The 576,716-nt window shown below is 41.0% G+C and overlaps 1 protein-coding gene across 8 annotated transcripts; it reads left to right on the forward strand.

The window, feature by feature from the left end:
- Positions 1–40,641: 40,641 nt before the first annotated feature.
- NLGN1 (neuroligin 1) lies at positions 40,642–475,906 on the forward strand. 8 transcript variants are annotated; one of them, XM_065410496.1, is made up of 8 exons: positions 40,804–41,138; positions 136,499–136,513; positions 144,042–144,057; positions 167,119–167,134; positions 194,557–194,709; positions 466,451–466,636; positions 473,112–473,901; positions 475,084–475,906. In XM_065410496.1, exons 1-8 carry the CDS (start codon positions 41,029–41,031, stop codon positions 475,904–475,906), a joined length of 2,109 nt encoding a protein of 702 aa, XP_065266568.1. In that variant the 5' UTR covers positions 40,804–41,028. The 8 variants fall into 8 exon arrangements, with proteins under 8 accessions (XP_065266562.1, XP_065266564.1, XP_065266563.1 ...); XM_065410490.1 differs by lacking the exons at positions 136,499–136,513; positions 144,042–144,057; positions 167,119–167,134 and adding exons at positions 41,566–41,625; positions 184,466–184,525 and having other exon boundaries at positions 40,642–41,134; XM_065410492.1 differs by lacking the exons at positions 136,499–136,513; positions 144,042–144,057; positions 167,119–167,134 and adding an exon at positions 41,566–41,625 and having other exon boundaries at positions 40,642–41,134; positions 466,451–466,663.
- The last annotated feature ends 100,810 nt before the right edge of the window (positions 475,907–576,716 follow it).

A 576,716-nucleotide genomic window follows, 5' to 3' on the forward strand; every position in this document is an offset into this window, starting at 1 on the left:
TCCAAACCCCAACCAGTATGAATTTATTATCCAGTTTGCCTACCCCTCAATGTGGAGAGGAAATGCAACAAGCCTGTGTTAAACCAAGCTGAGATTTCCCCCCCGACACTTCACTTAGAAACACACTTGGATTAAATTAAAACATAAAACAAGTTTATTAACTACAAAAAGATAGATTTTAAATGATTATAGATGATAGCAAACAGATCAAAGCAGATTACCTAGCAAATAAATAGGGTTGCCAGGCATCCAGTTTTCGACTAGAATGCCTGGTCGAAAAGGGACCCTGGTGGCTCTGGTCGGCACTGCCGACCAGGCCGTTAAAAGTCCAGTCAGCAGTGCAGAGGGGGCCTGGGGCTAAGGCAGGCTCCTTGCCTGCCCTAGCTCTGCCTGGCTCCTGGAAGTGGCCGCCAGGTCCCTGCAGCCCCTAGGTGCATGGGCAGCCATAGAGGTGCCACGCGCCCACCCCGACAGCCGGCTCTGCAACTCCCATTGCCTGGGAACCACAACCAATGGGAGCTGTGGGAGTCGCACCTGTGGGCACGAGGGCAGCGCACAGAGCCTCTGTGGCCGCCCATGTACCTAGGGGCTGCAGGGACCTGGTGGCCGCTTCCTGGGAGCCAAAGTAAGCGCCGCTGAGACCCCCACAACCCAACCCACTGCCCAACCCAGAGTCCCCTCCTGCACCGCAACCCCCTCATCCCCAGCCCACCCTAGAACCTGCACCCCCAGCCAGAGCCCTCACCCCTCGCACTGCAACCCCCTACCCCAGCCTGGAGCCCTCTCCCACACCCCAAACCCCTCATCCCCGACCCCAACCCAGAGCCCTCACCCCCAGCTGGAACCCTCACCCCCCTCCCGCACTGCAACCCCTGCCCCAGCCCAGTGAAAGTGACTGAGAGTGGGGGAGAGCAAGCAACGGCGGGAGTGGGGATGGAGAGAGTGGGTGGCAGGGCCTTGGGGGAGGGGTGGGGCAGGGGTGTTCAGTTCTGTGCAATTAGAAAGTTGGCAATCCTACAAATAAACAAAAAAAATCTAAGCTTAACATTCTAGATAGATTGAATATGAATTAGCAGTTTCTCACCCTGAGGGATGGTACAAGCAGCCAGGGCCGGCTCTAACTTTTTTGCTGCCCCAAGCAGCAAAAAAAAGCGCCGCCCCCCGAACCCTCCCCGCCGAGCGCCGCGCCGCCGGACCCCCCCCCCCGAGCGCCACGCCCGTGCCGCCCCCCCGCCGAGCGCCGCACCGCCGGAGCGCCCCCCCCCGCGGAATGCCACGCCGCGCTGCCCCCCCCGCCACCCCAAGATTGGCCGCCCCTTACCAGCTGCCGCCCCAAGCATGTGCTTGGTTGCCTGGTGCCTGAAGCCGGCCCTGCAAGCAGCCTTGCAGATTCTTAAGGCACAAGCTGCACTTGCTTTACAGCTTGGAATCCCCAGGTTTTTCATACACAGGCTAGAAATCCCTTTAGCCTGGGTCCAGCACTTCCCCCAGTTCAGTCTTTTTCCTCAGGTGTTTCCAGGAGTCCTCTTGTGTGGGGAGTGAAGAACAACAGATGATGTAACTCCCTGCCTTATATAGCTTTTTTTAGCATATGACGGGAACCCTTTGTTTCAAAACTTGGGTTTCCAGAGCAGATTGTGGAAAAGTACAGACATCCCAAGATGGAGTCCAGAGTCATGTGGCCTGGTCACATGCCCTTGCATACAGCAACCATTACTTACTGGCTGTCTGGAACATTTACAGACAGAAAGGTTAAGTTCTTCCAGGGTCCATTGTCTTTGCTGATGGGACATCAGCACTGTTTGGCTTCTTCACTGTTGTATCTGAAAGGCTAGTTGTGGGTGTCACCCAGAGTAAGCACATTTGAAATACAGATACATAGTCAATATTCATAACTTTAGATACAAAAATGATACATGCATACAAATAGTATAATCATATTCAGGAAATCATAACTTTTCCAATGACACCTCACGTGACCCATCTTGTACAAAATGCATCATAATTATGCCTTTTTGATATCATAATAATATCACAGTGAAGAATATGGGGTGCAGTGTCACACCTACCTTCTTTATTTACTTTGTGTATTATGATGAATCTGATATTTTGGTTTATTTGTTGTATTTGGAAAAAATAATAAAAAATATAGCAGTCAGGCAGCAAGACTAGTGTCATGTGTGCATTTGAGAAGATGGACATGTTTGCTTTCACCTTTAGCAGCAAAATTATAGAATTCTTTAGATGACCAGAGGTGGGTTAACAGCAGGGTCAGTCATGTCTGCTTCTAAATTTCCTTCCCAAAGAAAGATACCATGGTACAACCTTTGCTTTGGGGGAGAATCATACTGTATATTTAATTGCCTTTGTCATATTGATCATTGTCTGAGAAGCACAATATTATTTTCATATTTAGTTTAAATCTTGTCTCCTAAATATCAGTTGTAAATGTAATGTACATGTAAATATAAAGTCAATGTAAGTTGCATAAGTAAATGCCCTTGCAGCACTTTGTAAAATTAGGATTTAGAGTTTTGATGATTGGTATTGATATGCAGTATTAGTGACCATAATAACACTGAAAGCCTTTGAAAATGTCATGGAGAAAAAAGCAAAAAAATGGTTACATTAAAAATATATTCTTCTGCAGCCCTAGAATTCCACCTGTCCTGGGGGGCAATTTCCTGCCCTGCTGAGTAAATCCCATTGAGTAACAGTGAGTTCCTCTTTTTTTTTTTTTAAAAGAGCTCCATTCCCTGCATTATATATATATATATATAAAGTTACAGCTCCAGGACTGTAACCACTTCTTTTGCTAGTGCATTTTATGTCAGCAGCAACTACAATCGTTAAATCTGTGCTTGATGCATAACATTTGCAACGAGTGTGCATGATGCTATATATAACAACAGAAGGCCCGAGGAGGTTACAAGTTCATTTAGACATGATGTATAGTTTAGAAATGATGTATAGAAAGATATCAGGTCAGAGAAGGGCGGGAGGAAAAATTAATATTTTCAGCCTAAACTTTGGTATCAGTTACCTTTGACAGGTTTCCAGAAATCGCTCTGCACTCTTGAAAAAAGAATCCTTTGTGTATCTCATATAGTCCTTTATTTCATTTCTCCTTTTTCTCATGCCCTGCCGAGATCCAACTGAAGTTTTTTTTAAAATGTCAATAATAATGTGCACCCAACTATATTTAGCACATTATTTATTTCCTTTGCAACAGAGATATAAATGCTCCCCCCCCTTTGACCTTCATTAGGCATTGCGATTTATGAGGCCCTAGTGCCCTCCATTGTGCCCTTGGGTGTGGGATGTCACTCTTTCCTTTATTTTGACAAAAGTCAGGGTGGATATGGCAATACAGAGAAACAAAGCTGAATAATGGCTATGGCATTCTTCTGTAGATACAAGCAAGATGAACATGAGGGTTAGGAATGTCCTCCCATCCATTGCTGGGTACCCTAGACAGTCTGAGGGAGATTGTGGCTTAGAGCTCCAGTCCACAATGGAGGAAGGTGTGGCGGGGCCATGCCAGAATTTCTCCTGAGAAAGAAACCCATACTGCAGCAAGAGCACATTCATCTCTATGCCATGACAGGAAGAGGGTGAGACCTCACCTAGCCCCTACAGGCCCCTCTGGGGAGGCCAGTGCTGCTGGTAGTGTAAGCGATGTTCCATGCCTCTACTCCCTAGGGATATTATGCCTGGTCCATATGCAGGGTCACAATAACAGGAAGGTTTCTTGCACTCTGGTTTGAAAGAAAAGGCCAGTCAAAATGAGAATGGACCGACTCTGTTCCCGAATAGCCACCTATTATTCCAGAAGCATTCACCAAAGGTTGAAGCCCTCCCACCAGGATGGTACAGCAACAAACATGTTCCCCATTGAAATTCCAGAGTTCTTGTTCCAGTCTTTTAGGAGCCCTTTATTTTTTTGCAGCTAGCACTGTAGCTATCATGGCTTGATGATTATAATGAATTTGGATGGCCAATGCTTCCATGGTCAAAAAGGAACAAAAATGTTGTCAGGCACCAGCTCTGATGAATACCCTGTGAAAGATGGGAAAACTCTTATCATTAGTGATTAGGCCATTAGTGATGAATGATGCTGAAGGGTAGAAATGATGTACTAAGGAGATATATTAGGTCATGAGAAATGTACCACTGATCTATTTCTTTTGAAGGTCTTCTCTTTAACCATCAAGAAGGACTCAATGGAAGTCTACAGTCCCAACTTGCTGAGTAATATTTGAACATTGCCTGATGCTACCCTTCTGCAGACATTATGGGGGGATGTTTGTTTGCTTGTTTTATTTGAGGAACATAGTCTTGATCTGTAAGCAGTGGCTGATGTGGGTTAGCCTTTTGGATGGGGCTCTGTCATTCACGTTAGCTGAACATATGCGTATGGCAACTACTGAAAGTGAACATCAGTCTGTGCCGAAGTTGCTTGGCTGCTCAATGAAGTCCTCCTGCTGTTGCTTGGAACACTGTCCTGGAACTTGCATATGCATATGTTCTACTCGTGTCACCCTCACAACGATATACTATCTGAAGAAATATTCTGCTAAATTAATGGCTGTGAACAACAGCCAGAACTAAAGTAAAGGTATATTTATTTTACTCTGATTTCATTTTCTAGTGTGAGTGGGCAGTGCCCCATTTGCCACAGCAGCAGATTCACTTCAGCCTGAGTAATTAGTGAAGATAAGCATGACTCTAAGCCGGGGTGGGCAAACTTTTTGGCCTGAGGGCCATATCGGGGTTGCGTAACTGTATGGAGGGCCGGGTAGGGAAGGCTGTGCCTCCCCCAAACAGCCTGGCCCCCGCCCCCTATCCGCCCCCTCCGACTTCCTGCCCCCTGACTGCCCCCCTCAGAATCCCCAACCCATCGAACCCCCCTGCTCCCTGTCCCCTGACTGCCCTCCTGACCCCTATCCACATCCCTTCCCCCTGGCAGGCCCCCCAGGCCTCCCACTCCCAACCCTCCCTGTTCCCCATCTCCTGACCGCCCCCACAGAACCTCCGCTCCATCCAACCACCCCCTCCTCCCTGACTGCCCCCCAGAACCTCCTGCTCCCTTACCCAAACCCCCCGCTCCCTGCCCCCTTACCAGCAGCAGGAGCTCACAGCTGCAACACCTGGCCAGAGCCAACTGTGCTCCCCATGCTGCCCAGCGGGAGTGGCGGGCCAGAGTGCGGCCCGCGCGGTGGCATGGCTGCGGGGGAGAGGGAACAGTGGGGGAGGGGCCGGGGACTAGGCTCCCCAACCGGGAGCTCAGGGGCCAGGCAGGATGGTCCCACGGGCCAGATGTGGCCTGCGGGCCATAGTTTGCCCACTTCTGCTCTAAGCACTGGCCAAATATACTTGGAAGAATCTGGTAGTCACTCAGTGTTTAATATGGATGTGATGCAACAGTTCTGACACAAAGCGGGAGATAATTTCTAAGGCATGACCGCCACTGAGTCTTTTCTCCTTATTGTTGGCAGCAGAAGTTCCTCCTTTTGGATTCATTATATGCTCATAGCAGTTGGTGTAATTAAGGTTCAAATAATTATTTTTTATAATTCTAGTGTCAGACTCTAATGCTTGTTGACTGTCATTTTTGAAATACTAATACCTAGCCCTTCTATTTAGCACTTTTCATCCATAGATCTCCCATTATGTAGATGGGGAAATGGAAACACGGAGAAATCAAGTGACTTGCTCAAGGTCACCAAGGCTGGTGGCAGAGCAGGGAATAGAACCCAGTCCTCCTGAGTTGTAGCCCATTGCTGGATTCACTAGGCCACACTACCTAAATATATTACCTTTAATTTTGTGACTGGTTATGGGACTGTCCAGAATTTACCTGGTTTCTTGTGGGAAGAAGTTTGAAATGTTTATATCTGGGTATGTTCAGAATTGGTATAAGCAGTGGCTCTCAATCCTTCCAGAATACTGTACCCCTTTCAGAAGTCTGATCTGTCTTACATACCCCCACATTACACCTCACTTAAAAACTACTTGCTTACAAAATCACACATAAAAATACAAAAGTGTCACAGCCCACTATTACTGAAAAATTGCTGACGTTCTCATTTTTACCATTTAATTGTAAAATAAATCAACTGGAATATAAATATTGTACTTACATTTCAGTGTATAGTATGTAGTGCAGTATAAACAGGTCATTGTCTGTATGAAGTTTTAGTTTGTAATGACTTCACTTGTGCTTTTTATGATGCCTGTTGTAAAACTTGGCAAATATCTAGATGAGTTGATGTACCCCCTGGAAGACCTCTGCATACCCCCAGGGGTACACGTACCCCTGGTTGAGAACCATTAGTATAGAGTGTCGTAAGATTGTGGAAGATTGGTTTGTTCTGGTTTGCTTGGCTGAAACTATCCATTTAGCAGGTATAGTGTCACTGTATGTGTCTGTTTCAATCTACAGCAGAGAGAAGTGTTCAGGCCTCCCAAAGTAACATGAAGCCCCGGCTCATTATTTTCGGTATGTTTTATGGTTTGCAGAGTTTAATCGCATTTGAGAATCTGTTGTAGGAGGTGGGAAACAAATTTGTATCACAACTGTATGTACTAAAATTCTCCTGCTATGCTTTGCCAATTCAAAACATTTTTTCAAGGAGAAATTAGGACATCTCTCTCATACATAAACTGTCATATTTGTATTTCCTGTAAGAGTGTGTTACCCGGGGTTCTTTCAACCCAAAGCTCTTGGTAACTTTTACTCTGTGCGAGGAGGTGTCAGGAAATAAATCAGGGGAGACACGGCCGTCCGACTGATAGATGGCTGGCACAAACAGGACAACACGAGTGCTTTCACTTAAAGCTAAACTTTACTAGTCTCAAGCACTTACACACGTCCGCAACAAGATTAGTAAAACACCCTCAGCCCTTGATAATTACCAAAGCTGAGTGTGGCTCTCGAGTGACACAGCGGCAGCCCGTCTGCTGCTGGGGAACACAAGATGTATCCAGAGGGAGAGTCCAGTCCCCAAACGAGTCCCCCCTATCTCAAGCTTTTCCCCCGTATTTATACATTAGTAATACAATGACATGCCCCTTACAGAAACCTTGTTAAGTAAGCAATTTTAATGATCGAGCAAGAGGTTCCTTCTAATTATTGATTAACCAGGTGTGGGTTTTTCCAGAGCCTGCATCCTTGAGACCTCAATAGACATTCCTGGGGCATATCCTACTCTTTTAAAACGCATGTATCAGCAACTTCAACACAGTTCTTATCAGGAAGGATGCGGGGTCAAGCTGCCCTTTCTGTGGCACCCCAAAACCCCCTCCCCTCCTACCTTGGTCAAGCTGAGACTTGCTTTTAACAGCTTGCTGTCTAGGCTGTCTTTAATAATAAGCCATAGTGGTTACAGGCACTTTACTGGTTTGCCAAAGTCTCCCTGTACAAGTGGGGTGCAGCAAAATCCCGTTCCGGAGTTGAATTTCTTTCTCTGAGGTTACCACCATTCTATCTTCGTCCTACATCATAAGTCGTCAAGGCCTTCCAAAATGGTAGGAAGGTAGATTGAAGAAAGATAAAAGATATATATATATATATCATGTATTATGGTTGCTTTCAAATTTTCATTTTCTATCCTGTTCCCATCAAGTACCATCTTTAAAGACTTATGTTGTGGCTGGCTAAAAGCAATCAGTAAAGACATTGAGGCATAATCTGAAAGAGCCATATTCTCTATCATTTGTAATAAAATTTGTTTTAAATGTTTCAAACTCTTTGTATCTTTAGGGACATTTGAAGGTCTAGAAGTGCATTTGAGAATAATGCAAGTATGACTATACTGTTCAATATTAAAGATGTTTTGTTCTTGATTGGATGACTTTTCTGATTAATATATCAGATGGCCCCCTTCCAGTTATCAACGGTGCTTATATATTTTTTCCTTTCATGCATAATGTATGCAATAGCAGAGCTATATCACTTCTCTGTAAATCAGTGTTATGGTGAAAGTTATATGTGTTTATTATTATTTTTTATTTATTTTAATAAACCTTCTTTGTCTACAGGGCCCAATTATTTTGGTTATATTTTTATAGCGATTTTTCCATAGTGTTATAATGACATCAGTGTTCTGTGGAGGGAATTTATAATGGTCTCTGGTGGATCTAAGAGTAAAAGTGCAGTAGCCTCTCTTCAAGTTATGGCACGGTGGAAGTAAATAAGAAACAGGGCATCTGACAAATTAAGAGTCCAATCCTGAAGGCACTCCATGAAGGACTGCCCACAAAGTACTTGAAGGGTCAGAGCTTAAGAACCTATAAATACAACACCTTGTAAACTACTGATCTTTGATCCACGACAGTTATCACAGAGTCTATGTCTACACTGCATCTAGGAGGTGTAATTTCCAGCTCGGGTAGATATACATGCGCTAGCAGTGCTCAAGCTAGTGCGCTAAAAATAGCAGTGTGGCCGCAGTGGCTAGCAGCCCGCATATGTCCCGCGTATGTCCCAGATCCTAGACACGTACCCTGGTGGGCGGCCCAAGCTGCCACCTGTGCCATTGTGACCATAGTGCTACTTTTAACATGCTAGCTTCAACAGAGCCAAGCTGTGTACATGACATACCCTAAGGGCTTGTCTTCACTACTGAGGTAAGTTGGCCTAAGTTACGCTACTCCATCTACTTGAATAACATAGCTGGAGTCGACGTAGCTTAGGTTGACTTACCCCAGTCTTCATTGCGCTGCGACTTCCCTTGCTCTTCTCGGAGAGGTGGAGTACCAGGGTGAACCGGAGAGCACTCTGCCGTTGATTTAGCAGGTCTTCACTAGACCCACTAAATCAACCCCTGCTGCATTGATTGCAGCAGCGTCAATCTCCCCATAGTGAAGACCAGCCCTAAGACTTCCTCAGTCATCCAGCACATGAACTGTCTCTGAAATTATATTCCTAAAAGCCAAAACAACAATGAACATGAAATGTCATTATAAGTAAACCCATCAAACATAGGTTTCAGAGTAGCAGCCGTGTTAGTCTGTATCCGCAAAAAGAACAGGAGTACTTGTGGCACCTTAGAGACTAACAAATTTATTAGAGCATAAGCTTTCGTGGGCTACAGCCCACTTCTTCGGATGCATATAGAATGGAACATATGTTCCATCAAACCTAGTGCCTTTTACAATGTGTTTAGTAATGTTGTCTATATTCAGCAGGCCTTTTAATTAAGAGATTGAATCAAAGATAAAAAAATGTTGTTTTGGGTGTCTCCTCCTGATAACAGTCCAGAGAGGGAAATGATTAGTAAACAAAACTGATGTTTAAGGGAAGTAGATCTTTGTATACAATCACGTCTCTTCAGTTGAAACTGACCTAACCCTTAAAGTACATAAATCTTCACTTGGATAATATCTGAACATTGTGAACCCTCTAAATATTCCCACAAGCTAAATTCTGTTATAAATCACATGCACTTTATGCTAACATGGGAGTGATAAACTACATCTTATTTTAACATCTAACCAATTTCACAGAAAAAGCATTTAAAGGTTCCCCCAACTGGACCCAACAAACAAGGACAAATAGCCTTAGCATCGTTTGTACCAATTTTGCACCATCCTAATACATCAATGCTTTGTATGCTGTAAATTTATGATCAAGTTACTTTAACTATGCTAATAAAGCACTGTCAGTATTGATCAGCCTCAGATATAATCCTCTTCTCCAATTTATGACACTTTAACCACACAAATACGCTCCTAATATTGAAGAGATTCTCCACTCTCTGAAACAAAGTCTGCAATAACCTCAAAATCAAATTGTTTAAGAAATGTGACCTAGAGTATCTGTGCTAGAGTATCCCGGATTTCTCATGCATGCAGTGCTGCTCTCTGCTCTTCACTTTGCTTGTTGTATTCCATTAGTCTATTAAAAACATTATTATCCTTTTTTTTCAAAAAAAACATTGACATTGTCCACTCTAGTGTTGGTAACCATGTTAGCTAGAATCATGTTAAATAATGTTTCTAGCTAGCAAGGTACTAACAAGGCTTCCTCAGCTAATGTAGACAAGGCCTAACCTTGTTATCAAGGGTTTTGCAGGAGACTAGTAAGAAAGTCATAATCACTCTGTCTTTAGCCCACTTTGTTCTTATGTTTAAGATAAGCAGTGAGAACACAACACCTTGGGCAAGTAGTCAACTACCACAACTGGTATAGGATTTCTGAGCAGCCTTTCTGGGCTACATCCACTAAAGAACTTAGACACCCAGCTATCACTTTAGGCACATTAGTCCAACATTTAGTTGCCTCCAAGATCCTCAAAATCCTCAAATATGAGAGGATAAAAAGCTCCCCAACTAAGAATGTAGCATACCAGAGCAAGAAGATTCATTAAGGAACTATAATGATGGAAATAAGCAGCCTCCACCATTCATGTTTTTCCAATATACTGTATTTATTGCCCTTTGTGAAATACAGTGAGATACAGATATATTAGATTTAATTTTAACAAACTTTCATGATTCATGAGCACTAACCAGAATTATCACAGCAAACATGCATGTCTGAAAATAAATGAGATGATAAAACAGTTTTACTCTTTTATCATCAAACATTGCTTCAGCGTGTTTTTCTGAGCTCCACAATTGCTGAAACAAATGCCACAGAAAGGGCCATCCTTTGACTGTTACTTGATTTCTAGCTCCACTTGTGTTAGTCAGTAAATTGTTTATTTGTTCAATGGGATTACAATCCCAACATTGAGGGAGCTACTTCATCCTAATTAGCTCCCCAGACACTTCTTATTTTTTTAAAAAACAATTCTATAAAGTCAAGATGACTATTTTGGTCATTATCTTCTTGATAAATGTACTCACCACCAAGCAGGTGTTTCCCAAAAGGGACCCTGCAATGTAGAAGTATATTGCGTTATACTTCCTGTTCCATGATTGCTTCAATTTTCTCAGTTCACCCAATATCGTTTCCAGAAATATCACCCCAAATCATCAAACAACAAAATCTAAGTTTCAGTACTGGCAACAGGCCCTCATAATTCATCAGAGCATCATTGATCATAAGTTCTCCTCTGCTTGTTTCATACTTCGATGGACAAGATGCCTGAGGGGATTGGTAGTGGTATTCAAGGCATTTCATTTGATAGATTGTTAGTTGTTTCTGTGTCTGGTCCACGTTGATATTGACCTGAAGTTGTTACTATTTGATGGCTGTCTGTATATGTGTGAAATGAATTGACAAGGTCCGTGCTGTTCTTACTAGGCAAAGGTTGTTCACTTCTTTGGCCTGCTAAACCCAGGGTTGTGAGTTCAATCCTTGAGGGGGCCGTTTAGGGAACTGGGGTAAAAAATCTGGCTAGGGATTGGTCCTGCTTTGAGCAGGGGGTTGGACTAGATGACCTCCTGAGGTCCCTTCCAACCCTGATATTCTATGATTCTATGATAATAATTTTACCATGCCACCTTGGGATGTGATTTAGTCAGATCTTGTACGCTAAGCAGGGATAATCTTAGTCAACCCTTTGATGGGAACCCTCAAGGAAACCGAGGTGGTGCAGGAAGTGGTGTTGGTGATACAGTGGGTGCCAAATAGACAGTGCCATTGCATGTCTTTAAATAAATAGCTCGTCAAAAGCAAAGAAATCTTTCATTTTTAGACTCAAAGTTTATCTCCAGCCCACACAAACGTGGTATCATCTTTCATTACAGCCATATTCACTGCCATATTAACTCAACATTATCACATTTGTGAAGCCAAAGGCTGCCTGCCGAGTGTCACATGACACTCACACCTGCAGACCCCCGTCGCAGGTTCCTGCAGCTCAGTCTGTGGGAAGGGAACACAGATTCCCTTGCAATGACTCCTCCTTTTTATTCAAGGCCACTGGGCCACCTGGTTTGCAAGCAGCCAGGCAGTCTCTCTGCTTTCGCTCTTGCTGCTCACCCTGCCAGATTTCAGCCACCCTGGAGCAGCAGCTGGGGACAATGAGGAAGCGGGGACAAGACAAAAAGTGAGAGAATACTCCCCTGCACCAGCACCCTCGCTTTGCCCAGAACAACCTCAAGCTGCCCAGTGTTGCCCCCAGTTCTCACAATTTCATTGCTAATCTCACAATAGTTGATGTTTTTCTTAAAGCCCCAGGTCCTGGAGTCATGTGAATACATGAGACTCTCAGCTTACTTTTTTTTAAAGTAAGTTTGCAACCCCCATGGTTGCAGAGCAAGGCGGGAAAATGTGACACTCCTTCTCAACATACTCCCAAGGCATATTTTTTTTTAAACTCATGAATCTTAAATGCTTGTAGTTGACTATCCTGGGTATCTCTCCCACTCCCCACTCAGCACCCCCCTCCATTTGTGCAGCCTATCCAGTAGCTCCATTGCTTTCCACATTCTCTATCATTAACCTCTCTCCCTCTGCCCCCTTTCAGCTGACTAAGCATCCCAATGGGGAGTGGTGTAGAAGCAGCTTCTGCAGGTTTATGGTTCTGGATGCTCCCTCTAACCTAGATAAGGGGAATCCTTCAGTGGTCAATTAGCTGGTTTCAGGGCAGTTTTGTGTTACTGGAGCTATCCAAAGCAAACCCAAGGAAACAGATGATTATGGCCCTGTAAGTGCTAAAATTTTTCAAGATGCATATTCAGTTTCTGACAGAGGTAGGAGAATAGTAGTCCCGGACTCCAGGTTATTAGGAGAATAGTCTAGTCCAAAACTTTTCTAACTGCTGGGAGCTTAGTGCAGAGCCTAGCAGTTACCTTGGTAACTGCTGGCAAATGGTCATTGTCCTCTGTACATTACTATGTACTTTAATGGCGCTCTATAAGCAATTACTAATGATATAGGATGACAGAGTAATATTTGCAGTGGACTTTATACCTCGGCGAAACACAATAAGTTGATAACAGATGTTGTGTGCAAATGGTGATTGCATGAAACTTGAAATTTTGACTTAGAAAACACTGGGGAATATTTTTTTTAATCACTGCATTCTGTTATCTTCGATTCTAGCCATTTCCAGCTTTTTTTGGTCTGACTCCTCCCATTGTATGAGTTGCATGCTTCTGTCCCAATTTTTCATCAATGAGTCACTTTCTCTATTAGGAAAAAAAGAGGCTGATTAATTATCGTAAATAGTAACTTATGAATAACAGGCACATTCTGTACTCCCATAAATTAAGCAAATCTTGCGTCAGGACACAATGATTTTGCTATTCTGTATTAATAAGGCTGTATTGGAACAGTTTTAATATTGTACTTTTCACAAAACAATTTTTTAACCCATTATTGCTCAGCAGGAGCAGTCCAATATGTCTCGATTGTCTTAACACAGAGATTACATTTAGCACTTACAAAGTTGTATTCATATTTGTAAGAGTTTCTGTGCTAAAAAGCAAAATGTACGGGAAACATTTTTAATTATTTGAAACATTTACTCTGCCCCTAAGATTAATAAATTGCTAAATGTTGAAACTTCTTCCAGATTCGTTTGAACAAAGGAAAGAAAAAAAAAATCACGAACAGCATTTCAAGGCTTGAGATTGTGTCTTTTTAGCTTTATCCTCCTCCTATGTGGTCTTCAGAGCTCCTAAGGTGATACTGGTACTTGAAGTATCAAATAACAGGCAAGGAATTATGCCTACTTAAAGGCGTGTTGCAGGTTTACGGTCAGGGACACAAGAAGTCTCCACTTTGCACCTCCCAAGCAATAGCTGGGCATGTTTGCAATCCCTGAGCTTCTCTGTACGGGGCTACCCCAAAGGAGGGCAAGAGTGGGGGAATTGTGGCTCCATCCCATCTTTCCTGTCAACGAGAGGAGCTGGCAGTTCAGACAAGAAGGGGGCCTATTGCTCCTCTATAAGGAGAACTCTCCCGCACACATCTTAGAGGGGTAGGAGGTTTTAACCACTCCTGGAGCTTCTTCTTATTCAGGTCTTTCTCTGACAGGCACATTTGAGCCTTTTTTGATTTGCACCTTAAAAGCAATTTGTACTTTAGGCCTGCTAAGCTCCTCCCGTATAAAAACCCACTTTTAATTTGGATCATCTTGGCAGTTGGATAGCTGATATTCCAAAAACCTTAATAGAGGTTTTTTTTTACTTCAATGGGAGCTTGCTTGAATAAAGACTGATTAAAGACCTCAAGATTTGATCTGACAGAAATAAATTTTTCATTGCTAGACAAATGTAGCTTTTTATCCTTAATGTTTATGAAAATATCTTTATACTATCGCTCAAGCTTGCAAGTGTATGGCATTTGACACTGCAAGCCTTCCTTGCAGGGTAAATCTACTAGGTATGCATGTGTCGTAAAGGCCCTCTATGTTTATAAAATACTGAGAATGAACTAAAATCAGAGCTGAACAGAGTGTATACAGAACAGTTCATATATTGCATTCAACAGTGAATTAAAAATACAGTGTGCATTTTGGATGCCTTGTTCACATTTGTTGACCTACACAAACAAGCTAAAGAAACCGCATGCCCCACACTACCGTGGAGGAGACCCAGGTTCACTCACACTACACCCTCTACTGGCTGATGAGGAGGCCATCTATGATTTTAACATTAAAACAATTATCTTATGTTTTCCTTGTGGCCACCTGGGAGATTCTACATTAATAACATCTTCAGAAGTTCAAGAGCCAGGGCACACCTGCTGGGAACCAGGGGTTGGGGCTTCAGCCCCACAGGAAGCACTTGACAAGGCTCGGGGCTTCAGCTGAAGTCCTGAGACCCCCCTCCCTGCTGTATAGAAGCCCCAAGACCTGCTTCCCCGCTGGGCAGAAGCCCCTACCTCACCACCCCGCTGCAAAGCAGAGGTCCTGAGCTTCCTCCCCAGTCTGGTAGGTGGAGAATGGAGGCACATGGGGGGCTCCGTGAGCTGCACTTTAATGGTAAAAGAGCCACATGTGGCTCGTGAGCCACAGTTTGGCCACCTCTGCAATAGACCATCATAGCAAAGTGATGATCACTCTAATTCTTCTGGGGAAATTATTTGTTAGCTACCTTAAAACAATTTATTGAAGCAACAGCACGCTGCGATTTCTGCAGCTACGGAATTCCAAAATTTTGCCACCAAAAAAGAAATTACAGCTGTGCCATACTTATTGAGACTGTCAACAATTTTGTTCTTAGGGTTTGTGAATACCAGACATGGAAAAAAATGTCTTTCAGAAAAAAATGGGTATTCTTTAGCAAACACCTTCTAGAGATTTGTAAATTAAAATTCAAGATATTTGTCATGCCTCGCTGGAAGTGGGAGTCAATTTAGTTGCAGATACATATTCTAATGTATTTGTGCTGATTTCACTTTAGGACTGCGCTAGCCGATTGATTGATTGTAAAGAGCAATTACCAATTTTGAAGTACATGTAATATACATATTGCAATATGATCATATTACGTATAGGAGAATACATTTCTGTTGGTTATGACATCAAGTGAACTATAGGCTTCTGAGTTGCCATGGTAATTCCTCTTGCAAAATGCTCATGCTGGAGGAAGTGACAATGGTACTATTCTTCTCTTTGAGGCAATGTTAATCTAATGCCCTAGGATGGTGGTAAGGCAGCCACTGTGCTGCTGCCAGCCCCATCTTTCAGGTGATATAGAGAATTGACATCCCAACCATTTATAGCCATATACAGATCTCACTCAAGAGCATGTTGCAAGAGGAGAAGTTTTAATTCCAATATGTGGTTAACTTCCAATTTAGAACATTCCATTCTATCGATCTTACATCTCTTGTAGTCTTGAACGGGAAAAAAAGTTTTCTTCACTTTCTGTGGTAATCTTTTGTGCAACATGCTGAGCCCTATAAAAACTGTTACTACCTTGCACCCCACTGGATACATTTCATGGCTGGGTGATGTGATCTATGTGTGGAGTTTGTTACATTTGTAAAGCACTTCAGCATATTTCTGGATAGAAGGAGTAACGTAAATGTGAGATCATTAAAGTTGTTATTTATTATTTGCCCATCCCCGTACATGATGCTCTGATATTAAAGCATTAGGATTATTAAATTGTAATACTGCTACTAATTTAAGTACTCACTTAATAATGTATATCATAATTAAGTACACTATAGTTGAGATTTTCAGAAATGACGAGTGATTTGGGCTGCTTCAGTTTGGTGACTAACTTGAAACACCTTAAAAGGAACTTGTTTTTCAAAAAGTCTTGAGCACTCACCCTTGAAAATCAGGTCCCTGTAAGGTGTCTTAGGTTAGGACCATAAATCACTTCTGAAATTCTTATCCAGTGTCCTGCAATGTTTGTGTACTGCTGCCCCCTACAGGGCTGCATGCCAGATCTGCTTAAGTAGGTGGGATTTGTCACCCTGTAGTGGCTGTAATTTACAGAAAATTTAAGCCCTTATACTGACAAATGAATAAATGTTATTTGGGGTGATCACTAGTATAATAGCACTTTGCACTGCTATGCAACCTTCCAGATTTCAAAACACGCTAAGGATATTACTAATTGATCCTCACGTCAACAAGGCCAGGCAGATTCATGTTTCAAGAACACAGAAAATATTTCTTGTATATAACCTTTTCCTATAGTTCATTATTATGACAGTAGTACCCAAAGGCCCCATTGCGCTAGGCACTGTACAAACTTATAGCCTGAAATCCTGGCCCCACTGAAGTCAATGGCAAAACTCTCAGTGATTTCAGTTGGGTCGAGATTTCACCCCGTAATGAGAGACAGTTCCTGCCCTGAAGAGTTTGCAATCTCAGTAGATCAGACAGGAGGTAAGGGAGGTGAAATGACATGCCCAAGATCACACAGCAGGTCAGTGGCAAAGCTAGGAATAGAATACAGGTCCCTTAACTCCTAGTTTAGTGCCCTAGATGCTTCCAATTGTGCTGCACTTGAAGAACTGAATTCCAGACATAAATGCAGATCAAATAAATAGACTGAAGTGATTTATTACCATTTAAAATGATTTTTTATGCATTCAGTACATTCTTTGTGGATTTTTTAAAGTTATTATAAATTCACATGAATTGCATTAGCTGTTAGTTAATGGGAACACATCTGTTTCTGTATTTTAACATTTTAAAATATTTGTGCAGTGTTTGATAAATTTTGGACAGTATCCATAATGTCAGCCAGGCTAATGACATGGGTCATTGAGTTATTGGTGTAATCCTAATTAGAGGCGAACAGATGCCAATCAAGGCCAGAGAAGTTGGAAGGAAAATAATACTGTATTTGCCAAATCAGATTATTACTATCTGATTGAAGTAGGGATCTGAGATACCTCTTCAGTGCAATGCAAGCCTCAAGATTTCCACAAGTCTTAATGCACAAAATTTCAAGCCTTCCTGGCTTATGGGAACAGGCTCAGAAAAAGGAGAAAAACATCCTTTGATGGAAGCATGCAGAAAGCTGCAAAAGACTTCTTTTGCTTTTAAGTGCTAAATTGTCAATCTTGTCTATGTTTTGATTTTTCAGCAGAGGTCACTGATGACGTAGACCAGTGGTCTCCAAACTTTTTTGATCACGCACCTCTATCAGTAGAAAATTTTTGAGCACGCACCCCCTGCCGCGTCGGCTCTACCATTTTTGCCAAAGCAAAAAAAAAAAAAAAAAAAAAAGCCACTTGGACTCCCACCCAAACTGCTGAAGCAAAAAAAATTAAAAAAATAAAAAGCCGCTCGGACGAAGCAAAAAAAAAACCAAACGCACCCCCTGCCGTGCACTCCCTGCCACACACACCCAAGGATCCTCTTTTGCCGAGCACCCCACTTTGGAGACCACTGATGTAGACATCAGAAAGCAACCAAACACATGGGGCTAAATTAATCTCTGCTGAGACTATATTGACTTCCATAGACTTACACCGGAGATGAAGTTGGTCCATGCTGCCATGTCATTATTAGGCTAGGCAATGAAAGAATATGAACTAAATTTAATAACTCAGTGCATTTGTTCAGCCTTCTTCCCTGATAGTCCCTGTGTGCTTTATAATTCAGATCCAGTTAAAACCAGCATCCAGCATGTATGTTTTTAATTTTGATTTAGAAACTAGAACCGCTTAGGCTTTCACAGTATAAAGAAGAAGCTGATTTCATAAGCATAATAAATACTAAAAGCTCTAGCCCCCCATGTTTCCAGATTATAATGAGAGCAAACCAAGAAATTTGTGGACTCTGACTTCAGAGAACAACTGGAAACTTTGAATAGGAACATAAAAAGAAAGCAAGTTATAAAGTTATTCTAAACTAACTGTATTTGCAACCCTATATGTATGGACATGAACTTTAACATTAATGCAAAATGTCACTGGTAAACAATGTAGAGATTTCTAAACTAGAGTGTTATGATCTAATAATCAAGATCCAGTAAGAACACTGGGAGTAGCTTGCTTTATCAATTGCAGTGTCTTAACAGTACCCAAAAAGGGGCTGAAAATAACAATTGACAGTAGATGAATCCTAGAAATGACTAAAGTGGTTAACATTTCTATGTCTGTCTTGTTGAACTGAGGTCCCTGTCAAGACAATGTAACAACTTGGAGGTGGTACCGGTTTGAAATCCTTTTATCCTAAATAAATTCACCAAATAGAAAGTCATGTCCTGCAGGCACTTTTAGACTGGTCAATAAAGCAGTACTCTGACTGGATTCTTACTGGATTCAGCTTCACAAAAGTCTTTGCCATTTGACCCTGAACTTTATGCAAACCATTGGCCATAACTGTTAATCAAATGGAAATGCTAAATATATTTACATCAAAATGATACCTAGATCATACTGATGACTAATATTACCCCAATGGCAAGGTGTGCATGCTAAGAAGCCAGTGTCCCAGAAGAGAACTGTGTGTGATGGTAGAGCATAAATCCCACCAAGTGATGGTATGTATGAATCCCAACCAGAGGTTGGCAGGAAAGAGGTTAACCCTCACCTTCTGGCTGGAGTACAAGTATTTTTAGACAAGCAGGGCTGGTGGGATTGAGTTGTTCCCTTCTGGTTCACTATCAGAGAGGTATGCTGTGAAGAATAGCAGATGAGGCTGGTTGTTAGGCAGGGAGGAAAGATCTCTAGGAAACTGGAAACAGCTAAAAGACGAACCAGAGAGTTTTCTCTTCCTTTCTGGAGCTTAGCTGAAGAGAGCCACACTTTAAATCTTCGCTTTTGGACTTTGGCACAGAGATGCCTTGTTGTGTTTGTCCCCGACATTCTTTCAATTCATTTTTATGTTTAACGGTAAAGCAGGTAACAAAAGTGTTAAACCCCACCTAATTGTGCAGTATCCTTTCCTATTTCTATCCTATCCAGATAGTCCTATACTAAATTGCAGCTGAGAAAAAAGAATATTATGATTAACAGTGTAGGAAGCTGCAAAAAGTCTAAATGAATTACTGAAGATAGATGATCAAAATCTTTGCAATTAGGCAATCAATATAAATGTTTTTGCTAGGCAGTCTCAATATAGTGATGTCTACAAAACATTGTTATTTTGTCCCATGATAACCATATCAAACCAGGATATTGGAGAATGAATTTGGCCACTCTTACAGGGTCCTTTGTAAGGGCACAATCCAAGCTGTCAAATACAAAGAGCCCCACTTTTCTTACAATGATACATTCCATAAGCAAGTGTTGAAGCCTGCTCTTGACACAGTGGATATATCTTGGTCCCATCTCTATTGATTTTCATTTTTGTAGTGTGCCCTGTCCGCACTCTCGTGGTAGTGGATGTTATTTTCTAAGGTGCTTTCATGTCAATCAGAGAATCTTTTGTCTTTCAACCATTTATCTATGCTAACGGTCTCTTGATAAGTCATTAACATCCTCAACTATTGTCATTCCAAGTGGTGTTTCCAATCTTCCAACTTTGGCCAGATCATCAGCTACATCACTTCTGTATATACCTTCAGATAAGAATGCAATGAATATAATGTGATAGATGTGATATATCTTAAAATTAGTTAGGCTTTTGACACATGACATTCTCATATATAAATTTGGGAAGTGTGGTCTAGATGAAATTACTATGAAGTGGTGCAACAGTGGTTGAAAGTCCATATTCAAAGAGTTATCAATGGTTTGCTGTCAAACTGGGGGGATGTATCAAGTGGTGTCCTGCAGGGGTCTGTCCTGGGTCCAGTACTAGTCAATATTTTCATTAATTACATGGATAATGGAGTGGAGAGTATGCTTATAAAATTTGCAGATCACCCCCAGCTGGGACAGGTTGCAAGCACTTTGGAGGACAGGATTAGAATTCAAAATGACCTTGACAAATTGGAGAATTGGTCTGAAATCAACAAGACGAAATTCAATAGAGATAAGTGGAAAGTACTACACTTACAAAAGAAAAAAAAATCAAATGCAAATCTACAAAATGGGGAATAACTGACTAGGCATTAGTATTGCAGAAAAAGATCTGGAGATTATAGTGGATCACAAATTGAATATGAATCAACAATATGATGCACTTGCTAAAAAAGTTGGGTGTATTAACAGAAACATCATATGTAAGACATGGGAGGTAATAGTCTCATGCTAATCGGCTTTGGGGAGGCCTCAGCTGGAGTAGTGGGTCCAGTTCTAGGCACCACACTTTAGGAAAGATGTGGACAAACCAGAGACAGTCCAGAGGAGAGCTTCAAAATGATAAAAGGTTTAGAAAACCTGACCTATGAGGAATGATTGAAAAAACTGGGTATGTTTAGTCTTGAAGTAGAAGGCTAATAAGTCTCCAGATATGTTAAGGGCTGTTGTAAATAGGACGGGTTATAACTGTTGTCCGTGTCCACTGAAGATAGGACAAGAATTAATTGGCTTAATCTGAATCAAGGGAGATTTAGGTTACATGTTAGGAAAAACTTTCTAACTATAAGGATAGTTAAGCACTGGAATAGGCTTCAAAGGAAGGTTGTGGAATCCTTGTCTCTGGAGATTTTTAAGAACAGGTTAGATAAACACCCGTCAGGGACAGTCGAGTTTAGTTGTTCCTGCCTCAGTGTAAGGAGCTGGGCTCAACAACCTCTTGAGGTCCCTCCTAGCCCAACGTTTTTTTGATTTCTATAATCATGTTTTTCCAGCAGTTTAGTTAAAAACTATGGACCATATTCATTAGAAGTTGGATTCACTTACATTAGGGCTAAGTTTGACCCTCTATGTTCAAAACCCCCAAACTGGATAGCTAGACAAATTACCTGCAAGTGGAAAGAGATGCTTTTTCTAAAGAATTAATGTGGTCGTTTTTGTTTTTTTTTATATAAATTTCAGAATGAAAAAGAGAGCTGCATAATTTACAGGAGAATTGGATCAAAAATAGGCAGGCATTCTTTTACCCACCAGATTGGAACTAGGTCATGAGAAGATGTAACTGAGCTAAGTGTAGGGCTTTAGCTCCATGAAATCTGAGAAGGATAACTGAAGAGGACATATTTTATGTCTGCAATGAAAAATGCAAAGAGCCCCACTGGATGCAACAAGAGATCAGAAAACTAAAACACCTCTTTATTCAAAAATACCTTCAAAACATTAAACACTGCTACAGATGGCATAAAAATAATCTTTATATTTTCACTGATGTTCCTCCAAGTTGTCCATTGTGCTGCCATCACCTATTATCATCCAGAAGCAATGGAATGTTAGGACATATCTAGGAAGCTTAACAGAACAATGTGTGCATTCTACCTGGAAGTCAGTACAAGCCAAGTGCTTAACTGGTCTTTCCTGATTAAGAAGCTTATTGATGTTGCATGGGATGTTTCTCTCCTGTAAAAATAATCTGAGTAATAAATTGCCTTTGAAGCAGCCAGAATCTTTGGATATACGAATGTCTTATTATCTTGAAGTTCCAAGATGCCAAGAAGACCTATAAACCAGTTGCTCTCAACTTCTATTTTAAACTCCATGCCTTACAGTAGGAATGTAACAAAGCTGATAACCTGGAATGCTCCTAATCAAGGGAGCTATTTTCTCCTGATTAATACATGAATTTCTATTATAAACATTTGCAGTTGTATCTGTTTCCTCAAACACCAGTCAGATCAGAAATAGGGACAAAATAGTTTAGAGTCTGTCTGCACAGAGATTTGTTCCAGAATAGCTATGCCTGATTAACTTTTCCTGATTAGCTCCATGTGTGAATGTTCCTATTCTGGAATAAAAGTGCTTCATGGATTAAGCTAATTCAGAATAATGCATCCTTATTCAGAAAAAAAAAGCATCCACACATGGAGTTAATCAGGAAGAGTTAATCTGCTTTAAATTTACACCCTACCTTATTCCAGATTAATTTTCATAAGTAGACAAGCCCTTAATTTAGTAACTGATGCAAACCCCACTGGAATTAATGGAAATCAAACTTCCAGTTAGACTGAACATCCATCTGTGAGACTGATCAGTAGAAGGAAAAATCTGAGGTGTAAAAGATATTAGAGGTGAAAAAGAAAGGGAAAAAAAAAGTAATGATACTAAGTAATTTCAGATAAACACAAAGCAAGTGAATTAATTACATTATGTCAATGATCTCTTACTCTTACCAATGTACATGTACTAATATATACAAAGTTCAATAGTCACAAGAATTGATTATATACATCATTCATATGGATTTTAAAATTGCCCTTCAATAATATTTTGGTGTTACATACTACCAATGCAGGCAAAAGTTCTGAAAAATCAATCAAAAAACGGAATATGGGTTGGAGGGCTATAAGATAGTACCTAAAATAAGAGACAAAACAAGATTTGAATGAATAAAAGACTTTCAGTGGTTTCTGCACACACCTAAGGGTAAAGTTAAAAGTAACTGCTATATTGCCATCTTTCCCAGGACTTTGTGTGTGCTGTGAAGTTTTTAATTCCTTAGATTTGCTGCTGTAAAAACATGATCTTGTGTAATCTGCTAGTAATACCTTACAGAGAATATAACTCCCCAGAAGTACACATTAATTTAGATCATATGCAGCCCATGGAGAGAGAAGGGAAGCAGTGGAAAGCTTTTGATCTCTGCAGTGGTGAATGGTTAAATATGTGACTTGTAATTCTGCAGGTTTTGAATGGAGATTATTTTTTCTGGACATTTTTGGTCAATAAATTAAGCTAGTTAGTGCCTCATCTTGGGAAGGGTTCAAGAAATTTAGGATTTATAGGCCTCCTTGAAGGAGGAAAGACTTGAAGGAAGAGAGGGTGAAGACATGTCCAAGTGTATCGGAGAGGGAGTTCAAGGTGTACGGGTAGGGTCCTATCAAATTCATGGCCATGAAAAACACGGCAAGGACTGTGAAAGCTGGTATCCCCCATGATATCTGGTCTTTTGTCTACTTTTACTCAATACTATACAGATGTCATGGGGGAGACCAGAGTTTCTCAAACTGGGGGTCCAGACCCAAAAGGGGGTCATGGGAGGAGTCGCAAGGTTAGAGGGCTGAAGGCAACACAGAAGTAAGGGTGGCAATACCGCAACCCCCTTACAGTAACCTCGTGGACCCCGTCCCCCAACTCTCTTTTTGGTCAGGGCCCCTACACTTACAATACTGAAATTTTAAATTTAAATATCTGAAATCATGAAATTTACAATGTTTAAAATCTTATGAGCATGAAATTGTCCAAAATGGACTGTAAATTTGGTAGGACCCTATGTATGGGGTGTCTTGGAAGAAAAGGGTGGTTAATCATATGACTTGGAAGGAATGAAGTATAGTAGGGAAAGCAGCGGAACGAGATGAGAGCAGAGAAGTAGGTAGGACACAAGTTGGCCAAGGCTTTGAAGGCAGGGGCAAATTTTGTCTAGACTGTGCGGGGAAGCCAAAGGAGTGATTTGAAGAGGAGCTTGGTGTGTCTAGAGCAGCAAACTTGCAAATGGTTTTTGTAGCATCAATTTTGAACAGGCTAAGAGGAGTTGTGAAGGAGGCAGATGGGAGCCTACCAGGTCAGAGATGACTGGTTGCTGTAGGTAAGGTATAAATAATCAGAGCCTCAACAGGGGGTTTGTCACAGAGAATAAAGAACAATGGGAAGATTTTTGAGAAATTGTAAAAGAAGAAATGCCAGGATTTAGCAACCCTTCTTAGCCTCACATCCACCCATTACCCAACTTTTTAAAATGACACAATTCTGTGGTGGTTGCTGAGCTGTTCAGTGAAACGTGGGAGCTCTCCTGCCGTCCGGTTGTTCCTTCTATGAAATGTCTTGGAGGAATATTAACTATACAGTATGGGGGACACCGGAGAAGCTACATGCATCCTTTGGAGATCTAGAAAAGGAAAACTCACTTATGAATAACTCACAGAATGGGGAGGAGGATGCATTTATTTCATTTTAATGTTGTTTTCTCAGATTTCTCAGTGGGGCAATGCTCCAAAGGACAAACCATTATTGGCTGGCCCTCACCAAGTTCAGAGTGTCAGTAAATAGGCTGGTGTTTGGTGGGTACCTATGGGAACCCAGTTGGGTATCTTCAGTTTTTCCTATCTCTATTTTTAAACAATTTTGTTAAAATCTAGAAATATTAAAAGTAACAATTAGAGACTGGCTTCTTTTTTTTCACCTTCCATAATAATAGTGTTTTGGCTCTTGGTTGTTTCGTGTTTTAGGCCCACATTTTAAAGTTGCAATGCCTAACTGATTTAGGGGCCTAAATTTCATTTTCAAAAGGCCTAAGTCTCATTGAAAGTCACCAAAGCGCCTGGGTCATTTTTGAAAATGTGATTTAGGCTTCTAAATCAGCTGTCGCAGGATTGAACAGAGCAACTCCTAAATACCTGTAAAAATCCAGGCCTTGGTCAAATTGGTGGCATGTGATTGGCTGATATTCATAAATTATCGTAACTTTGTTTACAGAATCTATTTCTGGGTTTTAAACTTTTTTTTCCCAGTGCCTCATTGAGAAGAATACAACAGAAATCTTGTTGCACAGTCAGGGCAATATGTGATGTGCTTTCCTCCGCCAATTCTGCAACACCTGTGTTTTCAACTATAGTGAAAGAGTTAAATTACACAGTTTGTGAGTGCTTCTAGGGCCATGGGACTTTGAAACTAAATTCTGTGTTATTGGTGCATACTAGGTTAAATCCATACAGGTTAAAATGGTTCCAGTGCTGCAGAAATACCACAGAATTCACGGTGCACTGCCACCATATGCTCTCATCCTTGCCATAGACATATAGATTAGATCTGCCACTGAATTCTGGGGGGGCTGTGTGCAGGTAAGGAGAATAAAAGCTTATCAAATTTATGGGCACCTTTAGACCTTGCCTGAAGCTATAGGCATACTGGAATCTTGAACGTGTAGGCTGTGCTTGATTAATGTCAATATTTTAAAATGAGACATTTGTTAAAAATCTATAATTTTTAGTGTTAGAGAGAAGGGAGAGCCTCTGCTAACAGAACATGAGATGTTAATGACTTCTCTGAAACAGGCTTAACTCAGGATGCTTGGGAGCTTCTGAGCATGTGTTTCTGGTTAATGTTTTAATATGTTGGCATTTCAGAATTCAAAGGGTCACTTCCCCCATTGGTCCTACTCATCCATCCTGAATTGCCACCTTTCATTCTCCTGCTGTGACCTCAGTAGCAAAAACGATATTTCAATAGGAGGGAAGCATATGTCTGAATTTAAATATGCAAAGTAGGCAAAAATCAATTTTAAAAAGGAACAAAAAGCTAAAAAAAAGGTTTCAAAAACAATGGACGGGAAATAGTCACAAATATATGAAGTCCAGGTAGTGATTTTTTCAAGGAAAATGGGTATGAATAGCTACTATTTCATACCAATGTATGTTTATATGAAATAATATTTTTGTATATACACAATATGTATATTGTGCAGACTTTTTCTTTTAGATTTAACTTATATCTGCATAAATTCATACATTTGTGTGTGAATGTATACACACGTGAAATTAAGTGATGTACACCTAAATTTGTTTGCATGAAATAATATTCTTATATATATGCAATATATATAATATATATATACTACAAGCATGTGCAGAATTTTTTTCCTTTGAATGAATACTTTGTAAAAATCCAATACAGCTTTTTAAACTTAAAAAAGTTTAAAAATCAAGTCGTTTATTGTGTAGCCTTTGCACTATTAAAGTTATTCACTGTCCAGAGACATGGTTAATTAAGAAGGCTGAACAGCCTCCTACAATTGAACTTATGTAAGCAGATGGCTGTCTTTTAGAGTAAGATCTCGTGCCATTCAGCTTTTGACCACTAGGGGTATCTTTGTACTATTTTTCATCCAACAGCAATTTGGAGTTGAAACCTATAATAGGGGAAAACCAAGGTTCTCGGCATTTTTTTTTAGCGAGCAGTGCATCCAGGATCCAAAAAAGATTTTTTTTTAAAAAAAAAGAAAAGAAAAGAAACACACACACAACCTCCTTCAGTCACCCAACAGTGCTCTGAAATCACACAACTGGACATCAAGCAAAGGGGATTCATCTGGAGGGCAATTTCAGATCGAGATAAATCTATTGGATTAGTAGGATTATCTGATTGCAGCTGAAAAGAAGTAACGTTTGATCATTTCTATTTCTTGCCTGATGGTCGGATTTAAATGGAGGTGGCTTGCTACACAGGACGATGAATTCCGGATGGGAATTTTTTCGCCCCAATCTTGGGCGAGGGGGAAAAAATTATATAAATCGATACAATTTGGAAGTGTCCGGGGGATGATTTAAAAACCTGGGGGTTACAGCTGCTTTAAAAAGGGATAACGACTCGAATCCAGTGAATTACAGGTTTAGCTGTGATTGCAAAAAGCCACTGTGAACTGGTAAATACTTTGCTGCTTTTCAACGTTGTGGTGTTTGCAGTGCGGTGTGAGAGAAATTGACCCCTTGGATTTTGGGGGGGCGGGCGGGGGAATCAATGTGGTGCCCTTGTCTGTCTGTGTGAGTGTTTGATGAGGGGTTAAATCTCTGTTTCTGTTATTGGGGTGGGCGAGGGCGGATCTGTTACTGCTACAATAAGAAGGGGATGCAATCAGGGGCTTCTTTGCTTAGGGGTGCAGGGATAGTGAGTTCATAGGCATTTTGCACAGCTGCCAAACGGTCAGTGTTTGCCTCTCCCCCGACTTATAAAACATCCGTGCGTGTGTGCAAAGCGAATGGCATTTTAGCTTCTGCAACTTCGCCTGGAAGACAGGGCTTGGGGTTGATTCCTATCTGGTAGATTTCTTGCCTGTGTAATTTACAAGAGCAAGCCTCGATGCCTGGAAGGGAGCCGGATGCAGGGATCGCCCCAGTGGTTGCCCTGCTGCTGCTTGGGGAAATCTTTGCAGGGGGATTTGGCCGCGTACAGAGAGAGAGACGCACAGAAGGCAGCGCCGTATCACCTAGAAATAGGGTACTCGCTATGTTTGGATCCTCTCCTTTGCAATCGCACGCATTGCTCTCCCTAATGCAGCCAGCGCTAACTTTATTGCCCCCTCCCTCTTTAAATAAGTAGATGTTCCAGCTTGATTTTTGCCCATGCACTGAACTGTTGTGTGCATCGTGCAGCCCCGAGTTGCATTTCTGATGCATCAGGACAATACAGTGCCTCCTGCTAGGCTGCCGTGCCTGATGGAAGGATGATTTTTTTCCCCCTTCAGACATCTTCTTGCATCTGAATCCTGGGTGTTCAGGACTCCTTTTTCCTCTTTCTCTTCCACTGGAAAATGCACTAGAGCCTCATCTTGATTTGCTGAAGAAAAATCAATTTTCAACAGGTTTAATGAAAATTAATCAGTCAGATTATTTAATATTAATAGTCTTCTCATTAAAGCTAGAAGTTACCTTGGAATCAGGAGACAGGGTGTTTATCTCAAATCATTTTGAGGGTGCATATGGTTCCAAAGCAATTAAATTAGAATAATTGTTTTATTTAAACAAAACACAGGTTGAGTAAACTGTGGCATTCTTCCAGCAGGTACCATGATCAGAAGAAACCATTTCCCCCTTCTCAATCTTGTGACCTTTTTTTAGGGGTTATATTTTTAGTTTGATTTTTTTTAAAATTGGTTTGTTTTTTAGTTTTAAGAACTGTGGCATTAACATGCATTCATATAAAATGGACACACCTTGCAATAAATATCAAATACCATGTTTTTAGCACCCTTAAATGCCTCATGAATTTGAAATTAAACTGCTCCCTGTCGCGTGAACTCAAGCAAGTTATTTCAGCAAACATTTTTCAGGCAGTGCCTTGCACTGAAGATATTTGCATTTATACAGATGCATTTGAGGGACCTGCCTGTACCAGTAAGTATGGACAGGTGATTCACATTAGAAAGCATTTAGTTGTGAACATACTGAAAATAAATTTCCAGGGAACTCTAAACTCCTGGTTGCTTGTTTTTTTGTTTTGTTTTTTGTTTGTTTTACAGTAGGAGCATTTCAGTGTATTTAGACATTGATTATTGGTTAACAAGGAACACTGAGCGCTTCAGACTTCCTTTTCCTCTTTTCTTGGTGCTTAATTCAAATAAAGGATACTCATGAAATAGCACAAGCCTTCTAAATGGTGCAAGATGGCCTTTTACCTTATTCACATGCATGAAGCACATGTACACCTAAAAACATGGGCCATAATATTAACATCTGGGTAGCTAAAGCTAAGCTCCTAAATTCATATTTAAAGTGGGCTGCTTTTGTGAAATTTGTGTGGGCTCAGCACCTCTGAAAAATCAATCCATTTCTTTTTAGGAGCCTAGAGTTAGTCACCTTTGAAAATTTTGGCCTTGTAACTTTTTTTTCTCCAGAGTATTGCCCTGATATAAATTTTACTCTTTTCTCACCTTAGCTACCTTCAATGAATGTCACCAGCTTTCTTAGAGGAAAGCAATAGACTGAAGTAATGTTCTAAATTAATGGCTTTTTTTGCAGTTAAGGATGAGGGAAATGTAGATACATTTGAAGGAAAAAAGGCATTCTCTTATTCTATGATATGTCATGCAGAATGTGACTGGAAGGAAGGATGATCCTGAACATAATCATGCTAAGTGTGCTGAGAAGCAGCATTTGGTGGAACACCTCCCTTTTGGGTGACATAAGGAAGCTAGTGAAGGCAATACAGACTGCTTATTACAATACTGTTACGTGGAAATGAACAAGATTGGGCTGAAACTGATTTGAGAGATTTTTACCCATCCTTGCAAAAAAGATAATATTCTGGCTGTTAACACTCTTAACAAAGTGGGCATGCTCAGGATTATATGGCTGGAGGTGGAGCAGTCTGTTGAGGAGGGTGATTTAAAGAGCAGGATAGAGTAGGAACTTGATAAATTCATTTGAAAGTGGATGGAAGACTTGGGGATGGTGCTAATTTTATTTTTATCAATTTGCATATTTCATAACCACTGACTCATACATAAGCACACACTACACTATTGTTAGAATGGAGTGGGGGAAGAGAGAAGCAGCAGCAGCTGAGAGATGAATTTAGTTTGTAGACATCCCTTTCTTTATTAATAGAGATATTCTCTACTAATAGATATGTAGATCTGTATTGTAGATCTCCGGCCTGCTTTGAATCACTTGTTTGTTGCTGTATTTGTGGTTTTTTAATCACACGGAAGGAAACTATTTAAAAATTAAATACTGAAAAAGGATGATGAACATAATACAGTCATTCTCTGAAAGTGGATAATGAAAAGGCCACACATTGCCAGATGCTCATTAGAAAGTGTTGCAGAAGATATTTTTAAAATGTACGTGCAGGAATAATTGCAGTAAAATCTGTTCTGGTATATAGTACTATGTCCATTACTTACTAGTATCCTAAAAATCCCTATAATTGTAGGGGTAGCAGATAGTCAAAAGACAAAAATGTTTAATCTTCAGATGTTGATTGAAGAGTAAATGTTTTTGTATTTTTACATCAATATATTACATTTATGTATATTGTGAAGAAATGTTAAACATATAAGGGAACATGCATTTTAACTGTGATGCATTGGTATTTGTTGCAGAAGAGCTTGTATCAAAGGGAGGGAGAAAGTTAGTGGATGGTGAAAGAGGGAGCTGGTTGGGAAAACTTTAGGAAGCATTGCACGTTGAAAGCACATCCTGTAATTTTAGTGACAAGCGATGGCATTAAATTCCCCACAATCACTATTGGTATTACAGGTGAGAATCCTGCTGACTTCTTAGTGACTCAGCTTTGTATTTACACCTGCTTCTGAAAACACACATGTTTTCCAACAGACTTTGCTTTTCATAATTATCAGTTGATTAATGGCTATGCTGTGTGTCACGTTTCATGCAGACATGTAATGGGTGTATTTGCTTAGGTTTGCTTTGTTTTTCTGTGCACCTTCTATAATAAATCAGTTTTTATGTAAAGAATGTTAAAGGGACACTGACTACATAAAAATCATGGGGTGGATTCTCCATGAAAATGGACCCAGAACAATTCACACTGGTTGGGGATCTGGCCTCATACTTATGTCTAAACATTTTTTGCCACTGTTGTTACAAGTAAAAGGTTAGGTTACTATGAATGAAAGTGTTTAGAGAATTACCCTACCCACTTTTAAAGTTTCTTTACTTTGTGTGTGTGTATATAACGCTTTTTGTATAGTCAGTTTCACTGTAGCCACTGAATCTGTTAGTTAGTTTCCATTAGTGTTTGCTTGGGTGTTTCTCACAGAAAGAGGGAAGAAAAGCCATCTTTAAAATTGGTAACGTGTGATTTAAAACCACAGAAGTGGTGCAGGGGGACACAGTTTGTTGGCGGGGGCAAGATGACTATCTTTCAAGTTAACTGTGGTTTTTTTGTTTTTTTGTTTTTTTTTTTTTAAATTGAACAATGAATGTAAAGGGCAGTTTTTTTTTTTTTTTTTTTTAGTATTTCCTAAAAATGTTCCAAAATGGACCTCCGTAAAGATGGCATTAGCATACTTGTTGAACTGGTTGTAATGAGTTAATGAGGGAAACAGGTTGGCATTGCACTTTATACTTGAATTGTCCGTTTAAGTGATTTAGAAAAGAATTGCTCAATATTTACATGCTTGATTATATGGAAAGCTGCAGGAGTTGAATTCCAGTCATTTTTTAATAATAGATGCTTTTTTAAAAAAAACTTATTTGTTTAATTGAAAGGGGAAAATGACATTTTCCCATAGGATTAATCCACATATTAGTAATAGTGTGTAACTCCATAACAATCACATTTAAGAGGAATAGTACAATATAAAACAAAATGAATGTTTTTAGTTCTTGATCCCAGCAATGTAACTTCATTGAAGTCAGTGGAGTTACTCCTGTTTTACGCCTGGTGTGAGAGGAGAATAAGGTCCTGAAATTGTTGCATCAAGAGAACTGATGCATCCTGGTTTCAAAGTATTTCTTATTGCAGGAATCATGGCCAACATGATCATAAGGAGACCTGAGACTAGGTTGCTGTAACCTAATTAGGTATCTTTCTTCTCCCAGGTAGCAAAGGACAAGGAAAACAGGACAGCCAGCTGAATAACAAGAGCTAAACATGAAGTCAGATGGAAAGAGTAAATCACTGCAGACATTTAACAGTATTATACACTAAGCTTTTGAGACATTTTATTTTAATTTTTTTACAACAGTAAAGATAGTCTCTGCTATGTCTATTTCATGTGGGAGAAAAATCTCCAGTCTGTGGCACAACACTTTACTGCTGCCATTACTGCAGACTTTATAGATCAGAGATGTGTCAGCGAGTTAGCTTTAGCTGTAATGTTTTTTTGTGTGAAACCTTATGGGCCTTGCAGCCACTTTCTCATATTGACACTCATAAAACGTTCAAGTTCTCATATTTATTATTTCGTTTTCTTCCTTTATAAAGCAACAGAGCACTTCAGTTTACAAATGTGAAGTCAAAAGTGACAGGCAAGCATGAATAGGACTTAATGAGTTTTAATAATATACATATTAGAGACTGCTAAAGAAAGTTTAATTAAGAAAAACAAGCTAAGCATGAAATTCATTTTAGAGCAAATACAAGTGAAGTTACAGCTACAGATGTAGAATCAAAAACCAGAATGATACATCACAGTAAATGGAATCCTAAACTAGATGATAGGTCCATTTAATACTAATACTAAATGTAGTGTGTATTCTACAGTGTGGCAATAGCACACAAAACCCCCATGCTCTAGATCAGTGTTTTTCAACCTTTTTTTGGGCAAAGGCACACTTGTTTCATGAAAAAAATCACGAGGCACACCACCATTAGAAAATGTTAAAAAATTTAACTCTGTGCCTATATTGACTATATATAAAGTAATTCTCTTGAATAGGAATCAAATAAACACAAAGAAAGTATTTTATAATTACTTTATTATGAAATAGTAAGTAAACAGAAATATGAAAAATTATAAAATACTTTATTCAGTGCACAACCTGGGCCTGTTTGGCTGAACACAAAGCTGATATTCTGAGCTATTTATAGTCCTTAACATCAGTGGTGGGATTCAAAAATTTTAGTAACCAGTTCCGACATTCAAGCATGGTTTAATATTTTTTTCCCACGGCACACCAGGCAACATCTCGCGGCACACTAGTGTGCCGCGGAACAGTGGTTGAAAAACACTGCTCTAGATCAGGGGTCGTCAACCTTTCAGAAGTGGTGTGCCGAGTCTTCATTTATTCACTCGGATTTAAGGTTTCGCGTGCCAATGATACATTTTAACATTTTAGAAGGTCTCTTTCTCTAAGTCTATAATATATAACTAAACTATTGTTGTATGTAAAGTAAATAAGGTTTTAAAAATGTTTAAGAAGCTTCATTTAAAATTAAATTAAAATGCAGAGCCCCCCGGACCAGTGGCCAGGACCCGGGCAGTGTGAGTGCCACTGAAAATCAGCTCGCGTGCCGCCTTTGGCACGCGTGCCATAGGTTGCCTACCCCTGCTCTAGATTCTGAACTATAGTTAGAGGTGACAGCCTTGTGCTCAGCAAAGTTATATTTATGTTTATCTTAAGAAGAAAGACAGAATCAAAATCAGCTTGATTCTGATCTCAGTTACATTGATGGAATTGAGATCTGATTCTGGGCTAATGATATCAATGTTTCCTTTTTTGGTGTAGCACAGATATATACACTGTATTTATTTGTGTACTGAATTGAAACAGCTATTGATCTAGCTCCACAAACATGGATTTGGAATGCTTGGGTAGTGATACCCGTGTGGTGCTGTGATGGAAGAACAATCCGTAGCCAGAGTCTCTCTGCATATACCAGCCTTGTTGCCTTCAGAGTTCTCCAGCAAGCTACAGGATTTGGAAGACAATTGTATTTGACTTTGTGTATCTCAAATGCTTAATGTTGAAAGATAAGAAAAATGCAGAAATTGGCATGTTTCCTACATGTTTGATGTGAAAGCATGGGTTATTTGATGAATGTATATTAAAGGGCAATGATAAAGGGTCAAATTCTGCTCATCTACTCAGGATTAATCCTGTTGAATCAAGATTTGCCCATAAGTATGTATTATTCATCTAAGTTTAGTATGAATTTTAGTGCTTAATCTTTCACCCATTGAAGTCAATGACAAAACTTTGGGTCATTTCAATGGGAGCAGGATTGGGGCTCTCTAGTTGTGAATTCTACAATGAAATGTAAGACTGATCAGATTTGATTTAAGATAGTGGAGCATGTGAATGTTTCATAAAATGTTCATCAGCAGAGAATTACATTAATTGTAATCTTCAATATACAGGAAGTCTTCTGTATCAAAGAACTCACATGAGAAATATCTGGGGCATTTTCCCACCCACATGATCTATCATTAAAACATCATCTAAATTTCTAGACCAAGCCAAAAAATTCTCGAGTCCAGAAGCACACTGTTGGTAGGAACATGGTAACCAACTGGACATTGTATTTTGCAGAATAGTTATATAATTCAAATTGAGTATAATACTTGGTCCATTTAAGAGTTAACCATAAGCTGCTAAAAGGAATAAAGGTTCACTTCACTACCCATTATATTCCAAGCCAGTGCATCTGTCATTTTTAATTTAAATCTGTATTACTTAACTGTCTAAACTTTACACACAAGTGACAGAGTTATCTATTCTTTCTGTTCTGAGTAAAATCACCATTTTCATTGCCTACTTACTGTGCAAAATTTCAGACAATTCTAGTCTACATGTTAAACATAATAGCCAACTTATGGTAATATAAACAATTACTTTAGCTAAGGAGTAGGAATATTTAAAAAAATAGTTTTTATATCAGAAAATGGAAGATAAGAAGTAAATGACTCTATGCCATGAGACTTAAAGCATGTCTCATTCAGAAACAGTTTATTAGGAAATTATGATCAGAAGTGTTGCTATCTTGGTAAATCTAAGTTGCAGAAAAGTATTTAAAGAGACCATTTGATAATGTAATTAGCAAATGTTCCCACTAATAGGAAGAACAAATATATAATGGGGCTGAAAAATGTAAAACAAGTTTAATATCTGTGCCCCTTTTTAGTCTCATATCATCCATTTGTTTTAACGTAGCTATTTATTAACACTATGCTTCTAAAAGAATTATGTATATAGAATGTATATTACATATATACATGTTTATATGTATATTACATATAAAATTGTATATTTCTTACTAATTTGTTATGCATCTAAAATGAAACATATGGCATTGTTTACATATATAGAACTAATGTTAAATAAAGGGGAGTGGATGGCTCAGGGAATGGGTATCTAGGGGATGGAGCCAATCACCTCTAAATAGTGGGTTCTATCTGATCACAGCTAGTCCTGTCTGAAAATCCTTACCATCAGATAGTTATGGGATGACTTGTGTGGAATAACCTTTGTGGTCTCAGATCAGTTCCTGGTGGGCAGGTGACCACATCAAAATAGCTAACATAACATTTGGCACCATTGTTGGCTGTTTCAGCAGAGATCAAAGATTTAAATGGGTTTGGATACTGAATTTCTTTCTAAAGCAGGTGTACTCTAAGGCTACGTCCTCACTACTGGGGGGGGGTGTCGATTTAAGATACGCAAATTCAGCTACGTGAATAGCGTAGCTGAATTCGACGTATCCAAGCCGACTTACCCCGCTGTGAGGACGGCGGCAAATCGACCTCTGCGGCTCCCCAGTCGACGGCGCTTACTCCTACCTGCGCTGGTGGAGTACAAGAGTCGATTCGGGGATCGATTGTCGCGTCCCGCCGAGATGCGATAATTCGATCCCCGAGAGATCGATTTCTACCCGCCGATTCAGGCGGGTAGTGAAGATGTAGCCTAAGAGTGAGCCACATTGGCAAGACAGTGTGGGGAAGCATGCATTGTTGTAGCCTGTGTTGTACATCTCTTGGGTGTATATATACAGGACTTCAGTCTCTAGTGCTGTCAGTTTGACAGACTTCAATGCATTAAATTCATGTAGATAGAAGGAAAGTAATTTTCTTTAAAAAGATATAGGAACAATTCCTTTTCTGAGTTAAATCCATACAAACCGACTGACTACACTTGTGTACACAAGAGCAGAATTTTGTCTCAGTCTCTAATATCAGATAGAAAGAAAATGTGAAATGCTTGTTACAAAACTTCTCTTCAAGCAATGAAAAACGTTAGAGAAGAGAAAGCAAACCCCAGAATAGACTATATCTTTTCAGCCTACCTGATAATGTTTGCAATCAACATATTCCTCTGGTGCAGTATAATCTTTTTTTAGTGCCATGTATTGTCCTGCCTATAACATTCTTGTTTTGCTCTAACATTAGTTTAGACTTTCTTTTTTTTGGTGTCGACATGAAGTAAGTTTTTGCGTTTTAATTATAATTTGAGGTGGATGTCAGTAGAAGCGGGATGAATGCTGCAATGCTCTGCAAACTTGTTTGTGCTTTGAAAGGAAATCGCTTTGGAAGTGTTCAGGTTCCTTTTGTATTCACTTTCCATGAACATTTGTGCAATAGTTTCACAAATGCTTGTGGAAAGGGATCAAGTTATGGGGTACTTTATGGGCTACATTAGGGCAGCTATGTGCTAGTTCTCTAGCTCAAGTCTGCCCCAAAGATGGAATAACTTACCTCAGGTTGTGTAGAGCTGCCATAGCAACTTCTCTGCCACCCCACTTCCAATAACTGGCTCAGAGGGTGTGGCCAAGGGAAAGGAGACTTAGCCAGGTCCTTCTATTGTCTCACTCAGGGCTAGTCTACACTACCCGCCCGGATCGGCGGGTAGAAATCGATCTCTCGGGGATCGATTTATCTTGTCTCATCTAGATGGATAAATCGATCCCCGAATCGACGCGCTTACTCCCACCTCGTCAGGAGGAGTAAGCGCCGTCGACGGGGGAGCTGCGGCGGTCGATTTGCTGCCGTCCTCACAGCGGGGTAAGTCGAATAGGATATGCCGAATTCAGCTACACTATTCGCGTAGCTGAATTTGCATATCTTAAATCGACCCCCCCCCCTTAGTGTAGACCTAGCCTCAGTTGCTGTAATAGTCCACTAAGGCTATTGGCAGCTGGTGCAATTTAGAGCATCCCTCAGGCATGAAATTAAGTTGTGAGGAGTGGTTAGGCTGCTTTAAATTATGCTGGGGGACTGGTCTGTTCCAGAATTGTCCAGGTCATGAGGAACATCAATGTGACCTAAAGCCATCTTTGCATGCTGGCTCCTCAGCTATGGGGAATGCTTGTCTGCTGTCACTCAGGATCGGGGCCATAAAGTAAATGAGATTCAGAAAAAAAATCAAATAATTTTGAATAACAAACAAAATATAGAAAATCTCAATACGTTCAAAAAATTCCCAAACCCATGAAATAATTTATTGAATAAATTTTATATGTTATAGGTGATTTACTCAGTGGTAACTGACAATGATGATCCTCAGCCCTAGACAAAGATAACATCTGACAATGATAATTTTTAAGTCTAGACCTCAGTATATTCTGATGCTACAGTCATGAATGATTGGCTTTATACTCTGCCATGTACTTCAAATTGCTCACCACTACTGGGTAACTGACTTTCCAGCCCACCGTCCTGCTCATTCCCACAGTTGCTCATTGCTGCTTCTGATAGTAGTGCACCCACACAAGACTTATTTTCTCTCTACTGGTTCCTGTCCAGTCAGCTCCAATACAGGTACCGGGGAAAGCTATACAGGGAACACTTGCTGAGGTCTAAAAAATGTTTCTGGCAACAACTAAGTAGAACAGGTAGATGTGCTCCAGGCAAGAGTCTCAGCCTGTCCTGAGGTCACCTCACTGCTAACAAGTAGATCTTTGTGTTAAGAGTTCCGCAAGAACTTGAATATTGTAGCCCACGAAAGCTTATGCTCTAATAAATTTGTTAGTCTCTAAGGTGCCACAAGTACTCCTGTTATTTTTGCGGATACAGACTAACACGGCTGCTACTCTGAAACCTAAACAATCTCTGTATTTGACTGACTTCATGTTTTTAGTCTTATTGCCTCAGGGTAGCTCTCATAGGGCTGAAATAATGCACTATTTCCACCATCCCAGAAGTGGACTTTCCAGAGGAGGTCAGATCTCTTATTACTTCTCCATAAACAACTCCCTTAACTATTTAAAAAAACCCTATTATAAAAGAAACATAAATGCAGATACTAGACTGTGTGGACATCGCTGCTGGAAGCCCTTTCCCACCTGCTGGATTATATACCCTTTGACTCTGCTGGCTCCTGCTGACCAGTAAGGGCTAATTAATGAAAATAGCCAAACATATTATTGATTTATGTTCTTATCACTGCAGCCTCCTTATGATATCATAGAACAAAACTTTATCCATGCATGGCAGAATGACACCATAGCTGTTTAGCTGTTGAGCATGACATCCAATGGAATGGTTTAAAACCACAGCTCTACACTTATGGAAATAGTTTAATAACTAGGGGGAAACCCTCTGACATCTGAACTATTAAGGGGACTACTGCTGACTACTTATTTAATTTTATGTTATTTTTAAGACAACTGCTTTTGGTTCCTAGATTTATCTTTTTTAATACTGGAGTATACCAAAAAAGTGCTTGTCTAGTAACTGAAAAATAGCTTTGACACTTTAAGAGAAGGGAGTCTGCTAAATGAACTGTTATTTAAAGAATATCTTCGTAATTTTCCACATTGAACTGACTCAGCAACTCAAAATGAAAAAGGAAGGAAGGAATTATTTGGTGCTGCTTTGTTAAATTTGATTTCTCCTTAGACATTCCCCAAAACATATATTTAGAGGGACAGCTACACCAATGAAGTACTTATTATTAAATAGAGAACATCACAATTTTGGGGGGAGAGGGGCAGAGCACATTCCTTTACGGTTGAGGAAAAAAAGATGTTGAGACTTAACTAGATGGATTTAATGCAAGCAGTTTGGCATATTTTACTGACCTATCACTGTCCACCAAAATTGGGCCAGGAAGCAATTTTCTCCTCATTTAGACTTTGAAGGTTGTACTGACCACTGCTCCTCAGTCTCTGAAATGTCATGTTCTTACTCGTGGTCAAGAAAGTTCTTGCTGTCTCCAAAATCTGAACGGTGACAAAACAAAAATCTCCCAAGAGGCAATTGTCTGGGTGCCATTCTGCACATGTTTATTAAGCTAAATAGAAGTGCATACATTAACCTTCAGAAATGGTTTGTGCAAGTAAATCTGTGTGTTTCCAACAAATACTGAAAATTTGAAACAGAAGAATGATGGGCATAAGCCTGTCTTCTGTATGTTAATATAGTTTCACAGCAAAAGGTATTAGAATTAGCAGAGAGTGATGAAATTGTCAAAAAGCTACATCTATCTCCTTATTGCCTTCTGAGATAGATTTTTTCAGAGCTAAAGGAATATTAGACATGAACCAAATCTCCTGCTGTCCTATATAGCTTTTACAATCTCCTTTTTAATAAGCCAAACTGCAGGGCAGTCTGTCTGTTAGACAAGCTCTTCTTTTGAATTCCCTCTTCCATGTGTATAGACGTGATAAAAACAATTTTCATTAAAGCTGCCAATGCTGTCTCAAAAGGTGTTTCAAAATGTGGCATATACTAAGTAAAACTCATTTCCTGTACATTACACACTGTTTTACAATGAGTATAAGATTACCCTGTTACTTTGTACATTATACTGCATTTAAAATTAAAGTATATTGTAATTTGTGTTGGCAACGTGATTAACATGAAAAGGAAAGATGTTATGGTATGCTCTAAGCAATCTTCAAAGCTACTGCATTACAGTCCCTGTATCACAACCTTTGTGATAAAATAGAGTTGAAAATAGAATCTGGGATTCCAGATTAATATAGTCTCTGATCCTAACAGATTATTTTTCTAGGGTATTGTGCAGTAGACATACTGGTGTTTGAAAAAATCAGGACTTGTGGGAGCATTTAAATGGGTGTATTGCAAATTAAGAGTAGAGGGAACTGATTCTGCATTCCTTGCGCACGCACACATCTTTCACTGCAGTCAATAGTGTGCAAGGAATCGGGCTGTAAAAGAGAATTGTGATACACAGACAACTCGCTTTGATTTGTGTGTCCATTCCCCTCTTTAAATAATTTCCAAAAGAAGCAGCCTTTGAGGTCCAATCCTGCTTCTTGGAAGTCAGTGGGAGTTTTGCTTTGACTTCAGAAGGACCAGAATCTGGTCCTGTATTGTGAATATTTGGAAATCAAGTTAATTATTGCAAAGATTGTTTCTCTGTCGACAATGAGTGCCAAAATCCTCACATCCTGATTTTCCATTAGCTATCAGAGATAGATACATGGTTAAGAGGTCATCATATAAAGCATATAAAGTAGTTCGTGTTGTACCCTATAAAATATTCCACAAGATTGGGCTTTTTTCCCTCCAGTTGCTTCAGTGTTCGAATTATAAAGTACATTTTAAAATGGGCAAATGAATGTTTTTTATATGTACACATGTAATCTATTTTTAATGAAATAAGTTACTTTGTTTTAGCATTCAGCATCCCGATATGACGTGCTTTTACTGAGTATTGAGATTTAATAAAATAATTGATCTATGGTTTCTGTTGTCTTGATAAACCAACCTCTGCTAACCAGTTTAAAATGGAATTTGGGACGGTTAAGTCATATAAAAATGTAATGGTAAAACATATTTAATCTGAGCTGGCAGCAATTTGTTTATTTTTAGGAATGTGCATTTTAAAACTCTTTTTATGAGGCCTGTTTCTTCTGAAAAACTCTGTAAACTAAGGAGGTGACAGTGTAAATAATCCAATAATCAGTAGTTCACCCATCATTTCATAGAACCCATAAACTACCTACTGTAGAATTTTACTTACATGACTCTAGCAAATGTATATGTGCAATAACTTGTAAAACAACTAGTTATTACTCTGCCCATATTAGTTCTTTCATACTAATGATTTATTTTCATTTTCTCCAGGATATAGACCTACAGCTAATTGGATTTGATTTATAAGAGGCGAATCTGCAGTAAATGGCCGCTCTCTGCATATTGCCACTATGGAAAACAGAATTGTCAATAGGATGTAGTCTGATAAATAGTGCTGTGTGAAGATGCTGCTTCAATAAGTGTGAAATCAATGGAAGATACTTGTCGTGTGAAAAGCCTTTTGAGATTTTTCTGACAGGCTCATATTTAGGAAACTTGATCTATTGTCTGCGGTTGCCCTGTTTTTACACAAGTGGATACAAATAAGATTGCTTCGTTGTAGCTATACAACTAATGTGGGACCATGGCCCTTCCAAGATCCGTGTGGCTGAACTGCGTATGGAGAGCGATGATGGTCCGTCTATTACACATGGGATTGGATGCCACTTTTGTTCTTTGTATACTTGGATTTTTGCTTCATGCTGCAGCTGTGTCCTCACAAAAATTGGATGATATTGACCCACTCGTGACCACCAACTTTGGCAAGATAAGAGGGATTAAGAAGGAACTTAATAATGAAATTTTGGGGCCTGTTGTTCAGTTTCTTGGGGTTCCTTATGCTGCCCCACCAGTAGGAGAGCATCGCTTTCAACCTCCTGAACCTCCATCTCCCTGGTCAGATATCAAAAATGCTACTCAGTTTGCTCCAGTGTGTCCACAGAACATTATAGAAGGCAGATTGCCTGAAGTCATGCTTCCTGTGTGGTTTACTAATAACTTGGATGTAGTTTCTACCTATGTGCAAGATCAGAATGAAGACTGCCTCTATTTAAATATATATGTCCCAACTGAGGATGGTGAGTTAATAGCAGACAAAACAAGGAAACCTTTTTATTTTCCTATTCTAAGGTTTAACAGTATTAATTCATGTGTACTGGTAGCATGCATGGCTTTCCTTGTTTGCATGCCAGCATTTTACATGTATGCATGCTGCTTTTTCTGTGTATGCATCTGTTCCGATATAAATTTTTTTCCTGTCTATGCTCATTTTCTTTCTCCCACAGCACGTGTACTTTAGGTTGAAGTTGGTACCTAATTCTCATTCCCACCCACTGACTTCTGGGAAGATGCATCAACATTTATCCATTGCATGTGCAGGCACAACAAATTGGGAATCCTCCGCACCTAATAAAAGCAGGCCATATTTAAGTTAGATAGTGGTGTTGCATGCTCCTACTGTCTGTGATGGAGCTCCATTTTATTTTCTAGTCTTCTATTCATTTTTCAGTCAAAAGAATATCCAAGGAATGTGCCAGAAAACCCGGCAAGAAAATTTGTAGAAAAGGAGGTATGTATAAAAGTGGACCAAAAAAAAAAAAAAATGGGGGAAAAAGAAAACTTTGCAGAGGAAGAACAAATAACAAATCTTAAAAAGACTAATTGCTGATACGGTGAAGTGAAAGGTTAGGGAATATCTTGTATTTAATGACGCCAGAAAGATAATTAAATAGAGACCTAGTTAAAGTAGATGAGAGGATAACGTTTGTAAAGCCTGAACTCAGTTACACCTGATTATATCTCTTGTACTGTCTTGTGCTGACTGTATTGACAAGTTCCATCTGTACTTTGACCTTTTAGTCTAGAGAAGTGTCATTCAAGTATAACTACGGTATATGTATGCACAGTGGGTGGTGCATATGCATTAAGGATTACCCTACTGCCACTGATATCAATGGCAAAAAACCCACACCCACTGATTTCAGTGTTGTAGTGATTAAGCCCTAGCAGCAGTTGTAAAGCTCCCCAAAGCAGAACTCATTTGGTAAACTTATACTTTTTAAGAATTGAGGGTGGGTTTGCCTTTGCTGCATCTGTAAGGCCAGAAATCTCTTAATAGAGGTGTAGTGAAATGTTAAAATATTTTGACCCAATAACTTGGAAACTAGAACTCCTGGCTGATTTTTGTCTTCCAGTATTAGTCTTTTTTTCCCCTTAGTAAGGGAGAACTTGCAAATTTCTTTTGTGAACATTTGCAGATTCCCAAAGCTATTGAGGTACAGTATAAAATTTGTACATTTATGCTAATGAACACAATTTAAAACATGTGAAACGATGTATTATTTAGAAGCTGCTTTTACTCTTAAATCCACAGTAGAAACATCATATTAACATTATAGTCATACCAGCATATAAATTCAGAAACTCGGTTGTTCTGACATAATATTTTTAATATAATTTGCCCAGAACTACCTGTAAATCTCTTGCGTAATTAAGCATAAAGGGCCATGTCAAGAAATAATTTTAAATATTTAGGCCAAAATGTTTAGGCTCCTAACTTCATATTTATGCATCAAAATAAATGTGGCCTAGTTTTCAAAGTTTCTGGGCAACTACAACTCCTATTGGCTTTCAACAGTAGTGTGGGATGCTCAGCACCTCTGAAAAATCAGCTGCTGTTATTTAGGGCACGTCTTCCCTGGCAATGTTAAAGTGCTGCCGCAGCAGCGCTTTAACATGGCTTGTGTAGTCGTGGCATAGTGCTGGGAGAGAGCTCTCCCAGTGCTCTAAAAAACCACCTCCACGAGGGGCGTGGCTCCCAGCGCTGGTGCACTGTCTACACTGCTACTTTACAGCGCTGAAACTTGCAGCGCTCAGGGGGGTGTTTTTTCACCTCCTGAGTGAGAAAGTTGCAGCGCTGTAAAGTGCCAGTGTAGGCAAGCCCTTAGATACCTAGATGTAGAGCAGCAGCCTAAGTATCTGGTCTGACAATACTGGCTTTTATCAATGATTTAGGCCTATTTCTGTGTGCAATGTTCTGGACTTTACACAGAAGACAATGTTTTTATGTATATTTCCATGTCAATCTTATTTTGGGGGAATCCTTATATACTTTTCTTACTGCTTTAAAGATGCTCTGACTGTCTGCTAGGGGTGCAGTACACCGAGCAAAGGTGGAAAGAGAGACAATAGGGGTGTTCTGGGGAACATTACCCCTTATTCCCATCTCCAAATTCTCATAACTGCAGTAATTTGCAGGCCTTCAACTAACGTGCAATGCTGCAGTGGTGGTTGTTATGCAGATCACCAAGCATGTGTAATTAATTGAGCAACTTTTGCCTGCTATCACTCAGACGTCGATTCACACAGTCATAAATAAAGATGCAGGGCCCCCTCATTTTCTGAAGATTACACACATTTCTATTAGAGAATATTTTTTAAAAAAATCAAGAAATAGGGAAAAAAGGGAGAGACTTGTAGGTGAGAAGGTCATATTTATTTGCAGATAAACTTGAAAGAAGAAAGAAATAATTATTTGAAATGTTGTAGCTACTCTTCCAACTGAATCCATAATCCACTGCATTGTGCAGAGAAGAACAGCAGAAGCTTACCTTTTTTGCTTTGACAAACTCGGATCCATGTCTCTGGGTTATGACTATAGTAGTTAGTTTCAGTACTCAGGGTACAGGGTATATATACCCTGAGGGACATACCCAGAGTAAATCTAGCTGCTACTCATCCACACTTTTAGATTCTAGGTACAAGCACTGAAAGGAATCACCCTAACTCAGTTTCATAGAACAGTGGGTGGCAGTTACTGGATAAATCAATCATTAACTATATAAAGTTGCCAGTTAATTAGTAAGAAAATTCAACATTTTGAATGAGATAGAAAGAAGCCCCAGGAAGGTGGTCATGGTAATGAAAGGCAACTGAATCTAAAAGTTATGTTATACATAGTAATGGGCATTATAGATTGAAAGGCTAGAAAGAAACATTGTGATCATGTTATCTGACCTCCTGTGTAACACAGGTCACAGGATGTCCCTGAAGTAATTGCTGTTTGAACTAGAACAGATCTTTTGGAAAAACATCCAATCTCGATTTAAAACTTTTTTTTAATGATGGAAAATCCATCACAACCAGTTGCTTTTTATGAATGGCATCAATAACTTTACAACACTGCGCCATTAGCAATATAAGACATTTTAGGGATTTGGGAAGGAATGAAGGTAGACTATCTTAACTTATTCTGCCTTGTTTTTCATGCTAGTTTGTTCCAAAACTGCCTAAAAGAATTTGGCAATGCTGGTTGTCCTGGTGTCAAGTGTTAGAATAAAGAGGAGTGAACGTAGCCTAAGAAAGGGATGGACACTCAGATTTGTGTAAATTCATCGAGCAGTCGTCTTCAAATAAAGATGACTGCTAGCTCAGATAGCCTTGTATCCTGTAGTGTCTTCTGTGTTTCTGTCAGAATTTTGCATATTTCAGTGATACTCACTTTTGGTCATCTTGGACCAGGTCTTGCGAAATGCTGACCACCTCCTGCAAGAATCCTCATTTTTAATTTCAGTGGGAGTTGAGGACATACCATGCCGCCTTTTGTAAGAAACACAAATCTACTTCAGCTAGTATTTCCCAGGAACTAAGGATCAGATTGTGGCTTTCCCTGGGAAAGGAGAGGGTGGGGAGAGCACAAGGAACCTCTTGCTTTTATACCTCACTTACGGGCTGGCTTTGGGCACCTAATACCTTTAAAAGTCTGGCCTTAAGCTCTTACTGGGAGGATTTACCTCTGATGTCTCCTGACTGAAAGGCAATCAGTCTGACTCTGGACTCATGAGGCCAGATTCATCCTTGCAGAACCAGCTGGCATTAATTTAGCACCATGGTCCCCAGCACTAGTGCACTACATTAAACAAGAATGTTCCATTTTTTTGTTGGTGTTTGAAGTGTTGTTTGTTCCTGTTTTTCATTCTTTAGCCACCACACAGGCATTTCCTGTTGCACCTTTCTACTAGTAATATATGGAGGAAGATAATGAACCAAACACTGTCTTGTACAGACCCTTTCATCCCTTCACAATCTAAAGCTGTTAAGGTCAGGTGGCAGCAGTTTTCAAAGACGTGAGGTAGTTTAATGACACATTTGAAATAACGTAAAATGCTTGAATTCTAGCACACTTTCTACAGTCGTTTTTCTGAGAGAGGTAATGCTCGGGGTAGAAGGTTTTTCAGACTCTGAATTTTAAAACACCAACTACCTCTAATGCCATCTGTACTGATGGCAGCCATGTTTAAGGCTTGGTCTACACTTACCCCCCAAGTCGAAGTAAGGTACGCAAATTCAGCTACGTGAATAACGTAGCTGAATTCGACATACCTTACTTCGAACTTACCGCGGTTCAGACGCGGTCCACACGCGGCAGGCAGGCTCCCCCGTCGACTTCGCGGTACTCCTCTCGCTGAGCTGGAGTACCGCAGTCGACGGGGATCACTTCCTGGTTCGATTTATCGCGTCCACACCAGACGCGATAAATCGAACTCGGAACTTCGATCCGCAGCCGTCGAACTACCCGGTAAGTGTAGACTAGCCCTTAATGTACAGCTATTTAGGCAACCTGTGAGCTCCTCCAATGCAGCCAATACACTGTCATTACTGTATTTTGTAAAGAACCTTGAGGCATATACCTTGACTATAGATGTAACTTTATCAGACTGGAATCCTATTCTAATTCTGTTCAGTTTAAAACTTGTTTCATTCCAACGTCCCCAATTTTACTGCTTACCTTTCAGTTTCTGCTCCCTCCCACACACAGATCTGCAGGGCTCTGAAATATCATTATCCTGATAAAACTGTTCTAAATAGCATACAGCTGTTCTGATGCTCTCCCCTCCCCCTTTCTTGTTTTGGACTAGTTGAATGCAATAAGCCAATAGGGTGACCAGATGTCCCGATTTTATAGGGACAGTCCCGATTTTTGGGGGCTTTTTCTTATATAGGCACCTATTACCCCCACCCCCGTCCCGATTTTTTACACTTGCTATCTGGTCACCCTATAAGCCAATGAGCTAATGTTTTAACTGTTCTTTCTGAATTTTGTACTTAAAGCTATGCTGGACTAAGCTGTAGAAAATAGCTGGTGGGGTGCATTCCTGTGTTGGTAGGGGGAAGGATTGGATGATTTTTTTCAGCTTTTCAATAGCTCTGATTCTTGTGCTTTCCTTTTGTCAAATCTTATTGTATTATTATTCCTCTGAGTTCATTCTCTTCATTCCCCTATTCTCTGTAATATACATGGATACAAGTACCATACTTAGCAATTCTTTAAATATGTTTTGAAGCTGCAAATATGCCTACATGTTCTGTCAAGCCATTCTTAAAGATTGTCTCAGTTATAACATTAATAATCCGCTTATAACTTGATTATTACTACAAATATCTTTCTTGTTTTTTCAGATTCTTTACACGTATAATTCTTTTGCCCTTTTAATTTTCACTCACTTTATTTTGTCAGATTTCCATGCCTTACCCTTCCTTTCACTGATTTTATTTTTTTTCTCCTTTGATATCTGTAGTATTGTTAATTATACTCTGCATTCAGAACCTCACCGCTCTAATGAGCTTAACATCAATGAGATTTGTTTGGGGGATATCAAGTATTTTCCTTCCACTTATTAATATTAATTTTTTTTTATTTTGCTCAGTATTTCTGCATGCTCACAATAATAAACTCTTGAGGCCAGATTCCCTGCTGCATCTCCTGAGACAGGCAGCACCGAATGTACAACACAAGGGGAAGTGGGGCAAAGCTGCCTTTAGGCCATCTTTACACTACCTGGCTTCTGGGCTGCTGCGGGGGCCCCAGACATAAATTAGAGCAGCTTCCAGGGTTGGTCCAACTTATGACAGCCTTTCCTAGGTTGCTTATTAACAGTAGCACAGTCCAGAATCTCCATAGAGCCAACTGCACTGGCTATTCTTGCCTCCCCGCTATGTCTGTACTGGCAGTGTGTGTGAGGGGGAAGAGGAGTAGAGTAGAGTAGGGTGACCCTTCTCCTATGCTGTGAGAATTTTTGCAGTGGTTCCTGTGTTCCACCGAAGCAGCAGCCAAAAACTGCCCCTGGCTATAGCTCATTATTTCTCTTCAGAAATACAGATATGAAATTAAGGGCTGATCTTGTCCTCCCCCCTCCCCCTTACACTACGGAGTAATTCCTTACTCTGCTGGGTAGCCCACTGAGGTAGACTGCTCACTTGAGCAAAGAGTATTCATGTGTAAGCGATGCAGGGCCAGTCTCTAAGTGAACAGCAGTTCACATTTTACTTGTTAGGAACAGGTACTTGTCTTTTCAGAGAATCAAAACCACTACCGATACAGTAAACATATTGTAATTTCAATCTTTGGCCTGCTTATTAATAACGTGCTAAAGGACGGCAAATTGCCTCAGTGCTGCATTTTTACCTTGCCTAGCTGCTAAAGGTGTGGAAGGCCCTTACTGGACTAGGATAGCCTCAATTCCAGTTTGCAGTGGGAAGAGGCTAGGTGGGGATTGGGCGTGTTCTATGGTGGATTTTATCTGTGGTGGGCAGGAGTTTGATCCATCTGTATATCTACTGGCCAAAAACTGCCTGGGGAGTCAGGGCCAAAGCCACTACTGCAGCTGATAAGGCAAGCTGTAGTAGCAGCTGTGCTGAGCAGCTGAACAATAGCTTCTTCTCCCATACCCAGCTGCTATAGAAAACACCTTCACAGGGCCCATTTTCTCAGGATTCGTGCAGCGATCCGGAATTTGGTCCTTGCTTTCTAGAGATGAATGAAAACACTGATTTTTCTGCTATAACGGCTCTTCAGACCTTTTCTTTTTCAGTATAAAGATGGCAGTTCAGGGCCCAATCTCTTGTTAAGGTACTGAGTAGCCACATAAGATCACTGTGGGCTCCACTGACTTCAGTGGGCTTTGGGATCAGAAACAGTATCAAAATCTTTTAGCATGATATAATATTCACTAAACTATATCTTTGAACCTTTCATTATACAGTATGGGGAAAAGAATATACACAGCAGATCTAGGAGGCTGAAATCCTATAGAAAATACAAACCAGTTTAATATTTGTATTCATTCCCTGGCAAGGTTCAGTTTCTCATATTTTACCCTTTTTGCAAAGGTCTTCTTTAAAGTAACTGTTAGCTGAGAAACAGGTATTTATGCAATTATCATAATTATATCTATGCATCTGATGCACATGCAATCATTTCATTAAAAATGGTAATTATATAATTATAGGAGATAATGACGTACTTGCAGGATGTTGCAAATGTCTTCATTAAACTGTGGCACAAAAGAGCTGGGGGTGATTCTGAAGTTTTAAATATTGTTTTATTGGCAATATCAGATGTGATTAGCCCACATTATGAACTGGCTGTAAAATGTACATGAAAAGCACAAACCCCCTCCAATGTTCTTTTGAGAAAAGGATGTACAGAAAGCATCCTAAAAGCCTTGCCTCTATTTCTTTCTCTCTTGCTCTTCTTATGCCTGCAAAATGGCTGCAACCCCCTGATGGAAAAGCATGTTTTACAAAGAGCAGAAAATTACTGTCTTACTCTCCATGGGAGGTTCAGCCCAGTGGGGGATAGTCCTTCCAGGCTCTACATAGAGAGAGATTCTCCACGCACAGCTCTATACCTTCCCAGAGGGAGGGAGAAAGAAACCTGAGGATGCATTAATGGCCTGATCCAAAGCCATGGAAAGGCTTTCATTATCAGATTTTGGATTAAGCCCACAGTTTTTAGTGGTACCTCTGTGCCACGGAACCCCCTTTAAGCTGGACGTGGGAGAGATCCCAGCAGCACAGCTCCATTATTTATATATATGGAGATATACCTATCTCATAGAGCTGGAAAGGACCCTGAAAGGTCATCGAGTCCAGCCCCCTGCCTTCACTAGAAGGACCAAGTACTGATTTTTTGCCCTAGATCCCTAAGTGGCCCCCTCAAGGATTGAGCTCACAACCCTGTGTTTAGCAGGCCAATGCTCAAACCACTGAGCTATCCCAGAGCTGGATGGGGGATGACCGGTGTGTGGGCACAGAGACTTTACACAGTGTTTTACAGACAACTATAGAGATGTGGTCTGATTCCTGAACAGTTTACAATAAAGAGCCTAATTCTGAAGCTGAATCTACTAGTTCTGATTCTTTGCTTTCGCTGCTCCGGGGCTATGTCTTCTGTGTTGTTTTCTCAGTCACAGCACAGAATGTGGACCCATGAATGTGGTTGCACTGACACGTTTTGCTTGGGTTGTTTTGTTTGTTTTTTACAGAATTATTTTGAAAGATGATTACTGAAATATGTTGAGGCCTGAGAGAGGGTATTTACCTGATGAGCTGAGATTAGTTATGGAAGACAAGCTGAAAGAAACAGAGCAGAGATTTGAAGGACAGGGAAGGCTCTTGACATGCATGTGGAGTCGAGGCATAGGAGGCAATGTGAAAATAGGCACAGAAGTGAAAAAGGTTTTCATCTAGTAGGAGAAAGGAGGCATAGAACCGAGGGCAGCACATAGGGTGTGAGATGGTGGGATTCGTGTTAACAATGTATTTTAATGTAAGAAATTCGTGTGGCCTAGGTCCTTAATGGGAGTTAGGTGTCTAAATACCTTTAAAATCAATGGAGGTAGGCCCAGATCCTCTAAGGCAGGGATTCTCAACCTTTTTCTTTCTGAGGCCCCCGCAACGTGCTATAAAAATTCCATGGCTCACCTGTGCTACAACAACTATTTTTCTGCATATAAAAGCCAGGACTAGCATTAGGGGGTAGCAAGCTGGGCAATTGCCCAGGCCCCATGCCACAGGGGGCCCCCTGAAGCTAAATTGCTCAGGCTTCAGCGCCGGGTGGCGGGGCATTGGGCTCTATACTTCAAACCCATACGCTGGGGCTTTGGCTTTCTGCCCTGGGTCCCAGCAAGTCTAATGCCAACCCTGCTTGGCAGCCCCGGTTGAGAATCGCTGCTCTAAGGGAATGAGGCACCTATCTGCCTACCTAAAATTCCCCTCTGCAATTTCAATGGGAGAAGCCATTCTTCACTGCCCTCCTAAAACCCTTGTGTTGTCTCTGGCACATATTGGCTGTCATTTTCCAGCCCAGAGCTGGAATGGATTGAACTATGGGCTGGCTGGACTAAGGCCAGGGGCAACATGCAGTAGTGAAGGGAGAGAGCAAGGAGTACCCAGATGTTTTAGTAGAAATATTTCCATTTCTGATTTGCCTTTTTTGTGTCTTTGTACCTAGTGGAGAGTACTCTGACCATTTCCTGAGGCAGGGACACTCTTTTTCTTCTGTTTGTACAGTACCTTGCACAATCGGATTGTGGTCTATGATTAGGGCTCCTGGGTGCTATGCTAATACTACTATTAATAATGACTGGACATTGTGTTCAATGTGTACTTTTGTGTAGGCGAAGATTTGCCTTTTTCCTATATTTAGTGCCAGTATATTAGGTAGGCTAAGGTGGGTGGCCGGTTGGAGTGAGTTTCTTACAATCTGTGTTTAGGCAGAGTGGACCGTGAAATTGTATGAGGGTTCTGCTCAATGTTTTGAGGGCAGAAGTTGTTCCACAGTCCACTCAGCACTGTGTGATTCTGTGGGATGAAAGGTTCTGTGTAAATAGCTATGCAGGGGAGAATCTGGCCTTTAATATCCCTTAAAATGTTCATTGTGGATGAATATAGATAAACTCATAAGCATGTGGGGTTTTGGCTGATTCCATCATTTGAACTATGAATAAACTGCTAAATGCTGCACCTTCCTTAAAGGTGGCACAGTATAAATGATAGTTTCTTTTGAGTTTTTAAAGTGGCTTTGATTTAAAGTTTGGCTGATCGATTGCCTGGTTCATTGAAGTCTGTTCTTAAGAGCAAGGTTTAGGTGTTAACCCCTTGGTTCTTGAATTCTTTGTAGCCAATGCAAAGTTTGCCACTATGGTGGCTTTTAGGAACTAAAAGGTGATGGAGCAATTGACATATACTCAAGAAATTTCATAGTTTTCAGGTTGGGGCAGCTCTAGAATAAAAATACACAAAAACTATACTAATAATTACATTTAGCAACTCTAAATAGCACTTTACACTTGCAAAGAAATGAGTTTGAAGGGGAACATACCACAGACAACAGCTGATTCTTAGCTCTGCCCCCATCAGGCACGGCACATCTCTTCTAATCTCGTGTAGTCCTTCTATATGGCCTTTAAATGGAAGGAGAAGTTTGACACAAAGCCAATGCTCCCTTTCCAATTATTATTAGCCATTCCTGCCTTTTTTCCTCTCCTCTGCTACACTTTGCACCATATGGTTAAGCAGCATCTGGTTCTTTGCTTTCAGTAAACTCGCATGACTAGATTTCAAGTATAGATCCAGTTATTAAATTTGTGGATAAGGTATAGATCTGTTCCGCTAATCAAATAATACAGTGGTTAGCACTGTATAAATGCAGGAATGGATCGATTAGATTAGATTATTCGAAGAATAATAAGCACAGCCTTTAGAAAGACTAAGCAATAGAAAATAGCCCCAAATCACAAGTATTTATTTTAAAATAATTATTCATACTTTATTGATTTTTGTTAACTGGGCTAAAATTGTAGTGACAATGTGCCTCAATTTCAGAGTTGTCCTGGAGGACCGAGACCATTTATACTAATTTCTTTAGTAAAATTACTCTGTATGATATTGATCACAGGATAGAACACAATTCTATGTACTCAAAATGAACATGCACATGGAATGAAGAGTTGATTAAAACAATGGAACACTAGATGACCAGTGTGTTGAAGGTGCTCAAGGAAACCAAGGCCATTGCAGAGAAGCTAAATGAATTCTTTGTGTCAGTCTTCAGTGCAGAGGATGTGGGAGAGATATTCACATCAGAGCTATCCTTTCCGGGCAACACATTTGAAGTATTGCCCCATACTGATGTGTCAACAGAATAGGTTTTAGAGCAAATTGCTAAATTAAACAATAATAACTCATGATAATCAGATGGTATTCACCCAAGAGTTCTGATGGAACTCAAATATGAAACTGCAGAACTACTAACTGTCGTATGTAACTATCACTGAAACTAACCTCTGTACAAGATGACTGGAAGGTAGCTAATGTAATGCTGATTTTTCAAAAAGGGCTCCTGAGACAATTCTGGCAATTATATGTGGGTGAGCCTAACTTAATTACCAGGCAAATTGGTAGAAACTCTAGTAAAGAACAGAATTATCAGACACATAGATAAACACAATTTATTGGAGGAAGTCAACAAAGCTTTTGTTAAGGGAAGAGAGATAAACAGCAGGATTCCCCCCCCCACACACACACACAAGGATGGGTTCTAAATTAGCTGTTACCATTCAAGAAAGTCACCATGGATGGTTCTCTGAAAACTTCAGCTCAGTGTGCAGAAGCAGTCAAAAAGGCTAACACAATGTTAGGAACTATTAGGAAAGAGACAGAAAATATCATAATGCCATTGTATAAATTCCTGATACAACCACATCTTGAATATTATGTCCAGAAGGATATAGTGGAACTGGAAAAGGTTCAGAGAAAAGCAACAAAGATGAGCAAGGGTATGGAATAGCTTCCATATGAGGAGAGCCTGAAAAGATTAGGGCTGTTCATCTTAGAAAAGAGACTAAACGGCAATATGACAGAGGTCTATAAAATCATGAGTGATGTGGAGAAAGTGAATAAAGAAGCGTTATTCATGACAACAATTTGCTTAGCAGAGGTCTGTAGCACCAAGTGTCCATGACCACACTCTATGGCTTTATTCCAGGTGTCTACGAGCTCCACAGGATTATTGCTGATCTGGTGCAGCCAGGTTGATTTTGGGTGACCGTGTGACCACCACCAGTCCATGGCTAGGCAGTATCCCCTGTTGACCTACAGTCTGATCTTCAGACCTTGATGCACAAAGACTTTGTCTTCAAAGTGGGCAACATGACCAAAAAGGGCCAGCCAGTAGTGGGCAATGATAATTCCAATCCTCTCAAGGCCAGTTCTCAATTATACTTACCTATTACTGATTTAACCCTTCCTACAATACAAAAACCAGGGATCACCTAGTGACATTAATAGGCACCAGGTTTAATACAAACAAGAGTTTTTTCACACAATGCATAATTATCCTGTGGAATTCATTGCCATGGGATGTTGTGATGTCCAGAATTGTAACTGTGTTCAAACAAGAGCTAGATAAGTTCATGGAGGATAGGTCCCCCTATAGCTATTAGCCAGGACGGTCAGGGATGCAACCCCATGCTCGGTTGACCATAAGCTTGCTGGAAGCTGGGAGGGGATGAAAGGGGTGGATCACTTCAACTGCCTTGCTCTGTACACTCCCCCTGAAGTTCTGGAATTGGTCACTATCATAGACTGGATAATGGGCTAGACGAACTATTGGGTTTTACCCAGTATAGCAGTTTTTATGTTATGTTATCTCAGTACTGTCTTTGGGCAAATCTGATTCCAACTCTTTTTGGATTTTTAGAGGAAAAAGCCTTCTACTTTCCAAACATCCATTTCATCTCTAGGTAATATACCTCCAGTATTATGTTGCATGATTCTTTCTTATGTAATAAAAACAAACAAAGTATGGTATTATCAACCTACTATAGCTTCTTCAGGTAAACAAATCTGAGCTGATTCCACTGTTTGTTCTTTTACAGTTTTCCCTTGAAAATGGTTGTATATACGGTAGCTGTTCATGTGCCAGTATTTTGCCTTAAAGTAATGTTTTCTACAGAGTACAATGTTATTCCAAGTGACAACCTGAGTAGCTTTTCTTTATATATGTTTTATTAGGTGCTAGAGTTAATGCTTATACACTGTTTGCATGAGGGAAGTGGGCAGAATAATATACATCAAAGGCAACAATTAACGTATTTTCGTTTGACTTGTTCAGCCTATTAGGTTGTTAAATTTTGCATAGAAAATCATTAGCATGTTTAATGTAGGAAGGAAGCTCTTGGATGAGGAGTTATAAATGTAAATCAATCAGTGGAGCGAGTCACTCTAACAATATTGTGATAGCAGTTGGAGCTATAGGATATCGCAAAGTATTTTCCCTAGCCATTTTTTGTTAATATTTAGAGCAGAAAAAGCTGCAACATTATCACTAAACTTGCAAGTTAATGCAAAAAACTTGCAAAGGCACGGTCCAGTAATATTAATGTTGAATACAAGGATGGTAACAGAAATAGCTGTGGAATAATTGTAGTGTCTGGGGCTCATTCTCCTCTCACTGACCAGCTTTTCATCAGTGTAACTCTGAGACTTTGGTGCATTTACTTTTGATTTAAACAGGTGTAAGTGAGATCAGAACCAAGCCTCGAGAGCCACTTTAACATAATCAGCAAGTGACGTATTAAGGCTCTTAATGTTCCAACAATTCACAAATAAAATTATTTAGTTTAAAATACTAGAAGAATAGTTCAGATTTTGCCCAATAAGATTCAAAAAGGGAAAAGCAAAAGTCAACAACAAAAAACATTGAAAGGGAACAAATATGTAACTAAATAGTCCTAAGCATATAAAAGCTAATCAGTGTCTCTGAGTGTCCTGCTGTGTCCTGTTCAGAAGCCGGTCATTCGGTCTTTATTATGAAAAAAGATTTAGATCCCAGAGTCTTTATTGAAGTAAAATCAAGTACATTACTGCCCTTACGAATGATTTTTTTAATTTGCTCTTCTGAACATTTAATCAGACAAAATATCATGACTAGACACAGGCCTCAATTTTGTGCAAATAATTGTGGGTGCAGTTACTATCATTTAGATGTCTAGGTACTGGATTGCGTTCCTAAATAGGGTACAAAGAGTGAGGGGGGATTTGATAGCAGCCTTCAACTACCTGAAGGGGGGTTACAAAGAGGATGGAGCTCAGCTGTTCTCAGTGGTGGCAAATGACAGAACAAGAAGCAATGGTTTCAAGTTGCAGTGAGGGAGGTCTAGTTTGGATATTAGGAAACACTATTTCACTAGGAGTGTGGTGAAGCACTGGAATGGGTTACCTAGGGAGGTGGTGGAATCTCCATCCTTAGAGGTTTTTAAGGCCCGGCTTGACAAAGCCTTGGCTGGGATGATTTAGTTGGTGTTGGTCCTGCTTTGAGCAGGGGATTGGACTAGATGACCTCCTGAGGTCTCTACCAACCCTAATATTCTGTGATTCTATGGTTCAAAGCTATTTACGTGTCCTGAGTGTCAGAACTGCAACCACATTTATTTTAAAGGTACAAAAATGGAGGCCTTGTTAAAGTTGGGCTGAAAATTTGGCCCTAAGATGTATCTATACCCATTTACAAATACTGGATGAACTCCTGGGCCCCTTGAACCTAATGACAAAACTCCTATTGACGTGAGTAGGTCCAGGATTTCACCCACTGAATCCCACAACTCCATACCCAAATCAAGTAATGGATACACATTTAGGGCTGGGTAGGGAATCGGTAACTTATTAAATTTTGCAGAAGCTTTTGAAAATTGCCCCAGAAAGCAAGATTCTCGTGGTTCACATTGCCAATACTTCATATGAATGCAGTGATCCACATGGAGGTGAGAGGAAAAGAATTAGTCCCCAAGCATTGGTATCTCACTGTGATATCCCTATGGAGTAAGCTTGTTGTAGTATTTTGGGGCTCACAAACTCAGTGGACTCCTATCAGCCCTAATCATACCAGTAAACCCATGACTAGCTTCAGGGTTTCCGGTATCTCAAGTGATATGAGTTTGTGCCCTTCTCTTTTAAATTTAACTGACTCACTTTATATTAAAGGGGGAGGGGAATCTTTGGGATGTCCCCAGTCTGTTGTGTTGCAGACTAGGAGCTCACCTGCTTGTGCATGGATCTGTGGACAGTTACCAATATATAAGCATTTATTTCAAGAGGCTGTTCTTCAGTGAGCTGCTGGTCTGTGGACTGGTAGGCCTCCAGGTGCTGCGTGTGTGTGTGTATAAGCTATTTACTCTCTGTCTTGGCTCCAGTTGTTTAACTATGGAATCCAGAGTAGCCAATATATAACAGTAGTATAATATGAGTGCTTAAAATAGCCATCCAATCCCTTTCCCCTAAATATACAGACATCCAGGATGTCTGCCAGGAAAGTACAATAAAAAAGTCCATAAATAACTTACTTACTGTACATGTTTTCTCTCTTTTCCTGCTTCTTCCTCCTTTTATTTATTTATTGCATTTTTCTGCTTCCATGTATCTATCTATCGCTGTAGTATTTGAGCAACTTACATTGCCCTTATAAGGTAGGGAAGTGCTGTTATGCCCAGTTTACAGATGGGGAAACCGAGGCAGGGAGCGGTTAAGTAAAGTCACTGCCCAAGGTCACGCAGGAAGTGTGTGGCAGAGCAGAAAATTGAACTCATGTTAGGGGCTAGTACCCTAGTCACTGGACCATCCTTCCTCTCCCATCTGTCCATCTACAAAATATTTTCCTTTGCTTTTCTCATTTCTATCAGTTATTTCTACTTTATTCTATTCTTGTGTCCTCTAATTCATTCTCTTTCATGTTCATAACATTGCACTGTCCTCCAAGCCTGTGCTCATAATACCTAGTCTCTTTCGCCTTTCTCCCCTTCTTATGTAATCTCTGTTCCTTTTGGTCCCATACTTTCATCCACTTGCTGTCAACCCTATTCCTTTTTTTCCAGGTCATACTTTCCAGTTCTCTCTCTTTCTACAAATGGTTACTGCTTCTGCAGCACTGTACAAACATGAGATAATTATCACCACCACCACCCTGGGAAATTACCATCTTTGTATTGAAGATGGGGAAACCAACTGAGAATGGCTGACTTCCCCAAAAGCATGGGTAGAGGAGGAGTAGTATCACTGCCAAAACTGGGATCAGCATGCAAACTGTCCTTGTTTTGTGTCCCACGTTCGGTCCATTGGACCGTGCTGCTTCTGATGCTGTTAAGCTGCCTTTCTGGCTTGTGTAGTTGATGAAATGCTGCTTGTTTTAAATTCCTAGGTTGTTTAGTGCTGCTTCCTAAATGGAGGTATTTGTCAGTCACCCAGTATTGCCAACCTCAGTAGATCAAAAATCATGAGTCAGATCCTCAAAAATCGTTAGATTGGCCCCACAGATCCTGAGACTTACGAAACGTCACAAAACCATGTTTTTACTCTGTCTTTTGACTTTTTAACTCCACTCTACTTTCCTGGCAATGTGTGTGTGTGATACTTTCAGGTTTAAAAATCAACCTTTAATGCACACATGCTTTCCCCAAGCTGCTCAACTTGAGACGTGGCATATGCTGGAAGTACACACATGTATTTAAGGAGAATTAGAAAGGAGAAGATGCACAATGATTAAGTCTTTGATTTATTTGGGCTAGTCCTAAAAGGTAGCAAGAGACTCATTTCAATATACTTGTAATGCTTCTGTTCAGGATATCTCATTGTTAGAATGGATGTCCCCTCAAAAGAATCCTTTTGAAACTGGAGAGATGAGGTGGAGGGAAGGTATCCAAGCTGGTGGGGAAAAGGGGGAGTATTTATGTTAAGTTCTTGTACACAACTATTACCTAAGTACTCAGTGGAGAACTCTATAGTGTGATAAAGTTAAAATATGATGGAACAGGCTAATTCACACATATTTAGAAATATACTGTACAAGGCCTATAAAATGGAGCTGGAAAATGAACATCCAAGAAACACAAAGCGCTCACATGTATCAAGTTTTCCAATTATTTTGCAATACAGATTTATGTGAGCTGCAAAGATACTTACCTGCAAAAATATCTTTACAATATCAACCACCTTTCAGAGCTTTCTGTATTTCTGTGCAGTAATTATATTTATAATCCCCAAATACTATTTTGAAAGAAATAAATTCAGTCACTTTCAAAGTATTTCAAAAATAATTTTAAATCATTCTTCTTTCTTTGTATAAGGTTGATAACTACATAAATGGGTAGATTGTCCAGGAACTACAATAAATTATTTTTAAAAATCTCATAATTAAGTGTCCTAAAACCAAAAAACAATTGATTTATTTTAACTAATTTTCTCTCCTGCAGCCCTCAGGGCTTCTCCCCTTCCCTGATCCTAGCGGTCCCCCCAATTTCAGTCCCTATCCCCCAGTTCAGCCACCCCGTCCCCCAGCCTCACATTTGCTCCTCCAGGGGCATCCCCCCCCCTTACGCAGGCTGCAGCGGGGTTCCCTGTCCCTCTTCCTGTGCTGGGATAGCAGCTCCAGGGGCCCATGCCTGTTCCCAGGCTGGGTGCTGCAGGGGGAGAAGCAGATACCTGTATGTATTTCTCTCAGGAGGGGAGAAGGGACCAAAGCCATGCTGGGTTCATTGCTCCCGCCTCCCTTTCCCCTGCTGTGAGGAGAGATTCTGCCAGCTTCCAGTAGGGCTGAGGTTTGTAACGGGGCTGGAGCTTCTTCCATCATTGCTAGATGAGCTCCAGTGCCCTCTGAAATCCCGTCACTCAAAAATCACAAGAGTTGGCAGTACTGGTTACCCCATAGAGGAGAGAGACTCAGATACTCATCGATTGCTTAGAGTATTTCCTGCCCCAATTTTGACTGAGTGCTAGCCAGAACCCTACCCCAAACACAGGGAAAGAAAGGGTAGCTGCAGTTACGTATGCATGTATTATTATCCAACATTCACAGAGTGCTGCAAATTTACATGGCTTAGTGCAAACCTAGACCTGTTCCCTGCCCTGGAGAACCTGTAACATAAAAAAGATGAACAGAGAAACAGAAATGAATATATAGAACTCTAGTTCTGGAAAAGGAGGTAGCAATTTTTGATAGGGAGAACAACAATTGTTTGAAGACAGGGTTGGAAGGAGGGGAGAGGGAGCGTGCTTGGCAGACGAAAGAAGGAAGGTATTCCAGCCATAGATGGTCGCACAGAGAGATGAGCAAGAGAAGGCAGAGGCATCAGTAGAGACGAATAACAAATAATGCAGAGAGATTGCAAGAAAAGCAAAAGGCATGACCTGATTTGTGTGTTTACCACTCAAGGGCCTGCTCCTAGTAGTGCACTTTCGGCTCACCAAGCATAAACATTTAGCTCAACGGGGGACAGAGAGAAATGCTGGTTTTACTTTGGAGCCAGCAAGGTATTGCCCTCCAGGAGGGGACACTCTATCCCATGGATTCCCAGCATGTGATCTGCTGGTTGATACATATTTTCAGAGGTCAAATGTAGCTATTGAAAATGGCCCATTTGCAAGGATTGATAACATGTTTAGCCTCTAGCACGGGGCGTTCTTCAGTGCAGTTATAGTAGCTGCTATTTTTCCTTCATTCCCACAGTCAATATGATGATGGTGCAAAGCAAAATGCTAGCTCAGATACAGTACTGAGTAGGCTGTCCTTTGCATGCACCCATACACATTTTTTAAAAAACTGTCTATTTATCCTATCTATATGATCTTAATTTTAGAAGCATGAAAGGACAAGGGCGAGCGAGAAAAGTTTTTATAAATAGCATGGAGTACCCAGAGGGAAATATGCTGGACTTTGCATAAAGCACTACAAAAATCTACAAACGCTGACAATACTTGCCAGTGATTTTTTGCCAATGCTATTCTGTGCATCATATGGTACTATACATATACCAGGAGATACAGTGGTTACTATGGGAATCGCTCAAATTAAATGAATATTGAATAGTAGAATGTATGATAGAATAATTAGCCAAATGAAAAAGTAAATTGAGACAATACATAAAACAGAATACATTTCTGCCAAGAGAGCCCATTGTGTCTAAGTGAGATAATGTTTCACGTTTATTCAGCTCAGGACAAATAGCTTCTCTAACTTATTTCTGGCCAGGTGTTTTTACATTGTTTCTTCTGTAGCGAAATTCAGGTAATTATGTTAGAAATAAAGTACTATGCCTACACACCTAGAGGGCTTCCTACTCCCACTTTAGCCCCCCATCTAGAAAAACACTTAAGCTTGTGCCTAATTTAAAGCAGTTGAGTAGGCCCTTTGTCTTCAGTGTGGGATTACACACATGCTTAAAATTATGCATGTGCTTAAACGCTTTCCTGGATCAGGATAGGCCCATATACGGTAGATTTTACAGGGCTGATTCTCATTGACACTAAGGCCTGATCTACACTTAAAAGTTATGTTGGCATAACGGCATCAGTCTGGCGTGTGAAAAACCCACACTCTTGATTGACATAGCCATGCCAACAAAACCCCAGTCTACATGGAGCTATGTTGATGAAAGAGTGCTTCTGTACCTAACGTTCATCGAGCTGGTGGTGTTCCTACATCAACAGAAAAACTCCTTGTGTTGGTGTGGACATACCCTAAGTCACCTTTACAACACTTTGGTAGTATAAAGGGACCTTAAAATGAGTGTACTAATGTATAATGTAAATATACCCACTTTACGGCCCCTTATCTGAGTAACACAATTTTTTTGTTTGCTCCTTTATGTTCCACTATTGAATGGAGATGGCTAGAGGCATTGCCTAAAATATTGTTGGCACTATATTATTGTAGTCCTGTTAATTTAGTCTAACTTTATTAACTTTAAAAGGGATTGTTTTAATATACATGCATGAAGCATGATGGCTAATCTGTGTACAAAAAGATCATGCAAAATATACAGAAATGAACAAATACATAATCACCGATCTTGTGGGAATAAACCATGCTTTCACTTCTAACAAAATAGCTTTAAACAACATAACATTAGACTAGAGCGGGGAATTCCCCTGCCACAGAAACTGTGCCCCAGGGATTCTGTCATTTATTACAGCTGCAAGATTGCTAATTGCTTTTATGACAGCATTAGCTTGGTTATGCTTTTCATGTTTCACCTGTAGAGTGTTGCACTGTTAAAATATTTTTTTTAAATCAGTGAAATTCATCACACACACACGCACACACAGAGTAGACAAAGAGATTCACATTTGAAGCGTGTCCACTGCCTTAACTATACCAATGCTAGGAAGCAAACTGCATTGTCTGTATCATGGTCACACTACAGAAGATTGTTATGATATAAAATCAGCATGTGCAGAGCACTTGAATTCACCTCCTTTTTATTGTGTATTTTTGCACCTCGGACTGGAGTGATGGAAGGCAGTCCTATGTGGCAAATGTTCATTATTTGTTTGCTGCCTCTGGGTTTGAAGCTTCCTCGACTTAGTCTAAGTGCTGACTGGAAAAGCAATTTTTAGCTACATAGCAGAGTTTATTTCCATGACTATGGAGAACTGCTGTTCCTGGTAACTAACTTTCAAATGATAGATGGGCCCAAACAGCAGATCTGGATCCCCTTGAACTTTGATGGAATTCAGATCTGTGTCTAGGGTTGGCAACTTTCTAATTGCACCAAAACTGAACACCTTTGCCCCAACCCCTGCCCCTGCCCTGAGGCCTGCCCCCTGCTCCGCCCTTTCTCTGAGACACTGCCCCCCACTCCCTACAGCCCCACTCCCTCTGTCACTCGCTCTCTCCCACCCTCACTCACTTTCACTGGACCGGGGCAGGAGGTTGCAATGTGGGAGGGGGTGAGGGCTCCAGCTGGGGGTGTGGGCTCTGGGGTGGGGCTAGAAATGAGGGGTTCAGGGTGCGGGAGGGGACTGCGGACTGGGGCTGAGGGGTTTGGAGTGCGGGAAGGAGCTAAGGGCTGGGGCAGGAGTTTGGGTGCAGGAGGGGGTTCTGACTTAGGGCAGGGGGTTGGGGTGCAGGCTCTGTGAGGTAATTATGGTATGGGAGGGGATTCCGACCTGGGATAGCGGGTTCGGGGTGCGGGCTACAGCTGGGCGGCGCTTACCTCATGCGGCTCCCGGCTGGCAGCGCAGCAGGGTTAAGGCAGGCTCCCTGCCTGCCCTGGCTCTGCGCTGGTCCCAGAGGCATGTCCGGCCCCTAGGTGGAGGCGTGGCCAGATGGCTCTGCACGGTGTGTGCTGCCCATGCCCGCAGGCGCTGCCCCCGCAGCTCCGGCTGAGGTTTCCGGCCAAACTGGATCCAAACTTTGTGACTTGGGTCCATCCTTCCTTCAAAGAAGAGCCAATTAAGATGAATTTTATGCCTTCTTTGGAGCCATTATTTCAGTTCTGGCTACAAATGAAACAACACTATTACGATTTATTTTCCAGGCTTATAGACCCAAAAATCTTTTTAAACAGGAACATTTTGTGTAGAATACAGCAAAAGCTGCCCTAATTCCATCTATGTTTCCACAAGCATAGATGATTATATCCACATTTACAATCATGGTAAGCAACAACGTATACTGCTCTGTTATCCAGCTATATTTTAGTGAATCATAATATTGCTCCCTTTTTATTATAAAGAAAGCCTGGATCTGAATTACCAAAACCTGATCCCTAACTGACCTTATCATACTGTCAGTCTGATGTAACCCAGATTGCTGTGTGATCTCACCCTTCTTCCCAGGGAAGAGTGAAAATATACTTATTTCCTGTGAGAAAACTTGGTTTATGCATTGAAAGCCAGTCAGGGCTTAGAATGGTTAAGAACCTCCAGTAAATACTCTAACTGCATCAGTGGGCAGAATTTCTCCATTTCTTTTTCCTGTTGGTAAGGATTTTTCAATTAGTTTTTTTTTTAAGTGATTTTTTTTTTAAACTAGAGTTGGTGTTGGTTTTTACTTTACAGAGATTCATCACCGTCACTACGAAACTTACACAGAAAGGGCCAAATTCTGCTCTCCAGTCTGAGTGCCTTATGGCTCAGTGGGCTTATGAATTTCAGTGTGATTTTTCTTTTAGCGGGAAGAAATAGGTCATGTTAAATGGTGTTAGTTAAATTGTATTCAGGTGAAAAGTACTGAATTTTAAATGATTGTGTGAGACAGACTCACAGAAATTAGGTAATTTAAACCTAAAAAAGTTTGCAATCCCATGAATTACTTTGTACCTAGGTTGAAATTGACTAGAATAAGCAAAGTGAACTGATTTTGTCTGTTTTCAATATCCAACCTGAGAGAAATGCATAAAGTAAAAAGACAGGATAAACTATGAAAATTAAATCAGATGTTAAAAGTCCTTTCATCTCTAGCAGTATGGGTGATATTTAGTATATAGGGGCTGCCAAGTGATTTAAAAAAATTAATCGTGATTAATTGTGCAATTATTTGCACTGTTAAACAATAATAGCATACCATTTATTTAAATATTTTGGATGATTGCTACATTTTCAAATATATTGATTTAAATGACAACATAGAGCACAAAGTGTACAGTGTTCACTTTATATTTATTTTTTATTACAAATATTTGTGCTATAAAAGCAAAAGAAATAGTATTTTTCAATTCACCTCCTATAAGTACTGTAATACAATCTCTTTATCATGAAAGTTGAATTTATAAATGTAGAATTATGTACAAAAAATAACTGCACTCAAAAACAAACAATGTAAAACAACAAAGTTTGTTTACATTTGCAGGAGATAATGCTGCTCGCTTCTTGTTTACAATGTCACCTGAAAGTGAGAACAGGTATTCACATGGCACTGTTGTAGCTGACGTTGCAAGATATTTATGTGCCAAATGCATTAAAGATTCATATGTCCCTTCATGCTTCAACTACCATTCCAGAGGATATGTGTCCATGCTAATGAGGGGTTCTGTTCGATAACGATCCAAAGCAGTGCAGATTGACACGTGTACTTTCCTCATCTGAGTTAGATGCCACCAGCAGAAATTTGCTTTTTTGGTGGTTCGGGTTCTGTAGTTTCCACATCGGACTGTTGCTCTTTGAAGACTTCTGAAAGCATGCTCCACACCTTGTCCCTCTCAATTTTGGAAGGTACTTCAGATTCTTAAACTTTTGGTCGAGTGCTGTAGCTATCTTTAGAAATCTCACATTGGTACCTTCTTTGCGTTTTGTAAAATCTGCAGCGAAAGTGTTCTTAAAATGAACATGTGCTGAGTCATCATCCGAGACTGCTATAATGTGAAATATATGGCAGAATGCGGGTAAAACAGAGCAGGAGACATACTATTCTCCCGCAAGGAGTTCAGTCACAAATGTAATTAAAGCATTAACTTTTAACGAACGTCATCAGCATGGAAGCATGTCCTCTGGAATGGTAGTCAAAGCATGAAGGGGCGTACGACTTTAGCATATCTGACAGGTAAATACCTTGCAATGCCAGCTACAAAAGTGCAATACAAATGCCTGTTCTCACTTTCAGGTGACATTGTAAATAAGAAGCCGGCAGCATTATCTCCCATAAATGTAAACAAACTTGTTTGTCTTAGTGATTGGGTGAACAAGGAGTAGAACAGAGTGGACTTGTAGGCTCTAAAGTTTTACATTGTTTTGTTTTTGAGTGAAATTACATAACAAAAACGTGTATATATATTTGTAAGTTGCACTTTCACGATAAAGAGATTGTATTACAGTATTTTATGAGGCGAATTGAAAAATACAATTTCTTTTGGTTATCATTTTCACAGTGCAAATATTTGTAACAAAAACAATAATATGAAGTGAGCACTGTACACTTTGTATTCTGTGTTGTAATTGAAATCGATATATTTGAAAATGTAGAAAAGCCTCCAAAATATTTAATAAATTTCAATTGGCATTCTATTTAGCAGTGCAATTAAAGCAGCAATTAATTTTTTTGAGTTAATCGCATGAGTTAACTGCGATTAATCGACAGCCCTACTTTTTTTTTTAAATATTTAAATTCAGAAGACCTGTGTAAATAAATACCAATGCACAAAGGGTGTCAATGCAACATCGAGGAGGAGAATTCAGGCATTCAAAAGTGAGGAACTTACTTCTACAGATTCAAACTTCTACTAACATGTTTGTCAGTCATAACATGTAAAGCAATACATTATACTGTAGATTTAAGTCTTCTGAATGACCATAAATTGTGTCTCTGAATGACAATGAATAGTCATCAGGCCATGAAATGAGCGTGAGATATGACTCTGCACCCTTGTGGATGCAACCAAGGATGTGGAAGACCCAGATTCAGTCTTTGCTCCAGTGGCAATTTAATTATTTATAAAAAGGGGAACCGCTTCAACAGGCGAGATTAAAAGACACTTGCACCCTTCCCACTCCAAAATATCCCACCGCCCAGAGGTTAGGGTGCTCCCGTCAAAGGAGAAAGACCCAAGTTCAAATCTCTTCTCCATAAGAGGCAGGGAAGGGAAATTGAACCTGGATTTCCCATGTTCCAGGTAGGTGCTCTAACGGTTGGGTTAAAAAGCACACATGTACCACTTCCTCTAACTCTTTTATGAATAGCATCTAAGTCCTTCCAAAAAAATTTTTGGATGAAACTATTCAGAAAATTTGTTTCAATTCATAAATAGTTGTGGGTCAGCCAAAATGGCTTTTTTTTTTTTTGCGAATAAGCTATTAATCTGAAAAATTTCTCCCAGGTGTACTGCATAAGTGTAACATGTCTGAGCTGGGCAAGGGAGAGGGCAGATGGGAATGTTGTTCCAGACCAGGCAAGGGGACAGTAGACCCTAGCCAAATGGAGAGCAGGTAGTTTCTGCTGCATGTAATTTGTACAGGCATGGGCAGAGGGCACCAAACAGATTTTTGCCTGCAGTAGCAAGTGGCTCTGCAAATGTCTCTCTTTCCCAGGTTCTTCACAGGGTCAGCCCCATGCTCCTGCTAGCAAGAGAGTGGAGGTGACCAATCTCATTGAGCCAGGGCTAGCTAAACCTGCAGGTGCCCTCTCATCCCCTTGGACTTGGGAGATGGAACCCCAGATTCCACTGAAAGGACTGGGGAGACCAGTTCTGCAACAGGCTCCAGCACTTCCCTTTCTGCCTGCCATGAGTGAGGGGATCATGTAAGGGTCAGAGCCTGAAAGCTTCACCATGTATGCAGACCTTTGCTATGGTTGGGCCTCATGAATTTTAATGCGGCTTTATGTGATTGTAAGGCTTCTCCCAGGTGAAGGAGCTGGTAGGATTGAGGTTTAAGAGAGGGAGGCAAAGAGAGATAGGGAGTATGTGAGACTAAACATAGAAAAAGTGAGCTCCAATCCAGTTCATTTAGAGAAAACTATGAGCAGCTGATGGTTGTGAGTATAAGATGGGGAAAATGGAAGCTAGAATTCCACCATTAACTGTAACAGTTGCTACCCACAGTTCCTATCAGACAAATGTATATGTTGCTATAAACACACTTCTGTGTATTGAAAATGTGAAACAGTATCAGTCATTGCTGTTATCACTTTATTTTTATAATTTCATATATGTTGTTTAAAGACAGTAATACTACTGCTAATAAAGATGACCTTTCTGTTTCTTTATGAGATATAAAGAGGGCCTGAAAGGTGTGGGGTTTTTTTTTAAATATTTTTCTGCTAGTTTTTTGCCTTAGAAATAGCTGGATTGTCAAACCTGTGGTGTTTTGTTTTGTTTGCTTTCTCTGGGGGAAGGGGATTTCTTGGTTGCATCAACTATGTGTTTTGGGACATTTTCTTTAATTAAAGGGACAGTGGTAATAAACCCTTATGAAAGATAACTTTTCTTCCAAATGTCAAATAGTTGCAAACAAAGAGGAGTTTTAGACAGTCTAAAAATCACTTCCCCTCTCAATAATCAGACTTGACTTCCTTGGTATCTCTGGATATCATAAACATTCTAATTCTCCATTTTTCCATAGACTTCTCCAAGTCCAAATTTCTAATGCAAAAAGCTAGGAAGTAAAACCCTTTGTTTTGTAAAAGAAAGCAAAATATTTTTAAAAGATCTTTTCACCTCTTTTTAATATATAATAAAGAATCAGAAAAGGACACACACCTTTTATATGTATTGTCTGTAGGTTATCATTAAACTGATGCAGCCTTTGGGGGATTCCTTTTGGCTGAGAATGTCTATTTGAAATCATGGCAGAGAAATTTTGCCAAAAGTTAAATACCACAGAAAAGTATAATTTAAAAGGGAAAACCTGACAGAAGCTCAACTATAGGTAGCAAAATGCTATAATGTCAAGTTAAAGGCTACAACAGAAGGCAGTGTGCTTCTTTGAACAGTAACTATAAATATTTACACTTCAGAATAAATGATGAATAATTCATGGTACATAACAAATGCAAATGTATTGTGTGTAACATATGCTGCATGGGGCTCTTTAAAAATAACTTGTTTTTAGACAACACCTTTAATCCCAAAGTGCTTTGCAAACAGATATACAGGGATCGCTTCACCTACCGCTGAAAAGCGGCTTTCTCTGGAATGAATTGTGACAGATGCTTAATAAGGCCCAGCAAACATTATGGAATTTTAGAGCATGGAGAGACGACACATACCATATCAATTTCAAACTGCAATAGGAATTTAGGTGGGCAGTGTAATTGGCTTGGAAACTGGGGCTTACAGCTTGTGAAGAGTTCTGTGGGTTGTTTAATAAGCACAAGTGGGCAAGGGTTTTGGTTTAAATCTCATCCGAACAATGAGAACCACAGAGCCTTCTGTTGCTGTGGCATTTGTTCAGAACTGGCTCAGAGGTTAGAATGCCATCTACTGATTCACTGGTATCTCTTTCTGCAGCATCTATGTTTTCCTTTGGAAAATTCCTATCTAAATACTGACCTGGCCTGACTCTCCCTACATGGTGACCTTTGATGGGATCTCAGCACTACGTGCTTTAAGATTTGCTCATATTCTTGTCAAGTTACATGGATTTCCTCATAGGACTATTATGAACGATGCAGATAATGATGTTGATAGTTAAGGTTGCTTAACATATTCCATTATAAGACCCTGTTTTCAGCTGCTTATACTTTTGCCAAACTTTAAACCTTCAGGCTGAAGTTTTCTGTGATGGATATCTGTTTCAAACAAAACTTTGTTTAGAAAATTTCAGCAAAAACAGTTCAACCATTTTTAAGAATAAGATTAGGGAAAATTCTTATGACCATTTTGTTGAGACGCTCTACTTTGAGCAGGTCTGTGATAGTATATGATCATGTAATTAAGCACTGTATCATAAGGCATATGCACAAGGGGGATGAATTAAGGTTGCACAGGCAAACTTAATTCTGGTGCTTCCTAACTTCTAAGTCTTTGGCTTTTTAACTTTAACACTCTTTTAATATAGTTTAGCATATGTAATATAGGCATATAGTCCCTATAGATCCCATAAATCTGATGACCAGGTGGAAAAATCTAACAGGAAGACATTGTGAGAATGAACTAGAGACTGTGCATTCACATAGAATCAGAAAATGTCTCCTCTATGCTAGGGAAAAGTCATATAGAATATGAGAGTTCATAAAACCCATAGGTTGAAATCTTGGTTCCATTGAAGTCAGTGGCAAAACTTCCTTTTCTTCAAGGGAGTCAGGATTTCACCATAGAATTTAATAGAGAATTATATTGCTGCAATAGAATCAGAAGTAGAATAATTAAAAAAAAAAACTTTCAGAAGGACTTCCATTTACTATTAAATCCTATGGAGTTTTCACAATAGATTCTGGAAGATACTATTAAATATCTGTAGGGCCCTTTCATAAGGGAACAAGCAATTTGTTTTTATCCCTGTTAAATTCGACAGGATGGACCCATAAGAGAACAGGCAGCTCTTTTACAGGGAAATAATTGCAACACAAAGGTCTGGTGTGGCTTCAGCTCCAGTTTCTCTTGACTTCCATCAGTAGAGACTCATGCACAGGGCCCTTGAGGTGGAAAGTCCACTGAGAGGGGGATGTTGCAGTACTAGAAAGTGACCACAGCTGCCCACGAGAGGTTTTTTAGGGTGCAACATAGGCCAAAAAGTGCGTGACAGTAGTTAACCAAGGGTTCATCCATGCAGAAGCCCCACTGGTGGAACTCCTATGAGTCCCCAGTGGATATCACATTTGCCCTTCCACAGCAAAAGTGCCAAGGGAGGGAAAGTGGCAGTATCACCACCCATAAGACAGCCCCTGGGAATGTAAGGGGATTAGTTGGCACAGGGAGGTATAAATTGCATGCTCCTGCACTTCCTGTGTGAATCGAGACCAAAATCATCTGAACGTAAATACAATTTTCTGATCTAGATTCTACATTTTGTTTTAAACAGATGTACAAAAAATCTATGTAAAAAGTCCTAGTCTCATTTTGTAAGAGGCCATCTCACACTCTTTTCCCCCTGAGAAGGGTATTTATGTGAGAAGCAGGTGTGTGCTCTTTCTGCTAGGACCATTGTGTGAGAAAAAGTGTTTTCATACATCACTTTGAAACATTACATGGCTGCCTAGAAAACTAGAGGAGTGTTTTGGGAATACGCTGAGCAGGAGCTGACTTTTTTTTCCCACCAGTGCTCCATTACTTACTGGTAAAGTTCTAAATAACTCAAAGTATCCTACAGATAAAGTACTGTTTGTTTGCTATTTTGTTTCTTCCCCCCTAAATCTGGACCAGGTAAAAGCTGGGATTGAAAACCATAACTATTTCACAAAGAAGTTTTTTGTATATTAATATTATATTATGAAATGATGAACCACATAGAAACCATAGTCAGAATTTCCCAGAAACACCTATGGAGTGTGGGTTACATGTTATATGTGTCCATATATAATATTCCCTTTGGGAACAGAAGGAAGATAATTGTTGATTTAATAGAGTTTAATCAGAGCCCTTATCCTGCTCAGAAGACATTTCATAGACTCCTTTCAACGCCTGACTTCACATGTGTCTTTGAAATCTCAGGGCTGCAGTAGATGTCAACCAGTTCATTCCTAAAACAGTACACATTTTCCTAAGCAGAGATTCTATATATCAGAATGTTGCAGTTTTATGAGCTGATATTTTGTCAATTCCTAGGGCTAGAAATTAGAGTTATAACATTAGAAAGGAGGGGAATATCTGCTCTCCAGTGGGATACCTGATTCCTTTCTAAACCCCGATGGCGTGATTGAATTCAGCATGTGTAATTTTCAATTTGTGCTTTTATCTGATCTCGATTTGGTGGGGAGGCAGAAATTAAAATAATTCAGTGGGGAAATTTTTTTTTTTTTTTTAAATGATAGTGGGGAAAGAAGTGACAGGACTGGATCTTAGAAGTAGTCTTGGCAGAGCTAGGAGAGTTAGCAGAGTGTTGGTAAGAAGTTCACTGTTGCTAAATAAGTGCATGTATTCTAGGGTTTATTGACTAGATCTCAACATTATATTAGAAATAGTCATTTATTCCATGATCATGCTTGTGGGTATGTATTAGTAACATCTCATTTAATTTTCTCTCCTTTTGAGGAATAGTCCTATGTTGACCTTAGAAATCATTTCATCACTATCTTCCTTCAAAAGGTATAATCCAATGCTAAAACTTAGACCAACTTTCCTTCTGGTGAATGAAAACCTTTTCAATTTATGCAGGTTAGCTGCTGAATTGTACATTGTGTTAATTTTGATTCTGTAATTTCAAACTGGAAAATTCACATTTACTTTTCCTTAAAGACTGCATTAGCACTGGATTAAGGAAAGTAACAATAATTATTATTTTCTTTATCTTCCACAGTGAGCTTTAGTCTGGTTTAAAGCATTATAGTTCTCTTTCCCCCAAAATAAAAGTAGCAAACTCTATCTAGCATCATAGCTAATACAGTAAGTTGGTGTTTATGTTCAATAGAAATGCCAGAGAACATAGTGGGGTCTTCTGCACATATTATTTTAATGCTGCTGGGGTTTTGTTATAATATTATGTGTCAGGGCATGGAGAGCTTAATCACAGGCGATGGCAGTATTGCATCTTTTCCTTCTGCATGAAAGGTAGACTCGGTCATTTCAGCAGCACAATGCCCACCATCCCAGAATGCATAAATGGGCCTCAGTGGATCCAGGGAACTGCCATTCGGGATGGAGTGGGAGGGAAAAGGGGAATGTGCATTATCCCCATCGAGACACATAGAGAATCTCAAAAAAAATAATTAATGTATCATAGAACTGGAAGGGACCTTGAGACGTCATCTAGTCTAGTCCCCTGCACTCATGGCAGTACTAAGTATTATCTAGACCATTCCTGACAGGTTTTTGTCTAACCTGCTCCTAAAAATCTCCAATTATGGAGATTCCACAACCTCACTAGGCAATTTATTCCAGTGCTTAACCACCCTGACAGTTAGGAAGTTTTTCCTAATGTCCAACCTAAACCTCCCTTGCTGCAGTTTAACCCCATTGCTTCTTGTCCTATCCTCAGAGGTTAAGAAAAACAATTTTTCTCCCTCCTCCTTGTAACAACCTTTTACATATTTGAAAACTGTTATCATGTCCTCTCAGTCTTCTCTTTTCCAGACTAAACAAACCCAATTTTTTCAATCTTCCCTCATAGGTCATGTTTTCTAGACCTTTAATCATTTTTGTCACTCTTCTCTGGACTCCCCCCAATTTGTTCACATCCTTCCTGATATGTGGGGCCCAGAACTGGACACCATACTCCAGCTGAGGAGTAATCAGCGCAGAGTAGAGCGGAAGAATTACTTCTCGTATCTTGCTTACAAGATTCCTGCTAATGCATCCCAGAAGGGTGTTTGCTTTTTTTGCAACAGTATTACACTGTTGACACATATTTAGCTTGTGGTCCACTATGACCTCTGGGTCCCTTTCCGCAGTACTCCTTCCTAGGCAGTCATATCCCATTTTGTATGTGTGCAACTGATTGTTCCTTCCTAAATGGAGTACTTTGCATTTGTCCTTATTGAATTTCATCCTATTTACTTCAGACCAGTTCTCCAGTTTGTCAGATCATTTTGAATTTTAATCATATCCTCCAAAGCACTTGCAACCCCTCCCAGCTTCGTATTATCCAAAAACTTTGAGTGTACTCTCTATGCCGGGGTGGGCAAACTTTTTGGCCCGAGGGCCACATCAGGGTTGCAGAATGGTATGGAGAGCCGGGTAGGGAAGGCTGTGCCTCCCCAAACAGCTTGGCCCCCGCCCCCTATTCACCCCCTCCCACTTCCCTCCTCCTGTCTGCCCCCCTCAGAACCCCCGACCCATCCAACCCCCCCCTGCTCCTTGTCCCCTGACAGCCCCCCATCGGGATCCCCACCCCAACCTCCGCCCAGGACCCCACTCCCTATCCAACCCCCCCTTTCTGTCCCCTGACCGCCCCGTCCCGGGACCCCCGTCCCTAACCACCCCCTTGGGACCCCCCCATCTAACCCCCCCCAAAAACACCTTTCAGAATGTGGCCCTGCGAACATGGGTGGAGGTCTCAGGAGCAGGGGCAACCACGCAGCCGTAGAGAAGCGATGGTTTCCCCTTCAAAGTGCCGCTTCTCTCCGGCTGGCTGCGCGGCGGCCTGGTGCTCCTCCTGAGTCCTCCGGCTGCATTCGCAGCGCTCCCGCACCTCCCGCCTGCTCCCCTGCCCCCGCAGTGCAGCCCCTTCCCCCCACCCCACGGGGTGCACCGGTGCTGAGCTTCCCGAGTGCTGAGGCTGCGGGGCAGAGGGGACAGCAGGGGAGGGGCCGGGGGCTAGCCTCCCTGGCCAGGAGCTCAGGGGCCGGGCAGGATGGTCCCGCGGGGCAGATGTGGCCCATGGGCCGTAGTTTTCCCCCCTCTGCTCTATGCCATTATGTAAATCATTGATGAAGATATTGAACAGAACCAGACCCAGAACTGATCCCTGTGGGACCCCACTCGTTATGCCCTTCCAGCATGACTTTGAACCACGGATAACTACTCTCTGGGAACGGTTTTCCAACCAGTTTTGCACCCACCTTATAGTAGCTCCATCTAGGTTACATTTCCCTAGTTTGTTTATGAGAAGGTCATGTAAGACAGTATGAAAAGCTTTACTGAAGTCAAAATATACCACATCGACCACTTCCCCCCCTAGTCACAAGCTGTCAAAGAAAGTTATCAGGTTGGTTTTACATGATTTTTTTTTTTTTTTTGACAAATCTATGCTGTTACTTATCACCTTATTATCTTCTAGATATTTGCAAATTGATTGCTTAATTATTTGCTCGATTACCTTTCCAGGTACAGAAGTTAAGGTGACTGGTCTGTAATTCCCTGGGTTGTCCTTATTTCTATTTTTATAGATCCTGAAGCTGCGTTCATGTTTTCATGGCCCTCCATCCATGCTGTGGAATTCCTGCCCTCAGGGGGAGTCCTAGAAATAGGCCCAGATGGAGTCATGCAGCATAGACTTCTACCACTTGAGCGGAATGAATAACTCCACACCTTAGTGGGTCTGAGACAATCCCTTATCAGTACAACATCCCCTTTTGTCAGTAATACGCCAGCCTCGAGCAGAAAGCACTCCCTTCATATACATTACGAAAGGCAGCAGGGAGTCTTCATGTGTAGAACCATGTAAGAAAGAAACAAAACCAGAATGGGTTTTAGTACTAGGTGTCAGTCTGTATAGGGATATAGTATGTTTGTCAATACATTGGCTTCCCAAATACCTTCTTATAATTTGGCATTTCAAGCATGCAGTAGGTGAAAGTAACAAGGGAACCAAATATACTCTTCAAGTTTCTGTAACTGACTGTAACAAGTTAGAGAGAGGAAGTGGTAACCAAAACCGAGGTGAAAAAATGCTTTAGAGACCATGCAGAAATTAAATGCAGGTGCCATTTACAGTGCCAATCTAGTCCCTGCTGATATTGTTTATTTCCCTTCTGAGGTAAAAACCTTTCTCTGTGAAAAGCCTGGGCAAGAGTACTGATGATATCCATGTGCAGCTGTGTATTACAGGGATACACACTTGAGAGGAAAACTCTTAAGGCCATGTCTGTTTAATTGAATTATTACTGCTGTAAGCAAAATGAGCTTTATCTATCTAGTATGGGGAAAAGCCCAATTGTTATATGTAGCACTTTAGGAGCTGGCACTTTTGTTTCGGTATGGCATGGAAAATGTATTTATCCCAAAACAAATTGGGAAAGTTATTGTTTATTGGAAGAAACAGGTTCAAGATCTGGATTTTTTTTCCCTAAAAAAATTGGCCTTTGATGTGTTTCTTATGAGGTTTTCTGACAGACCCAGCTAGGTTTAATTTTTCTCTAGTTCAGTAGGGCTATGGCCTTCAGTCATTTCTCCTGCTACTGACATGTCTGCTCTTCATAATGGCAAAATGACAACCTCCTTGACTTTGCCCCATCAACTTTGTATAACATAGAAATGTGGGGCTGGAAGGGACCTTGAGAGGTCATCTAGTCCAGCCCCCTGCACTGAGGCTGGGCCAAGTACACCTAGACCATCCCTGACAGGAGTTTGTCTAACCTGTTCTTAAAAGACTCCAGTGATGAGGATTCTGCAACCTCCCTTCGAAGCCTATGCTAGTATTTAACTAACATTATAGTTAAGAATCTTTTCCTAATATCTAACCTAAATCTCCTTTAGATATGCCAGTGGCATGTCAAAACAGTTAACCATGTGCATGCAGTGTTGTTGTAGCTTTGTCAGTCCCAAGATATTAGTGGGATATTGGGCCAACTTCTATTTGGCAAAGTTTCATATCTTCCATTGTTGTATGCAATCTTGTTGTAGCCTTGTCTCTCTAATATCCTGGAACTGACACAGATACAACACTGCATAGAACAATCAAAAATATTCAGTTTTGCCATCTGAAGTGGAAACTCCACAACATGAAGAGAAGGGAAGCAAAACTTAATTGTGACATCTACTTCCTGAGCAAATGAAAGAAACAAGGTCTCAGCATCTATAACTCTCTGACCACTACATCATCTTGATCACCTTGACCAATCGGTCCTTCAGCTCTCACATAGATTGTGCTGATCACAACACACCTTCCATTCTTCTCTTGTCCTGGCCTTCCTTCTCCATGTGGAGCCATCCCTTTTCACGTTAAAATCTTCCCATCACTTGACAGACAGTTGTTGCTCCTCTGTTGTCATCAGCACCCATGTTTTGCTGCCATACAACATTGCTGGCAGTACTGTTGAGTTGAAGAGGTTGGTGTGTGTTGCCTTGATTTTTTTCCTTGAAGGAAATCCTTGATAGAACTAAATGTGTGCCAACCAGCTTTCTTTCTTCGCAAGAATTCGCCTTCCTGATTGTGTTGCATTTTAATTTCTTGGCCCAAATAAACGTATTGCTCAACTTCTATTTGTTCTTCCTTGACTATTATTTGGGCTTTTGGCAAGGCATCAGACCACATAAATTTCGTTTTAGAGTGGTTCATTTTCAGTCCGAGTTGGCTGCTTTTTGTCGTGTCCTTGCAGCATTTTCTGTAGTTTGATAGAGTTTTCAGCAATCAACACAATATCGTCCACAAATCTAAGGTGGTCTAACTGCTCACCGTTGACGCTGATTCCACCGTTCTAGTTCATCTGTCTCATTACCATTAGGCTGTAAGAGTTTCGGTGAAAGCGTGTCTCCTTACTTCACATCCTTTTTGACTGGGATGCAAAGGGCAGTGTTGAACTGAGTTATATCCGTAGTGCAGTCAGAGATTGCTTCTTTAGTAGTTTAATGTAGTTTGTGTCAGTGCCCTGCTCTGCAAGAGCTTTCAGCACTGCGTTGATCTCTACATAGAGATCAACGTAGAGACCACTACATACAACTCCAAATATGTTGAGCAGCTCTGCAGGCAGACTTTGGAGAAACAGAGGAACTACTTACTGCGCCTGACATACTCCAGAAGGGACTACCTCAAAAAGAAATCACATGCAACTACTCCACAACCCACAGAATACCACCTCTGGGAGGAACCATGACACCAGTACCCACCACTACATGACCCAAAGTTGGTCCAATAAAAGATATTACCTCACCCACCTTGTCACTCTAATAATCATGTATATGTCATTTAATAAGCAACTAAGTACAACCAACTTCATTCAGCAGTTAGAAGGGTTCAGTGCAGCAATAAACAGCTATGGACTTCAGTCTGTTTGATGGCTGATATATGTGTTTTTGAGCAGATAAGGGAGACCACAATAGTTTGATGGCTATTACCCACACATATGTCAAATGGATTCAAAATGACTCAGTTCTCAGTGGGGGTGTTGTTTTCAGTGTCACATAAGCACTAAATCATAGGTGATAGAGGAGAGTGAGTGGCTTCTTTTTATGTTGTTTCCTTGCTTTCTACCACTTTTTAAAAAAAAAACAGAATAAAGTATATATTATTGACTCCGAGACAGGCTCATAGTGCCTTAAGCCTCTTGTGATGGTTAATGGAACATTGTGGTAACTTATTTTCTTTAATTATAAAAAAAGGGACTCTTATTTTCCTACATTCAGTCCGTCTGTACAGAGCTTCTGTCCCAGGGAGAGAAAGGTAGAAAATGAAGTATGTGTTTTTATAAAATAAAAGGGAAATTTTAACCATTTTTGAGACGCCTGTACAATACTGTTGACAGCTATAGCAGGTGAATAATGTACCACTACATCAGGCACCCAGGTAAATGGGCCTTTCTCCTTTCTTTGCTGCAAAGGCACCTAGAAAAATGCAAAGCGGTTTTTCAGTATATAGTGTGTCACTCAGTAAGGCCAACTGACACTCACAAAACACTTGTCCCAGATATTATACATGTATAAGAAGCCACTTATCAGACTGTGTCCATCTCAGTCACATCGTGACCTTACAGAGAGGAAATACTTGGGGTGGGTGACTCTCTACAGAAAAAGCACTGTTCTGCTTTTCCTTTTAAACCTGTGGAAAAGCCATATAACTCTGTAAATAGAATTACAAAGGTTAGAAAAATATTACTTTTTTAGCTGTAATGCTAGAGTATATTTTGAGAGCAGTTTGGTGTCCATTGAGGTAGACCTTATGTACTTCACAGATGGCAGGGGGAATATTGTTCACAAGCTTGTCAAAACCAGCCGGGAAAATACTAAGAAATGGGAGGTTACTCTCTCTCAAACCAAAGAGCCTATAGGAGGCACTTGTATGAAATGGACTTTCCATTAGGTGCTCAGATTCACTGTTATTGGAAGCTGTAGATGTACCTAGATATATAAATAGGAATTAAAGGAATCTGCATTTGTGAAACAGGACCAAAAGGATTTTGGGCTAAATAAGATTCAAAATTGTCCCTTTACTATGATATTGAAGAGTGTTTACTGAAGATGCCACGTGGTTGATATAGTGTGGTGGCATGCATTAATATAGCTGTCATCACTGTTATTACAGCTCTCAGGACCAGCCATCTAAACCAGTGGTCCCCAACCTTTTTCGTCTGGCGGGTGCCAGACGACGAGCCACGGAGGACCATGGCGGCGGACAATGTCAATAGGCGTCACTGCCGAAATGCCACTGACAAGCAGCGTCATCCAGAGGTGTTGCCGCCGAAATGCCACCGAAAATCCGTGGCATTTTGGCGGTGACGCCGCTGGATGCTGCTGCTTGTTGGCGGCATTTCGGCGGATGCTCGTCCGCCGGCCAGTACGCGGGTGCACTTAGACACCCCGGCGGGCGCCATGGTGCCCGCGGGCACCGCGTTGGGGACCCCGATCTAAACTATATCTTGAAATGCTGTTGCCCAAGGCGAACTCTCCAGAGCAGTGTCTTACGATAGGTGTGTTGAACAAATATGAAAACGTCTGGCATTGTGTACGTGAGACTTTAGGCAAGGACTTCTTCCCATTTCCCCTTGAAAGCTGCCATAAGATATGAAAAAATAAAGTAGAAATAACCAGATGTACATTCACATTCCAGCTGGATTTGGAAAATACAAATTTAACTCAAACACTTATCAACCATTCCATGTAATTCTTTACTTCTTGAAATAATCACTTTCCTAGTACGTATTTCATTGGCCACTCTTGGAGATTCATTTATATGTAACCTTTCTTAGAAAATTCATTTTCATTTGAATGTGCTTCTGATGAGACATTTTATCACAATTACATATCTGTATGAGTTGGAAAATTGGAAAATGTATAGGGAATGAAACTATACCCATATTATAGCCCTCTCCCTATAGTATGGTGCCAGTGTTTAGTTATAAGACTAACTTAATGCATAATTTCTGTACAGCCAAGTTTTTGGGGAAAAGGGGCACAATAAATGCCATAAATATATAATTATTGTTGGGTCCCTGCTAATCAAGTGTGAGCAGCTTCCTGTTAATTAGAATTACTGTAGGTTGATTGCTGAAGGCACAAGGCTGTCAGTATTTAACTGAGTTCTTGCACTATTTTTCCCCGGGCTTTCTGTGTGTTAAATTCAACAATCATTCCCCTTCTCTGCTTTTTAGATTACAAGTATATAATAATCTATCACTGGGAAACTGAACTGTCTTTCACTTTAGACATAAATGTGATGAGACTGTGAAGCCACATTAAGTTCAAAGCACACAAAAATGTGAATAAAACCGAAGGAGCTCTGTTATCTGGGGAGAACACGTGTGTGCGCTCGCTCTCACACACGCACGCACGCAATATCTACCCTAATGGATAACTGGGGTTTCCTTTTAAGGGCCCTACACTGTTGTTTAATGTAACTTAAGGAAGCTCGTATTCATTGTCTCTCACAGTGTCCCGTGAGGCAGCGGGGTGGCTTGTACCCTGAAAGGTGATCGTTATGCACTAGTGCCCCCCCCCAAAAAAAGAAAAAAGAAAAAGAAAACCCAACAGCCCAAAGAGTATTGACAAAATGTTCAAAACCACCTAAGTCCCATTTTCAAAAGTGTGATTTTGAAAGTCACCTAGGCACCTAACTTCTTCGCTTTTGAATATCCTTCTAGGTGCCTGTCTGCATCATTAGGCATTTAGGTCCAGATTTGAAAAGATATTTAGAGGTTGCTACAGTCAGCATTGCGACACCTAACTGACTTAGGAGTCCAAATTCCATTTTCAAAAGTGACTTAGGCACTTAGGAGACTTTTGATGAGACTTAAGCTCCCAAGTGTCTAAGTTGCTTTTGAAAATGGGACTTGAGAATGTAAATCATATAGGTGCTTTTGAAAAATATACCCCTGATCCTGTAACCCACAGAATCATGATGCCAGGGGTGGGGAAGTTTTTGGAGCTGATACTGGGATACTGAACCTCCCTGTAGAATCTACAGTGTAAATGGACAAGGCCTCCCAAGGGTCTGCTGAGATGTAAAATCTGGGGACAAACCCTGATGTTCATTCTGTGCAGGGCAGGTGCTGCCCCCAGTGCAACCATCTGGGGAAAATCACAAGTGAAACTTCAAGGAGATGTCTTCCCTCACCGCAACTGCTTCTTGTGTGCTTCCTATGGGAGGGGCAACAGGCCCCCTTCGAAACTTTCTGTCTTGACTCTCTTGCTTCCTTAGTGCCAAATTCTGAACCCTTTACTCACATTGATGAGGAAGTTACTACTGTCAGTAATTAGAGTCAACGAGACTGCTCCGGTAAGTAACTCCTCACCAATGTAAGAAGGTCACAATCTGGCCCATAAAGGACACGATCCTGCTTCCTTCAAACTGGAAAAATTCCCACTGACTTGGTGTGTGAGGAGGAAAGAGAGGAGGCTCGGGCCCAATGCCTTTTGTCTAAATGTAATTCTGATTTGTCAAAATGAAGTAATTACTTCATGGTTGATCCTCATTGTCAGAACAATTTCAATTTGAAAGCAATAGTAACACTACAGGATGCGTAGAGCCAAAGCGTTTACCTGCTCGTATGGGGAAAAGGCAGAACAGCTGTTTCTCCTCTCTGTCAGCACCAGGACATTACTGTGTGCCATTCAGCCTGCCAGAGCCTCACTGTGTGGACAGACCTTCAAAATAGGCAGCAAAGATCTGAACTGAGTAAGAGACACTGCAAAAACTAACTTGAAGTTACATGGGTTAGATGTCTGAGACAGGTGTTTTTGAGGATCTTGGTTTCATTATTCATCTTTTGAGATGTTTAAATAATGTACATTTTAAAAAAGGTCAGATTGGGCCCAGATTGAATGAAGTCATCTCTTCTTCTGTACACCATGAGGTACAACATGCTCTATGCATGTATTCACCATGTCCAAAAAATGGACTGGAAAGACTCCAAGTGTCATCTTATCTAGATTAAGGCAACAGTTTAAAAGTAATGTTCAGTGATTTCTTTCCTATCTGGCTCAATACAATGATAAGCAGAAAACCCATCATTTTAAGGCTTCTTGAAATGGTTGGCTCCCACTGACAAGAGTTGCAGTGTAAAGATAAAACAGCAGATGGTACTCTGGAGCATAACTCAAAATGATATAATCCAACTCTATAGTGATAATGGTGTTGGAGGAGGGTTTGGGACAACTAAAGCAACAATTTCTTCTTTTTTAACACATAACATGTTTAAAATCCTGTGCACTGAGGTAATGATGTACCCCTCAGTTTTTCTTCTGTTGTTTGTAATAGTAACAGACCTCTAAAACTGCCTTATGTATTTTTAAAAAGTAAGTGGATCTGTTATGATAAAAACCCCACATATCTTTGATGCGTATAGTTACCTTCATATAAAAATCAATACATTGGATTAAAAAATGCCAGGGTACAAAGTGGAAGAGAACAGGTACAGACTAAAGAACTTCATTAGCACAACACACAGTATTCTTTTTTTTTTTTTTTTTTTAAGGAAATGGATTCAGGTTAGGAACGGAATGTTTCCATTTAGTCAGAGTTTGATAGTTTTAGTCCACAATGGATCTTCTGTCTACCATCAGGAACATTATTAACAGATCAGTCATGGCATAAAAGGGATTCTCCTGATGATAGCCTTGCACTTTAAAAATTATACCAGTTCTCCTTGGATGAATAGTTGTTTCATAGGTATCCCAAGGGTTTAAACCCACCAGTGCTTCTGCAACTTATTTAAAATAAACGCTGCATTTACCTGAGGTAAATGTATCCTAAGTAAAATTGCAGTTGCATTTAGAGGTCAGATCTGCTGTTTAAAAAATAAAAATTACAGCTTTTTAAACAATTCTTAAGCAAAACATAAAACATAAGTCAATGTGCAAAGTTGTCATTACATAATATATAGATCATTATGTGCATAACTGCAGCACAATTTCTAAAAGCGTTGGGTTTCAAATCATGTATATGACACATGCATCATCTCTACATATTAATAACTTTTATTAGAATGCCAAAAACTGACTAGTATCGGCCTACGGGATATCAGGCAAAATAAGAGAATTTTTTTCCAGTTTAGGATTTTTAAAAATTTTAATAAACTGAAGAAACAAACTGCAATAAATGAATATATTTGGTATAAATTTGAAATGGGCTAAAACCACAGCAGTTTATCTGTCAAACTCCACTCTTGCCCAGATTTTGAGAGTTCAGATAAAATGGGAACTGGATACAAATCATTCCAGCTTTATTCATCTCTAAAAATAAAAAAATTATAGTACAAAAAGATCACTGATAAAAGGCATAATATATATGAATTATACACTGCATAATAATTCACTTCTTTTCATAAAGTTCAGAAAAGGTAGGCAATATACCATCTAAAAATGTCTACTTTGATCAGCATCTTTTCATTATGACTGATTTTCCAAGACCTACTCTCTGTGATTCAGATGTAAATGACTATTTCCACTTTATGAGGACTGATTTTCTTTTTCCAGTGAGGAAAGCTTGTAATATCCATCTTCTTTGATCTGTGGCATTATATGAATAACATTGCATTATCTCCTGAAAATAACAAGATGTAACACCTACAGTATTGGGTTAGCCATATGCAGATGGATTAGATTCAATCTCACCTTTTTGAAAGTGTGAGGGCTTAATTCTGTTGTGAGGTGCATGCAACTGGCTACCTGTGAAGTCAATGGGATACACCTGGACACATCCAAGACAGAATTTGGCCCTTGGAGCTTTATACTATTACAAAATGTGTCATAGAGTATGCAGGTTAGAATTGCTGCTCAGAATGAGGCAGTATGATCCAATAGCTAGGCTACTGGACTGAGAGTTTGCAATCCTGGATTCTGTTCCTTGCTATGCTACTGATCTGCTGTGTGACCCTGAGCAAGTCAGTTTGCCTCAGTTTCTCCTACTCTTTTTATATTTATATTGTAAGCTCTTCAGACTGTCTCTCCCTATGTGTTTGTGCCAGGCCTACTGCAATAGGTTGTTACTGTGTTTATGTCAATTCCAAACTGAGCCTCAAAAAGCTTGAATAATAATATTTTTTCTCATCTAGGCAGTAAGGTAACCGAATCAGAGGGTGTTTTTAAAAGTTAAGTTTTGTGCTGATGAATGTTGCTGATCTGACAACTTTCCATTCCTTTAAACACAGATCTGCAGAGGTAATGTGAACGTTCCACAGTGCCCTTGCAGTGTTCCTCAGTGTATTCCAAATCTAGTGGCTATTCCAGCTCCATTTCTTGACATATTTACTAAGACTGCCAACAAGATGGCTAATTGTGGGGGTGGCTTTTGTGATGTGGACCCCCATCAATTAAGAAGTGGCCAAAGACTACCCTCCTATTTCACAAAGGTAATTGAATGACATCCAATACAACTGCTTTGGATCACTCCAATAATCATTCCATTATTAAAAAACAAAGAGGAGCTTTTGCTGATACAGACTAACACGGCTACCACTCTGAAACCTGTCTCTATTATTAAACTTTTTCATTCCCTGAGACTGGTATGTTACTTTAAGGCACAGTAATGGACTCTGGATAAACACTAGCATTTTCTGTCCAAAATAGTGTGAGTGTAATTAATTAGAAGATATTAGTAAGATTTGCCTTACTGCCTAAGTCCTTTGGAACATGGAAATGGAAGGAGTCAAGTGTCACAAATAAAATATATTTAAAAAGTTATTTTTGAATAAAAAGCCATTGCAAAAGGTGTACTTTTTATATTTTGAGCTAATAAACAGTTCAGTAAATCCTTTGCAAACTTGTCAAAATGTCATATCCAGGTACTGGGTTGGAAAATTAGTAACTGCTGAAGTGTGTGAGTGTTTAAAGGTGTCGCTGTGTCTGGCAGCCGAGCAGTTTTTAGCTTCTGGCATAAAGGAGAGATGTTAATCATTATGGTTGATATTTAAAATGTCAGAAGACCTTAGCATGAAGATAAAGGATTTAAGGTGAGCCTCTGCTGTGTGGCATTTTGTAATATAACAGGAGGGAGAAAGGAGCATGTTCCATTTTTTTAAACACAGTGAAATTATAATAGCTCAAATGGCATCACAAGCAGCAAACCAGTAGAGTGTAGGGCTGTGAAGTGGGTGGTTTAGCTGTTGCTCTTGGTGTGAAGCTCTTTTTCGCAATGGTTCTTCTCGTCAGGTTCTCATAATATGCTCATCAGTGTGAATGCACTGCACTCAAAAGTATTGATAGGAAAGAGAAGTTAGAATAGGGGACATGGATTCTTGACTTCTATTCCTGATCCTGCTGGGAAATGGGGGAAATTCACTTCTCCTGCCACAAGCTCCCTTCTAGTCTAGAACAGTGGTTGCTGCTCTGGATTTTCTGTGTATTCACTGGATCAGCATAATTGCAGAATCATTTTACTTCTGCTTCTACTTGCATTGACTTCAATTTACTTGCTAAGGGAAGGCCTAAAATTGGTGTGGGGGGGAGGTCATCTAATCTCTCTGTAATTCCATAAAGAGCTGCAACGTATGGTCTAGTCATCTGAGCCTAGGAGTGGAAACCTATAATTCCTGAGTTCTAATCTCAGCTCTGACACTGACTTCTTCTGCTGCAATGTTGACACCATAAAATACGGTGCTAATAGTTACTTAACTACTGTATGGGACATTAGGAGGATTTGTAAAGCACTAGGAAGATGAAAATGTCCCATAATTGCTAAGTGTTATGATTGCATAATCCTTTTTTAGAAAGCAGTAGAATTAGGACTGGTCTACACAAAATTTTTATACTGACTCAACTATTTAAACTAGGGATGTGATTTTTCTCCTGAAATAGTTAAATCTGTATAACCCCTAGTTTGGATAAAGCTATATCTGTATAAGGCCTACAAGGCCTGGTCTACACTGGGGGGGATCGATTTAAGATACGCAACTTCAGCTACGAGAATAGCGTAGCTGAAGTCGACGTATCTTAGATTGACTTAGATTGACTTACTTCGCATCCTCGCGGCGCAGGATCGACGGCCGCCGCTCCCACGTCGACTCCGCTTCCGCCTCTTGCAGCGGTGGAGTTCCGGAGTCGACGGGGAGCACATTCAGGGATCGATTTATTGCGTCTAGATGAGACGTGATAAATCGATCCCCGATAGATCGATCACTACCCGCCGATCCGGCGGGTAGTGTAGACGTATCCCAAGAAGCAGTCCCTATACTGATATAACTGCATCTCCACTAGTGGGTTGTACTGCTTTAACTGTGTTGGTCCAATTAAAGCGGTACAACTTTTATGTATAGAGATGGCTTAACTGTGCATTGTAAAGCTCACACATTTTGTTGAACTATGAAGTAGTGAAGTTCTGCCAGTGTCCCAAATTGTTGCCATTGCACAACAAACTACTATCTGCCCAAGGAAAGCTCGAAATATCAATTTTAATTCTAATCTTTATTTTCAAGTTCAGTAATGGTGAGCAATCCTTTTTGCCATATGCCCTTCCAGAGTGCTTAGCTTGGCAGTTGAAGCATAGCACTTTTTAAAGATAACAGAGATCAGCAAAAGATATATTATATGGTGAAGACCATTTTTAATATGCTAGGAAACTAGATGAAAACACAAGATTTTTGCTCCTGGCAAGGTAACACAGAGTCTTTATGGTTGGTATTCAAGATTTGAAAAGAGAATGGGAAAAGATTGATGTCTTGATGGATAATAATTGACACTTAGCTGTCCTCACTTTCCTATACAACAAACTATTTTCTAAAAGCAGGAATGCATTTGTGGTGCTGTTACCTTGGTGTCATTCTAAATAATACAGTTCTATGCCTCAGCCTTTATCCATCATTTTAAGTAAATACTTTTTTTCCAGGAAGAATGAATCGCTCAGGGGATTTGGCAGTGAGCTACGGATTTTTGCATCTGGGTTCATCGGGTCCAAGGCCAGAAGGGACCATTGTGATCATCTAATCTGACCTCCTGTATATTACAGGTCAAAGAACTTCCCCAAAATAATTCCTAGAGCCATGGGTGGCGGGTATCATAGGCTGGGGGAGTCTGTGCCTCCCCAAACAGCCAGGCACAGCTCCGCCCATGCTTTGCCCCCCAGCCCCTCCTCCTGCTTCCTGTTCGGCGTGGCTCCAGTGTCCAGTCCCCCTTTGGGGTGGCCCCAGCTTGGGCTGTGCCACCTGCCCTCCCAGTGCTCCATGTCTGGGGGGCCTGTGGCCATGCCACATGCTCTCCATAGCTCAGGGGCTGTGTGTGTGTGGGGGGGGGGGGGGCGCTGTGGCCACACCACCCGCTCTGTCATCGCTCTGGAGCTGGGGAGGGCAGGGGCTGCAGCCATGCCACTTGCTCTCCCGGTGCTCCAGGGCTGAGGAGGCTGGGGCTGCACTGCCCACCCTCCCATTGCTCCAGGGCTGGGCAAGGGCCAATGGCTGCAGTGAGTGTGGGGGACGGGCTCTGGGCTCTGGCAGGGGGCATGGAAGGCACAGGGCCTCGGGCAGAATGGGTGGGTCTGGGGGCTAGCCTCCTGCAACTGGCGGTTCAGGCACCGCCCATACCTAGAGCAGATCTTTTAGAGAAACATCCAATCTTGCTTTTAAAAATGCTAAATTGTTCCAGTGGTTAATTACTTTCAGCATTAAAAATGTATGTCTTATTTCCCATCTGAGCTTCAACTTCCAGCCTTTGGATCATGTTAAACCTTTCTCTGCTTCATTTAAGAGCCCATTATCAAATATTTGTTCCCCACTTGATTACTTATAGACTGTTACCAAGTCACCTCTTAACCTTCTCTGTGTTAAGCTAAATAAATTGAGCTCCTTGAGTTTATTACTGTAAGGTATAAGATCCTTTAATCATTCTTGGCTCTTCTCTGAGCTCTCTCCAATTTACCAACATTATTCTTAAATTGGGACACCAGAATGGACATAGTATTCCATTAGTGGTCACAGCAGTGTCAAATACAGAGGTAACGTGACCTCTCTATTCCTATTTAAGATTCCCGTTTATCCGTCAAGGATTGCATTAGTCCTTTTGGCCCCAACATTACACTGGGAGCTCATGTTCAGCTGATTAGTCACCATGATGCCCAAATCTTTTTCAGAGTCACTTCTCAGGATACAGCCCCCCATTGTGTAGATATGGCCTACATTCTTTGTTACTAGATATAGACATTTACATTTAGCCATCTTAAAATGCATAGTGTTTACTTGCGCCCAGCTTTTCAAGCAATCCAGATCATTCTGTATCAGTGCCCTGCCCTCTTCAGTGCTTGACACTCCTCTAATTTTTGTGTCATCTGTGTACTTTATCAGTGATGAATTTGTGTTTTCTTCCAGGTCTTTAATACAAACGTTAACTAGTGTAGGGCTAAGAACTGATCCCTGCGGGAACCCCCTAGAAACACACCCATTTGATGATGATTCCCTGTTTATAATTACATTTTGAAACCCCTCAGTTAGACAGCTTTTAATCCATTTAATGTCTGTAATGTTAAATGTATATTGTTCTAGATTTTTAATCAGAATGTCACGTGATACCAAGTCAAACACCTTACAGAAATCCAAGTGTATTAAATCAACATTATTACCTGTATCTTTTTTGATGACATGACAAGTTTGATATCAAGTTAGTTTAACAGGATCTATTTTCCATAAACCCAGGTTGGCATTATGTTACCCTCCTTTAATTCATTATTAATTGAGTCATATCTGCATATCAGCTCATAGACTCATAGACTTTAAGGTCAGAAGGGACCATCATGATCTAATCTGACCTCCTGCACATTCCAGGCCACAGTACCTCACCCACCCACTCCTTAGTAGACCCCTAACCTTATCCTGAGTTACTGAAGTCCTCAAATCATGGCTTAAAGACTTAAAGTTACAGACCATCAACCATTTACACTAGTTTAAACCTGCAAGTGACCTATGCTCCATGCTGCAGAGGAAGGCAAAAAAAAACAACAACCCCAGCGTCTCTGCCAGTGTGACTCTGGGGGAAATCCCTTCTCAACACCAAATATGGAGGTCCGTTAGACCCTGAGCATGTAGGCAAGATCCACCAGCCAGACAACAGGGAAAGAATGCTCTGTAGTAACTCAGAGCCATCCCTACCTAGTGTCCCATCACCAGCTGTTGGAGATATTTGGTGCTAAAAGTCTCAGATCAGCTACATGCCATTGTAGGCAGTCTCATCATACTATCCCCTCCATAAATTTATCAAGCTCAGTCTTGAAGCCAGTTAGGATTTTTGCCCCCATTGCTCCCCTTGGAAGGCTGTTCCAGAACGTCACTCCTTTGAACATTAGAATCCTTCGCCTAATTTCAAGCCTAAACTTGTTGATGGCCAGTTTATGTCCATTTGTTCTTGTATCCACATTGGCGCTTACCTTAAATAACTCCTCTCCCTCCCTGGTATTTATCCCTCTGATGTATTTATAGAGAGCAATCATATCTCCCTTCAGCCTTCTTTTGGGCACGATAAACAAGCCAGTTTTTTTTAGTCTCCTCATGTAAGGTAGTCAAGTATCGGGGGTGGCCGTGTTAGTCTGTATCTACAAAAACAACAAGGAGTCTGGTGGCACCTTAAAGACTAACAGATTTATTTGGGCATAAACTTTCATGGGTAAAAACCTCACTTCTTCAGATGCATAGAGTGAAAGTTACAGATGCAGGCATTATATACTGACATATGGAGAGCAGGGAGTTACTTCGCAAGTGGAGAACCAGTGTTGACAGGGCCAATTCAATCAGGGTGGATGTAGTCCACTCCCGATAATAGATGAGGAGGTGTCAATTCCAGGAGAGGAAAAGCTGCTTCTGTAATGAGCCAGCCACTCCCAGTCCCTATTCAAGCCCAGATTAATGGTGTTAAATTTGCAAATGAATTTTAGTTCTGCTGTTTCTCTTTGGAGTCTGTTTCTGAAGTTTTTTTGTTCAATGACAGTGACTTTTAAATCTGTAATAGAATGACCAGGGAGATTGAAGTGTTCACTTACTGGTTTATGTATGTTACCATTCCTGATGTCCGATTTGTGTCCCTTTATTCTTTTGCGGAGGGACTGTCCGGTTTGGCCAATGTACATGGCAGAGGGGCATTGCTGGCACATGATGGCATATATAACATTAGTGGATGTGCAGGTGAATGAGCCCTTGATGGTGTGGCTGATGTGGTTGGGTCCTCTGATGGTGTCGCTAGAGTAGATATGGGGACAGAGTAGGCAACGAGGTTTGCTACAGGGATTGGTTCCTGGGTTGGTGTTTCTGTGGTGTGGTGTGTAGTTGCTGGTGAGTATTTGCTTCAGGTTGGGGGGTTGTCTGTAAGCGAAGACTGGCCTGCCTCCCAAGGTCTGTGAGAGTGAGGGATCATTTTCCAGGATAGGTTGTAGATCGTGGATAATGCGCTGGAGAGGTTTTAGCTGGGGGCTGTATGTGATGGCCAGTGGTGTTCTGTTATTGTCCTTGTTGGGCCTGTCCTGTAGTAGGTGATTTCTGGGTACCCGTCTTGCTCTATCAGTCTGTTTCCTCACTTCCCCAGGTGGGTATTGTAGTTTTACGAATGCTTGATAAAGATCTTATAGGTGTTTGTCTCAGTCTGAGGGGTTGGAGCAAATTCGGTTGTATCTTAGGGCTTGGCTGTAGACAATGGATCGTGTGATGTGTCTTGGATGGAAGCTGGAGGCATGTAGGTACATATAGCGGTCAGTAGGTTTCCGGTATAGGGTGGTGTTTATGTGACCATCACTTATTTGCACTGTAGTGTCCAGGAAGTGTAAGGTACTCATGTAAGGTAGGTTTTCCATTCCTCGGATCATCTTAGTAGCCATTCTCTGCACCTGTTCCAGTTGAACTAATCTTTCTTAAACATGAATTGCACCCAGTATTCCAGATAAGGTCTCACCAGTGACTTGTATAATGGTACTAACACTTCCCTGTCTCTAGCGGAAATATCTCACCTGATGCTCCACGTTCACATGTTGAATCCAGCCCAGGTCAGGAGCGGCCAAAAGTTAGTTACCATTTCATGGCTGTTTGATAGGCTGTGAAACAAACTTGGCTGACCCTGTCCTGTTCTCATTGGAATGGGCAGTGATCCGCATTAGTGCAAAAGCTGCCATCACCATGACATCTTTGTTGGCAGCCTCTGTGGAAAGGCCAAGCATTGAATGGCCAAGGAGATTGAACAAACCCATTCTGACATTTCCCAAGGGGTACCCAGGATTGTGAGACAACTTGATACCCCCTGCCTTTAGCGTGAGGGAGCATTGACTGTGTCAGCCGGGGCTCGGCTCCCTGACTCTCTCAATCAAAAGCAACACAATAGGGTGACCAGATCCCACTAATTCTTCACCAGCCAGCCCACCTAATGGGAACTGGAGTTGGGCTGAGAACCTGGGATAATCAGGTGGCAGAGCACTGGGGGTACGATAACTTGTGCACCGAGAACAAAGGCTTTATTTTTCCATAACAAAATCAAGTTTGTTTAATCAAAAGCGTTAAAAAACTCATTTGTTTTCCTGATCTCAGAGATAATTGATGGATATTCTTGCCATGTCTTGTATTTCACTAAAACAGACAACATTAGGTAGAGGCAAGTTTTGTATCAGTATCATCAGGTGCAAAATATTGCCTATAATTTTAAATATTTAAGGCAACTTTGACAAGTATAAATTTGACAGTCAGTGGTCAGAATACATTTAATATAGCTTTCATTTGCTGAATTGAGTAGGTCTAAGGTCTCCCTAGGGTAATATGATGTAAAAGATGTTCAGTGCACTAATTTACTCACAGGCCATTAGCTCTCTCCAGAAGCTAGGCTTTAAAGACTTAGACAGAAAGAAAATATGCTTAAGATGTCCAAAGGATTCAAAATTTCTTCATTTCCTTAATGTTTAACCCCCTGTTGGTCACATGACATACAATAAAGGGTAGATCTTAGAAATTGTGATAATGGATCTTGTTCTTTTGCACTAAATATTTAGTGATTTTTCATTACTTAACTAAAGTGCAGTGATTTGAATTTGAAATGTAAAGTTGATTTATTGCAGTCAGCTGTGACAAACAGATTTCTGTGCTGTTTCAGTATTTTTTTTGGCACAGGAAAATGAGAGACTAACTTGGAATATAAAGAAAAAGCTTCATAAAACTTTCTGTCGCTGTTGTCTAATTTTAATGAGGTACCTATAAAAATGAATAATGAAACAATATATTAACAATATACAGTAAAAGCAGTCTTTTTTCATTAGGTCTATCACCCTACCATACTATAGACAGGATTTTATTTTATGAAGATAAGTTTTATATTAGATGGTGAGAAACTGTAGAATAATACATATCAATGGAGGCTTAATGTCACATACCAAATTGTGTCGGTGTCTGAATAATATATCATACAATGTCGTGCCAGCAGATTTAACAGTCATGTAAGCCATCATTATTACATTATCAAAGGGGCCATCTTCTTAGCACGGGGTAGTTTAATAGCTTAGAGTATGCACACAATAACAGATAATTATCGGGTATCTGATGATCTCAACTGAGAATCAATTAAAATAAGTTGCAGTTAATGTGACCATAGATGTAGACAAAGTGAAGCACACTTGACGATTACAAATTATAGCAGGCAGCCAAAGGAACCCTATGGAGATACAAGGATAGAACGTGGCTAAATTAGTAAACTGTGTTGACACACTGGCTGTCATTTTAAATGCGTGACTGTGGCATATTCCCAGTTCTGGTAAACCTTATAAGTTCAGCTTACTTACATTTTATGAAAATGGAGGGCAAAATATGATTTTAAACAATTATAACAGTAAAATGGAAAGAGGAAGCTGTCTCAGTGGGGGAGCTGCAGGGGTCTGTGTTGCTACCTGAGTTCAAAAGAGACTGCCAGCAGGATTCTTTTTAACCTGGGGATGTCAGCGTGGTAATGCTCTCATTCTTCTAAGAGAGAGGATGCAGGATTCCATCCCATTTCCCAGCCACTTTGTCCACAGTGGGATTGCTGCATCACACAGCTGCAGCGGGAGTTAGGGAAATGTAAATCTGGGACAATTCTGCCCTGTTGTTACTGAGTCGCAGAGCTTAAAGTTCCCTTGGCGTATGCCCTTAGTTGGGATAGTGGCCAAGAACAGAACATATTCAGATGCCTGGGAATGGAGGGAGAGAACAAGCCTTTTCTTTTGATTTCTAACAGGTGCCAAATGATTTTGTCATATTTTGGATGAAGTGGTATTCATTTCATTCAGAAATTTGTATGCCCACACGTGGCTCAATTTGTGCATCACAAGATTGATCCGAACAAAACTCTAAAACAGAGTACGACCATTTTAAAATCGATTCCTGCATTAAAAGCACAGGATATAATATCCTCTAATTTGCCAGAACATTCCTGAATATTTTAAAAAAGGAATATCATTTATAAGAAAGAATTTGTTACCATCAACTCTGCTCTCCACCCCCCATTATTAGCATGCTGCTTTTGCAGCCCCAGACTTCTAGTACTGGTGACTTTTTCAAGATCATTGACTGTATCAGCCAGTGGAAGGTTATATCACAACACCACGGCCACCGCCTTCCAACATGAACTGCACATTTATCGCATGCTAATTTCAACCGCAGTGTCATTTTTGTCTCCTCTCTCTCCTTTCCCACAGCCAGACTTGCCAAGTCCTGCTGTTTCTGCCTTTACAACACCTCTAAAATCTGACCATGCATCACATTCTATTCTGCCCTATTAGTATCCATTCGACAGATGATGTAATTTCCTACAATCTGATCTTTGATTGTGAACAATATCTAGTGGAAAACTCTAAACTCACATTTTCAATTGGAAAAAAAATTCACTAATTGCCTCAGCATATAATATTTCTTTGGTAATATTTTGTAGTAGAACTCTGATCCTCGGCTGTGTTTCAGTCACTTCCTGCTGTCCCAGGGGCACAAAGAGTCCCTACAGCTATGGGAAGATCACCTCATCATAGACAGTTCCCTCAGAAGCATAGTGCTGGTGTATTGACTACTAACTCATCCCTACTTCTGGAGCTGGCGTAGAGGGTGTGGCTGTGTGCTCCTATGCCCTGGGTGGTCCACAGTTGTTGTAATGACAGACAATGCTTACTATAGCAGACTTCAGGCTGTTCTAATGTTCTTCAAGGGGCCACCCTCTTGCGTTGCGTAGCAGGGCCAGCATCAAGCCATCTTTGTACCCTACCCCATCCCAACATACACAGTGTGCTCCTTGAACACTGCTGACAGTGTCGTATTCTGCCTCTTAAATGATAGCTAAGATTTATCATAAACTCATAGTCTGTGCTTGAATTCACATATCCCATTAACTTTTTCACTGCTAAATTATTGAGAACATGCTTTTTATCTAATTGACCATGATTTAGCTGTACAGATATATTTAACTTACAGCATGGCATAGTCCTTTTCAAAAGTCTTTTTCCAGTGTATGTGTGTGTGTGTGTATATATATATATATATATATATATATATATATATATATTTTTTTCAAACCAAGTATTACTTATTTATTCTGCATTTTTAGAAGTGCAGCTAAGGGAACTGCACAAACAAGAAGTGAGAGTATAAAAGTAGAGTGAGGTTCAAGACTGTAAATGGGCCTCAGCCAAAACACAAGGTCCGAACTATGGATTTAAATCTAAACTAGATTCACAATTTTTAAGACCCAAAGGAAGTATTATCATACTCTCGTCTGACCTCCTGCATAACGAAATCCATAGAACTTCACCCAATTTTGAGTCCAATGATCTGTGATTGAACTAGAGCACATCTTTTAAAAATACACACAACCTTGATTTGAAGACTAAGTAACAGAGACTCCACCACATCCCTTAGTAATACATTCCATTGGCTATTTACCTGCAGTTTGCATCTTATTTCCTGCTTGAGTTTTTATAGCTTTAACTTCCAGGCATTGGATTTTGTTAGGCCTTTGTCTGCTGTAATAAAGAGCCCACTAATATCAGATACCTTGCTGTATAGGTACTCACAAAACATGGTCCAGTCACCTCAACCTTTTTGGACAGTGTTGTTAATAAAATGGAATAAGATGAGCTAGAGAAAATCAGTGATTTGATTGTCTTCCGTATGTGCTTCGTTAAAAGAATGTGGAGTTGTTGAGACCATCTCAGATCCCCTCCAGTGAGAACAGTTTGTGAAACTTACTTTATTAAAAACCTCAAACAGTATTTTGGGGGCATGTATGTTACATTGTAATAATTGCTTTACTTCATTGCTGGACATTTATCTTTTGACCTTATGACTGACAGTACACCTCAGGGGAAGAGTTATTAGTATATAGTTTACACGATTCATGGGTTGTGAGCTGTGTATTTTTAGTTGCTCAATGCACTAGTTTTGCAATAGCAAACCACTTCCTCAATGGATCTGAATCTAAATAAAAACACATAAGCAAGTTAAATCATTCTTATGAACCAGTGAGGAACACTTCCTTTTAATTTTGGTTGGATTACTCCAGCGTGTCCATGCATTTGTATGAAAACTCACAAAAACAGGTATGATGGTGTCTATAGGTCCCTCCCCCGCCCCATTATATACTCCCTATACATCCAGATTCTTCTGAAAAAAGATTTAGAGACTATTAGGGTATTCCAGAGATTGAACCAAATCAGTAGAGCCAGATTCTTGGCCCTAGTGCAGCTGTTTGCACTGCTAAAGTGTTGTAAAGTAGGCATAACACTGGGTTAAAAAAAACCTTGAGGATTACCCCAGCCTAAGAGAATCCCCTGGCAGTTGCTGCACTACCCCATCTCCTGATCCCAAGTACAAGAGTCATGGCTTTGGAAAAGTGGATATGGCTGAGGCAATTCCCAGAGGGCAGAATGGTCCATTGGGGCTATGTACAGCTAGCAGAGCTACCTTCCTGGTTCCTGGCATTCCTGGGGTTGGGGGCAAAAGGTCACACACAGCCATCTTTGCATATTCCCTCCTGTGCTGCAGCCAGTAATAACATATAGCCAATAATTACTGTGTAAATACATTGGAAACAATGCTGGCCTAGGTTCATGATAACTCATATTACTGCTACACATTAACTCTTGATAATTGTAAACAATTTACATCGTCCTGTCACGTAAACACATTTTGGAGACAGTTAATAAATACAATCTGCTGCAGAGCCTGTGTGAAGTACTGATATTCACTTTGAAATTCTGCATTACAGGAAGGAAGATTTGCGATATAGTTCATTGTTTCCTGCAGTTTTATGAACTTCACGGTCACAAAAAACACTTCATCCTTCGGCTGTGTGTGTGTGTGTGTGTGTGTGTGTGTGTGTGTGTGTGTGTGTGACAGTGGTGATCTTATACAATAAAGGTTTTATGCTCATGAGATTAAGATGAACGCATTACTCATGAGTGACGAAGTCATGTGAGTTACTCAGTTCATCCCAAACAAGTGTTGGTAAAACTTCATACCACACCACATCATCCTGCGTTCAGAATGTGCCACATGTTTTATTTTAGGAGTGTTTTATAGAGTTTTTAAAAAATTGACACTGCATTTTATATCCCTTTGGTAGAACTACCATGAACACATTTTAGACCTATCTAAAATTACCTAAAATGCCACATATAATAAAGTCAGATATCTTTATGATCTAAAGTAAAGGCCATTGAGAAAATCAACATTTGGAAGACATTACCGCATAGTTATCACATAAAGTTATCACAGTATCTCCTAAGTATTGGGAGAAAATGTGGCAATTTCAGATAGCGGTGTGTGGTAACTGTTTGCCAGTGATGACTTTCCAGTGGTAACCTCTGTGACTGGGCTAGAAACAAAAACCTTATGAAAAGTGGATTAGTGTCTATCCAGTGGTATAAAACTCCTATTTGTAGCCTTGATGGCCTGTAAGATATTGGACTGGTTTGCTGTCATTGTTTCAAGACTTAAAATTGTCCACTATAGGAATTGAGCCACTGTAATTTTGGGAGAATCAGAAAGTACTTCTTTAGTGGATTGTTTTATTTTTCAAATGGTGGTAATTTAAATACTCCTCCAAGTTGTGGAATGTTAGAAGTCTGAGTGAAGATAGATTAGTGGGCAGAATGCAAATGAAATGGTCAAAGATAAATTCCATAGCCACGTCATACATTTTATCATATGGATACCATCTTCAGTCTTTCTCATGCAGTACTGAAAGCAAGGGAAAATCTCAACATGAAACCACACCATGCACATCATTGTGCATTAAATATGAGTGAGAATGGTTGAGAACGTATGTTTCTACGCTGCAGCCATATAAGGTGTGTGTATAATACATAAGCCTTTTTTATGTAAAGAATTCTTGCTGGATGTTTTCATGGTTCAGATATAAAAATAATTTATATATTTATTGAAGTATGAATTCTTGTGATGCTCAGAGGTAGTTTTTCCATATGAATGTTTCTCTTTACATTGAGCTTGAGTTGACTGGCGTTCTGACATTCCCCCCTCCCCCCCCCCACTGTATACCGTTCTGTATCTCTTTAAAGCAGTGAGCCATTCTGGTACTGATGTGACAAGACCTGACATGAAATTCCACTGAATAAAACAAATTATACACTAGAGATGTGCTGAACTGAATGAAAACAATTTGGACACCAGGGTCCAGGAAGGGTGCAGAGAAGCTTGTGAACCATGACAACCTTTCCTCTTAGAATTTAAAAAAAATGTTTCAGTGTGTCAGTATGAGATGTGACGGAAGGAACAGCGCTACATTTAATCACTGTATTGGTAGAAATGACTTATTGAATAGCACTGTGCCATATTGTCCCATATGGTACAATGTGTTGTGACCAAATAGTTCATTTTTGGAATTGCGTGAAGGCGTTGGTGTACAACTCCTGCTGTTTCAGACATTTCTGTGCTAGATATTTTAATCTAAATGTATCTAATTCAAACTTCAACAAGGTCGCTCCACTTAGCAATCAAAGCTGTTTGTCTACAGTGGCCCGAATTCTGCTTTCAGTTACGTCCCTTCAACCCCACTGAGTTTGGGGTATTGCACTGGTGTAAATGAGGGTAAAATTTTGTTCAGTTTGTTGGTAAAGTTGTCTAACAATCAGAACTAATAAAGTATTCTTAGCAATAAAACTAGAAATTCAGTTCATGTTCCTTTTTTCTCAATAAACCAGGATTGTTTTTTAGCGAATCCAGCCTGGTTTATAGTTTCATATAGCAAACATATAAAATTCAGCATTCTCTGTGAGTTCAGTGTAAAACAAGGTAATATGTGATAGGTCTAACCTGAGTTTCACTTTGAGATTTTGGATTCATTCCCAGCGAAACCAGTGGACATATGATCCATGCATTTTCATAACCAAAGAAAATGTCATCATGAGACCTTGTGATATGAAATGTCAGGATTTTACATGGCACTAACATGTAGAGCTTGATATTCTGGTGGGTTTAAATCTCTTTGGTGGAGAAGGTAAAAGTTAGCTAATGACTATTTCATAAATAGTGATGAAATCATGTTCAATATAGGTCTTGTCTTGTAGTGGGTAATGGTGCACCCATATCTTTTACCCATGTTTTACTGATTAATGGTGTCTACCCAACTTGTAATGGTTAATGTCATGAGACCAGGTTTTGTACCCAGGTTGTACTTCTTTACTGTTGTTCCACTTCCTAACAGTAACCACTTACATGGAATACTAAACAAATTCTAAATTAAATGCACACTGTCATATAACTATCAAAGCAATAATGAAGGCTGCTTTTGCTACATACAGCTATGAAGAGTTTTCTTATGTTTAAATAAAACAAAGGAAGACATGGAAAAAGTCCAAATGTCCTGGAACAAAATCCAAAAGGCCCAAGAAAAAGAAAGAAAAACTAATACAAGAAAGTTACTTATCTAGGAGTATTTAGTAAGCATTTCCTCCAACCTTCATAGTAAATGAACCCTTGAAGACATTGGACCTGATTTTTCTCCCATTTACACTAGTGTGACTCAATTGACTACACTGGAGCTACTCCTGATTTACATGGTTGTAAGGGAAAGATGAATCAGTAAGTTATTGTCAGTAAGTTAGCAGTGCCAGCTTGTCCATGTAGCAACAGAACACAAATATGAGCCTTTAAAAAGGTGCACAGAGTGGATGTGTTACTAGTAATTAATGGTATTTGTTATCTTTGGAATGAAGATTCATTTATCTTTCTCATCTTGCTTTTCATCATGTAATTTTTTTAAAAACAGAACTGATGACATGGCATTCTGAGCTGCAGTCTACAATAAGATCTGCAAGTCAAAGGTTTTCTTCACCAGGAGAGGATATTCACATAAAGTGTTTGCTTTCTGTGGTGTCCACTCAGAATATAGAAAGCATAGCTTCATTAACTAAAATGGAGCTAAATTGATTTATACCAGCTGATCATCTGGACCATAATGTTTGAAGGGAGTTTTTCATCAAACTTATTTGAGCAATCGTGCATTTTGTAATTGTGTGCTGAAAATCATCCCTGGAAAAGTAGGGGAGTCCTTTCAGAGTAACACCTGAAAAAACAGGACATTTGGTCCCTATTGACATCTGGAAATAAAAGTATTGGCTCAGAAATGTAGGTCACAGAAGACCAAGCTTACTGAGCCTGAAGAATCAGACTAACCTTAAATATAGTCCATGTAATCTTAAATTTGTTGTACACTAGAAACTGGAGGCCTGATTATCTCATACCAATGTAAATCAGGAGAGACACTTAACAAGTCATTGGAATTACACCAGTGTAAAAACCTATTTAAGTAAGATTAGAATCAGGATGTCGGGCCAAATTTCTATATGCTTTTAAACCCATATATGCCTATTGGCATAAATCAGATTAATAGTGTTATTCTAGATTTACACCCGTGTAAATGGGACCAGAATTTTTCTCATTGTCCTCACTGGAATGACTGAGAATGGAATTCTGAGGCTCATGTCTGTCATTCCAAACTATCTACTATTACTGCCTTGCTTTATGCAAAAGTTCAGTGCATTTTAGAATGTCTGTGTTGTGTGAAATTTAGTACAACCTGGACATTGAAATATACTATCATTGCATGTGGTATACTAAATAAGCCATTTTTAATCCTACTTTTCAGAAAAAAGCACAATCAGAAATATTGGTCTCCATGGAAATATAAAGTAGATTAGACTCAAAGGCACTCAAAAGCAGTTACATGGGACATGTTCATGGACAATGATCTATGCATGAAGAGCCAGATTTTAAAAACCACTCAGCACCCAACATTGTGACACTTTTATAACCAGATTTTTCAAAAAAGCACAGAACTCAGGGTGCTCAGTTTTTGAAAACAGACCAAAGACCTCTCTAGTACATTCTCCCATCTCCAGTGGTGGCCAATGCCAGATGCTTCATATAATGGCATAACTCTCCTTAATGTACCTAACATGGCAGTACAGTACCATTGAGAGCTGTCATACTGACCTTGAATAACTTATGCCCTGAAGTATGCAATCAGATATTCTTTGTAATTTTATTTTAGATAAATAAATATTTTAAATGTTGGTTATCTCCAAAGCAATTTCTTTACATTGCTTTACATCGATAGACATATGAACTGCCCGACCTTCCTCACTCCCATTTTTCTAATAGGAAAGACACCAGATGTGTGTGTGCATATGTATACCCCAAACTGTAAACATTCTTCCAAAGACATGTGACTGCAACTGAATAGATTAAAAATATTCAGATATTTAGCAGTATAAAACATATTTTTATGTCAGAAAAATTTATAGTACCCAGTATATACTCTTTTCGTCTGTACAACTCTAAATGCTGTATATGTGCTAAACATTTTTATTATTGTAAGTTGGACACCACAGATTTTTCTGAGTTTTTCTGTGCTGTTCATTAGGTGAGCATTTTAAAATTAGTTATATGTACATCTTTTTGGAACTAAAGAGTCTATTCTATAGCCATTGTACAGTTGTTACTCCCATAGTGGTAACAGGAGTTAAATGTATGTTGCAACAGAAGGTTAGATCAGAAAGAAGTATGTCTGCAGATATATTTTTCTCTCTTCAATTCCGTTTGTTTTCTTCTTGTTTACAGCTAAGAGCTTGTCTTTGTCAAATACCCAATTCATCCCCTTATTTCATCTGATTCTGTCTTCCAAAGTTCACTTGGTCGCATGCTTTGCTAAAGTTTAATTTAGGGCAGCATATGTACACAGCCCATGTTTGCGAGGATTCTCCTTAGGAAACAGCTGACAAAATGCTATCCTGAAACTTCTCAGAATTATACTTTTTTATAAATAAAGGAAAAAACCCTAAATGCCAATATTAATTCACATGTATTTTAATGCCCAATGTTAAATGTTAAGTGCTAACAGTGAATCTATGGAGATGGTGTCATATTTTGCAGTCTAAGTACTTTTAAGTAGCACAAGGTCTTTCAGCATAATTAGCAGAGAATATTGAACCCAGCCAGGATACGTCATTAAATTTAGAGTCTTCTTTATCTCTGAGAGTCTAATCGTGTGTGCAGAAGACTAATTGTTAATGGCATGGTCTTTATTGCTCATAGCTTTCTTTTATTTTACATGGAATGGTCTGCTTTGAGAGAAATAATTAGGTTTTATGGTCCTACCTTCATAGAGTCTTTTGTTGAACATCTTGTGGTTTTACCAATTCAAATCCTGAAAGCAATTAGCAGCAGTGAATGGTGCTTTTCCTAAAATCACACACATTGTGTTATTGTCTTATTCCTTTTTTTCCTTTTCCTTTTTTTCTTTGAACAGCAGTAGCAGATGTAGGAACTGTAGTTCCTTAAGAGTAAATGTCAATAATTATCTAGTGCAAAACGTGAGTTTGCAGGACTTAGGTTTGAAAATAGAAGATGTTTTGTTGGTGCATGTGTTTTAATGAATGGCAGGAAACTTTCTGTTGTTGAAAATAGAAAATGAAAAGTGCTAAGGAGAGATACAAAACACAACCCCACATAATTTTCAGTGACTATGTCATCTTTTGCCCTTGATATTTCACTCAGTTTAATGGAAGGTTACTATAAGTAGGCATTGAGTAGTCTTCTGCTAGCTGCTTACATGGATGAAAGATTTGTTTTTCTATAACAAGGGTCATTTGTTTTGTCTTGAAGTCTCTAGAGAAATGCTCATCACACTTCTGTAAGTACCGTGCATTCAAGAATTAGTGTAAGTGTAGTGTTTATACAACAGCAAGGGACTGTGTGTCAGCGACATTTAACAGATCTATTGCCTGTGGATTCAAAGGTGGAGATCTCAGCTTTGTTTTGTATAGGTTCCATGTCTCACTTGTTGATTGACATACCTTGACATGTGTTTAGAATGAGATATTTAGGTCCATTAAGGAAAAACAACAACGACAGAAAAGTTAGCATGAGCTGCATTTTTCTTTGTACTGGAATGGAAGTGGATAATTTTTTTGAGTCCCTGCTGGTTGCCAAGATGTCTGGAACAGTACTGCTATGTCTGCACACACTCCATTAACTGCCAGTGCCCTCTGTTGCTGGAATGTTTTAAAAACAGGAAATTACTTGACACTGTATTTTTTTCCTGTCTCATGGGTAGGCAAATTCTTTGAGAATTTTTAAGGTTAAACTCTATATTACCGGGTGATGTTATTGATTTTAAAATGCATAGAACTCAACATCCCAATTAAGAATTAATCTTATTTTAAATGCATTTTCTTCTCAAGGAAAGGAGAGACATATTTAGCAAGAACTATGCAGGATTTTTTGTTTGATTACCTGAAGGAAATATTTCCCTGTGAAAATTACCGTTTGCTGATGGATGCATTTAGGGATAATCCAGACCTTGGCAGCTGGCTCCACTAGCCTCGTTTAGGTACTAGGGTGATGAGGAACTTTAAAGCACCAGGGCTGTAGGTGAGAAGTTATAGTAACCTGCTGTGTTTCCTGTGCTTTATAGCATTTATCATTAAGAAGAGAGTGAGAACAAGCAAACAAACAAAAAAATAGTGTTATACTGTCTCACCAATATGATAGAATAGTTAAATTAATGGCTAAACCTAATTAGGAACTGAAAAATTACAGCTTGTCTGCTGCCAACACTAAAGCCAATGGACTGTGAGATAGAGCTATGGTTACATTCCAGAATTATCTCACCATTGTTGAGTCTTAAGATGGCTTTGCTGCCTGCACTTGGAAATAAAATAATCCTAGCAATTATGGTTTGTAATTTGTGAGTGGTTTGAAATGTAATGGCTTTTACTATAATAAATGGATTATCATATGTTGACAAAGTACAGGTTTAATTAACAGCGACAGATAAACCTACTTGCATTCAGAAGCTGTTTATATTAAAAATTACCTGATAAATGAAATTTTTTAGCATCCTAAGGACTCACTTGTGCAACTGTCATCTAGATCTGCTACCATATATATTCATCTTTGCATGGCAGTTGCTTGGATTTCAGGCCTGATACTGCAATGTTTGTAGGATGTATTTCTGAAACATTAGACTGCCATAACACTAATAAATTAATGGCTTGATTTATATATTTATTATGGAGAGACTGCCTATTTATATCAGTGTAACTTCAATTCTTATGCATATTTTGGCTAAAGTGAGTTTGCAAATAATTATTTTCTAGTGGAAGCTCATAGTTTTTATTGTGTTTTAATCAGTTTATTTACCCATGACATTCAGCAAAATAAATAAGGCATGCTAGCCCCAGGATCTCATATACCATATTGTAACACCTGGTAATAGTACTCCTTGGGGAATTCTGTGTCATAGACGTTAGCAATGGAAAAGACCTGTTAGGCCATTTTGTACTTCACCCCCCTAACTCTTATTCCACTTCTTAATACAGGATTCTTCTCTATGGTATTTTCTATTGCTGTGTCCAGTGCCATTTAAAAAATGTCAGCATCCCCGCTTAGCACCCAAATGAGACACTAGAAACAAAGCCCTTTGCTGAAGGGCTCCTCCATCATGATCTCTTGCGTCCTCCTGTGTGAACTAAATGTAGCACCGTTGCTGCCAGTGCAAATTACACTGATGTGAACTGAATACCTAGTTTGTTTGGTAAACGGAATCAAGAATGAGAGTGAGATTTTGTGTTTTCATCTGTCATCAGTTTAGCACATCTATCAGCTGCATGTTGATGTAGACAGAGGACATGATGTTAGCCTCCAGCATGTTACTAACTTTAGTTTGTTTGGTAAGGGTTCAGCTTAGTTCATTTGTTTGGCTCCTATCATGTGTTGTGTGACTAAAGAGACAAGGAAAAAAGTTGTTTTATTTAAGGTCCCAGCATCTGATAATTTACTTGTTGGTTTAATGAATCAGACGAGGGGTTTTTAACTTTTTATTAGAGATTTTTCCTAGGTGTTTTACTGTGAAAAATAATTTTAAAAATTCCGATGGATAATCAGCATATCAGCTATGAGTTATGATTTGCAGCACTGGCAATAAAGTTACACAAATGTGCTTGCAGTGCCAACATTCCATGGAGAGTTTTGGAATGCCCATGAGGTACCACTAAGGCATTGTCTCATGTAGATGAAGGCTTAAGGCTGCTTAAAATAGTTGTTACACTGCAGGGGACTGAAATGTCCACTGCAGTGCTCAGCTCTGCTGTTGGCTAGCCACTGAAGGAAACTTCATTGAAGCAGTGTTAATGGTATTTTTTTGGGGGGGAGGATATAAGTAATCTTCCAGGTTATTACCTCTCATTTTAAAATTATATCTTAAAGTGTCTCCTAACAGTTCACTGTAATTTTTTGTTTGGTTTATAAAAATGATGCCTACAGTTTTTGATTCCAAAAGGGCAGATTTGGGGACATTTAGGGAATTAATTAAAAAAGTCAGCTAGACTGAAGAGCTCAAGGACTTAAACGTGGCTGAAGCTTGAAATTTCTTCAAATCAATGATACAAAGACTATCGGAAATTTGCATCCCAACACAGTGGGGAAAAAATGTAGAGAAAGGCTCCAGACCCAGCTGGATGAATAACCACCTCTGAAGGGCTATTAGGAGTAAGCAGAGAGCCTACGGGAATCCCAAAAGGGTTAATCAGCAAAGAAAGGTACATTGTGGAGGTTAGAAAGTGTAAGAAAAAAGTGAGACCTGCTAAAAGTCAGGTTGATTTTAACTCTTAACAAAGAAATTAAAATACATAATAAGAGGTGTTTTAGTTATATAAATAAAAGAGAATAAGGAAGAATGAGGTTGGGCTATTATGCTGTGTGGATGGGAAGGAGGTTAAAAATAATCTAGGTATGGTCCAAAAATTGAATGTATACTTTGCCTCAGTTTTCAGTAATGATGATAATATGGAACGTGTGCATAAGGAAATGAGTGTCTAGAAATAGAATTTACCAAATCTCAGATGGAAGAAAAACATAAAGAGTTTAATGCACTCAGATCAGGAGAACCAGATATTTTCCATCCCAGAATACTGAAAGAACTGGCACATGAGATCACTAGTCCACTAGCAAGGATTGTTAATAAATCTATCTATTCGGGGGTAGTACCATATGAAAGAATAGCTTATGTTGTATCTGTATTTAAGAAAGGAGGAAAAAAGTGACCCAGGCAGTTACAGATCTGTTAGTCTGACCTCCATAGTAGGCAAAGTTTTTGAGCAAATTTTGAATGAAAGAATAATTAAATGCATGGAGGCAAATGATAAAGGGAATGTAATGCAGCATTTACCAAAGGCAGTTCACACTAGACCAACCTGATTTCCTTCTCTGAGAAAATAACTCATTTTTTTACATAAGGAAAGTGTAGTAGATTTAATATGTTTGGACTTCAGTAAAGTATTTGACACAGTGCCATATGGGAAATTATTAATTAAATCAGGGAAGACAGATCAGTACAAGCTTTGTAAGGTGGATAAGGAATTGGCTAAAGGGGAGAAGGCAATGGGTTGTGCTGAAGGTGAATTATCGGACTGGAGAGCGGTTACTAGTGGGGTTCCTCAAAGATTGGTCTTGTGATCAATCTTATTCAAAATTTTTGTTAATGACCTTGGTACAAAAAGCTGGGAGGTATCGTCAATACAGAAGAAGGATCAGAATATTATACAGGAAGATCTGGAAGACCTTAAAGACTTGAGTGACAGAAATGGAATGAAATTAAATAGTAGGAAGTGCAGTGTCATGCACTTAGGGTCTAATATTATGAATTTCTGCTACAAGCTGGGGGCTTATCAGTTGGAAGCGACAGACGAGGAGAGAGACATCGGTGAGTGGGTTGATCACAGGATGACTGTGAGCCACCAATGTGATGTGGCTTGAAAAAGGCAAATGTGATCCTAGGATGTATTAGGTGAGGCATTTTCAGTGGCGATAAAGTAGTATTAATAGCATTGTACAAGGAAATGCTAAGACCTCATTTGGAATACTGTGTACAATTCTAATCACCCATGTTCAAGAAAGATGAATTCAAACTAGAACAGAGAAGAACTACTAGGATGATTAGGGGAATGGAAGGCCTATCTTATGAGAGGAGAAGGGAAGAGATTGGCTTGGTTAGTCTTGCAAAAAGACAGCAGAGAGGGGATATGATTGCATTCTGTAAATACATTGCCGGTAATTACCAGGGAGGGAGAAGAGCTATTTAATCTAAAGGACAATGTTGGCACAAGAACAAATGGGCATAAACTGCCCATGAACAAATTCAGACTGGAAATTAGAAGAAGGTTTCTAACCATCAGAAGGGTGAGGTTCCGGAACAGCCTCCCAATAGATGGTATGGGGGCAAACAACTTAATTAGTTTTAAGAGAGCTGGACCAATTTGCGTGCAATTTTATGATGGGGTTACTTGTGATATGGGAGGAGCAGAGCTCAATAAGTTGTGGGGCTCATGTCCTGTTTATATCTTACGTTTCTAAAGCTCATGTTTCAGGGTTTCAGACAGCCAGGGGTCAGAAAGTGAGCCCCCTCCTCAGAATATTCTGGAAGATTTTTTTCTCCTTCTGAAGTATCAGGGATGACCATGACTGGAGATGGGACACAACTCATTCTCCCTCTCAGGTGCTTAGCTGGCTGATTCTTGCTCACATGCTCAGGGTCCAACTGATTGCCAAATCAGGAAGGAATTTTCCCCAGATCAGATTGGTAGTAACTGTGGGAATTTTTTTTTTTTGCCGCCTTCTGTAGTGTGTGGGTGTAGGTCACTTGCCAGGATTATTTGGTAATGTTTCACTTAATCACTTCCCTGCAATTGCAGGGGCCTCAAGCACTGGTGGTCCACACTCCCTCCTTTTGTCTGCTTGTGGCACATAATAGCCTAGTCTGCTGTGGGTCTCATTCACTTTGGTCTCATTTCTGTTGTTGGTTTTAGTGCGCGGGTGCTAGGTGGTGGTGGTGGCCTGTGATATACCGGAGATCAGACTATATGATGTAGCAGTCCCCTTTCACCTTTGTTTCTGCCAGCAGGTATATGGGATCTTGGCAGCAATTACCACACAGGTGGGATGCCAATTAATTTCTTTATTAAGAAAATGCAAAAACAGGGAAAATTCAATAGTGAGGGGTATGGGGTTTGTTAAAGTAGACAATTGGGGAGGGGTTTCTTTTAGTAAATGGGATAGGGGGTTTCAATAGTGGGGTACAATACAGTTGGTAACCAATTAACACTGAAGTATAAATGTAACAGGTAGCTAACAATTTCTATGTAAAGAGTGTGTCACAGCAGCATATAACCAACTAACAGTATGGGTAAAATGTGTTAAATAACCAACAACTTTAGGTAAAAAATGTGTCACAGTGGTGTAAATGTAAAATGTGAGGTGTGTTAGAGAGAAAAGGGGTAACCAATGGGGTTTTATGCTAGAAAGAGAGAGAGCAGACAGGCTGCAAGTTTAAACAGCAGAGAGAAAGAGAGAGAGAGAGAAAGAAAGTGGTAGAGAAGTGAGGTTGGGGGATGGGGGAAGAGGAGCACGTGGTGGAGCAGAGGCCAAAGGCAGAGGGAGATTTAAACTCAGGGAGACACAGAGAGCAGACAGGCTGCAAGTTTAAACAGCAGAGAGACAATTATACAAAACACAGCAAAATCTTATCTATGATTTAACTTAACCAAAACTACACAAATTAGCAAGTAACAAAACACAATGCAACAGTTCTTTTAAGCCTAACTTACAGGGTACAATGCAAGCAATTTTCTAAACCTAACTTAACTACAGCTATGCAAAATGAAATTACAACTTATCTAGACTAAAGGACAAAATCTAACCTAATGGGTGCACCTTATACTAGGGGTAGTTCCAGAGGGCAGAGTGGTGTGTGCCCAGGATACAGCTCCAAGGGGGGAGGGGGATTTAACTAGTGGTGGCTGCAAGCTGGCAGCCCAGGATACAGTCCAGGAAGGCACAGGCTTATTTCTAGCAGCAAAGGCGCTGCAAAGCAAGAAACAGATTACAGATACAGACCAAGGAGTTTAAGAGAGGTTTTAAGACACAGACCAAGGTTTAGCTTTAGTCTGTGTGCTGGGGAAACAGAGCCAGCAGCTAAAGTAATAAAAGTATAGAAAGTTTCACAGAGGGATTCTTACCAGTCCCCAAGGCAGCAGCAAAGGCAGAAGCAGCAACAACATCAGAAGAAGCCAGGAGGGCTCGGTACGGTCTTGATAATCAGGAGGTCTCTCAGGCAGCAATTCGTTCTTCGTGGGGGGGGTGTTAAAAACGGGGGTACGCTCAAAAATAAAACGAGAGCGGAGAAAGGACCCCCCCAGAACTCCTGGCTGATCAGACCAGGTAGCAATGCAGGAACCTTTCTGATCTTTGTTTCAAAAATGCCTGTTCTTAAAGGCAATCTCAGGCAGTTTCCCCACCAGTAATCCTGATAGGCTCCTTCTGTCACAGGGGAGGAGATACAGGGAAAAACTGCAGGTGAGCATAGAGACATGCCTGGGCAGAGTCCTGGACCATAGGCGTGAGTTCCCACCTCAGGACTCAAAAGCACATGAGGCCTATGACTCATGCCCAGGATCTTAAAAACACATTAGGTCTTGCAGCTCTGGACATTGCCTACCCTACACCGAGCCCAGGTTTAACAAGGTGATAACAGGACCAACCCTTTGAACAGGGCAGTAGTCCCACTTAGCATGTAGCACAAGTGGCCATCCCTTTGAGAAGGGCAATGGCTCTTGGTAAACAACTTAAGGGGCCCTCCCTTTGAGAAGGGCAGTGGCCCTGGTAAACAACTTAACAGCCAGGGAGGGGCGGCCACAGGAGGAGAACAAAAACAAAATGGAGTAAGGGGACAGCTGTAAGAAACAAAATGGAATAGGGGGAAAGCTGTAACAGACAGCCTTAAACTCTATAGCTCTAAGTACAGTCCCCATAGTGGTGGAAGGTCATTGATCCACTAGGACAGATATTGAGATTTTTCTATTAGTAACCTGTACCTTCACTGACATTTTGTTTATATCTTTCTTTTAAAGTGAACTGATATTATAATATGATGTAGGTGCATTCTTTACTCTGTCTTCTGTATCTTCTATAGCTCTCAAGAAGAAGTTTATTTTTCTTTTCGGTGCTATTGCCGTGGGCATTCCAGCTAGCTTTTAAAATTTCAGTTCACTGCTGCATGAACAATAATATATGCCACTAATACATTCCTCTTTTCCTCTGGCATACCGCCATCTTTGTCCAAATGTATGTGTGATATCTATCCATATAGATACATAACACTATTCACATGTGTGTAAATACATAATGCAAAAAACTACTGTACATCAGTGCAAGTTGAAATCATAAGAAGTCAGAAATTGCAAAATATGAGCTTGCAACATCAATGCTAACCAGCTACATTACATATCTGGTATAGCTTTTATGATATTCACAACAATATATTAAACATTTTAATTTAGAAAAACAGGAATAGAAAATAGTGCTCTATGTGCAATCTGGCCAAGTTAATGCTGCTATTGGAATATTAATGATTGCCTTCTGTTTGGGGCCAAATTTAGGGGTGATGTGAATCATGTCGTGTTATAAACCAATTTATTCAGAATATACCAATGCATTTTAAAGCATGCTTTTCAATTAGCTAAATATCACAACTGCATCTTACACATCAGGAAGTCTGTATTAGCTTAGCTTCCATGCTGAGATGCTGGAAGGCCAGGGTTGTAGAAGGAAAAGGAACCACACGAGGCTTTAAGGTGGGATGTGTTGATTGCTTTTTCTGCCTTCCTGAAAGTTACACTCAATTTTGCCAAAAACAAAAAACAAAAAAAACAAACAAAAAAACAAACAAACGAGGAGTCCGGTGGCACCTTTAAAGACTAATAGATACTACTAAGGTTATTAAGAAATCTTTTCTTAGGACTAGATGTTCCACTAATGTAAATTCTCGTAACTCCAGTGAAGTCAATACAGTGACATAATTTACAGGTGCCACTGGACTCCTTGTTGTTTTTGTGGATACAGACTAACACGGCTACCCTGCTGTCAATTTTGCCAGGTTACCAAAACTTACACCACTACTTATGTCACCATTATATTTAACCCTGTATGATATTAACTGTGCAACTTTAATCTTGCGTTAATATAGTAATTTTATTTTTTCTCTTTTTATTAAAAAATAGAAATAAATGCAGTTACTTGTGTTTATCATTGTTGACATTTAAATGGTCCCACATAGGTTTCTAAGTTAATACCTCACTTAGGTGAGTAGGGTGGGGGGACAGGATTCTGAAATGCTTTGAAGAATAGTGAATTGTTTGTTATAAAAATGAGAGGTTGGGAGAGGGCATGTCTTATGGAAAAAATACTATTCCTAACTAACTGACCTGCAGAATGAGATAGTTGCAGAAATGCTGAGCTGAAGGATATGATCTCAATGGTGATTAAGGTACAACTCAACCACTCTTCAGTTCTGATATTTTAAGGATACATAGTACCTGTTTTTATTTTGCAGTATTCATTTATAATTGTCTCTAAAAAGCTGTGGTCTGTGAAATAGAAGCACATATGTTTTATGTTAAATAATTCAAAATGGCTTTTCCTGAAGAATCTGTCAGTGGTTCTAATGAATATCGAAGTCAGTGTGAAGATTTCACTTTTGTTTCCTTCTTCCCTGTATTAATATTTGAAATCTTCATAAAGGTACAGCATTGTTCCTTTGGGTTTGAGAGTTTTGAGGTGACCGGTTTAATTGTGAATGCAGCGATTGTTGAGTTAATTGGTAATGCTTTAAATAAAGGTTCCATTTATAAATTATTCATTAATATGTGATTCATGATTAATAGATGCAGCTCTGTTCTTCAGCTTATTGAAAAGCACGTTAAAATTGTATTAGTAAATTCTTAACAGATGCTGCTATAACAAACTGTTATAATGAACATTATACATAGATAGTTAAAGCTGTTCATAACAATATAGCATTTCTTATTACAAAAGATGTTCTGAAGTGTCATTGGGCTTGATTCTCTCTTACACCACTTTTTACATCAGTGTCAATCAAATGGTGTTTCTTCTGATTTATAATGGGGTGAGTGAAAACAAAATCACACCCTTTGACAAAACTTTACTGAGATCAGGATTTCACCCATTGAGTTAAATACTAATGCTCACATTTTGAGATGCTATAAATTGGTGTCACTGTATTGACTTCACTGGAGTTATGAGAATTTACATTAGTGGCACATCTAGTCCTAAGAAAAGATTTCTAAATAACCTTAGTAGAAAATTGTAGTTAATTTTTGATTGCTGTTCACAAACATTGTCATAAGGAATACCTTACAGGTCTAAGCTTTCTGTTGTGAGAACTTACGCACCCTAGAAGTTCAGGTTCAAATTCCAGGAAGGTCAATTCAGACCCTCTTCCTCCTTCTGTAGGTAAATTGAATTCCAAGCAGTTTCTTAGTTAGGGGCATTTTGGATGGAACCTTAAGAACCAAAGGTCTGCCTGCTTTTTCTTAATGATAGAGCTCAAGGCACATTTTGGGAGACTGTATTTTCACCGACTTCCTCAGTGAATTTCTCTTCTATCCTACTGTTGTAGTGTGCTTTGCACTCATCTGTTGCCATCTTCCAGTCTAAAGGCAGCTGCAGTTCAGTGGTGCTACTTGTAAAGAGGGTCCAATCCTGCAGCCATGCATGAGTCCCCTTACTTACATGAGTAGTACATGTTGACCTCAGAATAAAGCCACTCACATGCATAAGTGTCTGCAGGAACAGACTCTTAGTTTGTAAAGTATAATTGGCACGGTTAAAAGTGATTTCTGAATACGTGAGGGATTTAGGAGTGTGATCTTTGTATTTTAGCTGATTTTTAATGAGTCTTAATTATAAAGGACATTGATGGACACCCACGCTCCCTCTTTGAGACTCAGTATAAAAGCTAGTGATGGGAGAACCTGAAAATATTTGCAGTTCAGGTTAAGTATACAAAAGTATACTTATCTGAGCTAGTGTTCTCTCTTCCCACATAGTCCTTTACCCCAACAAGGCCTTTCCTACATGTAGTTGCCTACTTGGGGTTGGGAACAGTTCCAGATGTCTGTTAGCTCAACCTCCTTCTGATATCCCTAGGAGAGCCTGAGGAATCACCCCATCACCACAGCTTAAAGCGCCTGGGGCATATGGCATCAAGCACCTGTGTGGTGCAACACGCGAGGCTACGTCTCAGACCTCTCCAGTCTTGGCCTCACCAATCAGCCTACCCCCATTTTCAGACCTGATCTCTCAGGACCACAGCCATCTATGTCATCCGAACCTCAAGTCTCTTCATTTCATGGAGTGGAAACTCCATGGCTGAACCCCACAGAACTGGCATGCTCTGGGCCCGTTTGTAAGGTGCTTTTAGGGAGCAGGAAATCATCCTCTAGAGCCACATACCTGGCAAAGTGGAAGAGATTCTTGATCTGGTCAGCACAAAAAGGTGTTTTGCCTACTTAGTCAACACTTCCCTAGATTACCTACTCCGCTTGAAACAGCAAGGCCTGACAGTATCATCTATTAGGGTCCATCTAACTGCAATCTCAGCTTTTCACCGGGTGAATGGCTGGTCAGTCTTCTCACACTCAATCTGTGGTTGTTTTCTTAAGGGTTGGAGCAGCTATGCCTCCCAGTATGCCAGCCACTCGCTCCCTAAGACCTCAGCTTGGTGCTGGCAAGGCTAGCAAGACCCCCATTTGAACCACTGGCAATGTGCTCTCTACTCTATCTGTCATGGAAGGTGGCCTTCCTGGTCGCCATTACTTCTGCCAGAAGGGTCTCGGAGATCTGAACTCTTATTTCAGAATCACCATATACAGTCTTCTTCATACACAAGGTTCAGCTACGGCCACACCCGGCCTTCCTGTCAAAGGTGGTCTCACAATTCCATAGTAACCACTAAACCCTTTCGAAATCCACTCAGCTTTTCGTAGTCATTCCAGACAGAATGAAGAGCCATCCAGTCTTGGCCCAGAGAATTTTATCGTGGATCACTTCCTGTATCCGCACATGCTATGGCCTAGCGAAGGTCCCGGCTCCTCCACTGACAGTCCATTCTACAAGAGCTCAAGCATCATTGGCAGCATTCGTGACACAAATTCCGATTCAGGAGCGGCAACATGTGGCAACATCGGTCCACACTTTTGCATCTCATTATGCCATCACCCAGCAATCTAGAGACGATACAGGTTTCGGTCAAAGTGGTGTTACAGTCAGCGTGCCAATGAACTTGGAACCCTCCACCTGCATCACCTACATTGGAATGGAAAGCAAGTACTCAAAGAAGAAAAATGGTTACTGACCTTCTGTAACTATTCCTCGAGATGTGTTGCTCATGTCCATTTCCAACCCCTCCCTCCGCCCATCCCTCTGTCGGAGTTATCTGGCAAGAAGGAACTGAGGGGCAAGTGGGATCCTAGATACCAGCATTATGAGGGCGTGACTCCAGGGGGCACCAGAGCTGACTCAATGGTTACCACTGAGGGGAAAACTTTCTGGCGGCGGTGCTCAGGGCGAGCACATAACCTACTTTAGAATAGACATGTGCAACGCATCTCGTAGAACAACCATTACAGAAGGTTGGAAACCGTGTTTTTTTTTTTGTTTTATTCTGATTTTTTTAAAGAGCTCAGATTCTGATCTCAGCACCAAAGTCCTGTAACCAAGACTCTAAGCATGTGTCTAAAGGGCCTATGCATTAATCCAGCGTTTCTCAAACTGGGGTCTGCAGTCCCTCAACTCTTCCCCCTCCCTCTATCTCTGGGAGGCTACTGAAGCCAAACCGGGAGATTTTAGGTGCTAAAAGTGTGGTGGCACAGAGGGGCTAAGGCAGGCTCCCTGCCTGCTCTACCTCCGCGCCACTACCGAAAGCCACCGGCATGTCCCTGCAGCCCCTGGGGGGGGCCAGGAGATCTCTGTGTGCTGCCCACACCTCAAGTGCTGACTCCACAGCTCCCATTGGCTGGGAACTGTGGCCAATGGGAGCTGTGGGGGCGGTACCTGCGTGCAGAGGCAGCGTGCGGAAACCCCCTGGCCCTTCTGCCTTGGAGCCACTACCAGAGAGATATGGCGGTCGCTTTTGGGAGTCGCCCGAGGTAAGCGCTGCCTGGCCAGAGCCCACACCCCAACCCCCTCCCCCAGCCCAGAGTCTGAACCCACACCCAAACTCCCTATCAGAGCCCTCACCCCTCACCCCCTCCTGCACCCCAACCCCCTGACCCAGTGTAGAGCTTGCACCCCCCACGCAAATTCCCTCCCAGAGCCTGCACCCCCTCCTACATCCCAACCCCCTGCCCCAACCTGGTGAAAGTGAGTGACGGTGGGGGGAAAGCGAGCGACGGAGGGAAGGAGGATGTAGTGAGTGGGGGGCGGGGCTTCGGAGAAGGGACAGAGGCAGGGCCTTGGGAAAGGGGACAGGGCAAGGGCTGAGCGGGGAGGGTTGGGGGTAACTGAAAAATTTTAAATCAAAATGGGTCCTTGGATTGCTTAAGTTTGAGAATCAATGGCTATTAGCCAGGATGGGCAGGGAAGGTGTCCCTAGCCTCTGTTTGCCAGAAGCTGGGAATGGGAGACAGGGGATGGATCACTTGATGATTACCTGTTCTGTTCATTCCCTCTGGGGCACCTGGCATTGGCCACTGTCGGAAGACAGGATACTGGGCTATATGGACCTTTGGTCTGACCCAGTATGGCTGTTCTTATGTTCTTATGTTCTTAACCACTGCCTTAATCCACCCCGTCTGGAAGTACCTTGTTTCACTTCCTTTCACTGTCCCCAGTTTGATTCTTTGTGCCTTCACATAGTACCAAGTAACAGCAATGTATCCAATTTGTGTTTGATTTTCACAACAGTTTCCTAGAATTTTAGTTAGTAAATATTACAATAGATGAACGTTAAACAAAATTTCAAATGCTTTAAATTGTTCATATTTTTCGGAGTCCTGTCTATGTGTGTGATTTGAAAATAAATAGAGGGGAGAGGGCCATAAAAGAATAATTGTGGCATAACTATATGCTCATGCACTGTTCTCCACGTGCAACATTTACAGCTTCTCCTTTGAAACCTGGAAGTATCTGTGATGTGACTAAGCAGCTATGTTTTATTTAATTGCCAAAACCACATTGGTTTTGATGTTTCTTTTAAATAGCAGCTGATTCTACAGCAATCTGCTAAGTAACTTTTTATACAGAACAGCTGAAAGTAACATGGACAAATATAAGGGAAATATGGTGTAAATAATGTACTGTGTTAAATTATGTTTTATAGTAAATTTCCCTTAAAAACATTTTTTTGAGATGGCATAGGATATGGTTCTCTTTGGAATACTGATGCCTGAACATGGTAAATTCTTACTGCGAATGACATTTAGGTTTTAAAAAGTAAATTGTATATTACCAGCAGTTCCTAGGTACTATTGTTCTGGTTACATTATGAATACCTAAGATAATTAGAAAATATTTTACTATAAAGAGTTTGGGTTGAGAGTAGATGCAATTAAATAAACATCAGCCAGGGGCTGAAAGTTAGGCATGTGCTTAAGGACCTCGTGAATTGGGGCCAAAATTACAGCCAAGAACCACTCGTACTTCTTTTTGCAATCTTGGCGTTCCTATGTAGGAAAGGATCTTGTGTATGCATGTATGTTCTCCAGATACACCTGCTCTCCTTACTATAAAGTGTGGTTTGAACTGGAAAGTGACTCCATAAAAGTGGCTTTGTGGGGTTTCGTGTTTATTGCTTACAATGATTTCCAGTGCTCAGTTCACAAGTAAAGAAGTTTTTTTCTAAATGCCTTTCAAAACCAGTGATGGATCTGAGGCAAACTGGGCCCCTTCCTTGTCTCACATCATCACCAGTAACAACCTTCCTGGAGGCTAAACTGTGCCATGACTCAGACCTGAGCTTCTCTGTTATCTTCAAATTATGCCCATGGTGACAGCTGATCAGCCCATTGCCTTTGGTGTACTAACACAGGTATAAAGGGGGAGGGATAGCTCAGTGGTTTGAGCATTGGCCTGCTAAACCCAGGGTTGTGAGTTCAGTCCTTGAGGGGGCCACTTAGGGATCTGGGGCAAAAATCAGTACTTGGTCCTGCTAGTGAAGGCAGGGGGCTGGACTCGATGACCTTTCAGGGTCCCTTCCAGTTCTAGGAGATTGGTTATAATTTATGGAGAGATATCCTATTAGAGTTTAGTAAACAAATATGTTGATTTGTACAAGATGACATAGATTCTCACTACCTGGGCATAGATTCTCACTACCTGGGGAAGTAAAAAGCAGCAGAAATATGCAGCCACGTTTTCAGTAAGTATTCACCAATTTAGTCTCTCTCTGTTTTTGGGTGTCTGACTTAAGGCACTTGGGGCTTTGTTTTCAGATGTGCTGAGGACTCATAGTTAAGGCTACAATTTAGTCATGGAGGTTGCGGAAGTCATGGAATCCGTAACTTCCAGTGACCTCCGTGACTTCAGCCTGCGGTGGTTGGGAGCTGCAGGGGTCTCTACCGCCAGCAGGGGCAGGGAGCTGTGGGGTACTCCCACTGCCTCTGGTGGCCCCCGGAGCTCCCGGCCACTGCAGGTCACTGGGAACCCTCAAGCTTTCCGGCTGCCGTGGGTGGTGGGGGAACCCGCACAGCTCCTGGCCACTGCGGGCGGCAGGGAAACCCTGAGCTCCCGGCCACTGCAGGCCCCCAGAGCTGAGGGCAGCAGGGGTACCCCCAGCTCCCAGCCCCTGCAGGTGCAGAGGGGGACGCCTGGAGCTCCAGGTGGCAGGGGTACCCCGCAGCCCTCAGCTTCTGCAGGCGCCTAGCCCCTGCACAGCTGCCAGCTTCAGGTGTTATGGGTACCTGCAGATCCCCATTTTATCACAGATATTTTTAGTAAAAGTCACGGACAGGTCACGGCGTCCATGAATTTTTCTTTTTTGCCCGTGACCTGTCAGTGACTTTTACTCGAAATATCCGTGACAAAATCTTAGCTTTACTCATAGCTTCTACTGAAGTTTACTGTGTCCAGTCTAAAGTCAGAGGAATCTGGGGGTCTTCAGCACCTGGAAAAACCAACCACAAACAATTACTGTTGAAAAATCTGGCCTTTTTTTGTCTGTAAAGTCAGCATGTAGGACGCTGAATACACAGATGGAGTAGTAGATCTGATGAGTGAATCAATGCCCTTCTTACTTAATAACAATTTTTTAGATGGCAGCCCTGCTTTAAATCTCCCTCCCCTAATATCCTCATGTCTCAGCCCTGAGCCTTCCACCACTTTGGTTGGAGGCCGTCAATGCCACTTCTAAAACAGAGGTGGGATGCAGGATGCATCCTCTCCCCCGTGTCTTTTCTTCCTTTTTCCCATATATATTGCAGAGTATCCAGCCCTGGCTGGCCCAGGGGACAGGAGAACTGTTATTTTAGTGAGCGAGAGTAAGAATTCTAGTGTTGCTAGGAGCCAAGGTATATCATTATCCAAGAGAGAAGCTTGCAATAAGGGGGCAGAATAATTCAGTTTAGGTTACTTTTTAATTAGGATTTTTCACTTCTATAGTCCTGTGACTGGCTGCAACTCCAAGATGAGTCATTGCCACATGTCTTTAGGAGGATATCATAGCAACTGAAATATGGTGAAGGCAGTAAATGAAAAAGTCCACAGTCCAGCAATTTATTTTTACAGACGTTAATCAATGAAACTGCAGCTTCGATTGCAGAGCCTGAATTCATCTCTAATGTTTGATTTCCCCTCCAGCTACCTCTGCAAGTTACTTTTTTTATTAAATAACTGCTGATGAGCAGATGGCTTTAACCACTCCTCAGTCCCATTCCTCCACTACATTATTGTGAAGTGGAGATGATTAAACAAAAACTACCCCAACTGAAGTAAATTTAAGCAACATCATTCTGTTTTGTGATGCCACAGTAATTCTTACCGTTACAAAACACCTTTGGTGAACTTTAGTCATTAACCGAATTTAACATAATCTAGGCTGAAGTGCTAATTTGATCTTTGTATAGGCTGATAAAAGACTTCTAATAAAAAGGAAAATGTCAGCAGCAACAAAAAAGACATGAAATCAAATATTTTTTTTTACCATTTCTAGCAGAGGGGCTAGTACTAGAGGAAGCACTTTTATAATCCCTAATTTTCTCTAATTTATTTCCATGCCCGGAGGAGTTGTATCTTCTGCCCAATATGGTCCAGGGAGGCATGGACTAGCAGAGATACAGTTCAGGCAGCTGAGTCTATATGACTGAGCATCCATGTGGATCATGCTGAGTTGGTTCCTCTAACCCTTTCACTAGATCAGCTGTAAACAAAGCACTTTGTACACCAATGGGATGGCAAACACATTGCTGCCTGACACAGCTGATGCTGTGCATTGAAAGCCAGTAGGAAATGGATAGTCTGAGACTGAATGTGCACTCTTTGCCAGAGTCAGTATTACCACTTGTCTGAGGCCATGGGAAAAATCAACTGGGGGAAACCAATTTGTAAGCAAAGGAGGCAGTAAGCAGTATAACTATGGGAAAGACAAGGCTTCCACAACCCCCATGTAAAGTGATTTGTAAGGAAATGAGGAATAAAAACCAGAGAGAAGTGTAGATTTTTGAAAGCTCTGTGGTGCTAAGGGTTTCCCAGAAGCTTATTTTACAAGGTGCCTTTCAGAATGAAATTATGCACAGAAGAATGAGGGGAAAAAGAGCATTTGTCAAATAGACATTGTGTCGGGGTCCCCATGGTGAACCCTGGACTGAGGGCCTACTGAACCCTCCAAACCCACCAACCTGGGTTGCCTCTCATACTTGATGCACTGCACTTACACAGACGTCCACAGGCAGGGACACACCCAACTGTGTTACGTGAAAGATCTCCCAGCCACTCATGAACCATCAATAGAGAGGCGCCAGCCATTTCCTCCCCGAACACCAGTCTTGCATCCCAGAATTGCACTGCTCAGAAGCCTGACCAATATAGGTTCATTACTTAGTTTGCCACTTTTTGTATATGCACCAGCCTTTGGAACCTGAGCTGAGATTTCCCAATTTTAGACAAACTCACTGGTAAAGATAAAACATTAAAATAAATTTATTAAGTACAGAAAGATAGACTTTAAGTGATTATAAGTGGTAGGCATAAAGGTCAGCGATAGTTACCTTAAGAAATAAAAATAGAAACACACATTCTAAATCCTAAACGTTGAGTGTGAGCAAGTGTTGAATCAAAGAGCTTTTCTTATTCTGACAGATGGCACAAGCAGGTTACAGTTCCTTAATACACAGGCTGGGATTACCTTCCAGCCAGGGACCAAACTTCCCCAGTTCAAAGTCTTTGTCCTTGTAAGGGTGCGGACTCACCCCGCAGCACCTCCTGCTGGTCATCCATGGGAATTAGCCTGTCCCAGCTCTGGAGCGTCCTCTGCAGGCCGGTGATCCGCCTTACCACTTGCCCCCGTGTCCCTCCCAGGACCCCGGTGCCCCTTTCTCCGGGTTGCTGCCCCCCTGGCAGTACTCCCACACTCTGGGTCTCCCCACCCAGGGGAACCCCCACCCACTAATCCCACCTCACCTCAGAATAAGGCCACTGCCAGTCACCAACTAGCCCCCGCTCCCTAGGGCAGACTGCAGTATAAGCCACTCATCATCGGCAAGGTTGGGTTTGGACCTGCTGCCTTTGCCTACCCCTGGGCTGCCCTCTGCAACCCCCAGTACTTATTTGCCTTTTGCTAGGCCGCAGCCTGGGGCTTTCCAGGCTGGAGCTCCCCAGCTCCTGTGTCTTTCCCCAGCCCTGCTCCACTCAGGTACCCTGTCTCAAGCTCCCTGCAGCCAGGCCCATCTCCCTCTACAGCCAGAGAGAGACTGTCTCAGCTCCTGGCTTCCCTGGTCTTTATAGGGCCAGCTGGACCCTGATTGGGGCATGGCCCCCAGCTGAGGCTGCTTCCCCCTTTCAGGCCAGGAGTGGGTGACCACCCCGCTACAGTCCTCCAGATGTTCTTCCTGGTGTTGAGTTTTTTTGCGGGGGGATGGAGGGGGAGCGAGAGGAGCAAGGACAAGTGATGAGGTCATTGTCTCTTTTTTTTATACTTTCTTCCAGGTTGCTGGAAAGATCTTTGCTGTGACGTAGGTTACTCTGCCCCCCTCTTGGTGTACGTGACTTCTTCGAGAAGTCTCTGGGATAGTGGATTGTGTGTTGAGCCATTATTGCCATCTGACTATTGCTGGCTACTCCTTTGTTGTAACTGAAAGGCTGGTTGTGGGCGTTCCCAACCTCATAACATATTTCAGCAACACATATAGCAACCCTTCATAACTTCACATACAATGATAGCCCATATAATCCAATAGGATATTAATGTTCAACAGATCAAGACTTTTAAAATGATACCTCACAAGCCATACTTTGTACAAAACATACCATAATCATATCACAGTGGTGAATATGGGGATGTGCCGGCATACTTAAGTAGCTAGTAACCAAGAACTCAGTGGTGGAGCGTGCTTGTGGGAACTCATGGGCTGTAATTGCGGTTGGCATGAGGTCAGAAGGCAAAGTTAAAGGTTTCTTGCTTCTTCCCATTCCTGGGACAGGTTCCAGACTCAATCTGGTTTCAAGGAAACCTCAGATATTTATCATAATCTCCTTTCTTTCACTCCATTTATTATTCTTTCATCCCCATCTTGTTCTTTTTCATCTGATCTTTCATTCCCTGTGGCTCCACCGCTCTTCATCTCCCCTTCTGCCATTTGCATGTCCCCCTTTCCATTTCCCTATTTCTCCCATGTGTTTCTTTCCTTTCCTCTACACAAACTTGCCTTTCTTTCTTATAAAACGCAGCGTGATAATGCCTGTTGATGTTTCTCCTCTATATCAATGACAGATTGCCTATAAAGACGAGTATTTATGAAAATAATTTTTCATTGAATTTGCCTGTATTTGTCACCTGTGGAAAAATGGAAGCCAGTAAAGGGCTTTGTTTTCCACTCCACTGTGTTGGCTCTCTGTTTATTTGATGCACCATTTGCATAGATATAGGCTCAAAGGTAATACCCCTAGGCTATGTGCAATGCTCTTGTCCTATTACATTTCTTGCACTTTCTCTTGCTGTCTGCTTTCTAACCATTTTAGGAGCATAACTGAAAGGAGCAGTATTCTCCAATCACACTAGTTCTGCATTTATGGAAATTTGAGTGCTCCTATTTTTACATGAAAGGAGAGAAAGCACGTAGCTGTGGTTTAAAAACCAAGAATTAGAACTGCATATTTTGCAAAAAAGTTTTATTGCCCTTTTTATTGCCTACAAAATGCAAGGAGAGTTTAAAATTAATATCAACCACTGGAAACGGTAACAGAGAACAGGAAATAAAAAATATATTTATTGCCTAGAACAGCTGTAGTCCCCTTACCTCCTTTCCATAGGAACACACAAGCTTTCTGTTTGCTTTAGCAGTAGGGGAAAAAAAAGATGGTGTGTGTTTTTGCAAACACCAGGAATTTTTCTATCTTTTTAATCATAGATCTGTAGGAATACATGTACTGCAGAAGTACAGCAGGAAAACGGATACAAACTTCTAAAATAGTTAACATTATTGAAATACTGTTGGAAATGTGCACTTGCACAGAACAGTTAGATAATGTTCTTAGGAATTTATGTCATGAATTATAACAGCAAAATTCTGGGGTTCAAATTAGATGTCCCAATTCTATTCTCGTCTATTCAGGTTTTTTATGCTTCCCGCAGCACAATAGTCTCTGAATGGCTTCCAGGAGTACATTAAGCAATGCGACTAGCATTTGTCATGTGTGATTCTTTGTCCCTATTCTCCCCAATGGAAAATTATGTGAGGGTTGGGAGTTTTTTAAAATAACTAAAAATAAATTAAATTGGTCTGCTATGCTGTGTTTGTTACTGATGGGATGCTCAAACAAGTTCACCTTGCACTTGGAACTAAAAGTAGTGATGTTGGAGGCACTTCTTAGACCCTGTGAGAATTCACAGCTTTGCACCAGCCCCAGAGAAAGCTCTGTCTCCCGGACAGATAAGTGTTATCCTTCCACAGATAGCTCCATTGTGTGCAGGGCCGGTGCAACCATTTAGGCAAACTAGGCGGCCGCCTAGGGCGCCTAATGGTTGGGGGTGCCTAAAAACCCGCTCAGGCGAGGAGGTGGAGTGGAGGTGAGCTGGGGCGGGGGGGCGCGGGGAGGGCCGCCCGCAGTAACGGGGTGGGGGGCGCACAGGGGAACTGCTCCCCGCCCCAGATCACCTCCACTCTGCCTCCTCCGCTGAGCACACAGCCCCCACTCTAAGTCTCCTCCAATCGGTGCCACAAGCCTGCGAGGGGAAGAGAATTAGAGCGGCGCCGGCGTGCTCAGCGGAGGAGGCGGAGCCAAGGTGAGCTGGGGCGGGCTCCCCAGGCGGGGTTAGCTTCTGCGGAGGGGGGTCTCCCCGGGCGGGGTTAGCTGCAGAGGGGGGGTAGCTGCTGCAGGGGGGGTGGCGGGCTCCCCGGGTGGGGGGCTGGGTTAGTTGCCGTGGGGGGGCGGGGTTAGCTGGGGGGGGCGCAAGGTGGAAGTTTTGCCTAGGGCGCGAAACTTCCTTGCATTGGCCCTGATTGTGCCCGAGGAATGGAATTGTTAACCACTGCCCTTATATCGGCCCTCCCAATGATCTTTTAGATATCCTGGACCCATATCATTGAGTGCCTTGAAAATGAGAAAAAGACCTTGGATTTGACTCATTATTCTATGGGAAGCCAATCTAGAGAGTGGAGGACAGGTGTTGTTGCTGAGAAGACATGGTGCTGTATTATATACTAATTGGAGTGTCCAAAGGCTTATGACTTCATGCCTAGGAATGTTGTATTGCTGTAGCCCTGTTGGAAGGAGATGAAGGCATGTATGACTGAGACTAGATTGTAGATGTGGGGTCTTGACAACTGGAATGACTGAATGTGTTAGCTTTGCTCTGAAAGCAGATCTCCTAAGCATCAGCAAAGAATCCAGGCACATTTCTAAACTGCAGAGTGAATTGATCCACAGTAGGTGTATATCTTCAACCAACGGGGACTGCACTGGTTGGCTGCAAACTCCTCACAGTGTTTCCCTCTGCTAACCAGCACAACCTCCCTCTTGCTCAGGTTTAGCTTCAACCATCTGTTGTCCTGCCATGAGCAGATCTCAGCCAAGCACATGGTCTTTTTCTGGCCATGCTATCTGATTCTATGACTAGTCAGCATAAGCTGACTGTAAAATGAGTCCGCCTCATTTAAGAATCTTTCTTCTCCCATTTGGGGAAGGCTGGTGCTTAATTCATAAGCACGCTGCTCAGAAGCTGTTGCAAAACACAGTCAAATCAGAGGAGCATAAGTACTGTCTATGCTCCATTTACTCAGGGAGATATGCATCTCATTTAAAAAATAGAGTCCACAGTCTACAGCAGTCACATATAAGCAACTCAGCCTCTCAATTCACTTGGAATAACACATTAGGCAACACTATTTTCCAACGACAGTCACAGCAAATATCAGACTGCACTTGTGGCCATGCTCCTCTTGAATAGCCTGTCCCACTGAGCCTTCCTGTACATGGCCAGATCGTTTGAAGTGCTATGGGCCCACAGTTCTAGTTGGCTGTTCCAGCAATTGATGTCATTCAGCACCAACTTGCCGGCCTAGGCCCAAAGTTGGCTGTGAAGGGATTTAACACAATACATCTGAGAGACAAGGTGGATGAGGTGATATCTTTTATTGGACCAGTTTCAGTTGGTGGAAGAGACAAGCTTTCGAGCTACATAGAGCTCTTCTTCAGTCACGCTGTGTAGCTTGAAAGCTTGTCTCTTCCACCAACAGAAGTGGCTCCAATAAAAGATATTACCTCACCCACATTGTCTCTCTCATATCTTGGGACCAACATGACTACAGCAACCCTGCAAAATTATAATCTCTCTGACTATTTTATCTTGGGTATCTTGCCAATGTAAGGGGATTGCTTACCTCTCATGACCAAATCATGGCCATGCCTCCTTTTCCCTTGATCAGTCTCTTAGACCCTGGCTCTCACTTGGGCTTCTTCCTGAACTGGTGGACTGGCTGGTTTTCTTGCCTGCCTTCCTTCTAGGCATCCTTTTTTGGCCCTTCCTCAGACTTTATTTTTGGCTCCCTCTCACTCCTCCCTCCCTTCACCGCAGCCTTTATCTAGATCCCAATAACACCCTCAGTGGAGAAGCTATCCATCAGGCTGTTGTTTTCTTTAGTTCTCACTCCACACTGAGAAAAGTGCCTTGGCTTTATGCTGCTACTTCTCCCAGGAGTCCTTGCTCTGAGACTTACAACTCAACGTTCCCTGGACTACAAGTCCCTTGATCTGGAGGACAACCAGGCAGAAATAGGAGGTGGATCTTGAACCCCTCTTAGAGCCCCAGCTCATTCAGTGCCAGCCAGTTAGCATAGTATCTAGGCAATGAACATAGTAAGAGGGCATAAGCAAATGAAAGTGGCTACTGCTCTCACCATTCAGGATGCTGCCTGATTGTGTCAGGTTCTCTTGGTTTGTTTATATGTAATGGTCATCATGGCTCCAGTTTTTGTGGATAGCCTTTTGCATCTTCAGGTGTGAATTTAGAATTGTAGTGACATCTCCTGTGTCAGTATAGCCGGGTAAAGACTCTCAACTCCTTCACGGGAGTCCTTGTGGGAATAAAAATTTACACTAGCAGTAGCAGGATTGGGACTTGAGATTTGAATTTATGAGAAAAATACCCTCATTTTGTTTCAGTTTCTGAAGAAGCTAAAACCTTACATTTACTATTGTATTCTGAAATAACAAGTGCAAATCTGTACACAATTTCTTAATAAGATTTTTTTTTTGGAAGCTGACATCCAGGGTCCATATTTAATCTTTAAATTGCACTAGCTAGGAACATAAGTTGTGTAGGTGTGAAAACAGGCAACCAGGCTACATTCTAAAGCAATATGCACACTGTTTGAAATGCACTAATAATTCTGTCCTTCCCGTTTTTTACTGTGGTAGTGGGGAAAAAAATGCAAATATGTTCTACAATCCTGATTTATACTGTTTATGACAGATGTACATTAATATAAAAACATTTTTTAAATGCACACATGGACAAACCAGATTTCTTACAGCTATAAGTGGGCTAATTAAAATTGAATGAATGTTTTAATTACCTTGTTGTTTCTTAAAAAAACATATTTTATACCTGCATACTCTGTATAATCCATTCATTCTGAGATCATAAAAGTAGGGAAAATGTCCGACTACATTAAAGTCAGGAGGAACTAAAATATTGGCAGGGGTTTGTTAGCAGTGACTTTTTTATGAGGAATAAATGTTCAAAAATAGCCTCAGCAAAACTGTAAATGTGCATAATTTATGTGGGCAACTTCAGGATAGTTTCAAAATCTTGCCATTTATATTGGGATTCAATGTGTTTTAAAATAGTATAGCTGGAGACAGAGCTTAATCAGACTAAGCAGTTGTTGAGGGCCCCACGCAGCTCAAGGGGCCACCCATTTGCTGTTTATTATGTGTTGTATGTCGGGGGGAGGAATATTCCTGCTTAGGGCCCCCAGTGGGCTAGAACTGGCTCTGGCTGAAGAAAAGCTCTGTATATGCTCAAAAGCTTGTTTCTTTCAATAACAAAAGATATTACCTCATCCACCTTGTCTCTCTAATTAAAAAAAGTTGATTTTCCTTTCTTATAAGTATCCGAGATACTTGGCTAGTTTTCCTTGTGCTCTTGAACAAATGAACTGTGCACTTGCATATCATTTGTATGGTACAAACTTTATCTATTCCAGTTACATTATAAATTAAAATAAGCTCTCCCCTTCAATATCACATATCTTCCCTGCCCGTCTTGCTAGCCTTATTACCTGATGCTGGATTCCTTGCGTGCTCAAAACTCATGGATTTCAAGGAATACCATTTCAGGTTTTCCTTTATATGTACTGTAATCTATCTGTAATGACACTCTTACCCTCATCTTTTTAATAATATGTACCTTACTCACATTAGTATTGTCCAACTAACACTTGCCAGCTTATAGTCTTTTCAGTTTGAATCTATCTTGTTCCAGTAACAACTATGGTTTTTTTCCTCTCCAAATTTGTATTCTTCATAATGATCTTTTGGCTTCCATTATTTGCTGTGAATCTTTCCAGTTTAGATATTGTAACAGCTTTCATATGCTTGTGCTGTGAATCCTTTATTCTTAACATTTCACAGGTACAATGTAAGTAAAATGCTATTAATATAATTAATTCAGGCTTTCTCCACATGAAGAACAAGAGTATTTTTCTACTGTTTGAGCGCTGTGACACAGATGTGAATTTTGTCTAATCAGAAATCTCCCTGATCCGATCCCTGGCCTTGCACTTCTTGGATGGAATGCTGACCCCATTGCAGTCAATGGGAGTTCTGCCTCTCCTTTTCTCACTCTCTTTAATAAAATCAGCATTCTGGCTCAACCCCAGCCTGGGCTCAGTAAATCCTCTTCTCTCAACATACCTTTTTCTTCTCCATCCTTGCATCGTACCTCTCCCTGTCCAAAAGCCCCCTTAGCTTTGCTCAGCTTCAGCTTTGACAAATCCATATCAGGGTCTCTGCAGCTCTGATGGTCTCAGGTGAACCAGGTTTGCCTTCACAACTTGCAAGAGCTGGGCTTCCTCTGGTGGCTCCGTAGTGCCCAGTTTACATTATATGCCTGTGACTCTGGAGAAATACCACAGCACACAGGATTGGAAGGCCGCCACAAATAAAGCACAGACCGCTACATGGATTTAGACCTCAGTATGGACTTCCTGAGATATCACCAAAGGTTTGAGCTCTTTTGGGAGGTGGAAGGGCTGGGGTAGAAGAGTCCTCAGATCAGATGCATAGAGATGTACTTATGTGAACCTCCAGAAGATTTGGGATTTCTTTGCTTCAGTGTGTCCTTATGATTCTTAATTTTTCCAACTGCTTTCCCCATTGTTATGTATTATATAGTATTCTTAAGATACAAAATGCCCTAATGAAAAGAGGGTTCCCATATCATGTCTTCATGGTATATTCATTATTTCGGGCTGTGTTAGCCACTTATATGGGTACTGCCTTGCCCTAGTGGAAGCATTATGCCCTGCTACATCTCCTTGTAGCATACTCCCGTGTATGACGGTCTTCACTCCTTCCTGCTGCCTTTGGAGTGATATGAACCCCTGTGGTTCTGACTGTCTCTTTGTCCCCACTTCCACACTACCCTAAGGGCCTGTCAGAGTCTGGCTTTTCATTTTCAGAGTTGCCTCCTATCTTCTTGAAGAATTACAGGAAAACAAAACAAATTAAAATAGTCTGAATATATGCCCCCGGTAAGAGGAAATTTAGAAATGGAAAGCTATGGACCGCATTCTAACTGCAGCCTTGGCTCAGTACTCCAGTTAGCATGAATGGGAGTTCCATGCACTAAGCATGGGTTGCAATATGACCCAATAGCATACATTGCTTGTTTGATTCTATGCAATAATTAAAGGTAGTGAAAATAATTCAGGAAGAGAACTGGTTGCAGTAGAGTTTGTTGGAAAATAAGGACCAGATCGCGCAGTGTTTAACTTTCTCTCTCTATGTCCATTGCAGCCAGTGCAAATCGAGGGCACTCAGCACATTGTCCAAAAAGCGCAGGGACTGTTCCATCCTTTGAGGCTGTCAGGGTAATTGCTTTCCATGGGATAGATTTTAAAAAACAACTTTTATGAACCTAATTTAAATGTTAACACTGAGGCGATGTAGATGACTAATATCCACTGCTAACTGTTACTGTACAGAGCTGTTACCATCTCCCGAAGCATTTTTTACACTGAAATCTTATAACAGAATCTTCACATGGCCAATCTAATATCTAATACACAGAGTCTCAGGAGATAATAAATGTGTGTCTTTGGGAGAATACAGCGCTCCATGCATAATTTAAACAGCTTTATTACTAGACTGCCTTCTTAAAGGAATAACAATTTTAAAGCTCTTTTCCTTGTTCTGTATTCTGTGGCGTTGTGGTTTTTTACATCTTTTCCTAATTAAATAAAAAACAGTTCTGAAACAACATTACTGTTGTGACACAAACTGAGACAAGAAGGGATTAAATAAAGAGTATTTCTTAATTCAAGCCAGTTTGTCAAAAGAAAAATGCACAATGATGGAGTAAGTTAGCTTTATCTCTGAATTTTCTTGCTTTTGTCATTTAGTGTTTCAGTTTTAGTGTTTATCTAAATGAAGGGTGATGGGTAATATTAAAAAAATTATGAGCTTCCTTTTATAATTTTTTTTAGGTGCACAAAAACTGCTTTGCAGAAACACATATATGGTCTCTACCCCAATAGGTCGACATCCCGAATTTTAGATGTTACACGACAAATGAAGAAACAAAAGCTGCCAAAGAAGGACAAGGATTAGAGCAATATGACCTTGCTGAGATTCAGTTTAGGGAAGTGCACATCTTAATGGTTCAGTAAAATGTTTTGAGCCCAAATTCTTGATTATGTTTCAGCCTCTTTGTGACACTCACTGCAAAGCATCCAGATCTGACCAGTTGAGAATTTCCCTGTTGTGGAGGAGATCTCATCCGGTGCATAGCCAACATAGCTAGCACTTGTACTGCTCTCTTTGGCCCCAGCACAGGGGGCATGTTGGAGTGTGGTGGGACAGGGAGGGGCCACGGCCAGAACATGTTGCATTCCATTTGTTCTCAGCAAGCTACTGCCCTGTAGGGATGCAAGCCAGGTGGTACAAATTAGAGCAACCCTAAGGCTGCCCAGGTCTGCCTTGAGAATTTCAGAGATTTAACCAGCTCCCTGACAGCCCCCTTTCTCTGCTGTGCTTATCATAAGCTTGGAGAAGCAGAGAAACTGGCCTCCGTTTTTATTTTTAATATAGCAGTTGTGAATGTTGACCGACTTCTTCTGAGTATTGCAGAAGAACTTAGTCTTGATTTGTATGTGTCTGTGTGTTTGAGAGAGAGAGAGAGAGAGAGAGAGAGATTGCAGTGTGTTGTGCTGGATCAAAAGGCTGCTTAGATGACTTTTGTAGTCAGTATCAAAAGCCCTTATTCTAATATCCACGTGGCTACAGCTGTGATTCTTTGATGTCTAGTTTATAATGACTTTATGATGGCCAAGCAGGCTGGAACATTGCCTAGATCTGGAAATATGGTGTTTTGGCATTTTGGAGGTGTGGGGGGAAATCAACCATAGAGAAATGTCTATTTGTTTTGCAGATAAAATTGACCATATTACCTGAAGATCCTGTTTTATAGCTTTTGCGTATGAAATCACCATTTGATGCTGACAGTTAAGATATCAGACAACAGTTATCCAATTTTTCATTCTTGAATAGGAGTATAGAGAAGGTTGCGTCAAGACCACCCTTAAATGCCTAAGGTCTCTTTGACTAGGCAGAGATGCTCAAGCTAGAGCTACTCAGTATTATCAAAAGGGATAACAGGTTACTAAAGTTACTAACAGGGCATTTTCTAGGAGGGGTCCTTAACTTTTGCAAATTGCTCCTCCTCATTTGTCTGAATAAAAGCCCATCTTCGCTGACCTCCGGGGCATGCTGCAAGGCCTGTGTATTTACCATGGTTTTAAGAGGAAAGGCATAATAAGGGCTGATATTGTGATAAGTGGATATTGACTATGTATTGATTCCGTCTCTAAACCAGTACTTTTTTGTGTGAGAAGCAGTTCCTGGTTGAGGTCTTTGAATTGTGATTCTATGTTTAATTGACGGCAAAGGTGTCTAGATCCTTGGAGAAGTATTATTTAAAATAAGTATTAGAAATTGAGATAAATAATATTACGGAGAGATTTGAATGACAAGATGATAGTGGCCTGGCAGCAGGGTGGATAGATTTTAAATCACCAATTTTAATCAGCAAGCAGGAAACCTTAATTTAAATAATCCATTTTTATCTTGTTTTGCATTTGTATTTTTAGTTATTTTTCCTAGAGAAAGGTTGATTCTTATTGATTGGTATAATTTGGTAGTACTTTTTGCTAACCAGGCAGATACATTATATCTATACACATTTATTTTAGCAGTTACGTGGCTTAATATACACTGTTTCATATTCTTAATTTTTACTTTTTTATTATGTTAGAAAATAATAAATGATACTTTTTATTTATTAGATTTTTTTTATTTGTGATTTATGCCAAGCTGCATTTGGATAGACATTGGAATGCAAGTAAAATGCACAAAAACAGCATTTCAAAATTGTCTTTAGTTGGTTAAGTAAAATTATCTTAAATGGGCTGGATACATACATTTACTTTTTTTCTTATCAACTCATGTTTTGCATTTAAAAGTAACTGATTTATTAAACAAAGGAAATATCAGTATTTAGTTAATTAAACTGGTTTTGGTCACCTTGTTCTTCAAAGATTTTAAGTTAATAGGTCTCACCTTTTACATTTCATTGGTATTCATAGATTTGAAGAAGAAAACAAGCTTTCCTGCTTTTTCAAATTCCAATTAATTTTCAGTTTGGAACAAACTCATCATTCAACTCAACTAGTTGAATCAAATGAAATGAAGAAAGTATTCTGTCTGCACCTGTATAAGTGTCTACTGCTATCAAAAGCTGGTTTAGCACTTCATCAAACTCTGATTCCAGATGGTTAGCCAGTGACCTCTCCCAATTATGTGGTTTGACTTTTTAAAAAACTTTAGCAGCAAACATGTTCTGCTTACATTTTTTTAAAATTTAATTTAAATAATTTTAATAGATTATTGTAAATTTAGGCCTTAATATAGGTTAACATAATTTCAAATTTAAATTTAAATAGGCTTATTTTTTTAAAAGAAAATGTCTTCATTTTAATTAAAAAACTGATTTGAATAAAAAAAATCTGATTTTTTTAGAGTTGATTTTTATCTACTTTGCCAGGCAAACCATAATTGGCAGAGCATTCCTTTTGTAGGAACAGAATGGTTGGAACATCAAAGCTGGCATTGTTGCTGGGTAAAAGGAGAGGGGTAGGATGTAGAAAGAAATTATGGGCCAGATTTTTAGCTAGCATGAATCAGTGTAACTCCATTGAAAATAATGGAACTGTGCTGATTTATTCCAGTTGAGGATTTGGCTTAATTCTGCTCTCATCCACTGTTCCAAACCAGGAAGAACTCTTCTGAGGTCAGTAGGACTACACCAACGCAAGTAAGATTTGAATCATGACCTAGGTTGGATATGAAGGCTGGGCTGAAGTTATGGAGGGCGTTGAGGGTGAAGATAAGAAATTTATGCCTGATTGATTAGAGGAGTTAGAGCCACACTTATTACTAACATCTGAATATCCTTGAAGGGGTGATTCCAGCCTACTGGGTAAATATGTATACATTATAAGCATGTTTTGTTATACGCCTCTACCCCGATATAACGCTGTCCTCGGGAGCCAAAAAATCTTACCACGTTATAGGTGAAACCGTGTTATATCAAACTTGCTTTGATCCACTGGAGTGCGCAGCCCCTCCCCCCCCCAGCGCTGCTTTACCACGTTATATCCGAATTTGTGTTATATCGGGTCATGTTATATTGGGGCAGAGGTGTATTTAATTTACTAGATTTTCCAGAGGGTTCATGTACTGTGTATAAAAGCCTTGACATCTATAGATTAAAAGTGCTATATAAAGTAATAAGTATTATAATGGTACTACTATGAACCTTAACAAGGGCAAGTTAAGTGCTTAGTGCAAGTGAAGGTCATTTTGTGCCTTTTCTGTATGTCCCAGTTTGTAATTTTAAGTGTCTCTGAATAATCTGAAGGGTGATGAGAAAGGGATAAAACTATTGTAGAGGATGTGTAGGAGTATTCTTCCACAGGAACATTTTTTTCAAAAACATGTGCCAACTGGTGTAATGAGGTATATTTCAAAGGCAAAATATTTGGTTTTTAGAAGTATCTTTGAGCTGGTATAAATTTCATCTTTGAATCATAGAATCATAGAATATCAGGGTTGGAAGGGACCTCAGGAGGTCATCTAACTGTTAGGCAATATCCAAAAAGGTTTGAAATTCAGGGAAGGGGAAGAAATCCAGCAGAGATAGGGAAATCTTGTGGCTCTCTTTTGAACCCTCTCCAATTTTTCAATAACCTTTTTGAAGCATGGACACCAGAAGTGGACACAGAATGGTACCATGCTATAGACAAAAGGTAATACCATCTCCTTACTCCTACCTGATATTCCTATTTTACATCCAAGGATCACATTAGCCCTCTTAGTTACAGCATTGCAGCTCACGGTCAGTTGGTTAACAGCCATGACCCATAAGTCCTTTTTGGAACTGCTGCTTTGCGGAATATACTATAAGCATGGTCTATATGCTTTGCTTATAGAGAAATGATTTGGCATTTGGCCATATTACAATGTGTGTTTGCTTGTGACCAGTTTATCAAACAATTCAAATTGCTCTGAATAAATTGTTGTCAGATTTTGCAATTCCGTGGCCCCACTAGTTGTATTACCTCAGATGGCCCCTGCCAGTGGGGCTAGCAGCTTTCATTCAGAGCAATAGTAAGAGAACCCAGTCACTGGGTTGAAACACCTGGAGGGGGGCCTTTTTATTATAGGCTGCTCTCTGTGTGTTCCGGACACATAAGAGGTTCTCTCTGAGGAATGAGCTTCAGGCTTCTCTTGCAAGTTAAGGATGTATTGTATCACATTATTGGCTTGAGGCGGTTGTTATTCCCACCCTTCTCAAGCAAGACCTAAAATCCCTCATGGTTGCCTCTCATATAGTAGCTTGAACAGAGAGAAGCTGGGGGAGGACTGTGATACATCTCATGCGGCAAACAAGAAGGGGGGAGCAACTGGTCCCATTGTTGGACATCCATAATGACGAACCTCCTGAGCATAGTTTTGAATGTTCTGTTGGATTGTTCCACCAAACCATTTGTGGATGGTGGACAAACGTTCTGAGAGTGTCAGTCATGATTTCGGGATTGCGCCGTTTTCCCCCAGGGGCAGTATCTGGGTGAACTGTAGGACTAGGTTGAATAGGACTAGATTGGCCACCTGAGCTCCCATTTTCATCTCCAGTCTGATCCATCTCCAGCATGAATCCCATAGCTTCTGGTGACCAGGCAGTTGCTCCCAGAGGGTACCGCTTGTCACCAAAGCGTTACCAGAAAGTCCTTTCTGAGATATCCGTGGCATCAAGGGCAGAAGCTGGAGTGATCTCAAGAGCCAGGTTCCATAAGCAAGGGTCAGGGTCAGGCCGGGGTCAAAGACCAGAATTCAGAAGCAATACCAGGTTAGAGTCGAGAGGCAGGAATCAGGGTCAGAGTCAGGGTGGAGATGTAGCAGGGTCTGGTGTTGCAGCAGGCCAATGTCTGTGTGGTTGACCAGACAACGTCCTGGGGCAACCCCTGGGGCTAAATAGAAGGCTTGGCCAAACAGAGGGCCACAGGGTACTGTTACGCTGTGTCTCTTATGCAGCACATCCTGTGACGCCTACTTTCCATAGGCATGTGTTGTGATTTACAAAAGTTCCTGTGGGTACATTTGAGATGGGTGATGTGATTCCTAGCTTCTGTAAATGTACCTGTGTCAGCATCTATAAAATAGCAATGTGCCCAGGGCACCTCAGGCTACTGCTTAAGTACATATCAAGAGGGACAGGCAGAATAGTACTCAGGGTTGGTATTCTAAGCTGCTGCCCATATGAATAGGCTGCTGTTTTTAGATGCTAGCTTAAGTAGAGCTAGTGTAGTATAAGGCCCAGTGGGTCTCAAACCTGTGTGTGCAGTGTTGTCAGGTAGCAGACACCTCCATATTACTACCCAGCAGCAGCTGTAACCAGCTTATGCTCCACTACCCATGACCTGTTGACGACACAGACCACAGGAAGTCCTGCCTCAACGAGTCAGACAAGCAGCAGCCTCGTGGCTCCTGATTGAATCCCTGTCCTATATAAACCCCAGGGGCATCCCAGAAAGTATCTAGGTAACACTGTGGATTTTCTGCAGTAGCTTCCATGACCATGCCTGTTCTCAGTTCTTGAACTCCTGGCTTTGACCTTGGCTGACTCGGACTCTGATCCTTGTTATTGATCCTGGCCTGGAACTTGACTATGAACTCCTGTGCTACTCAGCTTCAGGTTTGACCCTGCTCTGATCCTTGGTTCCGACTCCCCTAGTCAGGATCTTGACACATGGGTATGTTTAGCAAGCTGTGAATTGCACCTCCCAGCTCAAATGTGGGTTAGTGAGTTAGGCACCTAACGTCTATTGACTTTCAATGGGAATTAGGCACCTAACTTGGATTGGAGCATTTGTAAATCCCATTAGGCACATAGCTCTGTAAATCTGGAACCAGAGTCCTCACAGAGACACCATAAACAGACCAAACGCTCTTTAAGTACATATAATGTTTTCTAAATATACAGAGCCAAATTCTCTCTGGCATAACTAAGAGTAGAATTTGGCCCATATTATTTTGGTGATCCCTTTAGAGCGCAGCCTAAAAAAATACTGATTAAATTTATTAGAAAAGGGACTACTGCTTTACCAGACCATTAATCATTCATTATACTTTCATATCCTTCAGAATTGAAAAAGAAGTCAAACAGTGGACTAGCAGTTTGTCAAACTACATTTTTGTGATCTAATTTCTTTTCTTCTTTTTTTTTGTGGGCAGACATCTATTTATTTATTTTTGCACTTTTTTTTTTTACTTAAAAAGCGCAAGACATTTTATTTAGTTAGTTTGTCAATAACAACAACAAAGTTGATGGAGCCAGACCTTTGCATGCCACATTTTTTGCCAGGAACAAATTTTTACAGCCAAGTTACAAACCTAGGAAAATAGGGATTCATAATAGAAATGGCAAGACAACTAAACTGTCGTGGGGGAAACAGCGCCACTTATAATACAGTGAGACACTTACATTGAAAAGGAATTTCCTCAGAAATGAAGCCCTCTGATTACTTTCCACATCACGTTTTAAACAAACACTGCAGTGCTTTAGCCATTACTTGGTTGCCTAGGATACACAGTCAATGTAGGCCTAAGATGCTTCTTGCAGTTATTCTTTGAGGCCATGCCTATAAGTGCTGTGGATAGATGATTTTTAATATAGATTTATAGGAGGAAATGGGTGACAGAATTTTAAAAGTAGTAGCATTGTGAGACAAATTGTGGTTTGTTTGGTTTTATTTTACCTAACTAAATGGTGGTGTGACCAGTTGTCGAACGTACAAGACCTCTGAGCTGAAGAAAAAAGCTGGCTTTTACTCTCTCTCTCTCTCTTTTTTTTTATGACTCTTTCTGTCTCTTTTCTGTAAAAAAAAAATGGGAGGGAAAGGGAAAAGAAAGAAAATGTTGCTTTGAATCAGATGGGCAGCTCTGATGCATTAAGCTCCTTTTACGAATTATTAAGCGCTGACTCTTATGTAACTTCTTAAAATTTCTTATGGAGGATTCTTGGGAATGGCAAAGGATGGGAATATATATATTTTCTGAAGTTTGCCACTTCTTGGCAAGGCACAGGGCATAAACTCATTTCAAGGTACAGTAACATGGAATTCTTAGTTTTTGTTTAATTCTGTGTGTTACTGGCAGTTTTGTTTCTAAATGAAGAGCAGCCTTAGAGATGATTTTCAGTCATGAAGAGAATGAATTAACTCTTTAAGCAAATGTGTATATTTTCCCTGTGGCTGCTAAATGGTAACTGCTCAGCTAGGGATGGATACACACAGACCTCTCTAGGCTAGAGTATTCTTAGGCTTGACAGAGTTAGATTTTTATTTTTAAGCTTTTTTTAGATTTTTATTTATTTACATTTTCAGAGTTATAATAAATTATAGGGGGGTTCAGACAATAACTTAGATTAAAAAAATTAAAGCTTTATAAACCATTGAAACACAAATTGTCAACAACACATGTCAAATTATACAAAGTAAATATCCTTAAACCACCTCCACTAATGCTGGCATCACAGCATGTTTTGTCCACGTTAAGGTGAGCCTTTAATATGTTCTCAAGCAGCATTTTTCTTACTTTGCCTATCTGTAACTTTCAATTATTATTGATGGAAATATTTTTGTTAGTTCTTGTGTGTACAGTGAAATCAACATTAACTGACATTTACTAATAAAAATCTAATCCTTCCAGGCCTAAGTATTCTGTAACTGCATTAGTAAAATCATACTAAGTTCTAAGAACAATGACCCAAACCCTATCCCATGACATTTCCATGGCATGGTGTCCTTAGAATCCTTGTAGTCTACTAGAATTTTGTAGTTGTGGAGACAAACTGGGTTCCTGTGGTATTTCCCTTTGCATCTCTGCCTCTCCTCACTCAGATCATTCGAGGGGGAAGAGGGTTCCTCAGTTTGGGCATGTCTACACTTACCTCCGGAGTGTAGACCAGGCCTTAGACGAGGACCCATCCCTACCCTGGCTGACAACTTCATTATAGTAACTCTGCCTCCTTTCATGGCACTTGCTAACTCTCCAGTTGGAGATGGGGTAGGGCTGAATGACCTTGGGTCTGATTTTCTCCTGCCCTACACCTAATGTAGTCATTCACACTTGTGCAATTTAGAATGCTACTGAATCAAAATCCATCACTCAAACCGATGGAAAGTATTTGATGCCCCACTATGTGCCTTACTTCCATGTAGTAGAAATCTTGAACTGTTTTTAATATTTAACAATTTTTATTATCCTATTAAAATAAGATGTTACAACTTCCTACTCTATGGGTGACAAGATGCACTGCAGTTATCCCATTTTCAGTATGTTCTTAGTATTTTCAATCAATTAAAAATCAAAATCCATAGTACAATAAGCTCAAAAGCAGGTTTCAGTGAATCCTGTTCTAACTTTCTAGTTTAAAAAAATGATACAATCCCATCTGCTTAAACTTATCTAGAATACAGAAGTCCCATTGTGACAGTTTCAGTGTAGACTGAATCTGGAGATTCAGAATTGAGGCTGCAATTGGTGCGTAAACTGTGAATGTATGTGAAACAGAACTCCCCTCAGTTGCTTACAAAATTATTTAGGGTCTTTCTGTTGTAATCTTTGGTTAGCAATCTCTAGGTGTCAAAGTCTGTTGTTGGTTCCTTACTTTCTGGTTCAGAACCCCTCATTTTGTTCTGGATTCTCCTTTCCTACTTTGGCACTTGCTGTTGGGAGAATAACTGAATGGGTTTCTGCAAAGCCTGTGCCTGAGTTGGCTGGCAGGCAACAAAGCCCCTAGGTAAGCTGGTTGACAGAAGCTGCTTTCTGACAGTGGCAGCTCCACCCTGGAGATCAATCGTGTTGCCTGCACAGTGGCAAACAGAATGATAGCTCGCATTTCCTTCTACCATAAATCTTTATTTCTCACATTATCTGTTCTGTTCTACTGTCTAAATTAATTTACTATAATTGCTATTATTAATTTTGTTGTCGTTACTTGTTTAGCACCAGCAATGTGCTTTGCATTGCACACTACAAGAGATAAAGACAGTCCATATCACAAAGAGCATTCCAACCATACCCCTAATCCTGCAATCAGATCCCCATGTGCTGACCCCCATTCATTTCAATGGGACAATGCATGGACAGAAGGATCTGCCTCTGTGGATCAAAGTGCTCCATAGGGGCCTAAAAGCCAGACTTAAAAGGGCAAATATGGCTAATTGTAAATATATACCTGTAGGAACAAAGAATTTAGGTCATGCTTACAGGATGGGGGACTTTACCCTGGGAAGCAGTGACTCTGAAGAAGATTGGCGATCATGGTGGATAATCAGCTGAACATGAGCTCCAAGTGTGCCTCTGTGGCCAAGAGTGCTAATGTGATCCTTGGATGCATAAATGGGAATCTTGAGTTGGAATAGAGAGGATATTTTACCTCTGTGTTTGGCACTAGTGTGACCATTGCTGGAATAATGTGTCCAGATCTGCTGTCCACAATTCAAGGATCATGGTAAATTGGAGAGGGTTCAGAGGTGAGCCACGAGAATGATTAAAGGATTAGAAAACATGCCTGATAGTGATACTCAAAGAGCTGTACACTTAGTTTAACCAAGAGACGGTTAAGAGGTTACTTGATCACAGTCTGTAAGTACCTACATGGGGAACAAATGTTTAATAATGGGCTCTTCAGTCTAGCAGAGAAAGGTATAATATGATCCAATGGCTGGAAGTTGAAGCTAGACAAATTCAGACTGGATATAAGACATACATTTTTAACAGTGAGAGTAACTAACCATTGGAACAATTTACCAAAGATTACAGTGGATGCTCCATCGCTGGCAATTTTAAAATCAAGATTGGCTATCTTTGTACAAGATATGATCTAGGAGTCATTTAGGGGAGCTTCTACGGCCTGTGTTATACAGATAGATTAGATGACCACAATGGTCCTTTCTGGACCTGGAATCTGTGGAAATTAAAAAAGGTGGATTGGGAAATCCTGAGGTAGGGGTGGCATTGTACTATAAAAATAAACTACCGTATATACTTGTTCATAAGCCGAATATTTTTGGTAAAAAAGTGAAGCATCAAAGACCGGGGGTCGGCTTATAATCAGGTCTACACCAAAATTTGATGATTTTAAACTCTGTGGAACCATTGAATTGAATATCTAATACATTGTCATTTTGTTTACCTGGAGCATCTGCAGACATGGAGCCCCTCAGCTCTCTGTGGCCACAATTCGCTCTTCCCAGCCAATGGGAGCTGCGGGAAGTGGCGAGCTGAGGAGCTCCATGCCTGCAGATGCTCCAAGTAAATAAACTGTCCCGACCCGCCAGCGGCTTACCCTGACGGGCCGGGAGCCAAAGTTTGCCAACCCCTGAAGTATAGGGTTGGCTTATGAAAGGGTCATACAGTTTTTGCTATTTTTACCTATCCATTTTGGGGGGGTCGTCTTATAAACGAACGGGCTAATGAATGAGTATATACGGTAACATTCTTGAGTACCACCGAAGAAGCTTTGTAATAGCTGTAGGATGCAGTGCATAGGATAGTTACACTAGAAATAAATTGAAATAAATAAAATCTTTCTTTTTTAACTACTTATACCACACTCATCACCATAGTATTTGAATGCCTTACAAGATTATATTAGTCCAAATGGATGATCCATACAGATGCTTAATTCTCTTATAAATCCATTTCAACAATGTATTGCTTTCATTTTGCCATCTGTCTGTTTAGTTTTGCTAGATTGTTACAAGCATGCACACATTTTCTTGCTAATTGAATGTTATATTTCTCTAAGTAGAAAGGAGAGTTTAGTGAAGCTACAGTATTTAATAAATATCAACAGCACATGAGAGGTGCAGATTTTGCACCCTCCCCTGGAATTCCAGGTGCAGTGTTCAGTAGCTAAAAAGGAACCAATGCCAGCTACAAATGGAGAGGCAGAAATTAGAGCAACTCCTGAAACATCACAGAAATTAAGGACCTGCTAGTTTAGTGTGATTGGAGCATGTAAATATTAACACTAATGATGACAACATGTAAATTGGAGTGTGCTATAAAATTTGAGTACATGATACAGAAGTGCCACAGCATGTTTTATTGATGATTTTAAAAAATCAGCTGCATTTAATTTGCCAGGCTATTTATATGTGTTGTGCAGTAGTTATGGTTGTGGCAGAGTTTCCATGTAGTCACCAGTACTTTCAAAGCTTGTGTGTGTATAAATGAAATAAATACAAGTAAGATAAATTATTCAAACTTAGAAGTGAATTAGGCTTCGGGGACATTTTCGATTCACAAATATTCTTATTAACGTTCTCCAGCTTTGTTGACAAGACAAACAATAACAGAAAAGTCAACAGAGATAATTATGTAACATTAAAATTTTGTGGCTTGTTTAACAATTAAAAATCTCATCAGCTAATCAACTAGAATACTAGCAATAGATTAGTGTTAGTGCTTGTGAATAAATCAGTTTTACAGTAAAACACAAAAACAACTGAAAAGTGGCTGGTTTCAGTTTGAACAAGGGCAAACTTACAGATTTAATCCAAAACTGCTTTGAGGGGCAGGCATCTGTTTCAGGAGACCTTGGAATAAAAATATTGGTGTCCCTAGATAGGCATGAATTTTTCAAAACTGAGCTTTGTGGCTTTGTTTTTGTTTTATAACAAGCTGTTTCTGACAGTTTCTCATGTGCTAGGTCTTCTAGTTCCCATGAAATCTCACAAACAGTGAGGCTATGCCAATTTTGTTTTAAATGTTGGCTTTGCTGTATGGGTTCAGTGATTTTGAACCAAATCTGGAAAATAAAATTGTCAAAACTAGCATTTCGATACTATGGGGATGGGTGCTCTTCAAATACCTAAAACAGAAAGAGATTAGATTTTTGTGCAAATTAAATAGAAGAATGTATCCCAGAAAATTGATCCGTGAAATTTAGTCTTCTAGATCAGTCTAATAGTGACGTCAATTTTACTATAAACCCACAAACTGACAGAAAAAGATTTCCATTGATGATGATGATGATGATGATGATAATAATCTTCAGGGATTTTGCAGATTCTCTTGCCTAATATATTTTAAAAGCTTCAGGGTCATGATCTTATATATCAAAGAACAGACAGAATATATATCTTTATAGTTGCAACAATGAGCACTTAAATCACTTATTTCCCTGGTTACTGGGTCCCTTTAATTTACTTGGCCCCGCATTTACTCAGCAGTGTAAGAATAGATGATTACCATGGATCCTTCACATCTGTCATGAATTGATGCTCTCATTATTCTACATAAAAAAAACCTTCTTTGCATTTTTAACTTTTCAAAAACATTTACAAATATATTTAACTTGTTTTATTAATGTTATCATAGGAAGGCAAAAACACTCCTAATCAAAATTAGTCCTACCCAAATGAGGGAGAAATTGTATGGCTCCTCCTAATGCCAACTTAATATTTGGAATTTCGTATAGACATCTGTGATAGAGTATTGGCAACAGCATCTGTACCAGTACTCTGATCAATGGGTCACCAATTAAAGTGCCCTGGAGTAAACCTGAGGGCCAAAGCTGGGTCTAATTGATAGAATGGGGATGGGCTGGGGGGCATGACAATGCTAATTAACCCATTAGCCCAGAAAGTAGAAAGGCACCGGCAGGACGTGTTCAGAGGGGAAGAGAGTGACAGACACTGACTGACTGACTGACTGGTAGGTTTTTGAGAGTTGGAGCCATGAGAGAGCTTCTGGAGGGACACAGGAGGTATCTTCCCCCCTCCTTGGCTGAGTGAGCTAAGGAGTGTATGCTATTGTAAATACAGAGCTGCACAAGTTTATAAGGGAAGTGGGGAGAAGACTGTAAATTGCACCAGAGTACGGTCTCCAAGCCGTTTGGGACTAGAAAAGAGACAGGAGCAGGATGACACTGTCACAACATACAATGGTGCTCTCAAATTATTGTGCCAATGCCACAACATGGACAAAAAATACCAAGTGTACATTCAAAGAAGCTGTTTTGAGGCAGAATGTTTTCTATGAAACCATCTCAGAGAGTTTTGTGTATTTACAGTACTTTTTTTTTTTTTTAAGAGTCATTGAATATGATCAAGGCAAGGAATTCAGTTGTTTTTTGACATGCTGATGTGTCTAATGCATCTTGCTGTGTTTATGTATTGAAGGGGTCAACAAGGTAAACCCAATCAACTGGTTTTAAAAGTGCTGTAGAAGCTATATATAGTAGGATGAGTCACTTATGAGGTTTTCCTTGGTGACCTCACTTATGGCTGAAGTCAAACCATTTTCTTTCGTGTTTTTAATTATGACTGGCTTTAAGTAGCTTTCTTAGAGCTGCTGCAGAACATCAGGCAGTAACTAGCTTGTCAAGTGGAAACTGTATTATTTTGCAGAACATCAAAAGAATGCATAGAAAATTGTTGATCCAGATCAACTTGATGACAGAAGGCTACCAAGAGACCCAGCCCTTTGTGAGATGCCAGGGTAGTAGCTTTCCTATAGGGAAGGAGGGGAAGAAAAGGGAGGTGGAATTGTTTATCCTGACAGCTGACAGGGTTTGCTTACGTTAATTCAGGATTTAATAGTAGACAGGCAGAACCATGGGGACCTGCTGTCATTTTGTCAGAGTCCTTGTGGAAAAGGTATTTCTGACATGGAGGGAAAGGTTTCCTGAGAATCCATAATTAAATGTCATGGCCTAGAGTGGGCAGAGCTATAGGAAAAATAAATCAGAAACCTTTCGATAATATAGAAAGAAATGAGGCTTTTTGGCAAGAAGTGATTTTTATAGATCACTGAAGAAACCTTGGCCTGTCAGCAAAAGACTATGTGTTGCAAAACTAGCACTCAGCAAACAACTTTTTCTTACAGTAACTGTTAGCACTAATCTAACACTTTTCATCCAAGGATCTCAACAGGGCTTTACAATTGATTGATTAATACAGAGAAACATATTTGTTACTGCATTTTGGCTTCTTGGCACCCTGTAAGTTCAATTGTTCCTGACTTGTACCAGTAAACAGACATGGATTGAGGATTTCATATATTTTATGGCTGATAGCAGATGAATATAGAAAATTGTTGACCTAGAGAAGTGTTAATAGCCCATGATGTCAAGGAAAACAATGGAGTTACTCTTTTTCTCCCATCCCGATAATGTAGGCTCAATTTGAAAACTGTGGCTTGACGTTCAGAGGTCTGGCATGAGGAAATGCTGTCTTCTCTATTAGTGAAGAAGTTAGTGACTCCAGAATAAGCCACCTGTCTCAAATAAAGGTTGGGGGGGGGGGGTGCAGGCAACATATAACAAAGCAGGGGGCTATGGAGTACCTTCTTCTCAAGAGTGGTCTAAGAAACTGAGTGTGAGGACTGCTGTGGAAACTGAGTGAAATAGATTGATAACACAGTAGCCTCATAACGACTGCTAAGGCCAATGAAAATAATGTGGAGTCTGAGACTTTAGGATCGGGCTGAAGTTTTCATTGCCTTTTGTTTCAGAGTGCGCTGAAGCAAAACCAGAGGTCGCTAAACCCCTGCTCTTCTGTAGCACAAAATAGAGGGCTCAATCCTTCAAGCTGTCCACACAAGTCAGAAGGTTGATGTGGTCAGACTCTTAACATAGCTGTGCTGCCAATTCCTTGTCACTGACTGCAGATGCTGAGAGGAGCTGGAGTGAGTTTGTTTTTAGACTGCCAACTTAGCACTGTGCAACTTGTGTACTGCTACATACCTTAAAACTGATTAGTCAGATTAAATTGACTGAGAACCACAGGAAATAAAAATAATGATTTGGGAAGAAAGGAGGGATGAAGAAGAAAACAGGAGAGAGGAGAAGAAAGAAAGTGGAAGGCGCACAGGTGGAGTGAAAGTAGCAAAAAAGCATGGGGGTAAAGGGAGAGACAGAAAAGGAAATGTGGGAAAAGGAAAATATAGTGGGAGAGGAAAGAGAGAGAGCAAAGGAAGGAAAAAAAGGTATTAATCCAAAATAGAAAAGGAAAAGGAAAAAAAGGGAAGGCTGAGGGAAAAAGAGGTAGAAAGAAGGGAAAACAAATAGGAAAAATTAGAGCTCAGTAAATGATGCTTCCAGAGTCCATCCTATAGCCACATGGCATTGGCTAAGCCTTTAATTTCACGTAGTTATAATTCTGTTGAGGTGCTACTGCAGCTTTCCAAAGGACATTCACTTCCCTATGCAAGTGGCCACCTTCTGCATTCCAAGGGCTATATGTGTTCTGCCCTCACCCTGAATATTCACTTCAGAAGAAGTCAATGTCCAGCTAACCTTTATATTCAAATACTAGTACAAATACTGTAGAATCAGAGAGGTTAGAAATGAAAAAGACCTACAAAGTTACCTAGTCTGCCAATACAAGATTGTTCCCTGCAGTATGTTTCGTGAGACAAGGTCCCCACATATTTATTCACTGTGTATAATTATTTAATTTAATAGAGCACCTATTGTGAGCATCAAAGCACCAGACTGCAAAAGATAGATTTCAAATAATTACTAGAGATAATACATCCAGTCAAAATACAGAACAGAGACAGGCAGCTTCTAAAAACCCACCCTTTCCAAGGAGATTAGCTCCCAACTGGATAAGGGACTGGGGGGCAAGCAAAGGACTGGGAGAGTCAGAACAAAGGGAGGAATTCCAAATAATTCAGACTGAGTTTTTTAAACAGGGGATTTAGCCACAATTGTTGCATGTTTGGATTTCAGAGTACAAAGGATGCACAATCCATTATTTAATAGCATGCTAAGGTGCAGCTAAAATTCAGCTTAATGATAACACAATAGGGTCAGCTAAAGTTCAGAGTGTATAATGAAGTACAGGACTTCTAGGACAAAGGCATTCATTTTTCCAAAACAAAACCATCTTTAGCAGTAGAGTTTAGCCAGCACCTTTGGCTAAAAAAGAAAAGATTCTGTGATGTCTGGTCAAGAAATCGAGAGTTTGATATAAAAAGAATAATAAAAGATTAATATTTACTAACAATATCTTCCATTAATTTTAAAACTGATACTATTATAAAATTAATGGAAGCTGTGTTGCTAAATTCCCTAGACTGGTTTGGAAATATTAATCTCGGTTATTAGGAACAAATGAAATACAAGGGGTTTTCAGCATTCCTAAAGTAGTCAGTAAAGGATTCTGATGGACCTTCTCTAGGAAGGAGGTTCTATATCAAGGACCTTTGACAGAGAAAAACACACCTGTGCTTTTCTCATGCAAAGCTTTAGCAAAATGACCCCTTTGCAAATAATAAACTCTTACTTCAGCATTAGAAAGCTGACTGTTATCTTCTGAGGTATAAATTTATTTTATTTTTCTCATTAATGTTTTATAGCCTTATTAATATTTTAAATCACAATACCTAACATGGATAGGTCAAACAAACAAAATATGAACTGACTTGTTTAACCACTCGTGACAAATGCTACAGTTTTTCTTGTCATGTTATGTTTCTTTTGTAGAACTGTTACTGTTTGTCATGATGTCCTAGTGGATTAGTAGTAGTCTTGTTAAATTTGTTTTAGTTTTCATATGTGGACTTCAATTAAATATATTCATCAGTTAATTATATACACCTGACCTTGATTAAATAGTTAGCTCTCCCACTATATGTTCAATGACAACAAAGCATACTGCATGTAGCTAAGAATATTTGCACAAGTGTCAGTATATTTGTACACTGGAAGCAGAAATCCTGTTTAAGACTTTTGTTTTACTTTATAGGCACATATGCACAGCTCTAAATATCTGTCAAAGTTGAAACTCATGATTAAAATTGTATCTATATAATATTTTCATTTAAATTTCCCATGACAAAAATGTCACTATACAGACATTCCCACAAAAGAAAACCAAAAGACCCTCTACCCAACCATTTTATGAGGTCCTACCAGATCATTCTTCAGTCTCCAGCCCCTCCAGTAATGACATCCAACGTCTCTAAAAGCATGATCCTAAGTCCATTTGAAGTTGATGGAAAGACTCTCATTGACTTCAATGGGCTTTTTATCAGGCCCTATGTTTGCGAGTAAAAATGGGCTTTGCCATATGTCTAAAGGGTTGACAAATCCTGTCTGTGGCTGGCAAAGAGAAATGCATATTTCAGAGACAGGAAAACACCCTGGTATTGGTGCACAGACATCCTGAGAGCAGCACCGTCCTATTTGTATCCCTCCACATTTGTATTGAGGAAAGCCGTAGTTCCAGTTTCTCAGTTAATCCGTGTTATAGGTTCTTTCATTTCAACTGGAATAATGATTGACATAAACAGTCAAGCATTAGTGCTCATTTACCTTCATCTTGGTTTAGCCATGAGCTAAGAGCAGTATGGATTTAAACTTACGACCTTTGATTATTGCAAACTTTCATGTAAAAAAACAAGTAAACCAATCTAACCGCTGCAAGGCAGGGTTTGAGTGGAAGAAGTGATGATTGAAGTTTCCTTTTCTTTAGTATTGTTATACCCTTCTCTGATTACTTTTAACCATCCCTTCCAGGAATAACTGTTATCTCTGACTCAGAGACTTACCTTTGGAGAGGAAAATATTTTTGACTCTGCAAGATTCTGGATTTTGCATATAGTTTCAATAAATGTTCCTCTTTCCCCTCTTCCCCTTTAAAGTTCTTTTTACCAGTGTCTGTCCCCCTGCACATTATTCACTTCAGACACACTTCAAGGGCACTTCACTTTAGCGCTGAACTCCTGGGAAATTCTTCTCAGGAATCATTGTTTTATTTTAACATAGAAAGAATGGTTCATACCAGTAACCCAGTTCCTTTTACAGGTACCTTAAATCCAACTTCACCATTACCTGCAAATATCCAGGTTGCAGTTAGCAGCAGCAGTATCCTATTTATTCAAAAGCTTGTCATCATGAATTAGCAATGTAGACTAGAGCATGTCACCCCTTTGCAGATTGACTAAGTGCAGTTGTAGTGGCTGTACCTCATCTATTGGGGAGGTGTTGATAAATCTCTCCATGTTGCCTGTCGTCACTGGGAAGCCTCCTATAAATCTCTCTAGGCTGCTTGTCCCAGCAGTGAAGGCTCTATAAATCTCTACATGCTCCCGTCTTCACCACAAATGCTCCTATAGCGGTCTCAAAGCTACCTGTCCCCCAATGCACTGAATTGAGGCAGAGAGATTTATTGCTTGGAGATAGGTGGTACAGGGATATTTAAAGGACCCTTCCCATCAGGCAAGTTATTTAGAGTTGTATTTATCTGAGGTATTGGTGCACATGCACAATCTACAGGACACTTGTTAGAATGACTATGCCAGTATCTTATGCTATCCTACGTTTAGCAACATGGATATAGAGTAGTAACCACTAAAAAGTCAACTTTTGCTAACAGTTCATTTGGAACCGGAAGTCCACAATCAGGCAGCAATAGAAACCAAAAAACAACAACTAAAAAGCAATTAGAGTGTATTGTGTTAAATGTAAACTACTAAAAAAAAAGGGGAAAGTTTAAATTTTTTTTTGACAAGGTAAGGAAACTGTTTCTGTGCTTGTGTCATTTAAATTACTTCGGCGGCGGGCCCTTCAGTCGCTCCGGGTCTTCGGTGGCATTTCGGCGGCGGGTCCTTCAGTGCTGCCGAAGACGCGGAGCGAGTGAAGGACCTGCCGCCGCCGCAGACTCGGAGCACCGGCCCGGTGAGTACAAGTGCCGCAGCTGGTGGCTCCTTTTTTTATGTCGGCTCCCCCGCTTTGCCCCAGGCCCCCTGAATCCTCTGGGCAGCCCTGTTTGTAACTCTGAGGTTCTGCTATATTTAGTTTGTGGAAAGGTTGAAGTGTGTGGTGTTGAAGGTGCCACTCCATGATCAATGCAGCCAGCTATATTGGTACTGCTTCTGTCACGATATCGAAGAACACTCAGAGTTCTGAGGCAGACGGGTAATTGAGATTAGATGTGCTGCAACACCTAGGCAAAACAGAGTGACTTAAGGCTGGAGTGACCACCTGACTCCAAATGTTTTTTCTCTTGTGCAGTTATGAGACCCCTAATAATTCAGAATACACAGGAGAGTTGGGAAGACATTATCAAGTGGTTTAACAGACTTCTCAGACTCTGGTTTCCCACCACTGGATTGATAAGCTCACTCCATCTCACTATCTGCACTTGTTTTGTGGAGTCACCTACTGTATCAGAGTTGTGTCTGTTCAGGAACACCTCTGCATGTGTTTAGGATTCCGCTTGCCTCTGTGATAATTCAGGCTGTGCAGGAGAGTTCATGTAACATTACTGCTGTATTCAGCAGCTCAACACAGAATCCCCTAAGGTAATGGGCTCAGCTGAAAAGGAAGCAGTGAACTCTGCCATCTTTACAGAAACAATGGTAAAATCAGTGGTATATGTAAGTCCGAATTTTAAGTGGATTGTTCCTAACTTGTAGTCACGTATGTGCTTAAAGCCACTTTTTCAAAGTGCCACTCAGTCTATTCTATTCAATATAGATTCTTATACCACCCTCTTCACAGTAGTATTTGCCTTCCAGGAGTGCATTAAGTGATCTGACTAAAGTCAGTCACATGTGGTTTGTTTTCTCTCGGATCTTCTCCCCAGGGGGAGAATTGTGTGTGTAGTGTTTTGCTTAAGTAAGGGGTTCCTTGGTGGGTTTTTTAACTTATACATTTTCTATGTGTTATTTTCTAGATAATACTTACTCCTGCCTCAGTGCAGGGGACTGGACTAGGTGACCTATCGAGGTCCCTTCCAGCCTTACATTTCTATGACTATGTCCTGGTTTACACTTGGGGGGGGGGGGAATCGATCTAAGTTACGCAACTTCAGCTACATGAATAACGTAGCTGAAGTTGATGTACTTATATCTACTTACCGTGGTGTCTTCACTGCGGTAAGTCGACAGCTGACGCTCCCCATCGACTCTGCCTGCACCTCTTGCTCCAGTGGAGTAGCAGAATCGACGGGAGAGCGCTCAGCGGTCGATTTATCGCTTCTTCGCTAGACGCGATAAATCGACCCCTGCCGGATCGATCGCTCCAGAGTTAAGTGTGTTGTTTTTTCACCAAACATAAACTTCTGAAAATTTTGCCTTTCTCAAGAAAAAAGGTGGCTAAAAATACATGAAGAATAAAAGGTAGCATATAGTCTCATTATTTAAATAGCAAGGAAAGGAAATATACAGTATGCAAACATACCCTTGTACGGAATTAAAACATTATACAGTAAAAGAAAACCAATGTATTTTCATGCTGCTATGATTTTTAAAAATGGATCTGGGATGAAGTAACAATGTCCTGCTTATGTAACAAGGACACTCTTCATGATTGTTATATAATGATGATCTCATTCAAATTTATCAGAATAAACTAGGTGATACTAATTGTTTAGCAAGAGAGTGTTTTATAAGTTCATTCCATGTTAAGTACATTTTACAGTGTACTGTGTATGAAGTAACATTGTGCATGGAATACAAAGCTATTAATCCAAATGCAGGTCGAAAGTTGAATGGTAAAATACTATTAATTGCTTTGTGGACTTCATCTCATCTCTGCTTTCAGTTGCAGTGCAGATGACACACAATAAAGTCTGGGGCAGATCAAACCCCAGAGTATGCAGAAACGCAGCGTGGAGGTGGTGGCCTCAAGACTTGAAACTCTTTTTTCCCTTGATCAGATTTAGATAAAGTTCAATTTTAAGGGCTAAGGTTCAAGATTTTTTTTACTTAAATGATAAAAAGTTAGCTGCTCATTGCATTCAGTACTTATCCTAAAACTAAAACCAAATAGACATGACCAAGCCCAGATATTCCACACCCAAAAAGAACAATGAATTATGACTTGAATACTTTGCCTCTTTTATTCTGTCAGTTGATTCCCCTCTCTATTTTTTGTCATGGCCAGATTCAACCAACCTCACTCTGATTGAGTTGTACCTTTCTGTATACATTGTTTCATTGGTTTCAATGGGACAAATTGCAGAATAATGCAGAGGGCAAGTCAGGGTGGCAAAATCTGACTCTAAATGTCTTTCTTTCATCCATTCCTGTGTGAAAATCCCACACAAACAGTAGGAGAATCTGACTATACAAAGGAAAGAGTGAAACTGACTATAAACAGAGTGCTGTGCTTATCATATATAAAATGGATGAAAAAAGGAGATTATTTTAATCTCTTTTAATTATATTAACCCTTAGGTGTTACTTGTAACAATTGGTTAATAAAAATCAGACAGAAGTGTGACGTTTAAGTTTACAATGTTCTTTTAAAAATTGTTTTTAAAGATACTGGGAAAATGAGGTGAAATATCATGGTTTGAAGCTTACACAGAGCTCTTCTTGACCTGAACAAGAGCTTTGTGTAAGCTCGAAAGCTTGTCTTTCTCACCGACAGAAGTTGGTCCGGTAAAAGATACTAGCTCACTCACGTTGTCTCTCTAATATCCTGGGACCAACAAAGCTACAACAACACTACATACTGAAATATCCTGATCATGTTCCTGTTGTACAGTCAGAAATAAACTGCTGGCAGAGTCAAAAGTCAGAGGTCCCAGGGGCAAGGAGAAGTTGTTGCTGAAGGGTCATTTGAGATGTGGAGACCATGTATGCCAGCTGGCTGGCAAATATGATGTGGGTGGTGCACAAGCATTAAACTGCCAACTCATCTCTCATGGAGGTAGGTTGCCCCATTTATATTTATACCCAGATTATTATTTTTTAAACCAGTATGGCTCATCTCCTTTCAAAATGAAACAGTTGACTGTAATCTGACTAAATATGTTCCTGATACTAAACATTTCCACATGGATTTGTTAGAAATAGGATAGGAAAAGAATAATATGAGCTTATATGTTTATCCTACACACATAAAGGGATGACTGTCATAACTCATTTGTCCCTTTGCCAATTATGAGTTGAGGCACTTTCTGCCTTGCTTTACCTGTTGAATTTGCATGTACCATACTGATATTATGGTGGGGGTGGGGAGGAGAAAGGTTATATCTTGGTTAATTTTTTTTTCTGCATTTACGTAATGCCCACATTTCCAATGGTGCGCAACTCATGAAAAGTGCTTCAGGCGCAATGCTGACATGCAAGTTCTGATCCCTGGAGCGATTGAAGTCCATTGGAGTGTGGTTTTTGTTGTTTTAAGGCATGAGCAAAACATCAATTTTGGTTGGTGTTGGTTTAGCTTGGTGCGTCACTGTTTCAAATTAAGAATGAAAGTTTGCAAACTGTTTGGCCATAATGTGGATAATAGCTTTTGGTTTTATAACTAATAATAATACCTAGCCATTAAATAGAACTTTTTGTCTATAGATCTCAAAGTGCTTTACAAAGAAGGTCAGTAAAATTATCCCAATTTTATTGATGGGGAAACTGAGGCACAGAGAGGTCACCCTTGCCCAAGGTCACCCAGCTGGCCAGTGACAGACAAGACTAGAACCAGGTTTCCAGAATCCCGGACCTGTGTTTTATCCACTAATAGATCTTTATTAATTGGAAATGGACCTGGAGAAAATCCTGCAGTCCTTACTAATGGCCCATAAAGATGGAGTGAAATGCTCACTCTGAACTGACCTGTTTTTGTGGGCTTCGGTCAGAACCCCTTAATGGTTCCTTTTTATTATTTTATCTATTGTATATCACTGATACATAAACCTCTCCCTGTATAGCTCTGTAATCTATACACAAAGCTAGCTTTAAGTTTCCAAGCTGCTTGCCTCTCCTCTGGTCCCACTGCCAAAGAGAGGGAGATGGTCCATTCTATGAACTGCAGAACCTGTTTGGGGTGCAACCCTTCCATAAAACATGTTCACTTTTTTTGTCAGAGCTTTGCTTCAACGAACATTTTCCAGCCAGCTCTACTAATTTGTAATTAGAAATTGATAGATTTGATTTGTATTCAAATGCATGTAACCTTCTGTCATATTCTTTATATTTCTGTTTAGTTCAGTTCTTATAACAGTACCCCACACAGTAGAATCTGAGTGCCTTCTAAGAGATAACAACAACTACAATAGACCCCGTTATCTAATTTACTTCCCCTGAGGCAGGTGGGATTATGTGGTTTTTATTTTTAACTGTATTTCCTTCTTTTCTTTCCCCTTCCTCCTCTCTTTCTTCTTTCCTTTATTTCTTTTCCCTCTTCTGTGTTCTTTTTCCCCTTCCATTAGTTGCAGCTTTGAGAAATCTAAGTCAAAGAAGTGAGGTTGTCTCTTCCTTCAGAAAGCTGTGAGATTTGCAGTCATTCTAATCATCTTAAGTGGCAAATTCCAAAGCCCAGGTCCTCTGCTGAGGGAGCCCAGCCCTCTCTCTTACTATCATTAGTTCCATCCTTGAGGTTGACAGTTTCAGAGTTCCTAGGGAACTCTCATGGGAGGTTGTTATTGTGAAGAGAGGCACTCTTGGAGATATCTTGGGCCAATTCCATGGAGGGCCTTGCAGAGTAACCGCAACCTTAAATTTGACCCTGTCGTCTATGGGAGCCAGTCTAGTGAGCAGAGCAGAAGGGTAATATTACTAAGGAAGCAAAGCTGCTGTATTCTGGACTAACTGAAGCTTTTTAAATGTTAGAAGTGTTTAAACCCAGGTCCAGAGAGTTGCATAGTCCAGCCAAGGTATCACAAAGGCTTGAATAATTGTTACCAAGTCATAGGCATGAGTCTCATGATTCCCTTAGGCAGGGACCCAGTCTTCATATGTGTTGGTACAGCACCACGCATACCTATGGTGGAAATAAAACATGTTTACTTTCCTTCGTGATGGCAATTTTGAAATGTAAATTTCCTTGAGCCTTGCTCAGTGTGTACATATTGCCTCAAGGGTTCCTTTAATATGTATGGTGTTGTGTTAATGTTTTTCTTAGTCTTGAGAGTTTCTTAGTCCTTTGGTGCAGTTAAGGTTTCTGGTAGCGTATGATTTTAAGCAACTTCTGGTTTTTGACTTAATTGTTGTTTTAGCTTATCACTCAGTTTGTTTTTTGACACTGGAAGTGTGTTAGATGGGGATGTTTTGTATTTTAAATACGTTAGACATTTCATACAAATATATATTTTATTTACTTTTGCTTCCTTTTCCTTGGCACCTTACTTAGAACTGTGTACTGTTGTCGTTTATAAAAGTCAACGTGCTCAGTTATTTAATACCAGAAGGAGAGAGAAAACATTTCCTAAATTAGATTAATGGCTTGACCCTGGATATCATGCCACTATAGTCAACAATACAATGTTTATATCCCTATGAGCCAAAATATTAAATGCATAGGTATTTTTTCATTATATAAAAGTTGCAATGTCTCTCTTCTGTTCCCTTGTATATGTGCCATCTAAACTTCCCAGTGCAGATGGGAAGTTCTCGTTGACATTGAATTCTTGCCACCACACTCAGGTAAAGTTTTTTATGTGTGACGGGGCACCACTCAAATAAGAGTCTGAGTTAACTTTGCCGTGAAGACAAGCCTTGTGCTGACTGGGTAACTAAAGAAATGATGAAATAACAACTCAGGAGGGCCTGCTCTTCAGCTGGTGTAAGCTTCCTTGAAACTGATTTACACCAACTGAGGATCTGGCCAAACAGAGTGGTAGTTGAGCAGTTGAGAGGGGAAGGGATTTTTAGTTAGCCTGTTTTATTTAGATAAGATACATTTAATTCAGTGAGTAATTAATGAATATTGCGGACATTTTGTTAAAGACTCAAAGCCACCTCCCCTTCAATAAAGGTGTTAAAACACACAATAAAGCTCGGAGACCCCCCAGAACAACAGAAGTGACATTTGTGATATTTCTAAGGTTAAAAACAAGATGGGCCCCACTTGTCTCTTAAACAAAAAACAAAAGGAAACAGCCCCCCCATCTCCTCCCCACACACACATACAATACTTCAGTCTGTCTTTATACATCATCATAAAGATCCAAAAAAGAACAAATGCCCAACTTTTTCAAAAATACATTGCAGGTCACCTTCAAAATCGGAGCTTAAAAAATCAAGGAGAAGTTTAGAAAAATGGGAACTGGGCATCCAACTTCAGGATTCCCATAGGGATCCTGTGTTTGAAGATGGTTCACTAACCATAACAAAGAATGGAAACGTAAGGTTCAATAATCAGGATAAAGTATTATTGCTCTGGAGTGCTATAATAAAGACCTGGATTTAATTCCCAATATTTTGATTCCTGTGCTTATCTCTCTGTACTTTGCCTTGCTGGGAATGATGCCAATAGTGTTGCCTCCCATCCACTCTTGTTATGCCAGAATTACAGTGTTTGGAAGGGCCTCGAAAGGATAAAGTAGGATGCGTGGAGGAACTGAAGTGGTTCCCTGAGGACTCTGAAAGGGACATGGACAACAAACGAAGCCCACTAGGATAAAACAGAACCAAAAGCATGAAGAAACTGTCTAATTTGGTGAGGAGGTGTATTTGGATCAATGTGGTATCAAGTTCTAAAAAAATGAGAGAGAAAAGATGACTGGCTTGGCAATAAAAGATAATTGACCACAGAGAAGAGCAGACTCTGCTGTGGCCAGCACAATATTCAGATTGCGAACAAGTGAGGAGAGTTGTATTGGAAGGATGGTTAGGCAGCTCAGAGGAAACAAACTTACTTACCATAGAAAGGAAATGAGGTTGAAATTTTGAAAAAAGACCAAAAGAATCAAAGATTTTTACAAGGACAGCAGAGGAAAGACTCTGGAAAAAATTCAGTGGAAATAAAAGGATGACTAGCTGGGGTTGGAAGGTGGCAGAGGGAATGGAGCGGATCTGGCAATGATAGGATCTTGGAGAATAGCATTTTCTCCAAGCTCCTGCCAGATGGAGTACTTTAAAAATGAACTTCAGTCCAGTACATCCATCATGTACTAGGTTTTGCTTCACCCTGACTGTCATTTGAAGTCAATGAGTATCTTTTAATTGACTCCAGTGGACACTTGATTGGCCCTGTAATAGCAGTGAAATCAAAGTCCTCATCCTTAAAATGTCTAATGGTAAGAATGGGGATAAACTCATGTTCACCTCGTACACTCTATCTAGGTGCCATGGGGAGCTGAAGGTATCACCTTGTTGTTTCCCTGCACTGTGCCAGCACATGGACTCTCAGGACACTGCCCCATCTATTGCTTAGCAAGCTATGTAAAGCGTACGTAGTCTTATCTTCCGCCTCTTGTTAGGAGGAGCTAAAGCTTTCATCTGTCAGGCCTTGCCAAAAAGAGTGAGAACACTAACACAGGAATGTGACAAGGCTGAAGTACAGGTGACAGAAGGCAATTTCTGAATGCGAGACATAAGTCCTAGCTACTAGATCACTAGCAACACTTAAGTATTCTGAATGTTCTTTGTCATCCAAGAGAGCAGGCTTAACCCTGTTGGCTTGAGTTTTGTTTTCTACAAATGTACTTTAGCCTCAGTGTATCTGACATATTAAGCTTAAGTTATAGTTTCTAGCAGAACTATGTCTCTGTAGGCTCTTAAAAATGAGAGATGGAAAAGACCTATGAGACAGAGTTTGCCACATGTACAAGTCTGCCGCATGTAGAGGATATTGTCCCCAATGGAAGACATAACAGATTTTAAACTCATTCTACCCTTGATCTTAATCAAAAGACCAAGAAACTGCAAGCCGAGACATAAGGACAGTGTTGTATTATGTCAGTAGTTAAAAGATCTAAAACATAATAAAAATACATTAAAATATAGCTGCCATGTGAAGGGCAAAAATGAGACGACAGAAGATTCACATGCGGTTTAATTCACCCTTGTGCAGGTGAGGAGCACTAGGCCTGTGCCCACCTTACGTTCCACTTATGCCCTCAGAATAAGGCTTAAGAAAGATATTAGGGATACTGTGATGGTGTGTATGCAGCCTTTGCGGCTCCCTGTGGGGGGACTCCACAGTACAACTACACCCCACCCCAAGAAGCAGCAATCTGAGAAGAAAAGAACAGTGATGCTGGGTCCTCCAGGCTTGCCTAGAGAAGACTCTTAGAGCAGTCATTTTGGAAATCACAGAGATCTGATCCTCAAAGGGCTAGAGAGGCTAGCAACAGCTAATCTGGGCCTGGTTGCCCCAGATAAAAGGGGCTGCATGGCCTTAGCAGTTCAGTTCCTGCCTGGGACCAGAGGAATGAGGATGGGAGCTCCTCTCTGGCCAAAGGAGCCTGAAAATTAGTGTTTATGGCTGGCCGAACTTAGATAGCTGGGGTTGCAGAGAGAGAATAACCTGAGGATGTTGGGCCTGAGATAGGGCTGGAGATAACGGGCCTGGTTGGAAGAGGCCCAGGGAAATAACAGTGACAGATTGGAGTAAGCGGTACATGGCTACTATATATATAGTCTCTGGGTTGGAATATGCAGTAGCGGGCAGGCCCAGGTTCTCCTTCCAGTCACAGGTAAAAGTGGCATAAATCCTGAGAAGGAGGGACAAACCTAGCCTTAGCCCTAAGGAGAAGACAAGGTTTGTTTGGAAGCCCAAATGAAGGGCTGAATTTAAAGGGCCCAGAGCCAGTACAAGCAAATAGACTGTTTGTTGGATTCTTTAATACCCCAGAAAGGGTTCATTTGGACTTTGTGACTTGGCTAGAGGGCCAAACCTCTGAAGACCCACCAAGGTCAGCCAGAAGGCTGCAGGGGGCACCAGGGATGAGAAAAAGTTGAGTTGAGTGCCAGTTTACAGGTGCATAGTCTTTGTCCTGGCCCATTGCCCACCAGTGTATTTCATCTATAGTGTATATAAGTTCACCATGGAATCATTATTTTATTCATAAGGAGCAAGATTACTGTAGCCTAGTGATGAATAGATATGACTAAACCAAGTGGGAGAAGATAATTGTGGATTATGAAGGGAGATGAAACAGCATGAGTAGCGTTTTGGATGTACGCATTTTCCGAGAGTTTTAACAATTTCCAGTTCTTACCAAAAAAAGCAGCTCTTCAGTATTTCTGCTATTGTGAAAGGAATAGCAGAAATAGAGCCAAGCACATCAAGAAAGGAATTAACAGCAGGAAAAAAGATAAGGGATCTCCACCTCCATTAGTAATAATGGTCACATTATGTTGTACTCCTTTTGTACTAGGGGTCTCAGAGTTTGAGACTGAGATCTGAAATCGAACCATGGAGGCAAGAAATGTCATTGCTTTTGAAGGCACAAATTGCATTTCCATGTTAAGGTTTTACCAAGGTGACCAACAAATATAGAGGGAAGTATTTTACTCTAAAGTGTCCAAGTTCAGTGCAAATGGTAAACAAAGCAGAATAAGTTCCACGCTTGGTGTAGGGGGAAATGGCTTAGCAACTAGAGGATTAAGGAACAATATATTGTCAAATAATTGAATGGTATCCAGTTGCTGAGGAGATAAGGAAGAGAGAGCAGTTTTTAGTGGAAATAAGTGCTCATTAAAAGCTCTGGTCTCCCTAGCTACTAGCAAAATAGCTTAGAAATAAACACCACAAACTGGTTCTTGTTTAAGGCTCTGAAGCACCCCTTAACAAATCAACCCATTGGTGCAGAAGATTTATCCCACTTGCTTCTGCACTCAAAGTTTGTGTAGATTTGGGGGGGGGGGGGAAGAAAGGGAGATGAGCATGAAAGGCAAGATGGACATGTGGTTTAAAGGAAATGATTCTGCCACAGACTTCTCGTGTGACCTTGTGCAAGCCACTTAATCTTCCGGTCTCCGTTTCTGCCTCTGCAAATTGAGAATGGTCATACCTCTCAGGTGTGTTGTGAGCATAAATCCATTAGTCCAGTGTTTCCCAAACTTGGGACGCCGCTTGTTTAGGGAAAGCCCCTGGCGGGCCGGGCCGGTTAGTTTACCTGCCGCGTCCGCAGGTCTGGCCGATCGCAGCTCCCACTGGCCGCGGTTCGCTGCTCCAGGCCAATGGGAGCTGCGGGAAGCGGCGGCCAGTACATCCCTCGACCCGTGCCACTTCCAGCAGCTCCCATTGGCCTGGAGCAGTGAACCACGGCCAGTGGGAGCCGCAATGAGCCAGACCTGCGGATGCGACAGGTGAACAAACCGGCCCGGCTCGCCAGGGGCTTTCCCTAAACAAGCTGCGTCCCAAGTTTGGGAAACACTGCATTAGTCGATGTGAAGTTCTCAGGTACTTTAGTTATGAATATTGTAGAAAGAGCTAATAAAGCTTAAGACTGTAAGAAATTTGAAAGTCTAAAACTGATGGGAGTTGGGTGCTTTACTCCTCTTTGTGCTTTTGAAACTCTCATTAATTGGCTCCAGTGTAAATCTGAGAAGACCTCAAGTACATATAACCCTATGAAAAATGACTAATCACAACCTCAAAATCTAGGCAGTGTCTGAAGCGTGTATGTTCCCTTTTCTACAGCTCAGCTGTTAACATGTACAAAGCTTTTGTTTGTAACCATGACAAGGTATTATTTTTAATCAGCTCCTAGGGATAGTGGTTACATTTATGAATTATTTATGGGTTAGGTCCTTCACTTTCCTTGCTAACTTCAGTCCATGTCTGCATAGTTTTGAATTAGTTTCTTTCTCAAACAGTTCATGGACATAAATCTATTTATTTTCCAGTCTTTATCAAATATCTCTTTAGTCTCCTGTTTTCTAAAGCATAGAAATTAATTTTAGCACATTTGCATCATAACTTATACCCACAAACCCTGACTCATTTTAGTTGCCATCTGTTGTATATTTTCAGTGTCTGTAGTATGCTTGCTATAACGTGACAGCCAGAGATGCACACAGTACTCTAGATTTTATCTCAGTAGTGGCTTAAAAGGGCCAGAAGAGTGCCCACTAATGTTACACTCCTTAGCCTATCAAATGTTACTTGAGAGACCGATATCTCTATAAATCAAATCACTGTATGTATCACATTTTCAAATTTGCTCAGAAAGAAGATGGTTTTGGCCTTTAAATACAGGCTTCTTGAGAATAACTTGATTTTATCTGCAGTGTTAGTTTCAATTTATAACCTACAGAAGCATGATTAGTGAAGTGCATTTGTTTTTTTAAGAGGTTTTCTTTATAAATGAGAGTTTGAATGAAGATCTTTTTTTTAAAAAATCCGTATTCTTTGCAATAACAGGTGCAAGGAAAAGTGGCAAAGTTTATCATGTGTTAACACAATATTTATGTGTTAATGGGATCTGCTCATGTAAATGTAGAATTTTTGTTGTTGCCTGTGTGGCAGAAGAGCACTATAACTTACATGATTTGCTGCCCTGACCTTTTACAAAAATCTACATTGGCCAATGTGTGATAAGGTTTGAAGTCCCATAGATTTGCATGAACAAAAAGACAAATGGTCATGATTTAACCCATGCTTTAAACCTTACATATGTTGTGATGTCCCTGAAAACAATGTGCTTTGTTCTAGCTTTCAAACAAAAAGGATTCCAAAGCAATTTCTTAACTGTGAACAGCATGGAGTCAACATGTACCTGAATAGGAAAGGTCTTATCATTCTATGTACTTGACATAGTACTGTACTTATTTTCTCAATAACAAATTTCCATTGGGAAACACCCAAAAGAGGGTGCAAGAAAAAGGACTTCCAAGGCAGTCTGCAATATTTATCTATATCAATATTCTTCTACCAATCCCCTAAGAGAAAAGGGGAGCAGAGAATAACAACCCACCTGCAAGTTAGGCTCTCAGGCTTTTTCCAAATCCCCTATTAAGTTAAGGAATGGGTGGAACCCTTCCTATCCTGCATTCTCTCCCATTTCTCTCTCACCTTGGTGGGGTTGTGACGGGGTGTATCAGCCCCGCGGCAGGGGTCTTACTCACACCCTAAAACAACTTCTCCAAAGGGACATAATCACCTTCCCCTTACTTTCAACAGAGACAGGGATGGTCTAATGTTAACTATACATAGCCTCCTGTCAGTGAGACCAATCAATGAGAAGTCAATCCACAATTCATTATTTATAATGCAGATCTCTAACCTCGGCCTAGGGAAACGATAAACCAACACACTCAGTCCTACAGGCCTCCTAAACCATCTGCTTCTCTGCCCACTCCCCAAAAATACCACCCCACTGAACCATCCCTTAATCCTTTCTCCTGCCCTTCATCACCAAAAGCAAAATGAAAACAAAATCTAAAATTATTCCCATCCCCTTATTCTTTCAAAAATAAGGCACACACAATTCCCCAAAGTCATTGTATCTTTTAAAAATAACTCAAAAATCCATATAATTTTCTGTGCACTGAATATTTTAATGGCAGAATTTGGCCATTGGGCTGAGTATGTGTCCTGTCTTGATAAAAGCTTCTGTTTACAGCAAAACTGAAATGTACCCCTATGCATTCTTACCCATAGTAAACTGACAAAGTAGGGTGTAGTGGAACTTTGGTGCATAGGTCTTATAGTGGCCTTCTGTAGAGGGGTGAATTTCATTGTTAGTGAATGCCATATTTGCATGATATGCATCCGACGAAGTGGGTATTCCCCCACGAAAGCTCATGCTCCAATGCGTCTGTTAGTCTATAAGGTGCCACAGGACTCTTTGCTGCTTTTACAGATCCAGACTAACACAGCTACCCCTCTGATACTTGACGCCATATTTGCAGGCAATCATATTCGGGGACTACATATAACTGGCTCATTACAATTAGCTAATTCAGGTCTTTAGCTTTAAAAAACATGACAGAATGAATAGTGAGGCTGTAATGTAGAAGCCACATTATAATTTAGTAGGGTTACCATATTTGCACAATCAAAAAAGAGGACATGGGGGGGAGGAGCCCTGCTCTAGCCCCGCCCCTGCCCTGCCCCGCCCCATCCACTCCCTCCCCCAACCCCCCCCTGCTCCTTGTCCCCTGACTTCCCCCTCCTGGGACCCCTGCCACTAACTGCCCCCTAGGACCCCACCCCCATCTAAGCCTCCCTGCTTCTTGTCCCCTGACTGCCCCCTCCTGGGACCCCTGCCACTAACTGCCCCCTAGGACCCCACCCCCTATCTAAGCCTCCCTGCTTCTTGTCCCCTGACTGCCCCCTCCTGAGAACCCCCCACCCTAACTGCCCCCCTAGGATCCTACCTGTCCCCTGACTGCCCCAACCCTTATCCACACCCCCACCCCATATTCACACCCCCGCCCACTGACAGGACCCCCAGAACTCCCGACCCATCCAACCCGCTATGCTCCCTGCCTGCCTCAACCCCTCTCCACACCCCTGCCCCCCTGACAGCCCCCCCAGAACTCCCGACCCATCTACCCCCCCCCCCGCTCCCTGTCCCTGACTGTCCCAACCCCTCTCCACACCCCTGCCCCCTGACAGCCCCCCGCCAAACTCCCGACCCATCCTACCCCCGCCCCCTGTCCCCTGACCAGGGCCGGCTTTAACAAGAGCCCAGGAATCAGGCTGCGCTCCGGCCGGAGTTGCAGGGCTTGGGGCCGGGCTGGAGGTGCTTGGCCGGGGCCGGGCCGGCCGCCCTGGAGCCCGAGCCGGGCCGGAGCCGCTGGGGTCAGGGCCGGCGTGCTTGGCCGAAACCGGAGCCGCCGGGGCCGGGCCGGCGCGCACGACCGGAACTGGGGCTGGTGCCCCGGTGTCCGACCTAGGCCGGAGCCGCTCAGCCGGGGCCGGACTAGGCCGCGCCATGCCTCCCCAGAGCCCTCCTCCTCGCGTCCCCCCCACCCCATCTTACCTGCTGCTGCCTGCCTGCCCCTGCTTCTTTTCAGACTTCCCGCGAAGATCTGATTCGCAGGAAGCAGGGGAGGGGGAGGAGCAGGTGGGCGGAGCGTTCAGGGGAGGGGAGGAGGGGGAAGACAGTTGCGGGGCCGGGGGCATGCTAAGGCTGCAGGGAATTGGGGGAGCCGAGAAGGGGCTTTGGCTGCTGAGCGGTGCCGCTTTTCGATCTATAAATAGCCGACCGGGGGGAAATCCCAGACATTTTTAGATTTTTAGAAATCCCCCCGGACGGCTATTTATAGATCGAAAAGCTGGACATGTCCAGGGAAATCCGGACATATGGTAGCCCTAAATTTAGAGGCTCTATTCCAATAACTGTGTTTCACTTGTTTTTAAATTTGACCACACGACGTATAAGTGTAACCTCATACAGTTCTATATTTCTCCTTGATGAATATATCAATCATTACTATTGACCTGTAAGGAAACAAAATCAATAACACATTTTTATTAGTCATCTTAATGTTCTCTTCAGTCATTAAAAGTAGAAGAGAACAGATTTCAAATGTTATTGGCATGACTCCAGTTTCCCTTACACAGATACTAATTAAGCTTTTGACTAATTTACTTACTCCTTAACCATTAAGATTTGGAGGCTTGGGTTTTTTTAATATGAATTGCAATGGTGTTTTTCTTCTCATACAACAAGGAAAATATTAACATGTACATTTTTCCATTTGTTAGTTTTAAGTATTGAAAAAAAATTATATACTTTTAATACCATTAAAAAAGGAAGGTGTGATGAATTAGCGGTTCACAAGTATTCATATAGCACAAGAAGTTTAGCTAGCTGTTATGGAAAGTTTCTAAGTTGTCTAGCATTTTACTGCTACAATTTTTCTTAGTGTCTGATCCAGCAAAGTACTTAAGCACATACCTAACTTTAAGGACATGAGCATTTATTTATTTACTTAATTTATTTAGAGTTTTAAAAAAAAAGACACCTATGCATGCCTCTAAGTGCCCAAACACGTATCTAGCAATACAGCAAAATCCAAGCAGCATTAAAGTAAGAATTTCAAACAAGAACTCAGCTAGCTGCCTACAAAAAATTCTTTCCAACCCTTTCATTCTAGGAAGCACACTCCTCATTCTTATCCCCAAACCCTATAAAACAGATGCCTTTTGCAGTACGTCCAGGTCACTAATGTCACATGCAGAGAGTTCTATTACACTCAGTGACTACTCATATGCTTAAAGTTATACAGATGCCTAAGTGCTTTGCTGGATTGTGGCCTTAGTCCTGAATTCCAATCCTAAATTTGTAGAACAAGTGATGATTTCCATTTAATTACAATTAATTTCTTTGCCATGAGAGAAGCTTATAGAAGCCATTTTTCTCATCTGTGATAGTATCATCCAGTTTTGATAACTCTTATTTATCTTCTTAATGTTTACAGATTAATAAAACTAAAACATTTAGAAGGGTAAACAGATTTTTAAATATCTCACAGATGGCTGATCTATCATAAGAAAAATGTTTAACATTTTTAATTTTCTATTTTAAACATTTTCCCAATTTATGGTTATAAGAAAGCAGAAAACTTGTTCAGACAAGGGTTTAAATTCTTCAATCACTCTTCTATGGGTCTTGACATTTATTTTTTAATGGTAGCCTAATATATTCCTTAGGCAAGGTAACATCATGTAGCATATTATAAAACTCATTGATATAGTATGATGTGGTGTTAGGCAAGGATATTGCCTGGAATTTTATAATTGATTACCACCTCCTTCTTTTTGTAAGAGGGAGAACTTCAAGCCATATTAACTGACTATGGGGAGCCTTTCAGCTAAACATGCATGACAAGAAAAATACAAGGTAATTGTTAATGCTTAGTATGGAGTGTTCTGTGTAATGCATTTCTAGGAACGGAGGCTAGTCTGTAATTAAAATCTCAGCTGCTTTCTTTTTCCATTCTCTAACAATATTAGTCACCCAATGAGATTTCATCTGATTAGTATAAGTTAATGTTTTCAGTTGGCCTGTTTGCACATTTGAGCTTAGAATGTTGTGTTTCTGGCATTGCACAGTGATAATTGTTGGGGAGAACTGCTTCAGATAGAGAGGTTGTTGGCCCACAAAGTTTCCTCTTGTTTACTCTCATCACACTGTGGACTAGGAAATCTGAAGAGTCTAGATACTACTGGGATTGGTTCTCTACAATCTCTCGATAAGATTTTCCCATGTGAGAGTTCAGGCAAGGTGGTGACTGGCAAGATTTGCCCTATCAAAAGCAATTTTTTTTGTCCTGAGCAAAGGCCTAACTTTAGGTTCACTACTTTAAGGTACCTTGTCCACCCTAAAGGAAGCATTGATGTTCTCCTCTAATAGCAGACCCAGTATCTTGCCTCTGGATTTCAGGTTGCAGGAGGTTAAAAGCTCACCCAGTCCTTCCAGAAACTCACTGATCAACACTGGCAGTAACTCAAGCAGGGAATGCTGCGTTTATCCACCTCAGTTACAGCTCTGCTTCCAGGGAGGCAGATATAGTTCAATCTGAATCTGACAATCTTATTCCCAAATCAGCATGAAAACTCCTTACAATGGGAAGTATTATAGTATGTAACCAAATGGAGAAAGTGTGGATTAAATGGAAGTTCACTCCCTGGCATAGTTTCACTGAGTGGGAGGGGCTATGGTGAAAGTCAAAGAAACCTTTCTTGAGCTCATGCATACCCACAGGGAGTAATTTTAAAGTCTTTATACTGCATGCAGTCAGACTCAGCGTGAGACTTCTGCCACGGGCACTATCAGTCTTCCCTCCTCTTTCATATGTCACAAACTTGAAGTATATCATGGTGTTCTATCAGTGTTAAGCAGAGGGGGAAGCAGTTATGGGCCACATATTTGATAGCCAAGAGGAAAAGACTATTATAATGCCGTGCCACACCATCGGTGGAGTAGTCTGTCACTTCTACATATCTTCTTTGGAGTCTTCCAAAAGCAGTCTGATTCCATTTGGCTCAGAGCGTGGATCATCAAAACAAGTCCTCTTCCACAATGAGAAATGTGTGCTTGAATATCAAATTGGAGGTGCAAATTGGTTGATCCAGTATGACAATCCTATCATCTCTCTCTCTCTCTCTCTCTCTCTCTCATATCCTGGACTTTCAACCAAATACTGTAGTCACAGTCTGGCCAGGTATGTTTTGGGTTATGCATCACCATAGGGATAGCTCAGTGCTTTGAGCATTGGCCTGCTAAACCCAGGGTTGTGAGTTCAATTCTTGAGGGGTCCACTTAGGGATCTGGGGCAAAATCAGTACTTGGTCCTGCTAGTGAAGGCAGGGGGCTGGACTCGATGACCTCCCAGTTCTAGGAGATGGGATATCTCCATTAATTTATACTCTGAGCCGCATTATACTCTTGTTCCATGCATAGCAGTCTTATTCACAGGAGTTCAGTGTTAGATTAGTGTAAGGGCCTGTAATGATGGGAATAGTTCTTTAGTGGGACTATTGACATGAATAAGAATGAGTCCCATGAAAAAAGGCTTTGCAGGACAGCTCTAGAAATGAACTTTAATATATGTTTACCAGCAGGCATTCATTGTGACTCATCAAGCAAATAGTATTCATTTTCCAAATTAGTACTATATGCATATGAAATCTGTACTTACCAAACAGCTGCGGTCCATGGAATATATACTTTTCTTTAAAAGAAAATTAAAATTCGAAGTTAAAATGACACATTTGGATAATTTTTTTAACTAGCCCGGGACCTGGGCTCCTTATTTTTCAGGCAATGAATCTTAGCAATTGCATGTCGAACTAAAACTATGGGCATCAGCAAGTTAGAACTTTGCCTCTAAAAATTCCTCTACCCAAATACCACTCTGGAAGACTACCAAGAAACAAAATGGTGGGAAATGCCAATGAGACGCAGACCGCTGCGTGGAAGGGACTCCTGTCTGGGAGCGTGTGAGCTGTTTGCACACACTAGCGACTTTCACCGCTGCAGTTCCCGGTAGAGCCCTGCAGCTCTGTGGATATCCGCGGATATCCACATTTGCGGATATAAATTTTTTAATCCACGCAGGGCTTTATTGACAACACCAGGTCTTGGTAGTGGTTTTGAAGTAAAAAGCTATCATGATGAGCAAGTCATTGTAACACACAAAATCTCAGTGGAAATGGTGGGCACAAAAGAGAGACTGGGCTATTATAAATTTGGCTGTTTGTTCTTAGTTCATGGTATAGTGCCATCTCCCCTTCACAATTATGAGGTAATTTGTGTCAGATCTGTATGTATCATACAGCATACAAATAATGATATCCTATAATAGATACACTTTGTGTTAGTGTGTACACATGTCTCTGAATATGGGGAAAAGATCTTATGGGCCTTTGAAGCTTGAAACCCGAATCAGGCTCTGCAGTTTCAGTTAATATGGCAAGTGAAACCAGCTTGAAGACTTTGAAAGTTCAGTGAAGTTTGCATATAGCGTACATTTTTGAATCCCCCATCTCTGCTCTCAGTAACACATGCACTAATTTTGGATACAAAGTATCAGCTTGATTGTGCAGCCATAATGCCATACTGTATGTTCTCTTTAAGGATGGGATATAAAACTAGTACATCCTGTCAGTATGGAAGTTGAACTCCATACAAGAATTAAGAATGAACTGACAACTAACTACCCCATTTGCGTCCCAAACTTCTGCTTCCAGTGAAGAAATATAGAGGTTCTGACACTTAACCCACTGCCTACTTGCCAATCTGCAATCATAGAAATCATAGAACAGGAAGGGACCTCGAGAGGCCATCTAGTCCAGAACCCTGCACTTGTGGTAGGACAAAGGATTATCTAGACCATTCCTGACCGATGTTTGTCTAACCTGTTCTTAAAAATCTCCAATGATGGAGATTCCACAACCTCCCTAGGCAATTTATTCCAGTGCTTAACCACCCTGACAGTTAGGAAGTTTTTCCTAATGTCCAACCTGAACCTTCGTTGCTGCAATTTAAGCCTATTGCTTCTTTTCCTAATCTCAGAGGTTAAGAAAAACAATTTTTCTTCCTCCTCCTCGTAACAACCTTTTACCATACTGGAAAACTGTTATCATGTCCCCTCTGCCTTCTCTTTTCCAGACTAAACAAACCCATTTTTTTCAATCTTTCCTCATAGGTCATGTTTTCTAGACCTTTAATCATTTTTGTCACTTTTCTCTGGACTCTCTCCAATTTGTCCACATCCTTCCTGAAATGTGGCACCCAGAACTGGACAGAATACGCCAGTTGAGGCCTAATCAGCGTAGAGTAGAGCAGAAAATTTATTTCTCGTGTCTTGCTTACAACACTCCTGCTAATACATCCCAGAAGGATGTTCGCTTTTTTTGCAACAGCGTTACACTGTTGACTCTCATTTAGCTTGTGGTCCATTATGACCCCCAGATCCCTTTCTGCAATACTCCTTCCTAGGCAGTCATTTCCCATTTTGTATGTGTGCAACTGATTGTTCCTTCCTAAATGGAGTACTTTGCATTTGCCCTTGTTGAATTTCATCCTATTTACTTCGGGTCATTTCTCCAGTTTGTCCAGATCATTTTGAATTTTAATCCTATCCTCCAAAGCACTTGCAACCCCTCCCAGCTTGGTATCGTCTGCAAACTCTAAGTGTATGAATGTGGCTTTTAACTCCTCACTCTCAAGAAGGTTACATTTTATTTTATTTAGCCTGTGGTCTTAGTAATAACTCACATCCCAGGTAAATGCATCCATTTACTTAGAGTCTGAGTTAGATTTTGCTTTTAGGCTTGGAAAGGGAAATGGAGCCCAAGAGAGGATTGTATTCTAAAGAATAGCTGCAAACTGTGGGATAGTCTCCATTGCACTCTTCACTTGCACTTTTTGATCTACGATTAAAAGACTTCAACCAGTGAAGTTTCAAAGTAGCCAAAATGAGTTGAGATAGTGTCAAAGTCAGCATGGTGGTGAATTACTAGAGTAGATCGTGTGGTATGAGCAATTACTGGGGATGGGATGAGCTGTTTTGGAAGAAATAAAAATCAGCCTGAACATATGAGCGTATTCAGATAAAACTGAAACTTTTTTCAGGTTCAGATTGGGACCACACATTTTTTTTCCTCCTGTCCTCCTCGCCCTGACTTCCAAAAGCTGCAGTTCCATTCTTCTCTGCAGTTTTTCAACAGTTCTTCTCCCCTACTCATGAACCCATCTCCTTCCAGTCACAGCTCCTTATCCCTAACTTTGAAAATCCTTCTGTGGGAACCAGGTGCCCCCATAATCTCTCTGATTGGCCTTGGCCATCAGTGATGCTCAATGCACTCTGGGCAAAAGCACTGCAATTCAGTAGCAGTTGGGGCCCCGCAGAAGGGCTGCGAGAACTGCTGGCCCTTAAAACCGTCTTGTGAGATGTGAGTGTCTATTCTATTGGAGGGTCAGAGGTTATCAAATAGGCCCTAGTTCTGTATCTGATGTTTGTTGGGCTGAAAAGTTGCTATTGCACTATGTGGTATACTATGACTAGGGAAGAAAGAGCCTGGGGACCTATTGGAAAGTTTTCAGGAAGGAAGGGCAATCCAGAGGACTCCTATAGGATTATAGAGAGGGAATCATAAACACAGGATGGACTCCAGTAGCATGCAAACTTTTGGATGTTTATCCAAATCATGACTAACCTCCATTTTTCTGTATTTTAAAGACTTATGTAGATTATACTCATTAAGAAAATTCTGCTTGCTCCATTTTTCCACTAATATAATCAAAGCATCAATCAAGGGTACTACTGTAACTGGCTCTGATTAAATGCACTGGAACATAGAGCATTAAATGTCTTCTAATAATGAAGCAGTCCATCTGTCCCTTGTGTGGGTGGAAGCCTGATTGTTTCTATAATATTTTGAAATCTAAAATAACAATTCCCTTTCTACAACAACTTCCCAAGAAATAACTCTAATTTATCAACATGTTATAACCAGCAGATGAATTAGATGTCTTTGTTCTCTCTCAGCAAAGTGACCCTGACACCATCCTGGCTTATACAAAACTAAATTTCACCAGTAAACGAAAACAAACAACAACAACAAATTCTTTTGAAATATTTGTCTCATTGATTTAATTCACTGAGCCCTAACTCCACAGTGATAGGGTCATCATCAATAATGGGACCTCTTCATCTTTTTGCTTCCAAATGACCATTTTTTCTCCCCAGCCAGTCTTTCTATGTTGAACGTGTTGAACAGATGGATAGCAAATCTTAGCTTCCAAAAGAAGGGTGAATTCTTCTAACTTGTAACTCTTAGCTTAGCCAATAATAGAGAAGCCACCTTTATTCACATATTTCTAAAACCTCCCCCCTCCATTTACATCACAGAACTAACATGAAGATTGTCATTCTGATCATCACTGGGGATTAAATTTACAATTTTTAGATTTAATAGCATTGAGCCTTTATAGCTTCAGCTAAATAACTAAGGGCCAGCACCAACTGAAGTCAACAGGGGCTTTTCCACCATGGGGAAAAATAAGAGATTCTACATTTAGAATTTAGTTAATCATCTTGTTAATGCAAGAGCAAGAATAGAATCCACCTCATCACGGTGCTGGCTCTGCAGGGCTAATGAGTAAAAAAATTCGTTTTAATCTAGTTAGTACAGGAGCAGGTATGGTATTTAATGCACTCACAAAGAATATCTGTTGAATAAGAAGGTGCCATTTTTACATAATCACCTTCCAAACTGGTGCTACACACCTTTTAGTTTATTTTTAAGCATGTTGAGTTTTTACAGATTGGGCTTTTTAAAAAAAATATTAAAATCACCATTTGTTAGTCCACTATGTTCATTCTTTCGATCACCTTATTCTAATTAATGTCACTTTGTTTTTCCTTATAAAGACATTCAAGGATTCTTCTCTCACACCAGTTTTATATCGTCTCACTCCAGTGATTTCAGTGCAGTTACTCGTGATGTACATTTCTGTAAGTGAGAGGAGAATCATGCATACAGTCCTTAGACAACAAGTAAGGAAGCTAGGTGGTTGTAATGGTATTTCATTCAATTTTAAATTAAATGTTTGCTTTTAAACTATTCCTGCTCTGGATAAGTTGCCAGTGTTGTTTTCTTTCTAAATGTAACTGATTTATGGGTCATCCAGGATTGAGTTTAAATGCAGACACAAAACAAAATAATTTTTCATTTTGGGAAATTTAAACCCATCCTCCCTAGTGGATGAAAATGTGCTTAAGTCTTCTCTCATGCTGATTATCAGAGGGGTAGCCGTGTTAGGCTGAATCTGTAAAAAGCAACAGAGGGTCCTGTGGCACCTTTAAGACTAACAGAAGTATTGGAGCATAAGCTTTCGTGGGTGAATGCCCACTTCATCAGACGCCACGTCTGATGAAGTGGGCATTCACCCACGAAAGCTTATGCTCCAATACTTCTGTTAGTCTTAAAGGTGCCACAGGACCCTCTGTTGCTTTTCTCACGCTGATGTAAATCAGAAGTAACTTCGTTCACGTCAGTGGACTTGGAAGGGTGAATAAACCGTGTGGGAGGAGAGTCATTCCTGTAGTTCTGTTCTTGATTTTTTTTTATTATTACTTCACAAGTACTCCTGAAGAATTCCATTAATCTTCTTAAAGTAGTAAAGTGAAATCCCTGCTGGCACAACCCTAACAGCCTAAAATAGTCGTGGGAAAGTATTCTGCTTGATGATATTGATTTTGCCCCAAGTGAGAAATGTAGCTGATCTCATCCACCACAGTCGTCATTTATGTTATTAATAACTGGACCCAAGTCAGTTTTAGCCAGATCTTGAAGCTTAGTAAATATCTTCTGCCCAAAATGTTTTATTTCCTCTCTTGCCAAGTCAAAATTCCTTTCCAAAATCTTTGTTCCATAACAACTAGAAAGTACTTAAACTGGGCCACGTAGATTCATACGAAGTATGAGATCCAAAAGGCATTGGACTTCAGAGAAATGAAAGGATCATGGCCTCTCCTCCTACTCAGTCTTTCCCATCTACTTTGGGGATGACTAGTACGATTAGGGTGTTAGCCTTGCTCACTCCTTTATTTAAGGGAAAGCAAGTATTGAAATTGTACTCAACCTATGGGTTTGTGAGCAGGAAGGCTCCAGTTTGACCTCCCCAATCCTTTGCATCCACACGGGGACTAGGTAGTGTGAATAACTCGCACTTTGCCTACTTTAAACTATAATTTGGTATTTTAAGATTTAAAATATTGTTTACTATCAGTAATATATAAAAGATGCCTGAGCCATGAAGGCCAGTTACATGTACAAATATCCATAATTACTGTGTTTGCCAATGGAGTTTGCTCTGCCCAATAAGATAGAATTGGATTATTTATTATACCTTTTAAGATTTTAGGGTCTGAGCCAAAGCCCATTAAAGTCAAGGTCAGTCTTCCCATTGACTTTAGTGGGCTCTGGAGCAGGGAAATAGGGAATACATACTGCATTTTTTTTAGAGGCTTGGCTGTAGGTTTATGTACTAAACAGAAGATATTCCGGTGTTACCCCAGGGACTGTTTGCCAAGACAGATGATTATTAATGATGTGCTTAATAATTTTATGTGTATCATTATTACAAAAATGTAATTCTTTTACCTCATGTTGTGTTAATATTGTTTTCCTTATCAAGAAGATACATGGAAGAAACCTTTGGCCAATTCGTAAACAAAACAGCTCAGTGTTTACTTACATTGCCTTTATGTGTTAGAAAAAGACCTGTTTTGTCCCAGTGGGACCAGCTTCAAAACAAAGTTCCAACAGAGAAGTTGAAAAATATCCTTTACAGACTATTGTCTCAAGTAGAAGATTTTTTTTTCCTGTTCTGTTTGTAGATAGTTGGTATATGATTAGCATATGCTTAATTTGCAGAGTAATCTGTAAATGCCAAAATGTAATGCAACTGCAGCTGGGAGGAAGTCTCGTCAGATCAAATTGTAGCACAAAAGAAATTGCTAGTGCATCATTGTTGCGTGCTTGATTATAAGCATTTTTTGTCTTTTACAGTGGATGTAGTACTTGTGAAATTGACTGTGCAAAAGTATACATATATTTTAGCAAAGATCATTTCCAAAACACCTTGTCCTGTTTTAAGTTGTTCAGGAGTCAATTTACATAGTGATGCTTGTCTTTTTTTGTTTTGTTTTTTGCACACTGTAAAGCACTATAGTTCCCAGAGGTTTTATAAGCTTTGTTTGCCATATTAAGAGGACAGAATGCACCTTACTAGGACTGCATGAGATCACAAGTGTTTTGTTCAGATCAGGAGGTTGGGAACAAAACGCAGTGCTGCAATTCCCATTCAAATGGGTGCAGTTCCCATTGATATCAGTGCTTGTGCCAAGGCAGAATTTTGATCTAGAAGTGAATCCATAGGATATTTATCTAGTATATTGAAACCATCTCCAGGGTGACTGGATGGTACAAGGATTAATGGTGGGCTATGGAACCTGTCATCTCAAGGTCATCAGTTCAAATCCAGCACAGCTCAGTAGATTCAAACAGGCTGTTAGTGGCTTGTGTGAAATGAGTAGTTTTGGGCCCAGTTAGTAGTTGACTGACCATCATCATCTTAACTGGCTTCTTTGCAGGGCTTTGGAGCTGTGCTCTGGCTCCGCTCCAGCTCCAGGCAAAAACCTGCAGCTCCACTGCTCCGGAGCTGCTCCGCGCTCCAGCTCCGGGCTCTGCTCCAAAGCCCTGCTTCTTTGTTAGCAATCTCACCACTTGGGTTGAGGACTGAATTAGCAGGTTGACTGCTCTGCCCTCACCCCTTCAGTGGTTCCTGCTGTTCAGGGATGAGAGAGATTTTCAAGGACACATATAGACTTGTTTTTAAGGTCAGAAGGGACCATTGTGATCATCTAGCCTGACCACGATCTTAAGACAAGCCATAGATTTTCACTCAGTAATTCCTGCAGTGAAGGGAATTATTCTTCTCTAATATGTAAGTGAACAGTTTACAGTACTGCTGTCCATGCTGTACATGTTCTATGGATAAAAAAAAATACTTCAATCTGCAGGAGGGTTTTCTTGAGCATATTTCACTAGCATTGAGTTCACTGCAAAATAAAAAAAGAAATTAGCAAACACATTAACGAGAAAGCATGCCCAGATTATTTCAGTGGCCCTACAGTTCCTCCCACCCTTAAAATTAAATCCAGATTAGACACTAACATTCAGTCCAATGTTCTTTAGCCAAATATGAAATATAGTTGTTGATTTCATAATAGTTCCCCTGTCTTCTTTCCGTGGGGATGAAAGGAAAGTGTGCCCCATAGAGTTGAGTTGGAAAAAATGTGACAGATCTGAAATCAAAGGGATTCTGTCATTTAAAAAGGTTTTGTGCTCTGATATTCACAAAATAATGAAATGCCAATGTCTAGCGTTTTGAACTGCTTAAATTCTTTTAAAAATTATACAATGTAGGCAAAGAAGAGAAAAACTCTTGTAAAAATATTTTTGTATTTTATTACAATAGAGGGAGGAGGAGAACCAATAGGGTGGAGGGGAGGTCAATGCAGTATGAAAGCATAGACCTTTCGACAGCTCACAGCCTCTTATCCTGTATTGACTCTAGTGATCCAGTAAACAGACTAAAAATTATTGAAAGAATTGCCTTACCTTAGATCCCTCTCCTTTTCAGAAGATCAAATGATTTAATATTTTTTCACAGTTAATATTTTTAACTTTTTACCTTTTGAGGCCCAGAGTTTTAAGAAATTCAGTTTGGGATCAATTTTTTTTTCTGCATCAAAACACAGCTGCTGTATAAGTTTCAAGTTTTCAGTATCTGTCAAGGTGGTTCTTAAACCTTTATGTAAGAGCTCTACACACGGGCCTTATGAACAAAATACTTTTTTTTACTGTAAAACACTCAATATAAAATCTATTACCTGTTTTTAAAAATCCCAGTGTAGTAATTTTGCTAATTATGTCCATACAGTATACTAAAAATAAGTAGATGTTCTGGGGGGGGGGGGGGGAATCTTGAAATGAGAAAACATTCTGTCAAATGCTGGGAAACCTTACATTTGTATCTGGCACGCATTGTGTCTGCCTTTCTCCACAGAGTGTTGGCATTGTCACTAGATAAGAATTAGACATGTTATGTTGTCCCCAACCTGTCAACTCTCTGCTTAATGAGTACTGTGAGAGTGGAAGCAAGGGCCATGTTGACATTTTGCTCTTAAACTTGATGTACTTTTCAAAAACTATTCTGTATACCCGGACGTGACATTTTGTGAGTCTATCTATTTTTATTGGCCATTTCCTATTCGCTAACTTCAGTATTGTAATAGTCAGCTATTAAATAGTAAGTGGGTGAAGAAGGCTTCCGTTTACATCTGTTTTGAACCTTCTGTTCCTGTGTAGGAGTCCACTGCAGCTGTCTAAATGCATGGCCTCAGACTCTGTACTTGTCTTTTAGTTCCGCTGCATTAGAAATGCTGTGCTGATTTCTTTTCATGCTTCATTCAGTATAAGAGCTTTATGTATCCATATGGGAATGCTTAATATAACATGCAAAACAAGTGAATGGTAGTTTCAAAACAAGAGCTACGCTAATGTTGAAAACATGTCAGAATGCAAATGACTCTTTTATGACATGTATTTGATCCTTCTAATCTTCAAACACTGCTTGTACTATTCTTGTTCAATGTCACTCCAGTGCCAAGATGTTTTGAATTTTTCTGCCTAAAAACTTTGCTCTTCTAAAAAGTCTATATATACGTATAAGAAGATTGGTGCAACTCCCCATGTCTCATACTTCTTTAGATAGCCTTTGAAATATGTGTTGCCCTCTGAACTTTCCCACCACTGTTCTTGAGAGCTATGCACTTTGATTCTGTCAAAAGGTGTGGAAATGAGGGCAATTATAATTATGTTTAATTTAGCTAGTAGACAAAGTCCCAATTAAAGAGTATTGTAAGGATGCCCTTAAATCCTTTGAACTATGGAGAAACGTTTATGTTGAAGTTTTATTATTTTATAATGCAACAAACTGTGTGAATGGTGCAGCACTGAACAAGAGGTTGTTAGTATGAGTTTTTATTTTATTTTCAGCATTTATCATTTCTCTTTTGGTAGCACTCGCAGTGTGCTAGATGCTGTCCACATGAACAGGTAAACACAGCTTCTACCTTGAAAAGCTCACTATTTAGGAAAACAATCAATATGTAAGGTGTGGTTGTATGTCCATGTGAGTACAAGTGCATAAATATATTCACACACCATGGTGTATGGTGCCTAACTGAAACAAACTAGAGTCATTCAAGGTGAAATTCACTCTGGCACAGGGGTTCCACACAAGTTTCTTTGCACCCAATAATTCCCAAATTTGCTGTCCTGGGAGAGGCTTAGAGCAGTGGTTGTCAACTGGGGGGTACATGGCATTGTCAACTGGGGTTTGTCAACTGGGGGGCAGTGGTTGTCAACTGCGGGGTATGCAGTGGTCTTCCAGGGGTACAGCAACTCATCTAGATATTTGCCTAGTTTTACAAGACTACCTAAAAAGCACTAGTGAAGTGAGTACAAATTAAAATTTCATACAGACAATGGCTTGTTTATACTGCTTTATATAGTGTATGCTGAAATGAATGTGCAATATTTATATTCCAATTCCAATTAATTATATGGTAAAAATGAGAAAGTAAGCAGTTTTTCAGTGTGCTGTGACACGTTTGTGTTTTTATGTCTGCTTTTGTAAGCAGGTAGTTTTTAAATGAGGTGAAACTTGGGGGTACACAAGACAAATCAGACTCCTGAAAGGGGTACAGTCATCTAGAAAGGTTGAGAGCCACTGGCTGAGGAGAGAAGTGAAGGAGTGCCTTTCTCCCTAAAGGTTAGAGATTTCCTCCCTTAACAACAAGCTGCATGCCCTCCAACAATATTGATATATTCCCAGTCCAGCACTGGCTTTTGAAGTGCTGTGCTGGGTGAATTTTAAAGATGTATTTGGATTCTGTCTGCCAGTGCTATGTGGTCTGCAGGTCAATAGTTAAAATATCAACAAAGCTTTCCAGGGCTGTTGTTCCCTACTTTTTGTCTCTGTGACAGAGCCTGCATGAGAGAGGAATGGGACAGAGTAGCAGAGGGCAAGGCAGCTCCCATGCGCTTTGAGCTACGCATGCCACTGCAGGAAAGCTGTTCAGCTGGGGTTGATGCGAGGGAATGGGAAACCTGGCTAGCAGATGGTTCCCTTTAAACTCCTGGCCCACCCGCCTATTGTATGTTCCTGTGGTGGGCCAGGCAAAGAAGCCACCTAAGCAACACCCTCAGCCTTCCTTTACAGCTACTGCAAAAGCCCTGGTTATTCAATGATTTTGGATGCCCCCAGAGATGGTTAGTTAGATAATGAGGGTTTGGCTGTCATTATTTGATTACATCAGCCCTTAAATTCTCAGAGTCGTGCATTATAAATAGTACACAGGTTATAGTGGACAACACAAGTCTGGAAGGATGTGGTCTAAGTGGTGGATCTGGGCAGAACTTAATTTATGCCTAATAATGTTTCATGCTTAATTGTAATTCATGGTTACTTTGTGGAAATATTATAGATTAATCTGATTTGTTCTGTAATGCGCAGTTACTTCTACATGGCTACTTTTCATTGGCAGCAGTTAACTCCAGTATCTAGGGCCTGGTTCTATTCCCAGCTGTGACACAGATCAACTACATAGCCACTGTAACAACCACTATAATTAATGGAGCTACTTGTGGACTATAGTGGTATCCAACATGAAGAAGAGCACCAGAATCTGGTCCCAAGAGATTATTGTTGTGCATATGTATCTCTCTTCATAGTCCAGGCCTATAGGATTGGTGTACTGCCTTAACTAAAGTTGATTTTTTTGAAGGAAGTATAGTTGGGTCCATGATTAGTAATGTCACACTGACTTGACAAACTCGTAGTTTTGTGCTAAATCCTGGGCCTTCCAGGCTTGATTGCACTTCGTGATTTTCCCCAGTATTGTAAAAATTAGGCCTTGCATGTCAATTTTTAAACTGGTTGTACTACATTTATTTAGGTATTCTGGGCAGATGGTAGTGGTGGGTATCATCTGGCAACATAGCTTAAGGTTGGTGGTGACTTCATGACCTGGTGTCAGAAGTGTAGCTTCCTCAGTAGCAACAGTATCCCTTTGTACATTCTTATGCTGTGAAAGCTTCACACACTTAAATCAGCCATTGCAGCATTAATGTTGGAGACCTTTGAAAAAAGTGAAAGTATTTTAATATTGATAGATGACAGTGTGGCCAATTTCTTCTGCTGGGATTTGAATTGTGGACCTTTGAACTCCAAACTTGCAATTCGACCACATGAGCTGAATAAGATCTTTTGGAAGCTTATAGAATAAAGAGAGTTCATATCCTTCTTATAATTCTAGAGCAACTTCACTGAGATTTATAACAAGAGTTTAGGATTCCATCTACATTCCAAATAGAATAAAGAAGAATATATTTGTACTGTAGACAATTTTGAGTTATTTCACATCTAGTATATGCTAGTTGGGCACCTTCAATACTATTTGCCACTGATTAAAAGTCTAGTAATGGACCATATTCATCCCTGGTGTAACTCCAGGGGGTTTTGTCTGGCATAAATTTGACCCTTCAATTCAAGGCCCAATTGTGCCAACACTTGTGTGTGTGCTAAACTTTAAGCACATGAGTTGACTTGTTGATCCAAATCTTCAGAATGCAAATTGGTACAGCTCCATCAAAATCAGTGGAGCTACACCACTTTTACATTAACTGAAGATTTAGCCTGTTGACTCCATTGATTCTATTAAGGTGCTTCAAGTTACATATGTGTATAAGTCTTTGCAGGATCTAGGCCCTAGTCATTACTCATGAACACAGAAAATTGTTTCATGCACTTTCAATTCAGCAGGCAGAGCAGCTGTGGAAGAATGTGTGTCATAGCTGGAATATGAATATTTGTAAAACAAAGTGAATCATTAATGCAAGTTAAATGTTAAAAGCTGCATGGATTAAAGATATAACCAAGTGGAGTGGGATTGTGATTGGTAAATGCTGTAAAGCCAACTATTGTCGAAACAATGACTATATCTTATTGTATCACTGACATTTACTTCATAGAATGTGTAAAAACAGTATAAATAATGGTCATCTGGTTGTGATGGGAAATCTATGAAATAAAAGTTCTAGTTCAGAGGCTGGCATTCCATCCTCAACCTTAGATTTTCTGGCATTGAGGTTTTGTGTTTTAGCCTTATCCAGCCATCATTTTTTAAAATTGCCTTGATTTTTTTTTTCTCCATAATTTCCTTTGTAGCCCCAATGTAATTTAAAGCTGCTCCCCCTTCCTCCCAATGGAATCCATATGGGTAGGGGCGGCTCTATGTATTTTGCCGCCCCAAGCACGGCAGTCAGGCGGCTTTCAGCGGCATGCCTGCGGGAGGTCCGCTGGTCCCGCGCCTTCGGCGTACCCGCCGCCGAATTGCCACCGAAACCGTGGGACCGGCGGACCTCCCACAGGCATGCCGCCGAAGGCAGCCTGACTGCCACCCTCACGGCGACCGGCAGGCCACCCCCCGCGGCTTGCCCGCCCCAGACACGCACTTGGTGTACTGGTGCCTGGAGCCGCCCCTGCATATGGGAGTGGCAGCTCTATTTACACTGCTACCTTATCCCAAGTGCCTATTCCATCCCCCTATGCCACTGGGAGTAAACCAAGCTCATAGACTCTAGCCCTAATGGTTTTTATTACCTTGCTGTTTTTTCCTTTTGCATTGGCATCTGGTATATGTGATGGAAGCCAATGTGGCTAAGAAGTTACAATAGGTATGTGTGATTTCCAGTACTCAAATGAGCCAGAAAGATTGATTGCCAGACTATCAGATTTTTTTCCTCACCCCTCCGGTCCATTTTATGAACATTAGTATCTAGAATATAAAAAAGATTGATAGTTATCTAACTTATTACCAGAAAGCAGTGATCATGACTACAAAAATAAGATTTAATTGGATCTTTTGACACATTTTGTAAGTGCTGTCACAATCCGTGGAATTTTTATTAGGTGTTTCTGACGATAGAGACTGATCCTGCAGGTGCTTAGACACATGAGGAACTTTAATGGCATAAATCGCCCCAGCAAAATCCATGGGACTCGCACGCCCAAGTGTTTGGGCCTTTATTTAAATGCAGTGCATGGCCCATTAATTTAAACATTGTGTTCTAAAAGTACTAGACTTGTTGGCTGTTGTGCGAGAACATCAATGTGTTCCAGCCACAGCACCCCAAGTGACACATTTGGCTGCTGCACTGTGCTGGGAATAGAATATTTGCCACCCCTAAATAGAATGCTCTTCTGTATGTCTCACTAATGAGGAGATTGCTGCTAAGCTATTCTGCATAAGCTTAATTATTTGCTAGGATAAAAGTGATTTTTTTTTTAAATGGCTGCCTGCTATGTAAAGGAAAGTCTTAGATGGCCACAATGCCTGATATATACTTTCATTACAATCATATAAGGATTTATAGTTGGCTCCATACAAAATATTCACGTCAATGTCATAAGCAAAATAAAATAAAATTGCATACTGCCAGCATACCTGCTCTTGCAAAATGTATTCAGATGAGTAGCACCATTGTACCCATTTCTGATGTCATTTACACCCATCTAGAATTTACTTACATGGGTAAAACAGAGATCAGGATCTAACCCATTGACTCAAGTGTGACTATTCATGAAAGCCAAGGTTGCAGGATTAAGTATCCTGTCCTAACTACTCAGCAGCATATTGGTGTGAAGAAATATAGCGGGGGATAGGTAAGCAGTGCCATGATCGCCTGCTTGGTGATTGAAGAGTATGCAATTAAACAGGGAAGCTTTCACAGAAAGTGGCTTCCTTGTTGTGGGTGCAATTAGTAAATCAATTTTATGCCTATTTTTTTTTTGTACCTGTAGTTCACTGGCAGGTGTAACTACAGTAATTGCTCACAAAGTCCTCACAAAAGCCTTAGCCTAGCTGAAAATAGGTTCTGTAAGGTTCATTAGGGGAGAATTAGGTTCTGTGGAAACAAAGACAAAGAAACTTAGCCCCTATAGAGACTAATGATGCAATAATCTTTTCTGTTTTTTTTTTAATGAACAGTTGAAGTGCACACAATCATATGGACCAATAGCAATTGTGGTGGTCAGAAATGGAACCCAGTTCCTTATCATGCCTCATTTATATCTGAAGCCCTCTTCTGGACAGTACATTTGGGAATGGGCTTTTAAGCAGGGTCAGGTTGTATCGATGAGAAGGGAGGTGAAGGGCTTGAAGAAAGCAGGAAGTGTGGATCTTAACAGTTTTGTCGATTTGTGTTTTATTATTTATTTTATTTCTGTGGTACATACAGAAAAGTGCCTGCAGTCTAAAGAGAAAAGAAAACAGACTGGAGGAGCAACACTTATACAGTTAAGTTAGCAAATATGAATAAATAGGACATGTAAAATATAATCTGTTTACTCCTCAAGTGCACCAAGGTCAGTAAGTTTCTCAGAGGTGAGTCTTCAGCAGTTATTTGTGTGTGTAGAGGGTGGGAACTTTATGGATAAGTTCAGGAAGCTTCTTCATCTTTTTCAAGGGGCACCACGGAAGACCGCACAGAAATGATTGTACGAGAAGCTGATGAATGGGCATTTGAAGCTCACATCATTGGAGTAGGAGTGAATATGGGGCGGAGGACCTAGAATGAGACAAGAGTTGACAAGTAGGGAGAGTCATGCTGGGTTTTGAAGGCAGTAATAAGTGCCATACAATGTTGTTGTTTTTTCTTAAAGTAATTACAATAAACAATAATTGTACAAGACAGAATGAAGAAAGAGGTCACCAGCTGGCAAAACCAAGCCGTACAAGTGCAGGTACTAATAGCAGTGGTACCAATAATAAGTAGCTGAGGTCTTGGGTGGGTTTGTACAGCCCACACTGAAGCCCATGCTGCCAGAGCTTCACTGCTGTTAGCACCCACGCTAGCTTGGGTATGCCTATGCATGCTGCAGTCAGACTCCCCAGTTACAGTGTGGGTAGCAGTTAGGAGCCTAGCTCCAAGTTAGGGTCATTTGGGCCTTTGAAAATCTCCTCCCAAAGAAATTCTGGTTCTGTTTCTCCCCCTAACTGCTTTTCATGTTTTTTTTTTTTAATGACTAAAATTATTTTATACCACCATTCAGTAAATGACCATCATACTGGATCTTTCCAATTTGTCATAACATTTATACAGGCAACTGTCATAAAGACTTGTATCAATATGTAAACATATACACCTGAAACAATATGTCAGATGTCTGATTTTTAGAATTGCAAGCAATTAGTATAATGGAGCGTAAAGGTCTTAGGAGGTTGAGACTATCCCAAAATTAAATTTAAAAAAATCATTATACATTGGAAAAGTACCAATGTTATTTTGAAAAAATAATCTGAATTTACTCTAGTTGGAGTCCATGTCACCTAATGTTTGAAAATGACATCTGATCTAGCAAAACCTCAGATATTATTTTATAGCCCCAAACGTCTAAAATGAACAAATAAAATTTTATTTCACAGATCTTTAAATGTCCAACCAAAACTTCTATACTAATGATGAAGGCATAGTGGTAGATGGATAGAAGCTCACCTAAATTAAAGGTAAATATATAATAATATTATAACAGGTATGGAGCAATTAATGTTGAACCAGAATTCCAAAATGTAGCCACCCATTTAATGAATCTCGGCAGTACCCATATTGTTCCATTGTTAAAACCACCTTCACCAGTTTCCAGTTATGGGACAGACAATCTAAGCCAGGAACGACATTCATCTAAATGCAGGCACTCAAAGAATCATCAGTAGTGATCACCTGATCCCTGGACGCTACTTAAGTCCAGGGTAAAAGACCCTTCTTTCCCCTCCTTATTATTGTGACAATAGAACATTTTGGCTAGATCCACAGCTTGTAGCTGCATTGTGTTCTGGTGAGGATTTGGTGCTTCTTTTTTTTTAATGAAGTGGTGATTATGTGTATTATGAATTTTTGATGATTAGGGTTGCCAGGTCAAAAGCTAATAATATCCACAACTTTCATGCCTTTCAAATGCATGCATGACACAAAAGGCCATGGATAATTTCTCCTGAAACAAGACCATAAAGAGAATTTAGAATCATCTTTAATATATTTGAGAGTACATTAGTCCTGCATCAAAGGGAATGGTAAAAGGTAGTGTTAATATGGTTGGATTTTAATTATTTTGAAGCACATAATTATTCTTCAGTTAACCGCACAGAAATGCTGGTATTTTTATTCTATTTAAAAAGGACACTCCACTGTAAGCATAGAGTGGTCAGTTATAGAGATGTTAAAAATGCATTGTATCCTTCTTTAGCATCAGTTGGATTAGTCAGAGTGAAGAATCTGAATTATGTTTTCAGTAATGTAAGAACCACTATTCTGGAATTAAATGAGTTCAGAGTTCATTAGGAGTTCTCCTTACACACAGCGTTCCTTATGTTTTTGCAATAAGACTGTTCATTGTCTTGATGACACATTAAATGCAATAATCACTTTCTCTCCCTTTTCAATTGACATAGGGTCTACTTTTCTATTAATATTAATGAGTTGTGTATGCTACAATGGGAGACTCAAACCCTATAGAGTTTCGTGATAAAATAAATCACCCTGCCTCAGCATTTTAGAGGTTTCAGTCTCTCTTTTTTCCTAATTTAAGAGACCTGCTTAGTGTGCCAATAGTTGATATTTATGGCATTAAAAAGAAGCAGAAATGATAGTTATAACTTGGTCCAGACCAGTGAGCTGCTCTTTCTATTTGAAGGCTAGTTTATAAACATAATCAAAGGATTTTTTTTTCTTAATAGATGCACAAGTGTTAGATGGAATGAGTGAAAAAATAAGAGGAACTAGTGAGTATTCATCAAGGATACTAAGAGGCAAAAGTGGAACAACGGAATGAAAAAGTAGATCTAAAGCCACTTATAAATGTAGTAGTCTGGTGCCATAAGAAGTAATTCTGGAAAGTTAACCAGCTTTATTTTATGCTGCTCTGTCTTCCCTGTCTTGCTACCATTTAGTGAATTCTGTTTAATTAGCTTTTAGCACCTGCACAAAATATAAAATCAAAACCAATTCTTTCCCCAATGGAAAAACCCTGTAAAATCTAATAGTGAATAAATGGCCATAGAAATTATTGTAGGAAAAGTATAGATGCATAAACATAAACTTTCTATAAATATTTATTTGAACCTAACTGAGAATTCTGTCCCTGCTATACATTTCCAGAGCTTGTTTAAATTTTTTATTGAAGGGATATTCTTGTCTGTTACATTCTGTAGGATTTTTCCATAAGGTTTTATTTTCTTACTGCCTGAGCTGAACTCACATTGACTTCAGTGGGAGTTTTTCCTGTGTAAGGGCTGCAGGTTTGAGCCCTTTTCTTATTAACTTAACCTAGTAGGCAGACACAGGAACAGTATTAATCAGTGGAGTCTATTATTCCTGAGAATAAGGAAACAGTCGGCATTATTTACTATATTGGAATGAGACGCACTGCTGAAGCAAAGGAAAGCCAAGTCTAAAACCTCTACCATTGCTTTGGTAGTTTCAGAAGTTTGGTTTCCTATTGTCTAGCCTCAGGTACTATGGTTAAGGGGGCCATATAAGTACCTAACATAGATAGCCAAACAAAAAATTGCCACCGTTTCTTTAAGATCTCAAGGTTACAATGCCTTTCTTTTGGAGTTTAATGGTTCAGACAGCCACATGAGCAATAGTACTTAAACAGACCTTTCATCCAAGGACTACAGAGCATTTACAAACATTAATACATCTGAGAAGTAGGTAATTACTGATAGTTACAGAGGCCTCTCTACACTGTGATACGATGACCTAGGTTTCAACCACATCAGTGGCTTCAGGAGTAGATCTCCTGTGGCAGAAAGTGTATTGAAAGAGGTAGGCATTTGTTGCTCTGAGGTGGCCATTGCCAAAGTGGATGCTGCAGACAATAAGGTTTGCAGGAATGGGCCAGGTCATGCTAGAAATCACACCTACTATTTATCTTGGAAGACTATCTAGGGGAGGGAGGGCAATGGTGTTGCTACCTGCCTTCATCAGGAATGAATTCTCCCCACCAGGAGAGGAGATTAGTTGAGCCTCTTATTTTAGACTTGATAGAACCTAAATGTAAATCTGGGATTCCAGACTACACTGAGAAGACAAACCATGTTAAACTATGCTAGCCTGAAGTATGTTCAGGATCATTTGATTCCATTAACAGTGTGTTTCCCGCTGTTACTGGGAACTGTGTGTATTGAATATGGCCATGTAGGAAGCTGACCAGCAAAGTGACCACCTACGTTTCAAAGAAACAAAAGGCAATTTGATGAAAAATAGAGGCTAAGCTTATTTGTAAGGGGCATGTTTCACTTGTACTGTGCATCATTTTGCAGCACAAGATCATACCTTTGTATAACAGTGTTTGATTCTCTGTATGACTGCTGTTAAGATATGGGATTATATTGATTTTTAGACAGATATGAAACACAATGTACCATATGAGGGACATCCCTTATAATAAGGGACTAGTCATCTTTCTATTTGCAATTAAATGTTTTCAGTCCGAGAAAGAGAACTTTCCCTCTACACAATTTATTTACAGAAATACATGAGACATTTGTCTTTTCAGATGTCTGAAACCCTTAAAAAGAATACATATTTTTAACTGTAACATGCCATTACTGGTTACTATATGCATATCTCTTAGAATTGCTAATAGTTGATTCTTCCCTGTATGCTGTAATGAAAACATACCTTTAAGTGAATGATTTTCTAGTTTCCTTGCTATACTTAGTGGTTTTGTCCTTTTTTGGGAGTATAGTAGCTATGGTGTGAGAATGATAGCAGCAAATCAGTAGGGTGCTACCTGGATTTAGATAGGGTCACATTATGTAGATATCATAATTTGTAGCGATTATATTGAGGATTTCCATTAGCAGAAGCTATTGCATTCACCAAGGTTCTGAATTAAACAGAATGATTGTTTGCAGGTGTAATTGTAAAATTCTCTTGTTGAATTTATGATGTATAATTCCAGTGTTCTGTATTTAGAATGAGCTTGAAACTATTCTCCTGACCGATGCAGTAATTAAGGTATTCAACTGTGGTTTTCAACTACACCTCTACCCCGATATAACGCGACCCAATATAACATGAATTCGGATATAACGCGGTAAAGCAGCGCTCCGGGGGAGGGCGGGACTGCACACTCCGGCGGATCAAAGCAAGTTCGATATAACGCAGTTTCACCTATAACGCAGTAAGATTTTTTTGGCTCCCGAGGACAGCGTTATATCGGGGTAGAGGTGTATATGGTCTGGTTTCTAAATTCACAACTAAAATTTCATGGTACATCATGGATTATTTATGTTTGTCAAACACATGCACCTGGTGCAATACAAACAACATTTTCAGATTTTTTGTTTTTAAGTGCACTAATCAGAATTATAGCGTTCTTTGCACAGATTGCAGGCTTAATGTTGGATTACTAATATCCTGTAACATAACAGAAGTAGATGGGAGCTTTTAAAAATACAAATGTTTTAACACTACTTCATTGTTCAATGTGCTTAAAGTTAATGCGTGCCTCTTGCCTACACGTACTATAGATATCGACACACACCTTTCATCTTTGTTCTTGTTTTTTGTCTGTTTTATGCATGAGAAAGTTCTTGTTTTCTACTATGTGCATGGCTGCGTTTTTTAACTAGAGTCCTGTGTTTGTACTGATTGCTTTTTTTGCATGCAAATTACAGAATGTCATGGAAATTGGATAGCTCTGAAAAAAGGAAAGATAATACTGAGTTCCAACTGTCTTGTGTTTGTGCATAACTATGTGGAATACATGATATATGGAAATATTTTCATTACAGCCTTTGACTTTTCTTCTGCTGTATTTTTTATTACTTGCTAAGAGAGAAGGGCAATTTTTTTCTGTTGCAAAAAATGATGAATCTCCTTACATGTTAATGGTACTTGTGTTGGCATGGAATATGGAAGGGAATTATTAAACCTTAATTCCATTATTCTTAGTTTTGATTGTAAGATGTTAGTTGCCCTGCCTATGCTGAGACTTGAATAGCCTGTGTTTTAAATGTTACTTTTGTATAGATTGTGTGACATCCTAGTCCCCCTGAAGTCAATGGAAAACGTAGCTCCCATTGACTTAAGTAGGGCCAAGATTTCACCCGTTGTTTCTAAAGCCCACTTTGGGACTTTCATATTTTTTAATAAATATATCAGCAGGTGGTCAAAGAAAGGTTACAGGGAATTTTCAGTCCACAGCTGTATTTAAATTGGAATATAATAAATGAGTCCAAAAAAAAAAAAGCCAAACCCATGCTTGTCGTTTTTAAGCAGGAGCTAAGATGGTTGGACTCAGAACTTTGATTTTACTTTTCACAGAAAATTTTCTCTTCACCAATTGTCAAGATATTTATCAGCAACATTATTTCATTAAATATGAGAGCTAATTTGGTTTTAGGTTGTTATGGTCATCACCTCTTCAAATTTAGAAATGAAGGCGATAAATATATGTTTGTGGTGGGTATGCTTTTAGTAAACATTTCCTTTAATTCTTGATTTTTTTATTTTTAATGTAAAGTATCAGGCACTATTTGCCTCTCATGCTAGATGTTTCTAATAGCCATACCCTAGAGGAGAGATTTTGCTATAAAGTTTAAAAAACAGAACAAAAATGTGTTAGTTGAACTTCCCCCCCCAAATGTTTTTCTTGAAACATCCTTGGGAATTTAATATTGACTATTTTTTTTCCTCAGTCTTGTATATTCTTGAATTGTCTTTTTTTTTTCCCACCATTTTCTCCATTCTCAATCCTAGGTCCCCTTACAAAGAAACAGACAGATGATTTAGGTGATAATGACGGTGCTGAAGATGAAGGTATTTTTTTTTTGCCGCCAAACTGATTTGCATGACAAGGATCCCTGAAAATCTTTTTCTCCCCTCTTTTTTTAACTTCTTGTCTTTTGAAGATTTTTTTTATTCCCATTTTTGATGTGTTTTGTCTTCTTGCTTGTTGTTTATATATATATATATTTTTAATTCTTTTAAAAGAAAGAATGTTGTTAAGTTTTACATTTTTATGCAAACGAGTAACAATATTTAAAGACGAGGGTTTTTGTTTTCTTGAAATGGACCTTTGATATGTTTCATCCCACCTTTTGACTGAATTTTGTCCATACTATTTGAACTAACACTTTTTTTTAAGTCTCTCTGTACACCTTTTTGCATGTTTTCTAACTCTCTGTATTTATATATTTCACCAAATACAAAGATATTTCTTTCACCAACTGATCTCAGTTTGATAAACATAGAAAATATTGTGTTTATAAAGAGAAAATGTTAGAAAGCTCTTACAAAGTGTCTCTCAAGCAACTGAATTTTCAGTACAAAAGCACAGAAACCCTTCCCTTCTGCATTATCATGTCAACAAATGTAAGCTCAGATACCTAATCTCACTCGGACAAGAGGCCTGGCACTTAAATTGTAGCCAGATTTTCAGCTACTGTATATTGGCCTCATTCCATTGAATTCAGTGGAGTTGAGCAGATCTTCACCAATTTGATGCAGTCCATTATGTTTTTTACTATTACAAAGATCTACAGTTGTCTGGGCTGATGTTATTGAACACATTAACAAACACTATTACAAATAGGTAGTATGAAAATGTTGAACACATTACTTTTGTTTATGAATTATAAACATTAATCATATAAGTCTAAGACTTTTTTTCATATTAGAAACTAACAACATGCAAGCACTGGTAACTTGGACTATTTCTCTCAAGCAGTGTAGCCCATTTCTGTTAAGTTTTATAGTTCTAGATCTCATCTATTTTGTTTATTTTCAAAGAGAAAATTGAGGTGCTGTGTAGAAACTGCCAATGTTGTTACCTCATCCCTCTCTTATCAGCTTGTTGGTCAAGTACCATTGCATGAAAGATAGAATAACTGTAACTACAGAGCTCTACCACTTTCCTTTTCATTAACACTAAAGAAAAAGGAGTACCGTCTATTAATGGATGCTCATATTTTTCTTCAAATAGCTTCTGTGTAGAGATGAGAAAAATGAGTATTGTATCACCTGACTTGCTTAGATTCACGTGATCTGATTTTATTCACTTATGTTAATCCTGTAACAATACATTTTGATATTAAAAATATTAGCAGGGGCAAAGATTGCAACTAAATCCCAGTAGTTCTGACTACTGGCACACATTTACCTGTATTGCAAGATTTTGCCACTAGTATTCGACTGGCAGCTCCTGTCCCAACACCCTTCTATACATTTAATGATAAAGTTGTTGCCCATCCCCATTCTGGTCTGTGTGCCATTGGCGTGTTCTGTTGCCCAACTCCCATTTAGGACTGAGAGTTTTTTGACCCCAAGATGGTCCAATATGTGAGTGGTGTATCCTTTTCCAACAGTTGCTTGAATGTTAGAATTTACAGTTAAATCTCTAGTGAGATACATTTAAAAGCAGAATATTCAGACAGGTGGTTAAAATCAGCTCAGAGTGGTAGTGACAGAGCAGTGACTATCAAATGGAAGTTCAGTAGCTTATGTTAAATGAATTTCATGGTCTCATCCATTTTTGGTGGACATGTTGTCCATACAGACACCAGTATTGGCAGTCTGAGGAGAGGAGCCAAAGATTGTAAGGGTGTAAAGTTGAACTGAAAGGGGATAATTAATTACAACTATAACTAATTATTTTAGTTTATGGGACTGGGATTTTAGTCCCTCTGGCATCAGGGATGAAAATTGTACTCCCCTGTTCTGTGCTAGTGGGAGCAGATGGATCTGGGGGATTCATCCTGAGGTAAGGGTAGACACTGTTTACTCCTCCACCTTCCTCAAAGATTTCAAAAGGGACAGGTCAACTATATATTCCATTGGCGAGCCACAGTCACTATGGACAATACACAGGAGAAGTGCTGAATTGGTGCATTTCCTACATGCTTTGGTACTGGGCTTCCACAGCCAGATAACTCCGAGGTAGCAGACAACTTGCACTGCTGTGACCTCATCTCCTCAGGCTGGACTTTCCAGCTCCAGGGTCCTATGGTCTAAGTTGCACAGGCAGGATTGAAACCCACCCCCCCGCAAACCTCAAATTAAATTTACTTGGGGCAGGGTGGGTAAGCAAATAAAACAAAAGAACTGCCTCCTCTTCCCCACACCCTTCAAAAAAGCCACCCAAGATGTCAATATATCAAACCATATGCCAACCTTACCCCCAGGTTTCCCTTGACAAATTCTGCAATACAGTTACTTGTGGTCAGTGCAAACATCTGCAGAGGACTGAACATTTAGGGGTAGCAAAAACAAATATAAAAATAAATAAGTTACACACAAAAAACCCTATTCAGATTGGGCTGGCCATGGCAAGGAGGGCTGTGCTGTATAATTGTACGGTCCCTCTCACATAATTTAAGTATAATGTGTTGCAAAGAGCACAGGACCTTGCCTATGTTTCTTTAGAGGCTCAATGAGCCCTTACCAAGAGCCTGGATCATAGCCACCTGGCTTAAGGGACCACACAGTACTCCCTATGGAGTCAGTCTCTCACTTTAATTAGCAGCAGATTTCAATATAAAACAGTATTAAATAATCCCCAGTCCCATGTACTACGTGTTACTACTACAGCATCAGCATTCTCAATCGTTGCCAGCCCAGGGACAAAGGAGACTGGGATCAGTAATCAAACTTGGGTCTTCTGTATGTGCTACAACCATTAGGCCAGCCTTAATGAGATCATTTTTCATTTTTGTTTTCAGAAGACCCAAAGGCACTAGTGCACATTACAGGCTAATGATCTGCAAATTTGCAGTTTAAAAAATGAAGGTGTTTTCAAGTCCTATGAGTGTAAAATGTGTGCAAAGTCAGAAGTTATGTAAACTTCTTTGCTTTCCCATTTTGTTTGCATTCTTGCAACTGTATAACCTTTATATGTCTTAACAGGCCAGCATCTGTCTCACAAGAGCTGTACTAAACATTTTGCCTTGTCTACACTTGGACGTTTTCTTGCCTGTTTTTGAACAAGGTAGCTGCACTTGTGTTACCACTGAGCTGTGGTAAAAACACCTGTGATGCATGTAGCATTAGTGAATCCGCACCTTTGCTGACAAATGGGTAAGAAATATCTAGTGTAGACACAACATTAAACTAAGAGTTGCTCAGGCTGTGAATAAACTAGCTTCCCAGATCTGGAAACCTGGTTTGGGTTAAAAATGTAAAGGATTTGAATATTTTCATCCTAGTCGCCTACTATTTTTTTGTTTAGTTCATAAAATTAATTTAGTTTAATCTGGATTTATATTAAAAAGTACCTATCCATTAGGCACTTTTGGTACATATACATTAAAATAATTATTAGTAAAATCCTCAGCTGGAATTGTGGCCCAGAGTACTAGGTGCTGTACAAACATATGAAAACTCAGTCACCAATGGACTCCCCTCGTCCATCAGAAATCCTATGCACTGTGTAGCTCACCTATCTTTCTGTCTCACTTCATCACCATGGTATCAGAGCAGCTCAAAATCTTTAATGTGTTTATCCTCACAAACTTCCTGGTAGGAAAGTGTCTCACCCATTTTACAGATGGGGAACTGAGGCATGGAGAAGCTAAGTGATTTGCCCGAGGTGACACAGGAAGTTTATGGGAGAGCAGGGAACGGAATCCAGGACTCTAAGGCTAGCCCTTCTCCACCACTTTCTCCAAAGTCTGGGAGAAGAGATAGACATTGCATCATGTTCTGAAAGTCAACAGACTGAAGCTCTATTGTACCAAGAAGGGAAGTGAATTCCAGGACTGTGTATTTCTGGTGAAGAGCCCTCTACCAGCCTCAGTGTTTTAAAAGTAAGCTAGGGGACTGCTAACTCAACCCTCTCAGCAGATCTCTATTGCCATGGTAGCACAAGAAGAAAGGCGTTCTCTTGGGTAGCTTTATCTCAAACCATTTGACTTTAGAGAACAGTATATAGTAGTATACATTTGTTTATATCACAAAACAACCACATGCTTCAGCATAATTACAGTCCCAGCCAGGCTGGAAAAGCATAAATGTTGCAATTTAGGATGGAGAGTCTTTGACTGATATACACAGACAGCACAGTGCCTGCTCACACTGTCACCTAGGCATATTAGTTTCTCATTCCATGAGCATCAACATTTCAGAGTAAAAAATTTATTTGCATGTTAAATTTTTCAGTGAATATTTCCCCCCTCTGACTGAGAACTTCTGTTCAATCTACATTGAATTTTTACAATGGTGTTGCTAACACTTCAAAATATAGGTAGTAAAAATTCTGACAGCCTCTTAATTATATCCCTACCAACCATTGGTAGTATGGTGAAGGGTCTGTCAGTTTTTGCAGTACTAACTTTCATCTTTCAGTAGTTTATAAGTTACTACTGACTTGGTTGCGGAGTCCTTCTCTAATTAGAACCTTATATTGCTGCCATATTAAAGGCCTATCAGAATTACAACTCTTGCATTTCATACTACTTTGCATCTCTTACATGTATACAGTGCCTTTCATACAAAAAGGATCTCAAAGCACTTTGCAAATTCAGCAATTGCTATATAGGGATCACTTCATCCATCACTTAAATACAGCCACCTCTCAGGTGAAATGTAGCCAGTGGCTTAACAAGAGTATACAGCAAAATGACCCAAAAGCTTAAGATAGGAGCTGAAGAAGCATACTACAGTCAACTGAAATTTGAGGGGGTATTTAGATAGGCTGAATGTAATTAGAGGGTTGGAATTTTGTCAGAAGGTTAGGATTAAACACTCGCATTCTTAAGAAAAGTGCAATAGATTCTTTAATGATCACAAGCTGTCAGGCATTCAATTTGACGACACATCTAAAAGATGTGATTATTTTTAATGGAAGTTTGCATAATAAGATTTTCAGTGACACTGGCTTACACTATTAAAATAACTATAGATGTATTTAGTGTCTCATAGATTTGAACTCAAAGTAAAATGGCTTCAAAGGAGGTTTTAAACTGTGAAAATAGTTGCATTGACAGGTGCCATGTTCTCGTTATGCAAAATTTGTTAGAAAATTATTTTGGAATAGCTAAAACAGTACATATGTAGAATCTTGCTAAGGACGAAGTACATGGATTCCTGAGCAGCTAGTTTGCTTGTAAAATCTTCTTAACAGTTTTCAACAATAACATGTTCAAACCCAAATGGACCTGAGATGGTAAATAAAAATGTCAGATATCTCTATAATGTCAAAGTGAGACTTTTAAAAGGACCCTGGAACAAATGAAACTTTATGGCATTTATTTCTGAAATTAGTTATTTATTCTTTATGCATTACTGTCGTGCCCAAAAACCCCATTCAGGATTGATGCTCCATTGTGCACTCTAGGAACACAGAATAAAACAGCCTCTTCCCTGAATGATTTAATCTAATTAACAGCAGAGATAACAAGTGGTTGTAACAAACATTAAGAAGAAATGGGGGTTGGAGAATGATGGAAACCATAATAAGAGCATGTATTTACATAGGCCATATAAATAAGATAAATATCAGACGTACCCACTACGCATCTACTTAGACAGTATCAGTTGGCAATTTAAGACCAAATAAATCACGGTATCAAGGCAAAACACAGGTATGAATAAATGAAGGGAGTGAGATGCCTGGAGTCAGGGAGGATTTTGAATAGAAATGTCCCATATACATTTCTTTTGAAAATTTCCACACTTCTTGTCAGAAACTCCAAACTCTTGGTAGAAATACTAAACTTGTGACCTGATTCTGCAGGCCTTATTCACACTGAGACTACTCGCATGAGTAACTACTACTCAGCATGAGAAAGGGTTATGGAGCAGGCCCTTAGTGGCCAAGTCCACCACGGGTGACTTCAACAGAGTACGCTATGGATAAACATGTTCCCTGATTCACTTAGAATTAAATTCTGATTTCACGAAATCTGCAAAGGTATACCTGAATGTAGAATTTGGACCGCTGTCTAGACATTGCAATGTATTAAATTGAAGATATTCTAATGTCATGCAGTTTACTGACCACACTGCAATACTCTGGCACGATGGGCTGATATCGGCTCAGAGGTTAGAGATGGAAAACACCTGTCAGGTCATTTAGATGGGATTTTCAAAAGTAGCTAAGGGAGTTAAGTGCCCAAGTCCTTTTTGATTTCAGTGGGAGTTGGGCACCTAACTCCAATCCAAAACTTTTGAAAATCACACCCTTAATCCTTCTTCATACCAATACAGACTTATTCTTACACAATATTTTTACTACTTTGTCCACTCTAATATTTAAAGGTGTCAAACAATGGAGCTTACACCAGTTCCTTGGCCACATATTTCAAGGTCTAATATAATTCGCTAGATAGTGATTCTTCCTACAGCCTACATTTCTGCTTTCTGAATTTCATACCAGTTAAATTATTAACTTCTAGTTAATAATAATCTCTTGTCCCTCTTAAACAACTCCTCTCTATCCCGAATGTTTACACCTATCAAATACACCCAGATGTGGATAAAGTACTGCAGTCCTGTTCAGGCAAAATTCCCACTGACTTCACATGAAATGCAATATTGGATCTCACAATTGAACAATCTCTAGTCTGTTTTAAATTACATTTCATAGTAAGGACCTGATCCTGCATTAGAATCTGCTAGCGCACATGTGCAGAGTCCCATTAACTTATTTGTCTCCTGATATAGGATTAGAGCCTTGGTATGTATTTCATCTGAGGATCTTGAGTTTGCTCTCAGGTGAGCTTGATAAAAGTGTGGATCGGTCTTGTTCACTGTTAAACTTCCCTTTCCGAGAGTGAGACACACAGAACCACCACCTTTAGTTTCTAGAAGTGGTTACCCTTAAGTCAAGGTTGAGATCTTTGACAAAGCAGCATGTAGAAAATTTATATTGCATCTAGTCTTATCTGATGTGGCATATAGATAAATGGAGAATAATTTGCAGTGCTTGCCTGTTCTTAACCTTTTCAAGCATAATATTTACAGGGAAATCAGAGAAAGGCATAATGTAGGCTGAATTTATCAAAGAATCCTTTCTTTATACCTTGAACTTTGCTTTGCACATGAATGTATAGTTCATCATTTGTTTCCGATAAAATCCACCCATTCTTATCTAAATACCCCAATATTATTTTTCACATAAACAGAACAGTACTACCAAGATTTCATTACTGTTCACAGTTGGTGCCTTCTAATTCCATGTAATTTTAATTAAAGAAGAACTTGAAACAATCTCCCCCTGTGTTACTTCCAAGTATACAATTAACAGTGTACAGTTTCTGCTGTGAACAGTCATTTAGTGATTTCAGATTAATAATTAATCATTGCTTCCTGAGTTGTATCCATGCTAGAAAAATCGGAAGCAAGAGCTGTGTGTAAACAGCTATTGGAAATAAATGCTTTAATGAATTTGAAAGGACTTTGCTCTACTCGAATTTGAAACCTAAGCATGTAATTCCATTGGACAGAAAAAGATATGTGCTCTCTTCACTTTAAACTCTGAGAGTGGCACATTGGAAAGTATTTATTGTGTGCTTGAGTGAAGGGCAGGTTATTTCATGAAGGGCAGGCCACCTCTAAGCATCATAATGGTTTTGAAATAAGTGATTATTCTAGAACTTGCAGTATAGAAGAGCCCATCTCTGGAGTTTGAGCACTCTGACTCTTTTTTTCAAAACAAACAACACAAAAATTATACAGTAGCTGTCCTTATAAAAACAAAAACATCTGTGTTGGCCTTTGTCAGATGAAGGAGCTCCTGTGTTTGAACAGCCTGATCTCATCATTGTCCTTGCCATACTTGGGATATGATTCAAGATAGAAGTATGAAGAGTTTTATTGAAGACTGCTTCACTGAGTGTGCCCAAAATAAAAGGAATAACTCATAAATCTAAGATAGCCTTTTCCACACTGATATTAAATGGAGCATGGACAGGAGAAAATGTGAATATTGTTATAATGAACATGGCTATCTTTCATAGTGAAAGCAAATTTTACGCCAGGATGTTGAGAGAACTCCCTCTTCCTTACTCTGGAATTTTAAACATCCTCTTCAGTCTGCTAATTTTCATAATCTCTTTGGAGACATGTTAGAATGCAGCATTGTGTGCTGTCTTTGGCAATGGAAAATGGTGAACTGGTAGCAGATCAAATCAAAATATCATTAATCCAAACATGTATCAATAACAATTTAATTTTAAACCTCTCCATCACTTTATATCTTCCATTTCTGAGAAAATGATGGTTAATCAAGTTTAAACAGTTAAGGGGCAAATTTGGCATTTATTAAAAAATCCTCCACAGAAGCCCAGCATAACTATTGGACCCACTAAGAAGAATCTTTAAAATGAAATTTGTAATTCAACAAGTAGCTGAAGTAGTATGGCTTCATAATAGCCAATAGCTATTAGTAGAATAGCCAGTAGTGTGACTTCATAATGAATGTTTAATGCTGAATTTGTCAGATGGACTTCCCCCACAATGGACCATGGAGGAAAAAAATTTGAGACTACTTCAGAGATCCACATTTTTACTTAAGTGGACACATCAATTTACAAATCACACTTCGTTCTGGTTTTGGCTTGTTATTGTTATAGGTTCCATCTAATATTAGTAAATGAAAGTTTGGAGAGTTACAAAATTTTCCCCGTTTCCCCAATTTATTTACTTTGTGCATCTGCAGCATGTTGTATATAGTCAATTTCAGTATTTCCCCACACAGTCATAGTGGTGTATATGCAGTATAGTTGTGGCTGTGTAGGTCCCAGAATATTAGAGAGGGGGGGTGGATGAGGTAATATCTTCTATTGGACTCACTTCTGTTGGTGAGAGAGTTCTGTGTGGCTTGAAAACTCATCTCTCACCAACAGAAGTTGGTCCAGTACAAGATACCTCACCTTGTCTCTCTAATAGTTGTGTGTAGGCAGTGACTTTCCCCATCATCACCTACAAAAGCAAATGAGAGGAAAGCTTTTTATTTTCTTTCTTTCTCTTCTCACCTCCTTCCTTTTCAAAGGAAAATTTGATTATAAACCCAAAGAAATTACCATTTGGAAATTGGCAATTAAGTGTCTTCTGAAACAAAAAAGCTAAGATTTTCAAAAAGAGATGCCTGAAGTTCCATGCCAATTCAGTACTTTCGAAAATTAGGCCATTTATTCAGATACTCAGGTATGGATTTAGGAAACTAATTTCATGCAACTCTGTTTGAAAATCTTGGCCAATCTATACTTTTTCTCAATTATGTAAAAAAGTAAGTATCCTCTTATCCTTATCCATCTGGCACAACGTAGTATTGATTTGAGGTCTAAAGCACACAAACTGTTTTCCCCAGCAGCAGCAGAGTAACTCTGACACTCTAAACGTCAGGCATGTTCGCAACTCCTTTTACAAGTTAGTTCTCTTACCTTGTTAGAAGCCAGCAAAGAATATATGACTTCGCCTACTTAGACATGGGGCCAGATCCAATTCATCTTAATAACACAATACGTGTGTTAGTATATGCCCAAACCTGTAGGTGGGATTTTCAGAATAGTTCATTTTGGGCTTAACTCTGCTCCTACTTATGTCAGTGGACAGTTTACCATCAACTTCCATGGGGGCAGAATTAGGCCAAATGAGTGGTGTTGAAAATTCCACCTGTTTAAACAAACTCAATGACCAAATTATATGTGTTCATACATTTCTTGGCTTATTAGTCTGTTCAAAGCATGAAGTGTGGAAACAAACACTTGTGCCCTCTCCCAGCCCAGTAATTAATATATATTGCTTGAGAGACACATGCTGAAAAAGAAAAATAACCTCACTAAGAAACATTATTGCATGTATCTTTTTTGCCACTTTCTTGGGATAAAATGTTTCTCAATATTTTTTTCCAGACATTCGGGACAGTGGGGGACCTAAGCCAGTGATGGTGTATATTCATGGAGGGTCCTACATGGAAGGCACTGGAAATTTATATGATGGCAGTGTTCTGGCAAGTTATGGCAATGTGATAGTCATCACAGTCAACTATCGCCTTGGGGTACTTGGTAAGAAGCTTTTGGATTTCAATTAATCCCTGCTATCTGCATTGCACTTCATATTATTCATGAGAATATTTTCAGAAACTGCTTTTGTCTTTGTTTTTAAAAGCCTTTTTCCAAAACAAGACTTGTTGTTCTGTAGTTCCAAAACAAAATTTCTGCCTTTATATGCCGGATAACCTGAAATTCTGCTTCCAATTTAACGATATAAAAATATAATGCAGATGTTCAGATTTGCTGAGTTCATGTTGCCTCTTTCTGTCATTTATGAACATTATGTTGATTAGACGTACATACTGCATAGGGAAAATGAATTTATAGTATTCAAGTGCTAATTCAGAAATGGGGATTTTTTGTTTGTGAAGGGAAAAGATTAGAAATAACGCTTATGTTCTGTTGATCACCATGGCTTTTTGTCCTCTGAAGAAGCAAGAGATTTTGGGATACTAAACTGGCATTTTTATAACGACATTGTGCTTTCTTGATGTAGCTGGATTCCTTTGGTTTTAAAGTGGGAAGTGTCGGTCTAGTTAAGTACATCCAACATTTTCTAGACAGAATAAGAAAGTCAGAATGGAGAGTAGACTCCTACTGTTTTGACTTAAATGAATGATGTATGCTTACATTGGTGGTTTAAATAAGGAAGAGTTGTGAGGTTGACTCCAAACTATCTATTCATAAGTATTTCTTAAAGTAACATTTTGCCACTCATTCAGTATAGGCAAGCTTGTGACAGAGCTGCCACCTTGAGACAACAAAATAACTGGTTTTTTCCATTGTTTTCTGCTGATATTTTGTGTTTTGAAACCCATGATGTGAATTGGATTCTAGGATATTATATAGACCCATATTGCAATAGTGTACCAGAAATTTTATGAAAGAATCATGACACTATATATAATATCCCAAATGGTTTGATAAACGGCAGCTAAATAATGTGATAAATAACGTGTTGTTTAGTTAACAAGGCCAGTGAACTTTATTCTTAGTATGTTAGCAGTAGGAAAAGGCTACTGGGAGTTATCGAGCATGTTGCTTTTGTTTTCCATTCCAGGGTCATATTATTTACTCAGTCCCCATTTCATTTGTGTTTAGTATGCACCTAGTCTTTTCATGAATTCATTAATTCTTACCGGCTGTCCTGGGTAACTGCCATCTGTCGATTACCTTTTTTGTTAAAAACTGGGGAATTGGAAGACAAATAATTTGACTTTCTGTTATTCTTGCCTGCCTTTGGTTTTGATGTTGTCTAACTTCGATTCTTGAAACTTGGCATAATTTTAATTGTTTTACATTGCACCCAGTCACTTTCACATGTAAAATGAACAGTACTATTTAAAGATGATCTAGCTCTTTGTTTAGTGACCAATCCTGGCTTTAATTTGTCCGCAATTCTTTTGGCAATGCGACATGTTATCTTGTTTGCTTTTATTTCAATGTAGTTACACACTGACTTGTTGGTACAATAATTTGGGATTCACGTTCATTGTCAATATATTGTATCAGCTTTCATTTAATGGACTTTCCTTTTTCTAATTTATTTTAGTGCACTCATCGCTGATGTATCAGTTTACATTTATCTGCAGTAACCAGTCCACTAGGCTAGGCTGTCAAGTGATATAAATGCTCCTTGTCTGATTGCATTGTTACTTATTTACTAGTTCCAAACTGTACTTGTAACAGCAATGTTGGAAATCTTATTTTTTGTACCAAAAAATGAACTACTTTGCATGATTCTATTTTAGCCTGAGATTTCAACATTGATCCCTCTAGTAGCTGGGCTAGTAACATCTTACTAAACTTGCATATTCCTTGGTTCTCCCTCTGGTTTGTGTGGTCTTTCGGACAACAACAATGAAGAAAGAAGTATTTTTTTCTTTTTAATTGTAAACTGTATCGGTAAAACCACTAAAACTGAAAAGAGAACTGACTGCAGTAATACTTAAAATGACTCTCCTTTCAAGTCAGCTTTCAAAAACTGACTAAATTTCAGGTTGACAGTCTTCCCTTAATACAGTAAACATACAATTTGCTTGCATATAAAATGACTGTTATACTTCACTATGTATCCACTACAGCAACAAGTCAGCAATTAAAAAGAACTTATACAGTATGCAGTTTTCTCCTCTGCCTTGCATCATTACTTTTTTCTTCCTTTAACATCGCTGCAGGTACTATTATACAATAAGTGTTTAATTCCTCAACACAGGTCTTTTGGTATAAATGCAATAGATATCAACTTTGATTGATGCTGTTTAAGAGTATTATTCAGCATTAAACAATTGTCCTGCAAACTATTAGTCTTTGCCGTCCACAGGATTTCACTCCTTGTTTCTCACATTCACTGTCTCCCTCACTGACAGAGCTTAGCTATGATAAAAACTGATAAACATATTAAGCTATGTTGGTGGGGAGTGGGGGAGGGAGGGAGGGAGGAAGGAAGGAAAGAGAGGGAAGTCTCAGGGCAGAATTTGACCCACTGGTATGTTTTTACAAGTACATGACATAAAGCTTTGTGGGCAGTGGTTCTCGACTTTTTTCCATACTGAGAAACCCTCCTATCTATCCAGGATTGAGCTAGGGTCTCCTCCTATTTAGCAATATGGGAAGGGCAAAGGTGTTATAACCCGCAACACCGTTTTGCAATCCCCAGGTTGAGCCACCTGCATTTTAGGGCAATATAAAGATGGTTTTTGAATTGTTTGTGAGTTGGGAATATTGCTGCTGATCCCTTTAACTTATTTAAATAGCTTATTTCTTTTCTTAACAATAGTAAACTCGAGCAACTTAATTTTACTTTTTCAGTTTATTATTTATTCAGTACCTTCTCTGAGTGTTGTGCTCTTGGTCAAGTCCAGCTCTTTTGAATTACTGCTTTTTGTGAAACACATGGCAGGGATAATGCACATCTGATATTCCGGTAATTGCTAGTTCTTGAATACACATCTTACTTAAATCTTATTTCTCATTCCTAACTGATTGAAGTTTATACCGAGCAATCTATTTTTGATTGTTCAACAAGCTTTGAGGAAACAGCACTACATTACTCTCAGGATCATACTATACCTCCTACATACGACTTTCTGCAATTGTGTATCAAAAGAAGTCACAAATGTATTGTAAACGTTTCTGATTGATGCTGTAGATTAGTTTTAGGCATTATGACCTTGTAACAGTTTCTAATAATTTGGTGGTCTCTTTCCAGTGCTCACTCTGCACTAGTGGTAGGGGAATGTTGCTGTACAGATCTGGATGTGGATTACTATGTAGCCAACAATAATAGACCGCTGCAGATGAACTCACTAGAGGCCACATTGCTCTCCCATAGCTTTTTCATGGGAGGATGGTGAAACTACATGGAGTTCTAGCCATCGTCTCCTCTAATGGGGAAGGAATTTGCAGGTCTGCAGTGGGGTAGGGAATCCCACGTGTTCTGAGAATTTGTGAAGCTGCACTGAACGTAGCTTGAGACAATAAAGCTGCTTACACTGCCACTGGCCTGACTCAAATGTTAGTAGTCAGTTGAACTTGAAATGTATTTAATAAAGAGAAGATGATGAAAATGAAGAGGGAGATTTAAAACAAACCAGAAACCTGATGAGGTTCCTGGCCCAGTTTTACCTTTGTCTGGAACCTGTCTCCAGAATAAAAGCCCATTACAATTTTTCTTTAATGACAAGAGGGAAAGAAGAGCTGTTTGCTTTGGAAGCTTGGGGATCATTGAATGGAAATAGATCATTTATATCTTTTCTGGCCTTTATATTCTGTTTAAATGCATGTCCTGTGCAATCTGCCTCTTCCAGTGAGGGATGGTAAGTGAAAAGTCTGATATCCTTGAACTTCTGAGACTCTCAAGGGAGAGCCCAGTGGTAAGTGCTAGGAAGGTTTTATGTCTTCTTTATAATAAATACAACTTGCAAAAGGGCAAAATGCAGACAAGTTAAATTTTGAGGTCAGTTAATTTAAAACTTTAGCTGTATATCTCAAATACCTTCATATAATAAGTGAACTAGTGGCATGTTGTTTATTTTTTTCTTAATTTAAAAAAAAGAAACATGAAAATAAAGAGCCTCTGTTTTTTGTGATTAGAATGGGTTAAAAAGTCCTCCTGGGCTCTTACAAAAACACATTGAAATGACTTAAATACTTGCAGTGTTATTTTTCATGTCCTTCTGTTTGAAAAGAAATATTTAGAAAGGGCCAATACTTTGTGATTTGCATCAGGTTGCTTTACCATCTGTCTTCCTTGGCAGTGCCAGCAAAAGAGAGAGAGTTTGCCTACGCCTATTGCATGATCATCTTTCTTCTGCGGCATTAGTTTATTTTTACAGCTCTTGGACTCTTTTTACCTCCCAGGATCCTAATGGGATTCAAAGGAAAAATAGTTCAGACAGTCTTTATTCCACCTCATCTCTAAACTGCCTTGGGGGATGTAAGGATGATTCATGAGAATCTTTCTCTGGAGCTAGTGATGGGCCTCATTTAAATTTCCCATTTTGTTCTTCCTACACAAGCCAATGAAAAGTTTACCATCGAAACAGCTAAACTGTTCTTCTAATGGCCTGAAGCAAATATTTGTAATGATCAAAGTAAGAACGGGAAACTTCTGATTTCTAGTTTTGAATATTCCATCTTGCTGCACTGGCACTACAAACAAATATCAGATCTCCTAAGAGTGAGAGACCACAATGTATATACACCCACACAGAGAGAAATACACCGATAAATGAGATCCTCCTGGTTATATTGCAATAACTAATAGCAGTTTTCCCTGCTGAGAAAGCAGATGTAGGTGTGCTTAAATTCTGTAATTGTACAGTAGTCTTTTAAATATTTAGCAAGATATTGACTTTGATAATCAGGTTAAAAACATTTACCTTCCTCTGTTGTATATTCAGCTAATTTTACATTAAAATGGTTAAACCTTTAATCACCGGTACTCCAATCACCCTTTCTGTTTTCTGCTACAGTTTCTGTGTGTGGGGTAGAGTGTGGTGAAATGCCTATGGGTTAACCTTACCCCTTTGTGTTCAGTGGAATCCAAATCTTCAACACTGTATCCATGGCATCTCTGATATTAAATGTATTGTGGACTGTTTAAAATATTTTTCATGGTAGCTATTTAGACAGAAATTGTAAACGCCTGCAAATAAGTTACAAGTAATTAAGAAAAATCCATTCATTGTTAGCAGAAGCGATGAACATTTAGGATGTGTTTTACTGTCAGTGTGGTTGTGGTACCTATTTATATACTTATATGGTCCCCTTCGCTATAGTATCTAGATGGGCTGAATTTAAATATCCACTATCTCTTGGTGTCTGTCTAGCTTGAATTACCTGCATATTCTTTCATTTCCTCATATTCCAATTTCCAGAAGTTCATATTTCTGGGAATTGTTTTATTGTGTCAGTCCACTAGCTAGGACATTCCGTGTTATAATGGAAATGCCAACTCATTAGTTAAACCAGTTTTCCTCTTTCTGCAATTTCATTCCTATATGTACATTCTTAATAGGTGACACTTCAGGTGAGTCACGGTTTGCATTAGTTGAGAAATACTTATTCTCTCTGCAGGTCTCCAATCCAATCTCTCATCTGTCTTTGTAGTTACCAAAGTATTTCTTAATCTGTGTGGCATGTTTTTTAATGCGTGGTAACATGGGAATGATAAAATACAATACATCTTTATTTTGTACTGTACAGTGTCTTTGAAACAAACTGTATCCCAGAATGGTTTACAGAATTCTCTCATTTTGCTGGATAGCTATAATTTAGAGAGAGAGAGAGAGAGAGAAATGTCACGTGTTTCTATCCTTCATGTCATGGTAATGCTATGTATCCTTGATAAATAGTTTTAAAGCTGGGTATTTGCTGTTAAAGTATTTCACACTCTGGTCCCAATATTGTGTTTTGTTCCCATTTTACCTCTGACATACAGTTAGCAGTATTATTGGACCCAGTCCAGATTCTATACACCAGAGGTGAAATCCTGGTCATGTTGATGTCAATGTGAATTTTGCCATTGATCTCTGAGGCTGGGATTTCACTTTAGGACTTTGTAATCCTAGCTGGTGGACAAATGTAGCAATTCTGTTTTGGAGGTTTGTTTAAAAGGCTTCTTTTTTCCAGTGAGTGTCCTTAAAGAATCAACATCTACCATACTGTTATTTCTGGTATTCCCTATAATTAGAACCGGGACTACAGTACTGCCAAATACTTTGGTAAATTGAACTGCTGTTAATAGTAAAGGTTTTTGTTAATAGTGCTTAATTGTATATGCTTGAACTGTATTATTGTTTCCATATTGAACCTTGAAAAGGCTTGTATATTAATAATTAGTAATATAAAACAAATATTGATAAGAAGGCAAGCAGAGAATCTTCATTTTTATGCTCGCAGTGAAAGTCAGTCTATAATTCCCTTTCCCACTCTATTTATGCTTGCTAAAATGATAAGCAACTCTTAGAAATCTTAATTTTCTGTATGGTTACTCAGCAAATATAGAATGTTAGGGTGTTAATAAGGTTTGACTGAGTATTTCAGTTCCAAGGAGCACTTTATTTTTATTTAATCTCTGAATGGCCCATTGTTTCTTTATAAAGTTCTTGTTGACTGTACGGTGCTGTGTTTTTTTCCCATCTTGTCATGGTTCCTTGTGTTTGAAAATATATTTTAGCACTGAATAGGTGATCTTTTAAAATTCGTACCCCTTCAGCTATACTCAAGGAGTTATACTGCCTGGCTACGACTATATTGTGAAGATGTAATGTTCCGCCTGGCTTTGCAGATTGGTTGTGCTTTGAGTTTCCAATCTGTTTCTGTATGGTAGATGAGCATCCAGCAACTTAAAAAGTATGAAATAAATGCAACCTGCTAAATACAATGGTTACACAGTAGATCCCACCATTTCGGTCTTTATCAGTACTGAATAGATAAGAATGTGAGTCATGTTTCCTGCACTCGAGATGGCAAAAAAAGAGCACTGTCTGTACAGACGCATGTTGAAAGGGCTTCATGCTATTAGAATTCACTTTTTAAAAGATTTAGGTTCAGATTCTGACATCCTAACTCATGTTGTGTAGCATTTTATTCCCCAAATAGTCCCATTAAAATCAGTGAGACTATTTAAGAAGGTGCTACTCAGTGTGTGTGTGTGGGGGGAGGGGGGTGGCAGAGTCTGGTTCTTATTCATTTGAAACAATGATTGAGCACCAGACTGTAAACCTCTTACTCCTATTGGTGAGGAGTTACTTGTGCAAGTTGTCCCATAGGGTTCAGTGGGTCTATTTGCATGAGTAACTACTTAGCAGTGTAAGTAAAAAGTTTGCAGTCTAGCCCTTGACTTTTCAGCAGTCTGTTCAAGTAGGAATATGCAGCAATAACCAAAATACAGTGTTTTTGAGCAAAAAGCTACTTCCATTGATGAAAATTAAAGCCTTTAGGCCTACATTTGTGGCAAATGTTCTAATAAAAAGAGTGTAAATTACATTCTTATTCTCATTTGGAAAATGTATTAGCTTTGCCAAATCATTATTGCTTCTACACCAAATGGTGTATGTTTTAAAGAAAAAAGGCAGTAGTTTATTGTTTAGAGAGCTATGTGCTATTTCCTCACTGTGGCCCACGAGTACATGCCCATTGGCTTCAATAGACCCAGAATTTCCCCAGAGACACGACTTGCATAATTAAGGGCTATCCATTTGAATTAATTGAATTAATTACAATGTTGATCACTGAGCTTACAATATATAATATTTAAAATGTATTTTGAACAGCTTTAAAATAAGTTGCAGATTCAGTATCACCATCAGTTTAATTAACTGAAAGTGTTTTCCCCTCTAAATAGAATTTGATTTCACAAATACCTGGTTTTTCTCAATATTTTCAAATAGGACCTGAATTTTTCTCAATGTTAATCTAACTCACAAAGCTGTCGATGACACATTTGTTTGGGTAATTATTAATTTTTGAAGGTGTGACCTACTCTCCTTTGTATTTGAATATAGTGGTTAGAATAATTTCTTCTATGCTGAATTTTTTCCTTCAAAAACATATACAAAATAGAACATATTAGGTAGCATTTTCAAAAGCATGTAACTGATTTAGGACCTGTGTACAGTGTGGGATAATGCACACTATGCGGGTGTAAATCTGTAAAGTGCACTAAGGTGTTGCATGTTAACTGATCTGTGTAGCCCTGTTGGTGAACACTAAATATTCTCTAGTGTGCTTTAACGTAGTGCTGTTTTTGAAAAGGTGACTTAGGTCCACAACTTCCATAATATTTAAGCACCTAATTCTCAGTAGGAATTAAGTGCCTAAGGACCAGATCCTCAAGGTATTTAGATGCCTAAAGATACCAATCGTCAGGTAATGGGGTTTTAAAAAACATTTAAGCATGGTAGGTGCCTAATTCCAAGTGATTGCCTAACCTGCTTAGAAAATCCTGCTAGATGCCTTTTGAAAATCTGGCTCTTAAGTCACTTAATCATTTATAAAAATGTAGCAAATATTGTAGCAACAGTGCACTCTTGCAACCCATAAGCTTCTTCTTTCGTATGGCATTCAAAAAGCATTGGGTTGGGATTATAACTGAATCTTAAGACTTGAAAGCCATTCTAATGCTTCTGGGCTAGCTAGGTGGTTCCCCCTCCTGAATGCAGCAGTTGTCTGTGATGTCACATGGTTTGTACCTCACCACAGTCACAACCTGGTGAGTCTTTGACCTCCCCCACTCCAATTTGTGGAGGAAATATCCACACCTTCTGTGCATTGTCCGAATGCTGTTGAGTGTAGTCCACTACCTACAGGGAAGGCAGAATCCTGGGACTTCTTTCATTGGCTCTTTAATCAGGTCTTTGTTTGGGACGTCGCAAGCAGCCCACGATTCAAGCCAGCGAGTTCTGGAGTCCTATCCATTAGCCTGTAGTCTTGATACATGGATCCAGAGAAGCTTCGTGGATTTGAGTCAGGAGAGTAGCAGTGAGTTGAGATCTTGGTGTATCAGCAGGTTCGGAGTGGTCAGGATCTTATTGTATTCCCAGACCACAGCAGTGTCTCGTCTGATGTTGGCTGGCATGATGCCCACCAAACTGGGAGGCACAGTATTGGCATTGATTTGAGAGAGCCACTAACAGTCCTGAATGTGGCATTGATTTCAGCATCAACAAAGATGAGTGTGGGTGCCGTTGCACCAAACTGGTGCACGATACTCCACTGTTGACAAAACCAGGACTTGTACTGACGTTTGAAGTGTGCGTGCATCACATCCCCAGGATGTGCCAGAGAGCTCCGGAATGATAGGTTTCAGAGTGGCAGCCATGTTAAATTCATTAGTCTCTAAGGTGCCACAAGTTCTCCGGAATGATGTTAACCCTGGTTTTTATCTTCTTACTCATGCAAGTAATCCCTTGAACCTGAGTCAAAATACAAGTTAGGCTTTGGTCAAACACAAGTTAGTGGCTCAATACAGCAGTAACTGGGTGAAAATTAATGGCCTGTGACGTACAGGAGGTCAGACTAGATGATCTAATTGTCCCTTCTGGCCTTAAACTCTGAGTCTATGAATAATCAGTGGAACTTCTCATGGCAACAAGTGCTACTTAGTATGAGTGAGAGTTGCATAAGCAGACTCAATAGTTAGACATCAAACAGACATAACTTTGATTATAAAAAAAAACAGAGTTTTTTCCTCTATTTGTCGTACAGTGGAATTCTTTTATAGTTCATAGTTTGATATCTAGTAAAACTTCGGAAAATGTTAATCATTAGCATCAGAGTGACAGGCACATCCATTATCTTTTTATGAACCTTTAAAGGTACTGTCAAGAGATGGCATTTTATTTAGTCTCTTTCTGCTGTGCCACCACTGGCTCTCTGGTGAGCTGCCTTCTGTGCTTCCCCCCCACTCCCCATTTGAGTAAAGATGATAAATGAATGGAAGATTATATATTATTGCCTAATTAAAAGTACATTAAAGTGAAAGTAAAGAGGGGAAATTAATAGCAAAATCAAAATGCTGCAGTAGAAGATCATTCATTTAATCTTCCTGAATGTAAGAAAATATAGAGGAAATACAACTCACAACCCCTTTTGGGGGGCCTTAACAACTGCATATTGAGGCTTCTAAATTTTTCCCAATACCTAGTAGTTACTTTGTGGCACTTTAACAGCTTTGTGGGGTTACATTATGCTACACGTTATGTAATCAGTCCAGGTTGCCCTACTTGATCCCCTCACCCTTGGGGCATCAGTGCTGTCTGGATCACCTGAAGCATGCAAAGTAGTTTAATTCTCCTAGATAGTAGTGGTAAATGTTTAGAAAAATATCAAGGACCTCTGACAGCATTCATCTATTTCCTATATCAATGCATTTATCATACCCTGAATAGACTTGCTTACAATTCTGCAAGCATTTGAGTCACCTCTTTTTTTAATGTAACAAGTGACCTTAGGATAACCCAGATCATATGAAGCTCAACCACTACTCACCTAGATTTACAATGTCCTAATTTCCTAGGTCAGTTAATAGGATTAGCATTCTGATCTCAGACCTGCTGTAATTCATGACATTTAAGTGGCTTTTTGTGAGGTGGTATTAGCCCAAAAGAATCATGTATGCAGTGAAGCGGAGAGAGAAGAGAAGATTGCCATGCTTCAATCTGTACCATCAAAATGACAAAATGGACATATAGTAAACAATAGGTTATTGACTTGGTATGTTTAATGGGTCAACTGCAGTGCACAGCATGCAAGATATTTATGAAATGGGCACCCTGAATATACAGTGCACGTATAAAATGAACCGTTTCTTTTCTATCTGTGCTTTTTCTGGCACACCAAATTGACATTATCCATCTGTTATCATCCATAGATGATAACTCTTGCTTTTCTATTTTTAGGGCATGATGACACTAGAGCTCTAGCCTAGTACAAGGACATTTTAAATAGTAACTTTTCTACAACATTTGTCATTGGACTCTCTTTTGTTAAAACCGGAAAAACAACATACCTTTAAAATTACTCATTTGGGCACAAAAGCAGTTTTTGTCACTCCTGTAGAGAGAAATTACTCTTTGGTAAGAAATTCTCTTGATCAATATTTAATCATGTAATAAATGTATCTCAGTTTTGCCAGAAATCAAATGTATCTTTGGGAGTTTATTAAAGTTCAGCTTGATAATTTTGTCTGCAAAATATGCAGGAGGAAGCGTGCACTGAGGGTAAAAATAAACAGGCATTCTGCTTGCCACAGAGCAGACACAAAACAAGGTCTTTGACTCCCGAAACCGTAACTTTTGCCCAACCTCTGCACATTTAGTTAACTTGCAATACTCATCTAGCTGCATCTAGTAACAATCATGCTCATCAATACAGTGTCAGAGAAAACTACTTTTTTCACCATTGTTTGATCTTTTGTGCAGAATAAATTGTATTATCATAGAAGATTAGGGTTGGAAGAGACCGCCTGAGGTCATCTAGTCCCAACCCCCTGCTCAAAGCAGGACCAACACCAACTAAATCAGGCAACCATCATGACCCAGATCCATGGTGGCATTGTTGGGGGGGGGGGCAGCTGTGGTGTAAAGGTGGGTTCAATGAGGCCAGGCTGGTCCCCAAGTCTACAAGGGACTGCAGCCTAAACCCTTCTAACTTATGCTGGTTGCCAATGTTCCCAAGTAACCTATACAACCACAGTCACATCCACTTTCCCTAGGCAGAGGGATGGAGGTAAATTAAGATCTCTTATGCTGTCTGTACACCACTATAGGACCTCTCTACATTGGCATAATCTTCCTGCGTCTGGCTGTGCTGGCTGTGTGGTCATTGCAGAATGGCATTAAGTAAGTGCAGTACAGCCCAAGATCTAGGCCAGTACCTGTGAGCTGCCTTTGCAGTCTAAGTGGGTCTGGCTCTCCACTTACACCGCTCTTTCACTGGTTTATCTCCACTGACTTCTGATTTACACCACTGTGGGATGAGAATAAGGCCCAATATATAATTATACAGTATAGAAATGGAGTGTCTGGTTTTCTAAGGCTTAATTGAAATTACTCCTACATACTATAGTTGCATTCAGTAACAACATGATAATTGATGGTCTGTGGGCATTACCATTCTAAACTCTGCTGCCATTGTGCATGATAATTTCTAACTGTATAAAAATGACTAAATTCTATGTTTTGCACACGTAGAGCTGCTCGCATATATAAGTAGCAGCTCCGTCCTACAGACTGATATGATACTTCCTTGCCACAATACTTCATAATATATTTCTGTATCTAACAGCAGCTCTATATTATAGCTTGTAGCAATACCTTTAATGCCTCCAAAGAGCCGTATGCACAGTAGATTTACAAGATTTCAGGATGCAAAACTCTCTTGACAGCAATAAGGGCAAAAGAGGGCCCTAAATTATTTCTCTGATTTGATGCGTGGTCCCTGTGTAAATATATGTTTTAGTGGGCCAGCATAGAAAGTTGTACAGTATAATGTAGCAATTTGCATTACACTCCAACTGAGAATAAACAGAAGACTGCAGATTCTGAGATGGCAGTTTCTTAACTTGCACCCTTCAAAATCCTGTCATGTAAATAATACTTTTTGGTGAAAAATGTCCCTGAATGTATAATTACACAACAGACATGTTAGAGCACCAAAGGAGCTATTGTAGCCTAACGGGTAAATGATATGCATTTTAAAAAAATCCCTGTAATGTGTTATGAAAATTGTCTTTAAAACAGTGCTTATTATGTAAATATATCACCGCCTTTGGAGCATCGTAAACATCTCTTGTGCTGTACATATTAGCAAGCTAAATACATTTTTAGACAAGATCATATAGGAACTCTTTTTCTTTTCTTTCTTTAAAGCTAAGCATAAAAAAGAAGCCTTAATTCATAAATCCCAGTTAACTTTAGTCCTAACTTACCCCCTTATTATTATTTATGATAGTGCCCACTATGTGCTCAGCGCTCTTTAAAGGGCAAACCAGAAGACAAAGGCTGTGGGCACAACACTGTGGGAACAACAAGTAGCTATTGGGCCCAACACTGCATTTTAAAGCTCAGCAGTAAAACACAGGATTCTGCTGTTTGGTGTTGGTCTGAGTGCACCAATAAGACCAACATACAGTACCATGCTAGGATGCTGCATTCTCCTTCAAGGATGTGGAGGAAAATAATTGCTACCTTACAGCGGTATTGTGAGGTTTGATTAAACGTTTGCCTTTGCTGCAAGGCATTATGGCAAGTGCAATGTATATTAACAATCATTTCTCATGCAAATGAATTTGGTAGGTCTTCCTCATGTTTCAGACTTTTCCCAAGAGTTTAGTATTGCTCAGAATGAGAAGCAAGCATGCTTGCTGAGTCACTGGAATTTGTACTTGCAGACTGAAGTAGTTTTTGATTGTCTATGTGTCAGGGATCCAGAGAGAGAAAATTAAAAAAAAAAAAAAAATGGTGAGCAAGCAGTCTTGTTCTGAATGATTCACTTCATATGCAGAAGTTCCACTCATACTGAAAATCGTTTTTTCCTGCTGTATGTTTCATCTATGGGAAGTTTGACTTCCTGAAGTCTTTCCATATTCATTAGACAGAATTTCTTCAATCTTTTCACACACCTTTCACAAGTATTTACAGGAAGAGATTTTGCATTACTGCAAATATACAGGAGAAGGGTGGGAGGGTCCTAAGTTGAAGTGCAGCTGTGAAAGTGCTAGGGGTGGGAAATACTTGGATAGGCAGAATGCCATGTACAGTCCAATGCTTTCAATAACAAATGAAAGCCAGACCCATTCCTAAGCAATTTACTATTCTCCTTATTTAGATTGTGCTCCCCTTGCACACACTGGTGAGCACTTATACAAATCATCCCATTGTCTTTAGCCATGGACAGTGGACAGGTTTTAACCTCCGTTTCTGAAATGCTTGTTTCGATCAGTACTTGCAGACAAATGGTTTATCTGGGTCAGTGACCAGGGTGTGGGCAGTTTGTCCTTGTGGTTGGAGCAGGAGTCGGGGTAGTCTGGAATCGGAGCCAAGGGTCAGAGGCTCCAGAGCCAAAATCTGAAGTTAGGAATTGGAGCCAAGGGCAGGACTCAGGTTACCTAGAGTGAGCCAAGGCAGGAGCAGGGCTGAGAACAAGCTGGCTCAGAAACTACTGCAGCCATGGGCAAATGCTTTGAGCAGCCACTGAACTGCTTATCGACAAACCTTGTGTAAGTTAAGATTCAGATGCTGACTCTTTCAACCAATCAGGCAACCTGCGACAGGCCATCTGCGCTTGTTATGTTGCCTGGAGTCTGCTCTGCTGTAGGCCCTGATTCCTGACAATCTGCATCCATGGCTTCCACCCATTGCCAGTGATCAGCATGGAGCAGGCCTAAAATCCTCTGCCGTTGGTACTAATAAACTGAAATATCACAGCACAATTGAAAACAGCTCAGCATTGAAGCTTTATTAAGGCAATAGGACACAATAGGGCATCCTTTATGGAGCCATGAATGTATGCCTCATGTGTGTTGTGAGGCATGAGGCCAAAGGCTGTGTACTTCCAACTACTAAAAAACCATACTAATGATCCTGTAAATTACACCCAGGAGTGTCTTAATGCTATTATAATAAGGAACTTTATTATATGCCTTTACAAAAACACCCTCTTTTACTTTCTATAACCCTTAACTATGAAGAGTTTATGGTGGATGAAAAAGGGAAAGTTATATAGAAAAAAAGACTATGGACTTTCCTCTCCACGTTTATTTGTATTTTAAACCACTTCTTAGAATGCTTCTTGAGCTTGTACCCCCTTTGGAGTTGTGTACCCATTTTACCTGCCATCTGCCTAGCTGTCATTGTTAATAGTGGCTCACACACAGGTTGGTGTCTTAGTCATTAGCTTCTTAGGTTTGTGTTAAAAACTTCAACTGGAAACTGTTTACTACTCCATAATTTGTCTTTTTAATGGGAAAAGAAAGATAAGGACTGTGCTAGCAATCCACCCTTTGCTCTAGTATTTCACCCACTGTGTAGAGAGGAGTTATGCTTTAAAAGTTCAGTTTCAGTAACAAGATGTTACTTGTTTATATCCAGGGTTCCCAAGACTGATAAAGTTACCCACTATTTGCAGTATTCCCTAGATTCAACATTTGTAGTATTATTTATAAAAAAAAATATTATGGAGGTGTTGGTCATGATTCTGTATTTAAGTCGGCATTCTGAAATGGGTTTAATATGGGTTATAAATTCCTGCCTTTCCCCCCCTCTGCATAGTCAGTCTTTCTGTATAAAATTACAGTGTTAACTTCAGAGGTCTACAGAAACTTCCATATAGTTTTTTGTTTGGTTGTTTGGTTTCTTTTCATAAATGTTTAATAGGAAGTGTTTGATCTCTGTCTGACATTCATCCATGTCAGCCAGACTTCTTCTGTTCACAGCTTTCTTTTTTTAAAAAAACAGTCTCTCTACACAAAAACTGGCAGAGGTGAATTCTGAGTAGATCTGGTACGAGGAGTCGTTTTGGGGAAATGTTTTAAGGTTAATCGTCCGTTATTGCCATTATTCATAACTAGCGCACCAAACTACTAACTGCCACCAAATATCCACAACCAATAGCATTGGGAGGCTGTAATATGGCAAAGACAGTTTGTAGAATGGAAATTGGAGTAGACTGCTGCACTTTTTTCAAGGGGGAAGTTTAGTTAATGGGATGCCACACACTTCCTATGGTGTTGTTTTTTTTACTTTAGTAGATAAATCTGTGTGGACCTAAGCTTTCACCTCCATGAATTGGGGATAATATTTTTCTACCTGACAGCGGTGTAGTAAGGATAAAATTCATTAAGTTATGGGAGATACTATTGTGGTGATTCCCATAGAAATGAAATCTCATGAATGAAAAGAGGCACCATCCTTCCCCAAGCTTCCAGGCATGGAAAGGGAACATCCCCACTGCACCATCACTTGGGAGTCAACCAGCTCTGCTAGCTGGTGTAGGGGAGGAGACAGAATGGCTCTGTCCCCTCCCCTGCCAGCTCTGGGGAGTGGCTTATGTCCACAGACTGCTGAATTCAGGAGAGTTCCAGAGGGCAGGAGGCAATTTGCACTCTCCTTTCTCCCTCATGTCCACACCCACAGAAGGACAAGTCACAATCTGCACTTGTGCCAGTGAAATCTGGGTCTGCTTGAGTTACTTGCCTATTGCCTATGTTAAACCTACCAAGTACAGACTGATATTGTATCTCAATTTTTTTCCTTTTTTTCATCATGCGCAGCTTTCTCTTCCACTTCCTCCCACTCACCTGAACTTTCCTTTTGCACAATGCTGTGCCTCTCCTGACCATGCATTTTTCATATCTCCTGGCACGTACTAAAAAAATTCATTTTGGTGAACACAAGTTTCTTAACTAAAAGCTACCTATGCTATGGATGAATACATCACTTTAATACATTAGTGAAATTCCAAAACCTTGCCAACATACCTGGTGCAAGTTGAACATGGACCTTAATGCAGCATTTGAGGAAAAAATGTAAATTGCCAATTACCGTTAATAGCATTCTGCAATTGATGTGTGTAAAGTGGATTGAAGGTCCTTTTAATAGTTCCTTCTAAGTAAGTGTAAATAGTACAACATTTTGAGATAATGTAGCCACAAAAAGCAGGTTAAATGTCTCATTCTTAACAACTTGCAGAGTCTAGAAGGTTGTTTTAAAGACATCTTTGGGTATTGCTCTCTGAGATGACAACTGATAAATAGCTTTGTTTTGTTTTCCCCCAAGAGAGACTGTTTACATGCGTCTGGGACCTTTCATTGCATTTTCTTCATAAATCTGTCTTTTGTTCTCTATAAAATAATACAAGATTAAAAAGAATAGAGAGGGGGGAAACAACTTTGGTAATAAACTCTACATTATTCTGTAAAGTGTTTCCACCAGTGATTATACACTTGCTTTAAGTGAGATGTTGACAAGAAGGATCAAATGAACAAACTGAAGTGGTTTTTTCCCCAAATTTGTTCAGTCTATTAAACTGCTCATTTTGCAGAAAGAATGCATTAGTAGTTTTAATAGTGGAAGGAAGCTTTAAGACAGGCAAGATGCTGTTAATACTATTGTAAGTACAGCAATAAAAATTTCTCATTGAAATAGGATTTTCTGTACCATTTTTGTTATATATTTTTGATGCCATTTAAAGTACACCAGGTACAAATGAAAGGTTAAGAGAGTAATAAACTAAGGCTGTAATATGAATTGATGGGTATACTGCACTTTGATCTTTAGACCATTAAGAGTCCACCTGGGTCAGCACTGGTAGTCAGGAGACAATCAGTGGTTCAGTGCACTATAAAATTCTAAATTCATTATTTTGTGCCATTAAAAAAAGCACTGGTTGGTAGCAAAATACCGGTGGGAAGAAAAGGAGAACATACATCTTTCAGATCAAAGCCTTCATCAAAGTCAAAGTACAGGTTCAGAAAAATCGCAAGTTTGATTACTGTGCCTAATTTAAAGAGACAGTACTTTGCATAATGTTTAATTTCAGTACTTTGTTCAAGCCTCTTCAATCATTAAAACCATACCAATCTAAGATGTGAATTGATATAAAATACTATACAACAATGATGACAGCAAAAAAGATTTTCTGATCATGAAAATATTTTTGTAACTAGAATTAATTTGCAGACTACGTGATTATAAAAGTCCATATTAATTCCCATTGCTAAAATTACACTCATCGTATTCCAATAAATTCCTTTGTAATAACTTTCTTTTTCTTGTCCTGTCCTCCCCTTATTTCCCATCCCTTGTCCTGAAGAAATTTCTTGTTCTGATTAAATTGATTAATTTCAGTGATTCTTCCCAACCATAATTAACTTCACTATTGGCCATGTTAAGACTTTGTACCCGCACAAGTGAGTAAAAAACCCTCTTGCGCCCCTACATGGGCTATGCAGACTTTGGGTCCGGGTACTTAGGAGTAAGAAGACACCTGTTTACTACCCCCCCCAGAGACAGGTGGGAAATGAGGGGATGGATTTAAACCCAAATAATTTAAATAACTGATTTTAATCATGATTTAAATCAGCCAGCAAGAAACCTTGGTTTAAAATAATCAATTTTAATCTCATTTTGGATTTTTACTTTTTAGTTAATGAAGCTAAAGAAAGGTTGGTTCTTGTAGTTTCGTAACATTAAAATGTTCATTTGCAACTAAATATGGTCTTTACACTGAATTTGGTTCTACTTTTTGCTAATGAAGCAGATACACTATATCTATACACACTTATTTAAGCAATTATATGGCTTAATATACATTTATTCAAATTCTTAATTTTCACATTATTCGATTAGTTATTGTTATTCCCACATTTCTTATTTATTAGATTATTAAATTTTGTATTTGTAATTTGTGCCAAGCTGCATTTGGATGGAAATTGGAATTCAATTAAAAATATATAAAACAGCTTTTTAATAATAGTTCTATTTAACTAATAAATACCATTTTAAATGTGCAGAAAACATAAGAAAAAAACATAGTTTTAAATGAAAAACATGTTTTGATAAACTTATCTGATTTATTAAGCAAAGGAAGTGTTATCTATAATTAATGGATTGAACTGTTTGTTACTGATCACCATGACCGTCAAGATTGTAGAACTAGTAGACATCATCCTCTCACACCTCATTTTAATTCATAGATTGGAAGAGGAAAATAAGTTTCTGCTTTTTCAATTCCCAATCAGTTTCTCAGTTTTGAATGAACTAATCATTGAACAGAAATGAAATGAAGAAAATATTCTCTCTGCTTCTGCGGAGGAGGCTACTGCTGTCAAAAGCTGGTTTAGCTCTTCAACAAACTCTACAAGTGCTTAATCGGTAACTTCCACTAGTTCAATAGTTTCACTTTGTTTAAAAACTTTTATAGAAAACATGTATTGATTGAATATTACTTTAGTTAATGTAAAAGGATTTTGATTGATTTATGTAAGTTTATGCCTTAAAATAGCTTATCATTTCACATTTAATTTTTAATAGGTTTATTTTTTAAAAGAAAAATTGAATTTTAAATTTATTTAATTCATCTTTACCCACTGTGTAAATCAATTGGAACAAAATATTATTCCTTAATTAAAAAACTATTTGCACCAGATCTACCCCTGAATATATTATGGTTTTATATACTTCTAGGAATATCACATAGTGCATACAGCTGTTAATATGTAAGTCACCTTTTAAAATTTGCCAGTGTCTTCTAATTATGAGCTTGATTCTATACTTATCCAAGTAAATGGAAAAATACCCATTAACTTTAATGTTGTAGAATTAAGCCCTAAATTCTTACTATGATGTAACATGTCACTATATTTCATGGAGTCTGGCAATATATTTAATGGGGGGGGAAAGATTTTGACCTTGATGAAGGCATTGAGCTGAAACATGTATATTTCTATATCATATTGACAGATAAAGCAGAATTGTTCACAGAATTAATGCAGAAAAGGAAGAAATCTTCAATAAATATTTATTCTTTCTGTATTTGAGAAAAAGACAAATTATGTAGTCATATCATATGATGATGACGAAACACTTGCCATTCCAATAGTAACTCAGGAGGATGTTAAACACCAGCTACTACAGTTAGACATTTTTAAATCAGAAGGTCTGGATAAATTGCATCCCAAAGTTTTAAAAGAGCTGGCCGAGGAGCAAGAGCCCGTTAATGATGATTTTCAGTACCTCTTGGGATGCTGATAAAGTCCCAGAAGACTGGAAGAAAACTGTCAGTATTTTAAAAGGGTAAAAGGGACAACTGAAGTAATTAGAGACCTGCCAGCCTGATATTGATCCTGGGCAAAATAATGAATGGCTGATATGGGACTCAATTAATCAAGGGTTAAAGGAGGGTAATACAATGAATGCCAATCAGCATGGATTTATGGAAAACAGAACAAACTAACTTAGGGTACGTCTACACTTACCGGAGGGTCCGGCGGCAGGCAATCGATGTTCTGGGATCGATCCCGGACGTGCTCGCCGTCGACGCCGGTACTCCAGCTCGGCGAGAGGAGTACGCGGCATCGACGGGGGAGCCTGCCTGCCGCGTCTGGACCCGCGGTAAGTTCGGACTAAGGTACTTCGAATTCAGCTACGTTATTAACGTAGCTGAATTTGCGTACCTTAGTCCGAAGTGGGGGCTTAGTGGGGACCAGGCCTTAGTATCTTTTTTTTTTGAATGGCTGATAAAGGTAATAGTGTTGACATAATATACTTAGACTTCGGTAAGGCATTTGACTTGCTATCACATTAAATTTTGATTAAGAAACTGGAACAATATTAAATCAATATGGCACCTCTTAAATGGATTAAAAACTAGAAAATATGTTTGTAGAAATGGAGTTTAGTCTGTTTATCTTAACAAAGAGAAGGTTAAGGGATGACTTGATTACAATCTGTAAGTACCTACATGGGGAACAAAACTTTGATAAAGGGCTCTTCAGTCTATCTATAAAAAAAATGGCTGAAAGTTGAAGCCAGACAAATTCAGACTAGAAACAAGGAGCCAATTTTTTACAGTGGGAGTTTACAACCATTGGAATAACTTACCAAATGTTGTAGGGATTCACCATCACTGGAAATTTTTAAATAAGTATTGGATCATTTTCTGAAAGAGGTGCTCTTGTTCAAATAGAAGTTAAGTTAATTCATGGAAATCCTGTGGCCTGTGTTTATACAGGAAGTCAGTCTAGATTATCACAATGACCCTTTCTGGTCTTAGAATCTATTAATCTAATTTTTCCTGTACAGTTAGCTATCAAGGAGTGTTTGATCAGCAGCAAGAGAAATCTTAAAAGGATTCCTGAAGTGAAGAGTCAGAAGATATATTATTTATATTTATATAAAATTGTACATTGCTCCCATCATTATGATATCAACCTTGGGTTTAAACCAGCTCATGTTTCTGTCAGAATTCTACCATTTGTCTGCCAGGAGTTGAAGGATCTGTATCTTCATTTCCCTGATTTTTTTTCTCTAGAAAATGTGTTGCCACCTTTTGAACATTTGGCTAGTAGGACAAATTTGATAAGTCATGAGGTTGAGTTGGCACATTGCACCATAACATTATGATAAACTGTACTGGTTTTATTTGACTGAAAAGAAATCTGCAGTATCCTTTAAAACTGGTGTCTCATCGAATCTGAGACAATCCTAGAAATATGAAAATGGGTTGTATCAGTTAAAACTCTTAGCATGGACAAATGTCATTGCACATTCATTAATTTTCTCCTTGAATCCCTTTTCTGGCCCAGTCTCTCCATATGGTGGTTTCATTTTAAACTCTATATTTAGATTGACAATAATCAAGTTAGTGCGTGATGGATGATCCAGTCTTGTTGCTTTTTCTCAGTCAAAATTTCTAATGGCTTCAATGGGAGTCATGAGTAAGGACCACCACCCTAATCCTGCCGTCAGATCAGTGTGGGCAGATACTTGAGCCTTTGCCTGTGCTTTGGAGGGAAGGTGCAGTCCATCTGTTTGCTCATTCTTCCAACTCATTCCTGATTTACTGTTTGGTTTTTGCAGAGGTGAAGGCAAAACACATATTTTGGGACTCTGAGAATCCATATACTGCATGCATAGGCAGTCCAAATGTGTGGTTATTTAGAGTTCAAGAAGAGGGTAAATATAAAGTGTTTTTGTGTATTTTCATCTTGATTGCATTTTTCTGTCTCTCAGCCAGTGAATATGAACAATTGGTCCTGCTTCACTCCTGTGAACAACTATTACTGTAAGAAACCATGAGGGGAAAAGATATTACTTGCTTCTTTCTTGTTCTACACGGAAGTGGCAGGCAGCAGTGGTGTTCTCTTTCCCCTGATTCTCTTTGGCTTATACTAGCCATTTTACACTAGTGAGTGCATAATACTTAAAGCAATTGCAGTACAGTGCACCCCCAGAGATTCTATTCTAGGGTTTTGTGTCAAGGAACTTGAGTGCTGTGTTGAGTTGTGTGACATGCGGAAAGTTAGTAAGAGACTTCTGTTGAACTGAAAGCCAGAATATGCTGTATCTTTACATTTAATGTAGTCTTCTAAGAGAGAGCTCTTTCAAGAGGTAATATTATAATTCATCTTTTTTTCAAGATTATTTTTTAATCTGCTGTCATAGACTAGAAAACTTAATTCCCAGTGAAACCAAATCAAATATCTATCTGTATCATAGTCTTTTTTTTCCCTACCTGATGACTTATCTAACTAGTTAAAAAATCAGTGAAGTGTGTTAGAAAAAATAATGAAGTTGGCTTGGGTTATTTAACCAACTAAGGGTATGTCTACAGCAAAGAAAACCCTCTGGCTGGCCCATTCCAGTCAACTCAGGCTTGGGCTGTGTAACTGTTTCATTGCTGTGTAGACTTCCATGCTTGGGCTGAAGCCCAAGCTCTGGGACCCTCTCACTCTGCAGATCTGAGCCCAGAAATAGCAGCCCGGCATCCCAAGCCCCGTGAATCAAAGTCGGCTGACACGGGCCAGCCACGGGTTTTTCCTTGCTGTGTAGTTATACCCTTAAATGCGTTAGTCGCTATGGTTCAGGTTTATATGTGTTAGATGTTCTTTGCTGTTTCTGGCTGGTAAATGGTTTTAAAATAGAAATCAAATGCAAAAAGAAAACTAAACCCAACAATACCCGTCCAAATCCATGGACAAGTTGGTAAATGAGTTTGTTTCTGGTTTTTTTTATACAGTGGCAGAAAAAGGGTGCAAAGCAAGATTGTAACTGGTATAATTACCAGACAGGCTTGTAGCTATATAGTTCTCCATGTTATTTTCAGAAATTGCCTATGCCAATAATATTTCAATATTTGGTTTGGGTAGTACTTAAATTGTAGTGCCCTAGGCGATCTGAAATTGTACCATTAAGCCAAGCTGCCAAAGTGAAATATGTCATCACACAAGGGACGGGATTGAGGAAAATAGAAAAATGGGATTATCTGAGCTCATCTTCTGTTCCACTCAGACTTAATTATTTTCCTGGTAGTTAGTTGCTATAGTTTATAAAGTTAGTGGTTGATAGAAAAAAAGGAGAGAAATGTAGCGGTGCTATGTACTGTGATGATGTGCTGTTTCTAGTTTCCTATCAATCAGATTTAATAATACTGCTTTGGGTTTACAAATGTCGGGTATGTCTACACTACAAAATTAGGTTGATTTTATAGAAGTTGATTTTTAGAAATCAATTTTATACAGTTGATTGTGCATTTCCCCACTAAGTGCTTTAAGTCAGCGGAGTGTGTCCTCACTACCGTGGCTAGCATCGACTCACGGAGCGGTGTGCTGTGGGAAGCTATCCCACAGTTCCTGCAGTCTCCGCTGCCCATTGAATTATGGGTTCAGCTCCCAATGCCTGATGGGGCAAAAACATTGTCGCGGGTGGTTTTGGGTACATGTCGTCAGTCTCCCCTCCCTCCCTCCGTCCCTCCCTCTGTGAAAGCAACTACAGACAATCATTTCGTGCCTTTTTGCCTGAGTTACCCGTGCAGATGCCATAGCACAGCAAGCATGGAGCCCACTCAGATCACCACTGCTGTTGCGAGCATTGTAAACACCTCGCGCATTATACTGAAGTATGTGTAGCACCTGGCTAAGAGACGGCAGCAGAAGGACGATTGTGATGAGGACATGGACACAGATGTTCCTGAAAGCACGGACTGTGGCAGTTGGGACATCATGGCAGCAGTGGGGCTGGTTGATATAGTGGAATGCCGATTCTGGGCCCGGCAAACAAGCACAGACTGGTGGGACCGCATAGTGTTGCAGGTATGGGATGATTCCCAGTGGCTGCGAAACTTTTGCATGTGTAAGGCCACGTTCCTGGAACTCTGTGAGTTGCTTTCCCCCACCCTGAAGCATGGGAATACCAAGGTGAGAGCTGCCCTGACTGTTGAGAAGCGAGTGGCGATAGCCCTGTGGAAACTTGCAACGCCTGACTGCTACCAGTCAGTCGGGAATCAATTTGGAGTGGGCAAATCTACTGTGGGGACTGCTGCGATTCAAGTAGCCAATGCGATCACTGTCATTCTGCTGTCAAGGGTAGTGACTCTGGGAAATGTGCTTTGCTGCAATGGGTTTCCCTAACTGTGGTGGGGCAATAGATGTAACGCATATCCCTATCTTGGCACCGGACCACCTTGCCAACCAGTACATAAACCGCAAGGGGTACTTCTCAAATAGTGCTGCAAGCACTGCTGGATCACAAGGGATGTTTCACTGACATCAACGTGGGATGGCCAGGAAATGTGCATGACGCTCGCATCTTTAGGAACTCCAGGCTGTTTGAGCAGCTGCAAGAAGGGACTTAATTCCCATACCAGAAAATTACTGTTGGGGATGTTGAAATGCCAATAGTTATCCTTGGAGATCCAGCCTACCCCTTAATGCCATGGCTCATGAAGCCATACACAGGCAGCCTGGACAGTAGTAAGGAGCAGTTCAACTATAGGCTGAGCAAGTGCAGAATGGTGGTAGAATGTGCCTTTGGATGTTTAAAAGCTCGCTTGCGCTGTTTGCTGACTAGGTTAGACCTCAACACAACCAATATTCCCATTGTTTTTACTGCTTGCTGCGTGCTCCATAATATCTGTGAGAGTAAGGGGGAGACGTTTATGGTGGGGTAGGAGGCTGAGGCAAATCGCCTGGCTGTCAGTTTTGAACAGCCAGACACCAGGGCAATTAGAAGAGCACAGGTAGGCACGCTGTGCATCAGAGAGGCTTTGAAAACCAGTTTCATGACTGGCCAGGCTACGGTGTGACAGTTGTGTGTGTTTCTCTTTGATGCAAACCTGCCCCCTTTGTTGATTTTAACTCCCTGTAAGCCAACCACCCTTCCCACTTCAATCACAGCTGGCAAAGGAAATAAAGTCACTATTGTTTTGAAACCATGCATTCTTTCTTTATTAATTAAAAAAGGAGATAACTGATAAGGTATCCCGGGTGGGGTAGGGTGGGGTGGAGGAGGAGGGAAGGACAAGGCCACATTGCTTATTGTAGCCACACTACATATCAAAAGTGTTCAAATGACAGCCTTCTGTTGCTTGGGCCATCCTCTGGAGTGCAGTGGCTGGGTGCCCAGAGCTTCCCCTCCCCCACATTCTTGGGCGTCTGGATGAGGAGGATATGGAACTTGGGGAGGAGGGCAGGCAGTTGTACAGTGGATGCAGCGGCGGTCTGTGCTCTTGTTGGCTTTCCTGCAGCTCCACCAGACGCATGAGCATGTCCGTTTGCTCCCCCATTAGCCTCAGCATTGCATCCTGCCTCTTCTCATCGCACTCACTTAATGCTTTCCTGGACTCTGCCACTGAATGCCTCCATGAATTCATCTGTGCCCTATCAGTACGGCAGGACTGCATGAGCTCGGAAAATGTGTCATCCCTAGTGCGTTTTTTTCACCTTCTAATCTGCGATAACCTCAGAGATGGAGAGGATAGGGGGAGCATAGAAACATTTTCACCTATGGGGGGATAAAAAGGGAGAGTAAAATTTAGGATGATACATTTCTGAGAACAAAGGAGAGACTCTTTCACAATGAATCAAGCAATTCACAGCAGACAGCACATATGCTTTAGGTACAAGGTCGCATTTTGCCTTTTATATTGAGCGCCTGCCAGTATGGGGACACACCACACACGGCTGGGCAACAGAATTCGGTTTCCAGGCAGCCATGGTAAGCCAAAGGGTACCCGGGTTTAGCTTCTAACACCTTGATAACATGTGGGAATGTTTTCAAACTGCAACGCCCTCCTTTCCCATAGCAAGCAATGCTGGTTGCGTTTGCCATTTAAAAGGAGGGGCTGTGGTTTTTGGGTGGATGTGCAGTACACACCTTCCCCACCCCTCCGCGTGGCTATTTGGGATGATCCCTTCACCCCTCCCCCCACTGTGTGGCTATTCTCAGGGATGATCCCTTTTAGCCAAGCGCAAACAGCCCAGCATGAACGGTGTCTTTTTACTGTTCCCTTACAAAAATTCCCCTATTTCGACTAGGTGACCATGAATGATATCACTCTCCTGAGGCTAACACAGAAAGATATAGACGAATGTTGCTTGAATGTGACCAAAACCCAGGACCATTTGCTGCCATGCTTTGTGCTGCAATGATTCCAGACTACTTGCTACTGGCTTGGTGTGGTAAAGTGTCCTACTGTGGAGGACGAAATAAGGCAGTCCTCCCCAGAAACCTTCTGCAAAGGCTTTCAGAGTACCTCCAGGAGAGCTTCATGGAGATGTCCCTGGAGGATTTCTGCTCCATCCCCAGACACATTAACAGACTTTTCCAGTAGCTGTACTGGCCGCGAATGCATCTCAAGACTTCAGGGCAAATCAAACATAAAACATTATTGCTTTTAAACCTTGTACTGTAGTTACAAATGTGCACTCACCAGAGGGGCCTTCTCCGCCTTCAGGGTCAGGGATCCTGCTGTGGGAGGGTATTGGCTCCAGGGTGATGAAAAGGTCCTGGCTGCTGGGGAGAACAGATTCACCGCTTGCCTGCTGCACATTCTCCTCCTCCTCTTCCTCCTCCTCCTCCACAAAATCCTTCTCCGTGTTGCGTGAGACTCCCCTTATGCAGAAGGTAGGGTCCCCTCCTAGAATGCCATGCAGCTGATCATAGAAGCGGCATGTATGGGGCTCTGACCCAGAGCGACCGTTTGCCTCCTTTGTCTTTTGGTAGGCTTGCCTGAGCTCCTTGACTTTCACGCGGCACTGCTGTGTGTCCCTGTTGTAGCCTCTATCCATCATGCCCTGTGCAATTTTGGCATATATATTAGCGTTTCTTCTTTTTGATCAGAGTTCTGCCTGCACAGATTCTTCTCCCCATACACCAATCAGATCCAGTGTCTCCCGTTAGCTCCATGATGGAGCGTGTTTGCAATTCTGGGGGGACTGCATGGTCACCTGTGCTGCTGAGCTCGCCACGCTGACCAAACTGGAAATGAAAATCAAAAGTTCCTGGGGCTTTTCCTGTGTACCTGGCTAGTGCATCGGAGTTGAAAGTGCTGTCCAGAGCAGTCACATTGGAGCACTCTGGGATAGCTCCCGGAGGCCAATAATGTCAATTTGCGTCCGCACTGTCCCAAATTCGACCCAGCAAGGTCGATTTTAGCGCTACTCCCCTTGCTGGGGAGGAGTACAGAAGTCGATTTTAAGAGCCCTTTAAGTCGACGGAACGGGGTTGCTTGTGTAGACGCATTCATTATAAAATCGACCTAACGCGGCTAAATTTGACCTAACCCTGTAGTGTAGACCAGGGCGTAGTATTCCTTTCAATAAGTTTTTCTTCATCCCATCTCTTAGCTGTTGCTGCTTCACTTTCTGATGACTCAGGTATCTGTGTTTAAAAAAAAAAAAAGTCTCCCCCCCCCCCCCAATCGCTATTAGCACAGTAAATCTGGGTGTCATCTGACTAACAGCATAATGAGCAGTAATAGCTCATAATGACCATAATGAGCACTAACAGATGAACATGTCAAATATATTGAAGAAGAAAATAGTTCCCTATGGGACACAAATCTCGGCAAAGCGGAGTTAAAAAGTGGAGTCACTGTAGCTGGCAGTATAAGTGCAGTGGAAGAAAGGTTCCTTCTAGAAATGCTTTAAAGAGGAAGTCGTTTTTCTTGGTAGTCACTTTTTGATAACACAGTCATTGCAAAATAAGAGTTCTCATAGGATTCAAATACAAAGGAGATATTCTGGCTTTAAACCGAATATGAAAGGTGAGCTCGTTTTATTACCATACAAATACAATAAAGCTAATCTTAAGCCACCTCTCAAGGTGCTGACAAAATGGATGGGCTTCCAGTAAAGGCAGAGCTGAATGTATTGAATACATTTGGAATTTCTTTGGGGCAATCTCTTAATTCAGGATATTGCCTAATAAATTTCTGATAAATAGCTATACCTTTTTTACCATGCAGTCTAATGCAGAAATTGTTCTTATTTGGTAGCTGTGGCTCACCCAGCAGTAGTGTCCATGTCCATGTTTCCAGTTACAGCTGGCTTCAAATCAAGTAACTTATCTTACAACAAATTTCATAAATTCTCCAAAATTTCCTATTTTAAACTGTAAAAAGAGTCTCTGGGACTCCTTGCCACATACAGTTTCCATCATGGGGTTGACTTGGTACAGGCCACAGCCTCTTAGTCCTGGTAGTGGCTGTGACTCAGAGGGCCTGCTTATGGTACTTCTGGGTGAAGGAAAAGGAAAAGTTCAGGCCAACACAAACCAAGCCCCTTCTGGGGTCAATAACAAGGGGGGAAAGATCTGAGTTACCACCTGATTTCATGTGTGCCTGAGTAGCAGCTTTGCTGGAGTCCTTATGACTGGGTAGCCAAGTCAGCCCTTCTCTATTGAGCTTATCCCTGGGGTTTGCTGGACTCTTCACAGAGCTGGAACGTTTCTAGGTTCCTCCTACTCTAGTCACTCCCTTTTCAGGGCTTCCCCCCTTGTGTACTGCAGCTTCCTCCTTTTAAAGCCCCCCTGCCTGCCATGCATGATTGACGGGGCAGTGGGGTGAGGCTATTTTAGCATACACAGCCTCCCAAGCCCTGCCCCTGTCAGGGCAGGGTTAATATGCCCCATCACACAAGCCTTGGGGTACTTTTCCAGCCTTTTTCTGACTTATTTTACTGCTCCATCACAACTTGTACACCCATCCCAACATGCCTAGAAAGTAATATGGTGGTGTAACAGTGCGGACTCACCCCTGCGCCTCCTGCTGGTTGTCCTCGGGAATTAGCTCTGCCAGCCTTGGAGTGCCCTCTTCAGGCCTCTTCTTGCCGCCACTGCTGGCCCCCGTGTCCCTCCCAGGACCCCGGTGCCCCTTTCCCTGGGTGCTGCCCCCTGGCAGTACCCCCACAGTTCTGGGTTTCCCCCTCCCAGGGGAACCTCCACCCACTATCCCCACTTCACCTCAGTCTTTGCTACTGCCCAGTCTCCATCTAGCCCCCGTTCACTGGGGCAGACTGCAGTATCAGCCACTCATCACAGGCAAAGGGGTTCGGACCTGCTGCCTCTGCCTACCCATGGGCTGCCCCCTGCAACCCACTACCTAATAGGCCTTACCAGGCCTGCAGCCTGGGGCTTTCCTAGGCCCGAGCTCCCTGGCTCCCTTGGCCTTTCCCCAGCCCTGCTCCACTCTAGGCACTTAGTTAAGCTCCCTGCAGCCAGGCCCTTCTCTCTCTGAACACAGAAAGAGACTGTCTGCTTGAGCTCCTGGCTCAAGCCTTTATAGGGCCAGCTGGGCCCTGATTGGGGCATGGCCCCAGCTGAGCCTGCCTCCCAATCAGCCCAGTCTAAGGCTCCCAGCCCCAGCCCTCTCCAAGGGCTAGCTTTTAACCCCTTTCAGGCCAGGAGCGGGTAACCACCCCGCTACAGGAGGTTACTGCTGATGTCATCAATGCAAGGGCTTCCTTTGCTACTTGGAGATGATACATGTAATAACCTGTAATACATGCCACTTGTTGAGCCTGTCATGGGGTTCACTCACCAGAGTGGCACCTCCTGCTGGCCACCTCGGGGATTAGCTCTTTTGCTCGGCACACCCTCTCTTTGCATTGCCTTGCTCGTCATCTTCTCCGCCTGCTGACCCGCCTCAGTTCAGGACCCGCAGCGTCCTCTTCATGACTTGGGCCTCTGGTCATGTCACCATCCATATCTTAGAATCATAGAATATCAGGGTTGGAAGGGACCTCAGGAGGTCATCTAGTCCAACCCCCTGCTCAAAGCAGGACCAATCCCCAGACAGATTTTTACCCCAGTTCCCTAAGTGGCCCTCTCAAGGATTGAACTCACAACCCTGGATTTAGTAGGCTAATGCTCAAACCACTGAGCTATCCCTCCCCCTTTCTGGGGGTAAGTATCTCCATCTATAGTCAAGCCACTTCTCCAGTGGGGAGCGGGGAGGGGGTCCCGGGCCCACCGACTACTCCGGATTGCAGCCTCTTGCTGTGCCTCAAATTCCGCTCGCTGCTATGTTTCCCTGGGCCATTTCCCCCTGGCCCCAGCACCTTCTTTGCCCTTCCTCAGGCATGCAACTACCCAGTCTCAGCAGCCAGCCAGGAACCCTCTTGCTCCCGCAGTCCCTACCAGCAGTTTCTCTGTCCAAGGTGCTGCAGGTCTCAGCCTGCTAGAGACACTGTCTTCACTCCTTGAGCTCCAGGCAGTGATCTAACCTACACTGCCCCGCAGCTCTTTATATGGGTTTGCTCAGTCCTGATTGGCTGCTCCTTGCAGCCCCTCTCCTGTTGGCTGCTTCCTGCACAGCCTCCCCAGGGCTCTATTAACCCCTTCTCTGTCAGTGTGGGGTGAAGGCCCCATCAAAGATCCTTTCATCAGAAAATGGTCTATTACAATCTCCACTACAAAACCATCTGCAGTTTCTATTTCCCTTGGTTGGTGTATTTTGTTTTAGCTTTCTATTTTTTTTTTTTTTTACATTGCTGTCTGACTTGCTTATCTGCTTCTTTAAGATTGGAAAGACACTGGTTTCAATGGGCTTTGGATTAGGCTTGCAACAAATCTGTAGCTAGTCTGTCAATTTCCTTTTCTGTATCTTGTGGTGATGAAAGTTTAATTTCTTAAACAAAATACTCTTCATCTAACTATATAAAGAAACAAAAATGCAGTGTTTCCCTCTTTATGGAGAGTTATTTTTTTAAAATTGAAGTAACATTTTTTTTTTTTAAGAAGCCATTCTTGATTTCAAGCTGCGCGGGAAAGTAATAAAAACCACAGCTTCAAAAAAATATGATAATTGCTCAATATTTGTTTACAAACTGATCAACTGTGTATTTTCCTTTAATGTATGAGACTGTGAAACTGCAATGCCATGTTTGGCTTTAAATCCCCTGATGAACAGAGTCAACAAACTGGGAGGAAAAATTCAGACTTATCAAATATTTCCTCAAGCACAAATCTCTGTATTTGGATATAGTTTGTCACTGAAACATTGCGTTTCAAAATTCTCTCCTAAATGCCTCGAAGTTGAAGTAATTCTCATTTAACGTAAGGTAATGGTTAAGGCCTTTATCCTGAAAACAATGTGTGTGCATAACTTTTTTCTTAATAGTCATCCTGTGGGCTTCAGTTGAAATGCTCACAAGTGTAAAGGTAAGCATGTGCCTAACTATTTGCAGCATCAGGGCCTAAGTGCATAAGAGACTCAAATACTAAACAACTTAGTTTTGAATAGAGATTCTGAAGAGAGTTTTATTGATACACAATAATGGACTCATGGCCCAATTCTGCATCTCATACTCTCTCCAAACCAACCTGCTCAACGGGAGTTTGGGGTGTGTAGTGAATACAGGATCAAGCCCTTAAGTGAGCCAGCAGACCATTACGCAGAATTACAGATGTTGAGAACACTAACAAGTCCAAAATGGGTGACTTTCTGCAAGCACTGATGATTTTGCCAATGGAGATTCTATCTTAAACGCACAAAAAAGTAGGTGTTTGTTTTTCCTTCATGTAACATGTGTCTAGAGCATGTTTCTGTAAATGGAAGAACAGAACTGATTTCAGATCAGCTTTTTTTCATTCAATGGTGGGTAAAAGAAGAATATGGTGATTTCTCTAAACATGGAAATGGATTTTCTATGTAGTGATTAATGTGTATGAAATGCTTTTCTCGGCCTTAAATACAACATCCATTCAGTGATGCTACAATGTTACAATCCTGCCTTTGTTGCAAAAATACTATTTATAAATACAAATGTGCAATTATGTCATGTGACCATCCTTAGTGAAAGCGAATCATTTTACTATTGGGCACATGTGAATGACTAAGTAGTGCACATCTGGAAGATCTAGTCTCACTTTCCTTCATGATCTCTTTTAGTATTTAAAAATTAATAAATACATAACAATTATTTCAAGCATATATACAATAACACTTGGCACTCATATTGTACCTTTGATTTAAGGATCATATCACTTTATATAACCATAATTTAAGTCTCACAATTTCCCTGTTAAGCAGGTAGTAGATTGATATTTTAGGTGGGTTACAGAGGATAAAGGACTTTCCAAATGTCCCACAGTCAATCACTGGAAATCAGATTCAGGACTGCTGAGTACCAATCTGCTGCTCTAACCACTACAAAGCACTAGTGTAAAATAGTGATCTGGTGGGATGATGAGTGTTTACGGCAATGCAGGTATCTAAGATCCTGAAGTCCATGAAAGGATACAAACGAAGTGGTGATGGTGGTGGTGGGGAAGTCTTAAAGATATTTCCCTGCTTTTTTTAGAATGTAATTTATGTTTAGTTTTAATCTAAAATAGATGTGTAGGTTCCAGCAGAATCCAAATATCAGGATACCAGCTATGTCAACCCAGTTTTCTCAAGAGAGCTGAATGCTCGATGTGCCCTCTTTCTTTTAATACTACTGATTTGTACTTGACAAATTGGGGATTCTTTGAGACAGCTGCTTCTGTTAATAAAAGCGACTCATTGCGTTAGAACAGTTTTTCACAAATTCTTGGCTCTGACATAGGGGAGAAGTGGCTGGGACTTCTTTATTTTAGTTTTGGAATACTGCTGTATGTCCATGGGCTATGAAGGTGTGGGCTACAGTGTCTTCCTTGGTCTTCACTCGTGAAAATTCCATTAGAAATATATGGGAATTGGGTTAGAGTAGAGACCTCAGAATTTGGCCCTAGGTAAAAAGTAACCAAAAGTCTGAGATTCCAGTCGTTTGTGAGACATGAGACATTTATTTCATACCAGTTGCCAGTGAAGAGGTGTCAACAGTACAAAGACCAATATTGTAGCTAGCACCTCTGTTTGCACTCTCAATTGGCAAGTCACTGAACTGTGGTTTAGGTACTGGTCGTGCATTTATCAGCTATAGATATGTTCCTGCAGATCATAATTAGTGCACATTAATGGGATAGTGCTGAGAAATTTAAACTGGTGAGGACTTTGTTCTTTGGAAGGTCAGACTAGATGATCTCTTCTGGCCTTAAAATCTAGTAATCAATGAGTCTGGCTAAATCAAGTGCAAGTGATAATGAGAGCTGTCAAAGTTGCTAAAAGGACTTGTATAAAGGAAATGGAAATCAGAAGCAGTGCTAAACTTTGGGGAAGAGCACAGTGGAATAACTGAATTTGTGTGAACACAAGTTAAAATTCAAGGACTTTCTAGCAACCATTCTTTCTTCTTAAAATATGTCCAAATCCTTGTCCCATTGAATTAAATGAAAGTTTTGCCATCGACTTCAATGGGACCAAGATTTGGCCCCTAATTTTTACTTCAGTGGGATCAAGATTTGGCCCGTAATTTTCATTAAGTATTTCTGGTTCTTCTTTCCTCTTTCCAGCATTCTGCATGCCACACAGGCTTTTTGAGTTCTATAAATTGTTTCCTTTTAAATTCTGAAAATTTAAATAAAAATGGAAAGAAAAAATAAAAGTAGACAGCCTCTTGTTGGGGGGTGGGGAAGGGAAGCATTTTGAATTAAAAAGAGATAGTTAATAGGTTATTTATCCACTGCTATTTCAACAAGGCTCCTGTATGGATGTTAATTAGATTCTTATCTAAATGTAACTGGGTCAGGCGTATTTTTGCATTATTTACTATAAGACAGTCTATATACCTTCAGATTTTCTGCAAATGTTGCTTGCCTATCAGAAAGGAAGACTTCTAGTTTTGGACAATCAGTGGTTTATTTTTTGGTCGGGGGGAGGAATTAAAATGTGGAAATTAAAGCCAAACTTCAGTAAGTCATACTGAGCATGTACTCTCAATATAATCCATGGATGGTTGAAATTAAATGTAAAGATGAAGATGAGCTGTAGTTCGTCACAGGTTGAAGATAGAACTCAGTAGTCTTTTAACAGGGAAGAAGAGATGTTGCACTGTAGTCTGTCTAATTGTCTCATCTCATAGAGAACACTTATTTTTAATTTGTAAAAAGTTCCTATGTTGACATTAGGTACCTACATGCCAAATGTAAAAAAAATTACAAATTAACATACAGTCACCAGTGTGCAAACCTAGACTATATAGTGTGACAAAGTTCCTCCTCTATCTTGGTGGGTCCTGCGCTTATTGGCAGATTTTCTTGCCTCAGAGATTCACCATGTGGGTTGGGGAACAGCCCAGAGACCTTCCCCTCTGGAAGAACCCACAGTCCAGGTCAATTGGGAGGTTTGGGGAGAACCCGGGCCCGCCCTCTACTCCGGGTTCCAGCCCAGGGCCCTGTGGACTGCAGCTGTCTATAGTGCCTCCTGTAACAGCTGCATGACAGCTACAACTCCCTGGGCTACTTCCCCATGGCCTCCTCCAAACACCTTCCTTAGTCTCACCACAGGATCTTCCTCCTGGTGTCTGATAACGCTTGTGCTCCTCAGTCCTCCAGCAGCACATCCTCTCACTCTCAGCTCCTTGCACCTCTTGCTCCCAGCTCCTCACACTCACACCACAAACTGAAGTGAGCTCCTTTTAAAACCCAGGTGCCCTGATTAGCCTGCCTTAATTGATTCTAGCAGCTTCTTCTTAATTGGCTCCAGGTGTCCTAATTAGCCTGCCTGCCTTAACTGGTTCTAGCAGGTTCCTGATTACTCTAGTGCAGCCCCTGCTCTGGTCACTCAGGGAACAGAAAACTACTCATCCAGTGACCAGTATATTTGCCCTCTACCAGACTCCTGTACCCCACTGGTCTGGGTCTGTCACAATAGACACTTTTAGCAAGTGGCCCCACTTGATGATACTTTCCAGTGTGAGGCAAAGGAGAGGAAGCCACATAGGTATTATTACAATTTTATCACATTAAAAATATTTATAGCAATTTGACTTTGTGCTTTATACATTTAAAAAAATCAACGTGGGGTGGTGTTCTGGCCCCATTGAAGTCAATGGGACCAGAATTTCACCCAAAGTCTCTGCAACAAAAAGATTAGTCTAAGGCCCCAGTCCCACAATGAGTTCTGCACAATCAGAGCTCTGCACCCATCTAAAGCCTGTGTTGAGCTCCTCGCAAGTTATGGAGCATAAGGCAGAGAAGACCCAAGTCATACAGAGCTTTATAGATCAGAGTCTTTTAAGGGATAATTACAGCTGTCATGCATATAAATTGATGCATGCACAGTTATGTATCAGGAGCTGGGTCTCCAATTGTTCCTCAAGCAAAACGCTCATTGATTCAGTGAGAGTAAAGCATGTAGAGTAGGACCTTGGAAGGTGTGTTTTGAAGAGTTGGCTGGTGTAAAATCACTCATTGTCTCCTCAGTGGATGCCTTTCCACTCCCCCATCCTCTTTGTCTGGATGTTTGGAATAGACATAACATGGACTGCATGGGAGGCATCTTCACTTTCTTGAGACCCAGCATCAGATATGCCTTGTGTGTGAATGTTTGTATACTGGCTCTTTGCTTTAAAAAAATCAAAACCCTGTGTGTGTGTGTGTGTGTGTGTGTGTGTATAATATATAATGCGTGTGAGAGAGAGAGAGAGAGAGAATGAACTTCGTGGATTTTTCTTTGCCTCTGGCATTGTTTACCCCCTGAAGACAGCGCTGAGCGGTGCATGCGATATATACCTTTTTTTTGTTGGCTCATACAAATACTTCTGAAGACCACATTTTTTGACTTTATAATGATAAAAATTGCACCAAACACATTTCTAGGGGAAATTACTGGTGGACTTTATTAATCTCCACAACCACCCCTTCCATCACTCTGTATATTGTGCTATAACATGAATACATAGTACTCATCATAGGAACAAACTGAAGAACTGTGGCAAGTTTATTTAATATATTGATCACGGGAAAGTGGTGGTGGTCTCCTTTCTTGGTTATCAGTAGGAATCAGCCACTTTTGAAAGCAGAAAGGATGCACAGAAGTGTAGCATTTTAGAATGCAGTAAAAATGCAAAATAAATGTGTGTGAAGGTGACTTGTAAATAGAGAACATTTCATTATTTTTAATGTGCCTTTAATGTAGTGTGTTTTACTGGAGCATACTAAAATTTGGTAATCCCTTTGAGTCCCAAAGATTTTTCATTTTTTCATCTTTCCTTCATTAAAGTAACAATTACTAAAATGCAATTCAACTGTATATTCAGTGAAACTCTTCTTGAATATAGACATTTTTCCCTATGTAGAAAGTTAGTACTTCCCCTTGTAACAAATTTAGTCTCTGAGATCTCATCCTCTTCCTTTGATTTTTCTAGAGGTATATTTCTGAAGTGTGGTAAGTACCCCCCTAGAGAGTATGTTCAAAGATGCACATACTTCCAAGACGCTCAGTACCTTCCAGGATATGGCCCCTACTTACCATCACAGCATGGGATGAAGAATGATCGCTATAATAAGCACTGGGAATAAGACTAGGCTTCTATTGCTGAACTTATCTACAGGCTGGTTGTGATACCTTGATTGCTCTGTAGAATGGGGTAATATTACTTATTTACCTATCACACGCACGCATTGAGAAATTACATTCATTAATTTTTGTAACGTGCTTTGAGATCACCAGATAGAAGAGCTACCACACAGTAAGTATAAGATGAAAATCATTACAGAAAAACAAAAGTATTGCCATTAATTATAACTATGATTCTTAATATTTATTTTGTTCGATTGCACATTCCCTACATTTGAAGGGCCTATATTTTTTTTCTCTGTTCTAAAATAGAAAGATGTTACATTGTGGATTGGTTTATATTTTAGAATTGTAATCTTAAAGCTGCATAAGTAGAGTAAGATTAGCTCTTTGGTACGTCTCTTTTTTCCCAGAATCCATCCACAAATCAGAAGGGGAGAAGGATTTGCCACTTTCTAATCTGGGTCCTTTAACTGGACAGCAGCCCTCTATTTAATAATTAGTTGTTACAAAAAACTGTGCCTCTATCATGCCTTAGATTTGATTAATTTTGTTCAAATAGTGCCATTTAGATAGGTATTCAATGTATTAGGCTTTCTTGCTCACCACCGCTGTTTATTAAAATGGGTTGTGGTTTTTATCACTCGTTATCCTACCATAAACACACAACTTTAATTTCCAAAGGTGTCTTCCTGCTTGAGTCCTACAGTAATCCTCAACCCACACATTATTGGATTTCATTTCCTTTGAATGTCAATTTTAAACCTTTAAGTATTGAGTCCAAATGAAATTTTTATATGAGGCTCTTTATTCATCATGAGGAGTAAATTGTATAGAATAGGTCACGCGTGTAATTCTAGATATCTTAGCTAGGACACTATCTTTGAAAAATTTTACCCTCTGCTTGGCTTGATTCTTACCCTAACACTATCTTAGGAATAGTTTATGTATGATTTAAAATGGCTTCTTGTGACTAATCTAAACTTTAGATTGTATTGCGGAAATAGACAAGTATGTCCTCTAATATGTATTCATTGTTAAAGAGAATGTTTTCTTTATCTCTGATATTTGTGCATGTGAATTTACTTCTGTTGAGTTAACAGCTGTGGGGAAGAGATACTCATAGCATGCCTCTTCTGCTGAACTCCTGCTGAACCTCTGAATGCATACAACTTCACCCTTGAAGCCCAGCAGTGATCTAGCTGCTGACCTGTCCACCTCTTTGTAGGCCCAGTGCCCTGTAGGTTGCCCACAAATCCAAACATCTAATAAGCTTTGGGTATTTCCTGCAATCAGAAACAGACAGGGTTAACCACACTTATTGCCAGTCCCAGCAAACTGTCCATTTCTAGTGGCCAATTGCCTGGACCTTGTGTGAGTGAAAACCCGCTGATGCTGCCAATGCTGCTGCCCCAATCCTGAACTAATGTGTACCAAAGTTAACTGGGTTCTGACTGTAGTATGCCAAAGCTTTTTTCAATACTGCAGAGAACTGGTATCTTGTCAGGAAACTGCTATCCCTGGGTATAAAGAGTGGTCCCAGCTCCTGGTTCCCTATGGCTAGGAGAGCTTTGAATCCCCCATGGGGCACGGGCATTCCTCTGCATATTCACGTAACACCACTGAGGCCCCTTTCCAAATCTAGTCTGCTTTAGAGTACCTTACACTGCACTGGGTGACAACAGTGCACCCGATAATTCAACTGCCTACATAGACTTGTTCCTGGGTCTTTAGAGGCACCAGTTCACTTATCCTGAAAGCACTACAGAAGGCTACAATGAATGCTTCCATAAATAAAATGGCCTCTATCTCACAACTGCATATCCTGGGCAGAGCATTTAATAATTCCGTAATCATTTCTGTGGCTATGGGGTTCCTGTCATCTTTCCTGTGCCTGTCACCTCTAAGAGCTTCTGCACTATGAAATCCCTATATGGGTCTAGAAAATTTGCTACTTCCACCAAAAGGACATGCCAGCTAATCAACCCAATATATTGGAGGGAGCTAACTCCTGGTGCACAATCAACACTGAATATCTTACCATCTAATACTGAGGGATGGGCCACAGACACTCGAATCCTTTCCCAAGCTCTAAATTCTGTGAACTCAGTAAGGCAGGGCTTTTAGTCCCTCAACATCCTTGGGGCACCTGCATTCTCGACTAGTCTTACAGCTATCAGAAGCCAATATTCCACAGCTGACTGGGCATCACTTTGTATTTCTGTTGGCAAATGGGGTGAGCTCACAGAATCTCTCTGCCAGCCATAAGGTGAATGGTCTCAGCTTCTTCTGCCTGGCTGCCAAGATCTCCCAGTTCTAGTCTGCTCCTCAATCCAGGATGGGAGAGGGTCTCCCCTCCAGCTCCCCTCCTCAGCACCATTGCCTTCCATCTGCTCCAAACTCTGAGGCCACCACTCTTACTACATCCATGAGGGCTGTATTGGGATCCTCAAGGGCAGAAGTGGAGACATCCTTTCTACAGCCTCTGGCCACTCCTATGCTGTGCCCCTCCTTCCTCCCAGCAGCACTAACCCCTGTGTACTGCAGAGGGAGGGCAGTTGTAAAGTCACAGCTGCCCCAGACCCCCAGATGCTGTACTCTGGCAGCCATGGTCTTACCCCCCAGCCCCATCCCAAGCAAGGGGGGAAGAAAAGCCTAATTCTGTCCCTGCAGTGACTCTACCAACGTATGGGCCCTGGTACCCTCCCCCATGAGCCGAGAGTGGTGATGGAGGGAACCCAGCATCTTGATGGGTTCCAGCTGAATGGCTCCAGGAGCAGGTACTGTCACCTACCCTATCATCAGTAGCAGCAGTCAGATGTGTCCCTTGCCCCCCCTCCACAAGTAGGATGATGAGGGAGGGCAGCAGTAACTTGGCTGGTCCTGGCAATGCGTCCCAGAGAACAGGATGCTCCTGCAGCAGTAGCGGCAGAAGCCTCCCTTGTCCCTCAGCCCCGTGTCCTGCAAGCAGGGAGCAGGGGAAGGGAACAGCACTCTACTTAGTCTTCTCAGCCTCCCTGGCTTGAATCCCCTGCAGCAAGCAAGCTGCATCAACAACCCCACCCCCGCTGCCTTTTCCCCTCTCCCCAGCACGGCTCCTGCTCCTCCAGAAGGATGCACCTACAGGTTGGGAAACCGGGTTGCAAACTCCACTGTGGGACAGAGACCCCGTCTGCCACTGTGCACCCCCCACAGAGCTCCTACCTTCCCTCCGGGTGCTGCATAGCCTGGGCTCAGAATCTGCCTCAATTCTTCCCTGTCCTGACATCCTGGAGCTGAGAACCCAAAAGAATCTGTGTGCTGGTTCTCTTCCAACATTGCCTATGGACTCTCCTGTTCCAGGCGTGGCTGGGCTTCTCTCATTCCTCTGCTGTCGTGTCAAAGTCCTCCTCTGCTAAAAGCATTAAGAGGGTATTTTGAGGGACCTTCTCCATGCGTAGAATAACATTCAGTCTTTCCAGCGTACTCAGTCTTTGGCTTCTCCACTGAGGTTGCCAACAAAAATGCCAGTTATGATGGACACTTGGACAATGGGAAAAGTATTGAGATCAGCAGTATTTCATACAACCACCAGTAAACTATGAACTTTCTTTTTGTACATTTGTTTCTGATCATTTTTCTCTAGGAAGCATTACAATTTGGTGCCATTGAAGGCAGAATTTTTCTGCATTTGGTGAGAAACAAAGTTGTTGTTTTTTTTAACCAAGGGTATGATTTATATAAAATGTGTCCTCTAATATTGTGTCGTGCTCACTGCACTACTCAAGAGGTGGCCAATAACTCGAGAGTTATGTGAAAGTTAGGCAAATCTTTAATCCACTGCATTTCAAAATAATGTGCTCTACAGTTTTCTCATTAAGTTCAGAAGGGTCTACGGGCAGCACAATACACTGCCCTGCAGTGGATCTGAGTTTTGGGACTGAGATAGCCATAACTGCAGAGACAAGGGGCTCTAACATTTGAGTAAGAGAGTACTCTACTTCAGAGCTGAATGACTCAATGCACCTGTCCGCTGACTTTGGAAATGGCTTTGTGCTCCAAAGAAAGCTATTTTCCACTCTCCTTGATTTTATGACATGTTCAGCTGGTTTTGGAAGGGAATTGAGAGGAATCATGGAAGGCTCACCCTAACCCCAAACTTCTTTCTTCATTGTGATTTGTTTGAAACTAGAAAGCCTGCCGCCTTGTGTTTTGTTTAAATAAAGTAGTCGTGTTGTCTGTATGATAATCTGTAGATTGCACACCATCAGGCTAAATATGGGACACAGTGTAATGGAAAAGACCCAAAAGGAAAAACATGGGGAAAAAATCATGCATGAAGCTTTAAGCCATGTGAGATTAGTCTTCAGCATGAACAGTGTTGCCTACAACTCAGTTCTATTATGCCATATTTCTGATGTAAATAATTGACAGTAATAGAAATAAGAATGGTAGGTTAGTATAGGGCAGAGGTCAATTTGATGTCCCTTGTAATGAGAGATGTTGGAGAACTATGATAGACTGCTACGTTCCAAGTTCATATAGTCATCCTGCACTTCAGTATTGGTAAAGAATTACATGTCCTTTGCTCTTAGTAGGGTAAAGTGACAGGAAAAAAATCACATTTGTGTCAATTGTGGAAATGAGATATAAGCAATGTGTTATAAATTTGTTGCAGTTCATTGCTATGACAGCAAATAGATGTATATATTGGCAATTTACTTAGTAGATTATCATTTACTGTCACTTTTATAATTAGAATGTGATCGTCCATTGTCTTTAATCTATTTGCATCATGGATGATAAATTTCTTTTCCTTAGGCGTAATCCTTTCCTATCATAAGACAATTTTTACTCAAACTGTTACGCTAAGTCTAAGAGGAGAAAACCCATGACTCTAAGCATTTAACTTCTGAACGTTTGGAAGCTCTTAGAGTGATAGCACACTTGTAGTGATTGATTTATCAGGGCTGTCAGTTCACCACTTCATCTAATAGCACCTTTTGCACCAGTTATAGAACATATCCAGTATACGGTAACTGTTCTGACTCTTCAGATCTGTAGCTGAGAGGTCTTGGATCTATCTGTTTACTACAGTCAGAGCAGTATTACTGACGGATAGAGCAAACTGTTCTAGATTAGAGAAGGAGGCTGTGAGTCAAGATTTCTAAGCTTTGTTTCCAGCTTTGCCATGCACTTGCTCTGCAACGTTGGGCAAGTCACTTAGACCAAAATTTTCAAAAGTGTCCTCTGATTTTGGGTGCCCAACTTGAAACATCTTAGGCCCAGTTTTCAGGTGTCAATGGGAACTGTGTGTCTTTAGTTTCTCTAAAAATACGACAGTTTTGTTCTTACCTATACCTTTGTCTTCCCATTGTAGTCTGGGATAAGACTACCAGGTAGTCACTCTCCCTAACGTACATAAAGGTAGCTGACTAGATACTTTCTGGGACCTAGCTGATTTCCCTGTACAACCCATAAAAGTGCATAAAATGCTAAACACAGTATCTTCCAAAGCCTAGGACATCCTACAGCATAGTAACAACATAATTAACAAAGGAATTGATTCTCCAGGCTGATGGCTTCCCTTTGTGCTATGAAAACACAAATTTACAGGTAAAAATAAAATTGTCCTTTTCTAGTACCCAAGGACTTTCAGTCTGTAAACAGACTACAAGGATTCAGCAGTCTAAAAAATGTCTGCAGTACCTCAAGCATGCCACCAGGGCAATAGGCAAGCATTTTTGAGGGGGAAATCATGAGGTATTACTATGTATTTGTGCAATGTCTAGCATAATGGGGCTCTATCTAAACTGGAACCAACAGAAGCTATTGTAATACAAATAATAATAAAGATGAAATAAGATAGAAGTTTCATTGGACAACATCTTTGGTTGTCCCCTTTCTGTTAGATGAGGTCACTGCTTGATAGAAGAATTATCTGAGCAAGAATGCAGAGGTTGAATGAATGTTACTTATTAATCATTAGTCTAAATAACAGCCAAATTGTAGGATTATGATTATCACCTGAATCTAAATATTGGACTATTTCCTGTTCTTTACCTAAAAAGCATTGCAAATGTTCAATAGATCACACATGTATGTGTATACATTTCTTTGTGTATGTGCGTGTGTGTGTGTATATATATATAATATATCTCCATGCAAAGCCATTGCCCTTACAGAAATCATTCTTTAACTGCTTCTGGAAATGTATAGCTTCTGTGGGCAACAGTTTCACAATGTATGTTCTGCAATTGGTTCATGTAAAAAAAGAAAGTTACAGCTTGGCTTGCTGAATTGGGGAATGTAGCTGTAGTCATTACAGGCACATTGCAGGATTAGAGAACATGAACTGAGACATTATTTGCTCTGTGCTCTAATGTCATTTTTCATACCCCTATAATATTTTTTATTGAGTGGAGATTTCAACTTTTAACACACATAGTGATGAATTTCAAATATGTAACACTACATTGTAGAATTCTACTGGCGCTTACCAGTAACCTTTTTTTTTTTTTTAGTTGCAGTTCATTTATTTTGTATAACTCTACAGCAATTAAACCTGCTGATAACTGATGAGAAACGATAAAGAAAATAAAGTGAATACAAAGAGCAGTTATCAATCACTTGTGACAACATGAACTGAGCTATGGCGGCATGTAGCAAACAAACCCAAGCCCTCATTTGATGAGTAATACTATGTTTTCATAATTTTGCCTGATTTAATTAGACCAACATTATGAAGGCATTTAACCACTGTAATTGAATTAGTGTCAGCAACTAGCTGCTAGTGAAGTTAAAACTTAAGGCAGGGACTTCTGCTAAATTGTGGAGAGAAATGTTGATAATTCTGCCATATGTCGTGCAGAATTGCAGAGCTATCTCACATATCAACACCCAATCTCTGCCCTCAAATACAGAAGTGTAACTCTCAGTAATTGTGCCCATTGTTTTTCCCAGATGCTGTTGCCATTGTGTGTTGGTTATTATTACACACTTAAACATGTGCATAACTTTCACATGAGCAGTCTCATTGACTCACTAATGTGTAACCATTTGCAGGATCAGGTCCATAATTCGTATTATTGTTTTAAGTATCACTTTTGTGCTCAGTGTTGTACAAGACACAAAAGAAGTTCCTCCTCCATTGAACTTCTAGAGTATCCCACATACAACAGTATTGTCCTTGCAACCCATGGAATGGTTATTTATAGTTTTAGAGAAAGCTATAACTGCATGATGAAAATGGACTAGGAATTTCATCTTTTTAAATTAAGTAGAAAAGTATAAAAAGTTTGCTTTAAGAATCTATAAATTCTAGTGCCCATGGTATGAATCTGCATTGGTTCTATTTCTACTTTAAGTTGTTCTAGTTTTGAAACGTGACTGTGGCTTGGTTTACACTACAGAGTTAGGTCGTTGTAAGGCAGCTTAAGTCGACCTAACTGTAAGTTTCTATACTACAGTGAGCAACAAATGTAGTTTGGGTGAATACACATGGGTGAATACACATCCCACGAAAGCTTAGGCTCCAATACATTTGTTAGTCTATAAGGTGCCACAGGACTCTTTGTTGCTTTTTACAGATCCAGACTAACACGGCTACCCCTCTGATACTCTACTACAATGGTGCTCCCGCTGATGTAAGTCACCCACTACCCCAACCTAATAACTCCACCTCCATGAGAGACGTAGCACTTAGGTTGATGTAGGTAGGGTGACGCAGTGTCTGTGTAGACACTGTGTGTGTAAAAATAGCATTATGGGGTTCCAAGTTGTTTTTGCCTCAGTGACTCCAGATCAAATCTACTCTGGTTTTCCAATTGTCAGTCCTGTAAATTCAGACTGCAGTCTCTAAACTGAGGTGGCTTCTTTGTGGTTTATGTATGGGTCATGCAGTTCAGTATGCAACAATAGAGATTTTGTAGTCAGAACTTAGTAGGCAATCCTGTCGTGTGTGAGCAAAATAGAATCCAGCTCTCTGTCCCAGAGCTGTGTTGTCTCTGCCATGTCATCAGGAATAAAATGTAACAAAATATTTGCTTTTGTGACTAGAGCAAGCGGCTGTTAATCTCATTACATATAGGGAACAACCCTCATGTCAGAGGGTGACGTTTTTACACAGCTTTTTTTCAGAGTGGAACAGCACTTTGGGCCTGGGTTATCTAAGGTACTTGTATGTCCCCAATTACCTTTAATCTGTTTATCCCCAAATCACCCCGTGAGGAAAGGATAAAAGTACTATCCACCTTTTTTTTCTTTTCTTTCTGTAGACTGGAAACTGAGGCACAGAGAAACTAAGGACTTGCCTCGTTTGCAGCAAGCTGGGGTGTGAATCTACCCTGCACTAGCCTGCTGTGGATTAACTGTGCATGAGCACCCTACTGACACACGATAACAGTTCGTTAGAGCACTTTGACCTAGTCCTCTTTGAAATGGGACTAGCTCAAAGTACTCAAACAAACTGTTAACTCAGTGGAGCGGGGAACTGAACCTTTGTTTCCCACAGCCCAGGCAAGTCTGAAAGACTCGCACTGACTTCAGTGGGTGTTGGGTCAGGACCTTTCAGATAAGCTGCTTCTAAAGTTTATTTATCAGACTAATAAGAAATGTATTTTCAGAGAGACAGCATGAGGGTGGGGTCCAGTGGCTACAGAACTGGATTGGCATGCAGGAAGCTTTGGGTTCTAATCCCAGCTCTACCAAGGAGCTGTTCTGTTCTCATCCCAGCTATGTACTAACTTACTTTAGGCAAGTCCCTTACCTCCCCTCCCCCTCCATGCCTCTGTTTTCCATCCCTTGCCTATTTATACTGTAAGCCCCTCAGAACAAGAGGGTTTGTGGCGTGCCTAGCACAGTGGGGCCTCTAAGTACCACTGCAATACAAATAATATAATAACCTATCCACTGTTAATAAACCAACATCATAAAACTACTCAGTGATCCATGTCATTTTAATGCTAATATTTTAATGGATTTTCCCCTTTTTCCCCTTCGGTGAAGCATGCTCCAATGTCACCTGTATGCATCCGATGCTCAGCTCCGTCTCTTCATCAAACCCACATTTATGCTTTCTGAGTGCCCTAAACAAGCTTCGGACATGGCTAGGAGTGAACTGTTTGGATTGAATCCAGACATGATATAATATTGGTTGCTCAGTGTGTTCATCTAGAGAGGAATGGTGGAGTACAGTGACTGCATCATTGTTGTTAGTGTCAGGCGGTTGGTACTGTCCCTTTCCAATATGACAGGCTGTCTCAAGGATCCTATTGTATCCCTTACTACGACAGCAGCACGTGGTGTCTTTGCCCATTGTACAAAGGGAATGTAATCAGTCCTTATTGCAGTCACCATTACTTCCAGGCTGGATTCCTATAATGCACACAATTTGGAATTCACTCCCCATGACAGTTCATCAAAGCACAAATCTGATGCGCTTCAGTTCATATTGCAAGACTTCTTAAAAATCAGACTTATTCTAGGAGACTAATCTTTGAATTAATTTACATTAGTTAACAAATACATTTTTTAAAATCTTTTTTCACTGGGGTATGTTCTTACTTAATGTATTTTTGCTTTTAAAATGATTGCCCATCGAGTTCTTCCTTTTCCCTTATACAGTACATATTTATTACTTAATATTTATAACAAAAGCGTCATTTTAAATTCACTTACCTAATTCCTTCCAGTCAATATCTTGTGCATACATGAGAGTGTGTGTGTGTTTATTTTATATATCTATGAAGTTAAACATGTAGGAAACGAAAAAAGAACAAACCAAAGAACATAAGACTGACACACATCAGATTTATAATTTTCTTCCTAAAATTCCTTTAATAAGTAAACTTTGTTTTTGTATTTATTTATGGCTGTACTCAATCTCTACCTGAATAAGTGATATAAGGAACTCATATTTCCTTAAAATAGATCACCTTGTCGTGAAGCTAGTGAGATAGCTACCCACATGCTGCTGAGCTGGATAAAGATAATGTCCATTTGGAAAGACAATGATTTGTCTAATTCTTCCAGTATCTGAATATGACTTTTAGCGTTTATTAATGATATGTAAATCCACATTTTCAGAGGAAGCACCAGGTACTACTTGGGGTAATTTGATATGCAGAGGTCCAGAGTAAGCTATAAATCCAGTCCTATTGTCTCTTTTACAACACTCGTATCCCAAAATTTATAAATTGCCACTCGAAACTTCCATTTTCCAGCTGCATATTTGCACCTTTCAGCATAAGTTAGAATCAGCTGATGTAGCTGAAATAGTGTCCAGTACATTCATTGGATTGCTTCAATGTTTAGTAATTGCAACTTGGCACAATATTCACTGAAGCTTGTAAAGGGATTTAGGCTTTCTCAACTGAATGTGAACATGTTCTTTCCTGGCATCCTGCACCTGGAAGGCTAGGGGCTTCAACTAGGCTTAGTTGATTTGCAATAAAAAATTATACAGATTAGATGTGTGGTGATGTTTACATCTGATTTTCTCTTAAATCTGTCAATTTGCAAGTGGGAAACCTTCTTAGGAAAAAGTATCCAGGGATTTTTGAATGTTTGCACTTTGTTGTAAGTATTTCCAGAAATCTGACACATTAAAATCCCTGTTGTGGGATCTAAGAAGTCAACCTATATTTTGCAGGATAGATCCTTTTATAGAGCCCCACATTTGGATTTGCATGGAGCTTTTGGAATAATTTACATAGACAAATGTGTTTAGGTAAAAAGTATGTGGTTCGTCTAGTTCTTACACAGGCTGTAAAGACATTTGTATATGATAGGCTTCCTCTAAAGCAGGGGTAGGCAACCCATGGCACGCGTGCCAAAGGCAGCATGGGAGCTGATTTTCAGTGGCACTCATGCTGCCCGGGTCCTGGCCACTGGTCCGGGGGGCTCTGCATTTTAATTGAATTTTAAATGAAGCTTCTTAAACATTTTAAAAACCTTATTTACTTTACATACAACAATAGTTTAGTTATATATTATAGACTTATAGAAAGAGACCTTCTAAAAACATTAAAATGTATTACTGGCACGTGAAACCTTAAATGAGAGTGAATAAATGAAGACTCAGCACACCACTTCTGAAAGGTTGCCGAACCCTGGTCTAAAGGAAAGTCCTACTATTGCTTGATAAAACACTGGTTGACTATAAAAACACATGGATTTAGAAGGTTGCTTTGATAGCCTTCTCTATTCTATCTGTTCCATTCCTGATGGGGGGGGGGAAGTATTCTTTGACCTTGAATAAATTATTTCTATGGCCGCAAAGTTTCCTGAGGCCAACCAGAGATGACCCTCTGTGTTGTACTCCCAAACATTTCGGGTTATCTGATGTAGCTGCAGGCATATGCCAAGACATTCTTGTCCCACTGAAAGCCCTTCAGTTTGCTTCAAGGGCTTTGATCTTTTAATGCAGCATATGTTGAATTGTAGCAAACAAATAGAAGGTCTTCTACCTGCTTTCTGTGTTAATATTTAAAGAATACTTTTATCATACATTTAGTACTATTCTTAGCAATATTACATCATACAATATATTACAATCTCTTACAAAAATAAGGCTAGACCCTCGGGAGGTCAATAGGTGCTATGCTGTCACACCCCAGCTGAGGATCTGGCCCATAATGTGAATTCCAGCACTATTCCCTTTTATAATTTTGTCTTTACTTTCTGTATACATTATCACAATATAATTTCTACCCTCATAGTTGAAGATATCAGTGATTCCAATTCACTCTGTTGTTTCAAATAAATATTTTGTTATGTTTTACATGTTTAAACAGGAATAACTCCCATATTTAACAAACCGTGTATCAGCTGTCAAAATGATACATAAAGTATATGAAAAAATTATCATGGCTTCACATGCCCAGGTGTATTATATAAGATATTTCCTTAATTTTTTTTTCCAAATTATTTCCAGTACCAGGGTTAATTCACTCCTTGTTCCATAATCCAGGCATATCTGTGGTTTTTAAACACCATATACAATAACTTTACGTATCTATATGTACAGAAGTATAATGGAGACATATGTTTTGAAGTTTCAGGTGTTGTTAAAATTTTTCTAATTCAAAGTGTTAGGGCAGGATTTTGCTCTCAGATTCTGAAACCACAAAACATATATTTTTGTATTATGCTTCTATACATTGGGGGTGTGTGTGTGTGTGTGTGTGTGTGTGTGTGTGTACATGTACTGCTCCAAATGTCTGGAAAGATTTAGGAGGACACCACATTATTAATCCAATGATTATGGAAATCACATTTTGCTAATGGAAGGAGTTTGTATGGGAAAGGAATTAACTTTGTGGAATACCTCTGCAGTGATTTCTGACATATGTGGAAAGCACTACAAGATTCAAGGTCCTCCCCGTAGCATTCTTTCACATTCAGAAATGGAGACTTCCAGCTAAAGAGTGTAACCATTCCTTGGGGGATGATTTTGTTACTTGTTTTTTTTTTTTATTTCTTGCTGGTCAGATTCCTGATCAAAGCTATAGGACCAAAGCAAGTGTTAGACCATCATTATGTCTGCAGCTGTGTGTCTATTTAGTTCTATGGTGACTGAGTAGAGTCAATTGCCATCAATTTTTCACCTCCCCAAGTCCACAGTAAAATGAAAGGAAATATTTTTCTTAATTGAGTGCTTAATTTAAATAGGCTGTCCATTATGGAAAAATGAAAATACTCTGTTCTTTTATTAGCTTAGCAGGTCCTCCAGAAGGTTCTGATTTAATGTGAAGAGAGTCAAACAAAGGAGCAACTTTCTTTTTAACAAAAGGGAACACATGGGGGTCTTTAAAAACTAATTAACTAAATGAATTAGTGTCAGGGTCACTTGAGCAGGTGAAGATGGCAGCTGTTAGTGTCATGCTGCTGCGGCTCCTACTTTTTGCAATTTGATGTCTCTAGTTACTCTTTTAGGATAACAGAGAAATACTATAATGCCAAAAGAAAACCCTCTGTGCGTGCTAAATTGACAGCATGTCACTCCCAAGCTTGCGCTGATCAGAGAGATCCTGTCTGCCTTTGTTTTCATACTTTCAGAAGGCATGGATGTCTCTGTGCAAATAATGCTAGTACTGCTTAGGAAGAACTCAGTGGATATTACTAAAAAGCAGTTCTGCACAATTGGCTCTGTAGAGGATAAGACGTTTTGAAAGGTTAGATTCAAGGCATGAGATGTGAGAAACTGTGGATTTAGAGATTGAGATAACAGCTGATGGACGTGATAATATTAGTAAAGAGGGGAAAGTGTTGAGAAATCAAAGTGATTATTTTGTAAAACAAGATCAGATTAAGGAATTCCTTCTGGATTGCACAGGTGTTTGAGATGCAGGAATGCTAAGGAAAGAGGTTGGAGTTTAAATTTCAAACATATATGGTCTCCTGATCTCATATTACTTAAATATAGATTCAAGCAAGTATCATTTTTGTACTGAGAAATAAGGCATTGTTTCCTCTGGTTTTCCTTTTACTTCCTCTTTGTTTTTTAAATTTGTTTCAAGTTTGTGGCTTCCTCCTATCACTTCTGTATTTCCTGATGTCTTGGACAATTCTTTTGCTTCCAGCAGATTCTTTCTTTTCTTCCCTTGCTCCCTTCTTCTTTACTTCATTCTGCCAGTTCTTCCCATCTTTAATCTGGTTGCCCGTCTCTTTCTTTTTCCCATTGTCTCTCCACCCCCCCCCCCCATTGCCTGTCACCCTGGGCCCCTCAATTATGTTTGACATGTGCAGGGCTATGAGGTGTACACATCCCACCATAAGTGAGGCAATAACTTCCTTCAAGGGGAAACAGGGAAGCTCTTCAGCCAGCTGGCTAGAAGGAGGGGATTCCCATCTGTGCTCAAAAGGGCTAATATATTAAAAAGAAAGATAGTGGATTAGAGTTTCTGAGGGGAAGGCTTCTTTCCTATCCTCTCAGGCCAGATAGGTATTAGATCCGGAAGGGATCCCTAAGAAACTGACTAGCTTAATCACACATGCATCTCCACATCTTCGTGGTCCAAGGAGGTAATGGAGCTAGGAGACTCCCAGACCAAGCCCCAGCCAATGGGCATGGAAAACCTAAGAAACTCTAACCCAAAGAGTTAAGAGGGATTGCTCCAATCCCTCAGACAGAGACAAACACCTACAGGATCTCTATCACGTGTTCTTAAAACTACAGTACCCACCTGCTGAAGTGAAGAAACAGACTGACAGAGCCAGAAGGGTACCCATAAGTCACGTACTACAGGACAGGCCCAACAAAGAAAGTAACAGAATGCCACTCACTGTCACCTTCAGCCCCCAACTAAAACCTCTCCAGTGCATCATCAAGGATCTACAACCTATCCTGAAGGATGACTCCTCACTCTCACAGACCTTGGGAGACAGGCCAGTCCTCACTTACAGATAGCCCCCCAACCTGAAGCAAATACTCACCAGCAACTACACACCACACAATAAAAACACTAACCCAGGAACCTCTCCCTGCAACAAACCCCGTGTTGCCAACTCTGTCCACATATCTATTCAAGGGACACCGTCATAGGACCTAACCATGTCAGCTACACCATCAGGGGCTTGTTCACCTGCACATCTACCAATGTGCTACATGCCATCATGTGCCAGCAATGCCCCTCTGCCATGTACATTGGCCAAACCGTACAGTCTCTACGCAAAAGAATAAATGGACACAAATCAGACGTCAAGAATTATAACATTCAAAAACCAGTCGGAGAACACTTCAGCATCCCTGGATGCTCAATAACAGACTTAAAAGTGGCAATTCTTCAACAACAAAACTTCAAAATCAGACTCCAATGAGAAACTGCAGAACTGGAATTAATTTGCAAACTGGACACCATCAAATTAGGCCTGAATAAAGCCTGGGAGTGGATTGGTAACTACAAAAACTAAAAACTAATTTCCCCATGCTAATTTCCCCCCTACTGTTACTCACGCCTTCTTGTCAACTGTTTGAAATGGGCCACCCTGATTACCACTACAAAAGTGATTTTTCCTCCTGTTGATAATAGCCCACTTTAATTGAATTGTCTCGTTAGAACTGGCCCCCCCACTTGGTAAGGCAACTCCCATCTTTTCATGTATTGTATATATGATATATATCTTCCTACTGTATTTTCCACTCCATGCATCTGATGAAGTGGGGTTTAGCCCACAAAAGCTTATGCCCAAATAAATTTGTTAGTCTCTAAGGTGCCACAAGGACTCCTCATTATTTTAACTCAAAGAGTATCTGGCAAAAATTACCATCCTAAATTGAGTGCTTATTTTCTCCCTTACTTTGGTTTTCCCTGACTGCAGTGAGACTGCCAGCACCTGGCAGCGGATTCTCTTCCTTTTCAACCCAGTGGAGGAAAGCCTTAGCCATAGCTGTCTCCAAACTGCCCAGAGCAGAGAGGCTCCATGCAGGATTGCATGCTCATTAAAGAAACAGTATTGTATCTGTCTTTTGTTGTGTTCTCCCTTAACTTGCTGCTGCTCAGTGCAACAGCTCTGGGCCATTCTTGTGCATTCTCCTTGCTCCTGCCATCAATGTTTCTTGCCTCTGGCTTCTTGTACCCCTGTTGTTGTTCCCTGCTCAGCCTCCAATAGTCTTTGATTTCTTGTATTCTATTTATGTTTGACATGTGCAGGGCTTGAAATTGAGCACTCTTTGGACATTTCAAGGCTTCTACAAATGTTACATTTTTGTTGCATTTATTTTGAAGTGCTGGCTACTAAAAGTCACCACTGCCAGGACTGTTCACTTTCAAAGTGGAAACCCATAACACAGCGTTAGAACTGATGCACAAAAAGCAGAGGGGATTGCTCCATTTCAAAGTATGACCTCATAATGCGCCAGACTGAAGCGAGCATGCTGCGAGTTATTGAGCTTATCCTTTGAAACACAATGATCTCCACTACTTTGAAATGTCAGTTTAAGTATGGCTTTATTCCTTAAAAGAGAACCAGAGTGCTTTTCTTCTATTTTACATGACCACTCTACCAATTCACCTGTTTATCTTGTCGCCACATGTATATACGTTTGTATTGTGAAGCTATGTACTGTACTACAAATGCACTTTGAGCTATTCATTGGGGTGAAATCCATTGAAGTCAATGGGAATTGACTTCAGTGGGGTCAGGATTTCACTCCAGATCTTTTCTTGTCATTTTCATGGTGCTTTGAACTCACTCCTAAATTAGATGGACTTGACTTTGGAAGATGACATCCTATGGCCCCAGTCCAGCAAGGCATTTCAGTCTATACCTAATTTAAGCTTGTGAGTAGTTCCCTTAGCTGGATTCTGGCTTCAGTTCTTGGACTCTGTATTGAGACTGCTCATACGGTTGACAGTTAGAGTTCATGGTTGTTGCAGGGAGGTCTGGGTACCTGACGAATACCCTTTGATTAAGTATTGTTGAGCAGTTAATTGTCAGTTTCCACTTCACAACGTATTGTTTTCAAATTATTCCTATGTTTTTTCTGGTATTATTAAAGAACCTTCTCTTAGCATAGCTTTAATCAGGCAGGCATTTCTATATCACGACACGTGGAGATCCAGCAAATTAGAGCATGCATCAATCTGATGTTAGGCAGCGTTCACTTCTGAGTTGTTTACCTTCCCTCCAGATTAAAGCTACCCCTCCGTGGTACTTACTGTGAGAGGCACATGAAGGTACGTGCCTCCTCTGATACACTATGTGCCTTACCACCCTGCAGGAAACTTCAGTAAAACAGTTGGTTTACAACAGACCCGTTGCTATTAGCTTTTTTCTAATGCCATTTCCCCTGAAGCTTTGGCCTGTCAGGCTGCCTGTCTTTCGTAGTGCTGAATCCGACACTTCTCCAAGCAGTGCCTCCCAGTTAACCCGCAGGACTTGCTGCCTCTGGAGAGGAGGACACAGCCACACTGTGACTGACAGACATACCACTGGGCTGTCGTAGCAGAGGTAAGGCAAAATCCTTTACAACTTTGAAAAGTTATTTGAAGGAGAGGGTTAATGGGAAGAGAATAACATGCTGGAATTTGCCACCCAACTTCTTTGTTTTCAAGGTTTGCTCCCTCGTTGCCTCCTGGCCAAATGCCAAAATTCCATGGGCTCCCCAAATCCCTGTCTCCTGGGAAATACCTCATCTGCTCTATTAACAGCTAAAAGGAGAGGTGGCTTTTAAAGAGGCACTGTGCAGCATATACGTCAAATTAAGATTCAAGATACACAATCCAGACCTGGATTTACACTTTAACCCACACATTTGATCTTGGTTACTCATAACAACATGCTGCTGCTGCATTCATGACTTGAAGTAAAATGGTCTGTTAACACCTCTGCAGTAATAGGACAAAAAGAGGGGTTTAGTGGGTTTTTTTAATCCATGAAAATACTTGGCTTCTCACCCATGACCACTTAGCTTCTTTGGGGGGAGGGATAGCTCAGTGGTTTGAGCATTGGCCTACTAAACCCAGGGTTGTGAGTTCAATCCTTGAGGGGAGCCATTTAGGGATCTGGGGCAAAAATTTGTCAGGCACCATACTTGGTCCTGCTGTGAAGGCAGGGGACTGGATTCAATGGCCTTTCAAGGTCCCTTCCAGTTCTATGCAACAGGTAGATATTTCCATATAAATAAATGACCAAGTAATCTCTTGTGAGGGACCTTACCCAAGGTCTTTTGGAGGACTAAATAAATTGTCAACTGGTTTTCCTTAATCCTCTACTTTATTGACACATTCAAAGAATTCTAAGAGATTAGTGAGAGATCATTTTCCTTTGCAAAAAACTATACATGTCAGACCCTATCATATCATAATCATAATTATGCTGCAGCCCATTCTGGTCAGGTGTCCTGTTTCTTTTCACAGGAGCAGCAAAGTGCCCTGAAAGCCCATTCTCTCTTGCCTCTCTAGCCTGCGCTGAGACATTCTGCCCAGCTGAAACGGTTGATGCCTATAAACACACACTTACCACTACTCTGCTCTACTTTTTGCCCATGTGTGTCTATCACTTAAAGGCAAGATTTCACTCGTATACTGGAAAACATGCTGGGCCCAGTGAATTACAAAGATCTCTTGCATATCTTAAACTGTAGTACATCTCTACCCCGATATAACGCTGTCCTCGGGAGCCAAAAAATCTTACCGCGTTATAGGTGAAACAGCGTTATATCGAACTTGCTTTGATCCGCTGGAGCGCGCAGCCCCCTCCCCAGAGCGCTGCTTTACCGGGTTATATCTGAATTCGTGTTATATCGGGTCGCGTTATATCGGGGTAGAGGTGTATATGGATACCTTCCCTGCCCTACTGTCAGTCAGTGAGTCCCTGGCCTGTAGCAGGCCTTATTGTAACTGACAATATATCACTGCCCAACTTTAAGCTTCTAAATGTGGGGGGGTGGGGGGGGCAGAGGTGAAAAATACATACATTGTTCATGGTCCTTAAGTGTAGTGTAGTTTTGATTAGCTGCAATCATACTTTTTACATATGTACTGCAGTGTATTTTGTAAAAATATTGCTCCCAATCCTGCAAGCCCCTCCAGGATCACGTTATATCGGGGTAGAGGTGTATTAAGATTTTAAGAATACCAGTCTGTAGTCCTTGCAATTAAACTGTTCTATTCAATGTTATTTCTATTCTTTGGTCATAGATTCATATTAGTTAGTGATAAATGGCTATCTAGACACTTCCCTGGGGGCCAATGCAGGATTATTCCCTTTAAGTACATTTTGTAGGGCTATTCTAACATGATACTGCTCTCTGCAACAACCCTTTTTTTTAATTTCACCCCATAATTCTTCCTTGCATCCTCTTTTACCATGTGAAATAATTTCTCTCCTCTTTATTATATGTTTGTATTACCACTACTACTAATAAATGGATAGTACCTATTCACATCGTTCTGATGTGTGTAGAGAGTTCTCACCCTGGGTTGTTGCACAGTCAAGCTGTAAATGTTTTGTTTTTTATCTTTCTTTCTCTCCCCTGATCATTTTGATTGACTTTTCTGAGCCCCTTCCAGTTTGCCTACATAATTCTGACATAAAGGTTCCCAGGAATAAATGCAATAATTTACGCTTGTCCTCTGGGTACAGTTATTAGTTCATTAACAGAAAGCATCTTCCAGTTATGTAATTAACCTTGTGTCTAAGAGGAGAGGCACGAGCAGAGAGATTCTTAATACCATTCATGATATCATCCACAAGGGGACGTCAAGGAATGATACAGTCTGCACTTTGCAGTCTCTGGAGCTGAGACTCCGTTTGCAGCTGTCCTAGCCTTCGTTGGCACAAAGATCTAATGCCCCAAAATTGCTTCCAAACTTCAGCCTTCCATATGGCATAACATGGCATTACCAACTGAGCCAGCAGGAGAGCTCTAATTGATCTTGACATACAACATCACAATTAAGTGTCATAATGAAAGCAGCAATTTCAGCTAGTTTAATGACAGACTTCAAGGAGGCAAGCCTTTGCTTCAAAGAATCTTTTAATTAGTGAGAGGTAAAAAATGAGGGAGGAAGAAACTAAATAACAATATAAAAATAGTTGTATCTTTTAAATGATTAAAGGAAAGGGCAAATAGTTTAAAATTTCATCTTAAAGAGCCTGGCACTTAAATAAGTCAGGCATACAATAGCATGAGCAAAACACCTATGCAGTTTGGTTTGTAATTTGCTCGTACAGTTGCCACAGTTGAATGTACCGTTAGGGGTATTCTGCCTATGCAGCCGTTTATTTGTACATATGGTTATCAAATGTACACACCTTACTTGTTTAAAAAAATCAGTCCGACACAACTACTTTGTAATATTTACACCATTGACAAACACTATGGGTAAAATTCTGGCCCCACTCAAGTCCAGGGTGTTTTCACATTGACTTCAGATAAGCCAGGATTTCACAGTGTAAGGGAAGTAGATGAGTTGGACACAAGAACAAATGGATATAAACTGACCATCAGGAAGTTTAGACTTGAAATTAGACGAAGGTTTCTAACTATCAGAGGAGTGAAGTTCTGGAACAGCCTTCCAAGGGGAGTAGTGGGGGCAAAAGACATATCTGGCTTCAAGACTAAGCTTGATAAGTCTATGGAGGGGATGATATGATGCGATAGCCTAATTCTGGCAATTAATTGATCTTTGACTATTAGCAGTAAATATGCCCAATGGCCTGTGATGGGACACTAGAGAGGGTGGGATCTGAGTTACTACAGAGAATTCTTTCCTGGGTGTCTGGCTGGTGAGTCTTGCCCACATGCTCAGGGTTTAGCTGATCGCGATATTTGGGGTCGGGAAGGAATTTTCCTCCAGGGCAGATTGGCAGAGGCCCTGGGGGTTTTTCACCTTCCTCTGCAGCGTGGGGCATGGGTCATTTGCTGGAAGATTCTCTGCATCTTGAAGTCTTTAAACCATGATTTGAGGACTTAAATGGCTCAGACACAGGTTTGATACAGGAGTGGGTGGGTGAGATTCTGTGGCCTGCATTGTGCAGGAGGTCAGACTAGATGATCATAATGGTCCCTTCTGACCTTAAAGTCTGATTCTATGATTCTATGAGTGGCAAGCAGGTTTTGTCCTCTGAAAGTTAAAACATTCTGCTAAAGATCAAGCTCCCAGATGATAACAGAATTTTTATTCTAAAACCAAAATTCTCGCTCCCCTCCATATGCTATACAGCAAATTCCCTCCTGCAATCTGGACTTGCACTCTGAACAGTAACATTGACACACAGTGGGAGCAGGAGCAGTGGGTAGGAGATTTTTTTAATTTAAAAAATAAAAATGTTAAGATAGTGATTTTTTTTATACTACATATAAAATCTCAGAAATAGATATAGCCTTCCCTCCGCAGAACGGTTCTTAAATTACTTTATATTTTATTTATTTGAATAGCCTCATTCGTAGCAACACTAGATTGGAGGAATGAATCAAAAGATCTTCTCTGTAAAATAGTGGCTTTGTAATGCCTCGCATTGGAGAGGACACCGAACGGAAGGGGACCATCACTGTGAGTGTGGCATGGCACTGTGTGTGTAGGTATATCTACATTTCCCTCTGTATTCACCATTTATTGGAGTGTGAATAAAAGGATTCAGGAAATGAATGTTAACAACAATGATGATATTGTCTTGAATTACCCTTGAATTCAAGTTAAACTTGTGCACAAGTGCTTTGCTGAATCAGGTGTACCCTGCATGCATGTCCATGTGCACAAAGCAAAGGTTTCTGGGCTTTGCGAGCTAGACAATTTGTCGTGGTTTGTAAAGATGAGTTGAATCACATCCTCCCACTCTGCAGGTGGTTTAGGGTGATGCCTCCAATCTCAGGGTTTTACCTGTTGCATGTCTTTCCCGGAAGTACCATCGCTGAAAGTGTTCTTTTCAAAGATGTAGATCGATGTTAGGCAACACTTTAACAGCGGTCACAGGAGTCCCGTCTTCCAGAAGCATTATTTTTAGCAATGGGCAGGAGGATGCCCATAACTGAAGCCAGACCTTCAGAAGAGTTTGGCATCTGCGGCTCCTGTAGAGAACAATGAGAGCTATCTATCTAAGGGACATACATGGCCCACGTTAACATAGTATCTGAGCAACTCACAGCCGTTTCATATATATACCCTTAGAATACCTCTGTGAGGTAGGGAATTACTTTACCTCCACTTAACAGATGAGCGCTGAGGCACAAACAGACGAAGACTTCACGCTGGAAGTCTGTGGCAGAACAGGGAATTGAGCCTGGGTGTTTCAAGTGACAGGCTGGCACCCTAAGCACTAGGCTGCATACTGAGGCCATTTAAAAAACCCATTCCAGAGATTTTATAGGGCAACTTTCTGATGACCAGCGCAATGTAAAAATATACTGGTTTAAACTGCATTTAAAGAAGAAACAATAAAGCATGCAGTCCATTATCAAGGCTTAAAAATGGGGTAACTTTTTCACAAAGACTATATTATCGGGCAACCGTTTAAGATGAATTGATTACTACATCTAGCAGGCAGCACGGTCCAGTATATAGAGCTCTGGATTACAATTCCTAGCTCTAACACTAACTTGCAGTGTGATCTTGAGCATATCACTTTACCTCTCCAGTTCCAATGATAACACTTTTGTAAAATGATTGAAGTCTTCTGATCCTCTGCTTGTGTGTTATACCACCTTCCTCCCCCTGTCTTGACTGATGAGATTGAAAGCTCTTCAGAGCAGAGACCATCTGTGTTTGTACAGTGCCTAGCCCAATGGGACTCCATTCTTGGCTGGCCTGTAATAAAGTACTATATAAATATTACTGTTGCTATTACAGTAATATTAGTGTTTTATATTTTACAAAGTGATGAATGGTGAAATGTCTTTGTTTTATTTCACAGAAGGTTCTAAAAGGACTAAACTCTCTCTCTCTGTGTGTGTGTACATCACATTTAGATATCTATACCTCCTATGCATATGTTTTAATTTAAAATTAATGTTGTGATAAAAAGGGAAAGGGGAAAACACCCTCTGAAGCCCAAATTACTTATGTCTGTAGTTGTCTGATAATTTCATTTATGCAACAGAAAGTTATTACTCACCTAAAGCCACAACTGTTCAGAGTTAATGGAATAAAGAATTAAAATATCCCTCTCCCTTTCCAAGACAATGGCAGTAATAAGAGCGTATAATTTAACAGGCAGTATATCAGCAAGTGCTTTGCCTGCATGCCGTATGACAAGGTGGTAATTGGAAGCAACGAATGGCATGCTGCTGGCAGGGGTGTCAACCTATTTTTGCAGCCATGTTGCCTTTCTGACCTTGCTTTCTGCATAACTGCAGTCTCCAGCCAGGTGTAGCCAGCCTCTTTGTAGGAGATGTTGACAAAGAGAGCAGAAAAGAGGCTTTGGAGGTCAGCTCATGCATCCCCAGAGATTGTTGCTTTGCATTGTAAAACCCAATGGTATGAGTATGAAGTTGTAACTAGCCACTTTCAAACAATTTCTTTAGAGATTTTTTTCCTTCTGCCTGCCAAAAATTAAAGGGTACTGTCACATTTTCCTTTTTAATTTTATTTTTAAATACAAACCATTTTAACACTATGCTGTATATCTTACAGTGAGAGCTTCTCTTGAGTCTCAGAGGCTACTACTATAGGTACTGGCAGATGAGATGAATTAAAAAAAAAAAAGATAAACAACATCTGGCAGAGACCTGGGTAGTAGTAGTGCTGCCAAAAGTAGCAGTTATAGGAGCCACTTGTAACAGCTGAGAAAGCTGTTTGATTCAGATATTTCTAATATAATTAAACTTCTTTTTGGTTAGATTTACAGGGTGCGCGCGCGTGTGTGTGTGTGTGCATTGTTTGGCAAGCAAAGTAGCGCTGCTTGATTTTGGATGTTCTTGGTTTGGGATTTTTCCTCTTCACTGGAAAAAATTCCAGAGGTAACAAGCAGCACAAAGAGAGAGGGCAGCAAGAAATTTTTGATAATGGGATGATGTGGTTTCTTTGTGATGAGTGAATTACCTTCCTTTTTAGCTTGGGTAGAACTGTTCATGGTTTTTCAGTGTAAATTTCATTTTAGGCTTTGTAGCAGTCATTAGTGATAAGATGACAGTATTATGTACTTATTGACCTCCTTTCATCCAACGGCCACAAGAAGTTTCCTTAACAAACAAACAACCACCATCTTGTGGAGTCATGTGATATTATTATTTCCAGTGTTCACATGGATAAAGTGAAGCACAGAGAGGACTAAAAGTCAAATGCACAAGTTACTATTTTGAGGGTTTAAGTAGGACTTAAGTACTATAGAGGCTTTGAGCGGACTTTCTGCTCAGGGGTGAATTTCACCCACAAATGATATGTGCACACATGCCTTTGTATGTGCACAACTCTGTTTTGCTTAAGTGTATTGGATGTTTTATGTATGTGTACAAAAGAGTGTGTACAATTTTAAAAACTGACCTGTGTAACTTGCCCAAAGTAACACAGGAGATGAATGACAGAGCTGTGCTTATAATCCAGTCCCCTGCTCAAACAACTAGCGTTTCCCCTAATATTCAACTGCTGAGCGTATATCATGGCTGCTTATTCACAATAGGCCAGATTCTGCCGTCACGACTCACCTTGGATAGTTCTCTGGTTTGCAAATAATCCTGTTGATTATGCTGGTGGTGAGCAGAGCTCCACCCATTTCTGACCCTTACTCACTTGCTGCCCACCTGGTTCAGGGAGGGTGCATTGCCCTGTTTGCCCCATACCTGGACCCAAAGTATGGATAGCCCACTAAAGGACACAAGGTTGGTTCTTACTCCATAGTCTGGGTGCACAGTAGAGGTCACAGATCAGTCCTGCGTTAGAGAAGACAAGAATCAGAGCAATAATTCAGGTAAGATTGATTATATATTTTTGAGATGCTGGAAGAGATTTCTGGAAAACCTGGGTTATAACAAGGGATTTGACTGAGAGGCGAGTAGGGGCATGGTGGGTAAGTGTATAGGGAAGCTTTTCCAAGCATATGGGGCCTCAACAGTAAAGGTTCAGAGCTGAGAGTGGGAGAAGGCGATGAAAAGAGCACTAAGGTGAGAAGAAGGGAGGAGCCAGAAGAATGAGAGGGTCAGGGAGGGGAAATGAGGGCAGAGTTGGAAGTGGGGCAGTGTTCCAATGCTAACTGCCATTTTCCAAAATGTAAGTCGGGGAGTGTCTGTACAAGTTTGGTTGATAAAGGTAATAGTGTTGATGTAATATTAGATTTCTGTAAGGCATTTGACTTAGGGATGCCAACTTGGTAATATTTAAAAACCGGACACTCCAGCAGGAGTGCCGGAACCTCCCCTGCCCCGCCTCTTCCCCTGAGGCCCCACCCCTGTCCACTCCTCTGGCCCCCGTCACTCACTAGTTTCCCCCTCCTGCCCCCCCCCCCACCTGGGTCAGGAGCTGGGGCTGGGAGCTGCAGCCACCCGATGAAGGTAAGAGGTGGCCCTGGCTGCGTAGGGGCTGACGTGGTGATGACCCAGCGTATCCCCACCTCCCCCACTCACAGTAACCAGACTTTTTGGACACTGTCAGGTCCCCTTTTCAACCAGACTTTCTGGTTGAAAACTGGGCACCCGGCCACCCTAATTTGACTGCTTTCGCAAGATATTTTGATTAAAAAAAATAAAATGATATAATTAACTATGTAATTGTAAACAGCGTGTGTTTCTAATGGTCCCACAGGGATCTGGTCTTAGCCCTATGCTATTTAATATTTTTATTAAAGATCTGGAAGAAAACATAAAATCATCATTAATAAAGTTTGCAAATGACACAATAAATGAGGGAGTGGCAACAAATGAAGAGGACACGTCACTGAATCAGAGCAATCTGGATCGCTTTGTAAGCTGGCTGCAAGCAAATAATAGGTGTTTTAAGATGACTAACTGTAAATATATAAACTTAGGAACAAAGTTGCCAGGATGGGCAACTTTATCCCAGGAAGCAGTGACTCCTGAAAAAGATTTGGGGGTTGTGGTGGATAATCAGTCTCAAAATCAAAATATGTATTGATTACAGAAGCAATAAGAATCTCATTGCATTCAAACACACACTTTGTGCCTGATTAACATAATGTAAAAATACTTCTACATATAATTTAAATCAGAATGTATTGTAACAACTAACTTATTTATATTAGCCAGTCTTCTGTTAAACATTGCACATTTAATATTTGTTATATTTGGAACATAACTCCTAAATACTATACGATTATTTCTTTTCTTTACTTTACTTTACAGCCTCTCGTACTATATCCTTGAATGCTCATGGCACCTCAAGATCATGGTGATGGGCAGTTTATGAACCCTGTTCTGTAATTCTTACAAACACACAGTGAAAGTCACCCTTTTGCCTGTGCCCTAAAGCTCTGCTTAAGCCTTCAAAATAGGATATAAATGATGCACAGGCCTTTTGGTGGCCTGCAGCACAGGGGTGAATTTGACCCACAAGTAGTCCTGTTTACTGCAGTGAGACTGCTCACATCAGAAAGGATTACTTAAGTAAGGATGCCTGGCAGGATCTGTTCCTAGAAATGTCTCAATAGATAGAATACTGTTCTTAGCCACCATTGCATAAATGTCAAGTTACATTTTTTATTAACATATTCTAATCAAAAGAGACACTCAACATTTAGCTCTATTCCCTCTTTGATACATGTCTAGTTCCTGTTAGCACCCATGGGAGGTCTGAGCTATAGAAAGGATGAGAGAGATCCTTTAGGATTTTTTTTTTTTTTTGCTCAAAATTCAGCACGCCCTTACACAATAGCTCCATACGCTGTATTTAGTAGGGTTCTATAGAATTTACTTTAAAAACTAAAGAATTTATAGAGAATTTACCATCGTATAGCTGGGATATAATTTTCTGTTACATACTACAGGACGTCTCAATGAGGGTGGCTTATAGCATTTGTGTATTGGCAAATAGATAAGTATAATAAAACTTCAGTCTCTCTGCTAATCACCACCAGGATCGAGGACTGGATTCCGTCCAAAGTTTGCTGGATATTAACATTGTGGATTTTTTTTGTGGTTTACGTGGATTTCTGCAAACAAACCCTACTTTGGGTGTCTGGATTAGGTTACTGAATCTGGTTACTGTCTTCCTATAGTTTTAACAGGTGGGAAGCTAGATAGAACTTATGTTTATTGTGCTCATTCATGGCTATAAAAATATTGCTTGCTTTCCTACACCTTTACTTACAGCTTCATTAAATCCTTAGCAATCTCCAGGTGGATCCCTTGATGCTTGGCTTACCGGCCCTGGTTATGGAAAGTGCTGAATGCCCTAGAATCTCAGTGAAGTCAGTGGGAGTTGAGGGCATTCAGCACATTGCAGGATCCGGTCCCTAATGAGCATTGTCATGTACAATACAAATTACATTATGGGTGGAATAAATTCAACAGGGGTTTCTTTTATGTTGGAAGTCATAGCCCTATGTAGTAACTTAATATATTGCAATTAAAATCACAAAGGGAGAATCCATTGTGTCTATGGTTTAGTGCACAATAATAGCCACATGCCCCATTGCATCTTATTACCTCATCATAGCATCGGAAAATAAGGAATTCCTAAATTTCCACAATTTGGGTTACATCTCTGAAAACAAAAGATGAAAGTCAAGCAAATTGTAACAATGGTATGACGGTTATCTTTAAAAAGCACAATAAAATGTATTAATTTACAATAAATAAATGTTTAGGCCATTACAAGCTCCACTGCTTTTATAGCCAACATTTTTTTCGTCTAGGTTTGTTAAGTCTAGCAGTTTATCTCAATTATCAACCAATATGAAAGTAAGTAGACCTGAAATAAACCCATATTAACCTCTGCTGGAATAGCTTCTAAAACAAGGAACCAAGCCTCATCAGAATGCACAAAATCCGTTAAAATATAAAACAGCCCTCCAGACATGTTGGCAATTCTTAATTAAATAGCTGAGAGTATTTATCCCATCCCAAAAGTCAGGAATAATCTGCTGATGACTTTGTGCTGCAAGACGTTGAATGTCAGAAAGCCCACCAAAGGAGTTCAATCAGGTATTAGTTTGCAATTGGAAAATAGAGCTTAAATTAAAAAAAAAAAGTACACCTTCTAAGACATCTAGGCAAACAGAATGCTTAGCAGAGACAGGCTAATTTATCATAGTGCAGTTGCTATGGCAACAACAGTGCTTGGCGATCATGTGACCCGAGGCAGTTTCTGTTGACTGGTTCTATCAGTTCAGCAAAGGTTCCACTGTTTACCACTGAAAGGGAAGGCTGAGCATTGATACTTGTTGAAAAGGCATAATAATAGTGTATCAGAAGCCATGAAAGCATCTCTTTGTCTTATCAGCGTTTATTTCTATTCTAGTAAAAGGAACCCCTCTATTTTTTTCCTACAAAGCCCTCTTAGTTATTCACACTTTAAAAATGTGTTTCACTGTTTACTCAGTAGGAATGTCAACTACATTGATGAGGTCACTGATTCTACATACTTGGTACCAAACCACATTTTTGTCATCATTGGCCCAGCACCTAAAAATGTACTACTTTCTTTTTTTGTTTGTGTGTTTGTTTTTTGTGGGGGAAGGGGATGAGGTTAAGAGAAAAGGGTCAACAACAGTGTTCATCTTATTAAGCAGCTTCTTAGTCAAGGCTGACAGGTGTAATAAAAAGGTATGAAGTGTGGAAAGTACAGGGAATAAGCAAGCCTTAAGGGCTGTGCTTCTGTCTGGTAATTAAAATATGGCTAAAGAAAATAATTTGGGGGAGGGATAGCTCAGTGGTTTGAGCATTGGCCTGTTAAACCCAGGGTTGTGAGTTCAATCCTTGAGGGGGCCACTTAGGGATCCTGGGGCAAAATCAGTACTTGGTCCTGCTAGTGAAGGCAGGGGGCTGGACTTGATGACCTTTCAAGGTCCCTTCCAGTTCTAGGAGATGGGATATCTCCATTAATTTTTTTTTTTTAATTTGCATGAACATAGTTTCATTGTATGTTTGTATTTTAATTTCTAGCTCGCCCCGAGAGGTGCTTAGCTTAGAGATCAATGGGAAAAAACAAAGATTTTTAGAAATTCTCACTTTCAGAGAGAGAGAAAACAAATATTGCTTCTAAAGTTCTTTTAATGTTACAGCAAAAAAAAAAGTAAAGTTAATCTTTCATTATGTATACACTGGTACCCAGGCCCAAACTCTTAAGTGGTCATAGCTCTATGGAGTTAATGGAATTGCATTTGGTTACTCCAGGGCTGAATTTAGTCACTGACTTCAATGGAAATTGAACATAGATATCAAAGGGTAGAGTCTGGAGTCTGGACTTGGATTTTAAAAATCTTTGATTGTTTCTCCCCCTGTTGCGACTTAAATGGTAAAATCTTGCAGCCGTACCTGAGAGAAACTCCCACAGAAATAGCTGTTTCTGGCAAAAGGTTTGGGGGTTTTAGACATAGTAAACCAAGAGATTGTTCTATTTTTTCTTTGAGTACTGTTCCGGGTATTCATCTTTCCCCTCTGGAATTTTGGAATACCTCTTTTAACAACAATGTTTGAATCATGTTGGGGCTGTTGCAATTTACATATGTTTTTAAAAGTTTGGAACTAATACCTCAAAATGTCCATCTACATCATCCATCTTTATATGGCACCCAACCCCTCAATGTTAGCTTCTCATATTATTTAAGACTTGATCCTGTGACAGTTGACAAAGCTCCCATAGAGATCAATTATCAGTCCCTAAATAGGCCAAGTTAATATATATTACCTTATTATCCAGACCTCTCAGTCAGTATACAGTATACAATAGATCAAGATTACAAAGATTATCCAAATATGTTCAGTATTTTCCATAGAAAACCGTATTTACTTCCTTCTACGAAGCTGCTCTTGCATAGTAGTCAGATATTTAAACTCTGCCATCGTGGAGGCCAATTTTGCTTTGTCATGCTAAGAAGCTGTAAAAATTGAGAATGTGTCCAAATATGTTTAAGCTTGAGGAATCCAAAAAAGCAATTTCTGTCCTTTCAGGGAGTTCACTTCAGCAATTTGTGATTCCAATTTTACATTCAGCTTTACTAGTAGGGTAAAGTGATAAAGGTAGACTAAACTAAGTATTGTTCATCATCAGTGAATGTTTTTATCTCTTCTGTGTCCAGGTATTGTTTCATGCTCAGCAACCTATTCAGATACTACTTTTTTCTTCTTCTTCTTTTGTTTGATTACAATGCAAATCCACATTTTCTGCAGTTTGATTTCTTTTTAAAATTGAGATAATGCCTGCACAACGTTAGTTTAATTATATAGATTAAGAACATTGGTTAAAAATATACATCCATAAGGGATTCCTATCTTTATGAAAACTTGTAAGATTCCCCCCCCCCCCCCCCGTTTTGGCTACATTTGATTACATAGTTTGCTTTTTTTAAAAGATGAAGGCAGAATCATGATGAAATTGTTAGAATTTTTATTTAATTTTCAGTCTTGACAAACCAATTAGCTATTTAAAAAGCAATACCAGATGATTTGGCGGGGGGGAGATAAAATAAGTCTGTACTATTTTTGGCCAATTCTCATTAATCAAATGCATTTGAAATACAAATAGGAAGCCTGATTCGCCAGTCACTGACCCCAGTTTTACACTGATGTTGCTCCATCAACTTCTGTGGAGTTACTTCTTATTCAGACAATTATGGGTGAAGGGAAAATCAGGCCCTGCATCTCCAGCAAAACACAATTTGTTTGCCAGGAAGGATGGGGAAAATGTAGATATCACCCAGGAAATATGCCTCTAGCTGCTGTGTTTACCATAAGAAGCTCAAAGAGAATTATTTAATCCTTGTTTGCATAGTAATGTCTGATAAATAATTCAGGAACGTATGGCCTAAAGTTTTTTAAGGCATTGCCTAAAGGGGAAACACAATTCTGCTCCAGTTTTTAACAAGGAACGAGGAACACCAGCAGAGTTGTTTGCATTGTATACAGCTCCTCGGACACATTTTCATCTAAGAGGTATAGTGAATTTCACAAGAAGAGGACTTCAAGGTATTTAAGGGGGAGCTGTCACAAGAGGGAATACGCCTTTGTACAACACAAATAGTGTATGCATATTCTGAGAGAGAAATTGTAGGCTGGAAGATAGATGTTTAGTAACTGGGCTTAATAGCATAATTCATTAAATCAAGTGTCTAGAGGGTGGTGTTCTGAAGAAGGATTTTTGCGTTATCTCAACAAGATGCTTATTACAGACTTGCTGACAGCAAGTGTTTAAAATTAACTTTTCTCTCTCTTGGATTAGGTTTAACATGTGTTACAATGATCCTGATTAAGCAATGAAAATGATATTATTAGCCTTCGCTGCATTTTCCCTTATACTTCCTATTTATATAAAGTTGTTTTCCTACAATACCAAAAACCATTGCTTGATGCAAATATTCAGCTTCATTTGTCATGTGCTGGATTCTACCATGCTTACATTGACTATCGCCTTATTGTATTACATAGCCCTATTGACTACAGTGGGATTACATGTGGAGTAATGAGCTACTCAGCATAAAATCATAGAAATGTAGGGGCTGGAAGGATTCTTGAGAGGTCACCTAGTCCATCCCTCATACTAAGGCAGGACCAAGTATACCTAGATCATCTCTGACAAATACTTGTCTAACCTGTTCTTAAAAACCTCCAATGATTGGGATTCCACAACCTTCCTTAGAAGCCTATTTCATGCTTAACTATCCTTATAGTTACAACGTTTTTCATAATATCTAACCTAAATCTTCGATGCTGCAGATTAAGCCGATTACTTATCCTAACTTCAGTGGTCATGGAGAACAGTTGACCACTGTCCTCTATTTAACAGCCCTTAACATATTTGAAAATGGCAAAGTTTCCCCCTCAGTCTTCTTTTCTCAAGACTAAACATGCCCATTTTTGTTGCTTTCTTCTGGATTCTCTCCAATTTTTCCACATCTTTCTTAAAGCATGGTGCCCAGTATGCCAGTTGGCCTCACCAGTGATGAGTAGAGTGGAACAATTTTGTGTTTTACATAGAACACTCCTCTAATGCACGCAGAATGATATTTGCTTTTTTCGCAACTGCTTCACATTATTGACTAGTATTCAGTTTGAGCCACTATAATATCTAGATCCTTTTCAGCAGTATTACTGCCTAGCCATTTATTCCCTGTGTTGTAGTTATGTATTTGATTTTATGAAGTGTAGTACTTTTCACTTGTCTTTATTCAATTTAATCTTGTTGATTTCAGACCAATTCTCCAGTTTATCAAGGTCATTCTGAATTCTAATCCTGTTGACATGAGTAAATGTCCCATCTGGCCCCCATATTTTTCATTTACAAGAAATTGTTTGACTTTCGGCTTCATTATCAATCTGCTGTACACCTTCTCAAACCCAAAGTGATTTGCCTTAATTCCCTCACTTTTGAACCATTGGCATTCACAAGTATGGCACCATAAACAAGTGTTAAATAATAATCATTGCCTAGGTACATCCACGTATGTGGATCGAAGACACAATGTGCCCTGAATCTGTTTGTCCAAAAGTTTCCTCTAATAATTGTTAGTGTTTTTAATGGTGATACCCTTTTCCATGAAACTCTTTTTTAATTTTTTTTCTCTCTGAATGAATTTTTTTTAAACTAATGAAGATACAGGAAGTTTTTATGGGTCACATATGGGAAACTTATGAATCTGGAGTACTGAACCAACCTGCTCAATATTTCAGCTTCTTAGCCATATGAGCAAGCTTGTGGTTCTGCATTTTATGGGAAAAAAATCTTTATCCAATTTCAGACAATTTTTCATTTTTGAAATTTAGCTTTTGCACAAAATTTTGGGGGCATGACCATTTTTCACAAAAAGCCACTTTTGCATGAAAGCCTGTGCATGTGAAATTTGAAGCAGAAGTTCAAATGTGGTCATCATTAAAGTATTCCTTTTGTGGTTTAGAAAGAGGGAGGGAGAGATGGTATAAAAAAACTTATTTACATATCTAATACACATACATGAATCAATTTTTTTTTCTGACAAACAGATGAAGGGGAAAAACCCCACCCAACGTTGATGTATTTTCAGTGGAGGTGAACAGCAGACATGAAACTGGACATGTTTGCAGAAGATTCACAAACTAAAAACATTACAAATTTGATACAAGACAAAGTGCAATTTAGGTTGTAATATGGAGTTGAATATTTTGCACATCTGTCCCAAGTAGGTTGTTGAAATGGTGTCAGCTATATATCTCCAGGTGGAGTGGATTTGTTTAAAAAAAAAAAAAAAAAGGCTTTGTTCAAAGCACATGAATCAGTTGTCTGAATTTCAAAGATGAGAAACAGGACAGGGAAGGTACTATATGTTCAAGTCCTCCTTATGTATTTGTCTCCAGAATTCCTATGAAGACCCTTTGATATAACGGTCCATTGAAAATCTTTTAGCATTGCACACTTTGTTCTAGCATAGGTTTAAAAGAAACAATAACATAACAATAACATCATCTGCCTGATGACAATGTGGTAAAATTATAGTAATCTCTGGGGTGCTTTTTTATCATTGGGGGATTTAATTATATCTCTTTCTAATTATAATGTCTAGAGAATCTACCTTAGGATCCAGCTAAACCTCTGACTGATTTTTATATAGCTTTGTCCCTGTGGACCTGGTATGCAGCATCATGGCCTTGATTCATCAAGCTGTTTAAGCACGTGCTGAAATTTCAGCACAGGAGCAATCTCATTGAACTCAAAAGCTAGACACATGCTTAAGCACCTTGCTGAGTCAGGGCCCATGTCAGGAGCAACGTGGTTTTATAATAATTCTTAGTACTTATTATTGCTTACAGCATGCATTAGTATGCTGGGCACATTATAGTGAAAATAGGAAAACTAGATCTCTGCTTTTAAGAGTTTACAATCTAAGATCTCAATCCTGCAAACACTTATTCAGGTGCTTAATTTTATTCATGTGAGTATTCTGTTGACTTCCATGAAACTACTCACGTGCTTAAAGTTAATCACATTAGTAAGTGTTTTAAAATATATCAGGGCCTCACTTTAGATTAGATGCAAGAGTATAAAAAAATAGCAGGAAGAAAATGGGGTGATACATAACTATGGTTACGTTAATAATATAGACAAGCACACATAGGTGGTCCATGTAAGAGGGTGAGAAGGTGGGTTTTTTTATGTATTGCTTTAAATTTTCAAAGCATATTAACTGTTTGTTTACCCATTTACAATTGTCTGTTCCACTCATATTCTAAGATAGACACAGTGTTACTTAGTCATAACAAGACAGTTGTATTTTCAATCTGAGGAACCCATAATAAATGACACAGCTGACAACTTTTGTGCCAGGTGGGATGTTTATGCCAATTATTTAGTTAATTTGCATATACTTTGCATATAACCATGAACTTCGGTTTAAAATCATTGGGTAGATTAAGGGCATTGGCCCGAAAACCCTGCTGAATGAAGTCCTTGTCTAGTGGCAAGGCAAGCTTCTAATACACTTTACCCTGCTGTCATGCCTCAGCCTTGATGTGCAGGCAGAGTGTACTGCAGGAGTGTCAAGGATAATTCAGTCTGCATGGCCCAAACAGTTCTAGGCCTCTCTGAGTTTGAGGGTAAATCATGTGACAAGTATGTGGTGTGTTGTGGTGTGGAGATCTACCACAGTTACCTTATATAGGAGCCTCCAAACATCCAGTAGATAGGCACAACTTTTAATTCCTACTGAGCTACTCTGGATTCAAGCTGGTGAGCTACAGGTGGAAGGGTCTGTGATTTATTAGCTCTCTCACCCACTGACACATTTCCCCAGAGGTATGAAGCTCGTGACAGGTATGCCAAGCGCAGACATCTGGTGTCTCTGAAAGGACAAAGTAGGATTCAGGGTGGCACATGGACCTAGCACAGTGTGATCTGTTGGTTGGGGAGAGTAAATCAACATAGAAGTTCCCAGCACCATATAGGAGCTAGGGATAGGGGAGCAGTCTGTGTTTTAGGTTTATAGTTTTATAGTTGCTTTCACAATTAAAATATACAGCTGCTCCATAAAATATGTATAACAAACTTGAAGGTGCTTTTTGAAGAACAGTTTTAAGGGAAATTACTTGGCTAGCAATCTCCAAATGTTGGCTTTAGCAAGCAGCCTTGTGCTAGTAGTCACACAATTTCTCCTGAATAGTACAAAACAGCATTTTTGCTAACTGCTTTGTTCAAAATGGAAAGTAACTTTTTTGTTCTTTCCTGCTGATCCTGGGAAGGGAACAAAAAAAGTCTGAGTTAACAAGAGTTAAGCAAAGCTCTTTCAAACTATGAATCCATCCAAATTGCACCTTGATTGCAATTTAAAAGTCAGATTATGTGGTAATGTCTGAATCAGAAATGCTTTTAAAACTGCCATAATGGAAATGTTCCATTGGTTTTGAATCTATCCATGCATTTTTTCCTTTATTTTTGAACCTTCTACTTAACACATCATGTGTGTTAACTACTGCATCTATTGTGCTGCACCCCAAGAGTATGACAAATAGGCAGTAATGCAACCAATTCCTTACAAAGCGATTGCTTAATGATATAGTTTAACACACATGGGCTTTTTAAAATAATTTAATATATGCAACATCTTCCACAGAATTCCTATATAAAAGGACTTCCTAAAGCAGTTGACAGTGCCTGAGAACTGCTTTTACTCAAAGGAAACAGATGATAAAACTATCATCAACACAGGCTATCAATGCGTTTGTACTTGATGCACTTTTTGATATCATTAGTTTCAGTATTTTCTCTGAGCCGTTTACCGGTGGTGTCCAAACATTCTCTTCTGAGATGGGACAAGGGACACAGAGGAACTCACACACGAAGGCATAGGTGGATTATACTTGAATTTTCTACAATGACTGTTCATTGAGGTAAAATAGCTAAAGAAGTTAGACATGCCTAATGTTACATAAATGAGTTCCTTTTCAGGATGCATAATGACAGTTTTTCTAATTACATAAGGAACTTGCCAGATGCAGAAGATAAAGCCTTCTTTGGCACCTTCAAGTTGTTTGAAGAAGTCAAACCGGGGGAGGAGGGTTGAACTTTTCACTTTTCTGATTAACTATGTTCACATTTGCACAATTTACAAATAAATGGAAATCAGACTAGAGGGAGGATTAAACTCAGTACAGAATTAGCCCTTGTTAAAATTTACTCTTGCCTTGTCCATAAGAATTATATAAATCCATCTAGAAAAGAGTAATAGTGTAATTTAGTGGATTGAAAGCATCTCAGCAGAAAGCAAATTTGTAACCTCAGAAGTGCAGACCCAGATTTGAATTTTCCTAAAGCTCAACGGTAGAGCTGGTCAGAAAATTTCCAATGCAATGACAGTTCTACAAAAAATTGGAGAGGGGGTGGGAATCACAGAAAAATGTGGGGAAAAAAATTCCCCATTTTTTGAGCAGCTAGAGTTATCCATAGTGCTGGTTCAGGCCCATCTTTAATTGTAATTGATTACAAGGAAGTAAGGTCCAGATTTGTAAAGGTATTTAGGCACTGCAACTCTGAAATCAGTATGGGAGTTAGGTGCCTGAGTACCTTTGAGGATATGGACCTTAGAAACCTAAGTCTTATTGAAAGTCAGTGGGGCTTAGGCTCCTAAGTCACTTTTAAAAATGAAACTGGGGCTCCTAAGTCAGTTAGGTGCTACAGTGCTGAGAGGAAAAATGTCTACATACTTTAAAAAAATTGGCACATAGAAGCTTGTGCTAAATGCTTGGGGTATTTTTTTTTTTTTTTGCATTAATGGATAGCTGTTTCCCCTCTCTAAATTACTGTACAGTATTGCCTAAAATCCTTAAAGAAAATAAAGAGTTGTCAGCTTTGTCTACACATTTGTAATTGGAATTATCTTTAGATTAGTGTGAATATAGTATCTGATTTTATTTTTTTTAATGATTACAGTGGAATAATGTAATGAATGGTCAACTGTGAGAACAGTTTGGGGCTCCCCAGATATTTGTTGGGGAAGGAATCTACGAATTGACTTTGTACGGCTTATTCTTTCCTTGATGCACATGTGTAACCATCATTATGATTAACAGTCCTAATGAGTGTTTTGTTTGAAGATAGAATCAGTCCCTAAATTAATGTCATTGTTTAATAGATTGTTTATAGTAGTGGCAAAGGACTTGATCCTACAAATGCTTATGCATGTGAGTAATTTTATTCACCTGAATGGACCCATTGCCTTCAGTGAGACTACTCACACAAGTACGTGTTTGTGGGATCCAGTTCAGAGGCTGCACATGTTTCAAACCCTGGCTACTGGGAGACTTACAATTAAATACACCTCTACCCCGATATAATGTGACCCGATATAACATGGGTTTGCATACAAGGCGGTAAAGCTTTGACACACTGCTCTGAGCAGTGTGTTAAGGTGCCGGGCCAGGCCGGGGCCAAGGGGTTGGATAAGGAGCAGAGGGTCCCAGGGGCAGTCAGGGGCTCCCCCTTCCACCCCCCCCCGGGTCTGGGAGGCAGGAGCTGTGGGGGGACACTTTTGGGGGCCCCGCAGTCCCAGAGTGGCCCTGGGGATTAGCCGGGGGCCGGGAGCAGCCTGCTCCACTTCCCTCGCCCCGGCCCCAGCCATGTCGCTCGGGGGGAGGGGGCTTGGGGGAAGGGATCCCCCCCGCACTCACCGGCAGCAGCGGAAGCGGAGCAGCCCGGCCCCAGCCCGCTCCACTCTGCCACCTCCCAGCTGCGGCACTCTGCTTCCTGCCGCTGGTGAGTACGGGGGCCGTCCTTTCCCCAACCTCCCCGCACTCACCTGCGGTGAGAAGCGGAGCACCGCAGCTGGGAGCTGGCAGAGTGGAGCGGGCTGGGGCCGCATCTCTCCACTTCCCACTGCAGGTGAGTGCAGGGGGGGTCCTTTCCCCAACCTCCCCGCACTCACCGGCGGTGGGAGGCGGAGCAGCCCGGCCCCAGCCCGCTCCACTCTGCCAGCTCCCAGTCGCGGTGCTCCGCTTCCTGCCGTAGGTGAGTGTGGGACCTTTCCCCAACTCCCCGCAGCGACACGGCTGGGGCAAGGAAAGTGGAGCAAGCTGGGGCCGCATCTCTCCACTTCCCACTGCAGGTGAGTGCAGGGGGGGGGGTCCTTTCCCCAACCTTCCCGCACTCACCAGCAGCAGGAAGCGGAGCGCTGCGGCTGGGAGGTGGCGTAGTGGAGTGGGCTGGGGCCGGGCTGCTCCGCTTCCCGCCGCTGCCGGTGAGTGCCTGTCAGGGGTCAGGGGGTGTGGATAGGGGACAGGGAGCAGGGGGGTTGGGTAGGGGGTGGGGTCCTGGGGGTGATTAGGGACGGGGGTCTCTGAAGGGGGCAGTAAGGGAACAAGGAACAGGGCGGGCCAAAGCAAGTTCAATATAACGCGGTCTCACCTATAATACGGTGAGATTTTTTGTCTCCCGAGGACCGCATTATATCGGGGTAGAGGTGTATCACATATCAAAAATGTAAACTGGATATTCCTCCCAGGACAGGGACTAATATGGTGCATGAATTTACTCAGATAAATGTGCTAAAAGTTACAGGAAGAACTGTTATTTTCTTATTTTCTAAGTGACATCTATTTGTACGGATAATATTTTAGTAATAAAAAGCAAAATGTAAATCTGCAGCCTGCTGTGAAGGGAAGTTTATACATTCAATGAACACTACAGGGCCTACTCATAAATATTCATTAACCTGGCTTCACCAAAAACGAAATTTAAGTACTTAAGTAATGGAATAAAAGCAGGTGAAAAGCTGTTTCCTACGAGTGAAGAAAACAGGATTGTAAGAGAGAAACAAAATAAAGGAGATAAAGTGATGGCTTGACTTTTATCCTAAAATATGAAATAAGGGGATTGTAGGGTTAATAAGTTTGAAATGCTTTATCCCATGGTTAGTGAAGCCAGATTATTTCATGATGAGATTTAACAGTATTTTGGGCTATTTGGACATTTATGTCCAGTCACATCCTCTTGTATCATTCATTGCTATATTATGTTGTCAAACATTTTGTGTTGCTTAATTTTTTTTGTCAATTTTCATATTATTCTCTACTTATTCTTAAAATATGCCTGGTCAGTCAGAGACTGATAGGTTCTCCCACACAAGGAGCAAAACATGTACTTTCAACCTAAATGACTCATATTCTAGATTCAAGAGAACAAGGGTAGAATAAATAAGATGGGTGTATTAAACATAAATATAATTGATTCCAATGGAGCTATGCTGATTTTCATGAGCTGAGGATCTTGCCCACAGTCTCCATCAGAATGAGAAATTTGAATGTCTCACCCATAAGATCTTTAATGATTTTCTTCAAATTATTGTCCCTAATGGTGCTACACCTCATGATATGCACGCAGGAACTCTTGATAGGAGATTTTCATTAGCAGTGTTTGCTGGTCTGCTCCTGCGCTCTACACTGCTTCTCCAGTTCCTTCTCAACCGCCTGCGGCTAGAGACTGGGCATTGCTGTGTCTGCTGTTAGCTACACGGCTGAATTTCTTTATTCTTTGACTTCTTTATTTCTTTGTTTAGCACAGGCTTATGCTTTTCCGGTGGTTCCCTCAATCTCTTTCTTTGTGGCCAGGGCCTCCTTCACCCTCAGGTTCTGTTATCTACAGCCTCCATACTCAGGTTATGCCAAAGACCCAAGGTTTTCAAACCCTGCCAGACCTGCCACAGATCTTTCTTGCTCAGCAACAGGCATTCCAGCTACCTTTGTTGCCTTGGAGAGTCCCAATTCCCATCTAAGTGCAAGGTCTGCTGTGCATTTAAGAGCAGATCTCAGAAGATGAGGGAAGACAGACTGAAGCTCCTCCTGAGGAAATGTACTTGAGACCTGTGGGGTCCGATTTATCCCCACTGTATATCCATCTCAGCTGCTCAGAATTCTCCAGTGACCTCAGCCTCAGTAACCTGAGACCATGGGGCAACTTTGGAAGTCTTGAAGTGTTCAAAAAGGAGGACACCCTACTCCTTGGAGAGAGATTCCAACAGAATGGGAAAGTCAGTTCTGAGGCCAAAGAACCAGGAGACCTCGTGTCCTAATATGGATACTGCAAGGTTTCTACTAGCCCCAGTTCCAAGATGCTGATACCCATTGAAAAGATTTCTGGCATACCCTGCATTGAGAAGCCTTTTGGCAAGCTGCCTCAAATGACATAATCATCGGCATCAGAACTGGAGAACTCCAAAAAACGGTGTCCTCTAAGAAGCTATCTTCAACCCATGCTCCAGTAACATCCTCCTCAGACCTCGGTCACAAAGAACACACGGACTGAACCTACATACTGTGTCTGGGTACCACTCAATATTCCTGTTGATCACTGCCCAGGATCTCTGGTACTGACCAGGTTCCTATCCTATGAGCATCCCCTCCACATTGAGGTTCTGCTTGGGAGTCTCCTGAGGTGGAGCATCATGGGGACAATAACTAGAAGAAGGAGCAGTTACTTACCTGTACAGTAACTGGAATTCTTTGAGACATTTTGTCCCTGTGGGTGCTCCACCACCCACCCTCTGTCCGCTCTGCTGCAGAGTCTTGCTTCTGGGCTTTATGGTTGACAAGGAACTGAAATGGCAGCAGGTCTGCCCCCCCCTATATCCCCTCACATTGGAGCACAAGGATGTATAGGGCACAGGCATGCACCCATGGACACTACTGATGAAAATCTCTAATCAAGAATGGACCCATCTTAAAGAACTCCAGATACTGTACAGATGAGTAACCTCTTTTAATTGCCTCAGAGCCCTGACCTTCAGGAGACTGGCAAACAGATACCTTACAATTAAGGTGCAGCAAAGAGAAAACAAAATAGAACTACAATTGTAGGTAGCTGGTGAGGTAGAGCATGTACTGAGATTGTACTGTTCTCAGCCCAAAGAAATTAATGAACACCTCTGATCAATGACATTGTTGCAAGAGAACCAATAATTCCATCTTATAGTCTTTAACACTGACTTTTAGACGTAGGCTCTTCATACAGAATAGCTAATGCCACCTACTGTAATATGGTCCTCAGAGGTGTTGCCAGCAGTTGTTGGTGGGGTTGCAAATCTCCACTGATTCCCTTTTTGTAGTTTCCTCCTGCAGCAGATTAGCTCAGACCCTGAAAACCATTTTCTCTTCAGATGCTGGAAGCATCCTCAAACCTATTTGTGCCAAATCACGTGGTGGTTCCCTGAAGAGCTTCGAAACCCAATGCAAAGAAACGAACTGCATCTGAGGAGAACCTGTTGTGAGCCTGATGCCAACTGTCATGATTTTACTGAGAGTCTCATGATATTTGGTGGTATTCTTAAAGCCCCGGCTCCTGGAGTGATCTCAGCTTCCATTTTTTAAAAATAAAGTAAGTTTCTAGATCTCATGATGGTGGACAAAAGTTTGAAAATGACATCTGAGTACAACCTAAAGGCTCAGAAACTGGAAGGCAATTAAAAGTACCCTTTTTTTTAATTGCATGATTTTTAAACTCTATCTCATGACTTTTGGGGGCCTTGTTTTGATTTGTTTTGCTTTGAATGCTTGGGGATGGCAATATTGGTGACTGAATAGGAGGTCACAGTACATAAAAAGGGTGATTGCCACTCATTCAAATGAAAAGTGGATTTGCTGAACGACTTGTTGTATATAATATTGACTAAAACTCTGCAGCTACGGGCAGTGTGTTATAAGCAAGGTTGTTCAAATATCATGTGATTAATATACCCCTTCTATCTTCACAGTGTGCACTAAACATATCAAATCAGAAGAGGATACTTGGGGTTGAGGGGTGGTGGGGAGAGATGCGTGCACTTTTTCCCTTCCCCTAGCTAGTCAGGAGGGTGACTCCCCCTTTTCCTGTCCTCTTCATTAACATGAAGAGTGTGGGATGCATTCATGGAGAGGAGTAGGGAGGCCATGCCTCTCTCAGTAAGGCCAAGATTGGCCAGTATGAAGTGGGGGTCATGGGAGCTGGTTGACCTCTGGGGATAAAAGGCCTTTCTTGTGAGCAAGCAACCATTTGTCCCCCACAGAGCTCCACCCACCTATGCAGCACTTACTGCATGTAGTTGTCTGGCTGCGTCTCTGAGTACACGGTGGGCCTAGCCAGATTGCCTTTTCAGAGCCCAGGAAGGGATTTTCTTACCAGAGATTAGCTCATGGGGGTTGGATTTCTTACCTTCTCCACGGGAACCTAGAGTTCAGGCTAGTTAGTTAGGAAAATTTAAAAACAAATACTAAAAGAGAAAAAACCCTACCCCATCTTTGTCACAACTCGTAGCCAGTGTCTACTGCAGATAAATGTAGTAAGTGGCTGAGCAGCTCCTGGGTAAACCTGCACATGGGGCATAAAAAGCTACTGGCACCAGCCCAGATTGGTTTGGAGTGGGGGCGGTCTCTTAAATTTCACATAGTTTCAAATAACTCTTGCCCGTAACTTTCTCACCCACACAAGGTAAAGGAAGGCGTGTGTGGGCAGGCTGTTTCACACCCCTCCCACCACTCTTTTGAGATTACTTGATTAAAATTGCTGCTTGCCACATTAAACCTATCCTTTTTGTCTGTGTCATATTTCATAGACTCATAGAATTGTAGGACTGGAAGGGAAGGGACCTTGAGAGGTCATCTAGTCCAGTCCCCAGCACTCATGGTACGAAAAATATTATCTAGACCATCCCTGACAGGTGTTTGTCTAACCTGCTCTTAAAAATCTGCAATGATGGAAATTCCACAACCTCCCTAGGCAATTTATTCCAGTGCTTAAATATCCTAACAGTTAGGAAGTTTTTCCTAATGTCCAACCTAAACTGCTCTTGCTGCAATTTAAGCCCATTGCTTCTTGTCCTATCTTCAGAGGGTAAGGAGAACAATTTGTCTCCCTCCTCCTTGTAACAACTTTGTATGTACTTGAAAACTGTTATCATATCCCCCACCTTCTCCAGACTAAACAAACCCATTTTTTTCAATCTTCCCTCATAGGTCATGTTTTCTAGACCTTTAATCATTTTTATTGCTCTTCTCGGGACTTTCTCCAATTTGTCCAATTTTATGTTGTGACGGGATCCCTGGGGTACAACCTGGAACTGGGTACCACTGTGCCCCCTTAACTTTCCAACCTGGGCTGTCTCTCACAATGCTTTGCTAGTGACAAGCAACAAACCCCTCCAAGCGCTGTTATCACTTAGTGCAACAACATGTGGAGCCCCATGCCCAGCTAAATTGCGTGAATGCTCCCTGAGCCACTCACGAATCACACAGAGAAAGGCACCAGCCAATTCCCTCCAGGCCCCCAGCCTTGCACCCCAGAACTGTACCATCTTGCCCTGGTCAGAAGTCTGACTAGCATAAGTTCATTACCCAGTCCGCCCCTCCCTCGGTGTGGAGAGGACACACACTAGCCTTTGTAACCTGAGCTGAGATTTCTAAAGCACTTCAACCAAACATATTGTTTTAGGTAAAATATAAAATAGATTTATTAACTACAGAAAGATAGATTTTTTTTAAGCGGTAGGCATATAAGGTCAGATAGTTACCAAAGAAAATAAACGATAAGCATACAGTCTAAGTCCTGAACCTTATTGGACTAGACCAGGGATCGGCAATCTTTGGCACGCACCCCGTCAGGGAAAGCTACTGGTAGGCCGGGACGATTTGTTTACCTGCAGCGTCCACAGGTTCGGCCGATCGCAGCTCCCACTGGCTGCAGTTCGCCGTTCCAGGCCAATGGGGGCTGCGGGAAGTGGTGCGGGCTGGGCCACCTCTTCCCGCATTGGCCTGGGATGGTGAACCACGGCCAGTGGGAGCAGCGATCGGCTGAACCTGCGGACGCTGCAGGTAAACAAACCGTCCCGGCCCGCCAGCGGATTTCCCTGATGGGCCGTGTGCCAAAGGTTGCTGATCCCTGGACTAGACAGTATTTGGATTAAGCAGTTTTTCCTCTCTCCAGTGGATGTTGCAGGTAGGTTACAGTTCTTAATCCACAGGCTTCCCCTTTAAGCCTTGGACCAGTCTCCTCAGTTCAAATCTTTGTCTTCCCAGCATTCTTGTTGCGTCCAGCATAGGTGCGGGAAGAGAAAGGTAAAAGCACAATGCCACTGTCTCCTATTTTATATCCTCAGTCCATGTCCCTGGAAAACACTAGCCCAGACATGTCCTGGTGGGCTTTGCTGAGTCACTGGGTTGAGCAATTCCCCATTGTGTGATGCTTTCGCTGCTCTCTTACAGCATTGTAAATCCCTTTTTTTACAACTCCCCTGCTGATTAATGGTCATTTAACACCCTCCTGGGAGTGGGTCACCTCCTTTGGTGTCACTGGCAGTGGACGACCCTCAAACTTACAACATATTCAGTAACAACCACACAGCAAAATTTCATAACTTCATACACATTAACAATATATATATTTTGACAGAACAATGGGTTTCAGCAAATAGTGACCTTTCCTATGATATCTTACATGGCATGTTTTGTATGAAATATCATAACCATATATGAAGAATATTGGGGTTCCAGGGTCATGCTTTGAGGTAAAGGGTGCCATACCTGTGCATGAAGATCAGTAATGCCGTGTTAGGATCATAGATCATAGAAAGTGTGGATGGAAAGGACCAATGAAATGGAGTCCATCAACCTCTGTTGTCAGTATCATATCTTACATTATATATATATGGCATGTATCATATATTAACCAATACTGCTCATGTTCTGAAGCAAACAGGATATGTGAGTAACTCAGTAAATAAATATTTGTGTATAAAATAGAATTTTTCTGAATTATTTAGAGTAGTATTGGCTAAAAAGCTTTAAGGTACATTTAATTAATGTTATGAGGCAAAACAATTTTATTTTTAATAAAATAAATTGCAAAAAGGACTTGTTACGTACTTAAAACAATTAATATTTAAATAAAACATCTGCTCCTATGTCATTATTTACGATAATTGCCAGAACAGTAAGGGAGTGTGAAGGCTTGTGTTTAAAATTAGAAATAAATACTTCATATTCACACAGCATCTCTCATCCAGAAGGGATGCCAACAAGCTTTTTACACAGTGGGCCTGGTACTTTTCTGACACCTGTATAAATCCAGAGTAGCTCCATTGAATTTAGTGGAATTATTGTAGTGTTACTGAGAAGATAATTAGACTTTGTGTGTATATATATGATTATTTCACTTATTGCCATAAGGCAGCCACTTCTGAGTGGAACAGAGCAACTTTTTGCACAAGGGTTTAGAGTAATTATTAGAGAACCTTATCTAAACAGTAATTAAATTGGATTTTTAATTTCTGTTTCACCTGCTGTTTAAAATGTTTCTCTAACTGCCTTTGATGTCTGACCCTACTGTTCTGTGGACGTGACTGATACTAGTGAACATGCACAGAAGACTTACTTCACCTTTTCCTAACCAATGCATGTAGCCTCTTAGGGCTGTACACTATATGCCAGATTTTAAAAGGAGAGCACAGTTGATGGACCCATGAAATTACAAACACAACACACATGCACACAGAGCTATGCATATTTGTGCACATTAGAGCATTCAGATGCACAGCTCCAGTAAATGAGTGCTTACCTACCTGTTCATGCTTCAAAATGGGGGGTTGCATTACTAAGTCCTTTGTTGAAAAATCATAACACTTGGATCTGTAGAATAAACCAGTTCAGATACTAACCAGTCCCCCCCCCCCCCCGCCCTCTTTTTTTAAAGAAAGACTGATTTGAAAATTTAAAGTTATCAATTTTTGTATGCAAAGAAGCACCATAGTAAAGTGGAATAGTACATGTAAGCAGATAAATAGACGTAAGTTATCAACTCGATGATATTTTTTCTTGTAGCATGTTGAAGCATGGTTACTAAAGTTTCTAAATTGCAATTCTCAGCTGAAGATATACCACAGAACTGAAGAAATGACCTTTATGGTGCAATAACATTCTTTAGCCATCAGGAATTAGTGTATTGAGTCTATCATTCTTGCAGGCCTTTAAGGTAGGTGCTGAGTTCTGTTGTGCCATTCCTGTAATAATGTTACAGCCTTGAGAGAGACACTTCACTCTTCTCAATGCCATTATATCATTGAAATTGGTACTCTTGTTTCAGCATTATATTACCACCATCATCTGTTATGCAGTCAGTAGAATAATGAAATGGATTTTGAAGTGCTGTAGTTTTATTGATCTGATATTACCAGATTGTATGACTGAGGCTATTGCTTTAGCCCAAACTACTTAGCTGCAGTGCTTGGTAACTCAGAATAAGGTTATATAGTTAGTTGGAGTAAGTCGTGCTAGTTGGAAAAGTTAGAAGTATGAGGATTTAAGCTGAGGTCTCGCACAAACAAATACAATGAGATAGACTTCTATTCCTTGGGATATTTTATTATTTGAAATTATTAACCAGATCCTCTACACTAAACTGTCTATTAAAAGGAGAAATATATTGTGCCTGGCTCAAAGAACTATTAGTTTCTTCTAGTAATGCACTTGCAAAACTTTAAAGTCAGGAACTCATATAAAGGAATTTACTTAACCAAATAGTAGTTAATGTAAGAAAAGGATTTTATTTGCCCAATTTAATATGTATACAATAATACAGATAACAATGCAGGGCAGAATATTCAAAAGCACCTAAGTGACAGGATCCTAAGTCCCAAGTAAATGGGATTTAGGCTTGTCATGTGAAGGATGCTTTTATTGACCTTTAGGGAAAGGTCAGGTTTTCCTCTATTAAAATCAATCAAGGTACACAGGGGACCTGGGAGAGGGTATAAATTGGTCCTGGTGGCAGCCCTTAGTACAGGTTTAGGCTTAGGAAGAGATGGGGAATATTATATTGAAATGGCTGTTGTCCAAAGGCCACCAGTGACTCCCACCAAAATAGTACATTTTCAGTTGATTTAACAATGACAATACAAAGTAATGGCGTCATGCTTCCTAAGGGCAAGAATGCCCCTGGCCTTTGAGGGTAAGTCTACACAGCAAAGAAAAACCCAGGGTTGGCCCTTGCCAGCCAACTCTGGCTCGTAGGGCTTGGGTTGCAGGGATATTTCATTACTGCATAGACTACGGGGCTTGGGCTGGAGCCCAGGTTCTAGGACCCTGTGGAGTGGGAGGATCCCAGAGCTCCGGTTCTAGTCTGAAGTCTACACAGCAATGAAACAGCCCCGCAGCCTGAGCCCTGAGAGCCCGCATCGGCTGGTACTGGCCTGCTGCAAGTTTTTCTTTGCTGTGTAGACATACCATGAGTGAGGGCACAGCAAGGACGCCCATTATTTCTGTGCTTCCTAGGCAAGAAATAGGAAAATTTCACTCCCTGTGATTGTGGGAGGATGGTAATCCATTTTTAGGAGGTCACGCCATGGCCTTGCTCTCTCATGTCCCCTGCACCATCTTCACAGTTTTCTGAGTGAGGAAAGGCAAGCCTGGTACACCATCCTTCGAAATGATACCGCCTGCTCACTCCTGCCCTGCATACTGGGGAGTTGAAGTGAGTATGGTTTCTCTGCCAACTAGGATTTTATACCTTGTTTATCACCTCATGGAGCCAGCTATGGTGCAGGACACGTCCACACCACCCCAATATAGGCCAATGGCTAATTGCCACAGTCTGGGCCTAAATCATAATCAATAATAATGGACCACTTGAGTGCCTTAACAAATACAAGACAGCGCTTAAGAAGCACTGATACCATAGCCCCGTACCTGTGTGACATACAGCTTGGGGACGTGATTTGTAAAAGGGCCTCAACCTGGTCTCTGATTTCAAAGCAGTATTTTTTTCCACAGATATAACTGTAAAACCCTCACCTTAACCACTTGGCAACTTTGCTACTGCAGGATCTGGGTTGAGTTTGAGAGAAATAAGGTTTGCAAGATGTAAGCTGCAGTCAGATGGTCAGGGACCAGGAATAAAACATATCTGTGCATCCATCACAGTGAGAACTCCGCAGTAACGGCAGGTAACACTAGTGGGAAGTCAGACTAGTGTTCTTCTATAGCTTCTGGTCTTGATTTCAAACCAGATGGATGCCGTCCATAGTATTATTTAGATATTAAAGTTTTACTTAGATTTGAAATAAATTATTGTATAGTCTCTTCTGATTCAGTCTGACTGGTGATGGCCAATTTATATTAAAGTGAGGAAAAACCAAGTGAGAAACAGACATACTAAAGAGAAGGGATTGAGGTTTTTAAAAAAGGTGTGTGTGTGGGGGGGGTCTGACAGAGAGAGAGAGAACTTCCTGGTTTGCTTTGAGAATGGGCTTTGGGCCAGGCTGTCCCCACTGCACTAATTTCTAGACGTACTGCCAGAGAATATTTATTCTTCCAAAATCAATATCACAATGCCATCAAATCTGTAAATCCACTACAGAAAGGATGTGGAAAAATTGGAGAGAGTCCAGCGGAGGGCAACGAAAATGACTAGGGGGCTGGGGCAGGAGGAGAGGCGGAGAAAACTGGGCTTATTTAGTCTGCAGAAGAGAAGACTGAGGGGGGATTTGATAGCAGCCTCAACTACATGAAGGGGGGGTTCCATAGAGGAGGGAGCTAGGCTGCTCTCAGTGGTGGCAGATGACAGAACAAGAAGCAATGGTTTCAAGTTGCAGTGGGGGAGGTCTAGGTTGGATATTAGGAAAAACTATTTCACTAGGAGGCTGGTGAAGCATTGGAATGGGTTACCAAGGGAGGTGGTAAAATCCCCATCCTTAGAAGTTTTTAAGGCCCGGCTTGACAAAGCCCTGGCTGGGATGGTTTAATTGGGGTTGGTCCTGCTTTGAGCAGGGCGTTGGACTAGATGACCTCCTGAGGTCTCTTCCGACCCTAATCTTCTATGATTTTTATACTAGCTGTTTATACCAGATGCTGAAACAGAGCTGAAAGATCCACATGGTCCATATTCCAGGTTAAAACCTAGAGCTGGGGGATGTGGACCATTCAGTATCCCTCCCCGCCTCTCTCCCCCCGCCCCCAACTGGCCAATGGGTACCAGAGACTCCAAGGGGGTGGGGAAGAGCTACCTGGTGACCCTCAGCGAATGTCTCCCTCCCTTGGTGCTAGAGCTGTCCCACTTACTTACTGCCCCATCAAGTTCTGCCACCCATTGAGGCAGGTGGGTGGCATTTTGATATTGCCAAATAGGGCAGCATCAGCATTCTGAAGAACAGAAAGGACAGCATATTGTATTAAATGTAACAGTAGCTCCCTTTTAATTCCATCGTTGCCATTTTTCAAAGTAATTCAAAAGTGTGTAGTTACACACCACGGCTGTGAAATTATTTGGTACATTTGAAAAACAGCATATAAGTAACAGCAGTTTACATATAAAGCAGAAGCCGGGGTAAGAGGAAGCTATGTAGTGTTGAATTTTGTTCATATTGAACAAAAATTTGGTCAAAGAGACATATAAAGATTTCAGTTGGAAAGTCTAATCTGAATCTAATATTAGTGATCAGAAATGAATTGTGCTCAACTCAACAAGATGCATTGGTTTTCTACAGGGGTTTGGTTTTTTCCCCACATGTCTTAAACTGAAAAGAATCAACTTTGAATTGGATGGGGAATGAAACTGAGGCAGCCCTTAGCATGAATGTTCATGTGATGTCCTATTGCATTTATCTTGTTGGCTAATATCATTCATTGATTACTAATCACTTGTGGTTGTTTACAAACAATTTTTTTTCTGAATAGCATGAAAACACATTGAGGTTTGTAGGTACTGCAGGAAGTAATCAATAACCAGGGTTCATGATGGTCTTAACAAGAGGATACTGAAAGCTTTTTCCTTTGTGTGGTACAGTGATAGGGTTGTCAAGAGACATAATTGTTTTCAGCCAGCAGGAAAATATTTCTCAACATTAGATCCCACAAACCACTTTTCTTTCTCTATAATGATGTTAAAGTTGAAAAAAGATTATTCCAATCCCCCTTTATTAAACAAGATATTACAAAGGAAAGTGAAAGATTTCCATACCTTCAATTTTCTGCCTAAAAATAATAAAATATGTCCATTGTCACCTTGACAATATTAATGCTGTGTGTATGCGTGTGTGTGTGTGAGAGAGAGAGAGAGAGAGAGAGATGTCTAAAGCAACGAACTTGGTTGCTTCAGCTGAAATCTAAATTTTGATTTTAGATTTTAATATTAAAGACAGTTCTCCTACAGGTTTTCAGTGTGATTAATTAACCTACCCGTACAGATTGGTTACTTAGAAGTATAACAGGCATGGAAGCTAACTGTAAATCTTCACAGCAGGTTTTGGATTATTATTGGTAGTAATAGTAATGCTTTGGAGTGAGACTGATCCATTCATCCTAGGATCTCAACGATGCTTTACAAACGATAATTAATCATGCCTCACATCACCCGTCTGGGGTATGTAAACAGAATTAGATATGTTGGTATAAATATTCAAGTGCCCACTAATTTAGGGAGCCTCAGTTTCTGAGTGTCTGCTTAAAACCCAATGGCCTGATTTCCAGAAGCGCTGTGCATGCACAGCACCTATTCTCGTCATTTGAAATTGGTGGTGATTAGCACCTCTGGAAATAAATTGAATAGAAGCTTTAAGAATTTTGGCCATGGCAACTTACCCAGTGTTGGAGTGAGAAATGGAAACTGGGAATCAGACCTCTCATGTCACGTGCTCTGAAGATTACACAGCAGTCATTCCTGGTTCTTGCACTATGGTTTCCTAAAAGACAAAAAAAAAAAAAGAAAAAGTGAAATATTCTTATGGAAAATGTTTTGACAAATATAAATTGCAAAAATGTTGCCTTTTAAATTCACTGCTCCACAATTTCATGAGTTTAATTAATTATAGGAAGATGGAAAGGACTTTAATGGTGGCTCCTTTGGACAGAATTTCTAAGTTGTTTGTCTTGAAAATAATGACGGATCCCAAATGTTAAACAGTAAAGCGGAGTTAGAAATCCTTAGATTATGCAGATTCAAAGAGACTTTGTGGCTGTCCATTAATATTTGCATGCTGGATAGTTCAGTGTGCTGCTCCAATTATCTGAAGCTTGATCGCTGTGGGTAATCATTTTGTTCTCAAAACTACCCAGGCCTGTCAGAACACTGCCTGAAATTAAGCCTCTGCTGCTTGCACACAGCTTATGAAATATTGAATGGCAGTTCATTTTCACAAAACATGACAAACATAAAAAGAAATTATGAATTAATTTTAAACCTTGCTTAGCAGAGTCTTATCAAATTGATGGAGTCCTTTGTCTTACTGAAGTCTGGCATCATAGCTGATATGCTTAATTAGTATCAAGCATCTCTAAATGTCTCTGATTGACAGGTTAGATCATTCAGTGCCCCCTCCATGAATTGGAGTCTAGAACATAATAATTTAGCTGAGGGAGGCAGACTAAATTCGACTTTCGCACCCTTATGCCAAATTAAACTCACAAAAACTGAATTGCTGTTGTAGATGAAGAACAAACAGACAAAAGCCATGAAAGTCAAAGATAAACAAAATGACAATGGCTACTGTCAAGCTATTTAATGCTTAGATTGTTGTATTCTGGTCTGATTTGAATTTAAATATGTTATTTTGACATTTAACACTTTGGAAATAAAAAAAAAGAGTAGCTAATGATTGGGTCCTAGACAGATCCTAGAGAGTCCATGGAGAAAGTACAAACTAAGGGCTCTTTCTACAACAGCTCATTGCCTCCTGCAAGACACAAGATGCCCCTGATATCAGGGCACTGCACAAGGGCGATGTGGGTGATTGCCCAGGGTGCTGTGGTCAGGGGGGTGCCATGGTCAAGAGGCAAGGGGCGGACCTGGGGTGCGAGGCCACAGAAGGGACCTTGGGGCAATGCAGGGGTGGGCGAGGCAACAGGGCCCAGGGATGATGGGAAGCCCGGGGAGGCAGCAGAGGCTGGGGGGATGGGTGGGGAGCCCAGGGAGGCAGCAGGGGCCGGGGAGATGGATGGGGAACCTAGCGAGGCAGAGGGGGCCAGTGGTGCCAAAATACAGGTTCGCCCAAGGTACCTTTTCCCTAAGGCCGGCGCTGCTTGGCATCTCAAGGCTAAGCCCTAAATAACTTAACCTCATCCCAGAAATGTGCTGATAATTGGTGATGCTGATGCACAAATAACGATTTAAGCAAAACAATTAGTTTCAAGCTTTGTTCAAAATGTAGCGATAGTATTTGCCAAATGGAAGAGTAATAACATTTTCAAGAGGGGACTACAAACCGCCTGATTCTTATTTCACTTCACACAAATAAAGCCAGTGTAACTACACTGCCTTTGGTGGAGCGATTCCTGATTTGCACGGGTGCAACTGAAAGCATTATTTGGCCCATTGGACAACTAAAAAAAAAAACAACTAAATTGCAAAAGCATCTTTAAAATTGTCCAGGTTTTGCACGTTCTTGGGGGAAAGTGTGTGTATGGGCAAATTCTGAGTTAATTTAAACTCTTTGCAATGCCATTAAAGATAATGGTTGGTCAGAGGATGAATCAGCACAGCATCTGGGCCCAAAAATCTAAGACACATTATAGTAAGTTAAAGAGTGTCAGCCTTAATGCAGTATTTGCTTATCTCAGTTAAATGCCTAGTCAATAATCCTGCTGAACTCACTTACACTTTTATCTTTCATCTTTGGAAGGCATTTGATATGAGTTTCCTTTTAGGTTGTGAATGCTTTTGCTCTCCAAGATGAAGCCCCTGGAAACCAGCAATGAGCTTAACCTGTTTCAAGGAATTTGATTAGTTCCTACCAGAAGAGTATTTTTATGCCAGCAGTAAGGTTATTTCCTCCCTAGACCTCTCTTGACTTAGGGCTGGTCTCTACTACGGAGAGATTGACACCGCTGCAATCGATGCAGCAGGGATCGATTTAGCAGATCTAGTGAAGACCCAGCCCTCTCCGGTTGACCCCGGTACTCCAGTCCGACGAGAAGAGTAAGGGAAGTCGACCAAAGAGCGTCACCCATCAACTCAGTGCCGTGAAGACACCGGGGTAAGTCTACCTAAGCTACGTCAACTCCAGCTACGTTATTCACGTATCTGGAGTAGCGTAACTTAGGTCGACTTACTCCTGTAGTGAAGGTAAGCCCTCAACTGTAAACTCAGTTGTCACTGCTGTTCTATAGTTCATCATTCCCAGATCCTGTCCTTTAAAAGTCACATTTCTGAAATACCATTACAGAGCAAGACAAAGCTTTTATTAAGCATATAGCTGGAGGTGTTACATGTCCAAGAACCACTTTAGGGTTGAGGATAAACTTTTCATTTCAACTTACTTAATATTTAGTATTTAATAGCTGCTGAAGGTATTTATGTACCTACCAACAGAAACAAAATTATTAACTCTTGTAGTTGTTAGTAATGAGTATGTTGTTTGTTTTTAAATGGAATGACAAGAAATGCAACTAATTAGACAAAACTTGACAAAAAAGTAGAAAAGGCCCCATTCTGCAAACTCTTATCCCTCAATCCTAGAAGAGACTCGTCTATCTGCTTGACATTGCACATTGTGAGTAGTCCCAATGACTACTAACTGCATGAAGTTGAGCATGAGTACAAATCTTTACAGGAGTGTGGGTCTTATTTTCTTGAGGGAAAGAGTTGTGAGATTTGGCCCTTCTAATTATTTTTCTAAATCTCATGTGTCACTTTCCAGTCCCTGTTCTCTCCTCCCTGGACTCCACATCCTATGTTCTCCCCGACTAGCTCCAAGGCCCTATCCTCAACCCTGGGTTCTTCATGCAATCTCAGTATCACAGACTGGCTCCTTCTCAAATCTGTCTCTTCTCCCCCTTCACCTCTCTCCCTTAGTTCCACTGGTTCTCAGTCCCAGTCTCCTTGTGCAGCCACTCACAATGCCCGTACCTGCATGGCCCTCAATAGTCCAGGCCTGTAATTGCAAGGAAAATTCTGCTCAGTATGGATGGAATCTTTGTGGAATGCAGCGGCTAAAATCTAAGAAGTTGCTACCAAGCCTGTACAAACTGTGATTTTTTTCAAAGGCGTATAACTTGACCAAATTTGCGTGTGTTTTCACAGGGACAGCAAAAGGCACATCACCAATACAAAGGCCACTTCTCTGCCAAATTTCAAGTCCCTGCTCCAAAACATAGGGGTGTGAGAGCTGTTCAAGGGAAAGGTCACTAAAATTGTTTAACAAAACAATGTATTTTCCCCAGCTGAACAGTTCTGACTGAAATTTTCCAGGAATATAGAGATTAGTACAATATCTTTACACTTGATGGTATAATATCTATACTTTTCATAATAAGGATTTGTTGTTGCTTTTACTATTCAGAAACAAATGCGTAAAATATTTGTCCAGTGGTAATGCGCTATTCAGTGGTATTCCATATCATAGTAAATATCTATTTTTAATTTGTACATGCAGTTAGTGTTCTGACTCATTTAGATAATCCATAGAAAAATACATATTCCCTGCATTAGTATTTTTATAATGATTTTACCCCAAAGAAAAACTGGCTTGAAGCAAGCTCAAAGTGACTCCAATCTTAGCCTTTTCCATTATAAATCTTTGATTTCAAAAGTGTAAGGACAACCCTTGCAAGTTCTTAGGGCAGGAAAGAATAAACGATCCAAACTGTGAATTGAATATAATGTTGAAAGATTAATCTTAAATTGCTCCTGGCAGTTTTTGTTGCCGGCACTTTTGTTTCTCATAGCACAGCAACTGTCTGATGTTAGAAGTACTCTCTAAACAGTGCACATAAATATCTGCTTAACCAGAGATGGGAGAAATACTCATACGGAATTTTTGTTGTTGTTACCACGTGCTTGGATTTGAACATGTGAAACATTCATAGAAATGTTTAACGTTAAGCACCTGAGTATTGCCATCGACTTCGAGGGGGCCTCATTTGCCTTGCTGTATCTGAGCCTTACTCCACTGATGACAATGTTTGAGATATTTTAAAACAATAGTAAGCCCCTTCACTTAAGGCCCTAATCTTAAAAAGGAACCAATCCACTCTGTTCAAATACTGCTCCTTGGTTAACATTCTAAATTTAGTATGCTCCATTGTTGAAAATTGATCCTTTCATGGCATGTTTCAGACATGTCATGATTTTCTTTAATGTTGGTAAAACTATTTCAGAAGTGTCATTTAAATGGCCACACATTTCCACACCAGAAAAGTGAAGCACAACACTGGGGTAATGGGACACAAAATATCTGAAATTTCCACAGTGGATTTTAAAGGAGTGCATAATAAATCTGGAATTAGCGGAGGCAATAGCATTAATAATATCTTGCGTTGCTGCATCAGTTACCTGGTTCAGTATGCCATTGAAGAAAAGGCTCTAATAAATCCTACCTCCTGCTGTTGAAGGATGTTAGCCATCCATTTATGGGGAGATTTTCATTTACAGAGATGTGAAATGATGTTTGACCCAAGTGGTTATTAAATATGAGCCAATGAAAGATACAAATAATTCTGTTATTTTGGTTTGCCTTACAGGAGGGGGAAAAAAGTGAAACAATTTGACTTCTGTATTTTGATTTTGTTTTTGCATACATGCCGATTCACGTGATATGAGAAGATACATCGTCATGTCCTAAAAGTGAAACAGAAAACCATTAGGAACACATAATATTTCTCCTATTTCTATGCCACTTGTATTCAAGTTGAGGCATGATTACTAAATGTGTGCTTTAAAGCATTAATACATATCATTTTGCAAAAAGTGACAGGCAAATAAAGTTCTTGGTATAAAATGCTGCATAGATAGAGAGGCCTTCATAAAAGAGCAAAGTTCAAACTTTTCACGGGCAGAAAATTTACTTTCCTTATAAACTAATACCCCATTGTTTGCAAACATTTATGAACTAAGGGCCAAACTGTGTTTGAAACAGCCATGCATGCTCTCATCGAGGTCTTTGGGAGTTGCAGATGCATATCTAAGAGCAAAATGTAGGTTGGGAGAGGGAGGGTCCATATCTTCTAATGTGTTTGCACAATGACTACCACCAGATGGCTCTGATCCTGATTAGGACTTTTGAGTGCTACTGCAATGCAAATAATATAATTATAATTATATTATTAATATATATGGGTCTGTGACAGCATGCTGGGAGTCAACACTGAGCCAGCACTCTGTTCACTCTGGCACTTATTAGTTTCCCCTTTGAGGTCTGATTGGGGAATTAAATGATATTAGCTAATCAGGCTGACAGGATAGGTGAGCTAAAGAGCCAATTAGCCCAACAGTTCAAGACTGATAATATGGGCAGAGGAAGGAAGTGAAAAGAGGAGCAGGGCTGATGGAGCCCAAACTTGGAGAGATCTCAAGGAAGAGAGATCTCGTCTCCTCTTGAGCACTGGAAGTACAAGAGACACCATAAATACTATTGTTGCAGGGAACTGTAAAGATGTTGGTGGAGGATCTGAAATAGGTATCCAAGCTGTGCAGTTTAACGGGTGGAATCTGAGCAGTTTCTGTGGGGATAGAAGGCAGCAGTGGAGTGCACCCTGTTACAGGGTGTACTCCTACACCCTTACTCATACAAGTAGTCCTTACATTAACGTTAATGGGACTTTTCACATGAGCAAGGGCTAAAGGTAGTGTCTTTCTAATAGAAACTGTAAATATTTCTAGCATAGTTTTCCAAACTCCAGTCTGTTCTAAGAATTAGCCCCCAGCTAATTTGATTAAAATAGTAAATGGCATAATATAAATGGACAAATAAGATTGTGCTTTTCAGAGGGGCCCAAGATAGGTTGGCAACCAGCTGCCATTGAAAGTCCATGTGAGTTGGGTACCTTAATTGCCCTTGCTTTTGAAAAACCTAGCCTAAGACTCTGTTCATGGTGACCAGCCTGAAAAGCTTTTCAGTTTTGCTTGAGACGAACAACTAGGTGATGCTACACCAGTATTTTCAAGTGCACACACAGCCCCTTGTGGAAAGGAGGACACATTTCTGCAGCAGGAGCAGATCCACTGGGCCTTCCCCTCAAGCAGGCCACTTCCACTCGATCCGTAATCCACCTCTATGTGCTGCAGCAAAAGGTGATCCTGAAAAGCTGAGTTCTGCATTGTGCTGGAAGTGAGTACCTTCAGCATAGCACCCCCCTGCCACCCAGCTCTCACCTTGTTCTTTGGAACTGCCCCAGTTCTGTTGGCTGAGAAGGCTCTGTGGCTGGATTTATGCCCGTAGATTAATATCACTGATACAGATTCTACTCTGTGCTGTAAATGAGTGCAGAACTCCTCCCCGTTCTTTACAGAAAGTTAGAGGCATTTTGCATAAAGTTACACACTGCTTGGTGGTAAGGTGGCAGCAGTAAGACTTGCTGAATTCACATCTTTACTGAGTGTAGCACTAAGGAAGCTTTAGGCTTCATCACTTCTAGTTCTGCCATTAATTATCATTTGTAAAAATAAGAATATAGATGACTTTTGAGGAGATTATGATAATTGGTCTGGCTGAAGAAGTCACTCCCTGGATAAGATTTAGTAAATTAACATATTTGAACCATATAATTTTTAGTGAGAGAAATGCCAAAACATAACTTTCTCAAATGGGAGCATCAAAAGAACACAGCGTTAATTTAATGTATGAATCTACATAATAATAAATAAACTAATATATGTAGCACTTTTCTCTGTATCTATCATTTTGTAGATATATACAGAGATGTGTAATACATTAAAAAAAAGTCAATTTTGAGGATTCTAGTTCCTAATGTATGTGTATTTACAATGCTGTCATAGATGTACAGTTTCTTGGGTGTTGAGACTTCAAACCCAAGAATTAGTTTGTCTTATTAACTTTAAGTATTACATGTTAGTCTCTCACTTCTGAATTTGGCCCTTAGGAATTGTAGATGCAGAAAACCACTGGCCCATCTAGTCGTCTTCTGTTTATTTAACAAGCTTAGTTATCTCTGGTGATTACAGATACTGTATGTATTCATCTTTGCCTTGGAGGTACTGATATTCTCTGCTCTTGCAATATCAGGTTGAAGTCACAGGTTTCCTTCCATTTGCACTGTCAAGAAACTATTCCTCCTTTCATTTAACAAAACACTCATATTCCTCAGAGATATCTTGGACTTGTAAAAAGACCTCTCTGCTGTAGCTGGAGAGAGTGATCTCTCCCTAGGAAAACGTTTTTCCAAGAAAGCCCACTTTTCATCACTAAAATTGCTAAAAAGCATGTTGATGAGGGGAAAATATTATATATCCTTTTAACTACAACTTAAAATGTTTAAGGAAAATGTTCACGGATGGTCTTGATTTACTTGGCCCTGCCTCAGTGCAGGGGCTGGAATGGATATGCTCTTGAGGTCCCTTCCATCCCTGCACTTCTGTGATTCCATGATTTCACAAAGATCATGTATGATATCCGTAGATTATGAGGTACAATAAAGATCTCTTACCCTGAACAAATGATAGAAACAGAAGTGATAGAAAAGAACATTTTTATTAAACTGAAAAGTTGTTCTTATAATTATTTATTTATATTATGTTTTGTATTAACGTAGCACCTAGGAGCCCTAGTCAAGGACCAGGCCTTCATTGTGCTAGATGCTGTACAAGCAGACTGAAAAGACAGTCCCTGCCCCAAAGAGCTTACAGTCTAAATATTAAAAAACAGGAGAAAATAGATGGATAAAGACAGACTGGGCAGTACAAGGAAAAAATGAGACAATATTGGTCAGCATGATATGCAGTGGTCTGTGCATACCAGCAGCTTAACCATTGACAAGTGTTTTGTAGGCATCATGGCAAAGAAGAGTTTTGAGGAGGGTTTTGAAGGAGGATAATGGATTAACTGTGTGGATGCTTATGGGGAATTCCTTCCAAGCTTGAGGGGCAGCCTAGGAGAAAGCACAAAGTTGCTTGTTTGCAAATTTAACAAATGGGCAGGCAATGGAGGCTGGCATCATGGACCAATTGAAGGTGGGGGTTGACATTTTGATTGTGAATGAGAGGTGATTGGTAGCATGGGGATAGGGTGTGAAAGGTGTTGAAAGTGAAGACAAGTGATTAATGTGATAGAGAAGGGGAAGCCAATGGAGGGATGCAAAGTGACTTGTGAGGAGTTACAAAGGGATGTCACAAAACTGGGTGATTGGGCAATGAAATGGCAGATGAAATTCAATGTTGATAAATACAAGGTAATGCACATTGGAAAACATAATTCCAACTATACCTATAAAATGATGGGATCTAAATTAGTTGTTACCACTCAAGAAAGAGATCTTGGAGGCATTGTGGATAGTGCTCTGAAAACATCCACTCAATGTGCAGCGGCAGTCAAAAAAGCTAACAATGTTGGAACCGTTAGGAAAGGGATAGATAATAAGACAGAAAATATAATGCCACAATATTAATCCAAGGTATGCCCACACCTTGAATACTGTGTGCAGTTCTGAGCGCCCCATCTTAAAAAATATATATTCAAATTGGAAAAGATACAGAGAAGGGCAATACAAATGTTTAAGGATTTAGAACAGCTTCCATATGAGAAGAGATTAAAAAGACAGACTTTTCAGCTCGGAAAAGAGACAACTAATGGGAGATTTGGTAGAGGGGTCATCCAATGAAATTAATAGGCAGCATATTTAAAACAAACAAAAGGAGGTACTTCTTCATATAACATACATTCAAGCTGTGGAACTCATTGCCAGAGGATGTTGTGAAGACCAAAAGTATAACTGGGTTCAAAAAAGAATTAGACCTATCTTCCATGAATTTACCTAACAGTGGCTATTAGCCAAGATGGTTAGGGGTGCAGCCCCAGACTGTGGGTGTCCCTAGTCACTGACTGCCAGAAGCTGTGAGTGGACAACAGGGGATGGATCACTTGATAATTGCCTGTTCTGTTCATTCCCTCTGAAGCACCTGGTACTGACCACTGTTGGAAGACAGGATACTGCGCTAGATGGACCATTGGTATGACCCGGTATGGCCGTTCTTATGTTTTGGGACGAGTGACATGGTCAAACAACCGAAAATGATCTTGGTAGCAGCATTCTGAATGGCTATAAGCAGGGCAAGATTTCATTTGTCAAGGACAGAGAAAAGGATGAGAGACTCGATGAGAGATTTAGCTGTGTGGATGGATGGAAAAGGCTGTATTTTAGAGATGTTACGGAAAATGTTATGGATGCTATTGGAAAACATTAGATGTATTCTGAGTGTGAGAGAGAGGTCTGAGACAAAGATGATGCTCAGGTTATGGTCCTGAGTGACAGGCATGATGGTAATGCTCTCCACATATTTTGAGAAAGAAGATGGTGTGGAGGCTTTGGGGGAAAGATCTCTGTTTTAGCGATGTTAAACTTGAGTTGACAGGGAGACATCCACACGAAGAAGAGTAAGGAAGGGGAAGACATTTGGCATGAGGGAGATCAGGAGATGGATTGGGATGGGATCACTGGGGCAAGTGTAAGTGTTAGAGAAGAAGAGTAAATAAACTTCTGTGTTTCTGATGGGAAGAAGGAAAAGAGTGTTTGTTATAGATAGGAAGGGAAGGCAAACTGAGAGGAGGGCAAAGGTCAAGTTGATTTTGTCAGTTTTCTCTTGGAAGAAATCAGTAAGATCCTGTGCAGAGAGAGGAGGGGAGGGTTTGAGGAGTGAATCAAAGATGTTGAAAAGACATCTCAGATCCTGGGTGTGGGATTCAATTAACTTGGAAAAGTAGAGTTGTTTAGCTAGTAAGATGCCAGAACTGAAGGAGGAGGAGAGAACAAATTATTGTTTAATTTAAGATTTCAAAGTGGTTAAAAAATTAATATAAGGCATGACACATTTTTGGGCCCAGTGGGTATGTCTGTGTAGCCATCAGAGAACTTTTACCCTGCATTATCCCATGCTAAATCACATAACTCCTGACCCACATTTTACATAAGGATCTCAAAGTCTGGGGAACTTAGAAGGGGACTGTTTAAGCGGAGTTTGAATTTCTGGTAAACCATTCTATACAGTTATATATGGTAGCTTGAAACAGTAGATGACACCTGGTATGAATTATGTTATAGGCATATCTTAAGGAATTTATTAGGCTGAATCTTTCCCCAAACAAAGCCCAATGCAAGAAAGCTTTAGCTGTCTAAAAAAATACAATAGCCACCGTGAACTTTGATTTTTACCTCTGTTTTCTGTCATGTTTCACATGGTTTTAAACTACGGTTATAAGTGCAAAGGTTGCCAGCATATACTTCCGTTCTGTGCTAATGTTTGTGATGATGAACACGTGTAAGGTTAACAGATGTAACCTGCATATCCCAACATATAAATGTTCAGTTCTGTAGACGACAAGCCAGTAGGATTTGTCTTAAAGTCAAAGGAGATTGTTTTACTCTTTGATTTAGTAAATGGCTTGTTTGGATTTAATTTCTAATTAAGCTTGTTTTATATTGGGGAATTTTGTTTCACAGTCAGATTATTACCAAAAATGCATCTCAGATAAACAGGCAAGAGCAAACCACAGTCAAATCCATCACTAATATTCTGGCTTTATCAGAGACTTTTTAAGCTAATGCACAAAATCACCGAAGACAAACATTTAACCTATTCAATATGATACTGTATGTCAGATGTTGATAGAGAGGTTTACTAATGATTTTGGATTTGCCATGCTTCACTTAGGATTCTCTAGTGTTTCCATTGACAAATATTGAGGCATAACTGTCATTTGCATGTATAGAAATTGTAATTATAAATGTACTTATGCCCTATGTAGAAGTCAGGAATGTAAAGAGGGAGGCTGGCTAATGCAGAACTATGAAAAACTGCTATAGAAATGTTTATTCTTTGCAATGTAAATTGTATTTCAGATCATTTGAAATACATTTTGGTTTTAAAATAATACTAACAAGAAGCTGGATTTTAATATTTTCCACTGTGTTGCAATTAAATTGTTAATCGTATAAACAAGCTTGGCAATAACTGTGCATTCATTTATCAGATGAGAGAAACAAGCATGAGAGTAGGCTTTGCAAATTTAAGGCTTAACGGATGATGAAGGCTGACACTATAGGAAAGATTCATTTAGTTTAAGAAGTCATAACAGCCTCCCAGACCAGACTATAGCTGCAAGTGCAAAGCATTGTACTTCACTCATTAATTAACCTATGGGTTGTTGGTGGTATTTTACTTAGACCCAAGGCATTTCCAAACTTCATGTCAGTGGTATGGTGTTACAATGGTAATCATCCTGTAGGGGGGAAGTAAGACATACAGGAAGAAGGAACTTAGTTACTAATTATTAACAGGTGCATTTTTTATTGTCCAAGCTATAGTTTGTCTTGGAAAACATCAATTTTCACCAATACTGGTAAAGTTGGAAATAAATGTTATTGACATCTGAAATAGTATTGGTTCAGTACCTTATGCCAAGCAGTAAGAATAATAAATAACTGTGTAATACGAAGAGATAATTCCACCAACGGCCTAATTCTGGTTCCTACACAAATCTCTAGCAATAGGTCTTTTCTTGCACAGGGACTAGATATCTTCCTCCAGAGCAGCAAAGCAACTTCACAGCAGATAATTTTCCCAGTGGGCTGAAATTATCTGATGTAAAGTTGCTGCTGCCACATGCAAGGGTTTTGGCTTGTTGATAGACTAATGTCCGTGCCCTTTAACCTCTCTCCACACTGCTGCAGAGACTCTACAAGGTGTAGCTCAGTGACGTACGAGGAATGAGGAATCGTCCTTGTCTGGTCTCTCTGTAGCCTGCTTTCCAAGCAGTAGAACCACAGTCACTCTGCTAGGTTTAGGACCCACCATCCTGAAGCATGGGGAGAGACTTGGCCTTGATAATGGAGCCTGAGTGCTTTTTCACCAAGTTAAACTTAGTTTGGGTTATATTAGTGCACATTATTTATTTGATATGTAGTCTAACATTAAATCAGCTCTGTTTCAAATATTTTCTGCTTAAAGTCCATATTCTAAGCTGCCAATCAAAAATGTTATGAACAAGTATGATGACACATCAATAGATAACATATTTGAATGATAGGAAAGTCTGTTATACATGAATGTGACACTGCATCTATGCATAACAAAGGTATCTGTGGATATGTCATCTGAGGCAGAACTCTTCCAACCATGTTTTATATTTGGATGCTATGGTGAAAGGATGCTTTAGAAAAGTATACACCAGGGGTCGGCAACGTTTGGCATGCGGCTCGCCAGGGTAAGCACCCTGGCGGGCCGGGCCAGTTTATTTACCTGCTGACGCGGCAGGTTCGGCCGATCGTGGCTCCCACTGGCCGCGGTTCACCGTCCCGGGCCAATGGGGGTAGCGGGAAGCCGTGGCCAGCACATCCCTCACCCGTGCCGCTTCCTGCCGCCCCCATTGGCCCAGGACGGCAAACCGCGGCGAGTGGGGGCCGCGATCGGCCGAACCTGCCGCGTCAGCAGGTAAATAAACTGGCCTGGCCCGCCAGGGTGCTTACCCCGGCGAGCCGCGTGCCAAACGTTGCCGACCCCTGGTATACACCAACATCAGTGATAAATTAGGAAGCAATTTATGTAACATTGTTTTTCAGATATAGATGGGCCAGATTCTGATCTCAGTTTCAGCAGTGTAAATCCAAATAACTTTACAGATTTCAAGCCATCACTCTGGATGTATGCTAGTGTAAAATTGGAATCTGGCCCTTGGTCTTCGCAATATCTGCTGTCAATTTAGGATTATTAATTTCCAAGAAACTTTCAGCACATCTCTGTTAGATGTAGAGATATCTATATAGATAATGTAGAGATATCTGTGAGGGTTATAGAGTTTATTGCATACAGTGTATGTAAAATAAAGGCTCAACATTTAAATGGACAGGATACAATACTTTGCATATAGTCACAGCTTCTTACCACTAATCTTGGAATTTCTGGCTAGCATAAGGATTCCCACTGAACCTGCCAAAAGGAAAACATCATGTGTTTTTTATTCAGCAGTCTGACCTACAATATTTTAAATTCTTTTTAAAGAGCTGCCTAAAATATAGTATCACAAAACTTTTGCCATTTTGGAAGGAGACTAGAAATGAATCCATGATTTTTGAAGAATGAAAAACAGAGGTCTCTCTTTCTCTTGGTGTTTCTCTTGCCCTTTCTCTCTCCTTAAAATCTGTCTTAAACAGAATTCAGAGTTTATGCCAATTTTTGTAGTAGTAAGAATATATGTGTTCACAACGGCCAACAATATTTGATATACTTCATTACGGTGTTCCTAAATTTCTGAATTATAAGCACTGGAGGAGGATAGGCTTAAGACTGTGAAAGAAAATAGTTGTTCATCCACTAAACCCAAATCAGGAGCTTCCCTGACAGCTGGGTGCCTAGAAGGAGTTAAGAGTGCATATGTAGAATGCCAGAAAAATGTACATTTAGTTTCTAATACAATTTCCAAAATATCTGTAAGTTTTTCTAAGGGAGACATTCCCTTGGTGGCCTTGGCCAAACTCTCACACAAAATGTTAGTGCGTTTTGTTTGCAAGAGTCATTCTCGTGAGGAATCTTGTTATTTTTTTTAATGAAAATTGCTGGAGGTGCTTTGGTGCTGGCAAGCTCAGTTTGTAGGGCCTGGGTCATTTCTTGGTACGCTTTTGAGTATGTATTCAGGTCATGATCTTTAGTTTCTAGTTGAGCTATCAGGGTGAATAAAACTTATTTTTTGCCATAAGTACTTGAATAGCTTGCAAAACAGTGTCCTAGGAAGTCAATGTAATTTTAGTGGCACCTAAAGATAGCCTCATGTTCATCCAGAGTAGCAATATTTAAATTCATATCAGCTGCCAAAACTGCACATACACCTGGGAGGCTGTATGAAGAGTAACAATCACAGGGCTGGGAAGCAGGGAGCTCTCTGCTGTCTTAATTTGAACACTAAAATAGCCCTCTGCCTAGGCATCGTGGTTCCATTGCCCCTATGACTAGCCCTTGACGACCTCATACGTAATGGTGCCTTCTCACATGGAGGTGTAGAAGTGTAAAATAGACACTGTGGCATTACTTTTTGTTCAGTGGATTCAGTGGTCTGAAGCAGCCTATTTCTAGCCCAGTGGCCTTTGCACCGCCCTGAGGCCAATAAAGTTGGATTGCCTTTGGCAAGGACTACCAATCTGCCCTTTTCGTTTTTCCTGGTTGAGTTAGATATAGAATGAAGGTGCAGCTTGTTATCTATTGGTATTATGATAGTGTCTAAGAGGCCCAGTCAAGGTCCAGAACCCCACTGTGAATTGTACAAACGCAGAACAAAAAAGCAGTCCCCAAGGAGCTTGCAATGGATGTAAGTTATCTCTCAGGTGTTGCAGTCAGTTGCCTCATGAGTGGCATACTATTGAGCAAAAGAAAGTTCCTATCACTAGAATAGCTTTTTGATATCTGAATGAGTGGTTATCCCATGAAAAGTTCATAATTCCAGAACCTTTCCGTTCGAGCTGAACTGCCAAAGATAAGGAATATACAGTTTCAAGCTTCTTTTCTTTTCTTTTCTTTTCTAATATTTGGTTACTTTAATTTATTTCCCAACATCACTGTTTGGGCAAGTGACATTTGAATATGTTTATCATGCAAGCAGTTAGAGTAGGCATGATTCCCAGACTCCTTTAAAAATGTACCAGTACCTGCTTTAATGTATTTGATGCTCTTGCAGTAGATGAGCTGTAATGAAATTTGTTAAGTGAATAACGTGTAGGATCTATTTTACAGCCAGATGGTGCACTTTGCATTCTGTGTACAAAAATAGGCACCACGGGTAAATTATTACAGCAGGAGACATGAATTATGCAGTCATACTCCACAACCATATATTTGACACTGCACAATAACTAAAAAATCTTTTTTTTTTTTTTTTTTTTGCATCACTCCGTTTTCAGCTGAATACTGTTAACAAAGATAAGGTAAAGATTTGTCATTGGACTATGCTTCAATTTTGTTGTCAACATAGGGATTAATATTTCCCACTTTTTGTACTGCTGCTAAAATATATTTCAATCAAAATGAGATATAGACATTCTTTAAAGTGAGTTAAATATAAAGAGTTTGTTTGTTATACCATGACAGCTACAATTTAGTTTGTACAGTCATATGTTAAATACAGGTTTTCCACCTTTTCCTTAAAGACCATCAAAGATATTAGAATTGTTTTTTAAATACAAAGTCTGAAAGAGGTTCGTATAAAGTATAATCGGTTTTGCTATATTTTTATTATATTGAGTGAAGCAGAATTTTTTACTGTAAAATTTTGAAGCATATTTTTATTAAATGTAGAAGTATTAAATGTAGAAGTGCTGATAAATCTTTGGATTAAATATAATGATAATTTCAAAATACAGAAAATAGATGCAGGGTAATTTTAATTGGGTGCAAGGTACTGAATTATTAAGCTATAAAGTGCATTTGAAATTCTTTACAAAGTTCTCTTGAGAAACTGTTGCTAGGAAACAGCATCAAGTATGGTAGCTGCTTGAGGTCAATTTCTCCCTTAACCACAGTGACAAGTTCAAAACATGTTTAAAAGGAAATGTCAGTTTACATTGATTTTTTTAAGCACTTGTCCATTTGCTTTGATGTACATTTTGAAAGAATTGCTAGGGATTTAACCACACAATTCCCAGTGACTTTAATGGGTTTTGAGTGACTAAATGATATGCGGAGCAGCACTTTGAAAATATAGAAATGGTATTGTGTAATATTTGAAAAAGAAGTCATTCATCTACTGATGGTGTCTCAATCAGTTTATTTTATGACTAATCCTCAAAATTAAAAACTACGCTTTCCGAGTCCTATACCCATCCTAATGGGATTGATGCATGGGCGAGCAGAATAATTGATTGACACTAAGATCACTAAGCAAACAGTGAGCTAACTGAATCAGATTAATGAAAACATATGGTAATTACAACTGTGGAAAAACAACTTAGAATCTATAATGTCGCCTTAGGGTAATAATCAAAAGTGTTATCAAGGAATGATTAGAGTTAATAAAAATCTTATTGTGCGTAGAGGATTAACAAAATCTCAGAAGGGTACAAATGTGAAATTATGGATGTATTTTAAATGAAAGATTTATTGCAGGGTGTGTTTTTTTTGTCTCAGCTAGATTAGGATGACACGTTAAACACATTGGTGATTAACAAATAAAATAAACTATTCCTTAGGAAGTTATTTTATGTCAGAAGATCAAAATTTATGTATGCTTTTTCACTTAGTCTATAAAACATTAATTTTATATGGCTTATTACATTACATTAATAAATTGTCCTAATGTGTGTACATTATTAATGCAAATTCTTATCAAGAATAATTATATTGGGGATGAGCTTGCAATCCTCTGGCTACAAAAAAAAACTACTTTACCTTAGGCACAACAGAATAAAATCATAGATACTAATTTAGGGGAGAGTGGAAAAAATCCACCACAACTTTATTAAGATATACAACTAACAGCTAATGCCTGAGGGCAGGTAGCCTTCCAAACTCAGCTTTGGGGAGGGACATACCTTTTCCCCCCAGAAGCCCTCCCCCCATCCCGCACCAGTCCAGGGGTACCAGACATGCTCAGAACCTTTAGTACAGTATTTCCAAAATAATAAAGTATCATATCTCAAAAATGTTTGGAGTGGAATTTGTCTGGAAAATGTTCCTGTCGCAGGGAAATTTTTGAGATTTCAATAATTTTTCACATTCCTCTTTGGGACTAAATTCAGACCTCTCTAAATTTTTCAGGGACAACTGCACCTGTGTTCCCCCTCTGTAGTCCATCAAGTGCACCCACTTTTAGACTCTGGGTCCCTGCCATCACCTCTCTTGGGTAGAGGCTCGCACCCCTCTCCCTCCTGACTAAGGTTTTTTCTGATATCCCCAGCAATCCAGACTGCCTAAATTGGCCAGTGTCTGCTCTTTGCATTCTCTCCAAAGCGTATACCCAGTATATTTCCTGCAGTTTTAAGTTACCACACAGCTCTTTCTAAGCAAGCACATGTATTCATAAGGTAACAGTGTTCCAGAGAAAACATATTAAAAACAATAAGAGAACCTACAAGCATGCTAAAATGCTTACCAGAAGTGAAGCCCAGCCTCAACCTTGGGCTCTGGTAGATATCAGTCCTTCCAAACCTACAACTGGGTTTTCTCTATGGTTACAAGTTCATAACTATCTCAGATTCAGAACCCAGGCTGGGCAGTTCAACTGTTTCTTTATACAGCTTGGGCCTTTGGTCTCCAGGAAAAGATAATCAGCAGGTAATCTCCCTCTTTTCAGGACGTAGCTTCAAAAGGCTGGGATTTTGCATTACCAAAGGTGGGGAATTTGCATTAACCTTTCCCAAGGTATTCCCCAGGAAATCCACTTAACTTCATTTATTTATTGCCCCAAAAATCCATTCTTGAATGGCACTTTTTCAATATAGTCCTTGCGACTCCCAGGCTTCACATTATAGCTACCCGTTACATGGAATCCCAGCCAACAATAATACATACACTTTGCATTTAATATAATTGACCCCAAAGATACTTAAACTTAATTCAAGAAGGTCTTTCGAGGATATGCAGCCAATTGCCATATCTGTCACAACTCCCACCCCAGAATACCCACTAGTGCATTCGTTAAGGCACTTACCTGGGACGTGAGAAACCTAGGTTCAAGTCCTTGTTCTGCCTGATTTGGAGCAAAGATTGGACTGCCCTAACAGCTGGGGAATTTGCTATTCTGGGGTGTGTTGTTCCTATGTTTTGACCAGAAATTCCATCCTGGACCCGAGAAAAGTTTTCTAGAAAAATTCCCGACCAGCTCTAGTTTGGAGGAAAAAGAGAGAATTAAAATTGATGTGAGAGACAGGATCTTAAAAATAAAATAAGAAATGAAAAAGGAGGAAATTATCACTACATGTTTACCATTATTATGGCTGAAAACTCTGCTGTTTAGAAATTGGCTGAAAAAAGATATAGATCATTGCATATATAAAAAGCATACTTAAAGTTAAAGGGGAATAGATAAAGTCCATTCCTGCAACTCCTCATTCATTCAAGGTGCCCAATTGAAGTCAAAAGGACTGTTTGGGAATGGATTACTCACAAGAGGAAGGGTTTGTAGGATTGAAACCTAATTTTATTTATCAAAATTAGCTTCGACCAACTTTAGAGTGTGATCCTGCAGCCTCTCTCATTTAAGTAATCCTCTCTTACATGAATAGTGTCATCAAAGTTAACTGAGTTACTCCAATATAACTGAGAACAGAATTTGTCCCCCGTATGGACCAGAAGACAGTGCAAGTTACCTCCATTTAAACTCGCTTCGATTCACGAAGACACCCCAGCATTTGGCCCCTGGAACTCAAGGAGTGTCATTATCCTTGTTGCCTTTGCAGGGGCCCAGCCAGCTGAAGTTAATGCCCCACTTGTGCACCAATGAAGGGCGCCCGTCTGGTCCAGAATGCATAGACTGTTTAGTTTTAACAGCAGCAATATGAATGGGATGACAAAATCAGGTAGTTCTAGTCTCTCACTTTCATGTTTCTAGCTCAATCTTGTTGCTCTGTTCATTCTTCATCATGGTCCTCTTTACATTGAGAGCTTACAGTGAAATGTATCTGGGAAAAAACCCATTGACTGAGACATTTGACAACTTAATCAAGTTAATTTTGTTTTCATCTGCAACACTTTTACACAAAAATAATACGAAGATAAGACATTTCTGCTCTTAAAGAAATTAGATTTCTAACATTTTATCTGGTTTCAAGATTAGATGATGCCACTGGTATCATGGTAGCTGTTTACAGTATTGGCAACTTAATTAATCCTCACTTTTAATGGTAGTTATAGCAACATGCGCCTTCTTGAGGTAATGTCATTTTGATTTAAAATGGAATTAGTAAACATCTCACAGCTGTGGTGGTGCAAAATGTGTTTGTATAGTAATGCATATTCGTGAATATTTCATACTATACCAATTTTATTAATTTTGTTTAGCAAAGAAACAAGCCAATGATATTTTGTATATTGATGTTTGGTAAATAATGTAGTTTGCTTTTGTCTGCTGGTGTTATTTATGTCTGAATCCTTTTAAGTGTATTTTCTCATTGAGTATCATTACAAATAATTTCTTTAAAGAAGCCCTATGTACTGTTAAGGTATACTTTCTTCCAGGTATACTTTTAGGTGCAAAATGAATACAGTGTTAGGCTCATAATGCATTGTGAATTCTTTAATAGCATTTGCTTGTTTCTGCATATGACCCATACACATGTGAGTAGTTCCATTGTCCTGATCTATCTGAAATATATTTCCAGTCTTTAACCCAAATTCTGTTCTCTGTCATATCCGTGGAACCTTGGTGACTTCAATAGCATTTAGTCCTTCTTTAAGTTTTGCCATAAGATTAAATAATCATTTCATGGTGTTTAAGCATAATTCAGAATCTAGTTTTTAAATAAATCTATTCTATCATTGTTATTTATCATGTTTTGTTTCCAGTAGCCCCCACCTGGAAACAGGTCAATGAAGTGACTTACCTGAGACTGCATAAATGAGAAAAAAGTCTAAAGGGTTGAAGGATTGATTCCCCATAGTATCCTGTGATATCAGTCGTTTTTTACAGAACCATTTGAATATATTGTGAATTGTATATTTTAAAGTGTACTATAGATCATACTATTTCCTGCTAGAACATATTATTTTGTTTGTAGGGACTAATAATTTTTATCTAGGGCTGTAAGAATACAAAGATTTGCATAATTATGTAATACTTACTATGAGGACTATTTAATGCACACTGAGCTCTGAGAAAGCATTACATTACCCAGTTAGAGTGTATATTAATGTATATTCTATAATTATTTAAATAGCTGCCCTATTATTATTTCATGGGTTGTGAGGTACCCTTAGTGCCAGGGAAATGTTATTTCTCTTGTTAATTTCTGTGCCAGTCCAGATGTTTGATTATAGTTCCTCCCTGCCAGCAGATGGAGACAGTACAAGACTTAGTGGTGATGTCATCCTCTGCAGAGAGGCTTAGTGGTGCCCGTAGCTTAGTTATTTTTGACTCGAGCAGGTGCAACATCAGTTGATCGGAAGGGCCTGAGTAAAGAAAATGCAGTAGGCTTTTGAGTCCTAGGAAGCCTAGGGGTCCTAGGAAAATGTCTAGCTATATGTTGCTGTGCCTGCTGTGATGCTGGGAGTACCTTTCTCAGACCTGAAGAAGAGCTCTATGTGGCTTGAACGCTTGTCTCTCTCACCAACAGAAGTTGGTCCAATAAGAGATACTACCTCACCCACCTTGTCTCTGCACCACATAAGGCACTGATAATCTGTAGGCTCTTCGCCTTTTGTACAAGAGAGAGAATCCAGGAAGTTAGGAGTTGCAGAACATTTTTTTCACACTGATGTAATAGATGAACTGTTGATCTGACATATAGTGCCATAGCTGATGTACTAAAATGCCTTCCAAATGACCTGGACATCAGAATAAGCACCAACACCTGTAATGTAAATTCATTGTCAATATCAGCCTTCAGGGGACACAGGAATACTTCACCAGGGGACTTAACTCAGATATACCTAGATTTGGTAGAGAGGTTAATAAGCAGAAGCTGTTGGACCAATCATGCTTCCTCGGGTCTTAACTCTTGTACTAATTTCATTTAGTTATCCTCCATTGAACTTTAAGGAGGAAGAGGCTATTCCTTAAGCTGGTGTTGCTCAGCATCTGGTTCCTTTTTGTGCTCTGCTCAACTAGAAGAGCTGTGAATGCTCTCCTGTAAAGAACCAAACTGAATTCATTCACCAAAATAAATCATGCTTAGAATATACCATACTTCAGGTTGAAGGTAACAACATGCTTTCATCTGAATCAGGGTTATTATACTGCTGTCCTTCTGCCCAGTAAAGCCATTAGAGAACTAGGTGTTACTGTCTAAAACTTGCAAAAGCTCTGTTGAATCTCTGAAAAAGACCTATAAGGTGAAGGCCTCACGTAGGCTATTTATCCTGCACAAGAGCCCTAGAAAAGGGAGACAAAAGAGAAGTAAAATGCCATGGAGTGTTCAAGTATGTTTGAGTGAAAGCAAGAATATCTTAAGTGCTACATTAGAAGTTAGCTGTGTCACAAACTGGGAAAGTATATGCATTCCTACTGTAGATATGTGAGGCAGCCACCTGGATTGCCTGTTCTCTATTGTTCATGTTGCCTAAACACTGCAGGCCAGATCCTCAGCCTGTGTAAATTTCTCTAGCTGAGGAACTTCCATAACTGGTTAGACATCAGCTGATGTTTCATTTGGTAAAAGAGTATTTCAGGCAGCCATGGGACCCTAATCCCTCTCCATTGTGTAACAGTACATTGCTTTGAGAGATCCCAAGCATCTGGGCTGGCCTAGAGAAGACTCAAGAGAGAGAAGATAAAATCTTCCTTTCCTGTTAATTTTCTTTCTTCAAGACCATTCTGACCCCACCCTTCAAGATATGCATTGTCTTCTAAAGAGTTCCAGACTTTTACAAATAGCAAGTTTCACAGACTCATAGAAGATTAGGGTTGGAAGAGACCTCAGGAGGGCATCTAGTCCAACCTCCTGCTCAAAGCAGGACGAACCCCAACTAAATCATGCTAAGTTTCATGCTAAATTCAATGTCTCAAAGTTGTGTGGTCTGTTTTACTGAGCTAGCCCCTTATATACAAGGGATGACATCACCAAAATGTCTCAAAATATTGTCACAATCTCCTAGTAGGAACTATATATCAAGAATCTGGATTGGCATAAAAGTTCTGAGGGAAAAAAACTAACAGGGAGAGAACATTTGCATTCATTAATCTAGCACTGCTAAACCCATCCCTTCCCAAATTCTTCTTTTATTTAGAAATCAATAGGCCAATTTTTGCCTTCAGTTACATCTGTGACATCCCACTGAAGACAGTTATGGGTATAGCTGAGGGAGAATTTGGCCCAGAGACTACAAATATATTTCATACAGTTGAAAATCATAGGGTTAAACCCTGCCATCTGGTATATTTGTGCGCCAATGGGGGAGGAAGGACTCTCTCATGTATACAGTAGCAGGTCAGGATTGCAACTGAAGCCTGGTCTACACTGGGGGGGGGGAGGGAATCAATCTAAGATACGCAACTTCAGCTACGAGAATAGCGTAGCTGAAGTCGACGTATCTTAGCTCGACTAATAATCACTTACTTTGCGTCCTGGCGGCGCGGGATCGACGGCCGCCGCTCCCCTTCGACTTTGCTTCTGCCTCTCGCCGAGCTGGAGTTCAGCAATTGACGGGAGAGCGATCGGGGATCGACTTATCCCGTCTACACTACACGCGATAAATCGATCCCCGATAGATCAATTGCAACCCGCTGATCCGGCGGGTAATGTAGACGTACCCCTAGTGTTTGAGTATAAAATAAAGTATAAATTGAGCTGGAGAGAGGGCTAGGTTACGGCATTGGCTGCTAGCCTAGGCCGTGCACCTTGGTAGTGGTTTTGTCTTTCTTGAGAACAGGGTCAGCCTTCCATGTACATGGAGCCCTCCTGCCCCCCATGTATGTTGTAATGTGCAGTAGTTGCTAGCTGGTGCACACACTACTCTTTTTTTCCCCCTCTGAAATATCCTGCCCTCTACCAGCAAAATGGCTTTTTCCTTGGGTGACCCTGACCTCTGTCTTCAGTTCCAAATAGTAAAGACAGGGTTTTGCTGGTAGAAATTAGAGAGGAAAAAATTTGTTAGCTGAAGTCTTTCTGCCACTATAAAGCTATTTCCTACAGTACAATTGTTAGTGATGCCTCAAGCATCCACAGCCACTATTCGTCAACTATTCTGTACCTGTTTTGCCTTTAGTGAATAAGCACCTTGGAGCAAGGACTGATTAATTTAGTGTACTGAACTTTTTGTATAGTGCTGTATACGTACACAATGCTTTATGATGACTCTGGATAAGGGTGTACATACTTCCCAGAGTCTGAGGAAACTTTTGCTGCTGTTCATCCTGTTCAAGGAAGAATAGCGAACTTGTGGTTAGGCCAAAAGACTGGAAGCCAAAGTTCTGTTTTAGTCTCTCTCAATGACTCATTATATTACCACAGAGGCAAATTACTTCACTTTTCTGTGCCTATTATTTTCCCACTTATAAAAAAAAATAACATAAAGTTTGTAAATTGTTTTGAGATCCTTCAAAAAGTGCTATGCTGCTGGAATCTTAAAAATCTATGTCCTGGAAGGAACTGTGTGTTTTCTTTTTAACAGGAAGATTGGTGTTGTTCAATAGAATTCAATAGGTATGCCCAAGGAGTCCCGTGCACAAGAAGTGGAATGCTAAGGTTTCAGGATTGTATATAAGTGCAAAGTATTATTATGTTTTACTATTAAACTTTCCTTAGCTTTATTCAACCCATTAATCTTGGTAATGTTCCCTTACACCTCATTGGTGTTTATATTCTTCATACTCTTGTACATGGCAGTCATGTCCCCACTTAGTCATCATTTGGCCAAGCTATACATAGAATTTCTTCTAATCTTTCTTCATAAGTCATTCTCTCCAAATTCATAATTACTTCTCTTGCTCTTCTCTGTTTCTTTCCAATCTATCAACCTCTTCCTGGTAGTGAGGTAGCTGGAACTGAATGTATTATTCTAGATGCAATTACACCAGTGCTTCATAAAGAGGGACTGTCATTTCCTTTTTCTTAAGATGATTTGTAAAGAGGCAGCATACTTATTAAATTACAGTATATTTGGTATAGGCAAATTTGTGCTTAGTTATTTATCTTACTTTCCTTCACTGGACGGGGTCTTAATTTTTTATGTGGATGTTACAAAAGTGAAGCAATTAAATTAATGATTATATAATTCAATAGGACAAGAGGCTGTCCAATCCCTATAGATAAATGATTCTTCAATGTAATTTATTTTTTCTCCTGGTTCTTGTTTAAAATATGTAAATAAGCAGAGGACACCCTGCAGCCATTTTCATTAGCTTTTGGTGTCCCTGGGAATATGTTAACATTGTTATAATGAGCGACCTGTATACAGAGTAAAAATAGCATTTTATTAATCATGGATGGGATTTTTGTGTGAGCTGTTACAGCAGTATAATACTGCCTTAAAGATCAAATTCATATTGGTCAAACAAAATTATTACAGTCACCCTTTTGATGATATTCAACCAGATCTAAAAAAAAAACGAAATAAAACAATGTTCTAATTACCCTCTATATTTTATAGTAAACATAATGTATGTGTATGTGCTGTGGAAATTATAATTCCATCACAGTTAATCCTTAGATCTCTAGCATAAAGTCCAAATTAACTCTGGTTACATGGTTCATGACCTGACCTGCATGGCAGAGACATTAGTTTAGTACCCTGTAAGTTAAATGTTGCTTTTAACTGTGTTTTATGGAGTTTGTTTTATTTTTCTAGGATTGCTATTGTAGCATTTGGTCAGTAGATGGAGTCACAAACTTGTCAGTTTTCCCATGTGACATCACTTTGTTGACCCTTATTCAGTTCAGTAATGTCAAGTTTTAGTTTAGACATGCACCAGTCACAATTTTTCTGTTAATGAATTAGGGCCAGATCCTGCAGGCTTTATATACATGTGTTGTCCCTTTTGAGTCAATGAGTATTCACATGAGCAAGGGTGGCAGAATTGGGCCCCTAATACTGAATTCATAAAATCAAAAGCAAATTTAGGTAGGTGAATATTTATTCACTTTTAAGCAATTTATTTTTAAAAAGCAAATTGAATGAACTGATCAGACTCTATAATACATGTATTGCACTTTTTTGGAGAATCATTTTTCTAATGATAAATCAAATTAGAAATTATTTTAGTTTTATATGTGGTGCCAAATTCTGCTTTCGGTTGCACCAAAATAAATCCAGATTATTTCCTTTGAAGTCCGTAAAGTTTCTAGGTATTAACACTGGCAAAACTGAGAGTAGACTGAGGTTGCTTGAAATACTGGAGACTGCAGTGGAAAGTCGGTTGTTAAGTACATGCTGCTTGATTAAATCTTAAATTACATGAAAAGACTCTTATGCTAATCTCAAACATGAAATCAAGAACTAGCATGTCAGTTTAGCAATTAAAAATCAAACACCTCAATTAGGATCTACTAAAATTCAAATTCCTTGCATTTCTAATGAATGTTTTGCCTAGTGTCACCCATGGCTAAAGTGAGCAGACTTTTTTTTCCCTTGAATTGAAGGACAGTAGTACTATTTATGCTGAATTCCAGGGAGGTTATGACGTAGTTGGTGAAGTTATGACTTTCTTTTCTCAGGCCTACTAAAACCTTATATCTGACATGACTGTTGTGTAGGATGTTATTTCTACAGTAGCAGTAAAAGGTAATGGTTCACTTACTCAGTGGGAGTTTTCCCTGAGTAAGAAACACTAGATAGAGACTATTAGGAAGTACTTGCCTCAGTAATATTTAGTATCATCTAATTTCAAATGTTACTTGGCTCTTTACATGGTAATATAGTTGTGGCAGGGACATTGGCCAAGATTTTTCTAAAGTAACTAGCTGACGGGTTATTTTATACATCTCAGTTTTTGACACGCAACAACTTTAGGCGCCTGACATTTGGAGGATTGGTGCTCAGTGTTTTCTGAAATGCAGGCCCCTTTAAAATGTCTAAAGTTGAGGATCCAAAACTTGAGAGAATCAATCATTCATAGCATCTGAAAATCTTGGCTCGACCTTGACTTTATGGTGGTCTATGCAGTGCGTCGTATGCTGGTGCTATATTATAATCAATAATATATGATATATATGCAGCATATACTATATATAGCATAAAGCTCAAAAGCTTTGAAAACGAATAGGATTTATTTTTACAGGGTACTAAACAGTTCTTCTTCTGGTATTTAGAGCATACAAATGCAAGAGCATAAACCCATTTTAAATAGAATCAACTTATTGAAAGGCTGCAGGAAAAAATGTGTTAAGGCATATATCAGTAATACTGCCTATTACATACAGTACATTTCTCTTCTGAACTGATATGCTATGTGTACTAAAATATAGTTTAAAATTCTCTTCTGACAGATTTTAAATAACTTCTGAATTGTTTATTAGTTAAATGGTTTATGATTGGTGAAACATGCAATTAAAAAAATCAAATATGTGAACTAAGCTTGAGTTTCATAAATATGTCGTTTTCTACATGAAAATTGATGAGTGTATTGATGATTTATTGTATTTTCTTCTCAGTACTACATTTCATTTTGTATCAATAGCCCATTATGCAAATCACCATTGATTCCAGTGGAAACAGGATCAGGTCCAAAATATTAAAATGTTAGAATCATAATTGATTCCCACATTTTTAAAAAGACAATTACAGGAGATTCTATAGTATGTTTTGGTTATGTGGTAGAATAATGTAAATGTAAAACTTCAAGGTCAAAACATACTTTCTTGACTGACTCAATTATTGCTCAGCATGATGGCAGGAGAGGAACAATGCTATAACATTGCTGGATTTTCATTGTAAGAATAGAGCATATTAACAGGAAACCATTAAATGCAATTTATGTGTGAATAGCCCACTTGATAGGCACATTGGTTCCATCATTTGCAGGATTAAATAAATGTAAGAGTTTCACATTATCACTCTCTGATTAGAATGAATACAAGCTTTTGGTCAAAAATGTCCATAGATATAGTTTAAGAATGTCAAAAATCCATTGCCTTAAAAACTGAGGTTATTCTTATATATTTACCCCGGTACAGTTTATTATGGCAGTACTTCTCTTTTAGCATTTGATTTTTTGTTGTTTTCCCTTTATGGCTTGCCTTCAACTGAGCGGCAACACTTTTGTAATTTAAATCTTGGTGTAAATCATATATATATGTATGTTCAGTAATTAAAGTCTTTGGTCAGTATGCCCATGAAACTATGGTCTATGCTGAAAAATCACTGATATACCAGTTATTTTCCAAATAGAGAGGTGCATAAAGTATGATTTAAAGTATAAGTTTAACATAGTCTTAATTGTATGCGAGAAGGTCATCATGGTTTTACATTCCATGCCAATGCCCATTTCAGAAATAAGAGGGTGTAAGTTGGTTTTTTTCCTCCTTATGCCAATTTACCCTGCCTGTTACCCATTTGATGGTGTGTAATTTACACCTCCATTCATCACCTCTGAATTTGGCCCATAATTCCTGCTAAATATATTCAAGCAGAGTAAATACAAATACGCCTCAGGGATTACTTCTTTTGAAGGGTAGGCCCAAATGTTCTTTCTGGTTTTAACTGTGTGATCGTCTCTTTGGCAAATTGTTTCCATTAGTTATTAACCTCATTCTATTGCCATTGTCATTTCTGAACCATAGTATGAAAATACTGTGCTTTAATTCCCGAGGACAAACCATGCAAATGTACTGTAATCTAATAAATGCTATTGTAAAGATGCGCCCAACACTCATAATTTGCAGTGTGCTAGCAGTAGTTAGTATTCACCATCTTATGGGTAATGTACAAACAAAGGATATTACACACAATCATCACCAGTTATTAAACTAATTCTATGTTCTGGATATTGTAATTGGCTGATTTTACAGTACAATATCCCAGGCATTGAGAACAGGTGCAGACTGACACTGTGCCAACTTCCCCCAAACAATGGCCACATATGTAGGGACTAGAACCACCTTATTATTATGCATTCTTTTCACTCTGATTTTGCTGATCAACGTTGTGACAAGCTCAAGACAAAAACTGCTTGTCTGTCCACCCGCTGGTTTTGCTGAATTGCCTCTATGTGCCATTGTACCTGATGCAGATCCAAATCTACCATTCTGTGAGACCGTTATCATTCTTCTGTCTGACAGATGTATTGCCCTAACCTGACATGTAACAGCAATGTGTCTTTAACATCTCAGGGGGAGCTGGGGTTGTCACTGTGCAATATCATTTTGATAGAGAGCCTTATAGTGGGGAAATACTACATTAATTTTCAGTTCTGAAGGGGTAGTCAACTATTTGAGTCAGTTTTGAGAATATTACTCAACTTATTCAAAATAAGCTTAAAAATCAGAGAGCAATTTCACCTTTATAATTAGTCCTTCAGATAGTTTCTCCATAGTTGTCTGGTGTTTCATTAGTTTTCTAATGCAGTACCTTCCACATCTCAATATCTAAATCGTGTAGGTCATCTTGAATAGAAGATAGAATTTGACTCAAAAAACAGTATTTTAAAATGCTGTTAAATGCTACTTAGCATTTATTCAGCCCTTTACATTTTCAAAGTTCTCTGCAAACATTAATCCTCAAAACACCCTTGGGAGACAGCTTACAAAGGAAGAAAAAGAGAGCAGTATTAATAACAATAATTCTAACGAACAAGTCCTAACAAGAAAACAGCAAATCACAATACATGTTATTTCTCTGAATTAAATATCTGCATATAGCGTTAGAGGGTTGGAAGGAAATAAATAGACTCTGATGGGAAAAATCACATAACTGTAAACACAGACATCAAACTTCCCTAATGGCTATTTAGCAATACCAATCCTTCACACTTACAAGCCCCAGTTCAGCAAAATACATACATCTATCATGAAGTCCATCTCTCTTTAGTAAAGCATTTAAACATGTGCTTACGTCTGATTGACGTCAGTGCGATTTGAGCACATTCTTAAAGTTAAGCACATTCTTCAGTGATTTGCTGAATTAGAACCATGGTGCCTTTGACAGAAGATTTACCAATTAATTACAACATTTCTATGAGATAAGTGTGATAATTCCCATTCAACAAATGAGTAAACTGAGGCAGCAAAAGATGAGTTACTTTCTTAAAGTCAGCCAGCCAGTAGCAGAGGCAGGAATAAAACACAGAAACACGAGTTCCAAGTTCTCTGCTTCAGCCAGTAGAAATCACTAGCATTTCTTATGTCATCCAGACTCTATTCCCAGCAATCTATAAACCATATTGATGAACAATAAAAAAAATACCCCAAATAAAAATAAAAGCTCCATCCTGCATTAAAGAGACATTTCATTAACTCCAACATTAGATAGGACTTTTGGATGTAATAACTCAACAATTTCTCCCCCATATAATCTTGAATTCCAAAAGCTTTTTAGTCTTTGTAATCATTAATAATAAAAATCAACAGAGGTCCAATCAGGTAATCTCGTCAGTTGTTTGCTGGGTGGAAAAATAAAAGCCTTATAGCCTAGTTTGTTATTTTTTTCCTTCTGAATATGGTCAATAAGCAAGGCACCGATGCCCTTTGATGAGTTCTGAATGGTAGCATTGGACAGATAGCAAAAGGTGGCTCAAAATAAGCAAATCTTCCTAAATGACTTCTCTATCCCCTCAGGAAAACTAGAATGTGCACTTTACAAGTGGCCGTCGTGACATTCCTCTGGCCCATGGCCATTTAAATTATCACAGGTATCAAAAGAGTTATTGACATCTCCTTTCATTTTTAGGAACCCAATTCAAATTTAATTTCAGATCCTACGTAATGTAAATTTGAGGTTACTCATTTCAGTCAATCATTTATCCAAATTACAAAGCCATTATGTGTAATTTGACTCAAGTAGCAATTTTATAACTTGCAATTAACTTCATTGTTAATTGATTTCCAGTGCAAGAAATGCTGGAGGAAACAAAAATTAGATAGTTTTATATTTATATCAAAAAAAGAGTATTTTAATAGCAAGATTGCCACAAAACTTGATTTGACTTTGGAGAAGGAATCAACAGTAATTGCCATAAAAGACATTCACTGATGTACAATAAACAAACTTTGTGTTCTCATTTAGAGTTGATAAATTATAAAAAGTCAATGTGGTGTCCCTTTATTGTGGCTGTTTTATAAAATGTGATTTTTAACAACTCTTCAAAACCGCATTGGCAATACTGTAATTCCAATTAATTATTTCAACGTGGCTGTCTAGTTCAAGGAGTATTGTTCTTTCAAAGGATGTAATTAAATGTTCTTTTGTAAGGGAACCTATTTCTGTATCAGTTTGAGGGAGTCCATATAAATTTGTAAAGGATTAATTTTATATTAATATCCATGCTGTGCTCTAATGCAAATGCTAATTTGAATGCTTCTGATGGTTTTAAGGGACTGTGAATATGCTATCATATACTAGCTTTCACCTTAATCTTCAGTGGTCAAATCAAATCCATTGCTGTTTAAATATTCCATTCCAGTTAGATGAATATATCTTGAACATAGGGTAGGTAAAGGAGAAAAAACTATTGCGACAACCTAATTAATAAAATGGGTTTGTAAGTGGCTAGTTGGAAATGGAATATAATTTCATGCCTTTCTGAAGTAATAGTCAATTAAAATGATGAAAAATCATTGGAAGACCATGAAAGAATTTTAATAATTGAAGACGTAGGGCCAGATTTTCAAAGGTATTTAGGCATCTAAAGATTCAGGCCCTGTGACAGACCCAGACCAGTGGGGTACAGGAGTCTGGTAGAGGGCAAATATACTGGTCACTGGATGAGTAGTTTTCTGTTCCCTGAGTGACCAGAGCAGGGGCTGCACTAGAGTAATCAGGAACCTGCTAGAACCAGTTAAGGCAGGCAGGCTAATTAGGACACCTGGAGCCAATTAAGAAGAAGCTGCTAGAATCAATTAAGGCAGGCTAATCAGGGCAACTGCGTTTTAAAAGGAGCTCACTTCAGTTTGTGGTGCGAGTGTGAGGAACTGGGAGCAAGAGGCACAAGGAGCTGAGAGTGAGAGGGTGTGCTGCTGGAGGACTGAGGAGCACAAGCGTTATCAGACACCAGGAGGAAGGTCCTGTGGTGAGAATAAGGAAGGTGTTTGGAGGAGACCATGGGGAAGTAGCCCAGGGAGTTGTAGCTGTCATGCAGCTGTTACAGGAGGCACTATAGACAGCTGCAGTCCACAGGGCCCTGGGCTGGAACCCGGAGTAGAGGGTGGGCCCGGGTTCCCCCCAAACCTCCCAATTGACCTGGACTGTGGGTTCTTCCAGAGGGGAAGGTCTCTGGGCTGTTCCCCAACCCACATGGTGAATTCTATGATTCTAAGAAAATCTGCCAATAAGCGCAGGACCCACCAAGATAGAGGAGGAACTTTGTCACACTATATAGTCTAGGTTTGCACACTGGTGACTGTATGTTAATTTGTAATTTTTTTTACATTTGGCATGTAGGTACCTAATGTCAACATAGGAACTTGTTACAAATTAAAAATAAGTGTTCTCTATGAGATGAGACAATTAGACAGACTACAGTGCAACATCTCTTCTTCCCTGTTAAAAGACTACTGAGTTCTATCTTCAACCTGTGACGAACTACAGCTCATCTTCATCTTTACACTTAATTTCAACCATCCATGGATTATATTGAGAGTAGGCTCCTAAGGCAACACCTAATTACCTTTAAAAATTGGAGCCAGAGATAAGCGCTTAACAGCATTTTCAAAAGCACCTAAGCAGGTTAGGCATCTTACTCCCATTGAAATCACTGGGAGTTAGGCACTAACCCTGGTTAGGTGCATTTGAAAATCTCAGTAAGAACTAAATCCTTTTGAAAATCTGTTCCTTAGGGCCCAACCCGGCAATCCTTACACTTAAGGATTGCAGGGCTCCACTCTTAAATACTGCAGCTGCAAATCCATGCCAATAGATCAAAGAAAACTGTCAGATCAATCACAGAGCTTGCTTGGCCCTATTTTTATTTAGTACATTAGAGGAGAAAAGAGAAAATTAAGTGTGATTCATGTTGTATAATGGCCCAGTCCTGCAAAGACTGTATCCATATAATCAATGGTAGGCCTGGAGAAAGTACCCAAATCTTTTAAGGTAGATATCTCTAACATCACGTATAGTAAATTCTTATTGCTATTTTTGTACCTGCCTATATAAACATTGCCATGTATCATTCCTGGAAGTATTACTGTTGAAGGTTGCTGTTTCTGGGAACTGTGTTACACAACTGGTAATGCTAATTGGCTGTACAATGTCATTTCCAGAAGCACTGTTTCTGGAAGAAGGGACTTCTGCGAATGAAATGACAGCATGGTGAGCTGGTGTATACCCAAACCATACAAGCATTTTACTGCCACACCCATCATGCAAAGCTAGGGCCATGACAAATGGCAGTTTAAAATGTGTTGTCTCAAACCATACTTCAGTGAGGTAGAACTTTGATCCCTTTCAGTTCAACTCTATATCATGTATGTTTTGTTCTTCTAGGAAAGGGACTCTCTCTCTCTTTCTGAATACAATACAACCTACCCTAACTGCTATCCATACAAATGACTTATTTTCTGTATACTTAATATATTGAGTAGGCCATGTGCTTTTGGTTGCATAAGTAAAAACAAGAAAACCTTGTTAATTATGGTAACGTTTTCCCACTTACCCCATCCCACTTCTCTGAATGGTGGGGTTTCACAAAGTGCCCATTTAAATGTAAGGGGGTGGTGGGAGGGAAGGCTGCCAAATACATAGAAATGTGTACCCACATTTTTAAAAACAAAAAAAACCACCTCCAAATATTAGATGTGGCCACTGCAAGTTAAGAGCTCCCTCAGGCTACAAGTGACCCGAAGTGTCCTTAAAGATTGGCTGTTATATGCTGAGTGGAATTGACTGCTGCAGGGCGCCTAGAGTTTGGGATAGGCACGTTTTGAGAGGGGGGGGGGAAGGGTCTGAGAGGAGGGGTTAAAATGAAATATGGGCAAGCTAGTTTGGCTGGGGTTTTGGAGATAATTTGAGTCTGTTCTTACATTATCCAAAATTAACCTTTTTTCTGAAGGAGGGAGCATGGCCTAGCATGCGGGCCTAGTCTAAACGTAAAAGCTGTGCTAGTTTAGCTATACCAGCAAACAGGGCTGGCTCTGGCTTTTTTGCCGCCCCAGGCAAAAAAGCCTCCGCCGCCCCCCTCCCTCCCGCTGGGGGGGGGGGGGGGGCGGCGGCCGGAGCCGGGGGGGGGGGCGGCGAGCTCCGCTCTCCCGCCGGGGGGAGGGCGGCCGGAGCCCCCGGGCGAGGGTGGCGAGCCCCAGCGGGGGCTCGGCTCTCCCCCCGGCGGCCAGAGCGCCGGGGGCAGGGCGGCGAGAGGGCGGCGAGCCCCGGCTGGGGCTCGGCTCTCCCCCCGGCGGCCAGAGCGCAGGGCGGCGAGCCCCGGCAGGGGCTCGCCGCTCTCCTCCCGGGGGGAGGGCGCGGGGGGGGAGGGCGGCCCGAGCGCCGCGCCGCCCCCCTCCAGGTGCCGCCCCAAGCACCAGCTTGGTTGCCTGGTGCCTGGAGCCGGCCCTGCCAGCAAAACCCTTTTTTCTGTTTTCTCTAATGTACTAAAAAGTGGTTTTGATAGGGTCGTTTATACTGGTTTGGCAAACAAAATACACTGTGTTGACAAAGTACTTTTATGCTGGTATGGCTGCGTCTACATTTGGGCTTTTGATGGTATAAAAATGTCACCAAAACAATCACACCCATATCTGACATTGCTATACCAGGAAAAGTTTCTAACATAGAGTAGGAGACAGTGACTCAGGACTCTGAGCACTATTTCTGTCTGTGCCACTAATTCACTGAGCAACCCTGGACAAATAACTTAAGGTTTAATTGTGCCTTATAATGCATGAGAATGAACATATAGGAATGGCTTAATGAGTAGCCTGTTGTATACAGGTGCTGGGTATGATGGCACTCTTTGAACTTACTGGAGGCCAAGTGTATGCCAGCACCAATGTTGACATTAGCAGGCTCTAGTGTGCCATGGACAGTGGAGCTGGTCCAGCTTCAGGGCGAATGCACAGTGCATACTGCAGGGGAATGTAGCAGCGGCGCTCCTCCTCCGTGGACTGCCACTGTGACAGACCAGAGGTAGTCTCTGCCAGTGACTCTCTCCCAGTTACACAGTGAATCCTGCAATTCTGAAAGATATGTTCCACTCCCTATTTTACTATCCTTGAGCAATCAGCCAAATAAGTTTATCCCCCTGCCACAACTACATCCCCTGCCAAGTTGCACCATAACATACTGCAACATGTGGAAACATGCAACTGTGGTTTGACTTGAACAGAAAAGAGAACACAAGCGTTAGTCAGAATAATAATACAAATTCAGCAAATGCTAATACAAGCTCCTGAGGATAAGGATTGACAGCTTGTTCTAAACCCAGCACAAGGGAAAACCTTGCTGCAGCAAGAGTAGAGCGCGCTCAGTGTAAGAACGGACAGTGCCCTCCCTCTTGGCCAATAAAAGGGTTCCTTAATCCTAGAGAAACATTTGGTATAGCCTGACACAAAGCTGAGCTATGATTGATTGGGAAAACTAAGGAGGCTCTGCCATCTGTCCAAGGAAAGCCTAAGCAGACCCAGCCCAGCTGCTACCACCCTTAGGGTATGTCTACCTGGTCCATCAGACCTGGGCTTGTGGACTCAGTGTTTCCATGCCCATGTTTGGGCATCCACACTGCATTGTAAATCTTCATTTACAGTTGCTGGACCCAGGTCTCACAGCTGCATGCTGCACTACGCGACCCTCTGACTTGGGACCGTAGCTTCAGCTGCGTCCACACTGCAAAATGACAGGGCTTGGACCCAAGTCACAGCAGGACCCACCCCTCTAGCAGGGTCCTAGGACCTTGGTCCTGAGTGCTTGCTGACCTGAGTCAGACTGATTAGTGTGTGGATGGGAGCTCAAACCTGAGTCAGAGCCCAGGTTTAGCGAACACTGTAGATTTACCCTTAGGGTACGTCTACACTGCAATAAAAGACTTGCAGAGTGGCCGCAGCTGGCCTGGGGCAGCTAACTCGGGCGCGTCAGGCTCAGGCTGCGGGGGCTATAAAATGACAGTGTAGACGTTCAAGCTCAGGCTGAAGCCTGGGCTCTGAGGCCCAGTGAGTGTAGACATTGCAGTATAGACATACCCTTAGCCTATGTGCTGGGCAGGAGCTAAAGGAAGAGGAGACCGCAGAGCCTACTTATTAGAAAAAAATAGGGTAACGTTTATTTAATTATTTTTTACATGTGCCACATCCTTGCTCCCACAAGTTTGCTTTAGAAAATAATGAAATAAAATGGTGAAAGCTGCATGAGGCAGATTAGACTGGGGCTTCTACTTACTCCATCCTTTTTGCAGCACACGATGGTGGTACAGTGCCAAAACATATACTTTTAAATCACCAAAAGCTCATCCACAATTCCACCAAGTTATCACTCTTGCACATGTTGAGTTTCTGCTCCTTGCCAGCAGCAGTCCAGTAAGTTCTGGACAGGATTTTCTCCTGAATCAATCTCACTCTAAGTCTGTAGTAGACCTACTAATGTGTTTTATGAGTTCTGCTTCACTTTTTCCTGTTGATACTGCAGTTTATGTATTGACCCCCAGAGATTTCTGTATTCATCTTCTCTAAGATAGAAGAGTATTTGGAGATGCTGGTAAATGACAGCTGCTGCATTTTTAGATTTTGCTGTAAGGTTCCAAGCAAGGATAACAATCCTGGGCTTTTTGGAATAAAATCCTAGGGCAAGTTTGTCTGCTGCTAACAACTAACTGAACCTGTTCACATTTCCATTGACATCCTTGCCAATAAGATCTACTTCACAGATCATACAGACAAGAAGACGTATTTTCCCTATGAAACAAATAATTTTAGTTTAGGGTAAATGCCACATAATTTTCTTAGGGCTCTAGAGAATCTGAGCCTGCCAACTGCCTTGACCGACACCAGTGAAAATCAGGAGTAACTCCATAGGCTTTGAAAGCTTAAGGCCAGATCCTGGCTCCGTGCCAGTAGAGCAAAGCAGTCAGAAACCCAGCAAACCTGCTCTGTGTGTGGATGGACTCCTCCGATGGGGTAGAGCTGTCATAGCATCTCCTATACCATCCCAGCTCCCAATTCAATGAGCCAGGCTGAAGGGATAGAATATACGGCTGCAGTGTTTTAATTCTGGGTGATTCTCAGGTATCAAAAAGGCCCTTTGGAGCTGTGGGCATCTGGGAATAAGTTATATTAACAGCTCTTGTAATTTATGCCAGGGGCCAGACCTTTCTCCACTGGCCCCAGACTCAAGGGAGCGTAGAAGTGTCCACCTTTGCTCCGTTCCAGCTCCTCTTGAGTGCATGTGGGACACACCAGAGACTCTCTCCCTTAACATACAACCGTGAAGCTGGGAACACAACTATCTTTCAGTTGCATGGGGACCCTTAACCACTATGATAGCTGCCTGTCTCCATGCCTGCAGTAGAAAAATAAAGCTAAATAAATGTTCAATGCATTGCAATTGCCTGCTGGTCAGTCTTTTGTGATACTTGTCTTCAGGATTTATAGTCATACCCATTACCAAAATATCTGAGCATCTTGCTATAAACGTATAATAACAATAGAAAACATTGTATTCATAAAGTATGTAATTAATAAATCTTAAGAAAATGTCCAAAAATAGATTATGGGCCAGCTATACCTGTCAAGTTGGTATGAATTGTTGAAGCTCTATGAAATCAAATGGAGCTACACTGATTTACAATAGCTGAGAATCTGGCCGCTTAAGTGTAAGAGGCCACAACAAAAAATAATGCTACCTCAGTCACGCTGACTTTCGTGGAAACTGCATGCATATACGTGAGAGCAGAATTAAGCCAAGCAGATTTAAGCTTACCATGACACAGTGCTGGAATCAGAGCTCTGCTTTATTCTGTTACAGGTCTCCTCCACCTAGGTATGCTCTAATCCTTCCTTTGTGGCATACGCATACTCATCTCAGAAAGCTTATTCCATCTTACCATCACAAATCTTTAGTTTGACAGGGAAAGAGCATCAATGTTATTACCTTTTTGTCTGCAGAAAGGTTTTTTTGCTGGGTAAAACAAATTTTCTTTTAAGTTGTGCAGAAGGTCCCAGGTCAGGGAATACTTTAACTTTATGGCTGTTGTTATACAAGTTGTGTTGTTACATTCTGCTGAGAGCATCGTCTCCTTGTCTGTTAGATTTGAGGCTGAGAAAGAAAACATGCTATCCCGCTGTAGACCTTGTCCTAATCATGTTCTATCAATTCCTGATACAAATAGAATCATCTCTCACAGCCCGGGAGAGAATCTCAGAGCTTCTTTTTAGAAAACAAAATTCAACTAATACTATTGCCATCAATTTCTTTGCACAAGGAACTTATATAAGGTGATAATAATCATGGCGCAATGCAGAATTAGTGAATTTATATGTATAGGGATTACTTCACCCATCACTTTAGTGCAGCTACCTTTGGGGTAAGTAATCATTTTAAGAGTCATTATACCATCTGCTATAACAATACTGTAGCAGTTATAACGATAACATCTAAATGATGATCCCTGAGACTTCATGTAGACACTTGACCTTCTAAGGAAGTCACTTCCAACATATTGCATTTAATTTTATTCATTGAGATTGCTGGATTTACAGTTTTACTCTTCCAACTTTCCCCTGTGATTTTTGTCAGTCATGCCTGTGTCTGCCCCAGTCAGCATAATTCAGTCTGATTTTCATGGCTTTGACCAATAGGAACAAAATGTTCAGTCATAGAGAGACACATTTGAAATAGCCACTTGCATCTCGTCAAACAGAAACAGATTGAGAATAATACTCCAGCATTTCAGACCCATTTACTTTTTGCTTTTCCGAATGAAAAATGTATTGCCTGAAGCCAGAGCTTAAGGGAGAAGGGGAAAGTCATGGTCTAGTTTAATTTTACTGTTCTACCTCTTTGAAATTTTCTTGATTTGGTTTTGGTTCTATATGTTCTGTGGGTGAATTTAGTGCTTGTGAAAGAAGTTGGACTGACAGCCTTGGAAACTGAAATCTTCTCCGTATCTACAGAAGAGGGACAACAGTCCCAGGGCAAGCATCATCCACTGCCTTGGCCTGGAAGAATCACCTCTTTGGCGAGAGTGGCTCAGTTTCTGTGAAATTTAATCCTTGACCCATTTAAGGATGCCAGTTCTAGTGGTAATCTTGTGATGTGGACAACATTTTCTTAGCAATTATTGTGCAAGTGATTCTTAAAATGAAGACAAAGGCCTCGAGCCACCTTTATATATGGAAACAAGGCGAACCTTTGCTACCATTTTCCCTTCATTTAGTACGTGACCGGGAAATGAAAATTAGTCGTAGCTTGAGAGCTGGTGCTAATATCTTGGTAGCCTCTGGAGATGTTCGATGGTGGTCCACTATTATTTTCATAACTATCTATAGTTTATCTTCCCTGCACTGTTGTTCCTGTAATTAGTTATGCTGTACATTGACAATTGCTCACTCCAATAAGCATCTTAAGTTCAGACCCTTATGAAGAGAGTATCTAAGCAGTCCCTTTGTTTTTCTTTTATTGTAAAATAATACCAGATCTATTCATGTTTGTACTTCATTTCAAATAAGACATTAGGGACACATTTTCAAAAGGACAGGTGAAAAAGGATGTGTGCATTTTTGAATGACCCTGGCTTACACACTTATGACTTCTATTTAGGTTCTTGTAACAGTCTCTTCTGTTCAGGTTTTTATACCTGTTCTGTGCACACAAAAGTCAGGAGATACCTGTCATCATTTGATGAGCTTTTGTGCTTTTGAAAACCTGGCACAAGTTTTATGTGGTGCCCACATCTTCCCCCATAACTGAACTACTCTGATGACAGACACACATGATATTATTAAATATTTTTTCTAAATGAGATTAGATTAAAGAATGAGATAAACATGATGTAACATATGATATATATGTTACATATATGTTATGATACGCATATATAACATGATATATATGTATCATATATATAACGATATATACATCTATATATGATTTCATATATATAACGTTTGTTACATGTATGTTATATATATGAGATATAACATGATGAATTTGGGCCAGTATTATTTCAACTGAAAATAAGAAATCAACTCCTCACCTTGCTGGCTTCTATAGTGGGAAAATGAGATACAATAATTTATAATTATATACATAATATAACATGAGTATAATACTCTAGTTTTGTAGAGTTGGCTTCCTTTCCATTCAATGTCTGCTCTTGGAGAAGTAAATTAACCCTTGGCAATAACAATATTTGTTTTCCTTGTGCGTTCAGTGCCTCACTTGTGGAGCAGCAGTAGGCTCACCATTGTTCTATCATTAGCATCACAGTGACATATGTGAAGAATAGAGGAGCCCTCCCAACCCATTGTCATGTTAATTCTTCTGTCTGGTACATCTGTGTCCATGACTATAGACCATAGAATGAAATAATACTGACTCATTTCACAAGCTATTCAATTGAGGGTAGGTGGGTGGATCAACTTTTAAAGCTGTTCATTTTATAGAACTCTTATTTATGACCTCTCAATTCTAAATACCTTTGGTAAACTCTGGTTTAGGTGAATATGGGATTTGGCCACCTGTTGTCCTAAGCATGTCCCAGAATCCTTTGCATGGTTGTGTCAGGAATTTCCCAACTGACTGCAAGATTTATTGTCCCTTGCTTGCCTGGCAGTGAATGAGTATGGTGCGCCCAAACACTATTGGAACTTTTGAATGGGACTCTCTAGGTAGTCTCCCTATGCCCAAAGCTGGCCTAAATTCCAGTGTGTTCTATAGTGATATAGGCAGTCATCCTCTCTTTATGTTCTTTTCCTTTTGCCATGAAACATAAATATTTAAGTATGGAACTAAGCAAACTAGCACCCACTATATCTTCCTGTAATGAAGGCCAGGAGGAATTTATTCCTAACCATTTTCCTCCCTTCCTTACAGCAACTGAACTTGCTATCAATAAAGAGACTGATCCTTGCCAGCGTGACTGAACTTGAGAAAATTGCCACTTGACATTAGACAACATTGTGCTGATTCTACCAGCAGCACCAGAAATTGAAACAGAGTCCCCAAGAGCAAAAGGTTTAATAATGCAGCAGTCTGTTGAGCAACTGAATTTAAATAATGGTATAATGCAAAACACTAGTTACTAATTACTACAAGTAAGGGAATTGTAATAGAAAACTTTCAACGGTTGTCGTTGTGCTGTGACCGTATTATAAGATTGGCTTGCTCTCGCAATATAAAATCCCGATCTCCAATTGATTAACAAAAACAAACCAACAAACAAAAACCCTTTTAGAAGCAGACACTTTGAAAACTGGAATTCAATATTTAGAGAAAAGAGGCAATATCTGCCTAAGTAGTAATAAAAATGTGTTGAGTAGTTTTCATGGTGCCTGTAGGTGGTCGAAAAGGCTAATACGTCGATTTGTTGAGCACTAGTTACTCCCATTCATTGTTGATGGGGTTCTGGAGGCTCAGCACCTCTGAAAATTAGGCCCTAAATGTTTGTTATTCAACTAATAGCATGGTATAAATAAATTAAAGAATAAAAACTAAAAAAAAAACCCATTATCAATCAGATTTATCACGGGTGTATTCTGTATTCAGGATCATTTTAGATTAAATTCACACTAACCAATTGTATTAAGCAACAAAGAGTCCTGTGGCACCTTATAGACTAACAGAAGTATTGGAGCATAAGCTTTAGTGGGTGAATACCCACTTCGTCAGACGCATGTGGTGGAAATTTCCAGAGGCTGCCTCTGGAAATTTCCACCACATGCATCTGACGAAGTGGGTATTCACCCACGAAAGCTTATGCTCCAATACTTCTGTTAGTCTGGATCTGTAAAAAGCGACAAAGAGTCCTGTGGCACCTTATAGACTAACATGGCTATCCCTCTGATACTTTACACAATTGTATTAAGAGTCCCTTTTGGCCAATACATACAGTACTCTTTCTATGCTTTTGGTATTAAAGTACTGAAAGGTGTTAAAAGTAGAAATAATCTATACCATTTTGCATTTTATTACAATACAGTTTACTATCAAATCTAATGTGTTTTGATGAGCATAAGAATGTACCCATCTACTAGGTACAGGGTTTGGGGTTTTTAAATCTAAAAATGTATCCATTTTGAGGTATCTCTTTTAAACATTGTACAATATAGACACTCTAACATTTAAGAATAATCATAACAATAATAATTTGCTCTTATTTAGAATCATTGTAAAAAGCCTCACAGCTCTACTGTAAGGTATGTGTCATTATCATTGTATTACAGGTGAGTAAAGTGAGTCAAACAGAGCAAGTCAGTGGATAGGGTGACCAGATGTCCCGATTTTATAGGGACAGTCCCAATATTTGGGGGTTTTTACTATATAGGCACCTATTACTCCCCAACACAGTCATGATTTTTTACATTTGCTATCTGGTCACCCTATCAGTCGAAGAGCCAGGAACAGTGCCCAGTAGTCCATCTCTTAGTCCCTTGCTTTAACTGCTTAATACAGCTATTGTTTATAGGTCATATATTGTAATGGGTCACATTACACAGAGAAATGAAAGCAAAGTATAGTATAAAATGAGATAGGCATCACAATACTGGAGTAATGGCACAATAATATTAAAGGAGAATGGCTGGAAGGGTAATACATTGCCTAAAGGGTCAGGCAGAAACAACGGATGAAATCAAGGGCACTAAATGGAGTGAGGGGTGGGAGGACACATTATGGAGCTAAGGAGGTAGATATGCTTTGAAAGTTAAGAACTCCGATTACATTAAATGATTAAGGGAAAGAAGAAACACCGATATTTCAAGTCAGCAAAGTGGCAGAGATGTTTGAATCTATTACACTAGAGAAAATGGGAAAGGGTGCTATGAAACTAGGAATAAGAAGTGGTCTGAGATTACATGGAAATATGAAGTAGAACAATAACATGTGGGAGAAAAGGAGTTTATCTTTTTATGGTATGTGCAGAACTCCCATAAGCATTAATCAGATGTATATGCATTCTTGAAAAGAGAATACACAAAGCAATTGAAATTTACAGTTAAGGAAGAGAACCTGTCAACGTGGCGTTTGAGCAGAGAACAACATGACAGGAAGAAGTGCTATGCAGAAGTAGCTGTAGACACTTAGAGCTTTCCATCTCCCCTATGTCTGAGAAGTAGTCTCTTCCTGTCATTGGAATGTCTTATTCTTTTAGTATAATCTGTGCTTGCGGCTTGAAGGATCCTAAGCAGATCTACCATGAGATTTTAATTTCTTCTTTTACTTGCAGCAGCATTCGCTTATTGAGATGTTACTATTCTTCCTATAAAACAACTGGTGGGAAATGTGAAGTATGAATGTCATTTAAGCCTTTTTTCTTCTTGTCTTTTGGGCATGGGCTAATTTACCCAACACATGAATTTATAACAAAGTAAGGCACAGATTTTTCAGTATACAGGGTCACTTTTGAAGCATAAAGCAATGTTTACTTTTGTTCCTCGCAATATTAGCATCCCTGTCTGAGGACTTCATTAGAGGGTTAACAGAATCCTTTCTGTGAGTTCTTCAGCTAACTGGATCTCAATAGGAATTTATAATGTAGAATAAGTAAGCAGAAAGTTTGGAAAACAATGAATTGAAGATCAATGTGATAACAAGCATCTTCAAAACAGAGGAATGAATATTGAAAAACATGGCTCAGTGTTGTACTTGTGGTATTGATGTTAATACAAAAATCAGGGCTGAAATATTACTATATGGAAAAAGAAATTACACTAAATTAATTACCAGTTGGGGATTGTGGAATCAAATATGTACTGTGATCTAAATTCTGTCTCCCTTACACATGATGAACAATGCCTTATACAAGGGGTAGTTCTAGTGAAATCAACAGCACTGGTTGAGAAATAAGATGCTACTCAATGTGAGTAACGATTGCAGAGTCAATCTCTCTGTTCGTTTTGCCAACATTTTCTAGTGATTTTATTAAAGAACACAGGGCACTATAATATGCGTCACTGCTGGAGAATGGTGAGTGGCTATCTATGGATAGCTTGCACTGATAATTCTACATCTAATCTGTTTATTTAAATTGTAAGTGAGTTTTGTAACCTGTATGAATGGAAGGAGTGGGATTATTGGGAGGGATAGAAGTAAGAATACTGGAATTTAGACTGGAGATTGGTGTGGGAGAAAGAGGAGATTTCTGAATATGTGGTGGGATGTTGCAGGAAGTAAAGTTTGTTTATTCAACTAAAAAAACCCAAACATTGTAATTAAAACATCTTTGCCCGACATCACCCCATCACTCTCTTTGCACCCTTTCTGCCACCTTTTAGCTGTCTTTGTCTTTTAGTTTATGTGCTTTTGGGGATGGGGTTATGTTTTTTTTCCTGTGTTTGGAAAGCAGGTAATACATTTTCGACACTAAGCCAATGTAAGAGTAATAACAAACAGTGTACTGACTTTTTTTTATTTCTGCATATTTGACAGTGAAATTCAGACTCTGTGGTCTTCTAATTAGAGTCTCAATTTTGGCTGCATCAGTATATATTATTATCTATACAGTTCCAAACGGCTTTGCCCCAGCAGAAGCCTGTCCAGCACAAACAAAAATAACGTTAGCTAAGTAGATGTAGTAATAGGATGCTTACAACCAACTCCTCATTGCCCTGTCTAGAAGGGACTAAAACAGAAACTAAGGTCGCTCTTAACATCACCTTGATAGGAAATACATGCTGCTTGTCTAAGACTTTTCAAAGCAATTTCTTCCTGTTGTAAATATGATATGATGAATCTTCTAAAGCATATTGCTGTAGTGAATTTTCAAACAGGAGCCTTGTAGAAATGAGACACATTTGAGAAACCGTTTGTTCCTATTAGCTGGTATTGATACAGGCCTACAAATACTTACACCATGTTCAGCAAGAGGATTGAAATTCTGTCAGCATGTAGTAATTAAGGAGAATTCTGGTTTCAAAAAATCAATGACTGTATCCTTGGGATCAAATCCTCTTTGTGTGGGACTTCTACTGACTTCAATGTGAATTAGGCATGATGAGAGCTTATAGGACTGAGCCACCAGTCTTTAATATAATGAAGCTGTTGAAGGGTTATGTTGCATGTTAGATACAATAATTTCAAAAAATCAAACTGTTAAGGCCAATTAAATTGTATTTGCCCATAATATGATTGTATCGGGTTTGAACAGTAATGATAGTCACTGTTAATTGATGTACAATGTAGAGAGCAAAAGTATTATTCTTTTTACTACTTTGTATCATACACAGTAAGTGCAAGCTGCTAGTTTGTGCATTAGTATATAGGGCTCTGATTTACATATGCTTAAGTACTCCGCTGAAGTGCAACCTATGCTAGCTACCCTTGACAGGAAAATTTCTATATAATAAGTCCAAATAGATTATCTGAATTTTGAGTTATATAAGTGTAGAAAACTTACCAACAATTTTAGGGGGTGACTTTCCTGTCATAGGATCCTAAATTGTTCCCATTCAGTTGAAGAGGAAGTTTGCTGTTGAATTCAGTAAGAGTAAAATCAGGCCTGTAGAGCCGAATCCTGCAAAATGCAGAGCACTTCCCTGTGCAATGCTGCATGCCCTCAAGTCCCACTGCTTACTTTGGGATTTGAGGGTGCACAGCACCTTGCAGGTTTATTATCTGAATCCAGGCACAGACTCATAATGGCAAGTATTATCTTCTCAGCAGCAGAACTAAGGTCCCGGAAAACCACCTTAAAGAAGATCAGGTGGAACGTTCTTATCTTCAGGTCAATCTGTAAATTGCACCTCTTTGTCATAGTATCCCTCAGGGAATCACAATCAAAACTGGTCACACCCAGAAGTATTAAACCAAAAGTAAATGTAGAGTGGAGTAGTGGACTGACATTGTGCTAAAAATAGGGGTCCCTATTATACCAAGAGCAGTATTGAGCACTGGGTGCCACATAGCAGCTTTCACTGAGTTTTAATCTGCATCTAACACTTATCAGAGTGGTAGCCATGTTAGTCTGTATCAGCAAAAATAACGAGGAGTCCTTGCGCCACCTTAGAGACTAACAAATTTATTTGGGCATAAGCTTTCATGGGCTAAAACCCACTTCATCAGATGCATGGAGTGGAAAATACAGTAGGCAGGTATAAATACACAGCACATGAAAAGATGGGAGTTGCCTTACCAAGTGGGGGGGTCAGTGCTAACGAGCCAATTCAATTAAGGTGGAAGTGGCCTATTCTCAACAGTTGACAAGAAGGGGTCAATACCAAGGGAGGGAAAATCACTTTTATAGTGCTAATGAGGCCAATGCAATCAAGGTGGCCCATTTCAAACAGTTGACAAGAAGATGTGAGCATCAGCAGAGGGAAATTACTTTCTGTAGTGACCCATCCACTCCCAGTCTTTATTCAGGCCTAATTTGATGGTGTCCAGTTTGCAAATAAATTCTAGTTCTGCAGTTTCTCATTGGAGTCTGTTTTTGAAGAATTTTTTGTTGAAGAATTGCCACTTTTAAGTCTGTTATTGAGTGTCCAGGGAGATTGGTTTTTGAACATTATAATTCTTGATGTGTCCATTTATTCTTTTGCGTAGAGACTGTCCAGTTTGGCCAATGTACATGTCAGAGGGGTATTGCTGGCACATGATGGCATATATCACATTGGTAGATGTGCAGGTGAACGAGCCCATGATGTTGTGGCTGATGTGGTTAGATCCTATGATGGTGTCCCTTGAATAGATATGTGGACAGAGTTGACAACGGGGTTTATTGCAGGGATTGGTTCCTGGGTTAGTGTTTTTGTTGTGTGGTATGTAGTTGCTGATGAGTATTTGCCTCAGGTTGGGGGGCTGTCCGTAAGCGAGGACTGGCCTGTCTCCCAAGGTCTGTGAGAGTGAGGGATCATCCTTCAGGATAGATTGTAACACTTAGTTACTCTGGTGATAAGTGCTTTACAAATGCATCTAAATATCATAGACACTGTTTGAAGATAAGTTAGGAGATCCTTATTGTACCTTTCCCAATCAGTTAAATTATTTGTGAGTGCACCATTTGCAAATACAAATGATATGCTGTAGATTTAAGAAAGCTGTTCTCCTTTTTAATAAATCTAGCAACCTTGTTATATACTATGGTAAACATGAAATTGATCAAATTAATAATAAAGGGGCTTCCAGTTTATCTTGGAATCCTTCAGTTCCTCTAGGGAGTGCGTGGTTTGTTTTTCATAACAAGACTTTTAGACCACACGTTTTTTCCATTTTCATATATTAAGATTAATTACTTGCTGATTGACATTTTGAGATGGGTCCTATTTTCCTCCTGCATAATTATGTCCAATCATTTTGTTATTCTTCTATAATTTCATGACAACTGTACCGAAAGTATTGTGACTGTAGATTGATGTTCCATGGCATCTTATATTTTTGTAATTTAGAGCCTATTAATGACTAAAAGAGAGCCTCCAAGAACTTAATTGGATTTAAATTGGTCTTAAATAGTAATTAGAGCAGAAGAGAAGTAAGTCATAACTTAGGTATTTTTTATCACAGCAAAATTTAGAAGGGTTGATTGGTTCAGGCTCTCTTCTGAGCTATGCACGCACTGCCTGTGCTATATTCTGTAAAAGGAGCATCCAACTGGTTTGTCAAGCAGGGTTGCACAGATGTGGGGTCTAATAAGCATATTTTAAACACCAGGCATGGGAAGAGAAATTCCCCTTTTCTGATAAGGAAAAGAAAATGAAAAAGTTTAAATAATTTAGCAGTAAAGAGGCAGCTGGCTGTCAGTGCTGTATGCAGAGCATGGAAAACCTCCTACTATTTTAGGTCACATATGCAGAGAACAGAGTCAGTCCCATCTGACTGGCAAAAAGGCATTATTTTACATAATAAATGTAAAACATAAAGGCAGCAACTGACACTGTTGTAACTGTCGTGGCATTTCTTTTCTATCCATCCTGGAGAAAGTTTTTGCTTTCTGTCTTGTTGACCTGAGGCACGACTGAGGAAATCTTCACAGTGCCCCAGCTTATTGAGAAGGCACAAAAATTCTAGCACCCCATTCACATTGTATTTGTGGATATCAAAGACATGTTTGACTGTGTTGACAAGAAATCGCTTTGGTTGATCTTGAAACTTGCATGACTTCATGACAAGCTCTATAGAATGTTCCATCTCCTATATGATGACTGCAATATGATGAGAATAGCAAAACAAGGACACTGGATTTCAAAAAGGTAAACTTCAGCCAACTCAGAGAAATAGTAGGCAAGGTCCCATGGAGAGACTAACTAGGAAGAAAAGGAGTTAAAAGGGGCTGGCAGTTCCTAAAAGATGTAATAGTACAAACTCAACATCAAGCTATTCCAATGCAGAGGAAAGATAAGACGAGCCACAGGAGACTAATGTGGCTGCACAAGGAGCTTTTTAGCTATCTTAAAACCAAAAGGGATACATACAGGAAATGGAAGGAGGGGCATGTTACTAAGAAAGTATACATGGGAATAGCACAAGCATGCAGGGACAAAACCAGGAAAGACAAGGCAAGGAATGAATTACAAGAAATGTTAGAGATAACAAGAAGGGTTCTACAAATAAGTTAGACAAAAAAGAAATATCAAGGATGGTGTGGGTCTGCTGCTCAATGGAGAAGGTGAGCTGGAAGATAAGAAGGCGGAGCTGCTCAATGCCTACTTCGCTTCAGTCTTCAAACAAAATATAACGTGACTGGATGACCAACAAAGCTATCATAGATAATAAAGGGGAAGGGAGGCAGATCGGGATAAGTACAGAATACGTCAGAGATCTTCTGACTAATGTGAATGAATGAAAATCAGCAGGGCCTGATACTGTTCACCCTAGGGTGCTGAAGTAATCTCAGAGCCACTGGCAATAATATTTGCCAACTCGTGGATGGCAGGAGAGGTCCTGAAAGACTGGAGAAGGGCTAACATAGTGCCCGTCTTTAAAAAGGGGGGAAAGGAGGAGCCGGGAAACTATAGACCATATACCTGGGAAGCTACTAGAACAACATATAAAACATTGAATTTGCAAATACCTGGAGGATGAAGGGGTGATCACTAGCAGCCAGCATGGATTTACTAAGGACAAATCATGCTAAAGCAGCTGGATTTCCTTCTTTGACAAGGTAACTGGATTGGTGGATGGAAAGAATGCAATGGACATAATATACCTGAATTTTAGCAAGGCTTTTGACACTGTCCCACATGACATTCTCATAAGTAAGCTGGAGAAATGCAGGCTTGATAGAACTACCATTAAGTGGATATATAATTGCTTAAACCACAAACTAAGACTAACTATTAAAGGAATGATGTTAGAGTGGAAGGAGGTCTCAAGTGGGGTTCCACAGGGATCTGTTCTGGGTCTGATGTTGTTTAACATCTTTATTAATGACCTGGATGTAGGAATAGAGAGCATACTGATCAAATTTGCAGATGACACAAATCAAGGGGGGATTGCAAACACTTTGGAGGATAGAGCTAAAATTTAAAGGTATCTTGATAATTGAAGAACTGGGCTATCGACAACAAAAAGAAATTCAACAAAGACAAATGTAAGGTGATACACTTAGGAAAGAAAAAACAAATGCACAAATACACAATGGGGGAGTACTGCTGAGAAGGATCTGGGAGTTGTGGTGGATTACAACCTCAACATGAGTTAGCAACGCAATGCTGTTGCAAAAAAAGCAAATAAAATTTTGGGTGACATTAGCAGAGGCATAGCATGCAAGTCATAGGAGGTGATAGTACTGATCTACTCAGTGTTGTTTAGGCCTCAACTGGAGTGCTGTATCCCATTTTGGTTACCGCTGAATAGAAAAGATGTAAAGACACTAGAAAGGATCCAGAGGCAAGTGACAAAGATTACCAAGGGGATGGAAACAAGCAATATGAGCAAAGACTGAAGGATGTTTAGTTTGGAAAAGATGAGATTAAGGGGAGACATGATAGCAGTCTTCAAATACTTGAAAGGCTGCCATAAAAAAGATGGAGATTTTTTTTCTCTCGTTATAGAAGGCAGGCAATGGGTTCAAACTACAGCAGAGCAGATTTAGATTAAATCTCAGGAAAAGCTTCCTAACTGTAAAAACAGTAGGACCATATAACAAACTGCCTAGGGAAGTCATGGAATTTCCTTCACTGAAGGTTTTCAGGAAGAGGCTGGATAGTCATCTGTCTTGGATGGTTTAGACACAACAAATCCTGCATCTTGGCAGGAGGTTAGACTAGATGACCTTTGCAGTCCCTTCTATTCCTAAAGTTCTATGATTTCTCAAGATGCAGTCTTGTAAATGAGAAAAGAACAACCTTATTCCAAATTAGGTTGGACATTCAACAAGGATACCTTGCCTCCCAAAAACTCTTTAATGCTGTCATAGACTACATGCTTGACCAGACACTAAGTAAATGCATTTTAGGTATATGTCTTGATAAGAACCTCACTGACATCGATTTTGCTGACAATATAGCACTATTTGTTGAATCAATGGATGAGCTAGTTATGGCACTTAAAGTCCTGGAAAGCTCTGTGGCAAATGTCAGCCTGAAAATTGATTGAGATAAAACTAAAATTCTTCTAATTGACAATTTTGAATATGCTGCAGGCTCTAACATCTTAGTGGGTGACCAGCCAATCGAGATTGCGGGTGGTTTCACCTACCTCAGCTCTGTTGACGATCACACGGGCAGCATCAAGAAAGAATTTGAAGCCGACACTGCAAAAGTGTCATCAGTAATGGGGTGCCTCATCAAGAGAATGTCTTTTGCAAACCAAACACACTGATAAGTAGAGAGACCAACCTGAGGATATATAATACTTTGGTGGTCAGTATTCTGACCTATGGGATGAAACGTGGCCCCTCACTATCAAGACTGAAAGGAAGTCGGATACCATTCTGATGAAGCATCTCCCAACTATTGTACAAGTGGTACAATTCAAGTCGAACAAAGAGATCGATTTTCTAACTAACCAGGTCCCGCTCTCTCAGATGGTTGCCCAATGTTCTCTAAAGTCATACGGTCATCTGTTCCAAATGCCTACCAACCTCCCTGTGTAAATCATCTTGAAAATCATCCATGACAGCAGTATGGAAAAGACCCCCCAGAAGACATGATGGACAGATGGTGTCAACAGACATCTGTCCCTCACAAGCGTCCTGCTCCATAATTCACCAGATTTGGCTCGGGGCAGAGCATCATGGAGGGATATAATGCATTTGGTGGCAAGTGACAGCTTGAGAACTAGCCTAACCTAAAGTATGCAGATTATGGCTGAAATCCCCCAAGTGAAAACAGAACCCTGATACTCTTCAGCAGCTATAGCTGTAATGATTCTCTAACAGGAAATGTGATGTCAGTGAGGCTGGTAAAGCCTTCCAAAGAAGTATCCCAGGTTTCTCTAGTGATGTGTATTGATTTCCTAATACAGCCTCTGAAAACTAACTAGTAAAATCCACTCCTGTTGCTGCTACCTAGAACATAATTCATGTACTGCTGGTGCCACACACTGGGGAAGATGTTTGGCTCTTTCACAATTTCCAAATACAATCAGACCAAATGCCAAGGTCCATGCTAATGCTCTGCTCATTCCTTGCTCAGGTGAAACTACAATTGAAGCATCAGAGAGAGTTTTGCCGGAGTAAGAATTTAGTGAGAGCTTCAGAATTTGGCCCAGGAATAAAGGTATTTTAACCAGCTGGTGAAATTGATCTTGATTTTCCCCTGCCTCTTCTCTTCCTGCTGCTCCCCAAACTGAACTACTGGTGTATCAGGTTACTAAACATTTCTGCTTGTTAATAGGCACTGAACTCTTGATCATCTGCTGTATCTAGGTTACATTTATAAAAAAGTTAATAAATTATTAATAGATGTTATAATACATGGTTAATCCATTGTTCTAGATTATTATGGAATTCAGCAACTCAATAGGTCACTTAAAACTATGGCTTATAACTATAAAAGCTTCTACTGATGTGCTTACAACCATCTATAATGCATACAACTCACACTTATAACATCTATTCATCATTTGTTAAAGCTTTCTCAACTATTGAAAAATGTAATTTTAATATAAACTATGAATGAAATGTTGAATGGAGAACCACCCAAAAAGAGGAAAGATTTTGGAATACAATGCTGTCCTGTATTAATTGCCTGAGCTATTTGAAAAGGGACATAGAAGAACTGAAATATAAATGGTGAGAGAGATTTATCTTTTATTGCTTACTATCAATGCAAGAAAAATAGAAACGGTTTGAAACAAGAAGACATACATGCTGAAGGCAAGTATTTTGCAATCAGGCATAAAGACATAATGCAGATATTACAAATTAATGCTTCCATTCTCTGGTTTTCCACACCATTGTGTTGCAGCCCTATAAAGGTAGTAGTATGGGTTGATTGTAGTGACTAGTAATGAAAGGTCCAGTAGCAGAGCATATTCATATGGGTGAGATTTCCATCCCAGTATATGCATGTTACAACTGAAGTTTTAGCCTTCTATTTATTCCCTAATAATTGCATACAATTCGTACTAAAGATTTTTTGTCCCAAACCGTGAGAACATTCTTGCAAACTGTTAGTCTATGTTCAGGACTCTAACTGATGGCAGAAGTGACCTGAAACCTCACCAGTGCCCTATACTTGGAAGTGAGGGTAAAGTAGCTCTCCCTCATGTGAGGACTAAAAAACAGTAGTATCTCAGATTGATATAATGTCTTCCAACCCAAAGCACTTCACAGGCATTGGCCCTGATCCTGCAGTCTGCCATCAAAACACCCATTAAATAGGAGTTCTGCCAGAGCAAGGACTGAAGCCCACTCCAGCAGGAGCCCTAGGATGGACCGGAGACTCAGAGCCGCATTTCCTTTACTGCGTCCCATTTGTTTCAGGGAGGAAGTAAGTTACTGCAGTCCTTTATTGGATGCAGTTTACTTCTCCACATCACACTGGCTCAGCTGCGCTAGTGTCACTCCAGCGACTTCAGTGGGGTTACTCCTGATTTGCAGAACTGTGAGATCAGAACAAAGGCCCTGAACTACCAATAGCAAATCTAGTGATGTCAGAGATTTATTGACTTAGTTGTTTCCTTGTTAATAATTCACACTCCTACATCAATTTCTATTTACCACACAATAGATCAGCTTTGTAAAATAATGAAACACAAAGTTAACTAGATTCTACTTCATTCTGGAGGAAAAGGGGGATCAGGGAAGGCATTGTGTTTCAATGGGATGTCTCTGAGACACAATGCTTCTCAGGACTACTTTGCAGGTGGTGCAGCTTATGTACCTCCCAGCCCTGGCTTAGGGCATCATCTACCCCTTTTTAATGAATTTACAATAGGTACAATTCTGGGCTCATGTATTTGTACAAACTGTTTTATGTAATGGGGCCAAATTCTGCTCTTGTTTACATTGGTGTAAATCCAGAGTGACTCAATTGCAACCACTCCATTGACTGTTACATCAGTGTAACTGAGGGTAAATTTTGGCCCCCCATAATCTTTGTTCCAGAGGCAGCAGCTTTCAGTTGTCATTAATAAAGATCTTCTCTTATTTTGCAGTTGCTGAACTCTAAGCACTGCCTGCTGACAACAAAATTGTAGAAATGTGAGACATGGTGTTTGCCTCAAATTGTTTCCTTTTTTCATAATAATGTTTTAGGGGGAAATAACAATATATAATACTTTGCACTGTATATCCAACAATTTCAGTGTGCTGTATAAGTATTTATCAATCCTCACACTACCCCTTGGGAAGTAGGTAAGTGTTTTGATGTCGGCTTTAGAAATGGATAAATGGAAGCACTGTGGTATTAAATGATTTGGTCAAGGTCACAATGAGATGAATCAGTAGGCGCTCTGGGAGTAGATGTAGGGGCGCTAGTACGCAGTCCTGGCACTCAATTTAAATAGTAGCTCACTGTATCTCCAGTGTTATAAGAAAAATGTATGCGTGTGTTTATGCCTAATTCTCTCTGAGATTGGTTATGTACTTGTCTAACTGCATTGGCTTCAGTAGAGTTATTCCTGATTTCCCCAGTGTAAGTAAAAGGAGAATCAGGACATAATGTACATTTATCATCGCTTTGCATATATGCACGGTACATACATTCAATACATATGGAAAGGAAATGCCATAGGTCATAATGAATCAGAGAAATCAAATGCTGCATCTGAACCAAACTATTATTTTAGAATTGTTACCTGTTATCTGCTATATTTGTAAATGACTACAATCATTAGTGGCACTAATTACATTGTACTACATACTGTGAGCATGAGCTATTTATTTGTGGCATCATACTCTATGGAGGGTATCACTAACTTGAGATACACTATCAGCACTGTCTCATATTCATCAAAACAGAATAGTGTACTACTCAGTAGTGTCTGTGCAGAGTGTGTATATGTGTATAGACAGAGAAGCTTTGTGTTAGTATAGCACTCTCTGACCACACTTTATGCAAATAGTTAATTATAATTATCGCCATTGTACAGCCGGAGAAACTGTGACACATAGGTTTTACTTTTTGCCCAAGGTTAAAAAAAAAAAGCCGGTGGTAATCAGGAATAGAACCCAGGTCACTTGATTCCCATTTGCCTACTAGTAAAAAGGACTCTGAGGCTAGGTCTACACTATCCGCCTGAATCGGCGGGTAGAAATCGATCTCTCGGGGATAGAATTATCGCGTCTCGTCGGGACGTGACAATCGATCCCCGAATCGACGCTCTTACTCCACCAGCGGAGGTGGGAGTAAGCGCCGTCGACTGGGAGCCGCGGAGGTCGATTTTGCCGCCATCCTCACAGCGGGGTAAGTCGGCTCCGATACGTCGAATTCAGCTACGCTATTCGCGTAGCTGAATTTGCGTATCTTAAATCGACCCCCCCCCTGTAGTGAAGACCTGCCCTGAGATGCTTATGCAGATGTTGCAAATGATTTTACTGCTAACACCCTCTCCACCCCCATTCATATGGACTTTGATCTGAATCTTTCTAAGCTAAAATCTGTTATCCTTTTGACATTCAGATAGTTCCCTAAATGACCCATATCATTCATTTAGCTGCTGATAGCATGACAAATGCATTTTTTCCCTTAAAACATTTTCTCAGAAGCAGATATTCAGTTTATGACATTGTCACTTTTTTGTGCTACCAACCCTTGGGATCCTAACTAAATCCTAAGGTTTTATTTCTCCACTGGGTTACTCTATCTCTTTAACTGAAGTCTCACTATCTAGTCTGTGGTATTTGAGAAGTTCTCACTTGGGATGTGCTGTGACCTTGGTGTTGTGTGCCATTTGTGCATCATTAAAAGGTTGTAATGAAGTTCTGCCGCACACAGATTGTAAAAGGTCAAGCAGAAAGTTGGGAGCCAATGAGGTTGGAAAGAAAAATTGTGCTAGCGGCAGAGGTTGAGGGATTCATTATATTGATGCTATGGGGTTTTCAGCAGAGTAATAACTGGGTTAGCAGTAGAATGTAAATCTTCTGAGCCACTTAGTCGGAGTCTGCTTCTTCTTGATTTGTGGGGATATATTTTTACTAGAGTACAGGAAAAGTCATTACACTCTTAGTAAAGCCACTGGAACTAGTTAATGCATTGTAGATAGAAAGGCACAAGACAAACAGAATTGTAGGGAAGAGGTATATGGCTCATCAGTAACTCCTGAGCAGTTGCTCAGACAATGTGGGAAGTTAACTCGCATGAAAATAATGGTCTCTAATTAAAGCTGTTTGAGTAAATAATTGGGGTTGCTAAAGTACACAGTTATGGGTTTGTAGATTTAGGTGAACAGATTATATTGTACTTGGACCGAAATTTAAGAACCAAATTATACACTTTTATGAAGATACCCACAGGAAAGGGATAGTGGAGCCAGGTGATTTCCTTGAAATTTTACCCTTTGTTTCAAGAGTAAAATCTTCACAGAAGAGACAGTGGGTGTGACCTCCCAGTTCCACATATGAATGGGGAAAGTAGCCTTCAGCGCCCACAGAGGTAGGACCTCACCAGCCCCTTTTCCATATCCCTAGCTCCTGCAGTTGTAAGAGTATAAAATGGGCCTTAGATACAGCAACATTTAGCAAACCAAATGACTTTCTTCCATGCTAATCTACTTTCAATTTAAATTTAATCTATTTTACATTATCAGATACAATAAAAGAGTAATTCAAAGTTCCAACAATTGTCATGCCTTTAGAAACATTAGGGTTAGGTAAAATATATGAAAAGTTGTACCTCTCACTTCTCAGAGACTTGCTAAATTATGTTTCAGTCACAGTTCACACATAGAGTTAAAACTGAGACTTGGTGTGGTCATTCTGGATATATTTGTTGTTTTAAACGTAGAATTCAGCACCTGTATATTTGAGAACTAAAATCCAATAGCCTCTAATCCTAATCCATCATCCTTTTGAAGTCCATTGGAGTCTTTCCATTGTCTTCAGTGAGTGTTGGATCATGCCCGTTGGTATTTCCTAAAATCTCCTATTAACTAAATATCCAGTGGCAGAATTACTATTGATACCAACTTCACTGCTAAGCACATCGGACCCAATCCTACTGTGCATTTCAGAGATACTGGATCAGGCATATTATTCCTAAATTAACTACCCTTCAAACATGAAAAAGCAAGTTTCTGTCTTTATCCCTTTTTAATGTAAATCCAGCGATCTGGGTAGCTAATACAATGTGGCAATTACAGGCAGTTTGAAAAAAGGTACTAAAAGTATCTGGAAAAAAATTTACCATGACTAAAACAAGTTATTTGGCATCCAATCAACTTACATCAGATCCCTGCAAATTACCTGTCACATTATTTCATTTCTGACCATGCTTTGTTTCAGCATTCTCAGCTAAGAAGTTACGTGTTTTCTCATTTTCTTTTCTCTTCCCTCCCCCGCGCCCCCCAGTTACATTTTCAAACTTGAGCAGCAGGTCAGTTTTGTTCTAGAAAATAAAGCATCTGTACAATTTGTGATTTTAAAAAAAACTAATGATTTTCAGAGAAAGCTTCAATAACTATTTGGGGCCAGATTCTACCACCCTTAACACTGAGTAGTTGCTTAGTCTGTGAGTAGCATTTTAATAGAAAAGACATGACTCAAGAAAGGATTGCAGGAAGATTCTGGACGTTTACTTTCATTGGCAGCATAGTGAATGTGATATTTACTAGAAATGCTGAAGGCCGGAAACACCCAACACCTCCCCACATCCAAACCCACCCAATTTTGGGGAATTTAGATCCACCTGGATCCATAATTCTTGATTCTATAATCTGCTGAACCCCAGCTCTGAACAGCCATATAACCTTCCTCTCATGTTTTAGGGAAGTTTAGAGCCTAACTTTGAATCTTGGGCCCACTTTTACATGTTCCCTGGGTATGCTGTAGGATCAAATTACCTAAAGTGTACTGCAGCGTCTTTATAATACTAGTTCCACTACATTGCTATTCTTACGTGACCATAGGCAATTGAAGTTCAATGGAAAGACTCACATAATTTCAACGTTGGGCTTTGGATGAAGGCCAAAGTGCAGATATGTTCTGGAAAGGGACTGTAAAATAGGCTTGATATGGCTTTATGTTAATTGTTTCCCTATCATTTCCATAACAAATGAACTCCGTTTATAAGTAAAAATATGGAGTCTTATTTCTAATTGCAAGGCTTGCAAACTCACCCTGGTCTTGTCTTTCTCACATACCATCACCAGTAATAATAGTTGGGTAGGCCAAATTAAGGCCCTCAGCGATGACTGGGCCACCAATGCATAGGTGCATGTAACCGATTGGAAACGGGTAAATAATTCTGTTGATGATACACAAGACGGAGCACAATTCAGCTCCCTCTGTCTTAGCTCAGCAGGACTAACGGAAACAAAAAACAGTGTAAACTTATTTTCAGGGCTGACCTTATGGGTGGGCGATATGGGCGACCACCCAGGGCACTGTGGTCAGGGGGCGCCGTGGTCAAGAGGCAAGGAATGGAGTGCGAGGCCACGGAAGGAAGCTCAGGGCAATGGGGGGGGGGGGGAGGCAGTGAGGCCTGGGGGCAGTGGGGAAAGGTGGGAAGCCTAGTGGGATGGATGGGTATCCTGAGGGGATGGGTAGGGGGCCAGGGGAGGCAGTAGGATCCAGGGGCGATGAGGGGATGAATGGGGAGACAGAGGTATCAAAATACAAGTTGGTCCAGGGTGCCATTTTCCCTAAGGCCAGCCCTGCTTATTTTTATCACTAAAGTCAGCGGATATGACTCTGAATATTCACAAGGAGCAGATCCGTTGAGTAAGAAGGCATATAAATATTTTTTCAGAGTGGAATCACACTTTACATTGGTCTTTGCTGGGGGCAAGGTGTATTTGTCCTGACATCACAGCTCAATAACTTGTTCATATTGGAAAATATGACCTGCACATCCCTGATCCATATAGGTTGTAGGTTACATTCACTTACACTTACAAGCTACCTTTTAAACTAACTTTTATGTTATGCATTTCGTGCTAATGAAAATCAGTTACAGTATTTGTGGCATTAAATCATAAGTTCTGTTGCTGCAGCATTCGGTACACCATCTGTATTATTAAGTATGTAATTGTTTCATTGCTGGAGGTGGCAGGATGGTATGAAAAATAAGATGGGGTTGCCACAAATAGCCCTTCCACAATAAAAATGTGTAAATAATTAGATCATGCTGTGAGTGGTTTAGAATGGATAAAATCTGTCTCTAGTTGGTTTTCCCTCACCCCATCACCCAAAAATTGAAAAATTAAAATGGTAGCAGTGACTGTTTCATCTTCCATCTAACTCATGAATATCAGTGCAGATAAAAAACACTTAGCAACAGATATTTTAGGGCTTCATAATAAGTGATTATACAAATGGTTAGAAAGCGGAAACTTTTGCTTCTGTTCAATATTTAGCAGGCTTTGGTTCAGTAATTAGAGCATCCAGCATTGATTTCCTTGCATTTTGAGTTAGAGAAGAGATTTACAGTAGCTTTGTTTTACAAAATGTAGCATATAAATCCACACTTTTCCCTATTGTGAAATCAGATGTACTTTTACTGTTTGCAGAACAAAAAAACAGTACCTTTATAGTCTTTAACTTCCCTTACTACATGGGAATAGATAGAGTCCAAAAACAATAGAACAGACGATCAAATAATAATTATTCTTTACCATAATAAGGGGTTCCTGTTTAAATCACACTATTACTGATTAATACAGAAAATTACTGGGCAGATTCTGTTCTGAGTTGCACTGATGTAAATCCACATGAATCCCACTGACTTTCATTTAGAAATCTTTGGTTACATAAGACCATGTGAGAAAGAAGTTTCATTTTTGTTTCCATTAAATGGAGAAAATACTATTAAAATTTACATGACCTTTTTCTGACACTTAAAAACAAAGTTAAGGGGCCTAACTCACAGTGGCTTTAAGTTGGCATAAGGCCATTAAAGCCAATGTTTATTTGGTTATGCCAAATAGGAACAGTCTTTTTGGTTCTATGTTTTCACAGCGCCTGACACAATGGGATTCTAATCCATGCCTGGGGATCCCAGGTGCTGGAATAATATAAATAATATTATTTTCTAATCCCGTTTTTCTTTTAAAATCTGTATTTTAGTATTCTTTTTATGATGACAGATGAACTAAAGATTACATATGTATTACAAAATGGCTGGGTTGCTGTTGGGATCTTAACTTTTGCATCTTCTGCAATGTTACCATTGTGTTAATGTAGCTTTTAATAATCCAATTTCTTTGGTTGCTTAACAATATTTGCATTTCAATGGTCCTTTTTTGGTTTTGAAGTTCACAAGTTAATAGGGGAGGGGAGGAGTCAGGGGACCCAATCTAAAATGAAATGAATTCAGTGGCCTTTTGAGGAAGCTCAGAGTTTACACTTTTGCTGTTTCTGTTGTTTGACAGGAGACCATTTCCTGCAAGCCTGGGCTAACAAGACAGCAGCGCTTGTGCTTGCTCATTATGTCCTCCATCCAACCCACTCCTCCAAAATCCACTACCTTGGGAATGTCAACCCAAAATATTGAATTTTATTACTATTATTCCTAATGTACCAGCACCTTTGCCAGGGACACCTAATGGGAATGGTGTCAAAGTCCCAGTGATTTAGCATTGTCAGCACTTTAACAGTATCTAAGTATTATACTTCCAAACCTCTACTTTCAGAAATAACAAGGACCAGGCTGTTGCTAATGTGGCTTGATCCTACTCCAATTTCAGCCTATGGGAATTTTTCCATAGTGGCAGCCAGATTGGGTCCATAGCAGTTGGTACCATGATTAGAAAAGTACCTAACCTGTCTATTATTTAATATGTATCCCTCTATTTGTGGGAAGGAAGTGGGTTTTTAATGTATTCTCCCATTGCTATAGAAGTCCAATGGTCCCATTCAGTGGGACCATCAGGCCACTTATCAGATTGGTCAGACCAGAAACATTCATTTGGGCCTCATCCTATTTCCTCTTTCCGAACTAAGTATAACTCCTGCTGGTTTTAATATGATGAGAGACTCAATCTATAATATTTCTTAGGTGCTTATCATTTTATCACATTCATGTTGTACATAGAATGCCAAATTCTGCCAGATTCCTACATTATCTGTATTATTAAATTAACTTAAACTAGGTGGAATTATAATTTTCTGCAACATACAGTCACATTGTTGTATTATAAATACTGTGGGTGCACTGGCATCTAAAGTACTAATGACACCAAATGCCAACATGCCATTCTTCATACCTCTGCCCACTCTGCACTACTCAATTAGCTCGTGATTACTAGACCAATTAAAACTGGATTTTTTATTTTTTATTAGCTACCCAATTTATTTTGATGTTTTGTAATTTATCAAAATTGAGCCAGGATATTTGATGCAACACTTGTTTTGTTTTGTAGATGCTAGAAAAGGAATTGGTTCTAAAAACAGTGTAATGATGTTAAGCAAGTTAGGTAGTGTAAATGCATTTCAAAAGCGTACTGTGTCAAGGAGTTTAGGCCCAAAGTGTGGCCTTCCTTCAAGTTCCTGTTATGGGGTGACTTGATTACAGTCTATAGGTATCTACCTGGGGAACAAATATTTAATAATGGGCTCTCAGTCTAGCAGAGAAAGGTCCAACAGGATCCAATGACTGGAAGTTGAAGCTAGACAAATTCAGACTAGAAATAAAACATGAATTTTTAATCGTGAGAGTAATTAACCATTGGAACCGTTTACCAAGGATCGTGGTGGATTCTCCATCACTGACCATTTTTAAATCAAGATTGGCTGTTTTTCTAAAAGTTATACTCTAGGAGTTAATTTAGGGAAGTTCTATGGCCTGTGTTATACAGGAGGTCAGGCTAGGTGATCCCAATGGTCCCTTCTGGCCTTGAAATCTATGAATCTGTTATGGGGAGGAAGTGTCTTACAGATTTTAAACATAATTTTCTGAAACAATCGTCAGTTCCACTGGTGAGAAACCACATTATTTTAGTAGTACCTACATAGAAAAATCATTTTTGTACTTATTTCCCTTGCTGGCTGTGCAGCAGCAGTTAACTAACAAAACACTATTCCCAGAGCTAAGCACATTACTGCTGTCGTCCTGGTTGATTGATGGTGGTGTGCAAACAAATAAACACACCAGAGCTAGGTTGTGTTTCGGAGGCTTAAAACGCCGCGGGGAGAGAACTGGTGTTTTTCAAATGGAAGAGGATGGGAAGGAGATTTTATTTTCATTCTTGTACTATCTCAATGCAAGCAACACTCTCCTCTGGCTTTTTCCCTCACAATACTAGCATGCTTTAATCTCTCCCATCTTAAAAATACCCACCATGGACTTCATTTGTCTCTCCAACTACTGTCTCTTCCCTAAAATCATTGAACGCACTGTTTACAATCCCTGTCTGGAGTTTCTGGTCTCCAATTCCATGCTAGACTCTCTCCAATCCGGTTTCAACCCCTTGCTCTCCACTGAAATCGCTCTCACCAAAGTCGCTAATAATCTCTTCTTAGCCAACGCTCAGAATCATAGAATCATAGAATATCAGGATTGGAAGGGACCTCAGGAGGTCATCTAGTCCAACCCCCTGCTCAAAGCAGGACCAATTCCCAACTAAATCATCCCAGCCAGGGCTTTGTCAAGCCTGACCTTAAAAACCTCTAAGGAAGGAGATTCCACCACCTCCCTAGGTAACCCATTCCAGTGCTTCACCATCCTCCTAGTGAAAACGTTTTCCCTAATATCCAACCTAAACCTCTCCCACTGCAACTTGAGACCATTACTCCTTGTTCTGTCCTCTGGTACCACTGAGAACAGTCTAGATCCATCCTCTTTGGAACCCCCTTTCAGGTAGTTGAAAGCAGCTATCAAATCCCCCCTCATTCTTCTCTTCTGCTGACTAAACAATCCCAGTTCCCTTAGCCTCTCCTCATAAAACATGTGTTCCAGCCACCTAATCATTTTTGTTGCCCTCTGCTGGACTCTTTCCAATTTTTCCACATCCTTCTTGTAGTGTGAGGCCCCAAACTGGACACAGTACTCCAGATGAGGCCTCACCAATGTCGAATAGAGGGGAATGATCATGTCCCTTGATCTGCTGGCAATGCCCCTACTTATACAGCCCAAAATGCCGTTGGCCTTCTTGGCAACAAGGGCACACTGTTGACTCATATCCAGCTTCTTGTCCACTGTAACCCCTAGGTCCTTTTCTGCAGAACTGCTTCCTAGCCATTCGGTCCCTAGTCTGTAACAGTGAATGGGATTCTTCCGTCCTAAGTGCAGGACTCTGCACTTTGTCCTTGTTGAACCTCATCAGGTTTCTTTTGGCCCAATCCTCTAATTTGTCTAGGTCCCTCTATATCCTATCCCCACCCTCCAGCGTAGCTACCACTCCTCCCAGTTTAGTGTCATCTGCAAACTTGCTGAGGGTGCAATCCACGCCATCCTCCAGATCATTAATGAAGATATTGAACAAAACTGGCCCCAGGACTGACCTTTGGGGCACTGTGCTTGATACCAACTGCCAACTAGACATGGAGCCGTTGATCACTACCCGTTGAGCCCGACCATCTAGCCAGCTTTCTATCCTCCTTACAGTCCATTCATCCAGCCCATACTTCTTTAACTTGCTGGCAAGAATACTGTGGGAGACCGTATCAAAAGCTTTGCTAAAGTCAAGGAATAACACATCCACTGCTTTCCCCTCATCCACAGACCCAGTTATCTCCTCATAGAAGGCAATTAGTTTGGTCAGGCATGACTTGCCCTTGGTGAATCCATGCTGACTGTTCCTGATCACTTTCCTCTTCTCTAAGTGCTTCAGAATTGATTCCTTGAGGACCTACTCCATGATTTTTCCAGGGACTGAGGTGAGGCTGACTGGCCTGTAGTTCCCCAGATCCTCCTCCTTCCCTTTTTTAAAGATGGGCACTACATTAGCCTTTTTCCAGTCATCCAGGACCTCCCCCGATCGCCATGAGTTTTCAAAGTTAATGGCTAATGGCTCTGCAATCACATCCGCCAGCACTTTTAGCACCCTCGGATGCAGTGCATCCAGTCCCATGGACTTGTGCTCATCCAGTTTTTTTCTAAACAGTCCCAGACCACTTCTTTCTCCACAGAGGGCTGGTCACCTCCTCCCGATACTGTGCAGCCCAGTGCAGCAGTCTGGGAGCTGACCTTGTTCGTGAAGACAGAGGGGAAAAAAGCATTGAGTACATTAGCTTTTTCCACATCCTCTGTCACTAGGTTGCCTCCCACATTCAGTAAGGGGCCCACACTTTCTTTGACTTTCTTCTTGTTGCTAACATACCTGAAGAAACCCGTCTTGTTACTCTTAACATCTCTTGCTAGGTGCAACTCCAAGTGTGATTTGGCCTTCCTGATTTCACTCCTGCATGCCTGAGCAATATTTTTATACTCCTCCCTGGTCATTTGTCCAATCTTCCACTTCTTGTAAGCTTCTTTTTTGCGTTTAAGATCAGCAAGGATTTCACTGTTAAGCCAAGCTGGTCGCCTGCCATATTTACTATTCTTTCTACACATCGAGATGTTTTTTTCCTGCAACCTCAATAAGGATTCTTTAAAATACAGCCAGCTCTCCTGGACTCCTTTCCCCCTCATGTTGTTCTCCCAGGGGATCCTGCCCATCAGTTCCCTGAGGGAGTCAAAGTCTGCTTTCCTGAAGTCCAGGGTCCGTATTCTGCTGCTCTCCTTTCTTCTGTGTGTCAGGATCCTGAACTCGATCATCTCATGGTCACTGCCTCCCAGGTTCCCATCCACTTTTGCTTCCCGTACTAATTCTTCCCGGTTTGTGAGCAGCAGGTCTGGAAGAGCTCTGCCCCTAGTTGGTTCCTCCAGCCCTTGCACCAGGAAATTGTCCCCTACACTTTCAGAAAACTTCCTGGATTGTCTGTGCACTGCTGTATTGCTCTTCCAGCAGATATCAGGGTGATTAAAGTCTCCCATGAGAACCAGGGCCTGTGATCTAGTAACTTCTGCTAGTTGCCAGAAGAAAGCCTCGTCCACCTCATCCCCCTGGTCTGGTGGTCTATAGCAGACTCCCACCACAACATCACCCTTGTTGCTCACACTTCTAAACTTAATCCAGAGACTCTCAGGTTTTTCTGCAGTTTCATACCGGAGCTCTGAGCAGTCATATTCCTCTCTTACATACAATGCAACTCCCCCACCTTTTCTGCCCTGCCTGTCCTTCCTGAACAGTTTATATCCATCCATGACAGTACTCCAGGCATGTGAGTTATCCCACCAAGTCTCTGTTACTCCAATCACATCATAGTTCCTTGACTGTGCCAGGACTTCCAGTTTTCCCTGCTTGTTTCCCAGGCTTCTTGCATTTGTTTATAGGCACTTAAGATAACGCGCTGATCGTCTCGCTTTCACAGTCTGAGACAGGAGTCCTCCCCTCTCGCACTCTCCTGCTCGTGCTTCCTCCCGGTATCCCATTTCCCCACTTACCTCAGGGCTTTGGTCTCCTTCCCCCGGTGAACCTAGTTTAAAGCCCTCCTCACTAGGTTAGCCAGTCTGCTTGAGAAGATGCTCTTCCCTCTCTTCGTTAGGTGGAGCCCATCTCTGCCTAGCACTCCTCCTTCTTGGAACACCATCCCATGGTCGAAGTATCCAAAGCCTTCTCTCCGACACCACCTGCGTAGCCATTCGTTGACGTCCACAATTCGACGGTCTCGACCCAGGCCTTTTCCCTGCACAGGGAGGATGGACGAGAACACCACTTGTGCCTCAAACTCCTTTATCCTTTTTCCCAGAGCCATGTAGTCTGCAGTGATCTGCTCAAGGTCATTCTTGGCAGTATCATTGGTGCCCACGTGGAGAAGCAGGAAGGGGTAGCGATCCGAGGGCTTGATGAGTCTCGGAAGTCTCTCCATCACATCATGAATCCTAGCTCCTGGCAAGCAGCAGACCTCTCGGTTTTCTCGGTCAGGGCGGCAGATAGATGACTCAGTCCCCCTGAGGAGGGAGTCCCTGACCACCACCACCCGCCTCCTTCTCTTGGGAGCGGTGGTCGTGGAATCCCCATCCCTAGGACAATGCATCTCATGCCTTCCAATCAGTGGAGTCTCCTTCTGCTCCCTTCCCTCAGATGTATCATCTAGTCCACGCTCCGCATTAGTACCTGTGGAGAGAACATGAAAATGGTTGCTCACCTGTATCTCCCCATCCTCATCTTCCTTGACCTGTCAGCCACCTTTGATACAGTCAGTCATGCTCTTCTTGTGGAAATCTTGTCCTCCTTTGGCTTCTGTGACTCTGACCTCTACTGGTTCTCCTCCTAGCTGTCTAATCACTCCTTCAGCATGTCATTTGGCAGATCCACTTCCTCCCACCTCTAACTTGCAGTGGGGGTTCCACAGGGCTCCTTCCTTGGTCCTTTCTCTTATTCCTCTACTGTTTATCTTTGCGTAATCATATCCACAAATACAGATTGAGTTACCATCTCTATGCTGATGACTTACAGATCTACCTCTCTATTCTGGATTTGTCTCCTTGTGTCCAAACTAACCTATCTCTCTGACAACTCCATGTGGATGTCTAGCTGTCAGCTCAAATTCATTGTGGCTAAAGTAGAGCTCTTAATTTTCCCCAAAAGCACTTCTCCATATCCTTTCATGATCATGGTGGACAACACCACTATTTTTCCTGTCAGGCCTGTAACCTTGATGTCCTCTATCTAGGTTATCAGATCCGGTCATCTAAATCTTGCAGATTCTTTACCTATAACATCTCTAAGATACAGCTTTTCCTTTCCATCCATGCAGCTAAAACTCTGCTTTCATCGTCTCACATCTTGATTATTGCAACATCCTGTTCTCTGACCTTGGCAAATACAATCTTGTCCTGCTCAGATCCAGTTCATTCAGAACACAACTACAAAGATCATTCTCCTAGCCCATTGCTTTGACCATGTCACCCTTCTTAAAACAAACCATTGTAGTAATTCCTACAAAAACTTGACAAAAGTTAAGCCGCTGGTGTGCAAAAACCACTGCTTATCATACTGACCAATATTGTCACACTGTTTCCTTGCATTCTCCTATCTATCTGTCTGTTTCCATCTATTATCTCTTGTTTTATTAGACTTAAACTGTAAGCCCTTATGGGGAGGGAATATCTTTTTTGCTTTGTGTTTGTACAGCACCTAGCACAGTGGGGCCCTGCTTCATGATTAGGGCTCTTAGGCACTATTATAATATAAATAAATAACAATAATATTTGTTTGTTCAAATTACCTGCAGGTGCCTGATTCTGCAGTCCTTAAGCAGTGAAATCTTTGTCTCAAGTAAGACTTTTGCCTACAGTTTGCAGGATCAGATCAGATCTTAAAGCTACTTTATGCACACATCTAGTCTATGGAAAAGATTGCTAAAGTTTTTGTTACTTTGTCTTCCCTCCCTCACCCATTTGTTTGTTTCATCCACCCGTCGTGTCTTGATAGTAACCAAGGTTGCAAGCCGTTTGGGGAAACGGCCGTCTCTTTACTGTCTGTCTGAATAGTGCCTGGTATATTAGACCCTGACGGGCGCCTCTAAGTGATACTGTAATACAAATAATTCATACTGTAATAACAACAAATAGCGTACGGCTATGCAGGATGTATAATCTGTGTAGGAAACTAAACATACAGAAATTGAAACCTAATTTTGTAGGATCTCTGTAACAAAGGAAAATTGAAATCCATAAAGTATGCTTTCAGAGAAGAGTGTTCCATTCATTTTCATTAGTGCTTTTATCATAGTGTGTATGTGCACATGCATGAGGGTGAGTGTTGGCAGTAGAAAAGGAACAGGCTCTGTACTCTGCTATGTATTTATTACATGGAAAAGACTGGCAGCCCAATCCCCCCAGTCTTACAAGCTGTTTAGCACTCTGGTCCCAAACCAAGAAAGCATGTATGTGCTGAACTTTGAGCGAGTAGTCCCACTTATTTTAATGCGTAAAATTAAGCTTAAGTGCTTTAATGCGTAAAATGTTCTTAAGTGCTTTGCATGATTGGGATAGGAGTGCTGAGCACATGAAGGATTGAGCCCCTAAAGTCAAAATTAAAATATTTCAAATGTTCAGGGAAACAACCAATTAATATGAAGAAATAAGTTTATGTGCAAAGTGATGCAATATTAAAATTACTTTAGAAAATAAAAATGCAACCCAGATGCTGGTCCAGCAGCAGTACATCTATCTGTGTCACTCAAACTTCTACAATAACCACACAAAGGAGCCATGCCTCAAGATATCAGAGAATCTGCTCAGAAATAAAAGAAGCTAATTTTCAGTGCTTGAGGCACATTCATATAAATTTTACTCTTATCTTCCCTTGACTGGCAGATCTCAAGAAGGTAACACAGACTTTTTTTGAAGTCTTATAAACAAAAGCGTATACAGCTGTTCACATACATATAACCAATTACCCAACACTATATGACAAAATGTCATGCAAGGCGTGCAAATATGTTGGCACAATGACCTCCAACTGTAAGAAAACCTTCTGGAATTGACAACAGCAGCCTTCAGAAAACTCTGAATAAGCAGATGAAACTTTTAAGTTGCAAATTGCCTAGAAAACAGACCATTAATCAGTCTAGACACCAGGAGATCAGAGAGAAAAACTGGCATCCTGATCAAAACATGCATTTCCTTTAACTGAGCAAGTGGATGATGGTGGTTGATTTCAGCTGGGAGATAGAGCTTTTCAACTCTAAATCACTGATGCAAATACAGCCCAATTTGGCAGAGACCAAAGTAATTCTGAGAGCTTCATGAAATGTTGTGGTGGTCCCAAAACAGTTGTCCACATCTGCACAGTTGATTCCTTTATTGGTTGTCTCAGAGAGATCAAGAGCTGAACAAGTCTGGTGGTCTCACCACTTTATGCTTGAGGCACATAGGTGGTAAGAAGAAACTTCCAGTTAAGCTTCCAGTGCTACACCTCTTCTCTAGAAATACAAGTCTTCAGGGTTATCAGTCTGGTACCATTCAAAGGAATACATTCACTTTAAAAAACAAACAAAAAATGAAACTTCCTAAGCAGGTACAAACAGGGATCAAAGATGGTTGATGGAAAATAATACCATTTAATTCTTCTATTGAGCTTTAGCACTGCAGATCTCAAAGAACTTTATGAATATTAATTAATTAAGCCTCCTGACACTCCAGTAGGTAGGTAATTATTAATATCCTTATTATGCAGATGGAGGAACTGAAGCCCAGGGTTGAGGAACAACATTTTTAACACTTGGGTGCCTATTGTTTAGACATTTAGAGTGAAATCCTAGCCCCATTAAAGTCAATGGGAGTTTTGCCATAACTTCAATGGAGTTAGGATTTCATCCTTAAATATATATTTAGGCGAATAAATAAGTAGCTAATTTTCAAAAGTGCTGAAAACACAATTCCCGTTGAAACAAATGTGAATTGGATTTACTTGCCAGAATATGTATTTAAGTATCTAGTTTTAAGGCATCCAGATTGTAAAATTTATGCTAAGCGACTAGCCCAACATCACGTAAAGTTTATGGCAAAACCAGGAATAAAACCAGCAGCTCACTGTTCCCAGTCCTATGCCTTATTTGCCAGAAGCTAGATTCGCAAAAGGACTTAGGTGCCTAACTGCCACTATAGTTGCCCTAAATCCCAGAGTCAGGCCCCACTGGGATTCACAAAACCCCCACTCTGCTCCCACCAAACTCTGTAGATGCCTAAACTTGCTAAGCACCTCAGTTCTTGCACTATAAGTGCCCCTGGGCACCTGTGTTTCTGCCTCTGCGCATGTGCATAGCCCCACACCAGGCATCCAGATGCCTAACCCCACAATGAAGATAGGCTTTTGTCCACCTAACTCACTGTGGGGCCCAATCCAGTACATGTGCTCCCGCATCACCAACTGGACTGGCCTCGTATACACAAAACAAATGGAGAAGGTAGAGAGGTGAGTGTGGAAGCCCACGTCCGTAATACCTTTTAGCGCAGTGATTAGAGTACTCCCCTGGGATGTGGGAGGCCCCTGGTTCAAGTCTCTCCTCCACTTGAGATAGTTAAAAGAAAGTCATTGGCGAAGTGGGATTGGATGCTGGGTCTTCCACCTCCCAGGTGAGTGTTCTAAGTACCAAACTATAGAGTCATTCTCATGGTTGAGTACTCTCTCTTTGGCCCAATGATTCTTTCATTATTTAATACATAGCACAACCAACTAGTGGTTAGGGCACTCACCTGAGGTGGCAGATCCCAGTTCATATCCCTTCTCCCCCTCGGGTGGAGGGGGGGCCTGACCTGGGGATCTCCCACATCCCAGGTGAGTACCCTGATCACTGGGTAAAAGTTATGAAGGAAGTTGTCATCGTCTTCCTCCTTTCGCCCACCAGCTTCTTTCTAAAACAGTGTAGGCACTTAACAACAAGAGGATTTGCAGCTGAGAAACCCAAGCAGAGGGAGGTGCCTCCCTGAAGCCTGGGTTTAGGTGCCTATCTCCAAGAGAGGGGTGGGGCTTAGCACACATCCGTCAGCTTGGCATCTCCCATTGGCTTGTTTAAGCGGAGAGCCGCCTAATATGCTGGCTTTTGTGAATCCCATTCTAAGGCTCCTATCTCTGCCAATTCATTCATTCACTCCTCTCTTGCTACCTTCCTTTCTAGTTCTACTGTCAACACATTGGCCTACCTGGTTTATGCAGGTGCTCCAGATTTACACTCTGTGAGCTATAATAAACATTTGTAGTATTTGAAAAATATCAAGGTAGATCTACTAAATGTCTCTTAACCAGGCATTGCTCAGTCAGGAGTTTTTATACTGCAATTAGCAATATTACATGCAGTCTTCAAAATAAGTAACTCAGAAATACCAGGTTTGTAAATGCTAGATGATGGGAGGAAGTCAACATTTAATATTTTGACACGTTGCACCAAAACTCATTCCTCGTGCAACTCCAGTGACTTTACTTTCAGGGATGAATTTTGCTCATAGTTGTGGCAAAGCAAACAGACAATAAATTGCTTGTACCTGTCACCTATGATTACCTTGTTTGTACCTATGATTCAGACAGCTTTTTTTTCCCCCAGCCTTCCATCTCCTAATGTTCTCTCAAACCCCACTATTATTTTAAATGGTGGAAATGGAGTGATTCAGATACTTCAGCACTTGTCAAAAACAGCCATTTCAAAACTTGTCACTTGATGAAAGACTAAAATATAGCTTAAGGTCAGACCTGCTGGTTTAGAGGGATCTTTCTCTTTGATCTTTTATTGTATGTAAAGGCTTTTTAGTGCCTTATTCTCAGAACTTGCCTCTCACTAACTGAATTTATGATTTTAATAAACATCTGTGATTACTACAAATAAGAAACTTTTACAAAGTTAGTTATGTTTTTTATGCTATTAACCACTCCCATTAATCAGCCCAACTTATTTTCTAAATGGCCCGAAAGGAAAACATACTGTGCTCTGTGCACCTTTTGCTTTTTCGCTTCCTTGAAATTGTGAATCATTGGAGGGTTTGTGGGTTTGCATTACTGAGAGAATTCCTTTGTAGACATTCTCATCACTAGGGAGACTAGGTCTTTTGTAGAAAGTTTCTCTCCACTGAGAGTGACCTCCTTGAATTTTTTTCTCATTTTGGTAATGCTGAGGGAAGGATACTCTAAAACTAGGCTGCCGGCTTTTTATGGCCGAAAATAATGTAGGAAGGAAACTGCCATTGTATTTCAGTCTTCAATACCTTGTTGTTTTACAAGAAAACGGTTAGGATCTTTCATGGGGGGAGGAGGGGAAGGACTTCTTTACATAAGATAATGAGAAAACTGAGAGCATTTTCACATCATACGAGGCCTGATACAATCTCAATGGGAGTTGGACTGGACCCAGTATGGATAGGATAAGTTCTCCCATACAGGTATAGCTCTAAATTATGCCTGCACCTGTACTACATGCTTCTTTGTCCCCAGTCCAGTGATGGCGGTGCAGGTGTAATCTGCCTCCCTCCACTCTGGTGTGGAGCAAGAGTTTGGGGCAAGCAAGCATCATCCCAGGGAAGTTGTGTCTGGGTGAGACATGAGTGGCGCAAAGGCCTCAGGGTGTCTGCACTGGAGAAAGTGCTTGCTGCATCTGTCAAGGCTGATTCCCCACTCTGGCACTTCGAGTGCAGAAGGTGGGGGCCCGCAAGGATTCTAAAAATTAATACTGGTCCCTCCAGGCTTGTATTAAGCTCCCAAGGTTACAGCTTTTCTCTGATCTTGCTGCCACCACCCAAGTGCAAAAAACCCTTTTGGAACCCAGGAAGGCGCACTTGGGAATTCCTTCCTGTGGGGGTACATTCAAGCCCTTTCACACACATCCTTACCCTCCCGGAAGAGCTGAGAAAGGAAACAAAGGATATTAGCTGTTGCTGCCAGCTAATTAAACATGTGCACAAACCTCTTAGGACATAAAAATCCAATCCTGTTATTAAAAAAAGGTAAATTTTACTAAAAACAAAAAGAAAGAAAATATATTTGGAACTTAGGCTTTTTGCTAGATTTAAAAAAAAAACCCATTACAAGGATTAAGCATCAGGATAGCTCTTTTGAGGTCCAGCTTAACGGTTACAAGCAAACAAAAGCACCTGGGGTTAGCACAGAGGAGTTCACAAGCCATAAAGAAATAAAAGAGATAAACCTAATTGCATCTTCCTAGACATTTCCTGATCTACTTACATATCTGGGGTTTCAAATGAGTAGTTTCTAGGTATGATCTGATTATTTTCATACCTGGCTCAGACTTTTTACAGCATAGTTCCAGCTCTGTCCCTGATCTCCGGGAGAACAAACAGACAGACAAAGAGCAAGTTTCCCCCCCCCCCCATTTAAAAAAGTTCTAGCCTTCCCATTGGCCCTTTTGGTCAGGTGCCCACTCCCTTCCTTTTACCTATGCAGGGAGACTTTTTAACCCTTTACAGGTAAAGCAAGTAGAGAACAACTACCAAGAAGGATTTATAACTAGCTGGCTGGCTGGCTGTCCATAAAAGGGAGCTACCCCCCCCCCCTTTTCATTTATTACAGCATCCTTTAGAGCTGCAGCAAGGCCTGCCATGCAGTGCACACTCTACTTCCCCACATGGCTCAGTCACAGATAGAGGCATAACTGAGCTGTAATGGTTAGCGCTGAATGATAGTGGATTTATATTCCCTTTTGTGTTAACTGTACATGCATAATGTTTACCATCCCACCTTCCATACATTATATGTAATACCAGCTTGGGGGTGGGGTGGGGATGGGGAATAGAGTGCGTACCTGAGTAGGTGCCACTGTGTATGAACACACACACACACACACACACACACACACACACACACACACACACACACCTATGTATAAGCTGCATTCTTTTTCTCACCATCTTTTTAGCCTCTTCTCCTGGATATATGAGGTCTTATTATACCAGGATAAACTCCATTGACTTCAATGGCGTGCCCAGTGTAAGTGAGATCAGAATCAGGCCCATAAAGATACTACTCTGTCCTCTCCTGCTTCTTGGCCAGATTCACTGGTTGACCATGGCTGCTTTGTGCCACTTAAACAGTGTCAAATTTCTTTACATCCATTTTAACTGGCTCATGTCATAGTGGTCAATAGAGTTGCTTAACTACTCACACTGGATTTGCTAGAGGCCTATGCTCTGAGACTTGGCTCACCATTCAGATGCTGGGCCAGACCTGACTTGGTGTAAATTAGTATAATTCCATTGACCTCAGTGGACAGCCTTGACAGAGTCCCACCAACCTTCATCCTAAAAGAATGGCGAACAGCCCCATTCCTGTTTTGAGCTCTGCATTTTCCTGCTAACATTTTTTTCCCCAGTAGAGGAAAAAGAGAGAGAGAGAGAAACACAATCCCGAGCTTGGTTTTCTAGAAGAAAAGGAACATTAATGAACATGCTTCTCCCACAAGGGTTACTAGCTTTCTGGGAAAAGGGCATAGTTTGTAAAAGCATTTCTTGTCTTTGACCTTCAGTTCAGCAGCACTGCTTACTCTCAACAATCATTAAGCGGTACATTTCACACTCCTCTCTTGCTACCTTCCCTTCTAGATCTACTGTCAACACCTGCAAAGCACAGCAGAGTACTGTTCTAGAGAATTTGGCTCTATCCTGTATTTTTGTACTTATAGCAACAGATCTGATTTTCAATGGTATGAGAACCCAGTGACTTCTTTTGAAAAATAGGATGCTCACCACCTCTGAAGTTCGGGCCAGATGGTTGCAGAATAGTTAGTAGCTTCCAGACAATACTCCTTGGGTGGAAGCCCAGCTCATTTCCTTCAAAGGATTTCAGGAGTGAATACAATAATCAGGTAAACTTGCTCAGTTGGCAGTCTCTAATCCCTAGGTCGGAGGAGGTGTACCTTCAGATTTACCACAGCTATGGGACACCCACAGCAGACTGGTTTGCTCCTAGACCGTGGCAAAGTCACTTCAGTTTTGTATTAAGGTATTTGTATTAACTGCCTAAACCAGAGGTTCTCAAACTGTGGTCCGTGGACCACCAGTGGTCCACGAGCTCCATTCAGGTGGTCCGCGGATAGTTCCCTCTAAAGTTTGTGCCTGGGTGGCCACACACAAGAGAATGAATGGCCACCCACCTAATTAGTGGAGCCGTGCAGACATGGCTCCACTAATTAGGTGCCTGGACCCTGGAGAAGACGCACATGTAAGGTGAGGTGGTGGCCTTGGGGGGAATAGGGGGTAGGTGGGAAGGGGCAGTGGGGAGAGAAGGTGAGGTGGGAGGAATTTGGGATGTGCAGGGCTGCGGCAGTCAGAGAAGGAGGCGACTTTCCCCAGCTCCAGGGCTGTGGCTGCCGGGGAGAGAGAGCCCTCCTTCCCAGCCTCAGCTCTGTGGCGTGGGAGAGACTCCTCTCCTTCCCAGCCCAAGCTTGGGGGCTGCCAAAGCAGGGGGGAGAGGGCACATCCATTGCATTACAAAGGTAAGACTACTGATATTAAAATATGAGTTGTGTGCTTTTATTTGTAGAACATATTTGTAGAATATAGCGCTTTTATCCAAAGCACTTTACAATAGTTAGCTAACGGTACAAACAACATTTGGAAAGATCATTAAGTGGTCCGCCGAGGCCCTCAGCAATTTTCAAGTGGTCCGCAAAAAAAAAAGTTTGAGAACCACTGGCCTAGACTATGAGCCCTAAGAACATTCCTATAGTCCTATGGGAAGGAGTTTGGGTAAATTCTGTGCGTACATGTATTTAGGAGTTTTCAGGGATATTACAAAAGATCTGTTTGGATCAGTCTGAAACCATCCCTATCAACCCTAGGTCCTTATTTTCTGGATCTGACAGACCCCCCTGTTAAGCACATATTGGCGTCTTCTGCTGAGTTTAGATCACCTCATACTGTGTCCCGTTGTGTTTAGCAACCCTTTCTGCATCACTCTGATGTTTTGGAGAGTAAACGAGTGTGAGGGAGGTTTTCTTCACCTTCCATCTAGGTCACTTACTCTCTGTTTGCAGCACTTTTTGTTACGAGTTGCTCTCAAAAAGATCTCACCCATGTCTTTCTTGAGCTCAATAAGGGTCTTGGGCTCAGCAATCTTAGCAAACAGATATAATTTCTTCTACACAGAATCCAGTAGAAAAAAATGGCTTTTGTCTCCACCACTGATGTGTATTTTAAGTGCTGTGTGGATCTCCATTTGAGCCACTCGGAGATCAGTATTTCTTATTTGCTTTTGAAGAGTCCTGTTTTTTAGCTGATTATCCCTCTGCTAGGAGCAAGGGAGGAGTTAAGTTGAGTTGTTATCTGCTTATTCTCCTTATCTGCCTGTTTACAGACAAAGTCGTTTTCTCAGCTTATCTCTGGATTTTATCCCTAAAATTTGAAGTTTCATATAAATCATCCTGTGTTTTCTGTGACTCAGGAACTTGATAGTTTAGCAGTAAAGAGAGCTATCAAATTTTATTTAGCATAGACAAAGCCTTTGTGGAAGTCTAAGAATCTATTTTTGTTATGTATTTCCAAGGTCAAAACAACAGCAGAAGAGTTTCTAAAGATGGGATTGCTAGGTAGAATGATGACTGTATTAATACGCTACACCGTCAAAACAGGCATCCTTCTTCATGTCTGTTCTCAGATTCTCTGCTAGAGTTATTGCCATCCTTTTTAGGTAGCTGATGACAGTTATATATATGTAAGGTTGTTCTGCTGGCCCTTCCTCCCTCTTTATTACTCCTTATTGGCTAAATCTATCCTCCTCCAATGTTGACCTTGGTCACATATTTCTACAGGTTACCACTTTAAGTAAAGCCACCTTGGTTTTGTTCACACTGCTCACCATGTCCAATTGCTATATGGAATTTCTAGAATGGGAGAAAAGGAGGACTATAAATGAGGGGATAGTACACTCTGGTAATTGTGTGCCACAATGCTTCCTCTTCCTCCAACCAACTTTCTTCCTTTCTTACATAATTCTTGCTGTGCCGTAAAAATTTACAAATCTCCTTTGTTGTTTGTTTGCTTTTAAAATAATTAGAGAAAGGGGGTGGAACCTGATTTTTTGTACCTCCTGTGATTTAAATCCTGGTAGGTGACAGGTGCTGGATCCTGCTTGGTGCATGAAGGATTCTGGTAAGTGGAACTATAAATCATCTAGGGCAAGCACAATTACTAATATGTAATTTTCCTTAATGAATAAAGCAGAAAATGCCATGTAAAGAAGGTGCTATAAGGACCTTTTTAGCTGCATTTTATATGCCGGTTAAGCACACAAGAGTTTATGGTCCAGAGTCTCAGCTGGTCTAGCTGAATTGGTCTAGCAGCTCGGCCTAACCACATTGACTATAATAGATCTATTCTATTTTACACCAGCTGAGGATCTGGCTCTATATATGTTGTCTAGGCATTGAAATGTGTTGTAATAAATTGTGATATACTGAAATAAATTACTTTGTCTTTAATTTTCTACCATATATAGATATAACACAAGAGTGTCGTAGTCAAAGGCACATTGTAGGCAATTTCAGAACAATTTTAATATAGCAAAGCCATCACTGCTTATGCTGTATACAAAATTATAAATTGAAAAAGGAATAAAATGTAGATGAGAGGGGAAAAAACACCTTTGTTGTGTGTGCCTAGAAAGCATTAACCTCTCAGATGAGCCTATCATTATGTTGTCCTCTTCCTCGTCCATCCCTTCTCCTACACTTTCTATGGTAGCTCTCTCCTTCGGTTTGCTCTCATTTCAACTTAGATTTGAAGTTTCTAGGGTCATGGAATCCATGTATGTAGTGTAAAACTATGTGCTTCCATTGCACTATGCATATAAATAGTATTAGTTAATGTATTAAATGTTCTTTTATACTCAGCTCTCCCCCATTGATACACTCAAGAAACAACCTTGAAGTTTATGGGAATTGTGAGACTGTAATGAGAAATGGTCATCATCTTAAACATAGTATAAAGAACAATGCCCTAACATGATGCAATACCAACAATTGGGCATAAATGTTTACAGAAGGCATTGCAGTCAAGCTTTATTTTCATAAAGCTACCAACCTTCATTGGAATCTTGTGAAGAGCTTGCTCAGACAAGCTGCTTTGAATTTATGAAATGTCTTCCCTTATGTTTGTTATGCAGTTAATCACACAGAGATAACAAGATTCAGGAAGATAAGTGGAGAAATGATTTTTTTACTGAGTTCTTTATCAATATGTATAAAGAGCACATTAATGCTAAGATTATGCATTTTTATTAGAACTGATTCATTGCTTCCTCTACTTTGCACCATGAACCACAGAAATGTAAAGCTGCGGTGTGGGAGTTCATTAAGTTACAAAACAAGTACTGAACTACAAAACGTTGCAATTCCAAATTGTGCGTATTATGTAGTTGTTGAGCACTGTCCATAGGAGCTGGAACTAGTATCCTGGGGGTGCAGCAGGACCCCCTGGCTTGAAGTGGTTTCCATCATTTACAGGATTTCTAGTTTGGTTCAATGGCTCTGAGCACCGCCACTATACAAATTGTTCCAGCATCCCTGACACTGTCAATAAATACAATGACAACACAAGTACAATTTTCTCAGTAATTATGCTATTGGAAGCAAAAGACATATGAAAACTACAGCATAAAAGACAGAAAACTCTTATTTCTCTTCACTAGTCAAAGTCATCAAATAGCATTAAAAGAATTATCATGGCCTAAATAAAAATATTAGAATGTCATCCCATCAGTATCTGCTGACATATGCTACTGGTGACAATGCACTAAATTTCCCCCCTAATTTTACTCTTTCTAATATCTTAGAATGCAGTTGAACTAGCCTCCTCTTGTAATTCAGTCATGCATGGAATTTAATGCATTGTACTATACTTCAACCACTTGGATTGTCAAATCTATCCAGAACTTATCCAGTCTTGAAATCCTTTGGCACACAAACTTCTCATTGACTTCAGTGGCAGTTCTGCATGTTAAATGACCAAAGGTCATAAATGATTAGGCCCTTAATCTATATGCTACAGAGCTGTAAGGGCTCCTTTTTCATTTATAACCCTGTTTTAACAGAAAGATAAAATATCCTTAAAGTCCACTGAACAACTTTGTTTAAAGTCTGATCCTTGCAGTTCACATGCAAACAAAACTCCATTTATCTTCACAGATCATTAATCAGGCAAAAAGTACATTTCCTTTCAAACAGCAAAGCAAGACATCTAGCTTCCTCTTGATCCTTTCAAAATTCCAGCCTGTAGGACTATTCTTTCCTGGGGTCTTAATTGTCAGTAGCACTTAAGGAAGTCTACAGTCTTGTGGATTTCTTTTTACTGGCATTTTGACATTCATATTTTTTTTATCCTATTTGGTGTTATCTCCTAATACTTGCCAAATGTGCAAACATGACACTAGGCCATGAACTGCAGCAATGTTTTAGATATTTATATAGCATTCTAGATAAAATCTATAAAAATACCATGCCTGTAATAAATTGTGTACAATGATCTGCTGCACATCAGCATTAAAGGTAGATAAAGAAGGCAGTGCAATTTCTATGCAGTAAAGAGATCAGAACTAACTAAAATGTATTCCTATATATATACACTGGCTCTGTCAGCATTATACACATCCAAAATAATGGCAACTAAACTCACTGATGTGGAAGTTCCCTGCTTAATATTATATTGCTAGCTTGTATTAGAGAGGTTTTAAATGATTTGGCAAAGTGTAATGAGGCCTTGTCAATTTGTCCTACAGAGTCCTTTGCATTAGCCAGCTTTCCATCAAGACACAATAGCAACTTTCCATGTACCTGCTTTAAATGCAGATCCTTGTGATTTCATTTGGAAATTACCTTCATAGTTAGAAACTTCCAAATCAACCCTGGGAAAATACAAATCTTCTTATAAATGCTTATCAGTTTGTTAAGTTCTACTTGTAAATCAAGAGCCAGAGCTGCTTTTTCAGCTCTCCGGTTATATCATTTTTTTTTTTACTTTACTTGATGTGTATTTCTTAAAAGATTTGAATCTCCTCTAGCATTGTTGCTAAAGTTTTGTTTCCGGCAAAACTTACTTAATCTAAAAATGCCAAGTAAAATCTTGTTGAGTGTTGGTGTTAACTTTCAGTCAACACACTATTAAGGTTTTACAAGGATTCGGGGAGTTTCAGCAATGAGTCCTTGTTTCCGTAGAGTGGTTTTATATCCAGAACAGTAAGAACAAGATGATAACCCTAGCAGTGCTATCCGAATTTAAAGCTACAAAGCTGCTGAGTTTCTCTATAAATTTTGCTGTTTTACAAGAGGGTACAAAATGCCTTTATCATTTCTTGTGCTCCGAAGACAGCAGGAAATAAAAACGTTTAGATCTGCCAAATTTAAGTAACTCGAACTATCAAAAATTGCCACAAAAGCAATGAAACACATGCTTTAGTTTTCAGTGTTCTTGCCATTCTGTATGATAATTAAGGGCTTTGAATCTAAGAATCACATGTTATATAAAAATGTTGTATTTTGATAAAATATGATCATTTCTACCCCTTGTTAATATCTTCACCGCGTCTTTCATGCAAAGCACTTTACAGAGGTTTCACACAGGGAGGCTAAATAACAGTAATCAGTGCCCGATGTGGTGGTTGAACCCTGATCTCCTGACTCCCAGTTCCTAGCTGTAACCACTGGACAATGCTATAGATGATTACCACCAATTAATATTGGAGTATGGGGAATTATTAGTGCAAAATATGAATGAGTAAAAAAGCACACTACTATGTGTGCTTATAATAAAATACTCTTTCATCCAAAGGACCAGATTGCAGTTATTGAAATCTCAGCTCTGTCAAGGTGAGGTGCAAAGGGATACCACACCCCGGGCATTCTGTTTTCAGAGAATACATGCACACAAAATACAACCAACTACTGTACCTTAAAAAGGTCCACCTGCACTTCCCCCAGTGCCAGCCCCTGGGACTGGAATGGGGCTCTTTGGGATGTCTAACACCGCTCATGGCATAGATACTCCCTACCTTGCACTCATGGGGTGAAAAGCGGACTCCATTTAAATTAATGGTAAAACGCCTATTGACTTCAGTAGGGCCAGGCAGGGCCGGATTTAGGGACAGGCGACCCAGACAACCACCTGGGGTGCCAGGCTTGGGAAGTGCCAGGCTCAGGGTGCTGTTTCTGTTGTTAGGGACAAAAGGGAAAATAGAATGTTTGAAGTAAAATGTTTCAGGTATTCTATATGTGGATTCATTTTTCACTAAACTCCTATCGTGTTCTGGACCATTGTAGAATCTTGTGGGACCTCCAGACTTTGAGAACTACATTTTCCTCAAACCTCCTAGAATGTTGTCAGCCATGCACTCGCGGGTATATGTGGCGGGGGGGGGGGGGGGGGGGGTTGAGAGACGCTCCTCACCTATTTGATCTAAGACAGGCCTAGGTGCCAGGATCTCCACCCTGGAATACAGCTACCAAGATGCCTGTTCCCTGTGGAAGTATAGGGAGCCTGTTCCTTGTGCCCTCTCTGTCTAGCTCATCCAGGCAAGAGTGGTGAGAATCTCACCCTAAATATCTATCACACAGCTTTATTTTGATGTTAATGGGATGAATGTAAAGCTGCAAAGAAACACCTCTTTGTGTACTGAAAAAAATATAATTTGTTCTCAAGCCTTTTAAGACTTTTAATGCAGGAACTTTAAACACATCACTGATCACTAAGTGTTGGTTAAGTTGTCCTGTAATTTGAGGCTCCCTTTTATGAGAGATTTGAACAGGCCATAGAAAAGGAATACTGTCTCTTTAAAATAAAAAATCAGTAGCTTTGAAAGCCCAGGACAGGCTTTGCACTGAGATTAATAAAGGCTGAGAATCCATTCTGAATGCAAGTAATGCCTTCTATTACAAGGGGGGAAATGAAAAAGCTGCTATTACTGACATAATCAATAGATCGAACCTCAGTGTATACGGGGCTTTCTATATTTTTAATATAAATGCATTCAGTTTCAAAAAGAGGAGCATGACCATCATTCATTAGGCAATAATGCAAAAAGTTGAATCTCGTGTAATAAATAAATAACCTGTCTTTAAAAACATTTACTTGCAATGTTTTTTCCAAATGCTTCTTCAGAGGTACTTCTAAGGTTTTTGTCTCCAAGACATTCTCTGTCATTTAAACAAAATGCTATTTCTGTATTTTAAGCAGAATATAATGAAATTGTTGTCTTCCTCCGTTGTGAGGAATTGTGCTGATTATAATGTCAGCCTTATTTTATGTCGGACCAGTGTAGTTTAATATGATGAAATGTTAAAATATAGTTTAAGGCATGTGATTCTTTTTCAAGTGACACGTAAATTTTCCAGCGAAAAATCTACCATGATGTTTGACGATAATGAAAAGATGAATTATATTTTACTCATCTATCATTCAAATATTTCTTACCTTGGGCAAGTAGCATTTTCAAAGGCCACTCTTACAGAAGGATTGGGGCAGTGCACCACTGCTCTGCAATCAGCACAGGACTGTGCATTCAAGAAACAATCAAGCCATAAGTTTTATGCTATTAAATGCAAAGTATAAGCAATATACACTGTGCAGAATAGACAACTAATTGTTGCTTTATGAATCTTAACTTTGGCATTTTCTGAATTATTTTAATTTAATTTGTCCAACCCTCAAATTGCATCCACATCATTTTATGTGCATTTAATTTCTTTGGGGGGTTTCTCTGACTTTTAAAGGAAAGTATTGAAGAAATGACCTTCTCTCGATAAATGTATGTGGTCAGAGCCTCAGATTATTTCAGCTATGTCAGTTTATATCAGCTGATGATCTGCCTCTTAACGTGTAAATGGTCTGAATTAGATTTTATTCAATGAATAGAATTAAATTTTATTTATTTATAGAATTAGATCTAGAAGGAATTCAATAGTAGGATTCATGTTTCTGTAGATCACTTGCTTTCTGCATCCGTTTCCATGTCTAACTTGGCAAATACATTCTGTGTGCACAAAACCTTTCAGGTCTGGTTAGAATCATAGTAAAGGAAAGTGATTTTCTGATACTGAATGTACAGCTTGTAGGAACATAAAAGTGAGACATACGGTAATCACCAATCTTTGAGGTGCTCCTTCACTGAGGGGAATTGTTTGGAAGGAGACTATGTAGTTTGACTCCCATCTGAGAATAAATAGGCTTTTCTATTAACATAATCCAAACAATGGGCCTGATATTTCTCTCACTTATACCTGTTTTACAACAGCATAACTCTGTTGACCTCATTGCAGTTACCTCTGAGTGATACTATTCTGAGGGAAAGAAGAATCAGGCCCTAAATATATATATAAGAGGATAACATACCTGTCTTAAACTACTAAAAGACTGCAAGCACCAAATAGAGAGAGGATTTAGAGTGAACCAAATGCGTATAGCTAGCCATAATAGGATGTAACTTAGCAAAGGAAATTTAGGCTGAATATTGGGACAGTGACCTATTATTATGACCTTTGAGGAAAGGTTGAAAGATTTGAGCATGTTTAATCTTGAGAAGAGAAGACTGGGAGTGGGAGAGAGGCAAGGACATGTCTTCAAATATGTAAAAGGTGGTTATAAAGAGGATGGCGATCAATTGTTCACCATGTCCAGCAAGGGTAGGACAAGAAGTAATTTGCTTAGTTTGCAGCTTTGGAGATTTAGGTTCGATATTAGGAAAAACTTTCTAACTACAAGGCTAATTAAACACTGGAACCGATTCCATAGGGAGATGGTGGAATCCCTGTCACTGGAGATTTTTAAGAACAGGGTAGACAAACAGCTGTCAGGGATGTTCTAGATCTACTTAATCCTGCCTCAGTGTGGGGGGATAGACTAAATGAGCCCTGAAGGTCCCTTCCAGCTTACATTTGTATGTTTCTTTTATGCTATGGCATAACCTGGTTAGTGGTAGAAGCTTCATTGATTGAATTATTTACAACTAAACTGGACAAACCTTTCAAGCTATACTATTGGGAACAATCCTGCCGTGGCAAAGAGGTGGATATGAAGACATAATATTTCTTAACCATTTCTAATACAATTCTATACGTACATTATAGCTGGTTTACAACTTGCAAAATCATTCTCTTGTGGGATCTCCTACTCAAATGGTTGATGCTGATCTTAGGCTAGAGATGGATCTTTCAGTATTCCCAGTAAAGAAAACCCATTTTCCAGTCCACTAATATGAAGATTTCATACAAAGTTTTCTGGAGCTTTTCCTTCAGTTCATATTGATGGAAAAAGGCTTAAGGATGTAGGCCTCTTGCCTCTTTTTGATATAGGCCTCTTGCCTCTTTTTGATATAGGCCTCTTGTTTCTTTCTGGTATAGGCCTCTTTCTTATGAGACAGGCCTAAGGATCCAAATAAAGTATTTAGCCTTGAACTTAATCACTGCATTTAATCATGTCAGTTATTCGCTAATTGGCTCATTTGGCTTATAAGTATATGCAGCTGCTTTCCCATATATCCCCAAGGCATTCAGTGCCGAGGGTCAAGAGATGTACCTCGCTTTTTCTTCAAAATGATGAATGTATCCGCAACAGATGTCTCTTGTATCCCCTTCCCCAAAATAATACATGTATTCTGTGTAACCTGTCATCTATAGGTCAGCATAATGACGTAAAAAGGATGAGAACTGAGTTGTTTGTTACTGATTATAAAAAGGGCCCATGTCGCCCATGTAAGGTGTGTCTCCTTTGGCGCGAGCCGAGGTGCACCCTCTCAGCTGACTGACAAATAAAAGGATCGGTACCTGTCTTCTTGTCTCTCCGTGCCTCCTTGGTGTAATTGGGTAAGCTCCGGGGAGAACGGGCCCTATTTGGCCAACAATATTGAAAGGCCTAATATAGAAACTTTATGGAAAATGTGATTTTCACCATTTTCTAGCCTCTGATGCAGCCCAAACACTCATCAGATAGCTACCTTTGACTAGGATTTCATATCATCTACCTAATCTACTTATCAGGACTAATCACACCAATTATTGTAATACATAAACTCTTCCTATTACCCAACCAAAATGTTGGCTGGTAAACATTATCTTAAATCACTCTTACATTTTCTATTTCAATGAAATGTTATTTTAATTTCTTTTTTTTTTTCTCTCATACCTCATCTGGCTCTTTTATAAAGCAACTAATTTTATCAATTGTTTTATACCTTTGTTAGTCCTTGAAAAAATATGTAATGCTCTACTGCAAATCCGCTCATTCTGTTAAAATAAATTTGATCCATTAATTTTTGATAGCATCTTCCATGAAAACAATCACAAAACATTCTACATCCCTTACTTAACTTCCTCAAAGAGAATTTAGTACTAGGAAAAAACCATGCCCCGTTTAACAGTGAAATAAGGCATCATGCTTAGCAATACTACAAGCTTCCCTACATTTTCCTAAGAATGTATTTTTAATCTTGAGCTGAAGGGGCCAGTTCTGGGCATGAGTTATCTCCATAACATTTCAGTTATTAGGCTTTCCTACTGAGACTGCCAATAAAGGTGATAATGTTGGTGATTTATTTCCTGCTTAGCAGAAACTGGAATAAAACCACTGATTAATTTCCCAGTGGCCAGAGATGAAGGATGGTCCAGTGATTAAGGTACTAGCACACGACTTGGGAGACCTGCATTCAAGTCCTTGTTACATCACAGACTTCCTGTGTGATATACAGCAAGTCATTTAGCCTCTCTGTGCCTCATTTTCCTATCTGTATAATGGGGATAGTAGGTTAGTAGGGTACTTCCTTATCACACAAGTGTTTTGTGAAGATAAATATGTTAAATATAGTGAGATGCTCAGACACTACAGTAATAGGGGTCATATAAGTACCTAAATTAAGCCATCAAATAACTGCAAAATTTGTAACAGTTATCAGTCCTGGGAATGATCCAGGCAGTTGCAATAATTCCTTCCTCTTGTCCAAGAAAACCCTTCTCCAATATGAGGGACGATTTACATTTTCCTGTGAGAAGCATGATAACCTGGTTGTCACACTAGAGGTTCTGAATGAAAAGATTTTCTACAGTACTGAATTTTCATTAGTGGAACAGCATACTGCCAACAATGGTAAGTCTTGTATTCAGAAGAGGGTACATCAGTTACAACATGAAATCAAAGAAAAAATACAGAGATGTATATTCAACTATATTATCGCCAATAAAATATATATTATAAAAACCCATGCTCTGTATAAGTAGAGCTCACAAGAAAAGGATTAACTGGAGTGCAGGGGTGCTGAAACAATTTGCATTGGGGGGAGGGGGGGACAGTGCTGAAAGCCATTGAACCAAACTGTAAACCCTGTATATCATGGAAACCACGTCAAGCCAGCGGATGTGGCAGCATCCTTAGTTCCAGCACCTATGCTAGAGTGACTGATGTTTCTCTGGAGCAAGGGACTGAAAGTCCCTGAAATGCATATCAAGCTGGAATGGACATGGTGAAAACTGGGTAATAAGCAAAGGAGTGAATGAAACAGGATTACATCAGAAGAGCTGCACGTGGAGGGGCCCACGCATACAGATCTCTCACTTTCGGCATGAAAGTTTGGAAATGACACCTTTGCAGTACCAATTGTCCCACCCCCTCCCTGTGTGGCTGCTTCATGGATTCTGGGGGCCAGTGGCAGTAGAAAAGAGGAGCTGCTGACTGCAGCACCATCCCCTGCTCCCACATTTTTGTGCAGAAATCCAGGCCAGAGGTAATAGAGCTCTGAGCTACACTCCCTTCCTCTTTGTGGCTGCTGCTGAGCAGGGTGACCCAATGACAACACTTGTCTTGCAGAATCCAGAATGTCAAATGAGAGGAAGACCAGTGGAACAGCAACAGCCACCCCTTGCAGCTGCACCAAAGTGGGCTCCCGTCTCTGTTCCTATATGTATGTGAAACCTATGGAGTTGGGAATCCCCCTTTCAGCTGCTCCCACAAGAAGGGACTATACAAGGAAAATTCCATGAAGGGAACCTCATGTTGTTGTCCTCTCCTTGCTGCCTAAGTCATCTGCCATTGGTTTTGCCACAGGAAAGGTGATCTGAACCTTAGGAGAATTGTGTAGTCTAGTCCAACCTTAATTATCTGAGTATAAGAGAAAATTTTAAACCATTAAGGCACTTTCAGTGTAATTAATAGAGGTGCAGGTGGGGAATGTGATCCTGTTATAGAAAATGGGGCTTTGGGTAACTGAGGATTGCATAAAACAAGATTGTAGTGTATAGGAGATACAGTTTGTGCAATGTATACATCCTCTATCATGTAATTCTTTATTAAAATAAATAAACACATAAATGAAAAACAATCAATCCAAGATTGAATTCACTAATTAAAAATAAGTGAATTTTTGGGAAATAAGGGCCTATTGAAAAACCAAATTTGGGACGTGATTTGTGTGATTGTCTCCTTCCAGAAGCTGGCATGCATCAAGGATGACAATCTTTTGTTTTACTCCTAACTAACATTTACTCCTTTAGCTCAGATAGTATTAGTAGGAGGAGCTTGTGGATTTTGGTGATGATGGTCCCACCTTCATCACCCAAAGACCCATGGTGTGTGCTTGTATGTGGCTACAAGCTCATTACATTATCAGAGCCAAATTCTCAAGCACTGAGCAAAATAGAGAGGAAAAGATTTTCAAAAGAGCTCAGTTTCCTTTTTGACATCCATATAACAGCGAGATTTGCAAGAATGATCAGCACCCTGTATATCCCATTGTGACACTCATGGGAAGATTTTCAATGTGTTGAGCTCTTTTTGCAAAATCTGCCCATTTATTTTTGTGCCTCAAGAGTAGCTGAGTTATTTAGTAAATCTGACCCTTACTGTCTTTTTGTAAAAGAATAGGTGATGTTAGAATACTATACTGAATTTTGCTGTCATTGGGACTCAAAGAAAATTATTGCTTATCCAATTTTACATAGCCTGAAAGCAATTTTGAAAAATAGGAATCACTGAGCGATATCATTACTACTGCCATAAATCAGACTTATCTGCATAGAGATGAAAATTCATATCTAAGTGCTCTACACAGTAATGCTGCCCAAGGGTAGCAAGTAGACATTAAGAAGTGGTCCCAAGCTCTCAGCCCTGGACTATACTAGAATTCAAAGGATATTTTCTACCTTTTTTAATATTAAAAAAAAAACCTATCTGAATACATTCAGTAAGTAAGGATAGACCTATTGGCTAGTCTTAGAGCTAATGCCATAATACTGAAAGCAATTCATTAAAATATCATGATAAATAGTGTCAAAAGCACATGAAATATTCAGTAGGTAAGTCACATCACCAAGTTCTGATTGTAACCTGTAGCGATGTTAATTCAGAAATGTGCATTGAGATGTGGGAAATAGCCTGTTACAAATAAATGAGAGTTAGCCAGCTAGTTTCTAGGTTCCATATTTTCCTAATACTTTTGAAAAGAAGGGAAGGTGAGTTATAGGACAATAATTTGCAGGTTCATCAAGGGATGACATTGGCTTCTTTAGCAAAGATACAATGATAGCAGGTTTAAGAGCAGCTGGAACAGAGCATGACACAAAAGACAAATTAATCTTGAAATTACTGAAGCATATTCTCAGGAAAAGTTATGAAGGTGTTTTGCAGGTAATGGATCAAGTGCATATGTGGATGTCTTAGAGTTAAGAATAATAAACTAAGTCTGGCCATGAGTGGTCAAGGCTATACCAACTAATTAGAGGTCTAAAGAAGTAGTTCCAAAGGGAGTAGATGAAAAAGCTTGCAGTTGAAAGAGAGAGAGAGACTGCAGATAAGAGATGCAATTTTTATTAGAAGATATCCAGCAATTTTTCCCCACGGGTAAATTCAGCAGATGAAAAAGAGCCATGTGCAAAGTATTTAGAAATGGAATGTATTATGCAGAAAGGTCCCTCCCTGTAGTTTTTGAATGGCTTAATGAGAACAGAACATTAATTACACTTTTGCTTCTTTTAGTAAAGACTTCTCCTTGGGCTCAATTCTTAAATCTTTACTCATGTGATGGTATCTACTCATTCAAGTGGTCTTGTTGACTGGGATGGGCCTACTTGAGTAAGTAAGCACTACTCAACCTAAATAAAGGTTGTAGAATCAGGATCTGCATAAATATATTCTTTACTCCTGTAACAATGGACACTGGGGCCAAATTTTTGCACAGTACTAGGATATCAATATCATGACTTTTTTACTTATGTGGATGAATGTAAAACTACAGTATGTTAGATATGTTTGTGGGCAAAATAATACCAACAATACTTGACATTTACGTATATTCATGAGCCAGTCTCTGCAAGACTCCTCTGAAGTAAGTAAAATTACCTACTTCTAATCAGATGAAGAAACTATGACGCACTGTGATTAAGGGGCAAACTCTACTCACTTACACACACATAGCCCTACTTGTTTCAATGGAGTTGCATGGATGTAAATAAAAGTGAGAGCAAAATGTGGCCTTATGTGATTTGTCCAAGGTCAGACAATGACTGAGTGGCAGTGTTGGGCTAAGAATGCAGGGTTTTCAGTTGCATACTCAGATCATTATTGCAAAATAACTCCTCTAACTATCCTTTATGTACCTCCTCCCCACCCCCCCCCCCAAAAAAACCTTCTGAGAAATGTCAAAAAGTGAAACAAAACCCAACAGAGCATATGGTGCCCTCGGACCAGAAGACCAGAGTGCCAGCTCAGGAGCTTACCAAGAAAGGATTAGACACTGATCATCAAAAGCCACAATTTAATTGACTAGTTGGGCCTTCTAGATGTCACAGCCATGCAAAATTAGGACCTCCTCAGCAGAAAAGAAATACAATTCCCTGAGCCCGTTGTATTTAAGGATTTGGGAAGTAACCCGATGGGGGATGGAAGAAGATTTTGTCATAATCGTAGTTATCTCTCTACCTATTTTCTAGTATATAGAACACTGGACTGAGACTCAGGGGACCTGGGTCTCTATCACAGGCTTGCTGGGTGACCTGGGGCAAGTCACTTTCCTTCTCTGTGTCTGTTTCCCCATCTGTCAAATGGGGATAATGCTACTGACCACCTTTGTAAAGCATTTTGAGATCTGCTTATGAAAAATGCTATATAAGAGCCAGGTATTATTATTTTGAAATGATTAAGTCTTAAGCAAGAAGGGAAGCCAAAGCCTGATATAACACTCCCCCTGTCGGCCCCTTTCTCCAGGCTCCTCCACTACTCCCTCTCTTCTCTTGCAAGTGGTTGGAAACTTGAAACTAATACATCTATTTTAACAGGATGAATTTAGAGTCTTAACCAGCTCCGAGTTCAAACAAGTTCAGTTCGAAGCAGCCCAAATGCAGCCCTCAGCAGTGCCTAATAAACCATTGGGATCCTTCTGATTGAACTAGACCTATCTGATCGTTGGTTTATAGCTCCCAATTCAGCCTTGTAAGTAACAGTGACACTGTAGAGTTCCTAGAAGAAAGAGAGAGAGAGACAGACAGACAGAGACATCTTGGTGTGGGGAGATGTCTAGGGAGGAAAGGCAGTTCAGTTAGAAAGAGGCAGCTGGGCTGGCAGGGGAAGGAAGGAATGAGGAAGGTTACACATAGGGGTGAGTGTTTGCAAAATAAGCTCTTAAATTGCCAATGGTTTTGAGATCAAAACCTGTTTGAGTTTTAAAATACACCATTATTTTGAAATGGTGGCTACAGATAAAATAATAATATGCATCTTTAGTTCGGGATTGACGTTGGTGATTAATGCTGTATCTTGTGGGCACATAACTCTCTCCTTTCCGTCCATGATTGATCACTAGCATTTTCATCTGATTTCTTCCTTAGAGCCATAGACCACCTTATTAGCTCAGTTGTAATTCCTCTGCAGTTCTTCCACCGAAGCATGAAACCTCTTACGTGGATGCGCTATGTGCTGGCTGGCTGCCCCCTTCATGCAACAAAGAATTACATATGGATTGATCAAACACATTTTCTGCTCTAAGGGGAATAATCAGCCAGTATGGAGGCTGTTGGGTTGGCTGACCTAATGCATCTGTAGAAAAGTTACATAAGAATTGCATGAGACATTCAGTACAGAAACCTCCCTCAACAGCTCTCTGAAAGAAGTTTTTTAAATATGTTCAGTGGGGGAAGATACCATATTTCATACCTGTTAGCACTATCATTAATGAATGAAAATGCTCTAAAACTCTAGTTCCCTTCCAAATGAAGCAGCACCTATATAGGAAATGATCAAACATTTTCTTTGTTGTAGAATTCCAACAATACTACTGTGATGATTAGGGCAACTTCCTACAATATCTTTGGGACACCATATTGTATTAAATGTCTGAGTGGTTTATGTATCAATGTAGGACAGGGATTGTATGCACTCCCAGGGGGGAGGGTTACCAAAGCTCCTCCAGGAAGTGATGAAAACAGGGGATGATTAAGGCAAATCACTCAGGTTATAACTTTAGAGAGAGACACCTGGTCGGGAGGCTTGCATATTCTGGTTCAAGCTGGAGTCTCCAGAGACCAGCAGACAAAGAAACATTGGGCTAAATAGCATGATCTTAAACTGACTTGGGGCCTTCATTTTGGTTATTGATCTAAAGACTGATGTGAACTTGTAACTGCAGGGAAAACCTAGTTGTGCGTTTTGAAGGACTGACACCTACCATAGCCCGGTCTTGGAATTGGGAGTAACCACTAGTAATCTTTTTAGCCTGTGTGTAAGTTTTGTATTGTTTTTCTATGCTTTGTTTTTACCTTAAGGATAAATGTGCTTGCTTAGAAGGGGCTGTGGCGTAACTTTTAACTGCTGGCAATATGTTGGTCGTAGCCCTTGGAGAGAAACCAAAGCACCTAAATAGCCTTTTAGGCAAACTGGCTTGCTGGGGATATCAGAGTAAAGTTCAGGGAGCTGTGCAGCCTTAAAATTGTCAGTCAGAAGGGAGTGAGACACGAGTCTCTACCCAGGAGAGGTGATGGCTGGGAGCTGGAAGCCTTTGAGGAGCCACAACGGGGAAAATACAGGTGCAGTTACCCTTGGAAAAGTGACAGCTACATGCAATGTTTAATATATTATACAAGTCCATTTCAATATAATTAGTTATAAGGATATGCTATATAAGTTTAAAGGGCTAAATTCTTCCCATGAATAAACTGGCATAACTCATATTGAAGTCAGTGGAAGTTGTGTCCCTTTATTTCATAGCTGAATTGAGCACAGTGAGACCACTTCTGCATTCATTCTCTCTTTTGCAGGGGGTGCGGATTGGGCACCAATTCAGCAAAGTTTGCAAACACCGGGCAGATTCTAAGGCCCAGCGTAAGAAAAATCAGGCTCCCTTAATCCTACTTAAAACTGGTCTGCTGATATGGAGAAAAAACTGTACATGTTAAGAAGACTTTTAATATTCCAATTTACAATATTAGTAGCTGTAACAAACAACAAACCTACAGTGTCCTTAGTTTAAAATGGAATTTACACAAAATAAGATTAGTCTACCAAAAAAATGATACCTCTAATACTACCAATTCATAGAAACTAAAACCTAATACAAGTGGAATTTTTTCCTATGAAGAATCAAAGTTTGTATCTGCATAAAAATATATATTTTAACATTGAGGGACGATAAAATATCAGTTGCATCATTACATGGCACAGTGCATGCAGAAAGAATGTCATGTCATGTAATCTATCAGGTAATGAAAGGCTACATTTATTTGGAATTAGATATCTGCCATAATTTCATCTGAAGAACATCTGAGCCAAATGTACTGTGGCAGGTAGAACCTGAGTGAATACTAAAGTGCCCCCATTCCCTTCAAAAAATCTCACAAGCAGAAGGCTTAGAATAATACAATATGATGAATCTTGTTTCATTGTGAAACAAGGAGAGAAAACGAAAGAAAGCTTATTGTTTATGTGAACTCCTATAGCTAAAAAAAAAATTAACTTTTTAACGGCATGTCCACAGATTGCCTGGGAGAATGCAGTGACTTTTTCATACACCTTTTGTTTCAGAGCTTATGGGGTTTTTTTAAGTGTTCACATAAATGAGGTGCTACAAATTGTATGGCCATGCATAACAAACTAAATCCGTTCATACAGTGGTCGTTACATGTTACTTAAAAGCAGAATAGAGATACTTGAAGACTCCTGCAGAGTGGTGATGATTAGCCCTGTGACTTTTGTCGGCCAAAAAGTGGACTTTCTTATTTATTTAAAAACATACAGAACATATATCCTCTATAGGTAATCCAATTAATGCAAATTAACCTATTCTTATTTTGGAGAATGACACCCATAAAGTCAATGCTTGTTCTTTATTTGCAGTGGATTGACTAAGAAGTGAAAGGAAAAAAACTAAAATTATCACTGTTCTTTTCCTTCTGCAGTTATCTCAATTACGTACAAAAAAATGGAATAATCAACCCTGTGATTTTTGACATGGCAGAAAAATTGCACAGCTGAAATTAATGAGGAACTTTCCAAAATGTGATGAATTTATTTGCTTTGACAAGTCCCAGATGTTTTTAGTGTCAGCTTATTTTCAAAACAGTACAGGTGCAGAAAAGGTGTAGAAATAGCTTTTCATAAAATTATGGCTTTGCCCGGGGATAACACAATCATCCTTTCAATCACACATATAATCTCCTTTCAAGTACAGTAGTTAAGAAATGAAAGCCTTATTCAAATGCTAAATAAGAAAAATGAAGATCAGAATAGAAACTTCTGAAGGGGGAAAAGGGGAGGGATAAGAATAAAACCTTGTCTGAGGTTCTCAAAGAGATACATAATTGCAGTTGTTATCTGGGTGTTGATTGGCTGATTGGAAAGCCTTGGAGGTGTCAACAAGCTGTCAGGCCAGGGAATTCAAGTTAATGGACAGCTAATATCATGATTGAACAGTGAAAGTGGAGCCTGATCTCCTTGAGGATGGAAAAATCAATAGTCTATTAGATTTGTTAGGAGGAGCGGGATAGACAGAGATAGAAAGAAAATGCTCTGTATTTGCTTGCATTGCCAGGGCTGAACTAATTAAGCACCGGCCTCAAAATGGAGGGGAGCCTGGAGAATTGAAGTAGTAATAAGATTCAGGCTTGAAGTAAATGAAGCAATTGCACCATAAGGCATGTTGGTAGACAATTAAACCTCTTTATCAATGAAGCTTCTTTCCAGAAATAAAATCTCATATGGCAGTTATAAAATAAACCTGGACCTTGGATGACTGTAAATTTTACCGCCATTTGTAGTTGTTTTTATTATTGCTCATTTTTTTACATTTGGGGTTATTTGCATTAGAAGTTTCGGTGCAATGAGTAATGTTGAGCTTTCTGAAGAAAAGGTTATGCTCACAATTAAGGTTTTCTTCTTTGGAAAAACAAAAAGCCCTATTTTACTGCTGGGATTGGACATGGAAACAGTCCTCCTGCATAAGAGCTTTGATTGACAGTAAAGAGCACTGGAAAAGTAATTACTCCTACATCTTTGAAAGATAATTTTTAATATCTGCCTGTGAACCAACATCCTGATAAAAGGGTGCTTCTGTCTAGCATGATTCCTTCCCCCAATGTATCCACTGTTTAAAAAGACAAGGAGAAATGCAGTTTGAATCAAATACATTTTTTAGGTCTTGATCCATAAGACACTTACTAGCATGAATAGTCTTTACTCATGTGAGAAGTCCCATAAATGGTAATGGAACTGCTTGTGTGAGTACAGACTACTCACATGAGTAGGCGTTTGTAAGAGCTGGGCCCTTAGTATGACTATTTTCAAACACATATGTATGGATTGCTTACAACACTTGAACAGATGAATTTTAATTCATTTCTTACATTAGGCTTTGCAAATGCAAATATTCTTAAAACATTGATTAGAATAAGCGTTTCACTTACTGATCTCTTCACTTACCAATATTCCTTATCAGATCATTTCATTTATTCAGATAAATAAAATAGGCTGGCTTGCTTGCTTGCTAGCTAGCTTCATATCGCAGAGTATATTTTCAATAAATGTCCCACTGTTGATAGAAAACAAATGTATATCTTACTGCTTGCTTACAATGATAATTCTCCTTGTAATAATTAGTGTGATGCTGAGTGACTGTACACTTTTTTAACTCACCCACATACTTCTGCCATCCTTCTTCATGTCTGATCTGAGCTAATCTTCTTTCACTATTGTCCAGTACATTAACCACTGGTATCTATGACACTTCATGTTTCCTAATAGCACTAGAGTCCTGGGTGAGTGCCAGCTCGTTTAGTGGCACAAGGTTACTCCAATTCTTCTTCTGATTTTTTCCTTCCTGCCCTCAGGGGGCAACTAATCTGCCTAATTTAATGAACATGTGGTGATCTCATCCAGACCTGATGGTAATTTTAATGCTTCTGATGTAACACTAAGAATCAACCCACAGTCTCTGGAGTTCAGCAGTATACAAAATCGTTCCATTGGCTCAGATGTTAAGTTTTCATCTCTGGAGATTTGACAGTTTCCTATATGTGTATAAATAGATTGATATAGATATAGCAAATGTTTACTATAAAGCTCAATTTACTACTAACTAGTTTCTAATTACAGTATTGAGGCTGCGTGAGAGAAGAGTTCCTGGGCTCAAGATTTCTGCTTGTCATTAAAGCATTTTTGTACTAAACCTGGTGTAAGCGGGATCAAACCTAGCACCTTGGGAGCTTAGTGCATGAGCCTCTACTGCAGTGGTCCCCAACCTTTTTTCGTCTGGTGGGTGCCAGACGACGAGCCACGGAGGACCGTGGCAGTGGACAAGCATCCGCCGAAATGCTGCCGACAAGCGGTGCCATCCAGAGGTGTTGCCGCCGAAATTCCGCCGAAATTCGGTGGCATTTCAGCGGATGTTCGTCCGCCGGCCAGTACGCGGGCGCACTTAGACGCCCCGGCGGGTGCCATGGCGCCTGCGGACACCGTGTTGGGAACCCCTGCTCTACTGCATGAGCTAAAAGTTAACTGGTTGTTAGCTCAGGCTGTAGAGCAGACTCATTAATCTCGCTCTAAGTGGTCTCAGTGCCACTAGATGGGACAGAGCATCACACCCAGGAGATGTGTGGGTTACACTGGCAATGACAGCTTTTGCAGTGAGACCCCCATATGTTTTGCTCGTTCTCTCCTGGTAATGATGTAAATGTTTAGAAGCCCCTTCACATTGCATGGTTTGTCTTTTCAGGAGAGGTGTAATTCTAGACACAGAAGTCTAGTCTGGTCTGGTCTGGTCTGAGCCCAAGCCTACACTCACTGAAGTGACTTGGAGTTTTGACATTGACTTTCACAAGAGCAGATTGGATTCACTGCAAAGCTTCTCTGATCATGGAGCATTGAGTAGTTTCAGTACACCCCATGTTGATTGCTTTTGGGGCTGCTCAGTCTCAGTGGTTATCAATCCCAGATCCCCATGATATTGTAAGATCAAAGGGAAAATCCTTTGAGTTCAGCTTGTGTCTCCTTATGGAAATAGATATGTGGTAGCCACCAAGTTTTGTGCATACAGTATCCTGAATGCCCTCTATTGACTTACTTGATTTCAGGCCTGTTACAAATGAAATGCAAAATATTGTATAATGTTCTGTGCAATCAATATAGATGTGATATACAGAAGATATTAGAGCTCTTTAATATAAATATATAGTAAGTGGTTATGTCCTTGGTGTAGCTACACATATGAATCAACTGCTTGTTTTCTGTTAATTCCTTCCATTCCTAGGCTTTCAATGGCTTATAGGATTCCTACTATTAGATCTTAATTTTTTGGCTATAAAATGTAGGCCAGGTAAATCTGTGGAAACATGTTAATACTGTATTTTTTGCAGCTTCAGATATTATGTTTACTTGATTGGCTTTCTTTTACTATGGATTCTCCTTGAGTTGTAATTAAATTCATTTCCACTGGATGCTGTATCTTACTTGGTGCATCTAGGGTTCCACAAGCTCAGGGGCGGGCAAACTTTTTGGCGTGAGGGCCGCATCGGCTTTCGTAAATTGTATGGAGGGCAGGTTAGGGGAGGGAGTCGTGGCCCGGCCCCCACCTCCTATCTGCCCCCCCAGGATTCCTGCCCCATCCAACCCCACCTTTTCCCTGTCCCCTGACCGCCCCTGGACTCCTGCCGCCCCATCCAACCCCTCCTCTCATTCCTGACGCCCCCCGGGACCCCTGCCCCATCCAACCACCCCTTCTTCCTGTCCCCTGACTGCCCCTGGAACTCCCGGCCCTGACTGCCCCCTGCCGTCCCATCCAACCCCCCCTCCTTCTTGACTGCCCTCCCGGGACCCCTGTCCCCATTCAACCCCCTGTTTCCCCCCTGACCACCCCGACCCCTATCCACACCCCCGCCCCCCTGACCACCACCCCGAACTCCCCTGCCCTCTATCCAACCCCCCCTTCTCCCTGCCCCCTTACCATGCTGCCTGGAGCACCGGTGGCTGGCGATGTGGCCCGTGGGCCATAGTTTGCCCACCTCTGCACTAGCTGTTCCTCATCTCAAAATCCCTGCTGCTCTGACCATATGTATTCTTTTCAGTTACCTGTTTCCATTATGGCTCTAGTTTTACCAGATTGCATTCGAAGAGGTTAAAGTTCATAGTGTGAGTTCCCTTCAGGCTGGACTATTTGCTCCTGTATAAACATTCTTTAGGTTCAAAGGTTAGCTATGAGGATGGAAATATGGGTCATCGTTCCTTCAAGACAGTCTTTTCGTCTCCTCTACTTACCCTGCTTCTTTTGCCTGCAATTTTATTACATATTGCAATCGACTCATGTAAGGCAAAATTATAGGTGGAAGTCTGGGTTTTTTTTTTTTTTTACAAAAATTAGGTTCAGCATTAATCTGAGATCTGATACATTCTCTGAGGGCCTGCATTTTGCACTTTCAGTGGCATTTACTCAATGTAAAACTGTGTCACTTAGTGGATAGAGCATTGCACTGGGACTCAGGAGAGACCTGGATTCTATTTTTGGCTTTGCCACTGGCTTGCTGGATGACCTTGAGCAAGTCACTTCACCTCCCTGTCTCTCACTGTAAAGTGGGGATAATGATACCAACCTCCATTATAAAGCACTTTGAGATCTACTGATAAAAACACTATAGAACAGGTCGGTGTTATTTATATATTTATTTATGATTCACAATGGTGTGAACAAATAATACAGGATATTTTCAAAATGTGATGCATATTACTCCTCGTGGGAGCCACGAGTCTGAAGTGCCATACAGCTTTCTGAATGTAGATATATAAAAATGCAAACAAAAATAAATAAAATACACCCATGTCTATGCAATAGGCATCTTTGACATAACTTAAAATATTGTGTAAGTAATACCTTAAATGCAGCAGTATGATTTAAAATAAAGTGGAACAGGTATCTTAAAAACTTAAAAAAAAAGGCTTTGCAAGCTGCCCCGAAGATATCAGATTCAGCTCTTTCAAACCAGCAGGTGAGTGAATTCTGAAGTCATGGAGAACCCCGTGACAGTAGCCCCCTCTCATTTGTACCAATCAGGCTGCAGTTTGAGTATCTTTGCTGTTCTCAGCTTTGGCACTGAAGCACGGGGGGAGAGTGGTCTCTTGGGTAGGTGCCCCAGTGGGGTGGTGTTGATGAGGCTATATAAATCTCTTTCAAGTGGAACACTGATTTTGACAGTCTGTCTGAAATCTGACACATTAAAATGTAGAAATCATTGTAGGTTTGTGCACATATAGCTTTCTAGATCCTTCTGGACACATTGGCATTTCAGTGACATTTCTTAGCATCGCAGTCTACTCAGCATGCTGGTCCAGGAGAGTTGATTGCTGTGTCAGAGTAACTGCACCAGTGCTTTGCAAGAAATGCATACTGAGGGTACGTCTGAGGGTACGTCTACACTTACCGGAGGGTCCGGCGGCAGGCAATCGATGTTCTGGGATCGATTTATCGCGTCTGGTTTAGACGCGATAAATCGATCCCGGATCGATCCCGGAAGTGCTCGCCGTCGACGCCGGTACTCCAGCTCGGCGAGAGGAGTACGCGGCATCGACGGGGGAGCCTGCCTGCCGCGTCTGGACCCGCGGTAAGTTCGGACTAAGGTACTTCGAATGCAGCTACGTTATTAACGTAGCTGAATTTGCGTACCTTAGTCCGAAGTGGGGGCTTAGTGGGAACCAGGCCTGAATCACTAGATTACTTTAGGTATTTAAATATAGCCAATGCTCTCATCTTTTATTTAGATCACTTATATAAATATATAAAGTCTGGGCAAACATTTTCAAAAGCACCTAAGTGACTTTGGAGTCTAAGTTTGGACTAATGGGGGTGTGAATAACAATGCGCACCAAAGACTCCAAAAGTAATAGCAAAACTTTTTTTAAGTACATCAGAAGCAGGAAGCCTGCTATCCAACCAGTGGAGACTCAAGGACAGTAAGGCCATTGCAGAGAAACTAAATCAATTCTTTGCATCAGTCTTCACAGCTGAGGATGTGAGGGAGATTCCCAAACCTGAGCCATTCTTTTTAGGTGATAAATCTGAGCAACTGTTGCAGATTGAGGTGTCATTAGAGGAGGTTTTGGAACAAATTGATAAATTAAACAATAATAAGTCACCAGAACCAGATGGTATTCAACCAAGAGTTCTGAAGGAACTCAAATGTGAAATTGCAGAACTACTAACTGTAGTTTGTAACCTATCATTTAAATCAGCTTCTGTACCAAATGATTGGAGGATAACTAATGTGATGCCAATTTTTAAAAAGGGCTCCAGAGGTGATTCCAGCAATTAGAGGCCAGTAATCCTGACTTCATATCGGGCAAATTGATTGAAACTATAGTAAAGAACGGAATTGTCAGACACATAGATTAACATAATTTGTTGGGAAAGAGTCAACATCGTTTTTGTAAAGGGAAATCATGCCTCACCAATCTACTAGAATTCTTTGAGGGGATCAACAAGCATGTGCAGAAGGGGGATCCAATGGATATAGTGTACTTACCAAGGCTCTTAAGCAAAGTAAGCTGTCACAGGATAAGAGGAAAGATCCTCTCGTGGATCGGTAAGTGGTTAAAAGATAGGAAATAAAAGGGTAGGGATAAATGGTCAGTTTTCAAAACTACTCGAGATAGTTAAGTCCAAAGCAAACTGCCAAGAGCTTCAAAGGGAACTCACAAAACTGGGTGACTGGGCAATAAAATGGCAGATGAAATTTAATGTTGGTAAATGCAAAGTAATGCACATTGGAAAACATAACCCCAACTATACATAGAAAATGATGGGGTCTAAATTAGCTGTTACTACTCGAGAGAGATCTTGGCATCATTGTGAATAGTTCTCTGAAAACATCCATTCAATGTGCAGCGGCAATCAAAAAAGCAAACAGAATGTTGGGAATCATTAAGAAAGGGATAGATAAGAAGACAGAAAATATCATATTTCCTCTATATAAATCCATGGTAGGCCCACATCTTGAATACTGTGTGCAGATGTGGTCATCCTGTCTCAAAAAAGATATATTGGAATTGGAAAAGGTCCAGAAAAGGGCAACAAAAATGATTAGGGATATAGAACAGGTTCCGTATGAGGAGAGATTAATAAGATTGGGACTTTTCAGCTTGGAAAAAAGACATCCAAGGAAGGGTGACAGGGGATGGATCACTTGATGATTGCCTGTTCTGTTCATTCACTATGGGGCACCTTGCATTGGCCACTGTTGGAAGACAGGATACTGGGCTAGATGGACCTTTGGTCTGACCCAGTATGGCCGTTCTTATGTTCATCAAAGTCCTGTGCTGTAACTCCCCCATGTGGAGGCTGTGGGCGTGAACTAAAAGGTTCCTAGTTTGCATAATTCAAACATGGAACCTTTTAGTTCATGCCTGCAGTGTCCACACATGGAAGTTACAGCACAGCACTTTCGTGCACACTGCTATTCACACCCCCATAATCCAAACTGCAGGGCAGTATAGACATGCCGTAAATCTCATTTTCAAAAGCGACTTAGCAGGACTATCAATGAGATTAAGGCCAGAACAGAAATAGACTAAAAGTTTGCTTTTCATTTTAGGCTTTAATGTACCATTGATTTATTACATGGATATAAAATATGTCAAATTTAGAATAAAGAAAATTCTAACAATAACATTTGCTGGTATATTTCTACCTAGAGAACCTGATTCTGTTCACATTTACACTGGTATAAATCAGAAGTAGCTAAATGAAGTTAATAACATTCCACTGCTGTCAAACAAGGGTATGCTAAAGAAGAATGATACCCAAAGGCTCTGTATTATAGTCAGCTTTTCTACTAGCTCAGAATGAATTTAGGGTCAAACATTTTTACTAATATAGTGCCAAAATCACGTTCGAGTAACATTTGACTTCAGTAGGAGCAGTTAGGCCAATCCTGACTGTTATTGAAAATCCCATCCTTTGGATTGGATTGAAGGCCGTGAAAGAGCCAGATGTTTGTTTCAAAGCATCGTATAAGGATTTAGCAACACAGTTCCCATTAGTCACTGAAGTCAATGGGAATCACACAGCCAAATGCCCATGAAACATTTTGAATACTTAAGTGTTAGTGTCAAGACCAACATGTCATCCTTAACTTATCCCATGATGCCTATATACATTGGGCCAAATCTTCAGCTGGTGTAGATTAGCATTGCTCCATGGAAATCAGTAGAGCTACACTTATTTACACCAGCTCAAGATCTGGCCCATTATTTTACCAGATATGGTACTTTATCTACAGTCATCTACAATCATCTGAATTGAATCAGCTGTCCACACTGATTAGGGATGGATTTTCACCTTACCTTTAACTCTGAGTTTCTGGGTCGGAATCAGATTGGGTACAACCATTATTGTATGAAAGAATTCAAAAATGGTCCCAAACTGCTTGCAAATCCCCTAGATTACTTGTGAGGGTCTAGGTACAAGACCTTTTCGGAGTGGTTCTGTTCAACGATGTCTACACCTACTTGGTAATGACTCAGAATGTGGTTTGCTGACACAATGGACTAGAATGGTTTCTTTTAAATTGTTATAATGCATTGGCAGCGGACCTAATCTGCAGTACTTTAATTCATGGAATATATCCATATGAGACTGCTCCATGCAAGGAGACACTGTAACTGCTGTGCATGCACAGTAACTCAGCTTACTAATAATGTGAAATGTGAAACCATTACTAAAATATACAATAGCTTCCTTACCTAACAAAATTATTTTTTTGTGCACTCCAATGACTTAAAATAGCTAAATGAGTTTAAACACCTGGGCTGAAATCTTGTAGGCCAGGGGTTCTCAACCTTTTTCTTTCTCAGGCCGCCCTGACAATGCTACAAAAACTCCAAGGCCCACCTGTGCAACAACGATTTTTTTTCTGCATGTCCAGAGATTAAAAGCTGTATTAAATGGATTGTTATACAGTGAAACACACACACACATAAAATATTTTAAAAAGGTCAATATAGGCACAAAAATAAACTGAATATTATTTTTTATTTACTCAATATGAAACTTGTTGTTGGTGCTGATCAACAATTCCGTCAAGACGTGGGGGTAGCGCTGAAGAGATGTCACATGTCATGGTCATCTTGGTTCGATACTTTGTTTTCATTGATGTGATGGCTGAAAATCCAGCTTCACACAAGTAGACGGTACTAAAGGGGATCAAAATTTTCAGCGCTGCAGAAGAAGCAGTGTTGTATTCATCGGAACACTCACACCAAAATGTCTCCAGCGGCATTTCTTTGAACCTGGTTCTGAGGGAGCTGTCTGACAAAATGTCAATGAACTCTTCTAACAATTTTGATGGAACATCGGATGGAAGTTTAGCGTCAATGTTCTCACTGAAGGGGTTTGTAGTCCACATGTGTGTAGCAGCTTGTTCTGTTGTGAGTTTGGGGAAATAGGCATTAAATTTGTTAAGCAGACCAGACAGATCCGCTGCTAGCTGAGGTTTAATTATGTCAAAGTCTATGTTTTGTTCCTGAATGAAAGAATGTAAGAGCTCAAACATATCAGTAGTGCCCACACAGACACGAACTTTCCAGAGTTGTGGTTTTCTTTTGAATGCCTCAAGTCTTTCACACTGGGCAATAAAATTAGTGTTCCCACCTTGCATAGCTTTATTCAGCTTATTCATTTCACAGAATATGTCTGCGAAGTAACCCAGTTTTTCCAGCCACACATCATCTTTCAGCACTTTGGCAAATTCAGTTTTCTTATCAACCAAGAAAGTACATAATTCTTCCTTGAGATTAAATATATGGGCAAGCATTCTGCCTCGAGATAGCCACCTCACCTCTGTATGCATGAGCAAGGAATGGTGCTGTGCACCCACTTCCTCACAAAGTGCAGCAAAACACCTGGAGTTTGTTGCTCTGGATTTGATAAAATTAACAGGCGTTACTGTGGTATTCAGAACACTGTGAGGACCTGGTTCAATCTCTTTTGCAGCAAGCGCTTCTCGGTGTAAAAAGCAGGGTGTCCAAATAGCGCAAGGTGCAACGGCTTTTATTTTTTGCACAACAACAGAATGTTTTCCGGTCATTGCTGTGGCTCCATAGTGCATACCCCAGTGCAATTAGTCCAGCTGATTTCTGCTGAAATCATAAAATCATCTAACAGTTTGAAAATGTCGTCAGACTTTGTTGCTGTCTTGAGCTCTTTGCAAAACAAAAAGTCTTCCTTTATTTCCTTATTCCACACATACCGAACATAGGCAAGTAAATGGGACATGTTTGAAATGTCTGTGGATTCATCTAGTTGTATCGGGAAATCATTGTCACACAGCTGATCACTGAGAAACTATGTCTTCTGACATAGAAATGATCCGTCATCTGACAGTGTCATTTGACGTCAGTATTTTTGTCAGTACCTTGGCCTTCTCCTTTCCAAAAACTTCCTCTGTTATTTCAATAACACATGGCATTATCAAAATCTCAGCAATCATATCTGATTTTTTTGTTTTTGCAATTTTCTGCGCCACTCTGTAGGATGACCTTAAAAGCTTTTTGTCTGCTGTAGTTGTAGATTTCATTACTGCTTTAGTACCAAGCCGTTCCTTGGCCTTTTGCTCAAAAAATGAACGGTGCTTATTCTGATAGATGTCATGTTTTGTAATTAAATGCCTCTGTAATTTGGAGGGTTTCAAACATTCATTGGACAATACTTGTGCACAAATTACACACTGCGGTTGAGATATATCTCAACTTCCAGAACAAATAAAACCAAAATTCAAATAGCTGTCTTCATATTTCTTAAATTTTGTGAGGTTAATAGTGGCTTTATGTTTCTTACTCACATCACCTCCTTGATGTTCTTCAGCCATTATGGTGGTTGAACTTGTTGAAGGAAGTGTGGAAGAAAAGTTAGTAGGCCCAAAGCCTTTGGTTAACACAACTGTGTCAATAATCATTGGGCTGATCTGATCCAAACACAACGTGTGGTTAATTTGTTTGGTATCGTCGCTCTCTGGATTTTCTTGTTTTGAAGCTGATGGTCGAATTAAAAATGTATCCATATCTGATATTTATTGTTTACACTTACAGTTTTTCCCCCTGTGCTGTGGAACGTGTCCTGCTCATTTTGAACTAGCTCCTTTACAACCAGTAAAAGGAGCTAGCTAACTTGCAAGGCTGGCGTCAGACTCACTAGGCCAAGGGCAGAAACCAAGGAGTGAGCCCTCGCGTGCAAAGTCTCTGGAGGCAGAGCCAGAGCTGGGCCAGAAGGCCTTAAGGCTGACCTGCAGGCTGGGTGACCCCCACCCCAGGGGCTGACCTGGAAGTCCAAGCCCCCACCTTCTTCACAGGAAGCTGGGGCTTGAGCTTCAGCCCACTGGTGGGCGGGGCTTCACTCCCTGGCTAGCTTTAGCCCTGCAGGGGCGAGTGGGCTCTGGGTTTCAGCCACAGCTCCCAGCTTCAGCCCGTGGCACCGCAGCTTCAGCCCTGCAGCAGCACCAGGGCTCAGGACTTCTGGCCGTGGCTCCCAGCGGCTACACCCCCCACCCCCACCCCACAGTACCAGGGTTTGAGGCTTCAGTCCCATGGCAGCACCGGGGTTGGGGGATTTAGTACGGGCTCGGGGTTGCAACCCCGCAGCTCCCGGCTGCAGCCCCGCCAAGGCACCGGGCTCGCAGCTCCCAGCTGCTGTCCCACCGGGGCTCACAACTCCTGGCTGCTGTCCCGCCATGGCACCGGGGCTCAGTGCTTCAGCTCTGTTGTTGTTGCCCGGAGGGGGCGTTGGTGCACTCGGCTTCAGCCGGGGGACCCTGCGGATCCCCTGAAAGGGCTTGGCCGTGGACCCCCGGTTGAGAACCGCTGTGGCCACATGTCAGTCAAGAGCTGGTTCGATAGCCAAGTGATTGGAAATTGGAGTTTGTAATAGAAATACCAGCAGAACATTACCTGTAGTGGGTGCTGTTTTAATAGAGGTACTTTTTCTAGTTGCCAGAGGCTCTCCTACCTCTCTTTTTATTTTTAGATGAGCTGCTATAAATACCAACCTGTACACTCCAGCAGTGTGTAAAAAGGAAGGTGAAAATATAGGGTCTGAGCCGAAGCCCATGGAAATCATAGGGAATTTTTCCACTGATCTGAGTGCCTTTTGAATCAAGGCTATAGTGCTGGTTTCTTTGTTTATGAAAGTTCTTGGTACCTGAGTATCTTGTACATGCTAATACTCTGTGTTTCCCTTTCCACTTTTGGTTTCTTTAAAATGTTATATCATTAAGTCCAGTATTCATTAGCAAGCCCTGCTTTCAAATTCTCAGAACTACTGATGAATTCAGGGAAGCATCGCTTGTAAATAACACCAAGCATATGTTCTACCCATTTAGAGTGAAAGATTCTAAGTAATTAAAAATATCCAGCGATGAATGGCAACTTGAAAACTCTCACTAACTGGAGTAAAATGCTTGTAATTTTTTTTCCTCTTTTTCATTTGCATATAATCCCCAGTTTTATAGCAGAATACAAACAAGTCCAGGAATCCTGGTAATACTATAAATATTTAACTGTGGTTGCTTCATGCTTGTTTATCTGATGCTGCATGCATTCTAGCCCTAAATTTAAACTAGGGCTGTGTCACAGAAACAATTACAATCTGTCACAAAAAAGGAAAATTTAAACCCTTGTTCTCGTTCTCTGTAAATTGTGAGACTTACATATTGCGTTGGTTTCCCCTTGAATTTTAAATTAAGTAAATGTCAAGTTCTATGCTTTTCAGATATAGAGTTTTACACATTTTCCTTGGAGGACTTATTCAGTTAAGTTTTATCTTGATCTAAGAGAAATGCTTTTAAAAAGTTTACCAGGATTTGAAAAGAAGCATCTTGGGGATGTTGACCAATTTGCATACGGCATCATAAATCACACCCTACTAGACTTATTAGAATACATATTGTACCGTACAGAATATATTGTACAGAACATCAGATATGATGCAGCATACTGGTAGAAAATCTTGACTGGATGCATTATGTATGGAAAAATTAACATTCTCTTTAGGTAATGCCCATTGCAAGGCAATGTTATTAGTGCTGTGATACATATGAAGCATTCATGGGGATTGACAACTTTCCATCACCATTCTGTTGAGATTTGCTGACCTTGGATTTGAATTCAAATAAAACTTTTCCCCCAGTCTTTTAAACTGTGTCATGCAGACTACATTTTAATTGAAAATATTGTTTCCTATCTGTAGTCAAAACAATATACAAAAGCAGTATACCCCTAACAGGCTAAGGACCACTAAAAAAGGACCTTTTCTTTTCTTTCCAATAGACCCAGCCTGCTTTATTATTGCACGTGCTAATGTTCCCTTAAGCATGTAGCCTTAATGAATGGTTTATCTTTGGCACTGCAGTGCACAGCATAAATGGGATTGGCCTTTGAGGGGTTTTTGAGTTAATTTGCTAGATGTGAAGCCTCTATTTCCAATAATTTATTACAATTCAAAGCCTGCTCTGGGAATATAAGACGTGCATCTGGTACTACAATTTTTATTTATTTCCAATCAATTTTTAAAGACACAGTATTTTCTTGCATGCACAAGTAGATTTAAGGCCACTCTTTTTTCCTGTTTGAAATATGAATAGAATAAACATGATCATGTATTGATTTGTATATCACCTTTTGCAAGCTTCAAAGTGCTTTACAGAATTAGAAACTATATTACATTCCCAAAATAAATTGATGGCACATTAAGGTTATGTATTAAAACACACACACGTACCCGAAGTCACTGTGAGAATTTTAATCTGTTTTTCCCTGAATTGTTTATGTTCCACTGTGTATTCAGAACATGATATTAATGTAGGTTTTTAAGGGATTTGTTTCATTTAATGTTGTTATTTTCATTGGGCTAATGGTTAAGAGACCAGACTGGAGACGTGGGTTCCAAGCGCTCTCACTAATCTGCTTTGTGACCTTGATAAGTCACTTCACCTCTCTGTACCTCCCTTCTCACCCTTTATCTATCTTATCTGTTTAGATTGTAAGATTTTTGAGACAGGGTTTGCCTAGCATAATGGGGCTCCGATTTCAGTGGGGGTCTGTGATTGGGACTATTCAGCCTTTGCAGCTCCCTGCTGGGTGCCCCAGGGTTCTACCACATCCAAACCCAAGAAGCAAAGAGCTGAGAGGAAGAGAGCAGCAAAGGTAGGTTGTTCAAGCTTGTCTAGAGAAGACTCTCCAATGCAGCCATTTTGGGAACCACAGAGACCTCATCCTTCAAGAGCTAGAGGGGCTAGCAACAGCCAAACAGGGCCCTGGCCTTATAAGTTCAGTTCCTGGCTGGCTCCAGAGGAATGAAGAAGGGTGCTCCTCTCTAGCCAAAGAGTTTATGGCTGGCTGAACTTACATAGGTGGGGTTGCAAAGGAGAAGAACCTGAGGACGTTGGCCCTGAGATAGGGCTGGAGAGAGAGGCCCTGGTAGGAAGATGTTCAGGGAAGTAGCAGAGAAGGACTGCAGTACGTTTTCGTTGTGTATAGGGTCCCTTGGTTGGAACCAAGAATACAGCATAGGCCCGGGTTTCCCTACTGGCCACAGGTAAAGCAGCATAAACCCCAAGAAAGGGAGAGGCCTTATTTGGGAACCCAAACAAAGGCTCCCAAATTTAAAGGGCCCAGAGCCAGGGCTGAAGACCTTGGGTAGGGCAAACAGACTTTATTTATTGGACTCTTTAATAACCTGGAAGGGGTTTAGTGGGATTTTGGGACTTGGCTGGAGGGTCAAGCCATCGAAGACCTGCCATGGTCAGCTGGCAACCTGCAGGAGGTACTAGGGGTGAGAAAAGGACTGTGGTACCACACCCTGCTGTTTGGAGGTGCTCAAGAGGTGAGTGCCTCTTTATGGGTCCTGAGGCACTACCAGAATACAAATGAAAAAAGGACACATGCTACCTGTGTGTAATAGTGTGAAAACAGTCCCTACTTGGTTTTACAATTCATATTTCCATGAGGTGTATGGTGTGTTCACACCTTCATTGCTCTTATCGATTGTCTAAAGTTATTTTTCTGGATAAACAGAGTAAAAGCCCACCTGAAAAATTAATAGCTGCTGAGGTTTCCACATAGAATAATACTCTGAAGCCTCAATCTTGCAAAGACTTATGCATCTGCTTCACTTGCGATGTATAAGTAATCCTATTTAAGTGAATGGGACTACTGAGAGTCATGGAGTTAAACATGAGCAGTCTTTGCAGGATCTGGACCATAATGTGCATATTTTGGAAGATTGTGCTGTGCATGTTTCAGTGAAACATTACGGCAGTCTGCACTAGAAAAATGTGTAAGTACATTAGGGGCTTCATCCTATAAGGTGGTTTAAAGTTTTGATTTCAGTGGATCTACTCACATGAATTAAGTAAGCACATACTTAAATACTTTGGTAAATCAAGGCCCGAGCATGTGGACGAGCTCTTAGTAGGTGTACCACATAGGTGCAACGGTAATGGTATTCCTAACATTTTCAGCTGCAGTTACAGAGCACAGGCTAGGTCTGCATAGGTGAGCTCTGGACAGGACATTGTTCTTGGCTCTAAACTTTTCACTTAGCTTTGTGCATGTGAATGAATATTAAATCAGACTAATTATTTTTATGATATCACTATGATGGCACTACCATGTGCCAACAGTTTCAGCATAAGAGAGCACAGGGATATATTTTTCTCTACCAAGTGGGAGGTGGACAAGCACTAGGACCCAAAGGACTCACTTTGAATTAGGAATTAGTGGTCTCATTCAGACTGTACCAATCTGATAACTTCGGAGAAACAGAAAGCTGTGTTATAATCTCTTTCTTCTGGGGGACTAAAGTCCTGTCAGTCACATGGTAGATTAAAAGTTTGGATATATGCCAATCCATTGTACTGCGTAGGATTTCTTTGATGTCAATTGCATTAGCTTTCCCCTACCAATGTGTTGCATAGCAAGTAAAATTGAGAGAATCAAGGTCAACACACCAGTAGGTTCTCTTACAATTTGTATACTTTCCTAATATGGTATAGTCACAATGTTTGGGAGATTGAAAATACACCTCTACCCCGATATAACACTGTCCTCGGGAGCCAAAAAATCTTACCGCATTATAGGTGAAACCGCGTTATATCAAACTTGCTTTGATCCGTCGGAGCACGCAGCCCCGCCCCCCTGGAGCGCTGCTTTACCGCGTTATATCCAAATTCATGTTATATCGAGTCGCGTTATATCGGGGTAGAGGTGTACATAGGAATTCAGGCTGAGGGCTAAATGACCTTCTCCTCTGCCCAAAGTTCTAAGCCTTCGTCCTGATGTCCAAAGTAAAATGCGTGGCTGTCACCGCTTTGTCCAGAAAACAAATTACTCTGACATTTTCAAATGGACACAGATTGCCCTCAGACACTGTAACTGGAAATTGTGTGCAAAAATGCAGTGGGCTACCTACTCTCTGTAAAATGTGACCCACTTCAGTATGCCTGTCTAGTTTTCTCTGTTTCATTCACTGTAGAATGCAGTAGCACATAGAAATCAGTGTAACTGATGAGTAAGGGCTAGATTGTGACTGGATGGAATGACTGCACAGGGGAGTAAGTTGCTCTTACATTCTTGCAGGAGTTACCCACCTGCTTGCTCTCCCAGGGAGCAGGTTGTTGAGGAGGCATGATGAATGGATGGAGCCTGGTCTCCACACCCAGTGTGTCGATCAACACAGATGAACCAGCACACTGATGGTGAGCAGTGGTGTGTGTGTGTGTGTGTGTGTGTAGTTTGCTAATGGTATAGACCAGCAGCAAATTACTGACTCCTGACCACAAGGCTCAGGGGGACGCAGGGAGGGAACTATGCTCCAGACATGTGTATCTTAGGCACAACGCCTAAGATGGGATGGTGCAGCATATGCACCAATGCTGAGTCTACAGGCACAATTTAGCCCTAAGAAATCATCAATAATATGACAAGTTGACATTCTCCTAGGCACACCTTGTAATAACAAAACCTCCTAGTAAGATCTGGAAAAGGCCTCAGAGAGGGCAGAATCTAGCCCTATAAACACACTTCTATGAAGAACCGCCCAGACAACCAGGGTTTTGTCTGACCTTTTTAGACTATCCTGAAGTTCTCTGCTAAGGCGTCCCCTATATATATATAACATATATGTTACATGAGCTTTGCAACCCTTTGAGGACTTTCACAACTTGGATTCCTACCTCACTACTAGGATATGGTTAAACTATAGCTCCCTAGTTAGTTTAGAGCAGTCTCCAGCATCAATCAACTTGTAAAATAACTTGATTGACCCTGAAGGCTTTTCAATGATTAATAGGGGAACTAGATGAAAAGGAACTTAAATGAGGATATTTCTGGAGATTCTACGAGAACATAAATCCAGCATTTTTCCTTCTGAAATAACAGTTGAAGTCTCTCCTAGAGTTATGTGACATGTCAGCTGGTCAGAGGCTGCGGAACTGAATGAAGTGAGATAGTAGGACTAAGGAACGGGTTGGGAATGGATGGCATAATGACATTGCTGGGGGGAAAGAGTCTCTGGGGTGCACCAATTCCGTTGAGTTTTTCTTGATGATGCTGATCTTGGGGGAGAAATGCGGCCAGAATTCAGCATCCTGATGTATCCCCCTTAGGGAATTCCCTTGCTGAATAGGAGCATTGGCTGGAGTATGTAGCCCTCTCTATAAGCCAGGATGTTGGGGGCAGGAGGGGAAGTGGCTGTAGCACAAGTCTGTGCTGAGTACAGGTCTGTCGCATCTTACGCGCATTTAACATGCGCGATTTCAACTTTACGCGGTTGGCAAAAACAAAACAAAAACAAAAGAGAAAAATAACCATTTTAATATTATACCTGTAGTGCGGGCGATTCTGCCCACCATTTAACTCAATGGAATTTTGACTATACCCGGTTTTCGCTTTACGCGCTAACCGCGGAACGGACCCCCCGCGTAAGATGAGACAGACCTGTATTCTGTATTTGATAAACAACATGGGTAAGGTTGCTGTGAATAAGAGCAGCCTCCAGGGGCAGCACCAGTTTCCGAAGTAGCCTTGAGTGTTGGAGGTGCATAACTGGTATAAAACCACCTTTGTCCCGTGCCAGCCTCCTGGGCTGTGTCTACTGTGCTGCGCCTGCTGAAGATCACAGTACAGAATCAGGTTCAGGACATTTTGGAAGGTGTAGTGGGCGTATGTGCCCCATTTATTATTTTTTCTTGCTCAAGTTCTTGCTTGCAAGTTCTTATATACCTTTTCTAATTGGTCTCAGAAAGGGCAGGCTGGCACCTGGGTGGAAGACAGATCCATGCAAAGCATGCCATGGTATTTGTGCCATGAACTCTGCAGTTTTGTGACCAAGAGGTTGTCAGAGAGCCAATCACTGCTAGTTAGATGGATGGTTCAGATTTAATACATTCATACCTCAAGTCAACATCCTGCATCCCAGCAAGCCCAGTAAACTGCAGTCTTCAGACGGATCCAGTGGCTTCTTCTTACCTCCTACTCCTTCTTCAGCTTGGTGGCCTCCTGCCTTCATCTTCAGGCAGACTTCAGCTGGCTTCACTTTGCAATTTCTGTGTGTGGGAGTAAAGGGAGGTGCAAGGTAAGGCCAGCACCCGTTTTCCCTGCAAATCCCTGAGATGTTCTGAGAGACAAGGTGGCCTGACACCCCCATAAGGCACCTAAAATGGGAAACTCTGCCTCTCCCACAGGCTTCAAGAGCAAGTAATGCCCCTTGGAGACCCATGGTAGCATATTAGTTAAGGAAAGGTCAGGTGTTTAGCTATCACATGATACAAAAGTTATTCCTGGGGGGCGGGGAATGCTATTGTGTAATTGCTCGGGAATCTCTGAGGATGTGTGGTGTGACACTGTCAGCTGCTTTGGCTTAGATCAGAGTTGCTGTAGCAAGAGATGGAGGGTCCTGATGTGCCCAAAAGACACTGGAGGTTTGGGGGAGGGGCAGTGACCCACAAAATAGGGGAGTGTTCATTGAAGACCTATGAATCATAGAATTGTAGGACTGGAAGGGACCTCGAGAAGGGTCACTAGTCCCAAGAAGCAGCAGGCTGGATATGGTTACCAAGCCTCTCTCCCACAGATAGCAATGGTGAGTTGGTGGAACAGTGAGAGGCCAAGAAGAGAGTGTTCCACTGTGTTTTGCCAATTTCCCAGCTGCAAGAACTGCTTGCATCCAAATGTATAAAAACATATAAATCCTTGAACCCAGCCTACGTTTGAGCTGGTTCAAGAATCAATACCACTGTTTCACCCAACATTAGTGACTGCATTAGTGAAAAATATATTTTTTCCCCTCAAAAGTTGGTGCCCACAGTTCTGAAATTGTGATGAGCATGTGCTCTAAAGGATGTAAAAAAGTGGAAGGAAAAAAACCTCTTTGTGATGGAATAACGAAAAGCTAATAGGTTCCTCTGATCTTAAATTGTTTTCAATCTAGAGGGAGAAGATTCTTTTTTTTAACCTCTCTGATGACATTTCCTCAATCTCATTCCATAATAACCTCTTCAGAGAACAGAGGAAACACAATTTGTAGTATCCCCATGACCATTGTGTGCTAAATTTTCCCTTCAATTTTCACAGTGACTGTTCTTAAATCGTATAGGGATAGACCTCCCAAAGCAATGTAACTCAGCTGTACTGTGTCTTTCTTCATATGGATGATCATTAATGCTCATAAAATAGAGACAAGGACAACATTTCAACAGTTACCCTTGACAGGCTGACAACCTTAAAATTATAAGAGAATGCTTTCGTTTCTTCAACTCTGTGTAACCTGTCAGATTACTCAGTATTACCAGGCATTAATGAACAAAAGCCAAATGCGTGTTGCTTAGCTTAATAGCAACAACAGAAATCTTTAGATGGTGGAGAAGGAGTAGTTCTATGATTTAACTGAACTGGCATCTTCAGAAAAGGTACCATATGGTATGGAGGATAAAATAAAAGATGTCAGAGAAAATGTAGAAACCATTCCTAATGGCCCCGTGCTATTTAATTAAATGACCAAACTTCCATTGACCTCAATGAGAGCAGCACTGGACCCTAAATTATATTGAGTAGAAATTTGGCCTGAGATAAATCCCCATCACAAAACACTCCTGAACTTCGGGTAAGTTAAACTGTGGATTCCAATTTTTGCAGCTGAGACCCATCACTAAGACTAAGGGAAAAGAGCAAAGGCCCAGATATAATTACATGGCTGACAGCTGTGGTCTGTAGGTCCTGATTTGTTGGAGGAATGCAACACAGGGGTGAGGGGACACATATGGACCAGTTATGTACCTTTGGGGCTACTGCAATTCTCACCTGCACCACAGATATGTTTGGGGCTTCTTTCTGCTGAATTATAAGGTTTGTGGTTTTCCAGGTTTCATGTGACTGAAAATACTGTGGATTAGGGCTTTCTGATCAAGCTTTTTGTAATCCAATCTGGATCATTCTTCCTGTGTCCAGACATTGCCACGATATACTATTTTAGAAATATTTTACATGGGGCAGACTCAGCAATGCTGCCTACTGCAATTTAATTCATTTATTGCTTAAAAGCGATCTTCCTGATATTTTGTTAACCCTTTCTTGAAGAGCAGAAAATCGGCAACTGACAGATACTTGTGGTTGTGCATCAGAGTTTATTATATCATGCTGCTTGGGGGTGGTTGTATATGAGTTCTTCTCTCTTGACAGCCAACTACTTCAGTTGCTAATAATTTCCTCCTTGATGTGAAAGGTGAACTGACACAAAAACTGAAAGCTCAGTTAAATCCAGATTTTACTTCTGAATGTCCTTATGTAACCGGTCTGTAGAGGGCCTTCAGAAATACATTTTTAAACTACCTTTTATAATTATTTTTTTCCTTCATCTGCAATCCATGGTGTTAGTATGGGCAAAGAATGATGTATTGTGGGATGCCTTTGGTGAAACAGGAAGTACTGACAGAATTTCACAGATGGGAGGGGAAAAATCATTTTTTAAAAGGTTAAGTTAGGTTTATGAAGATTTCTTTGACGAATGCCTCCCTCAGCCTGCTTACTAGTGATGTTCAGTGCACATACCTAGACTTCACTCAGGTTTGAGCCATTTTGTATAGACATATTGAAATATTTATTATATTTACATATGTTGTTATATAATGCATTATCAAAATGAAAATTTTTGATGTTTCTGAAAAGAATTTGACATTTTGAATCTGTCAGAAATATAGAAGTTGTGACTTTTCATTCTGATTCAGAATCAAAATAAATTTGAAAATGTCAGAATTTCCTGCAGAACAAAAAAGCTGTTTTCCGACCACCTTTACTAAATATGGCTTTAGATCGTTAACTTTTCTCAACCCAGATTTGCAATTTTGGCCTAAGTAATTTGCCCAAGGATGCAAAGCTATTCAGTGAAAGAGTCAAGAACAGGACCTTCAAATCCCAGTTCCCTTTTCCTTAAAGTCTCAGTTCTACAAGCTGAACACTCTTTCCCCATCCAGCAAAGCACATAAGCATGTGTTTAACATCAAACTTGCATGCTTTACTGAGTAGAGACAGAATACTTGGCACTTGCACTAAGTATGGAAGTCACTAATGCATATGGAAACACACTGTTGTGCATATAGAGGGAATAATCACACATCAAACACCTGGCAATTTTTAGAATCCCTATTTCATAAGAATAACATCACTCTATTACAGAACAGTAATAAATGAGAACATACGACAGAAGTGCCAAAAGCAATCCTTAATGTCATTTTTATGAACATCTGTCATTTTGTTTAAGTACAAAGAAAAATACGTCTGTGTAGAACGAAAAATTAGATCTAAAATGAAGACAGCACCTTTTGCAAAATGTTCTTTTTTTTAAAAAAAAATACCTTTTAGTGTGTAAGAATTTGCAGCATTCATTTTATGGCTGTGCACCACCCCCATTGTGCATCCGTTCCTGCTGTGGAACAGAGGACTTGGCTTATACATGAGGACAAAAAGAAGCATAATGAATCATGAAATGAGCCCATTTTATTCAATAAGACAGAGGCTCAGCTTTCTTTCCACATGAAAAACTGGCCATTCACACAGAAATGGCCTGCAGAAATTTTTGCATAGAAAGGAATCTAAACGCACTGGGGCAGAGGTAATCAAAACCGTGTTTCATGATATGATGAGAATCAATTAAGCAATACTTGCATTTGGCAGTTTACTTAATACAGCCTATTGTATGTATTGCTTTGAAGGACAGCAGTGGAAGATGTCATTGATTTGCTTCTCCAGTAGCTTATCTTGCTTGTGTGTACACATTTACCCTGTTTTCAGCAAAAGTGCAGATGCAGATGTGTATTACAACAGATAAATCAAAATTCCATATAGGGAAAACAACGGTGTATAGTAAATGGTTTATATATACATTCACAGTGTTGCCTGATTTTAGGGGATTCATATTATTGTTTATATAATGTGGTTTAGAACAGAGGTGGGCAAACTTTTTGGCCTGAGGGCCGCATCGGGTTTCCAAGGACAGGCAACCGCGCCGCCCGGCTGGAGCCAGCCACGCCACCGCGCAGCACAGAGCACCGGGTCAGGCCGCGGCTCTGCAGCTGCGCTGCCCCAGGAGCTCGCAGCCCCACCTCCCAGAGCATTGCGCCGGCAGCGGGGCAAGCAGAGGCTGCGGGGGAGGGGAAACAGCCAGGGAGGGGACGGTGGGTAGCCTCGGGCAGGAGGGTCCCGCAGGCTGGATGTGGCCCGCAGGCCGTAGTTTGCCCACCTCAGGGTTAGAGGCTCGCCAATTAATCTGATAAGATAAGGTTCTTGTCCCAGAATCAGACTACACCGAGTTTTGCAAGGACCCTCAGGACATATGACAAGAACACCCATGCTGAGAGCAAAAAAAAATACAGCCTTGAATACTTTTGTTGAGATAAATGGAACAGTAATCGAATGAAAAAGTAATCAAGCAGAATTAAAAAGGAAATAATATTGTCCTAGCGGTATATGTGATATTATTTACTCTAAAACTTCCTAGATTAATATACTCACACCCTTCCTTGATAGCATCGGGGTAAGAGACAAAGGACCAGCCTCGCCTCTGGCATGCCAAACGAGTCCAATGATCCAGTTTCCTCAATCCTTGAGTGGAAGATGGAGAACTTAAGCTAAAGAGCTAGAAAGCTATAGAAAGACCTAAGAGAAACTAACTTAAAACCTGCCTAAAACTTAAAATCTGCCTAAAACTAACTAAACAAACATGGTGGTTTCCCCCCTTTTATGGCGCCTGAGCACTATGTGCCCACCCTCCACATCTAAACTTAATTTTGTCACCCACATAATATCAGGGTCAGGGCCGGCTCTGGCTTTTTTGCCGCCCTAGGCAAAAAACCCACCTGCCCCCCCCCCCCCACCAGCGCGGCAGGGGAGGGCACCAGAGCGCCGGGGGGAGGGCGGCAAGCCCGCTGCGGCTCCGCTTTCCCCGGTGGCCGGAGCGCCACGGGGAGGGTGGCGAGCCCAGTCGCGGCCCCGCTCTCGGGCTGGAGCGTCCCGCCGCGCCGTCCCCCTCCAGGCGCCGCCCCAAGCACATGCTTGGTGGGCTGGTGCCTGGAGCCGGCCCTGATCAGGGTATGCTTACTCTATAGGCTGGCACATTCATACATATTAATGACAATTAGCTCATTCTCACATGTATTATTTCTGGCCTGAACCAGTTTGGTGGTTGTTATTTTCAGGTTCTTTGTGGTGTACCTGTTAAGTTTATAAATTTACGTTTATAGAGGGCAGTTGGTCAGCCACTTATCTATGCCAAAGGACACAAACATGTGTGTGCTAATCTGCCTCAGCTCATCATTACCTATCTGTGTTAAAGGTCACAAACATAAATAGGCTAACTTGCTTTAGCTCATCATATAGGATGTGGCCTGTAGGTTCCTTGCGTTACTGCCAAAATGCCTTAGTAAAAATCTATACATCTATTATAATAAAACAAACAAGTAACCCATAAGAAAGGATATAATAAAGCAAGCAAGCAGGCCAGCCCGATGGGCTACAACATAATTAACAAAATAAAGCACATACACACTGAAAGGAACTACTAGGTGTGACATTACGAACCTTACAATCTACACATGGTATAGTATTCAATTTTAGTGAGAAAAGCTTATATAGTTTGGTTACAACAACATTTTCATAGATTCCAAGACCAGAAAGACTAGTCTGTATTACACAGGCCATAGCACTTCCCTCAGATAATTCCCGGAGCAGATCTTTGGTAAAAACATCAAATCTTGGTTTAAAAATTGTCAATAATGGAAAATCCACTGCAACGTTAATACCCTCGCTATTTAAAAATATATCCCTTATTTCCAGTCTAAATTTGCCTAACTTGAGTCATGTTATACCTTTCTCTGCCCATTCTAAATATCAGTTCCCCATGTAAATACTTATAGACTGTAATCAAGCCACCCCTTAACCTTCTCTGGTAAGGTAAACAGATTGAGCTCCCTGAATCTGTTATTATAAGACACACCACACGATCCATTGTCTACAGCCAAGCTCTAAGATATAACCGCATTTGCTCCAATCCCTCAGATAGAGACAAGCACCTACAAGATCTCTATCAAGCATTCTTAAAACTACAATACCCACCTGCTGAAGTGAAAAAACAGATTGACAGAGCCAGACGAGTACCCAGAAGTCACCTCCTACAAGACAGGCCCAACAAAGAAAATAACAGAACACCACTAGCTGTCACCTTCAGCCCCCAACTAAAACCTCTCCAGCGCATCATCAGAGATCTACAACCTATCCTGAAAGATGATCCTTTACTCTCACAGATCTTGGGAGACAGACCTGTCCTCGCTTACAGACAACCCCCCAACCTAAAGCAAATACTCACCAGCAACCACACATCACTGAACAAAAACACTGACCCAGGAACCTATCCTTGTAACAAAGCCCGATGCCAACTCTGTCCACATATCTATTCAAGTGACATCATCATAGGGCCTAATCACATCAGCCATACCATCAGGGGCTCATTCACCTGCACATCTACCAATGTGATATATGCCATCATGTGCCAGCAATGCCCTTCTGCCATGTACATTGGCCAAACCGGACAGTCTCTACGCAAAAGAATTAATGGACACAAATCTGACATCGGGAATCATAATACTCAAAAACCAGTGGGAGAACACTTTAACCTGTCTGGCCATACAATGACAGATCTGCGGGTGGCTATCTTACAACAGAAAAACTTCAAAAACAGACTCCAACGAGAGACTGCTGAGCTGGAATTCATATGCAAACTAGACACAATCAACTCAGGATTGAATAAGGACTGGGAATGGCTGAGCCATTACAAACATTGAATCTATCTCCCCTTGTAAGTATTCTCACACTTCTTATCAAACTGTCTGTACTGAGCTATCTTGATTATCACTTCAAAAGTTTTTTTTTCTCTTACTTAATTGGCCTCTCAGAGTTGGTAAGACAACTCCCACCTGTTCATGCTCTCTGTATGTGTGTATATATATCTCCTCAATATATGTTTCACTCTATATGCATCCAAAGAAGTGGGCTGTAGCCCACGAAAGCTTATGCTCTAATAAATTTGTTAGTCTCTAAGGTGCCACAAGTACTCCTGTTGATTATAAGACATGTTTTTCTAATCTTTTAATGGTTCTCATGGCTATTCTCTGAACCCTCTCTAATTTAACACATAGAGAAATGAAAGAAGGCTTATTATATTTGCTATCATTTATAGATTGCTGTACTGTGGAACAGAGGCACATTGGTGCCAAATGGCAAAAGGGTTCACTGTTCTTAACCAACAATTCTTGTCTCAGACCTGACAAACTCTCCACACCCAGTACACCACTTTCATGGTATTGGTCCATGATTGGAGGTCTCTGTGGAAAGCTTGAAACTTATCAATACTCATAATCATTACAAGGTGCGTGTATGGGTAATATTTTAGGAATAATGTAACTATATTGAAAATTATGCACTTATGGTCTTGGAGTAAAAGTTAGATTATGTCTACACTAGAGAACTTACAGTGGCACAGCTGTACTGATTCAAATCTTACAGATCTCTTATGTAGCTGCTCTATGCCGATGGGAGAGAGCTCTCCCGCTGAGGTAGCACTATGCACACTACCACTTATGCCGGCTAAACTTACATTGCCGAGGAGGGTGTTTTTTCACACCCCTGAATGATATAAGTTTTGCCCACATAAGTGGTAGTGTAGACATGGCCTTAGTCACCAGAGAATCCTATGTCTCAGTAATGACCCATTCAAGTGGGAGGGAGTTGTCACCCTCCCTTGCTAGCCAATTATGCAATGTATTCTTCAATTGTCTATCTTTGCCTGACCCCAGAACAGTCAATGGACAATCCTATTGTTTGTAGTATTGTAGCTATGTTGGTCCCGGGATATTAGAGAGACAAGGTGGGTGAGGAAATACCTTTTATTGGATCAACTTCTGTTTGGGAAAGAGACAAGCTTTCAAGCTACACAGAGCTCCTCTTCAGGAAAGCCATCAAAGATAACTGCAATCAATCGAAACCACTTGGAGGTAAAAAGGAACATTAAGGCTATGTCTACACTATGGACCTTACAGCAGCACAGCCGCTCTATGCCGGCAGGAGAGAGCGCTACCAGCAGCATAAATTAAACCACCCCTAACAAGCAGTGGTAGCTATGTTGGCGGGAGATGCTCTCCCTGCGACATAGTGCTATCCACACTGGTGCTTTTGTCTGTGAAACTTACGTCAGTCGGGGTGTTTTTTTCACACCTGATCGACAAATGTTTTGCCAACAAAAGTGCTAGTGTAGACAAAGCCTAACAGACAGGGGATATCCCTGTCTGTGAATCAAGACAAAAGACTGATTCAGTATGTGAGAGGGTGGAGAAAGACCTTGCTCCTGGGAGGCCAGCCAGCTCTGCAACAGACTGCACTTTGGGGGACAACCTACTTTATTAGATAGGAAATACACATGGGGCCTAGTTCAAATGTTGTGATTTTTGTTTTATATTGTAACCATTTGTTTCCATCTCTCTTAGATCTAGTGGAATCTCTAGTCTTAAATAAACTTTGTTTTATTATAAGTGCTCACAAGTGCTGTGTGTTATACAGGAGCAGTGATTTAAGTTAACACTGATAAATTGGGGTAAACTGTTTCTTTGGCAACAGAGGATCTAGGATTTTGGTGAATTAGGAGCTGGATGTCACAGGGGAATGCTTCAAGAGGACTAATGGACTGGGGTGCACTTCTTGTTAACCTGCAAGGCAAAGACAGGGCTGGCATGGCATGAGATGACATGGCAGAGAGTGCTTTAGTGGCTGACCTGGTGTAAGGGTTTGGGAGCTAACAGCCAGCCACTACAGGCAACGGTAACAAGCTGACTCCCTGTCCTGGGCACCCCGGGACCTGTCACACATACATCTGACTAGTGTTGGACCTCATTTTGCTCTGAGCACCACTGAGTTACATCATGGAGTTACACCAAGATCAAATTGGTATGACAGCAGAATTGGTCTCCATTGGTATTTTACAGCACTCAGTTTCCTTCCTTTCCCCACACTGGAATCAGCCTCAGGTTCTTAGCGGAACAAAAGGTTTCCTCTTCACATTCAGAGTCCTATCCCTGTTTTGACCATCTGGTAACATAGGGACTTATTCTGCAATTAGTTCTATTGTAAGACTGGCAGAAATGGGCCCCTAAAGATCAACAAACACAATGCCTTTTCCATCCCTATGTAAATTTAGGGGGAGAGATCCTCTAACACTATTATAACTACATTCAACTCTCATTCAATTTCATAACAAGCAATAAACCTTTAAATGAAGTTGGAGTGTAATGGCTTTGTCAACAACAGGATCTTCTCTGCTCCTCCAGATTCCAGGAACTGGAGATTTCCATGACTTGTTTATCAAGAATGCAATGCAGCCTTCCACCTAGGGAGCCTTTTTTAGGAGCAGCCTAGGGTTCAGATTGGAGGATAGCCTGTGGGATCTCCTACAATTCCTAGTGGCCATTAGCTGCTAAGTGTGGGAACTTGATAAGCTAAGGTGGGGATTAACTGTGGTGACCAAAGGAAGAGTTTATAAAGAGTACATGGACATGGTAAAAATATTTCAGCACCCGCCTGCCTGGCTGATAAGGCCATTGACCATCCTGCATTGGTAAAAATGGGGAATCCAAGCATGGACATACAGTTTTTGTCATGGGAGTAGATTTGGAGGTGGGATAATTCAGTATATATGCAAAAATAACAGGAGTACTTGTGGCACCTTAGAGACTAACAAATTTATTAGAGCATAAGCTTTCGTGGGCTACAACCCACTTCCGAAAGCTTATGCTCTAATAAATTTGTTAGTCTCTAAGGTGCCACAAGTACTCCTGTTATTTTTGCGGATACAGACTAACACGGCTGCTACTCTGAAACCTGTCAGTATATATGGCTTACCTGCTGTTTTCTATCTGTAACAGAATTAGTAGTGTGGCAGGTGATCGTTGCAGTTTAATGGCAGGTTGCTACATACACTGGGCAGTAGAATAAGAGGATGAGGAGGCTATAGGTTATGCTATAGGTTATGCTCAGCGTTTCTGAGGTGCCAGTGCTGTACTTTAATTCCTGGCACAGAGGGTAGGGGATGTTCGCTTGTTTGTTTAGAAGGGTTGTTGGTCGGTGAGCCCTTACAGCAGATTAGAGAGGTAGTTTAGTCATATGATTAACACACACTAAGGCCTTCCACCATGTAAATGTTATGTGTGTTGGGGTGTCTCGATGCATCTCTTAGTAATAGTCTGCAACTATATAGCGTTTATGAAATATTCTCTCATGTTTTTGCATGTGAACCTCTGCATTTTAACTTCAGTGGAATTCAAGCGGTTTTCGGTTTATGTCCACACAACATGTTTGATAGTTCTGTGCCCACAGTCTCTTATTTGTTCTTCCTGTGATCGCCGATGCTTGTACTTGATTGGTATTTGAATAGAGATATTGAAAAAAGCTCCTAGAAAAGCTCTCCTGGATAAAGATTGCTGCAGGAGTCTGCTCCTCGGCAGCTGGGCAAGACGGCAATGCTGCATAGTCAGGGAGGCTGTGAAGCTCAATATACAGAAACTTTGATTTTTCCTTTAATTTTCAGATGTGACTTCTTCACAGAGAAAACACTCACTGCAAGTCATAGGGCAGCAGGCTATCAAATCAAATTAAAACTGGAAGCACAGAATAAAAATCAAAGAAAATTTCTCTTCACCTCTGAGCAGCACACCAACTCCTCTGCTCGTCAGGCTCTGACCTTAACTTTTTCATTTTTAGCAGTCTTTAATAGAGCAAGGAAATAAGTAACCCGGGGATATCTCAGGGAGAGATGTGATCCACAAACAATTCTTTGAATCATGGTCAGCACAACCTGAGTCACTTCTGGATACACTGTTGCTGCTTTAAATAGTTTTACACAGTTTAATGTGTCTTAAATATTTGGTTATTCATTTTCATTATGAAAGGGCAATTTAATGTTCTATTCAAATTCTAAGACAGTCCACATAATTTCCCTAAATGTCATTATATCAGTTACAGTTCTTATCATCCCACATAACTGAGGTTTCTTAATGTCCCTAACACTTATTTTAGCAATACTAGACATTGTCTGAAAAGTTCTCTACTTCTTTCAATGCAAAGACATGGTTACTTACACTTTTGCTAACATGAGTCTGGTGAAACACTAATTGTCTTCTTCAAGGTCCGAAACTTGGTGCTAAGTGAAGATGCTTGTACTTTTGGAAAATGTGTGTCTGATTCTTTTGGCTATTATTAAATGCTAGTTAATGTGGGTTTTTTTTATCTGTCTGTAATTTTCTGTGCAGCACTTGTGGTTTAGGCATATCTTTTAATCTCATCCTTGATCAAATTTCATAGGTACACATAGATTCTACTTGTTCTACAACTTCACCACTGCTGCATTTCAAAACTTTATTTATTGTCCCTTTTCTAAAGTACAATCACTTTGTCTTCTTAGCATTTATTGTAAGTCCAAGTCAACTACACAAATTTTCCAAGGTAAAGAAAAATGTCATCATTAATTCAAACATGTCTGCCAGTTATACGACAGCATCTGCCTAAACTAAGGAGCTTAACTGTATGTCATCCAATATCATGCCCTCCAACTCATCTAATGGTCTTAATGTCGAGGTTTAAGAACATGATAAGCTAAGGTGATTCCATGCCCCCTTGTCTTAAACCAAACCTTGACAGTTGCTTAATTTTCCACCAATTCTTAATGGCAGGAGTCTTCATACGTAGCTTTTATAATTGCAGTTTTGTTAGCTGGAATTTCCTTTGATTGTTGCTGCTTTCCATAATTCTTCCCACCAAACTGAATCAAATGCCTTTGTAAAGTCTATGAAAACAGTAAATATCTTTAATCCCCATCACCTCTGTGAGCATGAATATCTGATCAATGCAACTTCGGCCTGGTCTGAAGCCACATTCTTTCTCGTGTACTATATCCTCTAAAACTGGACTTAATCTGTTGACAATTACTTTCATCATAATTTTTATTCTTTAATTATTTGGCTTGGCATTACATGTGCCGTCAAAGTGAAAATGTAGCAAACCAGTGTACAAATAGTATTACTCTATTGTCTGGAAGCTGCATGAAGTAAAATACATCAGAAGGCTGAAGCAGGTAGGGATGAGAGTTCTTTGAAAGAGGACAGATGTAAAGTGGAATGATTTTAAGACAAATGAAGTTAGAAGGAGAGTAGGATATGAAATCAGGGTACAGGATTGGCTGTAATTAAAAAAAATTATGATGGTGGGGACACTGCCGCAGATACACAGTTGATAGGATGCCAAAGAAAATAATGCAGTCCAACCTAGAGGCTGGTCACTGACTAGATGGCAGGACATCATATGTGGGGGTAGGACCAGGCTGGGCTCAATGGAGGAACAAAGGTATGAGTGACCATGCTGTACTGCTGCCCATGTCTGCCAAGATGCTTTTGGGATGAAAGAGAGAATTTAATTAAATAGCCAAGGCCATTAAATTTGTCTGGAAGTAAGTCTCATTTGAGAATGGTCACCCTTGAAAAACTTGCTAATTGACTTACTTTGGGCTTCTCAGACATTTTCATAGTGTGGACTGTGCTCCACATGTTTAAAACCAATATGATCTCCTGATCCTCTGCCTTGCTATATGTGATCATACAAGCCATCTCCCCTCCCATTTCCAGCCACATAGCATCTTTGTAGCACGTACAGCAATTGCTGACCTGGAAAGGGTCATATTAGGCCAGTACCTGGGAAGCGGTGTGACCCAGTGGATATAACATTGATTCATCTTCAGAAAACCTGTGTTCTAATCCCAGCTCTGCTACCTTAGACAAGTCATTTCCCCCTATAAATCCCCTGGTTCCCCATCTGTAAAATGGAGATAATACCTGCCTCCTCTGTAATGCACTATAAGATCTACAGGTGAAAAGCACCATATAAGAACTAGTTGTTATTGTCTATGTATTTTAATGTAATAAGTGTTTTGGCCTTTTTGAAAACAGTTAACCACACTTCAGCTTTTGCTCTTCATCTCATCTCCTCTCTCTCTCTCTCCCATCTGTTCTGTTCCTCTCCCTCCCCTAGGTTGTTCTGCAAATGTTTTGTCTGGCTTATGGCCCATTTCTTGTCCTCTTCCACTGCACGTATTCAGATGCTTCACTGCTGTCTAGTTGCAGTCTCCCTCTGCACGATTCCCTTCTCTTTTGTTTCCCTGGATGTAATGCCCAGCTGCCATTTTATTTGGACATGCTGCCCAGATGCCTTTCATTCTTTCCTGCTCCACTACATATTTCTCTCCCCCTTGTGGCTGTATCCCTAAAGGGCAGGTTCCCTTTCCTCTCCTCTTTCAACAGCAGCAGCAGCGCTGTGCGTAGACAGCTGGGCTGGCACCGTCTTGTTTCCACCTGATTCTACGGAGCCTGGATGCCTGAAGCAGCAGCTGGAAACAGCACACTGTGATGATGCAACTGTCTGCGGATAGTCTACAAGAGTTGTGTGAAATACCAGTAATTCATAAAGCAATTGGAAACCAATACCTTTGACAAGTCCTTAAATAACTTTACCTCAATATCTGCAGTATTCCAGGTATTCCTGGCGTATAGTAAGTAAAAGGAAGTTAATTAAATAAATAACAAGGGAACTGTTTGAATCTATCCAAGGCAAAATTGGCATGTTTTGCAAGATGGCCAGGTTACTTTTAATTCTTTGCAGTTTACAGAACAGTTTGCTTCATAGTTCACAGTGCAATTTAACTATGGTAGGTGATGATGACAGGCATCTGATTTGTGAAACTCTTATAAGGTACAGTTGTCAATGTAAGTATGTGATTCACCAGCTGCATGCCCCCTAGTGGCTGGGTGTGGCATAGCAGGCTCTTCTCCCTTAGCGCCCCCCACTGACAGCCAGTCTGGCCCTGTAGCGGGTCTGCTGCTTCTCGCAACTCCGTCTTCTGTCAGATCACATGTAGTCCCATCCCTTCTGGGGTACCAATCGTCCAACAAATAATAGCCCATCAATTTCACATTGGACCTTAGGTATGAGTCCAGACTCACTAGTCCTTATCCCTGGTATTGGGGAAGTCAATAGTTCTTTTCCTTCTTGGGGCGGGGGGGATGGTTCTGCTCCACCCTTTCGGTGGGCTGGTGGGGGAACCCAGGCCTTCCCTTTCCAGTGGAGTCTGGCCCAGGAACCCGTGAATACATAATCCAGACCTGACTTCAGACCCCTTGCTGCATCCCTGAACCACTTCATACCTTTCCCTGTCATGGGCTCCCAGTTTATCAGCCCTGCTTTCTTCCCCAGGCTCGTTGCAGGGTGTCTCAGCACTTTCAGCCACCCAGCTGGTTCTGCTGCAGGAGAGTTTTCTCTACTCCTCCAGCAGGGCAGTTCCTGACTCTGCTGAAATTTTCCTGCCCCCTGCAGGCCCTGCCAGTGCTCAGAATCCTGGATGGACTCCCCCCATCACTCCTTCCCATCTGCCTTGGGATCCCTGTTATAGACAGCCTCCCGAAGGAAGGTACATCTGCCAGCAGTCCACCACAGCTCCCTGACTCCAGCCAGGCTTCTTTCACTGAGAGCCAGAGATCTGCTCTCCTGCCTGGGCAGAGCCTAACTGAGGCAGGTTCAGCATCCCTTTTAACTCCTCCCTCCAGGTTTGACTCTGTCTGCAGGTGTAGTGCTGTGAGGCTGATTGCACCCCCAGGCTCTCGTTAACCCATTGAAGCCCAGTGTGGGGTTGGTAGGTCCCATCATAGTCAAGTATGTGAGATGAAAAGAAATTAGTAAGTAATATAAACACAGCAGGTGATTTTCATGTTTGAAAACCTTTACAGATCTGAAAAGCCTGTCCTGCCAAAATGGAATGCTAGTTCCTATTAATAAAAAATAAATACATTCAAAATTAATCTTTAAAAAGTATTTCAAAACTCATTCAGTGAACTGATGTGATCTCTTAATAGCTGTGCCCTTTAAAAGCAATTTATCTATTTCCGAAGCTTCATCGGGGCATAGTATGTTCATCAATGGGGTCATTAAGAATGATGACCTTTCTTTCCATATATATATATTAATATTCTATCCTGGAGCATTCTATTGGGTTAAGAAGGGAATCCCTTAATTGTGTCTATGCTTGCTTTGGCTGTGGAAGGTGATCTAGTGGTAAGGCAGTGGTGTGGGAGCTGTGCATTCTTAAATGTTTTCTAAATCAGAATTACTAGTCAGGATTACTGGAGAGTTGGGTTGAGAAAGCATTGCAGTGAGATCATTCATGGAAGAAGGTTCTGCTCAGTATAAACAAGGGTATCCGATTCTAGCGCTGTCTTCCCAACTTTTCTTTCACCAATACAGGTATTTCTGACCACTAGTTCTGATTCAGAAAACATTTGAGTCCCCACCTTTTCACAGTACAAGTCTTTAACCCCCAAGGCAGTGGTCCCCAAATTGTGGGGCATGTTCCCCTAGGGGGTCATGGAGGAACGTGCAGCAGCCCTGCTCTGCCCCTCCCCCCCGCCCAGCCTCAGACACAGCTCCACTCCACCCACTGCTCCGGCCCCACCCCCAGCTCCACTCCGCCCAAAGGTCCATCTAGCCCAGTATCCTGTCTTCCGACAGCGGCCAATGCCAGGTGCCCCAGAGGGAATGAACAGAACAGGCAATCAACAAGTAAACCTAAACTGTTCTGTTGCTATGCGACATGCAATTGCACTGCTGGAATCCTGTTTGAGAGACCACCCCCTAACCAGCCCTCCATACAATTTACAAAACCTGATGTGGCCCTCAGGCCAAAAAGTTTGCCCGCCCCTGTAATACTCCCTTCTGGCCTTAAAACCTGTGAATTACAACAGAAATAATTAGGCTGATCTTATCTCTGCAATTCTCAAAGGGGCCAAAATTATTTTTTTCTCCATCTCACTTTTCTCCTTAATTTTTTCTCCCTTTTTTATGTTTTCTCATCCCTAACAAGTTGTGGCATTCTGGAAGAAGATATGACTGACAAGAATGCTTTAGCAAATAGGTGGATTTTGCATTTTTATTTGAGTGCTGCAGGGTTGGGCTCAGTCCTTTCTTCCTTGGAAGGAATTTTTCACAGCCAAAATCCTGTTACTGACTATGCCTGCAGCACCTGGCACTATCATCCTTGGGGGTGCAGCTATTGTGGGTAGTGAGATGGTCTCTGAAATAGCCAAGTCATTAGGGCCTTGTATATTAGTACCAGGAGTGTCATGCTGAATTATGTTTGGTGGCTTTGCTATCAGAACTGCTTTGCTCTAGGGACTGACTCCAGCAAGTTAAACCCTTTTAGGGTATGTCTACACCCAGCCGCTAGTTCGGCGGCTGGGAATCGAAGTTCTGGATTCGACTTATCGCGTCTTGTCTGGACGCGATAAGTCGAACCAGAAAGTGATCGCCGTCGACTGCGGTACTCCAGCTAGACGAGAGGAGTACCGCGGCGTCGACGGGGGAACCGCGGCGTCAACGGGGGAGCCTGCCTGCCGCGTGTGGACCGAGGTAAGTTCGAACTAAGGTACTTCGAACTTCAGCTACGTTATTCACGTAGCTGAAGTTGCGTATCTTAGTTCGAATTGGGGGGTAAGTGTAGACCAAGCCTTAGTTAAGGGCTTTCGATTGAACTGTGGTCTTAGAAGTCTCCTAGACTACTGCACTGCTTCACTCAGTAGCCATCTAGTGTTAAGAATACTTCTAAATAGTCCTCTCCTTCCCTGAAGATATTTTGAATTGTGCTTTTGTAGTGTAATCGAAATCTAAAAAATGGGTCTTTAAAAAACTTTCCCTTCCCTGGCTATCAGTCAAGTTCTCTTTTTGTCAAAACTATGAAAGAATTAAGGACAAACCCATTTTGCTTCAAGCCACCAGATTTCCTCTTTGACCTTGTCTGGTATCCTCTCGTCTGTTTGTTGTGTCTGTGATTACTTAAAAACCCTAACCTTATTTGTAAGGAATAAATATGGAATAAAAGCTCTTAGGGATTACTCTGCATTCTAAGACCAATAGACCATCTTTATTCAATAGAGGTAAATATTTGATCATTATCTAGTTTTGCAATAAACAGAAGCTGAAATGTAATTTATCAGCTCTTCATGAATTGTTTATTCCTCACTACCCTAGGGAGTTTCCAGTACTATTGAATTACTCAATATGATATTGACAAGAGGTTCACTTTTTCCCCTCCTAATTTCTGAAATGTGGTGTTATCCAGCATTCAGAAACTAGAATTAATTATCTATGATGTTGAAATTTGTGCAAAAATATCCAGACAAGATAAGTTAACCATAAGAACGGCCATACTGGGTCAGACCAATGGTCTATCTAGCCCAGTATCCTGTCTTCTGACAGTGGCTGATGCCAGATACTTGAAAGGAAATGACCAGAACTGGGCAAGCATCTAGTGCTCCACCTCTTGTTGTCCAGTCCCAGCATCTGGAAGTGAGAGGCTTAACCTTAATAGGTCAAATTCTGGCCTCAGTTATGTTCATGCAGACCTACTGATATCATTGACGTGAGTGAGGGGAGAAAATTGTCAACATTACTGAAGCGTTTTGTTTGTTCGTTTTTATGTGATGGGTTATGCATCACTTGTTTGTTTTTTCTAGTGCTCCTAACAAAATGCTTTACTTTTTCCATTGAAGCAATGCTACAATGAATTTTGCTATTAAGAAAATTATGGGTGGGGTGGGGGAAATCACTTGACACATCAGATTATTTTTCAGGCCATTAATAGGTGGCCTTGTTACATTCTTCAAGACATTTGCAAGTGAAAATAAACGAGTTTTCCTAACCTGAGGTACAAGACGAGAGAGAAGTATAGGTACATTTTTTCCTATGCTTTCATCGTGATTTAGAACTCATTGAAAACCATAAACTTCAATCCTGCAAACTTCTCTATGCCAGCAGTTCCGCACATCCATTGAGAGCCCCGCTGAGGGGGTCCCAGAAGAACATGGGTTTTAGTTTGCTGATTTGGGCTCTAAATGTTATCTATGCTGTAAATAAATACAAATAATGAGATTAAGCTAATAACATTAATTAACTGGTATTCATAGCAGCTTTGGAATTTAACCTACTAAGATATAATGCCAGTTGACTTGGAAGGTAGTTTAGCTGGAGTAAGGTGGGGAAGAATTTGCCTATAGTGATGCCAATGAATTTGATTAAGTATGGAGATGAAGAAAGAGAGAAAACTTATACAGTTTCAATGAACAATGAGGCAGACAGAGGTGTGGAGCTATGGACATGAGCTCCTAAACTTTGCTTTGATCCCATGTTAAAAAAAAATTAATAGAAAAATCTGGTTATTCTCAAATTAAGGGTTTTTTTAGCTAATCTAAAGATGACACTTATGTATAACAAGGAATGATGCAACTAAAAATAATACTAAATATTTAGGCTCTGGGCTAGCAAAGCTCTGAACTTGAAATGAAACACATTTAAGTGCTTTTCAGGATTGGGGCCTTAAGTATACAAGTGAGAAATGATATAAAGGTAGATTATGTTATAAATATTTTCCATGTGTTCAAATCTTCATAGTTCATACAAACTCTTAAATAAATGTTTCCATGTAAGATATCGCGCTAAACATACCTTAATTGCTGATTTTTAACAATCTGATATATTCAGTGTGAAGCATATGTTGCAACTTCAACGGTAACTTGTGACTTTAACGTAAAGATAACTACAATTTTTCTGTTTTTCATTAATTTAGCACTGAGATATGCCATAAGTCACATACTAGATATTGAGGCAAGCGCTATAGCATTGGTATTCTTCCCACCCCTTCCTTTGTATCACAGTAGCATAATAAATTGTCATACTCCAGTCAACCACAGCTCATGAGAGATTTAGCAGTAGAATGATTGTATCCAAAAAATGTGACATTCCCTGGAGGATTTTTGAATGATACTACCTCAAATTACTAAGAAGAACAAATACTTTATTATTTAATGGAGTGGCGATAACACAGGTTTGGTGGAAGAAAACCATACTATTTATCAATCCAGCTAGTAGAGAAGGGATTTTTTGCCCTTTCTAGCAATTGTCCTCTGGTCTACAAAAATGCAAAGTGCTTTTGGAAAAGCATCATTCATTAGTATGCTATATTCTTTTAGATTTTGGCAGGTTATATTAAAAAAAAAAAGACACGGTGTCCTTATGTAATGAAAGGCTGCACAATTCACATCTCACCTTCTGCCACTACCTTCAGAAATGGGTGAAAGTGAGTAATAACCCATAAATGGCAGGCCTCCACTACTCACAGAGAGAGTTAATATTTGGCAGTATTCATTTCAGCTTTCAATGTATAAAAGAAATCCAATATGATTTTTATAGACGCTAATTTCAAACCTTTAGCAAAAGTTTCCCCTGTATACATCAGTCAATTTAGTAGTGGTTAGCTTTGGAACCACAGAATTAGTCTGTCCTCCGGTGCATTGCTTACCTCCCTCTGGCAAATATATACACAATTATCCTAGAAAACTTTATATATCACAGATTATTACTGCAATTTACATCCTAAATGCATATGAAATTTAGGCCTTGCTGTGAGTAACCTCAACTGAAAAATAAAACAAGTTTGTATCAAATTGCCCATTCGTAATTGAGGCAAAAGTTAATTAGTGTCGACATACTGCAGTGCTGCAGAGCTGTGGGCAACATGTAGTGACAGACTGTGGCTGGGGTTGTCTGCATGAGTAGATCAGTAGAAGGAGAGGGCACAAGAAGCCTTTCAGCTTCCCCATCACACCCCTGTACAAGGGGCTGTCACATGGCTGGGATGAGGAGCAGTTGCTCCATGCAAGGCTACTCAAGGGGGCAGAGGTTGGAGTAAGGGCTCACTGCCCATGGAGTGAGCTGGGCACAGTAGGGAGTGCATGCTGCATCAAGGGAGTGTGGGGGAACTCCACTGCAGCAGGCACTCCTCCTTGGGAGCCCAGAAGGAATTCTGTCTGATCAGCCAGAGTTTGTCCTACACATCTGTGATGCAGGGCTATGCCTTTAAGTCACTTACAACCTAAGAACATAAGAACGGCCATACTGGGTCAGACTAAAGGTCCATCTAGCCCAGTATCCTGTCTTCCGACAGCGGCCAATGCCAGGTGCCCCAGAGGGAATGAACAGAACAGGCAATCAACAAGTAAACCTAAACTGTTCTGTTGCTATGCTACATGCAATTGCACTGCTGGAATCCTGTTTGAGAGACCATCTTCCTTTCCATATGCCACCTCAGCAGTTGAGATCATGTGCAGTGTTTGTCCTAACAAACCCTAGTTAGAAACTTCAAGGGGCTGATGCCCATTCATTTTTATTGGAGGCCTTAGACTCTAGGATTCACTTCCACTGGAAAAGCCTAACCTTTAAGGGACAGCACACGGCCCATCTCTTTTCTTCAAACATTTGTTAAATCGGGGGGGGGGGGGGGGAAGGGAACTTCTAGGGGGGATGGTAAGTTTTGGAGAAAGTCTTTCTTCTTTGGCTCTAAAAAAGTACATTGTGTTCATTTTTCCAGACACATATTTAATCTTTTTATGATCCTCAAAATAATTTTTTTGTCAGATTAACATCCAGAATGCTTTAATATGTAAAGAACACAGTACACTATATCTCTTGAGATGGTCTTTCTTTGACCACATTTTTCTGTGTCATGACAGCAATTATTGCTAGTGCCAGCAGATCTGTGTCTATAAAGTGCTATGCACACCGTGTTGCTAATAACAATTCTTTAGATAAAGTCACCCAAATATTACATTTTAGCTACAGGAGATATTACTGCTGTCATCTGAGCTCATGATGATATAATTTTCCTACCTTGTCTTCTGCATCTCCATGCATTAGAGGCAGTGACTGTTGGCGCATGTGGATCACTGTTATCAATAGCACACCCATGATTACAAATTTTGGATATTTTTCTTTTTAAACCAGCAACTGGACTCTGGATGACTCTTTAGCTGTTGGAAGCCCAACTGCCTCAAGACTGTGCCTGAGTCAGAAAATAGATTTCCACACAGATGCCACTTAAGATTATTGTACGGGGTGTCGTCTTCAAGAGGTGAACTTTCATTTCTTGCGAGCATATATGTGTGTTCATTGCAAACCTATTCACAGCCATCAAAGAAATACTTACTGCTTCATACACATTTACAAGGATCATTTGCATTATATTTGGTGGATTTTGTCCGAGTGTAAGGAACAAACTCCATGCTTTTGCCTTAAGGCTGACTGAATAGATATGGTGAAATTAGCCACGGTCAGCTAAAATGCATTGAATCTGAAAATCTCAAGTACAGGGTAAGTTAACAAAATCCCTTCTGAAGGTGATGGTAGGAGTACAGGAATTATCTAATGTGGCAAGCCAAGAAGATACTATCTCTAAAGCACACTAATGTTGAAGGATCCTCTTTCCTGGATTCTGTTCTCATGCAGCTGAAAAGGAGGCCACGCAGGAGGGAGAAGCACCTGAGTCTGACCTTCACCCTAATGCTTCTGAACCAGTAGAGGCAACAGAGACTGGGCCCCTAGATCTTAGGCAGATTAGCCCCGGGAGAGGAAATTTTGGACGGGACCAGGCAGAAGACCCAAGGTATGACAACATTAGGAAGGAGGTGACTGAAATAGATGGGGTCCCCGTGGAAGGGAAAACCCAGGGACCAGGACCCTACTTCATAATGAAGAAGGATCTCTTATACCGGGTTGCACCAGTACAGGGGCAGAAGGTACAGCAGATCCTAGTACCTCAAAAACACCAGAACGCTGTATTAAGTCTTGCTCATAGTCATCTTTTGGGGGGGCATTTGGGGGTAAAGAAGACCCTGGCACGAGTCCTATGATGGTTCTTCTGGCCCGGAGTACATGAAGAAGTGCGGAGGTACTGTGCCTCCTGCCCGTAGTGTCAGCTGCACAGTCCCCGTCCCCACTTGAGGGCACCTTTAGAACCCCTTCCCATCATAGAGGTCCCCTTCGAGCGAATAGCCATGGACCTAGTGGGACTCCTGGAGAAGACGGCTCAGGGCCACCAATATATACTTGTTGTTTTGGACTATGCTACTCGCTACCCAGAAGCCGTCCCCCTGTGGAACACGGCCTCTAAAACTATAGCCAAAGAGCTGGTGGGGATCTTTGCCCTAATGTCGAAGCTAATGAAGGACCTCTGTACGCTGCTCCATATACATACCCTGAGAACTTCGGTCTACCATCCGCAGACTGATGGGTTGGTAGAAAGGTTTAACCGAACCCTCAAGGCTATGATAAGGAAGGTGGTAAGTCGGGACGGGAAGGATTGGGACACCCTACTACCCTACCTTATGTTCGCTATCCGGGAGGTACCTCAGGCCTCAACTGGGTTTTCCCCCTTCGAGTTATTATACGGGCGTCACCCCCGTGGCATACTAGATATCGCCAAAGAGATCTGGGAAGAGGAACCCAATGAGGGGAGAAATATAATAGAGCATGTAATGCAGATGCGAGACCGGATAGCCCGGGTTACCCCTATTGTACGGGAAAATTTGGAGAAGGCACAGGAGGCCCAGCGAACCCATTACAATCGCCAGGCAAAAGTGCGACAGTTCCAACCAGGGGATCGGGTTATGGTGTTGGTACCCACGGCAGAAAGCAAGCTTCTGGCCCAATGGCAGGGGCCCTATGAGGTGGTTGAACCCGTGGGGGAAGTAACCTACAAGGTGCGGCAGCCAGGACGCAGAAAACAAGAACAGATTTATCACGTTAACCTTCTGAAACCCTGGCATGCACAAGAGGCATGCACAACGGTCCAAAAAGACCTAACCCAGGAAAACAAGCCTTCCAAACAGGTGAGAGTGTCTCCCGATTTAACACCAGACCAGAAGAATGAGGTGTCTGAGATGATCTTCCGGAACCAAGATGTGTTCTCGACAAAACCGGGTCGAACAACCGAGACATATCACCACATCGTCACGAACCCTGGGGCCAGAGTAACAATGAGGCCCTATCGGGTGCCAGCAGCAAAAGGGGAGGAAATAAAAGCAGAAGTAAAAAAAATGCTGGAGTTGGGGATCATCGAAGAATCCCACAGTCAGTGGTCCAGCCCAATCGTGCTGGTGCCCAAACCTGATGGCACCACAAGATTTTGCAACGACTTCCAGCGACTAAACGAAGTATCCCAGTTCGACGCGTACCCCATACCTCGCATAGATGAGCTAGTGGACCGTCTGGGTAATGCCCGGTACTTGACTACCCTAGACTTGACAAAGGGGTACTGGCAGATTCCCCTTGCAGAAGACGCAAAGGAAAAGACTGCGTTCTCTACACCAGAGGGTCTTTTTCAATATACTGTCCTCCCTTTTGGACTACATGGGGCCCCAGCTACCTTCCAGCGCCTCATGGACAAGCTATTACGCCCGCATAACAGTTATGCTGCTGCCTACTTGGACGATGTGGTCATTCATACCCCAGACTGGGAAACCCACCTGGAAAAGGTGGAGGCAGTCCTCGATACCGTCAGGCGAGCTGGCCTTACAGCAAACCCTGCCAAGTGCGCTGTAGGGTTTACAGAGGCCAAATATCTTGGCTACACTGTGGGAAAAGGTCTGGTAAAACTCCAAGTGAACAAGTTAGAGGCCATCCAAAATTGGCCCCGACCAAGTCGCAAGAAACAAGTCTGGGCGTTCCTAGGTGTGGTGGGGTATTACCGACGATTTATCCCCCACTTTGCCACAAGGGCAAGCCCCCTGACAGACCTAGTGAAAGCCCGTGGACCTGATTTGGTGAGATGGTCTGACGCAGCAGAGGAAGCATTCACAGACCTACAGACTGCCTTCTGCAGTAACCCCGTACTGATAGCCCCTGATTTCACCAAGGAGTTTATCCTGCAGACGGATGCATCGGAAGTAGGATTGGGGGCCGTTCTATCATAGATGGTCGGGGAGGAGGAACACCCAATTCAATACCTCAGTCGGAAACTCCTTCCAAGGGAACAAAAATCTGCAGTGGTGGAGAGAGAATGCCTCACTGTAAAATGGGCCATGGAAACATTGCGCTACTACCTGCTTGGGCGCAGATTTGTCCTCGTGACCGACCATGCCCCTCTTCAATGGATGCAGCGGAACAAGGAGAAGAACACAAGGGTGACCAGATGGTTCTTATCCCTCCAACCTTTCCAGTTCCGTGTGCAACACAGAGCAGGGAGCCGTCATGGCAACGCCGATGGCTAGTCATGTGCACTGTCTGGCGTCCCAAGCTGCCCAACCCCTTGGCGTTGAGCAGGGGGGAGGGATATGTGACAGACCCAGACCAGTGGGGTACAGGAGTCTGGTAGAGGGCAAATATACTGGTCACTGGATGAGTAGTTTTCTGTTCCCTGAGTGACCAGAGCAGGGGCTGCACTAGAGTAATCAGGAACCTGCTAGAACCAGTTAAGGCAGGCAGGCTAATTAGGACACCTGGAGCCAATTAAGAAGAAGCTGCTAGAATCAATTAAGGCAGGCTAATCAGGGCACCTGGGTTTTAAAAGGAGCTCACTTCAGTTTGTGGTGCGAGTGTGAGGAGCTGGGAGCAAGAGGCGCAAGGAGCTGAGAGTGAGAGGGTGTGCTGCTGGAGGACTGAGGAGCACAAGCGTTATCAGACACCAGGAGGAAGGTCCTGTGGTGAGACTAAGGAAGGTGTTTGGAGGAGGCCATGGGGAAGTAGCCCAGGGAGTTGTAGCTGTCATGCAGCTGTTACAGGAGGCACTATAGACAGCTGCAGTCCACAGGGCCCTGGGCTGGAACCCGGAGTAGAGGGCGGGCCCGGGTTCCCCCCAAACCTCCCAATTGACCTGGACTGTGGGTTCTTCCAGAGGGGAAGGTCTCTGGGCTGTTCCCCAACCCACATGGTGAATCTCTGAGGCAAGAAAATCCGCCAATAAGCGCAGGACCCACCAAGATAGAGGAGGAACTTTGTCACAATAGGACATTTCATTCCAAAGGATCCTATATTGATTTTCGACCATCTACACCAGGGATCAGCAACCTTTGGCACGCGGCTAGCCAGGGTAAGCACCCTGGCGGGCCGGGCCGTTTATTTACCTGCGGCATCTACAGGTTTGGCCAATCGCAGCTCCCAGTGGCCGTGGTTTGCCGTCCCAGGCCAATGGGGGCTGTGGGAAGCAGCGTGGATCGAGGGATGTGCTGGCCGCCACTTCCCGCCACTCCCATTGGCCTGGAGCGGCGAACCTCAGCCAGTGGGAGCCGCGATCGGCCGAACATTCAGACGCGGCAGGTAAACAAACTGGCCCGGCCCGCCAGAGTGCTTACCCTGATCTACACATACAGCAACACTTAACTGTAACTGCCAAGTTTGGGGGGGAGGACAGGAACCACCTGGGTCCTGATCCAATTGCCTTGGAATTTATGTGAGTATTTCCCCTAATTTCAGTGTGCATTGGGCCAGAGCTCTGGTACACAACATGCTGCAAAAATGTACAGTTTTGGCTTCAAATACAGTGTAAACCCTACTGTTATGAACATACTCTGAGATCTTTAATGTTTGTGTAGAGTAGACTTTAGTTTTTAATGTCCCTTCTAATCTCATCATTGTGGGAGGGAATTGAAGGAATTCACTGACTGCATGACTGTGTAATGAAAGGATCTGAAAGTGCAGCAGCATGGCTGTCTTTTACCCCTAATACTGAAAATAAATAATGTTTGCAAGCTTTGGTAAAAATTATTGATTATTCCTAGATATTACTTTCTATCTGGGTCATGGACTCTTTCTAGTGCATTTGAAACCCTGTATCTTTCCCTTTGGTTTGAAACTTCAGATGAGCATTAGTCAATAATTTTACCACTAAATGTGATCTTAATTGATCAATATGTTGGCATTTGAAAGTTTTAGTGCACCTCTTTGAGATTTGGGAATGCTTAGAGCTGAGGTTTTAGTATGTCTCTCATAAATTCTCATTAAACCCAGTCCAGCTGTACGTCTCTTCCAGATACTAAAAGAGCAACACTGCATTTAATTTATTTCACTTTCAAAATAATTTTAACAGGCTTAATAAAGTAGGTAGATTTATTTGGCATTACTTGGACCTACATTATTAGCATTATGTTAAAATATTCTTTAAAGAGAGTGCTGATGTGGAAATAACACAGAAAATCATAATTAAAGTTGTAGAATTTGGGGGACTGATAGGTGTGGGGGAGGAGTCCTTCATTCATGGTTTAGAAGGACCAAATGATGCCTAAACTGTACATATTCTAATTCTATAAATGTTCTCCTCCCACAGGAGATTGTTGGGGATTTAGCCTCCCAAGCATACTCTGACAAGAAGATTTACCCAAAACATGAATGAAATATCTGTGATGAGGTTTGATTAGAAGAAAACAAAAATCTGAAATGCCACTGAACTAAAATGAACTTTGTTCTTTCTTGGGGGCAGGCAGGGCCTTGCGAAACATGGCTACTTAGCAGGGCAGATTAGGTTTAGAGCAGACATCAGTGGAAGGTTTTCTGTGCAACACAAATGGAAAGATCAACAAAAACAGTGGATATTAAAAAAACAGTAGAAAAAAATAACAATGGGTTGTTGTTTTTTTCTTTATAAACAGGATCCTAATGTTTGGAATGACTATCCCTGCCATAGTTTTTGAGAAAAGATCAAAAATCTATCATTTTAATATCAAAAAGGATATCTTGAATATATTTTTCAGTGAAAAAAACACCCCTTGCTGTGTCTTTTTCTTTTTTTTCAAAGACAAAGGCATTCATACTCTAGGGTGGAGGCTGTTTGCCTCTTCCTTTCAAGAGATGTTTGACAGCTGATCCCAGGAGAGGATCTCAGACTGTTTAAATTTTTATTAGGCTGCAATATTTGGAATTTTGAGGCTAGATGTTAGCCTTTGAGGTAGAGTATTTGATGGTCTGAATCTTAAGCTGCACTGCTGCTAGAGATGATTACAGCGATTTGCCACAGATCGTTTGTCAGGAGGACAGCGAGGCATTTGTAAGCAATATATAATGCAAGTATGCTTGCAAACTTTTCATAAGGCAATATAAGGAAGATTCACTGTTACATCTGTGTGATTTACATACTGTAGAGCATCAGAGTTATGAACCCTTCGGGAATGGAGGTTGTTGGTAACGCTGAAATGTTCGTAACTCTGAACAAAACATTATGGTTGTTCTTTCAAAAGTTTACAGCTGAACTTTGACTTAATACAGCTTTGAGACTTTACTAGGCAGAAGAAAAATGCTGCTTTTAGCCATCTTAATTTAAATGAAACAAGAACAGAAACAGTATCTTTACCTTGTCAAATCTTTTTTTAAACTTTCCCTTTTTTTTTAGTAGTTTACATTTAACCCAGCATTATACTGTATTTGCCGTGTGTGTGTGTGTGTGTGTCTGTAGCTGCCTGATTGCGTACTTTGGTTTCCAAATGGGGTGTGTGATTGACCGGTCAGTTCATAACTCTGGTGTCTGTAACTCTGAGGTTCTACTGTAGTACTTAAAATTAGCACAAATAACCACCAGGCGAGTATAAAGCCACTTTTTAAACGTAGGCCTCAAATTCAGATCAACCTGGGCAAAAAATCAAAAACAAACAAAAAAATCCCAGTTTGATTAAGAAAAGTTATTTAAAACCTTCTGTAATCCATATTTGTAAATTTTAAGGGAAGCTAAAAACCACCTTTAAAATTAGGGCTGCATAAATGTTTCCATTCTAAAACACTTGCAACTGTAGCTATGGCATTGCCTGGCTTTTTAGTGTTTAATCATGTCACCTTACAGTTTTCCTAACATAAAGTCCATATTCTGCTACCCTTCTTCTGGTTGAGAGTTATCTTACTCTGCAAGAGCCCAACTAAGGTAAATTTTGTGGACTAAAGTACAGCGGAACATGAGTAAGGATGGCAGAATATGACTCAAAGTTGATTGTATGCAAAGTATTTATTCTACAAAGAAACCTATCTTAACCCACCACTCGATACCGACCTTTTATCTCATTTGCTTATTGGAATTGCATATAGGATCATAAAGGTAGAGTAGAACTGTGCTCATTACATTTGGGATACTTTGGGTGGTCTCAGGTTTGATGGTTGCCTAATAAGCATGGACTCATCTACAGGTTTAACACTGTGTACCATGTAGATGCTTTGCAGTGATGACATAGACAATCACAATATCAGATTTATGCTGTAATGATGTGTAATGCCGACAGAGCCCGGTTATCGGCGGCCAGGATCAAACCTGGGATCTCTGGAGCTAAATGCAAGAGTCTCTACTGCATGAGCTAAAAGCCATTTGGCTCTTAGTTAAAGCTGTAGAGAAGACTCCTTAATCTCTCTCTCTAAATGGTCTAGATGGGACAGAACACCACACCCAGAAGGTGTGTGGATTACATACTTCCCCTAGCTGAGGAAGCGTGTCCTGAGCTTCAGACATTTCCCACTTGAAATCCCAGACGAGCCCTCACTTGTAACGCCGACAGACCCCAGTTGTCAGCAGGCGGGATTGAACCTGGGACCTCTGGAACTAAATGTATGAGCCTCTCTTTACTGCATGAGCTAAAAGCCATATGGCTCTTAGGGCTGGTCTACACTGGTGGGGGGATCAATCTAAGATACGCAACTTCAGCTACGAGAATAGCATAGCTGAAGTCAACATATCTTAGCTCGACTTACCTCCCGTCCTCACAGCATGGGATCGATGACTGCAGCTCCCCCATCGACTCCGCTTCCGCCTCTCACTCTGGTGGAGTTCCGGAGTCGACAGGGAGCACGTTTGGGGATCGATTTATCGCGTCTAGATGAGACGCGATAAATCGATCCCCGATAGATCGATTGCTACCCGCCGATCAGGCGGGTAGTGAAGACGAACCCTTAGATTAATGAGTCTGCTCTACAGCTTTAGTTCTCTCTCTCTAAGTGGTCTCGGTGCCAATAGATGAGACAGAGCACCACTCCCAGAAGGTGTGTGGGTTACAGACATTTTTGTTCACCAGTAGATTATGTTAGAGACTGGATACAATGCTTGTGGTTGTACAGATGATGGATGGTAATCTGGGGGGGGATATGAATTGTGCTAATTATGCAAATTAAGAACAATATATTGCAAAATTCTGAAAATAGTGGCCATAACTGAACCATGCAAAAAAAAAAAAAAAGGCTCTGAGGTGGGGTCAGGGATGAGGAGTTTCGGGTACAGGAGGGGGCTCTGGGCTGGAGGGTGGAACCAAGGGGTTCGGAGTTCTCTGGGCTGAGGCAGGGGATTAGGGTGTGGGAGGGGTTACGGGCTCTGGGCTGGGGCTGGGGCTGAGGGGTTTGGGGTGCAGGAGGTGGCTCTGGGTGGGATCGAGGTGTTCAGAGGGTGGGAGGGGGCTCAGCGGTGGGGAAGGGGGTGTGGGGTGCAGGCTCTGGGTGGCGCTTACCTCAAGCAGCTCCCAGAAGCAGTGGCATGTCCCCGCTCCGGCTCCTATGCAGAGGTGCGGCGAGGCAGCTCTGCATGGCACGCGCTGCCCCGTCCACAGGTGCCGACCCTGCAACTCCCATTGGCCATGGTTCCCAGCCAATGGGAGATGCAGAGCCAGTGCTTGGGGTGGGGGCAGCACGTGGAGCCCCCTGGCTGGGACATGCCGCTGCTTCTGGGAGCCGCGCAGAGCCACGGCAGGCAGGCAGCCTGCCTTAGCCCCACTGCGTTGCTGACCAGCCTTTTAATGGCCCGGTCAGGACCGCTACCAAGGTCCCTTTTTGACCAGGTGTTCCGGTCGAAAACCAGACACCTGGCAACCCTACTCTCTAGCAGACTGTCCAATTGCATTATGAAATAAGTTTCATTTTCTACACAGCCTTGCACTCATAAAAATCTGACAGGTGCTCTGTTAGCCCTGCTCTTGTGAATAGTTTGCTAAGAAGAACTTGAACCTGTTCTCATTAATATTCGCTTTAAAAAAATATTTGTGGTGAATAATAGCTACAAATAAAGGTCCAAATCCAGATTCTGAGGCTGTATAGGCAGGAGGTTGAAAGCTCTGCAATAACAGCTGAATCGGATGAATAGCTCATTGGGCCCCACATGCAGAAGAGAGGAGCCAAGATATGTGAAGGCCTGGTTGAGAGAGATTGGAATTCAGGCACCCTCTCTTCAACTCTGAAGTTCTGGCTTTAAAAGTTTTCAGTGAGTTCCTTTGATCTGCTTTGCATTCCCAGGTGCAGGGAAGCTTAATATCCAAGTGTCAAAGGATCTTTCAGGACAACTCAGAACTCCCATATACAGGAGTAAGGGGACTACATGCTGCTCAAAATTTTGCAAGCATAACAAAGGTCACAAAGCTAGGAATATTTTTTTTGACAAAGAATTCCATTGCCATCCAAATCTTTCTGTATCTCTCAAATCCTTTGGGCTATACCAAACTTCCCTGTTGTCCTTTGTGAAAGGCAAACTAGAGGGACTCAGAAAACTTTCAGAGAGTTAGTATCTGCTACTTTGGATCAAATTCAGACCTGTTTCCAAGTCTGGGGAGTTCAGATCTGCGGTTTTGGCTCAGGCCCACCTCCAAAACGATTTAGAAAATATTCAACTTACCTCATGTTTTGTGCATATCAGCTCCCTCAGGTCTAATTACTAAAGAATGATTATGTGTGGACAGGAATTTTGCTTTTTAAGAGTTTATGTGCTCCTGCTTTTTTTCCTCTCACATGTGTCATCACAATATGGTAATTTCCAAAATCACCAATAGTATTCTATGTTTGAACATTTTCGTTATCGCCAATATTTTTAACATTTCTGCATAGTCTATATTACTCTGTTTTTTCCGCCTTGTGAACTAGCCTGCCTTGTGGTGGCAGTCCCAAGTGTATTGCTGAGAAGCAATAGTGATGGGGTCACATAAAAACTTTGACAATGTTTTCCTTCCATGTCTACAGAGTGGCTCCCCATCTATGCTTTTCCCAGCCCCCACCACCATCACCACCAACAACAACAACTTTGGCTCCCACTTCCCTAGATTTTACTCTTTTTTTTTTTTTCCTTCCCAACCTTTCTTTCCCGTTGCTTTCTGTCTGGCCAACCACCTTGTACAGCCTACACTCCCTGGGAAGCAGTCCCAGAGCACAGCCTCTTCTTACTTGTTTTCCCCTGTAGCCAGAGGTGAAAATAAGCTGGTCTGGTACGGACTACAAGCATGGTAGAAGAACCCTGGCCCGAGCCCTGCCACCCCAGGGTAACGGCGGCAGGGCTCCCGCAGTGATTTAATGGGCCCAGAGCTCCGCGGCGGCCGGAGCCCCGGGCCCTTTAATTTGCCCCTGAGCCCCAGGGCTCCCAGCCACCTCTGCAGCTGGTAACTCCGGGGTGATTTAAAGGGCCTGGGGCTCCCAGCCACAGCCGGAGTTCCCAGCCACAGCCGGAGCTCCAGGGCCTTTAAATCTTGAAAGGCCCCGCATCTTCCGGTTGAGGCCACGCCTCTTCCAGATGCGGCCACGCCCCCCTCAGGACTCCGGCATACCGGTATTCCTTTAAATTACTTTCACCCCTGCCTGTAGCCCACACTCTGCGTGACCGAGTATTTAAATGTAATGGTCTTCTGAATGGACAATTTCTTTCTGCAGTGAAACACTTCCTGGAGTCATGGTATCCCTTGAAATGTTGGACTTACCCAGCCTATGCCCCTTGGCAAAATATTTATTACTAAGCTTACAAAATAGGTCTGTCTCCAGGACTCACACAGCCAGGCTGTCCTCTTACGTGTCATAGTAATCATGTGTTACAAAGCACAGTGTCATTCTGATGATATACTGTAATAATACATCATCAGAGACCCTTTGCTCAGTGGATGTATTACATCATCAGAACAATGGCTGACAAGAAACAATGTGCTTCAGGCATGCTTGCTTTGTAAATGATATTAAAATGATAGAGTTGTTCAATGGTAGGCAGATGATGGAAAACTCTCAAGATTTCATATTCTGAGTATTCTGTATATCTCTAAAATCATTATTAATGCTAAAGAAGAATTCCAGTTCCAGCTCATTTTACTTCAAGATATTGCATTTCATCATGCTTGGCATGTTGATTTTATTTATTTGTTGCTGTTATATTTTATTCTGTTTTATTCAGTTCCAGCCTTATAAACATAATGAGCCAAAACACTGCTGTAATAGCACTATTTTAAAGTGTAGTGCTTTGGACCACCAGTGTTGAAAACTGCAGTCTTTTTAAGCCATTCTTTTCAAAACATTTGCACTATTTTTTCTCTGTCCCTGCTTTTCTCTTCTACCATGCTTGTAGTCCAAAACGGACACCCCCAAATAGTCAATAGAAAATTCACCGCACAGTGAAGGATTAGAAGATGAGAAATAAATGTTTATGGGAAGAATACATCCTAGAAAAGATCCTGCAATTGAAACTTTTTCAGCTCTAATTAACGGAGATAAATATGAAGTGCTATTGGAGTTCCAAGTAAAAAGAATAACTTACAGAAATAGATAAAATACTGTACTTGGTAAAATGATCATGTAGTCAAAGCTTAGTGAGGCCTGCATGGTTAAAGTCTGTGAAAGCAATTGTCTGAAAATGGTGTCCACCAATGAATTTCTTTACATACTTTGGGCCTGAGTAGATGCGCAAAGGGGTGGGGTGTCTACCTTTGACTCTTTTCCTTTTGAAATGTCCCAGAGTTGGCACTAGCATCAGTGGTAGCAACGGAGAGAGTGCTAGTATAGAGTGGCCACCAGCACATTAGCCACAGTGGCTCTCAGCAGCATTACATGACACAGGGTTTATAATGCCAGCAGCTAGTCTACTCTAGAGTTGAATATGGAGTTTCCCATATTTTCTCATGGGAGGTGGTTCACTGTGTGCAAGTGTAAAAATGTAATTGAAAACTAATCAGAATAGATTGCAAGATTCTTGCCTAATGATTCTACGAAGAGCTATCATGCTGACCACTGTATCCAATTTATCATTTATTACATGCCTGTCATTTGCCAGTAAGTTCTGCTTGTTAGTGCATGCTTTGGAATACATTAGTTCCACTTTTTATTTATTCTTTTATAAAGATCTTTCTTCTTCATGGAACTCAGGCACTGATCAACAAGATAGTCACTCTGTGGTCAAGTCTCTAGCATAAGAGAGACCAAGCTTGCAAAACTCTTACTTATGTGAGTCAATAGGACTATTCACGGCTCTGTAGAACAGTAATGTGGGAATGAGATGATCCCGCCCATGGTTAATGTCTCTACATTGGAGCTGAGTGAATAATTGATTTTTTCGGTTTGGTGGCCAAACTGATTGTTTTAAAATAGTTTTGGATTGAATCAAAATAGAATTTTGGAGGGCAGGGTGTTTGACATTGAAATGAAAAAAATAAATTTTGTTGTGTGGAATGAAATGTGTCAAACATCATTTGGAAACATTTTTCAAAATGAAACTGTTTTGAAGTAACATTTTAAAATGAATTGAAATTTCGTTTAGAAACAGTTAGTTTCAACATTTTCCAAAAAAAGTCCTCATTTTTATTTGGCCAAATCTTTTCCCCACATCCTACCCAAATTTCTGAATAATTTTGGTCATCCCTAAACTGCATTTTTTGGTGAATTTACTATTCAGCTGAAAAAATTCATTCAGCTTTGCACTACAGAGTGAGACCATTTTGTAACCACCTTGGAGGGTACCTTGATGTAATTGGGTTCCCCAACACTATTGTAGTTGCAATATAGATAAGGTTGTCTGAAATAACTAGTGTTGGCTAAAACATCAACATTCAAAGGTATGTGTAAGGCAAGGTAACCATTTTCCTTTTAACTTCCAGAAAGCTTATTTCAGAAGGTTCATAATACAGTAGTAAAAGTGCCAAAACCTATATTTATTACAACCCCTATTTATTTCCAGATAAGGGAGCTCATTACACTAATAGTGTAGTATTATGTACATTTATTTTATACAAATATCTAGTGTCCGTAAGTAGTTTATTCTCTACATCCCTAATGTAATATATCAAACAATAACTCATTTGTCAAAGAGAGACAGTTCATTAGTATTCAGTAACCATTTGGACAGAATAAAATAGCAACAATATAAAAATTGATGTTGCGAAACTTAACAAATGAGGGAATAAGGAAAATGTGATTCAGGAAATTGCAGGCCTGCCCTCGAGGGCCATTTTTAGGTCACTTGTCTGCATTTTAATATTACATTTGTTTAAGAAAGAGAGTCTCCACGCTATTAGTTTGGGAGGCAAGCCAATTTGCAACTAGGTGACTTTAATAATCCAGGGGGTTCAGTAAATGAGAACATAATATTTGGAATAGAGTCTGGGTGAAAAAAAAAAGGTGTGACACCGCCGATAATGGTATTTTAACTCAATTTTACCATTAAATTACTGAAGGACGTAGACCTCTAATCGTTTAAATACCAAGAAACTTGCTTATTTTTAAAAAAAAAAAACTTAATTGTATTGCTTTTCAAAAAGGGGGGAAATAGCTCATACGATGTGACTTAAACTTGCCATGTGGACAAGACCCAGAGGCGTGCAAAGGAATTTAAATTTGACCGTTTTTGGAGGGGCACATTAAACACACTCAAATGAAAGGTTCGCATGGCAACCCTCCACACACAGATTTCTTGGGACACCTCTAGCGGGGACGCCCAGCAGTGAGGAGGCAGAGGCACCCGCCGTATCCCTGCAGCCCGGGGAGGGAAGAAGTAGCAGGGTGGCAGGCTGCCACTGAGCTCCTCCTCCCCCCACCCTATAGCTACTGCTTCTCCTTCCCTGCTGCTGGAATTCCAGGACTCCCCGCGCTGCTGCCTGCTTTGCAGACCGCCTGCTGAGGTGAGTCAGGGGGTGGAGGCAGAGGCAACGCATGGAACTCCAGCAGCAGGGAAGGAGAAGCAGCAGGCTGCAGCTGTAGGGGTGCTTGGAGGAGAAGCTATGCCAGCAGCCAGCCACCCTGCTGCTTCCTCCCTCTCCGGGCTGCAGAGACACCCAGAGATTTTGGGGGTGGGGGGTCGTGGCCCTTGTGCACACCCCTGACAAAACCTTAGTTTCACAAATGTAATGGAAAAAGCAAATCAATTGTTGTATAGATTTTCCCCACTTTAGTATTATACTTGGTGTGCTTGTGTATGTGTGACCAAGTTTAGTAAGAATTAGGGCCACTATTGTCAAATGGGGGTGTCTAAAGTTAGACAGCTCAATCCATATTTAAACCTCTAACTAAGTGGCCTGTTTTTAAAAGGATCTGAACACCGACTGCTTGTATCTTTTTTTTTAATTCTGTTCTGGTTCTTATGCCTCGCCCATCCCCAAGGTATCTGAGCGCGCTCAAATCTGTGAAATTTGTGAATTCTCATCATCTCTGAAAATCAGGCCATTTTTATTTTGGGATCTAATTACAGATTTAGTCACCTAACTTAGGCACCTAAATTTGAAACATTTTAGCTTTTGACTATCTGCCACATACCATAAGTGGGACCTGCCTGATCTCTCTTGTGCAGTTGCACTCAATTTTGTCCCTGCTCACACCATTTCTTCTGCTTTTCGCATATACATATCCTTGTCATATACCAGTCTGCATCATCCCCAACACCGCAATTTTGAATCTTGGCTGACACAGTCTGCAGAGGCTTTTACATGGCATTTTCCCAAGAAGTTTGAAAGTCCCTCTCCCCCATCACTGTAGTAGAAGTTGTTTGTACATGGATCTCTTTTGTGTGAAGAGTTTGAAGGACAATGGGTATGGCCTTTTAATATCCTGCTAAGTAAAGATGCACTTTCTTTCCTGACTTATATGTCACCTGAAAAATGTCAACTGCAGACTTTGTGAATCTGTGCATTTCTTTAAATATTGCTCATCTCAGGTCAAAGAGAAACACTGATGGCGCCCCTTGCCCATGTAGTAACCATTCTATGAAAAGGGGGATTCATTCTCTAGTGCGGTCAATACACCCCTTTTGGCAAGCAATTCTTGTACAGTATATTTTTAATTGACTTTTTGAATAAATGGACAAAATAGGTGCCCAGTATTGAGAAGAAGTTAAATTTTCCCAGATCCTTGATCTAGATGTCTTTGTCTTGCCAGGTTTATTCATGAAGATGTGCCTGTTCACTTGATTCAATATTCCATTCTCCTGTTATTTTCTTCCTAAAAGAAGCATAACTGCCATTCTTCAATTCTAAGATTAGCTATCCACAGCTTTTCCAAAAATACCAAGAGCTGCCACAGTTGCTGTTGAATCAGAATTAGAATAAAACCTTCTTATAATGCTTTCTCTTTTATATTCTGCTCTCTCGTTTCCATCTTTCACAGCTAAATCAGGTTATTTAGATTACAGCAAGGTCTGAACCAACTCAGATGAACAAAATTATCCACATAGCCTATTTACATTTCTTTAATGAGACACTAGATTGGCTTTGGGTTTTTTGTCTGGGTTTTTTTTTTCTTCAAGAAAACTTGAAGAAAGTTATTCTGTGTCCAACTCTTGTGAATTACCTTCAAATGCTGCTGCTAATTGTTGGCAAATACTGACTTTTTAATGGTCACCACTGTATATGAACCAGGAACTTGTGTGAAACTTCTAACCCAAGCCCAACTTTGGTGCAAAATCAAAACCTGAGTCATGAGTTAACCGCTCTCCTAAGGGACAATATGATGACAAGGATCCTCAGAGTGCAGTGTGCTCCAGCCGTGGTTTCAGCATGTCTCCTACCGCTGGGGGGATGGACTGAGGTGGGCTAATATACTTCTGGCTACAGTGGCATTTCATCAACCACAGGGTCATCCTTAGGTCCCCTTTGTGGAAGCTTTCAGGTCCCTTTGTGCCACTCTAGCAGTTCAATGGGACATCAGCACGGGCCCAGATCTGATCTTTTTTCTTCCCTACCCATCCTAAATGTAAGTGTTTCGCTTAAAATGAATCCCAGATCTGAACTGCCTCTTCTTTCGTACTTGGTTTTGCAAAAGCAAACCAAACTCAAAACATGGCAAAATCAACCTTGTTTTTTACTACAGCTACCTCCCTGTCACAGTAATAAATTGATAGCTGTGCAAGTTGACTTGCTGTTCATATTCTCACCTCTCACCATCATTTTCAGAGCCATCTTCTCTTTCCCTCAAAGAATCCCAAACTAAAACTCTGTGCTTCTTATGCAGCTCCTTTCGTGTAAGTATCTCAAAGTGCTTTACAGACAATAAAAGAAATAAATAACATTTTGCATTGTTCACCTATAGACGTCAAAACACTTCACAACAGAGGGTATCATTATCCTCATTTTACAGATGTGGAAACTGAGGCACAGAGCCACAAAATGACTTGCCCAAGCTGACCCAATAGGACAGTGGCAGAGCCAGGAATAAAATTTAAGTCTCCAACAGGGCTGGCTCTGGCTTTTTGGCAGCCCTAAGCAAAAAAAAAACCTGGAGGAAAATTCCTTCCCAACCCCAAATATGGCGATCAGTTGGACCCTGAGCATGTGGGCAAAGACCCACCAGCCAGATACCTGGGAAAGAATTCGCTGTGGTAACCCAGGGGGTGCTCAACCCCCTGCTCTGCCCCAGGCCCTGCCCCCACCCTACCCCTTCTCCCAAGCCCCCACCCCGTCCCACCTCTTCCCACCCCCGCTCCGTTCCCACCCTGCCTCTTCCCACCCAGTTTCGCCCCCTCCCCTCAGTGTGCCCCATCCCCGCTCCTCTCCCTTCCTCTCAGAGCCTCCTGCATGCCGCAAAACAGTTGATTGCAGTGGGCAGGAGGCGCTAGGAGGGAAGGGGAGGAGTTGATCAGCAGGGCCACTGGTGGGCAGGAGGTGCCGGCGTGGGGAGAGCTGGCTGCCAGGGGGTGCTAAGAACCTGCTATTTTTTTTCTGTGGGTGCTCCAGCCCTCAGCGTGCCCCATCCCCACTCCTCCCCCTCCCCCAGCTCTGGAGCACCCACAGAGTCAGTGCCTATGGTAGTAACTCAGAGCCCTCCCCATCTAGTATCTCATCTCTTGGCATTGAGGATATTGGCTACTAGCAGTCGCAGATGGGCCACATGCCCCATGTAGGCAATCTCATCATACCATCCTCTCCATAAACTCACCAAGCCAGTTAGGTTTTCTGCCCCCATGGCTCCCCTGGGAAGGTTGTTCCAGAACTTCACTCCCCTGATGGTTAGAAACTTTCGTCTAATTTGAAACATAAACTTATTGGTGGCCAGTTTATATCCATTTGTTCTTGTGTCAACATTGGCACTTAATGTAAATAACTCATCTCACCCTGGATTGAGGTCCAGACAGGAGCAGCTGGGTTGTGACACAGAGAGAAATGTCTAATTAGAACACAAATATGGTACAACTTTGAATTATGTTAGGTGACATCTTTGACCTTCCAATAATTGGGTGCATCCACTCTAAAGTCTGTACTTAGGATCCCTCACCAGAGATTTCTAAGTGTTCTCACTAAAGTCTTATTGAGACAAGAAAATGAAGGGATAAAAGGAACTTCCCTTAACAAAAATGGAAACTTCCATTTACATCAATTTGGATCCTTGGAATGTTCAGATGCTATTATTATTACTTATTTGTCTGATGCCACAGGTGTGCTTGGAGCTTTACAGACGTGCAATATAATTTGTAAGACAGAATGGATAAACTTTGATTTTTAGATGCTTCAGAATGGGGGGAAAAGGACAAAGAGCAGTCCAGGGCATCCACAAAACAATTTTTTAAAGGCTAGCAATTAATCTACCCAGAGACTGGATTAACTGTCTCTAACCCCACAGGGAGACACCTTTATGGAACTATCTGGTTGCTTGGCAGCTGGCTTGCTGCCAACCAGCCACAAAAAACTCTCCTTCAGCCTGGATGTCAGATGACTCCCTTATGTAGTCAGTGGAGTTCAACTGAGTTGTTGATTAATATATAAGGCCAACAAAGGGAAGCTGATTGTCATGCAAATTGAGGCAGAAGGCCCCAAAACAGTACACTGTGCCTCTGGTAAGAGGATAATTTAATCTCTCAAATCAAGATTCAGCTCTCCGGATGCTGAGCTGTAGAAGCTGTATGGCATTTCCACACCTGAAACCCATGGAAAGCCTATTTCTGGTTAATAAGAGGCCTTAGTTTTTAATGTTTACCGCATTTCATCTGTAATAGAGCTTAGTGTTTTGTCTGTCTCCAGCTTCCCAAATCTTGAATTTGCTGGCTGGTGAACTATTAAAACAGATTAACTAAACTTCAAACAGATTTATTTCAGATGGTTCCTGCAAATCCATTTGGATTATCTGCCTTCGGACATCATTTCCTAGCCTGGAGAGGTTCATTAAGGAAGAATTTAAATGTGCTAGCTAGGAAAGGGCCAGCAGGAATAGTATTTTGAAAATTATTCATATTACCATGCCTGATTCTGCTAAAATGTCTTACTGTTCAGAAACCACACTCCAGCATGATTTATGTATCATGGTTTTGTTTAAATGCCAGAGCCATTGGTAGCCTTTTGAGTTATTTTTGGTAAGGAAATGGCCTATGATCAGAGTGCAAAAAAAACAAAAAAATTAAAATAGCCCCAAGAGATACTTCCTTAAAATCTCAGCAGTAGAAACTCTCTGCATTTTCCTTTGAGAAGAGCCTTGAGATTCAAAACATAGCACTTGAGCATTTTGCTTTGTGTCTATCATCAAATCCATTAGTTGGATCTCAGGCTTATTTGATTATAATTTTTCAAAATAAAAATGGAGATGTTTAGAATGACTTGAATTGTGCTACCCCGTTTCATAAATTAGCTCTGCCACTCCTAAAAATCACATTTGGAGATGTATTTAATCAAACTTTATGTAAGGAAAACAAAATGAACTTTGCCTCAGACTGAAAATTATTTAATCACATTCAGCCTAAAGACCCTCATTCTGGAAAGCACTTAAACACGTCTAACTTTGAGCACTTCAGTAGTCCCATTAAGTTCAGTGCTCAAGTGCCTTGTTGAATTGGGGCCTACGGAACAAATACTGAGGGCTAGGTTGTGCCTGACTGTTACATAGGGTGACCATCCGTCCCGTTTTGAAAGGGACAGTCCCGTTTTTTTGGGACATATTCTTACATAGGCACCTATTCCCTCCCACCCCCGTCCCGTTTTTTCACAGTTGCTATCTGGTAACCCTACTGTTACATAAGTCAGAATTGCAGCCACTGCTTTCTGGGGTGCACATGGCTTGCTCTTTCCCTACTACCCTGGCGGTGCCTGCTGTTCAGAAGGGGACAGAGAAGGTTCTGGGCCACAGGACTGTCCCCCTTGTACCAGTTAGCAGAGCTGGCAATAAAGTGCAGCCCTTGAAAGGGTGCAGTAGCAGCCATGTTGTTTCTGCATGTCTGGGAGCCGCAGGAGGCATTCTGAATGCCAGCCCATGCTTCTCCTGGGGTCATGCAGCTCCATGCCACTCTAAATGCAGGACTGCACCTAAATGGCACAAGCTGGCCTTCAGCTTTACTCTGTCCTCACACAGGCTAAACTCTTGTTAATTTAAAATAAAGGACTTAAAGATTTGGGCTTACATTCTTTTAAAATGCTCTTATTTTTTGCTTTAAATCTATGATCATCTTATATGCATGCAAAAGACAGTGATAGCCTTTATCTAGAGGCACATATAGAGCTTTGCCACCTCACCATATGAGGGCCCAATCCAATTCCCAGCGACTTCATTGAGAACTGGAGGCAACTCCAAAATGCACCTAACTTCTGATCTGAAACTCCATGTCCTTACTGACCTGGGATTTGCCAGGAAAAAAAACTACCATCTGCTCTGAATTGTGCAGGTCTGTAGGTGTGGAGTCAAAGGGCTTTTCAAAGTAGGTGCAGCCTGCCAAACTCATTTCACAGAGGTGAATCCAGGAGTCCAGAGATGAACAGCTAGTGCATTAAACCATTTCACTACCCTGCTTGCCCTATGTAATAAAAACTCAACCTACATTTGTTATGGTTATGGCATTTTTAACTTTTGTACATTGAGGACCGAACTTTCAGCCATGCTTCTTTCCCATCTTCCCCTTGTTCGTGTGGAAAATTACAAGCAGACTTGCACTTTTTTAGAAGTACTAACAACTATGTGCACACCGTTGCTAGAATTTGAACTTGCAAGCCTGCACAGAACTTTGCAGGCTCACATACAAATACTTGCATGCATGTAGGTGCATCAGCAGTGTGCTTGTGGATGTTTGTGGCTGCAAAAGATGGATGAATATGGAGACTGGGGTCTGAATAGCATTCTTTTTAAAGTACTTTAATTGACATTAAAACTAGTTAATTGTCTTAGCATTACATGTATTTTTCCTAAGCATCAGAAACATGAAAATCAAAATAGATTGGAGTTTTCATCTTTGTCTGATTGGATCTCACCATTAAAAAAAATGTTAGAGACATTCTCTGCTGATTTCTTTTTAATTCCAAATGCCTACATATGGGAACGTGTGCCAAATTCTAATCGGTAAACAGCACAGATGCTTCCCCTGTCTCCAAAAGATGCTGCCATGATACATAATGCATCAAAGCTTAAGGAAAAGGGAAATCAGTCAGTTCAAACAGTGACTTTTAAACTGATGCTCTTTGTCATATTTGTTTGCTTTCTAAAAGGACAGAGGCCATCTTACCCCTGACTGGTCCCTTCTCTAATGATTTTGTAACCACAGGAAAGCTTTAAGAGCTTCTCTCATACTCATTTCAAAAGTCTATAGGGAAAAACTAGAGCTAGTCATCAGAATAAAATTTGGCAAATTGATTCTGTCACACAATTGGTTAAGTCTTTTTCACTGCCTCTGAATATAAAGAGAAGTAAGTTGGAATGGGTCTTTTTCTAGGTGGCAGGTCACAAGCATAAAATGCAAAATCCTCCAATGAGGACAGGCCCTGATTTTTAAGCCCTAATTTAGATTGTATCAACATTCTTTTAAAAAATGCCTTGTTTCAGAGAGAGAGAGAGAGAGAGAGAGAGACAGGATCAGAAGCACACAGTGTACTAACATTCAGGTTCTCTAACCTTCAGTAATAATTGGCAGCTGGCCTGCTTCAAGGATAGAATTTATAAAGCAGACAGTGTCTCTCATATGCTGCCCTTCTAAGGGAAGTCTTCTCATTACTGGAAAGCAGGAACACAGTAATGGTAAAATTCTGTAAGGATCATTTATCAATCATGGTATCAGCATGGCTATAGCACCATATAGCAATAAAAATTAGACATGGAAAAGTTCTATTTGTTCATTCCCTTGCCAATGAAGAATTTTCTAGTGCTTTCTCCATTCTAATTTTAAAAGTACCAAGCAATGGGGCTTCCACCACATCCCTTGAGAGACTTTTGCACACTCTTAACAGATCTTGCTGCCAAGAAATGTGTTTCTTGGTATTCAATCTGACTTTTTCCTTTCCTTTCCTTTTCTTATTTTCATTGTAGTGATAACCCTGCGTAGCACCTAAATAATTCATAGACTGTAATGATGTCTTAGGGAATGGAGGGGACATTTTTTTGGACCATTCTGTACTTACCTTACCTTATATACTATTTTAATCTTTTCCAAAGTCACTCACCTCCAGCCTGCCTGACCGTTTTTCCTTCTCTTTTTGTGACTTCCTTCAGTTTGTCTACTCATTATATTTCTGGTAATGAGGCGCCCAGCGTTTCAGGTGCTGTCAGTCTGGAGTCGTATAATGAGAGCTCTCACTTTTCTGCTCCAGAATTTTATGCCTGTGCAAATGAGGCCCAACATTTTTTTGGCTGCCTTACTACTTTGCAAACTCATGCTGGACATCCTGTCCACAATTACTCAAAAGTGTCTTTTACCTTTACTATTACAGGCTTCTCTTACACATTGAATATCTGGGATATTAATTTTTTTAATTCTTCCCTCCCCCTCCCAATATTTAACAGCTTGCATTTTTCAAAGCTAAATCTTTTTCTGCCCATGTTTCTAATCTCTCTGCTTCCATATTTATTGCTCCTGTGTTGTCACTGGTGTTCACAGCACCTCCCTGTTCAGTATTATCAGTTAATTTAATTAACATGCTATATAACCCTTCTTCCCACTCATTCATAGATAGGGTGACCAGATAGCAAGTGTGAAAAATCGGGATGGGGGGAGGGTAATAGCACCTGTATAAGACAAAGCCCCGAATATCAGGACTGTCCCTATAAAATTGGGACATCTGGTCACCCTAACCAGTGAAGATGGAAGGAAATTAATAGGCAGCAGGAAGTACAAGAGGAAGTACTTTGTCACACAACGCACAATTAATCTGTGGAACTCATTGCCATGGGATGTTGTGATGACGAAAAGTATAATTGGGTTCAAAAAAGAACTAGATGAGAACATGGAGGATAAGTCCATCAATGGCTATTAGCCAAGATGGTCAGGGGTATAACCCCATGTGTGGGGTGACCCTAAACCTCTGATTGCCAGAAGCCAGGAGAGGAAGCCAGTGGTGGATCACTCTGACTGTCTTGTTCTGTACACTTCCCCTGAAGCTCTGATACTGGCCACTGTCAGAGACAGGACACTGGGCTAGGTGGACCATTGGTCTGACCCAGTATGGCCGTTCTTGTGTTCTTGTGAAGTATGAGCACAATGCAACTATCAATTTGAAATTTCTACACACAAAATATTACTCCTATTGATCAGTATACCCACAATCTCCACTGGTAGACATGCAATATACCCACTAATATAGCAGATGCCATTGGAAACAGAGTTCTAACGGAGAGTTAATAAAAGGACTTGTGAAGACGAAAAACATGAAAGAAATATTGCCCCAGGAAATTAAATAATTTAACTCTGTTGCAGAGAAGGGAGTGTACTTTAGTGGTTAGATCAAGGAACTGGATTCCATTCCTGGCATCATCCACTATTAGTGTTATCTTGAACAAATCACTTAAGTGCCCTGTGCCTCAATGTGTTCCTCTGTAAAATGAGAATAACATTACTGTGTCTGTTTCACTTGGTATATGAAGCTTTAAGAATGAATGTTTGTAAAATACTTAGAAGTCTTCCAATAAGAGATGCTATATAAATAAAAAGTATCATCACTATCACATATCTTCTGTGACTCTGTCCTCTCCTGGTTCTGTTCCTTCTTCTCTAAACATATCTTCAGGGTGTCCTTCGGAGAGTCCTCCTCATTCTCCCTTGGACTTTCTGTGGAGGCTACTCAGGGCTCTATCCTGGGTCCTGTTTTCTTCTCCCTCTATGGTACTTTATCTCTGGGTAATCTCACATGCAAACAGAAATTCTTCTATCATCTCTATGCTGACAATTTACAGATCTACCTCTCTACTCCTCACCACCGTTCCCAACTTTCACGTGGTAAATAAGCTCCCCGACTTTCACAATAAGCCAAAAGTCAAGCTAATCCCATTTCAAAACAAGGCCAAAACAAACCAATCCCTAAGAACCCCAACACTCTATGTGACTAGATCCCCCTGGTGTGCAGTTTGGGACTGTGGTGGACCCACTGTGCACCCCTGACTCTCTCCCCCCTTCCCCCTGCTTGCCCCCAGCCCCTGCTTGCCAAGAACTGATAAAAAAAAAAAACAAGCTAAAGCCAAACAACCTACAAACTACAAGCCAAAAACTAGCCAACAAGCAACTCACAAGCCAATTAAGCCAAGCCCCGTTTCTGCATTTTTTTCACGGGTTTAGCATGTCTGCGCCTCATCTGTCTCCTTTCTTCCAAATCAAATCTCAGCCTGTCTGAGATCTTGCAGATATCTAGCCATCAGCTCAAACTCCATGTAACTAAAATGCAGCTTTTACTCTCCCCGACACCCATAGCCCTCCCTGCTACCTCCTTTCTTGATCACTGTGGACAACACCACTAACCTGTCTGTCATTCAGGCTTGTTTCCTGGACGTGATCTTCTACTTGGGCATGTCTCTAGGTCCTCTCATCCAGGTTACGTCTAAGTCTTTCTGATTATTTCTACATAACAACTGTAAGATATGGCCTTTCCTTTCCATTCACGCAGCTAAAACTCTTGTCCAGGCTCTCAGCATGTTGTGTCTCAATTACTGCAACATCCTTTTCTCTGGCCTTGACAAACACAATCTTGCCCCACTCATATCCATTCAGAATGCTGCTGCAAAGATCATTCTCATAGCCTGTCATTTTGACCCTCTCTTTGCATCCCTCCACTGGTTCCCCTTCTCTGTCATATCTAACATAAGCTGCATGTCTTCTCTTTCAAGGACCTTCACAGCCTAGCATCTCATTCATTATTGAGATGTCAGCTCCTCCCTTTGATCAGCTTCTGGTGCCATCCTCCATCACCCACTTGTTACATTTTCAAACAAGCACTTGCATGCTTTCTCCCATGTTGCCCCTTGCATTTAGCAAAGGCTCCTTGTAAACATCTGCAAAACTACTCCTGTGATACCTACAAAAACATGTTAATGGTTAGGCAGCTGGTGCACTGAGACTACTGCCTATTATGCTGAAAAATACTGTTTCATTATTTTCTTGTACTTCCCCCTCTATCTTTCTGAATCCATTTACTGTCTCTTTTCTGTGAGCAGCAGCAGAGGCACTTAAGTTGTCTGCCTGCAGACTCAGGAACAAAGTAGGGTACCTTGGTTTGGTTTTGGACAGTTTTCTTCACAGCCATAAGGATTAGAAAATCAAAAGAAAGCTTAGATCCTGCAGAAGCTGATGGCATTCACATACTAAAGTTTTCTACTCACCTGGAAAGTCAGTTTTTCAAATTCTGCTTTATGGTGTTTTTGTGCACTTTTTTCTTTGTATTTTGTTTTGTTTTTTTAAGTTTAGAGCTATGTGAGGTCTAGGAATATTTCATATAAACTACGTTTAAGGCCACAGTTAGCCTTCTGTATTCCTACTATTTTTATGTAGATCTTATTATACTTAGCAATTAGTGCTGTGCTGTGGCGTATTCATTTATTGGCTTTTTTTTTTCTCTCAAAGTAATATACCAGTGGTCTCTAAAGAATACTGCAACTGCTCCACAGCGCTATACATATTTGTATGCTTTTAAAGATAAGTCCATTATACACAGTCACTCATGTAGAATAAATGGGAAGCAAAACTAGGATTTATCAGTCTAGGGCCCTTAAAGGTTGTACACAACACAAGAAAATCAAATTAGAACTGCAGGGAATTTGTTCAAAATCTTAATTGGCATTGCAGCACTGCAGATGAATATTATTGCCCACTACTTAAACTTTATTACTCCATTTTTCTGTCTGTAGCCCTTTGCCTTGCCAACTTACCTTGAAAAGACAGCAGGCAGACTCATATAATACTTTTTACAATCTTGGCATCTGCACTGTTTTGTCACTTGAAAGATAAGTACTATTGTGAAAATGATGGGGACGGCAGGCAACCCCTTAAGTTTGTTTTACAAGCCAGAGTGAAGTGCTGTTTGCCCTGCATTCCAATCACAAGAGCCATCTGATCCCTCTCAGTGGCTCTTCACCAGTTCTTAATGACTACAAACAGAATTTACAAGACTGATTTTTTTCTCACAGCTGATCGTCATAAAATGGGAGGCAGGATGATCAAGTAGTTAGGGCAGAGGACAAGGTGTCAGGATGCTTTTGAGCTCTGGTTTGGACCTTGCATGAGTCACTTGACTTTTTTGTATCTCACTCAAGCAATAAAATTGACTAACAGCAGGGCCTAAAACCATGCCATCCTGGATAAATAATACAGGCAATGAAAACAAATGGGAAATGGGGGTCATGTTTTTGCATCTTAAAATACCTTCCTTAAAAGAGGGTGGGTTTGCTATGCATGATTATTCCTTTAGCATAAATTACTCTTATTTTCAATTATGCTTTACCAGATATATGTATCAAAGTGATACAGGGGTCTGCTTGATATTATGGTACATTAACTTTGCCAGAGTGCATTTATTATATTTAAAACCTGTTAGATACCTGCAGTGGGTACAAAGACTGTATAGTTTTCGTTTTTACTTTAGCTTCTGGGAAACAAAATGTTTTGAATACAAAATACTCTAGGGGTGAGAAGTTTGCAAACACACCCCATTAGTAATTTGATAATGCATGAAGTTGACCACTATATTGATGAATTAATCACTTCTCCCTCTCCCCCTTTGTACTATTTAATGTAGTAAACAAATGCAATAGGTGGGCTATAAACCAATTTGTTTATTATTTTATAATGAACATTTTCCTCAAGCAATCAATCCCTTTGCAATAAATAACTTCAGGGTTTTGTTTTAAAATATATATGGAAGCTTTTGCTGCTGCAGCAGTAAACAGCATGAGATGCTCTAGTGTTCAGTTTCCTGGTTTTCTTTTTCTGACTTAAAAGTATTATTTTTCAGCATCATTAGTGTTATAGAGGGCGAACAATTTATGAGTTTACCCTGTATAAGCTTTATACAGGGTAAAACGGATTTATTTGGGGCTTGGACCCCATTGGGAGTTGGGCATCTGAGTGTTAAAGACAAAAACACTTCTTAAGCTGCTTTCAGTTAAGTCTGAAGCTTTGGGGCACGTGGTTCAGACCCTGGGTCTGTGTTGGGGCAGACTGGCGTGTCTGGCTCAAACCAGGCAGGGCACTGAAGTCCCAAGCTGCTAGGGCAGGAAAGCAGGGGCAGAAATAGTCTTGGCACATCAGTTGGCTTTCCCAAGGGGGTTTCTGTAATCCAACATGTCACATCTGAATTTTATTCTAGGTTCTGGAGGGGCGTGTCCTCTTGTGGTTACAGACACTTCCATTGCTAAAAAGTATATCTAACAAGTGTTTCAACATTTTTCTACGCAATTCTATAATTATGAAGTACACACATACATCTCACAAAAATACTGTATGTATATGTAGGTGTAAAAACAACGAGGAGTGCGGTGGCACCTTAAAGACTAACAGATTTATTTGGGCATAAGCTTTTGTGGGTAAAAAACCACTTCTTCAGATGCTCCGGGCTTCTGAGCTCACCATTCTTTATAAAAATGCCCACTCTCTAGTTTCTTCCCAAGTCAGTGTTGTTTTATAGATACTGAATTTCAAGATTATGAGTTAATATGACACATAGTGTACTGCATAGCAAATCTTTCGGACATGAGGGCCTACTGAAGTCAATGTGAGTCTCTTCGTTGAAGGCAGTGGACTCGGGATTAGTCCCTTTGAGGGCAACTGTCTGCCCTTGGAGAGCATTGCAAAGCCTGTATCAGTAAAGTAATATGAATGAGTGACTGATGAGGCTTGGACTTGAAGTCTTGGCCACCTTTTAAATATACTGTATGCTTCATTCCTAATAGAGGAACTCTTCTATGCTATATAGCTCTTGGGAATAGTAAGTTTGCTATCGTACTTGATTATCCATTCTTTCAGATGTGCGTATACATACATAATGTAGACATACAGTATTTTTGTATACCCCAAATTAAAAAACATAGTAAGAGAACAAAAAAAGTGCCACCGTGTCTAAACAACAAAGAAAAAGAAGCAGTGGGAGGCAAAAAGGCATCCTTTACAAAGTGGAAGTTAAATCCTAGTGAGGAAAATAGAAATGAGCATAAACTCTGGCAAATGAAGTGTAAAAATATAATTATGAAAGCCAAAAAAGAATTTGAAGAAGAGCTAGGCAAAGACTCAAAGTAATAGCAAACAAAATTTTAAGTACATCAGAAGCAGGAAGCCTGCTAAACAACTAGTGGGGCCCCTGGACAATCGAGATGCTAAAGGAGTACTCAAGGACAATAAGGCCATTGCAGAGAAACTAAATCAATTCTTTTCATCGGTCTTCACAGCTGAGGATGTGAGGGAGATTCCCAAACCTGAGCCATTCTTTTTAGGTGACAAATCTGAGGAACTGTCCCAGATTGAGGTGTCATTAGAGGAGGTTTTGGAACAAATTGATAAACTAAACAGTAATAAGTCACAAGGACCAGATGGTATTCACGCAAGAGTTCTGAAGGAACTCAAATGTGAAATTGCAGAACTGTAGTCTGTAAGCTATCATTTAGATCAGCTTCTGTATCAAATGACCAGAGGTAGCTAATGCGATGTCAATTTTTAAAAAGGGCTCCAGAGGAGACCCTGGCAATTACAGGGCGGTAAGCCTGACTTCATACCAGGCAAACTGGTTGAAACTATAGTAAAGAACAAAATTGTCAGTCACATAGATGAACATAATTTATTGGGGAAGAGTCATCATGGTTTTTATAAAGGGAAATCATGCCTCACTAATCTACTAGAATTCTTTGAGGGGATCAACAAGCATGTGGACAAGGTGGAATACAGTGGATATAGTGTACTTAGATTTTCAGAAAGCCTTTGACAAGGTCCCTTACCCAAGGCTCTTAAGCAAAGTAAGCTGTCATGAAATAAGAGGGAAAGTCCTCTCATAGACTGGAGTCTTGTTAAAAGATTGGAAACAAAGGGTAGGAATAAATGGTCAGTTTTTAGACTGGAGAGAGGTAAATAGTGATGTCCCCCAGGGGTCTGTACTGGGACCAGTCCTATTCAAGGGGTAAACAGTGAGGTGGCAAAATTTGCAGTTGATACAAAACTTCTCAAGATAGTTAAGTCCCAGGCAAACTGCAAAGACCTACGAAGGGATCTCTCAAAACTGGGTGACTGGGCAACAAAATGGCAGATGAAATTCAATGTTGATAAATGCAAAGTAAAGCATATTGGAAAACATAATCCCAACTATAGATATAAAATGATGGGATCTAAATTACCTATTACCACTCAAGAAAGCGATCTTGGAGTCATTGTGGATAGTTCTCTGAAAACATCTACTCAATGTGCAGAAGTCAAAAATCGAACAGAATGCTGGGAATCATTAAGAAAGGGATAGGTAATATAGGGTTACCATACGTCCGGATTTTCCGGACATGTCCTGCTTTTTGGTCCTCAAATCCCCACCCGGGGGGAATTGCCAAAAAGCCGAACATGTCCGGGAAAATACTTTGCCGGCATCCCTGTCCCCTGCTTACCTTAGAGTGGCTCCAGCGGCGGTGGTGACTGCTGCTGCTCCCCCCAGACACCTCAGCTCTGTGTAGCTGAAGAGCCGAGCTGCCCGAGCGCTACCGGCTTCATGGTTTGCCGGGCAGCCCCCAGACCTCCAGACCCTGCGCCCCCGGCCAGGTGCTTCCCCAGTGCAGCCGGAGCCCGGGAGGGGAAGCGCCCGGCCAGGGGCGCAGGGTCTGGAGGTCTGGGGGCTGCCCGGCAAACCGTGAAGCCGGTAGCGCTCGGGCAGCTGTTTCGCGTGGCTGGGAGGGAGGAGGAGGGGGAATGCGGGGCGCTCAGGGGAGGGGGCGGAGTTGGGGCAGGGACTTTGGGGAAGGGGTTGGAATGGGGGTGGAGTTGGGGCGGGGCCAGGGAAGGGGCGGGGCCAGGGCCCCATGGAGTGTCCTCTTTTTTAAATGTTTTAATATGGTAACCCTAGGTAATAAGACAGAAAAAATAATATTGGAATTGGAATTGAAAAAGGTTCAGAAAAGGGCAACAAAAATGATTAGGGGTATGGAACGGTTGCCATATGAGGAGAGATTAATAAGACTGGGACTTTTCAGCTTGGAAAAGAGACGACCAAGAGGGGATATGATTGTCTGTAAAATGATGACTGGTGTGGAGAAAGTTAATAAGGAAGTGTTATTTACTCCTTCTCATAATGCAAGAACTCGGGGTCACCAAATAAAATTAATAGGCAGCAGGTTTAATCCAAACAAAAGGAAGTATTTTTTCACACAATGCACAGTCTGTGGAAGTCTTTGCCAGAGGATGTTGTGAAAGCCAAGACTATAACAGGGTTCAAAAAAGAACTAGATAAGTTCATGGAGGACAGGTCCATCAATGGCTATTAGCCAGGATGGGCAGGGATGGTGTCCCTAGCCTCTGTTTGCCAGAAACTGGGAATGGGTGACAAGGGATGGATCACTTGATGATCATCTGTTCTATTCATTCCCTCTGAGGCACCTGGCATTGGGCACTGTTGGAAGACAGGATACTGGATTAGATGGACTTTTGGTCTGACCCAGTATGGCTGTTCTTATGTTCTTATTTTCTAATGTGTTATAGTAAGAGTTTGATGTAATAATCATTATGGGATCTGATTCACCATTGTCTTACTCCAGTTTTATACTGGTGTATCTTCACTGAAACTTTTATATATACCAGGCAGCAGCTGCCAAGACCAAGATTCTGAAATCCAGAAAACCTGCACAGTATTTGTCAGCATTGAAAATACATTTGTTCAACTAAATGTAAAATTAATTATACTGACCCCTTTATTTTCCAAGCACTAAACAGTGCTTTTGTTCTAGGACTCCCATTAAAGTCAGTAGAAGCTGCATGTCTAAAATTCCACATAATTTGAAAATGTAAGGATAAGAGTCTCAAATCCTGAAACTGCCAAGCAATGTAGAGCTCAAAGTGGTACTGCAAATAATGGGCAGTGAGTGATTAGTACTTGAAGAGGTTTCAGTAAATTGGCCAACATACCTGGCTGCGTGAAAGAAACCGAGGCACAGACCCTGTTATGGTTTATGTCGCCATTCATTATACCCAGTGCTGATGTCAAGCTGACCGCTTTACATAGAGGGGTTCTGCTGAAAAAATATTTTGTGATCATGAGAATAAAGACTGTATCATAATGATACTCACAAAGGGGCCAAACTGAGGTTACACGGGCAACCATAATTCTGGCATTTCCTAACTTTTGAGTGCTTGACTGCACATCCCTAACATTCTTTTACCATAGACTTTTTGGTATATGATATTTATATTATTTACCCTGTTTGCATATTTCATCTTATATATACCCTTGACAAAGAATTGGGGAGAGGAACAAGGAAAGAGAAAATCAGGTCATCAGATATTACCATTTTTAAGACTGATTCCCGAAAGTTACCAATAAGTGACTTACAGTAGGTATTTATTTAATATATCACAGAAATAATATTGGTCGTGGGTGTAATGTTTATATCGTGTATAAATCTTGCCCTAACATTACCGCTCTGGGGCACTGTTATGTGAATTATGTGCCAAGCACTTTGGGAAACCTTTGTTGAGTTCAGCAATGAGAACACTCTGATGCGTCATGTTTTTTATAACTTACTCTCTGCTTTTAAGTACCATGCAACATAAAGGCCAGGTGTTGTGTGCCAGTTGTTTAATTAAAAGGACTATTTTACCATCCACTAAATTAAAGCCAAAATAAAAATGCAAAAATTGGATTATAGGGGGCACAGTTTAATGAACATTCATCTTCATATCAGAGAACTGTCATGTAAGATATAGGTATCCAGTCAAAAGTTACAGTTCAGGAAATAATATGTTTTATATAAGTGACAACTTTTCCATTTGTTTCATGCAGAGAGGGAGTGAACATTTCGTTAGGAAACCGATTTTGTAGATTCACTGTATTCATGAATATTGTATGTTCTTTAGAGTAGATGAAAGTACAGATTTGTCGGTCAGTGCACACAGTGCCAGAATTAAGATAATTGAGTTCTCACCAAGCATAGAAGACACCACCAAAAAATATATATATTGCTTGATTCTCCACTGCCATGCATCTTGTTTTGTCATTTACCTGTGTGAAAGTGAATTTCTAAATGTTACCATGCTGGTTTGACAGCATTTTACACCATCTTCGGGAAAAGTAAAATATGTATCTAAGTTGCAAAGGAGAGACAAATCAAGCCCAAACCATAGAAATGTCTATATACATGTTGGATAAACTTATTTAAGGATTGCTACAGTAACTGAGAGCAGAAATATGGTCTATTCTCATTAAAGAAAGAGTCATTTCTTTTCGATAACATTGTTATTGTTTGAAAGACCTAAACTTTAGAAAGTCAGGATCTTCAGCATTAAGTTTCCACAAACATCTGTAATTAAGCCCCAGAATTTGCCACCTTTTGAACTCTAAGGTCTATGAACTGTAATTTTGGGGTGCATAAGTTATCTCTTCTAGAGAAAAATATATCATTCTCTAATCAGTCTTGAGAATGACTCTGAAAACCTACAGGAATATTAAAATTGTCTGTTAACTTCTATATAACTTTTGCATAAGGATCAGCAAAATATTGTTACTTAAAATTTGAGGCAGCTTTTCACCATTCATATTGAGTTTTTGAACTTGGTTGGTTGGAGTTGATCATGTGGTGCAGGGCACATCATATATTTATTTTCTTTCTAGATGAAAGATGCTACAGTATATAAATGCAGACCTCATTATGTTGTTAATCACTGAATATCTGTTCCCCTTTTGATTGTCTATGTACTGCCTCTCCGTTACTGGTTTCAGAGGTTCACAAATCTAAAAGGCTAAAAGAGGTGAACTGTGCATTTCTCTTTGTTCACCAGTTCTCTCATGAGTTAAAAATAAGTAACTTTTAAGTGTCAAATGATGTTCTATACTGTGGAGTGCAAATATAAAGCCCGGCACATCTTTCTTCCATTAAAGGCTGAGTTATCATACAAAGATTAATCAAACCATTGTATCACATTGATCCTCTTATGAAAAGAGCTGGGATTTCCCTGCATGTGCTACCTTGCCAGAAGTGGGATATGATTCCATACTGCAGTGTTAGAGATGCCTTTGTAATCTGAAGCGATCCTTGAAGTCGGCAGAAGGGGTCAGGGACAGAAAGCTTACCCCTGTGAATATCATTGCAATATAGCAGATGTTCTTTTGTTTGTAGAATTGGTAACTTTTTCAGAATGCTGCTTGAAGCCTGATGGTAATTACTGATGAGAAAAAATGTCATTTTGAGGGTGCCACTGAGCCAGGTATATTTACACTCAATTTGTCTCATCAGTTGGCACAGAACTTACTTTGTACAGTACATTGAAAAAGTGTCCAAACTAGAATTTCAAAGATGAATGCCTGGTAGCTGAGACTCAGAGGGATTTGCTAGCACAGTATTTCACCAGCCACTTCACTGCTTAAGAGGCCATGTCAGACTCTGGAGTTGAGAGAAGGACTGGACTCCCCAACACCAATGCTGTGTCACCAGGAGGGACAATCTGATGCCTGTGCCAGGAGGAAAAAGACTTCTGAGCCTGGGGATGAAAGATGGTCCATTGGTAGGGAGATCAAGGTTCAATTCTATGCTCCACCACAGACTTTCTGTTTGACCTTGGGCAAGTCACTTGGTTTCTCTGTGATTCAGTTCCCCAGGTGTAAAACGGGGAAAATAGCACTGCCGTACTTCACAAGGGGTGTTGTGAGGATAAATACATTAAAGATTGTAAGGTGCTGAGAAACTATCATGATGGGGACCAGCTAAGCACCACAGGTACACAGGGCAGGAAGACTGCTTAATGTCGAAAAGGAACGGACTTTAACTGAAGATTGGCCAGAGGGCTAATTGCTCAAACTCTAAATTGCCTGTCCACTAGGAAGAGACATTGGACAACACGCTGCAAGAGGGGGAGGTGAGAAACTATGCACAGGGAGGTACAGTAACCCCATAAGAACAGGTTATCCTCTAACTGCCTACTGCAGGGTTTCTCACACCTTGCTCTGAAGCATCTGATACTGGCCGTTGTACCAAACGAGACGCAATGTTGGTCTCATTTATTAGGCAAGTGACAAGCTATGACTTCTGCTTTATTGCTAAACTGTTTGTTTTATTGTCATTTCATCCTCACAACTCACCCATTTATCCATTTTGTCCACCAGTTGCATCCTATCTACATTGCAGATTGAAGCTCTCTGGGGCAGGGCCTCTTTGCTACTTGTCTGTACAACACTTAGCACAACAAGGTCCTGATCCATGATTGGGGTTCCTAGGCACTTCCAAAGTGAAAATAACAACAATAATAATCTGTTATCGTTTCCGGGGCTTAGGTGTGGGCATCCCTTGCTCTCATCTGAGTGTTCCTTATTCCCACATATACACCCACTGACTTCAGTTAAATTATATGCATGAATGAGGATCATTCATGTGTGTACTGGCCTTAAACTCCACCTCACGGTAACTGTACTTACTGACTTTTTAATGGCTACTATATAAACACATTTTAAAATGATAAATAACCAAAATAAACAGATACCATTGTGTCGTCTCTTTGGGTAAATTATGACATTTATTGTAATCCATTGTGGATAAGATTTCTACCTAGGGACCTAATTCTGCCACCTTTACTCATAGGATTTTACTAAACACGTAGTGTCATTTAATTTCAAGTTATTCATCATGAGTAAGTGTGGCAGAATTAGGTCCTAAGTAACTAACTTAAGTAATTTCTAATGGGACCAAATTCAGAAAGAGAGTGTAAAATGGTTCTGTACTGTTTAATTAATGTACCATCTGTTTAGGGAAATTAGCACAGATTAAATTTCAGACTAACTCACCTGAGGCTGGGAAAGTTCCACTAGAGTCTGTGGTGTTTGGTTAACAGTGTTAAAAATATATTGGCACTATTTTATGTAATGTGTGACTATTGCCAATCCGAATCCATTTTAGAGTAAAACAGAATAATAAAAATGAAGGGCTGGAAGGGACCTTAAGAGGTCATCTAATCCAGCCTCCTGTGCTGACACAGGACCATCCTGCTTAGACCATCTCTGAGAGTTTTTGTCTAACCAGTTCTTAAAAATCTCCAATTATGGCGATTCCATAACTTCCTTTGGAAGCTTAATCCAGTGCTTAACTATCCTAACTGATAGAAAGTTTTACTTAATATCTGACCTAAATCTTGCTTGCTACGGATTAAGCCAATTACTTCTTGTCCTGCCTTCAGTGGATATGGAGAACAGTTGATCACCATCCTCTTTATAACAGCCCTTAACATATGTGGTCCCCCCCTCAGTCTTCTTTTCTCAGGACTAAACATGCCCATTTTTTTCCTCATAGGTGAGGTTTTTGTAGTTCTCTGGACTCTCTCCAATTTCTCCCATTATTCCTAAAATGTGGCACCCAGAACTAGACACTTGGCTCCAGCTGAGGCCTAACTAGGGATGAGGAGAGCAGGAAAATGACCTGCCATATCCTACATATGACATTCCTGTTCATACATGCCAGAATGATATTAGCATCGCATTGTTGACTCACATTCCATTTGTGATCCACTGTAACCCCGGCATCTTTTTCAGCAGTACTACCACCCCTCATTTTGTAGTTGTGTATTTAATTTTTCCTTCCTAAGTGTAGTACTTTGCACTTTACTTTATTGTATTTCATCTTATTGATTTCAGACCAATTCTCCAATTTGTCAAGGTCCTTGTGAATTCTCATCCAGTCCGCTAAAGTGCTTGCAGCCCCTCCCAGCTTAGTATCATCCTCAAATTTTATAAGTGTACTCTCCATTCCATTATCCAAGTCATTAATTAAAATGTGGAATAGTACCAGACACAGGCTGACCCCTGTGGAGCCTACTAGATATGTCCTCCCAAAGGCACAAGATACAAGAGTTTCACTAGAATACTTCTAGATCAAAGGCCGGGAGGTGTGGGGAGTGGGGAGGAGAGAGGTTACTCTTTGCCATAAGGTTTCTCAGTAACTTGATAAAAAAAATTGACATTCTTGTCCTCGTCTGACAGCTTTTTGTTATAGTTGGCAATTTTATGTAAATTCAGTGTTTGTTTTGTGCTGAGAATTTGCTTCCCATGACCTCCCTTTCTTATTCTTTTTGGTGTCAGTAGAATGGTTACAATGTAGCTTCTGCTGATGATGGGTGTTTTTTAGCTTTAAGATGTCTCATTTAGTCTGGTTGTGAACAACGGAAGAATGTAAAAAACTTAGTCTTCCTACTCAAAGATCAGGCAATTATGTTTTTTCCATAAGTGTTATCTCAAATATAATTGCAGGGTAGGTTTTATATGTAGTGTTGGTTTCTAAAATACCTGAAGAATCCATGAAGCATTGACTTACAAAAAAAAATTATATTTTTTGTTTAATACCTTTTGAATTTCCTCCCTTTAGTGCTTTATCTGCCTCTTTGTTCTTCTGGTGGAAAGAGGGAGGGGCAGGCTAGGCATATTATCTGATGCTTTTCCGAATCAATGATGCTCTCTGATCAGTCAGCACTGAGCAATCTGAGTTTACAAAACAGAGCAACTTCTGAACTAATATACTGGCACTGATGGCAAAATCCACATTTCAGCTTTACAACACAACACTGAACACTTCCCTCCGTCACTTTCATTTTATGTGTCACAGGAGCATAAAACTTTTATGTGGACAGATCTGTCCAGAAAAAAAGGACAGTTTCAGTACTTATGTGTTAGTTCAAGTATATACATGTGTTTCTTTTTGAAAGTCTACATCCAGCATGTACTGCAGCCTCTGGTCCTCACATGGACTGACAGTTGTCTTAAGCATCAATTTTGCTCTGCTACTCATAAAATATAATTTATTTTATGAATTGTCACCACAACTACAGTTGCTACAATGATTATGAACATCACTTGCAACTGCAGCACACATGAACTTTAGCTGTTCACAGAGGTCAGAAACATATGGAGTTCCTCTTCTGGTGTAAATTGGCGTGACTTCATTACTCCACTAAAGGTACTTTGATTCACACCAGCTGAGACTCTGACCCATCCACCAAACAGCCAAGTGGTATCAAAACATAGCAGGATTGGCAATGCCCTTGACACTAATAGGAAGAGTGAAATACACAAGGGAAGATGGCTACAAATCAATAAATCTACCCCAGGACTCACCTGGGCAGTGGAAGTGTCAGAAACAGTATAAAAATAAAAGACTTCTCCTGATGTTAAGGGAAATGATCTCATTGTTTTAGAAAACATTTATTAGGGCTCTAGTCTCCACTCAGTAGAGTGTATGGTTTTATCCATTAGCATAATGGGAAGTTAGTTACCTATATGCACTTAGGTGACACCAGGGTCTCATCAGCAGGGTATACTTTAAACTTTTTCACAGAATACTTTAACTGAAAAATAATAATGGCAAAAAGACATCCTTGTGTCAGCAATTGAATGAAATTAATAAATGTTTGAAACCTTTAAGAAACTAGAAAAATGAGCTCAAGGTTCTTTGCTGTCACTGGTTAATGAAGCTCTGTTAGTGCCATTTGAATGAAGTCAGAAAATCGACAGGTGGTGTGTAAAATAAGCATTTCTTATGATTTAAAATGTCAGTGTGGCTGTTATGACCATGTTTTTGAATAGGATCAGGATGCTGGGTTCAGTCAGAGAGGGGGCCCCAAAATTGAGACTCCCACTACTTTGCTCTGCTAGTATTCCAGAGGCCTTCTTTGAGTCGATCGGTAATTTTTTCACGAACGACATCTAATCTATGAGTATAAATTACTTGCACTCTTATTATTCCTTAATTGAAGTGCATCAATGTGAAATTACCATAGATGTTGCTGGAATGATTCTAGCCTCAATTAACTTGTGTGGAACTGAATGAAGCCTTCCCCTCCCCCCGAAACTGGGGACTAATGTTTGACATCTTGTATTTATTTAAATTGTTGCTCCAAAATTAGAGAGAAGAACTGTGTGTGATCAGGTGTTTTAATAATTATGTTCTTGAGCAAAATGCAGGGTTTGTACATACTACTTGTATTTTAATGTATAACCTTTTCATGCTACTGTTTTGCTTAACAGATGTGCAGACAGCGGTAGCTTAATCTCTTGGGATTCTGTTTGTGAAGAATAGTTTAATAGCAGTCATTTTTTTCTAAAGTGGCATTTACAGCCTCTGTTATTTTTATTACAAAAAGCTGCATTCAGGACCATCCCCTTTCAAATTTTACTATACAACTTCCAGCCTTTAATTCATAAAATGTGGATTGCAGTGGGGGGAAATCATTTTGAATAGCTATTACATCTTACATTAGCCAATGGTAAATACAGAAGCTGCAGACAGTAAAGCTTCAGTCATGACAGACCAGGATGTTTGGTAGGAAAAAGCAGGCATGTGATGTGGCACAGTAACTTCTTAATTACTTGATATTTTTGGCTACCAATGATCACAACTAAAGTACTGAAAACTAGGGTTACCATACGTCTGGATTTTCCCAGACATGTCTGGCTTTTTGGTCCTCAAATCCCCGTCTGGGGGGAATTGCCAAAAAGCTGAACATGTCCGGGAAAATGCCGGCATCCCTGCCCCAGTCCCCTGCTTACCTGAGCGGCTCCAGCAGGCTGCGAGCTGCAGGCGGATTCCCCGTTGCGGTGGTGGCTGCTGCTGCTCCCCCCCAGACACCTCAGCTCTGTGTAGCTGAAGAGCCGAGCTGCTCGAGCACTACCGGCTTCACGGTTTGCCGGGCAGCCCCCAGACCTCCAGACCTGCTGTGCCCCCGCCCGGGCGCTTCCCCTCCCGGGCTCCGGCTGCGCTGGGGAAGCGCCCGGGCGGGGGCGCAGTGGGTCTGGAGGTCTGGGGGCTGCCCGGCAAACCGTGAAGCCGGTAGTGCTCGAGCAGCTGTTTCGCGTGGCTGGGAGGGAGGAGGGGGAATGCGGGGCGCTCAGGGCAGGGGGCGGAGTTGGGGCGGAGACTTTGGGGGAGGGGCGGAGTTGGGGCGGGGAAGGGGCGGGGCCAGGGGCCCGTGGAGTGTCCTCTTTTTTAAAACCTTAAATATGGTAACCCTAACTGAAAACTGAAGACCAAAGAGTTCGAGATGATGCCTCAAGTATTGGTAAATTGTCAGTCCTTGTGACCATTCCTTGTGCACAGTTAGTATAGTGATGGATGCAGTATAACAATCTAGATAAGTAGGTAGGTCCATAGATTAGATAGTTTCCTGACCAGGGGGATATATCCCTTTGTTTGAATAAGAATAGATATAGTAGCTCTGTCCTCATGAACACAAATGCCAATAGTGCTAACCTGCTTTCTTTGTGGTGGATTTGTGTGATAAGGGCTGGTATCTGCGTCAGCTAGCCTCATTTTTTCTTTAAAATTCAGGGCTGAAATTGAATTGATGCTTTATCTACTCACCTACTTTATGAAAATTGATGCCCGTTCTTCTTAAAAGAAAGCTAAAATAACTATAAATTGATCTGTTGCCAACTGGCAATGTTTTTGATAAAAGACAAATTTGCTGTTGAGTTGTTTTAAAGTGACAGAGTGCTCTCTTGCCATCTCTCTTTCTCTCTCATTTTGCTGTGTCTTGGTACCATAGCACATTAGCCAGACCACAGGAAGGTCATAAGGTCGGTCAACTATGCAGTCCCTCTAGGGAGTGAAGTAAATTGTTGCCATAGCAGTAAAATAATTGCTATGCGTTCTGTAGGGATGTTAAGCAAAAAAAAAAAAAAAAAAAAAAAAGAGTGTTTACTCAAGTGTGTTTCAACAAGTATGTCTCAGAATGAATGACTGATCTCAAAGAATAAGATATAGTGTGACAGGTTGGGTCACAGAAACCCCCTTGGGACAGCCACCTGATGTGCTGAGACTACCTCTGAGCCCGTTCTCCCTGGCAGCTTGGGACTTCAGTACCCTGTCTTGTTGAGCCAGACACACTAGCCTGCTACAAACACAAACCCAGGTCTGTACCATGTACCCCACAAGCTGCAGACTTAACTGAAAATGGCTTAAGAAGTGCTCCTGTCTCCAGCACCCAGACACCCAGTTCCCAATGGGATCCAAACCCCAAATAAATCCGTTTTACTCTGTATAAAGCTTATACAGGGTAAACTCATAAATTGTTCGCCCTCTATAACACTGATAGAGAGATATGCACAGCTGTTTGCTCCCCCAGGTATTAATTACTTGCTCTGGGTTAATTAATAAGTAAAAAGTGATTTTATTAAATCTAAAAAGTAGGATTTAAGTGGTTCCAAGTAATAACAGACAGAACAAAGTAAATTACCAAGCAAAATAAAACAAAAACATGCAAGTCTAAGCCTAATACAGTAGGAAACTAAATGCAGGTAAATCTCACTCTCAGAGATGTTCCAATAAGCATCTTTCACAGACTAGACTCCTTCCTAATCTGGGTCCAGCAGTCACTCGCACACCCCTGTAGTTACTGTCCTTTGTTCCAGTTTCTTTCAGGCATCTCTTTGGGGTGGAGAGGCTATCTTCTGAGCTAGCTGAAGTCAAAATGGAGGGGTTTCCAGGGCCTTTTATATTCTTTCTCTTGTGGGCAGAAACCCTTTTGTTCTCCTGTGCAAAATCACAGCAACAAGATGGAGTCGGTAGCCACCTGGGCAAGTCACATGTCTATGAATGATTCAGCTTTTTGCAGGCCAACGCTATTGTTTACATGTTAGTTTGAACATTCCCAGGAAAGCTCAGATGTGGATTGGCGTCTCCCGAAGTCCATTGTCAGTTAAGTGTTTCTTCATTGGGCACTTACTGAAAATAGTCCTTTCTCAAGAAGTTGACCAAATGTTTTACTGAGGCTACTTAGAATCAAACAAATACATAGCCAATATTCATAACTTCAAATATAAAAATGATACATGCATACAAATAAGATTAATATATTCAGTAGATCATAACCTTTGCAAAGATATGTTACATGGCATATCTAGCATAAAACATATTACAGTTATGTCATATTTACACTCATAATTATATTTCTATGAAGCATTTTGGGATGCAACGTCACATATAGGATAATTTAACCTGACCTAATTTTTAAAAAGAGATGCTTACGTCTTTATTTTTAACTTGATTATTTAACTCATGGTAATAAAGTATGAGTATGTCAACGTTTTCAAAAAGCAAACTCTGAGGTTTACATTAGCACCTGAATTTCTGACCTCCATTGGATGATTGCACATTCCAATGGCTATTTAGGTATCTAAATACATTTGTGAATGCTATTACAGTAATTGCACACACATTTTTGCAGGCAGATTCCTGACCTCCCTTTTTTTCAAATCTGACTTATAAGGTTATATACTAACATTGGATCCTCATCACAGAGCCCCCCAGTGTTGAGTTACTATTGTATCAAAGAACCTGAAAGTGGCTTGTTCATCATATTTTTAAACCATTGTTATAGGAATGACCACCAAAAGTGTCAATCTCCATTTCACCATCTCATCGATCCATATGCATTTTCAAAAGTTTCCGGAAGTATTAATACTAACCAAAATCCATATTAACAAACAGCCAGATCAGCCACTACAAATCCAAGATTATTTCATGGCTTAACATGGGAAGAAACTGTTCTGCAGCCCTGCAGAGATCAGCAGAAGTTTTCAATTTAAAGACATTACTAAGCAAATCTAAACTGGATCAATGCACATTCTAAACAGTCGCATGTGTAATTAACTGTCCCATTACACAATAAAATAAAGTTAAAATTTTCAATTTACAGTCAGTGGGAGCTGGGGTTGAATAAGGCTGCCTAAATATGAATTTAAGTGCCTCTCTTTAGGCACCTTACGCTGAAAAATTCGGCCTAAAATCCCATCATCCACAGCATCTTCTAACCATAGAGCTCTGTCAACCTACCATTTTTCATTTGGGAAAATTTTCTCTGCAAAAGCTGAAATTTCATAAAAATAAAAATTCTTGGCAAGTGCAAAAATTTGCGTTATTTTCTGGTCTCTTCTCAAAACTGATTTAAATTCCCAATATTTTTAAGGGGTCTTTCCGCATGGATCAGATTATAGAATAAGAACCTCGTTTTGTCACAGATTTTTAAGGTAAAAGAAACACCTGGATGGGAAGGGAGACTTTTTCAGCAGATCTTGGCTCTTTTATTATAAAGATTCTTGACCTTATAGAGTTGAGAAGGCTTTTGACTCCATGTCTATCCAGTGTTTACTGATATTCTCCATTACACCAAGCTATCATGGCTCATAGTTGTGCTGCCCAATAATATCCAGTAAGGTCTGAAGGTTCCAGCCCTTCATGTATAATTCTGTCAATCTGTAATATGCCATAATTCCATTTTTGCCATTGAAAATTGATTCTGATGCTGCTCAATAGGCAAGGGGTAGGCATTTGATTCAATGTTCTGTGTACGGCTTAACACCACATCTTGGTATTTGAGATTGATAGGATTGGAATAGTGGGGCAACCATGATATAATTATGAAAGAAAAAGAGGTAAAGCCTTCTTCAAGGAAACTGTTTTCTCCCACTAAATAGACAAGGGACAAAATATAGCATCCTGAAAATATTTCAGGTGGGATTTTCAAATGTCCTAAGAGCATTGGCTTAACTCTGCTCCCATTGAAAGTAAAACTCCCCATTAACTTTATGGGAGAAGAGTTAGGCCAGCACTACAAATCTCACCCATTATGTTTGTGAGTTAGTGGTTTATTTTTAGGGGCTTGGTTGGGGCTGTGTTTAGTTTAGGGATGGTCTGTGTTCCAAAGGATTGGTATATGATTGATTTTTTTGTATTGTATACATTACCCTGCTATTAGGATTTGCTTTGGGCCATGTTGTCTCATAGGAACTATTGGTTTTATTAAGGTTTTCAGAGACATTGGGTTATGAGAGCGTTGTTATTGTTTTATTTACTGTGGAGCACTCTTCCATTGACATAGCTGCATCTACACTGGGGGTTTTGTTGGCATAGCTGTTTCAGTCAGGAGTAGGGTTTTATTCATAACCCTGACCAAGGTAGATATGCCAATATAACTTTTCAGTGTAGACCAAGCCTAAGATCCAAAAGAGGGGAAGTTTCTTTGTTTTAAAGGACTCCAGTGGCTTGGGCTTTTTCGTGTAACCTGTGACACTAAAAGAAAATGAGGAATAAAACCCAAAGGAGGCGGAATTTCTTTTTGTTGTTTCAAAGACCCCCACAGCTGTAGCATTTTTGTGACCCCTGGCCTATCCCACCAACGTTACGCATCTTATAATTTGTAAAAACACAGATGAGAATTAATTCAACGCCATGCTTTTCTCCATGAGTACTTTCAGAATGCTAGGCTGAGCCGAAAGGGTAAGGTTTTCTTGTCACTGCCTATATTTAGAATGTGGACCTTTTGCAATTAGCTGATTACATTCTGCAAATTGTTGTTTTGGCAGCAGGAATGGGGATTTCCTGAGGCCAACTACTGGTGCAGTCGTGCTGAATATTGGACTTGTTAAGAAATCGTACCTCCCAGCTGCAGTACGTTAGGGTCCAGTACGTTAATGAGTTAGTGCAGTTGCTTTGCATTGCTCACAATATGGCTTATTGTTCATAAGCTTAACTTTTCAATACTGTTCTTCCAAAAGCAAAACTGAAATGATGTAGATAAAATAGCTGAACTGTTTCCTAGTACACCTCTACCCCGATATAACGCCACCCGATATAACACGAATTCGGATATAACGCGGTAAAGCAGCGCTCCCGGCGGGGGAGCTGCGCACTCCGGCGGATCAAATCAAGTTCGATATAACATGGTTTCACCTATAACTTGGTAAGATTTTTTGGCTCCCGAGGACAGCATTATATCGAGGTACAGGTGTATTTACAGGTTGAGTAAGGCTCTGTGTGAATACTAGGATATCTTTTTGGAGTCCAAAACATTTTTCAAGTCAGCCATGTTCACACCCCTTTCTATTCACCTTTCCATGAACTTTTATAGGGATAGATTTTTATTATAACTGTTGGGTAATGGCTGTTCTTTGTGCCAAATCTTCTAATCACCTACAAACAAGGGCATAGCCTATTTGTCTGAAAGATGCTTGCCCCCAGTTTATAACATTTCAGTCATTAAATTGCAGAGCATAAACAATACCATATGACTTAACTGACACACAATGAATAATTAAAATACATATTCAAGGTGAATGTTTGCGTACAATTCAGAGATTGAAATATGTTCACATACATGGTTTGCTGAACAGCTACATAGAATCCATATCTGTTCATTGATATTTTGCAAACAGCAATAAACGTAATAGAATTGTCATGTATCCTGCAGTTTGCCCAGGTACAATGGCGACCCAGGTCTCCATACTGCTTTATTAATCTCATTTTCTACTTACAAATCCAAAATGAAATTAGTATCTCTAGAGCTGCTTATGTGATCCTTCAAGATGCAGCCTGCTATGTAAGTGTGAGCACTGTCAGTGTCCATTCCATCTTTGACAGTCAATAAAGAATGTATCTGCTTATTAATACTAAAACATATAATGATTGTCTGTTTTTGGCACATCTCAGAGAACTAAAATAAAATCCTGCAGTTCTTAAATCATTCACCTGCTTGTAATCTGTACCTATTTAGCATGAATCTACAGAACTAGGAAGACTCTACACTTGTATTACAATCACACTGTCTTTTGTGTATAAAATGCATTTGATGCAAGACGTAAGTTGGAGCAACATTTTCAGAAGCCTTGTTTATAAGATCTGGAACCTGATATGTGTTGCAGACACCTGATTGTGGAGGAAGACTTTTTAAATTCATTTTATGTTTTATGCCCTCTTTCTACTTTTTCAATATTGCGATTCCTAGTTTTCTAGCTGCTTTATCCCTCCTCCATTAGTAAAATATGCTACTAATATTAAGGATATTCTGCCTGTTCTAAAATATGTGGCAGTGTCAGCAAAGTGAGGTACCGTATTCTCTATTTCATGAATATCACATATATGGTAATGTTCACAGCACTGCAGCTCACCTAATAAACGCAGAGGGTTAGTTGGTGTGAATTCAAGATAGATGCCCACAATAAAAACAAATGTGTTATTTAAATTTAATCACATTACATACATTTTAGTTATTTCACACATACTTCCAACTCGATAACTACACTTTAAAGGGCAACACACACATATTTGTAGTTTGTAATTAGTATTAAATTCTGATAAGAGGTATCAAAGCCAAAAATCTTTTCACTGAACAACTTGATACCTGCAGGGTTTGCAGAAGGTAATTTGAGGTGCAGATCTACCTTTCCCCTCCCCCCCACATATGATGTTTCTGCACATCTGCAGTTAATATTTACTTTCAGTAAATAAAAGCATAACATTTAACTTTATGGAGCTATATAAGCAATAACATGACAAGGCACATCTGATTATAACACATACACAAATGGCTGGGGTGAATTGAAAGTCACAAGGCCAAAGTGTAATTCCTTTAAACAACCCAAGCAGGGTGGGCAACTGTTTTTATAAAGTGTCTTCTGTTATATTTTTGTAGCACTATGTCTACCTTGTATACCTCTACCAGATAACTACTGCTGTCAAGTAAGACTTTTTTTAACCATTCATTGTCATTGTTAGATCGGTTGTTCAGGTATATTGGATTTATAACGTGCGCTCGGAAATCTTCAGAGGGGAGAGTCTTGCCAATCTTGATTCCCTGCCAAGAGGCGTGCAAGTAGAAAATGAAATGGGACATGCATCTTCTCGCCCAGATTCTTGGAAGGCCTGTCACTCCCCACCCCATAGTGTTAATGGGAATGTTCAAAACAAGTCAAAGTTTAGAATAATGCACTCTAATGCTTTGCACTTATACAGCACCTTTCAACTTCTGTGACTCTCTTATTATCTTACTCCTCCTCCCCAATCACGTTAAAAATCTCTTGTAAAAACAAGAGCAGAAAGGGCAAAACACATTTTCAGCAACCTCCTCCCCCTCCCCCAGTGGGTGAGGGGAAAAAGCTGGCCAATCATTGCAGCATTTAACAAATAAACAAACACAAACCAAAACCAAAACAAATCAACACTACCATCAGCCAACCAATGAAAGTGGGGGGGGGGGGAAGCCCAGTGGCAGAGCAGTATGGTGATCCCTAGAATCTGCCCATCCCCTATGTAAAACTATGTGTTTGAGCAGTAGGTCTAAGTCACCATCAATCTATGGGGAAAAGTCTGTTATGCAAATCCCAGGGCTTGGTGCTTAGCTGTGCCCATTTGTCTAGCTGCTCTGCAACTCGGAGGAGGCTGCCCAAGTTTAATGAACCTCCCTCCTAAGCACAAAAGGCCACACTCATCCTTGGTGGTAACTCCATTGGAGTCAACAGATCCGAGCATAGATACTCCCTCCAGAATCCACCACAGTGATTGCTCAGGCTGATATTGCACAGGGCTCTTGATGCTGAAGGCAGGGGCGTTCTTAGTGGGAGGTACTTATTTATGGAACAGTGTACCTAAGGGATTCAGAATGAGCCCAAAGCTGACCACTTTCAGAGTATAATGCAAAACTCACCTTTCTGCAGAAGCCTTCCACTGTTTTTTTAAAGTGTGTTATTGATTTGATTCTTTATTTTCAAAGTGTACAAAAGCTGACAAGTATAGGAGACAAAAAGCAGAGTTCACTATGGAGAACCCTAGGACTCTACATTTCTGTACTTGATACTTAGATATTGTAGAGATCAGCATCGTAGAAATACCACGGACAGATTGATAGATTAGATATTTGCCTACACAGGCACTGTGCTAATGGTGGATAGTTCAAGGAGATTAAACAGTAAGCCTTTTGTCCTGAACTCACCCAGCTAGTGACAGTTCAAGTTCTGCCTAGGGCAAAAACCTGGGAAAGGCACTGAGCTAATGGTATCTATCTTATTGCTTTCTGGGATACAGAGGATGAAAAACTTTAAATAAAAATGTATTAAGACAGACTCTACCTTGGTATACATCGTAAATTGATGCAAATATGAATTTCACCCACTCACACCACAGGTCTGAATTTGCCCCATTCTGTGTTGTTTTAAAGTGTTTCTAGAGAGCAGGTGCTGTGTGTGGAGCCATAGAAAGAGATGGGTTTAATCACTTTGAGCCATTCTTCACTAAAATTAAAAAATGCCCCCCTCTGTCTTATCAGTCATTTCTCTGAGTTCCTCACAGTTTGCATGCTTCTGAGCCATGCTACTAATGGTGCACACAAACAAAAATGCATGAACAGCTGGTGATATTAACAGGCATCTTATGGTTCTGAAAAATGAGGTAGAAATGTTTCATGTCATGAAAGTCAACATCAATATCTATCCGTCTTGTGTAGACGTGGAAGTCAGCCAATGTGATTCTTACTGAGGAGGTACAAGATATTTCTTCTCCATTGGATCTAGTGCTTGGGACATAAGTCATAATTTATCGAATCTAATTGAATGGAGGCAAAATTATTAGTATAATACTGATTCTTCCGTTTTTCTTTTTCTTTTTTTAAATGGAAAGCTCTCCTATCTAGCTGAACCAAACATGCATTCTCCAAATCTCTGCCCTTGTAGTGGACAGTAGATATTTCCTCTTCTGCTCTCTGTGAGAGAGTCTTTTTGCAAAGGATTCTTTAACTCTAGGAAATGAGTTCTGCTTTATTTTTTCCAGGATTTTTGTATTTTAGAATGAGGTTCAGGGCTTGGTGTGAATTCTCATAGCACCAGAGGTTTGCCTCAGCGCTTAACCACCATATTGGTCTTCTGCAGCTCATCACTTGCTCTTACGGACAGTGATTTAGCTGCCTCCCATTTTGCTGCACACGAAATATAGAATAGGACATGGGGTTCCACAAGCTGGTGTTTTAGCCCCTCAAACCAGCCTGCCTCCCCCATCAGAATCATCCTACCTCCAATGTTAACCAACCCTCCATTTTGCTAGCAAATGGTCTGGGATCACTTGGGCACAGCAAAATCTTTCTGAACCACTACTGCTGGTCTGTTCAACATCAGAACCTGTATGGGACCTCAAAGACTAAAGCATGTTCAGGAAAAGAGAGGGAAAACTCATTCATTGGAGTCCAGCGTAGACAGTGACCATAACTGTTTTCTTATCCCAAAGTTTCTGGCATTCAAGGAAGGCCTTCGGCCAGTTTGCCTTTGATCCCCATAGCCTATGCCAGTCATTCTCATACTCCATGTGCTGCCTGTTCTAGACTGACAGCTCATTAACTGTCTGTAATCTAATCAAAAGAGGGGCTGGGCGCAACTTCCTGGCATGCTCAGCCACAGAACTCTATAATTTCCTTAAACACGGGAATTATATTTCCTTAAAGCCACTGGTACCTCCCAGATCTTCCTGTTTTTAGGCTCCACACAGGTTACAAAGAAAGCACAGCTAGTTACAAACCTTTATGAGCCTTTCTTTTCTACCATCTTCATTTATACCAGGTTTCAGAGTAGCAGCCGTGTTAGTCTGTATCCGCAAAAATAACAGGAGTACTTGTGGCACCTTAGAGACTAACAAATTTATTAGAGCATAAGCTTTCGTGGGCTACAACCCACTTCTTCGGATGCATATAGCTATATGCATCCGAAGAAGTGGGTTGTAGCCCACGAAAGCTTATGCTCTAATAAATTTGTTAGTCTCTAAGGTGCCACAAGTACTCCTGTTATTTCATTTATACCATGCCTCAGTATTCCTAAAGAAAATTATTTGCAGGGACCAAAACTTCTCTGGTGTGTGGGGACTTTGCATGTAGTCTCAGTCGCCGGTTCAGTTTGGCTCCTATGCTATTGGGGAGGTGGGAAGATGTCAGGTCATGACACCAGCACCCATTCCCTCCTGCACACACGCACAGAATTGTAATGAGTTATAACACAAAACAATAATAAATTAATATTAATTATTTCTCCCTCCCGGGGCCTCTCCATGAGCATCTAAAGTATCCTCGATTATTTTTGCCCTTTCTTGGCACCTCGCAATGTTCTGCTGAGTTATGCAACTGAATGTTCTAAGCATGATGGTTTTCAAAATATGGAATGCCAGTTGATTTAAAGTGTAAAGCTAGAGCCATGCTGGAGAGGACCCTGAAAGATGCCTTCCACTGCCAGCATGTAGAAAACCTGAAACGGAAGGCGGACAAGGGCCAGTGGGAGGGAGGGTAGTGTTCAAGGTGATGCCAGCAACCACTTCCTCCCCGGGGGCAGCTTCACTCCATTTGCAGACTGGAGGTTCACCCACAAGGCCCGGCTCAACTGCTTTCCGCTGAATGGAGCCGTCCGCCACGGGAATCGGGACAAGCGATGTAGGAAGTGCAGCTATGCCAACGAGACACTGCCCCACGTCCTGTGTAGCCGCAAGCCCCATTCCAGAGCCTGGCAGCTGCGACACAACTCCATCCAAGATTGCCTGGTCAGAGCCATCCTGCCACCCATAGGGAAGGTTTCAGAAAGGCTTTCTCAGTCCACTGAACTGCATTTGGCTGTTTTTTCCTGGTTAGGTCTGTCAGTGGGGTGGCAATTTGGCTGTAGTGTGGTACAAATCGTCGGTAATACCTGGCCAAACCCAAGGATTGGACCTGTTTCTTTGACTTATGGATAGGCCAATTTTTATAGCATTTACCTTAGCCTGTAGGGGGTTGATAGTACCTTGACCCACCTGGTGTCCAAGGTACATTATCCTTTTTGGCCTTAACTGTTAATCCTGCCTCCCTTATATGCTGGAAGATAGCTTGGAAGTGTTCCAGGTGTTCTGCCCATGAATCTGAGAATATAGCCACATTGTCGAGATAGGCAACTGCAAATTCCCTAAATCCAGCCAGAAGGTTATCTACCAGTCTCTAAAAGGTGGCAGGAGCATTTCACAGTCCAAAAGGGAGCATATTAAATTCATATAGCCCTACATGGGTGATGAAGGCTGACCTTTCCTTGGCTCGGTCACCTAGAGGCACTTGCCAGTACCCCTTAGTTAAGTCTAAGGTGGAGATGAACTGGGCACGTCCCAGTTTCTCCAATAGCTCATCTGTGCGTGGTATTGGATAGTTTTCTGGGCGAGTTACACCATTTAGCTTATGGTAGTCCACACAAAAGCGAACCAGAACCACTAGAGAGGCCCGTGCACTCTCAGAGGGGCAGATTACACCCATCTGTAACATGTCCTTGAACTCCACCATCCCGGGACCCGACAGGCAACTGCGACCGGACATAGTCATCACCAACAAGGACCGGAAGAAGTTCATCATGGTAGACGTCACAGTGCCCTTCGAGAACAGGACCCCAGCCCTCCACGATGACCGAGCTCGAAAGGAGGAGAAATACGCCCCTCTGGCTGAAACCTTGAGAGCTAGGGGTTACCAGGTTCAGACACATGCGCTGATTGTCGGAGCCTTGGGCGCATGGGACCCCAGTAACGAGCGAGTGTTGAGAGAATGCGGAATTGGTCAACGCTATGCTTGGCTGATGCAGCAACTCATGGTGTCAGACGCCATCAGGTGGTGAAGGGACATCTACATAGAACACATCACCGGACATTGGCAATACCAGGAGGGATGAGCTGGAGTGCTGATGAGAAGCGCAGTCAGGAAAGTAATTGAAATACTTTCCTCATGGATTGTGTCTTCTAAATGGACAACCTACCCTAAATGCACAATTACTGAGGGACAATCTCCACTCATTGATATATTTTGCTTTCCACAACCAAATCTTTGTACAACTTTTCATGAGTGATGTACCCAAGTATTCGGATTCTAATATCTAAACTGTATTGTTAAATTTATTCACCTAAATTTGGGTTATTGCTGATTATGTACTACATGTATCATGTTTCAAAGTAGCAGCCGTGTTAGTCTGTATCCGCAAAAAGAACAGGAGTACTTGTGGCACTTTAGAGACTAACAAATTTATTTCAGCATAAGCTTTCGTGGGCTACAGCTCACTTCTTCAGATGCATAGAGTGGAACACACAGACAGAAGATATATGACTTTTAAAAACAAACTTTGTATTTATGGATAATCTAAGCACTATGCCCAGATGTACAGACACTCTTTTCTCAACCTATGTATTATATACTTTTTTTTAACATTAGCTTTAATAAAAATGTTAAATCTGAGAATAGGAATGTACACTGATATAACTACACTGAACAAAATATGCCAATTAGATGTGGTATATTAGGTCTTAACACTGGAGAACTGCTGGCCTTGCACTTTATACCACTAGCCTGTTCCCTCCCTGGGCAATAAAGCTCACCACTGACCTAAAACAAACAAATGTAGCTCTAAATGTAGCATAGCTCAGATCTCTCTGCAGCAAGGCCAATTAGCTTTCCATGCAGTTTACAGTTTGGGAAGGTCTGTTAGAATGAATGTGAGAGCATTTGACTGAACACTAAAGACTAGAGCAATAAACAATAGTCATGTGTATTATAAATATTTGTTTGTTACTGCAGAATTTTAGTAATACAAACTAGTAACAGTGATTAGGCATAATCTGACAAAACAGAACATATCAGTTAGGTACAGTGAACCAAAGTCTGCCTTCAGTCACCAGTCATTGTCATTGGAGTGACTCCAGATTTACTGTGGCGTAACTGTGTGCAGAATTTAGTCTAGTACTTCTTTTCCTATTATACATAACTTGCTGTTGTCATCCCACAATATGAAAAAGGCGGAGCAAATAGCACATCTCCATTTGATCATCAAGAGCAGTCTGAAAATTTCACCCACCCCAATAAGAATTAAATGTTGTTTCCCATTTTGTGTAATGAAATCTAGTCTGAACAGTGTTACTTGTTTTAAATAAAAGTTTTGCTTGTTTTGCAGTCTAAAAATAATAGTAATAAAAAATAATGGACTGCTGTCCTCTCGAAAGATTATATAATTTAATCTGATTGTGCTTCTGCTTTTACTATTGGTCTAGCAGGTGAAGATCTACATCTGCAAGCTCAGAGTCATATCTGTCTCTCTTAAACAAAGTTTGTTGATAGTATCAAAATGAAACTTTTAAAGAGCAGAGTAAGGGATGATACAAATTCTGTAGCCGCCCCCAGCCAACACTGGGGAATGAAATGGAGAGCAGTAGAGCTAAAAGCATGAAGCTCGCCAGCTTGAGTCAAGAAGCGTATTCTGTAGCTGGGGGCTGTAACAGATTCACATCTTCTGTGGATAGAGTGCACAGAGGACTACTGACCAGTGTGTTATTCACGTGCAGATTGCAAGAGCTACAGTTTATGACTTTCCTCCTGAGAAGGAGGGGATTTGATATTGGGAAGATGAGTGAGAGAGGAATAGAAGTGAAAGAATGGAGGGGGGGGGGAGGGCCTGTTGAAAGGGAAAGGCTGCCAATAGGGCATTGAGCATAAAGAGAAGAGGAGCAGTAGCTGAATGTCCAAAAGGTAGAATGGGGCCTTCTGATCTTGTCATCTCCTCCCCCAACCCATGCTGGGCAAATGTTATTTGGCTGCAGATGAATATCAATATTTTGGTCAAAATGTATCTGAGTTCTTGTTCAGTAGAAGCCAAGTGATTGTACAACTCTGAATCAAATATCTTATCACACCCTTCAGGATTAAGAGTTCACACCTGGGTGCCTAAAATTTGGCACATTATAAAAAAAAAGTGACCTGTTTTTCAGAGAGGCTGGACATACCAGCTCAAATTTACTTCAATGTGCTCAGCCCCTCTGTACATCAGAACACTTGTATTTAGGTGCCTAACTCTGGACCTGTTCCAATGCCATTGAAGTCAGTGGGAGTCTTTTAATTGACTTCAGCGGGGGTGGAATCAAGTCCTTTATCACAAAGCTTGAAATCATGGCCTTAATGTTGCTATGCATTAAGAGAAGAAATATTCTGAAACCTTTCTTCTCTTGAATTTGTATCCATTTCTCACTGGAAAGGTGCATCAATTACAATAAAGCTCCTCTGTTAGCTCTTACTACATGTTGTGTTCTGTATTTCTGCAGTCACTCTCCTGTTGACTTCTAGAGTAAATGGTCATCTCTCTCTATCTATGCAACCGAGTCTGTAAATTCAGCTTCTCCCTGTTTATGCCCTGGTATTTTGGGTAACAAAAGGGATATATTTTTTAAAGGACATAGTAACTAGCTGTTATAAATAAGGAATCTTTTTTCTTCCTTCCCCATCAATATCATACACAGTTATTATTCTGAATTTAAGTCTTAAGAGCTGCAAGTATTGCTGTTGATGTGACAGTGTGAGTGAATAGGTTTGTAAGAGAATTGTTGTATGCTTTCTTCTGGAAAACTACTGTAAACTTTTTTGTTTAGCGTGGTGATCTCTGCGTCAAAGGAGAGTTAAATTAGTGTAACTTTAAGTAGAACAGAGGAACCGCTAATATTTAGTTCCTGTGGAGATAATTGTTTTAATGGTGGTACTTCTCTACAGGGCACTCATTGAAAGGCTGTTACGTTGTCCATTTTGTGTGCGTGAAATCAGTTTCATACACAAGTGGAGGCTTTTGGTTTTCCTTAAAATGCTGATATTATTTAAACCTTTGCTCAAAAGACTTTATACATGAGGCCAACGGGACCCATGGGGTCCAAGAAAAAACCAAGAGGGGCTTTTCTCTGATGTGTTTATTGTTCAGCTTTTAGAGTCAGCTGCCTAATGATAACAAGTCTTTAATAAACAAAAAAACAAAGTTCCTGTACTGACTACAGGACAAGCACTCATTTCTCCACCTGATACAATTCCCAATCTGACTATGAGGAAACAAGTTATGTGCTCCCTGGTTTACATCTAAGCTCCTATCTATTTAATGCTAAGGGGTTACTAGAGCAGCTCAAATTGCCTTGTGTATCCTTTAATGCAGACTCAGTTAACCCAGGTTAATGGATGTGGGTTGGAGCTCAGGGAGTAGGAGAGTCACTCAGGTTGTACAGCTCAGCCTGTCCTCTGACATAAATTGAATCTTTTGGGGAGTAAAGCGAATGGGAGAGAAAAGAGGGGGAAAGGAGGCAATGTGGTAATGCAGGGAGTACCTACACCACAATCAATGGATTGCAAAATTGAGCAGTCACCCCTCTGGCATGCACCAACCCCACATCTGCATATGCAAATTGGGTAGCTGGGTGCCCAGCTGACTCCTATGCTTACATAAACAGGCATGTGCCGAGTTTTGCAGACACAATCCTTTTAACACACACGTTTGCAAGCTGAACATTTGGCCTTACAAATTTTGTGGTGTTCTGTTCACATGTATGTGTTATTATTTTTCATTAGTTGCATTCCAATAGTGCCCACAATTAGAAAGGCACTGCTCACATACCGAAAACATGGTCCCTTCCCCAAAGATTTTATTCTCAATTTATTACATTTAAAAGCCATAAGTCCTTACTGACTTATTCCCAGTCTTGTACTGCAATGAGCATATTATCCTGTATTGTACCTACACAATTCTCACATTCATTTATCATGGTTAATATTACAATGAACAGCAAAGGATTTACTGTAGCAAGGATGGGTTACTTGTAAATTATTGCCAAGTGGATATAAAAAAGTATGTATTTACATAGTACTTAGCTCCATTTACATTTGAAGCATTACTGAAAAGATAACAGTGCAACAAGCATAATCTGAGGAGCCCATGCTAAACCTTTTCTCTTTTTCCTTTACATTTGCAGGTTTCTTGAGTACTGGGGATCAAGCAGCAAAAGGAAACTATGGCCTCCTTGATCTAATCCAGGCTTTGCGATGGACTAGTGAAAATATTGGGTTCTTTGGTGGTGACCCATTAAGAATAACTGTTTTTGGATCCGGTGCAGGCGGTTCATGCGTCAATCTGTTGACTTTATCCCATTATTCTGAAGGTAACCGTTGGAGCAATTCAACCAAAGGTATTATGCAGGTTGCAAATATTGACAATTTTGGTGTCTGCATGCCACCACCATTAGTACTCTGTGATGCTCTGTATTTCTCTCTCTGTTTCTATGGACTGCTGAGTTCAACTCAATAATAATCTGGCTTTTTAAAGGCTATAATAGCTGCCTTCCCCTCAACTCTTCTGTGCACGTTTAAATTTGGGGTGGCTTTCTTTCTGTTTCCTGTGGAGCTTTGTAGAAACACTTTTGCAACAGACTTCTGAACAGCACATGCACAGCACATCATTTTTGTCTCTTTTCTTTCTTACCTAAGGGTGTCCTCTTTGGAAAACCAGTCAGAGATGCTCACAGTCGATGAGATCGACTATATTCAATCAGTCATCAAAGGCATGTTTAGTTTCTCACGAGGAGCAGGATTTAAAGAAAAATAAAACGACATGGTTCCTGTTTTCAAGCTAATGGCTGAAATGCTTAACAGTATTATCTAGTGGGAAGGAAAAAAGTGCCTAGTTCAGAAATCTTTTGTCTGAAACTGCATGAATTTCACTTGCTGTCTTCTGAGAAAAGAATGTTTGAATGTTTTGCATGCATGAACCAAAATTGTCAAAGCATCAAGGTCACAAATTAATTTTTTTTTGCCCATATATGTTTTTTCTAATTCCATAACTTAACACCTTTTCTCTAGTTAAGTTAAGGCAGACAGCAGGAAATTACAAACATGTTGTTTGAGGCCAAAAAACTTTTTTTCCTTCCATTTTGGCATCAGAATTCCACACACATTTTTTCTCATTTGCACCGCCATTGCTTTTTGATCACATTGTTTTTCTTCCTCCATCCTGTCAGTATCCGTTTCACATATATGTATGCTATATTGTTTAGACTTAGCAGGCAGATGACAGAAAACCCTTGTTGATGGAGTCTGGAGAGACACATAAGGCCTGATTTTCCTCTGATTTACATTGGTGAACTCCCTGGAGGGCCTGATTGTACACTCATACTGGAGTAACTCCACTGACATCAGTAGAATTTACTTCTGATTAAGCACCTGATCCAAAGCCTATTGAAGTCAATGGAAAGAGTCCCACTAAGTCTCAGTGAGCTTTTGGATCTGGCCTTACTGTGATGGGAGGCAGGGGGGAGGGATAGCTCAGTGCTTTGAGCATTGGCCTGCTAAATCCAGGGTTGTAAATTCAATCCTTAAGGGGGCCATTTAGGGATTTGGGCAAAAATCTGTTTGGGGATTGGTCCTGCTTTGAGCAGAGGGTTGGACTAGATGACCTTCTGAGGTCCTTTCCAACCCTGATATTCTAAATGGGAGAAGAATCAGGCCAATTCTCTATTATGTAAACAATACTATCATGGAAAATAGATTCCTAGGCTGGTGGGCTTAATTTTAAAAATTATTTTTAAAATGATTTAAAATCATTATTATTTTTATTTATTATTATTTAAAAAAAAATGTTTAACCATTTCCAGCCAAAGACCACTTTAATACTTGAAATACCTTGAAGTAGAAGTGTAGAATCCACGTATAAATTTGACACTCTCAATTATATAGAGCTTTTGCATGTTAACCTGTGACATGTTTTGTAAAGTGGCATTTTAAGCCAGTAGTTTACTAGTCAGAATTTAGCCTAAGCATAGTGCCCATAACCATGTGTAATCTCTGGGTCATATCATGCCATCAGTTTTTCTGCAGCATTCACAGTGTGGGTCATCTGTGGCATAGTGGATTGAGGATGGGGCTAAGAGCCAGGAAACCTGGTTTCCATTCTCTGCCAATGACTGAACCTTTGGTTTAATTACAAGTAGCTGATGTAATGCTGAACACTATATGCTTTTATCTGCAATGACCAGTTAGTCATGATCTGCATCTTGTCAGCTAACTCTACACAGTCATGTTGTAACACTATCAAATTTTGTCAAAAGCACAAGCCCATTTACTATATGCTGAGTGCATACTTGAGTGCTCTCATCCCCCACTGAACAGAGCATCCTGCAGGGGTCAGGAGACACTCAGCATGTTGAAAGATGGAGATCTTAAATAATTTGCTTCGGCTACCCCATATGCAAAATGGGAACCGTAGTGCTTATCCATCTCGGTAAAGTACTTTGAAATCTGTGGATGAATAAATGCAAATTATTATTTACCTCAGTGGGACCTTGACATACAAACGATAGCAAAATATGGCCCATTATGCATTAATGTCATTTTAGTATCAGCCTACAGCCCCTTGAGCCATGAGTGTGAATATTTCCTGATAGAAATCTAGTTCACTTCCTTTACTGTACATTGTTGCTGGCAGAAATCAGTTACAGTATGAAAATTACTTTTCTCGCTGTCATCCATTTTTCACTAACATGGTTCAACAGAAGTATTTCTTTAAAGTAACTGAATTGTACTTTATGGCTAGAGGACGTGACGACTTTTAACGTAATCTGGCCTTTTATGTGCCATTTAACAAGCTATCGTGTTTATATCAGCACTTTCTTACCATGTAACTGACTCTTTCTTTCATTGATATAGAAAATAATTCTAAACCATTAAAAAAGATATTTACACAGTATGCACATAAAGTAAAGCTACGTTGCATTAAGAATTACATCCTAGTGAAAATTCCAGTTTGGTATTATGCTGTATATATTCTACTGGCCAGATCCTCAGCTGGTATAAATCGCTGTAGATCCATTGACTTCAAGCTGATTTACATCAACTGAATACCTGGGCCCTATAAATATTATATATTCTATGCCTTTAATTCTGAGGTTCTGCTTTGTTTTTACTCAGCTCTTACTCAGGCAAAACTCAGTTATGACTCATCTCATGAATCTAGAGATGCTCTTGAGCCACATATTTCAGTCCACGTCCAGATTCTACTACAATGAAAGTTTTGCCTGAGTAAGGGCAGAGTAGAGACTGAGTAAGGACCTCAGGGATTGGTCCTGTTATAATCTTCAAGGATTTTAAAACTCCAACAAGATCTTTTTTAAAAATGTTTTCATGAAGCAATTAATTTTAACTAGCATTTGATTATGGTCCTGATCCTGCAGTGTGATTCAGGTAGGCCCTGACTCAGGCTCTGTGCAGTGCCTGAGTCCACCCGCACATCATGTTGCAAGATGAAGACCATAATTTGTATTTTTAAAGAGCCAAATTCTGAGATGAGTCAAGCAGGTGCAACTCCTGTTCGCTGGAGGTACTGGCTGATCAGCAGGGTGTGCCCCAAAGATATTTTATTTGCGTAAATCAATGATAAAGGGTCAGATGTTGCCTTCAAAAGTTACCTTCAGTTACCCTACTGCAAATCCTTAGTAACTCTACTGATGTCACTAGAATTACTCCAGATTTGTACTGGTGTAAATAAAAGCAAATTTTGGCCAAATATGCTTTATGTTAGTGTAATGTGTATATGTCAAAGGGCATTTTGCATAACTTATAGTTAGCTATGAAATAAATATAGGTCAGATTACAAAATATTTTCCAATAGACTGTACAAAGAGACTGCATAATTACAAATTGTTTTGTTGTCCTTCAGTTGTAGGACTTCTGTGGTGATGCAGAAAAAAGTTTTAGTACTTTCAAACTCATTAGCAAGAAGGGTAAAATATATTGCCTAATATGGACTAAATTATGATTTGTAGGAGTATGGAGTAGAGCAGGGGTCGGCAACCTTTCAGAAGTGGTGTGCCGAGTCTTCATTTATTCACTTTAAATTAAGGTTTCGCGTACCGGTAATACATTTCAACATTTTTTAGAAGGTCTCTCTCTACAAGTCTATATATAATCTAACTAAACTACTGTTGTATGTAAAGTAAACAAGGTTTTCAAAATGTTTAAGAAGCTTCATTTAAAATTAAATTAAAATGCTGATCTTAAGCCGCCGACCTGCTCAGCCCGCTGCCAGCCTGGGGTTCCGTTCACCTAGGCCAGCAGCGGGCTGAGCGGGGCCTGCAGCCGGAACCCCAGCTGGCAAGGGGCTGGCAGCCAGAACCCCAGGTTGGCAGCAAGCTGAGCAGGGCTGGCGGCTGGGACCCCAGCTGACAAGGGGCCGGCAGCCAGAACCCCAGACCGGCAGCCAGAACCCCAGACCGGCAGCGGGCTGAGCGGGGCCGGGGGCCGGGACCCCAGACCGGTGGCGGGCTGAGCGGGGCCGGCACCCCACACCATCAGCGGGCCAAGCGGCTCAGCCTGCCGCCGGTCTGGGGTTCCGTCCGCTGGCTCCTGCCAGCCAGGGTCCTGGCTGCCAGCCCCACTCAGCCCGCTGCCGGTCTGGGGTTCTGGCTGCCAGCCCCTTGCCAGCTGGGGTCCCAGCCACCGGCCCCGCTCAGCCTACTGCCAACCTGGTGCTCAGGGTGGGGGGTGGGTATGTGGGGGGTGCAAGAGTCAGGGCATGGGGTGTGAGGGGGCTGGGTATGTGTGGGGAGTGCAGGAGTCAGGGCACGGGGTGTGAGGAGTGCAGGAGTCAGGGCAGAGGGCTGGGGGCATGTGAGGGGGTGCAGGAGTCAGGGCATGGGGTGTGGGGGGGCTGAGTATGTGTGGAGGGTGCAGGAATCAGGGATGGGGTCGTGGAGGGGATGCAGGGGGCTGGGGTGCAAGGGGGTGCAGGGGTCAGGGCAGAGGGCTGGGGGGGTGGGCTGGGATCAGGGGGGTGCTCCCAGCCCCCTGCCCCCTGAGCGGCTCACGGCAGGGGGCTGGAGGGATACGCCCCGCTCCTACCCCCTATCCCCGTTTCTTCTCCGTCTCCTTACCGGTCTGAGCAGCAAGGGCGCTGGGGCTGCTCTTCTCCCCTCCCTCGCAAGGGCCATCAGCGGCAGGCAGGGAGAGGAGGCGGGGCTCCACGCAGCACGCTGGGGGAAGAGGCGGGGGAGGGGGAAGCTTGGCTGCCGGCGGAGCCTGCTGTACAGCAGCCGCCGGCAGGATCAAGCTTGCTTGTGCCCCCTTCCCCCGCCAGAGAGAGCGGTAGGCGGGGGGCGGAGAAGAGCGGGATGGGTCGGCCAGGATTTTTAATGGCACGCTGCTGCCTGCCGAGGTCCGGCTCAGCCCGCTGCTGGGGTTCGGCAGCGGACTGAGCAGGACCCCGGCAGGCAGCAGCGTGCCATTAAAAATCGGCTCGCGTGCCGTCTTTGGCACGTGTGCCATAGGTTGCCGACCCCTGGAGTAGAGGATCCTTTCCCACTTCATTGTACAGGGGCCAGACTCAAAATTCCTGTTGGAAGTAGAGCTAGCCTCCCCGAAGGGTATGGGGAAGGGGTAAAGTGATGCCATGGCCCAACACAGAGGGAGTACAAAATATATGGGATTAGCCACTCTAGTGTTACCCCTTCAGACCAGAATTCCTCATAAGGCCCTTTCACACACACCTAGTACATGAGCGATGGCTTAGAGCTGGGGTGAAATCCTGTCCCCACTGAAATCATTGGCAAAACTCCTGTTGACTTTGGTGGGGTCAGGGTTTCACCCATGATGTGGACAAATATACTTAAAGGTTAAAAAAAAAAAGATCAGTTCAAACAAGGCTTCGTATATTTGTGAGCAGAGCTTTTGGTCCAGATTCTACTCTCAGTAACACCAGAGTAATCCAGAGTAATTGCACTGATGTCAGTGGAGTTACTTCAGGTGTACACAAGTATAAGTGACAGCAGAATCTCCCCCCATCCACCCTATCTCTCATAAATGAATACCTGAGTATATGTTTAAATTTCTAAGTCACAAAGCAATATTTTAGGATATTCAGTGTAAAATGTATCATTTTCCTTTTTTATTTAAATGTGATCACCATAAACCTTAATTAAAAATAGGACCTTTTACAAGAAAGGATCTTGACTCTTAGATAAATGAGTTAGGAATGCTGCCCAGTACTTTGTATGGCTTCAGAATATACAATTTGTTATAATACCCAATTGAGAAGCCCTGTACATCTCAAGCCAAGTTCAATCCTAAACAGAGTCTATAAAAACAGTATATTAGGTCCTATTCAGTCTTCCATTTAAAACATGGTCATACACATGCAAGTGCTGATGACTTGAACAATATCTAAGACATCAGTCAATTGCAGGGCATGACTGGCTTTTCCTCCAACCTAATAAAATAATTTTCGTATTATGAGTTTTTCAAAGCAAACGGTGTTATCTTGAACAAGATATGGCATCAGACAATTTCTCCCACTCTTTCAGCTTCCTGAGTTACTTAGGGCCAAATCCTCAGTTGCTATAAATTGGCATTTGCATGAGTTTTATTTATCTGTTGGTCTAGGATTTATATATACATGTGCATTTTCTTGTACACGTTAGATGTGGATACAGCAACAAGCAGATTTTACCTTCTGTACTGCATTTATTTATTTGTAATTTTTTTAATAATGGTAAAAGATTTCCTATTTTCCCACATACCTAATCTAAACATTAAACAACCACATGCTTATAAAGGTCACCTCAGTACTTTCTAAATATTTTTCCCCCACAGGACTTTTTCAAAGAGCAATAGCTCAAAGTGGAACAGCTCTCTCCAGCTGGGCAGTTAGTTTCCAACCTGCAAAATATGCCAGGATGTTGGCTACAAAAGTTGGTTGCAACATGTCAGACACTGTAGAATTGGTAGAGTGTCTACAGAAGAAGCCTTATAGAGAACTTGTGGACCAGGACATTCAACCAGCACGATACCACATAGCCTTTGGACCAGTAATTGATGGTGATGTGATACCAGATGATCCTCAGATATTGATGGAACAAGGAGAATTCCTCAACTATGACATAATGTTGGGAGTTAACCAAGGAGAAGGTTTAAAATTTGTTGAAAATATAGTTGATAGTGAAGATGGCATATCAGCTAGTGATTTTGACTTTGCTGTTTCCAATTTTGTCGATAACTTATATGGATACCCTGAAGGCAAAGATATATTGAGAGAAACTATTAAATTTATGTATACTGACTGGGCAGACCGACACAATCCAGAGACAAGAAGGAAAACACTGCTAGCTTTGTTTACTGATCACCAGTGGGTTGCACCAGCAGTGGCTACAGCAGATCTTCATTCGAATTTTGGATCGCCTACATACTTCTATGCCTTCTACCATCATTGCCAAACAGATCAGGTACCTGCTTGGGCAGATGCAGCCCATGGAGATGAGGTTCCTTATGTACTGGGAATCCCTATGATTGGTCCTACTGAATTATTTCCCTGTAATTTCTCCAAAAATGATGTCATGCTAAGCGCAGTGGTGATGACATACTGGACAAACTTTGCAAAAACTGGGTGAGTACTAGATAGAGAGTAATCTCATATATAAATTAAGGACTTGATCCAGCAATCCTTTCCTATGGACTTCTGTAGGAAATACTTGGGCCAGGAAGGAGTATTTACGTGAATAAGGGTTGCAGGATTAGGTTGAGAGTTATATGTTTTTAGTATCTCTCAGTTCAATTAAAAATTGCACATTCTGTTAACACATGGGGAAACTGTCCATGTGACTGTTCTATACATAACAGTGTGATAAATATTTTGTACATAAAAAAGGGCTGCAGAAAGCAGCTTCCCTGATATTTTTATCTTTTTCAATCTAATATTTAGCTTTCTCATAGTACTGTAGTTGGCCTTAAAAAGTTCATTCTGCTTTGTAAGATTCTGATGCTTTGAGAGAGATTCTCTGTACTTAAAATAGGGAATTCTGTTGGAACTTTCAATTTTTTTAGTCTGACCACTGTGTAAGAAATTGTAACATGTATTACAGTGAATAAGGAACATACTGAGATCACGTATAGCAGTTATAAAGTGCACATCATTAAAAACAGATCATCATTTAACAAACCACAATATTTGACTGTACTCCAGTAGTGGTGGTATTTTGATTATAAAGAACGCAAAATGCCACCAACATCACAGCACATGGAAGGTTGAGTCTTAAAATGATGTCCACTTATTCAAATGAATAGGCATTTATGAAAGTAAGATACATGGACTAGCACTTGAGAGGTACCGAGGACTGACCTTGTATCACTTCTCCGCACTCCGATGGGCTTTCAGTGGATGTGTGCTATACTGAGTTAACACACTGCCCTTTCACCTCTGCAGACCTGAATTCAGAGGCTGAGATTTAAGTTATCAATAAAAATAAGGTTTCTGACCCCTCATCCTAGTCTCTAGTAGGCATTAATCTACATCGCTAGTACCAAAGTATAATACTGTTGACAATTTTTCCTTGAGAGAAAAGGACTGGGATGCTAGATGCTGACGGGGGTTCAGGTACGAAGGGCACTGGGGAAGCTTGCAGTGTCCACTTGCATTGTGTTGGCTCTAACTGCTATTAGACCTGCAATTCCATGAACACTACATTCACTGCCCTTCCCCCAAATAAATGTTAAAATGCAGTATCAAATCTTAATTTTATAATTGCTTTTGAAATGCAGACTTTACATCTCAGCTTTTTTTTAATTCTAGTGACCCAAATCAACCAGTCCCACAAGATACAAAATTCATTCATACTAAACCCAATCGTTTTGAGGAAGTAGCATGGACCAGATATTCTCAAAAAGACCAACTGTATCTTCACATTGGATTAAAACCACGAGTGAAGGAACATTACAGGGCCAATAAAGTGAACCTGTGGCTGGAACTGGTACCTCATCTGCACAATCTTAACGACATTTCACAGTATACCTCGACCACAACTAAAGTGCCATCAACTGATATTACTTTCAGACCAACAAGGAAAAATTCTGTACCTGTTACTTCAGCCTTTCCTACAGCCAAACAAGATGATCCCAAACAACAACCAAGTCCATTTTCAGTGGATCAAAGGGACTATTCCACAGAGTTGAGTGTTACTATTGCAGTTGGAGCATCTTTGCTATTCCTAAACATTCTGGCCTTTGCAGCATTGTACTACAAAAAGGACAAGAGGAGACATGATGTTCATAGGAGATGTAGCCCACAGCGTACTACTACCAATGATCTTGCCCATGCACAAGAAGAGGAGATAATGTCCCTCCAAATGAAGCACACTGACTTGGATCATGAATGTGAGTCCATCCATCCACATGAGGTGGTTCTTCGGACCGCCTGTCCCCCAGACTACACACTAGCTATGAGAAGGTCTCCTGATGATATTCCCTTAATGACACCCAACACCATTACAATGATTCCCAACACTATACCAGGGATTCAGCCCCTACACACATTCAATACCTTTACTGGAGGACAGAATAATACTCTGCCCCACCCCCATCCCCACCCCCATTCACACTCAACAACCAGGGTATAGCCAGACAAGATGAAACAAACTTTATTTTTTTTGATGGATTACAGTAGGTGACATTACTGAAGATTACTTGGCTTTCAACCTACAAGAATCTTACTATTTAAATATGGAGGAATATTATGTGAATATACATATCAAGAACTTTTGGGGTTTTGAAAAAAAATGAATTGTACATATATACAAATGAACTTAAAAAAAAACTTTGCAATTGCTTGAAGCAATTGTCCTGAATGATACTTTTTCATTCACATTCAACTATTAATTTTTTGAAGATTTAAGTTACATAATGGAATTAGGCATGTGCAACACAAACAGAAAAGAACTCTGACTGAAATTAAAAAAAAATCTATAAATATGCACAAGGGACACACTAATGGAATGTCAGATAATTTTCACCAATTTTTATTTGGAACTGTTTTATTGTGTAGTCCATATTTACATATTTGGATAAGTACACAAAGCACCAATGCTGTTAAGGCCTTAGTAAGGGGCTCATGCTGAAATCTGCCAGTCAAACAAAGAAGTTTTAAAGCCTGGCAGGTACAACATTATCACATAAGTGCTGTCAGTATAAAAGTTGTGGGAATAAAGGAAACTGGATATTTTTAGCACGATGTGCATGATAATTTATATGCTTGGTGGCTGTGCTGCTGATTAAGCCGTAATTAAAATTCTTCTCATCCCATTGGAGTTTTTAATAGAAGCTTCCTCCATCAATTGGCACAACCTAAAGAAGATTTTTTTAAAGGGGCAAAAGTAATTACAGTAAAATAATTCACAGTAGCTTCAGTAATAGAAGGAATTACAGTAGTTCTTAAAGGTATTTGATGGTATTCTAGGTATATAGTGGTGAACACTCGCTCAGTGAATCCCAGAGGGAAAAATATCTTTCTGTGTTTTTAATGTTCTCTTTTGTTTCCACCTAAATAATTTATAGAACTATAACCTTAATGGAACCTCTTTGATGAAGGATTTATAATTTGCTGTGGTTTAGTTACAAAATATTTAGTTCATATTGGTAAGATAAAGTGTGTCCAAAGATTTCATTGCAAGGATATTTTGCAGTATAAAGATGCCCCAACATTACCACTCTGATTACAGCTCTGTTATTGTTTTAACTCATGGTGCATGTGACAAAGTTTACTGCTAATATTTTAATGTAAAGTTGTTTCCCTTTTTGCTATACATTATCCTTGCCATTCAAGTGAATTCACTGGATGAGATCTCTATAGAGTGCAAATGTAGATAGAAAGGGTCCATAAGGATGGAGAGAGCCAACAAATGGAAATTTGTAAACCTGAATCTTACATTTGTTTGTGTGATTTTAAATGAATGTTCTAAAATCACAAGAAACTCTTCATTCCCCTGTTGTTTTCCAGAAACGGTATATCACAGTCCTTTCAAAATGTTTGTATATGTAATCAGATGTACATTTATATAAAAAAATGAGATGGACTTAAGAGCACATCCCTGATAAATACTTTCTCTTACCTGTACTATATTTCTATTAGACTAAAGTTATGTGATTTTTTTTTACATTTTTTCAAATTACTAGCAATTTTGATAGTTTGTAAGATAATGCAAAGAACTCTCTCTGACAAACTAACTGCAGTAACAGAAACATTTCTTTTCAGTTACTCTTTTTCAAGAATGAAAGCTTATTACACACACACAAAAAATTGTATACTACTTGATGGAAAATTACTTTGTACTTCTTGGCCATATTACTGGTCACTGAGTGAAATAAAGATAATCTGGATAACAAATATTATTCCAATGCTAAGAGATCTGATCTTTGCTCATTAAAGAGCTAAAATGTTTATTGCTGTTTTGTCATTTTTTAATGAAGTAATGGTAACTGTCTCAAATAAAGAGTCATTTCTTAAGACTAGTCTGGTTTTTGAAGACATGGATATGCCTTCTACAGATAATACAACTGCATATTTATAGGCCAGTCCTATCTAAAACAGTTCCTTATAAGAATCATGACATTATGAATGTATGATGTCGCAGTATTACATTAATTACCACTACCCACTAACTTGCCATAATTTTTCAGCCAGAAGTATCATATCATATCAAATTTAGAAATGTCAAGGAACAGATAAATATGCAGTATTCCATTAAATGAAACTCACCTAGTTCACACTGTGAGGGTGATTAAACTTTCATAAAATGATTTTACTAGAAACTTACCCTTCAAAGTGTGTTTAAGAACATCAAATACAGACTTCAAAAGTGACACTGAAAACAAAACAACAAGAAAAACCACTACAGTTTCAGTCATTTTCTTTAGCTAAACTAATAAAAAATATCCACTAACATTTAATATAATATAGCTTATCATCCCCGGTTTTAAAAGGAGCATTTCTGGTAGAAGCATAAAGATTGAAGTCTTCAAAATCCAGGATGGTCTATGTGCAATTTCTGCCTGATGTGGTTGTGCTTTTAGACTGTGACCTGCCAATGTAAACCAATAAAAAGAATTGTCTGCCATCTGATAATTATTGTTTAATAGGAAGATTGTATTTTGCTATGTTAATGAAACAAAACAAAACAAACAAAACCATGAATGGCCATAAAACAAGATATACACAAAACATGATTTCATGTGCTTTTCTTAACTTTATCAAACTCAAAATAATTTCCTACTATAATTTAATGGCAGCCATATCTATATACAGTATCTCTATATTCACTATCTGGTAATTGTTTACTTTTATTAGTTCAGAAATAAATGATTGAGGTAAACCAAGCATGACAGTACACTTTTTCTTTTCTGTCAGCCAATAATACCACAAATGTGAAAGTTCAAGGCAGCAATGCAAATTTTATAACATTTTCCTGTTCAAAAATTCACATGATGCAGAAACTGTGAATACAATTTTAGTTGCTATTTTATAATTACAGTTCAGAAGCTAGTTTTCTGAAAGTAAGAGGATTTCCCACATTTTATAACATGAATGAAGGCAACAAACTGTTTTTTAAAGCTGAAAATGCTCACAAATGTAAGAAACATTTTGGAGTATTTTTGATGGTTATGCTTTATGGAATTTACTTTTGTTGTTTTTAAAAGATATATTTGTCTGGGTTTTTTTTTTTTTTCCAAAATAGACAATGAGAAACCAAATGGAGTGTGATATTTTATTTTGTGTATTGTTCATTGGAGCAGATTTCCAATGCAATTAGGATATTAGTCAGTTTGGAAGTACAGCAAAAATATGAAAAGCCTGTATTTACTGCTTTCCCATTTTTGTAAATATGTTTGCAGACTTTTTAAGAAAAAATATTTGATTATTTTGAGGAAAAAAACTATGGAATCAATGTCTCTTTTCCCCATTCTTTTTCTATTAAAACTATAGACATATGCTACTTTATATCTAGTCTTGGATGCGTAGTTTATACACAGAGAAGGCAGTGCTGACATTGCATAGGGAAATAAAGCAAATTGAAACACATTTTGCTTAATAGTATCTCAGTAGGCCATATATTGTATACTGTATCCAGTGTACTCTTCTATAAGACAGCATCAGGGTTAGTGCTATTGTTATTAAATGTATTCAAAAATGGATTCTTACTGTATATTTTTGGTTAACTGAACCTCAAATAAATATTGATATGCAATAAAAACAGGGTGAAAAGAAGCCTAACAAATAAACATGTTCCAGCTTTAAACACCACTGCATAGAAATTACTGAGATTTCTCTTGCGAGTTTCACTGAAATATTCTGAAGAGACAAAATAGAACTGGAATTGTTAGGAAGCTGTAAAACATCATGGTGGTTCTTTGATGTTAGCAACTTGTTTTCTTCTATGGTATTAATTCAAAGTATTGGCCTTTCCCCTGTCCCTCACCCCTCCTTTTCTAGTAATGATTTGTTATGGACTATTGCTTTTTAATGTAAGCGAACATTAGATAATTTGGTCATTATTGCAAAAGCATGCTCCCACATAAATTAAATTAATGGTCATTTCCCTGCTGAGGTTTTGTTATCATTCATTCAGCTATCTTGTCAATTGCAGCAATTGTTTTGGCTTTTTTTTTTTTAATTCAATAAACTAAGGGACTTTCTTCAAATAGTGTTATACCTCTTTTCCTCTTGAAATGATAACAATCCGTGAGTCAGCTGTCCCTCTGAGGTCTTCAAAGAAATCTGACTGTTTGAAACACACACACACTGCTGAAGTTGATTCTTTCTCTTAAGCTTTTTAATTTGATTTAGTTCTGGCACTTCACTGTATTTGTATGCAAGCCAGAAATTAGCTGCATTTGATAAAGGGTTCAATAGAATTATACAGAAGAATCAATGAATTAACCACAAGCAGTACATGAGGTTCCTTTTTGTCTTGTTTTTTTTTTAATGCTGTTGCATAATTGATTTCATATTGGCAGATCCAGTGGAAACTTGATTTAAAGGCATTGTGTAGGGTAAGAATGCTAAACGCTAACTGATGAAATAAGTTTGGAGGGGAAAAAATTATAAAATCACCTTGGACTGATAGATGACCAACTTCCAAAATGTTGATGTGCAACTAACTCAACCTTCATTGTCTTAAGTAGTAACCAAATAGCCCCGATAATTCATGCATATATGAACAAATAAAGTTTATTTAGAATGTTTACTATATTTTATCTACTGACAAAAAATTAAATATAATGTTTAAAATGGTAAATTAAGGCCCACTGAGGACCTAATCTTCCTGCCCCTTCACGTCAATGTGAAAACTTTTGATGACTTCAGTCGAGCTATGATCAGACTCTACAGGTTAATGTCATATGGTAACTAGAAACAGAAGTTTAAATGAAGACAAAATAGCACAGGAATTTTGAGAATGGTGTAAAAATTAATTTGTCATAGTATGTTTATATATATGTTTTCTGGGCCATTATATATGTCGGTTGTATTTTGATGACTATGTTGTAAGTCACAGACCTTCAAAGCATGTAAACAGAGAGTATTATCTGTTTACCCTGTGTGGATACAATTCAAGGATAAGTGCATGTATTAAGTACAGAGGTGAAGTTGGCATCTGATTCTGCATTCCTACTATTAGGGGACAGAGCCACAACTGCTGTAAATCATCATAGCCCCATTGACTTCAGTGGATCTATGACAAATTTATACCAGCTGAAGATCTGCCCCCGGGCCCTCAGTGTTCATCATGGCTCATCTCACCCTCCAATTCCCCCCTGCCCCCAAAATAATTGCAAGTGCATATGACTGCTGGATTTATGAATGCAATCAAAGAGTTAGCTGTGCTATAAAATGTGCCTGCCATCATTTGTATGATTGTCCAAACAAGAGAGGCCCTCTACGTTTAATGACATTCTGACAAGCATAACGTCTCAGCAAATGAAGCTGTTACAGAGAGTGTGTTGGCTAAACCATATTTTTCAATATTACAATTAAACAAAAATTGTGCTTAAAGACTTTTCTGCATATATTCAATATGGGCCAGATCCTCAGCTTGTGTAAATCATTGTAGCTCAGTTGAAGTTATTGAGACTATAATATTTTACCCCATCTGAAGATCTAACCCTATATGTTTCATGGTTATTTCTTCACCCCTTGTCCACCTCCCATTATTTGAACAGTAAATGAAACGAGACAAACTGTTGAGTTAAATTCTACTTTCTATTACACTGATGTAAATTTAGAGTCAATGAAGTAGCTCCAAATGTACACTGATGTCAGTATACAGTATAAACTACAGCACCAGCAATCCCAAGCATTCAAAAATCATGAGTCAGGCCCCCCAAAACCTGTGAAATTAGCTTAAAATCTTGAGATTTAAAAAAATAATATATTTAACTTCTTTTTATTTGCTTTCTGGGGTTGGAGCATGTAGGGTGTTCTCTGCAGCTCTGAGGATGAGAAATTTACTTGGTTTTAAAAATTGGGATTCTCAGGTAATATCTAAGGGTTTCTCTACACAGGGACACTCAGGAAAGTTATTCCAAATTCACTAAAGATGTGAATTGAAAGTGGATTAGTTATTAAATTGCAATAAACCTCTGTGTGGACAGTCTCAGGCAAAATTAAAGTGGCCTTAATTGAGTTTATCTTAATTCACTTCCAAAGTGAATCACTTCTTTAGTTATTTCTGATTCATTTTCCTATGGGCTTGTCTATAGAACAATGAGATCGGGGCAATCTGGGGTGTGAATCTACCTCCACATAACTATCCCAGTGCACCCTGCTGATGTGTGTTAGCAGTTTGGTAGTGTGCTTTGAGCTAGTCCTCTTTGAAATGGGATTAGCTCAAAGCACATTAACAAACTGTTAACCTGCATCAGCAGGATACATGGACAACTGGACCACAGCTGGCTAGAGAGAGAGGGTAGAGTCACACCTCAGCTTGCCACAGTCTAATTGTTCATGTAGACAAGCCCTTAGTGTCCCAGTGTAGACAAGCCCCAATACTAGTACTAGTATCATGAGTCTGAAGATACGATCATGAGAGTTGACAACACTGTACCTATGTTGTATAAAAGGCAAGTTTACACTTAGTTTTGCGCCTGTTGAAGCTAATGGGAAATTTGTTATTGACTTCATTGAGGAAAAGATTGGGTCAGGAGTCTGTGTTTGGACTTCTGTGGGTTTCTTAAAAGCATGGTTGATGTAAATAAATATGGCCATGTTTTCTAAGATCCCCTGGATATTTCCAAATCTCTGTGGATTAGTTACTTAAGTAGATTATCATTGTAATAGGAAGGAGGAAATGGTGGAGTCATGCCCTTCAATCCCCCAGCAACTAGCAAGCAGAGTTAGCCAGTTTTTGGGGGTGGGAAAAAACACTTCACCCCCAGTATAGCTGTCACACCAATGTACACAGCCCAGGAACAATCAGGAAAACACTTGGTGACTCTGCCAGAATTCCTTCTGGATACTTCAGCTGCAGCCCAGCTCCTGTGATCTCCCTCCGTCTGCCATGTTTTGACTTTTTGCCCAGCACGGTTACAAGTGTCAAGGGAAACTGTAGTGGAATTTAGGTCCTTGTGCATTTGAAATGTGACCTAAATGGGCAATGTCTATTCTTGGATATTTGACCACCATGTCTTTATGCACAAGTTCAACTTTTAGTATTCTGTAAAATAAGGTATGGGGCTTGCATTGTTTTGTAATAGTATCTTTGACAGTTGTCTGAAACAACAAACTACTGTAGCTCTGGATAAATTGACAAGTCCTGAAATGTTTTCAAATGTACTTTCAAATTAAATTCCATGGTATTTCACTGACTGATGATATAAGATACAGTTGTAAAACCTTTTTGTTTTCCATCATAAGGCTGCTGCACTGGTGTGATAAGTGTGGCTGGGTAGCTCTGATGATATGAACACCATGGAGCAATTTTTTCTCTCACTTACACTAGTGTAAATCTGGAGCAAGTCCATTGAAATTGGTGGCAATCCTCTGGATTTCCACTGGAATAACTGAGATCAAAATCTGGACTTCTGAAAATGGGATCAAGATGGCTCAGGTAATGTGAAATGAGATAGAGAAGCTTTCATTTCAAGGATACTTGTTCAAATCCAGATAAGGTAAGTAATGTCCAAAAATCATTACCCTATCACAATGTGAAACTAAGTACTGATGTTTACTAATTTTCAGCCCAATATCATTATACTTTACCCTCCCTTTCTCAGCTGCTGGACTCACTGTGCTATGCCATCTTTTGTAGAAGGCAAAGAGAATGTGGGCTGCTGGTTCACTTTTGGGTCTGAACTGCTGTGCCCTGCCAGAGGATCAAGAAGGGGTGTACATGGAGGAAGGACAGCAAGGCATCTTCTTTTTGCTTTTCTCTCTAGCCAAGTGCAGGGGCGGCTCTAGGCACCAGCAAAGCAAGCACGTGCTTGGGGCAGCCCATTTGCAGGGGCGGCAGGGATCCAGCATGGGAGCTGAGAACTAACAGGGGGCCCTGGGAGCTGTAGTTCCTTGGTTAGCTCCCTGCCTATACAGCCAGCCTGGAGCAGGGAAAGAACTACATTTCCCAGCATTCCCTTGGCCACTATCAACAGGAAAGAGGGGGAGGGAGGGAGGTAGCTGAGACCTCATGCTGCAGCCTGCCCTGAATGGAGAGCTGCACTGTGAGTAGGGATACCATGTTTTAACATTAAAAAAATAGGACACTCCACAGGGAGGGAGGGTAGCCCCACCCTGCCCCCATCCACTCCCTCCGACTGCCCCCCACAGAAACCCCAACCCATCCAACCCCCCTGCTCCCTGTCCCCTGATCACCCCTGCCCCTAACTGCCCCCCAGGACCCCACCCCCTATCTAAGCACCGCTGCTCCCTGTCCCCTGATCACCCCCTCCCGGGACCCCTGCCCCTAACTGCCCCCCAGGACCCCACACCCATCTAAGCGCCGCTGCTCCTTGTCCCCTGATTGCGCCCTCCTGGGACCCCTGCCCCTAACTGCCCCTTGGGACCCCATCTAAGCCTCCCTTCTCCTTGTTCCCAACTGCCCCCTCCTGAGACACCCCCCCCCAACTTCCGCCCTAGGACCCCACCCCCTACCTGTCCCCTGACAAACCCCCGGGACTCCCATGCCTATCCAACCGCTGCCTGTCCCCAGACTGCCCCCCCAAACCCCAGACCCATATAACCCCCCCTTCTCCCTGCCCCTGACTGCCCCCCCGAACCTCCGCCCCATCCAACCCCCCAGCCCCCTTACCATGCCACTCAGACCAGCGTGTCTGGCTCCGCGCAGTGCCAGACACACTGCTGCATACATGCTGCTGTGCTCCCCCACAGAGCCACAGCCCCCTTCCCCCCTTCCCCCCTCCCCCCCCCCCAGCACCTGCCTTCCAGATTTGAACACCTCAAAATTCAGGAGTGCTCAAGCTCAGTTTGGGCAGCTGTTACTTCATTTCTCCCAAATCAAATATACTGATCCACTGTAACTTGCTGTAGAAAAAGTAGGATAAAATTGAGCAAGAAATACTTCCCAGTGGTTAATAGGACTGGAATTGCTATTTTCAACAGCCATTGCCTTTTTGTTTGTTTGTTTGTTTGTTTGTTTGTTTGTTTGTTTGTTTGTGTAAAAGGAAGACAGTGATATTGCATTGGCAAATTCCCCATAGAAAGAATGAGTGGAACAAAAGAATAATAAAGGCACCTCAACTTTTCCTCATTTATGTAGGACAATCTTATAATATGCATCCAGATATCCTCCAATCACACAAGCTGAAAATTATTCCACTTTACTGCAGTTCTGTAACATATGGGAACCAATCCTGTCTGTGTTCTGTGCACATCTAAAATTCCTGCTGAATGACCTGCCGTGGGAGTGAGTTACCAGTGACCCAGGGCTGCGGCGGAAGGAAGGTGCAGGTGGGGAGGGGAGAGAGCCCAGGGCTGGGGTGGCAGGAGGTGTGTGTGGGGGGCAATGGTGGGGAGGAATGAGGGAGCCCAGAGCTGGGGCTGCAGGGGGTGTGGGTGGGGGGGGGAGAGCCCAGGGCTGGGGCAGCAGGGGGGTGCGGCGAGGAGCCCAGGGCTGGGACGGGGGGGCAGCCAAATTTTTTTTTGCTTGGGGCGGCAAAAAACCTAGAGCCGGCCCTGGCCAAGTGCAGCATTTTGATCTTTTGTAGGGTCACCAAGGTGCCAGAAACCAATAGTGTCAGGAATGGCTGAGCCACGAGCCTTGTCGATCATAGTCGTGTTTCCTTCCTCTATTGGCTGCTGAGTAAGCAATGGCTTTCAGTGATTGAGTAATTCGAATGCTAAGGGAATGGTAGGGCTCATAAATGGAGATTCCTCCAGGGAACCAGCCTCAAATTACTCTGTTCAGGGGCAACTAAGGATACCTTCTCTTGCATACCTTGTTATGTTTACGTAGAGGGAGGGCATCGTGTTATTGTTACATTAATCAAATATTGGTAACTTTTGTATGTCTATGACGGTATTGACATTTTGTTCTTGAAAAGTAAAGAATTTTATTTGCAGTGATATAACCTTAATACAATGATACAATGTTACTAATTTCAGAGTAGCAGCCGTGTTAGTCTGTATCCTCAAAAATAACAGGAGTACTTGTGGCACCTTAGAGACTAACAAATTTATTAGAGCATAAGCTTTCGTGGGCTACAACCCACTTATATGCATCCGAAGAAGTGGGTTGTAGCCCACGAAAGCTTATGCTCTAATAAATTTGTTAGTCTCTAAGGTGCCACAAGTACTCCTGTTATTTTTAATGTTACTAATGTGCTGGTCCAGGTTTTACAATTATTTTTTTTAAAAATAATGGATTATGTTGTTGTCCAAGATGGTGGGCTGATTGCTAGATCTTCCTATCCAAGTCATTAGAAGACCATGGGCTTCAGTTGGGTTGTACAGGTTGTAAAATAGAGCAGAATTTGACCATTTGTCTCCAAATCTGAATTGGGATTGGATGGTGAGAGATAATGTTCACATCTGTGTTTTCCCAACCGAGGTGTCTGTGTCAAATTCCCATTGCAGGGAAGAAAAGTGAGATGGGGCATTTTTTTACATTAGGCCTTCAGTTGGTAGCTTTAGTTGGGGGTCCTGTTTCATACCGCATGGTTGATGTTGGCATAGCTGGAATTATTTAGGTACTTTATGGCCCACATCAGCCTGTATCTAAGTGTCACAATCATTCATGGTTTTTATCCACATAGCACCCTGTGAAGTAGGGAAATAATATCCCAGTCTTACAGATGGAGAATTGAGGTACAGAGTAGAGTAAGCAGATTAGCAGATTTTCTATTACTTTATTTTAGAATGATTCAAATACTTCTAATTTTACATATAGCTTAATACATAAATAAGTAAGTAAATAAAATAAAACCGCTTTATGCCATCTTCTCCAAACCTTTCTTACTGTTTGGAGGGCCATAGCTTGATGTTCTTCAACACAGCTACTTAGCATGTTACCAGCATTCTGGGTTACTACACTGTAGTACAACATCCAAATTCCTAAGTATTTGCTCATTTTTTCCTGGCTCTTCCTCAACAACTGTGATTTCGGGGGTAAGGGCATGTGTGATAATGAATAAGGCTACGATTATGTCGCAGAGGTCATGGAAGTCACGGAATTCGTGACTTCCATTGACCTCTGTGACATTTTCTGCCCCCAGGGTTGGAGATACCAGCTGCCCTCCCCCCTGCAGCTCCCGGCCTCTGCCCTGGTGGGGGGATCCCCTTGCAGCTGCCCAACCATGGCGGGCAGTGTGGGAAGGACCTGCAGCTGCCAAGCCATGGTGGGGGGACCCTGCAGCTGCCCAGCCAGAACGGGCGGTGGGGAGACTCCCCGCAGCTCCCAGCCCCTGTGGGCGGTAAGGGACTCCAGAGCTCCCACTCGCCACAGGTGGCGTCGCTGCCCCCCGAGCTGCTCAGCTGCCGCACGGGGGGAAGCCCAGAGCTCCCACTCATTGCAGCGGCAGGGGACCTCAGAGCCCCAGCAGTGGGTGCTGAACCCGCTTCCCCATTTTATCAGGGATATTTTTAGTGAAAGTCAGAGACAGGTCACGGGCTTCCATGAAGTTTTTGTTTATTGCCCGTGACCTGTCCCTGACTTTTACTAAAAATATCCATTACTAAATCTTAGCCTTACTAATGAAGTATCTTCTTTAGCAATCTAGTTAAATCACAGACCTGAAGTACTGCGAGGTATATAATGTTCTTGTTCTCAGTTTCATCCTTCTCTTGACAGTGATGGCATTCCAGTCCTTGCAGTTATGTTTTATTTTCCTTTCTTCCTACTGCTTTCAAGATGTTAATTTAAAAAAAAACACATTTTCTTGATAAATGCAATTTTGTTCTTCATCACCTCTCTCATCACTGTTCCTATTGTCTTGCACAGGTTTGTAAACTGTTATTTTTAAGGTTTCATTATCTCTGTTCATTTCACTTCTTATCTTTACCACTCTTTTTGTCTCTTTTAATTGGACTTTTGGTTTATCTAAAGACTTTTCTTTCACTTTTCTATGAATTTTGTGTGGGGTTATAAAGGCTCACCCTGACAGCCTGGAGACCAAATTCTTCTACTTACCTACAGAAAAACATACAAATATAAGAACTGCCATACTGGGTGAGACCAGTGATCCATCTGATCCAGTATCTTGTTTCATCAACCATCAGTCCCAGCTGTTTGAAGAAGGTGCAAACAACCCTGCAGTCAGCAGTTATGGAATAACCTGCCTATAGGGAAAGTTTCCTTCTATCACCCCCCCCCCCTTAGTCAGAGGTTGGCTTATACCCTGCAGCAGGAGGGTTTATATCCTTTCTTAAACTCGTGGGGTTTTTTTAATCCTAACTCTAAATGCTCTTAGTGTCCATATATGTGTTCAATACTTTTTTGAAATCTGCCCAGCTCTTAGTCTCAATGATACTCTGTTATAATGAGTTACACAGAGTAACAACAGCAGATTGGGGTCAAAAATTGGTTCTTTTCTCTTTTAAGTTTGCTACCTTTTGATTTTGCCAAATGTCCCTTTGTTCAGAAAGAAAAGAACAATTAATCTTTGAACCATTCCTTATTCTGTATGCTTTTATCATGTCCCCTCTTATTCAGCTCCTGTCTAAGGTAAACAGTCCCAATCCTTTCAATCTCTCTTCATATGAGAGTTTTTTCATGCCTCTAATCATTCTCATTGTCACTCTCTGAACCCCCTCTATTCCCACAATATTCTTTTTGTAAATGGGGTGACCAGAACTGATCACAAGCTGCTCCACACTCCACCACCAGTGTGCTTCCCTGTTGACCTGGAAGGACCTAATGTAAAAGTAGGAAGGGAGCTTGGCCCCATGTTCCTTCAAGTCTTTCTCAATTCATTTCCTCGTGCCTATAGGAAATAACTATACTGACAACATTGCTGCGAAAATTAGAACATACGACCAACCACAGACACTTTATTGCTGAGAAAGAAAATCTTTTAGTTCTGTCTGGAATATATTTGTTTTAAGTTCAAATCAGTAATAATAATGGGACAAATTATTGTCCAGAACCTAAATTCCCTCCAAACAGGTGTAAATGAGCACTGTAACATCAGTGTTCCTGGCACTGTATTGGGCTGCCCATAGTCAGTCCATCTCACGCCATTTGCTTGGAATTCGAGTAGTCTGCACAGCAGAGGATGGAAAAAGTGGATATATGTGAGTTGCCAGGGCAGGGTACAGGCACTCAAACTGGTGAAGCCGCCCCCTTTGATTTATAGGTGCCCATCCTGGAGGCAATGTGTGCAGGTTTGGGTGGAGCCAGAACTGAGTAGCAAATGCCCAGCAAATTCACAGCCATCAGCGGCTGCACATGCACAGAAGGTGGTTTTTCCCTTTGAAATATGGTGGAGAGATGCAGTTCTATAGGACCTCTGTGACAAGAGCCATGGGAGGAGGGGCAGAGAACACCTCATAGCTAAGAAGTGAGGGGCTGCAGACTAATGCACATGCACCTCCAAACCCAGCAGTGCCTGCTATGCATGTCCTTACACCTTTAGTAGGAGGGACAAATGGAGTAGGCTATGAATGTGCGTGGACCAGCTCACAGCCAAAATACGGGCATTGTCCCTGCACTTGTCAGCATGAGGCCTGGTGAATACTTTGTTTCAAAGAAAATACATAAATAGGTTTTGTCAAGATGACTGTGATACCTGTTACAAATAGTTCCACTTGTTAGCTGAGCTCCAGCAGACAAAACGTCAGGGATGAAATCCTGACCCAATTGAAGTCAATGGTAAAATTCCCATTGATTTCACTGGGGCCAGGATTTCACCCCAGATAGTTAAAGGAAATGACTTAATAACAACAGGCAAAAACATGTTAGGCACATTGGGCCTGATTTTCCATTGCTTTGCACTTTGTGTTGTCATTTTCACTAGAGAGAAAAGATGGCCCATTGGTCAGGACATTCGCATGGTCGGTGGAAGATTTGCATTAGATTCCCAGCTCTGCCACATCTTTCCTGTGTGAGCTTTGGCAAGTCACTTGGTCTGCTTGTTCCTCAGTTCCCGGTCTCCCTACATCACAGGTGTGTTGCGAGGATACATACATTAAAGATTGTGAAGTACTCAGACACTACAATAATGGGAGTCAAATAAACGCTAAAGATAGACTGTTTTACAAAGTGTGTAAGTCACTACATGTCAGAATAGCAGCAATTACATCCACTTTATTAATTATTATTATGGTAGTGTCTAAGTGCCAACTGAGAAAAAGACTCAGTGTGCAAAGCACTGTGCAAACTCAGAGTAAGGGACAGTTCATGTCCCAAAAAGCTTACGATCTAAATAGACAAGACACACAAAGTGGTGGTTTGCAAACGTCATGTTAGTGCCACATTTTTTTTTCATTCTTGGTGGGGAGGTTTGTTAGGAAGGGGTTAACTAAAATGGAACGACAAAGGAACAGAGAGGGAGCATGGAAGAGAGGGAGGTAAGATGGAATAGAGCAGGGGAGAAAAGAGGGAGAAGGAAAGTGGGGGTGAGCTGAAGAGACTGTGAAGGGAGGGGCAGGGTGGAGTGAACAGCCAATCAGCACAGGGAAGAGATGGTCCTGAGGGGAAAATGCAGAAAGCCGTCTGATGTCATCAGCATCTGACGGTACCTGGAACAGAACCTCGGGTGGCTGCCTCTGGGTCTGCTCTACTAGTTGGAGTTTATCTGGCTCCTCCCTGGCTGGGGTAAATGGCTACACAAGGTTCAAGGGAGTGGAAAAAAAACTCCCAGCATGTTGATGTATACTTGTGGAATACAAGGGGCAGGAGTAGAAGCATCTACCAGCAGGAGATCACTGTCATTGACACTGACTAGGTACTCAAGACTGTGCCCTGGTCTACACTGGGGGAGAGTGTGGGGGGGGTGGTTTGATCTAAGTTATGCAACTTCAGCTACGTGAATAACGTACTTAGATCGACTTACCATAGTGTCTTCACCACGGTGAGTCGACTGCTGCTGCTCCCCCATCGACTCCGCCTGCGCCTCTTGTGGCGGCGGAGTACAGGAGTTGACAGGAGAATGCTCGGGGGTCGATTTATCGCGTCTAGACTAGACTAGACACGATAAATCGATCCCCACTGGATTGATCGCTGCCCGCCGATCCGGCGGGTAGTGAAGACATACCCACCTGGTTGCTAACAAGTGCAGCCACTGGTTACGTAATGGAGTCAGCTTTATGGCGTTCCTGACTCTCCACCTAGCTCTTAATGTGTCTATGTTCAACAAGCTAGTGACTAAAGCATGTGAGGGGAGGTAAGAGTAGAAAGGGGGTGTGGGCCCTTTTGGAGGCATTGGAAGAAGATAAGATATACATTAGCAAAATTGCCCAAAAGGGAAGGGTGTTTTATTACTATTGAGTAGTATATCAAATGTCAGCTTTGCAGCCTCGAGTTATAATGTCACAGTTAACTGGCTTTGTGAGAGAGAGCACTGTTTTAACCCATCTGTGTTGAGCATGAAGCCGTACAATAGATGGATCCATGCCAAGTTGTTGCAGATGGTTTTGCACATTGTATTTTTAGCCCTCTGTGTGGTCCCTAACATCCAGGAGACAAGATCACAAGCAGCTCTGAACGCTTCTCCGGAGCTATATTTGGTTTAAATAATTGTAAACTGTACTCGGCCAAAGAGATAGCTGAGCAGCAGTGCAGCGGTAGAACAAGTTACTGTATAAGGAGAGCTATGCAAAACTTGATCATTTTAGTTCTTAGAGGGTGAGGTCTGTAACTTGTTTTGGGTTTTGTTTTGTTTTTTTAATATCTGTGTGGGTTGAAACCTGTGAACTTCAGACTGGATTCAGATGAAATGGGAGGAAAAGGTCAGAGCAAAACTGATGAAACTGCCAAAGGTGTGCCCCGCTTCAGGTCATAGGTGTGCAAAATGAACAAATGTTTTTTGTCTCAATGAGACAGCAAAGGTTGGGGAGAGATCACTAAGAAAGGCATCAGCCTATCTGATACAAAACGTGTTGTGATCACTACCAAGCAGAAGTCCATACTGTCGATCTCTAAAATTTCTATGAACTGGTTTTCCAGTTAAAAGGGTTAGAGGTGAAAGCACTGATTGACAGAAACCTCTGATTTTCAGGGAACAGGAGTCAGAGCATCTGACCAGCTTCTCACAGAACTCATTAACTCTGCTAATCTTCCAGGGGTTCTCTTAGTCCAAAGAATCTGCTAAGAGAACAAAGCAGTTATATGAACTTCCTGGTGAGGCACTATCCCAGAATAAATAGATAATATAAAGATGGGGGACCTTGGAATCACACTACTTACTCAAGGTATCAATCTGAGCAGCCTTTGAAAGTAGCAATAGTGCGATTGAAAAGACTGCACCTTGCAGCAGAGAAAAGTGAGGCTCAGGACTCTGTGCTTATCACTTGGTTTCTTTCTGCTTTCACATTTTTCAAAAGGGATTCACTAGTAACCTAGGATCTTCTTGTTCCAAAAGATGGCTTGGTTTTCACAGATGCATCGTCTGTTCTAGAGAGTTCTGAAGACCTGAAAAGCTTTATCTTCAGCTTCTTCTGCTGAACACCAGGTCTCACTGGTTCTGTTTTATGGTGAAGTCAGGTCAGTTCTCTGGTGGCATGATTTCAGTCAGCTCATGTTGACTGGACAACCAGCTGCTCAGGCAACACTCAGGCCTCTGTGATATCACTGAACAAAAGCACTGACTCTTGTGGTGTATTAAGGAGGCCTGATTTACATGTGACATTTTCTGATGAGATGAGGTAGGGAGATTGTGCAGCATATTTAATTGCCATGTTAATAGCTTCGTTTGGCTTTCGGTAATTAAATGAAGAGTGCTTCTAGGAAATGGGAGACTTCTTGATTTCCTTCTTAATGCTGAGGTAGTTAGCTCCTGTAATAGAATTTGTGTTAATCTCTCCCCCCTCCCCCCCCCCCGCCCCGATTCTCACAGGCGTGCTGCAATTAAACCAGAAATCTTGACTGTGCCTGTTCTACCCCGACTACAAAAACGTTGGCCTCATTTTGAGTCAGTGACAGTACGCTCATAGGACATTATTAGTCTCAGTTACACACATACACTTAACGAAGTGTGTCACTGGAAGTCACATTGGAATACAGTAATAGAGTAAAAACATGATGATCATCTGAAACAGTCATTCATCACAGTGGAATGCAAACACTGCAGCTTCCATAGGCCTACCATCTGGCTCTGTGCTACATGTGAAGGTCACATGGGAAGCTGTGTTAAGGTTAGCAAAAGGACGCACTGATATTGGAGAATGCCTCTTATCAGGCTCATATGCACCTGTGGTGCCCTAACAGGTCAGCGTCATTTGAGTCAGCATTCAAACTGTACATTCCCAACCAGCAGACTGGAATTTAGTACTAATGAAGAATCGAGCTGCACATTTTAATCCTTTATATGGATTTCACTGCTATTAAGCTCTGGGATGTTTAGAGTTTTGGGTGTTTTTTTTTTTCCAGTACAGAAATAGGGATTGTCGTGGTCAAAGACACCCACGCATTGATTTTAGTTTACAGACTCAAGCCTGAGGCCAGTTTATTGACATACATACCAGTGCACTGGGGTGCAGTCCGAAGACTGACACCCCGAGGACCGCTCGCAGGCGGCTTTTATTTCATTAAACCGCAAGCAAAGTACAAACAATACGTCATGAGTTAAGAAATTGGGGTTGGGGTCAGTCCCCCCTTCCTGGCACCTTCCTCATTATTTTCTGAGAATTGGGTGTTTTATTTGGGTACGGGGGCGCTTGGTGGTTTTCCCCAGGGGTGGTACTTGGCACCAGTTTGAGTACATTTTTCAGCAAGGTACATGTTATTTTCCGGGGTTTTACGGTTAAGGGTTAAGGGGGTTACCATGGGACGCCTAAAGAAGATCTATGATTGGCTAATTTTGCAGATAGCTGGAATTGGAAAGTTTGCAGATAGCTACAACTGCAAGAGTGATCAGCTCTTTGCAAAAGCAATTTCTTAATGTATTTCATAAACTTGCGGTTATTAGGTTGCCGAGGCCTTTACCACTGTTACTTCCTCCCCCCTCCCTCCTCTGGTCATGACCCTTGACTGAGTTTGGCAGGGAATTGTACAGCTTAGTCCTGTACCAAGCCTCTGTCAGAGGGTCTGAATTTGGGCCTTCGGTGTTACTCAGGTTATTGAAAGGAAGGCCCCCCCCAGTTCTATTTCCCCACAGGATCAACACGTTAAACTTAGATCCATAGCTGGATTTAGATTCTACATCTAAAAATAAATAAATAAAATAACAGTGAGGTTGTTTGGATATGCGGCTCCATCTTAGCTCATTACTATCATGGGAGGTATTGGCTACAGTGGAACTGGTGTGTTTCTGCTGCACAAAAGGGGCCAGGGTTGGAGATTCCTACACAAGGGTCTGCCCTCCCTAAGAGCCCCATTGTTTATCTGCAGAACTGAGAGTTTTTAAAGCTAATAAAAATAAATAGCAATTCCTCTGTTACTAAGCAGAACGTGTTGTGGAATTCTCCCTCTCTCTGGGTTTAGGCTTCCGCATAGCATCGAGATTGCACTGGGTGAATGAGGTGACTAGCTCCTGGAGCTGATTGGAGATGTGTTCATGGTGATTGTTTTACATACATAAACTGCCTTCTTTACCACTGATCGTGAGGTGTTTGCACATCTGTGGGGCCCTACCTGTACTGGTGGTCTGGGTGTCTCATGAGTAGCTCTGCTCTTTATTTCGTAGAGATCCTTATACAGGTTTATTGCTCATCTCCTTCATGTGGGGCTCCACAAGATGCTCATCTGTCACCCCTCCTGTGCAACATACGAGACCAAATACTCAGCTGTCATAAATTGGCATAACTCAATTGAGTTAAATGGAATGGAGGATCTGGCCCGTATGTGGGCCCACAGTCAGATTAGGGAAGAAATATGGGTGATGCTGTCTTCAGAATGGGGATGACATCTTCCTCTCTGCTGTTAACCCAGTGTGGATGAGTATCTATCACACCTGAGTTTGGGGAATGGGGGCTAGCTCTTGTAAGATCAACCCAGATAATATTGAGCTGATGTTCAGAGGGTGGGAGGAAGCAATGGGGGAAGATTGTGGAATATTGTGCCATTTGTTGTGCAGGCTTACATCCTGGGGAAGGCATGTTGAATCCCCCAGCTGCTGCTAAATAGCTGCAATTGGCAAGAGTGCTTTTCACTGGTGGTGCCTGGTCAGCAGGTTCAGCTTTTTCTTTCAAATGTAGATCATGTCAAATTCACCTAGTGCCTCCAGACCAGATTGCTGCAATGTGTTCTACACGGGGCTTTACCTTAACACTATTCAAAAATGGTAGCTAGGGCAGAATGCAGCTGCCCACTAATTCAGCAGGATTTCCCATAAAGAGCATTATGCCCCAGTGCCGTGATTTCTGGTCTTCACTTGTAGATTCCTTCAGTCCTGTCTACTTGAAAGACTGCCTCTTCCCTCATATGATTCCAGTGCCCATTCCAACTGTATGAGGCTCTCAAACTAGCATTCCCCTGGTTTCAAGGAGAGTTAGCTGCTGTCAGGGTGATCTTTGCGAGAGATCTTCAGCTCACTTAATGCCTTCCCCTGGATGGCTAGAGCTAGAATCTGATGACTTTCCTTAGGATATAAGGAAGTGCTGAATAAGGGCTTGGAGCAGTTTGGGAGAGTCATTCTGCAATGGATGCAATTAGGTTTTGTACAGGTAGAGAGATTATTGTAAACTTTTTGGGGCAGGGACCATCCATTTGTTCTGTTCGTACAGCTCTTAGCATCACAGCACCCTGATCCAGGACTGGGGCTCCTGGGTGCTAATGCAATATAAATAGTAATCATCGATCATCATATTTTGTATGTAACTTTTGTCTAGACATATTGAGCAAGCAACCAGTAACTCAGAGGATGAGATTTTTGCTTGTGTATGACACTAATGCTGTGCAAAGCAGCAGAAATCATTCTGCAGGTTTCTATAACTCTTCCATCCTTTTGAAGCTTTAAGAAAAGGGACTCTTTCAAAGTTACATTTTAAGTGCCTGAGTGTGTGAAAGAATAAACTTCCCCTGGTTATGGGCCTAATCCAGGCATAAACCAAGCTGTACACATAAGAACATAAGAATGGCCATACTGCGTCAGACCAAAGGTCCACCTAGCCAGTATCCTGTCTACCGACAGTGGCCAATGCCAGGTGCCCCAGAGGGAGTGAACCCCACAGGCAATGATCAAGTGATCTCTCTCCTGCCATCCATCTCCACCCTCTGACAAACAGAGGCTAGGGACACCCTTCCTTACCCATCCTGGCTAATATCCATTAACAGACTTAGTCCTAGCCTTCACAACTTCCTAGGCAAGGAGTTCCACAAGTTGACTGTGCGCTGTGTGAAGAAGAACTTCCTTTTATTTGTTTTAAACCTGCTGCCCATTAATTTCATTTGGTGGCCCCTAGTTCTTGTATTATGGGAACAAGTAAATAACTTTTCCTTATTTACTTTCTCCACACCACTCATGATTTTATATACCTCTATCATATCCCCCTTCCTCTTTTCCAAGCTGAAAAGTCCTAGCCTCTTTAATCTCTCCTCATATGGGACCCGTTCCAAACCCCTAATAATTTTAGTTGCCCTTCTCTGAACCTTTTCTAATGCCAGTATATCTTTTTTGAGATGAGGAGACCACATCTGTACGCAGTATTCAAGATGTGGGCGTACCATGGATTTTATACAAGGGCAATAAGATACTCTCCGTCTTATTTTCTATCCCCTTTTTTTCTATTCCCTACACAAATAATTTCCTCAGAGCCTGAGGGAAGAATCCTCCCCTTATGCTGCAGAGCATGTGTGGGAATAGATCCAACCTCTGGCAACTAGTCCAGCCCTGCAGAGCTCCTGGAACCTCTATGGCCAGTGTCTGAGCCCTCAGTTGGCCAGTGGATCTTCACTGCTGCAGAGCTGTCTGCCTTGCTGTCTTCCAGGCTGTCCTTTTCCCAGCTCCTCCACCCCACAGAGTGCATAGGGCGTGCCAAAAAGAAACCAACAAAAAACCACACCAAGTTATCCCCCTTTGGAGCTAGGCCACATATTTACAGCCTCAAATCCTGCTCACCCTTTCCAGCAGAACTTCTTAGGATAGGCAAGATTCATCCTAAGATGTGTAATGAAATGAATTCAGGGCAAAAGCAAGTAGAGAAAAACGCCCGAGAAAAAGGAAAGCCTAATTAAAACACAAAGCAAAGGAAATGCCAGTAAATATTGGCCAAGTAAATTGTTTTTTCAATAATTTTTTTCAATCTCCATATTTCCTTCAGTGAGAGCTCTCTTCTTTAACAATCTCCTTCCTTCCAGAAGGATGCTGGAGTGGTGGTGGTTTTGTTTATCTCCAGAGGCACAATTCTAATTCAGAAAGTTTAACCTTTACTAAAGAAATATCTGCAAATCTCATCCGGCCTTTAAAAAAAGGAAAAGAGAAGCAACAGCACCAAAACATCTTGATCAAGATTCTCAGGACTGGTTGTTTGAGTCCTTGGTGACTACCGCAGGGACGGAAGTCTACATAAGTGACTGTAAGTTTTGCGGATAATTTATCCTCAAGCCACCGGGAACTCTCCATAGCCCAGGTGAAATTTAGAGCTGCTCTTCGCTGCAGTGGCTGCAACAATTTCACATGGCCTCCTTCCAGCAGCCAGGATCTCCGGAATACAAGGGTGCATGTGAACTGGGTTAGGGTGGCAAAGAGCTAGCTAGACCACCTGGGATTTCTCCAGTGCCAAGGAAGTCCCTAGATAGCTGCCTAAAGTGAGTTTAAAGCTGCTTTGCACAGCCAGAGTGGCATAAGAGAGCCTTACTGGTATTAGGGAGCAGAATCTGACTCCTTATGTCCAGTTCCTCCTGTTTTCTTTGAGTTATAGGACCACTAGGAATGGGATAGTGAAACCAATAAACACCTGTTAAAAGACCTTTTAATTTCAGTTAGTGGAGATAGATTGGAATAACTCAGAGGATGCAGGAGGGACAACAGCAGATACGGTCTGTAAATCGATGCTGTCCAGTGTGAGCAAACTAGGTAACTGCTGATTAGGCAGGTTGTGTAGATGCCTTTTGTGAAAACAAATCCATGCTGCAGCTTTCCATAGGCAGTCTAGCTGATGCTGGTCTGTGAAATAAAGGCCTAGTAAAGCAGCTCTCAAATCCCAAGCTTGTCAGAGAAAACAGCAGGGAGGGCAGGTGTAATGGAAACGAATACATGTTGACACTTGGATGGGTGATACAACAGCACTGGTCGAAGGTGTGATGCGCCCTTATACATTTCAGAGATGACCGTGTAATGTAAAAGCTGACCCAGGACACTGAAAAAGCTACCATGTATTTATTGCTTGCTGTGCTTGGGTCCTTATGGGGCAAACAGTATCCATAACATTTCTCTTCTCCCATGCGGTGTGTGTCATTGTTTTCAGACACCCTCCTCCTCTCGGAGAAAGAGACAGTAAAGTTGCACTTGACAAGTACAAGGTGGTGGGACGAACAAAGGAGCCCCAGCCATGATTGTGCTGGGTGAGGTTGAAGTGTATTGACAAGCGTTAGCACCAGCTGGAGCAGTGCTGATGCACAAAAAGTAGGTCAGTGGAAGGAAAGTCAGTAAGCAAACTTGAGGGGAAAAGCTACTCCTGTTACCCTTATTAACTATCAAACATCTTCCCCTTATTCATTACGGAGGTGGCTTTCAAAAACTGCTTACTGCCCTATTCCCCTTTCAATGAATTGTTCACAGTGGCCTTTAGCCCAATGAACCATTTTACTGTTTTGGATAAAATAGGTTTCCAAAGATGCTAAAAGAGACATTATTTCCAGGCCCTCTAACTTCACTCTTGTACTCAGAATAGTTGAGCGGGTGAAGGGCAGTGTGTGGATGTCTAGGTTTCAGTAAACAGACCTACTGGGAAGAAAGGACTGAATAGGGAAAAGGGATAAAAGCAGAGCTGGCTGAAACTCGGGATTTCCCATGAACTGGAAATTCTGAAAAAAATTTATTTCGGAAACACCACGTGTTGGAAATATATTCTCCAGGACCTTGGGGCTGCTGCAGAGCCACAGACCCTGGAAACCTTGGCGTCCCCTCGAGTTCAATGAACTGGCACTTTCCGGGTTTGTCAGAAAATTCCCAACCAGCTCTAAATAAAAAGGACTATTTTGAACAATTTGTTTCTTTTAAAGCATAGTGGATAGGGGCCTGAGCTCCATAATCTCACAGTCAGTAACTTGAGGACTTTTCCTCTTTCATAGATTCATAGATTCTAGGACTGGAAGGGACCTCGAGAGGTCATCGAGTCCAGTCCCCTGCCCGCATGGCAGGACCAAATACTGTCTAGACCATCCCTGATAAACATTTATCTAACCTACTCTTAAATATCTCCAGAGATGGAGATTCCACAACCTCCCTAGGCAATTTATTCCAGTGTTTAACCACCCTGACAGTTAGGAACTTTTTCCTAATGTCCAACCTAGACCTCCCTTGCTGCACTTTAAGCCCATTGCTTCTTGTTCTATCCTTAGAGGCTAAGGTGAACAAGTTTTCTCCCTCCTCCTTATGACACCCTTTTAGATACCTGAAAACTGCTATCATGTCCCCTCTCAGTCTTCTCTTTTCCAAACTAAACAAACCCAATTCTTTCAGCCTTCCTTCATAGGTCATGTTCTCAAGACCTTTAATCATTCTTGTTGCTCTTCTCTGGACCCTTTCCAATTTCTCCACATCTTTCTTGAAATGCGGTGCCCAGAACCGGACACAATACTCCAGCTGAGGCCTAACCAGAGCAGAGTAGAGCGGAAGAATGACTTCTCGTGTCTTGCTCACAACACACCTGTTAATACATCCCAGAATCATGTTTGCTTTTTTTGCAACAGCATCACACTGTTGAATCATATTTAGCTTGTGGTCCACTATAACCCCTAGATCCCTTTCTGCCGTACTCCTTCCTAGACAGTCTCTTCCCATTCTGTATGTGTGAAACTGATTTTTCCTTCCTAAGTGGAGCACTTTGCATTTGTCTTTGTTAAACTTCATCCTGTTTAACTCAGACCATTTCTCCAATTTGTCCAGATCATTTTGAATTATGACCCTGTCCTCCAAAGCAGTTGCAATCCCTCCCAGTTTGGTATCATCCGCAAACTTAATAAGCGTACTTTCTATGCCAATATCTAAGTCGTTAATGAAGATATTGAACAGAGCTGGTCCCAAAACAGACCCCTGCGGAACCCCACTCGTTATGCCTTTCCAGCAGGATTGGGAACCATTAATAACAACTCTCTGAGTACGGTTATCCAGCCAGTTATGCACCCACCTTATAGTAGCCCCATCTAAATTGTATTTGCCTAGTTTATCGATAAGAATATCATGCAAGACCGTATCAAATGCCTTACTAAAGTCTAGGTATACCACATCCACAGCTTCTCCCTTATCCACAAGACTCATTATCCTATCAAAGAAAGCTATCAGATTGGTTTGACATGATTTGTTCTTTAAAAATCCATGCTGGTTGTTCCCTATCACCTTACCACCTTCCAAGTGTTTGCAGATGATTTCCTTAATTACTTGCTCCATTATCTTCCCTGGCACAGAAGTTAAACTAACTGGTCTGTAGTTTCCTGGGTTGTTTTTATTTCCCTTTTTATAGATGGGCACTATATTTGCCCTTTTCCAGTCTTCTGGAATCTCTCCCGTCTCCCATGATTTTCCAAAGATAATAGCTAGAGGCTCAGATACCTCCTCTATTAGCTCCTTGAGTATTCTAGGATACATTTCATCAGGCCCTGGTGACTTGCAGGCATCTAACTTTTCTAAGTGATTTTTAACTTGTTCTTTTTTTATTTCATCTGCTAAACCTACCCCCTTCCCATTAGCATTCACTATGTTAGGCATTCCTTCAGACTTCTCGGTGAAGACCGAAACAAAGAAGTCATTAAGCATCTCTGCCATTTCCAAGTTTCCTGTTACTGTTTCTCCCTCTTCACTAAGCAGTGGGCCTACCCTGTCTTTGGTCTTCCTCTTTGTTCATGTCTGATTTCTTTCCCTGTCCTGCTCTGGGTCACGTAAGGTAGGTGGTAATTTTACAAAAGGCAATAATTGAACATAGGTATTTTGGAATGTTTACTTAATGTAGGGACAGGTTCTCCTGTTGGCATAGGTAATCCACCTCCCCAAGAGGCGGTAGCTAGGTCAACAGAAGAATGTACTGGGGACAGTGCACTACCGGAGGTGCCATCTTTTGGATGAGACTTAAACCCGAGATCCAGCTATAGTATCCTGCCACAACACACAAGGAGAGAGAACTACTCTGTTGGGTTGTTGTTGTTTTTCAGTACATGCATGGTGTGTGTTCAGAGAAGTTTATGGAGAGCTACATATTTCTGGGGAATGATAAAGACATTTTGAATCTGCATAGCACTGAATAAAACCATCATTGTCACCAAAAGTAGCTATCTCTCCAGAGGAAACACCTTAGAGTTACCTAGTTGACTCTCTGTCTCAGAATGAAGTATGAAAACAAACCAAGATCATTGCAATTCACATGAAGAACTGGAGTGGGAAGGAATGGGTGGATATAAATAAGGTCACAAATAAGAACATAAGAACGGCCATACTGGGTCAGACCAAAATCCATCTATCCCAGTATCCAGTCTTCCGACAGTGGCCAGTGCCAGGTGCCCCAGAGGGAATGAACAGAACAGGTAATCATCAAGTGTTCCATCCCCTGTCACCCATTCCCATCTTCTGGCAAATAGAGGCTAGGGACACCATCGCTGCCCATTCTGGCTAATAGCCATTGATGGACCTATCCTCTATGAATTTATTTAGTTATTTTTTAAATCCTGTTAGTGTCTTGGCCTTCACAACATCTTCAGGCAAAGAGTTCCATGGGTTGACTGTGCATTGACTATGTGACGAAATACTTCCTTTTAAACATGCTGCCTATTAATTTCATTTGGTGACCCCCAATTCTTGTGTTGTGAGAAGGAGTAAATAATACTTCCTTATTTACTTTTCCCACGCCAGTCATGATTTTATAGACCTCTATCATATCCCCGCTTAGTCGTCTCTTTTCCAAGCTGAAAAGACCCAGTCCTATTAATCTTTCCTCATACGGAAGCTGTTCCATACCCCTAATCATTTTTGTTGCCCTTTTCTGTACCTTTTCCAATTCTAATATATCTTTTTTCGAGATGGGGCGACCACATCTGCACACAGTATTCAAGATGTGGGCGTACCATGGATTTATACAGAGTCAATATGATATTTTCTGTCTTATTATGTATTCCTTTCGTAGCGATTCCCAACATTCTGTACATCATAGTACATTTCCCCCCGTTTTTTTTGTTCTGGTCCCTGAGGGTTCCTGATAGTACTACAGGGGTCAAAACAAAAACGGTTCAGCTTCTGAAAAAAACCCATTGTCAATCTCTTTTCCTCATTCCTGACCAGACTGCCCACTTCCCTTTTGCATCACCTAATGTCACTGCTGTCCCTGTTGTGTCTCAATCCAGAGCCACTGTACAAGAGAAAGGCTTTAGTGGAGCCTAGTGAAGCTTCAGAAAGCGAAAGGAAAAAATCAATAGCTTTTCAAAGCCAACTCTGCTTCTGTGAATATGACATTTGCCCTGTCTCCACTAGCGGTGAAAGCAACAAGGACATTTACATCTCCAGTGGAAATAGAATGAACAACAACAAAAATTCCCTTGCAGGTTTGGCTTGTAAAGGAAAATAACTTTATGGTACTTGCCCATTTGATTACATCAATAGAGACTGCCGGGTGTTCTGTTTTGGAGACGCCTAAGAATAAAACAGAAAGTGACACTAAGTCAAGAAAGGGAACAGAAAATAAGCGCTTCTGCATTGATGAAGAGGCTCAGGAGGAGTGAAAATGGACTCCAGTGCAGAGGAAGAGAGAGGACACAATGGTCAGCGTCACTGCTGCACAAGCTAATCAACTATAAAATGTACCACCAGGAAAGGCAGGACAGAAGACAAAAAGGAAGAGACCAGTAAGTCTCATGCTGGTCAGGCAACATCACTGCTACAATATGTGGCTAAAGCGCTCCAGCCTCCCTCCCCCAGCAAACCAAATGAAACCAACCAACCACAAGGGGGGGGGAAAGAGAAAAAAAAACAATTATTATCACAGCCTATCCGATTCCTGTCCCTGACATGAAAGGAGACAAGATTTGCAAATGAACATTCTTTAGATCACAGTGAGAAAACTACAAAATCATAATGGGGCTGGATGGAACAGCCATACTATTAGTTGTAATGGACAAAGGCTGCCACCTGCTCTAAGTAGGGATATGTCAGCAGCAGACCAGGAAACCCTGTGTAAAATCCTAGAAGTGCTTCAAAAACATTTTCAACCCACAAAAAATGTCATATTCAAAAAGTATCTTTTCCCAAAGGGTACTGGAAAACTCTGGAGAAACAACAGACCCCTATATTGGCAAACTGTGCAAAATAGCTGACTCAGGGAGTTATCAAATCTTAAACAATGAAGTCATTTGTGATAGATTAGTACTAGGGACGAAAGATGCAGGAGCTTGAATGAGAATGTTCAGAAACCCCACACTAACTCTACCAAGGGCTACAGGCACATCTAGTTAACAAGCTCACGTCTAAATGCAAAGCCTCCGTGCATCAGAGGTAATTCACAGAGGTAATTCACCAAGCAGCATAGGAGAAGCATGAAAAGAAAGTTAAATTGCAACCAAGCAAAGCCAAATTTAAAACGATGGTACAATCATAATACCACCAGGACAATGTAAACTGCAAGCAGAATATCAAGGAAAAGTATATAGGCTAAAATTTCAGGTAGTATAAACAACATAGAAGTCACTGCTTTCACCTAAACCAGGGGAATGCATGAACATAGTGACACTAAACCTGGGACAAATGATTCCAATACACAAGCAAAATGAAAAAAAGGCAGCTAAAGCAGACAGTGCACTGTGGCATACCTATAGCAAAGCCACTAACAGATTACCAAGATGTTTTCGAAGACATGGGCTGTTTTCCAGTGTATTATACTTAGAAATAAATAAAATGATTCAGACAGCCGAGTACCTGCCTCGCAGAGTAGTCATTGCATTATGAGAACAAATAATGGGAGCAATAAAGCCAATGTAAAAAGAAAGCATCATTGCTAAAGTCACTGAGCTCACAAGCTGGATAAGCAGCCTGGTAGCCATTGAGGAGCCAGGCAAGCTGTGCATTTGCATAGAAACAAGCAATTTAAGCAAAGCATTAAAACTAGCTCACTACCAAATTGTACTTACTTGGCAAAAGCTAAAGTATTCTCAGTACTTGATGCCAAAGACAGATATTAATACGTATTATTGGAAAAGGTAAGCGTGTACTCCCCACATTTTGGACACCAGCAGGGAGATACAGATGGCTGAGAATGACATTTGGGGTCAAACCTGCAGCAGAAGAATATCAGCAAGGTATGCAGACAGGACTTGAAGGGATCCGCATCGCAATGGCTTCATGGGGGTTGCACCAGGTCTAAATTTGGCCCATAATCTTTGGTCACAGGCCTCCTCACAACCACCCAAAGTGAGAATATCAAAATCAAGCCTTTGTATTAAGTTGTATGCTGCACCCAATTACACGGCTCAGGCAATAGGCTGTAATCTCTCTGCAGCAGGGGCCATCTTTTGTTATGTGTTCCTAACACTCAACTCCTAGCACACTGGGGCCCTAATTGTGAATGGGGCTTTAGGTGCTTGTAATGGTGTTTACAGACCTCATAGTGAGAACAGGCAGAAGGGAAAGGAGAGTCTTCCTTGCTTACAGGCAACCAAGCTGACTACACCCCAGCAGAACTGCCAGTCATGAAGGCAGACACTCACAGCTGGAGCCAGTACGGAGAACAAGCCCAGCTATAAAGTAAGGAGATCATAGAGTGCTGAAGAGGCAGAAAGGACCCAGCCCCATGACAGGCTGCTGCTAAGAAACTGACAATGAGTCAAAGGAAGACTGCAAGCCCTGGGGTTTCGGGGCTGATAGACTCATTTTAGGTTAAGTTGATGGACTGGGCTAATTTGAGATGAATAAAGGGAAGCTAGTTAGGAGAAGCCGGGACCGCTAGAGAGACTGCCCCAAGAGCACTTGACCGTGCTACTGTAATATAGATCATCTTTAGATGGTATCAGACCTTTAGCAAAATCCTGGCATCCCTTTGGTTGTCTTTGACTTTCTTGTAACTATCCAGCAATTATCAATGGAGCTGGCAGAATCTATGGACACGAACACTTCTGACTGATAGTAAAACTCTTAATGACTTCAGTGGAGCCAGGTTTTTAACCCAAGAGTCAGAGTCTGGCTGACCATTATGCAGGAATTCCAGTCCCTGATGCCTCTCTACTCGCCTAGGACCACAGGTGCCCCAAACTTGGCACAGAGCCCATGGCTCTGCTCTCTTCCCTCCCTCAAGCCACCAGCCAGCAGAGCTTCTAGTCACATCAGAGGAGGTACGTTGCACCCTATATAGGAGTGTGGCAGCAGGACTCTTCCTATAAGGCATTATCTAGCCCAGAAGATAAGCAGTAGGGATGCTACAAGAAATGCACTCTCTGAAACTTTCTCCGGATTAAAAATCCAATCCAGCTCCCATTGACTTTAATGGCAAGACCCTCACTGATTATAATGGGAGTCAGACTGCGTTCTTATTATTTATTAAACAGGAAGAATATGATTCAAGGGAAGAAATTACACTATTGTCTCTAAACTGCAGATCCTAACCGCAAAGCAGTGTGCTGATGGACCCCGGAGTCTGTAGCATTTTAGCTCTTTGCCTTTCCTCTACTTCTTCCATCTCAGAAAACTCCAGACACACCAAGTAAATCACAGGTAATAGAGTTTATAGAACCCAGAGCGGCACAGATTTTTTGGAATGGCATCACCGTTGTATATGGGCTGTAATAAAAGACAAAGGTGCCCTGGAGCTTCTATCAATAAACTGAAGTGGAGCAATATGATTAAGACAGAGATAAATTGTATCAAACTCCAAGGAAAAAGAATTCCATGACAACCTGTTAATAGATCCCAGGAAAGACCCCTTAATCGAGTGACAATTGAGAATCCATTTGCAGATAGGAAAAACTATTGTTCTCTCTACGTGCACAAAACTTTGTGCAACGGGCCAGAACAAGACCTATTTCTACAGCACAATGGGGCCCTAGTCTATGACTGCAGCTTCTAGACATAACTGCAGTCCAAAGCATGAATATGTACAATTTATGATTTCAAAATAGGCTTAAATGGGACTTTTGTGACTCATAGACCTTGGCTGGCCCTCTACACAGGGGTAAATTTTACCCTGTCTGAATTTGCCTGCTTATAGGGCCAAAGCAGGATATCTTTTGTCACTTCTTATTCAGGCAAAACTCTGATGTCAGCAGTAGTTTTGCTTGAATAAAGGTAAGTATAGAATTAAGGATTTGGGCCATAGAGGGTTTTTGGGGCCAGAATACCTGTCCAAAAAAATCCCATTAGTCCATGAAACACACAGCCTTTCATTCTCCCAAAATATATCTGATTAACTTTATTGCTGTTTTGTGACTAAAAGACACAGGTAAAGCAAGTGGGGATTAACTAAAAGGATCATTTTAATGACACCAAAGCGTGCCTCTCACAAGGGAATTAACCCAATAAAAAAAGCACCTCTGGCTGGTGTTACGTATTAAGGATAATGGTCAGGGCCACCAAAGACCAATTGTCATATTAAAAATGGCTATAAAACACTTTTAGAACTCTTGTCTTGGCCAAGTTTCACTTTGGTGATCTCTGCTCCAAGATGACACCTTGGCAGAAACACAGTTGTGTCTTCAGTTCTCTGGTAACATGGCTTGTGAAAGAGACTGAAAGTACTTAATTGTTCTTAAGCAAATTTTAGGCCCGCACAACACTCAGTGAAAACAGAAGAAAGGCAAAAACCAAAGACTACTCTTCAAAGGTCTTATCATAATCTCCCTAATGTGAGCTCCTCAATGGGGAGTCACCTTTGCATCAGCCATCAACAAGCGTTTATTTAATAGAAGTCTCTTGTCCTACGGCATCAAGTTTGCTAATTGGGCTTCCTAATGCTAGTCACACTTTCTAGTTCCTTCTTGGATTGAATGCAGATTATGTGAATGCTAGCATGTTCTTTTTTTAATTCTTTCAGGTACATTGAGGCTGCTTAGCTTAATCGTGAAAAGCACATTTTGCGTGTAGTACCCAAGGAGGAAAGTGGCATGGGGAGTTTTGGATTTGAATTCAGACAGGGATGGATACAGATTTCAATACTCAAGCACTGCAGGTAATTAGCCCCAGTGAATATCATCAAATCTGAGAATTTTTAATAACCCTGGTTATTGAAATTGGTGAATGCAGCCAAACCTACTGGCATTAAAACAATTTCATTTTCATCTTCTCTCCATACTAACATTATTTTTCCATATAATCAAGCACTATAGTGGCTGTAAGGAAAGTGGGGGAATCAGTCGTGAGAAGGGAGAAGGCCCATTCTAAGATTCTCTTTCCAAAGAAATGATCCATAGCAGGGAAATGTTTGAGAGTCCCAGGATTAGCAGCTAGCGGCACTGCCCAATAAAGTGGTGAAGTCAATGGGACTAGTCTAGTGCTTAAAGTTATGCACATGTTTAAGTACTTTACTCAGGATACACCCCCAGCTCAAGGAGACATACACATGCCAGCTCTGATTGAGCTAGCATGCAAAAAATAGAATGCCACTGTGTATGCAATGGGACGGGCTAGCTGCCTCAAGTGGATGCCTATCATCCTCAGGGCTGTTAGACCGTCCCACAACCCAGCCTGTTTGTACATTCTACATAGCTACATTCTGTTTGTAGTGCAGTAGCCCCAATGAGTGAGCACAAATATATTCCCTTGAGCTGGGAATCACACCCCAGAGCCCAACGTGTAGATATATCCTGAGTCAGGGCTTTCAATTACTTTTTTCTTCCCCCAACTTATTTCTCTCCCATTCCACATCTTTGCCTACCATTTCCACCCAGACAAAAACAGCTAACAGAATGTTAGGAACCATTAGGAAAGGGCTAGAAAATAAGACAGAAAATATCATAATGCCTCTATATAAAGCCATGGTACACCCACACCTTGAATACTGTGTGCAGATCTGGTCACCCCATCTCAAAACAGATATATTAGAATTGGAAAAGGTACAAAGAAGTGGGTAGGAAGTATGAAACACCTTCCATACAAGGAAAGATTAAAAAAACTGGGACTGTTCAGCTTAGAAATAGCTAACCAAAGGGTAATATGGTAGAGGTCTATAAAATCATGAATGGTGTAGAAAAAGTGAATAGGAAGTGGTATTCACCCCCTTCACATAACACAAGAATCAGGGATCACCCAGTGAAATTAATAGGCAGCAGATTTAAAAGCAACTTAAAGAAGAACTTCACACAACACAGTCAATCTGTGGAACTTGTTGCCAGGGGATGTTGTGAAGGCCAAAACTACAACTGGGTTAAAAAAAGAATTAGGTAAATTCATGAAGGATAGCTCCATAGTGGCTATTAGCCAAGATGGTCAAAGATGCAGCCCCATGCTCGTGGTGTCCCTAAACCTCTAACTGCTAGAAGCTGCGTCTAGATGACAGAGGATGGATCATTAGAGATTGCCCTGTTCTGTTCATTTCCCCTGAAGCATCTGGCACTGGCCACTGTCAGAATATAGGATACTGAGCTAGATGGACTAATGGTCTGACCCAGTATGGCTATTCTTATATTGTTATGTAAATTAAGTAGGTAGGGGCGGGGGCAGGGATTATTTTTTTTGTTTTGTGTTTAATGAGGTCCTGGTCTGTGATGGCGGTTCCTTGATGCTATGATTATACAAATAATAATAATAATAATAATATCAATAATTAATCTTTTCATGGCTTTCTCTTTCCTTTCAGCCTTTTGTTTTCACCAAGGAAAGAATTCTACTTCTCTCATATAAAAAAATAAAGATAATTAATCAGTCAGCTACCTGTTTAGAGAGAACAATGGCTTTTGCTAAAAATAGCCAGCTTCTGGTGAGCACAGGAAATCACAAAATTCTGTATTTGCCTTTCAAAAAAGAAAATAAAATCGGGGGGGGGGGGGGGCGCGGAGAGAGAAAAACCATTTATCAAATCTAAATCCATGTTCTAAGAGCTGCAGGGGGGAAGGTAGAAAATTGGCTCTTGTGATGAAGTGTTATTCAATCCATCACACCTGTGAACTTCAATTTTGCCCCTGAGGTGAAGAAATTGGTCTTTTTTTCCCTCTCTCTCCTTCTATATATATCAAACCTTCCACTGTACAGAATTTTCACAGCATACTCCAACTGTGCCACTATACAGTAACTCTGGCACAAGTAATAGCTTGAGATATACAGTAGGTGATGGGGTGGATAAACATGTGTTTGCAGAATTATTCTTCTAATGACAAAAAAGATAGGACAGTGCATTTACCCAGTCACCAGCCATTATCACACTCCTGTACATATACTTCTATTCACAGTGAAAAACCCTCTCTCCTTCTTCAGCTTCCATCATTACTTATGAACGAAGCTACAAAATATGACCGATAAGTGTCGTGTGAATGAAATGATCTATGCACAGACAGCCAACAAAAGGCCCCTATGCATCACTTAAATTCCATGTAAGCCATCAGGGAGTCCTCCACATTGAAATTCCTTCTTTGTGCTCCCTGCTTCCGCACTGCATGGTACTCTCTGTGCTTTGAACTGCCTCCCACTTCTTGTTTGCCTTATGGCCTCCATATCTCCCGGTCATTCATGAAGCCAAGGTAAGAGCTGAAAAGATGAGCAACAAAGACAATTCTAGTTACATAACCAGGGCTATACTCAGTAAGAAATAAACATCTCCCAAAACAATGGGGACAGGCCTGGCCTGTGTCGGGCAATAAGAAATTGCGTCGTCCCAGGCAAAGTGCCAGGAAGTACAGGTCTTCGAGAACTCCCTGGAAAATGTGGGGAGTGCACCTGCTGCAACACTCCTTGAATAATCCCTTCACCTGTGTGTGGCCTATTATTGTATATATTATTAGTGCTGCAGGGGTGGATGCAGTACCAGCAGCGAGTGATGTCAGTTGTGTGTTGAATGCATTATTAGAAGGATGGAGAATGCTTTAGCCAAATCTGGCATTTGGATATAGATTATAACTGATAGTTTAACATACAGTAATCTGGCAGGGTTCAGGCAGATCAGCTATAGTGTTAGAATTGTCATTAGTGTGAGAACCTTGATGAGCACATCGAACCACAAACATCACAGCATAGCAAGTGAGCTAGCGAGAATACAAAATGTCCAGCACTTGCATTGCTCATACTATCCCTTGCAGGGAAACCCGAAGTGTTAATCATTAGCCTCATCCTCAATACCAGTAGTTATCATCCGGGCATCTCTCATGATATGCAGACCAGGTAACTTCTTTTATAATGTGTTATGCTGATGCTCTCTATATCATATCCATATCCATATCCATGAAGGTTTGAGCTGCTTTTTACTTATCTGAACTGCCACACCCTTCTTCTGTTGAGATTCCTATAATTCCTATAAGTTAATTAACCATTTACATCAAACTCATCAGCATTTGTGTCACTTGCTTGCCATAGTATTATTGCTGTCAAATCTTGTGCACTTCAGTTAAACTATCAGTAACCCATGTTTCTGGTTTTCTTCTGTCACATCCATTGGTGTTTAGCACATCTTATTTATTGCAGTGCAAGCTTCTTGTGATGTATGGTCACTTGCCTGTCATCTCGTTATATCAAGCCCAGGCCTTTGTTAGGTTAAGCCATCCTTACCTTATAGGCCTTTGGGCCTGTTGCTTTTCTACTTGCATTACAGTATTAATCAATACTTTTCTTATATGCAAGGCTACAATACACACACGTTTGTGGCTATCCAGAACCGCTTTCTGGAACAGACAGGTGGGGTCATGGTCTTGCCTCTTCCCTGCCACTTTGGGAGCTCTCTAGGAAGCACTAATAGACAGTTAAATTGTGCTCAGCAAAGCGCAGGTTCTACAAATGTGGCTGGCATTTTGTGCAGGGATTAAACTGGGTAAGTGTCCTTGCTTACTCTTTTCATTGTGTGTAAGGCCCAAGCATAATCTGGCTACAACAGGTGCACACAAGCTTTAAAAATGAGTGAGTGTGTGTCTCTGTGTGTGTGTGGGGGGGGTATTATATGGGTGTCAGTCATGGCTCCATAGTTAAGACTGAATTAATTGCTCTAGCTTTGACAAGCGTACATCTTGTATATATCTTAACAATTGCATACTTAAATGGAGAGCCTGAGTAAGAAGATCAGAAGAAAAATCATTTGAACAATATTCTGATGGTCAAGAGCCAGCAAAACAGACTAAGCCGAGAGGCTGGTAAAGAAAATCCAAGCTACTATAGGAAAATGGTCAAAATAACATTGTCATACATAGCGGTAACATAAAATAATGGCTTCGTTCCTGCCCACGAACGTGACACATCTCTGCATGAGTTAACTTGACCTCCAAGCCTTTGTTTCTTATGGATGTGGAATAATACATTAAGCAGCATGATGAGAAATCGCTTGATGAGATCTTGCAGAGTTGCTTTTGGGTTGCACGAAATGAGAGATTTTCTGTATATTTCACAAAAACAGACATCAATGTCTTAATAGGAGGCCAGCTGTAAATTACAGCAAGACACTGCTTGTTCGGTATTCAGCTTTTCTGGAAATAATTCTGATTTAGTAAATAAGATGTTCCATTCATGTGCCCTTCTTTAACACATTTCGGATTGCTATCAGAAAATTCCAAAATGTTAGTGAGCTGTATCTACTATAAAATAAACAAGCCAGACTGGATTTACAAAATCAGATTTCTGTTTCTCTATTGTTGTTCCTTAGTGAGGAAGTAGAGAAAGAACTGACAGGGGTTTGAAGGGGATTTCAATGCAAACAGTCCCTCTGTGAGCAAGCGTCAGGCTAGCTGTAACCCTAATAACGCGAGATTTGTGGAAACTGCACCCAACCTGAGAGTGAGAACTTGTTTTTCTCTGACATTAGTATGGAAAATGTATTATTTTCCAAATTTGAACAAATGGCTTGTGAGAGTCACCATTATCCACTTTATAACTTATGGCTCTTCTGCTACAATAGCCTTTTGGCTAAGATATAGAAACAGATGTCAGTAGATTTGAGACCGTATCCCAGCATTGCCGCAAATTCGCGTATGATCTTGGGCAAGTTGAGTTGGTCAAAAAAAATTTCATCAAAACTGTTTTTCAATGGAAAATTGGATTTAGATTTGCTTTCTGCAGAAAATTTTGACTTTCAGTTGAGAAAAAAAACCCTGAAAAGTTTTCATTTTCCAGACAAAAACGGAAACATTTTGATTTGGAAATACACCCACAGAGCCTCATGGGAGGAATAGTTTGGGTGCCTTGTGCCCCCATTCTCCTCCGGATTCCCCAACTGGATTACATCTTCCGGGTTACAGTGTGGTGACTCAGTAAGAAGAGAAATCATGGTGCATTATGGAAGATGTAGTCCAGCCTATAGAGGAGAATGGGGGCATGAGCTTCCAAACTACATCTCCAATAAAACCTCTAGGTCGTGTTTCCAAATTGAAATTTTAATTTTCAGCTGAAAAAGTTTGGCCTCAAAATTTTAGTTTTCAGCTGAAATGTTTCAAGTTTTTGATTCATTTCCTTTGTATTGAAATTTTCCATGGACAAAGAAACATTTTCCAACTAACTTTATGGGCACGTCATTTAGGTCAAAAAGAGATAGTCAAGATCAGCACCTAGATCCCCAGTCAAGCACCTAAATAAGGCCCTGATCCTGCCGCTTTTGTATAGGCGTCTGAACAGATCACATGGACTTCATTGGGTGCAGTACTCTGCCCATGCACAGCAAGTTGCAGGATCTGACCTTATTTTGAGCACCTTCATTTTCCATTGACTTTCCTCAAAGGTGCTGTATAAATGCAAAGTATTTTGATAATAAAGCACTCCTTTGACACTGGCAACTTTGTAGATAAAACCCAAACAATTTCTTTTCCTCAAAATTTTACTAACAATGCCCCAGTTTATATCAATTATGAAGGACATAAATCCACACCGTGTAGAGGTCAAGCATAGGAGTTTATTACACACAGCGCTGGCGGAGTGTCACCTTGCTTATTAGGCTCAGAGACACTGTCAATCAATTGATTACAATAGAATATATAGATTTTCCATGGGCGGGGGGAAGTGACAGGGTAGGCAGTTCCACACCCTGGGATAGGTTTTGCAGCAAGACAAGATAGCACATTAGCCAATGGTTAAAAGGTTACATAATGTCTCCACCCATGGTCTCAAGTTAGCAAGTTAACATTTAATTAATACTTTGATAAAATGTTATTAGTATAAAATATATATGTTGAATTCTGATTTGGGGTCCATAGGAATGGAGCAACTCCTCTGATTGTCCAACAGGTACATTCCTAGGGGTTAAAGCAAAGAAACAGTGAAAGTACATGACAACAGATTGTCTTCTTTATGTCTTAAGGCAGGGCATTGGTCCCTGGGAATGGAGGTGGAAGGATGCCATATCTTATAATGACATGTGCCAATTTTCATAAACTCAAGGTTGGATCTGTGGGAAGAACGTTCCCTACAGAAGAGACTGACACAATAGGAACAGGGATCCTTTGTTCAATCTGAAACATTGGATGAAACATAATTATTCAGTTATTGCTTCAACATCTGGCATTTCTACTGACCAAGCATATTTTAGCAAACAGGGCCGGCTCCAGGCACCAGCTTAACAAGCAGGTGCTTGGGTCGGCCAAGGGAGAGGGGCGGCACCTGCGGCAATTCGGGGGCGGCAGGTCCCTCACTCCCTCTAGGAGCAAAGGACCTGCCGCTGAACTGCCGCTGCCGATCGCGGCTTTTTTTTTTTTTGCTTGGGGCGGCAGAAATGCTGGAGCCGGCCCTGTTAGCAAAGGCAATACTTCCTTGTTTACCCCAGCTTTCTCTTAGCTAATCACTATTTGCTAGGCCTCTGGTCTCCAGACCAAACTCTGGACTTTGGGTCTGAAAAAGAGCTGGCACAATCCATATACCAGGTTGTTATATAAAATGCACATGGATTTTAACCCTTCAAATTACATCCTGGATAATTTCAAAAACAGTGCTGTCATCTGGCTAGTGAAATGTAACAAGGATAATATATTGTCAAGGCTGAAAATTAAGACAAAAAACAGAACCCCTTACCACTCCCATGTGTAGTATATTACTGTATATATTATTATTATTTATTATTATTGCTGCAGTGATACGTGCAATATCAGCAGTGAGTGATATCGATTATATGTTGAGTACATTGTGCACAAGTTAAACTGGAAAAATAAAGTGGAGACAGTAGATTACTTTGTTATGGGGCTATGAAGTGGAGGGGGGAAATATAAGATTCAAGATGTAAGAAGTCAATGGAGTTAGGAAACAATGAGCTGAGCTGTGATTAATTGACCTGCTTTGCTTCTGAGCTGTCCTTGTCTAATTACAGGTACATGGGTCCAGGGGTGCAAAATGAATTTGACTGTGTAATGCTTTCTCTTTCTTTTCTTACGCGATGCATGCACGTATCATCTCCAACACTGGAGTGTTTAAGAGACTGTAAAATGATGGCAGTAGATCTCATTATTAGCATTGGGAGTTGTAGCAAGAACAGATAAGGAGGCTGACATCCGTCTTAGGGATTGATTTACCTCTGCTGGAGCATTGGGTGCAATTTGCACCTTGCCTTTACTAGCAGGGGCAGCTACATCCAAAGGGAATTAAAGCCCTCCAAGGCAGTGCAAATGTAAAGAACTGCAGGCGCTGTGGGAGCCTCTCTGGTAAAGACTACTCAAGAGATGTCAGTGGATTTATAGAGAAAGCGATGGATGTTGCTGAGAGGGATCTCTTAAAGGGATTTCTTCATGTTGCAATTTTTAATTTTAATGCCTGTATGAATTTGGCTTAAAAAAGTTTTTATAAGTATAGGAGCCCAGAGAGAGCAATGTCCTTGAACAGGTCTATGACAATGGAAGTGAGTAAAACAAAGGAGAAACAAACAGCCAATGAGCTGCGCCTGATCTAACAATACTAGCCACTTTGCAGTGCTGGACTATGAGGGTTATAATGTTAGCTTCAGCCTACATGGAGCAGGCCCTTTCCAGCACATTTAGAGAGTCTGTGGAGTAGCACTGGCCCAAAGCCAGCTTTGTCTAAGATATCATGACGTAAAGGTTCTGTCAGACATTTAGACATGATAAGGTTGGACGTGTGAAGGGTAAGGATCCAAGGAAGTCCATGATTGTTATGTGAGTAATAAAGGGCAAACATTCTGATGGGAAGTAAAAGAGCCCTGAATTATTGTCTTGCAAGTACCGCAGAGTTTAGAATAAGACTGAATTTGAATAAATTGTTTATTATTTGTTCCCAGTTGAAGCCGCTATTGCCAATATTAACTTGATTAAAGAGAAGCAATAGCTACGTCTTTCTGAAGAAACTCACCCTGACAGCTTTGAAGCTGATCATGTATCATGCAACCAAATATCTGGTTTTATAAACAAGATTGTTGTTTCATACACATTATATAATCAAAAAGTAAATCATCCCACAGTGTTATTTACCTGTTTTTTGTTAAAACAGGCATGTGCTCACTCATAAAATATATATATATATATATAATTGTATTAATATTTTATTATATAGGCCAAGTCCATCTTTAATTATAACATTACGTTGTAATAATAATATTTACTAATGGCCAAACTTATTTATACATTTACACAGTTGGTAATAAGATTACCAAATGGGAAGATCATCTGATATAATCCCATAAAATATATATGGATTTTTAAAAGATTTGTATTCTCCCTGTATAAAAGCACTTCAGCCCCATAAGAATTCAGACTAATCTAGTTTAATGGCAGCAACTGAATTTATTGTTTTGTACTGCTATAATTCCATTAAATGTCTGCTTTACCATACACTTAGATCCTGATTCAGCAAAGCCCTGAGGCCCATGCTTAACTTTAAGCAAATGCTTAAAATCAATTGACTGCAAGATAAGCATGTTAAAGTTAAGTGAGTCCCTGAGTGCTTTGCTGAAAAGGGATTGATTTAAGCACATTCTTTAAATTAAACTGACACTCACCATCAAAATGGGCCTACATGAGTGCAGAGCACACTACATGGGGTGGCTAACTTCCTGTGTAGAACAGCCAAGGCCTTGACTAGTCTGGCTAATTCCACAGCAGTTGGTCAGGTTCTCACTTAGTCAGTACCTAGATAAACCCATTCCAACTGGAACAGCCTCCATGTGCAATGCAAATCCTCTTCATGCACTGGTCATTTACTCCTGGGGGAATTCTGCACCATTGTGCAAGCACAGAATTAATGTCCCCCCAGATTTGCCCCGCCCCCCCGGTTATGATGGGGAGGTGAAGGGAAGTTGCAGTTATACCTTTTGCCCCCACCAGGTGGTGCCAGAAGAGAATGCAGTGGGCTCATGGGCCAGAGCAGCCAGCTGCAGAGAGGGAGGGTCAGAGGCTGCCTTCCTCACAGCATCCTGCCTGCGGGGCCAGGTGAGGAGACATGGGATATGGGGGGATGGACAGAGTGGGGCACATGGGGCTGCTGGGGGGGGGTGTCACACAGCCTGGGATTTAGAAGGGCTACTAGGGGGACAGACAGGCAGGGGCACAGGAGCTAGTCGGGTGACAACACTGAGCCAGGGGCTGAATGGGAGTGGGGGTGCAGGGCCACATGGGAATGGGGGAAAGTGGGGGTGGCTGAGTGGGGGTGCAGAGACAGCGGGATGGGGAAAGGGGTGCAGGGACACACAGGGATGAGGGGAGTGGGGATGGCTGAATAGGGGTGTAGGGACACATAGGGACAAGGTGGAGTGGGGGTGCAGGGCCACGTGGGGACATGTGCAGATATGCCTGGCTGAATGGGGCATGGGGGTACAGGGACACATGGAATAAGGGCAGATGTGTCTGACTGAATGGGAGAGGCTAGGGGTCAGCCAGAGTCTGCATGGGGGAGGCTCCCCAACTCCCTAACAATCTCTCCCCCCCCAACAAAAGTTCTATACTTCTCCCACCCACACCCAACAACTCTCCAGGTTCACTCTCAGGCTCCTTCTTAACAATTACTTCCCTCTCCCTCAGCTCCTTCATTGCCCCAGACTCCCCCAAGCCTTTGCACTGCTTCTGAGGAGTGCAGGAAATATGGTTCTGTATTGTAGTTTAAGTGAATTATTACTCAAAGTTCTGTATCAATATGCCTAATAAGGACTCTATTTGTCAAAAAGCATTTTCTGAATCTTTTTTGTTGTCTGTATTGTTACAGACTTACTTGCTGACAGATATTTTGAAATAAATTACCAAAATAATTGAAACTGACATGATTATATTGACAAATAAAATATGCAGAATTGTGCAGAATTTTAAAATATTGTGTGCAGAATTTTTAATTTTTTGGTGCAGAATTCCCCCAGGAGTAGTCACTGTTCCACAACCTTGCAGTTGACTATCTCCACAGCCCACTGTTACTCCAACACCCCCAGAAAGTGCATCCCCACCATCACAGGGAGGGGGCAAATTACCTCTGCTCAGCCTCCAAGAGGTACTTATATATGGCTGCCTGGCAGATCATGGGAGCTTCAAGGCAGACTACTAAGGCATGACTCATGAAGATGCATAGGCAAAAATGAGCACCACTCACCCCAGAGGTCTATCTTTCTTAGGTCCCCAATGCTATAATATTGATCACATAAATCTTTGTTATGTATTTATTCCCAGCATGCCCTGGTGTGAGATGGGGAACTGAGGCACAGAGAGATTAAGTGACCTGCTCAAGATAACACAGGAAGTCTGTGTCAGAGCAGGGAACAGCACTCAGGTTTCTCAACTCCCGGGCTATCGTAACCACTAGACAATCCTTTCTTGTATTTCACAAGAAATGTTTAGCTCATTCCCTGTTCTTCCTTCTGTATCCATGTTACATATTTTTAGATCAAATTTCACTGCACATATCACACTTTTCCCTCTCACTTCTTCATGATTTCTAGCACTAACCCTTCTTCATAAGCTATAGAGAACACCTATTCTCCTGTTCTGTTCTTACAATGCAATCCTGATACATACAGATCCCGCAAAATACGTGGCAACAATGAACCAGATTATTTACACATGACAGGAGACTGCCTGTGATTGATTTTGGATTGAGACATGTTACAAATTTTTGACAAGAAAGCACAGCTTTCTAGACAACTGTTCGTGTGGGGTACTTCGCATTTTGACAGATGGACAAACCTGGAACAAAGACTTCTTAACATTCTTTCTCTTTTCACTTTAGGAACAATGCTATTCACGTGAGTGGGAGTCCAAGCTCCTACATGGCTCATGTGCTCCAAACCAATGCTATGAGCTCTTCAATTTGGAAAATGGCATGCAGCCCAGAGTAAAAACGAGGACAGATTTGATGACATTTGGGCTTTTGATCCCAAGATGTTACAATCACTCTGTAGAAGTAATTAGAGGAAAATTCTTCTGGCTAGCAGTGTAATGCTTGGAAATAGCGCTGTGCTCCCTTTTCTTACTCAACACAGGAAATTGTGTATGTAACAATTGATGCAACTTACTGTAAATGAAATAAGTTACTGTGTACATGTGCAGTAACAGCTGTAGGTGGTTATGTGGGAGGGAAGGATGAAGGAAAATACAAAAGATGTCTTTGACTTAGTTGATAAAATGCTACTGCTTGTTTGGAACACTTCATTGTAACGTTCCCATACAGGCTACAGAACTCTGTTCTGTAGCTTGGGAACCTAGGTCCTAAACCCACAGGTTATGAAGTCAGTGGGGTTCCACCTGGATGGAGAGGTCTGCCTGGGCGGTACTCATTGCATGATCGGGACAGTAGGTATCCTAAAAAATGTTGATGTGTGGAGGCAAGGATCAGACTCTTGCAAGGCATTTAAAAACAACAGAAGAGAATTAGCTGAACCCCCACTACTCTAGACACTAAAGACCTATTATGCAGACATTGCATGTGTTTATAAAGTTTTCCAGATTTTCTATTTTTTAGGTGCAACAAGGAGCTATCCTTAACTAGGACACCTACTAATGTTTAACTACTTTTATTCTCAGCAGGCCAACCTTCTTGCACACCAAGGACCTAGTCAGAAATGTTCTTGATGCAGCCATAAACAGCTGCAACTGCAAGCTGGTCACTGAGACCTGGTATCCAACTGAATCTTTCTAAAAATACTCGCTCCCCCATTCCCAAATCCTCCTTTAATGAGGGTGTTATTCTAATAAAGTGATTAAATCGCCTTATCCCTGCTGTGGATGCTGCTAAACGAAGTGCAAATACCCATCCCCACTGGGATTACCCTTCAGGCAAAATTCAAATGACCCACCAAGGAGTGCATCTGTTGTCATTTGACTTTCTTTGCCCTTGCTACTTGTTCTGCCAGTTCTTTAAAAAGCTGTAATTTTCCCCTTGAGGCTGTGAATACTATTTTTTTAAAGAATATATCTCGTTTCCTAGAAACGACATCCTTGTTGATAAGTCCTCTGCTTTCTCTTCAGCTAATAATCCCTAAATTTCTTCACCACTTTCTGACAGCTCTTCATATCCCTGGAAATGTCTGTAGCAACTAGACATCACACTTCAAAAAACCATCTACTCCAGGCTGACTTGTTGTCTTGCTCTGTGCGCCGTCACTCAATATAAAAATGAACTAGGCCGTTAAAAAAACATCCCTTACACGATGGCACCTGTAGGCATGTATTAGTCCACAACGATCTTTCATTCTACTTAAAGCCTAGCCGCTAAAGTAGCAACCAGCTTAAAAACCAGTTCAATCACCGTTAGCCTTCAAAGCTCTGTTGGCCACATGAAATAAAAATGTTAATATCCCGAGATAACACCAAAATGAAATGAGACTCAATGAAACTGCTAAATGACCCTCATCACCATCTGATAACAGAAGCACTGAGATGATATAAACTCCCCCATGGTCTTTTTTGGCCCCCTTCTGCTTCTCCATATCCCAGCTCTTTTTCTAATTTCATTCTAGCCATCTGGAAACATAGTATGTCTCCAGTTACCAGCCATGTACTTCCCCCCTTTAGCCCACCATTTAACAAAAAATAAAGATTCTCTTTAAAACAGCCAGGACTTCCCCCTCGCAGCCTCAGCGATGGAAGCAATTTATTTATTCTGTTTGGTATTAAAGGGCTTGTGCTTCCCGAGAAAGCACTAGAAGGAGATAACGTGGGACTCAAACTCATGAATTCTCATCTAAATTGTAATCACACGAGTGTGTTTGAAATTATAAGGTTTAATAATATCTTGAATGCACTGCACTGCTTTAGGATGAGTGAGTCAGGCTGTCAACTGTTTGTTTGTTTAAAAAAACCCCCACAGATTAAATCAGCTAAGCTGTCGTTTAATTGAGAGCAAAAATAAAATAAAAGATCAGTGAAGGGCCAAATTGAGATCTGATAGGAACAGATGCAATTCTAATGAAATTAATAGTGTTGCACCCACTTTCGCTACATTTGCGGTTGTCCCCTAGATTATATATTAAGTGATTATGCAGATTGTATTAACAATGCAAGTCCCAGCGTCTGCTTTTTTTGATGCATGTGCATGGCTCATCCTGGAGTTAATGGGAGCCACATCCACCAATCAAAGGTCAAACTTCGCCCCAAGAATTTTATAACTATTTGTGTCAACGTTTGTTTCATGTAAACGCTTATTACACAGGGATGAGGAGAGGCCTAGAGCCTTGTAGCGGGGTAGTCACCCCACTCCTGCCCGGAGGGGTTAAAAGCAGCCCTGGAGAGGTCTGTGGCTGGGAAAAGGCTGATTGGGGAAGCAGCCACAGCTGAGGCTACACCCCAATCAGGCCACAGCTGGCCCTATAAAAGGGCTGTAACTTGAGCCAGGAGCTCAAGAAGACACACTCTCTCTAGCTCCCTAGAGAGAGAAGGACCTGGCTGCCTGGGAAGCTGAGGAGGGTACCTAGGGGGGAGCAATGCTGGGGAAGGGCAGAGGGAGCTGGGGAGCTCCAGCCTAACAAAGCCCCAGGCTGCAGGCCGAGTTAAGGGCCCACAAAGGTACTGGGGCTGCAGAGGGGCAGCCCAGATATAGGCAGAGACAGCTGGTCCAACCAGTGATGAGTGGTTTACAGACTGCAGTCTGCCCCAGTGAGCAGGCGCTAGATGATGACTGGCAGTAGCCACTGAGGCAAGGTGGGGATAGGGGGTTGGGGGTTCCCCTGGGAGGGGAGACCCAGAGAGAGGGGGTACTGCGGTGGGCAAAACCCCTGAGCAAAGGGCTCCGGGGTCCAAGAGGGACCCGGGGCCAGCGGCAGGTGAGGCTGGCAGAGGGCGCTCTGGAGCTGGAAAAGAGCTAATTCCCTGAACAACCAGCAGGAGGCGCCGTGCCGGTGAGTTGTCACCCGGGGCATCTATTTCCCAGTGACTATTGAAAGCAATCCAGGAGATTTTAATAGGATATTTTAAGAAAATAACATTACTTCCTGTTGGGGGAAAAAATCTGCTGGAATAGCTTCAGTCAGAATTGGCAACCCTAAGCCTGGTCCCTACTGACTCCCCTTAACACCCTCTGAAATCTATGAGCCCACTTTGCCATGGTTCTGTACACTGTGATACTATTTACAACAGTGCACAGGAAATGTAACATGTCATTTTGAGTTGGCAGCATTTTACACCCCTTTGAACTGTTGTAAATGATGGCACAAGAGGCTCATTGCACTAGGCCAGAGGTTCTCAACTGGGGGACAGGGGGGGCATGTCAAACGTTCTGGGAGGGGGGGGGTGTCGTGGCAAGCCTTCTCATAATTCAGTGGTGGGGGGGCAAGCACCAGATTGCAATGCCATTCACTCAAATTTGGTCCAGCTGCCCCTCCAGGTCACATTGCCACTCACTCGATTTTTTTTGGGGGGGGGGCTTCCAAGTTTAAAAAAAAAAAACTAATCTAAGGTGGGGAGTGATTCAGAAAAGATTGAGAACCCCTGCACTGGGGGGGTCCTTGGGGAATACACCTAGTGTAGGGGGCTCCTAGAAATGGTGCAGAACTAGCTCTGTGCAGCTCAGTGCCATCTCTGCAAGAGACCCGGATACATGGTGGGGGCAGAGGAGAAGTGGGGATGTGACTGTGACAGATCTGCAGTAGGAGGGATTGTGGTGGGGGCAGCCCTGCACTCCAGCAAATCTGCATCCTTGCAAAGTCCCTTAAGAGTCTTGCAATCGGGGTGCAAGTTGGGGCAGCCTCAATGTTCCTGGCAGCGTTTAACCAGGGGAGATGCCAACTACCCCAGGTACAAAGTCATGGCAAACCAGGCTCATTGTCAAGGTTCTGAACACCTTGCAGATGCAGATCTACTTAACTAGTTATTGTTTGCAAAGCACTTTGACGACCTTGGATGGAAAGTACTATGGGAGTGCAGTGTTATTGTTCTGCACATTTGGCGCTCTAGCAAATAAATGATGCAGAGATAAAAGCGGTACCAAGAACATGTCGAGCTTGTAATACAAACCACATTCTCACACCCCGACTCACTACAGTAGGCGTGGTTCCACTGACATCAATGAGACTTATCATGTACATACTCACTGCTGCCCAGTAATGGGTTCCCAGTCTGGCCCTACAACAATTATATTAAAATAAAATGTTCCGATTACATTTCTAATGATGCGTTGTAAGTGCTGTTCCATGTTATATACATAAGACTCTGCAGTGAGTTAAATTTAAATGCCCTTGATGCTGTTGATTTATGTGAGAACTGTAACACCCATTTTATCAGTTTTTAGATTTAATTAGCTTGCTTCAGGGAATGGATTAACATTAGGAGTATAGCCCTGTTTGTGTGTACTCCGTATTGTTCAACAGGGGAGTTTGTGCCAAACAAATAAGCAGGCCCTGCCCAAAAGAGCTTACATTTTAATGGGACAAACAGAAATACACAGCACAAGACAAACACAGAAGTCTATACGGTCATTACAGCTGGGATGAGATGAAGAGGATAAAATACTTTAATTGCTGTGATTTTGTTTAGATAGTCCACATGTCTCAAGGTTTCAAAGGTTTGTTGCAGAAAAAAATTGCTTCCCTGGATATTCTATAATTTTCTTTCCTTCTGCGTGTGGTTCATACTGTAATTTGCAGAAAGTTTAGCAAATATGTCTCCTGTTGCTGTAACTTTCACTTGCCTTCCTTACTTCAGAAATCTGTCTCATGATGTTTTTGCATCTAAGTTACGGCATTTTTGCGCTACTGACTTTCCATGTGGTCATTTAATTCCTGTGGTTCATTTAATTAGATATCTCCACGAGGAGACACCATGGTGGGCACTGGCTCCGATGACTCTGCAGGATGAATTCGAAGGCAAAGTTTTGACTCATTAGGATAGTGATTGGTCTGTTTGTTTTTTAAAATATGATTTTGAAAAGAATTTACTGTGACTTTACCCACAAACAATTTTAGAGTCAACTGGTCTTCCTAAAAACAAGATTTATTAAGGGGTTGTCAACACATCATGGCAAAGCAAAGTAGAGGGGTGTGATTTGTGAAGTGCACCGATGTGTTGCTCTCTAACTGCCCCATGTAGACCCTGCTGGTGTGCTCTAGTTCACAGTATTGCAGATCTATTTCAAATGGGTGTTGTAATAAAGGGACATGTCTGTAAAGATATTGAGATGCCTAACTCCCATTGATTTCAAATGCCCAAATACATTAAAGACTGTCAAGCACTCATTAGAAAGACAAAGTGGGTGAGGCAATATCTTTTATTGGATCAACTTGTGTTTGTGAAAGAGGCAAGCTTTCGAGCTTTCTATGGTAATAAAAGCCATATAAGTACATTTGATTGATGATCATACCAACCATCCTTCCTCCATAATCACATCTCTTGATGTGCTGTTCCATGCTTTGACTCCTAGGCCTGGTCCACACTAACCCCCCACTTCGGACTAAGGTACGCAAATTCAGCTACGTTAATAACGTAGCTGAATTCGAAGTACCTTAGTCCGAACTTACCGCGGGTCCAGACGCTGCAGGCAGGCTCCCCCGTCTATGCCGCATACTCCTCTTGCTGAGCTGGAGTACCGGCGTCGACGGCGAGCACTTCCGGGATCGATCCGGGATCGATTTATCGCGTCTAGACAAGACACGATAAATCGATCCCAGAAGATCGATCGCTTACATCCGGACCAGGAAGTAAGTATAGACGTACCCCTAGATATGCTTCCTTTGCTAGTATAGTGTGTATTTTACATTCAGAGGAATTCAGTGGAAGATTGTACCAGTGACACTGAATATACTGTAACAGCAGGACTGGGGAACAGCACATTTCTTGGCAGTGACTTTTTTCTGATTATTGAGGGGCAGTTGCTCTGTAAATATTTCCATTCTTCCTTTAGGTACAGCATGAGTAGGAGAGAGGGAAATAAGTGTTTTGAACTACAAACATCTCTTTTAGACCTCAATCTTGCAATGAGCTCTATATGGGAGATTCCTGCAACAAAAATATTTAACCCCTTTTTAACCCTAATAAGCTCCTGATCCTAATCCTATTGAAGTCAGTTGTAAAAGCCCCATTATTTTTAATGGTGGAGGATCAGGCCATAAGAGAATCAAGAGAGAAAAAAAGATACAAGGATCTGATTCTGATCTCTTTTATGCCTGCATAACTATGGAGTTATTCCTGATTTATGCCAGAGTGATTCCACTGTCTTCAGCGGAGTTACTCCCGATCTACACTGGTATATGTGAGATCTGAATCCGGCCCCATAACAGATTTGTTACCACAAATCCAGGTTTGTAAAGAAGGTTTTTATCTATTAATTCATTTATTTATTTATAAAAGAAAGCACCAAACGATTCCAAAAATATATCCAAGTCTTTAAGACTGAAACCTTTGAGTTAAAATATCTCCTGAAAAACATTCCCACGCCCATCACCAACCCCCGAAACATGAAAACTCTCTTATCTGAACTGATTACATAAAATGCCATCCTACTGAAGAATAAGAGAGTAACATTTAGTTTAACCACACATTATTTGGTACTTGACAAAATGATTGGTTATAGGACAACCATTAAAATCCTAGGCTATAAGCTACTCTCCTGTGAAGTAAATTACACCTTATAGGCTCTGTGGGTCCTTGTCTTTTAACACACCAAAGGGAGTCTGAAGTCATTGGGACTTTCTAGGCTCTCCCTTATTTTTGCCAGATCTGCTTTTAAATAAAATGTTGCCACTATTAAAAAATAAAAACAACCCAAATAACAACAAAACCCGGCACAGTTTTAAATTAAAGCAAAGCTTTGCTTCTGTTCGTATCACCTAGGTGAATTTTAAATGCTAATGCAATGCTTGATGAAATAAAAGCTGTTATGCAGGACACATTTGCAGCAAGTATTTATCTTCTTGTTCAAAAACAATTGGAGGTCCGGTTATGTGAAGAAATTCCCCGTTGAGTTAAATGATAAGGACCCAAAACAGCCTGCAGCACTAAAGTCTGTAGTGCTTCTTTCCCACTCGGAACAAATTACCCATCTCGGTTTCAATTCTCAATGAGGGTGAATACAGATTGGTTTTTCTATTTAGTTCTAATGTTGGGTAAGCCACCCCACCTGTGCTCTGTGTACTTGCTGAGAGTGTGAGCCCTGAAGGATGTCAACTGGCCTTTTCCAGTGCAGTATCTTCTCTCTTGTTTTAATTTTTTTTTTTTTTTTTAGCCATAGTGGATTAGCCAGTGTGGGTCAGAGGTGGGTGGAGGAATTGAAACAGGAAATGTCACTGACTGCGGGAAACGTGTGTGTCTTATGGTAAATGAGAATAAGAGGATCCCGGACTGTTCTGCTTCAGTGGAAAAGTGGCTTGGGTCATTGAATGATGGTTTCAGAGTAGCAGCCGTGTTAGCTCTAATAAATTTGTTAGTCTCTAAGGTGCCACAAGTACTCCTGTTATTTTTGTGAATGATGGTTGTATTCTGTTGCTAAAATGAAAGGAAATTAAAACATGGATTAAGGGCCAGCAGCTGAGGCTTCTCTCTCTCTCTAAATTCTCAAATATGTGATAAAACCCACAACTAAAATGATTAATCAAGTAAAAATGGTATACGGTTGGTTTTCTTATTTTTGATCATTTGTAGTTATAATCTTTATTGTAAGTACTGATTCTCTTGTAAAACAGCGTAGAACTATATGCAAATACATTAGTAGAGAACTGGATATTATGCACTCATTTAATCTGTTTGATGAGCCAATCAATGTGAATATTTCAGTAAACTGCATGTTCCAAGGAGGTTTGATACTGAACTTGCATGTGATCAGGAGTCCTGATCCCATTTATATCAATGGCAAAACAACTATTGATGTCATTAGTGCACAAAGTTTACCAGTCATTAGTTCACCTAGAGTTTACCAGCCTCCAGGGTCTAAGGGAAACATATGGGGTCTTTCTACATTTCTTGGTAGCGTTGCAGCTTGATAGCTTCGTGTTTGAAACTGGTCATTGAGAGCAAAGTCAAAGATGACCAAAAATCTCTTTTTATTATATCATAATATATTAAGTAATAATAATACAATGGGCAGCCTTGATTAAGGACCCAATTCTGCAAACATGTACAAATGGGAGTAATTTTATGTGTGTGCTTTGTCCCATTGTTCCCAGGATAGATACTTTATGTCCTTGGAATTGTATTACTTTGTGTCTTCAGGCTCTTTTTTTTTTTTTTTTAATCTAAGAGGGAGCAGCAAACTTTTTGGGATTTTGTTTGGATCTCTTATTTTTTCCCCATCCTTTGTTTTATTGGCCTGAAATTTTTATTTATTTAAATAGCTTTAACTGAACTTTTCCACAAGCTTCATATTCAGGGCATCTCACTATGTGTACCATTACCGTCTAACATGTCTACATGTCAAATGTCTTGGACCTTTCATGCAATGCAGAAAATCACCAGAATGGTTTCTCCTGTCCATTGTGTGCAAGTGTGAGCTTGTAACCTTTTATGAAACATTGTAAGTATAGTATAGATAGGCACTGAGGAACTGTGCAGTAGTGTGAAGTTTACTAAAGCATAAAGGGCTGAGCATATCAATGCAGGAAGCATTTATAAAAGTAGTGGGCTTTAAGAAGAGTTTTGAAAAAAGAAATGGTGTAGAATAAAATAAAAGGTTTTTAAAAATAAAGCTAAAATATGCCATTTTTATGCCGTATGGACTGATGTGTCCCAATGGTGAGTCTTAGGACTAAATTTACACTGGGACTAAACTGGAATAGCATGCCATTAGTGGAGTTACACTGGATTTACACCAGTAAAATTGGAGCCAATTTCTGAAATTCTCTTCAATCCACACAATTTCTGTGAATCATTGCAGCCTCCATTGAGTAGTTAAATGAGCATTTTAACATGGATTTGAAATTCATCCCATTTTCGGCAAAAATATGTGTGTATATAAATAGACCAATATAGATATCTTTTATTTTTGCATGTGTGTGGAGCCCCATTGGCTTCAATGGGGATCTATGTGAGTACGGAGGCCTGCCTATACAGAGAGACATATCAGTATGTACTGAGAAGAAATGCATATTTTATGAGGTTGGGGCCATAAACTGTAAACTCATCAGGGCAGGGATGCTATCCATGTGTATGGTGCTGTATAAAATACTAACCAATAGCCCTAGCACATAATACTGTACATGTTTTAATTCCTTATCTGCTCTTCTTATCAGTAGGCTTTCATTGGTAGATAACATTGACTTTAACAGGTTTCAGAGTAGCAGCTGTGTTAGTCTGTATCCGCAAAAAGAACAGGAGTACTTGTGGCACTTTAGAGACTGACAAATACATGTTAGTCTCTAAGCTGCCACAAGTACTCCTGTTCTTATTGACTTTAATGGTACGTAGCATATTTTTCCAGGTTTGTTATTTAAGAGGTCATTTCCAAGGTTGGTAGGTCTAAAACGGCCATTCTTGGCACCTGCCCTGTCTGTCTATTCATTTCATTAATTTCTTGCCGAATCATAGATCGGTTTGACAAAATACACACTTCAATTAATTCCTGCAGTGTAAAAAGCAGAGATTGTTCACACAGAGGTGTTTCAGGCCTTTTCATCACATCTTGTTTCTTGGTTCTATAGCTGGGGTTCCTGCCGTTTCACTTCTTCACCTATGTGCTTAAAAGCCTGATAATGCATTCCATGCACACCTAAAACTCCCATTGACTTCAGTGGGGTGGCTTGCTTAATTAAACAGCTCAGGATTAGAAAGGCCCTAATCCTGATATCAGATTTTTGCTTGAGGACCCCCCTGCCTATACAGAGCCCCATTGAAGTCAGGAGGGTTCCCTGTGGGAGCAGAGGTTTGCCCACATGAGGTCATTGTTACATTGTTACATACTTTAAGTATGTAAAGTGCCTAAATTACTTCCTGCTTGCAAGGAATGAAAAGTATGACTGACCACAGATATGCTGAATTGTTTCTCAGTTACAACTCACACTATTGCTTTTATCCCTAATATAGCTCCAATAGAGATTACACACGAGTAATTAACAACACAAGCCAGTAGGTGTCACTGTTGCTCCACACAAATACAGCAGATAAATCATTTACCAGGCTGTAAAAAACCAGCCAGTCAACCAGCCAACCAAACCAGAACAAACACAAGCTTGCTGCTGTGGTTGACAGTTCAAGGTTAGTAGTTAGGAGCATCTAGAGGTTGCTTCCCTACAGTTTGGCCTGATTTAAAGTAAAAAAAAAAAATTGTGTTAAGTTAAAGCACATGCCATAGGCTTTTACCAGAAATTCTGGTAAATGCTTTTATAAGGCTTTTACCAGAATCCCACTTCAGACTTTGTAATCTTTAGTGAGGAAACCTAAAGTTTTCAGTATGTATGTATTTATTTTTTTAGTTTTCATTTTCCTAAAATATGTGTTTATGATGTTTGACAATGATGACTACAACTCGTTCTTTACTGGATGACCAGTAAAGCATTTTAGCCAGCAGTGCGGCATGCAAAGTACACTTTGTCCACTCTGCTTGAGCTAGGCTGTTCTGTATCATTTCTGGCCCATCTCAAGGCCTGTGAACCCACCATAGTGTCATAAAGTGATCATGCGAGGGTTAACTGGGTTGAACTTGCTCAGAGTATTATGGGGTGGAGTCATGCTCCGCCCCTCCTGTTTTGTATGTTGGAGTTCCCCCCCCCCCCCCCCCGTTCTGATGCAGTTGACTAAAGCAGTAAGTTCTCAGCCTGCAATACTGTGAGTAGAGAGTTTGTTTTTGTTGAACCGAGTGGCCCCTTTGCAAAAAATAGACCAATTAATTGCTTAAGGTTGTATTGTTGGGGGGCACTTTCCACCTTAAAGAAACAGGCCAGTTTAGTATAGACTTTAATACACCTCCAGGCAGTGACTGTAATTTGGCATTTGTGATCTCTTGCCAGTACAGTACCTCACAACAGAGGCCCCAGTTCAGCAAAGTCTTTAAGCACATACATAACCTTAAACTGATTTCATTGTGACGTTAAGCCTATGCTTAAGGACTTGGCTGAATGGGGATGGATTAAAGCACATAAGTGCTTCGTTGAATTGGGGCCATAATTTTGGTAGCTGGTGCTGTTTTTCATTTTAATCACCTCACATTTTTCCTCCCTCCAAAAGAGGCTTTCATGGGAAGGGGCAGTATTACATTTCATTGTCCTGAATGTTATTTTTAAATCACGTTAACAATTTGCAAATGTAATTTCACCTGTAGCAGTCTTCTTCAGAGCCTAGTTTCATGATTCTGGATGCTGAGGCATCACTTTTTTTGTGTGTGAATCATCTCTGGAGACTGTGATCCTGAGTCACAAGCCAAAATGGTTTATTTTCCTTGCCAATGAACTCAGACATTTGCCTTTGGCTATACCTGAGTACTGTGGGAAGCTGAATATATGTTTCTCTCATCCTGATAGAATCTGGCAGGTATCATGTAAGAATGACTGGGGGGAGGATGGGTCATTAGAACAGTAACATACAGAAAGTTTTTTAGGTAGCCAAACAAGCGTTGTGTTTTTAATCTGAGTAATAAAGTTTTAGACATTGAGCGACACTGCATCACATGTATTGTTGCTACAGGTAGAGAAGCAGAAGAAGGGATATAGATCCTAAATAATATAGGACCTCAGATACAACTTGGACAGAGAATTCCAGAAAGGATTCTTTGTGACTACATAATGAAATGTGAGGCTCAGTATTGGCAGTGTGGCCTGATTCATAGATTCTAGGACCAGAAGGGACCATTGGGTCCATCTAGTCTGACCTCTTGTGTTACACAGGCTATAGAACAAAACAATTCCTAGAGCATCTGTTTTATAAAAAGCTATGGATAGAGCACTGGACTGGGATTCGAAAAAAGACCCAGGCTTTGTTGCTGGCCTGCAGGAGAAGGTAAGAGCAGAGGCAAAGTTGTACAGGATCTTGAAGATAAGGATGTTGAACTTGAGGTTGAAGGTGAGAAGAAGCAAGTGAAGAGATGCAAAGTGGGGATTGACACAGGTTGGATCACAGAAACCCCCTTTGGGAATGCCACCTGATGTGCTGAGACTACCCCTGAGCCCGTTTTCCCTGGCAGCTTGGGACTTCAGTGCCCTGCCTGGTTTGAGTCAGACACTTTAGCCTGCTGCAAACACAGACCCAGGTCTAACCCACACCCCCAAAAGCTGCAGGCTTAACTGAAAACAGCTTAAGAAGTGTTCCTGTCTCCAACACTAAGATGCCCAACTCTCAATGGGGTCCAACCCCCAAATAAATCCATTTTACCCTGTATAAAGCTTATACAGGATAAACTCCTAAATTGTTGACCCTCTATAACACTGATAGAGAGATATGCACAGCTGTTTGCCCCCCCCCCCCCCCAGCTATTAATACATACTGTGGTTAATTAATAAGTAAAAAGTGATTTTATTACAAAAAGTAGGATTTAAGTGGTTCCAAGTAATAACAGACAGGACAAAGTGAATTACCAAGCCAAATAAAATAAAACACGCAAGTCTAAACCTAATACAGTGAGAAAGTGATTACTGATGAAATCTCACCCTCAGAGATGTTACAGTAAGTTTCTTTTACGGACTAGCCTCCTTCTAGTCTGGGTCCAACAATCACTCACACCCCTGTGGTTACTGTCCTTTGTTCCAGTTTCTTTCTTTGGGGGGGAGAGGCTATCACTTGAGCCAGCTGAAGACCAAATGGAGGGCTTAAATAGACTCTCTTGTGGGTGGAGAATCCTCTCTCCTATGCAGAATCCAGCTGCAAGATGGAGTTTTGGAGTCACATGGGCAAGTCACATGTCCATGCATGACTCAGAACTTTACAGGTGGCAGCCATTGCTCCCATGCTACCGTGAAAGTCCCCAGGGAGACTTCTTATATGGATTGGAGACTTCCAAGGTTCCATTGTCCGTTAAGTGTTTCTTGACTGGGCACTTAACTTGCAAATTCCTTTCCTAAGAAGCTGACCAAATGCCTTACTAAGGCGACTTAAAATCAAACAAGTACACAGCCAATATTCATAACTTTGAATACAAAAATGATACATGCATATAAATTGGATGAATATATTCAGTAGCTCATAACCTTTGCAGAGATATGCTACATGGCATATGTAGCATAAAACATATTCAGTTATGTCATATGTACATTCATAAGCATATTTTCATAAAGCATTATGGGATGCAATGTCACAGGGATATCCAATGGCAGGCTGAGGGGAGGCAGGATGACTTAGGAGAAGGCTAGAGAAGAGATGTTTGTAGTAGTCAAGGTTAAAAAAAAAAGACCAAGTCATAGGCAAGGATTTTAGTGAGAGAAGAGGACAGATTTTAAGGAAATATTGAATTATTATTGTATTAAAGCAGTAAGGGACAGATTAATGGTCCATGGGACTATGCACATGAGTAAAGTTATTAATGTATTTAAATGCTTGTAGGTTTGGGCTCCCTAGTGGTAATGCTTTGCGGTGGCTCTTTCAAGGTCCTGTCCACAAAATGCAGGACTTTGAGGAGAGAGGCAGGCTCCAGGTTACAATGCCATGACACATTGTTTTTCTTCAGGGTACCTTTCCTACTTCTTCCTTCCTGTTGGAAAAACTGCTTTTTTGACTAATTTTGTAAATTAGCTTCTCCCTCTCTTCTGCTCCTCAGAGTGACTAACTGTGTTGCTGCTCTCTGAACTATTCTGAAATCGTGTTCACAGTTGTACCCGGCTTCTCAGACATTGCAATTGCAATACTCGAAGAGCAGAAGCTACTTTCCTTAGACGGGTTGAAATTCAGAACTGCTCTGCTCTTATACAAGTCAGAGGTGTGGAGGTTTTGGTGGTAGCACTTTTATCCTCTGGTCGAGAAAACAATATCCTAATTTTTTGTTTTTCAGTGGGGATGGGGATGTCATAACCACTCTTCTAGGAAAGGCTTCCTGATCCCCATTCTCTTCTCTTCTTCTCTTGGTGTAAACAATAGTCCCTTAACCCTGACTTTTAGGCAGTGAAATTTAACAGATTGTTTCTCCACCTTTGCTAAGGGCTGCTGAGCTCTGTAGCCTCTACATTAGAAACACGGAATCCAAGACAAATTGCAGCTTTAGGACAGAAGGAATAGTAAAATGCTCCCAGTCAGAACGAAATCATTAATTGCCTTGAGGAAGCTCCTTTTTTACAAATGGACAGTATTATAATGGGACTGGATTCAAGATCAAAGTTTATCTATTGATGTTAAGGGGGTCAAATTACTGCGCGTCAGACAATTATAACGCTATACATAATCTATGATGTGCATTGGGAAACTGTCCTCTGTTGCTGTGGAATTAATTAATTAGTATTGATACATGCTAAATTTAAGAGTTTGCAGAATACCGTTTCTAATTGTTCAACCTACACATTCGTATATAATTGTGAAGAAAACTCAGGAATCTAGGATTACTGGCTAAACCTCCGTGAGTCCACCTCATCCCACCCCCTTCCAAATGGCTGATCCTTAGTGGTTCCCTAAATTACTTACTCTAAATATACACCACAAAATGATATCTTCTGTTTATGCATATAGATTTATATGTCCTCAATTATCTGTAGGGCTTCTTCACTAATAAAGTAGAAATGTGAGTATCCCTTATTTGATAGAAGTATAGGAACTAAAGATGCCTTTTATGAACCTGGCCCATGAGGTTGGGAAAAATCCTTCTCCAGTCAGAGGAAAGCAGACATGCCAGTTGGGCAAGGAAAGGAGTCAGGCATCCTGTTTGCAGGTCAAGGAGGCTGAGAGTGGACTGAGTGGAAAAATGTATGCAGTGTAGTTGTAGCCCTGTCTGTTACAGGATATTAGAGAGACAAGGTGGGGTGGTAATATCTTTTATTGGACCAACTTCTATGGGTGAGAGAGACAAGCTTTCAAGCTGGAAAAAGGCATAACAGCATGGAGCTGCCAGTCAGATGGGACGTGACTGGAGGTCTGATGGGGAATGGGACAAAGAGAACTGAGCTGCTGCAATGGGATAGGAACAGGAAAGGGGTGGCGCACAGCAGTAGGGCAGAGCCATCAATCAGAGGAGAGGGGATGAAAGGCGAGACTAAGCAGAGTAATAGGTCTGAGGTGCCTGCACACTATCAGCACTCGATGCAGTTACAAGCGAATGGGCCAACTATAGATGCTTTCCAGATTTATCAGGTTATTCTCCACTGGCTTGAAGCGGAACCTGGAATAAAACCTATTTGCAGACACAGCCAAAATGAGTGCTCCATACCAACAGCAGCCTAAACTAGGGCTGGTCTGTATTTCGGTGTAGAGTTCAAACCAGATGGATGCTGTCCGTAATATTGTTTGGGTATTAGAATTTTCATTTACTTTTGAAATAAATTATATAGCCTCAGTTGAGACTCATAGCCTCAGACTGGTGGTGCCAATGACATTTTAATTTATAGTGAAGTATGGGCAAAACTAAACATAGAAGCCCAAGTGAAAGTCAGACACGAAAAACTAGAGCATAAAAATGGGAAAACCTGGCCCAATTGTCCAAAACAGCAAGCAGAATGCAGAGAGGCAATTGCAGCAGCAGTATTATTTCATTTTAATGTGCCTGAGAAAATGAGAACTCAGCCCCAAAATATGGGCAAGCTCACTTTTTATTGAACAACCACATTCAAAGACTTAACTATACTTAGACAAATGGTCAGAATTTCCGCTGCAGATTGTGGCCAACTGTCACTGTTGCCAATGCTGGCAATTCTATCGCAAATCTCACAATATTTACTGTTTTTCTTAAAGCCTCAGCTTTTAGGCTCAGAGACCAGATTGTTAAGAAACAGGACCCAAAACAGATGATTTGGCTCCTGCTTCATGATTTTAAACTTAAGTGTGGTTTACATAGTTTTTTACTGATATAACTATTTCAGCGGTGGGGTATTTTTATACAAAGAAGTTATACTAGTGCAATTCCTAGTGTGGACACAGTTATACTGATATAAAGGTACCTTACACTGGTAAAGCTTATTCTCCTTCCCTTAAGCCTTGTCCACATTAGAAAGGGCTTGCCAGTATAGCTATAGTCAAAACTCCTCCTAGTGCAGATGTAACACCAACAGACCCCCGGTCGTTGGCGGGCAGGATCAAACTGGGGACCTCTGCAGCTTAGTGCATGAGCCTCTACCGCATGAGCTAAAAGCCAACTGGCTGTTAGCTAAGGCTGTAGAGCCAGCGGCGGCTCCAGGCACCAGCGCACCACGCGCGTGCCTGGGGCGGCAAGCCGTGGGGGGTGCCCTGCCAGTCTCTGCGAGGGCGGCAGTCAGGCAGCCTTCGGCGGCATGCCTGTAGGAGGTCCGCCGGTCCTGCGGCTTCAGTGGCAATTCGGCGGCGGGTACGCCGAATCCGCGGGACCGTGCTTGGGGCGGCAAAAAAGCTAGAGCCACCTCTGTGTAGAGCAGACTCCTTTAAATCTCTAAGTGGTCTCGGTGCCACTAGATGGGACAGAGCACCACACCCAGGAGGTGTGTGGGTTACACAGACACATTGTATACTGGCAAAAGAGTGCTTTGGGCGGTATAGCTTAGGCCAGTTCCTAGACAAAATACGCCATGCTCAGCTGGGAGGAAGGATTGTCTAGTGGCTAGGGCACTAGAGTGAGACACCCATTACCTGGGTTCAATTCTTGGCTCAGCCACAGACTTTCTGTGTGGCTCTGGCCAAGTTAGTTAGGCCAGAATAAAGTGGACGCAAGACAGATTACATTGACCTATGTAAGTGTCTACAGTAAAATTTCGCTCCTGCTGACCTAACTGCCCTGCTACGCCAACTTAAGATCTCCATCTCCTCGAGAGGCCTAGTAGAGCAACGTTGATGTAGTTAGGTTGACTTAGTGTCAGACAGTGCATTGCTTTACATCGACTATTGCTGGCTCTCAGGAGCCATCCTACGATGCCCCACACTGACAGTGCAATCGGTGTAAGCGCTCCTGCTGAGGATGCGCACTGCCGACTCTAGGAGTGTAGTGTGGAGACCAGGGGTGAAAGTAAGTTAGGACACTTACCGGTACGGGCCGGGGGGTCCTTCGGCCCCCGGAATGGGCGGGGCCTCGGGCAGAAGGGGCGGGGCTGGGGGGTCAGCATCCCCCAACCAGCCCTTCCAGGCCGCCTGGCCCGCACCGCCCAGGGCTCCCGTGTTGATTTAAAGGGCCCGGGGCTCCGGACGCCGCTGCTGTGCTAGCCCTTTCAAATCGCCGGCCCCAGGGCAACTGCTCCCTTTGCCCCCCCGCCCGTCAGAGGCTGCGGGGGTGGAGGGGGCAACGGGGCAGGGACATTAAAGCGCTGCAGGGCCCTTTGCCGTGGCAGCGCTTTAACATTGCTGCGCCCGCTGCTTTAATGTGGGCTGGGTATGGGCCGGTGCGGGTTCTTACTGGTACGGAGTACCAGTCCGTACCGGCTCACTTTCACCCCTGGTGGAGACGCAAAAGCCATTTAGTTATTGTGGTGACTGTAGGGTGGTGAAACCAAGGTCAACGTCCTTTTGTAGTGTAGACAATGCCCTTAATCTCCCCTATCCTGCCTCCCCAGCTGTGGGGTGACACTTTCCTACTTGCTAGAGCCCCGTGAGGATAAAATCCCTGAATGATGGTAGGATGACACCGAACACCTCTTTGGCTGCATGTTGATGAAAGGTCGTGTTTAAATGTAGGACAGTGACCATCTGGACAGCAAGGGGGTGGGGAGCAGAGTAGAGCCTCTTCTGCTTTTCCACGTGGCTAGGCTCTGATTTTTCTTTTCTGCTCCTCTTTAGTTCTGTTCGGCAGGAATCCACCCCCCGCCACAGCCCCTCTCCTCCTGCCCTTTAAACCCTGTTCCTCCCTGTGCAGACATGCCTCCCTGGCTGTGACTCAGTCAGCTGCTCTCTCTTTCCCTCTGGCCCTGGCCCTTTGCTGGGGCTGCCAACCCGGCTGATCTCTTGTAACGAGCACACACAGCAGCTCAGGGAAGGGAAAGGGCTCTCTCCGCTTTACGGCTGCTGAAAACCCTCCCTCCCCAGCCCGCTCAGTGCAGCCGCGCCGCGCCCGGGCTCGCTCCTCTCCAAGGTAATGGGACACGCGGAGATGAATTGCACAGGGCGGGGGCAAGTGTGCCAACTCCGAGGCGCCCCCGGGTAGACGCGCCTGGGCGAACGCCCCCCGCCGGGTGCAGCCTGCAGGCGAGTAGGGCGCTGCTGCTGCTCCAGCTGTGCCCAGCTGCAAGCGCGCTGCGCCCGAGTTCTGCCCCCTCCCCCGCCGGAGCTCGCCGCTCGGGCTCGCCTCCCTTCCAAGCAGCGGTGTGATGGGCTGTTCCAAACGCGGGGGAAGTCTCTGACACTCAGCTGAGGCTTGGTCCAGAGCAGCTGCAGCCACTGGAGCCATTTCCTGACCGGGGGGGTGGCCAAAGGGATCGGTGGGGTGTGCTTAGAGATCAGTGAGGGTCCTTGCTCCTCACTCGGTCATCTCTTGTTGTGGCAATACTGTGTGAACGTGTTTGTAGGAGAAGCGAAGCCCCAGCAGTGCAATCGGCCAGGGCTAGCTAGAGTGCCATTCATTGTGTAACAAGTCACGCCCGTGTCTGTGGGAGAGACAGAGAGAAACTGACTAGAGAACTCCTGGCGGGTTGGACCGGGCATACTCCTTCCGAACGGGGGAAATCCGTCTCAGAATGACGCTGAGGCGAGCTCAGCAGTGTTTTAAAGAAATCTTCTTTGAACCCGAGGGAAGAATGATGAAGAGGGATAAAACCTCCCGTCCTTACTCAGGCAAAGCTCCCACTGACTTTGCTGGAAGTTTTGCCTGAGGAAAGAACGCAGTATTTGGCTTTAAGGTTGATCTTATTTTGGTCTTTTAAAACACATTTTTAAAAAGGCAGGGCATTTCGATCTCAGACCTTGCATGAGCATCAGGCAGTAGGCATAAATATATATTCAAAGAAGTGTTGGAAATAACATAACGGGACAAAGGTTTGTGAAAGCAAAGGCACCGATTATTTTTTTTAAAAAGAATCGGGAAATACTTAAGAGGCTCTTTTGAGAATAGAGAAGACATCTTGATGGGTTGTGTGAACTGTTTGTTCCAACAGAGTTTCTGTATCAAAATGCAGAAATACTTTAAAGACTTAAATGCTCTGTATCAAAATGAGGTTTGCTGCTAAATTTGCTCACCAGTAACAAGAAGTCAGCAAACTTTGAAAAATTGGTTGTCTCTTTCTTGTTGTTGCAGGGCATATTAGATGTCAGGCAAAACTGGAAATTAAGTATTCTGACACTGTTATCTGCATAATGCAAATAGAAAGTGATTCAAGCTACCCAGAAACATAACATTTTAAACTCAGCATGATTTCTCTCTTGTAGCTGGGTCTAAGGTGCTGTCTTGAATTCATTAAAATTTTGCAATGTAACAGGCAATCTGCATTGCAAATATCCCTTACACTAATATGATTAGTTGCATTGTCACAGTCTTTGATTCTAAATTTTAACTTGTTGCCTTGAGTTACTCAGACCGTAGATTATTTTATTGTTTGTTCTTTGTGCAGTTAGGGATGAACATCTTTTTAACTTGTAAAATTGATGAGAAATAGAAAATGTAGCCTCTGTTACACTTAAAAAAAAAAAAAAAAGCTTAACACACTTAGAGGAACTGAATTGTGCTCTGATCCCTTATGAGGCTTTGAAGGATTTTTAACAATTTCAGAAGTGTGAAGAAGATCATTAGTGCTGTGTGACTTTTATCAGTGATATTTTAGAAAATTTCCACAAAGGCCAATGTCTCTTAGGTTTTTTAAATAACTATTAAAATCATCATCTAGAAAACCCTGTTTCCAGAAAGCATGCAGAGATACAAATCATCCAAACTCTTTCTTCCTATCCAAGGCCCCAGTCCTTCAGTCTTCATTCACTCAAGTAATCCATGCTCATATGGGTAGTTCATTGATTCCAATTTAAACCCTGATCATGCAATGTGATCTGTACTGGTTGCATCCCTGCACCTAGGTAGCACCCCATTCACTTCAGACTCTATAGAGGTATAGTCTGCCTATGTGAATTAGAGTTCAGGATTAGGACCATAATTAAGAATTACTATGTAAAGGCTATGGGATTGGCAAATACAGCAAACGAGAACATCACTGAGGACTTTGGCTGACTTCAACTGTACAGACAATTCTATAGTTGAGCCATATAAAATGTTGGGGTCTAAATTAGCTGTTACCACTCAAGAAAGAGATCTTAGAGTCATTGTGGATAGTTCTCTGAAAACATCCACTCAATGTGCAGCAGCAGTGAAAAAAATGAACAGAATGTTGGGAATCATTAAGAAAGAGATAGATAATAAAACCGAAAATATCATATTGCCTCTATATAAATCCATGGTACACCCACATCTTGAATACTGCGTGCCCCATCTCAAAAAAGATGTATTGGAATTGGAAAAGGTTCAGAAAAGGGCAACAAAAATTATTAGGGGTATGGAACGGCTTCCGTATGAGGAAAGATTAATACGACTGGGACTTTCAGCTTGGAAAAGAGACGACTAAGGGGGGATATGATTGAGGTCTATGACTTGTGTGGAGAAATCATGACTTGTGTGGAGAAAGTAAATAAGGAAGTGTTATTTACTCCTTTTCATAACACAAGAACTAGGGGTCACCAAATGAAATTAATAGGCAGCAGGTTTAAAACAAACAAACAAGGAAATATTTTTTCACACAATGCACAGTCAGTCTGTGGAAATCTTTGCCAGAGGATGTTGTGAAGGCCAAGACTATAACAGGGTTAAAAAAGGAACTAGACAAATTCATGGAGGACAGGTCCATCAATGGCTATTAGCCAGGATGGGCTGGGATGGTGTCCCTAGCCTCTGTTTGCCAGAAGCTGGGAATGGGCAACAGGGGATGGATCACTTGATGATTGCCGGTTTTGTTCATTGGCCACTGTCGGAAGATAGGATACTGGGTAGATGGACCTTTGGTCTGACCCAGTATGGCCATTCTTATGCTCATCTAAAGAGAGCAAATCTTTAGTAAGGAAAGAAAACAGAGAATTCAGATCTTATTCTGAATGTCTTGTTAAAAAATAACCTATTTCATATAGGCTTCTTTTCAAATCACTCAGTACAGTTTTTTTATTGATATTATCATATACAAGCAATTTTGTTAGTAATCTCTATATAGAAGGCATTAGATAGTATATACTGTAACAATGCCAAACTACTGTATATCAACCAACGCAACATATTTTTAGATTCTTAATCTAGAGAGCCTTTGTAAGAGGCCAAGTACATCCATAATCCAGCATTTATTTCCAGTATCAACAAAATTAGGACGAGAAAAGAGCCTACTCCCAGTTTTGTTCATCTTGCAGTCACAGCATTTCAGTGTAGAGATAAGTCTAGAATAGAAAAGAAGTGCTGTATGTATTACTTGTCTAAAATAATTGAAACAGAAATGATTTAGAGTTGCAGGCAGGTTGGTTTGTATGTTCTAATTTTATTAAACAGTGCAATTTTATGCAGAATAAACAGCATTTAATATAATCAATGCAATTATAAAGCATTACGAAGTTTTCCTAGAAGGTCCTGCATGTTAACCTATATATTTTAGGTTCCTTACCTTAAGAACAGGGCCGGCTCCAGGCACCAGCTTAACAAGCAGGTGCTTGGGGCGGCCAAGGGAGAGGGGCGGCACCTGCGGCAATTCGGGGGCGGCAGGTCCCTCACTCCCTCTAGGAGCGAAGGACCTGCCGCTGAACTGCCGCCGCCGATCGCGGCTTTTTTTTTTTTTTTTTTTTTTTGCTTGGGTGGCAGAAATGCTGGAGCCGGCCCTGATTAAGAATTTTCAAACAAGGGTGAAGAGCACTTGATTCTCTTAAGAGATATCAGAAGACCCATTCACATTGCTGAATGTAGAAAATCCTGGTAACCAATCCAATATTAATGGGTTAAATGCTTCAGTTTTTACTCAAGCATAGCAAAGTTGATGTCAATGGGATTTTTTATTCAAGTAAGTAGCACAGAATTTGGTTCATAGTATTATATATGAAGAAATTGGGGGGGGGGGGGGAGGTTATGTATAGTGAAAACCACCAGTTGTATACATCAGCACAAAGATACTTATGGCTCAAATGGTTGTCACAGGTTGCACTCAGGTTCACTACAGTATCAGCCAGGGCCGGCGCAACCCATTAGGCGACCTAGGCGGTCACCTAGGGCGCTAACATTTGCGTGGCGGCGACCGCGGCGGCCGGATCTTCGGCCGCCCCGGTCGTCATCGGCATTTCGGGGATGGGACCTTCTGCTGCCTCTGTCGGGGGCGGCATTTCGGGGGCAGGACCTTCCGCCGCCTAGGGCGGCAAAAAGGCTGGCGGCGCTGCTGGTAACAGCATCCAATATCTCCTGTATCACAAGTTTTCCAGCTTCACTGGAACCTGGGCCTGTCTTTCCAAGTTCTTTCATTTACAGTGTGGTTACATAACTGCGTGTCACCTGCATTTTGGTCTTCCTCTACAACCCTGAGTGGGCAGGCAGGAGGGAACTTGGTTTAAAATGAACTTTCTTCAGTTTAAAAAAAATGTTTTCAAAAAGTTAGCTGATGATATGTTGAAAGTCCATCTGTAACTCACTGGTAAACAGAGCTGAGTGAATAATTCGTTCTTTTGGTTTGATGGCTGAACCAAAACATATTTTGTTCATGTTGACATAAAATGGAAATGTTTCTCACCAAAACAAAACAAGAACAAAAATCATTTCAGGTCGAATGAAGTGTTTTGTTTGACTCAAATGATTTCTTTTGTTTGTTTTCAGGTATATTTACTTCTTTTTTTTTTAGAAATAAATCTAGCTAAACTTCTCAACAAAATGTTGTTCTGAAACTGAAAGTCAAAACGTTTTGTTTTGAAAAATGTCAAAATATTTTGACTTTTTTTTTGCAGAAACAATTTGTTCACACTTCTGAATTCACAAATAGTTCCAGTTGACCCAAAACTGCATTTTTTTGGTGAATAAACTATTTGTTAAAAACCAATTGCTGTGCAGCTCTACTGGTGAATGTATTGCAGGTCCTATCTCTGCCTTTGGCCATTCATACTTTTGGGCTTTTGGGCTTTGCAGGTCCCTGCTTCAATCCCCAGTGTGTTGAGCAAGAGGGCGGCCATCACATGTCTACTGTTATTGTTTTGGTAAAATGTACATGTTAAATGTTAGTATAGGAACAATATCTAGTAAATATCACGGTGAAGAATAAATTACTTCAGTTTGTAAGTATTTTAAATACGGTTGTGTTGTATATAAATTTCTCTGTGTTATAGATAGAAGAAAGATCTAGATTATCCATGTGTAATTGAATATGGACATATGCAGTATATTGTGAGAGAAGAGGCAAAGTAGTTTTGTGGACTAACCACAGGACATGGAGCTGGGAACTTTTTGCATTCCAGTTCACTAACTTGCTGTATAACCTTGGGTAAATCACTTCCCTTCTGTATGCCAGTTTCCCCATGTGTAAAATGAGGATCATTACACTCATAGGGGTATTCTGAGTATTAAATAACTGTAAAATGTGTGTGCGTGTGCGTGTACTACTCTGAATGTTTAAAGCACTATTACTTATTATTTTGTAATCGAGAGGATTGTCATCTTCCTGGCCATGAAGACACACCTTGGTGTCATTCTTGCTTTGATACGCAATTTGCACTTGGTGGCTTTTGTTACCTATAGAAACAATAGCTCCCTGTTATTGCCTCATTCCTTGTGTGGTGGAGCACAGCATACAAAACAGTAGTACTGTGCTGGGTCATACTCATTTTTATTATATGCCATACCCTATCTTTTATGTGGTTTTATACAGATAGTCCCAACTCCATATTAATCACGTTTATGTCTCATCCATATATTTTTGGTAATTTTATGTATAGAGTACAATGATCTTTAGCATGAATCACTACTCAGGACTCTTCTTATGTTGGTGTGAGGAGATAAATCATTTGTCTCTATAATCTTCACAAACAGCAGATCCATGGAGCTTACACTACACGTGTTTCACAAGGCTGCTATATTGGCTACCAATTTTTGCAGCTGTCTTGCTCTGTTGATTATTAGGTTTTTGTGCAATGAAGTGTCAAAATCAAATATCGCTCTAGATAGAATAGAATCAGTTTAGGAAGCAAAGAATGAGATCTTGGGCAATTTTCTGATTACACTTCAAGCACACAAAGAGACCTGTTTGGGAAAGGGTCCACATGTGTAGTATTCCCTTTTTTAAAGATATAATAAAGCACTCTCATATTATAACTATAGGAATAGCCTTGCCCTCCATAGCAAACGTTGCAGAAATGTTCTGTTTGAACCCCCTGTTTATAACTTTCGGAAACTTTGCCTTTTGTCAGTAGAATTTTTGGTGTTTTTTTCTCCTTTCCCCTGTGATTGAGTACTTGTCTACACTAAGAATTTGTTTGGTGTGTCTTGCCCAGGGGTAGACTGTGCCAGTACAAAATCATTTCTGATGCTGGTGGAGAGCGCTGCACTAGGGATTTGCACCAGTGCAGCAGCATTGGTCTAGCTGCTCTAGTGTAAAAAAAACTTGTGCAAACAAGCCCTAGGGGGAGAGTGGGTACATGTTCTCATTGTTTAAAAATTGTCCTTGTGACTTTCTTTGTCATAAGTCTATTGCCTAAAGGGCAAAGGGGTTGAGAGATGAAATTTGGCATGAAAATAGCTCTAATTGAGAAGTGTCTTTCAGTGTTCTTGTGAAAACTGATTTTTGATTTGACAAGAGTTGTGACTTATTAAAGATTTAAAAACTCTGTGCATGGAGGTGCATTTCATGTGTGATGGTCTCACTAGCTTGTAAAATGTGCAGTTGGAGAAGGTTGCACTGTACATGCTTGGCTGTGCTGTAAAGGGGGAAGGGCTATGCAGGAATTTCTTACCTCAACAAATGCACAACTTCTAAGGAATCTAAGGGTTGAACTTGAGAGTCTCTGTTCTGTGCACCTACCAGAGTGCACAGAAAAGGACTTAGGATAGAAGATTCTGGTGATGTCGAGCCAAATACACCTCTACCCCGATATAACGTCACCTGATATAACACAAATTCAGATATAACGCGGTAAAGCAGCGCTCCGGGGGGAGGGGGGGGGGCTGCACGCTCCGGCGGATCAAAGCAAGTTCAATATAACGTGGTTTCACCTATAAGAGGTACGATTTTTTGGCTTCCGAGGACAGCGTTCTATCGGGGTAGAGGTGTACTTCCATGTTACGGAATTTCTCTTTTTCTAGCTTGTACACTTGATTGAAAAACCTATGAAATTTCATTTAATGAAACCACATTTAGAAAACATTACAGTTGGGGTGGTTAAGTACTCAGAAGGCAGGAAATGACCAAATGAAAGTTGTGCAAACAACATTGATTCTGCTTCTTTATGGCTAGGTATAAAGGCAGGGGACACAGGTGGGCCTGAAGTATATGAATATACAAATATGCTATATCTCGAGTCAAAGCTCATGTCAGGTCAAAGAGTGAACTCCTGGCCCCCATGAATTGAAAGGTGTTTGCAGCATGAAAGGCAGGGGTCTCAGCCTCCTTCTGCCTCAGTGGCATGCAAAATTAAGAGTTTTACTTCCATTTAAATCCTGACCGTTCCGGGTATTCAATATTGATTTTTTTTTTTTTTTTAGGTCTCATTTATTTTTACTGAGCAACATATTACTGCAACAATTTTCCAGGCCATTGTAAACAGCTCAGTTGGGCCTCTGGACCATATCTGGGCTTAATCATTAATCAGAGTTTAAGGCCAAAAGGGAACACCAGACCATCCGATCTGGCCTCCTGTGTGCCCTAGGCTGCCATCACCACCACCTAGCACTTGTTCACTAAACCCAACAACCGAGATTAGGTCAAAGTATCACAGCCCACAGGAGACTAGACTATTATGTGCAGCCAAGAAAGAATAGGCGAGACCGAGGTGCACCACCAGTGCCCAAGGCCCTTGCAATGGCAGGGAAATGATTGAGATATACCCAGATAATCCTGGCAGGTGATCTGCACCCACATGCTGCAGAGGAAGGCAACCCCCCCCCCATATCTGACCTGGGATAAAAAATTCCTTCCCGACCCCACATATGGTGATCATTTAGCCTCTGAGCAGGTGAGCAAGAAATTCCTGCCCAATGCCCCATCTCCAGCTGTGGCTGTTCCTAATATTTCAGAGGAAGGAGACAATAAAAAAACCTGCAGAATACATTGGGAGAGAACCCTTCCTGACCCTGCAGGGGGCCAGCTGAAATTCTATTCCTTTCAATGGAATTTGCGACTTTGGAGAAAGTGATTTACAGCGACATAAACCAGAATAAATGGAATATGAGCTTTAATTTACAATGGAAAATGGAAAAAAAAATAGGAATGGGATCCTCCAACATTTCTTGAATTCCCTTTTAACTCCTATGAAAGCAGGTGTCTATAGCATGAAGAAAAATAACTTGAAACCAAACTAATATAGATTTATTTTTAAAACGTTATAGTATGCTTGTGTCAAAATACACTAAGGGCTCAATCCTGCCAAGTGCTGAGCGCTCTTAACCCATTCCAGCAAAGGTTGTAAGCACATGCTTAACTTTAGTTTCATTGGACTCACCCACATGCTTAATCATGTGCTTAAAGTTATGCAAGTGCTTTGCTGGATTGGATTGAGAGTGCTCAGCACCTTTCGAGTTTGATCTTAAGTCTCTGCAAGTGTACTGGAATAGAGTGGATCCATAAATCTTACTGTGAAACAAGGATAGAATATAGCAAATACATGTCAAAGCTTTGTGTTTTGTGTTCATTGTTAAAGACAAACTCAGTATTAAGGATATTATATGGTCTTGCAGAAAACTGTGCACAGAGTAGCTAGGCGAAATCCAAAGTTATATATGGACAAATATGAAAAATACCAAAGTAAATAAAGACAATGAGAATTTTTTCTTGATAGAAACATTGAACATTTTTATTATTTCTTTTAGCACCAACAATGTGCTTAGTTCACTATAAGACACAAAATTAAGATGGACCCTGCCCTGTAGAGCTTGTGTAACGCCAACAGACCCTGGTCATTGGCTGGCGGAATTGAACATGGGATCTCTGGAGCTTAGTGCATGAGCCTCTACCACATGAGCTAAAAGCCAACTGGCTGTTAGATACCTCTGTAGAGCAGACTCATTAATTCATTTCTCTCTCACTCTCTCTCGCTCTCTCTCACTCGTGTCTCAGTGCCCCTAGATGGGACAGAACTCCACTCCCAGGAGGGTGGGTTACACTTGCATCTAAGGGCTGGTCCACACTAACCCCCCAGTTCGAACTAAGATACACAACTTCAGCTATGTGAATAACGTAGCTGAAGTCCAAGTACCTTAGTTCGAACTACAAAGTACTTACCGCGGGTCCACACGCGGCAGGCAGGCTCCCCCGTCGACTCCGCATACTCCTCTTGTGGAGCAGGAGTACCGGCGTCGACGGCGAGCACTTCCGGGATCGATTTATCGCGTCTTAAATCGATCCCAGAAGATCAATTGCTTACCGCCGAACCCGGAGGTAAGTATAGATGTACCCTAAAAGACCAGCAGGGAGAAGAAGGGACCTACTGAAAACCCATGGAAATATCAGTAACTTGGAACTTATTGTTCTTATTAGCTATTTATTCTCTTCTTACAGGCAATGTTGAAGGAGGGATTTGAACAGAAACTGATCTGTAAAATATCGAGTAGGAGTAGAGAGATTATATTAATTCTGTATTTGGCACTACTGTGACTGCTGTAGGAATAATGTGTCCAATTCTGGTATCCACACTTCAAGAAGGATGTAAAAAAATTGCAGAGGGTGCAGAGAAGAACCATGAGAATGAGTAAATCATTGAAAAATGTGCCTTCTAGTGAAAGACTCAGGGAAGTCAATGTGTTTAGTTTATCAAGGAGTAAGTTAAGGTGTGACTTGATCGCAGTCTATATGTACTTATGTAGGGAACAGAAATTTGACAATAGAGAGGGCTCTTTGGCCTAGAAGACAAAGGTATATCAAGATCCAATGGCTGGCAGTTGAAGCTAGATAAAGTCAGACTTGAAATAAGATGTAAATTTTTAAACAGTGAGAGTAATTAATCATTGGAACAGTTTATCTAGGGTTGCAATGGATTCTCCATCACTGGAATTTTTAAATTAAGGTTGTATGGTTTTCTAAAAGATATACTCTAGTTCAAACAGGAATTAATTCAGGGAAATCCTGTGGCCTGTGATATGTAGTTTAGACTAGATGATCACAATGTTCCCTTCTGGCCTTATAATCTATGAATTTATAAAGAATACATAAGAGAATTAAGCTACCTAGAAGATGATTCTTCATCACACAAGGATATTGCTGAAATCAGAACAGGTGGAGCTGAAAAGGCTACTAAGAGTTTGAAAATTAATGAAGTACCAAGAAATTATGGTTATGCTTTACAAGTTGTACACTGGGCTTTGGAGAACCGGAATGCTATGTTGCCAACAAGAGTTCTTGAACAATGGAAAGATGCCATCAGTAGGGTGACCAGATGTCCTGATTTTATAGGGACAGTCCCGATATTTGGGGCTTTTTCTTATATAGGTTCCTATTACCCCCCGCCCCCGTCCTGATTTTTCACCCTTGCTATCTGGTCACGCTAGCCACCAGACTCAGTCACTGCAACAGTAGTATGAATTCATTTACAAACAAGGACCACAAGAACTAGGTTCTGTGAGATTCTTTACAAAGGAATTGTTGAATTGGACCTACTCTTGGCTTCAGTCAGCTGTGGGTAGAGGGTGGAATTCAATCTCTCTACCTTGGAGCACGCTCCATATAGCAGAATGGATCAACTTCTTTGGAAGACGGTTGAATACAGCAAATTATTTTACAACAAAGACAACTGGAAAAATACAGTTTTATTGTAATTTTTGGCATGAGGCATTTATAGAACCTGCAAGGTCCTGCAGAGATCTGTGGAAAATCTGCATTACAATACGTTATCTCCTGCAGTGAAGGGAAGGTCTACACTAAGCCCCCAAGTCGAACTAAGGTACGCAACTTCAGCTACGTGAATAACGTAGCTGAAGTTCGAAGTACCTTAGTTCGAACTTACCTCGGTCCACACGCGGCAGGCAGGCTCCCCCGTCGACTCCGCGGTACTCCTCTCGCCGAGCAGGAGTACCGCAGTCGACGGCGAGCACTTCCTGGTTCGACTTATCGCGTCCAGACAAGACGCGATAAGTCGAACCCAGAAGTTCGATCGCTCGCCGCCGAACTACCGGGTAAGTGTAGACCTACCCGAAGAGCCAGCAGGAATGTTCTACAGTTTTTGGCTCTTGCTTCTTTACATGGCTTTGGCAGACTATGAGAAAGGTCTTTGACTTGGTGGACATAGAAGCAATATAGGAAGCAATAAAAGAACAATAAATAAGAGCCATGAAACATCTTCTTGACATTTAAGCTTGACAAGAGAGCAGAAATCAAGTTGAAGTGTGAAGTCAGATGAGGTGTGACTTTGTTCAGGTAAACTCTTCACCTCTTTTCTGGAGAAGATCTCAGAAACCATCCTCAAATAGAAGGAGAAGGGCATCAAGATAAATGAAAAGGACCTGGCGAGACTGGTAAGTGAAAGTGACATTTTTGTGCAAATCCCTAAAGACCCTGAAGCAGTGATCATGGGACTGCTTACAAAGGAACATTATGCAGGAGACCAAAGTAATGTTTAACATGCAGGAGGAAAAACATCACAGTAGATGCAAAGGCTTTTTGAAGTATATTTAACAAGAACCATCTGGTACATAATATTCCAGCCAAGTTGAAGTGAATGGAAAAATATAGGCTAGAAAGAGACATTGTGCAAGACGGAAGAATGTCATGATGCTCCTCTGCTTGGAAAGGCTTTTGAATGATTAAGCATTACCAGTGTCATGAAACATTCAAGACAAACATGAGCATTTAAGAAGAGCATTGCTTAGAAGGTAAAAGCTGGATAGCATGCATGGAGAGGCGTCCTTGATATTACATGATGGAGAAGAATACACAATAAGCAAATTAAAGTGGAAGGGCTCTAAGCCATCTTCTCTCTGCAAAATGGAAAACACTCATGGCTTGGAGATCATGGATGGAAGGCATACAAATCACTGCCAGTGAAAAACATTGATCCTGTAATGGCTATGTCATTCATTAACCTGTGTTCCAGGATAGAGATGTTTGGCAATATGATGAAACCTTTCTTTTGTACTGGCAATATAGCTATGAGGATGACAATATTCCTACTTATATCTAGCCATGTGCTTAAAAATTTTCCCCTTCGTCTCCTTTAATAATATTTTTTTTAAACAAGTTTGCTGTTTCTTAGTTTAAATTGGGTTTACAATCAGGCAGTTTGGTAATTTGTTTAAAACAATTAAATGGAGCATTTGTTTTAACTTGACTGCTGTTTTATATGTGCATCTATATTCAACATTATTTCAAAGCCTGCTTGAAATTTTGCATTTTTTTCCCCCAATGTTTGGTAATAAAAAATAACTTGTAAGTTTTTTTAGCAAATGAAGTAAATGAAATTCTTGCTATCTTCTGAACAATGCTCTGGCTACTAGTTTGAAGGGCTACCATGACAATTATACATGACTTCAGATACCAAAGGTAAAATCTAAACCCATGCTGAATAGAATTAGTGGTTAGCAAAGGGTTACTTTGACAAACTTCTAACTAGGCAACTACATAATGTAATTAGTGAGGAATGACACTTTCATTTGAGGAAAACAACATGCGTATTGGCAATTTCCAGGTGGACAGGACTATATTTTTCAGCTTGTTATAGCTCTTATTCTACAGGTGAATGTTCTCAGTGCAGAATTATTTGGCCATATGCTTCTGTTTTTTCAGTGCTTTATTTTTCAGGCTTTCCATATAAATAGAATCATTCTGTTCCATCAGGAGTGTAACTGTGTGGTAGAGAGGGGAAGGGAAAGGAATGTTGTTGTTTCAAACATTATACCTTTTGTGGGTGAGCAGATGGTGTTTGTATGTCGGGCTGCCAGTAAGTTTTGTATCTTGCTGAAGCTACAACATTCTTCCAGATTGACTCTGTGAAATTAGTGGTTTTAGATCTCCCCAAATGTACCAGGTTGATACCAGTTCGTTTAAAATAATCAAATCCTAGAATTTTATTATATTTTTGGAAACGTTTATTGTACTGTCCGACAGTGGAGTTACATAATATGGGTGGGTGGGGTTGGCGGAAATAATACTTGCTTTAAAATTTTCTAGGTAATTGGTATTTTGGCAGAAAGACAAAAAAAAAAAAAAGATCAGGTACTCAATCTGTTTCCCAAAGATGGAACCTAAAATCATTGCCTGTGTACAAGCTGTTTCTTGATCAGAGTGAAATTGAAGGACTCTACCAAGAAGTCATTTACTCAGTACAGCATAACTGTTTTAGGAGTTTGGAGAGGCAAAGTCTAAGGTCAGATTTGCATGTTGCCAACTGCAATAGGTTTATTAGACATGAACACATATAGGAAAATGCTGATTTTAAAGAAAGAGAAAGCTATTGGGAGTGATTGAATTCAGCAGAGATCTGGAATCAAATAGTTCAAAGCACTTATTTTTTTTTTTTTTAAAAGGAAGAAACATGGCTTAAATAATCTAAAGGTAATTGAAGAGAATGGGAGTTTTGCCATGGTTAGGACAGGAAGACTGGTGGAACTCAGAGGGTTTGTTCAAGTGAAAACACCAGACTTGAAGCTATTTTTGAGTTTTTATTCCCCTGAATAGACCCACTGATATCTATGGGCTTTGACTTTCCTTCTGCTTACACCGATTATCCCCTGGTAAGACACCTTTGACTCTAAGACCTGACTGTCCACTCACGGTGGTAAATGAAGTCAATGGAGTTACACCAGTTTTATACCAGTGGGAGAGAAGAATTGAGCCCAGTGGGAATATTCATATAGAGTAAGCAGCATTTAGGCCACTCTGTATTTTTTTGATGAGGAAAAACTGAACATCAGCTCTTTGTCTACAATAATACAAATTCAGCACGTCCCATAAGCTAGCAATTCTTCAAGGTGCCCTGGAGATAGTTTAGGAACACGTGGTCTAATTACAAGAAGTACTGAGCACCAACAAATCACATTGAAGCCTATGGGGAGTGGAGATTGGATGTGCTCCTCTCAGGATCAGGCCCCCAGTTAACATGGAAGCTTGATATCATGCCTGTCCTGTGGAAAAAAGGAGAATTTGACTTGATGATGGGCCATATCATGTAATCTACATTTTAAACAGAAATCATCGTAGTTAAAAACCTGTATCTTAATGCATACACAAAAGGGTGTGAATTAAGGTTACATGGGCAGCCTTAATTCTGGCATTTCCTACATTTAGAGTGCTTAACTTTGCAACGCTAACATTCTTTTAACATAGTTTTCCCAGTTTTTTTTAAAAAGCAAACCGAGTCCCCCATCCCTCTCCACGCCCTCAGAAATTCTGTCAAGTGGAATCATTCTGACTCTAGTAACATGGGTCTTGGATTGGAACCTTTAGAGCCAGTGCACAGACTTCTGCCACTTGAGCTAGTGGAGTAACTAATATATAGGTTAATGGCCTACTACTGCTGTGGACTGGCTGCCACATGGAGATAAGACAGATTTTGCTAGTGGGTTTCACAGACATTTGCTGACAGCAAAGGAATGGTGAGACTCAAGAATCTTAAGCTCCAATCCATGTCCTGGAGGGGAGTGTGCTCTCGTGGTCACAGACTCATCTGCCTCTGTTCCCCTTGAGCCTGATCCCTTCTGCTTCTGTCCCTCCAGGCTGTCTGTGTGTGTCAGTCCTGTCTCTTTCCCCAACTATTCATACCAGTTCTTCACTGTCAATGTGACACGTCTCTCAGGCACTAAAAAAATTCTAAAAACCATGAAAAATACTTAAACTCTTGATTTCAAACTTTTTTTAAAACACAATTTGGCTTTCAATTTGAAGTTTGAGACACTGAGTCTAAATTATATGGTATGAGCCAATAACGAAATCTTTAATGAAAACAATACATCTTTGGCTACGTGGTCCCATAGGAATTCATACATGGGAACTATGAGCTGCATTTAAAGGCTAACACTATTAAATATGCCTTTTCTGTAAATATATGCTAATGGGTAGACCTCTCTGAATCACAGAACATCATGTTAGGTGGAAATAAGGGCAGTGATCTACATTGTGCTGCTGCCTAAATTAGCTAATTGGCTTTCTATGGTACTTCCTTGCTTAATTTGTTTTTGGAATAATAACAGTTGGAGCATACTTGAGAACATGCTTCCAATGCAGATATTTGCTTGGAATAACTTAGCTTTCTGTCATAATTAGTAATAACAAATCCACATGATCCCTGCCCCAGAAATTGCCCACACAATTCACTCTACAGACATTTAAACGAGTCAGAAGGAGATTTTTGAATTTCTGGACATATGCAATCCGTGTCTAGAATAGGTGAAGAATTGTGATGAGGACTTCCACTGAGCATTGCAGTCTTGCTGCTACCAGTAACTGTTGCTTTGGGAATCATTGCCAAGGAGCTACAATATGAAGGAGCTAGTTCTGAAGAGAAAACAGATGCCTCTGGGATCAGAAAAAAACCCAAATATTGCTCTACTTCTGCCTGATGGACTGGATTTTATCTGCGAATGAATTTTGAAAGCTCATCCAAATATTTGCAGTCCTGATCTTTTAGGGGCCTCGAAGAACAGCAATGGAAAATAATTGACATGATTAAGGGAAGGAGTTCTTGGTCTGGTAAAGCATGTTGCTATGGAAAATGCCCTTTATCTGACATGCTGTACTTTAGATGGTAGGAAGTGTTCAGCAGTGAAGGTCTATAGACATATAGCAGCCACCAGATACTAGGACTTCTCTGTAATGATCGCCTCAAACGATATTTCTGCAAAGAGATGTAAAGCTCTGATGCAAAAACGGAATATGTACTGTGTGCATACATGCATGCTGCTAAGAGCCGATCGACTGCCTTAGGGTGTAAGTCTGTTTGTATTTACCCCATACCCAGCATGGATAAACCTAAATAATATTTATAAAAATGCTAATAGCTAAAAGGTTATTACATATTCCATCTACAGGAAGGCAGATGCTGATGTATGCAAGCAAGCATGGTTTTGTAGCTAGGTCATTGGACTGGATTGGGGTTCAGGAGATCTGAGTTCAGTTCCTGGGTCTACCACAGATAGGGTGACCAGACAGGAAGTGTGAAAAATCGGGACAGGAGGTGGGGGGTAATAAGAGCCTATATAAGAAAAAGCCCCAAATATCGGGACTGTCCCTGTAAAATTGGGACATCTGGTCATCCTAACCACAGAGTATTTGTATAACCTTGAGAAAGTCATTAAATATCTGGCTATTTATATTTATTATATATTATAAAGTAGCGTGCCTCTGTTTTAAAAGTGTCATGTAGTCTGTGGCTAGGTATGACTTGTGTGTGGTTACTTTGCTGTTACACAAGTAAAAGACAAATGTCATTTTGCAAGGATTCCCATGGGGAATGGGGGCTGTTTTTAATTCCCAGACAGAGGAAGTGTTCCTGTTGCAGCTCAATTATCAGACTTCTTCGCATTTTCATTGTAGTGGTTTGCCACAGTAGCGGCTGTTTAGGTTGAGTTCCAGCTTCTGTTATAACCTCTTTATTCACATGCTCCTGGTTTTTCAAAACATTTCCTTTTGAGCTGATATTTTCTATGTTTGGTGTCAGCCCAAAGATCAACATGTTTGGAAAAACCTGAGAGAAACTGGATCAGCCGTTTTTAATGAATATGGGTGTGGAAAAATAAAGTTTCCTATGTATTCTGGCTGAAAATTTTCTGCAGTAAATACATATAATGAAAACATGACTATTATTTATACCTGCCCCCGGAAATTTCCACCACATGCGTCTGACGAAGTGGGTATTCACCCACAAAAGCTTATGCTCCAATACGTCTGTTAGTCTATAAGGTGCCACAGGACTCTTTCTCGCTTTTTACAGATCCAGACTAACACTGGATACTTAACATGACTATAGGCACTCTCATAATCCCAAAATGACTGAAAGTAGACACTTCACTCTTGCTTGCTTTGTAGCCCTACACCAAGTTTTTAAAATCTAAATTGGAAGTAAATGGGATCATTAGCTTTGAAGTGATGGATGTTTAAAGCTATCCATTTTGTACATGCACATACACAGTTTTGGGGGGTTTCTAAACACATTTTTAAAGGGTGTGCCACTTCTCCGGAGCAAGTAAGATGTGCAGTACATTTAAAAAATGAAATAAAAATGGAATCTTTAAATGCAAAATCTTTTATTAGTGCAAAGTTAAGATTGAGAAATCAAACACTCAGAAGTCAGAAAATCCCAGAAGCAGAGGTTCCCCCTACTATGTTAATTCAAGCATGCAGTATTTTCTATTCCTGTTTTCCTTATTTGTAAACCTCAACATTATTATCATTTGAACTACAGTACATGCTGTTTAATAGCAACCAAGATATTAATAATTTTCAGTTAGAAGTAAGATTTTGCTGGGAACAATTCCCTCCCAGTGTCTTTAATGTTAATGGGATTTGGATATTGGCACCAGTATGCTGCTTATTAACATTTTTTTGGAAGAGAGGCCCCAGCTGCAGGCAGGTTTGTGGGGCTGCAGCCCGTGAAGGAAGTGCTGAGACGTCTTTCCTGGTTGCAGCCCTGCAAACCTGCCTGTGGACGGTGCTTAGCCCATCCCAGCACTTTCTCAGGGTAGAAGCCCCTCAAACCTTCCTGCATGCAGAGACAGACGGCATGTCGGGTTGTCTGGTGAAAAGGGGACCTGTGCAGTTGTAACCCACACACCTCCTGGGTGTGGTGTTCTGTCCCATCTAGTGGCACCGAGACCACTTAGAGAGAGAGTTAAATGAGTCTACTCTACAGCCTTAGCTAACAGCCAGTTGGTTTTTAGCTCATACAGTAGAGGCTCATGCACTAAGCTCCAGAGGTCCACGGTTCGATCCCGCCCGCTAATGACCAGGGTCTGTCGGTGTTACACAGTGTCCGATCAGTACTGCTGACCAGACACCAAAAGTCCGGTTACTGCAGTAACTGCAACTGGCTCCCACCACCGGGAGGGCGGGAAGAGCTGCTGGAGGAGGAGGGATCTTGACAGTGCACAGTGTTTGAAGAGTGGGGCCGGTGGCCGGGCTCACTGCCTGTGATAGCCCGTCCTGCTTTCTCAGCCTCCCAGGGCCCTGGCTCTCTCCGGCCCCTCACTCCAGGACCAACCCCCCTCCGATGGGTGGGTAGGCAGGCAGGCTCTGTATCAGCTCCTCCCAGCCTAGCTCTGCAGGCAGCACTTGAGTCCTGGGGGAGGGAGGAGTGAATGACTTTGGGGGGGTTGAGTGACAGGGGTGGGGGGAAGCAAGTGACGGGGGCATATGGTGTCTGGTTTTGGAAAACTGGAAAGCTGGCAACTCTACTAGAAGATAAGGGGCTGGCTGTGGGCTGAGAGGGAGGCTGTGGGCTGAGCAGTATCAGGAAGGGGCGGGGGGCTGCAGCCTGGATGCCGGAGCTCTACAGTACTTCTCCTTCACCGGGCTCTTCCCTGGGACATACTGAGCCCTGACCCCAGAGAGCACAGGGAGAGGTACTATGCAGCTTTGGGGGGCCTCCAGTGCCCCTACTCCCTGTAGAAAACCCTGCATCCAGGCTGCAGCCCTCCTCCTCCCCGCTGCTACCTTGCCCACAGGCAGGTTTGCAGGGGTGTAGCCAGGAAAGGCATGTCCCAGCACTTCGTTCCCTGGCTGCCGCCTCACAAACCTGCCCTCCGCTTATTAGCAACTGCCAGATAATGGCAACTTTTTGCTGGCAGCTGAGGGGTTGCTAATAAGTGGAATCTACTGTAGTTGTGAAAAATATAGAGGGCCAGATTCCCAGCAAGGGTAAATCAATGAAACCGCACCGCCCTCAGTGGCGTTTATCTGACCTAGAATGTGTAGTGTGACAGCTGTGTCTTTGCTCTTTATGCAAAAGTAAGAAATGCCTTTACTAACTCTATACAGACATACAAGGCCTAACTCCATATACATACCCCTGCTCAGCTGTTAGGGGCTTGCGGAATAGAAGACAGGGAAGCCCACCAGAGGCTTACAAACTGCTTATAGGGATAATACCCAATTCCTATGCACTACAGCAGCGGTTCTCAAACTATGGGGTGGGCCTCCCAAGGGAGGTGGTTTTTTTTTTTTTAATTATTATTATTTATTTTGAAGCTCTCTGGCTGTTAGCCCCGGGCAGCCAGGGCTTGTGCAGAAGGGCCGTGCACGCCCAGGAGGGATAAAGTGGATAGCTGGAGCCCCACCACCGAGCTCAGGCTCTTGTTCCTCCCCCCCCCTCCCTAACAGGGAGGCAGCCCAGGATCAGACTCTCCTTCAACTCCCCCCCCCCCCTCCGCAGTCCCTCACCTGGAGGTGACGGGGTTCCAACTGTCAGCCCCAGGGTGGCAGCAGCAGCACAGAAGTAAGGGTGGCAATGGGGCACTAAGTCGGCTGTGAAAAATGATGACAAATGTCATTTTCACCTTGCCTTCCTTACTTCTGTGCTGCTGCTGGCACGGTGCTGCCTTCAGAGCTGGGTGGTGGTATATGTACTTGAGGCGGGGGGGCGGGGGCGGTAAACAACTACAGACCCGAAGAAGGGGGGCCCGATCAAATAAGTTTGAGAACCACTGCAGTACAGTGACCAACTTAACTCTCTGAGAAAACCTTATCTTTTTTCCTCATTTTGGGAGTGTTTGGGCATGGCTACACTTGCAGATGTAGAGCGCTGGGAGTTAAACCAGCCTTCGGAGACCGCAGCAGGGAAAACGCTGCCGAGTGTTTACACTCTCAGCTGGAAGCGCACTGCCGTGGCCACATTAGCAGCTCTTGTAACGCCACAAAGAGCAGTGCATTGTGGTAGCAGTCCCAGCATTCAAGGGTGTGCAACGTGCTTTTCAAATGGGGCGGGGTGGAGTGTGACAGGGAGTGTGTTGTGTGTATGTGGGGGGGGAGAGTGGGTTTTTGGGGTGCTGAGAGTGGTCAGCATGCTGTCTTGTAAGTTCAGTCCCCCCTTGCCCCCGCCTCTCTCTCACACACTCAAAGCAAGCAACATTCCACACTAATGGCTTGCTTTGTCCTGAAGCAGATAAGCATGCCACCTGTCAGAAACGGAGCTTTGAAAGAGGATATCCGCATTCTTACAGCCGATTCCAAAACAATGACAAGAGTGGCCACTTGACTTAAGGGGATTATGGGACGTTTCTGGAGGCCAATCAAAGCGCAGTAATGCAACACCTCATTCACACTGACACGGGCGTTTCAGCCGAGGCGCAACAAGCATTATGCCTCTCATGGAGGTGGATTACTAGGAGCACTCCAGCTGCAGAGTCCAGGTGCTCTAAGTGCCTTGCCAGTGTGGACAGGTCGGGAGTTAGGGCGCCCGGGGCTGCTTTAATGCGCTCTAACTTGCAAGTGTAGCCAAGCCCTTAGGGCACGATGTAGACCGCTTTAAGTTAAACCAGCCTTCAGAGAGCGCAGTGGGAAAGCACTGCAGTCTGTCCACACTGACAGGTGCAAACACACTAGCGTGGCCACATTTGCGGCACTTGCAGCGGCATGGGGAGCGGTGCGTTATGGGCAGCTATCCCACAGATTACCTCTTCCCATTCTGGCGCTGTGGCTTGTGGGAAGGGGGCGGGGTGTACAAGGCATTCTGGATCCTGTCCCAACACCCTGTGATGCATCGGTTCGCATCCCAACAATCTCTCTGCTTCCGTCCACATTTGGTGCCATTTTTCAACAGTTTTTGTGCTGCGCACTCGGTCTTCCCTTTCGGTCTGCGGGAATGGAGCCCGAATTGCTGAGGAATATGCTGATGAGTCTCGCCAGCACGTCACATTTGTCAGTCGAGTTACTCCTTACGATCCAAACTGACAGTGAGGGCTCCGACGATGATAGCGAGTCGCGTAACGTGTACGACACGAGATTGCTTGTGGCATTCACGGACATGCTCACCACTGTGGAACGCCACTTTTGGGCTCGGGAAACAAGCACTGAGTGGTGGGATCACATCGTCATGCAAGTCTGGGATAACGAGCAGTGGCTGCAGAACTTTCGGATGAGAAAAGCCACTTTCATGGGACTGTGTGAGGAGCTCGCCCCCCACCCTGCGACGCAAGCACACGAGATTGAGAGCTGCCCTGCCGGTGGAGAAGCGGGTGGCTATTGCAATCTGGAAGCTGGCAACTCCGGACAGCTACCGATCGGTCGCTAACCAGTTTGGAGTGGGAAAGTCGACCGTTGGAATCGTGCTGATGCAAGTTTGCAGGGCCATTAATCGCATCCTGCTCAGAAGAACCGTGACTCTGGGTAACATGCATGACGTTGTGGCTGGCTTTGCACAAATGGGTTTCCCTAACTGCGGAGGGGCGATAGATGGGACACATATTCCAATTCTGGCACCAGCCCACCTAGCCTCTGAGTACGTTAATCGGAAGGGCTATTTCTCTGTGGTTCTCCAGGTGCTTGTGGATCACCATTGGCGTTTCATTGACATTAACACAGGCTGGCCCGGAAAGGTGCATGATGCACGCATCTTTTGGACCACTGGCCTTGCAGGAAGCTGCAAGCTGGGACTTTTTTTCCCAGACCAGAAGATCACCGTAGGGCAAGTCAAAATGCTCATTGTGATCCTTGGAGACCCCACTTACCCTTTAATGCCGTGGCTTATGAAACCGTACACAGGAAGCCTTGACCGCAGCAAGGAGCGGTTCAACAGCAGGCTAAGCCGGTGCAGAATGACTGTGGAGTGTGTCTTTGGCCGTTTAAAGGGCTGGCGCTCTCTGTGTGGGAAGCTGAATCTGGCTGATGACAACATCCTGACGGTTATATCCGCGTGCTATACCCTCCATAACATTTGTGAAGGGAAGGGTGAAAGCTTCACTCAGGCATGGACCCTGGTAGTTCAACACCTGGAGGCTGAATTTGAACAGCCAGAGAGCAGGGCTATTAGAGGGGCCCAGCGCGGAGCTGCAAGGATTAGGGATGCCTTGAGGGAGCAATTTGAGGCTGAAAGCCACCAGTAATGTTTGGTGCCCTGCACTGGAGTGATGTGCAGTGGTTCCAATGTTAGTAGGAATCTGTGTTTGCTACACTGACTTGCAGTGCCTGTTGCTTTCCTGGGCTAAGGTATCTCTTACTTTATACAATAATAAAGAATGTTTTCAAAGCCAAAAAATCCATTTATTGAAAAGAAAATTCATTTATTGAAAAGAAACACAACTGCTTGGGAAACAGGGCAAGGGGGTGGGGTGGGGAACGGTACAATCACAGATTTGCATATGTCCTGTTCTCATACTCAGCTTCCTGTCTGGGGTGCTGTGCAATCAGTGCTGCACTTCAGGATGGCTGTACTGCGTGGTGATGGGGGTTGCGTGCAGTGGGTAAGGGTTGTCGTTTTCAGGGCTGGGTGGTGAAGCTACAGGTATTGGAGGCAGCTGGTGGCGATATAAGAACCTGGATGTTGGGGAAAGTGGGTTGGAGGTGACATGGGGGCACAAGCGAAAGAGTTTTGGGATAACACAGACGGCTGAGATCTCAAGGTTGCATCTGTCAAGGCAAAATGCAACACTTAACAGAGGCAGCATTGTTCACACCAGACAGAGTAATGATTCCCCCATACTTAAGGGCAAGCACAGTCTACACAATAGCATAATTTGCCTGTCCCAAAGCGAGCGCACATAACCCACGGGAACCCCAAAATGGTGAGTAAGCACAGGGTCAAGGGGGACTGATTGTTTCATGGCTGTATTGTCCTCTGGGTTTCTGTGCCTGGGGGAGAGCCAACAGCTGCAGGGGGCCCCTATACCGAACACTGTCCCCACATTTTCCACAGGAGTTTGTCCTGGAAGATATCTCGCTACTGAGGGTAACCTGGGAAGCAAGGGAGGGTCTTCTACTACAATGCGGCTTCCGCCCTGGCCCATATACAGCTTGCCTGTGTGCAGCAATGGTCCCCCCACCCATCACGGCACAGTGGCGCGGACATGTTAGCATGACTGGGACAAGGGCCACAGTGGCTCTCCCAAGAAACCTGCGCAAGCGCATTGCCCATGTTTTGGCTGACACCTTTGAAGAGATCACTGAGGCCGATTACTGCGATGTGAGAGAGCACATCAACGCCCTATTCTGCATCTACGCATGCATGGAGCCCTAACCCTCCTTGCCCCAAGAGCCCGCACTGAATAACTTTCTTTCCAAAATAAAAGCCGCTTACCGGGAACCTCTCTGGTGTTTGTCCTTCCCCAAGCACTGGCTGCCGCGACTGGCTACCTTCTTCCTACCTTGAGAACAGCTCCTGGCTGCATGCATCTAGGGATTCCGGGGTGTCTTCCTCCACCTCAGTACCCTCGCTCCCGCTTTGCTCCTCCTCCTGCCTTGTTGAACTGGGCTCTGAAGTGTCCATGGTGGTCCTCGTAGTGGAGGTGGGGTCGGCCCCAAGTATCGCATCCAGCTCTTTGTAGAAACGGCAGGTCACGGGGGCAGCACCGGAGCGGCAGTTTGCCTCGTGGGCTTTGCGGTAGGCATGCCGCAGCTCCTTCATTTTAACCCTGCACTGCAGTGCGTCCCGGTCATAGCCCCTTTCCATCATGTCCCTTGATATCTGCCCAAAGGTATCATAATTCCTACGGCTGGAGCGCAGCTGGGATTGGACAGCTTCCTCCCCCAAACACTGATGAGGTCCAGCACCTCGCCATTACTCCATACTGGGGATCGCCTGGCGCGTGGAGGCATGGTCACCTGGAAAGATTCGCTGAGAGCACTCCACGCCTGGATGAGCAAACAGGAAGGGGATTTTCAAAATTCCCAGAGAATGTAACGGGTGGGTCTGACGGTCACCTGAGGGCAGGGCAGTAGAGTTCAAACTGATGACCAGAGTGGCTAGAACAGGCATTGTGGGACACTTTTGGAGGCTGATCAGAGCGCATTAACAGACCAGGGCGTCCACACTGACGCTGCGGCGCTCCAGCGGGGGCGCATCAAACGTTATTCCACTCGCCGAGGTGGAGTACCAGGAGCGCTCTAGCCGCGGAGTCAGAGCGCTCTGCGTGCCTTGCCAGTGTGGACGCGTCATGAGTTAGAGCGCATGGGGCTGCTTTAATGCGCTCTAACTCGCAAGTGTAGCCATGCCCTAAGGCTTCTTTTACACTGTGCTTAATGCTACTCCCTTTCATTCAACTTTAGCACACTTAACATTTGTGTGTGTATATATATATATATATAGTATATATATATATAGTATATAGTATATAGTATATAGTATATATATATACTAATGTGCTATTGTTATCGAATCACTGTAGCTAAAACATTTATGATAAAGCACAATTTGTGTATTAAATTATTACAGTGCTGGGGAAGTCTTGTAAGAATGGTAAGTAGATGAGTTGCTTTCCTTAATAGCTTAACATTGTTCAAAGCTACATGCAGCTTTATTTCTAACTATATGAAATTGATCCATTCAAGCCAAGTCTCTTTAGTCATTGAAATGGGTCCTAGACTCGTAGGGTCCCACTCAGTGCATTCTAAATATGATGATGAAGTATCTCATCTAATCCAAGGGTTAGACCTCACTCAGGTCCCTCTTCATCTAGGTCTGGATTCAGGAAAGCACTAAAATGCATGCTTATCTTTTTGAGTATATGTTTAAATCCCATTATCAGTGGGAGTTAAGCACGTGCTTAAATTCTTCCCTGAACAGGGACGCTTTCCTGAACTGTAGCCAGTATAAAAACCATTCAGGAGTACTCTCCATTATTGAGAAGCGGGTACCAAATTAGCATCAAAAGAGGCTCCTGCAGTTGTGATATTGTTCAAACGATGGAGAGACTTGAAAGATGTTTTTAAAAAAAATCTCGTTTCTACCTCTTCTGATTAAGAGCGTCCTCAGAAAATACTGTTAATTCCGATGCTTTAAGGGCTTCTGTATGGTCTTTCTGAGGCTTACCACTAGATGTGATACAAAAGGTTCTTCTATTTGTATAAAAGGCTCTCAGTGGCCAAGCAAGGCAGCTTATTCTTTTTCCTACCTACTAGACACTGTGTGTGTGTGTGTGAGAGAGAGAGAGAGTGAGTGAGTGAGTTTTGGAGCTCCTTCTCTGTTTGCCTAATAGAGACATTTCAAATGTTTTTTTTGGTTGAAAGGCACTAATTAAGGATACTTTTCAGAAAGATGGGATAAAAGAAGCATTACCAAAAAAAAAAAAAAAATCATCCTGACCTTTCATGCTTAACTATTTTTAGTACTGGTTCAGATGTCTGGAAATCACTGATGTCCTGAGATGGCATTAAAAATAAATAAATAACGGCATCGTACAAAAATATATCAAAGTTAATTCATTTTTTTCACAACAAGTTGTAATGGATTTGATTTTAATGGGACACTGTATTTAAGTCTCAAAGTTAATCTTCCTTTTAAAGTTACATATGTTATAGGTGAAAATATAATTTTTTTTTGTTCTGCCTTAGCAGATTTTATTTTTGTTCAGTTGACCCAGTATCTAATTAACTACAAGGTCTAGAAAACCTGAAAGGCAGCTATTATAATTCCCCACACATAAAAGTAATCCATTTACTATATGTAACATTTTTTCATCCAGAAGAATCTGAGTGAGAGGAAACTTTACGTTGCTGTATCTAGCTTGCAGAGAGCATTGGCTTCTCATGCCCCTGGAATGTAGTTTAAAAGTGCACTATACTATGTTGTTGCTGAAAGGAAGAGAATAAGAATACCATTTCCAATTGAAATTGTCGGGAAAATTCGATTATTTATTAGGTGTGTATTGTACTTTACGAAACAGACATAAATTAGACTACCTCTTGTCCCAGTGAGCATAGAGTCTAAACTGGATGGATACAATAGAAAGGTAAGGCTGAATGTTAGTCTGGAAGCTGATAAAATTTTAGTCACTGAGGCCTGGTCTACACTGGGGAGGAATAAAGAGGGGGATCGATTTAAGTTACGCAACTTCAGCCACGTGAATAACGTAGCTGAAGTCGACGTACTTAGATCGACTTACTGTGGTGTCTTCACCACGGTGAGTCGACTGCTGCCGCTCCCCCGTCGACTCTGCCTGCGCCTCTCGCTGAGCTGGAGTACAGGAGTCGATGGGATAGCGCTCGGGGATCGATTTATCGCGTCTAGACTAGACGCGATAAATCGATCCCCGCTGGATCGATCGCTGCCCACCGATCTGGCCGGTAGTGAAGACATACCCTTAGTGATGGCAATCTAGGTTAAAGAAGTGAATTTTAAACCATAATTGGAGGGGAGGGAATTTGGAGCATGAACAGAAGGAGACGGTGTCAGAAATGGACAGGGAAAGAGGGATGGAATTACAGAACCGAGTCTAGCATGGGAGAAAATATCAAAAGGACCATTAAGGAGAGAGGATTTGGCAAAGCATAGGACCCAAAAGGGAGTGTGGGAGAATGGAAGGGCTGAGATGTTACACACACAAACAACACACGCGCACACACACACACACACACACAAACAACACACGCGCGCGCACACACATACACACATAGAGTGATAACCAAGCTCCAGCAATTTGTGACATCTGGGATACTTCACAATCAGACTTTAGACTGGCGCACAGCACGGAGTGACACAATAATCTGTGTATGGCAACAGATAGAGATCACATCTCAGTGCTCATCCCACTGAACCTGTCTATAGCTTTCCACATTGTTCATCTCAGTTGCTGCTGATCCATTTGTATGATGTAGCTGGAGCAGATGCTGCAGCCCTACTGTGGCTCCAATTATTCATCTTCAGAAGGACCCAGAGTGGTGTTGGGTAACTTCTTCCCCCAGAAGTTCCCACCTGCGAATTGCAATGCTGATCATTCTTTTTTGTTTCCTCTTCAACATTGACATGAGCCCACTTGGAGAGGTCATTTGATGAGACAGACTCATTGCCAACCACATACAGGTGCAGGTATCTCATTTTCCACACATGCAGCCAGTAGTATCTTGAGGATGTCATTGTGCTTACAAGAGAACAGCTTGTGAATAAAGAACAGCTCGATCACACTGAGCCCAGTCAAGAGCAAAGTGATACTGGTTGCAAGGGAGAAATGTGTGGAAGAGCTAGTTAGGACAGTGTCCAACCAATAAAAGGAAGTCATCTGCCTCCCATTCACCAAAGCCATGCAAAGTTTTGGAGTTCTGTCAGTAAATCTAGCAAATCAGTAGGCCCCTCCCCCAAAAGCCTTTTTCCCATCTTCATCTCATGCCTTTATTACATATAAGGTTCTATCTAGCTACAGTCATTGTCAGACGACTTCATACCTTCAGATTAGATTACTGTAACTCACTGTACCAAGATCTGAAGGTGAAAGCTATACAGAGACAAGTGCTTGTGTGGAATGCAGCTGACCACCATCTTGTTTTGATGGGTTCCCAGAACACATCTCTTCTGTGCCCCAGAGGTGTTGCTGCGTTAGATGTAAATGATAATAATGAATAGGGATATTCTGAGCTCACACACTACCTTCCAATTATGACAGAGGCTCATAAAGACAACAGTACATCTCATTACAGCGTTGAGGCTATATCATTGCAATGAGAAGGGCTAAACCTCAGCATATAATTCTGCAGAATTGCAAGGGAAAAAATTTACAATCCTTGCAATTTGCAGATTTTTGTTATTCTGCCTTTGGAATAATCCAACCTAGCAAAGCAATTTGCATGCGTAATTTAGAAAACAAATGTGGTATGTAAACAGCATTCAAACTTCCCTGGGCAACTTGTGGGACAGAATTACTGTATAAATCACAAGAAACATCTTGACTTTGTTCCCTTTAGCATTTCTGCAAAAGATTGGTGTTGAATATTTACCTTTCTGTTTCACCTTTTTATCCTGTAGTCTACTCCATTGAACTTGTGTTGAGGGAAATATATTCTTTATCGTCTGCCCGTTACATTGGGTTGGTAGTGGACTTTGGAGGAATGTGACGTGAAGATGTAGGTACAGTGGTTCCCATAGGTTCCTTTATTCCTACAGAAATACACAGATTGCAATTAGATTCAAAAGAAACAGTATTGTATATCTAAAGAAGAGATTTTTTTTAAGTACCCTTCTGCCTATTCAGATAAAGTAAAACAAAACATTGTTTTTAAGGGTTCTTTTTTCTCTTCTGTTCAATCTCAACATTTCAGGTCTGTACAATTGGTGTTTCTTTTTCTATTTTCTTGATTTGTTTTTAGAGCCGAGGTCAATAACTAGGCTGTTTTGGCTTCTACCATGATTAAGGGGTAGCTTTTTACAAAAAACTCCTGTGCTCTGTTGTAACCTTTCTAGGGAAAGTTGAAGGGAGAACTAAGCACTTTCTCACATGCTCTTTGGTCCTTTGATGCTGGTGGCTGATGTACAATTCAGCATTAAATGTAGTTGTTGTGCCTTTTTCTTACCAGCACTTTAAGTTTGAAATTCACAATGTATTGCAGCATCTTAATAGTTACATGTGCACTCTAATTCAGTGTACACTAAATGAGTTAAGGCTGGAGGCCAGAAAAATTGTAGGTTACATAATTCTATCAGATGAAAAAAAGTGAATGTCTAAGGCTATATAATTTCAGTTGAAATCTCTGAGTTGGTATTGGTTCTTCTAGAACTGATCTAGGAGTTGAAATATTGCAAGGGTTGGTAAGACCGATTTTAGTCATTGTTTTTTTCTTTCATTGAACTATTGTGTGTGTTAGCACCTCTGTTTCAGAACTGTTGGTATCTGTTCATTACAAAGAATAGCTCTCTGGTTTGTGTAATTGGGAGAATGATCTATGACTAGGATTCCTAAGTACTGTGATAATACAAATAACTAATTATAATGGTGATACCCTCTTGCTTTTGGTGAGCAGGCTAGCTATTGGCAAGCAAAGCAGTCATCTAATCTGGGTGGATGGGCAGGTGGTTGCCTTTAAATTGTTTCAGATGTCTTAATTAACTAACGAACTGTACCTAAGTATTTGCAGTGTTTTTCTAGATATTCCCTTGATTTTCAGTCGGAAATGCACATACTAAGGCTGCATTATCTAGTTATCAAAGTAAATTTGGAATTGTTTTAAGGCTACTCACTCTAGATAGTTATATGGATAATGCCTGTCCATGTCCCCTGTAGCCTATAGGACTAACCTGCTTGCTTGTGTGTATATATATATATATATATATATCTTTTCTTATAGTTTAAGTATTTGAAGTATTTGTTACCTAAATAGATGAGTACCCACGCCTATGTCTATGAACTTTTATCTAAACCAATAGACAATGGGAAAAAAAAAACTATGCCATTTTCCATTGTCTATTGGTCTAGATAAATGGTCATAGACATAGGTGTGGGTACTCATCTATTTAGGTAACAAGCTATAGGTCAACTTTGCTTTTTGAGTAAAAGGTCTTAATATAGATATGCTAACTTTGCCTTAGCTTAACCTACAGGATATGGCCTGTAGGTCTCTTGCATTACAGCCAAACTTACTTTAATATAAATTTATAAACCTGTTACAATACATCAAATACTTAAACTATAAGAAAAGATATATATATATATACACAAGCAAGCAGGTTAGTTAGGGTTACCATATTTAAAAAATAAAAAAGGAGGACACTCCACGGGGCCCTGGCCCCGCCCCTTTCCCAACCCCGGCCCCGCCCCTTCCCCAAAGTCCCCGCCCTAACTCCCCCTCCTCCCTCCCAGCCACGCGAAAAGGGCTGCCCAAGTGCTACCAGCTTCACGGTTTGCCGGGCAGACCCTGCGCCCCTGGCCGGCGCTTCCCCAGCGCAGCTGGAGCCCGGGAGGGGAAGCGCCCAGCCGGGGGCGCCGGGTCTGGAGGCTGCCCGGCAAACCGTGAAGCCAGTAGCGCTCGGGCTTTGGGCAGCCCCCATGCCTCTGGACCCTGCACCCCCGGCCGGGCACTTCCCCTCCCGGGCTCTAGCGGCTGTGCTCCTCCCCTGACTCTTCGGCTCTGTTTAAGAGCCAAGCGGCCCGAGCGCTACCGGCTTCGGGCAGCCCCCATGCCTCCGGACCCTGTGCCGCCGGAGCAGAGCAGCTGGAGCCCGGGAGGGGAAGTGCCCGGCCGGTGGCTCGGGGTCCGGAGGCATGGGGGCTGCCCGAAGCCGGTAGCGCTCGTGCAGCTCGGCTCTTAAACAGAGCCGAAGAGTCAGGGGAGGAGCAGAGCAGCCGCGGGAGGGGAAGTGCCCGGCCGGTATTTTCCCGGACATGTTCGGCTTTTTGGCAATTCCCCCCGGACGGGGGTTTGATTACCAAAAAGCTGGACATGTCCGGGAAAAACCGGACGTATGGTAACCCTAAGGTTAGTCCTATAGGCTACACCCCCCAGCAATGTGTGTGCATGTGTTTGTGTGTATAATCACTCTGTTTTAGAACTGTTTAATCCTTATTGTTGTTGTACAGTAATTGGATTCTGCGCTGTGTATTATTAGTCAGTTTTATTGATAGCTGTTTGTAATTTACAATGAATGGTTGATGAAAATTAAACAGACCAACACTATTGACTGCAGACTTAGCACTGAGAAAATTCAGTTCACCAGGACTTCATACTAAGAATAAAACGGTACCAGGGGAAACCTTAATTCACATATGTTTATCCAAGATACTGTACAATTAAAGAGAGGCATGCTTTCTGACCCCATATTTCTGAAGGGTGTTGACATAGTTGTAGTACCGATGTTTTTTCACATAGTCCCTTGACTGTGTCACATGTACCAAACAACAACGGGTCAGCAAGAGCCAAAGTAAATATGTGTGATTTATGACTCCCTGAATTTTGGTATAAGACATGGTGGAGCTGATAAACTGTGGCTGAAAGTTTATTTTTCCAAAATTTATTAATATTCCTTTTTATAACTTAATGTATTATATTTTAATAACCTGCTATTCCTTTAAACGTGAACTGGCAAGGTTTGCAGTATTTTTTCATAGATGATCTAAACTGTTTCCAGTCTTTTAGCTGTGAAAAGTTGATGGAGATTTGTTTTTGTCACTTTTGTTCCTCTTGAGACTTCCTTATAACCGCACTCAAAGCGTAGATTTCCATCTGGATTAGGGATGGGTGAATAAATGGATAAAATAAGAGACTTTGCCTGCAGTTTTTGCCAAACCACACTAAAATGTTTTTGAGGTTTGAAAAAGGCTCTGTAATGATTTCGCTGTCTCGGGCACCCGTGGGGATTGAGCCTGAAGTCTCAGGATCTATAAGCATGAATGTATAATCCCCAAACAAAAGGGCCGTAGCCCCAGTTCAGCAGAATGTCCTCAGTCAAGGTTGCACTGAAATATATACTTAACTTTAAGATAAAGTTTTTAAGATAAAGAGCCTAATTCAGGAAAGAACTTAAGCACGTGCTTAAATTCCATTGAAGTCAATGGGATTTAAACACATGCTTAAATGATCTCCTGAATAAGGATTTAAAGATATGCTTAAATGCTTTCCTGAATTAGGGCACAGGTTCATTGATTGGGAGACAGTAACAGACTCTTAAACATCTATACATGTCAGGGCCCGAAACGTGGACTGTCAGACCTAGTGGTCAGATCCAGGAGTAGAGCCATGGTCATGGTCACGCCCAGGGTTAAGCCAGAATCTGAGTCAGAAGTCAAGTCATGCCAAGGGTCAAGGCCAGAATCAGCAGCTGGGGTTGGGGCAAGGAACAAGGCGTGGTAACAGAAACAGGGACGAGACACAGTAGCAGGAAGAAGAACCAGGAGAGGAGGCAGGGCTTTGTCTGGGCAACAATAGGCCTAGCAACTAGTTACTCAGATGAGGGATGGGACAGGAGCAGGAAGCCTTATCCCCCATGGTGTCCAATCAACAGTCTGCTGTTAGTCATCTGGCCCCACTGAGTCAGCTTGTGTAGCTTCTGGTGGTGGGATATTAGCATCAGTTCCCTCATCCCCCTTGCAGCACAGTGGCACAGAAGGTAAGGCTCCAGCACCCTGGGCCTGAGATCAAGACCTGCAGTGCCTGAGGATAAGCCACTAAAGGGGATCAAAGAGCTGCTATGTTTTAGACTGTTATATTTTGATAACTTCCCCCACCCCATTACTTTTCTTTACCATGCATCATTACACTTCCTGGTTCTAGCTGTGAACTGAAGTGCCAATATACCATGGAAGAGGCTTTTTTGTGCCATTTCTTACCTCACTGGAAACAGAGAATACCAGAAATCTCAGGACAGAGCTTGATATGAAAATTTTATTAAGATGTTTAAAAAAAAAAAAGTGAACAGTACAGAGTTTAAGCATAGAAGTTTCTGGTTATGGGGGAATAATGTACAGATTACCAAGAGGCATGAAGTTCGGTTTAAGATTGGATGGCGTAAGGAATACATAATCTGCAGTATCCCCAATTGGGGGTAAAAGGTTAAGGAGTCAAAGTACAGACATTGAGATATGAGGGTATGTTGTTCATATAATGGCTATGTTCAGGTGTGGAGTATAATGAGTGGATACGATGATGAGGATGGATTGACTCTCACTTGGTGAGATTTAATGTTCAGTGAGTTTATGGTTCCAGTTCATATGGTCCAACGGACAAAGTCTCTTGGTCCCTTTCTCGTAGTCGATGCACGATGTCGCTTCGGCTCACGCCTCCTGGTACTGTCGGTAGCCGGTGATGTGTTCAGTGAAGATGTCTCTGGACCATCAGATGGTGTCTGAGACAATGAGGCTCTGCATAAGCCGTGTGTAGCGTCAACCAATCCTGCAGGTCCGCAGCACACGCTCGTTGCAGGGGTCCTTACAATATACCTTTATCCAACTACCCTCCATATTTGCCACACAATTTATCCAGTGTCAACCCCCAAAGAAAATAATGTATTTCTAATAGCGGAAGGTATATACTCAATGCTAAAATGTTTTCACTGGGTGCAGAGTAATGTGTCTGTTTAAGCCCTGATCCTGCAAGCTGCTCCACATGGTGCACTCGACATTGAGTATAACTCTGCATGAATATAGGTCTGCCTGTTTTGGAACAGTTGGCACTGTCTGGGCCTTATTCTGCAGATATAGGGCTAACTGTATTCCCAGGTTCTGCTAGTTACTGAGCATTACCTATTGCTCAGAATCCCAACGATGGGGAATCCACCAGGATGGGAGTGGATCATAGGGTACGTCTATACTACCCGCCGGATCGGCAGGTAGTGTTCGATGTATCAGGGATCTATTTATCGCGTCTTGTCTGGACACGATAAATCGATCCCTGAATCGACGCCTGTACTCCACCTCGGCAGGAGGAGTAAGCGGAGTCGACGGGAGAGCCGCGGCAGTTGACTCGCTGCCATGAGGACGGCCAGGTAAGTCGAACTAAGATACTTCGACTTCAGCTACGCGAATAGCGTAGCTGAAGTTGCGTATCTTAGTTCGAACGCCCCCACTAGTGGAGCCCAGGCCATAGACGCCGACTCCTTCGGTGCTCCGGGGCTCAAGCACCCATGGAAAAAAATAGGGGTGCTCAGACCCACCAGCAACAGCTGGGTGTGGTGGCAGTTAGACACACAACCCTCAGTGCTCCAGAGGGCTCAGATTAGAGCTGGTTGGAAAATTGTGGTGGCGGTGTTTTTCTATGGAGAAATTTGACGTTTTGTTGATGAAATGAAAATTTTCAAGGAAAGCAGATGCTTTCCACAAGTATCTTCGTTTAGTTTTTTTTAAAAAGTTTATCCATAAATCTTTTGGCCAGCCCTAGCTCAGCCTCACTGCTTAAGAATTATTCCAGTCCCCCAAAATTGGCAAGACTGACTAGAGATGGGTGCATGGTCAGAGTGCCCATAGGTTACTTTGATTCTTATGCAACCCTAATTGCAAGATGAGACCGCCCTTCCCTGGCAAAACTTCCAGGGGCTGGTGCACACACCACCTGCCCTCCCTTGGGATGAATTTCCCTGAAGATATTGCAAAGCCCATTGACTCAAGGGGTGACATTTACATCCCTGCATTAGTGGGAAAATCACAAGTATTCTCAATTAAGAGCAATTTTTGTGTGTATGTATGGGGCAGTACTTATTGTATTATTATTATTATTATTATTTATTATTTTATTATAATGCAAAAGAAGAATATGAAACAAAAGTTAGGTTAGAGTAATAAATTCATGAGGATATTCCCTTAACAAAAGCCTAAAATGTTAAAATGTGTTACCACAGTGCAAACCTAAGGCTAGACTCAATGAAAACTCTGTCCAGCAAAAGAAGCTGCAGTAAGTTTTTACTGAATTCAGCCTTTAAGAACGAAATATCTGACTTCAGTGCCAAAATAATTATTTCTCCAAAAGTTGATGTCTAAAGTGTATTCCCTCTGAGAATTTGTGATAATTTTATGTGTAAGGAATGACGATTCATGAATTGTTTCTCTAAAACTAGGTCTCGCTGATTTGTACATGAGTACAGTAGCTTTAGGCAGGCCCAGAAGGATTACAATAGTTTTCTAAAATTTCGCTTATTCTGAGAATATCAAATACTGTTCCCCATTGACTAACACGTCTTTTGCTTTGCATTGTGAAACGGTGTGTCTGGTGCCAGCTTGGGGGTTGAGTGGCTATGGATCCATGTTTGGGGATCTGAGATTGGCATTTGGTTTCTGAATTCTTGTCCCTCGCTTGGGAACAATAGGACCTGGGAGTGGTATAGAGGTGGGATAATGGGTGGAGTGCCAAATGTTGTCTTGCAATTGCCTTTCTGATAGCCAAAACACAGAGGCATGGGAGGGGTCTTTAATATGGAGATTTGGATGTAAGTCCTATGAGAACCTCCTCACCTTCCCCAATAATTAGAGCTGGGCAAAAATTTGGGGCTGAAACTATATTCAACAAAAAATGCAAATTTGAATTTGTGTCAGTTTCACGTAATTGTTCACATTAGGAAAAAAACAAAACAAACCAACAAAATATTCCCCAAAAGTCAAAATGAAAAGGCTTTGCTTTTTCTGTTCAAAATGACTTTTTATTTCTAAATTTCCTTAAGTGTTTTAAAATATCCAAGAACCTTAAATGCTCAAAATCAAAACAGAATGTTTCAGGTGAAAGGAAACATTTTGTTTGACCCAAAACAATTTTATAAAACCTTTTGATGATTGTTTTATTTTGCATTTCCCTATTTAGTGTGTGTATGTGGGGGAAAGTAGAGATTGTGGAGGAAAATGTTTTCTACTTTCTGTGTTGCCCCTAAAGAGGTATACAAGTTGAAAGCAGGGAGCCCTTGTTGAAAATATTGGCAGCACATCACTGGGGCACTCCTAATTGAGCCCAGTGAACAAAGATTTAAGTGTTTGAAAGTTTTAAATGAGAATATTAGACCCACCATAGAAAGGGAAGAAACATAATACTTGATAACAACAGCACTTCCAAATTCTTGGCCAAATCCTTCTCTTGATTATGCTGGAGAAATGTTGAGAAAGTCAGTAGAAATGAGGGGTTACTCCAGATTAAATCAGTGTAACTCAGAACGGAATGTAGCTCTGCATCTTCAAAGCGCCGTCCAAATGTTAACTACCTAATGAGAAAGCTAAAGGAATTCAAGACTCAGCTGAGTTTAACAGAGATCATATTGTAGTGGGTTTACTGGCAGATATTCCTGGTTACAGAGACTCCCTGGGAACTGGAACTTCCATTATGAATGGCTCAGGTTGGTACAGGGCTTCATGCAAAGCTCATTGAAGTCAATAGGTGTCTGTCCATTGGTGTCACTGGGATATGGATCAGGCCCATTGTGAGTTTCCGTAGTTTAGGAGAATAAAGTTGGGAAGAAGTATGTCCATGAGAAAGCTTTGTTGGCAGTTTTGTGCTGCTAGTTTCACTTTTGGAACTGTTAGAATGGCTTTCCTAGATTTTACAAAATTTGCTCACGTTGATCACTTGACCCCAAGATACGGAAGTTTATTTCCTTTGCGCACACTTGAAAAGACTAAGCTGTTTGGTGCAGATGGTCACTTAAGGATTAACTAACAAATCGTGGAATTAGTAGCGATTCATTTGTGTAAACTAATCACTGACGCTAAAACAAAAAGTTGCTAAAATCCATCCTTTTCCCCAATTGCTTAAGTTACATTCCTGCACTAGAAAAGCAGAATTAAAATTGCAAATGTATACCTAGAGTTTTATCTTAGTAGAAATTGTATAGTATGTTGTTGTTGTTACTGCTACTAGTATTATAGTAATTCTATACGTTTAGGTCATCGGTTTGTGATCTAACACAGAGTTAGGGGCAGCACATTGTGATTCCTTGACATACTGGCATAACTACACCATTGGATGCATTGGGAGGATCGAGTCAAGCTTTGGCTGATAGCGGATGAAAATTTTCTGGCAACGTTTTTCCATCAAAAAATGCTGGGTCAGCGGTTTCGACATGGAATCAATATATTCCCATGCAACGCGTCGATTCCATCAAAACTTTTTAATGGAAATTGGGCAACCTGCTTCTCTGCCTGGTTCACAACCCTAAAATACTTGCAATCTAAGACAAAAAATAAAGACAGGATACAAGACCAAGTAAAATAACTTGACTTTGATCTTACTTCCACTGACATCAGTGGCAAAACTCACACTGATTTGATTAGTAGTGGGACAGGGCTCCTTTTACAATTAAAATGTGAATACATCATTTAAATCTGACCTGTGAAAAATAAATAAATAGGGTGTAGACTAAAAAATGGATCAGCTCCAAAGCACTATGTGTTTTCAGATACTGTTTCTGTCCTTGGCGGTATGGTTTCACTCTGTGGTTTTCAATAATGGTGCATAAGAGTGACCAGTGTATCTCCTGAAGGATGATGTTCATTTCACGATGAGCTGTGCTCCACCTTATGATTTTAAGGTGTTTGTATCCTTTCTTTAACAGTAGATCTTCTGGGATGAGCTATGAGCAGGGCTTGTAAATATTTATTCTGATAATGATGCAGGGCTGAAAAGTATTCATAAAATTCATGTGTCAGGAGCATGTGCAGGGCTGACTTACAGCCAAAGCGAAAGATTTTTCATTAAATTTGGTTCTCCTTGATGCACGGGTGAAGGAAGAAGCAGCTTTAGATAGCATCGCATGCAGAGCAGGTGAAATGATACTGCATGTTTAGGGCTGTGAAAGAATGAGGCCATATTTTCTGCATTCGTGTTGTTTATGTAGAGGATTGTAATATTCGTATCCTTGAAGAATTTTTAAAGCAGTTACACAGATTTGTTCAAAGGGGAAGTTAAAATGGGAGGTATTGTTTCAAACTGAAGTAGTGGGGAAGCTGTTCATTGCATCTGCTGGCCTGACAGATGGAAATATGGGAAGTATGAAAGGGACTGAGACTCTGGGACTAGTGAAGATGTGTGGAGATAAATGGGCCCTTTGCCATGTTTGGGTTCCCCTTCATTGAATAAACTACTGGACAGTTAGAAGAGCTCTGTACGGAAAAGAAAACCCAGACAACCTATGGTAAGGAGGTACCAGGAGAATTTACTTCAAGTGAATGAGTCTTAATGCAATAGAGTTCTGTGCATCTTCTACAATCAGTGTTTCTCTGCCTGTACATTCCCCTCCAGTCCTCCTTTCTGTCCTGAGCGCAACATGTGGAAGACAAATGCTGTTAGGCCATATCAAGTCATCGATTTTTAAATGGAATTTCCAATGATAATGAATGAAGACTGCTTAAAAATAAATGGCACAATATGGTACATGGTATAGCACTTTTTTCAGACCTAAAATAAAAAGTGTGTGTGTGTCAGGAATCATGTGATAATATTCTTCATCCTTCTTTCAGCTGCGCTCAAGGGTAACTATGGGGAGTAAATGCAGTAGTGATGTGAACACCTGACCCAGTTACATCGTGTTCTTGGACTCTTAACATGAAAAGAAACAAAGCTGGCCAAAAGGAAGGTGGCTTAATTGAAGCCTTGACCAGGTGCTTGTGTGTAATTTACACAAGCACAATGTGGGTCTTTGTCTCCCTCTGGTAACTAGACCAAATAAAGAAGTTGATGAGTCTCCCAGCTAATGGAAATGGTCCTTTAATTCAAGCAGTAGAGGTTCATGTGTTTAGACCTGGTGGTCACAAATCCAGTCCCTGCCCATGACAGCTCATTTAGGGGTGTCATTACACTTGTGCCCCTCAAAAGATAGCCTCTATGCTCCTGACCTACAGCAGTTTGGAAGGATGATGAGTTTTGGAATAGGATAGGAGCAGTTCTTAGCACTGCAGTACTACAAGGCTATTACTTTTTAAGCATCAGTCCCATTACGCCTCGCTGATAAACCACCTCAAAAAGAGAACCTGTTTTGTATTTGTATCCTGATGTGATGGAGTGAAAGGGGAAAAATCCCTTTGTAAAAATTCTCCACCACTATCTCCATAATCTCTACTTCAGTGAGCTTCAACCAAGTGCGAAAATGAAAAATTATAACCTGCCAAGCATCAGTGGCAGACTGAAATGAAAAAATTGCAGGTTAATAACAGTGATGCCTCAGAAAAAATTTGCTGGCCAATTTAACATTGCTCCATCCAAGGTCACATCTTGCAGCTGATTATTTTTAGTAATTTGCAGATGAGGATGCTCTACCTTTGTCATGGCAAGTCAAGATCAAGGAAATGGCAGGTAAAGTTTAATATTCAAGGTTATCTATCTTCTCAACTAAGAAGTAAGTCATGGTTCCAGCTTATTTATTTAAGACAGGGTACAGAAATCATTTCCACAGTGGTGAAGTGGAAAGCCTATCTTTTATGGCAGTCATAAAGTCACTGTAACATAACTTGGAGTGGAGAAAGATGGGGGGAAGTTTTGGGGGGAGGGGGGGGATCTGACCTAGTGGCTTCTGGAGCAACATATCACCTTGGGAATGAGGATCTGATAATATTTACCTGATAGTGTCATTCAGAATATAGAGGTTACATTTCACATTTTATATGTTTCTTGACTACGTGGGCTAGTTGCAGATTAACCCACGATAAGGACCTACAGGAAGCTTAGCTCTGTAGTTGTTGCCATGGGACCTGCTTGTGAAGGAGGTTTCATTCCAAAGAGGGGTGGATGTGGAGAATGAAGAACAGACTGGGCTATGTTGCCTTTTGGGTGAAATTTTCTGTAGGTGTTGGGTGGGAGTGGGGTGGGGCAAATAGTGCATTCCTGTTGCACCCATAGCTCACCTACTGCCCCTGGCCCTACCCATATGTGGGACTCTGGTCCCATGGAGGCAGTTCTCTGAAATCTGGGCCACTGAGGGCACAGGGCCGGCGCAACCCATTAGGCGACCTAGGCGGTCACCTAGGGCGCTAACATTTGGGGGGTGGCGACCGCGGCGGCCGGATCTTCGGCCGCCCCGGTCATCGTCGGCATTTCGGGGGCAGGACCTTCCGCCACCTCTGTTGGGAGCAGCATTTCGGGGGCGGGACCTTCCACCACGTAGGGCGGCAAAAAAGCTGGCGGCGCTCTTGCTGAGGCATCTGATACCCACCTTCCTTCCTGACGTGGCAGTGTGAGAAGTGTGTGTGTGTGTGAAGGGAACCCTCCATGTGAAGATATTTCTACCCTCCACACCCTTGTCTGGAGTTGTGCCAGAACAACAGAGTCAACAACTTCTCATTTGCAAAAAGTGCAGTTGGATCTTTAAAGATCACAGCGATTAGAACCTTGGATTTAAGTCTGATCCTAAAAAGGCGGCACCTCCAGCAGACTTTGCCCTGGGCATTGGTTCAACAGGGACTCATACTGCACTGAATCCCCATTACTATTACATGCAACATCTAGGTTTTCAGTAGAAATTCCCTATCCAATTACTTCTATGCCTTGACCCTATTTAGTTTCTGAGATCTGACAGGATCACAGCTTGAGAGCTTTTTAATTTTTCCAGCTGTCATACAACATATCAAGCTAGTTCAGTAGTCCTAATCTAATGCTCGCTGCAATGAAACTGTGAATGTATCAATCAATACTTGTTAAAGTACATATAAAATCCACACCAAAAAGAAAAAAAAAAATTAATAGTCTCTTGACAATCTGTCCATTTCATTCTTTGTCTCTTTATCTTCTATCAAAAACTGTCTCTAAAAGGTTCCACATTTTCTCAAACTCGTGTAGCCTGTCTTTGTTCATATAGATCATCTTTGTGCCAGCAGCTCTCTCCT

This window comes from Emys orbicularis, chromosome 9 (assembly GCF_028017835.1).
Source record: "Emys orbicularis isolate rEmyOrb1 chromosome 9, rEmyOrb1.hap1, whole genome shotgun sequence".
Lineage (NCBI taxonomy): Eukaryota > Metazoa > Chordata > Testudines > Emydidae > Emys > Emys orbicularis.

Coding starts and splice junctions, on each gene's coding strand:
- NLGN1 (XM_065410490.1), top strand. CDS start 40,642: ATGGCCCTTCCAAGATCCGTGTGGCTGAACTGCGTATGGAGAGCGATG. Junction 194,710..466,450: donor CTATCGCCTTGGGGTACTTG/GTAAGAAGCTTT, acceptor TTACATTTGCAG/GTTTCTTGAGTACTGGGGAT. Junction 473,902..475,083: donor ACAAACTTTGCAAAAACTGG/GTGAGTACTAGA, acceptor TTTTAATTCTAG/TGACCCAAATCAACCAGTCC.